The sequence below is a fragment of the Callithrix jacchus genome, chromosome 5, assembly GCF_049354715.1.
Source record: "Callithrix jacchus isolate 240 chromosome 5, calJac240_pri, whole genome shotgun sequence".
In the NCBI taxonomy this organism is placed as follows: domain Eukaryota; kingdom Metazoa; phylum Chordata; class Mammalia; order Primates; family Cebidae; genus Callithrix; species Callithrix jacchus.
In genome coordinates, this window is record NC_133506.1 from 25,567,776 (window position 1) to 26,144,491 (window position 576,716).

At 42.4% G+C, this 576,716-nt stretch overlaps 2 protein-coding genes, 1 non-coding gene and 2 pseudogenes across 17 annotated transcripts; 2 read left to right on the top strand and 3 right to left on the bottom strand.

Moving 5' to 3' along the window:
* The first annotated feature begins 2,285 nt into the window (after positions 1 to 2,285).
* On the top strand, positions 2,286 to 168,037 carry DTD1 (D-aminoacyl-tRNA deacylase 1). Of its 2 annotated transcripts, XM_078371465.1 has the most exons (6): positions 2,286 to 2,479; positions 8,205 to 8,295; positions 10,481 to 10,716; positions 35,090 to 35,196; positions 154,306 to 154,477; positions 167,494 to 168,037. In XM_078371465.1, exons 1-5 carry the CDS (start codon positions 2,437 to 2,439, stop codon positions 154,456 to 154,458), a joined length of 630 nt encoding a protein of 209 aa, XP_078227591.1. In that variant the 5' UTR covers positions 2,286 to 2,436; the 3' UTR covers positions 154,459 to 154,477; positions 167,494 to 168,037. The 2 variants fall into 2 exon arrangements, with proteins under 2 accessions (XP_078227591.1, XP_054111231.1); XM_054255256.2 differs by lacking the exon at positions 154,306 to 154,477.
* Positions 16,786 to 16,906, bottom strand: LOC118154391 (U6atac minor spliceosomal RNA). The gene has a single exon (XR_004744256.1). It is a non-coding gene; the product is annotated as a U6atac minor spliceosomal RNA (small nuclear RNA).
* On the bottom strand, positions 56,080 to 56,649 carry LOC118153582 (double homeobox protein A-like; annotated as a pseudogene).
* On the bottom strand, positions 134,858 to 135,387 carry LOC103792853 (dynein light chain 1, cytoplasmic pseudogene; annotated as a pseudogene).
* A 38,457-nt stretch (positions 168,038 to 206,494) lies between the features above and the next one.
* Positions 206,495 to 448,131, top strand: SCP2D1 (SCP2 sterol binding domain containing 1). Of its 14 annotated transcripts, XM_078371471.1 has the most exons (9): positions 206,495 to 210,291; positions 213,718 to 213,817; positions 216,353 to 216,394; positions 216,908 to 216,972; positions 227,208 to 227,634; positions 241,444 to 241,587; positions 253,045 to 253,151; positions 355,867 to 356,015; positions 437,802 to 448,131. In XM_078371471.1, exons 5-7 carry the CDS (start codon positions 227,254 to 227,256, stop codon positions 253,093 to 253,095), a joined length of 576 nt encoding a protein of 191 aa, XP_078227597.1. In that variant the 5' UTR covers positions 206,495 to 210,291; positions 213,718 to 213,817; positions 216,353 to 216,394; positions 216,908 to 216,972; positions 227,208 to 227,253; the 3' UTR covers positions 253,096 to 253,151; positions 355,867 to 356,015; positions 437,802 to 448,131. The 14 variants fall into 14 exon arrangements, with proteins under 14 accessions (XP_078227597.1, XP_078227598.1, XP_078227592.1 ...); XM_078371472.1 differs by lacking the exon at positions 355,867 to 356,015; XM_078371466.1 differs by having other exon boundaries at positions 206,495 to 207,010; positions 241,444 to 253,151.
* Positions 448,132 to 576,716: the final 128,585 nt, after the last annotated feature.

Genomic DNA, 576,716 nt, shown 5'->3' on the forward strand with positions numbered 1-576,716 from the left:
AAGAATGTTAACTTTGGTTTTCTTTTTTGAGAAACAGTTTCACTCTGTCACCTAGGCTGGAGTGCAGTGGGAGAGATCTTGACTCACAGCAATCTCCGCCTCTGGGGTTCAGGCAATAGCGTCCAGATAGCTGGGATTATGGATGCCCACCACTACACCCGGCAAATTTTTGTATTTTTAGTAGAGATGGATTTTGCCATGTTGGCCAGGCTGGTGTCGAACTCCTGACCTCAAGTGATCCACCTGCCTTGGTCTCCCAAAGTGCTGGAATTACAGGCATGAACCACCACCACTGGCCCAAGTTTGCCTTTTTTTATTCCTGTTCCTTCAGGAGTGCACAGTGGAGTTTTCCTGGGGATCCATGGCATATAATGACTCCATTGCTTTGATGTTAATATGCAGGGGATTTATTATTGCTATTTTTAAATGCACTAATAAATCCATGTTAATTATTTCTCTTAGTAAAAAACAGTAAACATTCTTAGATATAATCCACCTAAACAAAAGCTATTTGTTGTGCTCAATAATTTTTAAGAATGTAAAGGGATTCTGTGATCAAAATATTGAGACCTGCTGATTTAATTTTTTAAAAACTCAAATTTTACCAATTGTTCCAATAACAAACTTTTCCTTTTCCTCATTTATTTATTTTTGAGATGGAGTTTCTTTCCTGTTGCCCAGGCTGGAGTGCAATGGCACGATCTTGGCTCACTGCAACCTCCGCCTCCTCGGTTCAAGCCATTCTGCTGCCTCAACCTCCTAAGTAGCTGGGATTACAGCCATGCACCATCATGCCTGGCTAAGTTTGTATTTTTAGCAGAGACAGGTTTTCTCCATGTTGGTAAGGCTGATCTCTAACTTCTGACCTCGGGTGATCCACCCGCCTCGACTTGATTACAGGTGTAAACCACCCTGCCCGGCCTCCTTTTCCTTATTTTTCTGGCCAGGATACCACCCAGGTTAAGTTAGTTTTCCTGCCCCCTCCACCTTTTTTTTTTTTGACAGAGTCTTGCTCTGTCACGCAGGCTGGAGTGCAGTAGTACAATATCTGCTTACTGCAAGCTTCACCTCCAGGGTTCAAGCGATACTCCTGCTTCAGCTTCCTGAGTAGTCCTGAGACATGAGCCACCACACCCAGCTAATTTTTGTATTCTTAGTAGAGATGGGTTTCACCATGTTGGCCAGGCTGGTCTCGAACTCCTGACTTCAAGTGATCTGCCCACCTTGGCCTCCCAAAGTGCTGGGATTGCAGATAGTTTTCCTGTCATTTAAGTCCTCATTAATTCTCAGAATCCTACCTAGTTATTTTGTAGAATGTTCCTCAATTTATATTTGTCTTATGTTTCATCGTGACTGGATTCAGCTTATACATTATTTGGCAGAAATACCACACGATTGATACTGTGTCTTTCCCAGTGCAATATCAGGAGGCACATGATGTCGCGTTACTGGTTATGTTAACTTTGACAACTTTATTAAGGCAATTTATTATTCAGTATATGACAAGCAAGCATACTAGTTTGTAGCCTTTTCTGGACAAGTAAGGGTTCCTTCTCCATTTCAATGCCCTTTCTACACCCACCAATGCTATTAGTCACCTTCAAGGGGAAGACTGAGGAGATGGAATTATTTTTAGGAATGATAATAATTTGTTGGGGAAATAGTTGTGCAGCCTTTGCCTCCATCTAAGCATTTTTACATGGTTTGGTTCATTTAAATCTAACAAACCAGTGAGGGGGCCAATTATTAGTATTTGTATTAAATGAGAAATTAGAATTCTAGAATCACATACCTATTTATTATCATGACACGGCTAAGTCGAATTCATAGATAGTTAAATGGTTATTTTAGGCAGCAGATCCTTTTGTATGTGGTATCTGAGAAGCCACTGAGGCAGGAAAACAAGGGAAGAATTTGGGAGGATCTACGTGCAGAGGAGTGGGAAAGAGGAAAGAGGAATACAATTGGAAATAGGATTCAGGCTGAATTCAAAGCCTTAGTGATGACGGGTTCTTAGGTTCGGGTATGTGGGAGAAAAAAACCAACTCGGAGACTACCCTCAGGGCAGAGCGGATTCTTTGCAGTGGGTAGGGGCTGGGCCCGGGATGGAGGGATCGAAGGGCTCTGGCGGGACCCAGATGTGGGTGGGGCAGGGCAGAGTATGGGGCCGGGGATTTTCAATGACCGGCGGGGTTACGGTTGGGCAGCAGGTGGGCGTGGCAGGCATGGGCGGAGCCAATCTGTGAGTGGGTGGGCTTATCGCCGGGCCGAGGGTGGGCGTGGCCGACGTGGGGTGGGCCGCAGCCGACCGAGTCGGACCCGGCCGTCGGGGGCGCTTCCGGGTGTCACCTCCAGAGGGCGCCGGCCGCGGAGCCGCCCTCAGAGTCGTGAGGCCGGACGCAGCGCTGCGCCGACCCACTCGCCCCAGCCGCCGCCATGAAGGCCGTGGTGCAGCGCGTCACCCGGGCCAGCGTCACAGGTCAGTCGGGCGGGGCCGGGCCCGGGAGGAGCCGCCCCTGACCCTCGCGACCGGCAGTCCTGCGTGGGGGTCCCCCTGCGCCACCCTCGGGGCCGCTGCCGCCCCTCCGCGAGCATGGTTCCCGTCGCGAGCTCGGTTCCCGCAGCCAAGAGTCCCACGGGCCGGCTCCTGGGCAGCGCGGCGGCCGGAGAGCTCCTTGCACGTGCCCGGCCTGCCCCGGCGCGCCCCTGGCTTAGGGCTCTCGGCAGCGGATGCAGGACCAGCGCGCCTCATTCTCAGCACCTTTGTCCTGCGTGCCGGGTGGCGGAGACAGGAACATCCCCGTAGCCAGCTCTTCAGGGAGTCTTGATGAAACACGCGTAGAGCATTTCCGGAGCAGGCACTCTTCCCTTTCCACTGCTGTATTTTAAATGTTCCATTTTTGCGTATTCCAATTTTTATGGGGCTTGACTTGGATGAAATGCACAGATACGAAGAGTTGCTCCTTGGGCTGAGCTCTGACAGTTGCGTGCACGCACGTGACTGCAGCCCAGGCTGGATGGGGGGTGCCGCCGCCAGGACACCCCTCGCCCTAGCTCGCTGAACCCTGTGCCAAGGGATCGGGATCTAAAGAACTGAGGATTAAACATTTGTCTTTTTCACTCATTTCTTGTGGACCAACCCACCCGACCACTAGTCATCACTTGAGAACTGTAGTCTCGGTTGAGCATCAGGGTCCAGATGATTAGTGTAGATAATGTCGTTTTAAGAAAACCATGGTACAAAAGATATCTTTTAAAAAACATGGAAATGACAAGCTTTATATTGTCGTTAGTCTTTTCTGTCTTTATTGGCAGAATATATTGTTTCAGTTCAAATAATTTCAGATATCCTGTCCTTGGAGCCAGTCTGCACCAAATATGTGTTCTTATGTCCACAAAAGTATGAATCTTAAAAACAAAACAGGCCGGGGGCGGTGGCTCACGCCTGTAATCCCAGCATTTTGGGAGGCCGCGGTGGGCAGATCACTTGAGGCCAGGAGTTTGAGACCTGCCTGGTCAACAGGGTGAAACCCCATCTCTACTACAAATACAAAAATTAGCCGGGATTGGGTGGTGGGTGTCTGTAATCTCAGCTACTCGAGAGGCTGAGGTGGGAGAATCGTTTGAACCCGGGAGGTGGAGGTTGCAGTGAGCCGAGATTGTGCCACTAACCTCCAGCCTAGGCCAAAGGGTGAGACAGAAACAAAACAAACAAAACCCCCCGAAACAAAAAAACAAAACAACAAACCCCCCTACAGAAATAACCAAACCCGCCAAAACTATGTATTTAAATCTGAGAATCTGCTTTTCACCCTGCCTAATGATTTCTAAGCTGTTCTGGTAACTTCGGTTTTGGCAATGGTCCTGGCATAACAGGGGAATAGAGTAGCACTGGGATTTCGGAATTTTAACGTTTTTTAAAAAAATTTCGGTAAATGTTTAAATTCATGAAAACTGGGAAGATTAATAGATGAAAGATGTTTTGCTTTATTGAGAAGAATCTTACAGTCTCCTGTACTTTTGGGAGGCCGAGGCCTGTGATCATCACTGACAGATTTAAATTTTGATATTCTCTCTGCCGAACTCTCTATCCTTCTAATCTGGAATATTGAAAATATGTATTCTGTGAGATGTGCTGAATAGAGTTTGGGTTATTTTGGTTCATTATTTGAATTATATGCTTTTAGTTAGAACAGCCAAACTTGCATATTTTACCTTATCTTTTTTAGATAAGGATGTTAATTATAGGAAAGTAAAGAATTTGGGAATTCTGGGTTGGGGAACCGTGGAATTCTGTGTTAGAGGGCCCCTCTACTTATGCAGGGCTTCTAGTTGCGTTGTAATGAAAAGGGATTTTTCTCATTCCTTTAAAATGTGGCTGTGTTTGAATGGCATTTTATTTTAGGGGTTCTAAAAGGTTAACTTCTTGTTTTATGGTCAGGACAGCATAGAATATCAGGAGTCACACATTTTATTTTATTTTAAAGTAGTTGGCTGACTTAACCTTTATTTTTAAATTTATGTATTTATGGTTTATTGGTTTTAGAGATGGGGTCTCGCTCTGTCACCCAGGCTGAAGTGCAGTGGCACTATTATAGCTTACTACAATGTCAGACTCTTGGGCTTAAATGATCCTTTTTCCTCAGCCTCCTGAATTGCTAGACTATAGGCATGTGCCACCATTATGTTCAGCTTAGGAGTCATACATTTTACTTTGTGGTAGATTCAATTTATGTAATTGGTCAAATACCTTTTTTTTTTTTTTTTAAAGATGGGGCTTCACCATAATGGCCAGGCTGGTCTTGAACTCCTGACCTCAGGTGATCCACCCATCTACCACTTTGGCCTCCCAAAGTGCTAGGATTACAGGCGTGAGCCACCACGCCCAGCAAACACATTTTTTTTTTTGGTAGTAACCCTTTAATATTATTTGATGCCTAGTCCATCAGATTTCTCCAGTTGGCTAATTGGTTTTGTTTTGGTTTTGAGACAGAGTCTCGCTCTGTTGCCCAGGCCAGAGTGCAGTGGCACTCTCTTGGCTCACTGCAGCCTCCACCTCCTGGGTTCAAGTGATTCTCATGCCTTAGCGTCCTGAGTAGCTGGGCTTACAGGCTCAAGCCACTGTGCCTGGCTATTTTTTTTTTGAAACAGGGTTTTGCCATGTTGACTGGGCTGGTCTCAAACTCCTGGCCTCAAGTGATTGATCTGCCTGCCTCAGCTTCCCAAAGTGCTGGGATTATAGGTGTGAGCCACTGCACCCAGCTTGATCAAACACATTTTGATGCCTTAGGTTGAGTATTGTGATAATCTAATTTTTAAGTTTATTATGGCACATTTCAAACATATTAACAGATGGAATAGTGCGGTAACCCCCATGTCCCATCACTCAGTGGCAGCAGCTAAAATCTGATGTCTGTAAACACAGTGTTGGAAGAGGATTTAAAATGTTTGGGTTTAAATAAGTTAACTTAAGAGGTTGTGAATTCTTGAAGAAATCTCAGGGCTGATGCCACTAGTAGGTGGAGAAATTGACCAAACATCTCAGATCTTTTCCAGCCCTGTGATCTTTTGTTTAAAACGGTGAGTCTCAGATTTTTTTCCCTTGGTGATCCATTTGTTTATAGTAAAAGATCCCTTTGAACCTCCTTGTCCTTCCATTTTTCCCTGGAGGAGGAACAAAACTGCTCCAAAATAAGACACCAGTCTCTGTGTCATATATGGACTTTGGGCCATAATTTGTTTCATGTTATGATAATTATAAAACTATCAAAATTCTTTGATAATGATTCTACTTTTGAGAATCTACTCTAAGCAGATAATCCTAATTGTAGAAAAGGCCTTAGGGTACAAAGAGTTTTACTACATTACTTATTGAAGTGAAAATTTTGAAACAAGCCATATATTCAGCAAAATGGGATGGTTAATTTGTCTGCTAGATGAGATGAATCTATTCAGAGGTGTTTAGGAAAAGGTTATAACATGAAAAAATTCTAATGCAATATTATTACAGAAATGTATAGGCAACATTATTATAATAGTTGAAAACAAATAGGAATTAAAATATATGGAGAAAATATTCAAAGGAAATCATTAAAATATGAAAGTGCTTACCTTTGAGTGTTCTTTTTTCTTGTTTCTCATATTTTCTAAAATGTGTAATCCTTATTTTAATGATAGATATGACTTTGTGACCTTTATTTTTTAGAACATTCTTTGGGAAAAATTTAGAAAGTATATCAGCATTGTAAAAAGTAATGTTGATATATTCAAAGAACAAATAAAGCCAAAGGCTTTTTCTAAAGCAATGCAAATGAGCAGACCAAGCCCAGTTGTTTACTGCTTGTGTCAGGATAGATTATTTCTGTTTCAGCCTTTGAGGCAGTAGCTCAAAGGACAGTAAGTCACACACAGATGGTTATTATAAGAAAAGCAGTGCAGAAGAAAATATTAAAAATTTTTTAGCATAAAAGTAAGAGAAATTAAGCATTACTGATATTTCAGGAATGGATTGATGTGCTCCCCTGGGGTCTGAATGCCAGGTGGTCCCTTGTCATTATAACTGAAGAAAGAGGGAAGTTACTCACCACTTCTTTAACTAGCAGTATATTGCAACGTGGCATAGTCTACGTTATGGTGTTATATTTATAGCTATTATCCAGAAGAAGCAAGCAAACACCAAGAAAATGGGTGAGTTGACCCTTCTATTCCTGATTAGAACATTGGGTCAGTACAAGATGAAGTAGTAAAACAATGTAGTCCAATAAGATTGGCAAATGATTGGCCAAAAAAAAAAAAAGCAGAAAGTTATCAGGAGCACCACTTGAAATGCAATTTAGTTGGGTATGATGGTGTGCATCCGTAGTCCCAGCAACTCTGGAAGCAAAGGCCAGGAGGATTTCTTGAGCCCAGGGGTTCTGGGCTGTAGTGCACTGTGCTGACCTGCTGCCATACCAAGGTTCTGCATCAGGAGAGTGAGCTCCCAGGACCAGAGGACCACCAGGAGGCATGGGCCAGCCTAGGCTGGACATAGAGCAGGTCAGAACTCCTATGCTGATTAGTAGTGGGATTGCCCCTGTGAATAGCCACTGCACTCCAGCTTGGACAACATAGAGAGGTCCTGCCTCTTAAAAGAAAAACAAGTAAGAAAATATAGGGATTCTCTATCATAATGATGGATCTTTTTTTTTTTTTTTGAGACGGAGATTCACTGTTGTCACTGAGGCTGGATACAGTGGTGCGATCTTGGCTTACTACAACCTCCACCTCCTGGGTTCAAGCAATTCTCCTGCCTCAGCCTCCTGGGTAGCTGGGATTACAGGCGCCCACCACCATGCCTGGCTAATTTTTATATTTTTAGTAGAGATGGGATTTTGCCATGTTGGCCAGGCTGGTCTCAAACTCCTGACTACATGTGATTGCCTGCCTTAGCCTCCCAAAGTGCTGGGATTACAGGCATAAGCCATCATGCCTGGCCCATAATGATGCTTCTTGCTACCATTTGAGATACTGTCTAATGGTAGTAGGGCATACACTTGGTTATAAATATATACGCAAACATTAGGAGTGTGTGCTTAGAGACTTTTTTTTTTTTATGGACAAGGTGCATGATTGAAAAAGATTTGGAGATCATTGGGTTAGAATGTAACCACAGAACTAAAGTGGGAAATAATAGCAGTTTGATGAGTTGAAGCTTAACACATAAATTGTGATTTTTATGTATTATGTATTTGTCTTCATAGTAGGTAGGAAAATCATTTGTTTTTATGACATGAACATTTTCCACTTTGTGCTTCCTGTATACTGTGTTACCATATTCACTGATTTTCCACAAAAAGCAGGAATCTCCTTTCTAATATAGCTGAGCTGGCTTCTTTTGGGGAGGAAAACACAGTTCTGTTTTTACAGATGGGCAAACTTGACCATAGAAAGTTTTGGGTGTCTTTCTCAAGGTAACACAGATGAAATAAGGCCCTAAGACCCTGCTGAATGGTTGCTCACTTTATAGCTCCCATTCATTCCAGAGATAAAATCAGAATGGATGGGAATTATTATCATCTCACCGCATTTATGTAACTCTTTTCATTTTTGACTATATACTGACTATATAGAATGTATGATGTTTGAAACACTCCTTCGGTGACTTAAAAGTGCTTCATGCCCTTGTTTGATTCTGAGTTCTTCTCTCCCTTTTCATTCCTTTCTAGTTGGAGGAGAGCAGATTAGTGCCATTGGAAGGGGCATATGTGTATTGCTGGGTATTTCCCTGGAGGATACACAGAAGGAACTGGAGCACATGTAAGATGCATTTCTGTCATTGCTATTTGAGTGGGCTATGTGGTGGTGGTTATGCTGGGAACTTCCACAGTATTTTGTACCTGTGAAGTGAGCCCCTGTCACTTTTAACCGTTGTTCCACTGGATGTAGTATGGTTATCTCTGTGTTCCAGAGGAGGAGACTGAGGAAGAGTGATCTGGGAGACCTCACCGTTAAGTCAGCCGTGGAGCAGGAGCACCGCCTGTCCTCTGTCCATTTGCTGCTATGGCCTCAGATCATGCCTCTTGTTCTTTTAATGCAAAAACCAAGCCTCTTTTCTTATGTTCGGTTTCTCTTTTTTCAATTGGGCAGTGTTATCTGGGCACTATGCATTTTTAGAATACCTACTCGCTCACTGTGCACATAAGGATCTAGGACTCAGAGAGGTTAAATTCCTTGCCCCAGATCGTGCACACACACTTAGCAAAAAGCCTGAACCCCAATTAGAGTCTGGGCTCCCAGACTTTGAAACCAATGATCTTTTTACTAAGGTGGTGGCAGCAGTTGAGGAGCAGGGGTTGCCATTGCTGCTGTCTGCCTGGCTCTCTGAGTTTACAAATGGGCAGACTCCACCGTAGAAAGTTTTAGGTGTCTTAGCCAAGGCAACACAGATGAAATGTGGCCCTAAAATCCTGCTTAATGATTGTTACACTTTACAGCTCCCATTCATTCCAGAGATAAAATCAGAATGCGCCCTTTGTGAACCCCCTCCCCTCCAGCACCATGGAGCACATTTACTATAGTTGCTGGATCCATTTATTCCATCCCTCGGTGCTCAGAGCCTGGGTATAACCCTGCCCAACCGTCTCCTTTGTATTAGATTGAAAATCAGACTTGAAACTGAATTCCTGCTAAGGTGTTGATGACGAGTAACTATCATTCAATACTATTTCAGTGATGGTGATATTTTAGTAGCTGTTCCCTGGATACTCAGAGAAGCAGTAGAATAGAGTAATGGCTAAAAACAGGCTATGAGTTTCAATGTCTTTATGGCTCTGACATACTACAGAGCTAGCACTTAGCCTGGTGCTTAAGAGACGTGACTCAAAATAAGACAAATCGTGGCTGTGGAGAGGGGGTCATGAGTAGCACCTGCTCCTGAGGGAGGGTGCTCGTATTAAGAGTCAGTGAATTAGTAGTATTTGCAGTCTTTGAAACTGTCATTGACTTCAACATCATCCAGAAGGTTGACTCTCCACTGGTGGGATTTCAGCTTTCATGCTGGTGGTTCTCTGCTGTGCTTGTCAAATCTAACCCTATAGATGTCACCTGGTCTACTTTCTTGCCATGGCGACTATCCTTCATCCACATGTATAGGGAAAGCCCCTTTGGGGCTTAAGGGGCATGTGACATAGTTGTCAAGGTGTCTTTCTCCAGACTTTTTGCATATTTGCAATAACCATGATTTTTCTCTCAGTGTATTTGCTGAATTGTTTTTTTTTTTCTTTTGAGACAGAGTCTCACTCTGTCACCCAGGCTGGAGTCCAGTGGCATGATCTCAGCTTACTGCATACTCCGCCTCTCTGGTTTGAGTGATTCTTGTGGCTAAGCTTCCTGAGTAGCTAGGATTACTAGCTAGGCACCTGCCACCACACCTGGCTAACTTTTGTATTTTTAGAAGAGATGCGGTTTCTCTATGTTGGCCAGGCTGGTCTCAAACTCCTGACCTCAGGTGATCCACCTGGCTCGGCCTCTGAAAGTGTTGGGATTATAGGCATGAGCCACCTCGCTCAGCCAAATTGTTTATTTTGAGTAGCTCCAAGAAGGAGTGTAAAAATAGATGTCATTTATCCTAATGTGATGAATTAGTCCATGAACAATTAGAATTGGACCCATGTTTTGACATATCCCTGACCTAAAGGAGCAGAGAATAGGTGGTTGTCGCCTTTGCCCTAGCTCCCACCAGTAGCTGCTGTGAACTGGAGAGACTGGCAAAAAAGAAGGCAATCTCAAAACAACCCTGTGAGGTAGGACTGTTTTATTCCATATTGCAGCCGAGGACATGAAGCACAGGGTGGATAAGTGACTTGGCTGAGGTCATGCCTGTCAGGTTAGAGTCATTGTTATGTCCTTATTTGGCTGGAAGCTGGTGACATTTTGGGGGTATGGAGTGTGTCAGGGGGCTTGTGATCTCTCAGGTAGCTCTCACCGCTCTTTTTCCCTTTAGGGTCCGAAAGATTTTAAACCTGCGTGTATTTGAGGATGAGAGCGGGAAGCATTGGTCGAAGAGTGTGATGGACAAACAGTACGAGGTTCTGTGTGTCAGCCAGTTTACACTGCAGTGTGTCCTGAAGGGGAACAAGCCCGACTTCCACCTGGCAATGCCCACGGAGCAGGCAGAGGGCTTCTACAACAGCTTCCTGGAGCAGCTGCGTAAGACATACAGGCCGGAACTTATCAAAGGTAAGCAGGAGAGCCACATCCAGGAAGGGGTCTCGGGGACACTCCTGGACAGATGGAAAAGAGAGCCTGCAATTGTAGCATCTCCTTTTCTGGAAAGTCATTGTTTGTGCTTATTACTTAGAACCACAAAATAGCTGCCACTATTGCTGGTGTTGTACTTAACACATGTCCTCAGAATGCTCCTGCTGGCATTTGCCCTCCTCCCTTCTGCTGTTCACATTTTGAAATTGTTTTGGAACCCAGAGGTTTGGCTAATACAGTGGTGTTTCTTTGATTCTTTAGCTTAGCTCTGTCCAATAGAGTATAGTGCAAGCCCCAAATGTGAACCAAATATGTCATTTTAAGTACTAGTAGCCATATTTTAAAAAGTAAAAAGAAATAGGGAAAATTAATTTTAAAAATATATTTTATTTAACTAAATATATTCAAAATATGATTTTACTATATAATTGATATAAACAATGATGAAATAGTTTACATTCTCTTTTTTTCTAAATAAAGGCTTTATTTGATTAAAACAGTTTTAAGTTTGCAGTAAAATTGAGAGGAAGGCACAGAGCTATTCCATATATCCCTGCCCCCACATGCATAGCCTTCCTCATTATCAACATCCCCCACCAGAGTGGTGCATTTGTTACAACTGATGAACCTAAGTTCATTGTTGGATTATAATAGCTGTTCATGGCACATCAATATCACCCACAGTCCACTGCTTATACTAGAAAATGGAGAGACATTCCATGTTCATAGACAAGGAGATTCAATGTAGTCAAGGTGTCAGTTCTTCCCAATTTGATCTATAGATTCAGTGCAATCCCAGTTGAAATCCAGCAAGTTATTTTGCAGATAACAACAAACTGATTCTAAAGTTTCTATGGGGAGGCAAAAGACCCAGAATGGTTAACAGAATATTAAGAGAACAAAGTTAGAGGGCTGACAGCATGTGACTTCAATACTTATAATAAAGCTACGGAAATTAAGAGTGTGGTATTGTTGAAAGAAGAGAGAAATAGACCAATGGAAAAGAACAGAGAGGCCAGAAGTTGACGCTGATAAATACAATGAATTGATCTTTGAGAAAGGAGCAAAGGCAATACAATGGAGCAAGGGGTCTTTTCAACAAATGATGCTGGAACAACTGGATATCCATGTATAAAAAAGTACATCTAGGCCGGGCGCGGTGGCTCATGCCTGTAATCTCAGCACTTTGGGAGGCCGAGGTGGGTGGATCACGAGGTCAAGAGATCAAGACCATCCTGGTCAACATGGTGAAACCCCGTCTCTACTAAAAATACAAAAAATTAGCTGGGCATGGTGGCGCATGCCTGTAATCCCAGCTATTCAGGAGGCTGAGGCAGGAGAATTGCCTGAAACCAGAAGGCGGAGGTTGCAGTGAGCCGAGATCGCACCATTGTACTACAGCCTGAGTAACAAGAACGAAACTCCGTCTAAAAAAAAAGTACATCTAGACACAGACCACAGACCCTTCACAAAAATTATCTGAAATGAATCATAGGCCTAAATGTAAAATGCAAACCTATAAAGCTCCTAGAAGATAAAAGGAAAAAAAAAATCTAGATTATGCTGGGTGGGATGATGACTTTTAGATACAATACGAAAGGGAAAATCTATGAAAGTAAGAATTGATAAGCTGAGCTTTGTTAAAATTAAAATTTTTTTCCTCTGTGAAAGACACTGTAAAGAGAATGAAAAGACAAGCCACAGATTGAGAAAACATATTTACCGAAGACATATCCCACAAAGGACAAATATTTGCAAATTGAATATTCACAGAAGACGTATTTCATAAAACATAAATATTTGCAAAAGACATATCTGATAAAGGACTAGTATCCAAAATGTAAAAAGAACTCTTGAAACACAGTAAGAAGGGATTGGGAGCGGCAGCTCACGTCTGTAATCCCAGCACTTTGGGAGGCTGAGGTTGGTGGACCATGGTTGAGACCATCATGGCGAACATGGTGAAACCCTGTTTCTACTAAAAACACAAAAAAACTAGGTGGGCGTGGTGGCACACGCCTGTAGTCCCAGCTACTCAGGAGGCTGAGGCAGGAGAATCGCTTTGAACCTGGGAGGTGAAGGTTGCAGTGAGCTGAGATTGTGCCACTGCACTCCAGCGTGGGCGACAGCAACACTCTGCCACAAACAAGCAAACAAATAAAAAAACACATAAGAAAACGATTCATTTTTAAAAATGGGCCAAAGACCTTAACAGATACCTCACCAGAGATGATCTACAGGTAGCATATAAGCACATGAGAAGATGTTCCATATCCTATGTCATCAGGGAAATGCAAATTAAAATGAGATACCACTACATACCTATTAGAATGGCCAACATCCAAAACAATGACAACACCAAATGTTAGTGAGAACAGGGAGCAACCGGAACTCTTATTCATTGCTGGTGGGAATGCAAAATAACGACCCAGCCACTTTGCAAGACAGTTTGGCAGCTTCGGTTTTTTTGTTTTTTTTTTTTTAATTTCCCACAATTACTTTTTTAGTTTCTTGCCAAACTAAACATACTCTTATTAAGTCTAGTAGTTACACTTCTTGGTATTTGCACAAAAGAGCTGAAAACTTATATACATACAAAACCTGCTATAAACACAGATGTTTGTCTGGGCGTGGTGGCTCACACCTGTAATCCTAGCACTTTGGGAGACTGAGGTGGGTGGATTACCTGAGGTCAGGAGTTTGAGACCAGCCTGGCCAACATGGCAAAATCCAATCTCTATTACAAATACAAAAACTAGCCGAGTGTGTTGGCACACACCTGTAAACCCAGCTACTCAGGAGGCTGAGGCAGGAGAATTGCTTAAACCCGGGAGGCAGGGGTTGCAGTGAGCCGGGATCGCGCCACTGTATTCCAGCCTGGGCAACAAAGTGAGACTCCATCTAAAAAAATTAAGTAAAATAAAAAAAATTAAAAGAACACAGATATTTATGGCAGCTTTATTCATAACTGTCTAAACTTGGAAGCAATCAGAATATCCTTAAGTGAATAAATAAACTGGGGGGGTGGGGTAGGGGGGGAAAAGAATTTTAAATAAAAAAGAAAAGGAAAAAAAGAAAAAAAATAAATTGTGATACCTCCAGACAATAGAACATTATTCAGTGCTAATACAAATGAGCCATTAAAAAGAGGAACTTTAAATGCATGCTACTAAGTCAAAGAAGCCAATCAGAGAAGGTTACATACTATATTATTCCAACTGCATGACATTCTGAAAAAGGCAAAACTATGGAGGCAGTAAAAAGATCAGGGGTTTCCAGGAGTTATGGAGGAGAGAGGGGTCAATAGCCAGAGCACAGAGGATTTTTAGGGCACTAAAAATACTCTGTATGATACTGTAATGGTAGACATATGTCATTATAAATTTGCCCAAACCCACAGAATATTGGAGTGAACCCTGGTATATTAGAGACTATACGGCGCCTCTGCACTCCACTCTGGGTGACAGAGCGAGACTCCATCTCAAAAAAAAAAAAAAGACAATCTGAATAAACTTATATCCATTGAGGAAATTGAATCAATATTTAATAGCCTTTCAAAAAGAAAGCACCAGGCCCAAATGGGTTCATGGGTTTATTGGTGAATTCTGTCAAGCATTTAAGGAATAAGTTATACCAATTCTCTACAATCTATCCCTTTCAGAAGATAGAAGCAGAGGAGGTACTTCCTAACTCATTCTATGAGGCCAGAATCTACCCTAATACCGAAACCAGATAAATAAATTACAAGAGCTGGACGCAGTAGCTCATGCCTGTAATCCCAGCACTTTGGAGCCAAGGCGGGTAGATTACTTGAAGTCAGGAATTCGAGACCAACCTGGCCAACATGGTGAAACCCTCTCTCTACTAAAAATATAAAAATTAGTCAGGTGTGGTAGCACACACCTGGATCTCAGCTACTCAGGAGGCTGAGGCGTGAGAGAACCTGGAAGGCGGAGGTTGCAGAGCTGAGATGCACCACTACACTCCAGCCTGGGCAACAGTTCAATACCTCTCATTAAGACAGATGCAAAATCCTCAACAAAATAGCAAATCGAATCCAACAATGTATAAAAAGAATTATCCACCATGATCAAGTGGGATTTATCCCAGGTATGCAAACCTGGTTCAACTTAAAAATCAATTGATAAATCAAGCTAAAGAAGAAAAATCATATCGTCACATCCATAAACACAGAAAAAGCATTTGATGACATATTAAAATGGGGTTTCACTATGTTGCCAAGTCTAGTCTTGAACTCCTGGGCTCAAGCAATCCACCTGACTTGGCCAACCAAAGTGCTGGGATTACAGGCGTGAGCCACCAAGGCCAGCCTAATTAACTCTGTAGTGTTTCCAATGCTTTAACTTTCTTTCTCTGGATTAAGGAAACCCAGATTTTTAAATTAGGCCTATTTGCAACCTTAATTAATAAAATTCATGAAACTTTTTTGAAGCTCTGTAGGAGAGCCCACATTGAGGATTGTCAGCTCATTCAATGTGCTCATGTTTAGATGGGTGAAATTCCTACTCCTCTTTGGCATTTGCCATTCTCTTCCTACTTGTGAAAAATGTCCATTTGCTATAAGAATACATGGATTCTAGATGAACAGGACATTCCCACCTTAATTCAAATCCCACTCTTACTTAGGTTCTGATAGAGCAGAGTAGATTTGCCTCTCCAGGAAATAACCAAATTTAGAACTCCATTTATAAGTCTGGTCATGGATATCTCCGGTGGTTTTTCCTGCCCTGTGTCACTGGGATTCTCCAAAGTGGCTTTGCTGCAAACATGTTTCTTCACAGAATGAGTAATTAAGTCAAGTCCTCTGAGTAATTATTTTTCTTGGCTGAGACAAGGATTAGATGCTGCCAGTATTGTTCTTCTCTGCTTGCAGGTGATTGTGCAATCATTCCTTTTCTGAGTAATCTCAGATGCATTTTAGAACACTGTAAAGTCCCTAGAAACATTGATGAAAGCAAGGAATATCAGAAAAGCATAAGTGAAGGCATTTTAAATGGGTGAACATTTATGGTTGTTAAGGAATGGTTGAATGAAGGTGAAACTGCTTTTATCTACATTTTTGAAGAGGAGTGTTTATTATTATTGGGTGTTTGTATTCCTAAAAACACCTTTTATTTATTTATTTCTTTTTGAGAGAGAAAGTCTTGCTATGTTGCCTAGGCTAGGCTTGAACTTCTGGACTCAAGGGATCCTCTCTCCTTAGCCTCCCACACCTGGCATACTCTTTGAAATAATGTACATTTTATCCAGGTAATTATTGCCTGAGACAATGTATCATAAACAATATAATTTTATAATGAATCAGAATTTAAGCTCATGGTATATAATACATCTGATCATTTTGATGAAAAATTGACATAAATTATACACAGAGCTTTTTTTTTAAAGGATTTTAAAATTACAATTTAATGCATTTTGGAAAAGCAAATGTAAAATGACTTGGGTTTATAAAATCAGAATTTATAGCTGCGCATGGTGGCTCATGCCTGTAATCCCAGCACTTGGGGAGGTTAAGACAGGTTCATTGCTTGAGCCCAGGAGTTGAAGACCAGCCTGGGCAACATGACAAATCCCCATCTCTATTAGAAAATGCAAAACAACATAGCAACACATGCAGGTTGTGTGCCTCTAGTCCCAGCTATTCAGAAGGCTGAGGTGGGAGGATTGCTTGAGCCCAGGAGATTGAAGCTACAGTGAACTGAGATGGTGCTGTTGCACTCCAGCCTGGGCAACAAGAATGACACCGTGTCTCAAAGCAAAACAAAAAACACTAAAACTTACAATTCTGTGAATAGTCAAAGACAAATCATAGAATTATTTTGATAAATGCAAAGTAATTTTTTTTTTTTTTTTTTAAGACAGAGTTTCACTGTGTTGGCCAGGCTGGTCTTGAATTCCTGATCTCAGGTGATCCTTCTGTCTCGGCCTCCCAAAGTGCTGAGATTACAGGCGCGAGCCACCACACCCAGCCTGCAAAGTAATTTTAATGCTGGTTATAGATTCACTTTCTTATTCCCCAATAAGACTCAAAAATCATGGTTAGATGCCACAAAGTAGGTGGCAATGCCCTAACCTTATGTGTGTTGTCAGGCCCAAGGGCTCCTTCCATCCTTGTTAAGGGCTAACCTTGTCTCCTTTCATACAGCATATGCAGACGGTTTTAATCAAAATTTATTTCCAAATGCTCTGGACTTTCACAAGTCCTACAATTATATCAAAAGTGTGTCACTTTTTTTTTGGCCTTATCTCTTTTACAGCCTCCAGTGAAACAAAATTCATAGAACATGTATTATATATTTGCTATCTTTTGGCTAATTTTGAGAATTTGGCTTCCAGCTCCAATATGAAAAGCCTCTGTGAGCCTAAGGGATGTAGGAATTTGATTGCAATGATGAATACATTTTCTTTATTTTAGGATTTTTAAGACCACTTCAGCAACTTTAAAACGTAAAGTTTAGATTTAACATTTTTTCATTCCCTTCTCCTTTCCTAAGTGAAAATTTATTGTACATTTATATTCGATTTGTTTCTTTTATTTGTTGTTAGTGACAGAGAGAAGATTGTTGTCCCCTTTGTTCCTTCTCTGTGTGCCTCACATCCCTGCCAGCACCCATGTGGTTAGGGACATTTCCTTACCTGCCGCAGCCCTTCCCGAATGGTCCCTGCTGTGGGGCATGTGCCAACAGCAGGCCTGACTCTCTTCACTTGGTGATCTAACCCCAAGCTCTTCCACTTGTTCTGTATTCAGTGGAACCCTGGAGGGGATGCTAGATATGGTTGGGTCTTCACACGTTTATTATTATTCTTAGTTAATAATATGCCAAAATACTTCTGTTGAAGGCTTGTTATATTCCAGGCCCTGTGCAAAACAAATACTCTTTCATTCTTTATCTCGATGAATCCTCACAACAGTCCTAAGAGGTAGGTGTGAGTATTACCACCATTCTGTAGGTAAGGTGCAGCAGGGTAACCTATGGAAGGTGACTTAGCACGTAAGTGGCAGAGCCTGGAATGAACCAGCAGCTTTCTCTAGAACCTGAGCTTCACTGATATCATCGCTTAACTGTAAAAGTCACATCTTCTGTGCTTATTGGGCTTTTCTGTTGTCTTTCTTTCTTTTTCTGAGGCAGAGTCTTGCTCTGTCACCCAAAATGGAGTACAGTGGCGCAATCTAGGCTCATTGCAACCTCCCCCTCCTGGGTTCAAACGATTCTCCTGCTTCAGCCCCCTGAGTAGCTGGGAGTACAGGTGCGCTGCCACCACACCCAGCCAATTTTTCTATTTTTAGTAGAGACAGGGGTTTCACCAAGTTGGCCAGGCTGGTCTGGAACTCCTGACCTCAAGTGATCTGCCCGTCTTTGCCTCCCAAAGTGCTGGGATTACAGGTGTGAGCCACCGTGCCTTGCCCTTTTCTGCTATTTTTCCGTATTCATTGAATCTACTGGGACTTCCCTGCCTTCTCTGTCATGATCAAGGAAATCAACAGTGGGGTTTTTGGGCCGCATTTGGGCCCCGGAGGGGAGCAGTGTGCCCTGAGACCAGGGTGTCCTTCCTCTCTGAGCAGTGATGTTCATCCAGGATTTTAATCCTGTTTCTGCTGGGGGAGATGTTATTGGTTCCATTCAAGTCAGTTTGGTGACTTATCCATCAGTAAGACTTAATCTGCCAGGCCTTGTGCTAGGCTCTCAGTGTACAGTGCCAAGTAAGAGCGGCGCAGTTCCTGCCCTAAAGGAGCTCACGGTCTAGAGAAGAGAGATTCTGAACTGCTGTGGCTGTTCTGCAGCAGCGTGGTAACCGTTCCTCAGAAACCTCCTGTTCTGCAAAACTGCCGCTGAAACTCCCTGGGCTTATGGGAAAAATGGAGTTAATAGCAGAACAGCAAAATCCCATGGCTGGGTTGGAAGGCAGTAGGCGCTTGTTTTTATTTTCATAAGATACAGTCAAGGGCTTCTGCTGCCAGTGCTGAGGGCTTTTCTGCTGAAGGCTGTCATTTTATTCCCACTGTTCTGGCTCTCCCTGCCAAAGAAAACCCGCCTCTGCCCAGATACAGCCTCTGCGGTATATGCACTTTCATTTACCACTTGTATATGAGCGATTCTCCTTTCAGAAACGAGTGTTAGACCCTTCTGAGGGGACTGGTGTGATTCATGCTTTGCAGGAGAGTTAGGGATGAATAATGGGGTCAGGCATTAACGTGGTGGCCGCACATGTGCTTGGGCTTGATTCCATCTGATCTGTGTTTAGGTCATTTGTTGAATCTTCATGACTCATCAAACCAATACCCATGCAGAATGTTGTTGATTTTTATGCTTCTATGTGGATATGTACTGTCGCCCCTTGTTAAATATTGACTGGCTGCTAGAGAGCATGTTACTTAGATTCGAATCACCTCTACTGTTTTCCTTTTATATTTTACATGAAATGTGAAAGAATAGAGATGGTTTTGCCATGTTGCCCAGGCTGGTCTCAAACTCCTGGGCTCAAGTGATCCACTCATCTTGGTCTCCCAAAGTGTTGGAATTACAGGAGTGAGCCACTGCACCCAGCCTATTTTTCTTTAAAAATTCTCTGAGCCTCTTCTCTTGGTGTAATGACCCGGAGAACTGCACAGGCCAGCCTCAGAGCACAGATCAGGTTTTCCCAGCGTACTCCTGCTCAAGCACTGAGCATCCCACATCCCTAGAAACCCCTAAGTCCTTGGCAAACTAGGATGGCTGGAAACCCTAAGAAGCAGCCCTGTGGCAGTGCAGTTCTCAGGACAACCTGGGCCACGTGATTTCCTGAATGCATTGTGTAAAAATGTACTCCTCTTTGCATAGGAGACAAGGGCAGGAGGATTGGCTGTCTGCTTCAGCTAGAGAAATGACAGAGTTCATTGCCAGGTCCCCAGTAAAGCTGCTGGAGGGCCCAGCTCTAGGCAGGTATGTGACTGGCCTGAGCAGGTTCAAGAGGTTCAGGGACAGACTGGGATGAAGGAGTAGAAGAGAGATCACACTGCTGAAAAACAACTGTTGGCAATCCGGCAACTTGGTCATCTGGTGCACTGGCTGACTTCTATGTTTGTTAGCAGCAAAGACAGCTGGAGAGCTATTTAAGCTGAGATGAGAAGGATGAGAGAAGCTGCAGGCTGTAGTATCAGAAGGTGTTTTTTTGTGGGCCCATTTAGAGGCTCTTCCTGGGTCCCAGCAAGCTCCCTTCCTTGCTCCCTCCCTCCCTCCCTCCTTCCTTCTTTCCACTCACTCTTTCTTTCACTTTGTCAATCCCTTTCTTCCTTCTAAAATGGCTGCAGTGTACCCTCTTCCCCTTTCTGCTCTCCTCCCTGCACTCCTCCCTGCTCTCCTCCCTGCACTCCTCTCTGCACTCCTCCCTGCTCTCCTCCCTGCTCTCCTCCCTGCACTCCTCCCTGCTCTCCTCCCTGCACTCCTCCCTGCACTCCTCCCTGCTCTCCTCCCTGCTCTCCTCCCTGCACTCCTCCCCACTTCTTTTCATCCTTGGCCTCCTCACATTGCTGGGCTCCTCCCAACCTGGTGGCGTCAGGTCAGCTGGCTTCATAACGTGGTGTTTCCTTCCTCCACAGTGAGCACTGCAAGAGCAGACAGAGGTTCCAAGACAGGAGTAGATGTGCGGTCCCTTCAGACCAGGCCTGGAGAGTGGCGCAGCCTCACTTCTGTTGCATAATGTTGGTCAAAGCCGTCTCACAGCCTACCCGGATTCAAGGGGAGGGGATGCGGTCCTGCCCTGCAGTGGCAGGAACGTTAAGGGGTTTGCAGCCATCTCTAGTCTTCCGCAGCTCATAACCCTGATGCTCTCAAAGGGTGGAATTTTCCTCTTTTCATGACTGTTTCTCAAATTGCTTTAGGGGAAAAACTAGTGCGTAGTCATGTTATATCTTCCCCTCTACTGAGAATGAGCTAAAGCTTGAGGATACATTATTGAGTTTCTACACTGACTGAGTAGGCACAGGAAACTGGGTCACTTGTGTCCTCTACAGCACCCCAGGGATCTCTAGCCTTCAAATGAATGCTGAAGGCCTCGTTTGGCAAGAGGCATTGAATGCTCTCCAAGTTGAGTGCTAAACATGCATTTATAATTAGAAAAAAAAAGCTATACCAAAATGGAATAGTGGAGAAGAGCGACCTCTGCTCTCAAGCTTCTAGTTCCAGCTCTGAGGGGTTTTTAATGGGCTCAGAAAAACATTCACCTGTCAGCTTTGTTCAGCAAATCAGAAGCTGCCACAGTATGCAAAAGGATTACCTATATATTTTCTGCTGGGTTTGATTTGTTGTGGGCATCCAAGAGCTAGAGAAATGCGACCAGACATGTCAGAGGGCAGCAGTTTATGATGGCTTTTGCTCCATGTGCTCTGTGGGGTGTCCATGATGCCCGTACCTCTCCTGCTTCATAATGCAAAGAAAAGGTGCCAGGAGCTGGAAGACCACAACTAGTTTTTGCTTTGGGCTTAGTACTTGATTTATATGGATTCGTTTAATTTTCTTCTCTTTTTACTATTTAAAGCATTTTAACAGCATGAGTGAACTTTCAGTGGAAGCCTGCTTTATATACTTTGGCAAAGACTGTGATGCCAAAGGCATTATTTTTCTTGTGAATTTAGGAAATTGCAACGTGGGATCGTGTCATCATTGTTAATGAATAGTAGGGTTGGCAAACTGTGGTACAGGCTGATGCTCTTGTGTAAAAGTTTGACACAAATGTCAAATGTTTGGCCAAATAGGTTTATATTTTCTATCATTCTTTCCTTTTCTTTCATTCTTTTCACAATTTGCTTACTGACTTCCTTATTTATTCCTGCATGTCTCCTTTTTGGTCTTACACTTACATCGTCTCCATAGCTACAATTTAGATCCCTCTTCCCAAATGGCAAACTATATTCACTTTCATTTTAAAACCCTATCTTTTCATGATTTCTGTGATATGCTTAGTTGATAATTGTGAACAGCAACCTGACCTTGCCAGTTCTCCCTTCCCCTACCTAAAATAACTGTGGCCACCTTAAAAGCAATGTCAGCCACCACAGTGGCTCACACCTATAATCCCAGCATTTTGGGAGGTCGAAGCAGGAGAATCATTTCAGCCCAGGAGTTCTAGATCAGCCTGGGCAACATAGCAAGACCCCAACTCTACAAAAAAAAAAAAATAAAGAAAAAATTAGATGAGCGTAGTGGTGCACACCTGTAGTCTCAGCTACCTGAGAGGCTGAGGCAGGAGGATCGCTTGAGCCCAGGAGTGCAAGGCAGTAGCAAGCTATGATCATGCCACTGCACTCTAGCCTGGGTGATAGAGTGAGACTCTGTCTCTAAAAAAACATATTTTTAAAAAAGCAGTGTCAGTGGTATGGTGGGGTTTTGGACTCCTGCAATAATGGCAGCGTGCCGATGCACAGTGGGTGCTTTGTTATTTTGTGTGATGAATGCCTCTGAGTCTCAGGAGATGAGGACTGGTCCATTTTGGTGACTTTGCCATCCTCTCTATTCTTTCCATTGCCTCTGGGCTCTTCCCCCTCCTGACCTTATTCTCCTTCCTCACTTTTATTTAATTTTTCTGAATTTTCTCCACACGTCTGGTCATGAATTGCAGGGTCAGCTCTTTTTCCTTGCCCAAGAGTCTATAACAGCAATTTAATTTCAAGAAATAAAGGCAGTTTTTAACATAAGATACAGGCATAAGTAGAAAGGAACTTCTGTTCACTGCTGTTGGAATCCAAGTAAGTGAGGTGACTTGGGATGAAAGCAAAAGTCTGAACCATTTAGCAGGAGGAATGGAAAGAGCTCAAAACCTTGTTGATTCAGGGATTACGAATTCAGAAAGTATATATATATATTCCAAATTAATTAATTAATTAAGTAATTAATTTTAGAGTTGGGGGCCTTGCTCTGTTGCCCACTGGGGTGCAGTGGCGTGATCATGGCTCACTGCCACCTTGAACTGGGCTCAAGTCATCCTCCCACCTCAGCGTTCCTGAGTAGCTGGACTATTGGCACGTGCCACTACACCAGACTCAAATTCAGCAATATTGATTAATTAGTTGGCTGTCTCTTTATAGTCTTCAACAAAGGGTTTATTGTGCAAATGAATACCATTAAGTGGTATAGCCTCATAGTCATTCTTTCTCTTTTTGGTGTCCTGAGTGAATCCTTTCAGTTTGCTAATTCTTTCTTTATGTTTAGTCTAGAGTTTAGCCTTTCATTTGCGTTCCATCATTTCTAGTATTTATTCTTCTTCCTTAATTTGTTAATATTATTTTTTATTGTGGTAAAATATACATAATATAATTTTTTTTTGAGATGGGTTCTTGCTCTGTCACCAAGCTGGAGTGCAGTGGAGCGATCTCAGCTCACTGCAGCCTCAGCCTCCTGAGTTTAAAGGATTCTCATGCCTCAGTCTCCCAAGTAGCTGGGACTACAAGTGCCCTCCACCATGCCTGGCTAATTGTGGTCTTTTTTAGTAGAGACAGAGTTTCACCATGTTGGCCAAGCTGATCTTGAGCTCCTGACCTCAGGGTATCTGCTCTCCTTGGCCTCCCAAAGTGCTGGGATTACAGGGGTGAGCCACTGCATCTGGCCTTTATTTTAATTTTATTTTTTTATGAGACAGGGTCTCCCTCTGTCACCCATGGTGGAGTGGAATGGTGCCATCTCAGCTCACTGCAACCTCTGCCTCCCAGGTTCAAGTGATTCACTTGCTTCAGCCTCTCAAGTAGCTGGGATTACAGGCATGCACCACATACCCAGCTAATTTTTGCATTTTTAGTAGAGATGGGGTTTCTCCATGTTGCCAAGGCTGGTCTTGAACTCTGACCTCAAGTGATTTTCCTGTTTCAGCCTCCCAAAGTGCTGGGATTACAGGGGTAAACTACTGTGTCAGGCCCCATTTAACCATTTTACAGTGTAAAAACCATTTTAAAGTGTACATTTACAACATTGTACAATCATCGGCACAATCTAGTTCCAAACATTTTCATTACCCCAAAAGGAAACACCATACCCATTAAGCAGTCACTCCTCATTCTCTCCTGCCCTTGCCCCTGGCAACCACCAATCTGCTTTCAGTCTCTATGGATTTGCCTATTCTGGATATTTCATATAAATGGAATTATACTGTGTGGCCTTCTGTGTCTAGCTTCTTTCACTTACATAATGTGTTCAAGGTTCATTCATGTACCGCACGTATCAGTACCTCATTCCTTTTTATAAGTAATTTCCATTAGATGAATACACCACATGTTGCTGTTGATGTACAGTTGGGTTGTTTTCACCCTTGGCCTATTGTTAGTCGTGCTCCTGTGAACATTTGTGTAAAAGTTTTTGTTTAAACACCTGTTTCCAATTCTTTTGGGTATCTATTCAGAAGTGAAGTTGCTGGATCATATGGCATAACCTAGGGAGGAGGTTCCACAGTAGCTGAACATTTTACATGCCTGCCAGCAATGTATGAGGGTTCCAATTGTCTGCATCCTTGTCAACACGTGTTATTTTCTGCTTTTAAAAAATTTAATTAATTAATTATTTATTTATGATAGCCCTCTTTAGTGGGTTTGAAGTGGTACATCATTGTGGTTTTAGCTTATGTTTTCCTAATGACTAATGATACTGAGCATTTTTTATTGTGGTTGTTGGCCATTTGTATATCTCCTTTGGAGAAATGTCTACTCAAGCCCTTATTTTAAAATTGACTTGTTTGTCTTTTTGTTGTTGAGTTATATTGTCCTAAAATGAAGAAGCTGAAGCAAAATTAATAGAAGTAGAGAGATTATCTGGGTCAACCTTGAGGATTGCAACCCAGGAACATAGATTCAAATTGCTATGAATATACACTCTGATTAGCAGCAGTTACAAGTAGATTTTCTTTCTTTCTTTCTTTTTTTTGAGATAGAGTTTCACTCCTGTTGCCCAGGCTGGAGTGCAATGGTGCCATCTCGGCTCACCGCAACCTCCACCTCCTGGGTTCAAACGATTCTCCTGCCTCAGCCTCCAGAGTAGCTGGGATTACAGGCTTGTGCCACCACACCTGGCTAATTTTGCATTTCTAGTAGAGACGGGGTTTCTTTATGTTGATCAGGCTGGTCTCGAACTCCCGACCTCAGGTGACCCACTCTCCTCGGCCTCCCAAAATGCTGGGATTACAGGCGTGAGCCACTGCTCCTGGCCACAAGTGAATTGTCAAAAAGAAACTAAGAGGCAGTTTCTAAATTGTTTACCAAGAAATTACATTAAAACAACCTGAGCTATTGATTGACTATACATTGTTTTTTGTATCACAGATTCTAGGAACTAAAGATAATGGTGAGGTAGCTATCTGCAACAAAATGCCCTCACACAATTGACCTGGATATGGGGAAGAGGTGGTGGGGTTACGGGGTGAGGCTAAAGTGGTGTGACTGAAGGTTTCTCTGGGCTTGATAAACTTTGCACACTTCACAGAATTCAGACTGCTCTGAGCCATTTTTCTTTTACCAGTTGTAGGAGTAATGTATATATTCTGGATAATAGACCTTTATCAGATTTGTGATTTGTGGACTTTTTCCTCTTACTCTATGGGTTGTCTTTCCACTTTCTTGATAGTGTTCTTCAATGCTTGAAATTTCCTAATTTTAATGAAATTCAGTTTATCTCTTTTTTATTCATTTTATGATTATGTTTTTGGTGTTATGTCTAAGCAACCCTTGACAAATGTGAATGTCTTGAAAATTAACTCTATGTTTTCTTCTCAATGTTTAATAGTGTTGACTCTTACATTAAGGTCTCTGATCTATTTTGAGTTAATTTTCTTATATGATGTGAGATAAGGGTCTAGCTTCATTCTTTTACAAGTTGATATCTGGTTGTCCCATTACCATTTGTTGCAAAGACTGTTCTTTCACCCATTGAGTGATCTTTGCACCTTTGTTGAAAATCAAGTGACCATATATGTGAGGGTTTACTTCTGGGCTCTCAATTCTATTTCATTGTTCTATGTTTCTGTCCTTACATAGTACCATACTGTTTTGATTACTGTAACTTTGTAGTAAGTTTTGAAATTGGGAGATGTGAGTCTTCTAACTTTATTTTTCTAATTAATGTTTGACTAGGTAGTATGATCAGGTAGTTCAAATATTAAAATGATATGAAAAGGTCTAAACTGGAAAGGTTTGCTCTCATTCTTATTTCTGTCCAGACTGTTTCTCTTGCTCTATAGACGTAATCACTTTTATTAATTTTTTCTATCCATCTATCCATTTGCAAATGTGAGCAAATATGAATTTTTAAAAATATTTCCCTTCTATTCAAAAGGTAGGATGTGATATACTGTTTTATATCTTGGCTTTAAAAAAAATTCACAGTGTTTCCTAGAGATTCTTTTCATAGCAGTTCAGAGACTTCTTTCTTTCTTTTTTCTTTTATTCTGAACGAATTAAATCTCTTTTTTAAACTGCTATGTACTGTTCTATGGCAGGACCATAGCCTGGCTTATTTAACAGACCTTGTATTGTTGGACTCCTGGGTTATTTCTAATTTTTGTCTCTTAAAAACAACAGTGACATGATGGATGCATTTGTACATATGCTGCTTCATATGCAGTCGGGAGAACCTGTTGGATAAAGTCTCAGAAATGGCATAGATGGTGCCAGTTGGCCTTTTGTAGGCACTGCACTTTTCTGCAGTGTGAGACTGCCATATTTCTCCTAGCTCTGTTGGCAGAGTGTATTTTGAACTTCTAGAATTTCACCCATCTGTTAGATAGCCCATTATAGTTTTAATATATAGAGTGTGGTTGGACATTTTTTCAGATGTTTGAATGACTTGTGTTTCCTTTTCTCTTAACTGTTTATGTGTTTTGTCCTTTTTTTTTTTTTTTTTTTTTTCTTTTTGAGACAGGGTCTGGCTCTCTCACCCAGGCTGGAGTATAGTGGCATCATGATCATGGCTCACTGCAGCCTAGACCTCTCAGACTGAAGCAATGTTCCCACCTCAGCCTCCTGAGCAGCTAGAAACACAGGCATGCACTATCAGGTCCAGCTAATTCTGAGTAGCTGGGATTACAGGCACCCACCACCATGCCCAGCTAATTTTTGTATTTTTAGTAGAGATTGGATTTTACCATGTTGGCCAGGCTGGTCTGAAACTCTTGACCTCAGGTATTCTGCCTGCCTCAGCCTCTCAAAGTGCTGGGATCAGAGGCGTGAGCCACTGTGCCTGGCTATTTTTATATTTTGTAGAGATAGGGTCTCACTACATTGGCCAGGCTGGTCTCAAGTTTCCTGGTTTAAGCCATCTTTCTACCTTAGCATCCTGAAGTGCTGGGATTACAGGCATGAGCCACCTCCTCTGGACTGTTCATTTGTCAGGTTCTTTATTTCTGTGAGTGTTTTATACATGCTGTGAGTTGCAGATATCTTTCTCTGTTTTGTCATTTGCCCTTTGACCTTGCTTAAGGAACTGTTTGCTGGGTACATAATTTTGATTCTTAAGCAGTAGATTGTCAGTTTTTTGTAATGTCTGCTAGCTTTTGAATCAAGTTTCATGTGATTCATGTGACATTTTCTACTCCAAAGTTACAAAGAAGTTTGGCTGTTTTTCCCTCTCCTGTTTTTATGCTTTCATTTTTTACTTTGAAATCTTTTATCTATTTGTAGTTTTTCCCATGTACATATAAAGCATGGATTGCACTTTATCTTCAGGTGTTTACTAAATGGCTTCCCAAAACCATTATTTAAAAAACCACCTTTAGCTTTATTAATTTGAGTTTCTGGCTTTATCTTCTATTAAATTCCTATATGTATTTATGAACTTTTAAATTTTATTTCTTGTTATTTTTAATTTTTAAGTTTTAAAAACTTCCATTCACTGAAAAAATTTTGTTTCCATCCTTTTTATCTGTCTGTCTTGTCTGTTTATATGCTGAAGACACAGTGTTTTAGCTATTGAGGATTTTTACTGTGCTTTCCTACTAGGTAAGGTCAGTTTCTCCCACGTTGTTCTTTAGAGTTTTTCCTAGCTCTTCTTAAATGTTTATTTTTTTCATATTAATTTTTAAATCAGCTTATGTACTTTGAGAAAGTAATCATGTTATTTTTACCTGGAGTGTGTTAAATTCATGAATTCATCAATCCTCTGGGTCTCTGTGTTAGACACATTAAGTTTGGCTGCCTGTTTACATATCCCCACTTGGGTATCTAAGAGACCCTCAAACTCAATGTGTCTAGCTCTGGCCTCTTAATTTCACTTCCTGATCCCAAACCATGCCACTGTGGGCTTACCCATATCAGTTGGTGGCAATGCCAGCCTTCTAGTGGCTTAGGCAAAAAAACCTCTCAATGAACCAACTAAGATGCTAGATGGAATATATTTCTTTTATTCTTATATATTTTATTCATTTGACTTTTATTTCTAAAAATTTTCCTACAACTTTCTTAGGCTGACTTTTTTTTTTGAGATAGGGTCTCATTCTGTCACCAGTGCTGGAGTACAGTGGCATGATTATAGCTCACTGCAACCTTGAGCTCTTGAGCTCAAGCAGTCCTCCTGCCTTAGCCTCCAAGTACCTGGGACTATGGGCGTGTACCACCACACTTAATTAAAAACAAATTTTTTTTTTAGAGGTGGGGTGTTGGCATGTGACCCAGGCTGGTCTTGAACTCCTGGGGCTCAAGTAATCCTCCTGCCTCTCAGCTTCCCAAATACCTGGGACTATAGGTATATCCCACCCTGCCTGGCTGTTAACTTTTTCTTTGAAATAATTCAGGCTTACAGAAAAGTTAGATAAATAGTAAACTTCATCCAACTTCTATTGAGAGCATCTTACACAGTAAGTTCTCAAAGTACAGTCATCAAAATGAGGAAATTAACACTGATAACATATTATGGACTGCACTACAGACTCACTTGAGTTTTGCTAGTTGTCCCACCAATGTCCTTTTTTCCGGTCGGGATCCAGTCCAAAGTTCCACACCACATTTAGTTGCTGCTTCTTAGTCTCTCTCAATATGTGGTTATTCCCTTGTCTTTCCTTGTTTTTCTTGACCTTGCCACTTTTGAAGAGTCACTTATTTTGTCAGATTGTAGAATGTCCCTCACTGTGTGTCTACCTGATGTCTTCTTGTTATTAGATCGAAGTTAGGCATTTTTGGCTAGAATACTACAAAAGTGATCTTGTATCCTTCTCAGTGCATCACGTTGAGGCACGTGATGTCGACATGTCTCATTATTTGCCAGATTTTTTCTCTGTCACGTTACAGTTTTCCACTTTGTAACTGGTGAATGTTTTGTGTGGAGATAATCTGAGACTATGTGAATATCCTGTTATTCAACCTACTCCCACTCACTAATTTTAGCCTCCATCCATGGTCTTTGCCTGTGACAGTTATTACTGAAGTACTTGCTTACTCAGTCCATCTTTTTTTGAAATAAGTTTATTCCATGTATATTTTGCATTAGAAATGTAAAAGTAAATTAGGACTTTAACAAAAATCTTCTGTATTTTTAATAATGGTTATATTCTTAAATGATCTGTGTAGGCTAAAATGGCTGGGTGAATCTCATTATCTTGGTTAGCATTCAATTACCAGATCCAGGGCATCTTGGCTAATATTTTCCTTTTTAAAAAAAATTGTTTATTTTACTTTAAGTTCTGGGATCCATGTGCAGAACATGCAGATTTGTTACATAGGTATACATGTGTTATGGTGGTTTGCTGCACCTATCAACCTGTCACTTAGGTTTTAAGTCCTGCATGCATTAGGTTTGTCCTAATGCTCTCCCTCCCCTTGCCCTCCACCCCCGAAAGGCCCCCGTGTGTGCTGTTTCCCTCCCTGTGTCCATGTATTCCCATTGTTCAACTCTCACTTATGACATCTTTTTAAATATATCGATTTACTGCTTAGGAGGTGAGGAAGACTGTCAGGGTACCTCCGTTACCGGACTGCAGGAGAAAGAGGCCCCTCCGCAGTCTTCTTAAACAAGCAGTTTTCTCTTGCTTGCCAAATAAGAGTTTCATTTTTAAACAGGAGGGGAATTTGCTTTGTTCCGGTTTTTTTTTTTGCTAAGTATTAACCTGGTAAACACATTTCCTAATCATGAGCCATGCTGAGTAAACCTTCCCTGGCCTCTGCATAGTGCTCTTCTAATATAGGCCTGCAAGCAACTTCCCAAGTGTTAGTGTAGAACTTTTGCGTCTGTATTCAAAGGAGAAGTTTGTCTATGCTTTTAAAAATATTCTTCTCTACTTTGAAATTTTAGGGTAAGGGTGATACTGGCCTTGCAGAACAGACTAGAAAACTTAAAATCTTTTCCCATGGTCTGGACCGATTTAAATCACACAGGTGTTACTGTTTAATAGAACTTGCTAGTGATCTCTTTGGGCCAGCTTCCTTGGCTGTTGCTCTGGTCAGTTTCCCAACAGCCCTCAAGTTCCTCTGGGCAGCGAATTTTACCTGTCAGCTCCTTCATAGCTGGATTTTCTGGTCTATTGGAAGACAATTTTATCTGATGTTTAAAATGATTCTGAAAGGTCTCTATATCTAGAGTCACATTCACTTTCTCATGTGGTTTGGTTGTATTTCCCCCCTTTTCTCAATCAACGTTTTTAGTTTTTTTTGTCATTTCATCGTTTTGCTTTAATGTTCACTCTCTTCACTTTAATGAGTGTGTGATTTATTTGGTTTATTTTCCTGGTTCCTTATTTCATTCCATTTTAGTCTTATTTTTTAATAAATGCACTTACGGGCTGAAACTTCGCAGTCTGGGATGGCTCCTCCTCCTCACATCTGGTCCATCAGCAAATCCTGTTAGCCTCACCTGGGACATGCACACGGATGCTGAGAACAGAACGCACTTCTGCACCCACCCTGGCCCAGGCTGTCTGCATCTCTCATCTAAATCATTGTGACAGCCTCTTAATGGGCCTCCTGCCTCCAGCTGGGTCTCCTTTCAGGCTACATCCAACACAGCAGCCTGAATGAGCCACTTCCCCCATAGACATTTATCCTATGTAGTACTATATCCTATGTTTATCCTATGGTACTGTAATAACATACTTTTAAGTTAGGAAAACTTACAGGGATCACTTTGCCTCACTTCTCAACAATTACAAGAAGAACTATGCGTGTGTGTGTGTGTGTGTGTGTGTGTATGTGTGTGTGTAGAGACAGAAAAAGAGCATGCACAATAGAGAGAGGGCATGCCACTCCGGGGACTGTGGCTCTATGGCTCTTGTCATGAGGGTGACAGGAGCTGATGGAGGTTGGTTCTGAGCAGATGCTCACTCTGGCCATGGGGTTGCCCTGTCAGGGACGGAAGCCTCATCAACTCAGATCAGTCTACCTTGGAGCCTCTGTTAGGCTGCTCCTGCTGGGTCTTTTGTCCTTGGAGGCTCTGACCTGGGTCAGAACCCTGCTGTGAAGCCCTTCAAAGGCCACTCTGCTCCTAAGGTGAAGACATATTCCCTAGGCTGTTTCCCAAGCCATGTCCAGCCACAATGCCCAGCCCAGCACATCAGAGCTCCTGCCGTGAGGTTGGGTGACAATATACTGCAAATGCATAAGAAACTCATAATAAAATGCCAGCAACATGGAAATGTACTGGATTTGAATGCAGACAGACCCTCTCCCATTATCACAGTCCCAGGGAGAAATTACAGGCCAAGATTAATTTTGTAATCAAATCCAAAGCTTTGAAGACCAAAGGAAGACATGAAATCACGTCCCATGACCTCATGAGCTCAGAAGCCACCTCCCCTGCTGTTTTTTGTGGATGGGTGTCCATGCATGATTGAGTCTGGGTTCATGCAGCAGCCTTGTCCAAGCTGTGTCTGAGATGTGTCATATAGACGTCCTTGTAAGTCCTTTGGGGGCCTCAACACTGCATCATCCCCACACAGGCTTCCTTGAGCCTCAGTTAGGCAAACAGACAGCCTTCAATCCTGCAGAGTTATCCCAGGTAGAGTAATATCAAGGACCACAGCAGAGCCCAGAAATGTCAGAGCAAAGTTTGATAATCAGGGAATTCCTTGCTTTGGATCTCCTATTATGCAAGAAGGCTCCTTAATTGTCTTGAATTTGTGACCTCGGGATGTAGGCATGGTTGGGAATTTAACTTCCTAGCTAAAGGTTAATTTTGGTCCTAGGCATTTACCATTTTAATGTTTGTTTCTTCTCCTGGTTTTGACACTCTTTAGTTTGGAACTGATGATAGCCCTATTAGTGAAAGGTGCGCTCATTTTCCATAATTAGGTATTGGGTCCCTCAGTACTTCTGCTACAAAGTTCCAGGCTTGAGACAGTTGCTTCCAATAAATGAATGGCCCCCTCAGATGTAGACACTACCTCTGGGCAGTTGCAGAGCCAAGCAGAGAATGCTGATAAGGGGAGCCCAGAGCTTGAGAAGAAGCCACAATAGCCCAGGTCTGCCTTTCCATTTCCCTCCATGGCCTTGAGTGTGGCCTGGAGTCAGACCTAGGCCTAGCCCTCAAACTGTGAGAAAATCAACTGCCAGGGCCCAAAGGGCCTGTAATGTGCCCGTTTGCTGACAAAACAGATCTTTTAATCACCAAGTCACTTAGGACATATCATTCCCAGAGCTACTGGTCTCTGTCAACACCCCCAGAGCCCTTGACTCAGCTTTCCAGGCACCCTTGAGCCAGGCGTCTGCTGTTGTGTTGTCCCAGTGGTGGTTCACTGGCACTGGCCCAGCCTCTGGGGCACTGAGGATGCCAAAGAACACTCCTGTCTCTGTAGAAGCAGCTCTGTACTGCAGGACATAGCCACCATGGATGCTAGTGGCTTCCAGAGTCACACTCCCAAAGTCTGTAGGCACAATCCTGCACATCCAGATCAAACTCCTCTAGCAGGTGGTGGCTCCAGCCTGGCCCCAGGCTTATTTTGAACCCCTCAATGCCACTCATATGCTTTATTTCTTGGTGTCCCAGCCTGTAACACACTGTTGGGGTTTCTATCAGTAACAGCCTCCTGCCTGCTCATGTGCTGAACAGATTGAAAGTAGAATGAAGAGGAAGCCTGGGGTGAGAATGCCTCCTTGGTGGCAGATAACTGCCTTTAGGGGATGTGCTTAGATGGCCTGGCCTGATGGTCAGTGTCTAGTGCCATGTCCCATACTGGTCCCCAGAGGTCGGCTGAGCTCCAATCCAGTCATGGCCACACAGGGCAAGCTCTGGAGAGCAGAGAATATGGACTTGCTCCCAGCCAGGCCAAGAAGCAATGGCGCATGCCTTTTGTTCTCCCCATTTTTCTTTCATAGCATACTTTTTTGGCATAATATTTTTCTGTCCCATCCCTGCAATTTGCTCATATACTAGCATGGTCAGTGGTAGGCATGACAATAATAATAATAATAATAATAATAATAATGACTATGATTTCCTGTACACTCACTGTGCTGAGCTGTACACTAACCTATGTGCACCCTTGTAACCACCCCAGGACAACTGTCCTGTGCCAGAACAAACTGGGGCACAGAGAGGTGGTGCGAGCCTTCTTGGCCAGTGGCGAAAGTCAGTGAAACATTGTCCAAAGGGGCATGGACACCAGTTTTTGCAGCTACACAGGGAATCTGCAGTGAGGCACTCTGGTTTGTGGCTGTCAGGGCCTTAGAAAGTTCTGCTGGAGTTGAGTTCATGGGTGGTTAGGCTGTAGCTGAGAGTTTGCCTGCTTTAAACATACAGCACAAGCATGTTTAACATGTGCTTAACCTGCAGCTCTGGGTAGAAAGAATGCTGGGACTTAATATTTAAGAACAACTTGATCATATCACCATAGGAGCCCAGATGTCATTTTATAGATATGCTTGTGTGTGTGTATGTGTGTTTAATGTGTTTATTTTCCCTGGCTAGCATAATTCTTCCTGGGACCTTTACCCTTTAATCTGAACTGGAAAAAATGTTACCATTTTAAGATCTCTTAAAACATGTCTTTGGATTTATCATCTGTACAGATGGAAATTCACATAATTGTTCTATTCTTAACTGAAGAAAAACAGGAAAAGAAAATAAATGTCTTGCTACTTGGAATGATAAACAAGGTGAAACATATGCTGTATATCCTGGCAATAGAAATTCAAGGTTGGAAATAATTCCTGTCCTCCTGAGCCTGCCTTCAGCCTCCCTGAGGAGTGCAGTGCCTGAAATTTTCTACTAATTGTAGCCGTAATTTTAGCATGCAATTAAACACATGATTTCCTTCCCAGCTGATGTTTTTTGGTTAGTCTGACATGAATGAGACAAAAGCTCTATTGATTTGAACGCCACTGTAAGCTGGTAGGAGGTCACAGAAAGTCATCATTATTTGAGCACCCCTCCCAGTAGGATCTAGATTAATCTTGCTAATAAACATGGCCTATGGCTTGGGTGCTTCTAATACAATTTCCAGTGTTACTATCTGTAGGCCAAAGAAAGCTATCTGTTGGCATGCTCATTTTGCTGAGTCCTTCCAAAGGACCACTGGTAGGAAAGACTCAGAGGTGGAATTTGTGAGGTAATGGTGGCAGGAACAGAGACTTATGGTGGTCACCCACGTTGCAGAAGAAGCTCAGGGTGTGAGGCCTGCCTGTGTCCCAGCAGGCCCAAGAGCAGCACCTTCCATGGAGGGAGATGGAGGGTTTTATTGCATAAAATGCAAACATGACATGGCCTTCCAGAATGCTCTGTGTTTGCCTTCCCAAAACATACAGTTCCGGTAACCCACATTCTTTCCCACCCTTGGTGTTACCAGACTTTTTATTTCTAGCCAATTCTGTTGGGCATGCAGCAGCATCTGTGCTGTTTAATCCTGCATTTCCATCCCTCCTTACAGGGCTGGCCAGCTTTTCCTGTATTGACTGGCCGATCCTCCTCCCAGTCAACCTCCTTCTCCAGTGTGACCCAGGTTTTGTATCATGCTGATCTAGGTGTGTGATATGGTTTGGCTGTGCCCCCACCCAATCTCACCTTGAATTGTAACTCTCACGATTCCCACGTTTTGTGGGAGGAACCTGGTGGGAGGTAATTGAATCATGAGGGTGGGTCTTTCCTGTGCTGTTGTCATGATAGTGAATAAGTCTCACAAGATCTGATGGTTTTGAAAACAGGAGTTTCCCTGCACAAGCTCGCTCTTTTTGCCTGTTGCCATCCATGTAAGATCTGACTTGCTTCTCTTTGCTTTCTGCTGTGATTGTGAAGCCTTCTCAGCCATGAGGAAATGTAAGTCCATTAAACCTCTTTCTTTTGTTAAGTTGCCCAGTCTTGGGTATGTCTTTATTAGCAGCGTGAAAATGAACTAATACAGTGTGTTTTTGGATAGAGTAATCTGGGGTCTCCATCTTTGATAACTGTTTGGATTGCTTTTTCAGATGGCAAGTTTGGGGCCTACATGCAGGTGCACATTCAGAACGATGGGCCTGTGACCATAGAGCTAGAATCGCCGGCTCCCGGTACTGCCACCTCTGACCCAAAGCAGGTAAGCCTAGAATCTGGTGCCTGGCTCTGTCCGTTGGGTGCCTATAACATCTCTTTAGTACCTGGAAGAGTCCTCGGTCTGAGGAAATACATTATACATGTAACCTATTTATTTTAATACCTGCCTTCCCAAGAATCGTGTTTACAATGTACTCCTGCATACTGTGGTGAGTGGGTACAGTACTTCTCCCTTGCCTTCTCCTGCCTTTGAATTCCAGAGGACATGTCCTATGCAGAGCCAGGTTCTTCCTCTGGGCTTTTCTTTCCCTATCCAGGTACCATGGCGCCCACCTGCCCCTGGGTGGCAACAGAGCAATGGCCCTAGATTGGCTTGATAACCCATTCCAAAAGGTTACCTGAAGTGAGTTTGGTCCCAGGTGTGGGTAGATGTAAATCCTGATTTTTCTAGAACAATGTCTGACCTGGATTTGCTGCCAATTTGTAAGCTTTCATAAGAAAAGTAATTAAAATAGAGAAAGGAAATGCGTAATAGTCCTTGGAACCCGTGTAGTCTCACAGATGCTTAGCACACTTGTAAAGGCTTAATTAATGCACTCACTGGATAGAGACATGTGGGGCCTGGCAGGCTGTGACAGGCAATGATGCAGTGGTAAGGGGGCAGCACGATAGAAACTTGAAGCTGGGCACCTGTTCAAAGCCAAGTTCGTTCAAAACCAACCTATTTAGATAGGGTCTTGCTCTGTCACTCAGGCTTGAGTGCAGTGGGGTGATCATGGCTCACTGGAGCCTGGACCTCCCAGGCTCAAGTGATCCTCCTACTTCAGCCTCCTGAGTAGGTGGGACTATAGGGATCTGCCACCATGCTGGGCTCAAATTTGAATTTTTGTAGAGGGGAGGTTTCACTGTGTTGCCTAGGCTGGTCTTGAACTCCTTAAGTGATCCACTAGAGGGCCTTGGCCTCCCAAAGTGCTGAGATCACAGGCAAGAGTCACCATGCCTGGCCAAAGCCAGATATTTTAAGTGGAATGTAATCTTTCCATTTTATTTCTGTATTATTTCCTTCTTGTACTGCTATAAAGAAATATCTGAGTCTGCGTGATTTATAAAGAAAAGAGGTTCAATTGGCTCATCATTCTGCAGGCTGTATAGGAAGGATGGCTGCAGAGGCCTCAGGAAACGTACAATCATGGTGGAAGGTGAAGGGGAAGCAGGCACATCTTCACATGGCCAGAGCTGAAGAAAGAGAGAGCAGAGGGAGTTACTACACACTTTTGCACAACCAGATCTCGTGAGAACTCACTGTCACATGAACAGCAAGGGGGAAGTCTACCCTCATGATCTAATCACCTCCCACCAGGCCCCTCCTCCAACGCTGGGGATTCCAATTCGACATTAGATTTGGGTGGAGACACAAATCCAAACCATAGCAGTTTCTGACTCTATGTATTGAGGAACATGTCTGATTCAGTAGGCTAGACTTCAGGGGTAGTAACTGAGGGTCCCGGAATTACTAATGAAAAGTCCACATGAAATGTAAGCGTTTTATTTTGAAATGATTTGAGACTTACAGGAAAGTTGAATAAAAGAGTTTCCATATACTTTTTTATCCAGCTGCCTCTAATTTCAATATCTTACATGACCATAACACGATGACCAAGACTTTGAAATTAGTGTTAATGCAGTACTATTACATTAACCTCATTACACACCTTATTTGAAGTTCACTAGGTTTCTTAAATGTCGTTTTTCTGCTCCAGGATAATGCAGGATTCCACACTGCATTTAATTGTCACTTCTGCTTAGTCTTCTCCAATCTGACTGTTCCTCAGCCTTATCTTTTGTGACATTGACACTTTTCAAGAGTACTAGTCTACTATTTTTAGAATTTTCTCACATTGGGTTTTCTGTGATTATATTGAGGTGTAGTGTGTGTTGATAGAATAGGAACTAGCACAAAAGTGATCTGTGCCCTTCATAGTGCATCCTACCAGGAGGTATGTGGTATTGATTTGACTTGTTACCAGTGATACCAGCCTTATCACTTGGTTAAGGTGAAGTCTACCAGAAATCTCCATGTTAGATGAAGTTCTAATCTCTCTCCCCTTGTCTGTCCCTGGCTCATTCACAGCAGACAGCTTTCTTCCGGTTTTGCAGGAAAATAAGCTAGCAGATGGCATTGACCCTACTTCTCTATCCCCCTCCTACCACTGTGGTAGCAGAGCTGCCCTTTCCTGGGTTCAGGCCAGCCTCTCCCCGGCCAAGACCACCTACATAATTTGAGAGGCCCAGTGTAAAATGAAAATGTGGGACCCCTTGTTCAAAAATTATTAAGAATTTCAAGATGGTGACAACAGGGCATAAAACCAAAGGTGGGGCCCCTCTGAAGATGGGGCCCTGTGTGACTGATGGGTTGCTTGGCTGTGGGGCTAGACCAACCTGGGCTTTGGAGCTCTCCCCTCCTACCTCCTCAGCAGCTTCACAGAAGCCCTCTGTCTTCTTGTTGGGTCAGTCTGCCTCTCACAGTCATCCATCTTATCCCATTGGCTTTTAAATATGCCCAAATGTCTTCAATTGAGAAATGCCTCCATTTCCTCCCTTCTGCTCTGCCTCAGTGTCCTCGGGTCTGTAAAGGCTCTTGCTGAGGGTACCAGTGACCTCACATTGCTTTGTTTCATGTCCATTCTTCAGAACCCCTTTCTTGCCACTGCTGCGCACTTGCCCCTGAAAATGGCTGGAGTCTTGTTTTCCAGAATGCCATTCTCTCTGGGTATTCTTCTTGCCTCTGGTTTTGTTTGATCTTTATTCCATAGTTTTGATTTATTATTCTGCTTTAACTCTATTTGGAGAAAAAGTTTAGTCTTTTTTTCATTCTAAATATTTTTCTTGAAATGGTAGAATAATACATTTTGCCTTTAGAATCTTCAGTTTTCTTTCAACCAGTACCTCTTCTTTTTTAGGTCAAAGGGTATAAAGATGCAGTTATTTCAGATGAGTAAGTCTCGAGATCTAATGTATACCACGAGGACTGCAGTCGGTAGTATATTGTGCACTGGGAATGTGCTAAGGGAGTAAATTCAGGAATTCTCAGCACGTGCAGAATGAAGGACGGTGACTGTGTGAGATGCCAGACTGTAATTCACTTGACTGTAGTAATCACTTCGCTGTGTGTGTACATCAAAGCATCATGTTGCACATCTTATTCCATAAACTCCCCTCCCCAAATCAAAAAATCCTCAAGTAGGCATTTTTTTAAACTTCTAACGAGTCTGAAAAAAGACTTTTATTTCTGAATCCTTTATGAGTTTTCTCTTCATATACACGAATTGTCTTGCGTCAATTTCATTTACATGGACCAGTTTCCTGACCCCCAGAAGCCTCAGACCCTGCACGTTGCATTGCGCTCTGCCCTCAGCTGTCCAGTAGGTGGCGGCGGATAGGCGCAGAAGGGGCCCGTCTTAGGTTGGTGCTGGCCGGTGCCTGGGGCCTCTCTCTGCCTTTTCTTAATTAGAAGGAGCTTCCTTCCTCTTGGATCAAATAGCTAATTTGCTTGCTTTTGTGTTGATAGGAAGAGCACAGCCAAATTCTTTTTACTGATAGATAAACATGTGTTTCTATCAATTAAGCTTTTAATTCTCAGTGTTGTATTTTTCCATTATATTCCAATCAGTGATGAAAACTGCTACAATTACATTACGGAGAAATGGTTCTTTTGGCAAATTTCAACATTATAGAAAAATGATTGTTGTAGCAGATTCTTAAAATATAAATAAGTTCTTTGAGCAAATAAACAATGTATGTATGTGTGTATATGGATGTATGTGTGTGTGTGTGTGCATATGTGCGTGTGTGTATACATGTGGGTATATGTATGTGTGTGCCCATGTGTATGTGCATGTGGGTGTGTCTGTGTGTGCATTTGTGTGTTAGATAAGCATCAAGTGTCATTTTGGTATATGATGGTATGCTAGGCACTGTGAGGAAGAGAAGGAAGTGCTGCTGCCCCACCTGTGCAGCTGGGGGTCGATTTGGGGCAACATAAACCTGAAAGGTTAATGACAGCGAAAGGAGTGGACAGCATAATACAACTTAGGAAAGGTCACAAGACCATGCAGTTCATGCTTCTTAGAACTCTTCGGTGCCTTCCAAGTGCATTCTGCTGAAGCCTTGCACTCCTTGCTGTCATTTCCCAGGGCCTGAGTGACCAGGTGTCTGTGGCCCCCTCTTGCTTGCTCTGTGGCTGTCTTTCCCTCTATCCCTGTGCTTCACCTACTGCATCTGCTGCCGCCTCTCCCTTGCTGAGAATAAAGTCAAGCTCTTTCCTACCTCGGAGCTCTTGTGTCAATTCCAGGGTCTCCTCCTTCCCTAAGGTTCTCTGACCCCTGCAGTTCCCAGGAAGCCCCATCAGCTGCGCTGCCCTGTTGGTGTGATAGTTTATTCTACAGACTTCACACCGTCTGCCATCATGGTCCACACCACTCGTAAAACCCAAGCTCCCTGAGTGTCACTCACTGCCCTGTCCCAGTAGGTGTGTGTGGATGGGAGGGGTGGTGTTTGTCTAGCAGTGGTGCTCACAGCTGGCGGGCTGTGGTGTCTGTGAATGTCCCGAGTTCAGAAAATGCCATTGCCACTGCTGTTGCTGCTCAGTCGGGTGGGCCTCCTGGGGACTGGAGGTTTTAGCTGACCTTTAAGGATTTGGAAAACAGAAGGGATTCCTAATTGTTTTCAAATTTCTACTTCAAATAGGGCTAGATTCTTACTTTCAAGAATCTCAGAGCTCTACCTATGTGATGCAGCTACTCCTGGTGAAGACTGGGCTGTAAAGGTGACGAGCGGTTAGCCTTTCTTCACTGGACTGCTGCTGTCTGCAGAACCCGCTGCCGCAGCGCCTGCTTGCTTTCCGTGCTGCATGCCCACCACATTAGAGGCTGGTGTGTGGGTTTCGTGCTCTGTCCTGGCAGTGAGAAGTTGGAAGGACAGCATCACGTTCTTGCTCCAAAGGACATATTTCCAAAGGGAACAGGACATGTGAGCAGCAGCAGAACCAACTGACAGCTGTTTTTCCTGTTGTACTTTTTCACAGGAGAACACGATTCTGGTAGGCACATCCTGATTATTGTTGCCTAGTGCACAGTTGCTGGTGCATGAGCTCTTCTGTTCGTGGCTAGATATGAGAGATTTTAATACCCTGGCCTGACACTCCTATGGCTGGAGTTCATTTTTTCTTGTTTTTTTCTTTTTCTTTTTTTATTTTAATTTTTTATTGCATTTTAGGTTTTGGGGTACATGTGCAGAGCATGCAATACAGTTCCATAGGTACACACATGGCAGTGTGTTTTGTTTGCTTTCTCCCCTTCACCCACATTTGGCATTTCCCCCCAGGCTATCCCTCCCCACCTCCCCCTCCCACTGGCCCTCCCCTTTTCCCCCCAATAGACCCCAGTGTTTAGTACTCCCCTCTCTGTGTCCATGTGTTCGCATTTTTCATCACCCGCCTATGAGTGAGAATATGCGGTGTTTCATTTTCTGTTCTTGTGTCAGTTTGCTGAGAATGATGTTCTCCAGATTCATCCATGTCCCTACAAACGACACAAACTCATCATTTCTGATTGCTGCATAATATTCCATGGTGTATATGTGCCACATTTTCCCAATCCAGTCTATCATCAATGGGCTTTTGGGTTGATTCCAGGTCTCTGCTATTGTAAACAGTGCTGCAATAAACATTCGTGTGCCTGTGTCCTTATAGTAGAACGATTTATAGTCCTTTGGATATATACCCAGTAATGGGATTGCTGGGTCAAATGGAATTTCTATTTCTAAGGCCTTGAGGAATCGCCACACTGTCTTCCACAATGGTTGAACTAATTTACACTCCCACCAACAGTGTAAAAGTGTTCCTTTTTCTCCACATCCTCTCCAGCATCTGTTGTCTCCAGATTTTTTAATGATCGCCATTCTAACTGGCGTGAGATGGTATCTCAATGTGGTTTTGATTTGCATCTCTCTGATGACCAGTGACGATGAGCAGTTTTTCATATGATTGTTGGCCTCATATATGTCTTCTTTTGTAAAGTGTCTGTTCATATCCTTTGCCCACTTTTGAATGGGCTTGTTTGTTTTTTTCCTGTAAATCTGTTTGAGTTCTTTGTAAATTCTGGATAGCAGCCCTTTGTCAGATGGGTAAACTGCAAAAATTTTTTCCCATTCTGTTGGTTGCCGATTCACTCTAGAGACTGTTTCTTTTGCTGTGCAGAAGCTGTGGAGTTTCATTAGGTCCCATTTGTCTATTTTGGCTTTTGTTGCCAATGCTTTTGATGTTTTGTTCATGAAGTCCTTGCCTACTCCTATGTCCTGGATGGTTTTGCCTAGATTTCCTTCTAGGGTTTTTATGGTGCTAGGTCTTATGTTTAAGTCTTTAATCCATCTGGAGTTAATTTTGGTGTAATGTGTCAGGAAGGGGTTCAGTTTCTGCTTTCTGCACATGGCTAGCCAGTTTTCCCAGCACCATTTGTTGAACAGGGAATCCTTTCCCCATTGCTTGTTTTTGTCGGGTTTATCAAAGATTGTATGGTTGTAGATATGTTGTGTTGCCTCTGATGCCTCTGTTCTGTTCCATTGGTCTATATCTCTGTCTTGGCACCAGTACCATGCTGTTTTGATTACTGTAGGCTTGTAGTATAGTTTGAAATCTGGTAGTGTGATGCCCCCCGCTGTGTTCTTTTTGCTTAGAATTGACTTGGCTATGCGGGCTCTCTTTTGGTTCCATATGAAGTTCATGGTGGTTTTTTCCAGTTCTGTGAAGAAAGTCAATGGTAGCTTGATGGGTATAGCATTGATTCTGTAAATTACTTTGGGCAGTATAGCCATTTTTACGATATTAATTCTTCCTAACCATGAACATGGAATGTTTCTCCATCTGTTTGTGTCCTCTCTGATTTCGTTGAGCAGTGGTTTGTAGTTCTCCTTGAAGAGGTCCCTTACGTTCCTTGTGAGTTGTATTCCAAGGTATTTTATTCTTTTTGTAGCAATTGTGAATGGCAGTTCGTTCTTGATTTGGCTCTCTTTAAGTCTGTTATTGGTGTAGAGGAAGGCTTGTCATTTTTGCACATTGATTTTATATCCTGAGACTTTGCTGAAGTTGCTTATCAGTTTCAGGAGTTTTTGGGCTGAGGCGATGGGGTCTTCTAAGTATACTATCATGTCGTCTGCAAATAGAGACAATTTGGCTTCCACCTTTCCTATTTGAATACCCTTTATTTCTTTTTCTTGCCTGATTGCTGTGGCTAGAACTTCCAGTACTATATTGAATAGGAGTGGTGAAAGAGGGCATCCTTGTCTAGTGCCAGATTTCAAAGGGAATGCTTCCAGTTTTTGCCCATTAAGTATGATATTGGCTGTTGGCTTGTCATAAATAGCTTTTATTACTTTGAGATACGTTCCATCGATACCGAGTTTATTGAGGGTTTTTAGCATAAAGGGCTGTTGAATTTTGTCAAATGCCTTCTCTGCATCAATTGAGATAATCATGTGGTTTTTGTTTTGGCTCTGTTTATGTGGTGAATTACGTTGATAGACTTGCGTATGTTGAACCAGCCTTGCATCCCCGGGATGAATCCTACTTGATCATGATGAATAAGTTTTTTGATTTGCTGTTGCAATCCGCTTGCCAATATTTTATTGAAGATTTTTGCATCTATGTTCACCATGGATATTGGCCTGAAGTTTTCTTTTCTTGTTGGGTCTCTACCGGGTTTTGGTATCAGGATGATATTGGTCTCATAGAATGATTTGGGAAGGATTCCTTCTTTTTGTATTATTTGGAATAGTTTCAGAAGAAATGGTACCAGCTCCTCTTTGTGTATCTGGTAGAATTCGGCTGTGAACCCGTCTGGACCTGGGCTTTTTTTGTGTGGTAGGCTCTTAATTGCTGCCTCGACTTCAGCCCTTGTTATTGGTCTATTCATAGTTTCAGCTTCCTCCTGGTTTAGGCTTGGGAGGACACAGGAGTCCAGGAATTTATCCATTTCTTCCAGGTTTACTAGTTTATGTGCATAGAGTTGTTTGTAATATTCTCTGATGATGGTTTGAATTTCTGTGGAATCTGTGGTGATTTCCCCTTTATCGTTTTTTATTGCATCTATTTGGTTGTTCTCTCTTTTCTTTTTAATCAATCTGGCTAGTGGTCTGTCTATTTTGTTGATCTTTTCAAAAACCAGCTCTGGATTTATTGATTTTTTGGAGGGTTTTTCGTGTCTCAATCTCCTTCAGTTCTGCTCTGATCTTAGTTATTTCTTGTCTTCTGCTGGGTTTTGAGATTTTTTGATCTTGCTCCTCTAGCTCTTCCAATTTTGACGGTAGGGTGTCAATTTTGGATCTCTCCATTCTTCTCATATGGGCACTTATTGCTATATACTTTCCTCTAGAGACTGCTTTAAATGTGTCCCAGAGATTCTGGCATGTTGTTTCTTCGTTCTCATTGGTTTCGAAGAACTTCTTTATTTCTGCCTTCATTTCGTTGTTTATCCAGTCAACATTCAAGAGCCAGTTGTTCAGTTTCTATGAAGCTGTGCAGTTCTGGGTCGGTTTCTGAATTCTGAGTTCTAACTTGATTGCACTATGGTCTGAGAGGCTGTTTGTTATGATTTCAGTTGTTTTGCATTTGCTGAGCAGTGCTTTACTTCCAATTATGTGGTCAATTTTAGAATAGGTGTGATGTGGTGCTGAGAAGAATGTATATTCTGTGAATTTGGGGTAGAGAGTTCTGTAAATGTCTATCAGGTTTGCTTGCTCCAGGTCTGAGTTCAAGCCCTGGATGTCCTTGTTGATTTTCTGTCTGGTTGATCTGTCTAATATTGCCAGTGGAGTGTTAAAGTCTCCCACTATTATTGTGTGGGAGTCTAAGTCTCTTTGTAAGTCGTTAAGAACTTGCCTTATGTATCTGGGTGCTCCTGTATTGGGTCCATATATGTTTAGGATCGTTAGCTTTTCTTGTTGTATTGATCCTTTTACCGTTATGTAATAGCCTTCTTTGTCTCTTTTGATCTTTGTTGCTTTAAGGTCTATTTTATCAGAGATGAGAATTGCAACTCCTGCTTTTTTTTGCTCTCCATTTGCTTGGTAAATCTTCCTCCATCCCTTTATTTTGAGCCTTTGTGTATCCTTGCATGTGAGATGGGTTTCCTGGATACAGCACACTGATGGGTTTTGGCTTTTTATCCAATTTGCCAGTCTGTGTCTTTTGATTGGTGCATTTAGTCCATTTACATTTAGGGTTAATATTGTTATGTGTGAATTTGATACTGCCATTTTGATGCTAGCTGGCTGTTTTGCCCGTTAGTTGTTGTAGATTCTTCATTATGTTGATGCTCTTTAGCGTTTAGTGTGATTTTAGAATGGCTGGTACTGGTTATTCCTTTCTACGTGTAGTACCTCTTTCAGGAGCGCTTGTAAAGCAGGCCTGGTGGTAACAAAATCTCTGAGTACTTGCTTGTTGGCAAAGGATTTTATTTTTCCTTCACTTATGAAGCTCAGTTTGGCTGGATATGAAATTCTGGTTTGAAAATTCTTTTCTTTAAGGATGTTGAATATTGGCCCCCACTCTCTTCTGGCTTGTAGAGTTTCTGCCGATAGATCTGCTGTGAGTCTGATGGGCTTCCCTTTGTGGGTGACCCGACCTTTCTCTCTGGCTGCCCTTAGTATTTTCTCCTTCATTTCAACCTTGTTGAATCTGATGATTATGTGCCTTGGGGTTGCTCTTCTTGCGGAATATCTTTGTGGTGTTCTCTGTATTTCCTGTAATTGAGTGTTGGCCTGTCTTGCTAGGTGGGGGAAATTTTCCTGGATGATGTCCTGAAGAGTATTTTCCAGCTTGGATTCATTCTCTTCATCACATTCTGGTACACCTATCAAACGTAGGTTAGGTCTCTTCACATAGTCCCACATTTCTTGGAGACTTTGTTCATTCCTTTTTGCGCTTTTTTCTCTGATCTTGGTTTCTCGTTTTATTTCATTGAGTTGATCTTCGACTTCTGAAATTCTTTCTTCTGCTTGGTCAATTCGGCTATTGAAACTTGTGCATGCTTCGCGAAGTTCTCGTATTGTGTTTTTCAGCTCCTTTAATTCATTCATATTCCTCTCTAAGTTATCCATTCTTGTTATCATTTTCTCGAATCTTTTTTCATATCTGTTTTCAAGGTTCTTATTTTCCTTGCATTGATTTAAAACATGTTCTTTTAGCTCACAAAAGTTTCTCATTATCCACCTTCTGAAGTCTAATTCCGTCATTTCGTCACAGTCATTCTCCGTCCAGCTTTGTTCCCTTGCTGGTGAGGAGTTTTGGTCCTTTCTAGGAGGTGAGGTATTCTGGTTTCGGGTGTTTTCCTCCTTTTTGCACTGGTTTCTTTCCATCTTTGTGGATTTATCCACCTGTCGTCTGTGTAGTTGCTGACTTTTCGATTGGGTCTCTGAATGGACACCCAGATTGTTGATGATAAAGTATTTCTGTTACTTGGTTTTCCTTCTACCAGTCTAGCCCCTTCACTGTACAACTGCTGAGGTCCACTCCAGGCCCTGCTTGTCTGGGGTGCACCTATAGCAGCTGTGGAACAGTGAGGGGTGCTACCAGTTTCTTTTTCTGCTATCTTTGTCCCAGGATGATGCCTGCCTATTGTCAGTCTTTTGGATATAGAGGGGTCAGGGAGCTGCTTGAGGAGATAGTCTGTACTTTATAGGAGCTCAATTGCTGAGCTGTGATCTCTGTTGTTCATTCAGGGCTGTTAGGCTGCTATGTTTAATTCTGCTGCAACAGAACTCATAAACCCTTTTTTTCCCAGCTGCTCTTTCTGAAGGGGTTGGGGCTTTATTTTTGAGTGTCCGCTGTGCTGTCCTGCCCAGCTAGGAGGCAGTCTAGTCACTATTTGCCTGCCGAGGCTCCGCCCTGCTGGTGTGAGGTTCGCCCTGTTGCTGCAGGCTCTGCCCTTCTGCTGCGGTCTCCGCCCTGCTGCCACGGGCTACGCCCTGCGGCGGAGTCTCTCTGTTGTGCCGGGTTGCCTCAGCAACGGCAGGCTGCGTCAGCAATGGGCGTGTACCTCAGTAGGGGCTGATTGCCTCGGTAATGGTGGACGCTTCTCCCCCACAGAGCTGCGCTTTAAGGGAACCTCCTCACCGGGAGCGTTTGGAATCGCCGTTTTGTTTTTCGCACTGCGCTACTCCAAACGCTGTGTCCCTGGGATTTCCTGGGCTGGCTCACTGTCCAAGTCCTGTTCAGTCTCAAGTTCAGCCCTCTCAGGTCTCAGTTTGCCGGTTCAACAGGGCACCCATAACAGTGTGCTTTTGTATGGAGTGCTGTGGAGCGCCTCTGCACTCCGGCGCGGGCCGCAGCCGCACCGGCTGCCGGCTACACCAGCCAAAACCTCTGCCTGGCATCCCGTGTCTCTTTTATACCTGGGAATTTCCCCATTCTGTGGGCAACTAAGATCTGTCTGGAAATGCGTCCCTGACTCACCCTCTCCGCGCATCCAGCGAGAGCTTCAATCCTGGGTTGTTCTCACAGCGCCATCTTGAGTCCTCTCCTTTTTTCTTGTTTTAATCTTAAGTGCCCTTCCCCTGAGTAGGGCTTGTTTTTCTGAGCCTCACATGGATAGGGGAGCAGAAGGAGTTTTTCCTGGTGAGGGGAAACATTTAGTAATTGAAGCACTCTTCCCTGGGGACTAGGGCCCATCTAGGTCATAGCATTGCCATTAATTATTTACATTCTCATTTATTTAGTGCCACTGAAGATATCAATAAATGGAAATGCTGAAAGGAGCTAAAGAAATGAATTTTCAAATATACGTATTTGAGTTAATTGACGTGTTTAATGACAAATCACTGGGATAAGTTGGCTAGCGAAACATGGTGCCTTTAATTTTACAGAACTATTAATTTCATGCTCCTCTGAGTATCACCATTGCTTATCCATAATTTTCTCTGTATAATTGTGTTATCAGTAAGCATTCATCCCTGTGCCTAGACCTCGTAATGTGAAGATTGAGACATTCATGGCTTCTGTAGGATCTGAAAGAAATATGTAGGGTAAGAGGGTGTGGGGGGAAATAATTCCACTAAGTTTCATGTATTCATACTTCCAGTGACAGGGGCAGCCTTTTCATTGCCTGCTGTGGAATCCAGAGGTGAAATGAAGGACACAGGAGCACACAGGTGGCTTGCTTCTACCAGGCAGCCCCATCATAGGTGGACAGAGCGGGGCTCTCATATGCTAAATATTTCAGTTTGGGGACAAATCACATGAGAAGTATTCTGAATATAAGGAAGAATTATGTTGTTGCTAGTAACTTTGCCTCTCTTCGTGGAAGAACAGTGATTTAAATGTACTCCATTTCACTCTGTTTTTAGGCTTGAATTCTAGATTCTACCTCTAATTGTGGTTGGTTTCAGCTTCAGTGTTCACATGGCCTGAACCAAGCTCGAGTTGTTGACTTGCTGCAGGAGTATGTTTTAAAGTTGGGCTGCCAAGATGGTAGCCAGATCCTGTCAATTACTCCGGTCATATTAGTTAATTTTGTCATATTAATTTATTGAGCAAATGTTGACTGAGAGTCCAGCTTTGTTTACGCTGAAGTATCACCAAAACAGAAGTGGCAACTCAGCAAAGCTTCCTCATTATGGAGTTGTTGTTGCTGTTGTGCAGTCTTTGTCAGTGACACTGACTTCTGGGACCTAACCACTGCATGGAAGGCCTCTTACCAGGGCTAGGCTGCCATCTGGCCAGACTTCTCACCACACATGGAATCACACCTGGTTTTTTGATTCTTTCTGTCTGAACACCTGCTTTCTATGAATTATCAGATCAGCTCAACCATCTGGGGAGTGAGTTGGGTGTAGAGGTGGGTGGGCTCCTGGCCTCACTGCTCTGCCTGGTCAGAATTTATCCTGAGTCCTTGTCAGTGCCTGTGGGAATGCCTGCCTATGACATGAATATTTGGTACGGAAGGGTGGGAGCTTAGTAGATGTTTTTCTTCCTAGTGCAGAGCTGCAAGGGATCACTTTTCTCATTTTAATTTGTTTCCAAATGGATGATTGTCCTAAGTCAGCTCATGTGGGCTTAAAAAGAAGACTTTATAAGGCTGGCATGACTGTCTCTCTGTTGGGGACTCACTGATGAATTGATTAATCAATTGACTTTCACCTTACCCTCTTAAATCCATAGCACAGGTTTAGGAAATTGCAAAAATTGGAAAGAGTTTTTTCTCTGCTGTTGGATTATGGCTGGTAAATTAAAAACGAGATCTGTTTCTCTTCTGCCATTGACACGTAAGACATTTCTAATCTCCAGCCAAAACAAAACATCTGTTCTGCTTTAAAGCCATCCCTCAGGACACTAATGGGGCAGTGCCTTTAAGGTTTAAGGGCTTTATTTGTTTGTTCCTGTATATGTGTTTTGGGCAGATTCCTAGTTGTTTTAATCTTATAATCTCATTTGTGTGTGTGTTAAAAAAACAAATTCTTTACCTTACTGACTTGACCTACCAAAGATTAAGAGCATCCTTTTTATTCTCAAGGGAGAGAGGTAGAGTTTTTCCTTTCATGGATTTATACATTGTATATAGTAAATAATTTAGTTATACAGACTCAATATTTTAATTGGGAATCCAATATAGAAAAATATTCTTCTAATCAGTGGTGTTTTGTAGAAAACCTTGCCCAAACATTTGCATTAGTAATGTAGAGAGAAGAATGATCTGGAAGTGATAGGAATCTAAAAAAATGCAGCTCTTGCTATAATTTTTTAAAAGGTAGATAAAACGTTCATCTACACAGAGATATTTGCCAACATGCTACAGTATAGGTATAGCCTGTAATGACTGATGAGGTAGTTACCTTTTTAAGTCTTAGTCTCTAAGAGAAGGTTAGGATGGGCCAGTGAGGTGTGAACTGGATCAAGTAGACCCTTAGGGGTTCACAGACTGGTCTGAGCTTATCCTACAAGTTGTGTGTGTGTGTATGTATGCAAGTGCCTTTTTCTGGGAGAAAAGGGCCCAGGGCTTTTGTTACATTCTCCGGAGGTCCCAAGAAGTGAAAATGCTGGTGAACCTGGGGGCTGTTGTGTGCAGAGATTATATATTCTTTCTCTGCCAAAGTAGCCCAGGGCCTTGTGGTATACAAATGGCAGAATGAGGACCACTGGCATCAAGCCACCCAGGGTGCTTACTAAAATTCAGAGTCCTGGGCCCACCCAGGGTTTTTGAACCAGAGTTCCTGGTGTGTTTGGATGTGGAGGGCAGAAGAGTAGCCCTTTTATGTTTCTAACCAGGTCTTTGTGTGCTCCGAAGCACACTGACATTTGAGAACTACTGGAACAGAGAGAATCAGGCCTGGCCATGATCATCTGCACCAGGCATTGGTTTCTTCTGGACCACCCTGCCCTCCCTTCCCTACTCCCAAATGTCTAAAAATACTTTACAACCTATGCTACTGCAGCTGCCAGGAAGCAAGATGGCTAGGCTTGATTACTGAGGTCACATGTGAGACTGTTCTTACTCATCAACGAGCCCTCAGTCACCCAACACCCCCTTCCCCCGCCACACAGGCAGTGATGAAAATGTTCCCAGAGCGTGGTGCCTTCTCAACACAATTACAGATGTGTGAAGGGAAAGCCGATGCAGCAACAACAGCTCAATACATTAGTGATTGATGATTGGCCACTCTATTGGGTGACATTGAGGCATGTGGCGGGGGAATAATTTTTTTCCTAAGAGAGAGGAGCCCAACATGTGGATTGCTCAGTGGCTGGGCAAGATTGTAGCGGTGTAGCCTCTTTAAGACTTGCAGTTCAAAAGTAATTTATAGTTTTCTTGGCTTTCTGAGTGCCAGACATGGAATGCCTTACTCATCTGTCGAAGTGTTAATGGAACTAGAATAAAAACCCAGGATGATTGACATTTTAGCCTCTGCATGGAAATTATAATTTAATGAAATGCATGAATGTGGAAGCTTCGATGGGCAGTTGGCTGATTATTTACATTTAAACACACATGGGAAATTGTTAAGGGCTCATATTTTATGGTGTATTATTACCTATTGAGTTCATGGTAAAAGCTTTTCACAGTGAATTGTAGACTAGTTTCCTGGAGATTATTTACTGTTTCATGAAGAAGAATCACAATTTTTTGTGTGTTTCTGCTTATCCACCTGAAACGAACTGCTTCCCTGTCTCTGCCTTCTGACATCATCCCATCTTTTAAGATCCATTTCAGATAGGTAACTCTTCACTCATGGGGCTTACCTCAGTGCCCATCCAGGTGAGGTTTTCCTTCTGCCTTTGACTCCCCACCACATGGTGTGACAAGGATTTCATAGTGGTAATGCCCTTGAATAAAAGCTCATGCTCATTTGTTTGTTAGTTTGTTTGCTTGTTCATTTATCTACTTGTCCATCCACCCATCTATCCATCCACCCATCTATCCATCCATCTATCCATCCATCTATCCATCCATCTATCCATCCATCCATCCATCCATCCATCCATCCATCCACCCATCCACCCATCCACCCATCCATCCATCCATCCACCCATCCACTCATCCATCCATCCATCCATCCATCCATCCATCCATCCATCCATGCATCCATCTATTCATTCACCTGTCCACTACTGACTCATCTTATACATTCATCCAGCAAATTGTTATTGGGTGCTTGCTCTGTGCTGACCCTGCATGTAGGTCCAGCACTGAACCAACATTGTACCCTCATGAAGCTTCCATTCTAGTAGGGAAACAAACAAAAAAAAGTATAGTTTAAAATTCTGATGATATAAAGAAATCAAACAGGGTTAGGTGTAGAGAATGCTGTTGGGTAGAGGTCCCCTTAGGCACAAGCACTAGGGAAGGATGCTGAGATAAGAGGGAGCCAGTGAAGACTGAAGGACACATGTGCCAGACAGACGGGTCAGCGGATGCAGAGCTCTAGGGTGACTGGTGGAAGAAAAGCCAGTGTGGCTGGAGCTTGGAGGGTGACAGGGAGAGGGGAAAGACCTGAGGCCAGAGCTTGGACCTGGGCTTGATGGAACAAGGCCTCATGGGCCAAGGTAAGGAATTTGGCTTTTATTGTTAGTAAGCCAAAGACTTATTAGAATGTTGAGAGTGCTGACGTGTGTTTGCAGAGATAGATGAGACTGGGTTTAGTGTAGGCTCAGGACAGGGGGATGTGTGACCTGCGACAGGGTGGCAGAGAGGACATTTAGGAGCTGGGGAAAGATTCTGGATGCACTTTGGAGGCCCTCAACCACTCTCGTGTTCTGCCTTCCACAGTAGAGTGTTTCTGTAAGTGACTCATCTGTGGTTCTTTCATACTGTGGCTTGAGCATTAGGGGGTAATACTGTAAAGTCCAGCCTCCCATGGTTCACTGCAAGAATGACCCCATTCTTGCCTCCAGGGCCAGCATGAAGGAGGGATTCCGTGGCACGAGTTTCTATGATGACATCAGACATTGGACATCAAGGAGTGGGATGCTCACCCCTGGTTCCTAGGGATCCTTGGGCACAGTCTGCACACAAAAGCCAGAACTTGTTTGATGGTTTCTTTTTTTAAAAAAAAAAAAACAAGCAAGTTCAGGGAAGCAGGCTCCTTTTTCCAGGTCAACATCAAGCCAGATGTTTCACTGTTGCCCAGTTTTTTACCCAAATACAAAAACATTAATTATAAAAAGACACTGTAAAAAGCCTAAGAAACATGTATATTCAATTTGATTTATGTATACTATTGTAGCTAATATTTTCAGGGAAATTTCCAAATGTCAGTCATAGGAGCTTGTCAGAAAAAGAAAGATTTATTTTTGGAAAAATATATTTCCTGGTATTCATTGATCTTGGAAATTATGGAAAGTCGTTGTCAGAAGGGAGGCAGCTGCTCCAGAGGCGGAGCAGAAGTCAGGACTGGAGGAGGCTGTCCTGCTGTGGGCTCCAGCGTGCCTCTTGTTGCTGGCTGGTCAAGAGTCTGGCAGCAGCCGCTTTGTACCTCACTAGCTCCACCACTGCAGTTATTTTTGTCAATATGAAACACAAAAGAATAGCATGTCTATGAATATTTTTCACATAAAATATATTCCTTTGACTATTTTCCATAAAATGTGAAGTCAATTTCTTTTTCTATTTTTAATGATGAAAGTGAAGCCCGGAAGCCTCAATTTCTGTGTAATGGAAAGATCTAAGTTTGTGGCCTTGTTTCCATTTTCCATTTCTCCTGCTAAGTCAGGAACACGATACTCACATAATATCCCCCAGGCAGTGGCTCTGTTCAGGAATTGCATTGCTGTTTGACTGCAGAGGGAGGGCAGAGGCTATTATTAACCATCCGTGTCATTGGTGGGTCATGAAACCTTTAGGGGATAAGTACAAGTTCTATAAAATTTCATTTTTAAATCCAGACCAGATCTAGCCTTATGTTCTGAGGATTTTTTTTTTTTTAAGTTTCATGTTGTCCCTTTGTCCCCTTCATTTTTTTTTGGGAAGAGTCTCTTATTATTTTAATTACTACTTAAAAAAAATTCCAAGCAAGCAAGCAGTGTATTAACTGGAAAGTAACAATTTAGAAATGTTTTTTTTTAAGTTAAACATGATTTACTTACTTAGTAAGTGTGTAATTTTATTCTTTATATGTATATTTATTGCATTATAGGTTCTGGGGCACATGTAAAGAACATGCAAGATTGTTGCATAGGTACATACCTGGCAATGTGGTTTGCTGCCTCTATCCACATCACCTATATCTGGCATTTCTCCCAGAAATGTTATTTTTTAATAGTAAGCTTTTATAGTATTCCTAGTAGAAAGGTATTTTTATAGAAAGAGTTATTTTCTTATCTTTTTTCTCATGAGTTCATAAAATAGCATTTTATGTCAATTTTTATTATACCTAATACATAAAATCAGTATTCTTTTAAGAATTTAGAAGTTTAAGATATACTAAAAATATTTTCAACAATAATGCTCATTCTCAGAGGTAGCACTGTTGATAGTTCTATGTATTTACTTCCAGACTTAATAAAAATATGTTTACCTACATTTACACATGGTGTCTCTGGGTGCATGTATATCAGAAGAGTTTTTAAAATTGTGTTAAATTATACATAACCTAAAATTTTTAGGCATACAGTTTCGTGGCATTAGTATATTTGTGTTCTTGTGCAGCCATTATTATCACCATCTATCCACAGAATTGTTTTTTTTTTGAGATGGGAGTCTTGCTCTGTTGCCCAGGCTGGAGTACAGTGGTATGATCAGCTCTCTGCAACCTCCACCTCCCGGGTTTAAACAATTCTCCTGCCTCAGTCTCCTGAGTAGCTAGGACTAAAGGAGCACGCCACCATGCCTGGCTAATTTTTGTATTTTTAGTAGAGATGAGGTTTCACCATGTTGGCCAGGCTGGTCTCGAACTCCTGACCTCAAGTGATCTGCCTGCCTCGTCCTCCCAAAGTGCTGGGATTACAGGTGTGAGCCCTGCCTATCTACAGAATTCTTTTCATCTTACAAAACCGAAACTTTACCCTTAAATATTAATTCCTGAGTCTCTTCTTCCTTCTGCTGCTGGCAATAACCATTTTATAGTACTTTCTGCCTTTTGAATTTGATCACTCTGAGTATCATATGAATGGAATTACATGGTATTTGTCCTTTTGTGACTGGCTTAGATCACTTAGCATAATTTCTTCAAGGTTCATCCATGGTGAGCCTTATGTTCACAGCATGTGTCAGAGTTTTGTTTTTATGGCCACAGAAGATTCTCTCTCTCTTTTTTTTTTTTTGAGACGGATTCTCACTTTGTTGCCCAGGCTGGAGTGCAATGGTGTGGTGTTGGGTCACTGCAACCTCCACTTCCCGGGTTCAAGCGATTCTTGTGCCTCAGCCTCCCAAGTAGATGGGATTACAGGCACCTGCCACCATGCCCAGCTAATTTTTGTATTTTTAGTAGAGGCAGGGTTTCACCATGTTGGTCAGGCTGGTCTTGAACTCCTGACCTTGTGACCCATCTGCATCGGCCTCCCAAAGTGCTGGGATTACAGGCATGAGCCACTGCTCCCAGCCTAATTCTTTTGTGTGTGTATATCACATTTTGTCTATCCATTCATCCATGCATGCACACTTAGGTTGCTTCCACTTTTTAGTTATTGTGAATAGTGCTGCTGTTAACATTGGTGTATAAATATCTCTTCAAGACCCTGCTTTTAATTCTTTTGGGTAAATACCTAGGAACATATTGTGGATCATATGGTAGTTCTTTGTTTAAGTTTTTGAGGAATCACACTATATGTTTTCCATAGTGTCTGTACCATTTTACATTCCCACCAGCAATGCACAAGGGTTCTATTTCCCCATATCCTCACCAATGTTTGCTATCATGTGTGTGTGTTTTCTGATACTGGTCATCCTAATAAGTGTGAACTGTATCTCATTGTGGTTTTGAGTTACATTTCTCTAATGATTAGTGATGTTGAGCATCTTTTCATGTGCTTATTGGTCATTGGTATATCTTCTTTTTTTTTTTTTTTTTTTGAGACAGAGTTTCACTCTTGTTGCCCAGGCTGGAGTGCAATGGCATGATCTTGGTTCACTGCAACCTCTGCCTCCTGGGTTCAAGTGATTCTCCTGCCTCAGCTTCCTGAATAGCTGGGATTACAGGCAAGCGGCCATTTGTGTATGTTCTTTGGAGATCTGTCTGTTTCAGTTCTTTGCCCAGTTTTTTTTTAATTGTTGAATTGCAGGAGTTCTTTATGTATTCTGTATATTAATTTCTTATCAGACAAATTTCTTATTCATTTCTCTGAAGATGAAATCTGCAATTTTTTTTCTCATTCTGTGGATTGCCTTTGCACTTTGTTGGTGGTGTGTTTTGTTTGCTTGTTTGTTTGAGATGGAGTTTTGCTTTTGTTGCCCAGGCTGGAGTGCAATGGTGTGATTTCAGCTCACCACAACCTCTGCTTCCTGGATTCAAGCCATTCTCCTGCCTCAACCTCCCATGTAGCTGGGATTACAGACATGCACCACCATGCCTGGCTAGGTGGTATTTTTTGAAGTACAAAAGTTTTTAATTCTGATGAAATCCAGTTTGTCTATTTTTTCTTTTGTTGCCTGTGCTTTTGATATTATATTCAAGAAATCATTGCCAAATCTAAATCATGAAGCTTTTTCTTTGTGTTTTCTTCTAAGAGTTTTATAGTTTTAGTTTTTACATTTAGATATTTGATCCATTTTGAGTTAGTTTTAGTATGTAGTATAAAGTATGTGATATTTGTACTTGCAGACTGGTTGGGAGAACAGTATTAGGGACTTTATTTTCTGAAATCACTTGAACGTAACTTGTTGACCTGATGCCTTCTCAACCCTGAACTCATTCGTATATCTCCTGCAAACAGAGACATTCTCTTGTAGAAGCCCCAAAACAGCCATCAAAATCAGAAAATTAGCATTGACATTTTACTAGCTCCATCTTCAGACTCCATTCATAATTTACCAGTTATCTCAAGAAAGTTTTTTTTTTTTTTTTTTTTATTATCATTAAGTTTATTTTCATTGTCTCAAGGTCTGCTGAACTCTGCATCCAGGCTGGGTCGATAGGGTAATGTGATGCCTCCTGTACCTATCTCTGCCTCCTACAGTCCTTTTTATTTATTTTATTTTATTTTTATAATAGACAGGCTCTTGCTATGTTGCATAGGCTGGTTTCAATCTCCTGGGCTCAAGCAATCTTTCTACCTCAGCCTCCTGAAGTCCTATTACAAGTGTGAGCTACCACATTTGGCCAAGTCCTTTACCCTCTTCAGAAGGCTTAGCTTGCAGTTTCAGCAGACGGATAGATTCCCAGGAAGACTGTGAGAGAGATTTGGAACCCAAATTGATAATATCAAATACACGGAACTTGACTGTATTCACCATGTTCTGGCTCTAGAGAAATGAGAGTTGCTAGTAAGGTTGGTGCCATTTTTTGTATCTTCTGTACTATGAAGTCCTTCAGAGATCCTGCCCCTGGTCTTCTTGTTCTAAGGCTGCAACAGGTTCCCTTTTTCTCTGAAGATGAAATCTAGATCTTCAATTTTTGGAACAACATTTGGTCTCTTGACTCTGGAGCACCAATTTCTTTAGCAGGTTGTTCTCTGGAATCAATCACAGGGTATGAGTTTTTCATAAATGCCTTGTTGAGAGTACGTAATTGAGAGGTGCTGTAGGTAGTACAACACTGTCTGGCTTCTCTACCAGGTTGATCATGTTTATGGTTCTGGCTTGATTCTAAAGTCTCGGGTCTGGTCTTTTCTGGAATCTGTGCCTAGTTCTTTGGTTCTGAAACCAAATCTGGATTCTTGACTCTTCTGTATTAATTTTTAAGCAAGTTTTTGATTGAAGGTATTGATGAGAATTTTCAGTTGATCTTTTGTGAATTTGGTGTGAATGTACCTATGATTTGTTGTTTCCATCTTGTGTGAAGAGCTGTCTTCAGCCATGCTGGAAGCGAGTCCCAAGAAGGGCTTCATACTGAAAGAAGGGCTTCATTCTGTCCAGAATCTGCCTTGTATTTGGTTGTCATTGTCTTTAGCGTCTTTCATTCTAGATCAGTTCCTCAGTCTTTTCTTGACTTACATGACTTTGACTCTTTGGAAGAATACAGGCCTATTGTTTTGAAGCATGTCCTTTAATTTGGGTTTGATGTTTCCTTAGGGTTAGATTCAGGATGCGTGTGTGTGTGTGTGCGCGCGCGCACGCGTGTGTGCGTGTGTGTGTTTACATGCACTTGTATGTGCATAGGTGTTTGACCTAAATGGTCCTGTACTGCCTGTTTTTTTCTGAAACTTGCTTTCTTTCCCACCCTGCAAGGGCTTTGCGTGGTTACATATATGCAGCTAGATCATTCATTTTAACTGCAAGGTGGGATTCTGTACTATGAATATACTGCATTTTGGGTAGCTCTTTTCCTTTTGATGAGTTTAGGGAGTTGTTCACAATTTTTTGCTATTACTAATGATGATGCAAAAATCCTTTTTTTGCATTTCCTTTTGTAGATCTAGATTTTCTAGGCAATAGAAATTGCTCCGTTGTAATGTTTGTTATTGTTTTTAAAACTTGAAGTATTTCCAACATACTAGAAGTACAGAGAATGGTATAACAACATGTCACTTTAGCACATGTTAATATGGGCTCTAGAATCTTTAAGTTGATAAAATCACCATCCCATTCGATAAATGGCTAAACTGGGACTTGTTCTAAGTTGGTATCTCACTGGGTGAAAATGATTGTTAACCATAAAATTGTCTTAAAACTATGTAGCTTTTTTCAAGGAGTTATTTTGGGAAAACCAGTCAGGTTTAAAAAACAGAACACGTACACCTCTCAGATGTGGCCTGGGAATAAAATACCAGGTAGGCTCGGCCAACTTTTCTTTTATGCTTCTTTCATGTCTTTCTTAATAGAATTTAATAAAATGAAACAGGAGGAGGAATCATCAAAGGTTAAGAATAATAGACCTGAAAGAATTGCTTGGAACCTGTGTAGATTCGTTTCTCATCTTGGATCCTTTACTTGGCATCAGGTGAGATGAGACATCCATTCAGGAATTCATTCCAAGTCTATTTTGGTACCCAGGATAGATTTGAGATAAATCAGTTCTATACTGAGGTGTGACATTAGGCAAATCAAGGGAAGGAGGAGGAAAGGAATCAGGTCAGAGCTCAGCTTATTTCACCCAACCATGGGACATGGGGCCTGGCGCAATGGCACAAGTCTATAATCCCAACACTTTGGGAGCTCAAGGCAGGAGTACTGCATGAGCCCAGGAGTTCAAGACCTGCCTGTGCACCATAGTGAGACCACATCTCTATAAGTAATAATAAAAAAAAACATTAGCCAGATGTGGTGATACATGCATGTAGTCCAGCCAGTCAAGGCTGAGGTGAAGAATTGCTTGAACCCAGGATGTTGAGGTCACAGTGAGCCATGCTCATGTGTCTGCACTCCAGCTTGGGCAATATAGTGAGAACTTATCTCTTAAGTCAATCAGTCAGTCAATTAATCAGTCAATCAACTGTGGGACATGGAATTCTACAAAGATAGGTAGATGAGAGATACAGATAGAGATAAATTCAGGACTTTGAGAGGAGTGCAGTGTCGGGAGTTTTATCGAAACATCTCATTTTTCACCTGCAGAAATGGAAACAGGAGGTACTGGTCTCCTGATTTATATACCTGCAGGAGAGATCTGTGTGTAACTCTAGAATGCAGTTCCCAGACCAGAAGCAGAGGCTTGTGCCCAGTTGTGTCATCCCACCAGTTCTGGAAAAATGAGATACACTTAGATGCCAGCTCCTGCAAGCTTTGGAGATGTGGCCTCAATAACTAAAATGAAGGCTCTATGTGCCTGTTGGTGGGTGTTTTCGTTTTTAACGTTTAATCACATCCCTAGGAGAATTCCCAGGTTTGCCTGTTAATAGTGGAATACTATACAAAGGAACCAAAGAGGTTTCTTAACATTTACACTACATTGGAATCCTATTCCTGGTTGAAATAGTGTTTCACAAGACTGTGGCATTCGTTTTAATGTTCTGGTACCTGGGTTATGGGTAAGGATAAAAAGCCCGTCGCCTCCAGCCTGAAAAACAACAGCAACAACAGGAATCACAACTGGGAGTTAGTTTGGGGCTTTGGCAGGTTCATTTTTTATAGTGTTTGAAGCACTATATATTTAAATCCAATAAAAATGAAATGTCAGCATTTTAGCATATGGCAGAGTGGACGTGTTTCAGTCATCAGTTTAAGATTCTGAGCATAGTATATAAATAGTCATTCTAAGAGTATTTTTCCTTCATCCTTCCTGGAGATGCAGAATGCTTGGCATTCGAAATGAGGCCATCCAGGGCCTCAGACTGCTGCTGCAGATAGTGGAGGCCTGTTGGTAGGTGTCTACTCACATTTATGCCCAAGGCCCTGGGAGAGACCAAAGCAGAAGCAAGGCCTCACTGAACAGGTACAAGGCACTGGCAGGCATGGCACACATTCACTATGTCCTCTCTCTTCATGGCTGTCAAGGCCCCTGATGGGTTAGCAGCTGGCTTAGGTCTGGCATTTGTTCTGTAGATGGCTGAAATGCCCATCATGGAAGAAGAATGTCATCATGAGTTTGCAAGGAAAGTGGCTCTCCGTGTGCAGACAGATGCCTGCTGCTGTGCACACACCTTCCCGTGGAGCTTGTGGGCTGCATCTCAGTGTGGAAGATGTGGTGTCCCTGGGCTTCCTGTAGTCCTGAATCTACCATTCACCCCATTTGTCTCTCTATTAAAGGCTGGGGCAATACAAATGATACTGAGTGTAGCTTTGTCCTTTATTTTTCTTCATGAAAACCCCTGAGGAATTTAAAGGAAGGAAAAGAAGAGTAGCCTAAAGCAGGTCTGGGAGTCAGGTGCCTGGGAATTCTGGCAGGACTCCTACTAAGTGACCATGGTCACATCACAGAACCTCTCGGATTTGGTATCTTCACGTGTCAGGTTAGACGGTTGGGCCAGATGATCCTATGGGGCCTTTCTGGTGCTACAAACCTGTGACTGTGGTGTTGACAGTTGGCCATTCATAGGTCTGCCTTCCTCATGTGCCCTCATTGGCTGTCTCTGTTGACAGTGTTTTCCTTAGGCCTTATTCTCCAGAAGAAACCCACAACCCAACGTAGTTTTGAAAGCTCCACTGGGGACCTTTAGGAACTTTGCAGGCATCAGTCTCTGTATGTTGATGGAAATCAGATGTCAAGAGAGGAGGGCATGCATGTTAATGAGCCATATGGACCTGATTGCATTTCAGGCTCATCAGACCTGACCTTCTGAGATGAACCACTTACATTTGGCTTTAACTTGAGCTCAGCAGAACGAAGTAAAGCTCTGACAATGGGGGAAAGGAATTCCAACTTTCTCTGGTCTTCTAATCAATCAAGCTGAAAGTCTCAAAGGCCAAGTATTTCAGAAATAACAAATGCAAATAACTTAATTTGCATCACGAATATATATTTTCCAAAATGTATTGGTGTTTTCATTGGCTTTGAGTGAGAGGCTTATTTCTATACTTGGCCCTTAACTTTACATGTAGAAATTGGGGCGGCTGCCTCCATTTGGTTTCTTTTTATAAGTATTTATTAACTACTTTTCATGTGCCAGATTGTGTGTGGTAGGTGCTAGAAAGGGCAATAAGTTAGTTTAGAAAAGAAAGCATAGTTTCTTTCTTCAACAGCTTGTCCCATAGTGAGATGGAAGTCACGTCGGGGCAGTTCTGAGAGGATGTTATTTGCCCGGTGCTGAAGGAGTGAGTGGAATACATGGAAACTTGGTGGGGGCTTGGTCATCAGAACAGGTGTCCCTGAGTACAGAACAGAGGTATCTCAAAGGGTGAGGAAGAGGCAGCTGGGTCTGAAAGCTTGGGGCAAGGGTGGTTCCTGCCCAGATCAGGACATGGGCATGGAGCCTTGAGCCTCCTGGAGAATGAAGGCAGGTGAGTCTGATGGGGTGAGAAGGAAGAGGGTGGGGAGGATGATGAGGCTAGAGAGGCAGCCACATGGTAGTGGTGCTGTATCCTGGGAAGGAACTTTACCTTGGTCCTTTGGCGGTGTGCAGGGCAGCCACTGAGGAGGGTCTGGCAGTGAGGGAAAGGTCAGAAGTACTCTTCAGGTGTGACCCTTTTGTAGCAGATAGATGGCAGATAGATTGAACTGGGTGAGGCAAAGGAGGCAGAAGACCCAGAAGGTGAGCACTGCTGTACTGTGCCAGGGTAGAGAGGAACAGAGCAGGGACAGATAGGCAGGGGCTGGGGAGAGTGGTGTCATCAACCTAGATGGAGCACACATCAGGAGCGGGGCTTTGAAAAGATCTCCTCTGTTCCCTGAATCACTGTTGGGCCTTGCAGTACCAGTTGTTCTCTTTGTTCACCTGATCCCTTCTCTTTGGTGCTGACAATCTCCCTCGAATATCCAGTGGCCCTTGGTTATTGGGTCATATTTACAGATAAAGGACCAGGTCACTGGTGTAGGAAGCTGGTACAGTCTTCTCTGATACTATGGCAGGCCTTGCTGGGAGGCCAGCTGCAGGATCTGTGGCTGTTGGTGGACAGGTGTACTTAGTACTTGGTAGCTTTGACCTAAGCCACTGGTTCTCAGCCTTGAATATACAATAGAATCATCTGAGTTGCTGTGAAAATTCCCAGTGCATAGGCTGTAGCCCAAGCCAATGACACCAGATTCTCTGAGGGTGGGACCAGAGATGGTTGCATCTGCAGCTGAGTTGGGGAGCAGTGAGCTGGGATGTACAGTGAGGGCGCAGGAGGACAAGAGAGTGCCCAGCACCTTGGTGGGGACCTTTTTCCTTGGCCACCCACGGGCTGAATTAGAGCATTTTCAGGGCTTGGTGCAAGATGAAAAATGCCAGACTCCTTGTTCAAAAAGCAGTAGAAAAGTACTTTTAAAGGCGCTAAAAGGCAAAGGATTTTCCTTTCTTTCATCTCTACACTTGTCATGTTGTTTTTTATTTTCTATTTTAAGTCATTATAACCAAGTACAAATAAAAAATTTAAATTATTAGCATGAATTTTACCATTTATATTGTGCAATGCTAGTTTTAAATGCACATTTAACTTGTATGTGGAATGACCAGAGTTACACAATTTGTATTATATAGCTCTACATCATATGAATTTCATTCTTACCAGAACAGAGGGAACTAACTTACTCCCTCGTTTTGTCTCACACATGTCCTGCCACCACTGTCTTGTTCGGTTCACTGATGAGTCCGCAGGGACTGTCAGGACAGGGAGCTGTGGGTCACCTTGTTTGCTTTCTGAGTCAGCATGTTCAGGGGAAGGGGTGGCTGACACGGGACAAGACTGAGTAAGAAAGATTCTGGTGGACTTTCTCAGCCATTCGTCTTTCTTAGAACACCATCATACTTTCTGTGTTCAAGGCAAGTTCTGGTTCAGATGGAAATGGTGAGCTCTTGGGGTGTCAACACCTTGTTACGCAGTCGCAGAAGTAACATGCTTACTGTACACGAGTTGAGTGTTGCTGAACCCCCATGCATTGTGGGCCCACCCAGTGCTGTGCTCAGGGCATCCCAGTGCTGTGCTCAGTTGACAGCAGGGAAAGGCATCAGACCCCCGTATTGTATGTATCACTTCTGCTCATGCCCACATGCTGCAGAAGTCCTGTTGGACTAAAATTGGGCTGGGTGCAGTGGCTCATGCCCATAATTCCTGCACTTTGGGAGGTGGAGGCAGGTAGACTGCTTGAGCCCAGAAGTTTGAGACTAGACTGGGCAACATAGGGAGAGATTATCTTACAACATTTAAACAGAGCAATGTAAAAGAACTTAGCCCGCTGTGGTGGTGCATGCCTGTAGTCCCTGCTACTCAGGAGGCTGAGGTGGGAGGATTGCTTGGGCCTGGGAGGTCAAGGCTGCTGTGAGCCAAGATTGCACCACTGAACTCCAGACTGGGTGACAAAGCAAGACCCTGTCTCAAAACGAAAACAAAAACAGAAACACAGAGATAAAGTTGTTAACAGTTTCCACATGGCTATAACAGAGCATTAAACTAAATGCAGAACCGTTTGAGTGTGGGGCCTTGTGTGCCTGCTCAGGTCACATGCCTGTGAAATCAGCCCTGTCACCCTGTCATGTTGCAGCCTATCACGGCCCTGTCCTCCCTGCCCCCATCCTGGCCATTTTTCTCCATGACGAAGTCTGCCCCCTCACTCTGGACTCCTGGCCTGCACGCTGATCACCCTACTTCATGCTGCAGCTGCCCTGCACTGAGCACCCAGTGCCCCACGCTGCTCCACTTCTGACTTCCTTTGTCAGACTTATGTTTTAAAATATTGTCACTGTGTCTATTGGTTGTTTACTTTTTACATTTATTGTCTCCTCTGCCAAAATATAAGTTCCCCAAGGGCAGGGATCTTAGACCAATTATGGGAAAGCAAGAGGCAGCTCAGAATTGACTATGTGCTATTTGCTGTGTATGGTTGCAACGTGATAAAGCAGGCATTACAAGCTAAAGGCAGATGGAGGATTTCTCAGTAGGTAGTAATTGGGCAACTGGTTGCAATTACGGAAAACTAATCATTTTAGATCCTTACTTTATACCATACCTTAGAATAAATTCGAGTGGAATTAAAGAGATAAATGTAATTTTAAAAAATCTCACAGAGGGTACTGGCCTTCCTAAATATAAAAATGTATTCCACCACTCTGGTAATGCAACAGATGGTGCTAGGAGAGCGAGAAAGAAACCTATTAGCAGACTAGATGAAAGACCTGAAAGAGAACCTGATTATTTATGGGAAGTTGAGACGATAATAAAGGATGCCATTTCAGAGCAGTGACAAGTGGTGGATTTTCAAAAAAGCTGTTACAACAGCTAGCTAGTTGTATTTTTTTTTTTTTTTTTTTTTTTGAGATGGAGTCTTTCTGTGTCACGCGGGCTGGAGTAAAGTGATGTGATCTGGGCTCACTTCAACCTCCACCTCTGGGGTTCAAGTGATTCTCCTGCCTCTACCTCCGCAGTAGCTGCGATTGCAGGCATGCACCACCACATCCAGCTAATTTTTGTATTTTTAGTAGAGACAGGGTTTTACTATGTTGGCCAGGCTGGTCTCAAAATCCCGACCTCAGGTGATCCACCTGCCTCCACCTCGCAAAGTGCTGGGATTATAGGTGTGAGCCACTGCTCCCAGCCAACAGCTGGCTAGTTTTAAAAATTGTTGGTACGTAATCTGCCTAGCTGACTTTCTGTGGCTCCTTTGCCTCCAGTATACTCTGATAAAGAGAGGGTTTGTCTTAACCCTCTCATGACTGCCTCCATGAGAGTTGTCTCATGGCATTTTGCTCCTGGCCAGCGTTAGAACTTTCAGGTCCCTGCATAGGCTGAGCCCTGTGCAGCCTGGTCCCCTCCCCAAAACAGCTCAGTGAAATTTTCAAGACTTTTCAAAGCTCCCCAGGTGATTACTGGGGAGCTTCCAAGCTTCCAAGCTGTAGCTAAGGTTGAGAACCGTGGTTTTAGTAGGTTCTGGCATCCTTTTGGGGCATAAGAACACTGCCCCAAAGGATTAGGGCATAAGACTTGCCAGATTCTTGTAGTTGGGCAGGGATGGAGGTACCTCTGCGGTCTTTCAAATCAGCCCACCTATTTAAGGAGGACAGAATGCCTTCCCAGAGGATCAGAGATAGGGCCTGTAGCCACTCGTTCCTGCCCCCATTGGCAGTTCAAGCAGGCCAGCAGGCTTCCGTGGCTTTTGAGAAAGCCTCATGGCAAAAAGACCTGCAGTGCATGATGAGGAGTACTGACTATCAGCTGAGCTGGAGCTGATGTGGAACTGTCTGCAGTGGCTGGGGCTGACATCAAGGGCCGGCCCAGGGGAGAGTATGCAGGCACTGAAAAATGTCTGCATTTAGGTCTTTGCATATACTTATTATCCCATCCTTGAAATTAAGTGCACTTCTAGGCATTTGGGGGATTTCCAGTAAATATTAGCTGGAAAATAATAGCTATAAAGAATATTCTCTAAAGCAATAAAAGAAAAATGCCATTTTGGTTTTCTTAAGTTTATAATCTATAGTCAGGTAGATTAGCTCCTAGGATTAAAAATCAGTCACAATCTCGGATAACATTTTTACTTTCTGGTGCCTACTTGCCCAACTCTCATCTTGAATTTTGGGAACTGGCAGGCTGAGTCTGCAGGGGCCCATTCAGCTTTTTGACCAAGACAAATGCAGCCTGGAGGGCCTCAGGGGACCAAAGGACCCTACCAGGGACACACAGGAAACACTCCTAGCTCTACTTTTGAGCCGTGTGTGTCTTCCTGGGCTACCTCATCCTGGGTAGTCTTAGGGGGCTGGCACATATAAATGGGCTCTACTAGCTTTGACATTTCCAACCCGCTGGAGCATTTGGGGCTCATTTCTGATGAAGCACTCTCAATTCCAGTTTGTAGACCTGCTTTGGATATCAGGAGTAGCACCCGAATTTCCATCAGTATGAAGCAGTAGAAAGAGAGACACAATAGGAAAAATGTGTGCAGACTGCAGAACTCTATGCAGATATGGGGTGGGATTAAAAATAGTATGATAAATTGTCAATTTTTGCTGAATTTAGAATGGAATGATGGATGCTGTCATATCTGTTTAGGGACTAAATGGCACTGGGGAATAGAGGAGAGAAGTGTTCAGGAGGAGGTGTTGGCTGACTTCCTTAAGAGGTAGAAGTTTTGCCAGTGTGTCCCCATCTTTACAAAAAATTAGCTTGGCATTGTGGCATGTGCCTGCAATCTGAGCTGCGTGGGGGGCTGAAGTAGGAGGATTACCTGAGCCTGGAAGTTCGAGGCTGCAGTGAGCCAAGACCGCACCACCAAACTCCAGCCTGGGTGACAGAGCGAGACCCTGTCTCAAAGGAAAAAAACCAAACAGATTCATAAATTAGCTATCTTTGAACTTAAATATTAATCTAAAGTATGCTAATATACGAAAGTAGTAGTTATGTTTGATTTTTGAGCGTGAAATAAGAATACTCTAAAAAAGTAGCTTATGAAATTAAAATAATTTTATTTATTAATGGCTTATAATTACTGTAAGAGATATATGAGCTAAACATAAAAATAGCATACTTGTTTAACACTTAGACAGTGGTTAATTCATAAGCTTCTTAGCAGACTTCCCTCTTTGCTTAGTAGCTCTGGCATTCTTTCCAAAAGTTTATTTACTTTTTAAAAATGAAATGTTAGAAAACTGTTGTTTTGGAAGTATGTAACTCCAAAAGTAAACCTTGCTTTTGAAAAATGAAATTGTTATATGTGAAGGAGGATTATAATAACAGAGCATCATTGTTAATAAAAACACATTTGAGAACAAACAGTTTTGAAATTTCAGATCCATGCACATGACCCTCACAGCCATCATGAGAGGGGAAGGGCGTGGTGATGGCCTCAAATGACTTGTTCAAGGTCATGTGACATGGCTAAGTGAGAGAGCAGGGCCCCAATAGAAGACAGTCTTTCAGGTTGCAGTGCTTCAGATTTTTTCTGACTGAATTTCCTTAAGTGTGATTTCTTTCCAATTTATAATGTGGTCGGTTTAAACAAAGCTCCAGAATTTCTCAGACCAATGGGTGGCTGATATGGTTTGGCTGTGTCTTCACCCAACTCTTATCTTAAATTTTATAATAACTCTCATAATCTCCCCATGTTGTGGGAGAGAACCAGTGGGAGGTAATTGAATCGTGGGGGAGGGTTTTCCCGTGCCATTCTCATGATAGTGAGTGTCATGAGATCTGTTGGTTTTATAAAGGGGAGTTCCCCTGCACACGCTGTCTTGCCTGCCACCATCTAAGACGTGCCTTTGCTCCTCCTTCAACTTCCGCCATGATTATGAGGCCTCCCCAGCCATGTGGAACTGTGAGTCCATTAAACCTCTTTTTTAAAAATAAATTACCTGGTCTTGAATATTTCTTAATAGCAGTATGAAAATGGACTAATGCAGTGGCACTGGGTCCTTTGAGCTGCTCTGGAAAGTATTCAAGTCCTCGCCACTTGGTCTTTGAAGGCTAGCTCAGTTCAGTGTAGTTGAAGGCATTTACAGGTCTGTCTGTGGGCTCTCTCCCCAAAGGTGTGATGGAGTTAAGGAGAATCTCTTAGCACCTGCATGCAAAGCCATGGTTCAGTGCTTCCCCACTTACCCGTTCTGTTGTGTTTCTCCAGGCCAGAGCTCTGGGAGTCGCACTGGCTCTCCAGAACTGGTATTTTTCACTGTCAGAAATATTCTCTGTATTTGATGGGCTGGGGAAAATAATCTATTCAACCTGAGAAATCTCATTAAAAAAAATCTGTTGAGTAAAAGGGTAAGTTGGTAAGGGAGGCTTTGGTTTTATACATATGCAAATAAGTCTCTCACATTGTTAAAAGAACCTTCTTTTTTTTAAAATCATTAATCAATATTAATAGTGCTTTTCTTTAAAGTGAGATTACATTATTATTTTAGAAAGTATTCATGATTCAGAAAATTAACAAATGCTTATGGATCATGCTTTGTATTTTATTTTAACCTGTAGTTTGGAATAAAGTTATTTCAAAGTGTTTTTGGTTATTAGAATGTTTAGCTATGTTATGATATAACATTTAAATTTAATTTCAGTAACAACAAAACAAGAACTCAGAATTTTAGGATCTGTAATACAGCCTAGGAAATGAGGTTTGGTGTAAATGCTTTCAATTTAGTGTCTTTGTTTTTCAAACAAGGTTGTGAACTCTCTTCAATTAATCTAGATACAGATACCTTCGATTACTACTGAATTTATCTGGATGATTAGAGTGGACCAGTGAGTTTATCTGTTAGCAACCCATTCTGAGCGGTGACCTACTAGGCGATTGCTTTATCAGTGTGAGTTTGTTTTCTTGCTTCTTTTAGTGAGAGTGATAATTTTGTTTATTGCAAGCATAAGTCTGTTTTAATTATGGCACTTTTTTCTGAAATACTTATTTTTAAAACTTTTTATTATAGGAAACTCCAAACTCACATAAATAGAGGGGATAGTATAATGGGCCACCATGTACCTATCATCCTGTATCAGCAATTATCAGCCATCACAGAAAGCGCATGGGCCTTCCTGCAGTTTGTCAGGGCTGTAAGCTGGACAATGGAGAGCCTTGCTGGAGGGGAGCATTATAGCTGCAGCACACATCACATCAGGGGGAACACCTGGGAGTCCCCAGAGGGTAGTATTTCATTGAATGGCCATATTCTTTTCCTAATTGATGAGCATTTCATTTCTTTTCTTTTCTTTTTTTTTGAGACAGAGTTTCACTCTTGTTACCCAGGCTGGAGTGCAATGGCACGATCTTGGCTGACTGCGATCTCCGCCTCCCAGGTTCAAGTGATTCTTCTGCGTCAGCCTCCTGAGTAGTTGGGATTACAGGCACGTGCCACCACCATGCCCAGCTAATTTTTTGCATTTTTAGTAGAGACAGGTTTCACCATGTTGGCCAGGTTGGTCTCGAACTCTCGACCTCAGATAATCCACCCATCTAAGCCTCCAAGAGTGCCGGGATTATAGGTGTGAGCCACTGCACCCAGCGTCATTTCTTTTCTTTTCTTTTTCCTAACACAGGCAGTGTGGCAGTATTTTTCTATGTAAGTATTTGCTTACTTCTGTTTTCTTTGTAGGAAAATGTAGGAAACATCTAGAGATAAAGGAGGTTGGATATTTTCTTTGTTCTCTACAAAGATTTTATTGTGACTTGATAATTTTTAGCACTTTGGTTTTTTTCTTGGAAGTTCTAGGTTAATTATTCTCTAAATGTAACTATTTCTATAGGGATTATCTTAAGAAATGCTAGCTGTCAACAGCAGACAGACTCAGAAATCTCTATGGCTTAACACAATAAAAGTTAATCTCGCTAAAGTACCACATGGTTTGGCAGGAGTCTACTCCATCTGTTGACTCAGGAATCTAGGCTTTGTCCGGCTTGTGTCACCAGACTCCTGGTCAGGGGAAAAGGGGTCTGGTGGCACCTCACTGCCTCTTAGACATCATCTCTACTCACTTCCTGGGAGGCTGACTGGGAACGTGCAGGACCGCTTGGATGCTGGGGGAACACTGTCTACCTCCCTCCTTCAGTCGTCAGAGAAAGTGCCATTGTATATTTGATAGCTCTTGGCCCTGCAGCCCCCGTATAGCTAACACCACACACCCACACACTTGAAGTCTTTCGTTCATCAGAGAGTAGGAGGTTTGAAATCAAGCTCAGACTCCACGTTTCTCAGTACCTTTCTTAGTCATGACCGTGGCAGAATAGCCTCTCCAAGTGCGTCCTGGGAAACTGGCATCAGAGCCTTTCAGTAAAGGGGCTTAGTGTCATTTAAATTTTAATGGCAATATTCTTTTTTATTGATACTTTAAATGAATTCCATTTTTTAAACTTTGAAATAATTTGTTATACAAAAAAGTTGCAAAAATAGGATGCAGATCACCTTTATACCTTTATTAACTTTCCTCAATGGTTGTTTTTTTTCATAACTATAATATAATGGTGTAAACCAGGAAATTAACATTGATACAACACTAATCCACAGATGTTTGAATTCTGTCAAAGGCAATACTCTAATAACTAAAGCAAAAGTCGTTCTCAGGTTCCAGTTTGTACATCCCATCACCTATGGGTGGTCTTTCTTTGGTCACAGGGACCCCTTACTCCACAAATGAGCAGGATGCATTGAGAATGCCCACTTTGCCCTAACGTAGCACTGCACCTTTTGTAGTTTGTGCGTTACTATTTATGCATTACTACTCTGTTGGCAACATGCTGAAAAAAAAAGCAAGGGGGAAGGATGATAGCCCTTCTTATTTATTAGAAAGTAGACAGAGAACCTCTAGCAGTCTTAGAGACTTTGGAGATAAAAATGGCCTAGAACTCAGACCATCACTTTTTCACAATCTTTCCATTTCTCTTGGCCAGAGATAGCACCACTAACCTTAGCTAACTGGGTTGCCCAGATGTGGGCTTGGCCAACAAAAGGAGCAGAATGAGGGAGTCCAGATTACCTAGCAGAAAATCATTCTCACCACTGCCTTAATTCAAGTCAGCAAGCACTTTTGATTGTCTACTGAGTGCTTGGAATCTTAGAAAGAAATACACATATATCTATTAGTTATCTATCACTGTGTAACAAATTACCTCAAACTTAGTGGCTTAAAACAATAAACATATAGTATCTCATGCAGATTCTGTGAGTCAAGAATTCAGGAGAGGTTTTGCTGGGCAGTTGGCAGGGGGCTCAGTTCTTTTCCCCATATATGCCTCCCATAGGCCTGCTTGATGTAGCTTACGACATGGTGCTGGCTTCCCCCAGAGTGAGCAGTTCAAGGTGGAGTCTACAACGTCCTTCAGGGCCTCACCTTGCAAATCACACACACATTTCCACAATATTCTTTTGGTTACACAGTTCAGCCTTATTCAGTATTAGAGGAAAGTACACAGGCCTGAATACCAGGAGGCGAGGTATGTGGGGCATGTCTTGGAGCTGGCTACCACAGTGGCAGAAAGAGAGCTGACACGGCTCTGTGACACTAAATAGGTTTGCTTGTTAAACATTATTTCTGTCTATAGAAAGTATTTATTAAGTCCCCTTTCCACGTAGATATCAGGGGGAAGAACATTCTAGGCAGAGAGCATAACAGTCTTTGATGTGTGTGGTGTTTTCCCCCCACCCCTGTGTGTTGTTGTTTTTTTAAAGATTTAACTACAGATCTAAATACCAAGCTATAGTCAGTCTCTCTTCTATTTATACTTAACTCCTAGTAGTTAAAAGTTTGTCATGCTTTATGTCTTTGCCAGAGATATTAATAGATGAAAATGTAGATGAACTTTGACGTTCTTTACTGAGATGAAGTCATGTTGCTAGCCAGTTTCACTTCTCAATATCCGTTAATGGTTTGTAATTCAAGCGCAACCCCACGTAAACACGTAGGTCACTTGGTTAGTAAGATGAGGAAGAGGAAGGTCTCTGACATTACTTTTTCCGATTCTGCTGGTTAAACATGACCGACATACTAATGTTTATCCGTTTCACACAACCAGTATTTATTTACACTTCCTATGTTAGCATCAACCAGTATTCATTAACACTCCCTATGTTAGCATCAAACGAGAAAGTTTTGGTATAAGAGCCTTACCCACTTATGTGGGGGTGGGACTCTGATTAGCAGTTGATGTGACTGTGTGGTCCAGATCGAGCCCTGCACTTAGAGAAGCAGCCCCCAGATGCCCCAGGCTTGGGTATGGCATCTGACAGCTTTGGATAGGTCACTTACCTCTCTGTAGAAAGGTGGGCACATGTGTGCACTCTATAGAAAGAGTGGCATCTGGCACATTTTAGGAAATGAAAATGAACTTTATTATTTGTAGTGATAAGTTGGCTAAATTCATTCTTAGAAAAAAGAAAAAGAAAAAACAACCAGGTGCGGTGGCTTACGCCTGTAATCTCAGTACTTTGTGAGACTGAGGTGAGCGGATCATGAGGTAAAGAGATGGAGACCATCTTAGCCTACATGGTGAAACTCCATCTCTACTACAAATACAAAAATTAGCTGGGTGTGGTGGCACATACCTATAGTCCCAACTACTAGGGAGGCTGAGGCAGGAGACTCGCTTGAACCGGGGAGGCAGAGGTTGCAGTGAGCTGAAATCACACCACTGTACTCCAGCCTGGCAACAGAGTGAGACTCTATCTCAAAAACAAAACAAACAAACAAAAAATGGCATAAGCACAGAGAGCTCAAATGTGCATGGCTGCTTTCTTTTTTTACTGTTTGCCAGATGCTGTTTTTTTTTTTTTAATTTTTTTCTCTCTCTGTATTTATTTTACTATACTTTAAGTTCTGGGATACATGTGCAGAACGTGCAGGTTTGTTGCATAGGTATACACGTGCCATGGTGGTTTGCTACACCCATCAACCCATCATCTATATTACGTGGTATTTCTCCTAATGCTATCCCTCCCTTATCCCCCCTGACTTCCCAACAGGCCCCAGTGTGTGAGGTTCCCCTCCCTGTGTCCATGTGTTCTCATTGTTCAACTCCCACTTATGATTGAGAACATGTGGTGCTTAGCTTTCTGTTTCTGTGTTAGTTTGCTGAGAATGTTGGTTTCCAGCTTCATCCATGTCCTTGCAAAGGACATGAACTCATCCTTTTTTATGGCTGCATAATATATGGTGTATATGTGCCACATTTTCTTTATCCCGTCTATCATTGATGGGCATGGGCATTTGGGTTGGTTCCAAGTCTTTGCTATTGTGAACAGTGCCGCAATAACCATTCATGTGCATGTGTCTTTATAACAGAATGAGTTATAATCCTTTGGGTATATATCCAGTAATGGGATTGCTGGATCGAATGGTATTTCTGGTTCTAAATCCTTGAGTAATTGCCATACTTCTTTCACGATGGTTGAACTAATTTACACTCCCACCAACAGTGTAAAAGTGTTCCTATTTCTCCACATCCTCTCCGGCATCTGTTGTTTCCTGTCTTTTTAATGATCAACATTCTAACTGGTGTGAGATGGTATTTCATTGTGGTTTTGATTTGCATTTCTCTGATGACCAGTGATGATGAGCTTTTTTTCATGTTTGTTGGCCACATAAATGTCTTCTTTTAAGAATTATCTTTTCATATCCTTTGCCCAGTTTTTGTTGGGGTTGTTTGTTTTCTTCTTGTACATTTGTTTAAGTTCCTTGTAGATTCTGGATATTAGCCCTTTGTCAGATGGATAGATTGCAAAAATTTTCTCCCATTCTGTAGGTTGTCTGTTCACTCTTATGATAGTTTGCTTTGCTGTGCAGAAGCTCTTTAGTTTAATTAGATCCCATTTGTCAATTTTGGCTTTTGTTGCCATTGCTTTTGGTGTTTTAGCCATGAAGTCTTTGCCTATACCTATTCCTGAATGGTATTGCCTGGGTTTTCTTCTAAGGTTTTTATGGTTTTAGGTCTTATGTTTAAGTCTTTAATCCATCTTGAGTTAGTTTTTGTATTAGATGTAAGAAGCAGTCCAGTTTCAGTTTTCTGCATATGGCTAGCCAGTTTTCCCAAAACCATTTATTAAATAGGGAATCCTTTCCCCATTGCTTGTTTTTGTCAGGTTTGTCAAAGATCAAATGGTTGTAGATGTGTGGCATTATTTCTTAGGCCTCTGTTCTGTTCCATTAGTTTATATCTCTGTTTTGGTACCAGTACCATGCTGTTTTGGTTACTGTAGCCTTGTAGTATCGTTGGAAGTCAGGTAGCATGATACCTCCAGCTTTGTTCTTTTTGCTTAGGATTTTCTTGGCTATGCAGGCTCTTTTTTGGTTCCCTATAAAATGTAAGTAGTTTTTTCTAATTCTATGGAGAAAATCAATGGTAGCTTGATGGGGATAGCATTGAATCTATAAATTACTTTGGGTAGTATGGCAATTTTCATGATATTGATTCTTCCTATCCATGAACATAGAATGTTTTTATGTTTGTGTCTTTTCTTATTTCCTTGAACAGTGTTTTGTAGTTCTTGAAGAGGTCCTTCATGTCCCTTGAAATTTGTATTCCTAGGTATTTTATTCTCTTTGTACCAATGTGATTGGGAGTTCACTCATGATCTGAATCTCTATTATTGGTGTATAGGAATGCTTGTGTTTTTTGCACATTGATTTTGTATCCTGAGACTTTTGCTGAAGTTGTTTATCAGCTTAAGGAGATTTTGGGCTGAGAAATTAGGGTTTTCTAAATATGCAGTCATGTCATCTGCAAAGAGAGACAATTTGACTTCCTCTTTTCCTAATTGAATACCCTTTATTTCTTTCTCTTGACTGATTGTCCTGGCCAGAACTTCCAACACAATGTTGAATAGGAGTGGTGAGAGAGGGCATCTTTGTCTTGTGCTGGTTTCAAAGGGATTGCTTCCAGCTTTGGCCCATCCAGTATGATATTGGCTGTGGGTTTGTCATAAATAGTTCTTATTATTTTGAGATATGTTCCATCAATACCTAATTTATTGAGAGTTTTTCACATGAAGCAGTGTTGAATTTTATTGAGGCCCTTTTCTGCATCTGTTGAGATAATCATGTGATTTTTGTCATTGTTTCTTTTTATGTGATGAATTACGTTTATTGATTTGTGTATGTTGACCCAGCCTTGCATCCCAGGGATGAAGCCGACTTGATTGTGGTGGATAAGATTTTTGATGTGCTGCTGGATTTGGTTTACCTGTATTTTATTGAGGATTTTCACATAGATGTTTGTCAGGGATATTGGCCTAAAATTTTCTTTTTTAGTTGTGTCTCTGCCAGGTTTTGGTATCAGGATGATGCTGGCCTCATAAAAATATGAATGAGGGAGGAGTCCTTCTTTTTCTTCTGTTTGGAATAGTATCAGGAGGAATGATACCAGCTCCTCTTTGTACCTCTGGTAGAATTCAGCTGTGAATTTGTCTGATCCTGGATTTTTTTTGGTTGGTAGGCTATTAATTATTACTTCAATTTCAGTACTTGTTATTGGTCTATTCAGGGATTTGACTTCTTCCTCTTTTAGTCTTGGGAGGGTGTTATGTGTCCAGGAATTTATCATTTTCTTCTAGATTTTCTTGTTTATTTGTGTAGAGGTGTTTATAGTATTCTCTGATGGTAGTTTGTATTTCTGTGGGCTCAGTAGTGATATCCCCTTTATCATTTTTATTGTGTCTATTTGGTTCTTCTCTGTTTTCTTATCAGTCTGGCTCGTGGTCTATTTTATTAATCTTCAAAAAACCAGCTCCTGGATTCACTGATTTTTTTGAAGGGTTTTTTTATGTCTCTGTCTCCTTCAGTTCTGCTCTGATCTTAGGTATTTCTTGTCTTCTGCTAGCTTTGAATTTGTTGGCTCTTGCTTCTCTAGTTGTTTTAATTGCGATGTTGATTTTAGATCTTTCCTGTTTTCTCCTATGGGCATTTAGTGCTATAAATTTCCCTCTAAACACTGATTTGGCTGTGCCCCAGAGATTATGGTACATTGTGTCTTTGTTCTCATTGATTTCAAAGAACTTGTTTATTTTTGCCTTAATTTTGTTATTTACCCAGTAGTCACTCAGGAGCAAGTTGTTCAGTTTCCATGTAGCTGTGCAGTTTTTGAGTGAGTTTCTTAATCCTGAGTTCTAATTTGATTGCCCTGTGGTCTGAGAGACTGTTTGTTATGATTTCTGTCCTTTTGCATTTGCTGAGGAGTGTTTTACTTCCAATTATGTGGTTGAACTTAGAATAAGTATGATGTGGTGCTGAGAAGAATGTATATTCTGTTGTTCTGGGGCGGAGAGTTGTGTAGATGTCTATTAGGTCTGCTTGGTCCAGAGCTGAGTTCAAGTCCTGAATATCCTTGTTAATAGTGGGAGACTTTAACACCCCATTGTCAATATTAGACAGATAAATGAGACAGAAAATTAGCATAGCTGCTTTCTTAAGAAGGATTTATCATTTCAAAACTAATACTTTTTGTATATTACTTTAAAAAGTTTTTGAAAAGTGAAACAAACATCTTTTCTTTCTGGGATGTAGTCTGATGAACCCAAGCCCGAGTCAGGTGCTAATGAACTTGGTCCACAGCAGCGCCCGGCGCCAGTTTGCATCTTTGGCTCTGTTGCTTCCACCGTGAGTTCCCACGCTAACCTCGGGAGGGGAAGATGAGAGCTCTCCCATATTCCTGGCTTTGCAGACTCTTTCCTCCTTCCCTTCATGAACCCCAAGTACACGTGCCCTTTCCATTATCTTCATGATGTTTAATTGCTCTTTTGTCATATCAACTTAAGCTTGAAATTGAGATTACTTGGCCATATCTTTTAATGTCATGCTCAGGTTTAATTTTTTAAATGTTATCTTTTATAGAGTTTTCTATGGTTAATCAAAAAATATATTTTTAAAGAATCAGTTTATGTTTTTTGCAGGGACATGGATGAAGTTGAAAACCATCACCCTCAGCAAACTAACACAGGAACAGAAAACCAAACACTGCATGTTCTCACTCAAAAGTGGGAGTGAACAGTGAACACACTTGGACACAGGGAAGAGAACATCACACATCGGGGCCTGTTGGGGGTTGTGGGGAGAGCTTTAGGACAAATACCTAATGCATATGGGGCTTAAAACCTAGATGACAGGTTGATAGGTGCAGCAAATCACCATGCCACATGTATACCTATGTAACAAACCTTCATGTTCAGCACATGTATCCAGAACTTTAAAAAAGAAAGAAAGAAAAAATATATATTTTACTGCTTGTAATCCCAGAACTTTGGGAGGCCAAAGAGGGCAGATCACTTGAGGTCAGGAGAGGAGTTTGAGACCAGCCTGGCCAACATGGTGAAACTTTATCTCTGCTAAAAATATAAAAATTGGCCAGGTATGATGGTAGGTGCCTGTAATCACAGCTACTCAGGAGGCTGAGGTGGGAGAATCACTTGAACCTGGGAGGTGGAGGTTGCAGTGAGCTGGGATTGAGCCACTGCACTCTAGCCTGGGCGCCAGAGCGAGACTCCTTCTCAAAAAAAATATATATTTTTTTTATTTTTATTTTTTGAGATAGGGTCTAGCTCTGTTGCCAGGCAGGAGTGTAGTGGTGTGATTATGGCTCACTGCAGCTTCAACCTCCCAGACTCATGCTGTCCCCCCATTCTAGCCTCCTGAGTAGCTGGAACTACAAGTTTTCACAACCATACTTGGCTAATTTTTGTGTCTTTTCTGTAGAGATAGGATTTCATCATGTTGCCCAGGCTGGTCTCAAACTCCCGAGCTCAAGTGATCTGCCTGTGTTGGACTCCCAAAGTGCTGGGATTACAAGCATGAGCCATTGTGGCTGCCCCCCCCCCCAAAAATTTTTATTTAGCAAAGCAGAAACTCAAAGAAAAAGAAAGGAAGAAAAAAGAAGGCTCTTTATTACAAAAAGATGTATTTAGTATAGAGACTTTAAAATATACATCCTATCTGCTCATTTTAACAACTTTGAGAAAATTGTGAAGTACAAAATATTAAACAAATTCAGAGGATATATTTTGACTAAATAAAAATTAACCCCACATACGATAAACAAATTCAGAAGAAAAAAGTTAGGCTAGGAGAAAGTATTTGTAATATTTTAAATTGAATTTTGTATTGAGGTTACTGTAGGGTCACATGCAATTGTAGGAAATAATACAGTGAGATGCTGTGTACCCCTCACTCAGTTTCTCCTAACGTTGAAGCATCTTGCAGAACTACAGATAATATCCTAACCAGGATGTTGATGGTGATTCAGTCCACCCACCTTTAGATTGAGGTTCATTTTCTTTGCTTCTATGGATGTCTTGTTGATCCAGCACTGTCTTGCCTCCATTTTTATACCTTTGTCAAAAACTAGTTAGACTTACTTGTATGATCTGTTTCTGGGCTGTTTGGTTCCATTCATCTTCGTGCCTATGCCTTAGCCCTTACCACTCTAACCTGATCACTGTAGCTGTTTGGTAAGCCTTACCATTGGGAACAGTGCTTCCTCCCACTTTATTCTCCTTTGTTAGACATGCTTTTAGCAATGCTAGGACCTGTGTCTACAAAAAATGATGCTGGGAATTGCATTAAACCTGTACTCCATTTGCAGAGATTTAACTTTGATACTGTGTTGAGTCTTCTGGTTTTTAAACATGGTATATCTCTCCCATTTATTAAACTTTTTTCAAACAAAGGACTAATATTTGGAATTTACAAAAAATTTTAAAATTACCTAGGCATGGTGGTATATGTTTGTAGTCCTAGCTATTTAGAAGGCTGAGGTGGGAGGATCACTTGAGTCCGGGAGTTTAAATCTGCAATGAGCTATGATTGCACCGCTGCACTCCAGCCTGGATGACAAAGCAACACCCTGTTTCTTAAAAAAAAAAAGTTGTGGAAAGATGTTCAATCTTCCTGATGATCCAGGAAATGTAAATGTTTTACATTGTTAGTTTGGTAAAAATAAAAAATTGATAATACTAGCAATTGATAAGAATGCAGGAACTGGGCACTTCAATACACTGCTGGTGGGAGCAGACTGGGGAAGTCCTTTTCTTGTTGTTTTTGAAACAGAGTCTCTCTCTGTTGCTCAGGCTGGAGTGCAGTGGCGTGATCTCCATCTTGTCTCACTGCAACCTCCACCTCCCAGGTTCAAGCGATTCTTGTGACTCAGCCTCCCACGTAGCTGGGATTACGGGTACATGCCACCACACCTGGCTAGTTTTGTATTTTTAGTAGAGATGGGGTTTCACCATGTTGGCCAGTCTGGTCTTGAACTTCTGACATCAAGCGATCTGCCTGCCACAGCTTCCCAAAAGTGCTGGGATTACAGGCATGAGCCATCATGCCCAGCTGGGGGGTGGAGGGGAGTGTTTTTGGAAAGCAGTCAGCAAATGTTAACAAAATCAGAACTAGACCTAACCTGACTGAGCAATTCCACTTCTGCAAGCTGCTCCAGAAGCACATGCACATGTGCACAAGGATATTGGTAAAGGATGCTCAATACAGCATTCCAAACAACCAAAGTGCTAATCAATAGAGGAAAGTTTACACAAGGATGTCTTGTCCATAGTGTAGAATACTATGCACCAGCTAAAAAGAATGCAGTTGACCTATATTCTATATGTACTGACATTTCCAAATAGATAATAGGAGAGAAGTCAAATATTTCCCCCTCGCTTTTTTTTTTTTTTCCCACTTTCCTTTTAAATAGATATAAAACAGCCATCTGGTCAGTTCTGGCCTTCTTGTCACATTATTGAACTGACACAGCTGCTTCAGATAATTCATTGTGGCTTGGGAGGTGAAATTACTGATAAATTAACTTTCTTTTTATGGCTCTTCTGTCGAAGTCATTTTCATTGCTTTTGTTGTGTGGTGGGAATGGGGAATGAAGATCCAGGGCCGGGCCGGGCGCGGTGGCTCAAGCCTATCCCAGCACTTTGGGAGGCCGAGGCGGGTGAATCACGAGGTCAACAGATCGAGACCATCTTGGTCAACATGGTGAAACCCCGTCTCTACTAAAATTACAAAAAATTAGCTGGGCACGGTGGTGCGTGCCTGTAATCCCAGCTGCTCGGGAGGCTGAGGCAGGAGAATTGCCTGAACCCAGGAGGCGGAGATTGCGGTGAGCCGAGATCGCGCCATTGCACTCCAGCCTGGATAGCAAAAGTGAAACTCCGTCTAAAAAAAAAAAAAATCCAGGGCCTGGGGAGGCTGGGGTCATGACTTGGGTGGGAACCATGTGTCTCTGGTTATGCCCAGTGGTCTTGTCCTCTCAGTTCCCTGCCTCTTTGGTATCCTACTCAGCTCAGAAGGATGGTGTTAACCTCTCTGTTAACAATGACTTTTCCTTTGAAAGGGCTTAATCGATTTGTCTCTTTCCCTTGCCGTTTGATTTGGAGTTTGATTTCACCATCTTCTTGGTATAGTTTTCTTCCTACTTTCTGTCATCCTTTAGCAGCAGATTTGGATATACTTTAGTGATTGCACTTTGTCTACTTAATTTTCTTTTAAAGCAACAAGGAAAATAGTTTTGTTTGCTTCAAAAAAGGAATCGGTTTATGTGTGTGTTTTAATCAAAAGATTTTTCTCATTATTTGACCCAAAAAGCACATTAGTTTCCAACCCCTATAAATGAAACCCAGAGTTGAAGAAAACAAGGGATTTGTGCCGAATTTCTAAGTGCAGATTGTGGGAGGGGCAGGAAAGAAGGCGCTGCTCCTGGAAGCAGTCCTAGGCGGTACGAGGCACTTGCGACTTGCTTAGACCCCTGACTTCCAGCAGGTGTGAGAGAATTCTAAGTGGTTGTGGAAACCAAGGAGGGAGGACTGGGTGGTAGGGATGCCAAAGTGATCCATGTAGTTTGATTTTGAAAGGAAACCCGACCTCTTCTTTCGTGAAATGCACCTAGCCCATCAGATGGCATTACTTTTCATTAAAGCAGCCATTCTGCACCTCAGTTACCTTGGGTGTTTTGTTCTCAGCAGCTGGTACTCATCAGATCAGGGCCTGCTTTTCATCAGCAGCAGGTGTTCCACGAAGCAGCCGGGGACTGCAGAGTTCAAAGATAGCTCAGCTCCTCCTGGAGAGACCACTGCTGTCTCAGCGGCCCTGAGGAGTCTTTCCAGAGCTGAAAATCGCTGATGGGCGTGGCAGAGAGGAGGTTATGGGGCCCGGGAACCAAATGACGCTGCTCTGCTGACAGTTCCCCTCTTATCAGTTCACCTGAAAGAAGGATGGCACGTGAGAGGGTGTATGTTGCTTGAAGGCAAGAGCCTCCCTGGCATATAGCAGGTGCTTCTTTTTTTGGAACATTTGTTGATCCAATGAAGGCATTTTTTTTTTGCCCTGCCACATGTTCAGGGGACCCCCAGTGACTGTGACATGGATTTGTCTACCTTATGAACTGACCGCCAGCATCTGTGACTTGCTGTTTTTTACCTAAATCTATTTCTCAGGTTTCCACAGAAAGCCCTCAACCTGAGCGCCCTCTCCCTTTTCCACACGCCTCTGCCTCTGGGGCCGGGTCCCTTTTTCTTCTCTCTCTGGCACCTAGCACACTACTTGGCCTGCAAAAGGCCCTCGTCAGATGCATAGAGAGTAAGTACCTACCTACCTCAGCTGGGAATGATTTGTGCATCCCAAATGAGACGTGCTTACAGATGCAAAGGTGCCCAGGGCAGTCGTTAAACTATCTGCGCATGTGTGTGGCTGATACATTTAGACAGAGGCCGCCAATTCATTTTCCATAAGAAAACAAGATGCACTGCTTTTAACATCACTTCCTGAAGGTTTACAAGTGTCTGTATTTGGTTCTCATAATACTGTTGAACAGAACAACATATGTTTGTCCGTATTTATGTATTTTTAAGATCCCAGATGTCTGTAGTACCAGTTTTTATTACCTATTTTTGATTTATGTTTTGAAACTTAAAAACACATTTTGGGCTGGTACTATAGTATGAGTGCTGAGTGCTACCTGATTGATTGTAGGATATGGTTGGACAAGCTGTTTTGAATTTTCTTGAGTTTCTGTTTATGGGATGTCAGTGTGTTACACACACACGATAAACAGTGAGGTCAGCTCCTAACAGCTCTAAAAAGGAGCAGGCAGTTACATTTCTGTGAGGACTTTGGCATGCAAGTGTAGCAGCTAAAGAATGGCAGCTGAATCCTGCTGTTGTTTAGGGCTGAGGGAGCTGGGAGCCGAACAGTGGGACGGTGGCACCATTTGAAGACCTCTGTTGTCAGTGAAGTTAGCTCGACCCACACCTGTGGCAAGGTCTCATCCTGTGAGAGCTCCTGGGGCCACCACCGCCAGTTGTCAGGGATAGAGGCTGAGCCCCCCAGTCATTACTGTGAGGTGTTTTCTTCTGCGTCCGGAGCCACAGTGGCATTGCTGAGTGAATAAGGTACCAGGTTCTCATTTTTACGCAGCTCATACTCCCCTCTGAACTGCTCACTGTTCTTTCTTGAGGAAACTAAACAGCTTTACTTGCCCTTTTCCAGATTTTTCTGGCTCTCAACTTTTTGGAGCTGAATATGAGGTCATTCAAAGGTTTTCTTTTCAGCTTTAATGCTATAGAATTGGACAGTTTTGCAGCTGTGGCTGCCTCGCTTTCAGAAATTTGTTTCTTCTCATTCTGGCTAATGAGCATCTTTGAGGTGCAAGTCTCACCCGGAAGAGGCATGTCTGAGAGGCACAGCTCATCTTGGTGGCTTGGCTCCATCCTCAAAAGGCAGGGAGGGCACTTTATAGAGCATTTGTGTTCAAGCCTCCTTAGCAGGGACCCCTTTGGGGACTTGTAATTATATCTGGACTGTGTTAGGAAACATCACGAGCTGCTGTTTGGCATGGGGACCAGGAGGTAGAGGTAGTGAGGTCAGTGGGAGTGTGTGGGAAGGGGCATCTCTGAGGTCACTCTTGAGGGGCCTTTGGCCACACGGTGTGGAAGCCACAGCTCTGGAGTCAGGGTTTGCCAGCAGGGTCCCCTCCTGCTGGTCAAGGGTTGGCCCTTAGTGCTGCCTGACACTCTCTCCTTGAGTGTTCCACCCCTTCCCTCAGGCCAGTGACTCCCTCCAGGCTATTGACCTGCATGAAACCAGAGGCCAGGTATTTCTGCCCAAAAGTCGGTCAATCTTTGCATTCCTCAGCTGAGCTCCTCTTTCTCCTGTAATGTGCAGGATTCTGTCATCAGATCAGGCTCCTGGGACCTACCCCCTCTTCCTTGGCTTTTGATTCCTTATCTGTAACCAGGGCTTGCTCATTCACATCTTGGTGATAATGAAAACAACATGAGTGACCACCATGGACTGAGCCGACTGAGCGCTTGTTCTGCTGGGCCTGCCGTTAGTGCCTCACTCACCCATCGCTCCTGCCTCTAAATATTAAGTGCACATGACCCAGATTTTCCATTTTGTGTGTGTGTCACCACTGAGCTTGAGGCCTTATCACTTCAAACTGGAGTTATTCTAATCTCTCCCGGTGGGTCTGCATGCCAAGGGTTTCTGTACTGTGTCTTGCATACCATGGGCTGCTGAACATTTCCTGCACACTTTGATCACAGCAGTTCCTTCCACAAGTCTTTGCTGGCTCCACTTCCTTTGGGGCTAAAGATCAAACTTTAGGCTGAGCCGAGTCTATGTCTCCATTCCTGTCTCCCACTGCTTCCCTGTAGGGATCGTCTAGAATGGCACACCTGTATTTTCTTGTCCCCAAGTCTGTGTTCTAACTGTCACCTACATGGCTGCAGAGTAGTTTCCTTCTTCCTGTCCTCTTCTCTCTAGCATGGATTTTGACCTTGAATGGCAGGCCTGGCATGTCTTTGTGTGTGTATTGCTATGTGTACAGCTGTTTGGTAGCACTCTCATTGTCTTCAGATGTAAGTCATTTTGGCCAGATGCGGTGCCTCATCCGTATAATCCCACACTTTGGGAGGCCGCGGTGGGCTGATCACTTAAGGTCAGGAGTTTGAGGTCAGCCTGGCCAACATGGTGGAACCTCATCTCTATTAAAAATATCAAAATTAGCTGGGTATGGTGGCACATGCCTGTAATCCCAGCTATTTGGGAGGCTGAGGCAGGAGAATTGCCTGAACCCAGGAGGCAGAGGTTACAGTGAGCTGAGATCATGCCACTGTACTCCAGCCTGGGTGACAGAGCAAGACTCTGTCTCAAAAACAGACAAAAAAACAAATGTAAGTCATTTCCATTTGACTTCTCAAGAGCTCATCTCTTGTTCTGCAATTAAATTATGAACTCCTTAAGGCAAGAACCAGAACTTAGAAGTCTCTCACAGCTCCCAGTGCAGTGCACAGAGTAGGCAGTCAACAAATAAATGCTTTCGATTAGAGTTCTCAAGAAAGTCGTTTTCTCAGAATAAAGAAGCTTTGTGTCACCAGAATGGGAACATGGGGTTGCTGTTAATCCTGCTTGCATCCAATCTTGTTCTTCATTGGTTCATGAGAGGCTAAGAGCAAATCAAGCCACTTCACAAAGAAGCCGTGGAGTGCAACCTTCGGAGGTTTCTGTACATCCAGACAGTGAAAGCGTCATCATCGTCGGTATCATCTAAAAACGGAAAAACGTGAGTCTCGAGTGCTGGTGGCATTCATAGTGAGTTATTTTGTGTAATTTCTTTTAGTGTTTGTCCCATGGACCCACTCGGCAGATTCTTGGGTGTGCTAGCCATGTGGCCATGGATGACAACCTCATGGAAATGAAACTGAGCGATGCGTTGTCACTCCTTAGTCAGTGCTATTCCGAACAGTCCCCACTGTGCACATGCCCTGGAATTGTGGTCAGTGGCTCTGTTGCTTAGTAGAATAAAGGCAGGCGGATGGGGAGAGGCCGCCACTTCACATGACATTCTCATCTAAGGGGCCCCTTTCTCATTCTCTAGTATTTATTTTTTCTTGAGGCCTTGGTCTCATTACAGTTTAAATTTTGTTCTCTTACTTTAATGGCTTATTTGAGAACATTTCAATGAAAAAATGTTTAAAACGTTGTAGTTGTAAAGAGTCTGGGGTCATGCGGAGGTTTTAATTGATCCCTATGATGAATGAATATAACTCCCCAGTGCAGGGCCTCCTTTTCACTGTTTTTCAAGGCCTTTATCCCATCTCCATCAGTGCAGAACAGCTTAATGTTTTTGGCCAATTGCACTCTGAGTTACTCCACTTTTAAAGCATTGACTTCATAACCAAGAGGCTGAAGCCAGAGTAAGCTGGATAAGTTACTCCTGTGCTATTTATTGCAGAGAGCATTAAAGACAGAGCTGGCGTGGTCATCTGTTTTACTTTTCGGAGGCTCTGTCATCACTTTAATTGGTTGTTGTTAGAGCAGATGTTTTAAAAGGACTATTTTGGCATGACTATATTTGCTTAATTTCTGATGACTTGCAGGACATGTATATCTACATTTACAAAAACAAAACTGTGGGGCTGTGGGAGCAGAGCATCCCCCTTGGCCCTCACCAGACCTGGGCCTGGAGAGAAAAGTAAGGTTGCTGAGGCAAGAGGTTTGAGGGCAGGAAACATAAACTGGAAAGCTGGGGCCAGCATGCAGAAACCTCTCCATTTACAGTCACCAGAACATTCAAGAGCAACCCAGATGTCAAACCATCTCGAAATACAGCTTTTTTTTTTTGAGAGAGTTTCGCTCTTTGTTACCTAGGCTGGAGTGCAATGGCGCGATCTCGGCTTACTGCAACCTCCGCCTCCTGGGTTCAGGCAATTCTTCTGCCTCAGCCTCCTGAGTAGCTGGGATTACAGGCCCGTGCCACCATGCCCAGCTAATTTTTTGTATTTTTAGTAGAGACGGGGTTTCACCATGTTGACCAGGATGCTTTTTAAAAATATATATATATTTGTACCACAAACTTTATTCCACAAAGAAAAAAGAAAGGTTTTGAAAACTAGATCTTGTCATCAGTTTTTAAAATTATTTTATAATGGATACATACAAAAGAATATGTAGAATGCATATGTTAATATTCAGATTAGATAAAAATCCATCATTACTGCAAATGTGTCCTTCCTACCCTGTTGAGGCTAACACATGTGGGGATGTTATTCCCCTTGTACATATCAGGAGATATGAATCAGGAGAGGGGATTCAGAGAGGTTAAGACACATGCAGGAGGCAGAGCTAGGATTTGAACCCAAGTCTGTTTGCCTCTAAAATCTGGAAATACAGCTTTTAAGAATGCAAAAGCTGGCTGGGTACAATGGCTCATACCTTTAATCTCAGAACTTTGGGAGGCCGAGGCGGGAGGATCACTTGAACTCAGGAGTTCAAGACCAGCCTGGGCAACATAGTGAGACCTTGTCTGTACAAAAAGTTGAAAGATTAGCCAGGTGTGCTAATCTCCTGTGGTGCACACCTGTGGTCTCAGCTACTCAGGAGGCTGAGGTGGGTGGATCACTTGAGCCTGGGAGGTCAAGGCTGCAGTGAGCAGTGACTGCACTACTGCACTCCAGCCCAAGTAACAGAGTGAGACCCTGTCACAAAAAAAAAAAAAGAATGTAAAAGCTAAGTTATCATTGTTACAAGGTAAAGAAAATTAGAAAATAGCCTGTTTAGAGAGAGCTCATGGACCAGTTAAGTCCTTTGCAACTTTAGTACCTTCGTAAAGGAGTTAGCTGACTGATTCAGACTTGGATGTGATGCTTGTTTCACACGCCATAGCCAAATAAATATAGTGAGCTTGAATAGTTGTTTTTAGCTTTTTGAACTTGGGTATTCACTAAAAAGCTTATCAATACTAATTTTCAAGAAAAAAAGATTTATTTCCATGTTTGGGTCAAAATATATTTCCCAAATTGGTACTTTACAGCAGTTTGCAAAATGATATCCTAACTCAGCATTTTGAAGAAGTTTCGCTTCAGAAAAAGTCTCTAAGAGTGAAAGGATTATTTTATACGTTCTTTTACACTATTCGAGTTATCTTCTCTCCCCTTTTCAGAGTTTGGATAGACAGGGGAACTTCATTGGTTAAACCTAAAGCAGATCCCTAACAAGTCGACATCCTCATTCTAAGTGATCCTGCTGAATTCAGTAGAGTCTTGCAAACTTCCTTTTGTTCATTAATACATTAGCTGATTTGGGGCTGTACCATTATGGTTGTACAGAAAATATTTGTTATGATAAGCCAGACAGGTGTTATTCAGTTCATAATTAGTCTTCCTAGATATAGAAGTCTCTGACTTCTGAGCCAAAAAGTGAGCGAGCCTTGTCATCCAGCTGGGTTCTGCTTCATTCTATGCATGGCGGTACTGTGCACGGTGGTGGCTGGGTGCGTTACAAGTGCTCGGTAACTGTTTATTGAATTAATGAATTGCAGAGTTAAGTGACCAGATGTCATTTATACATAGGGAGTGGCTTATTGATGGAGTGCCATCTGGTTTCCACAGTCGTCTTATTATTTGTGGCTGTTAATCGATAGCCTAGCTGTTTAATCTGTCCAGTATGTTCAGGTCCCAAGTTGAAATTTTGAGCTTTTCTTGGACGTCAGTGTAACTTTTTGTTTTCATTTGATGTCTTAAACCATTTGAGATTAATTAATGTTTTTTCCTCCTATTTTGTACCCACCTAAACACCTTATAGTTAATAAAATGTTTAACCTTTTCTGGTATGAAAATTTCTACAAGTTGAAACACATAGTAGAATGTATCTATGAATCATATTTTCTTTTGTGACTGTTATTCATTTTTACATGGTATTGGGAGAGAGAATGAGAGGGACTTAATTCTTCCCAGATTCCTACACTTATATAATGTAAAGGGAATGGTCTAGAGTGACGAAAATTTATCTTGTCAAGTTTATGTTTCTTGGCCTTTTTAGAATGGTGTCTGTCCCAGTTGATTAGAAAAATAAAAGTACAGTTTCTTTGAAATACTGTAACTCATTATCTTCAAAAGCACTTAGACTCTTTAAAGCCTGTTTATGTCTAAAATGACACTGAAAACTACTTAGAGGAGAGGGAAAATGGTATTTCTAGTTTGGGCTCAGGGGAATAAGCACAAAGGTCTTTTTGCCAGTCCTCAGGGGTAGTTGTGCGGCTGAACATCCCATGAAAACATCCTGGCAACATTGATCTGATTAGTTTTCTCTATAAAAATGATTGTACTCATTTTAGAGAAAAATGTTTCTCTAAAAACTGAAATAAAACCCCATGTTAAGATTTTTTTTTATTTAGAACTAACAATTTTAAATCTTTATTGTATTTTTCTATTTTGTTACAAACCATTTTAGAATTGCCTTTTCTTAAATATTCAAACCAAATTTCTCAGGATTACCCTTTTTTTCCTGTATCTACTTGCTAAATTTCTGTATTTCCATGTGGATTTATATGTCCTACTTTGGTGATTTTTTTTTTCCAATTTACTGGCTTGATTTGATATTAATATACACAGAAACTGTTGCAAATGAAACATTCTGAGCAATAATAATTTTATTGACTTGGAAGCCTGGCTGTCTTGATTTCCAGTGTTTGCCTGCAGTGTTTAAAGTAACTGACAACTCTGAGATTATTACCAAACGTTTATGATTTTTTAAAAAAGGAGGGGGTGGAGAGGGGAATGGAAAAAATGCTGTTTAAATTACAGACCACTTGTAGCAATTCCATAGGGAGGTAGTTAACCCAAGTCACTTAAAATATGTTCATAATATTGAGAGTTAAATAATTTTACTTGGAGACGAATGACTTCAAGAACAAATATCAAAAGGTCCAAATGAACGTAAAGGTACATCAAAGGGATTATGGCAGCATGCACATTTTCAAGACTTACTTTGTGGAGGGTCATTTGTTCCGTGGGTTTACTTCCAATTTGGGGCCATGCACATGTGACCTCATGACTCCAGATTGATTCCTAGAGCTGTCTCCTGTGAGGGAGCTAATGCCTCTCCTCTGCTGCCCCAGTTAGTTCTCACCAAGCAGTTTTGGGAGTCAGCTGGCCTCCTGTGTTTCAGGAGTGATGAAAGTGATGGAAATCTGCCCCTGCCTCTGCCCCTGGCACACCCTGGGCAGAGTAGTATGGGTGCCTGTGCAGATACCTCTTAGCCTTTGCCTGCAGTTGCGCCAGTGGAGACCCCAGTCCACTTCTGGGAAGAGAATTCTGTGTGTGTCACATTGGTCTTTAAGTGAGGCCATCTCTGTTAGTTATCTAGTATTGCATAGTGGGTTACTCCAAACTTAGCAATATACATTTTTAAGCAATATACAACAATAAACATTTTTTAGTTTCTTGGGTCAGAAATTTGGACCATTGAGCCTGGGTGTTTCCAGCCAGGGGTGTCTCATGAGATTCAGTCAAGCTGTCAGCTGGGGCTGCAGTCTACTGTAATTTGGACAGGCAGGAGCACCTGCTTCCAAGCTGGCCCACTGCAGAGGCGGGCAAGCTAGTGCTGGCTGTTGGCAGGAGGCCTCAGTGTTTTGCCACATGGGCTTTTCTGCAGGGCTGCTCGAATAGTCTCACAACATGGTGACTGGTTTCCCCCAGAGCCCTAGCCTTGGAAGTCCCATACTGTCATTTTGCAGCATCCTGTTGTTTCTATAGGTCAGCTCTATCTGACTACACAGGGTCATGAATGCCAGGAGGCAAGAATCACTGGGGACCATCTTGAAGTCTGGCTGACACACAGTGGCAAACATACCTTCCACTTGCTGAATCCATGTTGTTGTCATCCCTTCATATGGTTCGAGAGGAACAAGGTGTTCAGGGAGTGTGGGTGCTGCATCGTGGGGAGCTTGCAGAGGTGGCTGCCCGGGCTTAATAGAGGAAATCCTATCCTTGCTGAATGCCTGGGGGAAGCATTTTCTTGAAACTTTGTGCTCTTTAAATCAATGATGATACTTAATCTTGTTTTTACAAAGAAGAAAATAAGATCACCTTTAATTCTACCCTTCACAGTACCAGAGGGCTTTTAGTCTTTTTTCTACGTAGTCCTTTTTTTCCAATGGCTACATGGAGGATATCTGCCCTTCTATACCTATGTGTGTATTTACAAAATGGGATCACAATGCACTGATCTATAACCTGTTTTTCACTCCTAATATTGTGAATACTGGTATGTTTTTGCATATCTTGAAATAATCTTTTCTGACCTCAATTTTGATGGCAGCCTACTATTCTGCCATAAGATATATCATAGTTTATTTAGCGAAATCACTGTTTTTGGATTTCGGAGTTAGGCCCTAGCTTTTCCTCATAGGAGCGGTGATTTGGTGAACTGTACTGTGTACAGAATCTTGCTGTGTAGCCCAGGTTGATTCTTGGTGTAAGTTTCCAAACCTGTAATGCTGGGGCAGAGAATGCAGACACGTCTAAGGTTTCGAAACTGTTCATCAAGAGTCCCTCTGTGATGTTTGTATGTTGTACCTTTAAGTTTGCAGGTGCCCCTTCCCCGTCTTGGAGTCAGCACACCATTGTGAATTCTTGCCAATTTGGTAGAATAAAAAAATGATGTGATAGAGCAACTTTATCTGGAGTATGACTTGTTTTTTTTTAACAGTCAGCCATTCCTAATTGTCTAAAGAAATTGGGTCGGGGGTAAGTAGGGAGTAGCACGTGCAGATTGAATTGCAACTGCAGGCAGCTCAGGCAGAAACCCAAGCAGCCTCCCCTGTGAGAAGCTGTTTTCTCCACCCTGTGGGGTAGCCAATCAATTGGAAAATTGACTGTTGTGTGTTTGAAGCTTCATTTCTCTCTACCTACCTGAAATCTCAAGGTTCTGCTGAGCAGCAAAACAGACCAGAGCAGAAAGCAAAGGCCCAGGGGTTGCTTTCGCCCACACAACTGATTTATCTTGAAAGCCTTGGAGACCAGAGATGTCCTGCCTGTCTTCACCAGTTGCTGCTGCTTGTAGGGTCACATTTGGTCCTCTCTGGTTAACTTACAGCTCAGTGACAGGCAGACCTTTGGATCCCAGTCTAGTGTCTCATACTTAGGTGTGCATTGGATGAATTCTCGTTGGCCCATTGAGTAATGCCACATCAAGCCCCACAGTGGGCAGGAAAGGGAAGGAGAAAGGAACTCACATTTACCCAGCCCCTAGCTCCTACTTTCCAAGTAGTTCTCTTGTTTTTATTCTTACTGTGTCCCACCCCAAAAAAGAAAATAAACAGGTATTTCCTATACATTATTTTATTCAGGTGACAAAGTAATTAATCATTTATAAATAACATACAGCTGAAAACCTTCTCTTACATGTGAACTTTATGAGCAAGTAAATATTTTCTTATTTGAGGCTTTTGTTTTCTCTGCCTGAATTCAAGAGCTTTACAACCCTTAACAGCCCAAGTGTGTTTGAAATGGTTTGAGTTTTTACTGTCGTTTCTACAGACCTAAAGAAAACACACACAAGTTTTTCCACTGAGTAGATAATAACATGTCACATTTTTTTTTTATGGACTGGCGCTATGTCTGTTGAACTTGTTACTGAAGAATCTGTTCTCTTGTGTAGCTCTGAGTTATGTAGGAACATTTTATTGATGAGATGCTTGTAGTTTATATTGCTGAATTTTTTTCCTTCTCCCAGAGTTGTTTTATTTAAGAATACCGGACACAGAGAATTGGGGAGGGGGGATCGAAACTGGCTAACATGCCTCTAATGTCCGCCCTGTGCTGGGCAGAATGCTTCGCTCTGATGTTGGACATGGTGGAAATCTGCTACATGGAATGCTTTCCATAAGGCTTGGGTGTTCAGCAAACACTGATTAATGAAGATGTTTACTTTCCAGAGTGTTTAGAACCTTCCACTGATACAGTTTTATTAAATTCCCCTCACATCTCAAAGGAGAACTGCTTCGGTTTATTGCTGGGGAGGACACAGGACAGAGTGGCCAGGTCAGATGAGAACTAGGTCCTGAATTCCCTCTAATTTTTCTCTCTTTCCTGGGACTTTACCAACTTTTATCCAAATACATCTGCAAAGACAAAGTTCAGGACCATCTACATAATCTTAAGCAGTAATTTGAGAAATGGAGTTGCTTCTTTTTAAAAATTAAACTGGGCCAGGTGCGGTGGCTCAAGTCTGTAATCCCAGCACTTTGGGAGGCCGAGGCGGGATCATGAGGTCAAGAGATCGAGACCATCCTGGTCAACATGGTGAAACCCCATCTCTACTAAAAATACAAAAAATTAGCTGGGCATGGTGGCACATGCCTGTAATCCCAGCTACAGGCTGGGGCAGGAGAATTGCCTGAACCCAGGAGGTGGAGGTTGTGGTGAGCCGAGATCACGCCATTGCACTCCAGCCTGGGTAACAAGAGCAAAACTCTGTCTCAAAAAAAAAAAAAAATTAAACCTCAAATCTCCTTAGTGGATACACAAGTGTGATCTTCTTAAATGTGCTTGGTGAGAGGGAAGAGGAGCGCTCACTTCTACAACACTGAACACCTTGATTCTTTGGTCTCTTATGGGTTAAATTAGAAATGCAGGTTTCCCTGAGATTTTTGAGACCATAGGAGAGCCCAATTTAGTTGGAACATTAAAAAAAAGGCTTAGAAGAGAATTTGAAACGTAGAGGTTCACTAAATGCCAGCAGAGTCAGGTAGGTCAACAAATAAGAGAAATTTGTGAAACTACTTGTGTACTGGAGTGCCCTGAATGTGGCTAGCTTCAGATTGATCAGCACCTTGAGAGCACCTGGGGCCATGGGGCCAGCTCCCAGCCCTCTGTCTGCAGGTGCACCAGCTCAGTCCCCCAGGTGGGAGGAAATAGAGCTGATTTTACGAGGCTTCTGGGTGAGGGGTGGACTGTTAACACCTCCACTGGAAATTCAACTTTACTGTCCAGAAATTGTTCTTTACCTGAGCTTGCATCTTTCTAGGTTAACCCACTGCCTACTTTAACCTCACATCTCACTGGACATGTAGTATATCTCTTGAGTTTGGACACCTGTCATTTTCTGGAAACTCATAATATTTTGAAACTTGATTGCGGTGAGACCATATTGTAACTGTGATCTATTCTAAAATAAAAAGATTTGAAAAGTATATCAGAAATACACTTTTAGGATATAAAATGAACATTAGCTAAATGTTTGATGTTGAGATGAAGTTTACCCTCTGGGAAGGTAACTTTTTACCTTTTGGGTCCCGAATTCATTTTCTCTACCTCCCCATTTCTCTTCTGCCCCTTGTCACCACCCCTTCCCCTTCCCTGTCTCTTCCTCCTGCATTGCCAGCACTACTTTCTTTTTGTGCCTCCCATGCTCACTCCACATTCCTTGATAGTTGATTTTCTCCTCAGTATGTCTTAGGCTTGGAATCAGTATACCCTTCCAGAGATAGGCCTTCTCCTCACTCTTCTGGGTCTTGGCTTTCCAGGAGAGCTCTTCTCCATGTTGTCTGGTTATCCGTGAGATGGCTTATGGGAGTGGCTGCTCTGACATTTCTATAGTATTCAGAGTTAAACCCAGAGTGAGCCACATCCTTAACCAGGTCCGTGAGTGAGCCAGCGACATATTTCTGGTTTTCCCAAGACCATACTTTTGACTTCTGAAAGCGTTTCTTGATTTACATTTTCTTCGATTGCATCTGAAAAGGCCCGTTGGCCTGACAACCGTTGCTATGGGAATGATACTGGTGGTTAGTGCTGCTGGGCAGTCACCATTACCAAAAGGATCAGGTGCCTATTTATTCACGGTGGGGAACGAGGTTCCCTCATAAAGCATATGAGCTTTGTTGTCTTCCCACTTTATTGTGGTCTGAGGTCTACTGACATGCATCCAAACTGTGGTAGTGATTTTAATTTGCCTCTAGTGTCTTTAATTTTCTAAAGAGTCTGGGAACTTGAGATACTTTTTTTGGAGACAGATGTTAAAAGTGAGATTTCAAATAATTACCCTTTCTGGTATGATTTATATGTAACACTGATTTGCCTGATTATCAGGAGGAAGAATAAACTGTTGTTGAGAACTGACCTAATCAAACTGGCAATGTTCAACTCCTAGGTTCTTTTTGGTAGGTAATTATCACTGCTGTATGTTTGAGATGGGTGAGGGCTGGTTATTTCCCTGACTTCCAGATGTGATGGAGGTAAGTAACCAAATTCTGCTCTACAAGATTTATTAAAGAGACATGCGTTAATAAGTAAGCTCCAAATAGTTCCACCTGTTTAGCTTGCTGAAGCCTCTGTGCTCACGGCATATGCCACATCTTCTAGACAGTAGGAACAGGAGCGGGTCTGTTATGTGTAGGGTCTCCATTAGACCCTCAGAAGTCTTTTATCCAGGATCAGTATATGTAACATTGCTCAGGAATATAACTTTAGAGGCGACACCTTCCCTAAGTGTTGTAGAGGTTATAGACCTAGGTAGATTTATATACCTTGTTTATGGGAGGGGAGTGTGCTTCAAATATCGTAGCCAATCTATATTTCACATAGACCATTAATTTCACTGGTGAGAACTCATTTCTAACACCCATTATGCAGATTAACAAATCACTAATTTTATTCAAGGTCCCAGGCTGTAGTGCAGTGGCACAGTCATGACTCATGCATCCTCGACCTCTCAGGCTCAAGCAATCCTCCCTCCTGAATCTGCTGAGTAGCTGGGACTATAGGTGTGCGCCACCATGCCTGGCTAATGTTTATTTTTTATTTAGTAGAGGTATTCTTTATCACAGTGATTTTTTTTGTTATTGTTTTCTATGTTTTTTGTTTCACTATGTTGCCTGGACTGGTCTTGAACTCCTGGGATCAAGTGATCCTGGACCGAACACCCATTCTGACCTTCATTTTGTCATAGCACAGCTCCATGCCATGGTCTCAGTAACTGAAGCCTCTGGTATTGCTGCCTCTGGAGTGTGGCTCCTGATTCCATTGTGGGCACTCACAACACTCCTGTGGTGTGCAGGCCAAGACCATTGTGTCTCTGCTGAAGGCGACAGCAAAACAACCACACAGCTGCTTTCTTACTGTGGTCTGAGACAAGGTGACCTTGAATAGGCCTCACTTCAGGAGGTTAAAAGTACAAAGTAAAGCCAGTTCAGAATGGATGATGGGTTAAACTTTGGTGGTGGCATCTTAAAATGGTTCTCTGAATGAGTGTTTATGTGTATCACAAGGACAGTTTTGTGAACCATAAAAATCTTCCAGCTGTTATTGTATCCCCAGGAACCACCATAGAGGGATTTCTGTTTTGATTGTGTATCAACCGGTAATTTGGTTCAGAATAGTTTTTAGCCAGTCCTTTTCTGTAAGTCAACAAATAACCACTTGCAAAAAATAAGTGTCCTCTGCTCTTTGTCCCAGTGACTTGTTGTTGTTGTTTATTTCTAGGCCAGGTGAGTGGTTCGGAGTTATTTACCTGTTAGCCAGGGGTTAAGTGGTCCTGAGTACTGAGCCACACACCCTCATGCAGGAGACTCCTGACTGGGGATGGGAAGCTGTCATCTCTAGGATCAGATGCCAGCTGGGCACGCTGAGCTGTCTATCCATTTGGGACACTTTATAAGCAATTGGCTTTATTTACAATCTGGTTTGCAGACAAGGTGTACTGTTATTTTAAGCATTATAATGTGAAAATCAGATGAGGCCTCACAGACACTTTTTATTACAAGAACCATCTACTTGAACCGTCATTGATTTGTCTGGATTGCACATATCGGTCAGGTTTATCTCATGGGAAATTCCATGGGATCCACCAAGTGTTTTTTGGAGGAAGGTGTTTTACTGGAAAGTTCTTCAATGTGAAAATGAAATATCATTATCTAGAGAAGAACAAGGATAGGAATTAGAATGGGCTTTTTTGTCAGAAAGTGTATAAGCAAGAAGAGAGAAGAAGAAACTGTTTCCAGTGTTGAGAGAAAGAGCCTGCCAGTTTAGAACTCTAAATCGAGGGAAGTTCTCCTTTAAAAGTGAAGCAGAAACAGAATTTCCTCAGATAAACCAAAACTGAGGGGATTCATAGCTGGTAGACTGTCCTGCAGGAAATGTTAAAAGAAGTTCTTCTGGTAGAAGGAAAATAATATATTAATAGGTTAGAAATTTGGATCTACATAAAGAGCAGAAGAGCATCAGGGAAAGATAAATGAAAGTAAAATAAAGTCTTTATTTTTCTTATTCTTACTTGACCCAAAAGTTAACTGTTTAAACGAGTCATAGCGATGTTGCCCTGGTGATGGCAGCATAAGGATGAGGGAGATGAGTGGCAGCAATGCCACCAGCCGTGGGAGGGAGGGAGGAACTGGGAGTGCTGTTCTGTGGTGCCTGCCCACAGGTATTTACAGTATAGTGTTATTTGAAGGTGGGCTGAGATGAGTTACAAATGTGTATTGTAAGCTCTGGGCAATCACTGTGGATTTTAAAAAGAAGTATAACTGATCCACTGAGAGAGGGAACCCAAACTTGAGAAGGTATGTAGCCGGCCCCTCATGTGCTCATCTCCTCCCATTTTAGGCAACAGACATTTCAATTGCCTCTTCCAATTCTTCATCAGGCCACTACTCTGAGGGTGACATACATGTGATGTGTGACCACGTGATGAGAGATTTCTTTGCCCATTGTTGGACATTGTGCTGTAAAGTGTGTTTCTTGCCTTGAAGAAATGTAACATGCTGTCCCAGATGGGCACAGTATCTATTGTTTTAGTCCACTAATAGTGTTTTGAGCATATCCCACCCAGTATGAAAAACCCAGTCCAGAGTAAATATATGTTCCTGTTAGGACCCATGTATAGCCTCCTGAGCATACAAGCAGTGGTCTCATGTTGTCTGTCATCCATTGGCAGCTGTCTGTGGTCTTGACAATAATCCTTGACATTTTGTGCCTTCGAGCATGCAAGAGGAAAATGTTGACAGTCAACTAATCCCTACCTTGCTATAGCTCCCCTGTCTATTCATTTTTTGGACACAGATGGCTGACCTAAGTGAGCATACCCAGTGTCCACTTGTGGTTTTAGTTACCTTCTGTCCTGGAAGAGGGTTCTTATGGGCATCAACATGTTTGTTAAGCCCCTTAAGTTACCATAGTGGTTCTCACAGGTTCATACCCCATGTGGGCATACCTTCAATGACCCCGTGTTCTGTCTGACCACGTGGCAAGCAATGGCTCCTGTCCATGAGTCTGTGTATGCTCAAACTTCAGAACTCATATTGTTGCCTATTTTTTTTCCATTATGAGGAAAACAGTTTACAGGTTAGGACCCTGAGCTGATCTGCTCTTAACCTTCTTTAAGTAGAGTGTTCCCATCAGTACCCTGTTGTGGTGTAATGGACTGCTGAACAGAGTGCTGCTCATCTACCTTGGAGTGCTATTTGTAAACCAGGAAGCTTTTTGTTGGTCAGTTGTGAGTCATTCATAGGGCACTACCCATGTGACAGTAGGGTCTGGCAGCTTTTCAGGTGGTTCCAAAGTTGGCCCTAGGTGAAAAGAGACTACTGTTCATGGAGACAGTGAGTAATTCCTTGAGTTCTTCTGTTAGCATATTTCTGTGTAACCATTTCCATTTTGTTATGTCACTCTTCTGGGAACTGCCTTTCTTACTAGACCGTTTCTCTGACAATATTATCTAAGACAATTATGGGCATTTCAGATTTCAAGATTATTTTATGTCTTTCAGTCATTGGGGCAATTTTCATTAGTATTCAATAGCAAGTCAATAATCATCTCTCAAGTGGCATATACCATACCACTATGTCTAGAAGTGTTGAGGTCTAAGATTCTGGTGCTTGCTGCTGGGTGCTGTAAGTGTCAGTCTGTGTAAGTGCAGGTTGAAGACACTTCCAAAGTCGTATCTGACTGTGGATCATGAGGCCCAACAGGCTTTGACTGAGCCACTGCTTTTTGCAATTCAAAGATAGCCTGATGCTGTTTATGCTCCCATTCAACTGTGACCTTCTTTGGGGTAGTTTTATGATTAGGAACTAGCAGTATTCCCAGAGCTGCGATATGCATGCTCCAGAATTCAGGCAAGCTGACTGGGCACCATGCTTCTTGCTTGGTTCCAAGGACAGGCGACAGCAGCAGGTTCCCGCTCCCTTTCTGCCTGCAGCCCTCCTAGCCTATTTCCTTGAAGCCCAAATCTCTTGTAACTGTTTTTTTCCCCCTCTACTTAGTTAGGTAGCCTGGAGGGGACAAGAGTAGGAGGAATTCCCTTTTCAAAGCTCAGATGAGGCTCTGCAAAGCCTGGAGGGTAGGCCTTTCCCTGGACAGTGGACCTTTGTTACGGAGAAGTGGCTGTGTGTATTTCTCAAGGGTTGCTCTTCCCTCCTACTGGAGCCACACGAGGGTCTTCTCAGCCTTTCACTGTGAGAACCTAGTCCAGTTCCTGTTTGGAAAGGTCCACCAAAGTATATGGATCTCCCCGCTCTTGCCTCCCCACCCCACCCATGCATGACAGGCTCCCAGGAGTTTCTCACTCTCACCTCTAGCACTTGACCAAATGACATTTTTTTTTCTTCGAGATGGAGTGTTGCTCTGTCACCCACACTGGAGTGCAGGGGCGTGATCTCAGCTCACTGCAACCTCCACCTCCTGGGTTCAAGTGATTCTTGTGCCTCAGCCTCTCGAGGCACAGGATTATATATTGAGTAGCTGGGATTATAGGCATATGCCATATGACCAGCTAATTTTTATATTTTCAGTGGAGACGGGGTTTCATTGTGTTGGCCAGGCTGATCTCGAACTCCTGCACTCAAGTTATCCACCTGCCTCAGCCTCCCAATGTGCTAGGGTTACAGGTGTGAGCCATCATGCCCAGCCTCAAATTACCATTTAAATGTTCCTCTTAATTTATGGCTCCAGAAACTTCTGCCACAGCTAAGCAGATCTCAACTGTCACTCTGGATTTGCTCATCTCTCCAGATTTCAAGGTGGTGATTGGCCCTATGGTCTTAGTTTATTGATGGGTTCAAGAAAAGTATTTTTTTCATCCCTAGTCATTTCCCAAAGAAAAGTCTTTGATTTTCAGTTTGTCCAGCCTTTTCTTGTTACAAGAATGACAGTGACAACTCCCCAAATCTCCACATGTTGCAGTTAAAGTCAGAAGTTTCTCAAATCTTGTTTTAAGTGACTATGCCTGAGAGCTCAGCCCCACAGAGGGACAGATAGTTTTCTTTTCTTTTTTTTTTTTTTTTAAATTAGAGATAAGGTTTCACTGTTACCCAAGCTGGAGTGCAATGGGACGATCATAGCTCGCTGTAAACTCACTGGGCTGAAGCAGTCCTCCCACCTCAGCCTCCTGAGTAGCTGAGCCTATAGGTGTGTGCCACTACTCTCTGGCTAAATTAAAAAAACTTCTTTGGAAGAAATGGAGTCTCACTACATTGTCCAAGCCAGTCCCAAACTGCTGCCTCAAGCCATCCTCCCAATTATTGGGATTACAGATGTGAGCCATTGTACCCAGCCACAAACAATTTTGATAGGAGGCTTCTGGAAGGAAAGAGGAAGACTAGAAGGCCCCAGAGATCAGCTCATAAGACTCAGCCAGCCATTTAGGGTATGCTGAAGGAAACATGGAGCAAGGGATAAAGGTGCTGGAAAGAGAGAATCTGCCCCAGGCATGTATAAAGCCAGACCTGTTTTCCTTCTTACAAATAGCTGCCAGTTGGGTGCATGTGAGGGGTGTATGTGAGAGTGCTTTCTGCCGTGGATCTGTGGCCATGGGTAGCTGTGTGAATATGCAGGGGCAGACGCGCTGGGGAAGGAGAAGGCGTGGCAGACATCCTGGCGGAGGCAGAAATGACAGCCCTGCGACTTGCTCCAGCTTCGGTGGCTCCGTGGCAGATACTTGGGTGACAGTGTCTCTGTTTCTCATATGTGCATTCAGGTTCTGTGGTTGCTGCATACACAACTCTGGCTTAGTTACAAATTCATAGGGCTAAAAACTAAATCAGCACCTTACATACTCTGTGGTTTGTTTGGGCTCTCTTTTCTCAAAACTAAATATCTGAGCAGGAACTTACGCTTTGATCTTGTGATTCGACATCCCAAATGTGCCTTCTCTGATGCAGCCCCGAGTGTGTTGTAGTAACACTGACCAGTGGGAACAGGAGAAGGGAGGAAGCCAGGCAGATAAGTTCTCCTCTTCTTTTTCTCCTTCAGTGTACACTGAGTCATGGTTTTTCTTTTTGCTTGCCCAGAGAAAATTCTGTGTGCTGCACCAACTTCAGTGTCATTTGCGGGCTCATTGTAAAATAGGAGCCTGTAGGGCCTTCATATCTTGTCCTAGTCTTTCTTACCTCCCTTTCTAGTGGCCTCACTTTTGTTGTCCTGAGTCTGCACCTGTTAAGTGTCAGCCTCAGGTTCTGTTTCCTGGAGGATCCAGGCTGAGACACACATTATAGAAACCAGTAACATATGTATTTCTCCTACATTGAGATGTAGAATATCTACCATAGTTTATGTCCTGTTTTGATTTCAAGAGACTTTATAAACATTTTCCCATTTGAAATATTCTTCTGTAGCATGATTATAAATGGCTGCAGAGTATTCCATAATGTGAATGTACCAGCTTTTAAAAATCAATCTGTTGTTGGGCATTTAGGCAGTGTGTGCCCCTGCACATCTGTTTTTGTGTATGTACCACTGGTAATTTCTGCAGGATAAATTCCTAGAAGTGGAATTCCAGTTGCATTCTGTGTTTTATATAGAGTTATATATGGCCAGTTAGCCTTCCAAAAAGCTTATGTTACCTTCCCAGCAGCAATGTATAAAAGTACTTGTTTTTCTGGATTCTTGCAATATGCTTTAAAAATCCATGTCAACTTAGTAGGTGACAGGTGATCCAGCAGTAATTTATATGTCCTTTCTTATATGTGAGGTTGAACCTTTTAAAAATACATTTATTAGCTATACGATGTGTGTGTGTGTGTGTGTGTGTGTGTGTGTGTGTGTGCGTGCGCGCGCATGCATGTGAATTGCCTGTCCCTGTCCTTTGCTGGCTTTTATATTCTTTATGGAGGTGTTCTTTTTCTTATTGATGTGTGTGCCCTCTGTTGTTTGCCAGGTTCTTCCTTATAGCAGACCATGGCTGTGGCCCTACTCAAAGACCACAGTAGAACCGAAAGTCTTGGGGGAGAGACTTTATGAGAAGTCGCGCCACCACGATGCAGACTCGCTCAGGCCTTCTACAAATATTTATTTAGCACCTACTTTGTGCTAGGCACTGTGTAGACACTTGGGACATAGCAGGGAACAAAAAGATACATACAGAGCTGAGATTCTGGTCTGTTGGGGATTGCGCAGAGCTATGGGAAACAGTGCAAAAGCAGACAGGTGTATCAGGTGGTGATGGAAGTGATGGAGAGAAGCCAGGCAGAGAAGGACAGGGCTTCCAGTGGGCTGCATTATTTATTTATTTATTTATTTTTGAGACGGAGTCTCACTCTGTCGTCACCCAGGCTGGAATGCAGTGGCACAATCTCGGCTCACTGTAACCTCCATCTCCTGGGTTCAAGGGATTCTCCAGCCTCAGCCTCCTGAGTAGCTAGAATTACAGGTGCACGCCACCACACACAGCTAATTTTTGTATTTTTTTTTAGTAGAGATGGGATTTTACCATGTTGGTCAGGTTGGTCTTGAACTCCTGACCTCAGGTGATCTGCCTGCCTCAGCTTCCCAAAGTGCTGGGATTACAGGTGTGAGCTGCTGCACCCGGCTGGGCTGCATTTTTAAGGAACCATTTGAACCAACACCTGTGGGAAGGAGGAATCACGTGAAGGTCTAAGGAAAGGCATTCTAGGTGGAGGTAATATCCAGGTTGGGTCCCAGAGAGGGCCAGTGCTGGGTGAGTTTGAGGAACTGTGATGGCACACAGGGCGTGAGGGTGGCATTGTTGCTAGAGGGAGGTGAGGGGGTGTCAGAGACAGGGAGCCAGGGCCTCAAATCTGAGCGGCTTTACAAATAGCAAGTTAAGAGGGATTAGAACTTTACAGGAGTGTGATTTGCTGAAGTACCTTCTCATAAAGGAGCAATCTCTTTTATACTGATAGCCCAAGTCAGATTTAGTGAACTATGGGAAGAAAAAGTGTATTATGTTTGTAAAACATAAATATAGGGAAGAAAAAGGAGTTATAGTGTATTATGTTTGTAAAACATAAATATAGAGTTTTCTTTTTTTATTGAGATAAGGTCTTATGCTGCCACCCAGGCTCGAGTGCAGTGGCATAAGCACAGCTCACTGCAGCCTTAATCTCCCAGGCTCAAGTAATCCTCCCACCTCAGCCTCTGGAGGAGCTGGGACTGTAGGCATGCCCAACTTTTATTTTTTGGAGAGATGGGGGGTCTCACTATGTTGCCCAGGCTGGTTTTGAACTCCTGGGCTCAAGTGATCCTCCCACCTTAGCCTCCCAAAGGTGTTGGGATTACAGGCCCGAGCCACTGTGCCTGGCTAATACAGGATGTTGAATGATGAGGTGCACAGTCTTTGGACAGTAACAGTAACAAAGAAGACAGCTTCGTAGAATTGGAGAAAATGTGTTTGCACTTGGACTGTTTGGACTTGTGCCTTCTTAATCTTTAAGCAAAGTATCATCACATCCCGCTTTGGAGGCGGTTCAGTTAGTTGATTCTCCCTTCACCATTCACCAAGAACAGTGTGATGCCAGGGGCTAGCTTCAAAGAGCAAAATGGAATATCTCTTTATCTCTTTTCGTTAGTAAAACCCAGGCATGGGTCATTTATATTTGAAGCTAAAGTTATGTCAGTATAAAACATAGTTCCTTGGTTCTCAAAAGATGTTTATTTATTCAGGAATCAATTTCTTCACCTATCAAATATTATCAGTTACCTACTTTGCCATGCACTAGGCATTTGGGATACCATGATGAACGAAACTGACACAGACCCTCTCCTCCCTGAGTGTTTGGACTTGTGGGGATCAGGCAGACATTTTTGAAATAACTCTACAAATAAGTATGTAATTATAACCTATGATAAGTGCTATGACATGTAAGTACAAGGTGTCATAGGAATGTGAACCTAGACTCATCTAGTGTACAGAAGTCTTCCCTGAGGAATTGAAAGAGCTAAAGAAAAGGGCATAATGAGGCAAAGTTGGGTGGGAAGAGCACTCCAGGGAGAAGCAGCAGCACATGCAATGGTCCTGAGACAGGGTGACTCTGGGGAATTCCTACATAGTGTCAGGGGACTACAGTGTTAACACTCTTACTATTTGGGCATAAACTATTACTTTTTGGGTATCTGGAAGGTCCCTTACCGGAAACAACCTATCTTGCTATACTAGATGGCCAAATGTTATTTTTGTTATCTGCTCTCATTTTATCTTCTGGTGTTTGGTTTTTAGCTATGAAGCATTCACAGAAATGATCTGAGCCAAGATTTTGGGTAACCCGTGTACCCAGGAGAAAATGCCTGAAGAGCACTGAGTAGGAAGCAGGAAGTCCTTGCCCTGATCCTCATTCCCTGGGATGGGCAGCAGGAGGTGGGAAGTATGTATTAGCAGGTGGAGCTAGCAGCAGCCAGGAAGGCATGACCCAATGAGAAATGAAAAATTCAGAACCCTCTGAAAGCATTGCAGACTATGATGGGAATTGAAATTAGAAACATTGTGTGCGTTTCTGATACTTGTGCTAGGAAAAAGACTGTAGCTGTGTTCATGTTTAATGCATGGCCCATAATAGAGAGCTGAACAGCTCTCCTGGCCCTGTTTTTCTATTTGTTTCCAGAAGAAAAAAAGCTGGTTCTATTTTAGGCTTGTATTTGGGAAGTGGACTTTACCAGAATGGGATCCCATCTGAGGCCAGAGGTGCCTTTTCTCCTCCCATGTGAACAGGTACAGTTGAGAGGTCAAGAATGGTGTGCTCTGCCCTCCACTGCCCACCCCCTTTGTACGTGTGTTATGCGACACTTTAAGGAGGTGTATGGAGTTTGGTGATTTACAGTTCTTTACCAGTTTACTCTCTAGATTTTCATAGAATCACCTGTAGACTTTCTTTAGGTTACCTCTGTTAGGGTACCCTAACAGAGGGAATGAAATACACACCAGTTTCCTTGCTGTTTTCATTTTTAGCATTCATTTGAGCAGGGATGCAACTGTGGCTTTAGTTTGCCCCTGGATTAAAGTTGTCCTCTCTCTCACTAGGCAAGTTTGTTTGGACAGTGGCATATGGAGAGGGTCAACGGGGGCAGGAAGGATGTTGGTATTTTATTACTAACATTGTTTAAAATTACAGGGCATGTGGACAATAAAACCCATAATGATATCTAGACCAGCATTGTCCAATAGAATTTTTTTCAGTGTTGCAAATATTTTGCATCTCACTGTCCAGTACATTAGACACTAGCCACTTGTGACTAATGAGCTCTCTAAATGCAGTTAGTGAGACTGTGGAACTGAAAATTTAATTAAAATACTTTTTTGTAAGTTGAAATTTAAGCCAGGTATGGTGGCCTATGCCTGCAGTCAGTCCTAGCTACTTGGGAGGCTGGGGCAGGAGGATCACTTGAATCTGGGAGCTCAAGGCTATAGTGAGCTCAGATTGTGCCGCTGTACTCCAGCCTGGCTGACAGAGCAAGACACTGTCTTGGAAAAAAACAAACAAACAAAAATAGCTGGGTATGGTGGCTCACACCTTAATCCCAGCACACTTTGAGAGGCTGAGGCAGGAGGATTACTTGAGGTCAAGAGTTCAAGACCAGCCTGGGCAACATAGTGAGACCTTATCGCTATGAAAAATAAAAACTAGCCAGGCGTGTTGGTGTGTCTCTGTACTCCCAGCTACTCAGGAAGCTGAGGTGGGAGGATCACTTGAGGCCCAAGAGTTCAAGACTGTAATGAGCTATGATCACACCACTGTACTCCAGCGGGTGACAGAACAAGATGCTGTCTCTCTCTCTTAATTCAGTGTTTCAAATGGGTAATTTTTTTTTTATTTACTTTTTCTTCTTTTGTTGATTTGTTTAAATTCCTTGTAGATTTTGGATTTTAGGCATTTGTCAGATGCATAGTTTGCAAATGTTTTCTCCCATCCTGTAGGTTGTCTGTTTACTCTGTGGATAATTTCTTTCACTGTGCAGAAGCTCTTTAGTTTAATTAGGTTTCACTTGTTAATTTTTGTTTTCCTGCAATTGTTTTTGGGGACCTAGCCAAAATCTCTGCCAAAGCTTATCTAGAGAGGGTACTTTCTAGGTTTTCTTTCAGAATTTTTATACTTTGAGGTCTTACATTTAAATCTTAGTCCATCTTGAGTTAATTTTTGCATGTGGTAAAAGGTAGGAGTCCAGTTTCATTCTTCTACATATAGAGAGTCAGTTATCCCAGCATCATTTATTGAATAGGGAGTCCTTTCTCCATTGCTTATTTTTGTCACCTTTGTAGAAGATCAGATGGTTGTAGGTATGTATCCTTATTTGTGGGTATTCTATATTCTGTTACATTAGTCTGTTTGTCTGCTTTTGTATCAATATCATGCTGTTTTGGTTACTGTAGCCTTATAGTATAGTTTAATGTCAGGTAACGTGATGCCTCTGGCTTTGTTGTTTTTGCTTAGGATTGCTTTTGCTACTTGGGCTCTTTTTTGGTTTCCTATGAATTTTAGGATTGTTTTTTCTATTTCTGTAAAAAATGACATTGGTATTTTGATAGAAATGGCACTGAATCTATAAATTGCTTTGGGCAGAATTTTTAAATGGGCAAAGGACATAAACAGGCACTGCTCAAAATAAGTCATATACATGGCCGACAAACATGGGAAAATACTTGTCATCACAAATCATCAGAGATATGCAAATCAAAACCACAGATACCATCTCACACCAGTCAGAATGGCAATTTTTAAAAAGTTAAAAATTAATAGATGCTGGCAAAGCTGTAGAGAAAAGGAAATGCTTATACCTTGTTTGTGGGAATGTAAATTAGTACAGCCACTGTGGAAAGCAGTTTGGAGATTTCTCAAATAACTTAGAACTATTAATATCATTCAACCCAGCAATCCCATTACTGAGCATATACCCAAGTGAAAATAGATTGTTCTGCTAAAAAGACACATGCACTTAGATGTTTATCACAGCACTATTCACTGGCAGAGACATGAAATCAACCTAGGTGCCCATCAACAGTGGAGCAGATTCAGAAAATATAGTACATATACCCCATGGAATACTCTGCAGCCATAAAAAGAACAAAATCAGCCTGGCACAGTGGCTAACACCTGTAATCCCAGCACTTTGGGAGGCGGAGGCAGGTGGATCACGAGGTCAAGAGATTGAGATCATCCTGGCCAACATGGTGAAACACCATCTCTACTAAAAATACAAAAATTAGCCAGCTGTGGTGGTGGGCGCCTGTAATCCCAGCATCTTCGGAGGCTAAGGCAGGAGAATCACTTGAACCTTGGGAGGTGGAGGTTGCAGTGGATTGCACCACCGCACTCCAGCCTGGTGACAGAGTGAGTCTGTCTCAAAAAAAAAAAAAATTCATGTCCTTTGCAGCAACATGGATGCAGCTATAGGCCATTATCCTAAGTGATTTAATGCAAGAACAGAAAACCAAAGACTGCTTCTCACTTATAAATGGGAGCTAAACACTGAGCAAGTCAAGCTGGGAAGAGCAGACACTGGAGACTGCTAGAGCCGGAAAGGAGGGAAGGGGACACGGCCTGAAAAACTACCTATTGGGTACTGTGCTCATGACCTGGGTGATGAGACATCTGTACTGAAATCTCAGCATCACACAGTATACCCAGGTGACAAACCTACACATGTACTCTCTGAATCCAAAATAAAAGTAAAAAAAGAAAAATTTAAATAGCCACATGTGGCTAGTGGCTACCATATTGGACAGTGCAGGGCTAGACAATGTCCCACCTTGTTGCCTGTGTCTGGGGTGCATGCATTACTCCCGCTCCCCAGCCTGGCCCTTACTACCTGGAGAGTCTCACACCTGGTCAACATAAAAGCCAGTTTTCAGGCTGCCGCTTAGCTTTTGGTGTCTGTGCCATGAAAAGAGGCAAGAGAACAAAGAGGTTGTGCCTATGTAAAAAGAAAAAAAAAATTAGCACCTTACTTACAGCTTAGGGCATAGTAAAGCATGTATCAAAGAATATACTTCTATTGTCTACTGATTACCAATGGTGTGAGAGCCATACCCCAGACTGTTCTTCTCCATAGTTTATTCTTCAGTGTAGTGTATACACTGGCCATTGCAAGGACTGAATGGGGATTTCCTTCTTTCATGTGTAGTTAAATATTAACATGATACATAAGAAGGAATTTGATGTTTGCTGATTTGATGCCTTGTTTGTAAGTGAAGGAGGTAATCAAATGGTTTCTAACTTCTTGGAGAAAAGTCTCTGGCATGCAGCATCCCCATTTATATTTGCCACAAGTTCTCTGTATCTCTGCTTCCCTTGGCTATTTGCCTGGGGAAATGCCATTTATCTGAAGGTTTGGGGCAGGCTAGCGGGAGAAGAGGTCATTTTACTCTGCCTTTATGACAAGGTTAACTGCTTTCACCAGGGCTAGAACAAGCCGCCATGAATGGACCCGCTCACTGAGGGAAGAAGACAAATGCCTGCTAGCCATGGCACTGATTCAGTTGTTGCTGAGGTCAGTAGCTGAAAGGGACGTACTGAAGGCAGAGTCAGCTGGGCTGGAGTCAGGAGGAGCCCCACTGACTGCCTGGAAGGAGGGTTGAGGCTCTGAACCTTGGCTCCTAGCACTTGGCACCATAGGCCTATAAGTTACATTTACTTTTTATGAAATCACCCCTGACAAATCTTTTTGCCAAACAGGATAGAGCTGCATGTGAATTAATCAACACTCTTACAAAATTCATCAATTATCTTTTATTTTGCTATCTGCTACTTGTATATCTGGGCGTTTTCTAGAAATAGGACGTGGACATCAACTCATCTTTTCTGCTTTTAATTGGCACCAGAATAACCATGACTCACCTTTTTTGATAACCAGTGAATTTGGTAACAAAATTCTTCTTTTATTTTTTGAGACGGAGTCTTGCTCTGTTTCTCAGGCTGGAGTGCAGTGGCATGATCTCACCTCACTGCAACCTCCACCTCCTGGGTTCATGTGATTCTCCTGCCTCAGCCTCCTGGGTAGCTGGAATTACAGGCATGTGTCACCACGCCTGGCTAATTTTTTTGTATTTTTAGTAGAGATGGGATTTCCCCATCGCCATGTTGTCCCCAGGCTGGTCTTGAACTCCTGACCTCCATGCCTGATCCACCTGCCTTGGCTTCCCAAAGTGCTGAGATTACAGACATGAGCCACTGTGCTGACCAACAAAATTATTCATTGCTTTTCTTTTTGACCTCGTATTATTCTTTGTTGTGGTGGTTGGTGGTTGGCGGTGGATGGGAAAGAAGGAGCATTTGTCTATATGACTCATTTATGTAAATGAAGAGAAGTTAGTCAGTGAATAACATTGTTGTTTTCTACTAGTTTTGGTTGTAATACAAAAATTGTGGGCTGGACGTAGTGGCTCACACCTGTAATCCCAGCACTTTAGGAGGCTGAGGCTGGTGGATCACCTGAGGTCAGGATTTCAAGGCCAACCTGACCAACATGGCGGAAACCCTGTCTTTACTGAAAATACAAAAATTAGCTGGGCATGGTGGCACGTGCCTGTAATCCCAGCTGCTCAAGAAGCTGAGAAATGAGAATAGCTTGAACCTGGGAGCCAGAGGTTGCAGTAAGCTGAGATCACGCCACTGCACTCCAGCCTGGGTGACAAGAGCGAGACTTGGTCTCAAAAAAAAAAAAATGTATCTTCAGTATCGATCACATTTATTAGACAGTTATTTGGTTTCTCCCTTTGCTTCTTAACCAAAACACCTTGAAAGCAGCAACCAGCAACCTTATCCCCGTTGTGTATCTGGTGTCAGTGAGGTGTTCTCAGAGTGGGCACATGCAGGGACAAAAAACCCATCAGTGAACGAGGAGCATGTTAGAAATTAGGGGTTAAATCTGTGCTGAACAACATGCTAGTCACCAACCACGTGTAGCCATGAAAATTAAATTCAATAAAAAAGTTTTCTAGCTGTACTAGCCACATGTCAAGTGCTCAGTAGCCTCGTGTGTCTAGTGGCTACTATACTGTGCAGCCCGGATGCAGGAAGTCTCCATCGCATTGAAGATTCTACCTGACAGCATTGTGGTCGAACTTTCTGGAATGAGCTTGTTTAGTCTGCAGATATTGCTGAGTATCTTCTCAGACCCTGTTCTGACCACGGGGATGCTGTGAGGAGCAAGGCCAGGCCTGGCACTCACAGAAACACCGTCTGGGTGAGGAACAAGGTGCGAGAAGCAAACCCAGAAATGCTTACATCATAAATGTCAGTGCTGCAGTGCTCACGGCTCCCTGGGGATACAGGAGTAACATCCTATTTCCTGTCCTCAGCAGGGAAGACAGATAATTAAGTACCATATTTTACAAAAGGGGAGACTGAGGAGTGCAGATAAATTGAGCCCACCCGTGCCTTGCAGTTGGTCCGTTTGCCTGTCTGAGCCGCATCTTCTTATACTGGATAGTGGGGTGTTTAGAACCTGCTCTTCAGAGCGTTGGCAAGGGCTCTAGGGAAAATGTGTGAAACCTTCTCCTTAGCACTCAGCATTAAATGCATTGAGGCCATTATGACAGTAACCTTTCATACCATAAAACTGGTTTAGAAGCTAACAAGCAACCTCAGCTGGAGACCGGGAAGGGGAGGCCTTTGCGGGAAAGGGAGCAGCTGGGTTAGGGAGCAGCCGGCCTCCAGAGTGTGTGAGAAATGGTTGGATTTTCCTGAGAGGGACACGCCTCAGAGAGATTTTTGTAAATGGAACACTTTGCAGACTCCTACTTTTAAAATTTACAGGTCACAAATTTGCATTTATTTGTAGACATCTAGAAAAAAATCACAAGTGTATATATCACTTTATATAGATCTTATTAATAATTTTATTTGGACAAAATAACTTATGCCACAGCAATCTTACACAGCATGATTAAAGACTGCAGCACCTCCAAGAGTGGCCTCAGGTACGTATGGTATGTGAAGAAAAGGTCGCAACTCAGAGCCACCATGATTAAGTTAAAGACCCCTGCCTGACACATAGTGTATGTGCCAGTAGATTTCCTTCAGGTCATGACCAGCATGAAAAATATCAGGGCACAGATACCCAGCATAGGTTCTGCAAAGTGTCCTGCAATATGGGTGACAGAGCAAGACACACACACACAAAATCAGATCCTGCTTCAGCGTTAGCATCAAGCCTTTAGAAGAAATTTAAAAAGTCACTTTTCCCATATAGAAACATCAGCAATGATTCACACATAGAGCTGGTGGGCTGGGTAGCTGGCCACAGACCCCAGCCAGTCGTTGCCTGGGAGAAAGCAAGACGGATACTGAAGTTCTCTCTCACATTCAGGCACACATCTGCTTCTGGTTGTAAGAATTTTGTTTACTGGTCGGCAAATAAAATCAGGAGAAAGTAATGCAGGGAATCTCATACCTTCCATAAGGAAAATGCTCTGCCTATGCCAGTTCATTCCCTCCCTCCCTCCCTCCCTCCCGCCCTCTTCTTCCTTCTTTCCCTCCTCTTCCCTCCCTCCCTCCTCTTCCTCTTCCTCCTTCTTCTTCCTCCTTCTCCTTTTCTTTTCCTTCTTTCTTACCTTTCCTTTCTTTCCTCTTCCTCCCTCCTTTCCTTCCTCCTTCCTTCCTTCCCACCTTCCTGCCCTCCTTCCTTTTGTTACTTTCTCGTCCCTCCTTCCCTCCCTCCTTCCCTCCCTCCTTCCTTTCATCCCTACCTCCTTCCCTCATTCTCTTTCTTCCTCCCTTTCCCTCTCCTCTGACAGGGTCTCGTTCTGTTGCCCAGGCTGGAGTGCAGTAGTACAGTCATAGCTCACTTCAGCCTCAACCACTAAGGATCAAGTGATCTTCCTGCCTCAGCCTCCCAAGTGGCTGGGACTACAGGTGCCTACCACTACACCTGGCTAATTTATTTTTAATTTTGTTTTGGTAGAGATGGGGGTGTCACTATGTTGCCCAAGCTGGCCACAGATTCCTGGGCTCAAGAAATTCATTTGCCTCGGACTCTCAAAGATCTGGTGTTATAGGCGTTAGCCACTGTGCTTGGTGCAAGTTTTAGTCAGTGAGGAAGATGGGAGGTTTTAAGGCTTTGGTGACAATTATAATAGTCTTGAGAAATTATTTTCCCTTCAAGTCAAGATGTTTTGCAGGCTCCTGTTTGACCATATTTTAATGGATGATGTTGTCATATCTGCACCCAAGCTCCACTGTCTTCTGTAAAGAGCACAGCTCTCCTCCAGAATCTTCCCTAGAATTTTCCAGGAGTGAGGCGAGTGTGGGCTCCTGTGTCCCTTCCTGCCTGTTTGCATTTCCCCACCTCTCAGGCACTTGTGTCTTTGAGCAAGTCAGGGTGCCTATCTCGGAGTCTTGTTGTAGGTGAAAATGGGAACAAGCAGGACCTTGCCAAGACCAGGAAAGATCCCATCTGTGGGTTCCATGCCTTTCTCCATCTCAGGTGGTTTTGTCTCCCCAAGCCCTTCAGGTCAGGTACCCTCCTAGACTGTAGGTCCTGCTGTCATGATGGACGCACAGGTTAGGGAAGAAATTCATGGGCGTGACTGACACACCACAGCAGAGTCTAGAAAAGGTCACTGTGCTCACAGGCAAACTAGTTTTTACTGCTTCCACTTAAAAGAAAATCTGAGAAACTGGGGGAAAATCTTATACTCAAGATTGGGCAAATCTCTTAAAAATTATTTAAAGCAACATTACAAAAACATTGAGTACAATTTAAAAAGAAAACCAATGTGCTTAATATGACTATTTTAAATTCTTTTTTTCTTCATAGTGTTTTGCAAATATTCACATATCCTTCTTATTGGTGTAACCGTCATGAACTTTTTCACTTAAAGCTTTACCATTTTCAGTGAGGGTGACTAAATTTTATAGAGCAGTAGAGTATCCCTTATCCAAAATGCTTGGGGTCAGAGTGTTTTGGATTTTTTCAGATTTTGGAATATTTGCATTATACTTATTGGTTGAGCATCCCTAACAAAAATATTCAAAATCCAGAATTCTCTAGTGAAATTCCCTTTGAGTACAACCTTTCAAGATCATGTCTATTCTGAAAAAGTTTTGGATTTTGGAACATTTTGGATTTCAGATTTTTGGAGTGTGGATACTCAACTCTTACATGATTTTTATGTTTGCATGCTATTTATTAAATCAGTCTACCATAACTTGGTATCTCTTGGACAGCTAGATTAATTTTTTACAATTATAAGTAGTATGCAAGTAATCATCTTTATTCTGATAATATTTTTCTTTGAGTAAAGCTAAATTCCAGGAAATGGGTATGAGCAAATCGGCGAAACTTTAGCCAATTGCACGTTTTTACTGTTCTGATAAGCTTTCCTATGCTGATAGATATGTTTTTAAAAACAATTACATAATTCAGTTCTGTATTATTAATTTGAAATGATCTCAAATTTTTATCACAGGAAATACTAAACACAGGCACAGTGAGGTAAAGAGTCTGCCCAACACCCATGTGTCCAGCATCAGTGGTTACTCAGGATGGCATTTTTGATTCTGTCAACCCTTTAACATCCTCTGTTACTTTGAAGCAAATCTCAGTGTTATCATTTAGTGTATACATATTCAGTGATTTATTCTTTCAACCTCTACATTTACATCCAAAGTTCTCACCTTGCCTTTCTAGCTGCATAACTCACGTGCGTTAAGCATCCCCTGTGGACAGTGGGGAACCATTGACTGTTTCCGACTAGAGGAAGGATAAAGTGGTGAGAACTGTACTTTGTAGAATGAACTTGTTAGCTCTCTGCAGGATGCTTGATGTGGAAACACCTGGAAGTGAGGAGCTGGCCATCCATGTCAGCCCTCCAGCTGTGACGCTGCTGCTCAGCTCATTCCCATTCTCTCCTCCCACTTCCTGCCCAAGTGTGTCTCCTTACCCTCTTATGAATAGTTGGTGACTGAGCCCTGCCGTGGCTAAAAGTCACAGTCAAATAGAATTCTCAGTTAAAAGTTCCTTAAACAATAAGAATATTTGATTTTCTTTCATAAGCTCTGAGGCCCAGGGCCAGTGACTCTAGGACTGGTACTTTGGTAGCTCCGAACTGCTGGGATTCTGTTGTCCTCTCTGTCCTTTTCCTCGCCTGCTCTTGGTTACAGAACGGCTGCCACAGCAGTGCCCTTCATCTTTCCATGTCTGTGTCCGAGGCAGGTTGGAGGGTTGGTGTTTCCTTTCCTTTGCCGGGTAGAGGGGTCTTTCCCAACAGCGTCTAGCATACTCTCTCACATCCTCTGGGCAGAGCTGGGTTACTGTCTAGCAGGTCAGCAGGGAGTTTGGGAAAGTGGATTTGTGGCATTTTCACCCTCTGGAGTGGAGTTGCAGTAGGAGAGGAAGGCTATTAGGTCAAGAGAGCCTGCCATAGGGTTTTACATGTGGGAAAAAGACTGAGTCTCAAAAAGTTTCTCCAACATCACAGGTAGGGCATGCAGAGTGAGGCCTCAAACCCAGGTCTTCTGACCTGAGGCAGTGTTGTTTTCCCATCTGTCCCCTTGAATATCTGTGTGGGAGGCTTTGGTGGAGCGAATAGAGGCCTGGAAATGGGTCGACAGTGGGAACTGAGAAGGCCAGCGAAGTGGGAGATGTGGAGAAGGAGCCCGAGGTGACAGCAAGCCTCGAGCAGGCTAACGGGGATGTGGGGAGGGGCAGCTTCAGCGTTTTCACATGATGCCAGCAGGACAGTTATGGGGACCTGCCTGGCAGGACACGGAGGTCTGGCCTTCAAGTTTGTGTCACATCTCCCGTGTTGAGGCAAGTCATTTGTTAGAGGTGGTCCTCAAGGGGAATGGAGCCCAGCTTGTGTGGGGATGCTGTAGAGGTGGAAGACAAGCCAGGGAAGTGCCTCAGTGTGGAAGCCTGGTGGGAGAAGTCTCGCTGTAAGAGGCTGAGGAGGCGAGCATTTGGAAAGTGCCATTGGGCTTGCTGGCCACGCAGTCAAGAGTGATCCTGTGTGTGGTACACATATGTATCTTAAACTTACTTCGAAATAATTCCAGACTTAATAAAGTTGCAAAAATAGACCAGAAAAGTTCTCATATTCTTTTACCCAGCTTCCCCACATGTTAATGTTAATGATCTCACATATCTGTAGTAGTGATCAAAACCAGCACAGTACCATTGGTAACATAGTATTAACTAGTAACAAATCTGCAGGCCTCATTCCAATATTGCCATTGTCCCACTGGGTCCAGATCCGATCTAGAATCCCCTGTTCATTTAGGTGTGTTTCAGCCTCTTCCAATCTTTTCTGAAGACACAGGCCAGTTATTTTGTAGAATGCCCCTCAGTTTGGGAGTTTGATGTCCTCGGTGCGCCATGTCAGGGCACATGGTATTGATGTGTCTCATGACTACTGATGCTGACCTTGATCACTCATTTTGTCAAGATGGTGTCAGTCAGGTTTCTCTGCTGCAAAGTTACTATTTGTTTATTTCTAAAGAGAACATTTCTTAAATTGACTTCTTAAAACACAGGTTCTTTTTAGTGGCTCATGATTTGACCATCTTCAGTAGCCTCTGTTGATGTTTTTAAAAATCAAAGGGACGTGCATTTGGTTAGAAAATTCAAACATGGCAGAATTACTAAAAAATAAAATTATCCTCCCGGTATATCCTCCAGAAAATGTTCCTGTACAAATAATGGTGACCTTTTTAAAATAATTTTTAAAATTTCAATAGTTTTTGGGATAGGAGTGTTTTTTTCTTGTTATGTGGATGAATTACATAGCGGTGAATTCTGAGATTTTAGTGCACCCATCATTGAGTAGTGTACAGTGTACACAATATGTACTCATATATTTCACACCTTCCATACCCACAGTGACTTTTTTGACATGGTGTCGGTGGCATGATGGAGGTGGCAGTCGGGCTCAGTGGACTGAAATTTGAATGGAGGGTGACTGGGGAAGTGAAGACTTGGACTAAGGTCCTGGGAGCTTGAGGGTAAAGGCTCAGAGGAAGGGGGACCCCGGCAAGAGGGAAGGCTTTTCACATGATAGGGTTGTGTGGAGACTGTCTGTAAAATTACTTTATGTACAAAGGACTACAGATGAAAGGTGGCATCAAAGTTGTGCCTGACTCTATGACGTGAAAAAGCGACTGCTGTTTTCCATAGTGTTTCTGGAATATTTTTTACAATGGTCAGCACATGCTGATTTTTCATTTATTACAAAATGACAGGGTGCCGCTGATCTCATTAGAGATAGTGAACCCCAGAGACTCATTGTTTATGGGGGCATTGGTAGGGTTCTGTTCCCATATATTCAGGCCAGAGATTCGGTACTTCTGCCTGGTGCTTTGCACAAGAACACAGCATTGTCTGTGGGTGGGCATTCTGGGCCAGAGAGACACAGGTAGCTGGAGGACAGTTAGAGAGAAAACATGTTACCCAACAGACTTGGTTTAATGAACTCCTGATGAAAGAGCTGTACTAATGAGCACCCTGATAAGGAGGGCATATAGCAAATGCCTTTTAAAAAGTATACAAATGGTCTTCTCTAAGTAGGTTAGTTCCTAATAATTCATTACATCCTTTGCTAGACCCTGGCCATATTTTTTGAACTTGTTAGGTCTTTTCAACAAAGAATTTTTGCATTATGCCTTTCCTTCCTCATGTACAATCTTGTAGGCAGGTAGGAACAACAGAATGGGGGTGGCGTGGAGGGTGGGGACATCCCAGAGCCCTTGGTTCTGTTGCACTAAGTGAGCTCAATACACCTACAGAGTCTATCTGGCCTTTCAGTGTCCAGGAGAGAAGTAGGATGGGACCACATGGGATACAGGCCTGGCACACAGGTCATCACTTAGGAATGAGCACTGGACTTGCCCCAGTGCCTGGGATGCACTGGATAAGTGCTACCTGACACAGGAATGTTCTGTGTGTTTTCTTTGGCTTCTCCTCTTAAAGAATCACCTAATAATGCTTTAAGTCTTTCAGATTGTCGACTTGTCCTTCTGTCAGATAAAATGTATGAAGTAAGTTATGATTCTGAATAGGAACAGAACTCATTCCTGGTTGATTTAAAGTCTCATTTAGAGATTTTCATTTTGCTTAAAGCTAATAAACAGTGTGATGCCCGAGGTCTGTTTTAAAATCTTGCTATGTAACCTTATCATTGTTGGCAGGAAAAATTTGTCTACAGTCATTTTAATCTGTTGCATAGTAAATATTTAGAGAGTCTGTTATTCACTTCCATTTTAGACTAAGTGTCTATTTGTACATCCTTCAAAATGGACCAAAGATGAGAGGCAGAGACAGTGAAAGGGAAGATCCATTTATTGGCCCCATGGGCCAAGATAGAGGAAAGGATTGATAATCTTTTCAAAGCAAGATTTTGGTTTTCATTCTAATGTTCCTGAGTAATCCACAACTGTGTATGGTACTCCTGCTCCTTTCCTTCCATCCCTGTAATGAACTCTTTCTTAATTTTAAGTTTCCTGACAATTGAACCCTTCCATTGGGTGCTATTAGCTACATCCTTGTTTTAAATTTCCCTTTCTCTCACTTTCCAGATGGGCATTGTTGAGTCCAGAATGAATTGGGGAAGTTGACTGATTGAGCAAGGGCTGTAGAATAAAGATCTAGGCTAGAGGCAGGCTAGAAAAGCCAGGCTGGAGTACATACTGGAGACCACAGAGACACTGATCTACTGTGGGTCACGTTTACCTCCTCAGTAATCTCAGGTGTTGTGGCCGCCAGCACTGGAGACCAGGAGCAGGTTGGTCTTCAATGTCTCTGTGTCAGTGCCTGAGGCAGGGATACTGAAGAGAACATGCCTGCCACATAGGATGGGAATCTGGTCACAAAGATATCACTAGTTCTGTTGGAGTAGAAATCACATCTGGAATAAGGCAAAAAAGGGGAACTGTCTACAAAAATTTTTAAAGAATTGGCAAACTAATGTTTTTCTTTCTTTCTTTCTCTTTCTCTCTCTCTTTCTCTCTCTCTTTCCCTCCCTCCCTCCCTCCCTCCCTCTTTCGACGAAGTTTCGCTCTTGTGACCCAGGCTGGAGTGCAATGGCGCAATCTCGGCTCACTGCAACCTCCGCCTCCTGGGTTCAGACAATTCTCCTGCCTCCGCCTCCCGAGTAGCTGGGATTACAGGCACGCGCCACCATGCCCAGCTAATTTTTTGTATTTTTTTAGTAGAGACGGGGTTTCACCATGTTGACGAAGATGGTCTCGAGCTCTTGACCTCATGATCCACCCACCTCGGCCTCCCAAAGTGCTGGGATTACAGGCTTGAGCCACCGCGCCCGGCCAACTAATGTTTTTCTTAGCAGATGTGCCTTTGTCATATTCCTAAGGTTTTCCTCCCTCTCAGTTTTTCTTCTCCTTCCTTGAGACCAGTCTCCTTCTCCCCCAGGGCCTCTGACTGGGCTGCTGCCAGGGCCTGCCCTCTGGGCTGCTGCTGCCTAGCAGGAATCCGTAGCTTCGTTTCACTATCCTGCTGGGTGGGTCAGCTTTCTGGATCCTTACCCGCTTCATCTTTCTTGGGTTTGTTTTTTATTTGTGCCAAAGTCTATTTTCAGTCATTTTTTCCCTAGAAGAATGTTCTGAATGTAAATTTTCTGCCTTTTAAAAAATAACTCTAAGGCCAGGTGTGGTTGCTCACATCTGTAATCCCAGTGCTTTGGGAGGCTGAGGCGGGTGGATCATGAGGTCAAGAGATTGAGATCATCCTGGCCAACTAGTGAAACCCCGTCTCTACTAAAATACAAAAATAAGCTGGGCATGGTGGTGTGCATTTGTAGTCCCAGCTACTCGGAAAGCTGAGGCAGGAGAACTGCTTGAACCTGGGAGGTGGAGGTTGCAGTGAGCCGAGATCGATCCACTGCATTCCAGCCTGGCACCTGGAAACAGAGCAAGACTCTGTCTCAAAAAAAAAAAAAAAAAAAAAATCTAAAAATGTCTCTATGGTCCTTACACTTAACTGTTAGTTTGTATGGTTGTAGAATTAGGTTCAAAATTCTTTTCTTCAGAATTCCGAAGGCCATGGTTTTGCTTCTGGTGTTTCTATGAGGACCATTTACTGACTGTATTCTCACCCTTGGATGGGAGCTTTTCTTTTTTCTTTCTGGGCCTGTAGAGACCGGTCTTGGTCTTGGTGTCCTCAAATTTCATGAAGATGTATCCCATTTTCATCCTTTCTGGCAATCTAGATTTCTCAAATCTAAATTCTCTTGCCTTACCTTTAGCTTGAGGAAGCTCTCTTCTATTATTACCATTTTCAATATTTTCTCACCGTTTATTTTTCTCCTCCCTCTTTCTGGAAAGCCTGGAGACCAGTTGATAATCTTCCCAGGTTGTCATTTCTCTTAAATTTTCTCAATATTTTCCATTTGTGGGCTGGGTGCGGTGGCTCATGCCTATAATCCCAGCACTTTGGGAGGCTGAGACGGGTGGATCACAAGGTCAAGAGATCGAGACCATCCCGGTCAACATGGTGAAACCCCATCTCTACTAAAAATACAAAAATTAGCTGGGCATGGTGGCACGTGCCTGTAATCCCAGCTACTTGGGAGGCTGAGGCAGGAGAATTGCTTGAACCCAGAAGACGGAGGTTGCGGTGAGCCAAGATCGCACCATTACACTCCAGTCTGGGTAACAAGAGCGAAACTCTGTCTCAAAAAAAAAAAATATTTTCCATTTTTTTAACCCCATGGGACAGTTATTAAATTTGAAATTATTAATCTCCCAACCTTTCTACCAGATTTTTTTATTTTGGTAATCATACTTTTAATATCCATGAACTCATTTTTGATCCTGATTTCTGTCTTTTCATAGCAGCCAGGTTTTTTTTGTTTGTTTCTGTTTTCTTATTTTGTCTTTAGGGGTATTATGTTTTCTTGATGCTCTCTGAAGATACATACTAACTGGACTTTTAAAATACTCATTTCTGTTTGCTGAAGTAGCTTTTTTGCTCAGAGTCGGCTGTTTACTCAGTTTTCTTTTTTTGAGCTATAGATGTGCCCGAAAGTATCTGGATGTCTTTGGCTGTCTGTTCACATTTAGAGCATTGGCCAGGGTAGATTGATGCAAGTAGTGGGTAGCTTTACAGGTGGGTCATTTGGTCTCTAATGAGCCTCTCTCCTGAGCAGGAGGGCAGCTGGGCACTCAGTGTATGTGCTTACATGGGCAGAAACCTTAGACAAATGGCACAGGAACTCCAGTGGACTCAGGTGCAAAAGGGTGTGTGCAAGAGTTGAAGAGAAGATGCCTGAGCAAGGGCAGACGTGAGAGGGTAACCTAATCCTGTAAAATAAGCAGAGATGGAAATTCTAAGAACAGAATTTTTGTTGTTGTCACTGTTGATTTTAAAAGTTATCTCTAGAGCAGTGGTTCTCTCAAATTTAATTGATTTTTACTAGCCATGTTTCTCATGCTTCATAGCCATTTGTGACTTCTGTATTGGACAGTGCAAAGATAGGATATTTCCATCACAGATAATTCGATTGGACAGAGCTGATCTAGACAGTATTGGTGCTGTCTTAAGGAACTTGAAGATTAGGAGTGCTGTTATGTTTATAAACATAAAGTTTTGTATTTCAGGATATCAGGGATAAGGAGAGTTTGAGAGAAATTAACAATTGGTAATTTTGAAATGTAACAGATTAATCTGAGTACAGTTCCTAATGTGCCCTCTGACACAGAAACCACTTGCGCCCCCACAACTCCCACCCCTGCCTGTACCCTTTCTCACAGTTGATTCATAATTAATGTGAGAAGAGGGTTGAAACTCAAGCCGGCAGACAGTGAGAGCAGCTTTAGGTGTTGTTCAAAAAGGTCCCCAGGAAGCTATCCCCGGGTCCAGCTACTGTGGTAACTGGTAGTAGTGGGCGAGTGCCTTCACTCCGGTGCCTTCCCCCAAAAGGATGGTGAAGAATCTGAGCCCTTTCTTACATGATGGTGAGCTCAGATGCTGAGGCCTCCATGGGAAGGAAGAGCTGGACAGAAGGGATTCCCCTGTCTTGGTGGTTAGCCTGCGTTAGGAGATCTGCTTTGTGTGAGAATGACAGAATGGAATGTGGAGATTGGACAGGGAAAATGCCAAAGGTCAGAAACATTGCTGAAATCTTGAATATGAAATCTTTGCTCTTGTAGCCCAATGTGTTCTAAGCTCATTTGCTGTTTTTTAAGCCTGTGTCCTGCTAATGCAAAGCTATTTGAACCCTTCTTCTTCGGTCCATTTTCTCTTTGGCTGTCTGTGTTATTGGAGCATGACTGATCAAGCCTTTAGCTAGAACTCCACTGGGAAAGGCTATTGGTTTAGTGCATGTGGCTTTCCTTAGTTCTGTTTTCCCTCAGATTTGGATAAACAGGATAAGTGATAAGTAAACGGCTCTCAGCACTTGTGGGGTTTGTTGTTAAAGATTCAGCAGTTGCTGGTTCAGAGTGCGGAATTGTGGAGTCATTACTGACCAGTGAGTTTGGAACGCTTTCTGTACTTCAGGGGCTACACCAATGCAGTTATGTTTGTAGAGTTAGGAATTGAAGGCCACACCCTGTGTTCATGGTACCAGATTTGCCTCCCTTCACTGAGGTTTGTTTGGGGGCATTGCTCTTCATTGGCACTTGGAAAGACCTTTTTATGAAGAGCGTCATTAAAATTAGAAGGCATAAATAAATAAAATATCATCTCTTTGCTGTTGCTTTAGATTTTCTTCTTGTGGTAATGTCTTTCAGAATAGAATCATCTTTTGATCTCTAGTAAACAGGTAACCTGTCAGGTGGGTAGGGTTGCTCCTTAGTGTGGGCAGGGTTTCAAGTTGAATTTGAAAGAGAAAAAGGTATACTGGGCCTTCTTTATGGGTGGAAAACCCACTGCCTCTAAAAAACAAGAGGTGTTGCTTGGTCAGTGATGTAGAAAGTTGCCTCTGAGGAGCTGGATTAATAGTGAATCTCTTGAAAAAATAGCACAGAAAATGACCTTTTACTTGTGTTCTCTGAGGCAACTCAAGTGGAGTTTATTTCTTGGCAGAAAAACATTTTGTGTGAATTATATTCAAGGAAGCAGTGTAACTCGGTGTTCAGTAATTAGCCCTGTCCCAGTATTTAAGCTTCTGAAAGAAAGTGCTGCTGTTGTAATTGAGTTCTTTTTAATCCTGTTAGCAGTGCATTTACATATTTTAATTGAATGTTTCGGAATTCAGCAGGTGAAGCCTTTCTGAGTGTTGGCATTATCCATCAGGTGTGCCCCAGGAGACCCCATGTACTGAGGGGGCTGAATAGCAGTGAGAGCCTCAGCTTCAGCAGTAGTGTGGCCGCTGCTTTTGGGTGGCCCAAATGTCTCTCGCTGTTCCCCTGTAACGTGCCACTTTTCACCTGGGTGTTCATTGCCTGTAAGCAGTTAACATCTTTGTGAGCAAGATGCAGAGTTCAGATGACTCCCATTTCCTTAGCTGCCTTGGACATTATCAGGATTTCAGTTATATTCGGAAAGAGAGTTTCCAAGGATGAATAAAGCACTTGATCATTAATTCGGGGAAAAGCAGAGACGTTTGGTCTCACTTAAAGGTTTTTTTCATTTAAACAACCTCCTTAGCTGGTTAAAGCCACACACAGTTGTTGTTTAAGGAAAACAAACCCTGGACGAGCTGCAGTTGACAAGATTGTACCTTAAGTGCTCTGTGTCTGAGACACCCTGCGTGCTCACTCATATATGCACCTGATCTTACCAAACATACCAAACTGTGTGTGTGTCTCGGAAACGTGCCCGCTTCTCTGGCCATAAGGTGCTGTGCAGTACAGCAGGACCAGGACTCTAAAGGGAGCAAGCGCTGATCACTTGGAAAGGTGAATAGCTCTTTTCAAGGTGAACTGATTGCAGTCTCCTCAGGCATAATGTGTTACAGGCTTATTGTCTCCTATTGAGGGTGGGTCTTAGGGCTGGGTTCTTTTCTCTCTGGACAAGTGAGCTTTACTACAGAAACTATTACACACACAGGCACACATGTCCTTATGCTGCCTCCTTTCCTCCTCAGGTCAGCTGAAGAGAAGAGGGGACCTGTCCCCTGGTGTCTCTCTTACAGGCCTACAGGCTTCCCAGGACCAAGGTCTCCTTGTGAGTGTATCTGGTGAGAGTGCAGTGTGAGGGGCACCTTTCCAGAACCAGTCAGTGTGACTGACTCTTCATGAGTGGGTGGGGCTTTGGGCCCATGCAGTAGGGGGTGATCAGGAGCTTGGGGAGACAGGGTAATTTCCCTGCCTCTTAAAATGTGCCTGGTCCCAACTGAGATGTTCTGTGGGTATACAGTACACACTGGATCGAAGATGTAGTATATAAAGAAGGTAAATAGCTAATTATTAACGTGTGTGTGTGTGTGTGTGTGTGTGTGTGTGTATATACACATTTTACATATATATTTATAATATATATTAAATATAAAAATATATTTATATATATAAATATTATATATAATATAAATATGTGTGTGTGTATATATATATATATATATATATATATACAATTTTTTTTTTGGACAAAGTCTCACTCTGTCACCAGGCTGGAGTGCAGTGGTGTGGTCTCAGCTCACTGCAACCTCCACCTCCTCAGTTCAAGTGATTCTCGTGCCTCAGCCTGCCAAGTAGCTGGGATTACAGGCATGCACCACCATACCTGACTAATTTTTGTATTTTTAGTAGAAGCGAGGTTTCACCATGTTAGCCAGGCTGGTCTCAAATTCTTGATCTCAAGTGATCCACCTGTCTTGGCCTCCCAAAGTGCTGGAATTACAGGCATGAGCCACCATATCTGGCCATCTTTTTGCTTTCTTGATATATCTAACAGAAAATTTAAAATTCCCTAAGGGGCTCTTATTTGTGGCTTGTGTTGTATTTCTATTGGATCGTGTTGGTCTAAGGCATTTGGGCTTTAAAAACTTATCAAGGGCAGTAAAGAAAGTATTTCTTGACACAAAGCCCTATTTGCTGGCCTCTAGGCTTCAATAAAAGGTTATTTTCTCTAGGGAGTCTTGACAAGAAAATTATAATAAAAGTAAGTAAGTGCTGAGAGTGTGTATGTTTGTTTGCGTATAGATTATACAGATATAGATAGTGAGTTGCCCAGGACCTCAAGAGGAAAGTGACTCAAATCTTACTTGTAAACTGTGAACTTTTCTTCTCTACCTTTCTTTCTTCATATATTAGAATGTATTATTGGAAAACCATATGAGAATTAATTGATGTAGTAAAGTGTTTTCATCTCAAGAGAGCAAGAAAATGCATTTACTGTTGAAACAAACACTTTGTTTAAACAAAAATGGTTTTTCTAGATAGGAAGGAGATTTTACTGATGACTGGCTTATCGATTACTCATTTAAAGCAAAGTGGAATGTGCTTCAGGATTTTTCCTCAAGTGATATTATTTGTTCATTTAAAAATTGATTCTTAAAAGCTGTCTATGACAAACCCACAGCCAGCATAATACTGAATGGGGAAAGTTGAAAGCGTTCCTTCTGAGAACTGGAACAAGTCAAGGATGCCCACTCTCACTGGTCCTCTTCAACATAGTACTAGAAGTCCTAGCCAGAGCAATCAGACAAGAGAAATAAAGGGCATCCACATCAGTAAAGAGGAAGTTAAACCATGGCTGTTTGCTGATGATGTGATTGTTTACCTGGAAAATTCTAAAGATTCCTCCAGAGAGATCCTAGAACTGATCAAAGAATTCAGCAAAGTTTCCAGATACAAAATTAATGTATGCAAATCAGTAGCTCTTCTATACACCAACAGTGACCAAGCAGAGAATTAAATGAAGAACTCAGGCTCTTTTACAATAGCTGCAAACAACAAAACAAACACACAAAAAACCCTCAGGACTATGCCTAACCAAGGAGATGGAAGACCTCTGCAAGGAAACTGCAAAACAGTGCTGAAGGAAATCAGACAACACAAACAAATGGGAACACATCTCATGCTCATGGAGGGGTAGAATCAATATTGTGAAAACTACAATACTGTCAAACGCCAACCGCAAATTAAGTGCAATTCCCACCAAAATACCACAATACCACCGTCATTCTTCACAGAGATAGAAAAAATGTCTAAAATGGAACCAAAAGAGAGCCTGCATACCCAAGGCAAGACTAAGCAAAAAGAACAAATCTGGAGGTATCACAGTACCTGATTTCAAACTATACTGTAAGGCCATAGTCACCAAAACAGCATGACACTTGTATAATAATAGGCACATAGACCAATGGAACAGAATAGAGAATCCAGAAATAAACCCAAATACTTATAGCCACTGATCTTCGACAAAACAAACAAAAACATAAAGAGGGGAAATTACACCTTTTTCAACAAATGGTTCTGGGATAATTGGCAAGCCACATGTAGGAGAATGAAACTGGATCCTCATCTCTCACCTTATACAAAAATCAACTCAAGATGGATAAAGGACTTAAATCTAAGACTGAAACTATAAAAATTCTAGAAGATAACATTGGAAAAACTCCTCTAAATCTTGGCTTGGGCAAGGATTTCATGAACAAGAACCCAAAAGCAAATGCAATAAAAACAAAGGTAAGTAGCTGGGACTTAATTGAACTAAAGAGCTTTTACATGGCAAAAGGAACAGGCAGCAAGAGTAAACAGACAACCCACAGAGTGGGAGAAAGTCTTCACAATGTGTACATCTAACAAAGGACTAATATCCAGAATATACCATGAACTCAAATCAGCAAGAAAAAAAACAATCCCATCAAAAAGTGGGCTAAGTACATGAATAGATACTTCTCAAAATAAGATACACAAATGGCCAACAAATATATGAAAAAATGCTCAACATCACTAATGATCAGGGAAATGCAAATCAAAACCGCAGTGGGATGCCACCTCACTCCTGCAAGAATGGCCATAATCAAAAAATGAAAAAACAGTAGATGTTGGCATGGATGTGGTGAAAAGGGAGCATTTCTATACCGCTGGTGGGAAGGTAAAGTAGTACAACCACGATGGAAAACAGTGTGGAAATTTCTTAAAGAACTAAAAGTAGAACTGCCATTTGATTCAGCAATCCTACTACTAGGTATCTACCCTGAGGAAAAGAAGTCATTATATGAAAAAGATACTTGCACACACGTTTATAGCAGCACAATTCACAACTGCAAAAACATGGAACCAGCCCAAATGCCCATTAATCAAGTGGATAAAGAAACGGTGAGAGAGATATATATATGTGTATATATATGTATATATATACAAATAATCTCCACCATATATGTATATATATGATAGAATACTACTCAATCATAAAAAGCAGTGAATTAATGGCATTTGCAATGACTTGGATGAGATCGAGGACTATTATTCTAAGTGGAGTAACTCAGGAATGGAACGTCAAACGTCGTATGTTCTGCTTCATTATTGGGAGCTAAGCTATGAGGATGCAGAGGCCTAAGAATGACACAATGGACTTGGGGGACTCGGGGAAAGGGTGGGAAGGGGATAAGGGATAAAAGACTACAAATTGGGTGATGGGTGCACCAAAATCTCACAAATCGCTGGAGACCTGACTCATGTAACCAAACACTATCTGTTCCCCAGCAACCTATGAAAATGTTTAAAAAGTGATTTTTAATGGCTTTGCTTTGTTTTAATGGGTGATCTTATGCTATCATTAGGGTAAATTGAATGCATCTTTTCCTACCCAGAGGGAGAGAGGTCAGGAAGGAAAAACTATTTTTCTATCAATGGCCAAATTGTAATTTTTAAAAAGTTAAACTCAGTTCTCATGCAGCTATATAGTGAGCAGATACCAGAGACTAATTTAACTTGCTAATGGAACCAGCAGATGGCAGTGGGTTCAGAGGAGGCCTAAACATGAGTGAAGGGGACAATAGGTATAAACTTTGATTGTCCTGGGCAAACCAGAGCATGTGGTCCCCCTAGTTATGAAGATCAATTTAGGTTATTCATCCTGAAACCAAAAATTTTGATAGAACTGAGAGCTTGGGTATCATGTCTTATCCTGATAAAACATTCTATTAAAACTATGTAAATTCAGTTTTATGAAATAAATCTATATGAAGATAATTTCATTAAAAATGGGGTTTTTGAGAAAATAAAAAATGACATATTTTCAGAATCTTTCAAGCATATTCTGATAATTTTTTTATGGGCAGTGCTTGAAGGTGTGACTCTGTTTTTGTTAATTCACATGTGAAATATGCCACTTGTTTAAAATTATCTCAGAGATTAATCTCATTCAAATCTTTAATCAGTCAGTTTATTATTCATGTCTGGTGTTTCTAATAAAATTCTATCACATGAAACAGGATTGTGTTTAATAAGATAATAAGCTTTACAAAATGTAAACGTCAACACCTTAATTATTTTAAATTATATCAGCTTTAGAAATAACTATATAATTAAGACTTGCTGTAGCTTAGAATACTCTTAGGAAAGATTCACTGTACTGCTTGTCAGTCAACAGCCCTTACATGCAGGTGACTGACAGTGGCCAGTGTAACCAATGTGACTGGACAATGACATGCCTTTGAGCCTGGACGATAGTGCCACCAGAGCCACATGCCTCCTGTGTAGAGCCAGGAAGGGGCTCTGTGTGTTGAGTCATGGGCCCATTTACTCTGTGTTCTCTTTTTTGATCATTTGAAGGTTAAGAAGTTTGGACAGACAATTTTGCCTTGATGAATATGCTTGCATTCCTATAATGATTCTTCAGTTTTTAGTTAAGTTACTTGAAATCACTTTGGTTACTTTGGGTCAGGAGCTTGTGATTTATTAGGTGAGTCCGGAGCAGTGCTCAGTAGGACTAACGCTTCCCGCTGCTACGGCGAGTCCTTCCTGAGCTCACTGGAGTGGTGGGAGCAGGTGCTATTCTCAGCCCTGTGTGAGCTTAGGTCTTGTAAGCACTTACCTTTTCCTGGTCTTGTGTAGTTTCTTTACCTGCCCAGTACTCAGCTGGATGCTGCAGGGGCCTTCTGTACAGCTCCACGGTTCTCCCTCTGTGCAGCTCTCTCTCTTCAGTACGATGTTCTGAGTGCTTTAGCTAAATGGTCTCTGGAATTCTCAACTCCATCTCCATCTCAGGAAGTCCTCCAGCCTCTGCCTTGGTTTCCCTCTCATGCTGTGACCGGTGAACTCTCCCTAGGCTGTCAGATGGGGAGCTACTATGGGGCTTACCTGGCTTGTTTCCTGGCCTTTGTCACCTGAGGTCCTGTGTCTTAACAACTGTTGTTTCTTAGGCTTGTCTTTTTTATAAAACTTCAGTGTGACGGTGCGAGGATAACTTTGGTTCCGTTGATCCATCTTGGACAGAAGCAGAAGTGTCAGGACAGTGTTTTTAAAATGTGATCTGGTGCAACTTTTTTTTCTTGTGAACTTTTCTTGCTCATAGTCCTCTTTCTAGGTCAAGGGCAGTATCTGGATTGCCTCGAAGTCCTTCCTTCTTCATTATGCTTGTTGAGGTAGAAACCTTCTTTAAGAAATAGCCAGACCGGGCGTGGTAGCTCACGCCTGTAATCCCAGCACTTTGGGAGGCCGGAGAGGGCAGATCACTTGAGGTCAGGAGTTTGAGACCAGCCTGGCCAACATGGCAAAACCTCATCTCTACTAAATATATAAATACTAGCTGGGAGATGGGGGCGGGGAGCATGTGCACCTGTAATCCCAGCAATTTGGAAGGCTGAGGCAGGAGAATTGCTTGAACCTGGGAGGCGGAAGTGATTACAATGAGCCAAGATGGCACCACTGCACTCCAGCCTGAGTGACAGAGTGGGACTCCATCTCAAAAAAAAAAAAAAAAAATCAAACTTCTTCCACAAATCTTTCTTCATCAACTCCACTCTAGATGGGTTTTTCTTTAGAGTACTTAGAGATGCTAGGGTTCAGTGGCATCCTGTTACCAGTGTCGCATTTTTGTTTTACGGTGATTAAGTCTTGGCTTTCCAAACTCCTTGAGCCAGCGGTTCTTGTTTGTATTTTTTTGTGCTCTCCACAGGCATATGCACAGGAATAAGCTCATAAATATTAGCAATTGTGTTTTGAAATTCTTGCCTTTTTGACCAGAGGACACGTAGGATGTCATTTTCATAAGTACTTTGTCTGTGTGTTGTGGGGGGCTGAGGGGGAAGCAAGGATGAAGTAGTGACTGATCCCGTGATCAGATGTCAGCAAGACTGCCCTTGCCCTCTCAGTGGTCTCTCTTTCCTTGTGTTTTAGCTGATCATTCATTTACCTTAAGATTGGTTCATCAGTCAGCAAGGAGCTTGACCTGAGATCCCATGTGAAAATGAAACCTTCACAATGGAAACATGTACCATAAATTAAGGTCATCCCCTCCCACAGGCTTTTTAATAAAGTAGCAGTGGGCCCACTGTGTCTGCAAAGGTCCCCATTGGAAATAAAACCCCCAATGCACACATTTGAGATCTACAAACTTACCAGATACTTCTCTACTGTGGTTTGCTCTAAGCATAAAACAGTCATGACCTTAACATGGTTCACACGGAACACGTTTTACCAGTAGCTGTGTGGACACTGGAATCTTTTCCTCCTTCAGCCCACTAAATCCTTGTGTGTACAGACTCCCCTCCTCACCGTGCCAAATAAGGTACCAGTTTCGGCAGAGGCCTCTGGCAAGGCTCCTGTGGTTTGACTGTCACCAGGTCTCTCTGTGATGGGATTGCCATTTATTTTAACCTGTTCTCTTTCCCTGCCTTGCCCTGGGCTTCCACTTCCCCAGCCTTCCTTTTGTTCTTCGGCCTTGGCCAGAAGGGGCTGCTAGAGAGCTGTTCCCAGGGCTCCCCACACCTCTGCCGCCCCTCCCATGGCCTCCTGCCGAGGCTGGCCCTCCGGGCATCTTTTGCAGAGGTCACTCTTTGAAAGATGCCTTTTTTGTGCTCCTTTGCCAACTGTTCTTTCTTTCTAGTGCGTGTCCTCTTGGCATTTCAGGAGCTGTTTCATGTAGTGTCTGACTTTATAGGTGTGCACCTAATGACTTTAAAAGGCTTTATTTTTAGATTGCTGTTTTCTTCCCCAAACCTTTTTACTCCTTCAGAAATGTCCTTTTGTTAAAAATCTTCCCAGGGTTTCTATGCATGCTTGAGCACTTGACTCTCCAGCTTGATTGGATGAGCTGGCCCAGCAGTGTATCCTGCTTCCTTTAGAAATATTCCCCCCTGGAAGGGACCTGACAGGATGGTAGTGGCTGTGGGTGTCTATGTGGGTTGAACTGCTCAGTGTTTCTGGTCCAGAGACTGGAGCAGGTCCCTCGTGCAGAGAAAAGGATTTGGAGATTCTCAGCCTGGGTTCACATTCCCATCTTCATCTTCTGACCATACCCTCTGTTCCTCCTTCACCAACCCTTAGGCTGTATTTTTCTGCATTGGTTCTCCCTGGACATTCTTCAACTTACCTTGGCTCTTCATTTTGTGTACTTTCTCTAGACGAAGGTTTCTCTCTGCTCATATAGTTATCCCCATTCTTGAAGGCTGCACTGAACACCATTCTGTGTCTTTGGTAGCACATGATATTCTCTCCTCAAGGGCAGGTTATCCCCTTGCTTTGCTCTCTGTTGTGACATGACATGGTTGTGGATAGAGCAGGTCCTTCTTAGATGTTCCATTGCCTTAATGCAGGTGAGCTGCCCAGAGCCCAGCATGGCCTGGGTTCTCAACCAGAGCCTGGTCTAACCTGAGGAGCCCTGACCTCCACTGTCCCCTGGAGACGTGACCTGGAAGACCCGGAGCTCTGCAAGCTTTAGCTCACCATCTGGCAGATGGGGGTGACTGTGAGGCCTGCCCACCCTCCCCCGTCATTGTTAGGGTCAAAGGAAAGGCAGTATGAGAAATGGGGGGTCTATTAGGTAAAAACAGATTAAATTATTTTGCCCAGTTATTTAACCTCTTAGGACCTGGTTTTCTAACCTGTGAAACAAGAAGGCTGTACTAGGTATATATTTTTGGACCAAATAACCTTTTTGGTTTTTCCGTTTCCAGCCACTTGTGTGTTTGTTTATTTCCTCTGATCTGGAGTACTGTTTCATCAGGCTTCATGTTCTCATGCATGGCCGTGAGAGTTGTATTCAAGCTGTTTTTATTAACATAAATCCCCACATTCTGTGCTGATGATTTCTTGTTATGGGGATAATTCTCTTTTACCTCAAGTTCCTTTCTCCTTGGAGCTAGTTTTAGAACTTTTCATTGGCTCTACTCTTCACAGGTAGAGGAGACTAGTTAGGATAAGTGGTTTTTCCCTTTGTTCATTTCCGCGGCCCCCGTGCAGGTAGGCTTTCGATGACGCACAGATCCGGGGTGGTGGAATTGATGGACGCTGCCTCCTTCAGTGCTGCTCGGAACTAGGGTCAAGGCCAGCAGCTCATTGGTGGAACACAATGAGGCTGTCCTTTAGGAGTACTCAGCCCCCTTCTCTTGATGTGTTTCTTAGACGAGGACCAGGTAGGAAGATTAGTTTTGATGAATCATTCAAGTCCTGGAGAAGCTTTCCTGTTTCAACTAGAAGATTTCTTTCAATAGGTGATACCTTTAGTACCCCAAGGAGAGACTGGGTGCAAATGCTCCTACCCCTCCGCCAAACCCCTGTGTTGGTGACATGACATTGGTGATATGAACGAATGTCTATTGTCCAGGGCTTTTAAGAAGTCTCTTGTTCCAGTGCCCAGGCCTTTCTTAGATCCCAGGCTGCTCAGGCCTTCTTGTCCCTACTTGCATCTCGTGACAGCCCTGACTTTGGACACCAGGCTAGACCAGCTGGAACTCTGCCTTTGCTGCATCTGCCATTGGTCCACCCCTGAGTGGTGTCATCCCTCAGTCCTGAGTAGTGATCTAACTCCTGTCATACACTCTCCCCCACCCCATTCCCCCAGGGTCAGAACACTGCAAGCCCTGTCCTTGAACTTGTACTCCAGGGACCTTGTGGAAGGGTGCCTGCTCCCCCAGATCACTTCCTTGACTGGGACCCCTGTTGTTGATGTTCCGCTGCAGGCTGAGTCAGCCTCCCCACTCACCCTAGCAGCTGGGGAGCATTTCTGCATATGTGCTTCATCTTCAGATGTGGCCCTTCAAAGTTTCCCTGTGTAGGCTCCCTGTCCTGCTGTGGTTGCTAAGCCGTGTCTGGCTGCGTATAGGCCTATAGCATTCACAGTCAGAGAAGCATCAGATGAGATTGGGTGCATTCAGGTGGAATGGCCATTGACTGAGAAACATCAGAGGAGGAGGCTAAATTAAATCAAGTCACAAAGTAAAGCAGACAAGCAATATTTCTATTTTGGTGGGGTAAAAGATGGAAAGCATTGTTTAAAATGAAACCCTGGGATTTTCTGTGGGTGTAATCTATAAAATGATGACTTACCAGAAGTTGGCAATGCTGGTTTTACTTGCGCCACTAGCGACAAATTCTTTGGACTCAAATGGAAATATTTCCCATAAGCTCTAAAGGCTCATGTATCAGGTCATCATTCATTGGCTTCATGTTCTGGGTAAACAAGAGGTTCATGTCCCACACTGCTTTATCTCGGGAGGATTCTGGTGCTGAGTCTGCAGCATGCAGATATTCTGGGTGTATCTTGAGTCTGCTGTTGGCACTGACTCTTGTTTGGGCTTAGTTTATGTCATGTTCGAAACACAAATTGAGTGATTTGAAGTTGGACGCACTTACTGTACTGTTAAGAGTTTGTGCTAAGGAAAGGCCAATCCTGCTGTGCTCTTGGTTTGCTAGATGTTTCAAACTACTTTTCAGGCATTTGGATTCATCAGCAGCCAGCATGTTTCAGTGGTACCTTCTTCCTCTATTTTAGAACCACGTGTGTTTTCCAGCAAATGTAACCCATGTGGTTCGTTTCACTCACTTCCTCCAAATATTGGTTCAGAATCTGAACCCTTTGATATCCCAGAAGCATTTGGATTCTCTCCTTAAAAAGAAAAGGCTTAACATTTCCCTGCTTCAGAAAAGGGAAATAATGTTTTAAGACTGAGGAAGGGACTCAAGCTCCACAGTGTGTCTGGATTCAGGTTTGTGGCATGTCGGGTCTGACTGATAGGGGCAGCAGCATTGTATCACACCGGCCCCTCCTCACTGGTGTCTGACTCTCACCAGGAGGCACAACCACCATGCAGGTAGCTGCTGGGTCTCACGGGAGGCCCACGGACTTATCCAGGATTTGCTTTCTAACTCCTAGAAGGAGTAAGTCTAAACTGATTGAGGCATTCAGGGCTTTCTTTTTTCTTTATTGTTTATTCTGAAAGGTTTTTAGAAGGGAGATGTCACAGTCTTTTAAAAATACTAAGACAGGCCAACCTATGGTGTTGTAAATTTCAATTTAGGTAAAAGACTACACTTCACTCGAACAGCGTGGGGGTCAGGTGTGCCAACTCCCCACAAAGTGGAAAATCCAAGTAAAACTCTTGACTTCCCAAAAACTTACCTACTGCTAGTCTGTTGATCAGAGAAACCTTACTGGTAACATAAATAGCTGATTGACGCGTATTTTGTATTTTGCAGAAAGGGCAGGGTTTTTGTGTTTTCTTGCATACATAGCTGCAGCAATGGCTTCATACATTTTCCTTTCTTTTTTTCACAATGGTTCTTATGTTGGATTCATTTATCTGGAAATGGTGGGGACCACAGCTGCAGACCTCAATCTGAGGTACTTGATCAAGCAATCAAGCAATTCAGCATTTCCTTGGAATGTCATGACTTTTCTCTGCTTCTTGGGAACACCTCCCGTGTCACTAGTGGATGGTATGGGTCTCATGGTATTATTCAGGGTTCAAGGTATTGCGTTAAACATGGTGAAAAATACACAAGAACCAAGAGAGAAAATTTTTTTACTGCAATCTGTAATTTATACTGGAGAGACGACTGCTCACAGGAGATGATTAATGTCACATGATGTTTCAAGTGGACACTTGCAACAGTTGAATTTACCACAGCAGTAACAGGAAGTGGCTACGAAATGATTACAGTGGCACCATATGTGCCACAGTCACTTTGATGCAGCTGCTATGATTTAATACTGCATCTTTACGTGTGTTTACATTTTTCTTGACTGCGAATGGTGCCATGTACCGTCTGTGTATAAATTTTTAGTAAATTCTAACTTTTTATAATAGATTTATGTATATGCTATGGCAGTAAGTGACAAACAGACTAGTATCTATGTATAGTTTATACATAGTAAATTCATGACATGCCTAACTTTTTCTCAATTTTTCCACGTTTCTAGGCTACACAGTTTGTAAATTTTCAAATTGTCTCATATCTCCAAAACATTTTCCAGCATATTTATTGAAAAAATTATACGTAGTAGACTCTCACAGTTCAAAGCTGTGTTACTCAAGGGTCAACCGTGGTTCATCTTCTGTAATGGAACCAGTTTACTTTCTTTTGGGTTTTTGATTGCAAGAGTTCTTGTTACTTTAATCTGTTGGGCTATCCCCTCAGCAAACTTAGAGCTTAAGCTAAATGTAACCAGCTAGAACTTTTAATTAACCAGCCACTGCATGTTGATTAAAATCTCAGTCTACAGAGGGTGCTAGTGGACATGGAGAAATTAGCTGGCATTTTCCTTTGAACTGGAAAAAAATAGGATATTTGACAGCCCTGGATTAAAGATTTAGAAGGTAAAAAGACTTAAGAAAGTGTATCCAAATGATGGGCTCTGTCTGGGATCAAAAGGAAACAGGTTTGGGAGCCTCTTGGGAAACAGCCAAAGAAAACCAAATGTTTTTAGGTTCAGTTTAAGATTAGAGTTAGGTTGTTCTTAACCAGTCTTTACCAGTTCATTCTGTCAATCTCGGGTTTATTTCTTTAAAAATATTCAGGAAGAACAATGAGCTCTGCCAAGGTTCCGTTAATATTACTTTATTAAAGATATTTATTTTAGATAAAAAGTTAGAGATCCATGTTTATTAATTGGTAAAGTAAAGTTAATTGGAGAATTCTTTCATATTTCTGAAAAAAAGCTCTAGGACTGTGTGACCATAGGGTGGTGTTACCTCCAGATGGCAGCGACCCTCAAGGGTCAGTGTGGCAACCAGAAGCAGCCATCCCAGCAAGAGCTGGCAGTTGGTGGGGCCGTGTAGGATGGTAGAGCCTGGGATTTCAGAGGGAGGGCATACAGGATAATAAGGGGGAGACATATTTATATTTTTAAAAATTAGAACTATGGAGCAAAGAGCTGCCTTTAGGGCAGCAGTCATCTGTGTAATACATTTATATTACTGCCAATATATAATATTGATAATGTGTGCTATGCAATGCTATGTATATTTTATTAGGTTGAACTATATGAATTTGCTGCTTTTTGACCATTTTTATTACAAATACTTCAGTTTTGTATGGTTCTATTTATTATGATGTTATACATATACATCCACACACACACACCCCTCTAGGTTCATAACATTCTCAAAAAGAGATTGGCTTGTAGTTCAAGATAAAGATACCAGCTCATAATTAGGTCTCTCTAAGTTAAGGAAAACTTATTTTATATCCTCTTTGGCCCACATAAGCATCCAGAGTTAGGCAGGATGGGAGAGTTGTAGCTCTGTTCTCTGCCTGGGCTGGAGGCTGGACCAAAAGCCTAACTTGCCACACAACGCCTGCCCTGAGTAGATTGCTGCAAGCCTTTGTCCTTCCTTGGGGAGCGCGGTCTCCCTGTTTTGTATAGATGCTCCTAGACTTAGGATGAGGTTTTGTTTCGATAAAGCCATCATTAATTTAAATATCAGAAGTGGAAACTGTTATTTTTGACTTAGTATGTTTTCAACTTGCAATGGGTTTATCAGGATATAACATCATCCTAAGTGTAGGAGTGCACTGAATGCTTATCACTCTCACACTATCTCAAAGTTGAAAAAAATCTCATAAGTTTGGGGTTGTCTATGTTTTGTGTGTATTTCTATATATATGTATGTTTATGTATGTGTGTATATATATATCTAGATATATAGATTATTCATGTATTTCTCTGCATTTTCCCCTACCTAACCTATTTTCTAAAAGCATATGAGGCATAGTTCCTCTTAGTAGTGCAGATTAAAAGGCCTGACCTAGGCCAGCTTTTGTCAGTGATTCCTTAAAATACGGCATCTGGGGAATTAGCCACATCTCTCATCAGGTGGACTGGCTGGAATGGCTGGAACCTTTACATGAAATGGGAATAGTAGAATACCACATTGTGACCAACTCAGTAATTTTGAGTACTGAAGTTGTGGAAACAGGCGTTGTTTGTGGTTATCAGAGTGTAGTCTGTGGATTCAGCTCTTTCCCCAGATTAAGAGTTCCTGGAGACTGCAAGGGGTGAGTCAAGCCTCTGAGTGGCACTGCTGCCACACATGGTGCAACAGGGACAGCTGCCACTTCCCCACTAAGTGTTCCCCTCCCACCTCCCTGGTGACAGCAGTCCAGTCTCTGGTGGTTGCTATGACTTAAGACACTTACTTTTATGTAATTCTGTGGCAAGGCATTTTTATTCATTTTGTCATAATAATTTATTTTGTCAGAGTGGGAGCATTTTATGCAATTGAAATCTGCTGACATTCTAGAAATCTGGTTCTTGAATCTGATATAGTTATCAACATTTATCAAAATAGAGCCACATTTATTCAGTTAAAAGCCTGAGGCAGTAAGGGGTGCAGTTTTTAAGACTCCTTACAGAACAACAGATGATTTTCTTCAGAGTTTGGATATGAGCCTCACTGATATGAAAGGAGTGTTTGGATGTGTTTCTTTTTATTTATTTATTTATTTTTATTTTTTTATTTTGCTAATTGTTTTATAACCACAACAAACTAGTACAGAGAATGCCCTGTACAAAACACAAAGTTTCAAACATCAAGGTGTTCCCTTAGCAAGGCTGAAAATTTCAGTCTCTGGTATTTGGAATTTAGGCTGCAGTCCTTGTTTTTGGATGGATCACTGGGTGTGTGGCACAACAGTCCATGCTTTCTTTTTTTTTTTTAATGAGATGGAGTCTCACTCTGTTGCCCAGGTTGGAGTACAATGGCCTGATCTCAGCTCAATGCAACCTCCACCTCCCAGGTTCAAGTGATTCTCCTGCCTCAGCCTCCCGAGTAGCTGGGATTACAGGTGTGCACCACCACACCCGGCTAATTTTTGTATTTTTAGTAGAGATGGGGTTTCACCATGTTGGCCAGGCTGGTCTTGAACTCCTGACCTCAGGTGATCCACCCGCCTTGGCCTCCCAAAGTTCTGGGATTACAGGCATGAGCCACCACGCCCGGCCTTTTCAGTCCATGCCTTTAACCAGATTTGAACAGAAGAATGGCCACTGGCCCAGGTAGAAGTAGATGAAGTGTTTGGCTTCATGTGTCAGGTAACTACTGAAGTTCCTCCCCACGATGCAATGCTAGGTAGGATTGTACTTCTTATCAAATTCCTTCTTGATATGAGCCGCAGTGTCCTTCTCTATGTTGTATTTCTCCAGCGCCTGAGTAGCGCACTCCACCGAGTCCTGTTGCATCTCTTCCGACATGTCCGCATTTTTGATCACGGCCTTTCGGTCGCACATGGTTACCGTGGAGAAGGGGGCTGGCTGACAGCAACAGTCTCCTGGAGGAGGTGCTAGCACTGCTCAGTCAAAGCTTGAGCTGCTGTCGCTACCGAAGCCGTGGCACATCTCGTATGTGTTTCTTATGTGTAAGTAACGTCAGAGTTTCTTCTGGGACTTACATGAAGACCATGACTGGCTTGTAAAGTGCTAGGGCTAGTGGAGTGTATGCTACACTCAGGCTGTACCTGTAATCATTTTCATTTTCAAGACTCCACTGTGACTTTGAAAAAGTGTATCGCTTAGTTGGGAGGAAAATGACTGATTGGTTTTCTACTATTGACTGTTAAGAACATTTCATAACAACATAAATGCAGATCAGGCATTATTAGTATACTTAATACTAACTAGGTAACCTCATTTGCATCTACCTGCAGAAAATCTTTTCGAAAGTAGGCCTCCTTCCTTAGAGAAGATAAACTTAGCCTTTGCCCCCTGAATTACTTTTGTAAGATTTTCAGGAAATATTTGTCTAACTTATTCTGCTTTAATCTTTTTTCTTCAAATGCACCTCTGTTGCATTTGTCATATTTTAATCAGCAGATTCTTATTTCTACTCCTAGTAGGTAGGTTACTTTAAAAGTTTTTTGGCCAAGCATCTTGGTTCACACCTGTAATCCTAGCACTATGGGAGGCTGAAGCATGTGGATTGCTTGAGCCCAGGAGTATTTGAGACCGGCCTGGGCCACATGGCAAAATCCCTCTACAGAAAAATACAAGTATGATTCAATTATGATTTTCTGGGCCAGACTTTGTTTCTAAAGACACATTAATTTAGATATTATATCCAGCAACCTTGTTAAACGCACTAATATTTTATAATCTGTGACCTGCAGATTCCTTTGGACTTTCCATGTAGATAGTCATGCCATCTGAGAATAATGACAGCTTTGCCTCTGGCATGACAACCCCTATGCCTTTTACTTCCTTTTCTTATCTTACTGCACTGTCAAGTACTTTAGTATAAAGCTAACAGAAGTGGCATGAGCAGACTGTCCTAATTTTAGAGACAACGCTTCTATTGCTTCACCATCCACGTGGTGACTGCTGTAAGTTTATTTTGTTTCAATAAATCCTTTTTTACCAGGTTTGGTAAGGTTTTTTTCTGTTTCTGGTTTCTTGAGGGCATTTAGCATGTACGGATATTGAGTGATGCTCATTTGTTCAGGCAGCCACATGGTCCTCCTCACTCTTCACCTGTTAATGTAGTGAAATAGATTAATTTTCTAATGCTGAACTATCTTTGCATTTCTTGGCAAAATCGGATTTGGTCATAGTATATCACCATTTTGCCAGATTTTCGTTTGCTAATTGTTTAGGAGTTTTGTATCTATGTAGAAGTGCGCTTAGTTTATCCCTTTCATTTTTTGTTCTATTACTATCCAGTTTTGTAATTGAATTAATATTATCCTCATAAAATTAATGAGTTGGGAGGAACTCTTTTTTCTTTTGCTTTGGAAGAACATATCTGATTAGAACTCTCTGTTCTTTCAATGTTGGTAGACTGTGTCCATAAAACCGTCTGGGGCTGGTCATTTTCTTGTGGGAAGTTTTTTGCCCTCCCACTTTCAAAGCCAGACTTGTTTCCTAATTTAAGTTTTACTTTTGGAAATGTTTACAGACTGTGAAGGTGTTTTGAAGTGGTTGTGGAGACACAGAGAGGAAGCTGTGTGGGCTGGGTAGTCAGTGGCATTCCTCCTTCAGCCTCAGCCCTGGGCTCTGTCCTGGAAGAGAACAGGTGGCCAGGTCACACCTGGGTCTGTGCAGTGTGGGAGATAAGGGGCACCAGTCTCTTCAGGCCACTCCCTAGAATTAAGTCAGAGCAACCCTGGGGCTCCTTGAGGACCTTGGCAGTGTTTTCCTCTGACCCACATGGGTTAGCCAGGCTCTGGATGCTAATCAGCCTGTGCTAGCCCCCATGGAGGGTGGGCCAGACTCCTCAGACCCATTGGATTTCCTGGCCCTTTGAGTGCACTTGCTGTCTAAATTCAGACCTCATCCCCTGCTGTCCTGTCCCTATGCTCTTTCCTTTGGCATGGCTGTGTGTTCTCACAGCTCCAATAGATATAATTGGCACCACAGTTTGTGGGCATGGGGTTCCTGGAAGTTGGGCCCTGCCATCTGGTGGTACCTGGCACTCTGCATTGTGCAGAATCCTAACATGCCCAGAGCACTTGGCTAGAAGCCAGTGTTGAAAAGGCAGAGATGGCACAGCAAGGGCCACGTAGAGCGTGACATATGGAATTGGACATCTGCACTTTAAGTAAAGGAGACTAAGATGATTGTGGAAGCAGGAGGGGAATGATTTTATGTTCACATTTATTAAGTTACTGCATCACGTTTGATAGCTTTTCTTGAGTTGATGCCTGGTTGATGGAGATTAACAGTCTTATGTTGGGTTCGTTTGGTTTAGATGGAATGTATTTTTTATTGACTCATTCACCATTTGCATCAATTTTATGACTAGAGTGTGAACTATCCAGCTGTATTATTGGGGACTGTGCTTGTTCATCATGGGCACACTCAGTTTCTCTGATGAGTGAAGTAAGAGTCATCATAGCAGGTAGGTGGACTTGCTGGGGCTGCAAAACATGGTTTTAAGGAACGGACTGTCTTCAGTGTAGAAGTTTCAGGTAAATGGCAAGCTGCTGATTTGGAGCATGCTGTCTTATTTTTCTGGACCTAAAACACATAGAAAGTCAGTACCATAAGAGAGGGAAAAAAGACAAAAAAAAAAGTCAAAACATATCGAAACAACATCTAAATAAATAGAGAAGATTTCATTATTCAGTTAATGAAATGAAGTTTTGTGTGTGTCTGGCTGGTGGAAAAAGTCACATCACTTTAGAATGGAGTTTGTCAGCCTCACCACTCTTGCCATTCTGGGGCAGATTATTCTTTATTGTAAGGGGCTCTCCCGTGGGTTGCTGGATGTTCAGCAGTGTCCCTGGCCTCTGCCCACTCCCAATACCTCTTCCTCCCCGTGCTCCCTTTCTTGGGGGACAGGCATCTACCATACTGCTCTTCCCTGTTACAGTAATGAATACCATGCACTGTACTTGTGCTCACAGTTCAGCCACAGGAGATGGGGACGCAGTGTCTTTCTAAGGTGCTGACTACTTGTAGGGCCCAGAAGGGACTCTCCTTGAAGCTGACTTTATCTTTCCCAGAGAAGGGAAGTAGAATGCTGGAGACATTTGAAGAGTATCATCTTTGCGTTCCAGGCACCTGTTGGCCTTGGCTGGCTGAGAGCCTGTGAGGATGGGTGGACTTCTGGGTGCTGGGACCTGTGGCCAGAGGGAACAAGCAGAGTGACAGTGCAGCCCTTGGCAGGTGCTGTGGTGAGGTAGTGGCTATAAGACTTGGGACTTGGCAGGTGCTGTGGTGAGTAGTGGCTTTAAGACCTGGGACTTGGTGGCATGCCAAGAGGCCTGGGTAGGGCCCATGGTGGAGCTACATGACAGACTGTGGATTCCCCCATGGCTCCCGGGGGTAAGGTGTAGTGGTAATGTGGAGGGCGGCCTCAGCCCAGCCCCGAGAGAAGACCAGTGTGAGGTAGCCCAGAAGCCCCAGGCATGAACATAGGCCTGGACAGGAAACAAGATGACGTGGTGGGGCTGGGGAGGTTTTGGAATTCCTGGAGGGTAAAATGCAAGGTGAGGGAAAGTGGGCGATGAGACTGGCAAGGCCATTTGAGGTTGGATCTTGGAGGACTTCCTGTAACATGCTGCGGATGCTCCTCAGCCCTGAAGGGGAGGGTGGCCCTAGAAGAGATCTGGGTAGGGAGAGACATTATTCTGTAATGAGTGTTAGTGAAATATTTCACATGCCACACAGTCCACACATGTGGAGTGCACAGTTCGTGATCTGTGGTTCATTCACAGAGTTGAGCAGCCATCACCACAAAAAGACCTGCTGTCACCCTCCCATTCCCCCAATCCTCCCCAGCCCTGAGCTGTAGATTTCCCAATTTGGGGCATGCCGTGTAAAGGAGGGCACATGTGACCTTTGCACGTGGCTTCTTTCACGGAGCGGAGCGTCTTCGGTGTTTGTCCATGCCGTGGCATGTGTCATCTTCCAACATGTGGATATAGCACACTTCATTCATCCACCCATCTGTGGATGGGTATTTGTGTGTTTTTCACCTGTTGATTCCTACGTGTAATGCTGCTGGGGAGTGATGTTTCTAGGCCCTGAAGTGGGTGCTGATGATCTCACCCTGGGGCTGAGGGCAGGACAGATCTGAAGGGGATGAGATGGGGGAAGGAGCATGAGAAAGTAGCTCAGTAGCCTCTGAGAATGTTTTTCAGACTTCTTAGGTGTGGAAACTTTTTTCCCAAAATCTCATGCAGAACCCAAGTGTGTAAAGCAGATGAAAATACCTGCCCCTGACACTGGTGTGGAGGGCCTGGAGTCCCACCCCATTGCCTGCCTTTCCTGGGGCTGGCAGACGGCTTTGTATTTGAAAATGGCCAGCAGTTGGCTGTATTGGTCAAAAAGGGTTTCCCTTGGGCAGTGTGGCTGGCCAGAGGAGGCCAGGAGCAGATGAGGATGAAATGGAGAGTTTCAGAGAACCAAAAGCATAAGAGCTGATGGCTAAGGGAGTGGAATATCGGTTTTGAACTTTCTGGAGGAGAGCAGTTCTGGGTGACGAGGAGTGGGACTGGAGTGAGCAGGCCTGAGAACTGAAGGAGCTGACAGGGCCTTGGTTAGAAATAGTGTCACCTGGGGTGACAGCGAAGGCTGGGCCAGAGACTTAGTGACAAGGGGATCTGTGGAGGTCAGCGAACGGGGCCGAAGGGGATGTGGCCCCAGCTGATGAACTCCAAAAGGAGCTTCCTGGGAGTGGGGAGGGATATGATCTAGACCGCAGGGAAGGAGGGAAGCAGGAGGAGGAGGCCTTGTTGTGGGTGGAAGGCATGGGGTAGTGGAAGCTCCTCACTGGGCACTTTGGGGAAGCAGTGTCCCTGTGGGAGAGGTGGCCTAGGGTGAAGCACAGGGGAGGCTGATGGAGAAGATGCTTTGTTCACTGTGGAAAGCGGGTTCCAGGGAGCTTAGGTGAGAAAGGGCCATAGGAAAGGCAGCCGTGACAGGAACTTGTGAGTGTTGGGGAGAGGGAAAGGGAGGGGTTTGTATTTGGCCCCTTCACGGACTTGGAGCCCATCAGCCTCTCCTGGCCTTCCTGCCACCTTGGCTGGCCTCGTCTACCTGCTAGATACTGGGGTCCCCTCAGCTGGCAGGAGGGCCCTGCCTGGGGAATGGGCTAGCTAAAAGCTCCTCTGGAGTGTGGAGAAGAGGGTGGGGCCATCACTCTGAATTTGGCTTCTGGTCAGTGGAGCAGCACGGTCTGGCTGGGGGATGGGAGTCGGTCCATCTTGCCACTCGAAGAATTCTGATTGAAAACCACGCTACCTATGAAACATCTGTTTAAGATAAGCCCTCTAGCCCAGCACTTCCTGAAGTTCAAAGAGCACAGGAGTCCCATGGGGATCTGTCAGAATGCAGATTGTGGTTCTGCAAGTCTGAGTGGGGTCTGGGAGTTTGCATTCTGACAGCTCCCTGGAGATCTGCCATTGCTGCTCCCGGGACCAGCCTCACTTCCAAACAGGTCTCTGCTCCTCAGTCTTATTTTGGTGCCTGGATGTGGGAATCTCTAAGTAGGAAAAGCGGAATAACCAAAGGGATCTGACCCTAAGGTTGTCAGATCTTTCTGAGGCCTGATTTGCGTAGGAAACTCCCAACAGCACCTGTTGAGATTGGTGGCAGGGCTTTCTCAGAGCACAGAGCAGTGCTCATGTGGCAGGCAAAGCCCCTGCCCAGGTCCCCTGGGTCTATCTGGTGACACGTGTATTTTGGAGGCAGGAGAATCAAAATAGTAAGATGGCTGTAAGCATTGCATCCATCCTCCAATTTCATTGTTAGCAAACATCCTCCCAGGAGTGGCAATTCCTGACAGCATCCTGAAACTGAATTGAGGCTAATGACAAAGGTACCTGGGAGCTGGGTACAGCAGCTTTTCTTTGTACCAAAACTGTGACTGATGCTTACTTGCTTGCTCGATTGATTAAGACAGGGTCTCGCTCTGTTGCCCAGGCTAGAGTGCAGTGATGCAGGCACAGCTTACTGCAGCCTTGACCCCCTGGACTCAAACCATCCTCTTGGCTCAGCCCCCCAAGTGGCTGGGACTACAGGCATATGCCACCATGTCTGGTGAATTTTTGTATTTTTTGTAGAGATTTTGTAGAGGTTTTGCAATGCTAACCAGGATTTTTGAACTCCTGGGCTCAAGTGATCCTTCTGCCTCATGACCAAGGCTTTTATAGACATTTTCTTCTACAGAAAGAGAGTTCACGAGAGTTTTGTCATGGTTTGCTAACATTTCTTGTTAGAAGTAAGTGGCAATGATAATACATGTTTGATTTCTTTTCTTTGTAGGCTAGTGGTAGATCTGAAACTGAACAGGCTCAGCCATGGCCCTGGGATATTTAGAGCTGAGGTTTCAGTTAAATTTGAAGAAGTGTCATAATCATACTTTTGAAGAGCACTTCATTTTCTCTGACAGGCTGCATGCTGGAGAATTGTACGTTTGTGATCAATAATTTTTTTTTCTCTTCAGATATTCTTTGGGGAGGCAAGTCAAATATTGGAGCCCTTTGGGCAAAGCCATGACTAAAAATGAAGTGTTACCACTTCTGTGCTTTAAAAAGTTTAATATGTAATATTTGATAGCTGAAAAAGAGTATCTGTAATAGACATGTGTCAAAAGCAAAACTGCAGCGTGAACAACCTAGGTGCTGCCTCTCACCGTAAGAAGCAGCGTGACTTCCACACCCAGGGCCTTCCTGCCTCCTCCCTGAATAGCCCGCCCCTGCCTGGGGATGATCGCTGCCCTGCTTCTTATGCTCATCAGCCCCCTTTTTCCTTCTCTTTCTGAGTAGCTTCTAGTGCACATGTGTGTTCCTAGGCAGGTGGCCTGGTCTTCGTGCTCGAGCCCCTCCTCCAGTCTGTCCTTTGGGCCGTGTCTTTTTTTCCAGGCATGGCCTGTGTGTGCTCTCCCATTTCTACCCGCTCCACCACCAAACAGTCCCTCAGAGCTGACTGTTGTACTTTTCCCCAAAATATATGGTTTTTAATGCTGAAGAAATGGGAATTGTGGTTTTTGATTACTGCAGCCGTTTATTTTCCATATCAACACGTCAAATGGTAAATCAATCTGTATAGAATATGTCATACTTTAAAGAACTCTCCTTTTATGGGCATTTAAGTTGTTCCACAGTTTTCTTATTGTAAAAACCAATGCAGTGAACATCCTTTTGCATGTATCTTTGCACTTAATGGCCAGTTATTTTCCACAAGAAAAGTCCCAAGGGGTGTGAGGGCTGGGTCATAATAAGCATATACTTAGTGCTTTAAAATATGCATTGCCAAATTGCGTTCCCAAGGTCCAAATTTATACTCCTTATTACCAGCATAAAAGGTTACTTCCTTCAAACACTTGCAAAGGCTGAGTACTGTAATTGTTTAATCCTTATCAATTTCATGAATCATAAATTATATCTTATTGTTTGTATTTGTATCAACTTAATTGCTAATGAAGTTGGGCTCTTCTTTTCCATAAGCTCATTAGGTATTTGCCTTTATTCACAATTTTAAAATTGATTGTGAATTGGGGTTTAGATCCAGATAAGCTTGATTACCTTCTTGTTTGCATTTTATATTTTCTCATTCAAGAATTAGTTTTGGCAATTGTTTAACTCATTTTACTGGTTACATTATTTAGCATAATTTTCTTTATTATTCTCAAGAGGCTGGAGTTCTAAGGCATTTATTCATTTATTTTTTAAGGATGGGAATGATGTTATATTTTCTGAATATTTTCATGTTTTGGAATGTCTTGGTTGACATGGAATATTTGGGTCACCATCTTTTACTCTCAGACTCTGTGGACATTGCCCTGTCTTGGTGTTTGGTTGACTGAGTTCCTTCCTTCTATGTCCACTCCTCTCCCTGTCACGCAGTCTTTTATTTGCCCAATATATAGTTCGTCAGTGTCTTACCATCCTGACTGTCCACTGGCGTTTAGTGGTGTGGAAGAGAAGGGGAACGCCCTTGGTGTGGATCTCCTTTCTTAAATTTCCCTGAGGGTCAATTCCTCCCTTACGTACTGAGCCTTTGGTTAGTCCATGGGATGAAGGATTGTAGCCCTTATGTAATATCTTTGCTGATTGTCTTTTCTGCATCTGCGCCGCTCAGTCCTTTTACAGGTCCTGCCCTACAGATAACTGGATTTCCTCTGTTGAATTTCCAAGTTTTTGCTTTCTGCTCTTCATCTTTTCCTCTGGGTATCAGAAAAATGACATGAACTGATTTTTCTGAAACATTAGTTTTGTTTTCTGCAGTACTGGATATGTTGTTAACTACATCCGCTGTGTGTGCTTTTTTTCTCAAATCAATTTTAAGTTGTTTATTAAAGTATTATGAACATAATTCAATATCACATAATACCTGAAGGCATACAATGAAAAATAACACTCTCTGCCTGTTCTCCACCCTCAATCCTTGTCCTCTTATCCATAAGCAACCACCATGAACATATTTTAAGCAATTTATGTATTTTTTCTCTATCCTTAAATAACAAACCTTTGCTATTTCTTGATTTATTAAAATTTGACATTATTTTTTTCATGGTTCTATATAGATGAGGCTTCAGCACTCTTTACTCCCTACTACATTCCCTCTCTGCGTCATTGTTATGTCGTTATCTTTAATTGATTCAATAAGCATTATTTATTGTCTGGACTCTGTAACTGTTAGGCACCACAAAGCCGCCTTGTATCCTATAATCTTTGTTGCTGTTGTTCAACCTTTTGCTTTTCTGGGAGTGTGTTCTTCTCTTTATTTTCTCCCTGAAGCCTGGTGGAAAGTACTTTATTTACTCCTTCTACTCCCAGGCCTTCACTCCAGTGCCCGTCTGTGTTGCCCAGTCTCTGGAAGCCTCACTAGCTCCCATGTGGGTCACTTGCTCTTCGGGCTGCTGAGCGCACGTCTCGCCCGAACTTGGCCTCTGCCTCTCCCCTAGGTCATGTCTGCTGCTCTTCTGGGTTCCATGTCTTCCTCTCTTGTTTTATTATTATTTTGTACATAATTCTTCACTGTTCCAAATCTGCTTGCTTGGCATTTATACAAGTTATAGACCAAGTGGGAGAGGAAAAAAGTCTTTTTCTTAAGACTCTAATAAACTGAAGAAACATTTTGAATCATTTAAAGAACACTGTTAGTTTAAAATGTTCATGAACAGTTTTCTGTTACCAATTATGCATTGGAATACCAGCACTAAAACTGCTTAAGTGCCTCCTTAAATCTGTTACAGTTCATGATTATTAACCAGACATGTGCCGACAGGATAAGAGATGTTGACTCAAGTCTAAAGTGGATGTAAAATGAATTGGTGCTGGCTACTTTTGCCTTCTGATAGCTTACAGCCTACAAAATGGTAAAGGTACACAGGCCAGGAGTATGTGGGGGGCATGGCTGGTGCATCTCCTTCAGTGGAAAGGGAGATGGTTACTTCTGTCCTCTCTTTGACATTTTATCATTAGCCCCATTGAAGGAAAATCCCTGCACACAGGTGTGGTGAAGCAAAGGCGACTTCAGCACGGGGAGTGTTGGAAGTGTAGTAGACACCTTGTTTCCCAGTGGGTTAGGGAATGGACAGCAACAGAATACAAAATCCTGGCCACTAGAATATATCATTTGTCATATCATATATGGAGTACTGGTTTTCAAAGAATTAGCATATATAATAAAATGTGACAAGATTATACTGAAACTTGCTTGATCATTCCTTCCCATTGCAGCCTCTTTTAGTGCCCAGCAAGGTGGGGAGTAACCCTGAACATCCGCCATGGCCTTCCAGTGTGCAGACACATAAAGCAACCATGCAGGCATCTGGTCAAGAGCGGGCCAGATAACAAGTTACACATAACCCTGAACATCCGCCATGGCCTTCCAGTGTGCAGACACATAAAGCAACCATGCAGGCATCTGGTCAAGAGCGGGCCAGATAACAAGTTACACATAACGAATTCTCATGTTAAGATTTGATTCATTTCAAAGCATTTAAAATGCTTGTGGTTTAGGTCCCCAAGTGAAAGGATTTAGGTGTGCAGGTGGTTTGTTTAGGAGGCCCTCCCATGAGGGAAGTGAGAACTAGGAAGGGAGCCAGGGGAGGAAAGCCAAAAAGGGCACATTAACCATCCCCAGGTGTCCTTGGGGGGACTGTGTAGGACATATCTCAGTTGGCTTAGTGGGTTGGAGGAGGGTGGGGTTCTTAGCACCCTATGTCTCGTTTCTTAGGGACTGAGGATCACTTCGAGAGTCGTTAACTTCTGGACACTTCTGGCCTGCCCTATACTCCCGCCGTGTGCCTGCATGTCGCCAGATGGTGTCCTGAAGCAGAAAGGGGCAGGTGCTCAAGACAGGAAGTGGTGGGCTTGCAGGCCAGCTGTCCATGGAGGCTGCAGGTGACCTCTGGACTGGGGGACACAGTGGGCTCTGGCAGTGTCTGCTGTGGGGAGCTAACAAACAGGATTTGAGGGCAGCTACACTGATAGGGAAACAATCTTAGGCTGACCTCTAACTCTCCCATCCTTCTAAGACCTGAAACAAGCAACCACTAGGGTCTGAAGGCTGGAGCTGTTCCACCATGTCCCCTTGCAGGGAAGGAGTAAACCAAAGAGACAGAGTAATAAGAATAATTGAAAAGCAACTGAACTGTCCTTCTTCTTATTTTTGCATACTTAAGAGGGTTCTTATAAACAATGGGGAATTAGAAAATAAAATTAGCTTGCACGATTTCAGATGGGACAGATGCCTGCTTGCTTGATTTAAAAGAAATTTTTTTCACAAGAACCTCAAGCAGAGTTAATAATGTATGAAAATCAGGTACCATGTGTGCACTTTGCTTCATAATGTTTTTATTAAGCAGCCAGTTGATTTAAAATTAACACAGTGCAACCACTGACATAATGGCACTTTACACAGTGTGTTATGGAAACATCGTCTCTTAATGTTCTGTTGGGTTTTCCATTACACAAGGACATTTTTTAAAAAAAGCTTTCAGAATTATCACATAATATGAAATTATATCAAGCTGCAGTTTGAGAAAACAAATTATTCACATATAAATTCCAGTTGCATTTTAAACATGTCTTCATCAGCTAGAAATAATCTATGGATGTAGGTCTCTACAGATCTTTTAAAATGCCACAGTAGATTCACACTCCTATCCTGAGATTTTCATTAATAAACATCATTTGCTGACTGGAGGTTGCCTCCTCCTCCTTTATCCGTCCCACCCTCTGCCACCAGGCCTGTAAGTAGCAGGAAGAAACAGTGAGAAGCCAAAGGTCACAGACTTGTGGGATTTTAGTTTAAGAGATATCCCAATTCTGAAGGTAAAAATGAGTCTATACGAAGTTGACACATGGTCATTGGACTGGCTAGTGGAGGTGTCCTCTTCCAGAGCTTGAGTGCAAGTCTCGATCATTCTCATGATAATCCATAATAGTTCCTGAAGGTGTCTCATCTCATTACAAAGGGTGGTGGGCTTCTCAGCCTGCTGTGTCCCTTTTTGGGCTTTATTGCATCTGGACAGTAGTGGCGGAAAGTTGCCTTCCCAAAGTTTCTGTGGCCTAGCAGAGCATACTGAGGCATGGTGAAATTCAGAGAAACAGCCTAAACCTAAGGAGGTACCTTGTTGATTTGATTTTTCTGTGTTCTACAGCATGCTTTGCTCTTACATTGTGTTGAAATTCTTCGTTATTCAACTAGGCAAATACCAAATGACAGCTGGTTGTGTTTATCTCCAGGGTGACAGAATGATCACACAGCATGGTTTAAGTGACTTGACAAAAACCAGAACGTTACTGGTAGTAGTTGATGGACACTTAGAAGGCTGTCCATATATGGACACTCCCAGCACAGTTTCATTGGCCCTCCCCAAACTTGGGGGTTTGCCTTCTTGGGAGACTCCCCATATTTTGGCCACCCTGTGGCCCTACTAGGATGCGTGGATACTGACTGCATTCTTAGGCCATCACCTGAGGGCTTGGTCCTGAGTGTCTGTGTCCCATTTGCAGGGCTTTCCCTGCCCTGGGCTGCCTTGCTTCAGCAGGTGGGGCTGGGTCAGACTCCACTACCCTGCCCTCATCTGCCTTTCCCACTGCCACTGACAAGCACACAGGGCCCTTTCCTGAGGCCGAGTGCCAGGGACATCGGAGAGCTAACACTAGGCTTGTGTCACTTCTGAGGCTTCCCCACTCTGCTCTTGGCCAGCCTTGTTGCCAATTAGGTTAAACTGTTGCTGGTAATTGTATTTGATCCTCTGACTTCCTCAGCCGTCAGGGCAGAAAAGGATGGACGAACTCGGTCCTTCAGCAGCTTGTTGCTAAACCACCAAGGAGCCAGATGAAGGCTAGGCCAAGTTTCTCTTTAATTTGGCAAATGGAGATGGCCCTGAGGTCCCTGTGTGCTTTCTACCCATGAAGACAAGTACACGGCTACAGAGGGCAACAGCTTGGCCTGCTGTATGCCCTGGGCAGAATGGTGGGGGCTTGAAGCAATCCACCCTAATTATACATCAAGTGCTTAGAGCAGGCCTGGCTCTTTGTGAGTGGGGATTGCCAGTGGACAGTCAGCCTCAGGAAGGCAGGGCTCTGCTTGGTTTTCTGCTGTGTCCTTGGCACCTAGAATAGGTGTAGTCAGTGCCCAACCGTTACCTGCTAAGTGAAGTTAATAGATTAAGCAAGAGAGGCCGTGGGGCTCCCTGAGGAGAATGTGTGGTTTGCTGTCTAGAGGCCTGGGTATGGTACTCCTCAGCCACTAGCAGGCTGCAAAACCTTAAGTCACACAACTTTGCTGGGTGTTGCTGATTTGTTTATGTCCCTGGGCATGTGATGAAAGATTTTGCTTTCAACTTCACGTGCCACAAACCTACACGAGGGTGGCTTATAACCTGAGGGTGGCTTAATCAATAAGGAGCTCGGTTGTCTTCCGTAACAGGAAAGCTGGTTCATCCAGCTCAACCCTACCAGTGCTCTCCAGGGACTTTTGTGCACCTCTGGATGTCCCCGCCTTGTTTTGAGAGCTGCACCATTGCAAAGCTCCTTTTCTTTCCCTGTCTGTGGCCAAGGATAGGAAAGAAGGCAGTGTCTCCTTGAACCTGTGCTTATTAGGGAGGGAAGCCTTTTTCTGAAGACTCCCTGCAGTCCCCTCAGGTCCTATTGGCTATGGTTTGTGTCACATGGCATGTGACAGGAGGCCCAGACATTGCCACCTCTGAAGTAGGAGGCTCTGGCTAGCAGGGAGGGAGGAAGGGGCTGGGAAGATGAGTAGCTGCGGTGTTGGCTGCTGGCAGTGGGACACTGATGATCATTCACCTGCTATCATGTTGTTAAGAGTAAACAAGATCACATAGGTGGAAATGCTAAGTGGGGATCCATGATAGGTGACACATAAGCACCCTGTCAACACTGTGGTCCAGATACATGTTTAAAAAGAAAGTGGGAATGTCCTTAGGTGGAGCTTGTCCTCTGCAGTGTGGCCTCAGGCTCCACTGTGCACTATTGTCTTATTCTCGGCCATTTCACTCATTTTGCTTCCTGGCTGGTCTCTCAAGGCATTTAAGTTTGCAGGCCCTGAAATGTGGCATCTTAAGATTAGTGTTCAACTAGTTCATTCTTATGTCATGCAATTAGAGCTTGAGCATCTTAATTAAAGAGAAAATCCCTTATGTTTTCAGTGAATTTAATCATGAGTTTGGGGAGTCTGGATCTGCACATTCCTTTCCCCCCTCTTTTGGTGCCCGAGTTCCCAAGCTTCACTGTGAAAGGTGCAGGACAACCACAGGACCTTCACCTGGCTCCTGGTGGTGTCTGTGTGTCCAGGGCTGCTTTCAGAGGTTGGGTTTCTCTCAGCACTAAAGCCAGCATGATTTGGACAATCTCTCCCTTACAATGTGGGCTGTCTCACCAGTTGATTAACAACAAGCAGACAAACAAAAAACCAGAAGTACTCTACTTCAGTGTTTGTAGATCGTATGTTCACAGACCTGGAGTGGTTTATATTCTCCTTGACATGCATCTCCTCTTAATTTGAAAGCTGTTGACATTCTGCTTGAGCCCATATGCAGTACCAATTTCTTTTCTTCTTTTTTTCTCATTTGTTTCCTTAAAAAAAAAATCCAGCTGCTTTCTTGCCTTGAGATGTAAATTCCACATTTCGGCTGCATTGGATTCCAAGTTTTCTGAGAAAAGGCTTAAGTTTATTAGGTTAGTTCACAATGTTCTCACAGAGAACTTGAGTTTAAGGCGTGGAGCCATATGTGGTTGGATTGTTTTAAGATAAATACTGTAAGAGAGTCAGCGTTACATGGCTGGCAGAAATGTAGGCTGTGCCTGTCGCTTAAATAGTTATCACATGTGATTTAAAAGCTGGCTTTAAAAGCTGGCTGTCGGTGGGAGGGGACGGGGTTGAAGGGGAAGGTCACATGGACGTTTCTGCATCTGTGGTATCTGTGCTTCTGCCTCAGCAGAGTCTAACCACACTAGGAGGAGCTGAGAAACCTCCAGAAGCCTGTGCCTTATTGGGGTTAGTCCTCACTATCTTCTCCGGATCTGGTTCTTAATTGCATAAAAGAGTACAAAGTGAAGAACAGGCTGGGTCACAAAGAGGCCTTGGCATGACATTACATCTTTGTTTAGTTTTGTGATTGTTGATATTCACATTTTATTTTATTTTATTTTTTTATCTCTGAAGATGAGAAAACTGAGAGGGCGTCTTCCTTTTTTTTTTTTTTTTTTTTGAGATGGAGTCTTGCTCTGTCACCTAGGCTGGAGTGTGCAGTGGCACGATCTCGGCTCACTGCAACTTATGCTGCCCACCGGGTTCAAGCGATTCTCCTGCCTCAGCCTCCTGAGTAGCTGGGACTACAGACATGCACCACAATGCTCAGCTAATTTTTGTGTTTTTTAGTAGAGACAGGGTTTCACCATGCTGGCAGGATGATCTCGATGTCCTGACTTCGTGATCTACCCACCTTGACCTCCCAAAGTGCTGGGATTACAGGTGTGAGCAACTGTACCCAGCTTGCTTTTTAAAAGTTGTACTTTCTCAGCATCTAACTTAGACCTGTTCATGAGTATTTATACATGTGTGTATATGTGTATGCATCTACACATACGTGAGACACACTAGCATGAACACGTGGATGCAAATATAAAATGTAAATTTGTGGCAGCAGAAGGCAGCTTGTCCTGGTTTACTGCAGGACACCAATTCCCAGATATTCGGATTTTATGAATCAGGAATATAGAAAACAAAAAGAAGTTGGGGAGTCTAGCATGGATTGCTAACTTAATGATTTCCAGAATGGCTTAATTTCTAAAATTATAGCAAAATGCACATAAAACTTACCATCGTAACCACTTTAAGCATACGGCTTAGTAGTAATAGGTATATCCATGCTGAAAAAATCCAAAACCAGTTTGCAAGAAAGGGGATGAGGCAGAAGGAGTCCTGTACACTGCCCTTATCACTTCATCAAAGAAAGAGCCTTTTAACACTAGAAGAGAGACAAAAGGAAAGAAGTCTGTCATTTTAGATGTGGGAAATTCCTCCTAACCTGTGGCAGAATAGCAAAGAGAAAAATATTTGTCCATGGAAAAATAATACTACAGAGAACTCTATAGCAGGTAGCTCTGTGTGGCCATTTCCCAGATTTAAAAAATGCTGGCTTTTTATCATCTTTGCTCCAGATCATTCATTCCTGCTTAAAGTGCTGCCACATGAACTGTCACCAGGCCATGGCAAGACAAAGAACAAAACTAAGAAAGCATCTTACTTTTTAAAACTAAAATTGTAACTTCAGCATCTGACTTAATTATTTATATGTGTGTGCATATGTGTGTGTACACTCACTGTCACACAGGCTGGAATGCAGGGGTGTGATCTCCACTCAGTGAAACGTTCATTTCATGCCAGAATGAAGTCGGCTCTACCACTGAGCTCACAGTTGAGAAGAAATCTCTAAGACTTTGCTGATGAAGGAAGCTGTGTGTTGATCACATTCCGACACGAGGATCTTACTGTCACTGGTCCAGGTGTCATGTGCAGTTTCTGGACTGCACTGATCAGTAACTCTGCTCTGTATCTAGTTTTGTTCTTACAAAGTTGACAATTATAGTTGAAGCCTATATATATTCATTTCATTAAGATCCCATTCTCCTCTTTCCCCTCTAAGTTAACTAGTGTATTGAGGTTGGTGTGTATTCTTTTAGGATATACTGTATTTGCATGAGCTTACTAGCAATATAGAGTATTATTTTGTGTCAGTAGAATCCTACTCTATATAGCCTTCTGAAGCTAAATTTGCTTTGCAAACATGATTTTCAAGATTTTCCTATTTTTTTTAATTAAAAGAAAATTTTTTTTGAGACAGAGTCTTCCTCTGTCATCCAGGCTGGAGTACAGTGCCATGATCTGGGCTCACTGTAACCCCTGCTTTCTGGGCTCCAGCGATCCTCCTGCCTCAGCCTCCTGAGTAGCTGGGACTACAAGCATGTGCCACCACACCTGGCTAACTTCTGTATTATTATTTGTAGAGACAAGCAGTTGCTCACCTTGACCTCCCTAAGTGCCACTATTACAGGCATGAGCCACTGCCCCCTGGCCAAGACTTACCTATTTTGATATATGTAGATCTTCTGTGTAGTATTGCTTTAGGAACCAGACCACATTACATGTATCTGTTCTTGTAATGATGATGGACATTTGGGTTGTTTCTGGGTTTTTGCAAATAGAAATGATACTGTAGTGCATGTTCTTCGAAGCCTCCGCTGTGCACAAGTGGAAATGTATCCAGGGGAGTTTTCTAGGAGAGTTGCTAATCAAAAGTGAAATGGTATCTTTAGTAACACTCAGCAGCCCGGCCACTCCATGGAGGCCTGCTCAGAAACCCAGCAGAGAAGACTGGCCAAGTTTTGGACCATGGGATTTTCTTAGGCCAAAAAACACAAAAGAGAGCAACACCCAGTTTTCTGGGAGGAGAGTTGCTGAGTCAAAAGCAAAGTGATGTCTTCATTCACAAAATCTAATTAGCGTATAAACCAAACCTAGCTGTATTCTACAGTTTTTCAGGTAAATGAGGAGAGGGAAAGAATACTGTAAGTCAGGTGTCCCAGACCCCCAGGCCACAGACCATTACTAATCCGTGGCGGCACAGCAGGAGGTGAGTAGCCTGTGAGTGAGCACTACTGCCTGAGCTCCACCTCCTGTTACATCGGCGTGGCATTGGATTCTCACAGGAGCAGGAACCCCATTGTGAACTGTGCATGCGAGGGATCTAGGTTGCACGTTCCTTATGAGAATCTAATGCCTGATGCTTTGAGGTGGAACAGTTTCATCCTGAAACCATCCCCTCTTCCTGTCCTCCCATCTCATGGAAAAATTGTCTTCCATGAAACCGTCCCTGGTGCCAAAAAGGTTGGGGACCACTGCTGTAAGTCAACTATTAATAAATTTGATTTTCTGGACCAAACTGAGAGCTACTGGTTGGTTGGTCATCTCTCGAAGGGTTAGCTCAAAGTCTGCCCATAGTGAAAGAAATGATCTGGCAGATTGGGGGAAGTGACTCTTCTTTGGATGTGGGGCAGGGACCAGCAGGGAGAAGCCAGCTCTTCAATAAGTTTCCTTCTTTTTATGTAAACTAGAAAAAGTTCACAGACTTGATCTGAGGGGAGATGAAACTGGGTGTTGCTGTCTCTTGTGTTTTTTGGCCTAAGGAAATCCTGTGGGCCAAAACATGGCCAGTCTTCTCTGCTGGGTTTTTCAGCAGGCCTCCCTGGAGTGGTCGGGTTGCTGCTGAGTGTTAGATGATGGAAGCTTCTTTCAGCCATCTAGCTGATGGTTTCTTTGAAGAGCTATTTAGGGAAGAAGTGGGCCCAGGTTTTATTCAAGTGAGACATCAGGGGCGTGTCCCCTGCTGGCTTGTTGAGGAGACTGAGAAGGCTCTGGTGGCCAGAGTCCTGAGTGTCACCACCATGCAGCCTGCTGGGAGCACTCAGGGCCTCGGCTGCAGGTGAGTCAGGCTTCAGTCTCAAACCAACTGATAACTGAGACAGTGTTCAGTGTGCTTAATGCACCTTGTTTCACAGCCTTTTCTGCAATCTTCAGCAAAGAGTGAAGTGTTTTGAATATTCTTGAGAAAACAAGTGACGTGATGTGGTGGCTCACACCTATAATCACAACACTTTGGGAGGCCGAGGTGGGTGGATCAATTGAAACCAGGTGTTCAAGAACAGTTGGGAAATATGGTGAAACTCTGTCTCTACAGAAAAATTGGTATGTATCTGTAGTCCTAGCTACTTGGGAAGCTGAGGTGGGAGGATCACTTGAACCCAGGAGGTTGGAGGATCACTTGAACCCAGGAGGTTGACACTTCAGTGAACCATCATTGTACTGCTGTACTTCAGCCTGGGCAGCAGAGTGAGTGAGACCCTATCTCAAAAAAAAAAAAAAAAAAAAAGAAAAGAAAAAAAGAAAAAAGAAAACAAGAAGTAGAAGACAACCTAATGAGAAAAAACCTGTCAAAGAAAAAAGTAAGAGATGAAAAACCTTCATGTATGGAGCTCTTCTAAGGCTGTTGAAGAAGGCTGTGGTCTGACCATTCCCTCATACTGTGTGCCAAGTTGAATTATGGTTGGGGAATAGTCTGAGAGTGATTATTCCTATGACTAATGATCTAGCTCAGTGATTTAGGTGCTTGTTGGAGAAACATTGTGTGTATAATTTGGTATATCTGAACCACTGTGTTATGCCACGTTATCAGAAAAAACCTTTTCAATGGTTCCCACCTGGGAAGTCACCGGTATGTGGGATATGCAGGCATGTGTTTGTGTTTGTAAAATATTATTTTTATTTTTAATTAATCAGCTGTCAAAGCTTGAAAAACAGCAGCAGAGAAAAGAAAAGACCAGAGCTAAGGGGCCTTCTGAATCAAGCAAGGAAAGAAACACTCCCCGAAAAGAAGACCGCAGTGCCAGCAGCGGGGCTGAGGGTGATGTGTCCTCTGAACGGGAGCCATAGCTCAGGAGGCAGAATTCAGGTAGGAGTTTCCCTGCATGGCTTCATCTTCCCACATTTTGGGGAAGCAGCAATGAATAGGAGGAAATAGCTGCTGAGGCGGAATTCATTCATTTCACAGACGTTCATCCATAGCTTCCTTAAAGCCACTACCTTCCAAAAGTTAGTGTGTTTGTCCTTTTCATGCTGCTGATAAAGACATATCTGAGACTGGGTAATTTATAAAGATAAAGAGGTTTAATGGACTCACAGTTCCACATGGCTGGGGAGGCCTCACAATCATGGTTGAAGGTGAAAGGCACATCTTACATGGTGGCAGGCAAGAGAATATGAGTCAAGTGAAAGAGGTTTCCCCTTATAAAGCCAGCAGATCTGGACCCTCATCTTGAATTGTAGCTCCCATAATTCCCATGTATGTGTTCCCATGTGGGAATGATAGGAGCTACAATTCAAGGTGAGATTTGCGTGGGGACACAGCCAAATCATATCAGTTTGCAAATAAGATTGTAGTTTATTCATTGAGATGCAGGAGGATGGTGTATCCACAGGCCTGGGGTGCTCACCTAGGGGCACCTGTGTGTGCCACCTTCCCTAGGTGCCTGTGCTAGTCCGCAGCTGCTGCTGTGATTGCCTGTGCAGAGCACTTATGGATGCGGAATCCTGACACAGATGCACGGAGTCTGCCCATGCTCCCACATCTCCCTTCCTGCTCTCAGCCACTCCAGCGAAGGGCACTGCCATCTCAGTGGCCTCCTCTCATTGCCACCTGCCTCCTATTCCACCATCCTTCACAATGCCCTGTGTGGCTCTGCCAGTTTACTTTTTCTAAAATGACATTTTATTCTTATCATTGTGGCTCACTGTAGCACAGAGTCCACCTCCATGCCTGAACATCAGAGGCCTTGAAAATGTGATGCCACCATCTGATGGCACTAGTTCCTTCCCTCAGGGAATATGTTTATTTTTCCAGGCACTGGACCAAATACTGGGTGCAGATTTGAGGTCCTGTGACCCAGGACCTGTCATAGGGAGGTCACAGGCTCAGGGAGAAGCATAGGAACAGTTATGCTGCTTCTCCCTGTGCATGCGGCAGGAGTGTGAACAGGTGTGGGGTAGAGACTGGAGGTCAAGGGAGGCCCCTCAGAGGCTTGGAACGAGACCTGGAAGGACAGGTGGCAGTGGGGAGGATATTGAGGGGCAGGGGCAGGGGAGGGCTACCTAAGCCGAGAGAAGAGCAGTGCAAATGCTGTCTGGGGGCTGGGGTACAAGGGCAGGAGACTTTGGGAATGGAGGAATTGCAGAATGGCAGGAACGTTGAGTGCCAAGTGGCATGGGAGGGCAGGGGACATCTCTGAAATTAGAGAAATAGGAGGTCTGGATTGTATAGGGTCTGGTATGCAACTCTGAGGAACTTGGATTTTAAAGGCTTTAAGTGTACAAGTGACATCATCAGATACAAAGTTTAAAAAGAGCACTCTGGCAGCCTTGAGGAGTGAGACGGGAAGCAGATAGGCACCATTGGGAGGTGACTGCAGAAGTCTAGAGAAGAAATTATAGTGGGCACAGAGGGGAACGAGTGGGATTGAAAGATGTAAAGGAAATAGAATCATTTCAACTTGGTGATGGGTTAGATCGGAAGAGGAGACATCCAGAATGATGAGGGAGGAAGATGGTGGTTGCTGGCAGTACCTATTTGGGGCATGTTATGTTTAAGGTGCTCGTTGGCAGCCAGAGGTGATGCCAGTGGCCTGCCAAGTCTGTGGCTTTTAGAGCTGGAGATCCAGGTCTTGGACATACAGTATGGAGCCTTCAGCTCACGCACAGTGATTAAAACCAAGTTATCAGACAGGATTTATCCAGGAGACACCACATTGTGATAGAAGAACATCCAGAAGGTGGTTTTCAGCCTTCTCTCTCAGTTCTGAAAGAGAGTGAGGGTTGGAAGTATACTTGTGAAATGCTTTTAGGATCCACAATACCAGGAACTGAGATATATTAGGCCAGGTGTGGTGGTTCACACCTGTAATCCTAGCACTTTGGGAGGCTGACAGAGGAGGATCACTTGAGACCAAGAGTTTGAAACCAGCCTAGGCAGCATGGTGAGGCCCCCATCTCTACAAAAGAAAAACCTAAAACAAATTAGCTGAGTGTGGTGGCATATGCCTATCATCCTAGCTACTTAGAAGGCTGAATTGGGAGAATCACTTGAGTCCATGAGTTGGAGGAGGCTACAGTGAGCCATGATTGCAGCACTGCACTCCAGCCTGAGTGATAGAATGAGACCCTGTCTCTTTTTTTTTTGAGATGGAGTTTCGCTCTTGTTACCGAGGCTGGAGTGCAATGGCGCGATCTCGGCTCACCGCAACCTCCGCCTCCTGGGTTCAGGCAATTCTCCTGCCTCAGCCTCCTGAGTAGCTGGGATTACAGGCACGCGCCACCATACCCAGCTAATTTTTTGTATTTTTAGTAGAGACGGGGTTTCACCACGTTGACCAGGATGGTCTCGATCTGTTGACCTCGTGATCCACCTGCCTCGGCCTCCCAAAGTGCTGGGATTACAGGCTTGAGCCACCACGCCCGGCCGACCCTGTCTCTTAAAAATAAAAATTTTAAAAAAGATATATTAGTAATACTTGAGCACAGTGGCACCAGCTCCCAAATGGATACACAGATGAGAGGAACAGAATGGAGTGCTCAGGAAGGGTGGATTGTTGGTTCATAGGTGGTTTTACCGGAGGGGGCTGGACAGTGAGTTCTGTTGTCCTCTTGACTCTTCCCTCATCACTGTGTTTTCTTCCCAGTGTTGTGCAGGGAGAAAACAGCACTGTGGTAACCAGCCTTGGCTTACGTTATCCCATGTATGCACGGGACACTGGAGCATGCCTTGGAGGGAAGGGATGTCACATAAAACTTCCACTCCCATCCCTCCAAAACTTCATGATGATTTGCCTCTGTGAGTGGTCAGTTTTGGCATCACAGATGTTGATGGTGCTTCTGATTTATAATCAGAAGTAATTCAGAAACTTACTTCCATCCTTCTGATTTCTTGGTGGCAGTGAATAAGTTCTATGGTTTTTCTTCTATTGGAAGAAAACTCATCTCTCTCAGCAGTGCTCTGTGGAAGGCAGGCAGGTAGAAGTCATGGTGCCTGGAACTGGCCCCAGCAGCCTGGGCTGGGCGGAGCAGGTGTGTTCCCTCCCCACCATGTTTCTGTGTTTTCTCAGGCTACCCTAGCTCACAGGACAGCATGATGGAGAGAGTATCCCAGCACTGCTCCTGTCCCTTGAATGAGGTTCAGGGACTGACATTGGTTAGGCCATGTTTTAATAGTTACTTGGTCCAAAAGCAAAACTCAGATTGGACACTCCTGGGGCCCAGGGCAGCTTCCCAGCTTTAATGTGAAGGCGTGGCCCCATGTCTCTCCTTCCAGTTCTGTTGAAGACTGTACTTCATAGCCTTTGCTGCAGTGAACGAGGATCTTAACAACAGGTTCAAAACAACTTGAGTGTTCAGACTCCCGTCATGAGCTTAATGAATGAGAGCGGGAGAAACACATAAGCCCCTGTGTCCTAGCACCCAGACCCAGATTATCTAGCTCAACACACTGGCATGTACACGCACACGCACACACTCACACAAGTGCAAATTCACATGTGCCTTGGAGGTTTGTATTTTCAAAACAGCTTTAAAAATTCTAATACCACCTAGCTGATTCCTTCCTGGGTTATATTATTACCTAATACATTTTATCAATTAAATGTCTTGATTTTTGCTTTATATCTGATCAGTGCTTTGAAAATCCTTGGTTTAATCTATTAAGGTTATTGGATTTTGTTACTTTTAAAATCTGTGCAAAACGTAACAATTTAAAGACTTCCGTTTGCTTTAGATTTGGCCTCAGAGTAATTCCTGTAGAAAATATGCTGTGGACGTTGGTGTTCTGTGGCCCCTGGGTAGCCTGGGAGTAATTTTGCTAATTCCGTGGGCAAGAAAAACACCCGAGGGTCCCACAGGCAGAGGAGGGGACAGTAACTGTGTGTGTCACAGAATGAACAGGAGAACATGCTCATAGAAGGAAAACTGAGCACATAAACAGAAGGGCAGGAGGTGGGCGTGAATTTCACATTTTTTCCCAACATCTAAGTTTACAAGGGGAATTCTCATGGACTCTTAGGTATGAGTCTTGCTTCTCTCGTGTTAAGGACATTTTAAAAACTCATCATTTATTTCCTTCTCAGGTTAGTGCAGATTGGGTAGTGTAGAACTTGGGGTCAGTGGTGCTACTGTCAATCACCCAGAGCCAGGCGCAGAGGGGAGGCAGCAGGGAGAGCAGATCCCACGGGCAGTGTTTGGAAAGGAGGAGGCAGCTGTGTTTTTCCTTCCTCTTCCCTGTAAGTCAAGTTCACTGCAGCCTTGCCATCATAGGGCCCTCTGGAAGAGGCAGGCGGAAGGGGAAGAAGAGGGTGATGGAGGGAAGTTTCTGGCTGGCCTCAGCCCTCAGGTTAAGAGACTCAATGGGAAGGAGCAGAGGGACAGACGAGGGGAAGCTGGAGGCTCTCCCGATCCCCGCACCGTGTGTTCCGGCTCTGTGCTCTAGGCTGGGATCCTTGGGGTAGGGGAATGGGGGTTGGGTTGCAGGAAATCTGGAAGCCGTGGCAGGGATTCTGGAGGGAGAGCAGTGTACGTGGCTCCAGGGCTCCAGGAGGCAGCTGCAGCCCAGTGAGGTGGCAAAGCATGGTCAGGCCTTGGGGCCAGTGAGAGTGCTGCCCAGCATTGCTGTGGGGTGGGGAAGACTCCAGAGGGTGTTCTCTGCCCAGTGGAGAATGTGGAGGAAAGCTGTGTTGGGACTGCTGGGTTGACTATAGGTCCTGGACAGAAGTGGTGAGGTGAGCCTGCTGCAGAGGCTATGAGGGGCAGCTTCATCAGGAGGTCGGGGGTTGTGGCCTCAGCTCTTCATGGCACTGACGGTCCTTCCAGGTCTCAGCTGTGACCACCATCTGGCCTCCTGGATGACACTTGCAGGGGTCTATCATTAATAAGACCTGAGACTGAGTGAGACATGCTGGTGAGCACTGAGATGAGGCCAGGTCAGCCAGAGAGGGCCCTGGATCCCTGAACAAGAGACACCAAGTAGCCTACTGTACCTCAGTGGTGCAGTGCCAGGGCCCAGGTGCCGAGCCACACAGGCCACCCTGCCACAGAGGACTCTGACGACCCAGAGTGCTGTTGACAGCAAAGTGAGATGGAGCCTCTGTATGCTCAGGAACCCCCCTGCTGCTACTCAGCGCATGGAGGCTCATGAACAAGTTTAGATTCGCCCATGAAAAGACAGAGGCCGCGTTTTGTTTATACCAACGTATCCGGTACTGTCTGGGTTCTGGAAAAAACGCACAAGAAAAACCATTTACTGATGGTTTACCATAGGCTTCCAGTTGCACTTCTTTATATCAGAGTCAGCAGTGACAGTATGAGGCATGGACAGATGTCCAGGCAGGGAGGAGTCCTTCAGAGCCACCCACAACTAGCTGAGGACCAGAGTGGGGCTGGGTGCTCCTGCTTCCAAGAATTCAGCCATGTTTCTGGATTTGAGGACCCTAAACTGGACCAGAACCCAGTGACAACTGGTATTCCAATGATATATTTGGTTTTTTTGTTGTTGCTGCTGATGAAATTTGTCATTCCAGTAGGCCACAAAATCAGCACCAAATATTCAGATATCTATGAGAGGTGACTTAAATAGTGACAGACAGAAGGTGACCCTGGCATTTGTTTTGTTCCCCAGAACAACAGTAGCCTCCTCACTATGAAGGGAGGAGCACTTTTCATTTGCTTTTTTTTAAAAACAGAAAGAGCCCTAGGGAATCTGGCAGGCCCTAAGGGGAGCAACTTTGAGTTTCCAAGGCATGAGAGAGAAAGAAAAGGCAAAAGAAAATGGAAAGAGAAGCTGCATGATCTTGGGCATATTTTTCTTTGAAAATGATTCAAAACCCTTCGTGGTTCAGAGGACATTCCCAGGGCGTCGACGTTTCTCCATCGCATTGTAAACGTTGCTTCTTATTTTACCAAGAGGACATTAAACTACTAAAATTAACTGTGTTTTTGTCCTCTGTCTCAATCCTTCAGGCTCTCTCACCTTGCTGGGAGGATTTGAGATTTTCTATGAGGATGCAGCTCTATTATTTCTCCCTTTCTGGCCACCACTAAAGGCACTAGGGCCACCTCTCACTAAAGGAATGTGGTTTCTGATTTGATTGCAGGGTCAAGTGTCGCCTCATTTGTATATTGACATAGCTGCTGCAATTAGGGTGTGAGAGGAGCATGCTCCTGACCAGCACCCCACATTTCTGTCCTCAAATGGCAACACACTTGAAACCAAACAAGGGAAGTGTTTTGGAAGCTGCCATCTGTTGGCTTTTTCAATGTGACCTTTGTCTGAATAGCAAGATATGTCCCAGCTGAGCACACTTCTTCCTAATGAGCTAGAGAGTAGCTGAGTGTGTGTGTGTGTGTGTGTGTGTGTGTGTGTGTGTGTGTTTTCTGCTGAAAGGGTATTCAGTCCCTTTTCGCCATATAAGGTAGAACTCTTCTCATTCTCAGAGTTTCACTTTGCTTCTCTGTATTAACTTTTGTGCCACATTCTCAAGTCCATGTGCTGATATTTCATTGTATAAAATTGGCTGTGTCTTGGGGGTAGTGTTTTTATCTTTTTTTTTTTTAACTTAAAACAATTTTTTTTTAGTGGTTGCTCTGGAGTTTACAATATACATTTTTTTTTGCCAATCAGTGTGAGCTTGTAAGGTTGCTCAGGTTAGCCTTGAACTCATGACCTCGCCTTCGCAAGCGCCACGACATCCGGCGGGAGCCACTTTGGACCCCTACAATATACATTTTTACCTAGTCTAAGTCTACCTTCAAATGACACTCTACTACTTCACCTGTATCAGGTACCTTATAACAACAGCACATTCCCAGCGACATTGCTGTCATTCATTTGACTTTACATATGTGATTATCACCCAATACATTGTCACTGTCATTACGTTAAATAGTCTGTTTTTTTTTTTGAGATGGAGTCTCACTCTGTCACCCAGGCTGGAGTGCAGTATGCAATCTCCACTCACTGCAACCTCTGCTTCCTGGGTTCAAGCAATTCTCATGCCTCAGCCTCCTGAGTAGCTGAGATTAAAGGCATGGATCACCATGCCTGGCTAAGTTTTGTATTTTTTGTAGAGATGGGGTTTCACCATGTTGGTGAGGCTGCTTTTAAACAACTGACCTCAAGTGATCCACACACCTCAGCCTCCCACAGTGCTGGGATTACAGGAGTGAGCCACCATGCCCTGCCTTTCCTTTGTTTTTGAAGGATAATTTTGCTGATATAGACTTCTAGACTGGTAGTTTTTTGTTTGTTTTTTTAATTTGCCTTTTTTAAAAAACAGAAAGAGCCCTAGGAACCTCACAGCCCTAGAGGAGCAGCTTTGAGTTTCCAAGGCATGAGAAAGAGGAAGGAAATATTTAAATATTCCTTCCTCTCTCTCCTTGTTTGCAGTTTCTTATGAAAAGTCCCCTGTAATTCTCATTCTTATTGCTCTGTAATAAGAATGGGTTTTCTTCATCTTGCCCCCGGCCCCCAGCTTCTTCAAAAATTTTTTTTTGTTTTTTTGCAGTTTGGATATGACATACCTTGGTGTGGTTCTTGCTTGGTGTTTTCTGAACTTCTTGGATCTGTGATTTGATGTCTGTTATTGTTTGGAAAGTTCTTGGCCATTGATAATACCTCTAACTTCTTTCATAATTTCCTCTCTTCTCTCTTCTCCTTTTGGCATTCCAAATCTATACATGTATATATGTTTTATTTATATATAAATATTTATTTATATAAATATGTTTTATTTTTTGAGACGGAGTTTCACTCTTGTTACCCAGGCTGGAGTGCAATGGCGCGATCTCGGCTCACTGCAACCTCCGCCTCCTGGGTTCAGGCAATTCTCCTGCCTCAGCCTCCCGAGTAGCTGGGACTACAGGCATGCGCCACCATGCCCAGCTAATTTTTTGTATGTTTAGTAGAGACGGGGTTTCACCATGCTGACCAGGATGGTCTTGATCTCTTGACCTCGTGATCCACCCGCCTCGGTATTTATATAAATATATATGTAACGTGTGTGTGTGTGTGTGTGTGTGTGTGTGTGTGTGTGTGTTACCTCTTTTGTAATAGCTCTACAGTCTTGGATAGTCTGTTCTTTTTTTCCCATTCTTTTTCTCTTTGTTTTTTGGTTGGGAAAGTTTGTAATGACCTATCTTCAAGTTCACTGATTCTTCCTTGCCTGTGTCCAGTTTATTCACTAGCCAATCAGAGGCATTCTTCATTTCTGTTACAGTGTTTCTGATTTCTGTTATTTCCTTTTGTTTCTTTCTTGGAGTTTCTGTCTCTCTGCTTACATCACCTATCTGTCCTTGCATATTGTTTACTTTTTTCATTAGAGCTCTTAACATATTTATCATAGTTTTAAAAAGTTGCCTGTCTGGTAATTCCAACATCTGTGTCATAGCTGAATCTCATTCTGAGGATCTTTTTGGGTCTTCTGACTTTGAATCTGTAAATGTATGCCTTTCAATACATTTTGGAAATTTTAAGTAATATCTCTTAAAATATTTTTGTCTGCCCCATTCTTCCTCTTCTTACCTGAAGGTTATTTTTCCCAAACCTGAAGTGCCATTCTGTTTTTTTGTTATTCTTGAGGTTGGTTTCCTTCCTCACTGATGCAGAGTAGGCATACTATGTTACTTTACCAGTAGTGGAGCTGGATTTTCGCTTCCACATCCATTACCTTATTTATTAGAAAATAAATTGGCAAGAAACTGGCCATGATTAGTGAGTCTGTCTGTTGCTAAGGTGCAGAGCTAGGCTCACAAATAGAGTGTGCCATCTAATACAGTAGGTACTAGCTGCATGTGGATATTTAATAAATTAAAATTAAATAAAATTTAAAATTCACTTTCTCAGTCACAGTAGCCATGTTTCAAGTGCTCACTAGCTACATACAGCTAGTGGCTGTTATTCTATCATTGCAGGAAAGTCAACTAAACAGCACCCACTTACAGGGATCAAGTTATGATTTTGATACTATCATCTGAACCACTTTAAGTTCTATAAGACTGACACTGGCTGGGTGCAGTGGTTCATGCCTGTAATCCCAGCACTTTGGGAGGCCAAGGTGGGTGGATCGCCTGAGGTCAAGAGTTCAAGACCAGCCATGGCCAACATAGCAAAACCCCATCTCTACTAAAAATACAAAAATTAGCTGGATGTGGTCATGGGCGCCTGTAATCCCAGCTAGTCAAGAGGCTGAGACAGGAGAATCACTTGAGCCTGGGAGGTGGAGGTTGTGGTGAACTGAGATGGGCACCACTGCACCCCAGCCTGGAAAACAGAAAGACTCTGTCTCAACAACAACAACAACAACAAAAAGACTGACTTTTATATATAAATATGAACAATATACATGAGAAATTATAGATTGGAGAATAAGTTAAAGCCAAAAAATAAAACAAATTGCTGTCAGAGTTCGTTCCTACTGCTTTCAGGTAACAGTTTTTTTTCCATGCTTGTTTTATTGCATTGCACTGAGCTTTCCATTCATAATTAGAAAATAATTCTTTTCATCTTCTCATCTGTGAAGTCAGGACCATCAGCTCTCAGGCAAAGGAAGAGATTCTCTGCTTTGACAGTTCAGTGGTGGGAGCTCGCTGGAGTCTAACAGTGCTAGAAGGGCAGAGTGAAGCCTGCATTGAGAACTTCCCAGCAGCTCTCATGTTTTTCCGTAGAACAGCCTTCCTTTTCTAGGTAAATGAATTCCAATGTGATTACCAGCTAAGACCTGAAATAAATAGGTAAAAAAAAAAAATTGTTTTGGTTGTTTTAGCAGTGATTTGGAGAACAGTTCTGTGGCATGTGTGTGTTCTAAGTCTAGAACTTGCATCCTGTAGTTGCTTAAATGGCCTGAAGCCAGAAGCAGGGCAGCTGGAAGTCAGCATCTTTGAGGGATTCAGTGTTTACATGGGCTTTGAAGGGACTCCTTTCTTCTGGTCCCGGCCTGGCTTCACTGGAGCTGTTCCTCACTGTCCCTCGTGGTTGATGGCAGTAAAAGGGAACTATTTCAACAGGTGGAGGAAACTGGTGGTTCCCCTAGCTTCTTTCATAAGACTATGAAATTGTGGTGCTAAGTTACCAGGCACCTCTTACTACTGCCTGTCAGGTGTCCCGAGCCCCTGGGTCATGTCTGTCTTCAGTAGCTCACGTGACACACATGCATTTGGAAATAGACATCATCCCTTAAGTAGCTCTTAGAGGGAGGCATATTACCCCTTATCCATGGTTTCTGAATTTCAAACCTCAATGGACCACCCTTTTCTGGAGAATGACATGTTCAGCTTGGACAGGACTTCTGCTCAGAGCTTCTAATTTGACAGATGGACCTCACAGATAGGTCACTCCCACCTTCCTCATTCAGGCTTCCAGCCGTGTGGGCTGCATGGTCTCCAGCTACTCTTGGTTAGTGGCCAGCAACCTGGCTCCTGGGTTATTCTATAGTTCAAGGAAATAGGAAGAGACATTTTTAGGAAGCGAGACTGGAAATAGAGAGCAACGTCTATTGGCCAATCCATGTACTGTGGTGGGCAGTGGCTTTCAGCTGGAACAGTGTCCAGTGCTGGCTAAAAATCTCTTGCATGCAGTTTGCAAATCGCTGATGATACTAACATTGATCTTGTGATTAGGCCTGCCCATTAGTGTTCCTGGTAGTCGTACAGTTAGTTCTAAAGGCATACCTGATGGTTAGTCCTTCAGGTTAGATGATTTATGAACTTCCTTTGCCTAGGAAGTTTACCTAAAAACTTTGAGAGCTCATTGGCCAAAACCTCACAGGACCCCTTCCAGTTCTGTTTCTCTAGTTGGGAATAGAAATTCCTAAACCATCTTCCTCATATAAAATTTCTTTTGAAAGCAATTTTTATTATAAAGTTAATGCTCATTCATAGAAAATATAAAAAACTCCAAACTATCCGAAGAAGAAAATAAAAATCACCTGCCATTTTATCATTCTATGATAATTATTATTAACATAGTGCTTTGGAATAGTTTTTCTAAACAGATAATTCTACATCTATTTCTCTAATTTTACAAAGTTGGAGATGTACTGTATATATACAGTGTCACCTGCTTTTTATCATTTAACAGAATATCTTGAACATTTTTCTAGGTCATTCTTTTACTGTAAGCTTTATAATTTTCATCTGCACATCAAACGTTTGAAGGCTAAATTTATTATTTCGGTGCATTAAAAATGTAGTATATTATAAAATATTTAATTGAAGTAAATATAAAAGAAAAATACATTCAACCAGGATCCCAAAGCTCATCTTAAGTTCAAAAACAAAGATTTTAATCTGTGCTAAGAAGATAGTTTCTCAAAGATCAATGTGGGGAGCAATTCCAGAATTTCAGTTATTGGTATTGAAGGTAGAGAAAGAAGTATGAATAGTCTCCAGGTCCTTAATTTGGGTTAACATCATCAGTACAGTATGAGAACAAATGGGTTTTTTCTATTAACTGAAAACTGAAAGTAATATGGTCCTCAGAATGATGTCTGCTCTCCACCTGCTGGTGGTCTTTTAGAAAGCTCTTAGGAAGGTGTGCAGGACTCTTACAGGTGGGTTTGGGAGTAGGAGGGTAGACTTGGAGATAATTTCAGTCCTTTATATGGCAGCAGACAGAGCCGCAGAGCATGGGCTAGCTGTCAGCTTGTCTTTCTCATGTGTGCACAGGGACTTCACTATCCAGCTGGGCAGAGCAGTGAGGGCTGTTAGTGTATGGAAGCATCTGCTTTTGATACGACCCTTTCTTAGGAAGGTGGCCTGCACTGAGCATATCAGGAAGCACAGCCATGGAGGTGGCACTGCCATGGCATACCAACTCTTTTGCTTTTACTGAGGTCCATCCAATTAGAATCCAGATCTGAGGGAATAGAAACTGACCTTTTAGGCTTTAGATTTAACATTTCGATGACAAATGGCGTGTCACAGATCTTGGCAATATTAGCTGGTTTTTGTTAAAGCTTCAGAATTACAAAAGGAAACCTGAGACATGGACGTTTGTATCAAAGAGCCAAGCATCCTTTGAGTAGTATTTAAAATATCCCAAGACTAGCATTTAGTTTATTCCCTGTCCCTGCCCTTCCTTAAGCTCCCCATCCCTCTACCTCCCTCATTGTTAATTTGGAAAGGAAGCGTTTATATCTGTTTTCAAGGAATGTGTCCATTTCATCTATGTTGTCTAATTTGTGAGCATGAAGTTGCTCACGATATATTCTTTTTATCTTTTTAATGTCTGTAATGTCTGTACTGACGTTGCCTGTTTGATTCCTGATATTGATAATTTGTGTTTTCTCTATTTTCTGAGTAAGTCTGGCCAGAGACTTACCTATTTTATTGATCTTTTTATTTTTTTTTTCTCTCTTGCCTTTTTCTGTTTGAAATTTCATCAGTTTCTGCTCCCTATTATTCTCTTCTTCTGCTTGTTTGGGGTTACTTTGCTTTTATTCTTTAATTTCTTAAGGTAGAAACCCAGATTATTGATTCGATAACATTTTTCTTTTCTAATATAAGCATTCAATGCTGTGAATTTTCCTCTAAGCCCTGCCTTAGGTGAATATCACAAAATATGATATGTTGTGTTTTCAGGTGATTTCTCTTTGATGCAAAAGCCATTTGGAAATGTGTTCAGATATTTGGCTTGGTGTGTTTTGCTGTAAGAATGGAGCTGTAATGAACTGGAGGCTCTTTGGGGAGAAGGTATTTGCGTTTATACATGGCCGTATGGCATGTTTTTCAGTGAAGTGATACACTGATGCTGGCGTCACTGTGTGAGCTTGAAAGCATATCTTTAGCTGTTTTGTTACTCTTATTTGCTTATGCTAAAAGAATCTGAAGGCAAATATTGGAATCCTTTTTATTAAAATTTCTTCTCTTTGGCCTTTTTAGTGTGTTATCATTGGGCAGAACTGGATCCTGAAAAATTCAAGATGCTAAGCACCTACACTACTTTAAGAATTGGGAACTGAAACATGAAGAGGAAGGCAGAAATAAGAAGCTGGTAACCTGAATAGCTCTGGAAAAAAACACCAAAGGACCGTTTTACCATTTTCTGTTGTTGCTGTGATGAAATGAGGCAGAGGGCACTGCTGGTGGATTGGGGGATGGGGGCACACGTGGCAGAAGGCGTGCACTCGTGCCTCCCCCACAAAAAGGCTTTGTTGGCTTCTGCCACATCTTGGCTTGCTTTTGGAACAGGCTGGCCCAGCATCATTTGTCATCAAGTCCACCGTGGTGTATTCTGTGTGTCCATGGCGGGGGGTTGTCCGACATGCTCACTCTGTCCATGTTCTTTCTACTGCTGATTCATAAGCCTGGGTCCGTGTTGAGATGTCAAGAGAGCAATCATCCATGCTGATGTATTGTGTGAGACCTTCGCATCTTGTACATTTTCTCTTTTTCTAAAAATAATAAAATCCTAAATCTCAACAAACCACTATTTATTATCAAATTCTGCTGTGTTTCTGCCTAACGATGATGTCCACAGAAATGCAATGCATCTGGCCTCTCTCTGTGTATAGCTACACTTCTTTTCAAAGAACCCTCTTGCAGGAGGCCTTCTCTGAGTGGCCCACACAGGCTCCTGAGTCCAGGTGGGAACCTGTCTATCCAGTTTACAGTTGATGACTTTGTACTTGGAAATGAGATGTCAGGAAAGGGAGTATGGGTTGGAAGGGAGTCCAGTTTCACAGTGGCCACACTGTTCTGACTGAGACCAAGTGTGGAGCCACATCTGGTGTATCCATCTTTAGGAGGTGGAGAGAGACTTCAGCATGGCAGGCGGTGCAGATACCCTTTATCCAGTAGTTACATCGTTGTCCACGTATTCAAGTCACCACACCCAGCACTCTGGGAGCAAGAGTGCTGGGAGCAAAGAAAGAACGACTTTCTGCCAAAGTACTTTCTCAGTTAAATTTCAGTCTATTGGTGGCATACTCAGAGTAGTCATTTTTGACATTATATGATTTAATAGCTTTATATATGTAATAATGCTCATATACAATTATCTTTTCTGGAAAATATTTTTGTATGTAGAAGAGACATCCTTATTTGTGATTTTTGTAATGCTGAAACTCTGTCTTCTGTGACCTTTATAATAGCTTCTGAATCCATCTAGTCTGACCCAGTCATCTACTTCAAATGATAACATATTAGAAAATGTGAAAAACAAAAAAACTCAATACACATCTCTTGGAAGATAGAATTAGAAAAGGCTCTGCCAGATTGCTTTGTTCTGAACCAATTCAGATGGCCCCGTATAATTCATAACGGTTTAAACCTCTAGATTTGAAGTCATTACATCCCACATGCAGACCCTGGCCAGCTCCCTAAATTGTATGGGCAGTGAGGTCCCAGAAGCCCTGCTGTTCGAATTATCTAAGCAGGGTTTAGAGTGAATTCAAATTCACGTTAAAGCTACTTGAACCTACACGTTGATAAACTCAGTTGTAGAGTTTGGCTTGCTGGACAGCTGTCATGTTTCCCCACCACAGCATTGTATTGCCACCAATGAATGCTTACTAACAGTTGCAGCCTGTCCTTGTAGAAAGGGGTAACGAGGATTGCATAGAGATAAGAGCTAAGGATCGTGACATTCGGACAGTGGTAAAATTCTAAAGGCCTTCATTGGTCAGAGCCCAGTTCCTGGCTCTCATTCTAAAGGGACAGAGACGAACCAGAGAGTGAGCATCATGTGGTCAAGTTGCTGAAGGATCTGAAGCCGTAAAGGAAGCACTGAAGGGGCTGGGCTGTTTCATCTGGGAGGAGAACTCTAAATGTTTGAAAGATATGGAAGAGAAGTTGGATCAGGAACAAAAGTAGGAGCAACAGGTGTAAGCTGAATTAACGTAGATGCTGGCATTCTAACAACGTGATTCAAAAGTGGAAGGTGATGTTGGGAGCTTTTGGTGTTTGAGCAGAAGTTCTGAGCCTATGTGTGTAAGGGGGATCTTTGATTAATGAAAAAGTCTTCCTCACAGTATGTAGGAACACGGTAAAAGTCAGAAAACGTTTACTACTTTTGTAAACATTTTGGATTGAAGGAAGCGTTTCATCATCCTGAAAATCACTTTCAACTCCTGGGATCAGAGAAATAGCAGTGAATGCACCAGAGTCTGTCCTAAGAGGGTCACATCTCACCACAGGGCCAGGTTATAGAGAGAAAAATGAAAACCCAAGAAGAAACCCCTTAATATCCGCAGCTACCTCAAAAAAGTGGTTAATTTCCAGCGTCACCTACTCTCTTGGAGGTCCTTTCCCAGTCACTGTGGAGAACTAATGGCTAAAATTAGATTTTCGGTGGACTTCTTGCAGAGTATAAAACTCTCAGTCTTTACATCCCTCCCAACATCTCTGCCTCCTGCTTTCGGCTTATTTAGAAAGCATACTGTTTATTGTCCATTAAAACATCATTTGAATGAGGACGGGAGAGGAGAATCGTACCATGTATGGCTTTTCTGAGAAGCCTTGGCAGATCACAGGCCCAGGACTTTAAACACAGCACCGTGCCGATAACACTGTGTAGCAGGACTCATTTCATCTTGCCTTTCGTGGTTTACTTTATAGGAGACCAAGCTCTTGTGGCTACACAAAACATAGACCAAATAAAGGCATCTTTGGGGGCTGGACATCCATAGCAGCACCTCGTGGTTGGTGGCCCCAGGGAGGGCATTTTCTCTATCAAGCAGTGTCCTGGCTCAAATGGGTGCCAGCTGGCACATATATGGACAATTTGGCATTTCACTGATTTGATCGTAAGGAACAAATAGTTCCGCAAACACCCTATTTCCTTTGATACGGTATCATGTGAGTCCAAAGCTAGAGAGGCAATCTTTTCGGTCTCTGGTTTGTCAGATTTTCTGCTGTTTTTCTGCCAGGCACTTTAAGAATTCTTAATTTGTGATTCACTGTTGATTCAGGTTTTTAAAAAATAGAGTTAAAGAACCTCATCTAAGAAAACATGGAGTAATATCAAAAGTAGAGCCACCCACTGGCTGCATCAGAAAAGAAGAGGGAAAGCCCTGTTTTGAGAGGAGTCTCTTCTGCAGACGGTGTCTTCATTCTCTGCTAGGGTACAGACACCAACGTATAACATTTTGGAGGTCCTGGGAAACAAAACCTTAAATTCCCATTAGGAAACTATCTATTGATGGTGTTTTAGGTTTGTTAAATCTAAATTACTATGTTAGTTTTGATAATGTGCTTAATATTTGCAGGGGCCTTAAGGATAACTTGTTTTTGAATGTTCCCTGAGGGTGGATCAGTTAAAGACTTCATCACTGAGCAGGAAACACATTAGGGGTGGTCTGTGGAAGACGCTGCCGCTGACAGCCCCCCGCGGCAGAGAGACGGGCTTGGACCCAGGCCGGGTCTAAAAAGATGGCCTCCCAAGGAAGCAGAGTTCGGTAGGAAGAGTTGGCCAGACGACAGACAGTAGGGGCATAGAGGAGGGTGAAACAACAGGTGGAGCTGCCACAAGGTGTTGTGGGGGGAGGGGCGTGTTTTGACATTGCTCTCAGGTTGGCAGGATAGGACTTGTTCCATGGAGGAACAAGGACAGAAACTAGACCTCATAGGTGAGCAGGGTCTGGACCACAGAGGTCTCGTAAGTCGTGATAATCCATTTAGGCTCCATCATGCCCCGCTTGTCATCTCCAGGCTGATTTGATTCAGTTCTTCAGCAGTTTCTTATGTGATGTGACTGTAGAGCGACCTGGAGAACGGGACGCAGCTCTGCCAGTGTGGTGTGATCTAGGGCCACGACGTGGGCAGTGGTGTCGTGGTCTCGACAGGCCATGGGGTTGCACAGACTTGGGATCAAATCCTGGCCTTGCTGTTGACCTGCTGCACGGCCTCAGGACAGTTTATTCAATTATTCAGCCTTCTATGCTTCTGTTCCCTCATCTGTCAGAAGGGGGCAGCGCTTGCCACTTGGAACATGGTCGTAAGGGTTAAATGAGAAGGAGGCTCAAACTCAGCACAGTGTGAACAGTCCCCCTGCTCCCCGTGCCTGTGGCTGCGTTACATCTTTGGCTCCCCCCGAGCCTGCGTCTGAGGTCACAGAACCCCCAGGTTTATTCCATGTAACCGCTGTCCTCCACCAGTGAAGAACCAAAAGAAGAACTTGATCGTATGCCTGTTGGGCTTGCCCTGCGGTCTGGTCTATTGAAATATTTCCAGTGTCACGTTTGTGACTCTTCTCAGCTTTGAGTCAACCTTGGACACATTTCCTCTGTCTTTAAGTCTTGGCTAAACACAGTTCACAGGATAGAGCTGGCGCTCCATTTGGAATCCTCTTTCAGATCAACAGGTACACTTAAATTCCCATGCAGCCCGCATTCTTTCTTCCCACATTGCCCATTCTTGCTGAAATCAAGCCATATTATTTTCACAGTATTTTAATGATTAATCCAATGATCCTGTCAAAAAATATTAGTACAGCACAATGCGTTATTTGTGAATTCATTCTGGCTTCCAATGAACACTGTGTTCTTTTCCACAGGCTCATGAGCCATCTGTTTAATCATCTATTCTAGAGTGATTTTAAGAAACCACATTTAACTGGGCTGTCTGCAGTGTCTGGGATCCATCTTGTTGCAACTGGGATTTTTTTACGTGTTCAGTTTTCTGTCCCTCTCTTCAGAATATTTTAAAATGTTGTCAATGGCAACTATCCTATGTGCACATCTTCAAGTTCTCTCAGAGCTTCAGAATCCTTGGTTCACTCAGAGCCCCTCATGAGGCTGTTTCCTCACCGACTTGGATTTCAAGTCCCCTTTTATGATGTTTATTTTGCCTTTTTTGAGTTTGAAACGTTTGCTTCAAACTCAAAAGCAAGTGGCTGTGCTTTGATTGAAGAGCAAAGACCTTGCGCATAATCACGATTCCCCCAACTCTGGCAACTAGTTGGCTCCAGAGTGGTGTCGATTTCCTTACACAGGCCAGGCTGCTTCAGATGCCCCTCTCTCCCCAAGATGATGATCACCCATTTTAGCAAACTCAACACTCTGAAAATCACTCTATATTAACAAGAATAATAAACTGTATTTTGGCATTTTGGGGTCAATAATATGGAAGAGAGTAAAACTACGGAGAAACATCTCTGGATATCCAGGATTGTAGGATTACAAACTACTATGACAAATGACTTAGAAGATTACTTTAAAGCTTTTTATTTGAAAACAATTTTAAACTTGCATAGAAGTGTCAAGAGTTCTACAAAATATATCCTATGTGCTTTATTCAGATTTGCCTGTTGCTAACATTTTCCTCCATTTATTATTTCTTCCCACCCCCTTTGCATATATACATTTTTTCCTGAATCCATTCAAAGATAAATTACATTCATAGTTGAGAGTAATTTACATGTCACGTGGTTCCTCCCTCCTAATACCTCAATATGTATTTCCTAAGATTAGGAACCTCCTTTTACATAACCATTACATGGTCATCAACTTCAGGAAGTTTTATGTTCTTTAATTTATTGTCTGTCTTTCAATTTTGTTGTTTGACCTAATAATGTCATCTGTAGCATTTTTATCTTTTAGTACAGGATCTAAGGCGGAATCAGGCTGCCCTTTTGTAGCTTTCTTTTCCTTCAGCTTAGCCCATAAGCATACCAGTTCCCCACCCTGGGCGATAGTTTCATCTGTTAGATGCAGAAGTCAGAGTAGCTGGCACCTGAGTTCTGTATTGCTGAGCATCGTTCTTCATATGACAGAGGCTCTTCGGCTGTTTAACTGAACTCCTTTTCTTCAGAGGAACTAGGAGGAGCTTTCTTTTTGGGAGAACTTAAGTCTCACCTCCCTCTCAAACAACAGTTGGCTTCGGAAACAAATATAAAGCTCTGTCCTGGTCACTAAAAGATCTCAAAGCTAGACATTTAAAATAACAATAGTGACAATGTGTTTGGTGATGTTAGCACATGGATAAGTGAAATGAATGACAGCAATGTCACAAGGCACGGGAGGGAGGAATTGAGGATACTCTGATATAAAGTATCTGCATTACATGTGAAGTAATGTAGTGTTATTTTAAGGTAATCTTAGATTAGTTTAAAATGTATATTCTAAACTCAATGGTGACAACTATATGTTTCCTAAAAAAATCCCCACTTTAAATGTAAAGATTCTGATAGATTGAAAGTAAAGGAATGGAGAGAGATATACCATGCTAACACTAATAAAAAAATTGGAGTACCTATATGAATAGCAGACATCAGAACAAAAAAGTTATCATGAGTAAAGAGAAACACTACATAATGATAAATGAGTCAGTTCTCCAAGAAGATACAGCAACGTATGCGCCTAAAAAAAGAGTGTCAAAACATGTGAGGCAAAACCTGATAGAACTAAAAAAAGAAAAAAATGGACAAATCCACTATTTTGGTTAAAGACTTCAACATCTTTTTGGTATTAATTGATAGATCAAAGAGACTCTATCAATAAAGATAGAGTTGACCTAAATGACACTACAAATAAACTTGATCTAATTAAAATTTACAGAATACTCCATCTACCAACAGAAGAATACACATTTTTCTCAAGATTGCTTGGAACATTCACCAAGATAGACCACATTCTGGGTCATGAAACTCACCTTAACAAATTAAAAAAATATAGCAATCACAAAAAAAATCAGTTCTCACACCACAATGGAATCAAGCTAAAAATGATAATAGAAAAATGTTTGGAAAATCATCAAACATTTGAGATTTCACAACATGTTTCTAAATAATCCGCAGATCCAAAAACTCTTGATGAAAGTTTTACAGTAGGCTGGATGTGGTGGCTCACACCTGTAAATCCCAGCACTTTGGGAGACCAAAGTGGGTCAAGTTGATCACGAGGTCAAGAGATTGAGACCATCTTGGCCAACATGGTGAAACTCCATCTCTACTAAAAATACAAAAATTAGCTGGGTGTGGTGCTGGATGCCTATAGTCCCAGCTACTCAGGAGGCTGAGGCAGAATCGCTTGAACCCACAATGTGGAGGTTGCAGGGAGCTGAGATTGTGCCACTGCATTCCAGCCTGGTGTAGAGCAAGACTTCATCTCAAAAAAAAAAAATTTTTTTTTTTTTACAATATTTGGTACTAAATGAAAATAAAAACAGAACTTATCACAATTTGTGAAATGAAAATAGTGCTTAGGGAGGAATTTATAGCATTAAATACATGTATTAGAAAATAAGAAAGAGGTGGGTGGATCACAAGGTCAAGAGATCGAGACCATCCTCGTCAACATGGTGAAACCCCGTCTCTACTAAAAATACAAAAAATTAGCTGGGCATGGTGGCGCGTGCCTGTAATCCCAGCTACTCGAGAGGCTGAGGCAGGAAAATTGCCTGAACCCAGGAGGCGGAGGTTGCAGTGAGCCAAGATCACGCCATTGCACTCCAGCCTGGGTAACAAGAGCGAAACTCCGTCTCAAAAAAAAAAAAAAAAAAAAAAAAGAAAATAAGAAAGAGCTAAAATTGACAACCTAAGCTTCCATCTTAGGAAACTAAGCAAGGAAGGACAACTTAAACCCAAAGCAAGTAGAGGAAAAGATATTTAAAGTATATTCAGTTCTTTCCAAAATACATGCAAGAAAGAGGTAGCTTCACTGGTTGGAGGAAATACCTGTGATAGTAATAATAATAACAGTACTGATAGCAGTGACTGAAGTAATGATGTTTATGATGATAATGGGTAGTATTTCCGTAGTGACTCTTTTTTTTAACTCTTTTAAATTGTACTTTAGGTTCTGGGGCACGTGTGCAGATCATGAAAGACTGTTGCATAGGTACATTCATGGCAAGATGGTTTGCTGCCTCCATCCCCTGATCACCTATACCTGGCATTTCTCCCCATGTTGTCCCTCCCCACCTCCCTGCAACTGTCCCTCCCCTAGCCCCCCACAATGGACCCCAGTGTGTAATGCTCCCATCTGTGATGACATGTTCTAATTGTTCATCACACACCTATGTGGCATTTGATTTTCTGTTCTTGTGTCAGTTTGCTGAGAATGATGGTTTCCAGGTTCATCCATATCCCTGCAAAGGACATGAACTCATCATTTTTATGGCTTCATAGTATTTCATGGTATATATGTGCCATATTTTCTTTGTCCAGTCTATTATCAATGGGCATTTGGGTTAGTTCCAGGTCTTTACTATTGTAAACAGTGCTGTGATGAACATACGTTTGCATGCGTCTTTGTAACAGAACAATTTATAATCCTTTGGGTATATACCCAGTAATGGGATTGCTGAGTCAAATGGAATTTATTTCTAAGTCCTTGAGGAATTGCCACACTATCTTCCACAATGGTTGAACTAATTTATACTCCCACCAACAGTGTAAAAGTGTTCCTTTTTCTCCACATCCTCTCCAGCATCTGTTGTCTCCGGATTTTTTAATGATCGCCATTCTACCTGGCATGCAATGGTATCTCAATGTGGTTTGTTTTGCATTTCTCTAATGACCAGTGATGATGAGCATTTTTTCCTATGTTTGTTGGCTTCATATAGGTCTTCTTTTGAAAAGTGTCTGTTCATATCCTTCACCCACTTTTTAATGGGCTTGTTTGTTTTTGTCTTGTAAATCTGTTTTAGTTCTTTGTAGATTCTGGATATTAGCCCTTTGTCAGATGGGCAGATTGCAAAAATTTTTTCCCATTCTGTTCATTTCTGGTTCACTCTAATGATTGTTCCTTTTGCTGTACAGAAGCTCTAGAGTCTAATTAGATCCCATTAGTCTATTTTGGCTTTTGTTGCCATTGCTTTTGGTGTTTTAGTCATGAAGTCCTTGCCTATGCCAATGTCCTGAATGGTTTTGCATAGATTTTCTTCTAGGCTTTTTATAGTACTAGGTCTTATGTTTAAGTCCTTAATCCATCTGGAGTTAATTTTAGTGTAAGGTGTCAGGAAGGGGTCCAGTTTCTGCTTTCTGCACATGCCTAGCCAACTTTCCCAACACCATTTATTAAACAGGGGATCCTTTCCCCATTGCTTGTTTTTGTCAGGTTTGTCAAATATCAAATGGTTGTGGATGTGTGTCATTGCCTCCAAGGCCTCTGTTCTGTTCCATTGGTCTATGTCTCTGTTTTGGTACCAGTACCATGCTGTTTTGATTGCTGTTACCTTGTAGTATAGTTAGAAGTCAGGTAGCGTGATGCCTCCAAGCTTTGTTCTTTTTTTTATTGCATTTTGGGTTTTGGGGTACATGTGAAGAACATGCAAGATAGTTGCATAGGTACACACGTGGCAGTGTGATTTGCTGCCTTCCTCCCCTTCACCTATATCTGGCATTTCTCCCCATGCTATCTCTCCCCAACTCCCCTGCTCCCGCTGGCCCTCCCCTATTCCCCCCAATAGACCCCAGTGTATAGTGCTTCCCTCCCTGTGTCCATGTGTTCTCATTGTTCCTCACCCACCTATGAGTGAGAACATGCGGTATTTGATTTTCTGTTCTTGTGTCAGTTTGCTGAGAATGATGTTCTTCAGGTTCATCCATGTCCCTACAAAGGACACGAACTTATCATTTTTGATGGCTGCATAATATTCCATGGTGTATATGTGCCACATTTTCCCAGTCCATTCTATCATCGATGGGCATCTGGGTTGGATCCAGGTCTTTGCTATTGTAAACAGTGCTGCAATGAACATTCGTGTGCATGTGTCCTTAGAGTAGAATGATTTATAGTCCTTTGGATATATACCCAGTAATAAGATTGCTGGGTCAAATGGAATTTCTATTTCTAGGTCCTTGAGGAATCGCCACACTGTCTTCCACAATGGTTGAACTAATTTACACTCCCACCAGCAGTGTAAAAGTGTTCCTATTTCTCCACATTTTCTCCAGCATCTGTTGTCTCCAGATTTTTTAATGATCGCCATTCTAACTGGCATGAGATGGTATCTCAATGTAGTTTTGATTTGCATCTCTCTGATGACCAGTGATCATGAGCATTTTTTCATATGTTTGTTGGCCTCACGTATGTCTTCTTTTGTAAAGTGTCTGTTCATATCTTTTGCCCATTTTTGAATGGGCTTGTTTGTTTTTTTCATGTAAATCTGTTTGAGGTTTTTGTAAATTCTGGATATCAGCCCTTTGTCAGATGGGTAAACTGCAAAAATTTTTTCCCATTCTGTTGGTTGCTGATTCACTCTAGTGACTGTTTCTTTTGCAGTGCATAAGCTGTGGAGTTTGATTAGGTCCCATTTGTCTATTTTGGCTTTTGTTGCCAATGCTTTTGGTGTTTTGGTCATGAAGTCCTTGCCTACTCCTATGTCCTGGATGGTTTTGCCTAGATTTTCTTCTAGGATTTTCATGGTGTTAGGTCTTATGTTTAAGTCTTTAATCCATCTGGAGTTAATTTTAGTGTAAGGTGTCAGGAAGGGGTCCAGTTTCTGCTTTCTGCATATGGCTAACCAGTTTTCCCAACACCATTTATTAAACAGGGAATCCTTTCCCCATTGCTTGTTTTTGTCAGGTTTATCCAAGACTGTATGGTTGCAGATATGTTGTGTTGCCTCCGATGCTTCTTTTTTGTTCCATTGGTCTATATCTCTGTTTTGTTACCAGTACCATGCTGTTTTGATTACTGCAGCCTTGTAGCATAGTTTGAAGTCTGGTAGTGTGATGCCTCCTGCTGTGTTCTTTTTACTTAGAATTGACTTGGCTATGTGGGCTCTCTTTTGGTTCCATATGAAGTTTAAGGTGGTTTTTTCCAGTTCCATGAAGAAGGTCATTGGTAGCTTGATGGGGATAGCGCTGAATCTGTAAATTACTTTGGGCAGTATGGCCATTTTCATGATATTGATTCTTCCTGACCATGAACATGGAATGTTTCTCCATCTGTTTGTGTCCTCTCTTATTTCCTTGAGCAGTGGTTTGTAGTTTTCCTTGAAGAGGTCCTTTACGTTCCTTGTTAGTTGTATTTCTAGGTATTTTATTCTCTTTGTAGCAATTGTGAATGGCAGTTCGTTCTTGATTTGGCTCTCTTTAAGTCTATTATTGGTGTATAGGAATGCTTGTGATTTTTGTACATTGGTTTTGTATCCTGAGACTTTGCTGAAGTTGCTTATCAGCTTCAGGAGTTTTTGGGCTGAGACGATGGGGTCTTCTAGATATACTATCATGTCGTCTGCAAATAGAGACAATTTGACTTTCTTCTTTCCTATTTGAATACCCTTTATTTCTTTTTCTTGCCTGATTACTCTGGCTAGAACTTGTAGTACTATATTGAATAGGAGTGGTAAAAGAGGGCATCCTTGTCTAGTGCCAGATTTCAAAGGGAATGCTTCCAGTTTTTGCCCAGTCAGTATGATATTGGCTGTTGGTTTGTCATAAATAGCTTTTATTATTTTGAGATACGTTCCATCAATACCGAGTTTATTGAAGATTTTTAGCATAAAGGGCTGTTGAATTTTGTCAAAGGCCTTCTCTGCATCAGTTGAGATAATCATGTGGTTTTTGTTTTTGGTTCTGTTTATGTGGTGAATTACGTTTATAGACTTGTGTATGTTGAACCAGCTTTGCATCCCCGGGATGAATCCTACTTGATCATGGTGGATAAGCTTTTTGATGTGCTGTTGCAATCATCTTGCCAGTATTTTATTGAAGATTTTTGCGTCTATGTTCATCATGGATATTGGCCTGAAGTTTTCTTTTCTTGTTGAGTCTCTGCTGCGTTTTAGTATCAGGATGATGTTGGTCTCATAAAATGATATGGGAAAGATTTCCTCTTTTTGGATCATTTGGAATAGTTTCAAAAGGAATGGTAACAGTTCCTCTTTGTGTGTCTGGTAGAATTCGGCTGTGAACCTAACTGGACCTGGGCTTTTTCTGTGTGGTAGGCTCTTAATTGCTGTCTCAACTTCAAACCTTGTTATTGGTCTATTCATAGTTTTGACATCTTTCTGGTTTAGACTTGGGAGGACACAAGTATCCAGGAATTTATCCATTTCTTCCAGATTTACTAGTTTATGTGCATAGAGTTGTTTGTAATATTCTCTGATGGTGGTTTGAGTTTCTGTGGAATCTGTGGTGATTTCCCCTTTATCGTTTTTTATTGCATCTATCTGGTTATCCTCTCTTTTCTTTTTTATTAATCTGGCTAGTGGTCTGTCTATTTTGTTGATCTTTTCAGCAAACCAGCTCTTGGATTTATGGATTTTTTGAAGGGTTTTTGTGTCTCTATCTCCTTCAGTTCTGCTCTGATCTTAGTTATTTCTTGTCTTCTGCTAGGTTTTGAGTTTTTTTGATCTTGCTCCTCTAGCTCTTTGAATTTTGATGATAGGGTGCCAATTTTGGATCCCTCCACTCTTCTCATGTGGGCACTTATTGCTATATATTTTCCTCTAGACACTGCTTTGAATGTGTCCCAGAGATTCTGGTATGTTGTGTCCTCATTTTCTTTGGTTTCAAAGAACATCTTCATTTCTGCCTTCATTTCATTGTTTATCCAGTTGACATTCAGGAGCCAGTTGTTCGGTTTGCATGAAGTTGTGTGGTTCTGAGTTAGTTTCTTAATCCTGAGATCTAATTTGATTGTACTGTGGTCTGAGAGACTGTTTGTTTTGATTGCTGTTATTTTGCATTTGCTGAGGAGTGATTTACTTCCAATTATGTGACCAATTTTAGCGTTAAGTACAATGTGGTGCTGAGGAGAATGTATATTCTGTGGATTTGGGGTGGAGAGCTCTGTACATGTCTATTAGGTCCGCTTGTTCCAATTCTGCATTCAAGTTTTGTATATTTTTGTTGATTTTCTGTCTGGTTGATCCATCTAATATTGACAGTGTAGTGTTAGAGTCTTCCACTATTATTGTGCCGGAGTCTAAGTGTCTTTATAGGTTACTAAGAACTTGCTTTATATATCTGTGTGCTCCTATATTGGGTGCGTATATATTTAGGATAGTTAGCTCTTTTTGTTTTATTGATCCTTCTACCATAATGTAATGCCCTTCTTTATCTCTTTTGATCTTTGTTGGTTTAAAGTCCATTTTATCAGAGACTAGGATTGCAACCCCTGCTTCTTTTTTTTTCTTTTTCTTTCTTTTTTTTTTTGCTCTCCATTTGCTTGGTAGATCTTCTTTCATCCCTTTAGTTTGAGTCTATGTGTGTCTTTGCATGTGAGATCAGTCTGCTGAATACAGCACACCAATGGGTCTTTACTTTTTACCCAGTTTGCCAATCTGCGTCTTTTGATTGGGGCATGTTTTACATTTACATTTACATTAACATTAATATTGTTATGTGTGAATTTGATCCTGCCATTTTGTTACTGGTTGTTTGTTTTGCCCATTGGTTGACAGTTTCCTCATTGTGTCGTTGGTCTTTACCATTTGGTTCGTTTTTGCAGTGGCTGGTACTGGATGTTCCTTTCCGTATTTAGTGCATCCTTCAGGAGTTCTTGTAAGGCAGGTCTGGTGTCGATGAAATCTCTCAGTAATTGCTTGTTTGTAAAGGTTTTTATTTCTCCTTCACTTATGAAACTTAGTTTGGCTAGATATGAAATTCTGGGTTGCAAGTTCTTTTCTTTAAGGATGTTAAATATTGGTCCCTACTCTTTTCTGGCTTGTAGGGTTTCTGTTGAGAGATCTGCTGTGAGTCTGATGGGTTTCCCTTTGTGGGTGACCCACCTTTTTCTCTGGCTGCCCTCAGCATTTTTTCCTTCATTTCAACCCTGGTGAATCTGATGATTATGTGCCTTGGGGTTGCTCTTCTTGAGGAGTATCATTGTGGTGTTCTCTGTATTTCCTGCATTTGAATGTTGGCCTGCCTTGCTAGGTTGGGGAAGTTCTCCTGGATAATATCCTGAAGAGTGTTTTCCAGCTTGGATTCATTTTTCCCTGTCCTCTTCAGGTACACCGATCAAGCATAGATTCAGTCTTTTCACATGATCCCATATTTCTTGGAGGCTTTGTTCATTTCTTTTCACTGTTTTTTCTCTTTTCTTGCCTTTTCTTTTTATTTCATTGAGTTGATCTTCAATCTCTATTATCCTTTCTTCTGCTTGATCGGTTTGGCTATTGAAACTTGTGTATGCTTCATGAAGTTCTCGGGCTGTGTTTTTTAGCTACAACAAGTTGTTTATATTCTTCTATAGGCTGGTTATTCTAGTTAGCATTTTATTTAATCTTTTTTCAAGGTTCTTGGTTTCTTTGCATCTGTTAGAACATGTTCTTTTAGTTCAGAGAAGTTTGATATTACCTGTCTTCTGAAGCCTGCTTCCGTCAGTTCATCAAAATCATTTTCTGACCTGTTTTGTTCCCTTGCTGGTGAGGCGTTATGATCTCTCTGGGGAGGAGAGGCTTTCTGGACTTTGATGTTTTCATCCTTTTTGCACTGGTTTCTTCCTGTCTTTGTGGATTTATCTATCTTTGATCTTTGAAGTTGGTGATTTCAGGTGGGATCTCTGAGTGGACGTCCTTTCTGTTAAAGTTGGGGTTATTCCTCTTGTATGAGGCCTGTTTTTTTTTTAACACAGGTGCCAGTGTGCCGCTTGAGACAGTCTGTCCATTGTCTCCCAGTGGAGGTGCTGCTGGGCTGCCTTGTTTATTCTTCACCTGGTTTTGTTTATGCCAATGGGATTAGCCCTGCCTACCCAATGGTGAGCTTCTTTCCCTCTGCCAAGCCCGCTGCTCCCAGATGGAGCTCTGTCTGATGTGTTAACTGCAAAACTCTCCCAGGAAAGGGCTTCCACTTGTTGGATCTTGTGGGAGTGGTACCTGTCTGGCTGTATCCCCTCCCCACTCCATTTTACAGATATGACACTGAGGCACAAAGCTGTTTAGTAACTTGCCCAAAGGCACACAACTAAGGGAGGAGCCAGTATTTGAATGGGGCACTCTGGCTCCAGAAGAGGCAGAACCACTGAATTCCTATTCTGTTTCTGTCTTTTCCAGAACACTGATTGATCTTTTAGAACCATTTATGTAAACTAGGAACATGTAAAGGAAAGAAGGGGATCTGAGATGCCATTATAGGGTGTGCAAGAAATACAGATGCTCTTATGACCCTTGGGAAACTGTTAGTAATGATTGAGAAATTATAGAAGATAGGGATGCCGTCAGGAAGTTTTTTGGCAGATAAATCCTCTGCAGGAATCCACTGAGAATGCTACAGGGCTCTTCTGCTCCAGACAGCACACTTACCAAGAGCTTGGAAGAAGTCAAGCTCTTTGAGTGGGCTGATGCTGTAGAATTGAAAGGAGAGCCCCCAGTGATGGCACAATCCAGAACACACTTGAAATACAGTGCACTGAAACAAGGTGAGCCAGATTAAACAAAAGTTATAAAATGCAGGGTCAGCTTGGTTTGCAGACTCGAGACCAAGTGAGTGTTAGCAGTCTCTATTCAGTGATGCCTCCCAAAGCCGTTACTCTACTTCCTAAGTGGAAGATTTCTCCAACTATCATTAGATAACTCAAGAGACTGCAGGCTTTGGGAATAATAGTGTGGTTAGAAAAATGTCCTGAGGCCAGTGTGGTATAATCTTGGCATTTTGAGAGCCTGAGGTGGGAAGACTGCTTAAGCTCAGGAGTTTGAGAGCAGCCTAGGCAATGTAGTGATATCCCGTCACACACACACACACAAAAGAACAAAGAAAGAGAGAGAAAGAAAAATGTCCCATAGCAGGTCTTCCCCTCCAGAGATGTTGGAGAAGGTGTTTCCTGCCTCTCCCCTTTCTTGCTATCCAGCAGTAAATGAGTCATGTACCATAGCCATGCAGGCTCTTCAGATGGCCTCTAACAATCATCACCCCCTGGTATTCAGGCTCTTGTATACTCTCCTCTTTCATTGAATAAGAGTTGACCTGTGTGATCAAAGGAACATAAAAAAATTAATGTTGTATGACCTTAAGAGTAGATCAGAAAAGGCATTGCAGCTTCAACCTTGTTTTCTTGGATTTCTTGCTCAGGAGAAGCCAGACACCATGCTGTGAGGACACTCAAGCAGCCCTACAAGGGAAGGAATTAGTTCTAGCACCAACTTGCCAGTCATGTGAATGAGTTGGCTTAGAATGGATCCTCCAGCCCCAGTCGAGGCTTCAGATGACTGTCAATGCAGCACCAGCCAGTAACTTGCTGACCTATCACCACAACCATACACCTCAGGCTTTCTTATTATATGAAGAAAAGTAAGCCACTGATTTGTCTAAGCTATAGGCTGGTAAACTATAACCCATAGACTGGCCACCTGATTTTGTAAAAAAAAGATTTATCAGAACATAGCCACATTACTTTGTTTATATATTGTCTGTGGCTGCTTTTCCACTACGGTGGCAAAGCTGAGTAGTTGTAACATAGACAATGTGGCCCATGAGCCTAAAATATTTACTGCCTCATCCAGCCCCTTGAGAAAAAGTTTGCAGTCCTTTATCTAAGCAACTGTGTGTTTTTTAATTTTGTTTTTTCCTATTTGCAGATAAATGTAACACCTAAGTGATAAATGTTCAAATCCACAGGACATTTGTTCTTGAAAAACCAGGTGACTCAATAATGTGGACATTCACAGAAAATATTGTCAGAAATGCCATCTGGCTTTCCTGATTCTGCACTGATCTAAGGTTTGGTTCATCAACAGCAACAGCCAGAAAACAGAATCTACTTTAGCCATTTCAAGAGACTTTAATGAAAGAACTTCTTACAAAGGTGACAGAGGGTCAAGAGAACAAACACAGGATATTGAGGCATCCAGAGATCTGAAATAATGGGAAACCATTTCTCCCACAGGGGAGGGAAAGGAGAGGGAAAGTGGTGTCACCAGAGTCCACTGGGTACCCCTGATCTAAACCAGCCTTGATCCCCACTTATAGACCTGGATCAATTAATAATTATGGCTCAAACTACTCTAAACTACTCTTTAAACTCCAAGTAATTTTTTGGAGTGATGGTAATGGTGTGATTGAGAGCCATTAAGGAACTATGGGCTGGCCATTTATATCATCTTTTTCTCCTGCCCAACATTTGAGATCCATTGCAAGTCTGAGAGGAGAAACTTTGAAAACCATGTAACTTCATCCTGTTGGGATAGGGCAGAAAGAAGAGCCAAGGACTGGGTTTGCCCCACATTGTGAATAAGGTGTGGTAATTTTCCATTTCCTAAAGGAGACGGGCTGCTTTCAGGCTGTATAAACTGTGAGGCCAGGAACAAGAAAACACAACATTCAGTGGAGGATGAAAGGAGCTGGGAATGGATTTGAGGAGAAAATAAGATCTGTCACTAGTTCACAAGAAATCTTAGAGGTTCTTGGGAAATTACATTGCAGGGGCAAAGGGATGGGAGGGTAGAAAGAGAATGAATGAATATAACACAGGCCATGACTAGCAAGTAAGTGAGGAAGAAATATAGAGACCCTCAGTAAGGTCTCATGGGTTATGGGACTGGGGCATTGCTGCTGCTTTTGGGGAAGCAAAATAGAAGTTTCAAGGCTGTGAGACCAACATGGACATTTGACATATGCTAGGTGCTGCAAGACAGGAGTCTGGTTATAAATCGATGTCAACAAGATCATGTTTTGCCACGGAGCATCCCCAAGAGATAGACTTGACCTCCCTCATGTTGACATAAGCCCTTGCAATGGGGTGGTCAGCTCTTGTTTCCCATGTCTGATAACATTCTGAGAGTAAATTCGGACCCGGTTGTTTCTGGGGGTTGGCTGCCTAACTGGCTATTGCAACCTGGCACTTACGTTGATCTTGGGCTTTTACGTCTTTTATTTCATCCACTCTTACAGCCCTGTGGAGTGGTCAGGGAAGGTATTATCATGCCCATCTTTTGGATGAGGGAACTGGAATTGGGGAAATCAAGTGGCTTCCTCAAGCCAGGCAGCATTGGGCCAGGGTTGGAATCCAAACCTTATGCCTCCTGGTACTGCCAGGGCTTCCGGCCTCTGCCCTACTGTTTCCCACACTGGCCAGGAGCTCCAGTGTGCTGTGAGCTGGCTGGCCTCCTCTCCCAGTGGCAGATGTGAGAGGAAATGTTTTGAGGCAAGAAAATAGGGTCTGGATGCAGGGAACATAAGGCCAATTCACACTTCATCTGTAACAGGAAATATCCTCTCCACAGGGCATATGCTGTAAATGATTTTATAATTTTACTTCATCCTCTTCATTTACATAGGGTGTACCCCAAGTAGAGGGTATTTAAACTCACAAAACTCAGTAACAGGACTTTTGAGCCCCTGTCCTCCGTCCGCTCCCACATGGTGGAGGGTACTTTCATTTTCAGTAAAACCCTTCATTTCTTCCTTGTTTTGTGTTTTGTTTAATGCTTTGTCCAAGAAGCCAAGAACCTGTACACCCTCTACTGTTAGCATATTTTTGCAAGCAGGCCTGGAGAAAGAGGTAAGCCCAAAGTTTTTCTTCTTTTTCTTTCTGCTCCATACAGGGACTTTCTCTCTCTCTCTCTCTCTCTCTCTCTCTCTCTCTCTCTCTCTCTCTCTCTCTCTCTCTCTCTCTCTCTCCCCCTCCCTCCCTCCCTCCCTCCCTCCCTCTCTCTCTCTCTCTCTCTCTCTTCTTTTCCAACTTGGGACCCTTGGTGGGCAGCGCCTAAACATGGAAGTAACTGCAGGTTTCTGGCTATAGCCAGTGAAACTAAGGAGTTTCCATCTGGAGAAGCCTAATTGCCACCCTCTGGTTCACTTCAGGAATCTGGGTCTTGTTGTTACTTTTTTTCCTTCTGTTTCTTTTTCAGCCTTACAGTGGCTGTTTCCTAGTATAGCCTTGGAAATTGAGGGCAATTGGCTGGGGTTACTCCTTGATATTTACTGAAGGCCTAGGAACAAATGGGAAGAATCTCCCTGCCCTGAAGAGGGAAGGACTTTTGAAAAATATCTTGGGTGGGGCTGGCAACATGGCCAGATAGGAACAGCCCCAATCTGCAATTCCCAGTGAGATCAACAGAGAAAGTGAGTGATTTCTGCATTTCTAATGAGGTACCTGGCTCATCTCATTGAGACTGGTTAGACAGTGAGTGCAGCCCACTGTACACCTGTATGCAAATAAACTAGAAAACCTAGAAGAAATGGATAAATTCCTGGACACATACACCCTCCCAAGACTAAACCAGGAAGAAGTCAAATCCATGAATAGACCAATAACAAGCTCTGAAATTAAGGTGATAATTAATAGCCTATCAACCACAAAAAGCTCAGGATCAGACAGAGTAATAGCTGAATTCTACCAGAGGTACAAAGAGGAGCTGATACCATTCCTTCTGATACTATTCCAAACAACAGAAAAAGAGGGACCCCTGTCTAACTAATTTTATGAGGTCACCATCATCCTGATACCAAAACCTGTCAGAGACACAACAAAAAAAAATTTCAGGCCAATATCCCTGATGAACATTGATGCAAAAATCCTGGCAAACTGAATACAGCAGCACATCAAAAATCTTGTTCACCCCGATCAAGTTGGCTTCATCCTTGGGATGAAGGCTGATTTAACATATGCAAATCAATAAATGTAATTTATCACATAAACAGACCAATGACAAAAATCACATGATTATCTCAATAGATGTAGAAAAGACCTTTGATAAAATTCAACAGTCTTCATGCTAAAAACTCTCAATAAATTAGATATTGATAGAATGTATCTCAAAATAATAAGAGCTATTTATGACAAACTCACAGCCAAAGTCATAATGAATGGGCAAAAGCTGGAAGCATTCCCTTTGAAAACCAGCACAAGACAAGGATGTCCTCTCTCACCACTCCTATTCAAGATAGTATTGAAAATTCTGACAGGGGCAATCAGGCAAGAGAAAGAAATAAAGGTATTCAAATAGGAAAACAGGAAATGAAATTGTCTCTCTTTGTAGATGACATGATTGTATATTTAGAAAACTCCATTGTCACAGCCCAAAATCTCCTTAAGCTGATAAACAACTTTAGCAAAGTCTCAGGATACAAAATCAAAGTGTAAATATCACAAGCATTCCTGTATACCAATAATAGACAAACAGAGCCAAATCACGAGTGAACTCCCATTCACAATTGCTACAAAGAAAATAAAACACGTAGGAATACAACTTACGAGGGATGTAAAGGACCTCTTCAAGGAGAACTACAAACCACTGCTCAAGGAAATAAGAGAAGACACAAACAAATGGAAAAACATTCCATGGTCATGGATAGGAAGAATCAACATTGTGAAAATGGCCATAGTGCCCAAAGCAATTTATAGATTCAACACTATCCCCATCAAGCTACCGTTGACTTTCTTCACAGAATTAGAAAAAACTACTTTAAGTTTTATATGAAACCCAAAAAGAACCCATATAGCCAAGAAAATTCTAAGCAAAAAGAACAAAACTGGAGGCATCATGCTACCTGACTTCAAACTATATTACAAGGCTACAGTAACCAAATCAGCAAGGTACTGGTAGTAAAACAGATAAATAGACCAATGGAACAGAACAGAGGCCTTAGAAATAACACCGTAACACCACACATCTACAACCATCTGATCTTTACAAACCTGACAAAAACAAGCAATGGGGAAAGGATTCCCTATTTTATAAATGGTGTTGGCAAAACTGGCTGTCATTATGACAGAAAACTGAAACTGGATTCCTTTCTTACACCTTATACAAAAATTAAATCAAGATGGATTGAAGACTTAAACCTAAGACCAAAAACCGTAAAAACCTTGAAGAAAACCTAGGCAATACCATTCAGGACACAGGCATGGGCAAAGATTTCATGACTAAAACACCAAAAGCAATGGCAACAAAAGCCAAAATAGACAAATGGGATCTAATTAAACTAAAGAGCTTCTGCACAGCAAAAGAAACAATCATCAGAGTGAACAGGCAACCTACAGAATGGGAGAAAATTTTTGCAATCTATCCATCTGACAAAGGGCTAATATCCAGAATCTACAAAGAACTTAAAGAAATTTACAAGAAAATAAAAACAACCCCATCAAATAGTGGACAAAGGATATGAACAGACACTTCTCAACAGAAGATATTATGCAGCCAACAACATATGAAAAAAAGCTCATCATCACTGGTCATTAGATAAATGCAAATTGAAACCACAATAAGATGCCATCTCACGCCAGGTGGAATGTTGATCATTAAAAAGTCAAGAAACAACAGATGCTGGAGAGGATGTGGAGAAATTGGAACACTTTTATACTTTTGGTGGGAGTGTAAATTAGTTAAACAGTTGTAGAAGACAGTGTGGCAATTCCTCAAGGATCTAGAACCTGGAATAACATTTGACTCAGCAATCCCATTACTGGATATATACCCAAAGGATTATAAATTATTCTACTGAAAGACACATGCACTCAAAAGTTTATTACAGCTCTATTCACAATAGCAAAGACTTGAAACCAACCCAAATGCCCATCGATGATAGACTGGATAAAGAAAACATGGCACATATACACCACAGAATAGTATGCAATCATATAAAAGAAATGACTTTATGTTTGTTGCAGGGACAAGGATGAAGCTGGAAACCATCATTCTCAGCAAACTAACACAGGAACAGAAAATCAAACACCGCATGTTCTCACTCATAAGTGGGAGTTGAACAATGAGAACACATGGGCACAGGGAGGGGAACATTATACACTGAGGTCTTTCAGGAGTGGGGGCAAGAGGAGGGAATGCATTAGGAGAAATACCTAATGTAGATGATGGGTTGGTGGGTGCAGGCAAACCACCATGGCACGTGTATACCTATGTAACAAATCTGCATATTCTACACATGTATCCCAGATCTTAAGGTATAATAAAAATAAACAAATAAATAAAACCAAAAAATCTTTTCCTCCCATAGTCCCTGATCCCTATGTTTGGTGCAGCTGGGGTAAGCTTGCACGTTTCAGACAACTTAAACCTTCTTTTCATATGCTAAATTTTTCCCTTATTGTACTCAACTGGCTAAATAACAAAAGGCTCACTGGCATCCAGTTCTCGTTATAGTTCATGGCTATTCTTATAGACCTCATAGTATGCTTTGGAGGGGAAACCTGCATGTGGCGTGCCCACCTAAAGCCAGACAGGTCTTTAAGATTGGACCCAAGAGGAGGACGTTTCGTGGGTTCTGTGGACCTCAAACTCTCAAAAGAAGATGCTCTTGGCTGAGATTCTGAGGTCTAGTATTAAATCCTCCTTAGAATTTTCTCTTGCAGTTGCAATGCTGCTTTGCCCCAAATTTGTTTAAAATTTGGTTTATTGTCTAATGGGAAGGTGGGATGGCATTGCATGTATCCAGGCTTTTGTGCTGCTCTTTTAAGCAGGGGGACCGGTTAACCGTGACGCCATCCTTTCGTACTGTTTTGTCCCAGTGCTTTTTGGAATCTGGGGAGGTTAAGCCTTTAAAAATTAAACTGTCATGGAAACTGCTTTACCCAAAATTTTGGTTCACAGCCTAACTTGGATTGTCTACTGGAGCAAAGTAAAACTGGCAAGCTTGTACTGCTATCTCCTAACTAAGGTTCCAAGCTATCGGATCTTCGTTTATGTGTGTGTATACATGTCTGGGTGTGTTTATTTGTATGTGCACTTATTGTTATATATGTGTCTACCAAATTGAATTATAAGTAAAAGAGCACTTATAAATGAAGTAAATAAGTCTAAGCAATTTTCAGGTTCATGTGACTTAACGTATAAATTTACTAAACAAGTTAGCTTTAAAATTATTGGTGGAATAAAAACAGAAATGCCTTCAGAATTGTCAGCACACATTTTGTCTGAATTTCTTGTCTTTGCTAGGTATTTTAAAATGTCAGTGTTAATTCAAGCTGAGAGCTGCTTAGGGCCAGTCTGCTTCCCATTCTATTCCAAATCTAACTGAGATAAATGCATATCTGATTGCTTCCTTTGCAAAGGCTAATCAGAAACTCAAAAGAATGCAACCTTTTGTCTCCCAGCTGTGATCTGATAGCTCCCAAGCCTCCTCACTTGGAGTTGTCATGCCTTTCAGGACCAAACCCATGTTTATTTTACATATGTTAATTGATGTCACATGTCTTCTTCGTTAAAAGTAACATTAAGTACAGTGAATGGAATGGATGTTTTAGGTGACCTTTTGGTGAAAATTTAAATCTTAAAGTTATTTTTAACTCTCATTTAATATCTGGGTCATTTCCAATTAAGAAAGGTTGTAATATGGGGAAATATGTTTCTCAAATTGTGGAATTATTCTCATCTATAAGTGCCCATATCTAATAATTCAGGATTTCTTGCTTTTTAGGATTTCACTAAAGCTTTAGATTACTAAGGATAAAAATTTTAGTTAACATGTAATTCTGTATACATAATGTGTCAGAAAGGGTTATTAGTGAAAAAAAAAAGAATAATTTTGTCTAATTCAGAAGTTATCTAAGAATTAGTTCAAATTACAGATTTGAAAAGGTTATTTATGAAACAATGTAGTAAGGAATCATTAAGTAGGGGAGAAAGCGTACTTTTACTACTTTTAATTTACTATTTTAGTTTAAATACTAAAATATTCATTAAAACCTGATAGAGAATTGGAGACATTTGGCTAATTAACATTTTCATAGTGAAAGATCTTAGTCTTGATTAAGTAGAATGAGCAGTATTGTAAAAAATGCTGTGGCAGTTTGGCAATTCTTTTTTAATATAGTTAAGCTTGAAGCTGAACTTATCATAAAACCAAATCTCACATACATGCTTGCATTGCTTCACTGTTTACACTTTTGTGTGGATAGTGCTAGAGTCCTTATTGGTCATGTGCCTAAAGTGAGATTTTTTTTTTAATTGCACAGAATGTATCATAATATTAGTGAACTTAAGGATATTGAATTTTGTATCAGGAATAAAATATTCATTATGTGGTTTTTTTGGGGCCCAAGAAACACTGCAGCTTCCAGGGTAAATTGAAAATTTCCCTGGAAAACTTCAGGTGAGTTTTTTGTTTATTTGTTTTTGCTTCTAGTTTTCCTTTGTTTGCTGTTTATTCTCTGGCTTTGCTTGTGTATCCATATACATAAAACCATGATTTCTTTTTTAGTTCCTAGTGAAAGGCTTTTTTTTTTTTTTGAGACAGAGTTTCGCTCTTGTTACCCAGGCTGGAGTGCAATGGTGCGATCTCGGCTCACCACAACCTCTGCCTCCTGGGATCAGGCAATTCTCCTGCCTCAGCCTCCTGAGTAGCTGGGATTACAGGCACACACTACCATGACCAGCTAATTTTTTGTATTTTTAGTAGAGATGGGGTTTCACCATGTTGACCAGGATGGTCTCGATCTCTTCACCTCGTGATCCACCTGCCTCAGCCTCCCAAAGTGCTGGGATTACAGGCGTGAGCCACCACGCCCGGTCTGTGGAAGGCTTTTATTTAGTTCTGTGCTCCTATGCATTTCCAGCAAGTCATCATCTGTTCAATCTATCTGGAATTCCTAAGCTACCTTTGTTGGGCCTGCAGGAACTAATGGAGCACACCAGCTTTTTATTCTTAAACTAACTTTTTGGATTTTAGGCTTCCTGATACTTTAAGTGTGTTGAGTATACCCTTATATATAGAATTTGAGTCATAGTTCTTTCTCTGCCTAGTTGCTCCAAAATTTGTAAACTATCTATAAATATTCTTAATTTATGGCAATGTGTTTGTTTGCACACAGTCAAGCAGTCACCAACGCAACTCAGGCAGAGAGAACCCAGAAAGCTGATATGCCTGCAAAAGAGTAAGAGTTTCCTACCAGTCAGTCTCTGGCCTCTTTCTCGCTGTGCAAACTGGTTAAATATAAAGTAAAAGTCACTGTATATCTCCTTTGTAAAGTTTTAAATTAATTAGTTTAATAATAAGAGCTTAAATCAAATATTTTGTCAGAAAAGTGAAAAATGTAAGGCTTTTTAGTTCACGCAACTTCAGAAATCTTTGGGAAATAAAAATGGGTTTCAAGTTTATTGTAAAATGCAATTGTGTTCAAAATGTAAACATGTGGTCTCAATTATGTTCCAGTTTTAGGTTTGCTAAATGCTTTAAGGTCATAAGCTGCTCCTTTGACTTTTAAAAATTGTTTAACTTGCCTGCTTTCCAGCTAGGTAAGGTCTGTGACCTGTGGAGTTGGCCATGACCTACCTAAATGCTGGAAACAGTCAAACCTTATCAGAACATAACTAACCAGGTTTTACATTAAAGTTAAAGTTGTTAAGAGTCTCCATTTTAACATGCAATTAAGACTACTGGAATATATTTACATGCACGGTGTATAAAAACAGTAAAATTTTTTTTTTTTTAAGTAAAAGGTTATATGAAATCATGGAAATGTAAACTTTTGCTGAGGGTTAAAGGATTGTTTTACGTTAGATAAGGAAAGCTGAAGGTTCAAAAAAGCAGTGGAAAAATTGTGGAAATTAATCTTGCAGAAGAGGTTCTCTGTGTGAACATGTTGACTAAGTTCAAAAGGGTTATAAGGTTTTTGCTTCTTTAAAGTTTCTGAGTCATCATTTTGGCAAAGTAAATAACTTGTGGTAATCCGCAATTCCCAAAATCAAACTTCAGTTTCAAAATCGTCTTCCTGGCACCTGACTTTTCAAATACTTCAGAGGGCCTCTGAAGTATCCAGAAAAGAGAGGTAAACAGAATTATTTGACATGTTTAGGCACATGAGATTGCCAAATGATGCTCAATCTTTTTTAGGTTATACTTTTGTGAATAATACTAATATATATATCTGAAATTTTACCGGATTTCTAAATTTCTAATGTCTAAGTATATGTTACCAATCACAATTATAGTTAGTATGTTAAGTTATTATAAACCACAGAAATAACCAAAGGGCATATGCTGTTTATGACTTTGTAACATTACTTCATCCTCTTCATTTACGTAGGGCGTACCCCAAGTAGAGGGTGTTTAAACTCACAAAACCTCTATAACAAGGCCTTTGAGCCCTTATGCTCAGGCATGCTCCCACACGTGGAGGATATTTTCATTTTCATTAAAACCTTTCCTTCCTTCCTTGCTTTGTTTGTGCGTTGTGTCCAATTCTTTGTCCAAGATGCCAAGAACTTGGACACCATCCACCATTACCATATTGACTGCTTCTTGCAGCTGGAGTTCATTTCCACTCCAGTCCTGCATTCTGCACGTGCATATACACACCCCAGCCCTGCACATGATGCTGCTGTCACTGCTGCCAGTGTATCGTAACTGCTGTGTCCTGTGCTCCATTTCTTTCCTCATTAAATGATTGTCTAACTTAGTGGCTTAAAATACAACTGTTAATTATTTCTCACATTTCTGTGAGTTTGCCAATCTTGGTAGTTTTTCTGCTGGTCCCATCTGGGTACACACACATGATTATGGTAATCTTATGATTAGGTTGGGCTGAAGAGTCCAAGATGCCTTCACTCACACATCTGGCTGTTGGCAGAACATCTCAGTTCTTTTCTAAATGGCCGCTAATCCTCCAGGAGACCACCATGGGCTTCCTCACAGCATGGTGGTCTCACGGTTCCAAGGAGTTGAAGATGAAAGCTTTAAGGACTCATGAAACCACATACGTGACTTTCACAATATTTTATTCATTGAAATAATTCATGAAGCCAGCCCATATACAAAGAGGTATAGAAGTAGACTTCAAGGTTAAAACCTTGATGGGAGGGAGAGCAATGCTACCTTGTAAAGGGGCATGGACTCATTGGGGCCATTATTATAATGATCCACTATTCCGCATGATCTGGTGAACAAGCATTAACCAAAACGTGCCCTAATAGGAAAAAAGCAAGCCTCTCTTAGCCGTAACCCTGGCATGTCAGCTAGTGTTCTTTGGTGGCAAACAACAGAAGCAGACTATAGCTAACTTAAACAGACCAGCTATTCATGAGAAGGACGTCAGAAAGCTCACAGGCTTGGTGGAGGAGTATTGCAATGAGACCTCAAAAGCATCAGGAACAGGGCAGCTCTGGGGGTGGGAGGCAGTCTCTGAAGCAGGGATTGATGGACAGCCATTTGAGGGGAATACCACGGGAACCACTTTATTTTGGCTTTTTTTTTGGTCTTTGTGCCATTTGGCTCAAGATTCAGATTTCTTGGGGAGCACTGGTCTGACCTGAGACATGATCCCAGGGTTTGGGTGGGTGAGTGGGCAGGAAGCTTGATTGATAGGACCATGTGGGGTGGGGAGAAGGGAGTACCCCAAAGAAGAAGAGAGGCACTGTGGCAAAAAGTGGAGGAGGTGCCAGGCAGGCAACAATGCTCACTGTCCCCTGATGTCTAACCAGTTCCAGTGGGAGCTCACTTGGCCATCTGGGGCCTGATAGTGATTTGGGAGGAATCACCTAAATCCACGTCAGTGCCTCTGCTTTCACCGAGTGAATGAAAATGATCATTAAAAAACTTTTTTTTCCTCCTACATGCAAAATGTAAATTTAGGTTAATTTTGTCACACTGGACCTTTTTTTTTTTTTTCTCATTAAACATTGTTTTCATGGGTCCTAAATCTGGTGACAGATTTTTGGTCAAGTTGATTCTGATTAGTAAGTACTGATTTTAATAACTAGTAACTTCAGAAAACTGTCACACATACAAAAACAAATGGTCCACAAAACGTTCTCCTTCCTTTTGGAGGTTTTACGATGCATTTATTGTTAACCAGTCTTTTACTATTAACCGTAAATGTTCAGTTGAAAGAAACAGTTCTGAGACTGTTTTTCCACCCCCCACTGATTAAGACTGGGGTGGCAGGTATTAGGGGTAATATTCATTTGGACTTCTGAGCTTTCTGGGCAGACTTTGGTGGCCTCGCAGGCTCCTGCAGCCCTTTTGTCCACTGCTTTAATGACGTCCACAGCAACTATCTGTCTCACATCATCAACAACAAAGGGACGCAGAGGAGGATGGTTAGAGAAACTCTCTGCACACAGAACCATATCAACAATGGCAGCATCACCCAATTTGAAGAATTTGAGTTTGTCTTCCACCTTCTTACCAGAATGGTGATCAGTCTTCTCTATAAGCTCAGCAAACTTGCAAGCAATGTGAGGCATGTGACAGTTCAGCATAGGGGCATAGCCAGTACTGATTTGGCCTTGATGGTTCAGCCCCAAATACTCCTGTGATCACCTGCTTCCATTGATAGGTCATTTTTGCTGTCGCCAACCAGGTTGCCACAATATGTATCTTTGACAGACATATTCTTGACATTGAAGCCCACAATGTCCCCAGGAAGGACTTCACGCAAAGCTTCATGGTATATTTCAACAGACTTCAGTTGTGATGTTGACTTGAGCAAAGGTGCGGTGACCATGCTAGGCTTAAGAGCGCCAGTCTCCATTTGGCCCACAGGGGCAGTATCAATACCACCAATATTGTGGACATCCCTGAGGGGCAGACTCAAGGGCTTATAGCTGGACAAGTTGGTGGTAGAATGCAATCCAAAGCTTTCAGCAGTATGGTTCCACAGGCATGACTGTCGTTATGGGTGACTTTTCATCCCTTGAGCCAAGGAATGTGAGCACCTGGGTGCAGCCTTCTGTCAAGATTCCAACTAAGAATTGGCACAGATGCTTCTGTGTCTGGGCTGTAGCCAATTTCTTAATGTAGGTGCTGACTTCCTTAATAAATTCCTCATATCTCTTCTGGCTTTAAGGTAGCTCAGTGGAGTCAATTTTCTTAACACCAACAATTAATTGTTTCACACCCAGTGTGAGCCAGAACACTCGTGGGTCTGCCCATTCTTGGAGACACCAGGTTCAGACTCATCAATGGAAGCAACAGTCAGGACAGGGTAGACAGCCCAAATGTTCCTGTGATCATGTTTTTGGTAAAAACTCCACGACATGGGGCATCAGTGATGATCACACAATGCTTGCAAGTCTCCAGTTCCCACAGGGAGAGGTAAGTAGTGATACAACACTCACTTTCAGCACTCAGTTTATCCAAGACCCAGGCTTACTTGAAGGAACCCTTTCCCATCTCAGCAGCCACCTTCTCGAATTCTCTAAATACCTCTTTTGTCTATCTGCTTGAACTAGAGTCTGTTGTCTGCAACTTACAACCCTGTCTGATATCCATATTCACACATGCCCCTGCTGCTGAGCTGTAAATGTTGAACGATGAGCTTTCTGGGGAAGAAATGCCCTGTGCCACTTTACACTCCCACCAGCAGTGTAGCAGAGTTCAGGCTGCTTTGTGTTCTTGCCAGCATGTGGTTTGTCAGCATGTTATTGATGTTGGCAAAAGAATCAATGTAATAAAAAAAAATGTTCCAATGTCATAGTGTGACTTTGGGTGTGGGGCAAAATATTAACACATCTTTCTATTTCTCTATCACTATTTTTACTATTAAAAAAACAAACTTGCACTGGAGTAAAGCACACTTATTTCAGCCTAACTCCTCCCATTTGTTGACCCATATAGTCACACATGGAGAATTTGGGTAAGTCTACTCCTTGAAATATTGTTTCATTGAAACCAGAGAAATAGCTCCAAATGTATAGAAACGACCTCTCTAATTGTTCCTGTCCTCTCTGCAAGGGTGTGTGTGCATGGTGGGCAAAGCTGCCCTGCCATTGGCCCAGGGTAAATTGCTTCATCTCCCTGGGTTGTCCTATGAATGCGAAGGAGACTACAAATAAAGTGAATCAGGTATAGAAATTCAACGTCAGGACCAGTCTGTAATTTAGTTGTTATTTTCATGTTAGATTAGGAAGCACAAAGACAAGAGGCATATAGTTAGCAGCTAATTAACGGTCTTGATGGAATTCTTAACAATTCAGGATATTGCGCTGATTTGAAGCCATTGCCGACTCCCTCTGTTAATAAACTGATTTCCCCCATCTCTGACTCCCAGAGTCTGCTGCAGAGCTAGATATGGATTTCAACCTGTATGCCCACCAAGACCCAAACCTTGCTGGGGCTGGGATCTGACCTCAGGACCTCCACCTTCAGTTTTTCATCTACAGGGAATTTTTCTTATCTTACCTTCCAAGGCAGTGTTCTCAGTACATGATCCCTGACATCCAGAGAAATCCTTGTTATCAGTTTCAGGGTCTTTTAGTAAGGGACTGGGCCCAATTTGTGCTCACTGGTATGTGAGAAGAAGGCAGAGAGCCAGGTGGGTAGAGGGGCGGCAGCAGAGCAGTGGTGAGCTCACTCATTCCAAAGAACTAAATAAATGATTCTGGATAATCCACTGTTTCAGTATTGCCTTTTCTCCCCTCCTTCTGCAGGTGGCTTGGGACGGTACTAGACCCGGTGGTGGGAGCAGGACAGACACCTGCTGAACTGCTCAGGTCGAAATGTCTCATTTTCTCTGCCTCTTTAAAAGTAGACCTAGGAATTGCATTCACTCTATTGTGGTGCATTTTTGAGGCTTCTAGAAATAGGAATTTCATTGCCAGGCTTCAGTGGAGGTAATTCTTTTCCCTAACAATAAGGAAGAAATTAAAACAGCATGCAATGGGGCTGATGAAGTATGTCCTTGTAAAATATTAGACTTGGCTTATTGTTTGGTTTTAACTAAATGCCAAACTATAGGTGTGGATATAACTTACTCCTGAATTCCATCATGGCTATTTTATTGGATGTTTACTGTTTGTGTATCTGAATTCTGAAGTGACAGAGACTCGACTTTCCTTTGATTCTCCTCCCCACCAAAGGTTTGACCGAGTGTTATCAGTTAGCTTCTGCTATGTAACAAGCCACTCCAAAAGTCAGTCACTTAGAATGATACGCATTTTTAAAAATGGACTTGATTTTTTAGAGAAGTTTTAAGTTCATGGAAAAATAGTGCAGGAAGTAAAAAGAGCTCGTATACACCCTCTACTCCCACACATATGCAGCCTCCCTGACTAACAACATCCAAAACCAAAGTGATACATTTGTTATGATTGATAAAGCTACACTGATACACCAAGATCAATCAAAATCTACAGTTTACCAAAAGGTTCATTCTTGGTGTCCTATATTCTATATGGTTGGGGCAAATGTACAATGACTTGTATTCACCATCACAGTATCATGTAGACTGGTTCACTGCCCTAAAATCCTCTGCTCTGCCCATTCATCCTTCCCTCCTCCTAACCCCTGATAACCACTGATTATTTTACTGTCCCCCAATTTTTGCCTTTTCCAGAATATCATATATTTTGAATCCTACAGCATGTAGCCTTTTCAGACTGGCTTCTTTCACTTAGTAATATGCAGTTAAAGTTCTTCCATGGCTTGATAGGTCATTTTTTTAAAGCATTGAATATTCCATTATCTGGATGTACCATGATTTATTCACCTACTGAAGGATATCTTGGTTGCTTCCAGTTTTGGCAATTATGCATAAAGCTGTATTAGTCCATTTTCATGCTGCTGATAAAGACATACTCAAGACTGGGCAATTTACAAAAGAAAGGTTTAATTGGACTTACAGTTCCACTTGGATGGGGAGACCTCATGATCACGGCAGAAAGCAGGAGGAGCAAGTCACATCTTACATAAATGGTGGCAGGCAAAATAAAAGAGCTTGTGCAGAGAAACTCCCAGTTTTTAAAACCATCAAATCTCATGAAACCCATTCACTATCACAAGAAAGGAGGGGAAAAGACCCACCCCATGATTCAATCACCTACCACTGGGTCCCTCCCACATATGAGAATTATGGGTGTGACAAGATGAGATTTGGGTGGGGACACAGAGCCAAACCATATCATTTCTCCTCTTGCCCCTTCCAAATCTCTTCACATTTCAAAACCAATCATGCCTTCCCAACAGTCCCCCAAAGTTTCAACTCATTTCATCATTAACTCAAAAGTCCACAGTCCAATGTCTCATCTGAGACAAGGCAAGTCCCTTCCATCTATGAGCCTGTAAAATCAAAAGCAGATTAGTAACTTCCTAGATTCTGTGGGGGTACAGGCATTGGGTAAATACAGCTATTCCAAATGGGAGAAATTGGCCAAAACCAAGAGGCTACAGGACCCACACAAGTCCAAAATCCAGCAGGGCAGTCAAATCTTAAAGTTCCAAAATGATCTCCTTTTACTCCATGTCTCAAATCCAGGTCACACTGATTTATGAGATGGGTTCCCATGGTCTTGGGCCACTTTGTCCCTGTGGCTTTGCAGGCTATAGCCTCCCTTCTGGTGGTATTGAGTGTCTGCAGTTTTTCCAAGTGCATGGTGCAAACTGTTGGTGGATCTGCCATTCTGGAATCTGGGGGACGGTGGCTCTCTTCCCACAGTTCCACTAGGCAGTGCCCCAGTGAGGACTCTGTGTGGGGACTCCCACCCCACGTTTCCCTTCTGCACTGCCTTAGCATTGGTTTTGCATAAGTGGCCCACCCTGTAGCAGACTTTCTGAGTGGACATTCAGGCATTTTCATACATCCTCTAAAACATAGGTGGAGGTTCCCAGTCCTCAATTCTTGACTTCTGTGCACTCACAGGCTCAATATCATGTGGAAGCTGCCAAGGTTTGTAGCTTGCACCCTCTGAAGCCATGGCTGGAGTGGGCTGAGAGGTAGGGCACCAAGTCCCTAGACTGCACACAGAAAGGGGACCCTGGGCCCAGCCCAGGAAACCATTTTTCCCTCCTAGGCTTCTGGGGCCTTGATAGGAGTGGCTGCTGTGGAGACCTCTGACATACCCTGGAGACATTTTCCTCATTGTTTTGGGGATTAACATTTGGCTCCTCGTTATTAGGCAAATTTCTGAAGCCAACTTGAATTTCTCCTCAGAAAATGGAATTTTCTTTTCTATTGCATTGCCAGACTACTAATTTCCCAAACTCTGATGCTCTGTTTCCCTTTTGAAATGGAATGCCTTTAACAGCACCCAAGCCACCTCTTGAATGCTTTGCTGCTTAGAAATTTCTTCTGCCAGATACCCTAAATCATCTCTGTCAAGTTCAAAGTTCCACAAATCTCTAGGGCAGGGGCAAAATGCTGCCAGTCTCTTTGTGAAAACATAACAAGAATCACCTTTACTCCAGTTCCCAAGAAGTTCCTCATCTCCACCTGAGACCCCCTCAGCCTGGTCTGTTCATATCACTGTCAGCATTTTTGTCAAAGCCATTCAACAAGTCTCCAGGGAGTTCCAAACTTTCCCACATTTTCATGTCTTCTTCTGAGCTCTCCAAACTGTTCCAACCTCTGCCTGTTACCCAGCTCCAAAACGGCTTCCACATTTTTGGGTATATTTTCAGCAATGCCCCACTCTACTGGTACCAATTTACTGTATTAATCCATATTTATGCTGCTGATAAAGGCATACCCAAGATTGGGCAATTTATAAAAGAGGTTTGATTGGACTTACAGTTCCACATGGCTGAGGAGGCCTCACAATCATGGTGGAAGGCAAAGAGGAGCAAATCACATCTTGTGTGGATGGCAGCAGGCAAAATAAACGAGCTTGTGCAGAGAAACTCCTGTTTTTTAAAACTATCAGATCTCATGAGACCCACTGACTCTCATAAGAACAGCATGGAGAAGACCCATCCCTATGAGTCAATAATCTTCCACTGGGTTCCTCCCAGAGCATGTGGGAATTATGGGAGCTACAAGGTGAGATTTGGGTGGGGACACAGAGCCAAACCATATCAAAAGCTGCTGTAAATTACCATATGCAGGGTTTTGTGGGTAAGTGCTAAGGAGCAAAATTTCTGGATCATATAATAATAGTATATTTAGTGTTGTCAGAAATAGCCAAACTATTTTCCAAAGTAGCTGCGCTATTTTGCATTTCCATCTTCAGTGAACGAGAGTTCCTGTTGCTCCACATCCTCACAAGCATTCGTTGTTGTCAGGGTCTTAGATTTCTGCCATTCTAATAGATGTGTAGTGGTAACACTCATTTTTTACTTTTTAAGATTCTGTGGGTTGTTCAGGTGACCCTTCTCATCTGAACTTCTTAGATGGGATGCCATGGTCTTGGATGATCTTACTTCTATTACTCAGGCTTTGGCTGGAATGGTTGGGGCCTCACTCCATGTGATTTCTCATCCTCCAGCAGGCTAACCAGGTTTCTTCATATGATGGTGGAAGGGCTCCCTATAGCAAGAGGGTATGTCCAAGTAGAAAGCATTTTTCAAGCAGCTGTCTGGATTGTTTGCTACATGAAGAAAAAGAAAAAGAAAGTCACATGTCTAAACTCAGATTGAAGAGATGGAGAACTGAATTCTATTTCTTCATGGAAGGATTTGCTCTGTTTTCCTCTTCTATAGCAATTGGTGACTGCAATGTCTAACTCAGCACAGAGATAACCTCTGACATTACATCAAATCACTCTAAATCCCCATCCAAGGGGGGACCCCTAACATTAGAGATTACTTAATGGGTACAATGTATGTTATTTGTGTAATGGGTACACTGACAACGGTGACTTCACCACTATGCAGTCTATGCAGTAACAAAATTACACTTGTACCCCTTTACTGTATACAAATACAAATTAAAATAGATGAATAAAAACAGCTTCTTTAGTTACATGGGGAAATATTATGGCAAGGAGATTAATTAATCTTATTCTGCTTTTCTGATTATTCAGTTGGTCTTGTTCCAAGGGGGCAGTCATCATCCCCTCAAATCCTAGCTGTAGGAGCTCATGACCTTTGGTCTTAATGTTCTATAAAATAAAAGCAATACATTTATTCTTGCCTGCATTTCTTAATGTTAAAAAGAAGTTTTTGAGGTTTAAGGGGTGATAATTACTTGTACCTCTTTGTTTTCCATCTTTATAATCAGTTGAGAAACAGATAAAGCAATGGGAATTAAAGATCAAAATGATACCTCTGTTGCTGACAGCAGTGGGTCAGAGAATGTGGCTTGGGGTACAGCCACACAGGGCTCCTGCTTCTTCCCATAAAGACAGACTTGGGATGCCCCATGAGAGAGGAGCCTGGGTCTACAGAGCAGGTCCACTGGCCTGGCCAGACAAAAGGAAAATTGTTGCTTCTCAACTTCCATATCATGACAGTCAAGACAGAGGGATCGGGGAAGGGCTCAGGAACGGAGAAAGGCGGCCACCCAGCTGTGTGTAAGTATGTCTCCTTATCCCTCCTCACCAGTCAGCTACAGCCCTGCCCTTTCCAGGGGCTGAGTAAGAAGTGAGAGGATGAAAAGTTAGGTGGAAGCTTTTCCCCAATACTTTCTATTTTGACTTTTGGGGCAATTTTTCTATAGGCATATTGTGTTAACTTCCTGTTGAAGCAAAATTTGTACATAGAGGAGAGCACTCAACATGAGCAGACAACTCAATGCATCTTTGCAAATGAAAGACACTTGTGTAACCAGCACCCAAATCAAGAATTGGGGCATTACCAGGCCCTTAGAAGCAGCTGTATGGGTTCTTTTTGTGTCTGACTTCTTTTGCTCAAAATGATGATTGTGAGGTTCACTCATGTTGTGTGTAGGTGCGAACTGTTAATTCTCGTTGCTATATAGGATTCCACTCTGTGAATACATTGCAATACCTATTTTACTGTTGATGGGTAAACTGCATCAACAGTAGAGTGGAATACTCTGTGAATACATCTAGAAACCGTGTCTAGTTTCTAGATTAAAACATTCTAATATGTGTCTTTTGTGAAACTGTACAGATATTTCTGTTAGGCATATCCCTAAAAATATCCTTTAAAACACAGAGATTCCACTATGGAGACATATCCACCAAACATGCTTAGCAATTTTAGATACTAAAAACTGTTTTCCAAAGTGGATCCATGTGGCACTCCCACTGGCAGCATTATGGGAATTCCAGATGCCCACCTCTGTGCCTCTCAATATTTTGAAAAGGGCAGAAGTTCTTGTTCTATAGATAAAGTAAAATACCAAGAGAGAGAAAATAACTTTCCCTGTAATTGAAAAGGGAAGAATTTTCTGAAGAATTAAAAAAAATAATTTTAAAAATGTATCAATCCATCTTATTTTTTGATACTGTTCAAAAATAAGTTGCAGACAATTATTAATAACAGACAGGCTCTTTTTAGGTGCAATACCTCCTTAAAAGCAGAAGAGTGATTTATGATCTAACTTTAGAAACTTGAGATGCTCTCAAAATCTCCTCCAGCTCTGTGGAGGAAGGATTCTGCAGACAAGACGTTCCCTCTGCAGAAATTGTGAGAAAGCACCAATTCGTGACTACAGCAAAGTAGTGGGAGTGTCTAACCTTTCAGGGGCACCAACATGTGCTCCTTAATTTGAAAATAAGGTACAAAGTGTTGGCAAGTGAAGAAGAGTAATCGTTCATCACTCAATTTGACATGTCTCCTTTGCAGCAGAGACAGGAGAAGGGATCCTCTCTGCTCCACTTATTCTGGCTTTTGTCTAACTTCTCTGAGAAAGGACCAGCTCCTGTAATGCGGGATAGCAGACACTGAAAATATCTGGAGATCAGGAGAAAACACGCTGACAGCTTTCCCCTTGAGAAGCCTACCTTCCTTCCGAGCTCCTTAGAGCATTTTATATGCATTACCCAGCAGCAAGTCTTATTATTCTTTTTTTGAAAATGGTAGAAAAGTGATGCAGGGAGGCTGAGCTGAAAAAGCTCACTAGAGGATACCAGGGAAGCCAAATCAGCTCAAAATAGAAACTGAGAGTTCTGGGAAACTCAGCCTGAGAGGGTCCTTTCATCTCTGGACCCTTCTGTATCTTTTTATACAATAAGCCTTTCCCTGAAAGAGTTTTTCCCCTTATGACAGGCCTGCCAACTCTCCCTCCAGGATGTTGTAAAAAGGTGACATTTAACTGAGGAAATTGAAACCCGAATTGACTTATCCTAAAGCAGAAAAATAAGTGATCTGTATTCCTTCTCTTGACCAGATGTTTGTAATTGTCCCCTTGGGATTCTACCTTGGGGGATGCTGACAGAGGCAAAATAAAACAGTCCATTTGAATTGGTTTGCTTACACATACAAGAATTGTTTTCACTTCATGGTGGAAGATGTGGAGAGCCCATCCAAGAAGACAGTAGTTTCAGGAAGAGGATTCTAGCTCATGTGCTAGCTGCTGGCCCCCAGAATCTCTTGGAGTGATAAAAAAGGAGCTTGGGGTGAACCCTCCATTCTTAGAGGCCTCTGCTTATTTGGATCAGTTGTGTTTCTTGCTTTGGATAATGGAATTGTAGCAGAGATGATGTGAGCAAAGTTGAAATGTGCTTGTGTAGGATGTCTCGCCCTCTTGTGTTGCAGTCATCATTATGAGAAGAACATGCCCCAGGGAGCGTGTGGGTCCAAGAAGGATGGACCAGCTGAGCCCAGCCTGCATCGGCCAATCCCTAGCCACTCAGAAAACATGTAAGCAAGAAATTGTTTACTGTTGTGAGCCACTGAGTGTTATGGTGTTCTGTAGTGGACAGATACAGGGCTATTAAGAGTAGAATAGGCAGAGGAAGATTCTTAGTGCACTGGGGACAATGCTTGCAAAAGTGCTTGGCTTAGTGTAATCACATAGCAAGCACCTAGTAACTATGAGAGAAATGGAGCTCAACAGCTTGATCGTATATCCTATAATTTAAAGAGTAGAGTGAATTACATTAAATGTTCTGGATGTCTGGACTGCCTGTTGACATCTTCCTATTAGTTGACAGTAACTTTTCTCTCTTTTTTGTATCCTTTTGCCATGACTTCCTTACTGTCTCTTCCCCAATCAGTGTTTTGGTATCTATCTATGACTATCTACTATGACATCCATCTATCTATGACTCAGTCCTGGGCTCAACTATATACTCACCGCACAGATTCTACAATTGACATTTTACTGTATTTGTACATGTCTATCTTTGTATACATCCATTGATCCATCTTATTTTTTTATGCTTTTCAAATAAGTGGCAGACATCAGTACTCTTCACCCCTGTGGTGAATTTTGGCAGGTGCATACACTCATTATCCCTGAAAATGTCCTCAGGCCCCTTCCCAGACAAGTCTACCCCCGAACCCCAAGGTGACCACTATTCTGATTTTTTTCCTACCATAGATTAGTTTTGCCTGTTTTAGAACTTCGTATAAATGAAATTGTACACAGTGTAATCTTTGTGTCCAGCTTTTTTCCATTAGCAAGTATTTTTTTAAGCATCTATGTTGTTATAAGGGTCTTTTTTTTTTGAGATGGAATCTTGTTCTGTTGCCAGGCTGGACTGCAGTGGCACAATCTCAGCTCACTGTAACCTCCGCCTCTAGGGTTCAAGCAATTCTCCTGCCTCAGCCTCCTGAGTAGCTGAGATTACAAGGGGTCCTCATTTTAAAACAAATAATTTGACAAGATCTTTGCAAACTGATCTTTACCTTAAAAATCTGGACTTCTATGTTGCGTATATATGGTAACCACCTTTAAATAGCGTAAATACAGTAACCACCTGGACTAAGCTTCTGAAACAGGCATCTCTCTCACTTGTCTGTCAGACCTTGTCTTTTTGTTTTCATGCTCTTCACATCCCCCTACCTTGTTTATCATTGATAAACATTTCAGAACTGCAGAGGGAATTTATCATATTTGTCTCATGGGCACAGCACTTTTGATTTCCTGTGTTCAGTAGGATGTAGAGGCTGACTAAGCTCTTGGGATTAACTGCATCTGACTTTCCCTCAAAAGGTCATCAGCAGTATATCCTTCGTAGGCCTCACAATAGTGTGTCCACACTTCGGGTTAGTGGGAGTGATTGAAAGGCTGGGCGAGTTGTCCTCTGTTAGCTCTGGTTGGGCGATCAGAGTCCGTAGCACTGTGTGGGAAAACATGAAAGAAAATAAGTGAAAGTGACATATTCCTCCAGAATAGCTAAAGGTCAGTGCTCGCCCCATTCAACCACTGTATTCCCTAGACTTAGCATGAGGCGGTTGTTTCTAAAAACCAAAGCCACACTTAGCGTGGTAATGTGGCTGTGTACCATGGCAACCTAGCTAAGCTGGAACTACGTTTCCCAGAATTCCCTTGCCTGTAGGTTTCCAGGATTAGCACCGGCCTCGTGACCTGATGAGTGTTGCGGGGGGCGGAAGTGACGCACGTTGTCGTTTTGTAGGCTTGAAAGGTAGGTGTGCGACGCTAGGGACTATCGCAGCTCAGGGAATTGTTCCCATCTGCTGGCTCACCTTGTGGGCGTGGAGCCCCTCTAACTTTCCTAACTCCCGGGCGGCCCGCGGGCATGCGGCAGATTCAGCTCTCAGGACTTCACCTTCGGCTTCTTCCATTCTGGGCCAGGCTGCTTATCCTACCAAGCTTAGGCCCCGCATGAGACACAGAAGCAACTGCTGTCCCCAAGTGTTCAGTTCGCTCCGTCCCGCAAATGCAGAAGCTCAGATTCCTATAGCAAATCCCATATTCTATGTCATTCTTTTTTTTTTTGAGACAGAGTTTCGCTCTTGTTAACCAGGCTGGAATGCAATGATGCGATCTCGGCTCACCGCAACCTCCGCCTCCTGGGTTCAGACAATTCTCCTGCCTCAGCCTCCTGAGTAGCTGGGATTACAGGCATGACCCACCGCGCCCGGCCTGTATGTCATTCTTAATGCGTCCGCCTGTCTGGTTGAATCTAGAGTGGATACAATCAGTGATGCACATTTACCAGAGAGAGGATGCGCAGCGTTTACTGTTGATGTCTCTCTTTTCTTCCCTACCACCTCAGTTTGGTTCCAGGATCCACACTCTTCCACCATAGTCAGGAGATTCAGGGAAAGCTGGCAGGGTTCAGCTTTCAAGCTGACCCTTGGTGAACCGTGGCCAATCCTGCTGAGAGGCATGAAAGCCAATCCTAGATAATGAGATAGGGATCAGTGAACAACTTGTGGAAAACGGGCCCTCTAGATAAAGAGACATGTGTGAGGAAAAGGTGGCTTTTTTATGTTGTTCTGGATGCTTCCCAAAAATACTGCTGCCACCTTGCCACCCTGACAGACACTGACCTTAGGATGACATGAAGCAGGAAGGAAGGACAGATCTGGGGTCTTTGAAGACTCATTGAGCTGCTCAAGGAACCAACCCTGAAGTAGCCAGCTCATTCCTGTTTGCCTGTATGGACTGAAAAGAATCAGAATTAACAAAAGATAACTTTATTTCTAAGAGGTTACAATTTGCAGTCAGGAAGCAGTCCTCTGCCTGAGGCCATAAAGCAGACTTTGAAGGGGAAAAGGTGAGGTGGGTATTTACACTGGGTGGGGAGGTGGATATACATATTCTATAGGATGCAGGAAAAGCCTATGAAAATTTGTGGAGGAAACTCATTAGACACATGCACTGGGCTTACATGTGAAGAATGTCAGAGACGACCTATGTTCACTTTGGGGTGAAGATTTAACATTTAAATGTATTATAATTAGGCTATGAATGCAAAAAGGCGAAACACTGGGCACAAGTTCATGATCTGTGCAATCTCAGGAGACCAGTCTGATCCAGCTTGTAGCCGGCAGTCATCCATCAAGAAGGGGCTCTTTGTAGCCCAGAGTAGCTGTCAGATGGGAACCATAAAACCAAGAGGAGGGCATCAGCGGTCAGATAAAGAGAAGTTGGTCAGATAAAGAGAAGTCATCTTTTGACCTTTTGTTCTCTTCAAGTCAGCTTTTGATAAGATCTAGTAATAATTAGTAAGAGGATGGGGGTGGCAGCAAGTGGGACATGTCTGTTCTCTGTCCTGCCACAGCTTGGAGGTAAGAACTTTAGAGTCAGCCATTGAGGATCCTGTCAGTCCATTGAAGGAGTCAGTCCATTTAAGTCCTCCCCTGGGATTTTGCTAGTTTTAGCATTGATCCTGTGTCCTGGGAAACCCCTCAATAATGATCATACCAGAACCTCTTTTATGGGAAATAATAATTCACTTAACTGCTTGAGCCATTTGAGTTGTGGCTGCTTTTGGTACTTGTAATTGAAAGCATCCTGAATGTTCTGGGACAGTAAAAGAATGTGCCTTTGTTTCTGACAGCAATTATAAAAGCAATGAGTTGTTTATATTCTAAAAAATGTTTTGAGTAATGCCGACATCATTGGAAAAGTGCATCACTTAGAAAATGTATCTGTGTGTCAATTTTGTTTGTTCAAAGTCAGTGTGATTAATTTATGGGAAGACAAACCTTTTACATTTTACCTAATTTAAAAACATGTTGCCAATTGAGCATACCTATGATATATTAAAAGAAAAATGTACTTTTTCAATTTTAGATATTCCTATGTCTTTGGGCCTTTGTTTGCTTTTGTCCTAAAATAGGAGTGCTTTTATATGGTCCAGATGCCTGCAGTGATGCCATCTGGGAAGGAAGGAAGGGCATGATCTTTGTTCTACATGTTTAAAAGTCTCAAATGAGTTACTGGAATTTAAAAAATATATTCACACATGAGTTTGGTACAGTCCAGTGAATTTTGTTTTGAAAGAAAGAAAGGTTTCCAGGGCTTGACACTGTCCTGTGGGTCTGGTTGATTAATTGTATTATTGGTCCCAACTCTTTGAGCCTACCCTTTGCCATGTAGCCTGGTAGTGGCCTCTCACTATGACACTAGGATTTCCCATGTGAGGTTCTTTGGCCAATGGATGCAAGCAAAGGCTTGAAGAGGATTGTGTAGTTGGAATTGGTGGCTCATATCTCTGCTTTCATGGTGAGAGTGTGCCTCTGCTAGCCTGTGGGAGAATGAGTGTCACATGGCCCAGGCACCACTATTGCCACAGCTGATGATAAGTCAGACAACTGCCAGATATAAGTGAGCCCAGAGAAGAACAGAAGATTCACCCAGCTGAACCCAGCCTAGATTGTTGATACGTTAACTCATGAGCCAAGTAAATGTTTACTGTTTTAAGCCACTAAGTTCTGGGGAGGTTTGTGTAGCATTATTCTGGTAAGTCATAACTTACCTTGTATTGTGGTGTTTAGTTACAGGCCCACTGGGCCCTTATGTTGAGTCTTTTCTGTCAACAATGCTTCTGTCAGGGATCAAGGCAAAATTTTGGTTTCGATCTGCTATTTTTGGGGGTCTTTTTTCTTGATTATTTGGAATTCAAGTGGGGAGGAAAGTTACTGTTTGTTGCATGTTCCCGCAGAACTCAATGTGTTGGTTAAATGTTTTCTGAGGCTGCTGCATGCTTGACTTGGGCTGCGTTTGTCCCCAGGTTAGCTTTTGCCTGACCTTCATAGTCTGAAGTGTATCCAGTTCTGTGTTGCTTGTGGATTCTGCTGCATGGCTGTGGAAGGACTTGATAAAGGCTGATGGAGTTTAACTGAGGTTTGAAGGAAGGACACAGTTTGGGTAAAGTTAGAGGGCAGGATGCAAAAAACCTAGATGCAGGAAGCTCAAGGAGTGTTCAAGAGGGGAGTGTGGAACCACCTGGGCTGAACTGAAAGGCTCCTGCAGGCACATGATAAAAGAAAGATCTGGAGAGATCAGGATCATCAACTGGTGATATTTCTCTTCACCTGAAAATCATTCAGCATCTTTGTTCATTGCCCTTTCTAGGCATTTTTAGCTCGCAATGTGAACAGGAGTCCTCCACACTTTTTTGGGGTCTGCCATCCTATCCCCTGCCAACTCCTCTAGCATCTTGTTCCCCTTCGTGTCCCATTTTATGAGAAGGGATAACCTTACTGAGCATTTATCTGTGTTGGACAGTTTTTCTGTGGATGATTTTATCTTTAGAGCAGCAACCTGTGACACAGGTAATATGATCCTCTCTTTGTAGATGGAGCATCAGAGGCACCAAGTGGATAGGCAGCATGTCCAAAGTCACCCTGCTGGGGTTTAAACCAAGGCCAGAACGAAGCCCTTAACTGCCCTACAGCTTCTTCCTATTTCTCTGGTAATTTCTTTCCTGTTTTACCCTCCCCTTCTGCATATAAACACGTTCACATGTCCCCTCTCCTAAGAAACGGCAACTTCTTTTACCTGTCCCATCTCCTCAAGCTTTCCTCTGCCTCTCTCCTTCCTGTTCCTGCCAAACCCCTTGAGGGATCTGCTTAGGGACACTTCTTCCCCACCATCACTTCTGCATTGCTTCTGGAAGGTGTGGCATTCAGTGATGGCTCTCTTTTTATTCCCACTTTTGCAGTTGTCCTGTAGAGTTGACTGTTTTGACCATTTGTCTTCCTTCTATCCTTCTTTCCTCTTGACTTTCTTTAAACTCAGACTTTCAGGTCCTTCTCTCTGTCTGATCATTCTACCTGTTCCAAAAGCCTCCCTTGCTCCTCCTACTTCCCTATCAATGTCTCACCCAGGGCTTTTAATGCATCGGGAAGCGAAGTCCTGATGGCACTTTGCCCTTCCTCCCAGTTAGTCCTGATTCATATTAGTTTCCACACTGAGGGACCAGCTTCCCAGGACTCACCTCAGATGGCCTTCAGTGGTTCCCAACTGTTCGGAGAATTAATCTGAATTTTTTAGATTGTTCTTCATGGTCCTGGTGCTCAATAAAAATGAATCAATGAATGTGATCCAAACTTACCTGTCTAATTCAGTTTCCAGCTATCTCTCTTTATGCACCTCTATGCTTCAGCCTAACATAACTATTGCTGTTCTCTGTGGACATCCCAAGGCTTTGTTTTCTTAGTGACTGCTCTCATTTGGGCCCCTACATCTGGCATATCATGGTCTATAGATCCTTAAAGGCTGAGCACAAATGTCCTCCAGGTAACATCCTTTGGTTCACCTCTCTCTTCCTGAACTCTCTTGCAATGCGTGTATTTTGTATCTGTTACCTATTGCTGCTAACAAATTACCCCGATACTCATCAGCTTAAATGTCAAATGTTTATTATCTCAGAGTTTCCATGAGTCATACGTTTTGGAGAGGCTTAGCTTGGTGACTCTGTATTAGGGTTTTGATTTAGGTTGCACTTGAGAGGTTGGCCTCAGTCATCTGAAGGTTTGACTGGGGCTGGAGGATTGTCTTCCAAGATGGCTCCGTCCATGACCGTTGGCAGGAGGCCTCAGCTCCTCACTGCATGGAAGTCTCCAAGGAGGTTCTGCTTGGGAGTCCTTAAATACGGCTTTTGGTTTCACCTAGAGTGAGCGATTCAAGAAGAAGCAAACAGGAAGCCACAGTGCTTTTTATGTCCTAATCTTGGGTGTTATATACCCTCACTTCTGCCATACTCTATTTGTTAGAAATAAAACACTAAGTACAGCCGACCCTTAAGGAAGAGGAATTAGGCTCTACCTTTTGAAGGTAGAAGTATGGAAGAATTTGTGAACATATTTGAAAGACATCATATGTATTCCTCTCATGGCACTTAACAATAACTTGCCTTCTATCTTAAATATTTATGTATGTGTTTTTTTCAAGTCTGCTAGCTATAAGCTGCTTCTTAGACATACTTACTTTTCTTTGTATATTCTTTTTTATTGTGATGAAATATATGTAAGATAAAATATGCCAGTTAAGTCACTTTTAAGTGTACAATTCATTGGCATGCTTCTTAGACATATTTACTTTGTATATTCTTTTTTATTGTGATAAAATACGTAAGATAAAATAAGCCATTTAAACCATTTTAAGTGTACAGTTCATTGGCATGCTTCTTAGACATATTTACTTTTCTTTCTATATTCTTTTTTATTGTGATGAAATATATATAAGATAAAATACACCATTTAAGCCATCTTTAAGGGTACAGTTCATTGGCGTCAAGTACATCCACATTGTTCTGCAGCCGTCACCACAGTCCATCTCCAGAATGTTTTCACCTACCCAGACTAAAATTCTCTACCTATCAAACAACAACTCCATATTCTCTACTCCCTGAACCCCTCACTTTCTATGAATTTATTTTCTCCAGATACCTCACATAAGTAGAGTCATACAGGATATGCCCTTTGTGAATAGCTTATTTCACATAGTGTAATGTCTTCTGGGTTCATCCATGTTATAGTATGTATCAAAATTACATTCTGTTTTAAGGCTGAAAAATTCTATTGTACCTAATGTAGATGACAGGTTGATGTGTGCAGCAAACCACCATGGCATGTGTATACCTATGTAACAAACCTGTGTTCTGCACATGTATCCCAGAACTTAAAAGATTCCATTGTATGTATAGACCACATTTGGTTTATCAGGTCTTATGTTGATAAACTCTTGGGTTGTTTCCACCTTTTGGCCATTGCGAGAAATGCTGCTATGAACATGGGTGTACAAGTATTGGCGTCTGCTAACAGTTTTTTTGCGTTTATGCCTAGGAGTAGAATTGCTGAATCATGTAGAAATTCTATGTTTAATTTTTAAAGAAGCTATTACACTGTTTCCCATAACAGCTGCACCATTTTACATTCCCACCAATAGTGCAATTTCTCTGCATCTTTGCCAATACTTGTTGCCTTTTTTCTTTTTTTTTTTGACAGTCTTGGTCTGTTGCCCAGGCTTGAGTGCAGTGTTGCCATCATAGCTCATTGTAGCCTTGACCTCCCAGGCTCAAGCAATCCTCCCACCTCAGCATCCCCAGTAGTGGGGACTACAGGAGTCAGCCACCATGTCCAACTAATTAAAAAAAAAATTTTTTTTTTTTATAGACAGGGTCTCATTGTGTTGCCCAAGTTGGTCTCAAACTCCTGGGTTCAAGTGGTCTTTCCACCTCAGCCTCCCAAAGCGTTGGGATTATAGGCATGAGCCACAGTGCCCGGCGCCTTCTGTCTTTGTGTGCATTCCCAGCCCAGTGGTTTCCACACAGTAGGTGCTTAGTAAATATTTGTTGGATGAATGTATATGAAGGCAAACTTTATATTGTTCAAATTATTATGGGATTTCTGGTGAAATGTAGTGAAGAAAAGATCTCGGGGATTCTGGAACATTTCCTCTGTACACCTGACTTTTGGAAAGGGGTCACCAGTGATCAGGCAGGTTATGACTAGGAGCTGTTGGAGGGGGAACCCCTGCCTGCCTGAAGCAAGCAGCATCTTTGTTTTCAAAGCTGTCTAATTGTTACCAGGTGGAGGTGCAGATTCTTCCAGTGTAAGAGAAGCCAGAAATCTGGATCTTAAAATGTGACATCTCTCCCTTTTTATATGTCAGTAGCTAGGGAAGATTGCATTTTCAGTCCCAGTTTTGTTCCCTTCGTCCCTTTGTCCCCGCCTCTCACCCTGTTGTGGCTTCATCATGGACAGAGAGTGTGTCCCAAATCTTTGACTTTGGGCCTGGGTCTGAGCTTTGCTTTTGCCACTGGTGCATGGGCAGAATGGCTGTGAGCCAGTGCTGGGCCTTAAGAGGTCACATGTGTTTCCGTTGCTGCTCTTAGGCTGCTGTCATCATCATGGGAAGAACATACCTGGCTGGCCCAGAGAACAGACGAGCGAGATATGTGTCCCAGAAGAGCTGCCTAGCCAGTCTCAGCCCAGGTCTGTATTTCTGACAGACATGTGAGAAATAAACAATGAATGTTACATGCTGCCGAAATTTTGTGGTGGATTGTTTTGCCTCATAATGTAGCAAGAGTTAACTGATATAAGAAGTAACTTAAAAGCTAAAATGTATGCATCATAATGCAATAATAGCAATTGGTACTGATATGGAAACTAATTAAAAAAAATAAAAATCCAGTATTCTAGATTTGGCTATGACCACTGCTTTAGAAAGAGCTCAGACCAGTAGCAATGCAAATCTGCCCACACATCTTTTTGTTTTTCAAGTTGGGTTTATTGAGGTATACTTTACAAATTTAACTAAATCTTTCCTAGTGAGTTTTGATAAATGTAAAACAGTTGTCTAACCACTGCCACAATCAGGACAGAGTAAAGTCCTGTCACCACCCTCCCTTTAAGGAACCCCAACAAAACTCTGTGCCCCACTCTCTACCTCCAATCCCTACAAACCACTGGTCACTTATTTTTGTTTCTGTAATTTGCCACTTTTAGACTGTCATAAAATGGAATCATATAGTGTGTTGGAGAATCTGGCTTCTCTCACTCAGCGTAATATATCTTAGATTCATCCATGTCGTTGAGTGAATCAGCTGCTCATTCCTGTTTATTGCCATGTAGTATTCCATTTCGTGATTATACCACACTTTGTTGATACAATTTCCTGTTGAAGAACAGAAGAGTGAGACCATAAGATTTGGGGCCAGGCATGGTGGCTCATGCCTGTAATCCCAACAGTGTGGGAGGCCAAGGCAGGTGGATCACCTGAGGTCAGGAGTTCGAGATCAGCCTGTCCAACATGGTGAAACCCTCTCTACTAAAAATACAAAAAATTAGCCAGGAGTGGTGGCACAAACCTGTCAGCCCAGATACTGGGGTGGCTGAGGCAGGAGAATCACCCAGGAGTGGAAGTTGCAGTGAGTCCAGATTGTGCCACTGCACTCCAGCCTTGGTGACAGAGTGAGACCCTGTCTCAAAAAAAAAAAAAAAAAAAAGATTTGGATTATCTCCAGTGTTTTGCTTTAATGAGTAACGCTGAGAACACTCATTACATGTCTTTCTGTAGACATATATTTCTCTTGCATAAATAGCTGGGAGTGGAAATAAGAGGTTGTATGGTAAATCCATATTTAATTATGTAATAATTCCAAGAAGCTGGCTTCAGAAGCAGCATCATTTTGTACTCTTGTTAAAAGAGCACAAGGGTTCCAGTTGCTCCATCTCGTCACCAATACCTGCCATTGCCTGTCTTTCAAATTTTAGCCATTTTAGTGTGAAGAGGAGGCTTATCATAGTTTTAATTCGGATTTCCCTAATAACTAATGATGTTGAGTACCTTTCTATGTGCCTCTTGGCCAGTTATATTGGGATTTCTCTAATGATAGAAATACTCACCTGTAAGAGAGAAATTCATGAAGGGGGTGGAAATCTCTTTGTTTAAAGATACATTTTATATCTTAATATATAATAACAGTTCAACAACAAATATTATTCCAGAAGGAGCAAGCAAAACAAAAATTATGGTTTTAAAATGTCCAAACCCGTAAACTCTTGGGTTCAAGGTTGTTAGCTATTTGTCTTTGGACAAGCTACCCAGCCTCTCAATTTCCTCATTCCTAAAGTGAGAACAATGTTAGTAACTGCCCCAGAATATTATGAAGTTTAAAGGGCTTTACTACAGTGCTTGGAGAATTGTTATTGCTCAGCAAATGTTAACAACAACAATAATAATAACATCAATAATTGGCTCAGTGGTTACATACTTCAATATTTTTAAAAACCAATAAAACAGCATAAGCTTATGTCCACACAGAATTTTGCACACTAGTGCTTATAGCAGCTTTTAAAATAACTAACAAAAGCTAGAAGTTACCAAGATGTTCTTCAGTAGGTGAATAAATTGTATTATATCCATATATTATTTAGTGATGAAAAGAAATGAGCTATCAAGTTACGAAAAGACAAGAGAAACCTTAAATGCATAATGCTAAGTGAAAGAAGCCAATCTGAAAAGGCTACATTCTGTCTGATTCTGCTATGTGACATTCTGGAAAGGGCAAAACTTTAGACAGTGAAAAGATGAGTGATTGCCAGAGGTTAGGGAGGAAGGAAGGATGAATAGACAGAGCTCAGAGGATTTTTTAGGGCAATGAAGTGATCCTATATGATACCATAGTGGTGGATACATGACATTATGCATTCGGCAAAGCTCATGTAATGTACTTAACTAAGTGTGAATCTTAATGTGAACTGTGCACCTTAATTAAAAATAATGTATCAATATGGGCTGATCAGTTGTAACAAATGTACCACACTGATACAAGATATTAAAAATAGGGGAAACTAAGTAGGGGAGCAGAGAGATGAATTCTTTCAGAACTTTCTGAACTTCTCAATTTTTTTGTAAACACAAAACTGCTCTAAAGAATAAAGTCTATTAATAAAAAAGCAAATGAAGAAAGAAAAAATTTTACTTGGAAATAATTATTATATATATATTTTATTACACTTTAGGTTCTGGAGTACATGTGCAGAACATGCAGCATTGTTGCATAGGTACATACATGGCAATGTGGTTTGCTGCCTCCATCCCCCCATCACCTATATCTGGCAATTCTCCCCATGTTATCCCTCCCCAACCTCCCTACCCTCCGCTGTCCCTCCCCTAGTCCCCACCAACAGACCCCAGTGTGTGATGCTCCCCTCCCTGTGTCCATGTGTTCTCATTGTTCAATAGATGCCTATGAGTGAGAACATGCAGTGTTTGATTTTCTGTTCTTATGTCAGTTTGTTGAGAATGATGGTTTCCAGATGCATCCATGTCCCTACAAAGGACATGAACTCAGTGTTTTTTAATGCTGCATAGTATTCCATGGTATATATATGCCACATTTTCCTTGTCCAGTCTGTCATTGATGGGCATTTGGGTTGGTTCCAGGTCTTTGCTATTGTAAACAGTGCTGCAATGAACATTCGTGTGCATGTGTCTTTATAATAGAATGATTTATAATCCTTTGGATATATACCCAGTAATGGGATTGCTGGGTCAAATGGAATTTCTGTTTCTAGGTCCTTGAGGAATTGCCACACTGTCTTCCACAATGGTTGAACTAATTTACACTGCTACCAACAGTGTAAGTATTCCTATTTCTCCACATCCTCTCCAGCATCTGTTGTCTCCAGATTTTTTAATGATTGCCATTCTGCCTGGCATGAGGTGGTATCTCAATATGGTTTTGATTTTCATTTCTCTAATGACCAGTGATGATGAGTATTTTTTCATATGTTTGTTGGCATCAAATATGTCTTCTTTTGAAAAGTGTCTGTTCATGTCCTTTGCCCACTTTTGAATGGATTTGTTTGTTTTTTTCTTGTAAATCTGTTTTAGGTCTTTGTAGATTCTGAATATCAGCCCTTTGTCAGATTTGTAGATTGCAAAAACTTTTCCCCATTCTGTTGGTTGCTGGTTCGCTCTAATGATTGTTTCTTTTGCTGTACAGAAGCTCTGGAGTTTAATTAAATCCCATTTGTCTATTTTGGCTTTTGTTGCCAACGCTTGGTGTTTTAGTCATGAAGTCCTTGCCTATGCCTATGTCCTGAATGATTTTGCCTAGGTTTTCTTATAAGGTTTTTATAGTGTTAGGTCTTATGTTTAAGTCTTTAATCCATCTGGAGTTAATTTTAGTGTAAGGTGTCAGGAAGGGGTCCAGTTTCTGCTTTCTGCACATGGCTAGCCAGTTTTCCAAACACCACTTATTAAACAGGGAATTCTTTCCCCATTGCTTGTTTTTGTCAGGTTTGTCAAAGATAAGATGGTTGTAGATGTGTGTCGTTGCCTCTGAGGCTTCTGATCTGTTCCATTGGTCTATATGTTTTGATACCAGTAGCGTGCTGTTTTGATTAATGTAGCCTTGTAGTATAGTTAGAATTCAGGCAGCATGATGCCTCCAGCTTTGTTCTTTTTGCTTAGGATTGTCTTGGCTATATGGTTTCTCTTTTGGTTCCATATGAAGTTTAAGGTGTTTTTTTTCCAGTTCTGTGAAGAGGATCATAGGTAGCTTGATGGGGATAGCATTGAATCTATAAATTACTTTGGGCAGTATGGCCATTTTCACGATAATGATTTTTCCTAACCATGAGCATGGAATGTTTTTCTATCTGTTTGTGTCCTCTCTTATTTCCTTGAGCAGTGGTTTGTAGTTGTCCTTGAAGAGGTCCTTTACATCCTTTGTTAGTTGTATTCCTAGGTATTTTATTCTCTTTGTAGCAATTGTGAATGGCAGTTTGTTCTTCCTTTGGTTCTCTGTTTGTCTGTTATTGGTGTATAGTAATGCTTGTGATTTCTGCACATTGATTTTGTATCGTGAGACTTAGCTGAAGTTGTATATCATCTTAAGGAGATTTTGGGCTGAGACGACGGGGTCTTCTAAATATACAATCATGTCATCTGCAAATAGAGACAATTTGACTTCCTCCTTTCCTTTTATTTTTTTTCTTGCCTGATTGCTCTGGCTAGAACATCCAATACTATATTGACTAGGAGTGGTGAGAGAGGGCATCCTTGTCTAGTGCCAGATTTCAAAGGGAATGCTTCCAGTTTTTGCCCATTCAGTATGATATTGGCTGTGGGTTTGTCATAAATAGCTTTTATTATTTTGAGATACGTTCCATCAATACCTAGTTTATTGAGAGTTTTTATCATAGGGTGCTGTTGAATTTTGTTGAAGGCCTTCTCTGCATCTATTGAGATAATCATGTGGTTTCTGTCTTTGGTTCTGTTTATGTGGTGGGTTACATTTATAGACTTGCCTACATTGAACCAGCCTTGCATCCCTGGGATGAAGCCTACTTGTTCATGATGGATAAGCTTGTTGATGTGCTGTTGCAATTGGTTTGCCAGTATTTTATTGAAGATTTTTGCATCTATGTTCATTGTGGATATTGGCCTGAAGTTTTCTTATTTTGTTGAGTCTCTGCCGGGTTTTGGTATCAGGATGATGTTGGTCTCATAAAATGATTTGGGAAGGATTTCCTCTTTTTGTATTGTTTGGAATAGTTTCAGAAGGAGTGGTACAACTCCTCTTTGTATGTCTGGTAGAATTCGGCTGTGAACCCATCTGGACCTGGGCTTTTTTGGTTGCTAGGCTATTAATTGCTGCATCAACTTCAGACCTTGTTTTTGGTCTATTTAGGGTTTCAACTTCTTCCTAGGAAGGCTTGGGAGGGTGCAAGTATCCAGGAATTTATCCATTTCTTCCAAGTTTACTGGTTTATGTGCATAAAGTTGTTTGTAGTAATCTCTGATGATAGTTACTATTTCTGTGGAATCCGTGGTGATATCCCCTTTATCATTTTTTATTGCATCTATTTGATTATTCTATCTTTTCTTTTTTATTAATTTGGCTAGCGTTCTGTTTTGTTGATCTTTCCAAAAAACCAGGTCCTGGACTTATTGATTTTTTGAAGCATTTTTCTGTGTCTCTGTCTCCTTCAGTTCTGCTCTGATCTTAGTTATTTCTTGTCTTCTGCTAGCTTTTGAATTTTTTTGCTCTTGCTCCTCTAGCTCTTTCAATTTTGATGATAGGGTGTCAATTTTAGATCTTTCCTTGCTTCTCATATGGGCATTTATTGCTATAAATTTCCTTCTAGACACTGCTTTCAATGTTTTCCAGAAATTCTAGTATATTGTGTATTCGTTCTCATTGGTTTCAAAGAACATCTTTATTTCTACCTTCATTTCATTGTTTACCCAGTCAACATTAAAGATCCAGTTGTTCAGTTTTCATGACGTTGTGCGGTTCTGAGTTAGCTTCTTAATTGTGAGTTCTAATTTGATTGCACTGTGATCTAAGAGACTGTTTGTTATGATTTCGGTTCTTTTGCATTTGCTGAGGAGTGGTTTACTTTCAATTATGTTGTCAGTTTAGAGTAGGTGTGATGTGGTGCTGAGAAGAATGTATATTCTGTGAATTTGGGGTGGAGAGTTCTGTACATGTCTATTAGGTCCGCTTGTTCCAATTCTGCATCCAAGTTTTGTATATCCTTGTTGATTTTCTGTCTGGTTGATCTGTCTAATATCGACAGTGGAGTGTTAAAGTCTCCCACTATTATTGCATGGGAGTCTAAGTCTCTTTGTGGGTCATTAAGAACTTGCTTTATGTATCTGGGTGCTCCTGTATTGAGTGGGTTTATATTTAGGATCATTAGCTCTTCTTGGTGCATTGACCCTTTTGCCATTATGTAATGCCCTTTTTTGTCTCTTTTGATCTTTGTTGGTTTAAAGTCTATTTTATCAGAGACTAGGATTGCAACTCCTGCTTTTTCTTTTTGCTCTCCATTTGCTTGGTAAGTCTTCCTCCATCCCTTTATTTTGAGCCTATGTGTGTTCTTGCTTGTGAGATGAGTTTCCTGGATACAGCACACTGATGGGTTTTGACTTTTTATCCAATTTGCCAGTCTATGTCTTTTGATTGGATCATTTAGCCCATTTGCATTTTAGGTTAATATTGTTACGTGTGAATAATTTGATCCTGCCATTTTTATGCTAGCTGGTTGTTTTGCCCATTAGTTGATGCATTTTCTTCATTGCGTTGATGCTCTTCACCATTTGGTACATTTTTGGAGTGGCTGGTACGGTTGTTCCTTTCTATGGTTAGTGCTTCTTTCAGGAGCTCTTGTAAGGCAGGCCTGGTGGTGACGAAATCTCTCAGCAATTGTTTGTTCATAAAGGATTTTATTTCTCCTTCACTTATAAAGCTTGGTTTGGCTGGATATGAAATTCTAGGTTGAAAGTTCTTTTCCTTAAGGATGTTGGATACTGGTCCCCACTCTCTTCTGGCTTGGAGGGTTTCTGCTGAGAGATCCACTGTGAGTCTGATGGACTTCCCTTTGTGGGTAACCCAATCTTTCTCTCTGGCTGCCCTTAGCATTTTTTCCTTTATTTCAACCCTGGTGAATCTGATGATTATGTGCCTTGGGGTTGTTCTTCTTGAGGAATATCTTTGTGGTGTTCTCTGTATTACCTGGTGTTGAATATTGGCCTGCCTTGCTAGGTTGGGGAAGTTTTCCTGGATAATATCCTGAAGAGTGTTTTCCATCTTGGATTCATTCTCTCCATCATATTCAGGTATACCTGTCAAACATAGGTTAGGTGTTTTCACATAATCCCATATTTCTTGGAGGCTTTGTTCATTTCTTTTTGCTCTTTTTTCTCTAATCTTGCCTTCTCGTTTTATTTCATTGAGTTGACCTTCAATCACTGATATCTGTTCTTCTGCTTGGCAGATTCGGCTATTGAAACTTATGTATGCTTCATGAAGTTCTTGTGTTGTGTTTTTCAGCTCCATTAAGTAATTTATATTATTCTTTAAGCTGTTTATTCTCGTTAGGATTTCATCAAACTTTTTTTCAAGGTTCTTAGTTTCTTTGCATTGGGTTAGAACATATTGTTTTTAACTCAGAGAAGTTTGTTATTACCCACCTTCTGAAGACTGTTTCTGTCAATTCATCAGTTTCATTCTCCATCCATCTTTGATCCCTAGCTGGTGAGGAGTTGTGATCCCTTGGAGGAGGGGAGGCATTCTGGTTTTGGGTGTTTTTATCCTTTTTGCACTGGTTTCTTCCCATCTTTGTGGATTTATCTACCTGTGGTCTTTGTAGTTGGTGACTTTCAGATGGGGTCTCTGAGTGGACATCCTTGTTGTTGATGTTGAAGTTATTTCTTTCTGTTTCTTAGTTTTCCTTCTAACAGGCCCCTCTGCTGTAGGACTGCTGGAGGTCTGCTCCAGACTCTGCTTGTCTGGGGATGACCTGCGGCAGCTGCAGAACAGCAAGGGTTGCTGCCAGTTTCTTTTTTTGTTATCTTTGTCCCAAAAGGATACTCACCAGATGTCAGCCTGAGCTCTCCTTTATGAGGTGTTTCTTTGGATATATGGGAGTCGGGGAGCTGCTTGAGGAGACATTCTGTCACTTATAGGAGCTCAAGTGCCAAGATGTGAGCTCTGTTTTTCCATTCAGAGCTGCTGGGCAGGTATGTTTAGGTCTGCTGCAGCGGAACTCATAACTGCCTTTTTTCCCAGGTGCCCTGTCCTGGGAAGGTGGGGCTTTATTTATAAGTTTCTAACATGCTGCTGCCTTGTTTTGGAGATGCTCTGCTCAGCAAGGAGGTAGCCTAGTCACAGTCTGCCAGCAGAGGCATTGCTGAGCTTCTGCAGGCTCTGCCCAGCTGCTATGTGAACTTCCTTGTGGTTTTGTTTACAGAGGTACAGTTAGAACTGCCTCGGTAATGGTGGACCGTCTCTATAATGGCAGACTGCCTTGGTAGTGGTGGACTGCCTCGGTAATGGCAGACTGCCTTGGTTAATGGTGGACTGCCTTGGTAGTGGTGTACTGCCTCAGTAATGGTGGATGCCCTTCCCCTGACAGAGCTAGACCATCCCGAGTCCAGCTGTGCTTGCTGCAAAACTCTCAATCCAGAGCATTTCAGATTGCTGGTCTTTGTGGGGGTGGCACCTGTCAAGCCAGATCACCTGGCTCCCTGTTTCAGCTCTCTTTTTTTCAGTTGAATGGGTAGCTATGCCTCCCAGGTATTCCAGACATCAGTTGAAATGGCCACACAGATTTCTGTAAGTTTTTGTGCGGAGACCTGCTGTGCTGGCTGGAACAGCTGGTCTGGAAACTCATGACACTTTTCAGCCTGGGAATCTCCTGGTCTGTGGGCAGTAATAACTCATTTGGAAATGCAGTGATCACTCACCCTCTGCGTTGTTCTCGCTGGGAACTGCACTCCAGAGCTGATCCTGTTCAGCTATCTGGGATCTTCTTCTACTTGGAAATATTTAAATTAAATGTTTATTCTTAGTTTGTATCACATTATTCCCAAAGTGTTTGTGTGTGTTGTAAAGACAAATTATGAGATAGTTTTTATTTTCAAGCCAGCGAGATTGCAGCAGGTATGTGGATAATCATATTTATCTATATCTATATCATCTATAACTGTATCTATATCTAATCTCTCTATCTTCATGTTGTAGTTCAGCGTGTCCCACATTTTAATGAGCAGAAGAATCACTGGACATCTTGTTAAAATGTGGACACAAATTAAGCAGGTCTAGGTGGGGTCTGAGATTCTGTATTTCTAATGAGCTCCCAGGGATGCCAGGGTTGTTGGTCCACAAACATTGTAAGTAGCAAGTGTGTAGACAAAAGCAACTGAGTGTGTGGAGGAGCCTGACTCAGGGAGGGAACGTTGTGTCAGCATCTCACCAATGCCCTGGCACTGAATGTGTAGAAAGATTGCAGGCTGTAATTTCGGGAAGAATTGTCTGCTTATTACTGAAGACTTTGCCCATAAGGACTGATTTGCAAGCCTAGCTATTACTTTTTTTGTACTTTACATCAGTCAGTCAGTGTCACAGTAAAGCTCAGTAACAAACCACTCCAAAGCTCAGAGGATTAAAATAAGCAGAATTTATTCTCATGGGTCTACATGGTAATTTCCTGCTTGGCTGATCTAGGTCAGCTCCGCACGTGTCTCATCTTCCCTGAACCAGTAGCTCCCCAGGGCATGACCTTGTCATGGCCAAGGCAGAAGCAGAAGCATGAAAGCCCAAATGTGCAAGCACATTTCAAGCCTCTGCTCATGTCATGTCTGATAACATCCCACTGGCCAAAGCAAACCCCATGGATATAGCTACCTTCACAGGGGTGGGGAAGTTTGTTCTACTTACAGTGAAGCCGTGGAAAACTTACAGATGAATATCCTTTTACAAGTGTGATGGATTCAGACCCATAGTTTGATCTATTCACAGTCTTTGTATCAACAGAGTAAGACATGAAACTCTACTTAGATAAGAGCCTCACCCACAGTAATACATGTTATTCCCTGGAGCCACATCAAATATAAAAAAAATTGTTCACCACTGCCTTTGAACGGGTGTCCTGTTGCTGCTGTTTCTGTCTTAGAACTTAAAGGTATGTGGGCTGCATACATAATGCCTACATATAGAATGATCCTGTAGTTGGGATGTGTGTTTCCTCCACATCTCGTGTTGAAATCTGATACCCATTGTTGGAGGTGGGGCCCAATGAGAGGCGGTTGAGTCATGGAGATGGATTTTCATGAAGAGAGAATAACCTTATAAAGAGATTAATGCCTTCCCTTTTGGGGGTTGAGGTGAGTAAGTTATTGCTCTGTTAATTCTCGAGAAAGCTAGTAGTTACAAACACCCTGGCACCTCCCCCGACCTTGCTTCACCATGTGATCTCTGCATACACTGGTCCCCTTTGCCTTCTGCCATGAATGGAAGGGGCCAGAGGCCCTCACCAGAAGCAGATGCTTCTTGTACAGCCTGCAGAATCATAAGCCAAATAAACCTCTTTTCTTCATAAATTACCCAGCCTCAGATGTTCCTTTATAGCAACACAGACAGACTAAGCCAAATGGTGGAACAACCAGCCAACCACCAACCCAGTGCTGCAAATCTGCCATGACCAGATTCTTGGGTCTGAACGGCAGCCAAAGGGATCTCCCTCAACAGGGCTGAGGAAGATCGTGTCCACTTGGAGGGTGCATGTTTTCGAGATGCCAGTGCCAACGCTGTGGCAGTCAAGATAGGAGAAGCAGGCTGCCACGGTGCAGATGAGAAGCCAGCAGTATCTGTTGAGAATTAAATGATGAAACTGACTAGACGTGGTCTCTACTTTTATTATTTCTATTGGATGACAGTTCTAAACAATGTTGTTGGGAAGTACTCCCTCGAGTCCTGGCATGCTTTGGATGCATTCCCCTCTGACACACTGAGGCAGGAGAATGACAGCCTTGTTGGGGACCTGCCTGAATAATTTAGATGGGACAATGCTGCCCTGAGGAAAAAGAGATGGGGGTGGTGGGACACATTTCTCTGTTGGTTACTTTTAGTGAACTTGCTGGGAATTCCTGCCCTCCTCATTTTAAAAATCTCTGTGCTGATATCCGTACCTGGTGACCTCATGGCAGGAACTTGGTTTTGGAAGACACTGGGCTTTGTTTAACTGCTCGATGTTGCCAACACCAGCTCATCTATCATTGCAAATGTACTTCAAAGCCTTTTTCATTCTTCTGCATTATTCCCAGAAAGAACAAAGTTTCCAGCAACTCTATATAATGGATCTTCACTTACATAAAAGATCAGTTTGGTGTAGAAAAGGATACAGGCCCCAACTTGATGAAGCTCCCTATGGCCAAATCTGGGAAAATTTAGCAAGAAAATAAACAATAATAATAATAGATTATGACCCACAGAATAAACACATACCTACAAGTCCATGCTGAGATAAATAAATAAATGAACAAGTAAAGAAATGGGAGAGAAGAAGTCACTTTTCCTTAGAGCAGAACTTTATTAAATCTCAGGGGAGTAAGGAGCATGGAAAACCACTGCTGGGCCTACGTCACACTGATTGCTGCAGGGATGGGCCATGGATGGATGCAACAGCAGTGGGCCCAAGGATGATGCACACACAACAGGGCATTTGTAACGTCTCAAGTCACCTCCCTCAAGAGATACTAATTACAGAGGGGGAAACAGCAACTCTGCAGTGCAGAACCCTGGGGAACCACTTTAACCAAGTGATCAAGGACAGAAATGGGATCTAGCATCATGGACCCCTGCTATGCTGCAGTGGGAAAAGCACAAGGTCCCCCAAATGCATAATCTCCACCTAACTATGAGAAAGCATCAGGCAGTCCCCAGATGAGGGATATTTTCAGGAATAACTGACCAGTATTCAACTGTCAAGGTAATGATAGGCAAAGACCAAAGAGCTGTCCCAGACTGCAAGGCACATATGGTCTGCAGATTAGTTAGTAATCATGAACCAATGTGAATTTCTCAGATTAGATCATTGTCCTGTGGTCATATAAGATGTTAGTATTTGGGAAAGCTGGGAGCAGGTTAAACAGGTGCTGTTTTTGCAAACTTTTTATAAGGCTAAAATTATTTCAAAATAAAAGATAAGGAAGTAAACAGATGGACTTTGGAGTCATTCTGCCTCTTTTTAAATCTGGTTAGACTACTTACTAACTGTGACACCAAGCAAGTCACTTCATTTCTCCCCTCAATTTCTTCATCTGTAAAATGGGGATAAGTAGAGTACCTATCTGGGAGGCTGAGGCAGGTGGATCCCTTTAGCCCAGGAATTTGAGACCAGCCTGGGCAGCACAGTAAAACCCTGTCTCTACAAAAAAATACAAAAATTAGCCAGGTGTGATGCAAGTCTGTAGTTCCAGCTACTTGGTAGGCTGAAGTGGGAGGATCAAATGAGCCCAGGAGGCAGAGGCTGCAGTGAGCAGAGATCATGCCACTGTACTCCAGCCTGGGTGACCGAGTGAGACCTATTCTCAGAAAACTGACACAAGAACAGAAAACCGAACACCACATGTTCTCACTCATAAGTGGGTGTTGAACAATGAGAACTCATGGCCACAGGGAGGGGAACATCGAACACCAGGGCCTGTTTGGGGGAGGGGGAGCTAGGGGAGGGACAGTAGGGGGTGGGGGGATTGTGGAGGGATAACATTAGGAGAAATATCTAATGTATACGATGGGGGGATGGATGCAGCAGACCACCACGGCATGTGTATATGTATGTAACAATCCTGCATGACCTGCACATGTACCCTGGAACTTAAAGTATAATAATAATAATAAAAAAAAGCATAGCAGAAAAAAGTACCTATCATAGAGGGTTGTAATGAGGGTGAAATGTGTTAATACATGTGTAGTACTTAGAACTCTGTGCCTTGACCCAGAGTAAGGGCTGTACCACTATGTGCAATTATCAGATGAGACCGGCAGCATCTTCTGATCTTAGGGACATTTACTCTCTGTCTCTCTCTGTGTCTCACTATGGTCTGGAAAATTTCTGATGCAGGTCCTGTAGCTGATTCCTTCTCCAATCAGTTACTCTGGCCTAAAAGCATATCTCTTTCTACCAGCAGCCAGATAAAGCCAAATTCAGGCCAGGATTTGTGATTTACATGTTAGTCACTTTTAGCAGAACAAGAATAACTGCTCTCTCATTTAGGGTTGCCACCGAGGAGATGCCTGCATTGGAAAGACAGAGCTCTTGTCACTAAAGAAGCTTCTGGGCCAGTTTCCCTTATCCCCATGGCAGGGTGCAGACTTTTGGGCTTGCAGGACCCAAAAGTTTGGGGGAGGTGTGTGTGTGTGTGTATCTGCCTCACAATGGCCTGTCTGGGCCCTTACCTCATGTCACACGCTGGCATTTGTTTGGCCAATAAGACTGTAGCACACACACCAGCTTCAGTCCTCACTTGGACTCACCTTTGATGTCACAATCTGAACTGTGGGTACTAATCTGGTTACAGCTGCTCACAGACCAGACGGCAAGGTCCAGGGGACTAGCACAGGGAGATGTGGAAGAGAAGTAACCATCAACCCAAGATCAAAGCAGAGGATGGACCTCCGGCGGGCCAGGTCAAGGTCCTGGGTTCAGTTCTAGAGCTGTCAGAACTCCAGAGCTTCCAGGTATGTGAGGACATCAGGCTTCACATCAAGGAAGTGGGTGCTCCCTTGGTCAAGAAAGTCAATGCCATCTTTCAGCTGGACATCACCAAAGGTGGGAAGACAGTTCTGCAGTGGACCATCGATCTGAAGAATGGTTCTGGGGACATGTATCCGGGACCTGCCAGGCTCCCAGCAGACACTGTCTTCACAATCCCGGAGCCTGTCTTTATGGAGATGGTCTTGGGCAAACTGAACCCGCAGAAGGCTTTCCTTGCTGGCAAGTTCAAAGTGAGTGGCAAGGTTCTGCGTAGTCAGAAGCTGGACAGGGTTTTCAAAGACTGGGCTAAATTTTAAGCATGCAAAAATACCAAAGAAGAACTTCTCTTCAATGATAATGTCCAGTGGAAATCATGCTTAATCAGAAGATTAAAGTAAAAAGTATCCAATATTTTTACTCAAATTCTTCTAATTCGAGTTTAGTTGATTTTTCTGCTGATGGCTAAATTTGCAGGGAGGGTTCTGAAGCAGTAAAAAGTGTTGTAGTACATCAATTAAAGTATTTTTCTTTTTCTTTTTTTTTTAAGCTCCGTTTATGCCCTAATATGCCAGGGTGAGCCACATGTAGAGAAGTTCATTGTGATCATTGGAATTAAATACTCCAATGAATGTGTTCTTGAGACATTTTTCCTTTTTAAAAAAAGTTTGATGTTTTGGGGAGAGAAGTGGTAACCCTCATTGTGCAGGCATGCATTCCACATGGTAGCTTTGTTCCATGAGGAAACTTTACTGTGAGATTGCGGGGCACTGAGGGAATGGGGCACCACAGGTCTGTGGGCAGAACCCAGGCAATAGAAGGGATGGTGCTCTTGGTATATTATAATTTCTGATGGTTTCAATGCCAGGAAACTTGAAGGGCTTGGGAGGTGTACTGGACCAGTGGTTTTTAACTGGAGCATGCATCAGAATCACCTGGAAGGTTGGTTAAAGTCTGGATTACTGGGCTCCATCTCAGAGCTTCTACTTAGGAGATCTGGGCTGGGGAGAATGCACGTTTCTAACAAGTTCCCAGGTGATGCTGATAGCACCACCATTAGAGGAATCCTGCTCTGCTTCACCTCATGCCAAAGCTTTCAGTACTGACTATGACTGTTCTATTCTAGACCAATGAGATGCTGCCATTAGTTAAAGGATCTTCCAGAGACAGTTTCCACAGCCCTCTGTGAGCCGTTTATAAAGTATCCATGCTGTCAGAGCTTGTGCATTAAACATTTTACAAAATCAGAGGACAGCCTGGGAGATTTCCCTCCCAGAAGCTCTCTTCAAGTGTTGTCTGGGAGGATAGGATAAAGTCAGATGCAGCTGATGCAACCTCCTTGTGGGTGAGTGTGTGTGTGTTCTTGGTTCACATGTGGTTTCTGTGCACCTTTAACTTGTGGGCTAAATATATACAGTGTGAACACTCTGAAACCTAGAGGAAAGTTTATCACAACTGCCATGCTCAAACACATGCCTACCAAATGATCCCACCATTCTGTTCTTGGGTATTTTGTCAAGAGAAAAGAAAGCATATGTACAGGCATAAAATACGCACTCACATGCATGTGAATGTTCATGGCAGCTGTGTTGAGAATAGTCCTAAAGCGGAAATAAGCCACATGTTCATCAACAGGTGAATGGGTGAACAACTTGTGCTGTGTCATACCATGGAATATTACTCAGCCATAAAAAGGAGGAAATTATTGGCATACCCACAAACAACGATGTGGATAAATGGAGAAATAATCATGCTGAGTGAAAGAAGCCAGAGAAGACTGACCACATACCATTCAGTTATGTTGTATTAAATACTAGAAAATATAAACTGTAGTGACAGGAAAGAAAATCAGTGGTTGCTAAGAGATAGGAGCATGGGGAATGGGGAAGGATGGGGGGATTATGACAGATGTCATGAGGAAACTTGGGGATGATGGGTATATTCATTACCTTAATTGTGGTGATGTTTTCCCAGGTCAAAGCATCACCTTGTGCACTGTGTTTACTATGTGTGATACAAGCTAGTTAGGTTGTTTTTAAGAACATGCCACCCTCCCTTCAAAATAAGCTTTTGTGTAGCTGTGTTCACCTCATCTAGGTCTAGAGTTCCAGCTCCTGACTGATTTGGATGGCTGTTCAGAGACCTTCCTTCATTTCATATTAGAAAAAGTGAGAACTTGTTGCTTACAAAATATCATCCTCTCTGTGGGAAAGGAAGAGACCATTTGTTCTGAGAGTGCTCTACTCCACGGTTAGACATTGCTAATGGGCTGGGCATGGACTTAGTGCACATCCTGGCTTCTTATCTCCCCTGCATCATTAAAGGGGTGATCTACATCTTGTTCCTGCCATGCCCCTTGCCCAAGGCAGCTGTGAATGTCTCAGCTTGGCTTCTGAGGAGGTCCTCAGGAAACTTACAATCATGGCAGAGTGTAAAGGGGGAGTAGCACTTCATATGGCCAGAGAAGGAGCGAGGGTTGAGCTGGGGAGGTTCTACACACTTTAAAACAGCCAGATCTTGTGAGCACTCCCTCACAAGAACAGCACCAAGGGGATGGTGCTAAGCCATTCATGAAGGAGCCACTCCCATGATTCAGTTGCCCCCCACCAAGGCCCCACCTCCAACACTGGGGATTCCAATTTGACATGAGATTTGGTGAGAACACAGAACCAAACTGTATCAGTGTCTTTATGAGAGGAAGAGATCAGAACGCTTGTTCTCTCTCTCTCTCTCTCTCTCATCCTGCCCCCCCTACTTTCTTACTCTCTCTGCCATATGATGATGTAGCAAGTAGGTGGCCATCTGACTAATACAGGACTAAGACTTATATATACACTAATACAGGTGTATAAGTAAATATATATCTCCTATTAGTTCTGTCCCTCTAAGAGAACCCTAATACAGGGCTGCTCCTGGGACAGGAGTTTTTGATTGACTGGTTTCTTTGGTCTGCCTCTCATGCAAGCAGAGTGGGCTCCAGGCGTTTGAGAAAAAGCCCTCTGGCAGTTGGAAGTCAGGTGCAGTAGATGCTGATGATGAGGTGCAGAGAAGGATCAGAGCAAGTGCTGAGTTCTGGCTACCTCCAGCAGCACTTGCATTTGAAGGGGCCCCAGGACATGGCAGGTAGAACCCGAACTGTGGAGGCAGACTGCCTGGGGCTGCATCTTGCCCCATTGAGCAAGTTGCTTTTATTTACTTTGTTAAATTATTTTATTTTGAGATGGAGTCTTGCTCTGTCACCCAGACTGGAGTGCAGTGGCAATCTCGACTCACTGCCACCTCCTCCTGCCTCAGCCTCCTAAAGGACTGCAGGTGTGCATCACCATGCCAGGCTAATTTTTGTACTTTTAGTAGAGATGAGGTTTTGCTATGTTGACAAGGCTGGGCTTGAACTCCTGACCTCAGGTGATCCATCTGCGTTGGTCTCCCAAAGTGCTGGTGTGAGCCACCACACCTGGCTTTTTACTTCTATTTTTAAATGCATTTTTAAAATTGAAGAATACCATACATAGGAAGAAGTCTACACATTCTAAGTGTGCAGCTCAACAAACCTTCCCAAATGAAACACACCCATGTAACCAACACATCATCTGGCTCCAGAAATAGGGCATGACTGGCAACTCAGGAGTCCTCACTCACATGCCATTCTAGTTGCTGTTGCCTCCAGGATAACCACTATTTTGACTCTAACACCATCGACTTTAGTTTTGCCTATTTTTGTGCTTTATATAAATGGGACCATGCAGTGCACACGCTGCTGTGTCTGGCGCCTTCCACTCAGAATTCTGTGTCTGAGATTCATCCCCACTGTTGTGCACAGTTACTGTTCGTTTGTTTTAGTGCTGAGTGGTGTTCCATTGTATTTGATTGTTTCCAGTTAGGGGTGATTTTACATAGCGTTGCTGTGAGCCCTCTTGTATACCTATGGGAGCAGAAGTCTCATTTTGTCACTTAATACTAGTTAGTGTCTTATCAGAATTTGCAGTGACAGCTACAGTGTGCTGTCTTGCACACAGTTGGTGCTTTATAAATGTCTGTGGCATAAATCAAAAGGTAGGGCAAGTCCAGAGGTAGAGAAACTGGTGTCTTTGGTCTGCCTGTCTCCCTGCTGGGATTTGGCATCTGGTTCACTGGGCCTCTGACCCGCTCCATGATCCTGAACTTTGGGCCCCACTTGCTAGGTTTCAGAGAGAAACCCACTGCCAGACACAGGGCAGAGGAGACTGGAAGTCTCACAGGTATGCCATGAACATGCACAGCCCAGTGCCAGTGCTTAGCCATGTCGGGAACCACCTCTAAATGACAGCTGGGAATCCTCACTGACTTTTCTTTGAAGGAAAAAAAAAATTCTTCTGGACCTGTAACTAGGCTAATCACAAGAAACATCTGTGACCTTCTAAAAATATCTGCTTGGTGCCATTTTGTGGAACAGAATATTTATATAGCCCAGAAGTGTAATTAAATTGATGTTTAGCTAACTCTTGGAAACAGCTGGAGGCTCCCAGGGTGAGATCTGCAGGCAGCCCTGCAGTGGGCTGGAAAGGGCCCTGGGAGCTGTTCCTGCAGGCTCTTGGTGGGGGGTCCTGGAGTGGCCACAGAGACGGGGTGGGGTGGGGGGCGTGAGGAACCGAGGAACGTGCTGTGTTGAGGGACCGCCTGGCTCACTCAGGGGCAGCTGGATTATAGTTGTTTCTATGTTTTTGTCCAGCAGCCTCTGGAACATCATTTCCTGCTGAGGAACGTTTTTTTCTTAAATAACTAATCAGAAAGTGCCTCGTTTCAAAAGTGCCTTTGCTTTTGTTTTGTAGCCTGAGGAGGTGAAGTGGGGTAAAGGTGTGCTTTTCTGGAGGTTTCTGTGCTTGTTCCTGGAGAACTGCTCATATTGCTGGGGATCTCAGCCGGCAGGGAGCAGAGCCCATACTTTCTCTTACTCCTCATCAATAAAGAAAACAACAAAGCTGAAGCGAGATTTTTCTTTTTTATAAAAAAATAAAAAACTTTTATTTTAGATTCAGATGTGCAGTTTGTTACCTGGGCATTTTGCATGATGCTGAGGCTTGGGGGCGACTGATCCCATCCCCAGGTCCTAAGCACAGTGTTTAGGCGAAGGGGTTCCATAGATTTTTAGCTGGGCCAGTTTCTCCCTGGAGCCCTTTGAGGTCTGCAAAGTGGGACTGGAGCCTACTGTGGGCAGGGCCTGATGTGGGGTCCCTGTGAAGCCTTATGATGCCACCATCATTCTCTGCAAACTGACACAAGAACAGAAAACCAAACACCGCATGTTCTCACTCATAAGTGGGTGTTGAACAATGAGAACACTTGGACATAGGGAGAGGAACATCACATACTGGGGCCTGTCGGGAAGTGTGGGGGCTAGGGTAGGGATAGCAGGAGAAATACCTAATGTAGATGATGCAGTGATGGATATAGCAAACCACCATGGCACGTGTATACCTATTTTTTTTATTACACTTTAAATTCTGGGGTACATGTGCAGAAAAAAAAAATCAGGCCTTTACAGGGATACCTCCAAAGCATGGTTAGGGGTGGGATTCAGAAGGGCCTCCTGGGAGCTTGAGAAGTCTGGAGTCGGAAGGGAAGTCCAGGGACAGTACCTCCCCTTTAACCATCCCCTACTTTTGGAATTCTGCTCTTTGCATAAGGAAAAGGGAAAACCCACTGTTTTGAGTCCATAAGCATTCATTTATTTATTAAAGCAACTGTTACCTAATCTACCTTCCTGGCCCTGTGTTGAGAGTGAGGGATGAGCAAAATGGACACCTCCTGATATGGTCTGGCTGTTTTCCCCCAAATCTCATCTTGAGTTGTAATTCCCATAATCCCCACATGTGGTGGGAGGGACCTCGTGGGAGGTAACTGAATCATGGGGGTGGGCTCCCCAATGCTCTTCTCATGATAGTAAGTTCTCATGAGACCTGATGGTTTTATAAGGGGTTTCTCCCTTCACTCAGCTCTCATTCTTCTCCTTCCTGCTCCAATGTGAAGAAGAACGTGTTTGCTATCCCTTCTGCCATGATTTTGTTTCCTAAGGCTTGCCAGCCTACACTGCTGTGAGTCAATTAAACCTCTTTCCTTTTTAAATTACCCAGAATGGACTAATACACCTCTCATCCTCAGGGAACTCCCAGTGTGGTGCCTGGCTACACACACAGTGAAGGCTCAAGAGGGAAAGCTGAGGGGCTCTTCATAGACTTGGTAGGAGCTTAGGAGAGACTTCCTGAGGAACAAGGTCAGAGGAATGAGTGGGAGGCCCCTGAGACAGAGCAGAGATGAGACCATTCCAGGTAGAGGAAATACTGTGTGCAAATGCCCTGTGGCTCACAGAGGACCATGAGTTCCAGGAACAGAGAAGACCAGTGAAGATGGAGAAAGTGGGTCAGTGGCAGAAGGCTGGAGACTCAGGCCAGGCTTTGTAGACTGAAGCCAGAACTCTGGTGGTCATCCTTACATAATCTGAGACCTGCTATGGTGTGGACCCCATGCCACCTCTATTTTATTCTGGAAAAGAAGGTTGGGGTGGGCCATGGCACCCTTAAGGCTGGAGTTGCCAGAAAGATTTAGGTTTTCCCCTCATCTTGAAATGTGTAACCCCTAACTCCTCTAAGCCCTGATGGTGACCATCAAGATGGAGGTGGCTCTGTGACATCAATGAAGGGACAGTGAACAAAGACCCCCAGTGTGTGATATTCCCCTCCCTATGTCTGTGTGTTCTCATTGTTCAACACCCACTTATGTGTATTTTGAGACATGATTATACATAATTGTGGTTATTTTAATGTACATTTGATTATGTGATTCTGAAATAGTATAATATAAAATAAAAATAAAGTCTCACTTTACAATCAAAATATGAAATAGAATATCAAGAGATTAAAGAGACTTGGGAATCTCATAATTTCAAAGGTGTTAAGATAGACTGGTTTGTGAGCTTTGTTGACACTTATCCAAGATGGGGCTGCTCTCAGCTGGTAAGAGGGAAACCCACCATGCTTTGTGTTATTACTATGGAAAGGTTGGTCTTGATTTAAGCGAGCTGGGATTTATATTCTGTCTTTAGGAAAGTATCTCTCTAACAAATGCAACTGCCATATAGCAAATTATGCCGGAAAAAAAAAATCCCTCAGTGCCTTTGAATTGTGTGTGGCCACAGTAGGTACTTTCTCTGCCTATTGGGTCACTTAGGGGAAGAGAAGTTAAGTGACTTGCATAAGAGCACAAGGTCACAGTGGAGCTGAGATTTGGAAATGGGTCTGCTTGGTTCCAGATGTCTTGCTGAGAGAGATTTAGTGTTCCTGACCTCCCTTTAAATTGTTAAAAAAAAAAATCAAAGAATTAGACCGGGCTTTGAAACTCATTTAATCCAGGGCATGTGTTTTAGAGATGAATGAACTGACATCCAGAGAAGAAAAACTGAATGACGCAAGGCCATGGTTGCTATGCCCTGCTTGGTTGGCTTCACCAGTTTTCCAGGGAAGCTCTTGAAAGAGGCCTGAGGTCTATTCCAAACTGGCCTATTCCAAGCCCGCTGTGTGGTCACCAGGAGACTACTTGCCCTCTCTTGGTTCAAGCCTCGCCTCTGAGGGAATCCGCTGAGTTGGACTAGGTGTCCTCTCACATTCCTTCGAGCTGGAAAGCTCTCTACCTCTGATTCCAGCCTCTTCTCACTGATTGAGTTACTTCTCATTGTCTCTTAGGGGGAAAATTGGGGTGATGGTCGGGGAGGCCCCATAAGAAATGGGGTGGTATAAGTGAACCAACAATATAGAGGCAATAATTTTTCCAAGGGAAGTTTATTTAATGAAGAGAAAATAAAATTTCTTTCCTTTTTTATTTTAAAGAAATAGCCAGTATCAGAGCTCAAGACAACTGCCCAGTGTATGATGAATTTCCATTTTTCTGTATCCCAGAGTTCTGAGATGCTCTCCCATTTTCATGCCCACATAACACATAAAGCTCAACACACACGCACACCCATGTACATCAAACACTCGCTGGGGATTAAGCATCACAATGAGCTGAATTAATGAATTGTTCAAGGCAGACAGCCCTGGGCAGTACTTGGTGAAGGTTTTGGTGGGAGTCCCTTTGGAGAAGTCCATTTTTGGAGTACACAGGCACAGAACCTTGGAAAACTTTCTGAGATGTCAGTGACCAGCTTAGTCAGTATCTAAAATTGTCTCCTGTTTACATTTTCTTCGTCTTGAACAGGTCTGGGCCTTTCTGGACCAGTGGCATGGTCCGGGCAGTGGCGTGGTATGGGCATGTTTTCCCCATGGTGATGGCAGAGGGGACACACGTAATTGAGCTGACATCCCTCAGGGCCAGAGCAAGTGACATGGCCAAACTCAGAAGTAGGAAGTAGGGCAGTGAAGTGCACATCAGAAGTGGGGAAGAGAGTGGAAATGTTAAGACAGTCGTCATGGTCAGCAGCCACTGTAACACACTTACCAGCTGTGGTGGTTTTAAACATTTGCGAATTCTTTGTTACTCCTGCCTTCAAGAGGTGGGATCCAGGTCCCCTCCCTCTGAGCTGGGGTGGGCCCTCGTGGCTGCCTCGATGAACACAAGGTGGCAGAAGTAATGCTGCATGACTTTCTAGGCTTATGCTGGTTTCTTGTAGACTTCTTCCTGTCGTGAGAAGTTCTGAGACCCCAAGATCCCCATGTGGGGAGACCAGACAGAGGTGCTTGGGGATACCTGGATTCCCAGTGAGGAATCTTTGGAGAGGGCCGCAGACACTGCATGTCTCCACAAACACATGGGAGCCCCAGAGCAAGAACTACCCAGTGGAACCCAGCTAACCCCCAGATCCATGAACAAATCATTGTTCTGGTTTTAAGACACTGTTTTGGGGTGGCTAATTATGCAGTATTAGATAACTGGAAAATCAAGGCTACAATTTGTAGCAAGGAATGGTGCATAGGGGTGAACTGCAGCTCCAGACGGTTGTGCACTCCACCTGGTTGTGACCTTGGATAAGTGCTCTGATGCCCCTAGATGTCAGCTTTCTCATCTATAAAAATGGGGGTTGTGTTCCCTGCCTCCTATGATTGCTGCCAAATTACACATCTAGCACAGGGCCTGGATGGTGATAGGCGCTCAGTCAATATTGATGGAATAAGTAACTGCTTACACTCACTGGGGCTCAGGGCGTGAATTCTGGCTGGGTAGGGTTTGGAGGCCAAAAAAATGGGCAGATGGGATGACTGAAACAGTGCTGTAGTCCAGCCTGGGCCACAAATCATGGCTATTAGAGGTCACTGAGTGTGTGCATGGGTACGTGTTTTCAAATCTTCTTTTAATAAGGAAGTGGAGACCATTTGCAATCTTTTTGTTTGTTTGTTTGCTTGAGATGGAATCTTGCTCTGTTGCCCAGGCTGGAGTGCAGTGGCGTGATCTTGGTTCACTGCAACCTCTGCCTCCCAGGTTCAAGCAATTCTCTTACCTCAGCCACCCAAGCAGCTGGGATTACAAGCACCGACCACCATGCTAATTTTTGTAGTTTTAGAGACAGGGTTTTACCATGTTGGCCAGGCTGGTCTTGAACTCCTGGCCTCAGGTGATCCACCCTCCTCAGCCTCCCAAAGTGCTGGGATTACAGGCATGAGCCACCCTGCCTGGCCTCTTTTGCAGTCTTGATTGATGTGTGTGAAATCCATCTCCTGGAGCTCTCAGGGGAAACACTTCCTGTGTGCAGATCCCTATTTCATGAAGTTGCAGGGACATAGAATATGTAATTTGTTTGGGGCATTGCTATTAGCAGAGTGGGAAAAGTGTAAGCTAATAAATTAATATAGTCTCCTTCCTCAGACCCTGGAGCCAGCTCTCCTTCCTCAGACCCTGGAGCCAGCTCTCCTTCCTCAGACCCTGGAGCCAGCCTGTTTGGGTTTCTTCCCAATCTCTGCAACCCAAAGGGAAGGATCTTCCTCTTTTGTTTTGCCCCATATGATCCACAGGAAGAATCTTCCTTTTTAACAAACCTTTTCTTGACAAATACCACCCATAATGCAGAAGGTGCATGCATCCTGTGTTCAACTTGATGAAGTTTAATAGAGTACAGGTACCTGTATTTTCATAAACCAACTTCCAGATCCAGAAACAGAATCCCTTCCAGCACCCCAGTGCCCCTTCTCCCCTTTCTAGTCCCTACTTAGTCTCCCCACCCAGGGAAACCACAATCCCAACTTAAAAATAACATCATTTAGTTTCCCCAGTTTTTGCTCTTCCTATAAACAAAATCATGCACTCTGATTTTGTGTCTGGAATCCTTGGCTCCACGCTGTCTCTGTAACCCAAAGGGAAGGATATTTCCCAAAGGAAAGATCTTTCCCAAAGGAAGGATGCATTTCTTGCACATATTTTGGCTTATTCATAGTCTTAGTCATATCATATTTTATTTTCTGAATATATCACAATTTACTTATCTGTTCCACTGTTGATGGTAGTTTCCAGATTTGCGTCCCATCCACCTATCTCCCCAGCATGAGGCTTATCTAACTTACCTCCCCAGTATGTGGCTTAAACACCTGGAACATTTGCTTGGAACATGAAGGAAGGAAGGCAGGTTCTTTATAAATTCAAATCCAGCCCGTCCGGTTGCCCACACTGTGCTGAGTGTCCTCACTGGCTGCTCTAGTCTCCCGCCCAATGGCCAGACTTCAAGGAGTGCAGGGTGAGAGAACCCTTTCCCTTGTCCGCTCCAATAGCCAATGCGTGAAATCCCACCCTGGGAGGGCCCTTCTTTTCCCATTGTTAAAATATAACCCTCCCTCCACCTGCAAGGTATGTTCTCCAAAGCTAGCCTTCTGTGTCACTTGTCCCCCAAAGAGAAGAAAAGAACAAGACTTCCTGACAACCGTTCTGGGCCAGGAATGCAGCAGCACTTGATGTTTGGGGGAAGCGGTTTTTCATTCAAGAGGGGAGGAAGAGGAATGTGCCCCAAAGCAAGGTGGGGACTTTGACTACAAACTCTGGGGCTCAGCATTCTGCCTGTCTCTGGCTCACTTTTTCAGGCACTGTGATTGACCCAGGAGATTAGGTTTGAGACCTTTAACTCAACCTGCTCCCAAATGCCTCTTTATTTTCTGTCTCACTAAGGAAGAACTAAGATTGCAATGGAAAACTATGGCATGCTGCTTTCTTAAGAGTTTTATTTTTAACTTATTTGAAAGGGCTTTTCACATTTAATTAGATAAGGATTTTTATAATATAGTACCCTTGGATGAACATAAAAAGAAAAATATAAGCAAAATAAAATTAGTTAATACATTCTGAGTTTCTTAACATTGACCTGATTTTTCTGATTGACTTTTGACTTACAAATTGTAATTGCCTGTGGTCTCTCCACTCCTCTGGAAATGTCATCCTGAGTGCCATGAAGAGCCTTTGTAATATGGTAATTCTGTTCTTTAATTTTATCTTTAACCGACAAATAATGACTGCATCTATTTATGGGGTATAATGTGACGTTTTGATATGTGTTTACATTGTAGAATGATAATCAACATATCTGTCACCTCACATACTTATCAATTTTTGTGATAAGGATATTTAAAACCCAATCTTTAAGCACTTTTGAAATACACAGTGCTATGATTAATTATAGTCATCATGCTGTGCAATAGATCACTAAAGCTTTGACCCTCTGTCTGGTTGAACATTGAACATTTGGTCAACATCTCTCCTTTCTTCATCTACCCCCATTCCTGAACCTCTGATAACCACCATCCTACTCACTCCTTCTATGAGTTTGCCTTTTATCATCCATGCATGAACTAAAGCATTGGCCCTGGGTTCTGAAGCTGGTTTTGCCGCCTGCTTCTGATTCCTGCTTTGGGGAGGGCTCTTGAAGGCATGTTTTCCCTTCTCACCCCACCCGGACCAATTAAGAGATGCTTCAGGATTTCCATGCATATGGTGCATACCACTCTGCAAGGTTTGATGCTGGTGCTTTTGATATTCACACATGTAACAGGCAAGGGCAACTGTATAACATGACTGCTTTCTAGAGGAAGTGGTTGTAAGGAAGCTTCGATACTAAGATGCATCCCAACTTCAGAACTGCTAAGATACAGAAAAAAGTCTAAGTTAGAATCGATGCAAAATCACAGCCCCATTCCTGCCTGCTGGTCAGCTTCACCATCCCCCAGAATCATGGCCTCCCAGCAGGCTGCAGCCTTGTCATGACTTGTAACCTGTGTCTGAAAACTCGATTTATCTTCATCTTTCTGGAAAGACTGTATGTAAACTGATTACATTGCTCTACTCCCCACTTCGTTCCAAACTAAACCAAGTAACACAACTCAGTGGCTTTTCTGGAGCAAAAACAGAGAGAGTGATATTAGTGTTCAGACCCAGGAGTGCTGTGGGTATGTTCATTATCTAGGCATGAAATGGCTCAGCATCAAAGCAGCCCTGGAGAGCGTCAATGTCCAGGCTCTCTTCTGCTTCCACTCCTGATCTCCGTCACACTTACCTCTTTGCAGGGTGTGCTGTCGGTCTGGACTGGCAAGAACTGAGCCTGGGAGAGGAGACAAAGCAAAGGCTTAATTTTCTGCTCTGTTTTCCCCAGTTTGCCCGAGGATCATCTTTAGCGCTGGCAGATGGGAGGCTTTGTTCTCATTGCTCCTCCATTAAAGTGCTGCCCCTGAGATCCCTAGAAAGAGTTTGTTTTATTTGTTTTTTGGCCAGAGGTGCATTCAGAAAAAGGCCCAAGCAACTCTGCAGAGGAACTTTATTCTTTATTTTTAGTGGCTCAGGAGCCTGGAGATGCAATATTAATCTTTTTTCCACTTCAGAGCTTGCTGAGGAAGGGTTTGGGGGCTTGAAAGGGGATGCGTTACTTTTCTTTTGGTTCATCCCGATCACAGCCACACACTCTGTGAGGGGACTCTGTCTGTTCTATATGAGGTTTTGAATAGATTACTTTTCTCAGCCAGCTTCCTGAGGAGAGACTCACTTTCACTGAGAAGATGCCCTGAGCTTTGTAGAACAAAACAATGCTCCAGGCCCAGTGGAAGAGATGCTGTTCTGCAGAGGCCAGGGAAAGCTTTTCTCGATGTTCTTTCTGGAGAGAGGCAAAGTGGAAGAAAGAAAGGAGAGGGAGGCTGGGGACTGGCAGGAGGCCCCATGTGGGAGCTCAGATCATTAATCTTCGTTCTCCCACACCCCTGCCATGGTCCCAAACATGGGGGCAGGGGGTGAGGTGTTTTACTCTGCCTTTTGACTTTAGCTTTGGCTGTGTGACTTGTTTTGGTCAGTGGGATGTTAGCAGATATCACAGGTAGCGGCTTGAAAGGCTCTTGGGTGGGATTTTGTTCTGTTGCACTCCTGACTTTTACCATAGCAAGAACATGCCGTGGGTATTTGCAGGACTAAGGGTAAGAAGAAACACATGGCAGAACAGATGTAGACCCAACATACAGGTTGTGCCAAGTCCATCCAAGTCCGGACTATTAGCCAAACCCAGCCAACGCACAGATGTGTGATCGGAGAATATTCTTATTGTTGTGTAACACTGTGCTTTGAGATGATTTGTTATGCAGCACATTGTGGCAATGCCTGACCAATACAGAGCTCTTTCTTTACCCTCTCAAATCATTAATAAAGTCAATAAATTCACGAAATGCTTGTGATAAATCATGTTTTAAAAATGGGAACCAGAGAGGGATTATGTGTGAATTGTAAGGTCGTATTGAAGGAGAGGGAAGTGTTTGGAAGAGAGTTCCAGATGGAGAGAGGCTGTAGAGACAGCTTCGGAGCCTCATAAGGCCATGGAAATTGGCACTGGGTCAAGTTTTACTGGCTCTCTGAGAGACATAGACCATCCAGCAGATAGCCAGCTTAAATAAGAGAGGATACAAGACAGACACCAAGAATACAGGTCCATTAGTCAAAGTTTCCCAGAGAAACAAAACCAATAGGATTTGTGTGTGTGTGTGTGTGTGTGTGTGTGTGTGTATATTTTACATATATATTTTTATTTATGTTTTAAAAGAATTAGCTCACGTGATTATGGAGGTTGACAAGTCCAAATTCTGCAGGGTGGACTGGCAAACTGGAGACCCAGGGAAGAGTCATTGCTGCAGTTTGAGCCTGAAGGTGGTCTGCCATGGAGCCAGAAGAGCCAATGCTGTAGAACAGATCGGAAGGTCTTCTCATGGCTGATTCCTTCTTGCTCAAAAGAGGTCAGTATTTTGTTCTATTCAAGCCTTCAACTGATTGGACAAGGCTCACATTATGCAGGATGATGCTTTAGTTAAAGTTCACAATTTAAATGCTCATCTCATTCAAAACTACCCTCACAGAAACATCAAAATAATGTGTGAGCACGTGTCTAGGCACTGTGACTCAGCCAATTTGACACATGAAATTAACCATCATGGTTGGCTTTAATCTTTCTCTACCTCTACAAAAAGAAACCCATTTGTTCTATATTAGCAAGTGATGAGTTACCAAGGAGAGAGCCAGCATCCAACTCAAATCATATCCCAGAGGAAATGACTCGTGGCTATTGCTGAGAAAATTTTCTGTTGGGCCTGCTGAATTGTCAAAGCATCGCTGCTGCCATTCTTTAAAAAATCTTTTATTGGGTTATAGCATACACAAGCAGAGTGCCACAAGTCCTAATGTGCAGCCTGATGAATTTTCACAAAGTGAACTAGCACTGGGTCAAAAACAGAACATTATGAATACCCCCAAACCCCTCTCATGCTCTCTTCTAGTCTCTACCCTCTTCCTAAGGGCAACCATTACCTGGCCTTCTAAAACCACTGATTAGTTTTGCCTGCTGTGTCCATTATGGCAGGTGTATTTTCCAAAGACAGCTGCACTAGTATATACCATCCTTCCTTTCTTGAGAATGTGCTGCTGACATTCTTCCAACTCTGCTTCCTTCCTTCAAGTATGGGTGGACCTGGGACTATGGCAGAAGTAACAGCATGTGACTTCTGGGCCTTAGTTATAAAAGGAACGACTCCCTGATCCTTTTGGGATGATCACCCTTGGAATCCAGCCATATGCGAGGCCAAGTTGATGTGTTCCAACCACAGATCCAGTTGAGGTTTCAGCTGATAGCCAGCATTGGCTCCTCCTTGGGAGGAGAAGCTTTCAGATGATTCCATCCCCCTGAATTCCCATCTTCCCACATACCTCAGAATGCAGCAGAGATGAGCTGTCCTCTACCAAGCCTTGCCCAGCTGCAGACTTATAAAAAATGTTGCTGTTGTTTAAAGTCACCAATTGTTCAGCTCATTTGTTGCACAGCAAGAGATAACTAGAATATACTTTATACAAATGGTGTCATGTAGTAGGTATACTGTATTTACAGTCCACGTTATGTCTGTGGGAGTCTCCATGTTGTGGCATGTAGTCATAGACCGTTTATTCTTATTGCTTTATAGTATGTGAATAAAATAGGAATAAAATACAATTTATATATTAACGGTGCTACTGACAGACATCATTTATTTCTATTAATAAAAGTCAAACATTCTAGTACATGTCTTCTGGTAAATGTCAGTACATGTTTCTGTTGGGCATGTACCTAGAATTGAAATTGCTCTGCCTTAGAATCTGTCTGTGGTCCACTTGAGTAGTTGTTGCCAAAGTGTTTGCCAATATTCTTTTTGAGCAAAATGTCGAAAGCCATGTCATAGGCCTGCTTGTGGAATGATGCTCTGAAGTTTGATCCTGTGAGGGAGGAAGGTCAGATCAGAGGTGCTCTAGTCATCTCTAGAAAAGACGCTAGGTCAGCACTTGGTTTTATTCACTCTGTAACCCCAGAGCCAAGTAGACTTGCAAAGAATACGAACTTTAACAGCAATGCGTAGACTGGGAGCCTCCTGGTGTTACACGACTGTAGAGTAGCCTTTCTTAGATTCCTCTCTCTGACTTCCCTTTAACAAATTTGTGAAAACATACAAAGTCAAATTTTGGCCTTGTCTTTGGAAACAATCGTTGCCACAGTCCAGGGAAGTTTCCAGTATATGCCCCATGATTAAGAACATTCATGAACCACACACCACACACCACAGGCCTTACCGTCTAAATCAGATTAGTCTGGAAAGACCCTGATGAAGTCAAAGGACAAGCCTAAATGGCCCTTTTATATGCCTCGGTTTGTATTTTAAATGGAAATTAAACCCAATGGCCATAGAACCTGCCATGCAGCACTGAAGAGATGACGTGACGAACCATGACTGGAATCATGGCAAAGACAGCTGTAGCTCTGTTGCTGCCCATCCAACAGCAATTACGAAGAAGCCATTGATAATGGCCTTGATTTCAGACTGATGAAACTGAAAAAAATGTGCTTGTCAGAATGGCTGCAACACAGCATTTGAATATCACGCCCAGCACAGTCTCTCTCCTTTTGCCTATGTATTTGGATTGTACATGCCGAACTGTACATCTATCAGCTCAGATAATTAAAGATAACTTAAATGTGATTCCTGATTCTGTTAATGGTTTGAAATAAGTATTATAGCTTCTCCGTGGCCCTATGTCTGAATTGGTCAAATGTTCAGGGCGGACACATCCCGAAAGGAAACTTTTCTTGTACCTGTGACTGTGGTGTTGAGGAACATTTGGAGTGCTCCTGGTAGGAACTGTTCCCTTGGAAATGAGACCTTAGATCTCATCCTTAGGATGAACACTGTCTGGGAAGCTACTGAGTGGTCCACGATGTGGACAAAGGAGAGAGTGGGACAGGGAAGTGAGAGGCAGAAAGGCTGAGAAGAGAGAAGTGATGAGACAGCAGCAGCCTGGAGGGCAGGAAGACCTGGAAGCGGGGAAAAGCTACAGCTGAGAGAGATTGATCAAGTTCTCAGTGGGCCTCTGTGGGATGCTCCCATGTACTATGGCTATAGAGCACAAAATAATGCACTTGAAGGGTTCTTGTGAGCTTCTTCTATAAAACGGGATGATGTTGATGATGGTGATGGTGGTGATCTACATCTACCTCCTTGTGTTACTATGGAGATTTATGGAGATGATACATATGAGTCTTTACCTCAGCACCCAGACGGTAAGTGCTTAAGAAATGGAGTGAATGTTAAAATTCTACACAGGTGGTAATCTAGATTGTGACTTCTGGGAAGGGTGGTGGCAGCAGTGATGGGGATGGTCCTGTTTCATGATGGTCCCAATAGCAGTGTCCACCATGACTGCTACCACTGTCCAGTGCTGGTCAGCAGCTGCGGCACTGTGCTGTCTACTACTTGCTCTCTCCCTATCCATTCCTCACCCTCCCTTGTTCTGATTGGTGTCCTGAGAGTCTGAGCTTTATAGAACATGTCACAGGGCTTCTTAGCTTCAGGTTTCCTTTGGGGTTTGGCCATTGGGTAGCATCAGAGGACAGGAGAAAAAAGGTTTTCACTCCTTTCTGTTAGCCTGGGGCCAAGTTTATGGAATTGGCTGTGTTTTTCCATGACTGTAGCTCCTGTCTGGTCCCTGTCCACCACCCCCAGTTGACCCCTCAAGGCTCTTGCACTCACAGGGTTCCAGCTCAGACCTAGGTATGTTAATGATTTCTGAGAATTAAAATAAAATCCTAATCCCTGCAACTGACTGAATGGACTCCCTCTTGGCAAAGGGGACCCCAGAGACACTTAAAAACTGAGTTCCTGGCCATGACAGAATGGGGTCATACACGTCTTATTACCCCCTTCCTTTTGCAGTTTAGACCGAACAACTACCAGCATTAATGTTAAAATGGAGATCCTACCACTGACAGTACAGGCTCTCTGTGGCAATAAGATACCAAAAGACGACCTAAGGCTGTGCCAGGCAAAGGTTAAGTCATCCAAGTAAAGAACTACACTAAAAGAGTCAACTGTGTTCTAACTGCCGCAAGGGTTTTCTTTCTCTCTATCAGCTAAACAAGTACTGGTCTTGAGATAAGCAATATGGAAACAGTTACAGCTCACCCACCACCAGATGCTGTTCCACAACTGTTCCACAAGTCATAACTATAGCTTTGATTGGACAAGAGGCTGACTTCTGTAACTTTCTCCTGATTAAAGACCATTGACCGTGGACTGGCCCTGGCTGGTTTTACGGAAGCTGCACATTCAATTGCCTTGCTATCCCTGCTTCACCTTTTGACCTATATAGGGCCTAATTGTAGTACATTTAATGTTAAGTCTCCACCTCAAGGTGAACACGGGTCATATGTAACATACGTGTTTATTCAGTATGCATGTGTTAAGATTCCCCCCTCATGAATACTCATGATCATCCTATAACCTGTTGAATATTTATACTTGGCCAACCCATTCAGTAGAAATTCCAGTCTTACCCTTCCTCCTTCAAACTGCCTGCTAAATATCTTTGTGGGAGGCTTCCCAGCCTGTCAGGATGGCCACCTCCTAGGCTGTAACCCTTTATAAGGCAGGAGAATCACTTGAACCCAGGAGTTCAAGGCTCCAGTGATCTATGATCATACTGCTGCACTCCAGCTTGGGCGACAGAGCAGAATCTCATCTCAAAAGAAGAAGAAAAGAAAGAGACAGAAAGAGAGAAAGAAAGAGAAAAAAGGAAAGAAGGAAAGAAGGAGGGAAGGAAATAAAGAAGGAAAGAAAGAATGGAAGGAAGGAAGGATCTTTTCCAAATTTTGAGGTCTTGTGATTAACCATTCCTAGTGTTTGGGTGCATCCACATCCCCTCTTTTTGATTTTTTGATCCTTTCCATTTTATTATTATTATTATTATTATTATTGAGACAGGGTCTCACCTTGTTGCCCAGGCCAGAGTGCAGAGGTGTGATCTCTGCTTAATGCAGCTTTGATCTCCTAGACCCAAGTGATCCTCCCACCTAGGCCTCCCAAGTAGCTGGGACTTCAGGTGCCTGCCACCAGACCTGGCTAATTTTGTTTATTTTTGTAGCGATGAGGTCTCACTATGCTGCCCAGGCTAGTTTGAACACCTAGGTTCAAGTGATCCTCCTACTTCAGCCTCCCAAAGTTCTGAGACTTACAGGTGTGAGCCACTGTGCTTGACAATCCTGTCCATTTTAATACATTTCTTTCTAAAACTACCCAAGGTCAGTTTCTGTTTTTGCTGAGCCCCTAGAACCCACCTCTGCCAAGACTTGGGTTTTGCGATGTTGCTGCTTGTTAAGTTGTTGGTGTAGAGAGTGACGTGTCATGATGAAGGAATTTCTTGAATTTTGGAGGGGATAGACCTTGGGTATTCTTTGACCAAAACTGCTTTATAAAAGATCTCTTGAATCTATCTTCATAGCTGTGGGACAGTAGATGACTGGGCAAAGAATCTTTGTGGCTGGTCGCAGGAGGTTGCAAAAATGGCCACACTTGTTCATTCCTTGCTGTATGCATCTCTTTTGCAATGTGACTTTGCAGCTCCTGCCATCCAGAAGGGAGTCTGTTTGTATGCCCCCTTGAATCTGGCTTTTTCACTTGCTTTACCAGTAGAATGTAGTAGAAGAGAAGGTAGGCCAGTTCTGGGACTGTGCCTCAAGAGGGTTTGCATGTTTCTGCTTCTTTTTTTTTTTTTTTTTTGAACCCCTGCCTCTACTATGAAAAATCCAGGGTAACCTGCTGGGGGACCAGGAATCTAATGCTCCAGAGCCAACTCGTCCCAGTTGAGGCCCATACATGTGAGAAAGCCCAGACAAGACCAGCAAAGCCAATTTGCAGCTGCAGACATATGGGGGCAGCCAGCTGAGACAAGTAGAATCGCCAGCTGAGCCCAGCCTAAAGTTCTGACTCTTAGAATTGCGAGCTAAAGAAATTGTTTTAAATAAATTTGTTACAGAGCTGTACACAACTGTTATTCTGTCTGTTGGGTGGCCCAGGTTATAACCTCTGTTTCCTGGCAACTCAGAGATATCTTCCAAGGGCATTGGGTGGGTGGGCATTTTGGTCATGCTAAGCTGTTCACGCTTCGCTATTGCTAACCTCATTTCTCAAGGGAAGGAACAAAGAAAAACTCCTTTGTTATTGAGCCTGATAAGGGAAGGAGGAAAGAAGCAAGCAGTTACTTCTGCCTTTGGTGCCAATCTCTAGCTGAGAGCTGGAATTTGTGGTTTGCCACGTACCACTCCACTTAGCACCGCTTCCTCTGTCCCGACTCCCGTTTTTCTATGGAAGCAGCTGCTCCCCTGCTTCTGGTATGTCTGTGTTTCAAAGCCAATCCTGTTTCACAACGGCAGACTCCATAAGTAAAGAATTCCCGTGTCTTGACTGTTCAGCTGGCTTCTGAGCCATCCAGGAAGCAGCGGGAACCTGCCTGAATGCTGCTCTAAATGGGAAATTAGCAAACACAATATGATAAAATTGCCCCGAATTGTAAGGATTAATGTAAGGATGTGAGATGGACGGGAGCAAAAACTGTAATCAGGAACAATGGTGGGCGATGAATGGAGGGAAATGAGAACTCCCCAGCGGCACCCAGAGCCCCGTCTCACGTACCCTCCCACTCCATTCCTCTCCTCCAGCCTGGAAGCTGATTTTGTTTGCCAACCCTTGCCACTGGCTTCCTTACACCATGTCCCGCCACAGGGTGGGGTGAGCATATCTGTGTCCTGCACACTGGGCTGCCCAGACTCATGTGTTTCTCAATAAAAAGACAGTGCAAATGCAAGCTGACCCCTTCACTGGCCTCACCTCCTTTCCTGTGGACTTGACTGCGCTTGGATTCTGTGTCCTGGATCTATGGTGCATGCTTAGTGTGAATTAAAGGGCAGGGGAATAACGTAGGTTAGTGTTTCTCAGCCCTTATCATCTATTAAACTGGTGACCTGCAAACTTGTTTTTAACCTTAACCCCAAGAGAGGGAGCGGGGAGTCTACAACAAGAAAGCTGTGGAATTGGAGGCCAGGCTGAGAGGGGTTATCTTTTCAGTGAGTTTCTGTATTTGGGGAACTGAATGACTGAATGACTTTTCAAAGATAGAATTAGATTCCCAAGAGGCAATTACTGATAGTAATTTTGAGGGGAGGCCTGGAAACCTGGAGATTTGTCTAACTGACTTTGGGATGACTGGTTATGCTCATGTGACTCAAATGAGCAATCAAGGGGTTCCTAAACATGTAAGGCTTTTGACATATACTCAAAGTGTTCTCCAGAAAGGTTGACTTGACATCTAGGCGTGTGTGAGAGTGCTTATTGGCCCATCTCTTCATCAGCACCAGGAGCTGTCACGGAAACGGTAGGTGAAAATATGCCATATTGATTTGTGTTGCTACATTACCAGAGATTAGAGGGCATAAATATGCTTAATTTTATATTTTTATTTTTTCTTTTGTAAATTGCCAAAATTGTCTTTTTTTCTTTTGAAGCTTTAAAAATTGATTTTTGAAAGTTCAATATGTATACACTATTATTTTTATACTTCAGGCTGCACCTAATTGGCATTGCCACATTTCCTGGTCCAATATCATAGGAAACTCTGGTTAGTTGAATTACATGTAATTATTAAGTTTATCAAGCAGTTGTCTGTCCTATGTGGTACACTTTTTTTTTTCTAGATTGAATTGTACTTTTAGGTTTGAATGGATAGGTGTGTTTTTGCCCTTCAGAAAACTTAAATTTACTCTAATGACATTGGTCTTTTCTTTTTTCTTCAAATTTTCCTCCTTTTAGTGCATAGAGAAAGCATCTCCACCCCAGATTATATGGATCTCTATTAATTTTATTGTCATTTTAGCTCTTATATTTAACTCATTCAGACATCCGAAATTTATTTTGGGGTTCACTCTAGGGTAGAGACCTAACTTATTTTTAGAAATGGTATTTAGATGCTTTGATGCAGCCACAGTTCCAAACTTCCTGAGTAGACATCAGAAAAAGGTTGCCCCATGCACCACTGGCATCTTGAATCAAATTAAACTCTGTGAGGCACAGAGGCAGAGCATCCCCTGGACTGGGGGGCCGGGTGGATATCCAGATATTAAGTGATAACATTTTGCCTTTTTAGACCATTACCCCGGACCAAGACCTGGGGAAAAGCTCCAGGAAGGATGATCATACATTTATCATCCATCCAGGACACTTTTGAGAGTGAAAAGGACATCATTCATAATTACACATGGACTACAGGCATATATTGGGGTGTTCCCCAGGCCAACTGGAATATTTTGTTTTTCCACCCTGCAGAAGACTGACTCTCCCATCTCTAAGGACTGAGGAGTGACATCTCTCTGTACGGTGAAGGCTGCTTCTAGGCAGCTCATATTACTAGACACCAGCTCTGGGCGAGCAAAAGTTGACTAACCAGATCCTTGGACAAATAGTATGTCTCTTTCCAGAGAGGAAACAGTAATAGGAGAGAAATGAAGAGAAATAAACATATTTCCATTAGGATGTGCATTATTCCTGAGAGAAAAGGGGGATGAAAACATGTTGCCTTTGGAAGGGATGCCGGTTGGGCATCAGTTACATAGGAGATTGATGGAAGTTTTGATGAACAATTTGTGTATCCATGGATCTCTGCTAGTTCTGAGGACAGTAATTAATTTCCTGGGACAAGAATAACTTCATTTTCTAGGAAAAGGATGGTCTGAATGGTTTTCTAAGAGATGTGATAGTCACAAAGATCTTCCTGCCTCTCATCTCTCCCCTTTTCAGTGTCAGAGCATGGCAGCCACAAGTGCAGATATTGGATTGGCTATTCCAGGAAATTCAAACAATATCATAGTCTGTTGCTGGCCTGCAGGATTGGGGAGCAACATGCCTATTTGACTTGTTGTGCAGAAAGTTTGCTATCAATTGCATGGATGTGTCACTGTGTCCCCAATACTTTATGAGGGGAAGAAGGGGTGGCAATGACTTATTACCATGATTGGGGTATAGATAAAAACAGAATCATGCCCTAGGAATAGGTTCCTGCTTTGAAAGCAAAACACTTCATCAGGAGATCATTGAAGACACCTTTCTGTGCCAAATCATCACAGCCTTAGTGACTAAAAGGAACACCTTGTAGACCTCCTTTATAGGCCCTATGATTACATCTGAATCCACCCAGATAATCCAAGATAACCTTCCCATCTGTGTTAAGTCATTCTTGCATTGTTATAAAGAAGTACCTAAGATTGGGTAATTTATAAAGAAAAGTGGTTTAATTGGCTCATAGTTCTGCAGGCTGTACAGGAAGGATGGTGCTGGCATCTGCTCAGCTGCTAGGGAGGCCTCAGGGAGCTTTCAATCATGGTAGAAGGCAGAGTGGGGCAGGCACATCACATAGGGAGAGTGAGAGCAAGAGAGAGTGGTGGAGGTGCTGCACTCTTTTAAACAACCAGATCTCATGAGAACTCATTATCATGAAAACAGCACTGAACCATGAGGGATCCACCCCCATGACCCAAACACCTCCTACCAAGCCCCACTTCCAACACTGGGGATTCTAATTCAACAGGAGATTTAGAGGGGACAGCATCCAAACCATATCACCATCTCACGGCCCTTAATTTAATCACATCTGCAAATCCTTTTGCCATGGAAGGTAACATTCACAGGTTCCAGAGATTAAAACATAGACATATTAGGAGTTCATTATTCCACCTACCACAGGGTCACCTGATCAGCCTTTTGGAAAATGAATTCTGCATTTCACCAAGGCCAATGGCTCCACAGAGAACACCTCTGTCAGGACAGTGGTGATATCTTTGATTTTGACAGCAAATCCCCCAAGCAGTGCTCCTCACCAGCTTCTAAAATGCCAAGCACTTTCAAATGCCAGAAGACATATTGATGGAGGTGGAGGCCATGGTACACGGCAGATGGCATCATGTGGTGACATGCTTGAAAGAATGTTTCCAAAAGCAAACTCCAAAATATCACACCAGCTACAGATCATGGGGAGGCAGTGGAAAAATGGAACATAGTGTCACAGAAGGGAACCAGATGGAGGCCCACAGAGCTAAGGAGGACAAGGGCTGAGGGAGACTTGCTGCTTCTTGCAGGACACAAACAGTGGGGTTTTCAGAGGTCCTGACTGTTTGTTTTTTCCCCCTAGCTTTAGAGCACTACAGTGTCTTCTTGCATTTCACCGCTTGCTCCACTGTCTGTAAATATGTAGGAGGTTTTGTATAAGCTATATTGGAGAGAATTTCACAGTGGCCTCTGTTTAGTCTACAGTTAGCAGAATGGTGGAAGACAGCAAGCTGACTCATTCTATACCACCAATACTAGCAGGCTCAGGGGATGGCCAGGGAGGAGGGACAGGGCAGATGCCTTCCTTAGTGGAGAAAACCTGGAAGGCCTGATATTTCAGAATGGAACACAGAAATTCCAAACCCCACCTGGACAGAAAAAAATAAGAAATGTGGTTTCGATAAGAAGTAAGTTTCCAAGATTTAAACATTAAGGCTCAATTTGATGCACAAATGAATGAAATACCAGAAAAAGTGGCCCCCAACCCCATACATGGGTCCTTTTGATCATGCAGGTTGATCCAAAGTTATTATTCAATATATGACATGAGGAAGAGATTTAAATGCCCCGAACATTTGTAGACCCATTTGTAAAATGAGGGCTTTACCTAAATCAATCGTCTTCAGATATTTTGGGTGTGAGGATCTCCTCGAAGACATCCACACTAGTAGTTGTATTTTTTTAATTGAAGGAATATATACATGTAATGTAACTAAGAGATCCTATTAAAAAAAAAAACAAACCATGGCCTCCTACTTGTATTCCACCAAAAGCGGTCTCTAAGACAAATATTTGAGTGGTGGGAGTTTATTTGGGAGGTGATTCCAAGGCAGTCTAAATGAAGGAGTGGAAAAGTGAGATTGGAAAGAGAAGAAGCCGGGGAAGTGTGCACTAATGATCAGGGTGGCTGATCACTAGAATTGCTTCTCAAAGGGTGATTCGAAGATCAGCAACATGGGCATCATCTGGGAGCTTGTTAGAAATGCAGAATCTTGAGTCTCCACTCCAGGAGCTCTGCAATGAGCTTCAGCAGTCAATATCATGCAAGCCTTCTGGGTGATTCTGATACACACTAAAGTTTGAGAACTGCTGGTATAGAACATGCCACAGAATTGTCCCAGTGAGCTGTTGAGGAATGAGGAAGTTAGAGTAATAATCTGCCAACTCTCCTCCCTCGTGGGTCGAGGTTGCTTGGGAACATGGATTCCTCAGCGCACTGGGCTGCCATATGCAAGGTCCCCTGGTGTTAGCATAAGCTCTCAGGCAGAGAAGCTGAAAGGAGCAGGTGCTTTAGTGGGGATACCACTGGGGTACACAGGAATTCTCTATCACAGCGGCAGCTGAATCCAAGATGTTAGCTGAGGTGCTCCAGTGGGAAAACAACAGAATCTGCTACATGTGCTAAGAATTTGGAGGCATTGATACATATTTGCAAGTAGAGATGCATATAGCATGTGCCTACATACACTCAATAAACATATGGTTAGGGCTAAGGTAGTTGTGGAGGGGATACGTAGGACCTTTGCATATTTAAATCAGTATGGAGTTGATATAGTTTGGGTATTTTCCTCTCCAATGTTGGAGGAGGGGTCAGATGGGATATGACTGGATCATGGCACGAGATACGTCATGAATGGCTTAGCATCATCCCCTTGTTGAGAAGTGAGTTCTTGGTCAGTTAGTTCACACAAGATCTGTTTGTTAAAAGTCTAAGACCTTCCCCCTAACTCTTGCTCCCATTCTCACCAGGTGAAATGCCTGCTCCTGCTTCACCTTCTGCCATGCTTAAAGGCTCCCTGAGGCCTCACCAGCAGCTGAGCATCTGCCAGTGCCATCCTTGTACAGCCTGCAGAACTGTGAGCCAATTAAACCTCTTTTCTTTATAAATTACCCAGCCTTAGATATTTCTTCATAGTGATGAAAAAATGATCTAAAACTAGGGTAGTGTTTTTACATCCATGGATTTACCAGTCATGTGATGTAATAACATAATTTTGCCTTGTCACGCATACTGTAACTTATGTGGAGAGAGAGAAAATTGATTTTTTCTGTGAAAAGTGATTCAAGAAAGAAAGTCATCAGTTTAGGTAAGTCATGTAGGTGGACAGAAAGCAAAAATTCTTACCTAAAATAAAAAGGTTATCAGGGAAACAATAGATAATGGACCCCATTATGAGGAATATGGGGTGCTGTGTGGCATGGAGTTGTTGGATCGTGACTTTTCCAAATGTCAAGGTCTGCTGGCCTGTGTCCTTAATTGTTTTTATTGATCCGCCCACTGTAGCTCAGGAAAGGGGTTGGCAAGAACTAGGTGAGGTCCCAGCTCAGAGAGCTAGGGTAAGATGCACACACATCTCTTGCTGGAATAGAACTGAAGTGCTGTCTTAGTCCATTTGTGTTGCTGCAGAGAGGCAACACAAAGAGAAGAGGTTTATTTGGCTCACAGTTCTGCAGGCTGTACCAGAAGTATGGTGCCAGCATCTGCTTCTGGTGAGGACCTCAGGCTGCTTCCACTCATAAGAAGGCAAAAGGGAGCCAACTTATGCAGAGATTATCTGGTAAGAGGAGCCAAGAGAGCAGGGAGGTGTCAAGCTCTTTTCAACAACCAGCTCTCTTGGGAACTAACAGAGTGAGACTTCATTTATTACCCCAACGAGGGCAACAAGCCATTCATAACGAATTCATCCCCATGACCCAAACACCTCTCATTAGGCCCTCACCTCTGGCACTGGGCATCAAGTTTCAACATGACGTTTAGAGGGTCAAATCCCACATGATAGCAAGTGTCATGTGAAAAACTGAGGGAAAAGCGCAGTTGTCTTTTCTGAGCTTGTGGCAAAAATTAGGTGAAGGTTGGTGAACATTAAGATGAAGGGTTGCTCCTGGTTGGACACATTCCAGGCCTGTAATACCATGACAAATTGCCGCTTTCACCTGCTGGGTGGTAGGAATGGGAGTTTTCCAAGGCTGGGCGGCAGTGGAGGTGACCTATGCAGTGTTCTTGTTGGCTCCCATCATATTCTCTTGCTCTGCCTCTCACTTCTGCTGCAGTAGCAGGTTGTGTTTTATCAGAAGCAAATGTAGGGTAAGAATTAGAAGTGCAAAAGGTTTACTGAGAAAGGAAAAGGAGGAATTGGGATTGGGCAGGGGGAGCTGTCAGTCCCTGATACAGACCTCACAAAATCTGTACCCATGGAGACTGTGCAAGAGAGGAGTCCTGTGTTGGATGGAGAGGTAGCCCTTCTTTATATTGCTGCTTTGCTCAGTCATTGGTGGGGCACTCTCCTGAAAAGAACTTGAACTTGGCTGGATGATCAAGGTGGATCCTGAGGAGTTAACAGCTGGAGGATGTCAGCAGGAACAGCAACATAATTTGCAGGGCCCAGGGAAAAATGAAAATGGGGGTATCTGGTTAAAAAATATTAAGGATGTCAATCAAGATGATGCCAGACCATTGGGTCAAGTGGGGGGCCTTTCTAACTATGGGACCCAATGAGACTGCATGAGTCTCACCTATGGCCAAGCCCTGGCTGCCAGCTGACCATGGTTTGCACCTCACAGCATGTCCTGTTTTGAAGGGGATCTTAGCACGGCCCTCCCACATCTTGTGCAGGTCAGGATGACCTTCTCTGAAGTTGCGGGAAGTAGCTCAACCCTGGGTGCCACTTATAGTTGTAGGGCTGTGATACTACCTGGTGAGCCTGCAACCGGTGGAGGGACAGTGCTGAGGTGTGTTCTACAGAGTTCTCAGAGGGTTCCCGCAAGAATGAGCTGCAGTTGTGCACAACGATGATCAACTCAGCAAAATGCAGTTTTTTGGCTTGTCCTTCTTCCCTGTCCTGCCCTCTCCAGTCCTTCACCCTGGCTTTTCAGAACCACCTCCGAGATAAGCCACCTGTGCTTATGTCCTTATCTCTAGCTCTTCTTTCAGGAAAACTCACACAAAACACATGCTCTTGTTCAGGACTAACTCAGGAATTGGTGTCTCTGGCAGAACGTGGCTAAAGAAGGAAGAAGCAGATGTGCATAAAATAAGTGATGTGTTCTCAAATTCCTAAAGGGAGAGACTCACAGAAGTAACTTACTAACAGCCAGCCAACACTCCTTGCCAGGAGAAATGGGGTTATTACTTGTTTTGGCCACAGTAGGGATCCCATCCACTTTTTCAGTTAGAGACCCACGTTGTCATGGCCAGTCATCCTTCAGACCAGGGGGAATCCTGGGACTGGGGATTTATTGCAAGTGTATTGACTGTCCATTCCATGTAATGGGAGAGTAATATTCTCTTCAGAGAATGGCTCTTGGCATGAATTCTTTCCAGTAAAGACCTGAGCTGATGTGACTTCTGCATCTAACTTGGGGAATGAAGGAGGGAACTTTCCACAGGTCTGTAAAAGTTAGGGCTGCCCTGGTTAACTTTTGTCTTCAACTGTGTGTAAATGTTGATCATTCAAGCAGGGTGAGTGCCAACTCTTCATAAGAATGTAGGTCAGGGAGAGTGGGGTTTGCACTAAAAGAAATGAGAAAGTTATTGTTATAAGTTAATTTTGGAAACCGTAGTGGACTTTGTGATGATGAGATGTATAGATCTACCTTATGAAAATCGAACCCTCCCAGTTTCTGAGACTGGTGCTGGTAGACATCTGTCAGCTGTTACATCCCATTTAGGGACTGGCTGGCTCAGGGTTATTCCTCTTTCCAGGGGACAGCCTGCATCCAATGACCAGTTGATGTGCAGTAAGAAGGCATAATCCCTGCATGCTCAGGAGTCAGCTCTGAAGAGCCGCTTGAGCACCAGAGTTCACAGGGGGTTTGCTGAGGCCTTTATTGAGACTACATTGCAGCTGAGCTTTTTTTTTCTCTGCCCAATCCTGCTTCCTTCTCTTCCCTTCCACAAGCATTGATCCCAATAACCTCCCAAAGAAGCCTCTTGCAAGCTAATCTTCATTGCAGAGACTGATTTTTCAGAAAGCCCAACCGGAAACGGTGACATCATCTATGACACTGTGTGTTAATAGTAACATTCAGCTGGGTAGGCTCTTTGCTGCGTCTTGACAAATTCGGTTTGTGCCAGGCTCAGTTTTCTGTTCAACAGTCCTTCTTTAGTGACAGTTTCAGGAGAATCTGATGTTTAGAGTGCTGCTATTCTTAAGTTTTCAGGGAAAGAACCAACTCAGCTTCCCAGTGACATCTCTGTTCAGCAGGCGAGAGTTTTGTTTTCTTTTAAGTCGAGATGTAATTCATGAACAGTTCAATGAGCTTTGGCAAGTTTGTATGCCTGTATAACCAACACCCTCGTTATGATAGAAAACCTCTCTATCACCCCAGAAAGTTTGTTGGTGCCCCTTTTCCAGTCAACACCTTCATCCCAGCCCCTTTCCGGGGGCAGAACTTATGCTGATTTCTATCATCATGGCTTTGTATGGCCTCTTCTAGAATTTCATATGATGAAATCACATGGTATTGTACTCTTTTGTTTCTAGTTTCTTTCACTTGGCATGGTGATTTTGAGATTCATCCTAGTTTTTGCACATTATTTGTTCTGTCTTCTCATTGCTGAGGAGTATTCCATCATTGGAATGTAGCAAAGTTTATCCATTTTCCTATTGATGGACATTTGGGGTGTTTCTAGCTTTTGCTAGAACATGTGTGTGTAGACTTAGGAAGAAATATTTTTTGTGGTCATTAAGAAATGTTTTTATTTCTTTTAGGTAACAAGGAGTGGAATTGGTGGGTCATCAGTAAATGCATTTTTAACTTGATAGGAAACTGCTGAACAATTTTCCAAAGTGGCTGTATTTATTCACCTTTCCCAGGGTGAGAGACTGGCTATTTAATTGTCTCTTGATTCATAGACTCAGCAAACATTAGAACAAGTGGTGATCCTGGAGCCTCTCACGGTTTTCTACCAAGCGCCCCTGATGTCAGAAGAGGAGATATGCATAGCTTGGGAACGGAGGTGTAACCTGATGCAGGCAGCCGAGCCTCAGTGTCTCATGGCTCATACTAAAGGTTTATGGAAACTTGCGTTCTACTCCATGGTGTAGATACACTATGTATTTAAAAGTATTAACTATGGAGTTGGAGCTCCCATAAAGATTCTACAACTTCATCCCATGGCTTTGAGCCCTGCTATCCACCCTCCACCAACTGCCCCCACAGCCCTTCTGCTCTGAGGTGTACCTTTGATTCACAGATGTAGTAACCCGCTTTGTTTTACTGATTGACACTCAGATGCAGAGAAGTGAAGTAGCTTTTCTAAGGTCACAAGCTATCTCATGAGAAAACCAATTACTAGAACCTAATTTTCTTTCTTTCTTTCTTTCTTTCTTTCTTTCTTTCTTTCTTTCTTTCTTTCTTTTTCTTTCTTTCCTTTCTTTCTTCCTTTCTTCTTCCTTTCTTCCTTCCTTTCTTTCTTTCTTTCCTTCTTTCTTTCTTCCTTTCTTTCTTCCTTTCTTCTTCCTTTCTTCCTTTCTTTCTTTCTTTCTTTCCTTCTTTCTTTCTTTCTTTTTTCTTTTCTTTCTTTCTTTCCCTATTTTAGAGACAAGGTCTTGCTCTGTCACTGAGACTGGAGTGCAGTGGTGCAATCATAGCTCACTGCAGCCTCAAACTCCTTGGTTCAAGTGATTCTTCCACTTCAGCCTTGTAAGTAGCTGGGACTACAGGTGTGCACCACCATGCCCAGCCAATTTTTACATTTTCTGTAGAGATGGGGTCTTACTGTGCTGCCCAGGCTGGCCTCAAACTCTTGGCCTCAAGCAATCTCCCTCCTCAGCTCCCTGAAATCTGGGATTACAAGTGTGAGCCACCACAGCCAGCTGAGAAGCTGATTTTCTTAAACAGTAGCTAAGAAAAAGGAAAAAGGAAATTATACAGAGCGGCATCCCCAGCTTCTCCTTGATTCTCAGGTGGGGACAGTGAAAGATTTGGCCCAATGCCCTTTCCTTTGCCAAGGGGAGTTTTGTATTGTTTTAGACCTCAACCTTGCCCCTTGCTGAAGAAGCAATTACCACTAGTTTCCTCAGAAGAAAGAGGGAGTCTTTAGTTTTCCAGGCAAATAAAATTCCACCTTTCACTTTAAGCAGCCTTGGGATGCAATTTAACACAAAATTCACATGGATTAAACTGTTAATATACTAAAGGGGATGCCAGCAAGTGGCAATAGCGATTAGAAACACAAGCATCAGACTGCAGGAAACTGCCCAGAAATAGCAGCCTCCTCCAACCCCCTGATGGGGATATTAGCATGTAAGGGGGAAAGATGACAGTGATGCAGGGAGGCATTTGGCTCTGTGTTCTGTCTATTGGCAGAGAAAGCATCTCTTCTCATGTTATGCAAGAAGTTAGCAAAGGGCTAGCCACACCCCAGCTTAGATGGATTCACAGCACGGCAGCTGCAACCCACAGGGCCCTGTTATGAACGGCTGTGAGCTGGCCTGCAGGTGTTCACCCCAGACAGCAACCCTTGGCTGACAGAGTGTGAATAGGGGTGGTGCCATGTCATGACTGCTTCATCACCAAGCCGTGGTGGAAAGAAACAGAGATCCGAATTCTGTTTATTAATCCACTATGAACTAGCTATGCGACTTTGGGCAAGTTATTGCATCTCATGGAACTGTTTCTTCATCTGTAAAAGAAAGAGTTGATTGTTAATTCATTCATTCATTCATTCATTCTCTTCTGAGCTCTGTTAATAACCATTAAGCACTTAATGGCTGGCACAATGATGAACTCCTGGGATACAAATGAGTCAGATAGGACTCCTACCACAGGAGCTTGGGGAAGATGGCATCAATGCCCTAGTTCTCTATCCCACCCTGTATCTGATCTACCCTCTTTGGATTTGATTTTTCCGCATCTCCTACTAAAGAGGTGGAGTCTATTTCCCCAATCCTTGACTTGGGGTTAGACTATGTGACTTGCTTGAGGTCATAAAATGAGGTGGAAGTAACTGTGCCAATTCTGATCCTATGTCTTACGAGACCTTGGCATATTTTCTGCTTGTGTCTCTGCTACTGTCATGAAAAGTGCATGCCCAGGCTAGCCCACTGGTTCCAGGAGGAGGATGAGAGACACATGGTGCAGAGACATGCCAGTTGAGGCTAACCTATGTCAACTGACCCCACTAAACTCACAGATACTTAAGCAAGTTAAGTCCAGATTAGCAGAGCCACTCAGCCCTGATTAGCCAATTCTTGGCTCACCTGTTTGTTATGTGCCATTACTGTAGTCATAGTTAGCTGTAGAGAGTGCCCAGTCAATCAGACATTTCCACACTGGGAGACGAATACTCTGATAGAGGTAAGCAACGGGTGGTGGGGAGGTGGAAGTGAGCAATTTTAGTACAGAGAAAGTCACTTAGCCCAATCTGGGGGTTGGGGAAGGGTCAAGAAAAAGACAAAGCTGTCACTTAGTCTCGATGAGTAGAAGTTAGTCAGATGAGGTGGAGGAAAGGGGTGTTGGGCTAGATTAAATAGCAAGAACTAGTGACTTTTTTAAAAACGTAATTCACCATTGTGTTTTGTTTGAGCTTCACGGTGTTTTAGAATTGTTAAATTAGTTGCCAACATTTAAAAATGGGAAGATTTCTTATGAAAATCAATATTTTTCTAGAAAAACTGAAAAATTAGTGACACTGGGACTGCTTCATTGGAGGCGAGTAGTAGATTCCTCTTTAGATGGGATGCTCTTTAGATGGGACTCTCTGGTCCCCTGGTCATCCCACTTTGTTCATTTATGAGACTTCCTATCCTGAAGACATCTGAGCCTTCAGATCCTGGTCTGGATCATCTTCTTTTTCCCTGCTGCTTCCATTCTGAGCATTCTCTTGACTCTGTCCAGCCAAAGTTACCCCATCTATTGTGCTGCTTCCCATGGCTGTATGTTTTAATTTCCAAGATTTTGGATCAGTCTTTTCATATGCATCTCTTCTCTTCTTGTATCATTTTAAATTAAAATTTTAATTTTCAGGTAACTGTAGATTCACATGCAGTTATAAGAAATAATAGAGAGATCCCATGTAACCTTTATCTTAGTTCTTCTTAATGATAACATTTTGTAAAGTTATAGTACAATATTACAACCAGGATATGTACATTGATATAACCCTCCTTCTTTAGATTCCCTTAGTTTTACCTGTGTTCATTTGTGTGTGTGTGTACACGGGTCTGTGTGTTTAGTTGTATACCTTCTTGTTACATGCCTAGGTTTGTGTATTCACCACCACAGATACAATACAGAACATTTCCATTACCACGAAGATCCTTTGTGTTGCCCTTTTCTAGTTACACCCATTTTCCTTATGCTCTGCCTCTCCACTCCATCGGGACAATGGCAGCCACTGTTTTCCATTTCTATAATAGAATTATGTAATATGTAACCTTGGGATTGACTTTTTTCAATCAGCATAATTCCCCAGAGATTCATCCGAGTTGATGTGTGTATCAATAACATGGAGTAGTATGTCATAGTATGAATGGACCACAGTTTATTTAACCATTTACCTGTTGAAAGACATCTGGGCTGTTTCCAGTTTTTGGCTATTATGAATAAGGCTGCTATAAACATTTCTGTGCAGATTTTTATATAAAGAAGAATTTTTTATTTCTTTGGGATAAGTGCCTGAGAGTGCACTTCTTAGGTCATGTGGTAATTATATATTTAGTTTATTTTATATGTTTTTAATTGTAGTAAGATATACCACATAAATTTGCCATTACCATTTTGATTATTTAAATATGCATTTCAATTGCATTAAGTATATACACACTGTTGTGCAACCAATGCCAACATCTATTAATATCTCCAGAGCATTTTTCATCTTGCAAAACTGAAACTCTACCCATTAAACAGTGACTCCCTATTTCTTCCGACCCCAGCCTCTAGCAACCACCATTTTTACTTTCTGTCTCTACAAATTTGACTTCTCTAAGTACCTAAAAGAAATGCAACCATACAGCATTTGTCCCTTTGTGATTGGCTTATTTCAGTTAACACAATGTCTTCGAGCTTCATCCATGTTGTAGCATATATTAGAATTTCCTTCCTTTTTTACAACTTATTACCTATTCATGTATTGATGGACATTTGGGTTGTTTCCACCTTTTGGCTATTGTGAATAATGCTGCTTTGCATATGGGTGTACAAATACCTGTTTGAGTTTCTGCTTTCAATTCTTTGGAGGGATATATCCAGAAGTAGAATGCTGGATCATATGGTGATTCTATTTTAAAATTTTTGGCAAATTCTATTTTTTAAAACTTTTTGTTTTTGTTGCACTGTTTTACATTTCTATTGGCACTGTTCAATTTCTCTACATCCTCACCGACACATGCTATTTTTGTTTTGTTTCTCAATAATGGCCATTCTAATCCATGTAAAGTGGTATCTTATTGTGGTTTCGATTTGCACTTTCCTACTGATTCATGATGCTGAGCGCCATGAATACTGTACTTAACCGTTAGTACAGTGTATCTTCTTTGGAGAAATGTCTATTCAAATCCATTCTCATTTTGTAATTGGGTTTTGTTGTTGAGTTTTAGGAGTTCTCTGTATGTTTTGGACATTGATCTTTTATTAGGTAAGTAACTTGCAAAAATTTCTTCTATTCTCTTGGATGACTTTTTATCCTATCGGTTGTGTCCTTTGGTTTAGAAACATTTCACATTCTGTTAAAGTTCAGTATGTCGATTTTTTTCTTTGGTTGCCTGTGCCTGCAGTTTCACATCCAGGAAATCATTGTCAAATCCAGTGTCATGAAGCTTTTCCTTATGTGTACTTCAATGAGTTGCATAGTTTTAGGTCTAAGTCTTTGATCCATTTTGAGTTAATTTTTTTTATGGCCTAAGGTAAGTGTTCAATTTTGGTCTTTTGCATGTGGATATCCAGCTTTCCCAACACCATTTGTTAAAAAGATTCATTTCCAGGCCGGGCGCGGTCGCTCAAGCCTGTAATCCCAGCACTTTGGGAGGCCGAGGCAGGTGGATCACGAGGTCATGAGATCGAGACCATCCTGGTCAAAATGGTGAAACCCCGTCTCTACTAAAGATACAAAAAATTAGCTGGGCATGGTGGCGCGTGCCTATAATCTCAGCTACTCGGGAGGCTGAGGCAGGAGAATTGCCTGAACCCAGGAGGCGGAGGCTGCAGTGGGCTGAGATCGCGCCATTGCACTCCAGCCAGGGTAACAAGAGCGATACTCCGTCTCTTAAAAAAAAAAAAAAAAAAAGATTCATTTCCTCACAGGTGGACTTGTAACTTTTGTTGAAAATTATTTGTCCATATATATGATAGTTTATTTCTGAATCATCTGTACGATTTCACTGCTCTTTATGTTTGTTTTTATGCCGGGAACACAGTTTTGATTATTGTAGCTTTGAAGTAAATTTTTACACCAAGAATTGTGTGTCTTTCAATCTTTCCTTTCCTTCTTTTTCAATAGCATTTTGGCTAGTCATATGGTCTCCTGCAATTCTATATGAATTTTAAGGTTTATTTATTTTTACATAAAAACACTATTGACATTGACAGGATTGCATTGAATATGTAGATCATGTTGGGTAGTATTAACACCTTAGCAATGTTAAGTCATCCAGTACAAGAACATAGATTGTTTTTCCATTTATTTGTGTCTCTTCTATGAACCATAGAATAAATTATCCATGAGCTCATTTATGTCTTTTCTATGAGACATAGAATTAAAGTTACCTATGAGACAATTTTAGTTCTTTCTTTCTAATTTGGTTGCCTTTTCTTTTTCTTTCTTTTTTTCTTAATTGATCTGGCTAGGGCTTTAAGTATTATGTTGAATAGAAATAGCATAGGTGGACATCCTTCTCTTGTTCCTGATCTAAGAGGAATAGCTTTTAGTCTTTTACCATTAAATATAATAGCTATGGATTTTTTATATATGACTTTTATCATGTTGAGGTAGTTTTCTTCTATTTCTAGTTTTTTGAGTGTGTTTGAATTGTTAAAGGGTATTACATTTTATTAAAAGCTTTTTCTGCATTAATTGAAATGATCATATGTTTTTCCCTTCATTTTGTTGATGTTGTGTTGTATTAGTTGGGATTCTTCAGAAAAACAGAATTGATAAGATATCTCTAAATATAGAAGAAGGTTTATTTTAAGAAACTGGCTCATATGATTATGAAGGCAGATAAATCCAAAATCTACAGGGTGGACTTGGAAGTTAGAGATCCAGAGAAGAAAGAGTACTACAGTTTAAGTCTGCAGGCTGTCAGGCTCAGGACTCAGGAAATAACAAACATTGTACTTCAAGTCTGAAGGCTGTCTGCTACAGAATTTCCGCTTGCTTGGGGGAGGTTTATTTTTTATTCTATTCAGGGCTTCAATTAGTTGGGTAAAACTCATCCACATTATGAAGGACAATCTGCTTCATTAAAAAACCATCAATTTAAATGTTAATCTCATCTAAAAACACCCTCACAGAAATATTCAGAATAATGCTTGCCCACATACCTGGGCAGCATGATTCAGACAAGTAGACACATAACATTAACCATTACAAGTGTATTAATTACACTGATAGATTTTCATATGTTGAACCATCCTTGCATTCCAAGACTACATCTCATGTTGTCATAGTGTATTATCCTTTTAATATGCTGCTGAGTTTGGTTTGCTAGTATTTTGTTGAGGATTTTTGTATTAATGTTCACAAGGGATAATAGCCTATAGTTTTCTTATGGTATCTTTGTTTAGTTTTGGTATCAAGACAATGCTGGCCTCATAGAATGTGTTAGGATGGTTTCTCTTCTTCAGTTGTTTGGAAGAGCTTGAGAAGGATTAATGTTAATTCTTTTTAAATGGTAAAATTCACCAGTAAAGCCATCTGGTACATCTGTTTTCTTTGTTGATTACTTATTCAATCACGTTACTAGTTATGAGTCTATTCAAATTTTCTATTTCTTAATGATTAAGTTTTGGTGGATTTTGCATTTCTATATATTTGTCTATTTTATTTAAATTATTCATTTTTCAAATAATTGTTCATTGTATTCTCCTATAATCCTGTAGAATTGGTAGTAATATCTTCAGTTTCATTCCTCATTTTAGCTATTTGAATCTTCTTTCTTTTCTTGTGGTCAGTCTAGCTAGTGGTTTGTCAATTTCATTAGTGTTTTTTTTTTTTAGAAGAATCAACTTTTGATTTTGTTAATTTTCTCTGTTTTCTATTATTTATTTTAGTTATCTGTGCTCTTATTTTTATCACTTCATCCCATCTACTAGCTTTGGGTTTAGTTTGTTCTTTTTTGCTACTTAATTTGTAAGGTTAAGTTGTTTATTTGAGATCTTTTTATTTCTTATTTCTTTTGCTTAAAGCTGTTACAACTTTTATTAATTCTGTTTGAATGTGTTTGTAGCTATAAATTTCCCCTTTGGCACAGCTTTTGTGGTATCTTATAAGTTTTTGTTTTCATTTATCTCTACATATTTTATAATTACCCTTGTGATTTCTTCTTTGATCACTGGGTTGCTTAAGTATATTGTTTAATTTTCACCCATTTGTGATTCTTTTTGATTTCTAACTTCATTCATTTTATTGATTTTTAACTTCTGTTATTGATTTCTAACTTCATTCTACAGTGGTTGGAAAAGATAGGTTGCATAATATCTAAGTCATGTAAGATTGATTGAGGCTTAATTTATGGTCTAACATATCCTGGAGAATGCCCCATGTGCTCTTGAGAACAATGTGTAGTCTCACTGGGGTATTTTGGGGATGAGGAGCTAAGGAAGGGACAGCAGAGGACAGGGAGGTTCGGGAGGGATAACACTGGGAGAAATGCCTGATGTAGGTGATAGGGGGATGGAGACAGCAAACCACTGTGGCATGTGTGTACCTATGCAACAATCCTGCAAGATCTGCACATGTAACCCAGAACTTAAAGTACAATAAAAAAAAAGAAAAGAAAAGAGAACAATGTGTATTCTATTCTTGTTGGAGAGAGTGTTCTGTATATGAATGTCTGTTAGATTTAGCTAATTTATTGTCCTGTTCAAGACCCCTATTTCCTTATTTATCTTTTGTCTGATTGTTCCATCCATATTGAGAATGGGATATTGAAATCTCCCACTATTATTGTAGAATTATGTATTTCTCCCTTTAATTCTTCAGTTTTTGCTTCAGAAATTTTGATAGTCTGTTAGATGCATAAATGTTTGTAGTTGTTGTATCTTCTTGCTATATTGAACATTTTATTAAGATATAATGTCCTTTTTTGTGCATTATAAACTTTCTACTTAAAGTTTATTTTGTTGGATATTCATATAGCTGGCCTTCCTCTCTTACGCTTATTATTTGTATGGAATTTCTTTTCTCATTCTTTTACTTTTACTTTCAGATTTTGGTGATAAAGGAGTCTCTTGAAGGCAGCATATAGTTGGATGTTGTTGTTTTAAAATCTATTCTGCCAAATCAGAATTTGTAGGCTTTAATCTATTTAAATTTAAATTACTCATAAGGAGAAACTTACTTCTGTTATTTTGTTATTTGTTTTGTATATGACTTATAACTTTTTCCCCCTCATTTCCAGAATTTGTCTTTTCTGCATTTAGTTGATTTTTTATGGTGACATTTTTGGTTTCGTTCTCATTTTCTTTTGTATATTCTACAGCTACTTTCTCTGTGGCTACCGTGGAGATTACCTTTAACATCCTAAAGTTATAACACTCTAATTTTAACTTACAGAAGCTTCAAAAGCCTACTAGTGCTATTTCTTTACAGCTCTATTCATACCTCCTTTCAGTTATTGATGTCACAAAGTTAAATCTTTATGTATTGTGTCTCCAAACATAAACTAATTATTTTTTAATGCATTGCTCTTAAATCACACAGAAAACAACAAGTAGAGTTGCTAGCTAAAATTATAATTTAGAGTTGCTTTTATAATTGTTCATACATTTACCTTTAGTGATATTTATTTCTTTGAACAGCTATGAGTTACTTTCCAGTGGTTTTGTTTCAATCTGAAGGTTTCCCTTCAGCATTTCTTACGTGGTAGGTCTAGTGGTGAAGAAGCATTTCAGCTTTTGCTTATCTGTCAATGTCTTAATTTTTCCATCATTTTTGAAGGACAATCTTGCCAGATATAAAATTCTTGATTGATGGCTTTTTTTTTCCTTCAACATTTTGAATTTATCAATCCACTGTCTTCTGTCCTCCAAAGTTTCTGTAGGAAATCTGTTACTAATCTTATTGGGACCTCTTGCAGATATGAATTATTTCTCTCTTGCAGCTTTCAAGATATTATTTTTGCCTCTGGCTTTTGAAAAGTTTATTGTAGTATCTTGGTGTGTGTTGTTTTGAGTTTATCCTGCTTGGAATTTGTTGAGCTTCTTGGATGTCTTTATTCATGCCTTTCACAAAATTTGGGAGACTTTTAGCCAATGTTTCCTTACATAATCTTTCTTCTCCTTCCTGTCTCTGTTTTCCTTTTGCTACTCTCACAGCATATCTGTTGATCAGCTAGATGGTGCTCTACAGGTCCCTTAGAGTCTGTTCACTTTTTTTCAGTTTTTCATTTCTATTCCTCAGACTCAATAATTTTAATCATTCTATCCTGAAGTTTGCTGATTTCTTTTTATGCCTGCCAAATATGCTTTGAATAATTGTAGTAAAATTTTCATTTTAGTTATTGTACCTTTCAGCTCCAGAATTTATTTTTGGTTCCTCTTTGTTTTTATCCTAATGTTTTATGTTTTCTATTCATAATATGCTTATCATACTGTCTTTATATTTCTGTTTGTTCATACATCATTTCTTCATGTAATAATTTGTCTATGTCTTCTTTTATGTCTTTGAGAATCTTTAAAACAGTTATTCTAAAGTTTTTGTTTAATAAATTTGCCAGCTGTTCTTTCTTAGACAGTTTCTATCAATTTTTTTTTTCACTTGAATGGGCCATACTTTCCTGTTTCTTTGTATGCTTTTTGATTTTTGGCATTTGAATCTTATAATGTGGTAACTCTGAAAATCAGATTCTTCCCTTTCCACATGGTTTTCTTTTTTCTTTCTTTCTTTTTTTTTTTTAAATTGTTGTACTGCAGTAAGAGTTTAAATGGACTGAAATTAATTGCAACTTTCCATTCAAGCTTTATCCTGGAAGTTGCAAGCCTTCAAATTGACTCCAAAATTTCAAAATAGTTACATTAGACAGATCTTGCCAGTATAATTTTTGTCTTGGTGGGGAGATAGATTCCTGTGCTTTCTACGTTCTCAATCTTCCTGTTGTCATTCTGCATATTTAGTTTTATAAGAAACTTTCAACTGGATTTCCAGCATGGATATGTCATTTCCTGTGAATTCCTGTGAGCAATGAATGAACAATCCCATTTCTCCCCATTATTACCAGCATTTGATTTTGTCACTATTTTTTATTTTAGACATTCTGATAGGTATGTAGTGATGTATCTCTGTAGTTTCCATTAGCATTTCCCGATGGCTAATGATGTTGAAAATCTTTTCATGTTTTTTTTTTTTTTTTCTTTTTACCATTTGTATTTCCTCTTTGGCAAATTCTGTTCTTAAGGCAGCAGATGTCTTGATTAAGCTCCTGGAATCAAGCTTCATTAAAGTCCCTCTACATTTCTTGGCCCTAAATGCCATAATCTCAGCAGCAGTCTACTTATTTTTTTTTAATTTTAATTTTTGCCAGTCTTCATGGAAGCCTCATCCTAGCTCTTGGCTGCAAGTGGTAGCTCTGGCTTGCCCTCTTGTCTCAAAATAGAACACCTTTGTTCCAGTTACTCTAGCTGAAAAGAACCAAACTGGCCTGTTCCTGGGAAAATCCACAGAGAAAATATATACTTCCTTTGTGTTCACTCAGGGCTTTCTGATTGTTCATTCCACAGCACCTGTTTCTTGGTTTTCTAGAACATGAATATCAACTCAACTTCATGCATATGTGTTTTCTGAAGTTTCTCTGCCTAAAAGCCCTTTGGGTGACAGATGACTGGATGGAGGATGCTAGGCTAGTGGGTGGGAGTTAGGTTGGTCCATGCTGGTGGACACTGTAGCTACCCTGTTCATATCCTCTAAGCCCATACCAGAGGTCATCTGCAGGCCATTCTTGTACACATCATGGCTTCTTGCATCTCTTTGCCTTGCGGGTTCTGGTGGTAGGCATGTGCTCTGTCCATGAACAGGGCAGCATGAAAGTGTTGCAGAGTTAATGCCTCAGAGACAGCTCTCAGCCAAAGAGGAGCAAGAGTTGGTGGATGAATGCCCCTGCTTCCTCCCACCTCAATGGTACAATACTAAGACTTGTTTTGTACAGACTTTCATCACAGCTTTCCAACAAGATTGAGGATTCTGTCATGTTTACTTATAAAGGCTCAATGTCTCTAAATAATAATGGATTTTATTTTGAAATAATTCTAGCCTTACAGAAAACTTAAAAAAAATTATACTTTAATTTCTGAGGGACAGGTGCAGATCTTGCAGAATTGTTACACAGGTATACACATGCCATGGTGGTTTGCTGCCTCCATCTCCCTGTCAGCTACATTAGGTATTTCTCCTAAGATTATCCCTTCTCAACCTCCCCACCCCCTGCTATCGCTCCCCTAGCTCCCCACACCCCTACAGACCCCAGTGTGTGATGTTCCCTTCCCTGTGTGCATGTGTTCTCATCATTCAATACCCACTTATGAGTGAGAACATGTGGTCTTTGGTTTCCTGTTCTTGTGTCAGTTTACTGACAATGATGGTTTCCAGATTCATCCATGTCCCTGCAAAGGACATGAACTCATCCTTTTTTATGACTTCATAGTGTTCCATGGTATATATGTGCCATATTTTCTCTATCCAGTCTATCCTTGATGGGCATTTGGGTTGGTTTCAAATCTTTGCTATTGTAAACAGTGCCACATTGAACATATGGGTGCATGTGTCTTTATAATAGAACGATTTATAATCCTTCAGATATATACCCAGTAATGGGATTTCTGGGTCAAATGGAATTTCTATTTCTAGATCCTTGAGGAATCGCCACACTGTCTTCCACAATGGTTGAACTAATTTACACTCCCACCAACAGTGTAAAAGTGTTCCTATTTCTCCACATCCTCTCCAGCATCTGTTGTCTCTAGATTTTTTAGTGATTGCCATTGTAACTGGCGTGAGATGGTATCTCAATAAGGTTATGATTTGCATTTCTCTAATGAACAGTGATGATGAATATTTTTTCATATGTTTGTTGGCTGCATAAATGTCTTCTTTTGAGAAGTGCCTGTTCGTATCCTTCACCCACTTTTTGATGGGGTTGTTCTTTTCTTGTAAATTTGTTTTAGTTATTTGTAGATTCTGGATATTAGCACTTTGTCACTTGCAGAATTTTTTTCTCATTCTGTTGGTTGCCAGTTCACTCTAATGATTATTTTTCTTGCTGTGGAGAAGCTGTTTAGTTTAACTAGATCCTATTTGTCTATTTTAACTTTTGTTGCCATTGCTTTTGGTGTTTTAGCATGAAGTCCTTGCCTCTGCCTATGTCCTTGATGGTATTGCCTAAGTTTTCTGCTAGGGTTTTTATGGTGTTAGGACTTATGTTTAAATCTTTAACTGATCTGGAGTTAATTTTTGTGTAAGGTGTAAGGAATGGGTCCAGATTCAGCTTTGTGCACATGGTTAGCCTGTTTTCCCAACACCATTGATTAAATAGGGAATCCTTTCCCCATTGCTTGTTTTTGTCAGGTTTGTGAAAGATCAGATGGTTGTAGGTGAGTGGCATTACTTCTGAGGCCTCTTTTCTTTTCCCTTGGTCTATATCGATGTTTTAGTATCAATACCAGGATGCTTTGATTACTGTAGCTTTATAGTATAGTTTGAAGTCAGGTAGCCTGATACCTCCAGCTTTGTTCTTTTGCCTAGGATTGTCTTGTCTATGTAGGCTCTTTTTCGGTTCCATATGATGTTTAAGGTGGTTTTTCTCCAGTTCTGTGAAGTAGGTCAATGATAGCTTGAAATGGGGATAATTTTGAATCTATAAATTACCTTGGACAGTATGGCCATTTTCACGATATTGATTCTTCCTAACCATGAGCGTGGGATGTTTTTCCATCTGTTTGTTTCCTCTCTTATTTCCTTGAGAGTGGTTTGTAGTTCTCCTTAAAGAGGTCCTTCACATGTTTTGTTAGGTGTATTCCTAAGTATTTTATTATCTTTGTAGCAATTGTGAATGGGAGTTCACTCATGGTTTGGCTCTCTGTTTGTCTGTTATTGGTGTTTAGGAATGCTTATGATTTTTGCACACTAATTTTGTATTCTGAGACTGCTGAAGTTGCTTATCAGTTTCAGGAGCTTTTGGGCTGAGACAGTGGAGTCTTCTAAATATACAATCATGTTGTCCACAAATAGAGACAATTTGACTTCCTCTTTTTCTAATTAAATATTCTTTATTTCTTTTTCTTGCCTGATTGCTCTGGCTAGAACTTCCAATACTATGTTGAATAGCAATGGTGAGAGAGGGCACCCTTTTCTAATTGCCAGTTTTCAAAGGGAATGCTTCCAGTTTTTGCCCATTGAGTATGATATTGGTGATGGGTTTATCATAGATAGCTTTTATCATTTTGAGAAATGTTTCACTGATACCTAGTTTATCGAGAGTTTTTAGAATAAAGGCCTGTTGAATTTTGTTGAAGGCCTTCTCTGCATCTATTGAGATAATCATGTGGTTTTTGTCTTTGGTTCTGTTTATGTGATGGATTACATTTATAGATTTGCATATGTTGAACCAGCCTTGCATCCCCAGGATGAAGCCTACTTGACCATGATGGATCAGCTTTTTGATGTGCTGTTGCATTTGGTTTGCCAGTATTTTATTGAAGATTTTTGCATCAATGTTTATCATGGATATTAGCCAGAAATTTTCTTTTTTTGTTGTGTCTCTGACAGGTTTTGGTATCAGGATGATGTTGGTCTCATAAAATGAGTTAGGGAGGATTCCCTCTCTTTGTATTGTTTGGAATATTTCAGAAGGAATGGTACTAGCTCCTCTTTTTCCATCTGGTAGAATTCGGCTGTGAACCCATCTGGACCTGGACTTTTTTTGGTTGGTATGCTATTGATTGCTGCCTCAACTTCAGACCTTGTGATTAGTCTATTCAATCACAGACCTTGTGATTAGTCTATTCAAGGATTCAGCTTTTCCTGGTTTAGTCTTGGGAGGGTGTAAGTTTCCAGGAACTTATCCATTTTTTCTAGATTTACTGGTTTATGTGCATAGAGTTGTTTGGAGTAATCTCTGATGGTAATTTGCATTTCCATGCAATTGGTGGTGATATCCCCTTTATCATTTTTTATTGCATCTATTCAATTGTACTCTCTTTTCTTTTTTATTTGCCTGGCTAGTGGTCTAATCTATTTTGTTGATCTTTTAAAAAATTCAGCTCCTGGATTTATTACTTTTTTTGAAGGGTTTTTTTTTGTGTCTCTGTCTCCTTCAGTTATGCTCTGACCCCAGGAATTGTATAAGATGAGGATTCTGCTCTTCTGCCCAGCTCCTTGGAGTCAGAGGAAGTTGGGAAATGGGGAGATGGCATAAGGACAATAATGGCCCTCCAGCATAGTCTATTTTATACAGTTCTGGTTGAGACATAGGTTAACAAACCCAGTGGGATCTATGCCTGTCTATGCAGGTGTTACCTTCTTTGGCTATAGACTAGGCATTCCAGCTTCCATGTTGTGTGTTTGTAGTTTACAAATGCAGTGCTGCCCAAAACCACTCTTAGAAGAATATCATATGAAGTTGTAAAAATCACTTAAACCCTTAAATCCTAGTTTCTTCATCTGTAAAATGGTGGTCCTAATACTTTCTAGTGTAATTACAATAATGAAATGATGTAATTGGTATAGAATACAGCAAACACCTAGAATACATAAATGTTCAATAAATATTATCTATTAATGTTAGTGGTAGTAGCTTAAGAGAAGTCTGTACTGTAAGTTAAGGAATCTAAGTTTGAATTTCAACTTAACTTCTCCCTGGCTTAGTGAATTTAGCCAATCATCTGATCTCTGAGCCTTGGTTTTCTTGTCTGTAAATTGAGGGTAATAATATTGTTCATAGCTACCCCCCCCAAATTGTTGGAAGGAAGGAGTGATCTAACATGTGTGAAAACCATTTGCACAGTGGAAGAATTTTGTAAATACGAGTGGATGCTTACATTCCATCTCTATACCTTGCTGGGCTACACATCCGTGAAAACTGTCTGGGTTTAGCTAGTAGTAATGGGGCTGGAAATGACCATTGGTTCTAAGAACCACCAGGGATACCACTACATTTTGTCCTTTGTCCCTCCCATAGATCATGACTGTCTTTTAAGTTTGTCGCCAGAAATTCCAGGGAATGCCTTTGGTGGTCCCTCTCCAGTTGGTGGCTGGATAGCCTGCTTGCTGTGGTGTTGTGCCTCTATAGTCTCATTGCCCATGTGGGAGGCTGCTAGGCCATGTGGGTCCCCTAGGCCCTGCAGAGCTCCACCACTGTAGGTCATTCCACTGACCATGAGGTAGGGAAAGGTCCTCTCATCTGTGTAGTTGATATAATTAGGCTTCATCACAATTTCTTACAGATCCATTGTACCAGTTGTTCTCAACCTTGGCTGCACTTTGGCTATCACCTGGTGTGTTAGAGTTCATATATAAATTTATAATTGTTTTTCTGTGGAATTACACACACACACACACACACACACACACACACAAATATGTGAGAGACAGAGGTTAATTTATTTAAATAATTGGTTCATGTGACTGTGGGGGCTAACAAGTCCAAACTCATAAAACATGCCAATAGACTAGATGTTCCCATGAGTTGATGTAGTCTTGGGTCCCAAATTTACAGAGCAGGCTACCACGCTGAAAACTCAGGGAGAATTTCCATGTTGCAATCTTGAGACAAAATTCTTTCTTTCTTTGGAAACCTCAGTCTTCCTCTGTAAGGCCTTTAACTCGGATGAAACTCACATTGTGGAGGGTACTTGCCTTATTCCTTTTTTACTGGTTCAAAGGTTAATTACATCTAAAAAATATGTTCACAGCAAGCAACATTTAAATTGGTATCTGACCAAACAACTGGGCAACATAGTGTAGCCAAGTTGGCCACATAAAATTGGCCATTACATCTGATTCTTTAAAAAATACCAGACTGGAACCCAGATGAGTCATTTTGGGATTTTCCAGCTTTCTGTTACTGATTTCTAGTTTAATTCCATTTTGGTCTGAGAGCAGACATGTATAATTTATATCCTTTTAAATTTGTTATGGTGTATTCTATGACTCAGAATGTTGTCTATGTTTAATTTTCTATGTGAGTGTGAGAAGAATGTATATTTTGCCTTTTTTTTGGATGAAATAGTCTGTAAATGTCCATTATATCCAGTTGATTGATGGTGTTCTTAAGATCGATTATGTTCTTATGATTTTCTGCCTGCCAAATCTATTCATTTTTCATAGAGGGATGATATGGTTTGGATGTTTTGTCCCCACTAAATCTCATATTGAAATGTGACCTCCAGTGTTAGAGGTGGACATGGTAGGAGGTGTTAGAATCATGGGGGTGGATCCTTCATGAACAGCTTGATGCCATCCCGTGGTAATTAGTGAGTTTTTGCTCTGGTATTTCATGTGAGAGCTAGTAGTTTAAACAAGTCTGGCACTTTTTCTTTGCACAGTTGTTTCCTTGTTGCTTCCTCTTGTCTGCTCCCCCTTAACCTTCTAAACCATAATGGTAAGTTTCCTGAGACCCTTATCAGAATGAGATGCTGGCACCATGCTTCCTGTACATCCTGCAGAACACTGAGCCAATTAAACCTCTTTTCTTTATAAATTATCCAGTCTTAAGTATTTACTTATGGCAATGCAAGGAGACTAACACAGAAAATTGGTGCCAAAGAATGGAGCATTGCTAGAGATACTTAGAACTGTGGATTGGCTTTGGGACTGGGTAATGGGCAAAGGGTGGAGGAGTTTAGATGGCTCAGTCACAGGGGTGGAGGGTTGGAAGAGCTTATAAGTTGGAAGAGTTTAGAGGGCTCAGAAGAAGACAGGAAGATGAGGGAAAGTTTATAACTTCTTAGAGATTTGTTAATTGGTTGTGACCAAAATACTGATAGTGATATAGACAGTAAAGGCCAGGCTGATGAAGTCTCAAATGGAAATGAGGTAGTTATTGAGAATTAAAGTCAAGGTCACCTATGTTGCACCCTCTCAAAGAACTTGGCTGTATTATATCCATGTCCTGGGGGTCAGTGGAAGTTTGAACTTAATAGTGGTGATCTAGGGTCTCTGGCAGAAGAAGTTTTTAAGCAGCAATGCATTTCAGAAGTGGTCTGATTGCAGTGAGTCATGGTAGCACCATTTCAATCCAACATGGGTGACAGAATGAGACCTTGTTTCAAAAAAAAAAAAGAAAAGAAGTTGCCTGGTTGTACCTAACAACCTATGATCAGACATGGGAGGAAATGAATGACATTGAAACTTAATAACTAAAAGGAAAGCATAGTGTATTCATTTGGAAAATTCACAACCTGGCCACATGGTAGAGAAGGAAAGAGCATTTTCAAGAGAGGAATACAAGCAGGCTGTGGCTGCAAAACAACCACTTGCTAGAGCGATTTACACGACTAAAAGGGAGTCAGGTGCTAATATCCAAGACAATGGAAAAAAGATCTTAAAGTCGAAGATGGCGCTGTGAGAACAACCCAGGATTGGAGCTCTCGTTGAATCCGCAAAGAGGTGAGTTGGAGCGGCATTTCCAGACTGATCTTTGTTGCCCACAGAACGGGGAAACTCCCAAGTATAAAAAAGACACAGGACGCCAGGCAGTAAGTCTGCCTGGTGAAGCCGGCAGCCGGGGTGGCGGCGGCCGGCCCTACCCAGCAATCCCCACAGGGCACACTTGTCCGGGTGCCCTGTTGAACTGGCAACCTGAGACTTGAGAGGGCTGGACTTGAGACTGAACGAGACTTGGACAGTAGGCCAGCCCAGGGGATTGCAGGGACAGAGCGTTCGGGGTACCCAGTGGGACAAAAAAAACCGCGATTTCAAACTATCCCGAGCAGACGGTCCGAGACGCTCTGTGGGGGAGGGGCGTCCACCACTACCAAGGAAACCTGCCCCAACTGAGATACACGCCCACTGCTGACACAGCCAGCCGTTGCCGAGGTAACCCATCCCTACTGAGATACACGCCCACTGCTGACGCAGCCAGCCATTGCCGAGGCAACCCGTCCCTACTGAGATACATGCCCACTGCTGACGCAGCCTGCCGTTGCCGAGGCAACACGCTACAACGAAGAGACTCCGCCACAGGGCGTGGCGGAGACCACAGCAGAGCCTGCAGGAACAGGGCGAATCACACAACAGCAGGGCGGAGACTCGGCAGGCAAACAGTGGCTAGTCTGCCTCCTAGCTGGGCAGGACACCTCAACGGACATCGAAAAATAAAGCCCGAACCCCCCAACACAGAGCATTTGAGAAAAAAAGGGTTTTTTTAATGAGCTCTGTTGCAGCAGAATCAAACATAGCAGCCTAACAGCCCTGAATGAACAACAGAGCTCACAGCTCAGAAATTGAGCTCCTAAAAAGAACAGACTGTCTCCTCAAGCAGCTCCCTGACCCCTCTATATCCAAAAGACTGACATTTGGCAGGCATCATCCTGGGACAAAGATAGCAGAAAAAGAAATGGGTAGCATCCCTCACTGTGCCACAGCTGCTAGAGGTGCACCCCAGACAAGCAGGGCCTGGAGTGGACCTCAGCAGTCGTACAGCGAAGGGGCTAGGCTGGTAGAAGGAAAACCAAGTAACAGAAATACTTCATCATCAACAATCTGGGTGTCCACTCAGAGACCCAATTGAAAAGTCAGCAACTACGCAGACGACAAGCGGATAAACCCACAAAGATGGGAAGAAACCAGCGAAAAAAGGAGGAAAACACCCGAAACCAGAACACCTCACCTCCTAGAAAGGACCAAAACTCTTCACCAGCAAGGGAACAAAGCTGGACGGAGAATGACTGTGACGAAATGACGGAATTAGACTTCAGAAGGTGGATAATGAGAAACTTTTGTGAGCTAAAAGAACATGTATTAAATCAATGCAAAGAAACTAAGGAACTTAAAAAAAGATATGAGGAAATGATAACAAGAATGGATACCTTAGAGAGGAATATGAATGAATTAAAGGAGCTGAAAAACACAATATGAGAACTTCGCGAAGCATGCACAAGTTTCAATAGCCGAATTGACCAGAAGAAAGAATATCTGAAGTTGAACACCAACTGAATGAAATAAAACAAGAAACCAAGATTAGAGAAAAAAGTGCAAAAAGGAATGAACAAAGTCTCCAAGAAATGTGGGACTATGTGAAAAGACCTAACCTACGTTTGATAGGTGTACCAGAAGGGGACGAAGAGAATGAATCCAAGCTGGAAAATACTCTTCAGGACATCATCCAGGAAAACTTCCCCCACCTAGCAAGACAGGCCAACACTCAAATGCAGGAAATACAGAGAACACCACAAAGATATTCCGCAAGAAGAGCAACCCCAAGGCACATAATCGTCAGATTCAACAAGGTTGAAAGAAAGGAGAAAATACTAAGGGCAGCCAGAGAGAAAGGTCGAGTTACCCACAAAGGGAAGCCCATCAGACTCACAGCAGATCTCTCGGCAGAAACACTACAAGCCAGAAGAGAGTGGGGGCCAATATTCAACATTCTTAAAGAAAAGAACTTTCAACCCAGAATTTCATATCCAGCCAAACTGAGCTTCAGAAGTGAAGGAAAAATAAAATCCTTTGCGAAGAAGCAAGTACTCAGAGATTTTGTCACCACCAGGCCTGCTTTACAAGAGCTGCTAAAAGAGGCACTACGCATAGAAAGGAACAACCAGTACCAGCCATTCCAAAATCACACTAAATGCTAAAGAGCATCAACATAATGAAGAATCTACAACAACTAACAGGCAAAACAGCCACTTAGCATCAAAATGGCAGCATCAAATTCACACATAACAATATTAACCTTAAATGTAAATGGACTAAATGCACCAATCAAAAGACACAGACTGGCAAATTGGATAAAAATCCAAAACCCATCAGTGTGCTGTATCCAGGAAACCCATCTCACATGCAAGGATACACAAAGGCTCAAAATAAAGGGATGGAGGAAGATTTACCAAGCAAATGGAGAGCAAAAAAAAGCAGGAGTTGCAATTCTCATCTCTGATAAAATAGACTTTAAAGCAACAAAGATCAAAAGAGACAAAGAAGGCCATTACATAATGGTAAAAGGATCGATAAAACAAGAGCTAATGATCCTAAACATATATGGACCCAATGCAGGAGCACCCAGATACATAAGGCAAGTTCTGAATGACTTACAAAGAGACTTAGACTCCCACACAATAATAGTGGGAGACTTTAACACTCCACTGTCAATATTAGACAGATCAACCAGACAGAAAATCAACAAGGATATCCAGGGCTTGAACTCAGACCTGGAACAAGCAAACCTGATAGACATTTACAGAACTCTCCACCCCAAATCCACAGAATATACATTCTTCTCAGCACCACATCACACCTACTCAAAAATTGACCACATAATTGGAAGTAAAGCACTGCTCAACAAATGCAAAACAACTGAAATCATAACAAACAGCCTCTCAGACCATAGTGCAATCAAGTTAGAACTCAGAATACAGAAACCGACCCAGAACGGCACAGCTTCATGGACACTGAACAATTGGCTCTTGAATGTTGACTGGGTAAACAATGAAATGAAGTCAGAAATAAAGAAGTTCTTCGAAACCAATGAGAACAAAGACACAACATGCCAGAATCTCTGGGACACATTTAAAGCAGTCTCTAGAGGAAAGTATATAGCAATAAGTGCCCATATGAGGAGAATGGAGAGATCCAAAATTGACACCCTATCGTCAAAATTGAAAGAGCTAGAGGAGCAAGATCAAAAAAACTCAAAACCCAGCAGAAGACAAGAAATAACTAAGATCAGAGCTGAACTGAAGGAGATTGAGACACGAAAAACCCTTCAAAAAATCAACAAATCCAGAGCTGGTTTTTTGAAAAGATCAACAAAATAGACAGACCACTAGCCAGATTGATTAAAAATAAAAGAGAGAACAACCAAATAGATGCAATAAAAAATGATAAAGGGGAAATCACCCCAGATTCCACAGAAATTCAAACCATCATCAGAGAATATTACAAACAACTCTATGCACATAGACTAGTAAACCTGGAAGAAATGGATAAATTCCTGGACTCCTGCATCCTCCCAAGCCTAAACCAGGAGGAAGCTGAAACTATGAATAGACCAATAACAAGGTCAGAAGTCGAGGCAGCAACTAAGAGCCTACCACACAAAAAAAGCCCAGGTCCAGACGGGTTCACAGCCGAATTCTACCAGACACACAAAGAGGAGCTAGTACCATTCCTTCTAAAACTATTTGAAACAATCCAAAAAGAGGGAATACTTCCCAAATCATTTTATGAGACCAACATCATCCTGATACCAAAACCCGGCAGAGACCCAACAAGAAAAGAAAACTTCAGGCCAATATCCATGATGAACATAGATGCAAAAATCTTCAATAAAATATTGGCAAGCCGAATGCAACAGCAAATCAAAAAACTTATTCACCATGATCAAGTAGGATTCATCCCGGGGATGCAAGGCTGGTTCAACATACGCAAGTCTATCAACGTAATTCACCACATAAACAGAACCAAAAACAAAAACCACATGATTATCTCAATTGACGCAGAGAAGGCATTTGACAAAATTCAACAGCCCTTTATGCTAAAAACCCTTAATAAACTCGGTATCGATGGAACGTATCTCAAAGTAATAAAAGCTATTTATGACAAACCAACAGCCAATATCATACTGAATGGGCAAAAACTGGAAGCATTCCCTTTGAAATCTGGCACTAGACAAGGATGTCCTCTTTCACCACTCCTATTCAATATAGTTCTGGAAGTTCTAGCCAGAGCAATCAGGCAAGAAAAAGAAATAAAGGGTATTCAAATAGGAAAGGTGGAAGCCAAATTGTCTCTATTTGCAGACGACATGATAGTATACCTAGAAGACCCCATCGCCTTAGCCCAAAAACTCCTGAAACTGATAAGCAACGTCAGCAAAGTCTCAGGATATAAAATCAATGTGCAAAAATCACAAGCATTCGTCTACACCAATAACAGACTTAAAGAAAGCCAAATCAAGAACGAACTGCCATTCACAATTGCTACAAAAAGAATAAAATACCTTGGAATACAACTCACAAGGAACGTAAGGGACCTCTTCAAGGAGAACTACAAACCACTGCTCAACGAAATCAGAGAGGACACAAACAGATGGAGAAATATTCCATGTTCATGGTTAGGAAGAATTAATATCGTGAAAATGGCTATACTGCCCAAAGTAATTTACAGAATCAACGCTATCCCCATCAAGCTACCATTGCCTTTCTTCACAGAACTGGAAAAAACCACCATGAACTTCATATGGAACCAAAAGAGAGCCCGCATAGCCAAGTCAATTCTAAGCAAAAAGAACACAGCGGGGGGCATCACACTACTGGATTTCAAACTATACTACAAGGCTACAGTAATCAAAACAGCGGTACTGGTACCAAAACAGAGATATAGACCAATGGAACAAAACAGAGGCACCGGAGGCAACACAACATATCTACAACTATACAATCTTTGATAAACCTGACAAAAACAAGCAATGGGGAAAGGATTCCCTGTTTAACAAATGGTGTTGGGAAAACTAGCTAGCCATGTGCAGAAAGCAGAAACTGGACCCCTTCCTGACACCTTACACTAAAATTAACTCCAGATGGATTAAAGACTTAAACATAAGACCTGGCATGATAAAAACCCTAGAAGGAAATCTAGGCAAAACTATCCAGGACATAGGAGTATGCAAGGACTTCATGAACAAAACACCAAAAGCATTGGCAACAAAAGCCAAAATAGACAAATGGGACCTAATGAAACTCCACAGCTTCTGCACGGCAAAAGAAACAGTTACTAGAGTGGATCGGCAACCAACAGAATGTGAAAACATTTTTGCAGTTTACCCATCTGACAAAGGGCTGATATCCAGAATTTACAAAGAACTCAAACGGATTTATAGGAAAAAAACAAACAAGCCCATTCAAAAGTGGGCAAAGGATATGAACAGACACTTTACGAAAGAAGACATATATGAGGCCAACAATCATATGAAAAAATGCTCATCGTCACCGGTCATCAGAGAGATGCAAATCAAAACCACATTGAGATACCATCTCACGTCAGTTAGAGTGGCGATCATTAAAAAATCTGGAGACAACAGATGCTGGAGAGGATGTGGAGAAAAAGGAACACTTTTACACTGTTGGTGGGAGTGTAAATTAGTTCAACCATTGTGGAAGACAGTGTGGCGATTCCTCAAGGCCTTAGAAATAGAAATTCCATTTGACCCAGCAATCCCATTACTGGGTATATATCCAAAAGACTATAAATTGTTCTACTATAAGGACACATGTACACGAATGTTCATTGCAGCACTGTTTACAATAGCAAAGACCTGGAATCAACCAGAATGCCCATTGATAATAGACTGGATTGGAATAATGTGGCACATATACACCATGGAATATTATGCAGCAATCAGAAATGATGAGTTCGTGTCGTTTGTAGGGACATGGATGAATCTGGAGAACGTCATCCTCAGCAATCTGACACAAGAACAGAAAATGAAACACCGCATATTTTCACTCATAGGCGAGTGATGAAAAATGAGAACACATCACACAGAAAGGGGAGTACTAAACACTGGGGTCTATTGGGGGGAAAAGGGGAGGGCCAGTGGGAGGGGGAGTTGGGGAGGGATAGCCTGGGGAGAAATGCCAAATGTGGGTGAAGGGGAGAAGGAAAGAAAAGCACACTGCCATGTGTGTTCCTACGCAACTGTCTTGCATGCTCTGCTCATGTACCCCAAAACCTAAAATCCAATAAAAAATTAAAAAAAAAAAAAAAAAAGATCTCAAAGTCATTTCAGAAATCTGCCATCACAGAACCTGAGGTCTAGGAGGAAAGAATGGTTTTGAGACCAGGCCCAGGTGCCACTGTCCTGTGCTACCAGTCACAGTAGAAGACTACTGTCCTGATGCCTGCTGCTTCAGCTCCAGTTGCAGCTCAAAGGGCCCCAGGTTTACCTGGGGCTGCTGCTTTGGAGAGTGCGAACCATAAGCCATGGTGTCTTCCATGTGGTGTTACGCCTGCAGGTGCACAGAATGCTACCAAGCCTCCTTCACTTTTGCTTCACTGCCAAGCAAAAGGAGGCTTGGTAGCATTTACTTAGATTTCAGAGGATGGATGGAAAAGCCTGCATACCCAGGCAGAAGCCTGATGCTGGGGCGGAGCCCTTGCAGAGAACCTCTACTAGGTCAGGGCTGAGGGCAAATGTAGGGTTGGAGCTTCCACACAGAGTCCCCACCAGGGAATTGAATACTGGAGCTATGGGAAGGGGGCCACCATCCTCTAGGCTTAAGGATGGCGTTGCCCCCTGTGCCTGGAAAAGACACAGGAGCTCAACTCCAATCCATGAGAGCAGTCATGGAGGCTGCACCCTCTAAAACCACAGGCGCGAAGCTGCCTTGGGAGCATACTACTTGCACAGTGTGCCCTGGATGTGAAACATGGAGTCAAAGATTATGCTGGAGCTTTACAATTTAATGTCTGTCTTGCTGGGTTTTGAATTTGTGTGGGGCCTATTGCTCCTTGCTTTTGCTTGATTTCTCCCTTTTGAAATTGGAACATTCACTCAATCCCTGTACAACCATTGTATCTTCGAAGTAAATAGTTTGTTTATTTTAAAGGCCTATAGGTGGAAAGAGCTTTATTTGAGTCTCAGATGAGACTTTGGACCTTGGGACTCTTGAGTTGATGCTGGAATGAATTAAGACTTTTGGGGACTACTTGAAGGGGATGACTGTATTCTGCAATGAAAGAAGGACATGAGATTTGGTGGGGTTGGGGGAAGTCGCTGAATCATACACTTTGGATGTTTTTCCCTCCAAATCTCATGTAGAGATGTAATCTCCAATGCTGAAGGTGGGGCCGGGTGGGTGGGAGGTGTTTAAGTCATGGGGGTGGATTTCTTATGAATGACTTGGTGCCCTCCTTGAGGTAATAAGTGAGTTATCATTGAGTTCACATGAGATCTGGTTGTTTAAAAGAGAGTGACACTTCCCTCAATATTTCTTCCTCTCTTTCCATGTGGTATTCCAGCTCCTTCATCTTCTGCCATGATGTGCTATCTGAGGCTATCACCAGAAACAGATGCCAGCACAATGCTTCCTGTATAGCCTGCAGAAACATACATCAAAATAAATCTATTTTCTTTATAAATTACCCACTCTCACATATTTCTTTACAGCAGTGCAAATAGATTAACACAAAGGGTGTTTAATTTCCAATTATAATAGCGAATGCATCTATTTCTGTTTACAGTTCTGTCCAGTTTTGCCTCATGTACTTTGATGCTCTGTTGTTAGGTGAATATGTGTTAAACAATGTTATATCCTCTTGGAGGATTGGCTGCTTTATCATTACAAAATGCTGCTCTTTATCTCTGATAACTCTTCCTGGTCTAAGGTTTACTTTGTCTGAAATTAATATATCCACTCTAGCTATCTTTTGATTAGGGTTATCATAATATTTCTTTCTCTATTGTTTTAACTTAAATTAATGTTTAAAAATATATATATATTTAATTTTTCCACAAGTTATTAGGGTACAGGTGGTATTTGGTTACATAAGTTCTTTAGTGGTGATTTGTGCAATTTTGGTGTGCCATCACCAGAGCAGTATACACTGCACCATATTGGTAGTCTTATCCTTTTCCACCCTCCCCCCACCCTTACCCCCAAGTCCCCCAAGTCCATTGTGTCATTCTTTTTTTTTTTTTAATTATGCTTTAAGTTCTGGGATACCTGTGCAGAATGTGCAGGTTTGTTACATAGATATACATGTGCCATGCTGGTTTGCTGCACCCATCAACTCATCATCTACATTAGACATTTCTTCTAATGCTATTCTTCCCTTAGCCCTCTGCCCCCTACTAGGCCCTGGCGTGTGATGTTCCCCTCCCTGTATCCATGTGTTCTCATTGTTTAATTCCCATTTATGAGCAAGAAAATACATTGTTTGGTTTTCTGTTTCTGTATTAGTTTGCTGAAAAGGATGGTTTCCAGCTTCATCCATGTCCCTACAAAGGACATGAACTCATCCTTTTTTATGGCTGCAGAGTATTCCATTATGTATATGTGCCACATTTTCTTTATCCAGTCTATCATTGATGAACATTTGGGTTGGTTCCAAGTCTTTGCTATTGTGAATAGCACTGCAGTATACATATGTGTGCATGTGTCTTTATAGCAGAATGATTGATAATCCTTTGGGTATATACCCAGTAATGGGATTGCTGGGTCAAATGGTATTTCTGGTTCTAGATCCTTGAGGAATCACCACACTGTCTTCCACAATGGTTGAATTAATTAATACTCCTACCAACAGTGTAAAAGCATTCCTCTTTCTCCACATCCTCTCCAGCATCTGTTGTTTCCTGACTTTTAATGATCACCATTCTAACTGGCATGAGATGGTCTCTCATTGTGGTTTTGATTTGCATTTCTCTAATGATCAATGATGAGGAGCTTATTTTCATATGTTTGTTGGCTGAATAAATGTCTTCTTTTGAGAAGTGTCTGTTCATATCCTTTGCCCACTTTTGGATGGGATTATTTGTTTTTTTCTTGTAAATTTGTTTAAGTTCTTTGTAGATTCTGGATATTAGCCCTTTGTCAGATGGATAGACTGCAAAAATTTTCTCCCGTTCTGTAGGTTGTCTGTTCACTCTGATGATTGTTTTGCTGTGCAGAAGCTCTTTAGTTTAATGAGATCCCATTTGTCTATTTTGGCTTTTGTTGCCATTGCTTTTGGTGTTTTAGTCATGAAGTCTTTGCCTATGCCTATGTCCTGAATGGTATTGCCTAGGTTTTCTTCTAGGGTTTTTATGGTTTTAGGTCTTACATTTAAGTATTTAATCCATCTTGAGTTAATTTTTGTATAAGGTGTAAGAAAGGGTCCAGTTTCAGTTTTCTGCATATAGCTAGCTAGTTTTCCCAACACTATTAGTTAAATAGAGAATCCTTTCCCCATTGCTTGTTTTAATCAGTTTTGTCAAAGATCAGATGGCTGTAGTTGTGTGGCATTATTTCTGAGGCCTGTGTTCTGTTCCATTTATCTATATATTTGTTTTGGTACCACTACCATGCTGTTTTGGTTACTGTAGCCTTGTAGTATAGTTTAAAGTCAGGTAATGTGATGACTCCAGCTTTGTTCTTTTTGCTTAAGAATGTCTTCGGTATATGAACTCTTTTTTGATTCCCTGTGAAATTTAAAGTAGTTTTTTCTAATTTCTTGAAGAAAGTCAATTAGGTAGCTTGATGGGGATAGCACTGAATCTATAAATTACTTTGGAGAATAAGGCCATTTTCACAATGTTGATTCTTCCTAAGCATAAGCATAGAATATTTTTCCATTTGTTTATGTCTTCTCTTATTTCCTGGAGCAGCGATTTTTAGTTCTCCTTGAAGAGGTCCTTCACATCCCTTGTAGGTTGTATTCCTAGGTGTTTTATTCTCTTTGTAGCAATTGTGAATGGGACTTCACTTATGATTTGGCTCTCTGTTTGTCTATTATTGGTGTATAGGAATGCTTGTGATTTTTGCACATTGATTTTGCATCCTGAGACTTTGCTGAAGTTGTTTATCAGCTTAAGGAGATTTTGGGCTGAGGCAATCATGTCATCTGCAAACAGAGATAATTTGACTTCCTCTCTTCATGTTTGAATACCCTTTATTTATTTCTTTTGCCTGATTGCCCTGGCCAGAATTTCCAATATAATGTTGAATAGGAGTGATGAGTGAGGGCATTCTTGTCCTGTGCTGGTTTTCAAAGGGAATGCTTCCAGCTTTGGCCCATTCAGTATGATATTGGCTGTAAGTCTGTCATAAATAGCTCTTATTATTTTGAGATACATTCCACCAATACCTAGTTTATTGAGAGTTTTTAGCATGAAGGGGTGTTGAATTTTATCAAAGGCCTTTTCTGCATCTATTGAGATAATCATGTGGTTTTTGTCATTGGTTCTGTTTACATGATGGATTACTTTTATTGATTTGCATATGTTGAACCATCCTTGCATCCCAGGGATGAAGCCGACTTGATCATGGTGGATAAGTGCTTTGATGTGCTGGTGAATTCTGTTTGCCAGTATTTTAGTTAGGATTTTCACCTTGAAGCTTATCAGGAATATTGGCCTGAAATTTTCTTTTTTGTTGTGTCTCTGCCAGGTTTTGGTGTCAGGACGATGCTGGCCTCATAAAGTAAGTTAGGGAGGAGTCCCTCTTTTTCCATTGTTTGGAATAGTTTCAGAAGGAATGGTACCAACCCCTCTTTGTACTTCTGGTAGAATTTGGCTGTGACTCTGGTCCTTTTTTTAGTTCATAGGCTATTAATTACTGTCTCAATTTTAGAACTGGTTATTGGTCTATTCAGGAATTCGATGTTTTTCTGATTTAGTGAGGGAGGATGGGAGGATGTATGTGTTCAGAAATTTATTCACTCTTCCAGATTTTCTAGTTTATTTGTTTAGAGGTATTTGTAGTATTCTCTGATGGTTGTTTGTATTTCTGTGGGATAAGTGGTGATATCCCCTTTATCATCTTTTATGGTGCCTATTTGATTCCTCTCTCTCTTTTCTTCTTTATTAGTCTGGCTAGTGATCTTTCTGTTTTGTTCATCTGTTCAAAAAGCTCCTGGATTCACTGATTTTTTTTTGAAGGGTTTTTCATGTCTCTATCTTCTTCAGTTCTGACCTGATTTTGGTTATTTCTTGTATTCTGCTAGCTTTTGGATTTGTTTGCTCTTGCTTCTCTAGTTTTTTTAATTGTGATGTTAGGGTACTGATTTGAGGTCTTTCTAGCTTTCTGATGGGGGCATTTAGTGCTATAAATTTCTCTCTTAACACTGCTTTAGTTGTGTCTCAGAGATTCTGGTACGTTGTGTCTTTGTTCTTATTGGTTTCACAGAACTTCTTTATTTCTGCCTTAATTTTGTTATATCCCCAGTAGTCATTTCAGAAGCAGGTTCTTCATTTTCCATGTAGTTGTGTGGTTTTGAGTGAGTTTCTTAATCCTGAGTTCTAATTTTATTGCCCTGTGGTCTGAGAGACTGATACGATTTCTGTTCTTTTGCATTTACTAAGGAGTGTTTTACTTCCAAGTATGTGGTCAGTTTAGGAATAGGTGCCATGTGGTGCTGAGAAGAAAGTATATTTTATTGATTTGAGACAAAGAGTTCTGTAGATGTCTACTATGTCTGCTTGGTTTAGAGCTGAGTTCAAATCCTGAGCATTCTTATTAATTTTCTGTATCATTGATCTTTCTAATCTTGACAGTGAGATGTTAAAATCTCCCATTATTATTGTTTGGGAGTCTAAGTCTTTTTGCAGTTTTCTAAAAACTTGCTTTATGAATCTGGGTGCTCTTGTATTGGGTGCATATATATTTAGGATAGTTAGTTCTTCTTGTTGCATTGATCTCTTTATGATTAGGTAATGGCCTTCTTTGTCTTTTTTGATCTTTGTTGATTTAATGTTGTTTTTGTCAGAGACTAGGATTGCAACCTCTGCTTCCCCCCACCCCATTTATTTGGTAAATATTTCTCAATTTCTTTATTTTGTTCTTATGCATGTCTGCATGCATAAGAGATGGGCCTCCTGAATACAGCACACTGATAGATCTTGACTCTATCCATTTGCCAGTTTGTGTCTTTTAATTAGGGTATTTAGCCTGATTACATTTAAGGTTAATATTGTCATGTGTGAAGTTAATTCTGTCCATATGATGCTAGCTTGTTATTTTGCTTGTTAATTGATGCAGTTTCTTCATAGTGTCAATGGTCTTTACAATTTGGTATGTTTTTGCAGTGGCTGGTACCAGTTTTTCCTTTTCATATTTATGGCTTCCTTGAGGGGCTCTTGTAAGGCAGGCCTGGTGGTTACAAAATCTCTCAACATTTGCTTGTTCATAAAGAATTTTATTTCTCCTTCATTGATGAAACTTAGTTTGGCTGGATATGAAATTCTGGGTTCAAAATTCTTTTCTTTAAGAAGGTTGAATATTGGCCCCCAGTCTCTTCTGGCTTGTAGGGTTTCTGCAGAAATATCTGCTGTTAGTCTAACGGGCTTCCCTTTGTGTATAATTTGATTTTTCTCTCTGGCTGCCCTTAACATTTTTTTTCTTCATTTCAACCTTGGTGAATCTGATGATTGTGTGTCTTGGGGTTGCTCTTCTCAAGGAGTATCTTTGTGGTGTTCTCTGTATTTTCTGAATTTGAATGTTGGCCTGTCTTGCTAGGTTGGGGAAGATCTCCTGTATAATATCCTGAAGAATGTTTTCCAACTTGGTTCTGTTCTCCCAATCACTTTTAGATGCACCAATCAAACATAGGTTTCACATAGTCACATATTTCTTGCAGACTTTGTTTATTATTTTTCATTCTTTTCTCTCTAGTCTTGTCTTCATGCTTTATTTCATGAAGTTGATCTTCAATCTCTGATATCCTTTCTTTTGCTTGATGGATTCGGCTAGTGATATTTGTGTATGCTTCACGAAGTTCTCATGCTGTGTTTTCAGCTTCATCAGCTCGTTTATGTTCTCTGAACTGGTTATTCTAGTTAGCAATTCTTCTAATATTTTTTCAAGGTTCATAGCTTCCTTACATTGGATTAGAACATGCTGCTTTAGCTCAGAGGAATTTGTTATTACTCACCTTCTGAAGACTACTTCTGTCAGTTTGTCAAACTCATTCTTTGTCCAGTTTTGTTTCCTTGCTGGAGGGGAGCTGTGATCCTTGGAGGAGAAGAGGTATTCTGGTTTTTGGAATTTTCAACATTTTTTCACTATTTTTTCCTCATCTTCATGGATTTATCTACCTTTGATCTTTGATGTTGGTGACCTTTGGATGGGGTTTTTGTGTGATGTCCTTTTTGTTGATGCTGTTTCTTTTTGTTTGCTAGTTTTCCTTCTAACAGTCAGACCCCTCTTCTGCAGGTCTGCTGGGGTTTTCTGGAGGTTCACTCCAGATCCTGTTTGCCTAGGTTTTACCAGAAGAGGCTGCAGAACAGTAAAGATTGCTGCCTGTTTCTTACTCTGGAAGCTTAGTCCCAGAGGGACAGCCACCAGATGCCAGTTGGAACTCTCCTGTATGAGGTGTCTGTTGACCCCTGCTGGGAGGTGTCTCCCAGTCAGGAGGCCTTGGGGTCAGGGACCCACTTTAGGAAGCAGTCTGTTCCTTAGCAGAGCTTGAGCACTGTGCTGGGGATCCACTGCTCTCTTGTGAGCTGGCAAACAGGAACGTTTAATTCTACTGAGGCTGCACCTGCAGCAGCCCTTTCCCCCAGGTGCTCTGTCAAGGGAGATGGGAGTTTTATCTATAAGCCCCTGACTGAGACTGCTGCCTTTCTTTCAGAAATGCCCTGCCCAGAGAGGAGGAATCTAGAGAGGCAGTCTGGCTACAGTGGCTTTGCTAACCTGCAGTGGTCTCCACTCAGTTCAAACTCCTGGGACTCTGTTTACACTGTGAGGGGAAAACCACCTACTTAAGCCTCAATAATGGTGGATGCTTCTCCCTCCACCAAGCTCCAGTGTTGCAGGTTGACTTCAGACTGCTATGCTGGCAGAGAGAATTTCAAGCCAGTGGATCTTAGGTTACTGTACTCCATGGGGGTGGGATCCACTGAGCTAGTCCACTTGGCTACCTCGCTTCAGCCCCCTTCCTTGAGAATGAATGGTTCTGTCTTGCTGGCTTTCCAGGCACAACTTGGGGTATGAAAAAAACTCCTTCAGCTAGCTTGGTGTCTGCCCCAACAACCACCCAGTTTTGTGCTTGAAACCCAGGGCCCTGGTGGTGTAGGCACCTGAGGGAATCTTCTGGTCTGCAGGTTGCTAAGACCATGGGAAAAGCATAGTAATGGGGTCAGAATGCACTGTTCCTCATGGCACAGTCCCTCATGTCTTTCCTTGGCTAGGGGAGGGAGTTCCCCAATCCCTTGTACTTCCTGGGTGAGATGATGCCCCATCCTGCTTCAGCTCACCCTCTATGGGCTCTGTCTACTGTCTAACCAGTCTTAATGAGATAAGCAGGGTACCTCGGTTGGAAATGCAGAAGTCACCCACCTTCTGTGTTGATCTCACTAGGATCTGCAGACTGGAGCTGTTCCTATATGCAGCCATCTTGTTTCAAATTCCTATTGTGTCATTCTTATGCCTTTGCATCCTGATAGCTTAGCTTTCACATATAAGTGATAACATAAATGTTTGGTTTTCCATTCCAGAATTACTTCACTTAGAATAATAGTCTCCAGTCTCACCCAGGTTGCTGCAAATGCCATTAACTCATTTTTCTTTACAGCTGAGTAGTATTCCATTATATAAATATACCAGGTTGTTTATTCACTCGTTGATTGATGGGCATTTGGGTTGGTGCTATGATTTGCAGTTGCAAATTGTGTGCTGTGAACGTGCATGTGCAAGTATCTTTTTCATATAATGACTTCTTTTTCTCTGGGTATATATGCAGTAGTGAGATTGCTGGATCAAATGGTAGTTCTACTTTTAGTTCTTTAAGAAACCTCCGCACTGTTTTCCACAGTGGTTGTACTAGTTTACATTCCCACCAGCAGTGTATAAGTGTAACCTGTACGCTGCATCCACACTGACATCTACTGTTTTCTGATTATGGCCATTCTTGCAGGAGTAAGGCGATATCACATTGTGGTTTTCATTTTCATTTCCCTGATCATCAGTGATGTTGAACATATTTTCATATGTTTGTTGGCCATTTGTATATCTTCTTTCAAGCATTGTCTATTTATGTCCTCAGCCCATTTTTGATGGAATTGTTTTTCTTTTTTATTACTGATTTGTTTGCGTTTACTGTAGATTCTGGATATGAGTTACTTGTCAGATGTGTAGATGGTGAAGACTTTCTCCCACTCTGTGGCCCTGCCTTTCTCATGGATCCAAGGAGAGTTGTTAATTTTTCAGTTTGTTCATCTTTTCTCCCTCAGCTTTACTGAATCACACTTGACAAATAAAAATGGTGTCTATTTAAGGAATACAAGGTGATGTAAAATAATTAGATAATCAAGTTAATTAGTATATTCATTACCTAGTACTGATTTATTTTTGTGGTGAGAACACTTAAGATCTACTCTCTGAGAAAATTTCAAGGATAGAATATAGTAATATTAACTATAGATACCATACTATACATCAGATATGCAACCCAGTGCACAAGCCAGATATTCCAGAGCTCATTCATCTTGTCTATCTGTACCTTTGTAAACTTTGATCAGCATCTCCCCACTCTCCCCACCCTCAAACCCCCTCAACCATCCTTCTCCTCCTGCTTTTACATTAAACTTTTGTAGATACCTCATTAGTGAGATCATGTGGTATTTGTCTTTCTGTGCCTGGCTTATTTCACTTAGCATAATGGCTTCCAGGTTCATCCATGTTGTAATAAATGACAGTATTTTCTTTGTATAAAAGGCTGAATAATGTTCCATTGTTTATGTATGTGTTTGTGTGTGTGTGTAGCTCATACTTTATCCATTTATCCACCAATGGACACTAAGTTGTTTCCATGTCTTGGCTACTGTGAATGCTGCTGCAAAAACATGGTTTGCAGATATGTGGTCCTGACTTTATTTCCTTTGGATACATGCTGAGAAGTGAGATTAACTAGATCATATGGTAATTTTATTTTTGATTTTTTGAGGAATCATCATATTATTTTCCATAGCAGTTGTATGAATTTACATTCCCACCAACAATGTACAAGGGTTTCTTTTTCTCCATATCTTCACCAACACTTATCATTTGTCCTTTTGATAAAAGACATTCTAACAGGTGTGACATGATATATTTCACTGTGGCTTTGTTTTGCATTTTCCTGATAATCAGTGATGTTGACCAGCTTCTCATACATCTGTTGGGTATTTGTATGTCTTTTTTTGAGAAATGTCTACTCAGGTCTTTAGCTCATTTTAAAATCAGGTTATTTGTTTTTTTCAATTGAGTTTTTTGAGTTCTTTATATATTTTGAATATTAGGCCCTTATCCTATATGTGATTTGCAAATATTTCCTCCCATCCTGTAGATTGCCTTTTACGTTGCTATTAATTCCTTTGTAGTGCAGAAGCTTTTAAGTTTGATGCACTCTTACTTGTCTATTTGTGATTTTGTTGCCTCTGCTTTTGTTGTCATATCAAAAAAATTATTACCCAGAACAGTGTAAGGAAGATTTTCCCTCATGTTTTTTTCCAGTAGTTTTAGGCTTCAGGTTTTACAGTTAAGTCTTTATTAATTTTGAGTTGAGTTTTATATATGGTGTGAGAGAAGGGTCTAATTTCATTCTTCTGCATATGGATATATAGTTTTCCCAACACTGTTTATTGAAGAGACCATACTATCCCCATAGTTATTGGCATTCTTGTCAAAGATCATTTGACCATAGATGCATGAATTTATTTCTAGTCTCTCTATTCTCTTCCATTGGTCTATATGTCTGAGTTTATGCCAGTTCATGCTGTTTTGATTACTTTAGCTTTGTTATATATTTTGAAATCAGTAAGTGAAGTGTCTATGGCTTTGTTTTTGCTCATGATTGTTTTGGCTATCCCAGACAGAAAAATCAATGAGAAAACAGAAGAACTAAACAACATTTTAGACTACATGAACCTAACAGACACATACAGACCTTTCTACCCAGCAGAAGATGCACATTCTTCTTAAGCACATATGGAACATTCTTTAGAATAGGTCATATGTTGGGTTACAAAACAAGTCTTAACTAATTTAAAAAGATTAAAATTATTCCAACTGTCTTTTCTAATCACAGTGGAATGAAACTAGAAATCAATGACAGTAAAGAAATAGAAGACTTCACAAATGCACAAAACTAAGCAGCACATTCTTGAACAAACATTGGGTCAAAGAGGAAATCAAAGGGGAATTTTAAAAGTATCTTGAGAGAAACAAAAATGAAAACACAACATGCCAAAGCTTATGAGAGGAAGCAAAAACAGTTCTAAAGCAATACATGCCTACGTTAAACAGGAAGAAGGATTTCAAACAACCTAACTGTACACTGCGGGGACCTGGAAAACGGGCAGACTAAGCCCAAAGTTACAAAAACAAAGGACATCATAAAGGACATCACTTGTTGTTAGATTGGAGTGTTGACTTCCAGCTTCTTACATGCTGAACTGGAAACCAGAAGTCTGATATGGGTCATATTTAGTTGTATTTATTTATTTATTTATTTTTGAGACAGGGTCTTGCTCTGTTGCCCAGGTTGGAGTGCAGTGGCACTATCATAGCTCACTGCAGCTTTGACCTCCCAGGCTCAAGTGATCCTTTCACCTCAGCCTCCAGAGTAGCTGGGACTACAGGTGTACACCACCACACCAGGCTAATTTTTAAAATTTTTCATGGGGGTCTCACTATGCTGTCTAGGGTGGTCTCGAATTCTTAGGTTCAAGCAATCCTCCTTCCTTTTCCTTCTGAGGTTCAAGCAATCCTCCTTCCTTTTTCTTCTGAAGTGTTGGGATTACATGCTTGGCCTTACTTATTTTTAAAGCTGCCTCAGTCTTTAAAGATTGAGAACCACCAGTGTACCTGAGCCAGAATTTTAATGCTGTGGGAACTCAGAGGTAATCTTTCTCATGTGGAATTGGGGTCTTCCTGCAGGTCAAGAGGTGGCTGCAGTTTAACTGACTGGCTAGCCAGGGGACTAGTGTGATAGAAAAATGAAACAACCCCTTTAGGAGCATTGCAAAATAGTAACTAACTGTTATCAGCCTTTAGCCAACTCTGACCCTACACAATTTACCCTTTTGACTTAACTTTGAAATATTCTGTCTATATAAGCATGGCTCTGGCACACAAAGTTATTTCACATTTCATTTGGTCCCAAACATGATTCTACAAGGTGAAGACTCATGTAAAACTCACTTTGCAACTGGAAAAACTGAGACTCAGGTGAGTGAATAAACTTCACTAATTACTGAGTGGCATCATGCACAAATCAAGGTCCTCCTACTACAGTTCACGAAAGTACTTTCATCCCCAACTTTTGTGGTATTTTCCACAACTCCTAGTCCAGAACTGGGCATGCAGTGGATATTTATTATAACTTCTAAAAAGCATTTTATAAAACATGGCAAGTATTTATAAAATATCTTATGGTTTACAAAGAACATTCAGGTCCACTCTTTTTCTATTAAAATGCTTGCTAAGGTTATGGATAAATGAATGGACATATATAGTTTTAAAATAGAATTTGGGTGTTTGCACCGGTGTCTTTTCAAACTCCCTAAATATTCAGGGGACCAATTTTTTGGTCTTTGCTCATGAATGGCCTGCATCTCCAGTCCATATAAAAATCATACCTTAGTTCTTCACTCCCACATGCATCCTAGTTTCTAGCATCCAACCTCATCTCATGGAGTGAGAAGGCCCCTCAGAAAACACTTGGTTTTAATATTGCTTCTGCCACTGACTACCAAGGGGAACTTTGGTAAGTCATTTCTCTGGGTTTCAATATCTGTGCATGAAAAAGGAGAAAGCTGGACTAGACTGGTGGGCAAATACAAGGCAAACGCATACATCTCTCCTCATTGTACACAAGCCAGACATTGCTAATTGGTCATGCAATGTCCTTCCCACCGTATTTGGATACAGTCTTAGACTCTATCTGAATCCAGGATTCCTGGCAGCCATTACAAATTAGCCGGGATTAGCACTCAAGATGAAACTGATTAGACATCTTGGCACTAGATGACATTCAAGTTTCCTTCCAGCTCTGCTATTCTATGGTTTTCTGGTTTTAAAAGCTGGGTTGTGTGGATCTCATCCTTCAGCCGTTACATGAGGCCGATCCCAAAGTTGGAACTGGCAGCATAAATTGGAATGCCCACAGCATCAATGGGGCTCAGAAATTTCTCTAAAAATGTCTTAGTTGTTCTTAATTTTGTCTGTACATTAGAGTTACACTGGCAGTCTTTTTTCAAAAGCTGAGGTAAACCTATTTCATACATACAATAAAGTGGAACATTTTAATCTCCGGTGTACAGTTTGATGGATTTTTACATATATAACATCTGCATAACCACTACCTTAATCAAGATATAGAATATTTCCAGCACTCAAGGAAGAAACCTTATGTCCCTTCCTTTTGACATTTAGAGGTAACCGTTGTTCTGTTTTCTGTCACCACAGATGAATTTCAACTGATCTTCAATTGGGTATAACATGTGTGGTCTTTGGTGTCTGGCATCTTTTGCTCACTAATGTTTTTGAGATTCATGTGGGTTGTCCAGCACATTGATAGTTCTTTTATCTTGCTGCTTAGTATTTCATTGTTTGAATATGTTACAATTTATCTGTTCTCCTGTTGATGGATGACTGAGTTACTTCCAGGTTTGGACTATTAACAGTAAAGCTTCACTGAACATTCTTACACTTACGTTTTGTGGATGGATGTACTCACTTCTCTAAGAGTGAAATTGCTGGGTCTGAGGGTGTATGTATAGTCAATCCTCATTATTCATGAATACTGTATTTGTGAATTTGCCTATCTGCTAAAATATATTTGTAGCCTCAATAATCAATACTCATGGCACTTTCACAGCCATTGACGGATATGTGCAGAGAGGTGATAAATTCGAGTCAGATGATACGCACATTCCCAGTAAGCCTGAACATGGCAAGGCCCTGCCTTCTTGTTTCAGTCCTCATACTGTAAACTGCTGTATTTACAGTGCTAGTGTCCTGTATTTTACATTTTTGTGTGTTTTCAAAGGATGATTTCACTGTTTTAAATGCTGGCACTAAGTGCATTGTTGAAGTGCTGTGTAGTGTTCCTGAACACAAGAAGGCTGGGATTGTGCCTTCCGGAGAAAACACATGGGTTAGATAAACTTTGTTCCAGGCGTGAGATCAATATTAATGTATCAACAATATATATCAAGTAAGGTGTCTTTAAATAGAAACACACATAAAACAAGGTTAAGTATTGATTGGCTGAGCAAAGTTTTTTTTTTTTTTGAGACAGTGTCTCATTCTGTTGCTGCTGGAGTGCAGTGCCCAAATCACTACTCACTGTAGCCTCAGCCTACCGCAGGTTCAAGCGCTCCTTCCATCTCAGCCTCCCAAGTAGCTGGGACTACAGGCATACATCGCTGCATTTAACTAATCTAAAAGAATTATGGCAGAGATGGGGGTCTCTGTGTTTCCCAGGCTGGTCTCAAACTCCTGGACTCAAGCAATTCTCCTACCTCTGCCTTCCAAAATACTGGGATTACAGCCATGAGCCACCGCGCCTGGCTAGCTGACCAATATCTTGTGATTAAGGGCTGGCAGGCATCTAATCCTGCAGTTCCACTAGGAGCAATGGTTAGGTATTCACTAATTCAGTGTTCACTGTGATTTTATAGAACAAATAGCACTGCAAATAATAATTGACTGTATGTTCAATTTTAATGCTGTACAGTTCACTAACATGATTGTATAATCTGGGGAGCTTTAAAAGCTGCCTTTGGTCAGGGTACGCCTAGACCAATTAAATTAGCATTTCTGGTAGGGGACCCCAGGGTAGGAGTCTTCAAGCTGCTCAAGTGGACCCACTCTATAGCCGATGCTGACCATCACAGATGGAAATATGGGGAGAGAAGACAGGGCAATCACAACAGAGTGCAGCCTGTCCATAAAGCTGTCACTCAGTAAATAATGGTCAGTTTTACTTAAGTATGTTCTCTTTGGTGTATTTTTATTCATTCAGTATTTTACTGTCTTCTCTTTATGGATGGTTCATGCACATAAAAACATACAATGGAAAAAGCAATCTCTTGCCTGGAAAGTAAATGACAAGAACTACCCTCGTACCAAGGTGGAACTCTTACTCACAGACCTGGTCTTGATTATAAAGAGCAAACGATGGCTTGGCAAACAGAAAGAATCACCTACCAGGCATATGAGCATTTATCATCACCTATGATTCTGAGCAAAGGGAGGGAGGAAAAGTCTGTGTAGTAATAAAAAAGACACTGCAATGGAAACCAAAGGTGACGATTGATTGTTAGATGCAAAGGAACAGCCCGTTGTCTTCAGGAAATCAGTATCTTTTACTCGCAAACCTAGCAGGGCCAATTTCTATGGTAGTCAGCATAAATCTAGCCAAGACAATAAAATTTTCACTGTCCCAAGATGGTTGGCTCTGTTGTTGAAATTATTGCAGTCACTCAGTTTAAGGGGTGAAGTTTTAAGACCCACTTCTTTACCAAGACAGACAGAGCTGTCAAAGCCACCCAGCTTACCTGGTTCGCAGGCACCATATGAAGGTACTTAGGTATTTGCCTTCAGGATGGAAAACTCTAAACTTTAGTACTCAGAATTTTGAATTGAAAATTGCTGAAGGGGTGTCTGAGTTCGCCAATGGTTCGTGAAGTGTGGTCTCTGGACAAGCAGCATCAGTATTAAGTGGGAACCTGTTAGAAATGGAAATGTTTTTCAGTAAGGTTGTCAGATAAAATACAGGATGCTCAGTGAAACTTGAGCTTCAGATAAGCAATAATGACTTTTTTTATATATGTAAGTATGTCCTATGCAATATTTGGGACTAAGTACTAAAAATAATGTTGTTCAACTGAAATTCAAACTTAACTGGGAATCCTGTATTTTTGTTTGTAAATCTGGTAACCCTACAGCCTACACCCCAGACCTACAGAATCAGAAACTCTTAGGGGTGCGGCTCAGTAAGACATGGTTCAATGAGCCTTCCAGGTGATTCTGATGCCAGCTGAAGCTCGAGAACCAGTGCGCTTGTTTTAGTTCCCATCTTGTTATTGATTATAACTCATCATCTTCTTCCCATTGTAATTCACATTGGTCGGAGTCCCAATTTTAAAGTGTCACAAATTGACCTCCCCAGATACAGGTGCGTGCTTCAGGGCTCACATCCCCTGGTTTCTGGTGAACGTGCCCTTTGCAGTTCACTGCCACTGTATGGGACCTCTCACCAGACAGACAGTGAGGCTGTCCGTCTATGACCCATGGCAGCCATGGGTATCATCTCCTTTGCCTCCATTATGGCCACACCATGGTAGCTGTTTAGTTTTCTTACCTCTAAAAGTCCACCAAAGACTTGTGCCACCTGGACAAAGCGATGGTGAATTAAACAATGCGATCCCAGGCCTCTTTCCACAGCAGGAAATGCCACTTGACTGTAGGAACCCGGTAATGCAGAGCATCTGAGTAGGCCATGTCCTAGCAAAATAGTTAGGGTCTGCATAGTGCTGGTCACAGTAACAATAGTCATTCGTGGCGCATTTGCTATATACAAAGCATTGTATAAATATGTCCTATGCAGTATTTGTAACTAACATTTAATCTTCATGATAACTTTGTGAATCCAGAACTGTTTTCATCCTTTTAAGGCAAGGAAGTTAAGACTTGGCATGTAAGTTGTTCATAATCTCACAACTATTTAGGAGGAAACAGAAGAGCTAAGACATGAACTCCTGTTTGTCCAAGCCCACAGCTGATGCTCTAAAACATAATGCTTATTTATTTGTTTTGGGAAGAGAGTTTTGTGAGGACCAGTGCCAGGGCAGGAAAGCTGAACTGTAACTGATGAACTGATGGGAGCTCAGTGTGGACAAGTCTGAGAACTAAAAACTCCAGGGTGATCTAGACATGGGAGGCCTTCTTACTTTTGTAAATTTTACTTCCTGGAACTGTAAAGTCCTGGAACAGATTCTTACAGTGAAGAGTAGAGAAAAAAAAAAATCTTTTGAGTTCTGGCAGGGGGAGTCATTTTGAAGTATGCCAGAGTATTCACTTCTTCCCAACAAGACCTGCCCTCAAGAGGAACTATTTCAACGGAGCCTAACCTATGGGGGTTTCATGAGAGGTGAATTGACCTAGGGGAAGAGAAATGCCCCACCCCAGCTTTCTTTTCCTGTACCACCTTGGGAGTGGGAAAAAAGCTGAGAAGCCTTTGTAAAATTTATAGTCAATGATTATAGTTTATATATAAGTGAAATAAATGACAGCAATGATATAAAGGACTGGAGGGAGGGATTAGGGATGTTTTATTATTATAAGGTACTCACACACTACTTGTGAAGCAGCATAGTGTTATTTGAAAATGGACTTGGATTAGCTGTAAATGTATATCGCAAACTCGAGCAACCACTAAAACAGGTTTAAAAAGTTTAATTGTTGTGCTAATAAAAAGGAAAACGAAATAAAATGCTTAACTGATGCCACAAAAGGCAGAAAATGTGTAGAAAACAAAATGTGTAGAAACCAAGAAAAAGGCAATGAATAGAAAATAACAAATAGGACAGATGTTAATCCAACTATTTCAATAATAATTTAAAATGTTAATGGTCTAAATATACCAATTAAAAGACAGATTACCAGAGTGGATCAAAAAACAAAAGTCAACTTATGTCATATATAAGAAACACACTTTAAAGATGCACATAGGTAAAAAGTAAAGTAATGGGGAAAGAAATATGAAACACCAATCAAAAGAAAGATGGAGTAGATATATTAACTTCAGAGAAAGTAGACTATAGATCAAGAAAAGTTATCAGGATAAAGAGGAGCATTACATAATGATACAGAGGTCAGTTTTCCAAAATGTCATAGCAATCCTTAATCTGCCTGCTCCTAACAACAGAGCATCAAAATATGTGAGGCTAAAACTGATTGAACTGTAAAGAAGAATAGATTAATCCACTGTTATAATGAGTGACTTTAATATTTCTCTATCAGAAATGGACAGACACAGGCAGAAAATCAGTAAGGACAACGTTGAACTCAACAGTACTATCAATCAACTGGATATAATTGACATCTATGGACTACTTCATCTGACAACAGCAGAACACACATTCTTCTCAAGCTCACATAAAATATTCAGCAAGATAGGCCACATTCTGACCCTAAAACACACATCGACAAATTTAAAATAATAGAAATAATACAATTTAAGCTCTCAGACAACAATGTAATTAAGTTGGAAAGCAATAACAGAAAGAATAGCTAGAAAATCCCCAAATAGTTGGAGATTAAATATCATGCATTTAAGTAACTTATTAGTCAAAAAGAAATCTCAAGAGAAATTTAAAAATTCTTTGAACTGAAAAAAATGAAAGCACAACTTGTCAAGATCTGTGGGATATAGTGAAAGCAATACTCACAAAAATTCATAGCATTGCATGACTGTATTAGAATAGAAAAAAGATCTAAAATCAACAATCTAAGCTTCCTCATCAGGAAACTAAAAAAGGAGAGCAAATTAAGTGCAAATGGTCTTATAAAAATAATAAAAATTAAAGTGGAAATCAATGAAATTGAAAAGAAAATCAATAGAGAAAATCACTGAAAACAAAAGGTAGTTCTTGGAAAAGATGAAAATTGATCAGCCTCTAGTTAGGCTAAGGAAAAAGGAGAGAACAAATTATTAATATCAGAAATAAAAGCAAGACATCTCTACAGAACCCATGGACATTGAAAAAGTAATACAAATTACTGTGAACAATTTTTATATTTACAAATTCAACAACCTGGATAAAATGAACCAATTCCTTGAGAGATATAGTCTGCTAAGAGTCACATAAAAATAGACAATCAGAATAAGCCTTTGTCTATTAAAGACATTGTATCAATAATTAATAACCTCTCCAAAGAGAAAGTACCAGGTCCAGATGGATTCATCAGCAAATTCTACCAAACCTTTAAGGAAGAAATTGTACCAGTTTTACCCTCTCTTCCAGAAGATAATAGGAAAGGGAATACTTCCTAATTCTATGATTCCAGTATTACCTAATAACTAAACAAAATAAAGATATTACCAGAAAACTAAAGACCAATATTGCTCATAAATATATAATAGAAGCAGAAATCCTTGAAAAATATTAGTAAATTAAATCCAACAATGTATAAAAAGACTTATACACCATGACCAAGTGGGATTTATTCTAGGTATGCAAGGCTGGTTCAACAGTTGAAAATTAATTAATGTAGGCCGGGCGCGGTGGCTCAAGCCTGTAATCCCAGCACTTTGGGAGGCCGAGGCAGGTGGATCACTAGGTCAAGAGATCGAGACCATCCTGGTCAAAATGGTGAAACCCTGTCTCTACTAAAGAAACAAAAAATTAACTGGGCGTGGTGGCGCGTGCATGTAATCCCAGCTACTCAGGAGGCTGAGGCAGGAGAATTGCCGGAACCCAGGAGGCGGAGGTTGTGGTGAGCCGAGATTGCGCCATTGCACTCCAGCCTGGGTAACAGAACTGAAACTCCATCTGAAAAAAAAAAGAAAAGAAAAGAAAAGAAAATTAATTAATGTAAAGCATCACATCAATAGAAGAAGAAAATCACATGATCATATCAATAGATATAGAAAAACATTTGACAAACTCTAACACCCATTTATGATTAAATAAAACCTCTCAGCAAACTAGGAATAAAGAAGAATTTCCTTAACTTGAAAAATAATATCTACAAAACCCTACAGCTAACATCATATTTGATGTGAGGAAGCGAAAAGCTTTCCTGTTAAGATTAGGAACACGGCAAGGATGCTTTCTCTTACTACTCCTTTTCAACATCAAACTGCAAGTCCCAGGTAACGCCATAAGGCAAGAAACGGAGAAAGAAAAGGTATATATTGGGAAGGAATCAAAAAAAGGTCTTTGCTAACTGATGAATGGTTATCTGGAATCTATGAAAAATCCTCCTGGAACTACTGTCATAGCAAGATGGCAAGATACAAAGTTTATATATAGTCAGTCACTTTCCTATGTAACATCAATAAACAAGTGACATTTGAAATAAAAAATACTTTACTATTTACATTAGCATACCCCAAAACAAAGTACTTAGCTATAAATCTAGCAAAATATGTATGAGACGTAAATGAGGAAGACTACAAAACAGATGAAACAATCAAAGAATGAAAGAAATGCAGAGAAATGCCATGTTGATATGGGAAGACTCAATATGTCAGTTCCTTCCAGTTGGATCTGTAGAGTCTATGTAATCCCAATAAAAATCCTAGCAAGTTACCTTGTGGATATCAACAAACTCATTCTTAAGTTTACGTGGAGAGATAAAAGACTCAGAATAGCCAACACAATAGTGAAGGAGAAAAAGCAAGTGAGGAAACTGATACTACCCACCTTTAAGACTTACTATAAAGCTATAGTAACAAAGACAGTGAGGCATTGGTGAAAGAATAGACAAATACGCTAATGGAATGGAATAGAGAGACGAGAAATAGACCCACATACATATAGTCAGTTACTGTTTGACCAAAAAGTAATGATAGTCTTTACAGCGAATGATGCTGGAATAACTGGACATCCACATGTGCCTTCCCCTGCCCTGCCCCCACCAATAAAGATAATCTAGACACAGACCTTACAACCTCAACAACAACTAAGTCAAATGGGATCACTGTACTAAATATAAAATGCAAAACTTTAAAAGTACTAGAATACAACATAGGAGGAAACCTAGATGGCCTTGGGGTGTGGTCATGACTTTCTGTATACAACACCAAAAGCATAATTCATGAAAAAAAAACTAATATGCTGGATTTCATTAACATCAAAATTTCTGCTCTGTGAGAGACATTGCTAAGAGAATGAGAAACAAGCCACAAACTAGGAGAAAATATTTGCAAAAGATATATCTGACAAAGGATTGTTATTCAAAACCTACAAAAATCTTTCAAAACTCAACAAGAAAATGAATAACCTGATGGAAAAACAGGCAAAAGACCTGAACAGACAGCTCACCCAAAATATATATACATATAACACATAAACATCTGAAAAGGTGCTGGATATTGTAAGTTAGTAGGGAATTGCCAATTAAAACAATGACTTACCCCTAAACGTCTGTTAGAATGGCGAAGAAACGAAATACTGGCAAGACCAAATGCTGGCTGGAATGTGGATCGATAGGAGCACTCATTTATTACTGATGGAAATGCAAAATGGTACAGCCACTTTGGAAGACAATTTGTCAGTTTCTTACAAATAATCTTACCATACAATCTAGCAATTTTGTCTTGGTATTTACCCAAATGAGCTGAAAACTTATGTTCACACAACAACCTGCATATGAAGGTTTATAACAGCCTTATTTTTAATTGCAAAACCTTGGAAGCAACCAAGATGTCTTTCAGCAGGTGAATGAATAAATAAGCTATGGTAATCCAGATAGTGGGTTATTATTCAGTGCCAAGAAGCTATCAAGCCATGAAAAGACATGGAGGAAGTTTTAGTGCATGTTACTATGTGAAATAAACCCTAAAAGCCACATACTATATTGACTTTTCAACTATATGACTGATATAGTTTGGCTGTGTCCCCACCCAAATTTCATCTTGCCTTGTAGCTTCTGTAATCCCCATGTGTTGTGGGAGGGACCTGGTGGGAGGTAATTTAACCATGGGGGCAGATTTTCCTGTGCTGTTCTTGCGATAGCGAATAAGTCTCATGAGATCTGATGGTTTTATAAAGGGGAGTTCTCCTGCACCTGATCTCTTGCCTGCCACCATGTAAGACATACCCTTGCTCCTTCTTCACCTTCCACCATGATTGTGAGGCCTCCCCAGCCATGTGGAACTGTGAGTCAATTAAACTTCTTTCTTTTGTAAATTACCCAGTGTTGGGTATGTCTTTATTAACAGCATGAGAATGGACTAATACAATAACACTTTGGGAAAAGCAAATCTATCCATGATTTCCTAGAGTTAGGGGGTGAGAAGGATGGGTAGACAGAGCACAGAGGAATTTTAGGGCAGTGAAATTGTTCTGCATGATACTGTAGTGGTGGATACATGCCATTATACATTTGTCCAGACACAAAGAATGTACAACATTGAGAGTGAGCCCTGATGTAAACTTTGGATTTTGGGTAATTATGATGTGTCAACATGGGTTGGTTCATGGACTGTAACACATATACCAACTTGAAGAATTCAGGGAGGCTGTGCATGTGTAGGAGCAGTAGATACATGGGAACTCTGTACTTCCTACTCACTCTTGCTGTGAATCTAAAGCTGCTCTAAAAAAGTCTATTAAACACACACACACACACACACACATGCAAAATTAGCCAAGATGAACTTGAACACTGCAGTAACAGTGTTTTACCCAGCCCTTCGAGTGTTGAAGGATGCTTTCTGTGCTTGATACTTTCAACATTGAAATACAAAATCTGAAAAATGTTTATACCCCAAAATATGAGGACAATGGCATGTATTTTTCTTTAGGCCTTATTCTTTCCAAAGAAAGGTAGGATAGAAAAATGAAATGAGGAATCACCTGGTATTAATGATATTAGATTAGGATATTAGAAGGGGAGTTATCAGATTGTATGGTTTATCAATTTTTGTGGACAGGTGAGACTAGGGTCAGAACTAATATATCTGAGCCGTGTCATTTATCTTAGTTTTGTTTCTCCCAGAAGCTGAGCCTGAGACAAGGATTCAATTTCAAGGACTTTATTTGGGAAATGAAAGGAATTCCAGTAGGGGAGTCAGGAAGTACTGCAGAAAAGGGAAGTGTGTTCTCAACTCAGCCACTGCTGTGGGCAATTGGAACTTGAGTTTGCTGGGGAAACTGTAAGCCAGTCTGCAAAAGGCTGGAAGAGTGAGTTATTGTATAATATTTTGAAGGATCTCAAAGTCAAATAAAATATAGGAATCAAACTCTAAAATTAAAATGTTTTATTTTGGAGGAAAGAATTGCAATTTGGGACACACATGCAGACCAATTGGTCTTTGGTATGTCCAAAGGACAAAGAGAAGATTAGAGGTTTTGTAAAAAGAGAAATGTTATGTATTTCTCTTTGAGAAATTTCATTGGCACTAGTAAGGTTTTGAGGCGCTGGCAAGTTCTGATAGGTAAGTGACTGTGGTGGGCAAATTAGTCTTAGTTGCAGTAGGTCATTTCAGCAGCCATTAGATAAAATCGGTTTCAGGTTACAGCATGCAATTCAGCTGCCAGGCTTGCAGAGAATTACATTTTCAGAGTCATGTTTTACACCCTGAGTACCCTTTCCCCTGGCCTCTAGATTCTGTTTTAGTTGGGTATGACAAGAACGACCCAATCTGTATGATCAGCTTTCACAAGGACAAGAGAGCTGGGGAATAAAAGGAAAAGTTACCCTTTAACACTTGTCTGAGTTGGGGGTTGAGATTCCTACCTGGTTCAGGTGTGTTTGTGGAGATAGAAATGGCATAATGATTGTATGGAAGAAGGAATGATTAATTAGCTTTGTCTGGTGTGTGGCAGGGTAGGTCATAGAAAGCTTCACAAAGCAGATGATACTGAAGAGGGGTCATGGTGAAAGTTTTAGGGTCAAGAGATGAAGGGTTTTCCAAACAGAGTAAGTAGCATGTAGAAAGGAAAGGATGCGGGAAACAGCATAGCGAGTCTAGGGGACAGCACCCCATCTGGTCCTCTGCTCACCTGGTCTTCTAGTGCTATGGAAGCCTTGGGCTTGAGAGGGGGCAGGGAGTCTGGGGGAGGGAGGGATGGAGGGTTGGACCACAGCCAGTCGCAGAGTGTCTTCTTTGTCTGGATTTTGTTTTATAAGTAAGGGGGTGGCATGAAAGTGTTTTAAATAAGGTCAGATCTGCATTTTAAGAAGACCATTTTGGCCAGTGTGGAGGGGGACTTGGAAGGGCCAAGGTGGGGTGGTGGTTGGGGTAGAGCATGCAGGAGGGACATGGAGGCAGAGAGGCTGGCAGAAGACTCTGGGTAGAGCTGAGGGTGATAGGGGAACGCTGGGAGGAAAGAATGCAGGATTCATAGGATAAAGGAGCTCCAGAGAGGGAGGAGTTGAGATGGTGTTAATTCCTGTTTCAACAACAGTAGCAATGCTGTGAGGTGGTTATTAACTTTTCTTTTAACTTTTGACATGGTTTTAAATTTTCAGAAAAGGTGTGAGATTTTCTTTTTCTGTTTGAAAATAAGTTGCAGATGTGATATCTACTGTAGACTGAATGTGTCCCCAAATCCATGTGTTTAAATGCTAACCCCCACTGCGATGATATTAGGAAGTGGGGCCATTGGTTAAATGATTAGGTCGGAGAGTGGAACCCTTATTAATGAGATTAGTGGCCTTATAAAATAGGCCTAAGAGAGTGCCCCTGCCCCTTCCACCATTCAAAGACACAGCCAGCAAGAAGGCACTATCTATAAACCAGCAAAGAGCCTTCACCTGTCATCAACTCTACTGGTGCCTTTATCTTGACTCTCAGCCTCATGCACTGTAAAAAACAAACTTCTGTTTTTCATAGGCCACCCAGTCCATAATACTTTGTTATGGAAGCCTAAATAGACTGAAACAGTACCCCTGTGCATTTTTACTTACTGTTTTTCCCTAAAACAAAAATTATATAACACTTGCACAATTATGAAAATCAGAAAATTACATATTTATAAAATACTATTATGTAAACTATAGACATGATTTGGATGTTGGTCCCTCACAGCAAGAATAAATAAACAAATAAATAAACCAAGAAATGAAACAAAAAACTCCTGGCTGCCGCATTGACTTCCATTGTCATGTTTCTTTGGCTTCCTGTAGTCAGGAACAGAACCTAGACTTCCCTCGTCTTTCATCTCATGTGCATGCACATATGTACTTTTTCATATGTTTGTTGTATGTATATATACTTTTTTCGTATGTATACTTTTTGATAGATTTGGTGTGCACAGGCCCATTATGTTGCAGAATGTCTGTCCACTTGAGTTTGTGTCATGCCTCCCATGACTAGATTCAGGTGATGATTTTTGATTATTTTTGGCAGAAACACACAGAGGTGTTTTGTGGTCTTCTCAGGGCATGTGAGGAACTATGTGATGCTGGTGTGCCCGTCATGAGGGAGATAGCTTTGATCACATGGTTAAGGTGATATCTGCCAGTTTCTTTTGGTTTAAAGTCGCTATTTTTCCCTTTGTCATTTGTAAGGGCCTTGTTGGGAGATACTTTGAGATGAGGCAAATAACCCATTATTTCTCAAACTTCCACCTTGAAGTGCTTACTCTTAACCCACACTTCACAGAAGAGGAAATTGATGCTCAGAGAGGTGGAGCAACTTGCTGGGCTCATGAGGTCAGCCAGCAAAACTCAAGTTAAAATTTTCTGACTCTAGGTCATGCCTCTTCACCTCTTGATCTCTCTTCCTGGGTTAATACTGTCAGTTTCTAAGCCATCCTTTCTGTGGCAGACCTACCATGCCTCACCCACATTCCCTCAGCCCTTACATTTGAACCTTGCTTCTAATTGCAGCATCCAAGGGCTCAGCACAGTCACAGTACCAGCTCTGCCACCCTGCACCCATCAGAGGTGGCACCCCCTGGGAGTGGCTCTGGACCAGTCAGTGATCTTCCTGTACCATTCAGGAGTTCCTTACGCATTCCTTGCCAACCTTGCTCATTGGGTGGGAAGCTCTGAGGTGTGTGCCCTACATTGTTTCCCAGAGGATCCCAGCAGGAGGAAGCTGCAGTGCCCACCGCAGGGTCCTGCCTGAGTGATGTACTCTCATCGGCTTCCTTCACATCCTCATATCACCTGGGATCACCTCCTAACTAAAGAACATGAATCCTTTTCTTGGATTTGCCTCTAGGAAAATATAAACTAAGGCTCTTTGTGAAGTTTTGTGTTTCCTCTCCATTCTGGTCCCTCCCCTGTTGTGTCTCTCAGAAATCATAGACCCCAAAATGGGCACAGCCCAGAGGTGGAGTTTGAGCAGGCTAGGATGGAGCCTACTAAGTTTTCAGGAGGGCACTTGAAGGGTAACCAGAGGAATGTATACCCTTACTCAGCTCCAGTGAGCTGGTCTGAGGCTGGATCTGATTATATAGTCAGAGACATGGTTGAGAACATGCATGTGCCAGAACTGGGGGCCTGAGCTCACTGCAGCCAGCAGTGGCCCTTCCCTCTCTCTTTAGGAATAAGTAATAAGAGAAGTGTGAAATATCAATTTGGCTTGAAGCTACAGTGTTGGGGTGCACACATCCTTTGAGCTAGCGTCTTAAGAGGGGCTTCCTTGAGGCAGGCCTTATGATGACAATCTGTGTTCATGTGTTTTACTAAAGCAGGACTCTGGAAAAAAATTGTAAAGGCAGTAGAGCAGGCAGGGGACCGCAGCAGCAAGCAAAGGAGTAATTTCAGGTGATACTGTGCGCAGTTCTGGAGTGTGAATTGCATGAAGAGTTTGCTCCACCTCAAGCTGAAAAGGTCTCTGAAAGCTGAATCCATGGCTTCATTTTGCATATGGAAGAAAATAAGCCTGGGGCAGACCAAATGCCTCCCATTTGGACACCATGAGGAAGTTGGTGTCCTCATGGTAGAGTTGGGCTCACCGTCAGGACTTCCAGACTGAGCAGGGGAGAAAGACCTAACTTTCATTGGATGCTGCTTCTTTTAATGTGCAAAGGAATGTGTAGCTGTTTTCCCCCATCAGATTTGCATATTCTCTTCTGGCTGCCAGGAGTGCAACCTTTTTCTCAGGGTTAATGGTATTTACATCAGTCTGAGACACCAACTGGCGCTCAAGACCCAGACTTTGCAATTAAGCCATTCCATAAGCAAAGAGGAGCTTATGAAGCTTTGTGACAGGTTGAATATTTATAAGCAGGCTTATCTTAATTAAGATTGCTGAGTGGCCAAGCTGGAATGTGTTTTCCTCTTCCACACAATGTCTTTCAGCTGGGAGGTCACTGGCGGTCAGGTTTTTGGGGTGGTGGGTGGGAGAAGATTTGGTGATTGGATGTGTCACCTGCAGAAGATGGGAGAGGGCCAGCAGCTCAGTCACAGGCCATCCTGAAGAACTTCTCTTGAGCAATCTGTTTACTTACCCAGCCAGCTCACGCTCAATCTGGGGTTCGGCACTAGCTATCCCCCTGAAAGAAGCAATGTGTGTGATAAGCAATATAAGGATCTAGCTATGGTTTATGGTAGACTCTGTCTGATGGGGATGGAGTTATGTCATCTCAGCAGAGTGATCTTTTCTCCCTTGATCCACGTGGCCAAAGCAAATGGCCTGTGCGAATTCCTTAGGCAGGGAGACCAACTGGTCCTTGTTTGCCTGGGATGATTCTGGTTTTAAAACTCAAAATTCCATATCCTAGAAGTTCCCTCAGTCTGGTAGGTCACTCTGTATTTAGGCCAAGAAGAGAAGTCTCATTGGAATGAAGGCCCATTACACCTTGGCAGACTCTTTTTTAAAAAATTTAACTGACAAATAATAATTGTATGTATATATGAGGTACAATGTGGTGTTTTGATATGTGTATACTTATGAAATGATTTAATCAAGCTAATTAATCTATCAATCACCTCATCTACTTATTTTTCGTAAGAATATTTAAAATTTACCATTTTAGTAATTTTGAAATATACAGTACTGTATTTGTCCATTTTCACAGTGCTGTAAAGATACTATCTGAGCCTGGGTAGTTTATAAAGGAAAAAGGTTTGATTGACTCACAGTTCCACATGGCTGGGGATGCCTCAGGAAACTTATGATTATGGTGGAAGGAAAAAAGGAAACAAACTTGAACCTTTTTACATGGCGGCAGGAGAGAGAGTGCTAGCAAGATCGGGGAAAACTACCTTATGAAACGATCAAATCTTTTGATATCTCACTCACTATTGAGAGAATAGCATGGGGAAACCGCCCCCTGAGTCCAATCACTTCCTACCAGGTCTCTCCCTAAATACCTGGGGATTACAAGTCAAGGTAGATTTGGGTGGAGACACAAAGCCTAATTATATCAAGTACATCATTATTAATTGTGCTCACTGTGATGCCTCTTATTTACAGCTCAGTGGGAAGCCTAGGTGTTTGGTTTCCAGGGTGAGACCACCTCTACCTCTCCACAGCCATTTTCTCAGTAGACTCACCTGCAGCCCAAGGGATATTCCATTCCGTCTTTCCTTTCATAATAGTTCTGTGGATGGCTGAGGTGATGGCAGAAGGCTAAGGGGAAAGTAAAGGTGTCGGCGACCCAGTCCTTCCTGTCTTAGGGGCTAGGTCGGCTAGATCCCTAGACTGAGAAGCCAGGCTGAGTGTGACCTGTGGAGACCCAGAAGGTTAAGAGGACTGGATATTGCCTTGCAGGAAATGGCAAGCCATGAAATGTTTTGGAATGAGTCGTGCATACAAAACATTGCCCCAGAAAGCATGTTCCTTCGGGAGTTGATAAGAGTGTGCAGAACCCTGCAGACTGGAGTTTATGGACATCCCAGTGACAAAGGGCGTGACTCAGGTGGCTGTGGAACAGCGAGTGGCCCTAACCTGATTGAGTCCCTGCAGTGTCCAAGAAATTATGTTGAGCTATAACCACCCAAGAGAAATGACAAGGGTAGATATGTCACCAGGAGGACTCAGAAAACCCAACTGTCCAAGCTCACCAGGGGGAAAGAGCCGTGTTGCAGATGTGGCTGATGCCTTGTCCATGCACACCCAGCGCTTGCCCTCCAGAGTAGTGCACGTACCTCCATCTCTCCATCCAAGGCATGCTTGGTCAAAGCTGGGCAGGCTGGAAGCTAGGGCCCCAGTGATCGTGTCGTTTGATGGATAAATATCCCCACTTCCTCATCACTGTCCCAAGGAGGGGACAGCTCTGAGCTGTGTTATACGCTGTATCCCACAGTGCCCAGCATGATTTATCTCAGTGGCCCACAGTGGTAACCCAATCAATCCCAGGCTTTAGCTGCCCTCCCTTCCTGGCCTCACATCCGCCTCCTCTAGTGGTGTTTTCTGGGATCACCTCCCAAATAAGCTACTTATATTCAAATTCTTATTTCAGGGTCTATTTCTGGAGGATCCCAATCTAAGACAGATTAAACCAGATGCTCTGCTACTCTGCATTTTCTTTAACTTTAGACAAATCAGAATCACTGCTGTTCGAACTATGAGCTTCAGTTCTTTGCCATTTTGGGGGAGGAGCTCTCTGGGTCTGCTTGTCCAGATGTATACGGGTCTGATGACTTGCTGTATGATGTCTCACAAGTCCTCTGCCCGTTCTGGGCACTGTCTTAGGGGCTAGGTTGGCTACTGCTTTCCTTTGAGTGTTATGGTGTCTTCAGGTTTCTATAAATCAGGACATTCAGGGACATGCTGTGAGAATCAGCTTTGCACTGTTTGGTAGCTTCATTGATGGAAGATTGCTGTGTGGCAATTGGAGGCAAGGCCAGATTTAGGGATGGAGGGTAGGTGGCAGCAAAGTCTTGGTCATCTCAGCTGGAACTCATTCTTTCCTCAAAGTGTTGGAGATGAATTTCAGTCTCTCCACTCCAGAGTTTGAAAGTCTTTTTCTAGTCCTGACTTGCTTTTCCAACAAACTGACATCCCTGCCCTTGGACCCATAATCATTGTTTTTGTAACTGTTCACAAATCTAAGTTTGAAAATGTAAAGCCAGCAAAGGGGTGATTCCAATAAAAGCAAATTGAAGACGACTTTTATATCTTAGAAATTCACTCATCTGCACATCTGAGACTAATAATTGTTAGTGCACGTGCATGAAAGTAATTTGTTACTTCTCTTTGTGTCTTTTTCTGAGCCTGACTCAACTATGGCTCTTCAGAGATTCAATGTGACTGAAATGGTTTCTAATAACTGGTCCCAAAGTAGGCAATGAAGCCCAGGCCAAACACTAAATGGACATCAGAGAAGTCAGGCAAGATGGAAATATGGATTTTCAAGATCAAAAAGTAATTCTAAGTAACCAGAAGTATTAGTTTTGTCACCATTCAGATAACATAGTCGAAGGCTGAAAGACCCATAGGGGGCACTTTTCTTAGGCAAATTTAGTGCCCCTAATGCTTTGAAGCCTCTTTGTAAGGTCATGGTCAAGCTCGAAGTTCATCTTGAGTGCTCAGAATGGACCTTTGTGACTACAGACATCATGAAATAGTCTCTGTTTCTTTATCTGTTCCCTTTGGAACAATGCCTATTAAAAGGTGATTTTGAGGACAAATTTCCAGCAACAACATAAATAACATTCCATCTGTAATTAGCTTTCACGATGGGTCCAGGGAGTCCTGACAGCCTTTTGCATCCTGGAGATCCCAGAGGAATCAGAGAAGGTGTTCGTCACCAACTGTTCTTGGTAACATGCAGAGGGGATGAAGGTACTTTCCTTAGGGCGTGGGAACCTTTGACGAAGGTGTGAAAAGACTGATCTGGAAGAGGAAGGGAGTTGGATAAAGGTACTGGAATGAGCATACTTGCGAATCATACTCCCTTCTGCATTAGGTCTCTAGAAGCTACAAAAAAGACATAAAACATATCCATTACAGCTGTAGAAAATTGGATCTTACTTTTCTTGGATGTGAAATTATGCAAGCTAGAAGCGAGAGGACATGAGGTTGAAAGTGGAGTTAACTAATCGAAACACATGCAGTTGAGTTTTTTTTTTTTTAAGGCAGAGGTAGTCCAGGGGTGCTGCACAAGAGCCCCAGGACAGCTCCCAGCGTGAGGCTGTGGATGCAGAGGGTGAGGAGGCTGCCTGAGGTCATCTGCCCTGGGGATTGATGATGTGCCTCTGTAGCAGCCTGGTGGGTTGCCACCTATTTGTGTTAAGCAGCAGCAGACAGAGGCATTTTTCTGCCAGGTGTGAGCAGAAACCATGAGTACTTAGGAAAGAGATGCAGGTACCAGCTAGCTGCTGATATTAGGGGTTGACAAACTACTGACATCTAAGATAACATACTGACACAAAGTGTCTACCAAACACTGTAGCTTCTCCCAAAACTAGGGAAAAGATAGCACAATCATCACTACCATTCAACATTACACTAAAGGCGGTAAAAATAGATATTCAATGGTGATATAATAATTCAGAAAATCAAGTGACAAGTTATTAGAATTTAGATTTCTACAAAGGAGTCTAATATAAAACCAACATTAAAAAGTCAAAAGACTTAAACATCAGCAATAATAAATTAGACAATGTAATACAAAGTAGAATTTCAGGACCACAAAACCGTAAAATACTTAACAAATGTAATGACAAATGTGAAAGATCTACATAAAAAATTATGAAACCTTATTAAATGTCACCAATAGAAATCTGAGTAAATAAAAACCTATGCTATGTTTCTATATTGTATATTTCTCAATTCTCACTAAATTAATCCATAAAATACCAGTGGAATTTTAAGAAAGCATATAATAAGCAGAGTAAGTCAGCGAATTTCTTTTTAAGAACAGCATGACAGGGCTTGTGCCTTATAAGATATAAAGTATATCATGAAGCTACATACAACAAATTAACAGCCATATGCATAAGTTGTAACTAAAAAGTATCAGAAGAAAATATAGGAATTAGTAATCTTGGGATAGGGAAGTTTTCTTAAGCAAGGCACAAAATACAGAAGGCACAATTGATAGATTTTGATAGATTACATCAAAATGAAAACTTCTTTAGGTGGTATAAAACCACAAATTAAGACAACTGAAATAACCAGAAAATATTTGCAACATACGGGAGTTAAAGGATTATAAAAATGAGTGTGACTGGATCACAAGATTATCATACTCAAAAGCACAGACAAAGCATCTTCTACTTCATTTATCTATATTTGATTTAATCTCCTCTATCAGGCCTCCATAATTTTGTCCACTCTAATAAATGTATTATGAACCAATGTATCCAAAAGTTTGTTTAGGCGATACTGTTTTGGATGAAATGTGCAGACTTCCTCCCTAAGAGGCAGGGGCGTGGGAATGAGGCTGTGGTTTGTGCGGCCTTGAAATGGTCAGGACAGTGGAGGACTCGTTTCTTGTCTTCCGGATTTCCCCTCATGTCCACTTCATTTCATGGATTAGTGACTGCCCAGGTGCAGCTGGTCTCATGACTGGCTGCTTCGTTTCTGAAGGCACTTGGGCTGAGGCTCACCTTGATGTTCTGGTTCTGGTTCCTTTCCTAGCTTGGCCAATGCCTATGGCCCTTTTGTCAGAAGCATTCAAACCAGAGCGACTCCATCTTGAGTGAGGGCTAGGAAAACGAGGCTGGGCTGCATTCTCAAAAGTTAGGTATTCCTAGTCTCTAGATGTTTATGGTTAAGGGAACAGATTGATAACATTTACTAAACAGACCCAGACTTGGGAGTGCCTAATATCCCAGTAACTCGAGAACAGAAGTAGTCTTAATTTACTTTAAAGGTAATAACATTGATTCTTGCAAAATATAGTAATTAAGAAAATTGATCCTTTATCACTCACCCTTGTAGTAGAGCACATCTCCCCGTGATCTTTTTTTATCCTTCATAAATGAGTATTGTACCTAGGGTGGATGCATTTCTCCTCTTACTTTCAGAAACACCCTGCTCTGTCTGTGGAGCAGCCATGCTTTGTTCCTGTACTTTCTAAATAAACTTGCTTTCGCTTTACTCTACAGACTCGCCCTGAATTTTGTCTTGTGTGAGATCCAAGAATCCCCTCTTTGGGTCTGGATGAAGACCCCTTTCCGGTAACACTTTCTGGCTGACCCAGCTCCACTACGGCCCTCACTATAACCTTGCCTGAGGTCTACGTGTGTCTCCCAGGCCCTGTGGCCTCTCCTGCAGCCTTCACTTGGGAGCTGCTTTCCTTCATCTCATGGGCTCTTTGGTGTGCTCTTGTCTAGCCATCTGAGTACCTCTGTACCTGCTCAGGGCTGCAGGGAACTCTGAGTTCCCTTAGAGCCTCATGTAGGGAGTGCCAGATAAATTACAGGATGCCCAATTAAATTAGAATTTCAGATAAATAGCAAATAATATTTTAGTATAAGTGTGTTCCAAATATTACAGGTCTCAAATATTATCTTAGTATATTAGTTATACTAAAAGAAACATGAATTGTTTTTCTAAAGCTCTCATCTAACTGGGCATCCTATATTTTTATTTGTGAAATCTGTCAACATTAGCCACATGGGAGCCAGCGGCGGCTTCCTTCTGTTGCCTGGCCACCTGGCACACTGGGTTGACATGGTTGTGCCCATTTCATTTAGGCTTGGGCTGAGCATGAGGCTGCCTCCTTCCTCTGTCTGGATAGAAAGTGAGGTTGACGTTCTGCTGCCTTTTGCTTTTTCCTCAATTTATCTCCTCTATGCCTTCAATCCAGAGCCATTAAACTAACACATTGTCTTTACACAGGCTCCTGGGGCTTCCCCGTTTTCCTCTCTGCACGGACTTTTCTTAGGTCCTTTAGGCTCTTGCTATGTTCAAGGAGGGAGACAAAGGAATTTAGAAAATCCCTTCTCTGTCCACAAAGCCTGGATTTAGAGCCCATTATCTTGCTGTGAATTCAAACCCTATTTGAATGTCAGTAGCTGAAGATTAATTCTAGGTATCACTGCTGTAGATAATTCTAAAATCCCTCCTTGGTCCTCAGTGGCAAGGGTAGTCAAATTCCTTGGGCTGATTAGGGGAAAGCCTGCTAGGGTATAATTTCCTAGAAGCTGGAAAGATGACTTTTATACAAATATAAAGTGAACAGGTGTCAAAGATTTTATTTTGCTCATTAATTATTGAAGGAGTGAGTCAGTTGTTAGAAGAGATTCAAATCAGAAATTGAGTTACAAAGAATTATATTCTCTTTGGGACAAAATACACTTGCATTGTTAAGGACAGGAACCATTTGCACTGCTACCAGTTGTCTTCACTTTAACTCCTGCCTGCACAGGCATGTAAAATAGGCTAATAATGGAAAGTCAATCAAATGGCACAGGCCTCTCAAGAATCAGATCATCCCAGAAGGTCCCCTAGGCGATGCCCAATACTACTGAAAGAAAACTCAGGGATCTCTCTTGCCCATTTCCACATCTTGAACAATTTTTTCCTGAAAAAGTATAATCTCAAAAATAATTTTTTTAACCTGTTCCAATACTAAAAGATAATAAATTCAAAGAAAAAGAAGTATAAATGGCTGAAAAATATAAGATTAAATGCTCAACCTCACCAGCCTATTCATGGGAAACATATTAAAACAGCATAAGAGTTCTTAATCAGTTAATATCCAGGGTAGAAAGAAAAAGATGTCAGGCATTGCTGTTTGAAGTATAAATTGGTTACGTGTTTTTGGAGTATGATTTGGAAGTGTCTGTTGAAATTTTAAATGTGGACACTTATATGCAATTTCACTTATAGATATATCTTCTAGAGAAATAGTAACAAACGAGCAAGTGCACAATGGTGAAAGCATCGCTAATTCATTTACCAAATATTTATTAATCACCTACTCTGTGTCAAGCTCAGAGATGTTTGGGACACATGAGTGAATAATCCAGCCAAAGCCCCTGCTTTGCTGGAATGTGTATTCTGATGGGTGCAGATAGCCAAAAATACATAATGAATATGTAAATTCCCCAGGTTTTTGGAAGATAATAAATGTGGAAAAAAAGAGTAAGTAGATTAGGTAAGGAAGAATTTGGAGTGCTGAGAGTTGGGGTGGGAGTGGGGGATGGGTTTGGGTATTAAATATGGTGGTCAGGGTAGACCTCATTGAGTAGGTGAAATTTGAATCAAGACTTGAAAGGGGTGTGGGAGTGAGTCATGCAGGTGCTTGAAGGAGGAGCAAAGGCAAGAACCCTGCGGTGGGAGCATGCTTGGCATGTTGGAGAAAAATCAAGGAAGCCAGTGTATGTGGAACCAGGGGAGGGTAGCAGGAAATGAAGTTGGTGTGTGTAACAGGACACCTAAATTGAGGGGCCTCCCTGGACTTTTAAGGACTTCAGAAGTCACTGTTAATGAAATGGGGGAGTTTGTAAGGCTTTGAGCAGGGAAGTTACACCATCTTGAGGAAAGAGACCCAAGCATCTAGGATCACCTCCCCACTTGACTTCTACACTGCATTTTAATAGAAGAAAAGGCTGGCTGACTGGCACCTCCTTAATCACCTTTCTATAGATGGCAGGCATACTATGGGGGAATCTTTCCAGAAGGCATTGTTTTTACTTAAACAAGATCAAACCCCCACCCCACTCCTACTCCATCGACCAAGACCCTTTCACATGCAATTTCTAAAACTGTAAATCCAAGACCCTTTCAAATGTAATTACTAAAACTGTAAACCCAAGACCCTTTCACATGTAATTTCTAAGGCTGTAAACCCAAGACATTTTCACGTGTAATATCTAGAGTTGTAAGCCTATATAAATGCAGAGCTTCGCTTTGTTAGGTGAGCTTGGCTGTTAGACAACTATGTTGCCTTGCTCCCGGCAGAAATAACTCACCTCTTCCTTCCTTGTTTGGTATCCAAGAGGTCTGTTTTTTGCAGCCGCTCCTACTTCAGTCTGAATGTCATGTTCCCTGAGTCCCCCAAGGCTGAGGCTTAGATAATACATATATGGTAGGAGCAGGAGGGTAGACATGGGACCAGTCTTTGGGTGTTGCTCCTGGCCTGGACTAGCCTAGTCTGGCAGCAGTCGAGGAGTTAAAGGTGGTCAGCTTTTGCAAGTATCTGTGTGTGTTTTAAATAAATTTTATTGTGTATATACAACATGATGTTATGGGCTACATATACGTAGTAGAATAATTACTATAGTAAAGCAAGTTAACGTAGTCACTGTTAACGTATCACATAGTTACCCATACTTTTTTTTTCCGAGACAAGGAGAGCTTAAATCTACTCATTTAGCAGGAATCTCAAATTCAGTAAAGTTTTATTACCTTGTAAACCAAAAATAAAATTTAACTCCCCCAATCAACTGAATGGACCTTCCTCTCAGCCAAGGGTTTCCTAAAATAAACCTGAAACACTAGTTCACGCAATGATGGGAATGGTTGGTCATACATACCTCATTGTAACTTCCTTCCTTTGGAATTCAGGCAGAGCTGACCAGAACTAACATTAAAACAGAGACCTTAAGACTCACAAAACAGACTCTTTGTAGCAAAAAGATAGCAACATGAGATAGCATGCTCTGAAAAAAATCCAATTATTTATCCCAAAATATATTTCTTTGGGATTAGGCTTTTATAACCTACTTTAAATAAAAGTTGGAGAATTTTTTTATGGCCTGCTTTAGGGGAGAACAATGAGAGAAGGCTAGAGAACCTTCCTGTTTCTGTTCTTCCAAATGCCAAGGAACTATATTTTGGGGTGTGTGTCCTATTCCATGTCAGGGTATAGGACAAAAGTATATGTATCCTATTCTATGTCATTAGATAGTGGAATTAGTGTTTGGGCTTCCCCAGGGAAGCACCAATTTTGACTCATGATAGAATGGAGAGCTCATAAATAATTCCCAAAGAAGCTAGCCTTGAACTATTAAGACACAAAAGATGAACTCAGTGTTGTGAGACAAGGGCCTCTGCAGTGAATTTATTGGTCTGGTTCTGATTAGTAGTGTGGCCTTGAGAAAATCACCTGCATTTCTGGGCTTCACTTTCCTTATCAGTGGGTAAATGAATGAATGGAATTGGTCCATTTGTAAGCCTCCATGAGTTTATAAAATAGGAGCTGTTGAGAAGGGAGATCTGTGCCCTACCCTCATCTGAGGCAGCCTCACCCCTTTTCACCTGGGCAACTGTATGTGCCTTTGCAGTTCTTCAAGATGGGGACCGGCCCTTGCCATCTCTCTGCTGCTCTGAACTTTCTGGCAGAGTTCCTCCTGTTAACTCATCTTCCAACCTCAGGCTCCTACGAAAGTGGAAACTAGCAATGACCAGGATGGCCCATGGTAGTTGAAGATTTAGAGCTTGGGGTAGGGTGAACCTGAGGGAAAAGCATTGTAATGAGTTTGTGTGGGCAGCGAGATGATCCATGTGATGACACGTAGAACTTAATGGAAATGCTTCCTCCTCCCTCCCCTTCCTTCCCCTTCCCCTCAAGGCTGGCTCCCCACCAGAATTGTGCTATTTAATTATCTTTGCTGATAAAGATAAATGGCAATCATTTAACTTCTGAATGAGTGCAAAGAGAAATTTCGTGTGAGTCATCCAGGGTCGTCTTCCAAACCTCACTAGAAACTAAGCTGTGTTTTTTATGACTTCTGTGCTTTGCAGGGACTCTAATTTCCCTCATTGGTGACTATTACAGGGCTTTATATAGAACAGCAAAACAACGTGGCAGATTAACCTTTGTGAATGACAGTCCGAAGGTGCCTTCGTCAGCAATGGGCTCTGATGTCAACATGGGGAAGTGAGACGCGGCTTTGGTACAGATTGCTCTGTATAATTTACCCCCTGCGGCCTGGGTGACACTTCTAAGAATCATAGACAATGCCAGCTTTGTCCCTCCCTGTTGGAGGTGGGAAAGCCGCAGTCACGGGTGGCCGGTTTACAGCCGGATGTGGACATCTCACCAGTTCTTACGGCCTCCTCTGCTGCCACCCTGCTCTGAGTCACCACTGTCTCTCCCCTGGACAATTGCAATGGCTGTGTGACTGGTTCTCCCTGTTTCTGCCCCTATGGTGTATTATCAAATCAGTAACCAGAGGAATCTTTTATTTAAAAACGTTATTGTTATTTACCGCTTATCTCTCCCAAGTGAAAACATACTTCGTGATGATGGAAATTTTTGTCTTTGTTCCCTACTTTTGGGACTGTGTCCTTTAGGTCAGGGCTTCTCCAACCTTACCATGCCCAAGAATCACCTGGGGGTCCTTTTAAAATGTAGATTCTAATTGGTAGCTTTGGGATGAGAACTAAGAATTCGTATCTCTGACAAGCTCTCAGGTGATGCTTGTTATTAAACCAAACTGGGGTCTGCCTGCCCGGTGCAGCAAAATCAAACACTGACATCGGGATTGCAGTGAGGGAAAATGAGGCATTTACGGCAGGGCACTAAGCAAGGAGAATGGGGCTGCTTAAGACCCACCTCCCTGATGGCTTACAGAAAAGGGTTTCTAAAGGTAGGAAGGCGGAAGTCACAGGCAAAGTCATGACTCAACACATGGAGGCTACACATTGGTTTGACCTAAAAAGCCAGGACATCTTGAAGCAGGGGCCCAAAGGTCATAAGTGGATTCAAAGATTTTCTGATTTGCAATTGGTTAAGGAGGAAAAACTTTGTCAAAAAAGTTGAGGATCAGCGAAAAGAATCTTAGCTCTGGCTCATGGTTGTGACCTCCTCCAGGCTTCTCAGAAAGAAATTTAAAACAAAGGACAGCAGTGAGAGTTTCCAGACCTCAGTTTCTCCTTAGCTGAGGTCTGCATGCCAGTGGATCTGTTTGGTGTATGTCCAGGTTTCTGAAAAACAACTCAGGGACATACTGATATGGTTTGGATCTGTGTCCCCACCCAAATCTTATATTGAAATATAATCCTCAGTGCTGGAGGTGAAGCCTGGTGGCCGGTGACTGGATGATGGGAGTGGTCTCTCATGGTTTAAACCATCCGCACTTGGTGCTATCATAATGATGGTGAGTTCTCCTGAGGTGTGGTTGTTTAAAAGTGTGTGGCACCTCCCCTCCTCTCTCTCTTCCTCCTGCTCTGTCAATGTGAAGAGCCAGCGCCCACTTTGCCTTCTGCCATGATTTTCTGAGGCCTTGCCAGAAGCTGAGCAGATGCCGGCATCATCCTTCCTATACAGTCTGCAGAACCATGAACCAATTAAACATCTTTTCTTTATAAAGTACTCAGTCTCAGATATTTTCTTATAGCAATGTAAGAATGGACTAATACAGAAATTGGTAATGAGAAGTGAGGACATTGTTATAAAGATGCCTGAAAATGTGGAAGCAGCTTTGAAACTGGGTAAGCAGCAGAGGTTGGAACAGTTTGGAGGGCTCAGAAGAAGACAGGAAGGTGAGAGAAGGTTTGGAACTTGCTAGTCACTTGTTCAATAGTTGCGACCACAACACGGACAGTGATACGGACAGTGAAGTCTAGGATGAGGAGGACTCAGGTAAAAATGAGAAACTCATGATTGAAGCAACCCTTGCAAAATTATAACTGAGAAAATTATCATGGTAAAATAGATCTGATCTAACCAACTCCATCTTGCTTCTAACCCCTAAACTGTCCTTGTTTACTCCTGGTCATAGGCCAAACTAACTATGGGAGGAATTTATCGTTTACCTTTGAAGCAAAGATAATAACAGCCCTTTCCCAAAACAAATCCCCTTCCTTCCTGGGGACTAGACTGTCTTTGTAGGACTAACAAATTAGCTACAAGATTAGAAATTGTGGTTTAAGAGTCATCCAGCTGGAGGCTACAAGATTCTGACCTTCACAAAATTGATGCTGGGGATAACATCACTATTGTAAAACCTATGATAAGTGCTTTAGATATTGATAGATCAGCTGACACCACCCAGATCGATAAACTGGCTCATCTGATCTTGTATCCCCCACTCAGGAACTGACTCAGCACAAAAGGACAGCTTTGATTTCCTATGATTCATCTCCAGCCCAGCCAATGAGCACTCCCAACTCACTGACCCCTATGTACCAAATTATCCTTAAAAACTTTGATCCCCAAATTCTCAGGGATACTGATTTGAGGAATCATAAAACTCTGTTCTTGCACAGAGCTGGTTCTTCATGAATAACTCTTTCTACATTGCAATTCCCTGTCTAGGTAAATCAGCTCTGTCTAGGAAGTGGGCAAGACATCCACCGGACAGTTACATTGGAAACTAGATAAAAGTCACTTTTGCTATGTGTTAGCAAAGAGCCTGGCTATATTGTGCCCCTGCTTTAGGGATCTGTGGGACTTGAACTTGAGAGTGATGATTTAAGGTATCTGGTGGAAGAAATTTCTAAGCTGCAAAGCATTCAAGATGTGGCCTGGCTGCTTTTAACAACCTATGCTTACATGTCTGAACAAAGGAATAACCTGAAACTGGAGCTAATATTTTAAAGAGAGACAGTATAAAAGTATGGAAAATTTGCAGCCTGACTGTGTGGTAGAAAAGAAAAGCTCATTTTTAGGGGAAAACTTCAAGCAGGTTGCAGAAATTTGCATGAGTAAAGAGGAGCCAACTGCTGATATCTAAGGCAACGGGGAAAAGGCCATGAAAGCATTTCAGAGATCTCCATGGCAGCCCCTCCTATCACAGGCCTAGAGGTCTAAGAAAGAAGAATGGTTTTCTGGGCCAGGTCCAGGGTCCTGATATCCCTATGTAGCCTTGGGACACTGTTTCCTGAGCCCTAGCTGCACCATCTCTGTCCGTGGCTAAAAAGGACCCAGGTACAGCATGGGTCACTGCTTCAGAGGGTGCAAACCATAAGCCTTGGTGGCTTCCATGTGGTGTTAGGCCTGTGAGTGCACAGAATGCAAGAGTTGAGGCTTGAGAGTCTCCACCTAGATTTAAGAGGATGTATGGAAAAGCCTGGATGTCCAGGCAGAAGCCTGCTGCAGGGGCAGAGCCCTCACAGAGATCTTGTACAAGGGAAATGTGGAAAGGAAATGTGGGATTGGTGCCCCCTCACATAATCTCCACTGGGGCACTGCCTAGTGGAGCTGTGAGGTGACAGCCACCATCCTCCAGACTTTGAAATGGTAGATCCACCAGCAGCTTGCATTGTGCACCTGTAAAGGCTGCATTATCCTTCCTGTACAGCCTATGGAACCATGAGGCAATTAAACTTCTTTTCTTTATAAATTACCCTTTCTTAGATATTTCTTTATAGCAGTATGAGTACAGAATAATACACACATGTTAGAATGTTATCTTTAGTTTCTATAGGGAACCAAAACATCTAGTGACTCTAACTTCCTTGGCTATTGTTTCAAGCTATTAATACCTTCTTGCATATCAAGTTGCTCTCAGGGCTAGCAGGTGCCTGGAATTTCCCTTGAAGGAACTCACAATTTTCTTTTATTTCCATGCTTGGATGGCCCTTAGGCCTTTAAGAGGAGTCTGTGCTGTGTCTCACACTGATGTGGGACAGCAAGGCTGAAGACCATGTCTGGAGGCAGGACCATTGGTTGTTTTCTTTTTTCTTTTTTTCTTTTGAGATGGAGACTTGCTCTGTCACTCGGGCTGGAGTGTGGTGTGGCATGACCTTGGCTCACTGTAACCTCCACTTCCCAGGTTCAAGCAATTCTCCTGCCTCAGCTTCCCAAGTAGCTGGGATTACAGGCATGAGCCAACATACTTGCTAATTTTTGTATTTTTAATAGAGATGATGTTTCACCATGTTGGCCAGGCTGGGCTTGAACTCCTGACATCAATTCATCTGCTGACCTCAGCTTCCTGAAGTGCCGGGATTACAGGTATGAGACACCGTGCCTGGCCCCACCAGCTGTTTTCTTTCCAAAGTCAAGTTCAAAAACACAGGGCTAAGTTGATGGTATCTGTCACATGAGAGAGCTTTAAATTGTAGATTCCTGGGTGTCTAACTCAGAGTTTGTGATTTAGTAGGGCAGAAGGGGGCCATGGAAATCTTTTTTTTTTTAAATTTACCAGGTGATTTGGATGTGCAGCTGGGATGGGTAACCAACGATACAGAAAAATAAAAAATTTCTTACACATGCAAATCTGATTCTAGTTGTTGCCAAATTGTCATCTAGTGAATACAGAATGAAAATTGGCATCTCAAATGAAAATAAAAAAATTCTCCTTTTTCTTGTTGGCACCATTTTGTTGGCCTCCAAAAATTTAATGATTTCAACAGAGAAAAGGGGAAATGTGTGTAATCATTTCAGAATATCCCTATTCATCACTTTAAAATTCTATTTAGTATTATGAAAATAGCAGAAGCATGTAGAAAACAATTCAAACAGTAAAGAAGTATGCAATGAAAAGTGAGCTTTTCTTCCATCTTGGACTTCCAGTCTCATTCTTTGGAGGAAATTTTTCTTAACAGTGTCTTATCAATACTTCACCCCCCCCAAACCCCTGCACCACACCCCATTTTTTTTTTTTTTTTTTTTTGCAAAAGCAAGGGAAATGTGACCAAACTGTTTGTACCAGGCTTTTTCTTATTACTGCCTGTCTTGGTTAGCCATGTATGGAAGGGTGTATTTTTACCCTGAGAGCTACCATTTCCCAAGCACCTGCCATTCCTCCCATTGAGAGACGATATTTATGGCTATTTTCTTTGAATCTGAGTGGGCTTTGGATTATGTTGAAGTGATGCTATGTGACTATTGAGGCTAAATCATGAAAAGTAATACAACTACCACCTGGTCCTCTTGGCATTCTTGCTCAAGAACTCAGCTGCCATGCTGTGAGGATGTAGAGAGACCAAATGGAGAAGCCATGTTTAGATTTTCTAGCCAACAGACCTAGCTGAAGTCCCAGTCAACAGTCAGCATCAACCTTGGGAAATGTGAGAGACAAGCCTGAGATGATTCTAGCCTCCAGCCTTCAGGCCACTCCACCATGGAGCACAGATGAGCTGCAAAGGAATTGGAGACAGAAAGTCCTGACCTCACTTAAGGGCTCACAGCAGGAGTTACAGGAGGATGGTATAACCTATGTGTCATTCATGGGTGATCCTGATCACTATGTGTTAGTTTAGCTAGCCTCGGCAACACTGTAAGAGCAAACAAATCTACATCTTCCAGCTTCACAACATACGTGTTTATTTCTCACTCTCCTTGTAGTCCAGTGAGAGTCAGGTGGCTCTCTTTCCTATCATAACTTAGAGATTCAGTTTCCTTCTATGTGGTGGCTCTTTTATCTTTAAGAGCTTCCTTGGAATCCTTTATTTTATTCTCTTCACTTGTCTGGCCCAAAGAGGGCATGGAAAACCACATGGGAAATTGTATGGCTTGGCCTTATACGAGCTACATCACTTCTGCCCACAATCCAGTGTGGCAGACACAAACATATGGCCCCCTCCTGGCTGCAAGGGATTCTGGAAAATGTAGTCTTTTTGAGCACCCAGGTAGAGGATACAAGAATGGTGGGTGTCTGGCCAGTTTCTGCCACATTGTGCCTCAATTATCTCTCTTTAGATGAGAATAATAGTGATGTCAACCTCTCCAGGTTGCTGTGAAGATCAAACTATAAGAAGTTGTCTTAACTCTGATGAAGTTGAAGGAACAATACACATTTTAGGTATTAGGGTGTTTCCCATCAGAGAAAGATACCTGAGACACTTTTCCTCAACAGTCCAGGGCCCCATAAATGATGGACAATGATAAGCCACTTCTCCTTCCCTGGGCTATCCTAAATGTAACCACTGGCAACCAGTGCCCTAATGCCAATGCCAACAATGCTTCTTTCCCCACTGGTGAGAGAGTAATATGTTACAAAAGCAGCCCACCCACATGCTATTCAGGCTCAGAGAAAAGACTCTTAGGAACACAGCTGGCCCCTCACCAGGCAACATTCAAGTGGGACGTTAAGCAGAGACACACTTGTTCTTTTTCTCTCCAGCTTTGTACCACACCAGTGGCTACCTAGGCTCTCTTTCCACAGCAGCACATACATTTCAGATGAGCGAGAGAGCAAGAGAAAAGATTACCTTAAGGGACCTGGAAGCAAACAATGGCAACTCTCTTAGAACCTGGTGGTTCACAGCCTTTCTTATCCATTTCCTCAGTAAAATGCTTACATTCTGGGAGATCTCAGTCTTCTCACTGGTGAAATGGGTGTGATAATTATGTCTGAGCTGCTGAGCGTACACAGTGATGGAAAGAATCGGGTAAGGAAATGCTTACAAAGGGCTTTGTAGAGTTTATAACCTGCCCTAAACAGGTGAGCAGTGCTGTTTCTCTCAGTAAAGGCTGAGGAGCAGCAGAGTGTGACCTTGTTGTGCAACTCTAAAAACTCAGTCATTTTTCTAACTATTTTTTTTTACAAATTTTAATTCTTTTGGCTAACATAAGAGTTGTGTGTATTTATGGGATACATGCGATTTTTTGGTATAAGCATATGATGTGTAATGACCAAATCAGGGCAATTGGAATAGCCATCACCCCAAACATCTATCAGTTCTTCATTTTAAGAATATTCTGATTCCACTCTTTCAAGTATTTTGAAATATGCAATAAATTACTCTTAACTATAGTTTCCCTATTGTACTGCTGAACACTAGATCTCATTCATTCTAACTGTATTTGTTTGTTTGTTTGTAGACCAGGGTCTCAGTCTGTTGCCCAGGCTGGAGCATAACGGCTCAATCATGATTCACTGCAGTCTCAAACTCTTGTGTGCAAGGGATCCTCCCACCTTAGCTTTTCCAAGTCGCTGGAACTATAGACATGCCCCACCACTCCTGGCTACTTTTTCTTTCTTTTTACTTTCTGAGCCTAATCCATTTCTTTTTGGAGTCTTGCTCTGTCACCCAGTCTGGAATGCAGTGGCACAATCTTGGCTCACTGCAACCCCCACTTTCAGAGTTCAAGTCACTCTCCTGCCTTAGCCGCCCAAGTAGCTGGGACTACAGGTGCATGTCACCATGCTTGGGTCATTTTTGTATTTTTGGTAGAGACCACGTTTCACCATATTGTCCAGGCTGGTCTCCAACTCTTGGCCTCAAGTAATCTGCCTGCCTCGGCGTCCCAAAGTGCTGGGGGGATTACAGGTGTGAGCCACTACGGCTGGATAGCTGAACCCACTTCTAAATCTAACCCACCTCCTTATTCCTTATTGTTGGTGGGGGGGTGGTATCCACAGCATGGTCACCATACCTTTTATTTCATTCTGGGTTCCAAGCTTTCAGCTGCATTTTTTTTTTTTCCAGAGAGGAGTCTCTCTCTATTGCCCAAGTTGCTCTTGAACCCCTGGGGGTCAAACAGTCCTCCTGCCTCCACCTCCCAAAATGCCAGAATTACAGGCATGAGACACCAAACCTGGCCATAACCATCCCTCCTATCCCTCTTCCCACCACTCTTCTTTGATTATAAAATTTCTGTATAAATCTCAGAAAATATGAGAAACAATAATTATAACTTCTGCTTACTGAATAATGTCCATGTAAAACTGATTCGCTCTCATGGACTGGTGGTATGGTTCTGCCCTCCTACTTGGGTAGCAGACAGCTGAGCAGACCTGTGCGATTCCAGGTTGTGAAGCTGCTTGCTTTATCTGCCTATTTCCAGAGAAAGTAGCTCATCAGTTTCACAACACATGTCAAGAAGGGCCTTAAAAGCATCCTTTTCTTTTGATCCTGTACATTTCCTCTAAGCAACTTCCCTAAACACACAATCCTTAGCACAGCACAGATTTATGGCCAGATATTCAAAGATGGCTGCTTCAGAGGTATTTATAAAAGTGGGAAATTAAAAATGTAAATCCCTGTCATTAAAGTAATTGGTAAGTAAATCGTGGAACATTCATCCAGGTGCGTGTTATATGACCTCTAAGGATCATAGAGGCTTATGTTATACTTGTAATGACATAGAAAATTGTTTGTTACATAAAGGTTCATAGGATAGGAAATGCTACTTACAGTTTTATATCAACTGTGCTCAAAATGTATAGAATGATGGCAGGAAAGAAATAGGCCAAAATGAACTGTATTGGTTTTGGGTGGTAGAATTATCAGAGACTTATTTTTCTGTGCGTTTCTCCCCCTGCTTTTCCATACTTTAAAATGTGTCTACATGGAGCGAGATTAAAGCAAAAATTGTTAATATAAAGTTAAAAAACCGCAAATCCCACTCTCAAACTGACATTCCCTATCTTAACTCCCTTTGCCTCACTTGTTTAATTTCATTTGCTTTTCCTTACAAATGCATAGGTTGCCACTGATGCTCTCAGAACTAGGTGAAATTCAATTCAAATACATAAAAACTGCAGCTGCCCGCTCACTAAGCCTTCATATGCGAAAGAATTTTCAAAGGAGCTGAGACGTAAGTGGTTCTCATATTAAATTCCCACCTTCAGTCACAGTTTAGAGAGCCCGGGTGAATGTTTTCTGTAATACTAATCATTTCTTTTGCAAACAAGTGTAAGAGAAAAAGAACATTTATTATGGATCCAGTTATAACTGAAGTCTGTTAGAAATGAACTGCTGCAAAGAATCAGATCAATGTAGAGAGGACAAGTTTCCTGAAGATGCAAATGGCTTAGGTTTCATTTAGAACTTGACAATTGCTGTTAAGGCTCAGAGGAGTCTTGTGTGAGTGCAGACTGAATATTCCTTCAAGGAGCTTGCTTGGAGGATAGTCAATGAAAACAACCTATAGCCAGGATTTCTAAAGCTCATCGGAAGAGGAATGCCCATAGGGGGACGTGTTTTCAGGATCATCTTGTCTGTTTGTGCTGGCTACCCCAAAAGCCATCTTGAAGTTAAATAACATGTGAAGTGACTGCTGAGCAAAAGCCAGTGAAGTGTGATACGTGTTAAATATCATTCAATGTATCCATTTGCACCAGAAACCAAGGCAAGGGTAGTATTTTTTCTAAGTGTCAGCATTTTATGAGGTCTTGCAGAACGCTTGACAACTGGGACCCTACAAATATTTACTCTACATCAGGAGATGAGTCAAGTGTAGACTTCGTTTATTAGAAATTGTCTAAGACTCAAAATAAAATGTTGGTTTTGCTTGGGGTGTGGACTCAGTGAATGCTCTTGGTGTTTGCTGACCCTAAGAATCTCAGAGACATCCACATTCAAAATAAATCTCCAGACTGAGCACTTCATTGCTTTCTGATCTTTTCTGATTAATAGGCGATGTCAATCCATATACCAAGTGGGACTGGTGTTTATCATGTGGCCTTGAACTGTTCTGGGAACAGAAGTGTTTTCTAAGTAGGATGTTACATATGAAATAGCCTAGCTTTGAGACTCAACCACTTTTTACTTGGTTTGGTAAGACGACGATTTTCTTGCCTCTCTCCTCCGCCGTACTCACAAGAGGTGTACCAGCTCCTCTTACCTTCCTGGGCTCATTCTCAAATTCCCCTTCCTGCCTATCTAACTAGTTCTGGTTAAGGTACTTTCTTGTTCCAAGCCCAGAACCTGTGTATATAAGTTATGATGGCAGGTTCTGCCAATGTCTCCGATCATGAATTTCCTGCTGTGGTGACCTGATGTATACCCTGAATACTCTGAAACCTGGAAACCCACTCTACTCCTTCAGGGTACCTGCCAGATATTTAAGCCTGGCCCTGAAACCTGAGGGTAGGCATTTCAGGTGCCAACCACTTCTAAGTCTAACCCACCTCCTATTCCCTTCTGGTGGGAAGCGGCACAGAATGATCACCACATCTGTTCTTTCATTCTGGGTCCCCAGAGTGAAATGGCTGCATTTATGAAATTCAGCATATTATTGACCTACCCTGAGGACAGCTGCAGGGAGATACTCCTCCTTAAGAAGCCTTTTAGCTGATTCAGCTCCACTCCTCAGCTCCAAGAGATGACCTTGACTAACTCAAGTGGCTGCTACCCAGAAGCTGGTACAAGTCGAAAAGTGGACCTTCTGGGGAAGCTTCCAATGACACCAGCTTGTGTTCACTCTGTTTGAGTGAGACTGAAACAAGAAGGGATAGATCTCCTTGCATGAAAGGAAGGTCATTCAGGAAAGTAAACAAAATTACAAGGGTCGTCTTACAGCCTCTGATGATGGGGATGGTACTGCCGGATATCCTCACCAGTCTCATGAGATTGTATAGTGAACTGGGAAACTGTCCACCTTCCTAAACTGTAAAGCAAAATACAGGTTATCTAAGGTGACTCCTTCCTGTGTAGGGTAGCTGGATGATAAGGCCCAGATCACGTTCTCCCAAAACTAACCTTTCTGGAGCTTTCTCACCTACCTTCTGGCCCAAATGGGTATACAGCCCTTCCTCTTAATGGTGTACTTGAGAAAAGACTGATTTTCCTCAAGGCTTCTGGATTACAAAATGGAAATACACACCAAAGGGAACCATACATTAGAAAATCTGACTAAGGTACAGTCGTTTTTAAATTTTTTTTTACATTTTTAATTCTTGGCTTGGGATGTTTGACAGAGGGTGATGCACTCTACCCAGGCCCTGACCTCCTGCTACACTGGACCCTGGATAGAGGTTGGGAAATCCGTGGATGAATTTTACCAAGGTCCCTAGATCCCCTGAGGTTATAATTGAATGCCTGTGTGCTTGTTTATTTTTTGGGAATGGAGTTCATAGCTTTCATGAGATTCTCAAAAATGCTTTTGTATTCCCCAAATACAAAGATATTATAGGCAATTAGTTATACGTATTTAGTTATATGCATCTCAGTCCCTATAACTGAATCCCATGTACCTGGTCATCTCAATTTATTCAAAGACAAGAAAGTGAAAGCAAGAAAGTAAGAGTCAGTGGAGGGAAACTCTCTCCAGCTTCCTTCCCTGGGTGATTTACTCCAAGAATAATTATTTCTTTCAAGGTGGGCCAACCTGCACTGATAATCAACTCAAAACACAACTCCAGTAGGAATAGCATCTCAACACTTAGGCTCATGTTTTATTATAGGGCCAACCTTTACCCCCTCTGGAAAATATTCCACATAAATCAGAGTTCTTCATTTTATTCTCTAAAACAGGGAACAATTTTCTCTAAAGCCTGTGCATATTTTCTTCCCAGACAGCAAATGAATTCAGTTTTTAGAATGTTAAGAAAATTTTGTCTTGGTAGATACTCAGTAGGGAGAACTTTAATCTGTTTATGTTCTCAGAAGGTTAGATCAATTAATATTGTAGAAACAACACCACATGTAGTCTCAGGGATAGCTGTGAATATAAAATGAGACATTACCTTAATTTCCCCCAATGGATGACTTATTTCCTTTGCCAGCAAATATGGCTCATGGGTAATTGGTGAAATCACACAGATGAATCTCGAAAGAATCCATGTTGGGTTATTAGGGGATCAGTGGCAACAACCAACTTGACTGTTCCAGCATGATTGATCAGATGTTGATATTAACTCATGGGATCATTGCAAGCTAAAATGACAGTTTTGGTGTCATTCCAAGAATGCTACCCTTGGAATGGAGGAGTCAGAGTTCTGGTGCTGCACTGGGCACCAACCAGGTGTGTAAACATAGATGAGCCACCTGGTCTGGTTCGACTCCTGTCTGGGTTCTCATCTGTACAAAGAGTCTCCCTAAAAGCAGTGTTAACTTCCATGAATCCATTGGCTGTGCAAATTTGAGTGACTCTGAAAAAGCCCTGGAGAAAACAAATGGCCTTAAATGTTGGCAAAAAAAGTCAGGGACAGACCAATTGTGCTATGAGTTGGGGGTGTACTAATATAGGTCTCAAACAATGGTTGATTAAAAAAAAGGTTGGAATTCCTGGGCAAGATGGCCCAATAGGAACAGCTCCGGTCTGCAGCTCCCAGCGAGATCAATACAGAAAATGGGTGATTTCTGCATTTCCAACTGAGGTTGGAAATTGCAACACTATTCACAATAGCAAAGACTTGGAACCAACACAAATGACCATCAATGATAAACTTGTGGCACATATACACAATGAATACTGTGCAGCTATAAAAAAGGGTGAATTTATGTCCATTGCAGGGACATCGATGAAGCTGGAACCCATTATTCTCAGGAAACTAACACAGGAACAGAAAACCAGACACCACATATTGTCACTCATAAGTGAGAGTTCAACAATGAGAACACATGGACACAGGGAGGGGGACATCACACACTGAGGCTTGTTGGGGGATGGGGGGCTGGGGAGGGATAGCATTAAGAGAAATGCCTAATGTAGATGACGGGTTGATGGGTGGAGCAAACCACCATGGCACGAGTATACCTATGTAACAAACCTGCACATTCTGCACATGTATCCCAGAACTTAAAGTATAATAAAAAAATTGGGACAATTATGATCTTAATTAACTATCTGAGATGTTCAAATGGGCATATTTGAATATATACAATGATTATATAATTTCCCACATATCTTTGTCTCTATCAGGCAAGCAACTTGAGTTGATCCCCAGAACAAGAAAGAAGCATAACCACATTTATTAATTAGCATCACATTTTTATTTCCACCCTCATCTCTTTGCCCCAGGGCATTCTCTTCTTCACTAGTGGCAATGATCTGAAGTAACAGGTGTACATTGGACAACTATGAAGTAAGTTTTGGGCTTATATTTCCTGGGAGGATTCGGAGTCACTCAACTCCTGCCCTCAGAGACAAGGCACAAGGTCCTAAGTTAGGGAAATACCATTTTCTAAATAGCTGTAGATTGGAGCCCACGTGGTAGACATGTGGAGTGATCTTCATTTGCAGATGCTGGTCAGCAGTTTAAGCAACCGCCACCAAGTCTTGCCAATTATATTCACGTTCCTCCAAGCTCTAACTGGATAATTTGTTGTTTGCAAAACCTGAAGCAACCCTGCCCCAGTGGTGATTCAGCAAAAGCTGAGTGTCTTCACTTGAAATATCTACCAGCAAACTCATTTTTGAGCTCCAGAAATATTTTTGATGAATAAAATTTACAGTGATCCCATTCAAACTGTGAGCCAACAGAAGGCGCCATTTATAAATATTTCCCAATGGGACGAAGGAGAGCAGAGTACAGGCCAATAAGAAGACATCCAACTGAAAATCAATGCAGCCATCTCATCCCTCATGTATTGAAAGTTTTGCTTAGAGCCAACCAGTGACCTGAGAAATTCTTGGCTAGAAAGGTGATACATCAAATGTTTCTGAGTAAAATAATTTTCAGCAAATATTATTGCCAAGCGTAAGCACTATACTAAGCAGGACACAACTGCAAACCAGATACAGATATTCTGTCACAAACGAGCTTAAGGGGGAGATGAGTTCATGAGTAACCAAAACGTGTAGTGCTATGGGAAGGAATATTTGAGCACGAGGAAAGAGCCAGAGCCATGGAACCATGGTGGGGAATGCCAGATGTGCACAGGAAACTGTAAGGTTAGCTTGGTTGGAAACTGGGTTGAAAGTATAGACTGGAGTCAGAAGCGGTTCATGATGCTTTTGTTACCACAGGCTGGAATGACATTAACCTTTTAAAAGCTAACATGTTGGCCTATCATATAGAGTTTTTGGGCTGTTGGAGGCCTCTGGTAGTCTGAAGGTCCCCAGGAGGCCATATCCTAGCTGGATTGTCTTTCAATAGTTTTGAGATACTTATTGAACACCTGTGCAAAAGTATTCTACAAGGCCTTACAAGAGACGGTAAAAAGAATCACTTTTGAGGATCTTGAAGTGTGGAAACAATGATAAGTATCTTAACAGAGGTCCAAGAGGCATTTGGTAAATGTCAATGTCTGTTTCTTTTATAATAAAACTCTTTGAACTAGAAAGAGAAGGATGGGTTTTTAATTTGATAAAGGATAATTATGGGGGGCATTCACTGTTTTGGATCATTCTATACATTTTTAAACTGTTTTATATCTTTTTATTTCATAGGTTTTTGGGGAACAGGTGGTGTTTGATTGCATGAATACGTTCTTTAGTGGTGAGAAAAAGTTCTAAGACTTTGGTACACCCATCACCCAAGCAGTGCACACTGTATATAATGTGCAGTCTTTTTTTTTTTTTTTTTTTTTGAGACAGAGTCTCAGTCTGTCGCCAGGCGCCAGGCTGGAGTGCAGTGGCGTGATCTCGGCTCACTGCAACCACTGCCTCCCGGGTTCAAGCACTTCTCCTGCCTCAGACTCCTGAGTAGTTGGGACTACAGGTGTGCATCCCCATGCCCAGCTAATTTTTTTTTTTTTTTTTTTTAGTAGAGATGGTGTTTCACCATGTTGGCCAGGATGGTCTCGATCTCTTTTTTTTTTTTTTTCTTATTTTTTTATTGCATTTTAGGTTTTGGGGTACATGTGCAGACCATGCAATACAGTTGCATAGGTACACACATGGCAGTGTGTTCTGTTTGCTTTCACCCCTTCACCCACATTTGGCGTTTCTCCCCAGGCTATCCCTCCCCACCTCCCCCTCCCACTGGTCCTCCCCTTTTCCCCCCAATAGACCCCAGTGTTTACTCCCCTCTCTGTGTCCATGTGTTCTCATTTTTCATCACCCGCCTATGAGTGAGAATATGCGGTGTTTCATTTTCTGTTCTTGTGTCAGTTTGCTGAGAATGACGTTCTCCAGATTCATCCATGTCCCTACAAACGACACGAACTCATCATTTCTGATTGCTGCATAATATTCCATGGTGTATATGTGCCACATTTTTCCAATCCAGTCTATCATCAATGGGCATTTGGGTTGATTCCAGGTCCTTGCTATTGTAAACAGTGCTGCAATAAACATTCGTGTGCATGTGTCCTTATAGTAGAATGATTGATAGTCCTTTGTGTATATACCCAGTAATGGGATTGCTGGGTCAAATGGCATTTCTATTTCTAAGGCCTTGAGGAATCGCCACACTGTCTTCCACAATGGTTGAACTAATTTACACTCCCACCAACAGTGTAAAAGTGTTCCTTTTTCTCCACATCCTCTCCAGCATCTGTTGTCTCCAGATTTTTTAATGATCGCCATTCTAACTGGCGTGAGATGGTATCTCAATGTGGTTTTGATTTGCATCTCTCTGATGACCAGTGACGATGAGCAGTTTTTCATATGATTGTTGGCTTCATATATGTCTTCTTTTGTTAAGTGTCGGTTCATATCCTTTGCCCACTTTTGAATGGGCTTGTTTGTTTTTTTCTTGTAAATCTGTTTGAGTTCTTTGTAAATTCTGGATATCAGACCTTTGTCAGATGGGTAAACTGCAAAAATTTTTTCCCATTCTGTTGGTTGCCGATTCACTCTAGTGACTGTTTCTTTTGCCGTGCAGAAGCTGTGGAGTTTAATTAGGTTCCATTTGACTATTTTAGCTTTTGTTGCCAATGCTTTTGGTGTTTTGTTCATGAAGTCCTTGCCTACTCCTATGTCCTGGATAGTTTTGCCTAGATTTCCTTCTAGGGTTTTTATGGTGCCAGGTCTTATGTTTAAGTCTTTAATCCATCTGGAGTTAATTTTAGTGTAAGGTGTCAGGAAGGGGTCCAGTTTCTGCTTTCTGCACATGGCTAGCCAGTTTTCCCAACACCATTTGTTAAACAGGGAATCCTTTCCCCATTGCTTGTTTTTGTCAGGTTTATCAAAGATTGTATAGTTGTAGATATGTTGTGTTGCCTCCGGCGCCTCTGTTCTGTTCCATTGGTCTATATCTCTGTTTTGGTACCAGTACCATGCTGTTTTGATTACTGTAGCCTTGTAGTATAGTTTGAAATCCGGTAGTGTGATGCCCCCCGCTGTGTTCTTTTTGCTTAGAATTGATTTGGCTATGCGGGCTCTCTTTTGGTTCCATATGAAGTTCATGGTGGTTTTTTCCAGTTCTGTGAAGAAAGTCAATGGTAGCTTGATGGGGATAGCATTGATTCTGTAAATTACTTTGGGCAGTATAGCCATTTTCACGATATTAATTCTTCCTAACCATGAACATGGAATGTTTCTCCATCTGTTTGTGTCCTCTCTGTTTTCGTTGAACAGTGGCTTGTAGTTCTCCTTGAAGAGGTCTCTTACGTTCCTTGTGAGTTGTATTCCACGGTATTTTATTCTTTTTGTAGCAATTGTGAATGGCAGTTCGTTCTTGATTTGGCTTTCTTTAAGTCTGTTATTGGTGTAGACGAATGCTTGTGATTTTTGCGCATTGATTTTATATCCTGAGACTTTGCTGAAGTTGCTTATCAGTTTCAGGAGTTTTTGGGCTGAGGTGATGGGGTCTTCTAGGTATACTATCATGTCGACTGCAAATAGAGACAATTTGGCTTCCACCTTTCCTATTTGAATACCCTTTATTTCTTTTTCATGCCTGATTGCTCTGGCTAGAACTTCCAGTACTATATTGAATAAGAGTGGTGAAAGAGGGCATCCTTGTCTAGTGCCAGATTTCAAAGGGAATGCTTCCAGTTTTTGCCCATTCAGTATGATATTGGCTGTTGGTTTGTCATAAATAGCTTTTATTACTTTGAGATACGTTCCATCGATACCGAGTTTATTGAGGGTTTTTAGCATAAAGGGCTGTTGAATTTTGTCAAATGCCTTCTCTGTGTCAATTCAGATAATCATGTGGTTTTTGTCCTTGTTTCTGTTTATGTGGTGAATTACGTTGATAGACTTGCGTATGTTGAACCAGCCTTGCATCCCCGGGATGAATCCTACTTGATCATGGTGAATAAGTTTTTTGATTTGCTGTTGCAATCGGCTTGCCAATATTTTATTGAAGATTTTTGCATCTATGTTCATCGTGGATATTGGCCTGAAGTTTTCTTTTCTTGTTGGGTCTCTGCCGGGTTTTGATATCAGGATGATGTTGGTCTCATAAAATGATTTGGGAAGGATTCCCTCTTTTTGGATTATTTGGAATAGTTTTAGAAGGAATGGCACCAGCTCCTCTTTGTGTGTCTGGTAGAATTCGGCTGTGAACCCATCTGGACCTGGGCTTTTTTTGTGTGGTAGGCTCTTAATTGCTGCCTCGACTTCAGACCTTGTTATTGGTCTATTCATAGTTTCAGCTTCCTCCTGCTTTAGGCATGGGAGGACACAGGAGTCCAGGAATTTATCCATTTCTTCCAGGTTTACTAATTTATGTGCATAGAGTTGTTTGTAATATTCTCTGATGATGGTTTGAATTTCTGTGGAGTCTGTGGTGATTTCCCCTTTATCATTTTTTATTGCATCTATTTGGTTGTTCTCTATTTTATTTTTAAATAATCTGGCTAGTGGTCTGTCTATTCTGTTGATCTTTTCAAAAAACCAGCTCTTGGATTTATTGATTTTTTGAAGGGTTTTTTTTGTGTCTCAATCTCCTTCAGTTCAGCTCTGATCTTAGTTATTTCTTGTCTTCTGCTGGGTTTTGAGTTTTTTTTGATCTTGCTCCTCTAGCTCTTTCAATTTTGACGATAGGGTGTCAATTTTGGATCTCTCCATTCTCCTCATATGGGCACTTATTGCTATATACTTTCCTCTAGAGACTGCTTTAAATGTGTCCCAGAGATTCTGGCATGTTGTGTTTTTGTTCTCATTGGTTTCGAAGAACTTTATTTCTGCCTTCATTTCATTGTTTACTCAGTCAACATTCAAGAGCCAGTTGTTCAATTTCCATGAAGCTGTGCAGTTCTGGGCTGGTTTCTGAATTCTGAGTTCTAACTTGATTGCACTATGGTCTGAGAGACTGTTATGATTTCAGTTGTTTTGCATTTGCTGAGCAGTGCTTTACTTCCAGTAATGTGGTCAATTTTAGAGTAGATGTGATGTGGTGCTGAGAAGAATGTATATTCTGTGGATTTGGGGTGGAGAGTTCTGTAAATGTCTATCAGGTTTGCTTGCTCCAGGTCTGAGTTCAAGCCCTGGATATCCTTGTTGATTTTCTGTCTGGTTGATCTGTCTAATATTGACAGTGGAGTGTTAAAGTCTCCCACTATTATTGTGTGGGAGTCTAAGTCTCTTTGTAAGTCGATAAGAACTTGCCTTATGTATCTGGGTGCTCCTGTATTGGGTCCATATATGTTTAGGATTGTTAGCTCTTCTTGTTGTATTGATCATTTTACCATTATGTAATGGCCTTCTTTGTCTCTTTTGATCTTTGTTGCTTTAAAGTCTATTTTATCAGAGATGAGAATTGCAACTCCTGCTTTTTTTGCTCTCCATTTGCTTGGTAAATCTTCCTCTATCCCTTTATTTTGAGTCTTTGTGTATCCTTGCATGTGAGATGGGTTTCCTGAATACAGCACACTGATGGGTTTTGGCTTTTTATCCAATTTGCCAGTCTGTGTTATTTGATTGGTGCATTTAGTCCATTTACATTTAGGGTTAATATTGTTATCTGTGAATTTGATACTGCCATTTTGATGCTAAGTGGCTGTTTTGCCCATTAGTTGATGTAGATTCTTCATTATGTTGATGCTCTTTAGCATTTAGTGTGATTTTGAAATGGCTGGTACTGGTTGTTCCTTTCTATGTGTAGTGCCTCTTTCAGGAGCTCTTGTAAAGCAGGCCTGGTGGTGACAAAATCTCTGAGTACTTGCTTGTTCGCAAAGGATTTTATTTTTCCTTCACTTATGAAGCTTAGTTTGGCTGGATATGAAATTCTGGGTTGAAAGTTCTTTTCTTTAAGAATGTTGAATATTGGCCCCCATTCTCTTCTGGCTTGTAGTGTTTCTGCCGAGAGATCTGCTGTGAGTCTGATGGGCTTCCCTTTGTGTGTAACTTGACCTTTCTCTCTGGCTGCCCTTAGTATTTTCTCCTTTATTTCAACCTTGTTGAATCTGACGATTATGTGCCTTGGGTTGCTCTTCTTGCAGAATATCTTTGTGGTGTTCTCTGTATTTCCTGCATTTGAGTGTTGGTCTGTCTTGCTAGGTGGGGGAAATTTTCCTGGATGATGTCCTGAAGAGTATTTCCAGCTTGGATTCATTCTCTTCGTCCCCTTCTGGTACACCTATCAAACGTAGGTTAGGTCTTTTCACATAGTCCCACATTTCTTGGAGACTTTGTTCATTCCTTTTTGCGCTTTTTTCTCTGATCTTGGTTTCTCGTTTTATTTCATTGAGTTGATCTTCGACTTCAGATATTCTTTCTTCTGCTTGGTCAATTCGGCTATTGAAACTTGTGCATGCTTCGCAAAGTTCTCGTATTGTGTTTTTCAGCTCTTTTAGTTCATTCATATTCCTCTCTAAGTTATCCATTCTTGTCATCATTTCCTCAAATCTTTTTTCAAGGTTCTTAGTTTCTTTGCATTGATTTAGAACATGTTCTTTTAGCTCATGGAAGTTTCTCATTATCCATCTTCTGAAGTCTAATTCCGTCATTTCATCACAGTCATTCTCCGTCCAGCTTTGTTCCCTTGCTGGTGAGTCCTTTCTAGGAGGCGAGGTGTTCTAGATTCGGGTGTTTTTCTATTTTTTGCGCTGGTTTCTTTTCATCTTTGTGGATTTATCCACTTGTCGTCTGCGTAGTTGCTGACTTTTCGATTGGGTCTCTTAGTGGACACCCAGATTGTTGGTGATGAAGTATTTCTGTTACTTGGTTTTCCTTATACCAGTCTAGCCCCTTCGCTGTACGACTGCTGAGGTCCACTCCAGGCCCTTCTTGTCTGGGGTACACCTATAGCAGCTGCGGAACAGTGAGGGATGCTACCAGTTTCTTTTTCTGCTATCTTTTTCACAGGATGATGCCTGCCAAATGTCAGTCTTTTGGATATAGAGGGGTCAGGGAGCTGCTTGAGGAGACAGTCTGTAGTTTATAGGAGCTCAATTGCTGAGCTGTGAGCTGTGTTGTTCATTCAGGGCTGTTAGGCTGCTATGTTTGATTCTGCTGCAACAGAGCTCATTAAAAACCCCCTTTTTTCTCAAATGCTCTGTCTTGGAGGGTTGGGGCTTTGTTTTTGGATGTCTGTTGAGGTGTCCTGCCCAGCTAGGAGGCAGTCTAATTACTATTTGACTGCCGAGGCTCCGCCCTGCTGTTGTGAGGCTCGCCCTGTTGCTGCAGGCTCTTGCTGTTCTGCTGCGTTCTCCACCATGGGCTGCGTTCTCCATCCCTGCAGTGGAGTCTCTTCGTTGTAGCGGGTTGCCTTGGCAACGGCAGGCTGCGTCAGCAGTGGGCGTGTATCTCAGTAGGGGCGGGTTGCCTTGGCAACTGCAGGCTGCCTCAGCAGTGGGCATGTGTCTCAGTTGGGGCGGGTCACCTCGTAATGGTGGATGCCCCTCCCCCACGGAGCACCTCAGGGATGGTCTCCACGGCGAGTGTTTGGAATCGCCGTTTTGTCTGTCCCACTGCGCTATCCCACACCCTGTGTCCCTGCAATCCCCTGGGCTGGCCCACTGCCCAAGTCCCTTTCAGTCTCGAGTTCAGCCCTCTCAAGTCTCAGGTTGCCGTTTCAACAGGGCACCTGGACAAGCACGCCCTGTGGGGATCGCTGGGTAGGGCTGGCCGCCGCCACCCCGGCTGCCGGCTTCTCCGGGCAGAGCCTCTGCCTGGTGTCCCGCATCTCCTTTATACTTGGGAATTTCCCGTTCTGTGGGCAACAAAGATCAGTCTGAAAATGCAGCTTTGACTCACCTCTCCGCGGATTAACCGAGAGCTTAAATCCTGGGTTGTTGTCACAGCGCCATCTTGAGTTCCTCTCCCGGTCTCGATCTCTTGACCTTGTGATCCGCCCACCTCGGCCTCCCAAAGTGCTGGGATTACAAGCGTGAGCCACAATATGCAGTCTTTTATCCCTTGCCATCCCTCTTTCCCTGAGTCCCCGAAGTCCAATGTTCCTTTGCCTTTGTGTCCTCATAGTTTAACTCCCACACGTGAGTGAGAACGTGCAATGTTTGGTTTTCCATTCCTGAGTTACTTCACTTAGCATAATAGTCTCCAATCCATCCAAGTTGTTGTGAATGCCATTATTTCATTTTTTTTTTATGGCGGAGTAGTATTCCATGGTATATATACACATCACATTTTTCTTATCCACTTGATTGATGGGCTTTTGGGCTGGTTACATATTTTTTGCAATTGGAAACTCTGCTGCTATAAACATGTGTATGCAGGTTTTTGTTTGTTTGTTTAATGACTTCTTTTCACTGGGTAGATACCTGTAGTGGGATTGCTGGATCAAATGGTATATCTACTTTTAGTTCTTTAAAGAAAATTCACAGTGCTTTCTGTAATGGTTGTACTAGTTTACATTCCCACCAACAGTTTAAAAGTGTTCCTTTTCACTGCATCCACATCCACATCTATCATTTTTTGATTTTTTAAATTATTTTTTATTCTTGCAGGCGTGAGTGGGATTGCATTGTGTTTGATTTGTATTTCCCTAATAATAAGTGATATTGAACAGTTTTGCATATGCATTTGTGTATCTTCTTTTGAGAATTGTTTGTTCATGTCCTTAGCCCACTTTGGATGGGGTTGTTTGGTTTGTACTTGCAGATTTGTTTGAGTTTTTTGTAGATTCTGGATATTAGTCCTTTGTCAGACGTATAGATTATAAAGATTTTCTCCTACTCAGTGGGTTGTCTGTTAACTTTGCAGATTATTTCTTTTGCTGTGCAGAAGGTTTTTAGTTTAATTATGTCCCATCTACTTATTTTTGTTTTTGTTGCATTTGCTTTTGGGTTCTTGTTTATGAAGTCTTTGCCTAGGCCAATGTCTAAAATGGTTTTTCAGATGTTATCTTCTAGAACATTTATGGTTTCAGATCTTGGATGTAACTCTTTGATTCATCTTGAGCTGATTTTTGTATGAGGTGAGAGATGAGGATATGGTTTCATTCTTCTACATGTGGCTAGCCAATTATCCCAGCACCATTTGTTGAATAGGGTGTCCTTTCCCAACTTTATGTTTTTGTTTGCGTTGTCAAATACCAGTTGGCTGTAAGTATTTGATTTTTAAGTATTTGACTTTATTTCTCTATTCTGTTCCATTGGTCTATTTTTACACCAATACCATGCTGTTTTGGTGACTGTGGCCTTATGGTATAGTTTGAAGTCAGATAATGTGATGCCTCCAGATTTGTTCTTTTTGCTTAGTCTTGCTTTGGCTATGTGGGCTCTTTGTGGTTCCATAATAATTTTAAGATTTCTTTTTTAGTTCTGTGAAGAATGATGGTGATATTTTGATGATGATTTTTTTTTCAGCAGTGTTTTGTAATTTTCCTTGTAGAGGTCCTTCATGGCATTAGTGAAGTATATTCCTAAGTATTTCATTTTTTTTTAATGTAGCTATTGTGAAAAGGGTTAAGTTCTTGATTCGATTTTCAGTTTGGTCACTGTTGGTGTATAGCAGAGCTACTGATTTGTGTGCATTAATTTTGTATCCTGAAACTTTGCTGAATTCATTTGCAGTTCTAGAAGCTTTTTGGGTGAGTCTTAAGGGTTTTCTACATATATGATTATATCAGCTGCAAATAGTGACAGTTGGGCTTCCTCTTTACTGATTTCTTTCTCTTGTCTGATTGTTCTGGCTATGACTTCCAGTGTTATGTTGAGTACAAGTGGTGAAAGTGGGCATCCATGTCTTGTTCCACTTCTTGGGAGAAATGCTTTTAACTTTTCCCCATTTAGGATAATGCTGGCTGTGGGTTTGTCATAGATGGCTTTTATTACCTTAAGGTGTGTCCTTTCTATGCCAGTTTTGCTGGGGGTTTTAATCATAAAGCGATGCTGAATTTTGTCAAATGATTCCTCTGTGTCTATTGAGATGATTATGTGATTTCTGTTTTTAATTCTGTTAATGTGGTGCATCACATTTATTGACTTATGTATGTTAAACCATCCCTGCATCCCTGGTATGAAGCCCACTTGATAATGGCAGATTATCTTTTTTTATATGCTGTTGGACTCAGTTCACTAGCATTTTGTTGAGGATTTTTACATCTACGTTTACCAGTGATATTGGTCTGCAGGTATCTTTCTTTTAATTGTGTCCTTCCCTGGTTTTGGTATTAGGGTGATGCGGGCTTCATAGAATAATTTAGGAAGGATTCCTTTTCTCTCTATCTTTTGGAATAATGCCAACAGGATTGATGTAAATTCTTTGAATGCCTGGTAGAATTCAGCTGTGAATATATCTGGTCCTGGACTATTTTTTCTTGGCAATTTTAAAAACTGCTGTTTCAGTCTTGCTGCTTGTTATTGGTCTGTTCGGAGATTCCATATCTTCCTGGTTTAATCTAGGATGGTTGCCTATTTCCGGGAAATTCCCCATCTCCTCTAGGTTTTCTAGTTTACGTGCATAAAGGTGTTCATAGTAGCCTTGAATAATCTTGTGTATTTCGGTGGTATCAGTTATAACGTCTCTTGTTTCACTTCTGATTGAGCTTATTTGGATCTTCTCTCTTCTTTTTTTGGTTAACCTCGCTAATGGTCTATCAATTTTTTGAAGTATTTTCAGAGAACCAGCTTCTTGTTTTATTTATCTTTTGTATTTTTTTGGTCTTAATTTCATTTAGGTCTGCTCTGATCTTTGTTATTTCTTTTCTTCTTTTGGGTTTGGGTTGTTCTTGTTTCTCCGGTTCTGTGAGGTGTGACCTTAGGTCGCCTATTTGTGCTCTTCCAGACTGTTTGATGAAGGCATTTAAAGCTATGAACTTTCCTCTTAGCACTGCTTTTGCCATACCCCAGAGGTTTTCATAGGTTGTGTCACTATTATCATTCAGTTCAAATAATTTTTAAATTTCCATTTTGATTTCATTGTTGACCCAAAAGTCATTCAGGAACAGGTTAATTTCCATGTATTTGCATTGTTTTGAGGGCTGTTTTTGGAGTTGACTTTCAGTTTATTCCACTGTGGTCTGAGAAAGTACTTGATGTAATTTCGATTTTCTTAAATTTACTGAGACTTGTTTGGTGGCCTGCCAAATGGTCTACCTTGGAGAATGTTCCGTATGCTGGTAAATAAAATGTATATTCTGCAGTTTTTGGGTAGAATGTTCTGTACAAATATCTGTTGTGTCCATTTGTTGTAGGGTATCGTTTAAGCTCATTGTTTCTTTTTTGACTTTCTGTCTTGACGACCTGTCTAGTGCTGTCAGGAGAGTTTTAAAGTGCCCCACTATTACCGTGTTGCTGTCTATCTTATTTCCTAAGTCTATTAGAAATTGTTTTATAAATTTGGGAGCTCCAGTGTTAGGTGCAGATGTATTTAGAATTGTGATATTTTCCTGTTGGACTCGTCTTTTTTTTATTATTATATAATGTTCCTCTTTGTCCTTTTAAACTGCTGTTGCTTTAACACGTTTTGTCTGATACAAGAATAGCTACTCCTGCTCCCTTTTGGTGTCCATGTGCATAGAATATCGTTTTCCACCCCTTTACCTTAAGTTTATGTGAGTTGTTGTGTGTTAGGAGAGTCTCCTGAAGACAACAAGAACTTGGTTGGTGAATTCTTATTCATTCTGCATCTTTTAAGGGGAGGATTTAGGCCATGTACATTCAGTGCTGGAAGTGAGATGTGCAGGACCATTCTATTCACTGTGCTATTTGTTGCCTGAATATCTTTTTTTATTTTTATTGCGTTATTGTTATATAGGTGAGATTTATGCTTTAAGGAGATGCTGTTTTGGTGTATTTTGAGGATTTTCTTCAAGATTTAGAGGTCCATTTAGAAGTTCTTGTAGTGCTGGCTTAGTAGTGGGAAATTCTCTCAGCATTTGTTCATCTGGTAAGACTGTATCTTTCTTTCATTTATGAAGCTTAGTTTCACAGGATACAGAATTCTTGGCTGATAATAGTTTTCTTTAAGGAGACTAAAAATAGGACACCAGTCCCTTCTAGCTTATAGGATTTCTGCTGAGAAATATGCTGTAAATCTGATAGAATTCTCCCTTTTTTTTTTTTAAAAAAAATTATACTTTAAGTTCTGAGTCATATGTGCAGAAGGTGCAGGTTTGTTAAATAGGTATACATGTGCCATGGTGGTTTTCTGCACCCATCAACCCACCATCTACGTTAGGTATTTCTCCTAATGCTATCCCTCCCCTTGCCCCCCACCCCTCTACAGGCCCTGCTGTGTGACATTTCCTTCCCTGTGCCCATATGCTCTCATTGTTCAACTCCCACTTATGAGTGAGAACATGTAGTGTTTGTTTTTCTGTTCTTGTGTTAGTTTGTTGAGAATGATGGTTTCCAGCTTCATTCGTGTCCCTGCAAAGGACATGAACTCACTTTTTTACGGCTGCGTAGTATTCCATGGTGTATATGTGCCACGTATTCTTTAGCCAGTCTATCATTGATGGGCATTTGGGTTGGTTCTATACCTTTGCTATTGTTGAATAGTGCTGCAATAAACATATGTATGCGTGTGTCTTTAGAGTAGAATGATTTATAATCCTTTAGGTGTATACACAGTAATGAGATTGCTGGGTCAGATATTTCTGGTTCTAGATCCTTGAGGAATCCTCGCACTGTCTTCCACAATGGTTGAACTAATTTACACTCCCAACAGTGTAGAAGTGTTCCTATTTCTCCACATCCTCTCTATCATCTGGTGTTTTCTGACTTTTTTTTTTTTTGAGATGGAGTCTCACTCTGTTGCCCAGGCTGGAGTGTAATGGCATGATCTCGGCTCACTGCAACCTCTGCCTCCCAGATTCAGCAATTCTCCTGCCTCAGCCTCCTGAGTAGCTGGAACTACAGGCCCCCACCACCATGCCTGGCTAATTTTTGTATTTTTAGTAGAAGTGGGGTTTACCATGTTGGCCATGATTGTCTCAGTCTCTTGACCTTGTGATCCACCTGCCTCGGCCTCCCAAAGTGCTGGGATTATAGGCGTGAGCCACCACGCCCGGCCATTTCCTGACTTTTTAATGACTACCATTCTAACTGGCATGAGATGGTATCTCATTGTGGTTTTGATTTGCATTTCTCTAATGACCAGTGATGATGAGTTTTTCTTCATATGTTTGTGGGCTGCATAAATGTCTACTTTTGAGAAGTATCTGTTCATATCCTTCTCCCAGTTTTTGATGAGGTTGTTTGTTTTTTTTTTCTTGTAAATTAGTTTAAGATCTTTTTAGATTCTGGATATTAGCCCTTTGTCAGATGAATAGATTGAAAAAATTTTCGCCCATTTTGTAGGTTGCCTGTTCACTCTGATGATAGTTTCTTTTGCTGTGCAGAAACCCTTTAGTTTAATTAGATTCTATTTGTAAATTTTGACTTTTGTTGCAATTGCTTTTGGTGTTTTAGTCATGAAGGCTTTGCCCAAGCCTATGTCTTGAATGGTATTTCCTAGGTTTTCTTTTAGGGTTTTTATGGTCTTAGGTCTTACATTTAAGTCTTTAATTCATGTTGAGTTAATTTTTGTATAATGTGTAAAAAAGGGGTCCAGTTTCAGTTTTCTGCATAGGCTAGCCAGTTTTCCCAACACCATTTATTAAAAAGGGAATTCTTTCCACATTGCATTTTATTCATGTTTGTCAAAGATCCAATGAGTGTAGGTGTGTGGTGTTATTTATGAGGCCTCTGTTCTGATCCATTGGTCTATATGTCTGTTTTGGTACGAGTACCATGATGTTTTGATTACTGTAGCCTTGTACTATAGTTTGAAGTCAGGTGGCATGATGCCTTCAGCTTTGTTCTTTTTGCTTAGGATTGTCTTGGCTATATGGGCTATTTTTTAGTTCCATATGAAATTTAAAGTAGTTTTTTTCTAATTCTGTGAAGAAAGTCAATGGTAGCTTGATGGGAATAGCATTGAATCTATCAGTTACTTTGAGCAGTATGGTCATTTTCACAATATTGATTCTTCCTATCCATAAACATGGAATGTTTCTCCATCTGTTTGTGTCCTCTCTTATTTCCTTGAGCAGTGGTGTGTAGTTCTCCTTGAAGAGGTCTTTCACATCCTTTGTTAGCTGTATTCCTAGGTATTTTATTCTCTTTGTAGCAATTGTGAATGGGAGTTCACTCATGATTTGGCTCTCTTTTTGTCTGTTATTGGTGTATAGAAATGCTTGTGATTTTTACACATTGATTTTGTATCCTGAGACTTTGTTGAAGTTGCTCATCAGTTTAAAAAGTTTTTGGGCTGAAATGATGGGGTTTTCTAAATATACAATCATGTCATCTGCAAACAGAGACAATTTGACTTCCTCTCTTCTGTTTGAATACCCTTTATTTCTTTCTCTTGCTTGATTGCCCTGGCCAGAACTTGTAATACTATGTTGAATAGGAGTGGTGAGAGAGGGCATCCTTGTCTTGTGCTGGTTTTCAAAGGGAATGCTCCCAGTTTTCGCCCATTCAGTATGTATTCAGTATTGTCTGTGGGTTTGTTATAAATAGCTCTTATTATTCCATCAATACCTAGTTTATTGAGAGTTCCACCAATACCTAGTTTATTGAGAGTTTTTAGCATGAAGGATGTTGAATTTTATCAAAGGCCTTTTCTGCATCTATTGAGATAATTGTGTGGTTTGTGCCATTGGTTCTGTTTATGTGATGGTTTACATTTATTGATTTGCATGTATTGAACCAGCCTTGCATCCCAGGGATGAAGCCAACTTGATCATGGTGGATAAGCTTTTTGATGTGCTGCTGGATTCAGTTTGCCAGTATTTTATTGAGCATTTTCACATTGATATTCATCAGGGATATTGGCCTGAAATTCTTCTTTTTTGTTGTGTTTCTGCCAGGTTTTGGTATCAGAATAATGCTGGCCTCACTAAATGAGTTAGGGAGGTGTCCCTCTTTTTCTATTACTTGGATAGCTTTAGAAGGAATGGTACCAGCTCCTCTTTGTACATCTGGTAGAATTCAGCTGTGAATCTGGTCCTGGACTTTTTTTTTTTTTTTTTTTTGGTCAGTAGGCTATTAATTGCTGTCTCAACTTTGGAACTTGGTGTTAGCCTATTCAGGGGTTCTACTTCTTCCTGGTTTAGACTTGGGAGGGTGTGTGTGTCCAGGAATTTATCCATTTCTTCTAGATTTTCTAGTTTATTTGCATAGAGGTGTTTATAGAATTCTCTGATGGTAGTCTGTATTTCTGTGGGATCAGTGGTGATATTTTCTTTATCATTTTTTATTGCATCTATTTGATTCGTCTCTGTTTTCTTTTTTATTAGTCTGGCTAGTGGTCTATCTTGTTGTTCTTTTCAAAATATCAGCTCCTGGATTAATTGTTTATTTTGAAGGGTTTTTCGTGTCTCTGTCTCTTTCAGTCCTGCTCTGATCTTAGTTATTTCTTGTCTTCTACTGGCTTTTGAGTTTGTTTGCTCTTGCTTCTCTAGTTCTTTTAATTGTGATGTTAGGGTGTCAATTTTAGATATTTTCTGCTTTATCCTGTGAGCATTTATTGCTATAAATTTCCCTCTAAACACTGCCTTAGCTGTGTCCCAAAGATTATGGTATGTCGTGTCTTTGTTCTCATTTGTTTCAAAGAACTTATGTATTTTTCCCTTCATTTCATTATTTAACCAGTACTCATTCAGGAGCAGATTGTTCAGTTTCCATGCAGCTATGTGGTTCTGAGTGAGTTTCTTAATCCTGAGTTCAAATTTGATTTCACTGTGGTTGGAGAGACTGTTATCTTTTCCATTCTTCTGCATTTGCTGAGGAGTGTTTTACTTTCAATTACATGGTTAATTTTAGAAAAAGTGCGATGTGATGCTCAGAAGAATGTATATTCTGCTGATTTGGGGTGGAGAGTTCTGTAGGTGTCTATTAGGTCTGCTTGGTCCAGAGCTGAGTTCAAGTCCTAAATATCCTTGCTAATTTTCTGTCTCATTGATTTGTCTAATATTGACAGTGGGGTGTCAAAATCCCCACTAGCATTGTGTGGGAGTCTACGTCTTTTTATAGGTCTCTAAGAACTTGCTTTATGAATCTGGGTGCTCCTGTATTGGGTACATACATATTTAGGATAGTTAGCTCTTCTTGTTGCTTTGATCCCTTTATGATTATATAATGGCCCTCTTTGTCTTTTTTGATCTCTGTTGGTTTAAAGTCTGTTTTATCAGAGACAAAAATTACAACTCCAGCTTTTTTTTTTTGCTTTCCATTTGCTTGGTAAGTATCCCTCCATCCCTTAATTTTGAGCCTATATTTGTCTTTTCATGTGAGATGGATCTCCATAACATGGTACACCAATGGATCTTGACTCTTTATTCAATTTGTCAGTCTGTGTCTTTTAATTGGGACATTTTGCCCATTTACATTTAAGGTTAATATTGTTATGTGTAAATTTCATCCTGTATTTATTATGATGCTAGCTGGTTATTTTGCCCATTAGTTGATGCAGTTTTTTAATAATGTTGATGGTCTTTACATTTTAGCATGCTTTTGCAGTGGCTGGTACCAGTTGTTCCTTTCCATATTTAGTGCTTCCTTCAGTAGCTCTTGTGAGGCAGGCTTGGTTGTGATGAAATCTCTCAGCATTTGCTTGTCTGTGAAGGATTTTATTTCTCTTTTGCTTATGAAGCTTAGTTTGGCTAGATATGAAATTCTGGGTTGAAATTTTTTTTCTTTGAGAATGTTGAATTATAGACCCAACTATCTTCTGGTTTGTAGGGTTTTTGCAGAGAGATTTGCTGTTAGTCTGATGGGCTTCTCTCTGTGGGTAACCCAGCCTTTCTCTCTGGGAGCCCCTAACATATTTTCCTTCATTTCAACCTTGGGGAATCTGACAATTATGTGTCTTGGGTTGCCCTTCTTGAGGAGTATCTTTGTGGTGTTCTCTCTATTTCCTCAATTTGAATGTTGGCCTGTCTTGCTAGGTTGGGGAAGTTCTTCTGGATAATATCTTGAAGTCTGTTTTCCAACTTGGTTTTATTCTCCCCATCACTTTAGGTACACCAATTAAATGTAGGTTTAGTCTTTTCATATAGTCCCATGTTTCTTGGAGGCTTTGTTCATTCCTTTTCATTCTTTTTTCTCTAACCTTATCTTTAAGCTTTATTTGATCTTCAGTCTCCAATATCCTTTCTTCCACTTGATTGATTTGGCTAATGATACTTGTGTATGCTTCACAAAGTTCTGGTGCTGTGTTTTTCAGCTCCGTCAGGTCACTTACTTTCTTCTCTAAACTGGTTATTCTAATTAGCAGTTTCTGTAACTTTTTATTAAGGCTCTTAGCCTTTTTGCATTGGGTTAGAACATGCTCCTTTAGCTCCAGAGGAGTTTGTTATTACTCACCTTCTGAAGCCCACTTCTACTTCTGTCAATTTGTCAAACGTATTCTCCATCCAGTTTTATTTCCTTGCTGGCAAGGAGTTGCAATTTTTTTGAGGAAAAGAGACATTCTGGTTTTTGAAAATTTCAGCCTTTTTGTGCTGGTTTTTCCTCATCTTCATGGGTTTATCTACCTTTGGTCTTTGACATTGGTAACCTTCAGATGCGGTTTTTGCACAGGAGTCTTTTTTATTGATGTTGATTCTGTTGCTTTCTGTTGGTTAGTTTTTCTTCTAATAGGCTTCTCTTCTGCAGTTCTGCTGGAGTTTGCTGGAGGTCCACTCCAGACCCTGTTTGCCTGGGTGTCACCAGTGGAGGCTGCTGATCAGCAAACATTACTGCCTGTTCCTTCCTCTGGAAACTTCATCTCAGAGGGCTCTCACCAGATGCCAGCTGGAGCTCTCCTGTATGAGGTGTCTGTCAACCCCTGCTGGGAGTTGTCTCCCGGTCAGGAGGCAGGGGGGTCAGGGATCCACTTGAGGTGGCAGTCTCTCCCGTAGCAGAGCTTGAGCACTGTGCTGGGAGATTAGTTGCTCTGTTCATAGCTGGCAGGCAGGAATATGTAAGTCTGCTGAAGCTGCACCCACAGCCATTCCTTCCCTCATGTTTTCTGTCCCAGGGAGATGGATGTTTTATCTATAAGCCCTTGACTGGGGATTCTGCCTTTCTTTTGGAGATGGCCTGCCCAGAGAGGAAGAATCTGGAGAGGCAGTCTAGCTACAGCATCTTTGCCACACTGTGATGGGTTCTGCACCCAGTTTGAACTTCCCACAGCTTTGTTTACACTGTGAGGAACAAACCTCCCACTCAAGCCTCAGTAATGGTGGATGCCCCTCACCCCACCAAGTTCAAGTGTCCCAGGTTGACCTCAGACTGCTGTACTGGCAGCAAGAATTTCAAATCAGTGGATATTAGCTTGTTGGGCTTTGTGAAGGTGGTATCTACTGAACAAGACCACTCAGCTCCCTGGCTTCAGTCACCTTTCCATGGGAGTGAATGGTTCTGTCTCTCTGGTGTTCCAGGTGCCACTGGGGTATGAAAAAACTCCTGCAACTAGCTTGGTGTCTGCCCAAACAGCCATCCAGTTTTGTGCTCTAGACCCAGGACCTTGGTTGTGTAAGCACCCAAGGGAATCTCCTGGTCTGTGCGTTGTGAAGTGTAGTATTGGGCAGGATAGCACCATCCTTCACAGCACAGTCCCTTACGGCTTCTTCTGGGTAGGCGAGGGAGTTTCCCCAAACCATTGCACTTCCGGGTGAGGTGATGCCCCACTCTGCTTCTGCTTGCCCTCCGTGGGCTGCATCCACAGGCTAATCAGTCTCAACAAGATGAACCAGGTACCTCCATTGGAAGTGGAAAAATCACCTGCCTTCTGCCTTGGTCTTGCTGGAAGCTGCAGACTGGGGCTGTTTCTATTTGGCCATCTTGCCCCCTTCCTGATAGGTTTCTTTTATGGGTTACCTGATGCTTTCATCTCACAGCTTTAATGTTCTTTCCTTCATCTTGACTTTAGCTATCCTGATAATTGTGTTTAGATGATGATTTTTTTGTGATGAATTTCCCAGTATTCTTTGAGTTTCTTGTATTTGTCTATTTAGATCTTTAGCAAGGTCAGGGAAGTTTTCCTTGATTATTCCCTCAAATATATTTTCCAGAGTTTTAGGTTTCTCTTTTTCCCTGGGAACACCAATTATTCTTAGGTTTTGACATTGAGTCCAAACTTCTTGCAGGCTTCATTTATTTTTTAAAATTATTTTTTGTTTTTGATGGATTGAGTTAATTTAAAAGCCTTTGTCTTTGAGCTCTAAAGTTTTTTCTTCCGCTTTTTCAATTCTATTGCTGAGACTTTCTGGTGAATTTTGCATTTATCTAAGTGTGTCCTTGATTTCCAGAAGCTATGAATTTGTTTGTTTATGCTCTCTGTTTCACTGAAGAGTTTTCCTTTCGAGTCCTGTGTCATGTTTCTGATTTCTTTAAGTTGGACTTCACCTTTCTCTGGTGATTCCTAGATTAGCTTAAAATTGACCTTCTGAATTCTTCTTCTGTCAATTCAGAAATTTGGTCTTGGTTTGAATCCATTGCTGGTGAGCTCATATGATCTTTTGGAGGTGTTAAAGAACCTTGTTTTGTCATATTACTGGAATTGTTTTTCTGGTCCCTGCTCATTTGGGTAGACTATGTCAGAGAGAAGACTTGGAACTCAAGAGCTGCTGTTCAGATATTTTATCTCATGGGTTTCTCCCTTGATGTGATGTTCTCCCCCATCCAGGAATGGGGCTTCCTGAGAGCCAAACTGTAGTGATTAGTTTTGCTCTTCTGGATCACGCCACCCAGTGGAGCTACCAGGCACCAGGCTGGTACTACAGCGTATCTGTAGAGTCCTGTGATGTGATCCGTCTTCAGATCTTGTGACCATGGATACCAGCACCTGCTACAGTGGAGGCAGCAGGGGAGTGATGCAGACTCTGTGAGGCTCCTTGGTTGTATTTTTTTTATGGTGCTGGTTTCATGTTGGCCGTCCTCCAGCCAGAAGGTGGCACTTTCAAGAGCACATCGGCTGCAGGGACTTGCCCTAGGGACACCTGATTAAGTATTCAGGATTCTCATGTGGTGGGCAGGGCGGAGCCATAGAGTTTACAAGAGATTATGACCTTTTTCTTCAGCTACCAGGGTGGGTAGAGAAAGACCACCAGGTGGAAGGAGGGATAGGCATGTCTGAGCTCAGCCTCTCCTTGGGCTTGACTTGCCGTGGCTGCTGTGGGGAATGGGGGTGTGGTTCCTAGTCCAGTGTAGTCATATTCCCAGGGGGATTATGGTTGCCTCTGCCGAGTCTTACAGGTTGCTGGAGAAGTAGGGGAAAGCTGGCAGTCACTAGCTTTACCTCACTCTTATGCAGCTGGCAGTCCTAAAGGCCAGTCTCACTCCCACTGTTCCCTGCCAACAGCACCGAATCTATTTCCAGGCAGCCAGTGGCCAGGGCTGAGAACTTGTCCCTGACTACCAGCCTCTCTCTTGAGAAAGCAAGCAGACTCACAGGTTTTTGGCATCTCAGGGAGCCTGCAGCTGTGATCCAGTTTCTTCAAAACGTCTGTGGATTCTCTTGGCTTTCTTAGTATGTTGCTTTGGTGGTTCTTAGGAGCAAAAGTTCACAATGTGAGTCTCCACATTCTGCTCTGTTTGTCTTATTGGGAGCTGCAAGCTAGTCTTGCCTCCAATCCACCAACTTCCCAGGGTAGCCTCTCTACCTATTTTTAAATTGACTGAAGGTGAGCAGCATGACATATGCAACTTGGCTATCATGATTTGTTCAGGAATGGGCAAGTGACTGTGTGTTGGGCCAGTGTGGCACAAGGATATTTCTTCTGGCTCCTGGGAAAACAGTTCCTGGAGGGATGTTCTCCTTCTGTCGTATGTGAACTAGAAAACACACAGCATTGAGAGGCCTCTGGCAGCCCCACGGGACCAGGAGGAAAAGTGGTCTTAGACACAGGCTGAGGAGAGAGCTGGTTGGCTGCATCAGGCTTTGCTTGGACTTGCTGTGGGACTTAAATTTCACGTTACAAGCCAGTTTGCATTTAGTTTTCTGTTACTGAAAACAGCTGAAAGACTGCTAACTGATTACAACCTTGACCTTTAACTAACTCCACCACATTTAATGGAGAAACAGAGACATTTTCATTAAGGTCAGAAATAAGAAAAAGTTGCTGTGGTTCTTTCTATAACTGAATATTGTTCTATATGGTCTAGCCTTAGCTAGAACTCACATCGTGAACTTAGCCTTAGCTAGAACATATAAAAGCATTTTTGGACTTACAGATGATATTATCATTATTTACAAATCATGCAATTTTCTGTTTGACAAATAATCTGCTGAAAACTACATGAGAGTTCAAGAATGTGGCTAAAAATAAAACATAGGAAAAAAAAATCTATAATTTTTCTGAAAACCAGCAATAATCGGTTTAAAAATATGATGAAGAATGAGGTCATTTATAATTAAAATAAATAATACATAGGATCCATGTTTTGAAATAACAGCATTTGACGAAGGATAAACATTTCAGAAACACATTTAAATAATCCACAATGTAAGGGGGAGTGCTGGCCCCCTCAGAACACTAATATCAATAGTAACAAAAATGGTGTAATCATTTTTGGAACTCTGTAAGGAAATGAATACTAAATGCTATAACAGCCTACAATCTAGTTCTTTCCTTGCCTTTATTTGTCAAGAAATTTATCCCATGGAAATTAGTAAAGATCTCTTCAAAGACTTATTTCCAAGGATATACACTGGAGTATTTTTTATAAATCCAGGAAATAATGGAAATGTAGCACAAAATGGATTAGAGAAATAAATTTAGTTCTATTCATACACAATGGAATTGTTTGCAGTTATTGAAAAGATGCTTGTTACAAGGATATTTGTTGGTTTGGAAGGACTTATATAATATGATACATGAAAAAGCAGTTTTCTCAGTGGTAGGTACAGAGTGACCTTGTTTTAAAGCAGATGTGATGTGACAGTGGGCAGGTTTGGGAGAAAGACCAGACTAGGTGTCCCAGGGGTTGTCACCTGGCATCAAGGCCATGTGTCTGCAATGTGAGTCTTTGGAAGGTGGCAGTCCTGAGAGGAAGTACATAGAGAAAGAACCAGGAAAAAGGAAAGCTACATGTATATGCATAATTCTCCCCTATGGCTCCACATGTCTGTAGTGAAACACACTTCCCATGGTTGGATTTCTTGTGGAAGGTGCACGGGACCCAGTTTTGCACTATCACTATGGACAGAGGAGCTTTTTAGTTATTTATAACTGTGTAAAAAATTATCCCCAAAGTTAGTAGATATTATCTCACATTATTTATGATCTCACACAGTTTCTGAGGGTTAGGAGTCTGGGATTGACTTAGCTGGATGGTGTTGGTTCAGGTCTCACATGTCAAGCTTGACTGGGGTGGGAGGGTCTGCTTCCAAGTGACTTTCATTCCTCACCAGGTGGGTCTCTCCATTGGGCTGCTCACAGCATGATGCCCACCACAGCAAGGAATCAGAGAGAGAGGGAGAGGGATTGAGGACCGAGGACAAAAGTCACAGTCTTCACAAGCTACTTTCAGAAGTGACATACCTTTCCTCTGCCATACACTATTAGACACATAGATTAACCCTAACACAATGTGGGTGGGCACTGTACAAGGCTGTGAATGCTGGGACACCATTAGGGGACATCTTGGAGACTGTGGGAGGATAAGAGAGAGTGGAATTAGGGTGGAGGATGAGCCCCAATGACACAGGGGCAGATGGTGGGGCAATCACAGGTAATATGTTGGATTCATCAAGTGGTAAAATAAGAGTTTGGAGCTAAGTTTATCTACATCTCCAAGGGTTTTATGGGCTTAAATTGCCATATGGAGTGTGCACAGGATTGGACTGAAACCTTTTGCTATTAGGGAAGAATTGGGGGATCAAAAAGAACCTGCTTAAGAATGGTGGCATTCAACACAAGTAGCCTAAGCAGAGGGACTTGCCGTTAACATGAAGGGTCTTCACAGTGAAACGTAGGCCTGGAAGAAAGACAACTGCAGATTTTGTATAAAAAAGTCCATAGATATTATTAATTTACAAGTGGAAGTTGCCAAGTTATGCTATAGGAGGAATGTGTGTAAATGTAGCTGTCAGTACCCAAGCCCTGCTAGCAAGTTCTCAAACCAGCAAATAATTCTGCTTTTGGCAGTTGAGATGCCCTCATTTCAGGTAGAGAAACACTGAATCAAATTCAGGGACAGTGGTTTCCTCCCACCTTTTCATCCCACCCCGGTGAACTCACCCACAGAATCAGAGCTACCCTGCCTTCCTATGAAAGAAGCAGAAGATTCCTTTGATGTCCAGCTGAAGCTCGAAGCAGCTAAGTCGGTAGGCACAAGAGAGGAATGGGACTTTACTGCCCTCTGGAGAGGGGTGCTAGGTAAAAGGGACCCAGCGGCAGATGGAGGAGGTCTTGAGGGAGGTCTGTGAGAAAAGCACAAGGAAAGTTGGAGGATAGAGAGTTGGGAAGTCAGGGTGTGCCCGCATGGGACTTTTTCCAGAGGCCTTTTTGTGACACAGGAGTCTAGGTAGCCAGGTCGCTAAGTAGAGGTGTGTCTCTTCATTTGCCTACCTGCAAAAAGGAAACAGATTTCTATCAAAATTCTGTGCTGGGTTTGTGGCAGACAGAAGAGGTTGTGCTAGGGAGAAGACAGCCTGAATGCTGATAACCTGATACGCAGTAACCTCCTCTGTGAGTGCCTGGGAGAAGGGACCACCAACCGTGGACAACTCACAGTCCAAGCTGCACAGAGCTGCTTCCTCTGATCTGTACTTGAGCCCTCCACCTTGAGCGCAAAGGGATAGTAAAGAATCCGAAGGCTCTGCTCCTATACACACACATACATGAGGTGCACACACATACACACTCATGTGCACACGTATATGCAGAGATATGGTATACATGACAACATAGGATTCGTTTAATTTTATATGACTCACATAAAATTCAGCCCCTTTAATGGCTCAGTCTCAGTGCTGTGTCACATTCAGAGAAACACAGTCCAGTAAGCAAAGGTGATTAAATAGCACATGCTGTTATAATCGTTGCAAATATCTTCCAAAGAACATTAAAGGGGACATAATTCTTAGCTCAGAGGAATTTAAAAAAAAATCTCCTCTGCTCCCCTTTTGCTGTTTCATGTCCTGCAATTGCTTTTCGACCTCCTGATTCTCTGTCATGCCCGTCCTCTGCTCTTATCTTTTCCTTCTCTTTCTTTCCTCCCAATCCTCCAGGACTGTTTCTCTATAATTCTTCTTCCAGATCTCCAGGGATCAAGGAAGGGAGAGGTTACATCTGCTTGTGGACACTGAGGAAATTGCCCCTGGAAAGGCTGGCATTGGAGATGCCCTTTGACTAATCAGCGATAGAGAAAAGAGGGAGGACATAAGGGAGAGAAGAGATGGAGAGCTGTAAGTTACCACAGAATCCCAGCCTCACGAGCTCCTGGGCTAGAAGGGCCATTAGGGCCGGGCATGGCCATGGTGCACTTTAACAAAGCTGCACAGATGCATGATGTAGTTGGTCCATACCCTCTAGTAGCTCATGCAATGCGACATTGACCGCAGTGGAGTGAGGGCGGTCATGGTTTGCACTGGGAGATTTCAGGAGACAGAAAAAGGGCCGGTGGGAGTTAAAGAAGGCTGCCTGGGAGAGGGTGAGGCCGCAGGTAAGCTGGATGTATGACATTACTGAGGGAACCCAGGGCTAACAGGCTCTTCTGGGCAGAGGGAATGATCTGAGGAAAGGTAGGAAAAAGGAGGTGGTTAAGGAATGTATTATTTGAGCATAAAATATGAAGAAAGAAGTGATGGAAGATAGGCCTAGAGAAACAAGCTTATGTGGAAATTCTTGCTGGTCATGCGAGGGAGTTCAGAATGTGCCCTGTAGGGAATCTCCGGGGTCCAGCAGAGAAAGACCCAGGTAGACTTGCCCTGTCCACACAGTTACCCAGAGAGGCGTGGGAGTGCACTGAGCAAGGGGAGAGGAGGAGAGAAATGTAGGACAAAAACAAGAGGAAATTTGGGAGGCAGAGAGTTAGTTAGGGCTTGGCCATAGCAGGTGAGAAGGCAGGAAAAGCCAAGGGTGATTCTCAGGTTTGGAGTCAGGAGACAAGCAGATGGTGGGGTCTGCAATGCAGGCAGGAAAATAGGATTAGGCTGAGGTTTTTGGGAACATGGGTTTGGCATTGGGCAGATTGACCAAGGGTCTGGGCAGCATCCACGTGCAGGTCCACAGGGCAGGAGTGTATAGAATGGGGAGGGGGTGTAGAATGGGGACAGGACCCTGGGACACCCAGAGCCTTGGGGTGAGTGGTGGGAGAGACACCCGCTGTGGGGCCTAGGCGAGGGGCAGCGAGTGGAGCCCTGGGCCAGGGAAGGACAGCAAACAAGGGGCTGGAGAAGTGTGTGGAGGAACCTCAGTGCCAAACCAGAGGGGTCAGAGCCTGGACTGTCGGTCTGGCCATGGTGGCAGGATGGCTGGAGGGATGTGATGTGGGGGTGGCTGTTGTGGTCTGAACACAGGGACTAGAGAAGGGCCCCAGGTGGACACCATTTGAGATAGGGGCCCACAATTCTAGAACCACAGTGTCTGGGTTCAGTTCCTAGCTCTGCCACTTGATGGCTGTGTGGCCTTGGGCAAATCTTAACTTTTCTGTGCCTCAGTTGCCTCATCTGCAAAAGGAGTACGTACCTCAAGGGCTGTAATGAGGAAACAATGAATTGACAAATGTCAGTTATGACTTGATACATGGTAAGTATTCTGTCAAAAGTGCTATTATTATGTTACACATGGTATTTTGTTGCAGAGTATATGTGTAGTATCAAAATACATGTTACATACATATGGCACATATACTATAGTGTGTATGTATATTAGTCAGTTTGGGCTGCTGTAACGAAACATGATAGACTGGTAGGCTTAAACAACAGACATTTATCTCTCACAGAACAGGGCAGTCCAAGATCAAGGTATGGACGATCGAGGGTCTGGTGGGGGCTTGATGCCTAGTGTGCACACAGCTACCTTCTTCTTGTATCTTACTTGGCAGAGAGAGTGAGAGAGAGAGAGACAGAGACAGAGAGAGACGCTTTTGTCTCTTCTCTTAGCCCACCACAAGGGCTCTACCCTCGTGATATAATTGTCTCCAAAGTCTCGCCTTCTAATACCATCACATTGGAGGTTAGGATCCCAACCTTATGAATTTTGGTGGAGACATAAACATTCAGCCTAAAACAACATCTAATACGTGCTGTCTACTTCTATTATATATGTTCCATATGCTATTATTATAGTAAATACTACAAACATATGTTAGTATATTAACAGATATTTGTAATCTTTGTATTTAAATATGTGATCTATAATATAGTAAATAATATCTATAATGTAGTAGTAATATGTATTATTGTATATAAAACACTATCTGATTGCCTGTACTGCTAGTGTAGATTCTGTATATATGATTACTGTAAAAGCAATTACTATCATGATCTTTATTATTAGAATCCATTCTATGCCACTGATGCTGAGGTTCATGGAAAGGTAGTGAGAATAACATAGAACTTCTGAGTCTTGTTGATACGAGGACTAGAAATAGATCCGATTGTGTGTGTGTTTGTGTGTCTGCATGCTCACACACATGTGCACATCGGTAGGTAATGAATCTGGCTTTGAGCACAAAATCACAGAAAGAACTGATAGGAACACTGCAGGCTCTCTGATCCAATTGCTCATTTTGTTGATGAGGAAAGTGATGTCAGTGCTTCATCGAGCCACCTAAGGTCCCACTATTGCTGGCAGTTCTCCTGTCTCCTCCATTCTTGAATTTGGGCATAATCCAGTGATGATGGTTAAAGAGATGAGGGAGTGGTCCTCGGGGAGGATCCTCCATTGGAAGATTCGGCTATTCTTCCTTTGGCTGGGCTCACACCTGTAATGCTGGCACTTTGGGAAGCCAAGGTGAGTGGATCACCTGAGGTCAGGAGTTCAAGACCAGCCTGGCCATCATGGTGAAACCTCATCTTTAAAAAAAAAAGTCTAGTGCCGTGCTTCTCTCCTGCCCTTCCCTGCTTCTCTCTGCTTTCCTTTCACTTCCCACCTTGACATTTAAAGCCTCTGTTCTCTGAGCGACAGTGATGCTAATATTTGTCTTTTGTGGGGCTCCTTTTGATGTAGGCTCAGAGAACATCCAAGATAGTAACAGATTAATGCTTCTGAACCCCAATTTAAAGCAAGAAAGAGTGGGTGCCTGTTTTTGTCCTGAAGCTGGAACCAGGTGAGTCACTGTGCTCCCTGTGGTCAACTTCCTGAGAGAGGATCATCTTGAGGAGGACAGATCAATTACCTTCCAAAGAGGCATCCAAGATTCAGGGCTGTTTTTCCAGCCTCACGGAGTCCCTGGGATTGTTTGAGTTCTCTATTGAAAACCCTTATTGAAGAGCAAAACTTTTTCTCTGTAGATTTCCCACATCATCTTGGCTTGAGAGAAAATATAGTAATTTTAGGCAGTCTGTGATTCTAGAGGTGTCATGAAAGACATTTCCAAATACATTGTGGGATGTTGCTGGATAAATCTAAACCCTGCCTTCCCTGTGACCCCACCCCAGGATTACTGGGAGGCAAGGCTGTATTGCAGCTGGGTGTCATCCCAGCAGCTCAACCTTCTCTCCCACATCCAGTTCTTCTCCAGTATCCAAGGCTTTCATGCTGTCTGGTGTAACCTGAGGACCAGTGTGGCCACTCCCCCTGTCCTCCCTGAGCATGCCCCTGCTGTGTCCTGTCCATCCTCTGCCCCTGATTGGTATTGACCCCTTGTACCTCAGCCTTAGTGCAAGGACATTGAGCCAGGAGCAGCAGATGGGGGAGCCAATGTGAGGATGGGGAGAATGAGGCCTGGCATGGTCTTTTGTCCAGTGACTCTCCCCTGGGTGACCACCCCTTAAGTGGACGTCATTTCTGATCTAAGTGGAAGAGTAAGACATAAAGGACAACTGGAGTGAGGGTGCAGGAGGCTGTCCCCCTCAGACAGTAGTATTTTTAGCAGAAGCTCTTCTCTGTAAGGGGAAGGTGGACACACCAGGATCTTGACTGTATTTTCCAGCTGAGTCTTCCTGATTCGGGCATGTTTTAAAACTTTAGACTTTTTAGAGCATTGGTTTGGTGTGATGGAGCCCACATGTAATTTACATAAAAGTAATAAATGGTTCATTTAAACTACAGTTACACACAATTCAATGTAACACTGAGTTTTACAAAGTCCCAGAAAATGATATACCCTATGAAATACTTTTAGTAAAAGCCACTAAAGTGAAACAACTTAAAAAAAAATGTTTTAAGACTATATGCAAAATAAAAAAGAAAATGTTAACCCAGGTGTGGTGGCATGACCTGTAGTCCCAGCTACTTGGGAGGCCGAGGCAGGAGGATGACTTGAGTCCAGGAGTTTGAGGCTAGCCTGGGCAACACAGCAACAGCTTGTCTTTAAAAAAAAAAAAGGAAGAAAGAAAAAAGAGGAAAGAAAAGAGAGGAAAAAAAGGAAATGTGAAACCTTTGGTTAAGTCAGTTTTGGAGAGGTGGGGAGAATGTGGAAGAGAAGTATATGTGTAGATATAAATTATTCCCAGATTTAGGGTTTTGTGCTCATAATATATTCACAGATGTTTATTATATTAGATTATTAAAATAATAAAAATTATTGTAATATAAATGAAATTGTATGGACCAATTACAAAAATGAGTTATTGATCTAGTTAGCATTTATTCATATGCCCAGTAGTGTTCTAAGCACTTTATATATACCATTGACTCACTGAATCCTCAAAACAGTCCTATAAGGTGGGATGATTATTTCTATTTTTGTAAGGAAACGGAGGCAAAGAGAGGTCAAGTAACTAGCACAATACCACTCAGCTGAGTGGGAATTCTAACCTAGGCTGCACATCTCCAGAGTTCTGCCTGCTTAACCACAAATGCTGTGAATGATGTACTTCTGTGAACCCAAGTTTCATAAAGAAACAGGAACAAGTTACCTGAAGAAACTAGTTGCCTGAAGAAACAAGAAGCAGGTGGAGTGTGCAGTAAGGAGGAATGTGTGGCTTTAGTCTGGGAGAAAAGCAGGTGGTTTTGTCTAGGCTGTGTCAGTTGGTTCCCCTCTTCCCTCCCAGGCAAAATACTTGCACCTTAGCAAGACCTTACTGTGTTGATTCTAATAGTGGGGATTTTGCGGGACATGGCAGACTGATGGGAGACCATCTATTGACTGTGTGAGTCGTCGAGCTGTCTTCTTATCATATTGGTGATCTGGCTGCTGGCTACATGGAGTTAGTGCCCCTTTTTGTTTTGCCTCAAGATTTATCATCTATTAAGCAAATATTGACTTCTTAAATTAAATTGTAATGTCTCTTGCAACAGGAGTCAATATTTGTTTGATAGCATATCTGGTGACTAAGTGCAGTGAGGTGGCTAGTCTGTCCATCAACAAGACCTAGCACGGAATTCTCCTTTTCCTTTAAGAAAGAGATTCTCAGAGAGTAATTTCCAGAACAGTAGGACTAACATCCTTTGGGAAATATTTAGAAATGCAAATTCCTGGGTCTTGCCTCAGTCCTACTGAATCTGAAGATATAGGGGTGAGAGCCAATCCCACCGGTGGTAGGCTGGCAAATGTTTAACAAGTGGCTCTTTCTAAGGCCTTGAGGAATCACCACACTGTCTTCCACAATGGTTGAACTAATTTACACTCCCACCAACAGTGTAACAGTGTTCCTTTTTCTCCACATCCTCTCCAGCATCTGTTGTCTCCAGATTTTTTAATGATCGCCATTCTAACTGGTGTGAGATGGTATCTCAATGTGGTTTTGATTTGCATCTCTCTGATGACCAGTGACAATGAGCATTTTTTCATATGATTGTTGGCCTCATATATGTCTTCTTTCGTAAAGTGTCTGTTCATATCCTTTGCCCACTTTTGAATGGGCTTGTTTGTTTTTTTCCTGTAGATCTGTTTGAGTTCTTTGTAAATTCTGGATATCAGCCCTTTGTCAGATGGCTAAACTGCAAAAATTTTTTCCCATTCTGTTGGTTGCCGATCCACTCTAGTGACTGTTTCTTTTGCCGTGCAGAAGCTGTGGAGTTTAATTAGGTCCCATTTGTCTATTTTGGCTTTTGTTGCCAATGCTTTTGGTGTTTTGTTCATGAAGTCCTTGCCTACTCCTATGTCCTGGATAGTTTTGCCTAGATTTCCTTCTAAGGTTTTTATCGTGCCAGGTCTTATGTTTAAGTCTTTAATCCATCTGGAGTTAATTTTAGTGTAAGGTGTCAGGAAGGGGTCCAGTTTCTGCTTTCTGCACATGGCTAGCCAGTTTTCCCAACACCATTTGTTAAACAGGGAATCCTTTCCCCCTTGCTTGTTTTTGTCAAGTTTATCAAAGATTGTATAGTTGTAGATATGTTGTGTTGCCTCCGGTGTCTCTGTTTTGTTCCATTGGTCTATATCTCTGTTTTGGTACCAGTACCATGCTGTTTTGATTACTGTAGCCTTGTAGTATAGTTTTAAATCCGGTAGTGTGATGTCCCCCGCTGTGTTCTTTTTGCTTAGAATTGACTTGGCTATGCGGACTCTCTTTTGGTTCCATATGAAGTTCATGGTGGTTTTTTCCAGTTCTGTGAAGAAAGTCAATGGTAGCTTGATGGGGATAGCATTGATTCTGTAAATTACTTTGGGCAGTATAGCCATTTTCACGATATTAATTCTTCCTAACCATGAACATGGAATGTTTCTCCATCTGTTTGTGTCCTCTCTGATTTCGTTGAGCAGTGGTTTGTAGTTCTCCTTGAAGAGGTCCCTTACGTTCCTTGTGAGTTGTATTCCAAGGTATTTTATTCTTTTTGTAGCAATTGTGAATGGCAGTTCGTTCTTGATTTGGCTTTCTTTAAGTCTGTTATTGGTGTAGACGAATGCTTGTGATTTTTTGCGCATTGATTTTATATCCTGAGACTTTGCTGAAGTTGCTTATCAGTTTCAGGAGTTTTTGGGCTGAGGTGATGGGGTCCTCTAGGTATACTATCATGTCATTTGCAAATAGAGACAATTTGGCTTCCACCTTTCCTATTTGAATACCCTTTATTTCTTTTTCTTGCCAGACTATATTGAATAGGAGTGGTGAAAGAGGGCATCCTTGTCTAGTGCCAGATTTCAAAGGGAATGCTTCCAGTTTTTGCCCATTCAGTATGATATTGGCTGTTGGTTTGTCATAAATAGCTTTTATTACTTTGAGATACGTTCCATCGATACCGAGTTTATTGAGGGTTTTTAGCATAAAGGGCTGTTGAATTTTGTCAAATGCCTTCTCTGCGTCAATTGAGATAATCATGTGGTTTTTGTTTTTGGTTCTGTTTATGTGGTGAATTACGTTGATAGACTTGCGTATGTTGAACCAGCCTTGCATCCCCGGGATGAATCCTACTTAATCATGATGAATAAGTTTTTTGATTTGCTGTTACAATCGGCTTGCCAATATTTTATTGAAGATTTTTGCATCTATGTTTATCATGGATATTGGCCTGAAGTTTTCTTTTCTTGTTGGGTCTCTGCTGGGTTTTCACTGCAGCACTGTTTACAATAGCAAAGACCTGGAATCAACCCAAATGCCCATTGATAATAGACTGGACTGGAAAAATGTGGCACATATACACCATGGAATATTATGCAACAATCAGAAATGATGAGTTTGTGTCGTTTGTAGGGACATGGATGAATCTGGAGAACGTCATCCTCAGCAAACTGACACAAGAACAGAAAATGAAACACCGCATATTCTCACTCATAGGCGGGTGATGAAAAATGAGAACACATGGACACAGAGAGGGGAGTACTAAACACTGGGGTCTATTGGGGGGAAAAGGGGAGGGCCAATGGGAGGGGGAGGGGGGGAGGGATAGCCTGGGGAGAAATGCCAAATGTGGGTGAAGGGGAGAAGCAAAGCAAAGCACACTGCCATGTGCGTACCTACGCAACTGTCTTGCATGCTCTGCTCATGTACCCCAAAACCCAAAATGCAATAAAAAAATTTAAAAAACAAACAAACAAAAAAAAACAAGTGGCTCTTTGAAAAAAATGCACGTAAAACTTATGTATGTAAATTTTGCTGATACGTTGAATGTGTAGCACATAGTTTACAAATAATAAAATATTCTGTATCCTTCACTATGAATGTTATGCAGCCAGTTGGCTTTCACAGAATGCTTTCATTGCTTTTTGTCAAACTCTTGTATCAGAGACAACCTATGGTTGCAGTTGATGAATGAGTGTAGTTCCAACATGAATGTTGATATTTTTGTTTATATTAAGAAGTAGGATGAAAGTGAAACAAAATGAAGACATATGTCACAATGTCACTTGTTTTATCAGTGACATAAGCAATTTCTTTGCTGAATCAGATAATAGTTTTCAAATGTTGGATGACTGTTTTCTCAACTTGTTTTTTCTATTCACAGTATAATAGCTACAGCCTAATATTTTGTAAGTTAACCTGTATTTTTACAATTTTTCAATACTTTCTTAAGTCTAGACTTTCAACAAAATAATAGATCAAGCCCATTTGCTCATTTCTGTGGTGTCAATATTTCTATCATGGCCAGTTTTAAGCCACAGCATGACACCACTGAACAAGGAGTTAGAAAGAGACGTGTGGCCCCACGTCATTAGGCACTATGTCCATCGTACAGATGGGGTAAATGTAAATATCCTCCACAGACAATAGACATACATAGTATAATAATTAGGAAGTTGCTTCTAATGCAATTTGGTTTTCACATAATTTCTTAATCTACACATTTTTATAATTTACTTTTTAATGATAGCTTGTGTTTCACAACTGGCTTGCAGAGTTCCTGGAAATGTAACAATGGCTCGCATGAGCTGGTATGAATTGCTCTAGGACAACACCGGGCCTACCGATCTGTGTTTTAACAAGCCTTCCACATGATTCTGATGATGCTAAATTTTGCGAACCACTGCTTAAGCAGATTTTGAAGACTAGAAATGCATGTAGCTATTCTTTTTTTTTTTTGAGACAGAGTCTCACTCTGTTGCCAGGCTGGAGTGCAGTGGTGCTATCTTGGCTCACTGCAACATCTGTTTTCTGATTTCAAGCAATTCTCCTGCCTCAACCTCCTGAGTAGTTGGGACCACAGGCACACACCACCATGCCCGGCTAATTTTTTGTACTTTAGTAGAGACGGGGTTTCACCATGTTGGCCAGGGTGGTCTCGATCTCTTGATTTCGTGATCTGCCTGCCTCAGCCTCCCAAAGTGCTGGGATTATGGGCGTGAGCCACTGCGCCGGGCCGCATGTAGCTATTCTTAACCTAGAACTACATGCTCTCTGTCTGGCCAACCAAATGCTATACTCAAATGTTTAAGCACGTTCAGATTGGGGACAGTGGGGAAAGAAGGAAGTACATCTAAAGGAGAACAGAGGAATGAGAAAAGGTTTTAATTTTAGATCTTTGATTTTTTTCTTTTGTATTTGGTCTGCTTTGGTAAACCGTTCATAGATATTCAAATAAACCTTAGACTAAATTACAGCTCAGTTTATTCTCTTTAAACAAAATGGCAGCCAATGCAACTGCTCAAATGGCATATCTCCTGAAGTCTAAAGAAAACTAGTGAATTCATCTAATAAACACTTACTTAGTACCTATCATGTGCCAAGCACCATGCAGGGTGTTAGTCATGCAGCATCGAACAAGGTAGGTAAAGATTCTGATCTCGGCTGGGCGTGGTGTTTCAAGCCTGTAATCCCGGCACTTTGGGAGGCCGAGGCGGGTTGATCACGAGGTCAAGAGAACGAGACCATCCTGGTCAACATGGTGAAACCCCGTCTCTACTAAAAATACAAAAAAATAGATGGGCATGGTGGCGCGTGCCTGTAATCCCAGCTACTCAGGAAGCTGAGGCAGGAGAATTGCCTGAAACCCAGGAGGCGGAGGTTGCAGTGAGCCGAGATCGTGCCATTGCACTCCAGCCTGGGTAACAAGAGTGAAACTCCATCTCAAAAAAAAAAAAAAAAGATTCTGATCTCAAGATTTTAGGAGGAAGAAATAGAAAAACCCAAGTAAGTGCCTTAGGTAAGCAAGATAATTCCTTGAGAAGGAAGTTATATGGTGGAGGGTATTGGGTGGGAAGGGACTGCCTTCTGGCTGGGGCATTAAAAAGGGCCTTGTTGAGGAGGTGTCAGTTAGGTGGATGGTGAATCCAGCCATGTAACTACCTGGGCAAAGAGCATCCAGGCAGACAAGACACCAATTGCAAAGATACTGAGTTTGGGAACAGATTCGATGTGTTGAAGGCCTGCTGGTAAGAGGGCTGATGTGGCTGGAACAATGTGAATAAGGCAAGAATGACAGAAGATGTGTTGAAAGGCAGGTAAGCAGGGGACAGGTCAAGTTTTGGGCCATGTACACGTTTTGGATTTCATTCTGAGTGATGGGAATCCTTTGGAGGCTCACAGCAGGGAGTGACTGGTCTAATTGCTGCTTTAAAAAGATCACTCACTCACTGCTGTCTAGAGAATGGGCTTTAACAAGCAAGACTGGAAGCAGAAAAGTGCTTTGGGAAAATGTTCAAAGTGTTCCAGGGAGCAGATAACATGGCTTGGAATGGAAGTGACCAGACTTGGGAGGTGCTGTGGAGGAACAGCAGATTGTCTTGCTGAGGGAGTGTGGCAAGATGGAGCATGATCCTCTGACTGCAGCCACATGAGCTTAGGTAGATAAGGGCCAAGCATGGGTAAGAATGGAGATCACCCCATGACCTCCTCATCTCTGTGTGTAGATGTGAGCAGCAATTACTGGTGTGTGTTTGTGGCATCCTCACTCTCTTGAATTGGGTGATGAAACCGGTGGCCTGGGTCAGGGAACATTCACCTTTCCCATGCCATCTCCCCACGCTTGGTGAGTGCATTTCCAAGGAGTGGACTTGGAAAATAACCTCCCAAGGACTCCGGCCTGCAGGTGGCTTAGCCTGTGGATAACTGATACTGTCTTCTGATGCATACAGAATAGGAGCCTTCACAGGAGACTCACAGGGATTTCCAGTCCGATGCTGAGGTTGTTACTGTGGTCTATATTTTGTGAATTATTCAACGTATGATTTTTAGTCAGTGATTTAAGAGAAAGCATGAACACACTTACATCTCATTTATCCAATATTCTTTGAGAATACAACATTCCATGTAAATGCATTTATCACGTATGCCTTTAAATGTCAAGGCATGAAACATTTTGAGCACTTGGGAGAGAATGCTTTCTATAGCAGATCCTCTGAAGCAGAGGATCTGTATGGTTTAAACCTTCCTTGAAGCCTCCTGTTCATCACTGTGACTGTCATTTACTACTTTACACTATAATGCAATGACACAAGGACTTTAAGTGCCATGAATCAGACTATTGTGCAAATTCCTCATTCCCTCTTTCTGTCTTTGGAGAACTAGGCCCCCCTTAGAGTGTTTTACATCTAAGTTATGACATCTAGTTATGACACCCAGGGGCAGAGTGCAAGCAAGCCAGAGCCGCCTTCCACAGCACTGTTTCTTGTTTAAAAAATTGGTGCTTTTAACAAGATGGTTCTTCTATGAGAAAGGCTTTGGCTAGTTGTCGTCCAGTTAGTTATCCGGCCTCAGAGTTCCCAGAAGCTGTATCTCTGTTTTTCTGCTCATCCGAGTCATGTGCACTGAATGTGACTCTCCCACACATGTGTATTACTTATCAATACAAAAACTTACTATTGCTCCTCGCTCATAAAAAGCATCCTTGCCATCTAGGAGGCCAAAAGAATGAAGAGGAGTCAGAATGAGAAGGACAAGAGGCCTCCTGGGTCATCCAAGCAGAAGCCAAAGGAAGAAATTTGACTGTAGCAGACCAGGGTCTCCCCAGTATGCAAAATATCATCAATGAGACCTGGGTCACCTGTCCCCACCATGGGGGCCATGCTGTGAGTGATTGTGAATAGGTGGATGCCAATGGGGAGCTCTGGGGCAAACAGGCACAGCTGTACTGTGTTGAATGTTCTCTTAGAACCCGTTTGTGTGTTAAGATGGACCTGGCTCTTGGGAAGGTTACATCATAGAATCTTCTAGAGGTCTTGCTACCTCACTGTGATGTGTAGTGGCTCCCTTGCTACAGAATTTGTGACAAGCATTTGATGCAGTCATTTGCATTAAAAAAATAAATGGTGTCTTTCTTCCAGTCTCTGGATCCTGGCAATCAGAGGGCTGTTTCTAGCGTGCTGTGATGGACACACATCTTCCACAGCAGTTCAGCTTCAACGGTAAAATTGCAGCCAGCACAGACAGGTTTCTGCTGACAGGAAAGACCCCAGAAGCGCAGGTGGGAAGGTTCAGGGCTGCCTTTTAAACCAAAACAGAAGAGAGATGAACCAAGAAAGTGTCTGCGTTTTGCCTGCTGTGTTTTTCCTTCCTTTGGGGAAATATCTAATTATTTTGTATCTACTTAGACACATATGCAGGTAATCTTTCTTTTTTTAAGAGAAAGGTCAAAGATGGTCTGTGTCACATCAAACTGAAACAGCTTTGGCCCCTTCCTCTGTGTTTCTGTGGTAATTGGCTCCATGAGCTGCAGATACAGCAGACGTGGACTGAATAGGATGAGACCATCTGTGCCACGTCTGGGCATGCTTTTCCCAAATGCGGGAAGGAGCAGGGCTGTCTTGGGCTAGTGGCTTTGATTTGAAGAGAAATCCATGGTCTCAAGACTGTCTTTTGTTCCTCATTTTTCACTTAGACCCAAGGGACAGGCACTCCACCTGAACTGCAGCGGAGCCTCTTAGCTAGGCCTGTGTTGTGTAAATGGTCCATGAACCTTTACTACCATTACTGACATAGTTTATGGTACACCTCATTGTAAGTAAGACCCTGTTCTTAGGCTGGGCTTGAGATGTGTAACATCCATGGCACCATCCTTCAAGGGGCTTACAGCTTGTTTAGACAAACAAGAGTGATGCCTGAAAAAAAAAAGACAAAATTAAAACCAGACAACATAACCACCCACCACCCAAAATAAAAACCAAGAAAGCAGGGGAAAAAAAACACCAAACCCAAACCAGCCACCATTCCTTCCCGTCTCCCTCCTACAATGTAAGCAGCTAATTTTGTTAGATGGAAGCCTTCTTGGGGAGGAGGGGTGAAGACGTGTGGATTTCTTGAGCTGGAGATTATTAGAGCTTCATGCCCTATTAACATGTCCAGAAGAGCTCTCTGTTTTCTAGGTGCAGGGACACAGTCTACACATCATAGCCATCCAGAAAGTGCTTTACACAGAGCTTTCTGAACACTGTGTTACATTTGTGGTAAGGAAAAATGCCTGCATTTAACTTCTGCCTCCCCATCTTCAGCTGACAGAAACCAGGAAACTGCTCGATTTCAGGTGTTTACTTCACAATACCCCATCTTGGCCAAGCGTCTGTGAATGCAAGGCTCTGCCATGATGCCTCATTAAGATAGAGTTTTGCTCTGTCTTTCCGTCTGGAGTGCAGTGGTGTGATCTCGGCTCACTGCACCCTCTGCCTTCCGGGTTCAAGCAATTCTCCTACCTCAGCCTCCCAAATAGCTAGGCTTATAGGTGTGTGCCACCATACCTGGCCGAGACCAAGTTTCTAAATTTGTAAAATGATATACCTTTGGGCAATTAAATCTTCTCTTTTGACTTTCTGTTTACCTTGCCATTTGTTTTTAGCTTGAATCTCATACACATTTAATCAAACTTAGGACGCTGGTATCCAAAGTGAGGCCTGGCCCCAGGGACTTCATAATGGCACTTGGTGGTGCTGGGGTAATGTGTTTTTTACAGGGGTAAGTTGGTAAAACCCAGGATTCAGAATCTCCTGATTGTTCTCATGGACCCTTGTCTAAGCCATCCCCATCTTGGACTCCAGCCATTTCCTCTTTCAACCCAGCAGCACTGCCCCCCCCAAACCCTAGGACTGTCACAGTCTTCCCCAAGTTAAACACTTTAATATCTCCCTATTACTATTTTTTGAAAGAAACTTTTTATTTTATAATGGTTTTAAATTTACAGGGAAAATGCAAAGATCGAACGGGGTTTCCATATCCTACAAACTCAGTTTTCCCTTTAGTAATATTTAATATAGTGTGAGGCATTTGTTATAATAATGGACCAATACTCATACATTTCTATTATTTGAAGTCTATGCTTCATTCAGATTTTCTTAGTTTTAACCTGAAGTCCCTGTTCTGTTCCAGGACCCCACCAGGAGACTGACTGCTAATACATTAAATTTAGCAGTCACGTCAGCTTGTCTCAGCTGAGACAGTTTCTCAGACTTTTCTTGTTTTTGACAACCTTAGCAGTATTTTGTAGGAGGCCCCTCTAATGAGGTTTGTCCAATTTTTACCCCTCATGATTAGACTGGAGTGATGTGTTTTTGGGAGGAAGACCACGAAGGTCAAGTGACATTTTCCTCACCCTCAGAGCAAGGGTCCCCACCATCAAAGTTACCTACCACTCTGACATCAACCTTCCTCACCCGGCCAGAGTAGTCTTTGTCAGCTGTCTCCACTGTGAAGTTACTCCTTTTTCTCCTTTATCCTCTTTGGAAGGAATTTATCATCTGCAGCACTCACGAAAGGAGTGGCAAATTTTGCTTCATCTCCTTGAGTCTGGAGTATATACACAAATTATTAGGAATTCTTCTGCACAGAGGTTTGTCTCTTCTCTCCTTATTTTGAGTTGTTCAAACATTTATTTGTGTTACTAAGGACTCATAGATATTTATTTAATACTTCATATTTCTTTTTGAGACAGAGTTTTGACCTGTTTCCAGGCTGGGGTGAAGTGGGGTGATCATGGCTCACTGCAGGCTTGACCCCCTGGGCTGAGGCAGTTCTCCCACCTTAGCCTCCCACGTAACTGGAACTACAGGGACATACTGCCACACCCAGCTAATTTTTCATTATTTTTTAAAATAAAGACAGGGTCTCTCTATGTTGCTCAGGCTGGTCTTGAATTCCTGGACTCAAGTGATCTTCCCAACTTGGCATCCCAAAGTCCTGGGATTACAGGCATGAGCCACTGGCAGCACCTGGCCTATTTTAAACTTTTAGTTATAATTCAATACCAGTTTACTTTGCTGTTTAAATTGTTCCAGCTTTGGCCAGCTTTGGAGCTCTTTCAATTGGCTCTTGTGTCTCTTTGATATAAGCCTACCATTGTGAAGGTTTTCTGAACACCACTTCTTTCTGGTGGTACAAGGTATTCCAGGCTAGGTTCCTCTTGTATCTTTCTTGCCTCAGTCTCTTTTTTTCCCCAAGGTTCCTTGGTTTCCTCTTTGTTTCTAAAGCTACTTAGGTAAACACCTATTTTTTCCAACTTCTTCATTGAGGTTATTGCATACATTTTTAATACAGTTAGATTGTTTTATCACATTTTGCATTCCATCCTGGGATCTCCTGACATCCTAAATGATTTTTTTTTACATTGCATACATTAAAGTTCATTCATTGTGCTGTAAAGTTCTATGGGTTTTGGCAAATGCACTGTGTCATGTATTCACCATTACAATATTTTAGTTGGCTGAATGACCCCTCCAAAAATGTACACATCCTAATCTCTGTTACCTATGAATATATTACTTTACATGGGAAAAGAAAATTTTATGATGTGATGGATTTCACTTTTCAGATACATGAAGGATTTTGAGATGGAGAAATTATCCTTGATTATCTGAGTGAACCCAATGTAATTACAAGAAAGAGACAGAGTTAGTAGTTAGAGACGTAATGGAAGCAAGAGGTTGGAGTGCTGTGAGGAAAGGGCTGTCATCCAAGGAATGAGGACAGCCTTTCAAAGCTAAAAGGCAAGGAAATGGATTCTCTCTGAAGCCTCTGGAAGGACTGCAGCTCTGCTGACATATTGATTTTAGACTTCTATGTACAAGAAATACAAGAGAGCAAATGTATGTTGTTTCAAGCCACTAACTTTGTGGCAATTTATTGCAGATTTTGGTACCTGAAAATGGAGTGCTACTGTTTAAGTATCTAACAAATACTTAAAAACATGGAAGTGGCTTTGGAGTTGGCTAATGGGTAAAGGCTGGAAGAATTTTGAGGGCCAGGATAGAAAAAGCCTAGATTTCTTAGACAGACTGGTAGAAATGTGCATGTTAAAGTTTCACCGTGTGGGGGTTTTCAGACACCCTATACAGCAGTGTTCTTCTGGCATCAGGTTGGTGTCCCTCAAGGTCAGAGATCCCAGAGGAAGGAGCAGGTACCCATCTTTGCTATTCTCTAGCCTCCCTGGGTGACATCTCTAGGCGCGGAGTGAACCAGATGAATAGGGCCTGAAGCAAACCCTAGCAAACTGCAGCAGCCCTACAGAAGAGGAACCTGATCACTGAAAGAAAAACAAACAGAAAGCAACAGCAGAATCAGCAAAAATGTTGCCACAAAAACCTCATCCAAGGGTCAATAGCCTTGAAGATCAAAACTCAATAAACTCGTGAAGATGAGAAAGAAGCAATGAAAAAACACTGAAAGCCCAAAGGCTAGAGTGCCTCTTCTCCAAATGATTGCAACACCTTTCTCGCAAGGGCACAGAACAAAACAGAGGATGAGATGAATGAATTGACAGAAGGTGGATAATCACAAACTCTGCTGAGCTAAAGGATCATGTTCTAACCCAATGCAAAGAAGCTAAGAGCCTTAATAAAAGTTACGGGAGCTGCTAACTAGAATAATCAGTTTAGAGAGGAACACAAAAAACCTGGTGGAGCTGAAAAACACAACATGAGAACTTTGTGAAGCATACACAAGTATCAATAGCCAAATCAATCAAGTGAAAGAAAGAATATCAGGGTTTGAATACCGTCTTGCTGAAATAAGGCAGGCAGACAATATTAGAGAAAAAGAATGAAAAGGAACAAACAAAGCCTCCGAGAAATATGGGACTATGTAAAAGGACCAAACCTATGATTGATTGGGGAACCTGAAAGAGACAGAGAGACTAGAACTAAGTTGGAAAACACACTTCAGGATATTATCCAGGAGAACTTCCCCAACCTAGCAAGACAAGCCAACAGTTAAATTTAGGAAATACAGAGAATACCACTAAGATACTCCACAGGAAGATGAACCCCCCAAGACATAATCAGCAGATTCTCCAAGGTTAAAATGAAAAAAAAAAGTTAAAGGCAGCCAGAGAGAAAGACAAGGTCATCTGCAAAGGAAAGCCCATCAGACTAACAATGGATTTCTCATCAGAAACCCTACTAGCCAGAATACAGTGGGGGCCAATATTCAACATTCTTAGAAAAGAATTTTCAATACAGAATTTCATATACAAGCTAAGGAGAAACTAAATGCTTCTCAGACAAGTGAATCCTGAGAAATTTCATCACCACCAGGCCTGACTTGCAAGAGCTCCTGAAGGAAGCACTAAATATGGAAAGGATAAACCAGTACCAGCCACTGCAAAAACACACCAAATTATAAAAGCCAATGACTCTATGAAGAAACTGCATAAACTATTGTGCAAAATAGCCAGCTAGAATCATGATGACAGGATCAGATTCACATATAAGAATATTAGCCTTAAATGTAAATGGGCTAAATGCCCCAATTAAAAGACACAGACTGGTAAATTGGATGAAGAGTCAAGACCCATCAGTGTGCTGTGTTCAGGAGACCCATTTTACATGCAAAGCACACACAGTTTCAAAATAAAGCGATGGGGGAAATTTTACCAAAAAAATGAAAAGCAAGAAACAGGGGTTGCAATCCTAGTCTCAGACAAAAGAGACTTTAAACCAAAAAAGATCAAAATAGACAAAGAAGGGCATTACATAATGGTAAAGGGAGCAATGCAATAAGAAGAGATAACTATTCTAAATATATATGCACCCAATACAGGAGTACCCAGATACATAAAATAAGTTCTTAGAGACCTACTAAGAGACTTATACACAAACACAATAATAGTGGGAAGCTTTAATGCCCCACTGTCAATATTCAATCAATGAGACAGAAAATACAAAGATATTCAGGACTAGAACTCAGCTCTGGATCAAGTGGACTCAATAGACATCCACAGAACTCTCCACCCCAAATCAACAGAATATACGTTCTTCTAAATGCCACATTGCATTTATTCTAAAATCAACCACATAATTGGAAGTGAAACATTTCTTAGCAAATGCAAAATAACTAATATCATAACAAACAGTCTCTTAGGCCACAGTGCAATCAAGTTAGAACTGAAGATTAAGAAACTCACTCAAGGCTGGGTGGGGTGGCTCATGCCAGTAATTTCAGCATATTGAGAGGCTGAGGCAGGTGGATCACCTGAGGTCAGGAGTTCAAGACCAGCCTGGGCAACCTGGTGAAACCCCATTTTTACTAAAAATACAAAAATTAGCTAGGTGTGGTAGTGGCCACCTGTAATCCCAGCTTCTCAGGAGGCTGAGGCAGGAGAATTGCTTGAACCTGGGAGGTAGAGGTTACAGTGAGCTGAGATTGCACTCTTGCACTCCAGCCTGGGTGACAAGAGTGAAACTCCATCTCAAAAAAGAAAAAAAAGAAAAAAGAAATGCACTTAAAACCACACAACTACATGGAAATTGAACAACCTGCTCCTGAATGACTTCTAGGCAAATAATGAAATTAAGGTAGAAATCAAGAAAATCAAGAAGTTCTTTGAAACCAATGAAAAAAAAGAGATAGTGTACCAGAATCTCTGGGACACAACTAAAACAGTGTGAAATTTATAGCACTAAGGCCCACATCAGAAAACTAGAAAGATCTCAAATTGACACCCAAACATCACAATTTAAAAAACTAGAGAAGCAAGAGCAAACAAATCCAAAAGCTAGCAGAAGACAAGAAATAGCTAAGATTAGAGTAGAGCTGAAGGAGATAGCGACATGAAAAACCCTCCAAAAAATCAGTGAATCTAGGATCTGTTTTTTTTAAAAAATTAATAAAATAGATAGACTGCTAGCTAGACTAATAAAGAGGAAAAGAGAGAAGAATCAAATAGATATCATAGAAAATGATAAAGGGGATATCACCATTGATTCCACAGAAATATAAACTACTATCAGTGAATACTATAAACACTGCTATGAAAATAAACTAGAAAATCTAGAAGAAATGGATAAGGAAGCATATACCCTCCTAAGACTAAATGACGCAGAATTAGAATCCTGGAATAGGATAACATCAAATTCTGAAATTGAGGCAGTAGTTAATAGCCTGTCAACCAAAAAAAGCCCAGGACCAGACAAATTCACAGCTGAATTCTACTAGAAGGAACTTTGGAATAGTTCCCTTTATAAACATTCCAAACCATTGAAAAAGAGGGACTCCTCTCTAACTCATTTTATGAGGCCAGCATCATCCTGATAACACACCTGGCAGAGACAAAACAGAAAAAGAAAACTTCAGGCCAGTATCTCTGATGAACATCAATGTGAAAATCCTCAATCAAATACCGGCAAACCGAATCCAGCAGCACATCAAAAAGCTTCTCCACTAGATCCAGTCTGCTTCATCCCTGGGATGCAAAGCTAGTTCAACATATGCAAAGTAATAAACGTAATCCATCACATAAACAAAATCAATGACAAAAGCCACATGATTATCTCAATAGATGAAGAGAGGGCCTTTGATAAAATTCAACAATCCTTCCTGCTAAAAACTCTCAATAAACTAGGTATTGATGGAACGTATCTCAAAATAATGAAACTGAGTCTTGCTCTGTCATCCAGACTAGAGTGCTGTGGTCTAATTATAGCTCACTGCAGCCTCGACCTCCTGGGCTCCAGTGATCCTTCTGCCTCAGTCCAGGTATGTTGTTTCTTTTTAAGAGCAGCAATCATACCCAGCTATTTTTTCTGGTCCCCTTTCAGCTAAGTATGACCATGTGAATAAGTTTTGACTAATAAGAAATAAGCAGTAACTGTGAAATAGGACTTCTAGAATATTTCCTTGAAGTGAGAGAAAGACTGACTGTGCCTCTCTGGCATTTCATTTCTTCATTTTTCCTGTGCCTGGAATGTAGCTAGAATGGCTGGAGATTCTACAGCCATCTTGGCCCATTTGGATAAGCTGTATGAAGAGGGAAGTCATATGATAAGAAAGGAGGAACAGAGAGAGCTAAGGAAGCTAGGTTCGCAGTGGCTTTATACCACAACTTCATACCTGCTGTAGACTGCCAACCTCTGGGATCAGGACCTGTAATAGTTCTCTATTGCTGTGTGACAAATCATTACACATCTAGCAGTTTAGGAAAACACGCATTTATTGTGTCACAATCTCTGTGGGTCAGGAGTCTGGGTATAGGTAATCTGGGTCTTTTGCTCTGGGTCTTTCAGCCTGAAATCAAGGTGGCTGGGATTGCCTTCTCGCCTAAGGTTTGGAAGCCTCTTCCAAGCTCACTGATTCTTGGCATAACTTATTTCCTTGTGGTTGAAACTAGCAAGCTGCAGAGTCAGGCTTTGAACCCTGCAGTCTGGAGTCAATGCCTATTCTAAAATCAACTTTATTGTGCACACGAATCACCTAAGAAACTTTTAAAAATACAGATTCAAATTACCGTATTTTACAGGGCAGGTCTAGCTGCCTTGTAAGATTTGCCTTAAGCCCAGTTAAGCCCCAAATGAATTTTCAGCTAATTCTTGAACTTACTTGCGTGTCTCCAATGACCAGATAGGTTCCCTCTAGAACTCCTTATTAACCTCATTCAAAGCTGAGCTTTGCTTGACTTCCTAACCTCACCCACCTGATTACCATACTGCATGGTTGCTGAGCTGGAAGCCACAGGGATGTTCCTGCCTGTTTTCTCTCCTACTTCTATAGATTCTCATTCCTGTTATCTTTCCTCCTGCCACTGCTCTGTTCTGATATTCATCACCTCCTGTCTGGACCCGTGTGATGATCTTCCTCATTAATCTTTCTTTTTGTGTTTCCTGGTTTGTAGTTTGGATTATTGGTCCCAATTATTCACGCCTCTTTAAGAGAATTATTCATCCATCCTCTTGCCGTGACCGTATGATGAATGGCCCCTTGGCCTGGGGCTTGGTAATGTGACTTGCTTTGTCAGATTGGAATGTTCACAAGTGTGATTCGAGCAGGGCCTTGAAGTGTGCTTGCACAGTTGGGCTTGCCCTGTTGCACTGCTGCAAGCAGGAAAATGCCATGGACAGCTTTTGGTGCAAGAAGCATGAGAGATGGGTGAAGCAGCCCTGCACCCCACCTGTGTGGAGCCAAGCCTACCCAGTATCAGCCCAGGTTAGCCATACTTAGCCCAATGCCAGTGCAAGAATGAAAAATAAATGCTTATCATTTTATGCCACTGGGATTTTGACGTGTTTGTTACTCAGCAAGAGCTGACTAATATACAGCCCTTATTTATCTTTCACTGCCAAAGTCACCAATGTGAAACAGATCTATCCTGTTACTGGTATACAATGTCTGATTTATTCCACAGGATACACTCCCAAATGTTTACCCTGCCATGTAAGCCCACCTTACTCGACCTCAGTCTTTCGTTCCTGTCCCATTCCGTCATGACTCCAACTCATTTGACATTCAGAATAGTTGAAGGGCTGAAGCAGGCTTTGGTGTTTGACCACTCTAAACCTTTGGCTTCTCTTTCTCTCGGACTGGACTCTCATCTCATATCTGCTTCCTGCCTTGTCAATTCCTGTTCGTTCTTCAAAGCCTGCTCAAATGCCACCACTCTGTGAAGCCTTGCTTTGGTCTCCCAGAAGCGGCCCCTTGATGTCCCCATGATAATGCTGTTAGAATACTCATTTGGTGGTACTGTAGCAGATTGTGTCTATGACCTGGCCTAGCCCCCAGCTTCAGGGAAGTGATTCTGCTTAATTCATGCGTATGTTCCTTACATCTGTGGCCAGCTCATGTCCTGGCACACAACAGATGCTCAAAACAGGTGAAATGAGTAATGTGAAGGGGTGTCATTTGGCAGCCTGCCCTTCTAGGCAATGCAGTGAGCTTGTGGAGAGCAGATTAATTCAGAAGTCACACTGCAAGCAGTGTTGCTGTGGCTCTCAGAGTAACTTTGCCAGGAGAGGAGAAAGGTGTGTCAAAGACTTACCTGCTCTGCTCCAGGGCAGGTGGTGAGTGGCACAGTGGCATAGTGGGAGCATGGGACTGAAAGTCAAGATCCAGCCTGCAGCCCTGGCACTGTCCCCAACTTACCCTTATCTCTTTGAGCTTCACATTCTTTGGACAATGAAGCACATGGATTTGAGTCGGTCCAGCTCCTGTTGACTCCGATGTCCTCTGTTGACTCTGTAGAAGTTTGGAAGTGAGAGAGGTCTCGCCAGAATTCCCCAGGTCCACAGGAGAAGTGAAGAACCGCAAGAAAGGGGTGTCTCTCAATGCGATTAGGGGAACCCTTACTGTGGATGAGGGACTTGACTTTCACCAACTTCTCCCATACAATTGCTCTTATCGTCTATTTGCTGGGCAAAAATGACACACAAATTTAATGGCTTAGGACGGTAATTTGTTTTATTAGTTCTCATGCTTTTGTAGATTGGATGGGCTTATCTGGGTAGGTTTCACTCAGGGTCTCCTATGTGGCTGTGGGGTTGGAGTTATTGGGGCACCTGACTGGGCTGGGTCCCTGGTGCCTCATCTACACAGCTGGCAGTAATAAGGGCTGTTGGCTGGTGCTGTCACCAGAGCATGGTTGTGTGGCCTCTGTGTGTGGCTTGGGCTGCTCACCATGCAGTGGCTGTATTCTGAGTGGGAATGTCCTAAGAGTAAGTTCCAGTGACCCAGGCAGAAGCTGGGTCTGCACTTCTTGCAAGACTTCTGATGACCTGGCCTCAGAATTCTCAGAACAATTTTGCCACATTGTTTTGGACAAGCAAGTCACTAAGCCCAGCCCAGATTTAAGGGTGGGGACCCAGACTTGCCCTCCTGATGGGAGAATGTTGAAGAGTTTGCAGCCATATTTCCTTGCCTTAGCATGGAAGTGTGCTCAGAATCATGGAATTTGGAAATCAATTAAGACTAAAAAAGGCCAGATGAATAGATCTAAATATTTTGGGGTGCTTTGAGGTCTATCTTCAAAGATAGACCTTCACCTTTGAGACTAGTGCAGAGGCTCTCTTATCCCATCTTGAATCGAAGCATCTCTTTGAGGTTCAGCGTCAGATGCTATTAAAAGAATTCCATGGCTTCTAAGGGTGATGTCATGACTAGGGTTAGAAGTGTGTCCCGCAGCCTTAACAAACTAATGTGTGCTGAGTGAGTTGCTCCGAGTGCCTGAAGACCAGCCTAAGTGCCTACAGCAGAAGACACAGATGCAGGGCTGGCCTTAGAGGAACTACTTCCTTAGCAGGCAGAGTTCCCTCTCCCTGTTGGGAACTTGGTGAAATTTCTCACTGGACTATACATCCCTCAGCATTTTGTTAACTCAGTTTTCTACTTGGAAATTGTGTGTACAGACACAAGCTCTTGCACTTGTCACATTTCTATCCTCTGCTCTATCATGAACTGTAAAAGGAGTTGCTAACAGGAAGCACTTTTTGCAAAAGCCCAAGTCTCATCCTCCTGTGCCGTTTGTTGTCATTCTACCTGGAATCTGTCTTAATTTGTGTTGCCCTCCAAAATCTTATTGCCAGTGGGCCTGGGGTTTTCCTCATTTCTGTGTCCTGCTTGGTGCCTTATTTGCACACAAGATGCTCTCCATAAAGTTTTGACCTGAGTCGAAGGAGTTAAAGAGCACCACACGTTCCCACTGACGGTTTCCTTGGGAATCCCTCCAGGAGCCTCTGAATGGGTCTGACCTCACTGCTTTGAGGATGTTTTGCTCCAAAAATGGAGACGGACGTCTTTTCTCTTTTGATGGATTGGTGGCCGAGTTGGAGGGTAGAGAGGTGACTCACTGCAGAGGTCAGGGTGGACATGGGGGCGAGGAGGCCTTGGCTGGCCCTGTTGCTTGGAGAACTGCTCCAAGGCTGGGCTTGTCACACTCCTTGCCTGCTTTTAGTCATCGGGGTCATTAGGCTCTGTGGCACATGGCCCCAATTCTCTCCTCATAGAAGCGTAGAAAGATTGGCTGAGGACAGTCCAGGTCCAAAATGTCATAAATTTGTCATGATTTTCTTTCCCTTTTTAGGCCCTACACTGTGTATGTATATTTATAGGTGCTTGATGAAGGCCTGGGAATTAGATAACTCAGGGACAGTTGGCTGCCCAGCCACATGTTCTTGGCTTCTCTAGAGTTAGTGGAAAAAATGAAGACCAATAACTGGTCCCTGTGAAGACAGTCTTCACTTTGCCTCTTCCCTCTCCCTGGGGTGAGTCGTTGGTTCATCTCTCTCTCTCTCTCTCTCTCTCTCTCTCTCTCTCTCTCTCTCTCTCTCTCTCTCTCTCTTTTGAGACAGAGTTTCACTCTATCACCCAGGCTGGAGTGCAGTGGTGCTATCACAGCTCACTGCAACCTCCACCTCCTGGGTTCAAAGGATTCTCCCACCTCAACCTCCTGAGTAGCTGGAACTTTAGGCATGCACCATCGTGCCCGGCTAATTTTTGTACTTTTAGTAGAGATGGGGTTTTGTTATGTTGGCCAAGCTAGTCTTGAACTCCTGGTCTCAGGTGATCTGTCCACCTTGGCCTCACAAAGTGTTGGGATTACAGGTGTGGACCACCATGCCCAGCTGGTTGGTTCATCTCTTAAGGATGACCAAGTTGAATGATTCTTCCTAGTGTGTGTAGCTGTTCCATGATGGGGGCTCAGTAGCAACAGGAATGACTCTGGATTGACAAAGCCAGACAGTTCTGAGATCCTGAGCCTTCAGTAATGGAATCTGTCTTAGTTCGAGTTTCCTTCCAAAAGTAGAACCTGAGAATAGAGAGTTGGGTACAAGAAGTTTTCCGGGAGGTGAACCCAGGGGTCAGGTGGGAAGAACAGGCATGAAATAGAGAAGAAAAAGGATCAAGTTGAGAATGTGTTGCTTTGAGCAGCAGGACTTAATTTTGCTCAGACCTCTGAGAAGCAGGATGAGAGGCTGGGACACTTATCCATGGGTCTGGCTCCTTCACTGGTTGTGGTAGCCCCTGGGATGTTGGCCTCCCTCCCATGTGACTGCTCTGCTGCTGGACCTGAAAGGGTCTGCTGCACTGTAGAGGCAGACCCCTGGGGAGCTAGAGCAGAAGAACAAGGGGCATGTGCATGTGCTTGAGGTGAAAGGCTACAAGTCCGGAGTGAGTCTGAGCTCCTAAGGAAATGTCCACCACTGTGGCTGGAATCAGAGGTGGGCTGATCAGACAGGATGTAGGGCATCTTTTACTTTCAAGTGGTGACAACCTCTGATGATGTCTTCAACCACAAGGAGGCACGGGTCCTTAGGACTTACTGTATGAAAGGGAACAGTATCAATGGGTTAGGCGCTGGACTTGACTAGTTCTGCAATGTTTAGGACAGAATTGTTACCACACAGAAGACCCATCACTATTGTTTCCTGCTGGCTCTTCTTTGACCAACTGAAGGTAGTTTCTCATCTAACAACAAAATGTCACCCATGGTCCCATCTTTGGGTTAAGAAATATTCCAGGTCATGCCTACTCCTTTTTCCCTCCCTCTCTACTTCCTTTCATCATACACACACTCATTTTCTCTCTCTTGTCTTTCTCTTTCTCTTTCATTTGTCCTCCCTCTGTCCTTCCGTTTCTTCAATTTCTCTCTCCTTCCTTTCTCCCTCTTTCTTTTCCTCCCTTTATTTCAACAAAATACGTTATTATTTAATTTCCAAATACTTCCAAGATTTTCGAGCTTTCTTTGTTATAAATTTCTAGTTTAATTCCATTGGATAGAGGATATATTTTGTATGTAGAATACATTTTTTTAAATTGCATTTTAGGTTTTGGGGTACATGTGCAGAACATGCAGATAGTTGCATAGATACACATGTGGCAGTGTGATTTGCTGCCTTCCTCCCCTTCACCCACATCTGGCATTTCTCCCCAGGCTATCCCTCCTCAACTCCCCACTGCCACTGTCCCTCCCCTATTCTCCCCAATAGACCCCAGTGTGTAGTGCTCCCCTCCTCGTGTCCATGTGTTCTCATTGTTCCTCACCCGCCTATGAGTGAGAACATGCGGTATTTCATTTTCTGTTCTTGTGTCAGTTTGCTGAGAATGATGTTCTCCAGATTCATCCATGTCCCTACTAAGGAAACGAACTCATCATTTTTGATGGCTGCATAATATTCCATGGTGTATATGTGCCGCATTTTCCCAGTCCAGTCTATCATCAATGGGCATTTGGGTTGGTTCCAGGTCTTTGCTACTGTAAACAGTGCTGCAGTGAACATTCGTGTGCATGTGTCCTTCTAGTAGAACAATTTATAGTCCTTTGGATATATACCCAGTAATGGGATTGCTGGGTTAAATGGAATTTCTATTTTTAGGTCCTTGAGGAATTGCCACACTGTCTTCCACAATGGTTGAACTAATTTACACTCCCACCAACAGTGTAAAAGTGTTCCTATTTCTCCACATCCTCTCCAGAATCTGCTGTCTCCAGATTTTTTAATGATCGCCCTTCTAATTGACATGAGATGGTATCTCAATATAGTTTTGATTTGCATCTCTCTAATGACCAGTGATGATGAGCATTTTTTCATATGTTTGTTGGCCTTATGTATGTCTTCTTTCGTAAAGTGTCTGTTCATATCCTTTGCCCATATTTGAATGGGCTTGTTTGTTTTTTTCTTGTAAATCTGTTTGAGTTCTTTGTAAATTCTGGATATCAGCCCTTTGTCAGATGGGTAAACTGCAAAAATTTTTCCCATTCTGTTGGTTGCCGATTCACTCTAATGACTGTTTCTTTTGCCGTGCAGAAGCTGTGGAGTTTGATTAGGTCCCATTGTCTATTTTGGCTTTTGTTGCCAAAGCTTTTAGTGTTTTGTTCATGAAGTCCTTGCCTACTCCTATGTCCTGGATGGTTTTGCCTAGATTTCCTTCTAGGGTTTTTATGGTGCCAGGTCTTATGTTTAAGTCTTTAATCCATCTGGAGTTAATTTTAGTGTAAGGTGTCTGGAAGGGGTCCAGGTTCTGCTTTCTGCACATGGCTAGCCAGTTTTCCCAACACCATTTATTAAACAGGGAGTCCTTTCCCCGTTGTTTGTTTTTTTCAGGTTTATCCAAGTTGTATGTTTGTAGATATGCTGTGTTGCCTCTGATGCCTCTGTTCTGTTTTATTGGTCTATATCTCTGTTTTGGAACCAGTACCATGCTGTTTTGATTACTGTAGCCTTGTAGTATAGTTTGAAGTCCGGTAGTGTGGTGCCTCCTGCTGTGTTCTTATTGCTTAGAATTGACTTGGCTATGCGGGCTCTCTTTTGGTTCCATATGAAGTTTAAGTTGGTTTTTCCCAGTTCTGTGAAGAAGGTCATTGGTAGCTTGATGGGGATAGCATTGAATCTGTATATTACTTTGAGCAGTATGGCCATTTTCACGATATTGATTCTTCCTAACCATAAACATGGAATGTTTCTCCATCTGTTTGTGTCCTCTCTTATTTCGTTGAGCAGTGGTTTGTAGTTCTCCGTGAAGAGGTCCTTTACGTTCCTTGTTAGTTGTATTCCTAGGTATTTTATTCTCTTTGTAGCAATTGTGAATGGCAGTTTGCTCTTGATTTGGCTCTCTTTAAGTCTGTTGTTGGTGTAGACGAATGCTTGTGATTTTTGCACATTGATTTTGTATCCTGAGACTTTGCTGAAGTTGCTTATCAGTTTCAGGAGATTTTGGGCTGAGGCGATGGGGTCTTCTAGATATACTGTCATGTCGTCTGCAAATAGAGACAATTTGGCTTCCTCCTTTCCTATTTGAATACCCTTGATTTCGTTTTCTTGCCTGATTGCTCTGGCTAGAACTTCCAGTACTATATTGAATAGGAGTGGTGAGAGACGGCATCCTTGTCTAGTGCCAGATTTCAAAGGGAATGCTTCCAGTTTTTGCCCATTCAGTATGATATTGGCTGTTGGTTTGTCATAAATAGCTTTTATGATTTTGTGATAGATTCCATCAATACCGAGTTTATTGAGGATTTTTAGCATAAAGGGCTATTGAATTTTGTCAAAGGCCCTCTCTGGGTCAATTGAGATAATCATGTGGTTTTTGTTTTTGGTTCTGTTTATGTGGTGAATTATGTTTATAGACTTGCATATGTTGAACCAGTCTTGCATCCCTGGGATGAATCCTACTTGTTCATGGTGGATAAGCTTTTTCATGGGCTGTTGCAATAGGCTTGCCAGTAGTTTATTGAAGATTTTTGCGTCTATGTTCATCATGGATATTGGCCTTAAGTTTTCTTTTCTTGTTGAGTCTCTGGGTTTTGGTATCAGGATGATGTTGGTCTCAAAAAATGATATGGGAAGGATTCCCTCTTTTTGAATTATTTGGAATAGTTTCAGAAGGAATGATAACAGTTCCTCTTTGTGTTTCTGGTAGAATTCGGCTATGAACCCATCTGAACCTGGGATTTTTTTGTGTGGTAGGCTCTTAATTGCTGCCTCAACTTCAGATCTTGTTATTGGTCTATTCATAGTTTCGGCTTCTTCCTGGTTTAGGCTTGGGAGGACACAGGTGTCCAGGAATTTATCCATTTCTTCCAGGTTTACTAGTTTATGTGCATAGAGTTGTGTAATATTCTCTGATGATGATTTGAATTTCTGTGGAATCTGTGGTGATTTCCCCTTTATCATTTTTTATTGCATCTATTTGGTTATTATCTCTTTTTTTTATTAATCAGGCTAGTGGTCTATTTTGTTGATCTTTTCAAAAAACCAGATCTTGGATTTATTGATTTTTTGAAGGGTTTTTCGTGTCTCTATCTCCTTCAGTTCAGCTCTGATCTTAGTTATTTCTTGTCTTCTGCTAGGTTTTGAGTTTTTTTGATCTTGCTCCTTTAGCTCTTTCAATTTTGTTGATAGGGTATCAATTTTGGATCTCTCCACTCTTCTCATATGGGCACTTATTGCTATATATTTTCCTCTAGAGACTGCTTTAAATGTGTCCCAGAGATTCTGGTATGTTGTGTCTTCATTCTCGCTGGTTTCGAAGAACTTCTTTATTTCTGCCTTCATTTCATTGTTTATCCAGTCAACATTCAAGAGCCAGTTGTTCAGTTTCCATGAAGCTGTGCAGTTCTGTGATAGTTTTTGAATTCTGAGTTCTAACTTGATTGCACTGTGGTCTGAGAGACTGTTTGTTATGATTTCAGTTCTTTTGCATTTGCTGAGGAGTGATTTACTTCCAATTATGTGGTCAGTTTTAGAGTAGGTGTGATGTGGTGCTGAGAAGAATGTATATTCTGTGGATTTGGGGTGGAGAGTTCTGTAAATGTCGATCAGGTTTACTTGTTCCAGGTCTGAGTTCAAGTTCTCGATATCCTTGTTAATTTTCTGTCTGGTTGATCTAATATTGACAGTGGAGTGTTAAAGTCTCCCACTATTATTGTGTGGGAGCCTAAGTCTCTTTGTAAGTCATTAAGAACTTGCCTTATATATCTGGGTGCTCCTGTATTGGGTCCATATATATTTAGGATCGTTAGCTCTTCTTGTTATATCGATCCTTTTACCATTATGTAATATCCTTCTTTGTCTCTTTTGATTTTTGTGGCTTTAAAGTCTATTTTATCAGAGACAAGAATTGCAAATCCTGCTTTTTTTGCTCTCCATTTGCTTGGTAAATCTTCCTCCATCCCTTTATTTTGAGCCTTTATGTATCCTTGCATGTGAGATGGGTTTCCTGGATACAGCACACCGATGAGTTTTGGCTTTTTATCCAATTTGCCAGTCTGTGTCTTTTGATTGGTGCATTTAGCCCATTTACATTTAGGGTTAATATTGTTATGTGTGAATTTGATACTACCTTTTTGATTCTAGCTGGCTGTTTTGCCCATTAGTTGATGCAGATTCTTCATTTTGTTGATGCTCTTTAGCATTTGGTATGTTTTTGTAGTGGCTGGTGCTGGTTGTTCCTTTCTATGTGTAGTGCCTCTTTCAGGAGCTCTTGTAAAACAGGCCTGTTGGTGACAAAATCTCTGAATATTTGCTTGTTTGCAAAGGATTTTATTTTTCCTTCACTTATGAAGCTTAGTTTGGCTGGATATGAAATTCTGGGTTGAAAGTTCTTTTCTTTAAGGATGTTGAATATTGGCCCCCACTCTCTTGTAGAGTTTCTGCTGAGATATCTGCTGTGAGTCTGATGGGCTTCCCTTTGTGGGTGACCCGACCTTTCTCTCTGGCTGCTCATAGCATTTTCTCCTTCATCTGATGATTATGTGCCTTGGGTTTGCTCTTCTTGAGGAATATCTTTGTGGTTTTCTCTGTATTTCCTGGACTTGAATATTGGCTTACCTTGCTAAGTTGGGGAAGTTTTCCTGGATAATATCCTGAAGAGTATTTTCCAGCTTGGATTCATTCTCCTTGTCACATTCAGGTACACCTATGAAACATAGGTTAGGTCTCTTCACATAGTCCCACATTTCTTGGAGACTTTGTTCATTCCTTTTTGCACTTTTTTCTCTAATCTTGCCTTCTTGTTATATTTCATTGAGTTGATCTTCGACTTCTGATATGCTTTCTTCTGCTTGGTCAATTTGGCTGTTGAAACTTGTGCATGCTTCGCGAAGTTCTTATGTTATGTTTTTCAGCTCCATCAATTTACTCATATTCCTCTGTAAGTTGTCCATTCTTGTTATCATTTCATCAATTCTTTTTTCAAGGTTCTCAGTTTCTTTGCATTGAGCTAGAACACGTTCTTTTAGCTCATGGAAGTTTCTCATTACCCACCTTCTAAAGTCTGATTCTGTCATTTCATCACACTCATTCTCCATCCAGCTTTATTCCCTTGCTGGTGAGGAGTTGTGATCCCTTGTAGGAGGTGAGGTGTTCTGGTGTTGGGTATTTTCCTCCTTTTTGTGCTGGTTTCTTCCCATCTTTGTGGATTTATCCACCTGTCGTCTGTGTAGTTGCTGATTTTCAGATTGGGTCTCTGAGTGGACGTCCAGATTGTTGATGATGAAATTATTTCTGTTTCTTAGTTTTCCTTCTAATAGTCCGGCCCCTCTGCTTTAGGAGTGCTGAGATCCATTCCAGGCCCTGCTTGCCTGGGGGTCAGCTGCAGCATCTGCAGAACAGTAAGTGTTGCTACCAGTTTCTTCTTCTGCTATTTTTGTCCCAGAATGATGCCCGCCAAATGTCAGTCTGATCAGTCCTTTGTGAGGTGACTCTTTGGATATATAGGGGTCAGGGAGCTGCTTGAGGAGACAGTCTGTTTTGTATAGGAGGTCAAGTGCTGAGCTGTGAGCTCCGTTGTTCATTCAGAGCTTCTAGGCAGGTATGTTTATGTCTGTTGCAGCAGAACTCATAACCCACCCCCCCTTTTTTTTCCAGGTGCTCTGTCCTGGGGAGTTAGGGCTTTATTTATGAGTTACTCCCTTTTTTTTTTTTCAGGGTTGTCCTGCCCAGCAATGAGGCAGCTTAGTCACTGCCTGCAGAGGCTTTGCTGAGCTGCTGTGGGTTCCGCCCTACTGCTGACTCCGCCCTGCTGCCATGTGTATTTCCCTGCAGTCCTGTTCATATGGGTGTGGTTAGAACTGCCTTGGCAATGTTGGCCCACCTCTGTAACGGCGGACTCTCTTTGTTATGGTGGGTTGCCTCGGCAATGGCAGGCTGCATCAGCAATGGCAGACTACCTCTGTAGGGGTGGAGTGCCTTGGTAATCCTTCACAGAGATGGGCCATCCCGGTTTTAGTTGTGCTTGCCATGAAACTCTTAACCCCGAGCATTTCCAATTGCTGTTTTTTGTTTTTTTGTTTGTTTTTGTGGGCATGGGACCCGCCAAGCCTGATCACCTGGCTCCCTGCCTCAGAGCCCTTTTTTTTTTAAGTTGAACAGTTGACTCTCTCCCAGTCAGGGGTTCCAGTCGCCTGCTGAAAGGGCGGCGGGATCTGTGTGATTTCCCGTGCGGCAATCCACTGTGCCAGTTGAAACAACATGGCTGCCTGGGAATCTCCTGGCCTGGCTTTATGTTTCAGTCCCGTTTAGTCAGATGAATGGGCTAATCTGCCTTCTCGGATCTCCAATTGCCAGTTTATCAGGGCAACCAGACTAGTGTATTTTGTACAGAGAGCCGCTGCACTGTGGCGCTGGCCAAAACAGCTGTGCCAGCCAAAAGAGCCGCGCTGGTGGAAACAGCTGTGCTGGCAACCTGTGGGGCTCCTCCACCTGGGAATCTCCTGGTCTGTGGGCAATAAAGATTTGTCTGGAAATGCGGCATCCACTCACCCTCTGTCCTTTCACTGGTAGCTACAATCCTGAGCTGCTCCTACAGCGCCATCTTGAATCACCCTCAGAGTACATATTTTATATGAATTGAATGATTTTAAATTTGCCGTGATTTGTTTATGGCCCAGAATATGGCCATTTTTGGTGCATGTTTCATTTGTTCTTGAAAATAATGTGTATTCTTTTTTTGTTGGATAGTGGAGGTTCTATGAAGTTAGGTTAATTTGGCTCAAAGTGTTGTACAACTCTCCCATATCCCTAACTGCTTTTCTGTTTACTTGTTCTAGTGATTACTGAGAGGGGAGTGATAGTTTCTCCAACTATGATTGTGGATTTTTCTATTCTCCACTCTCTTTTACAAGCTTTTGTTTGATATATTTTGAAGTTATGCTGTTAGGCACCTACACACTTAGTATGGTTAAATCTTCTTGGTGAATTGTTCTCTGTATCATTATGTAGTGATACTCTTTATCCCTGGTAATTGTTCTTGTTCTGAAGTCCACGAGATCTTACTCCTTGTCTGATACTGATACAGCCTTCTAGCTTTGTTTTTTTAGTGTTTGTGTGGTGTATCTTTCCCCCTGCTTTTATTGGTGATCTATCTTGTCTTTATATTAATGTGGACTTCCTGTTGCAAGCATGTCAGTTTGACAATCTCTATATTTTACTTGGGATGTTTTAGACAATTAAATTTAATATAATTACTGGTATAGTTGATTTAAATGTATCATCTTTCTAATCATTGTCTATCTGTCCCATTTGTTCTTTGCTTTGTTTTGACTTTCTCCTTTTCTTGCCTTCTTTTGGATGTATTGGGTATTTTTTATGATGCTAGTGTATTTCCACTATTGGCTTATTTTGCATATCTATTTTCATACAGTGGTTGCTCTAGTTTTTACAGTGTACATCTTTATTTTATCACAGTCTACCTTCAAACATATTACAGCACTAAAAATATAGTATAAGAATGTTAAAAACAATGTATTTTCGTGTTCTTTCTCATCCTCTGTGTTATGTCACCATATATTTTACCAATACGTATTTTATAAATCTCAAAATATATTATTACTATTTTCTATTTACATAGCCAATGATCTTTAACATTACTGAAAATAACAATGTGCTTTATATTTACCCTCATTTTTGCCATTATTTACTCTTCATTTTTAAAAGTAGATTCAAATTTCTACCTGGTAACATATTTCCTCTGCCCGAGGAACTTTCTTTAACATTTCCACTAGTGAAGATCTAATTATAGTAAATTATTTCAAATTTCTTGTATCTGAAAGTCTTCATTTTGCCTTCAATCTGATTTGACAGTCATTTTCTTTTAGTATTTTAAAGACATCACTCCACTGTCTTTCTGCTCACCTGGCTTTTGATGAATACTCTGCCACAATTATTCTCTTTATTCCTCTTTATGTAATGTTCGTTTTTTATCTAACTGCCTTCAAAGTTTTATTTTTGTTTTTGACTATACTGTGCTTGTGTGTGTGTGTGTGTGTGTGTGTGTGTGTATGTGTGTGTGTGTATGTATGTTTAACTTCATCCTGGTTGGGGCACACAGAGCCTCTTGCATCCGTAGTTTATAGTCTTTCATTAATTTCAGAACATTCTTGGCTATTATCTTTTCAATGTATTTCTTCTGCCTCTTTCTCTTTTTTTGTCTTAAGACGTAAATTGTATTTATGTAAGACTGCTTGATATTGTCCCACAGATTTTGTATACTTTGGTTTATTTTTTTCTTTTGTGTTTCAGTATGTATAGTTTTTATTGACCTGTCTTCAAATTCACTGGATCCTTGCTTAGTTGGGTCTAGTCTGCTAATAAGACCATACAGGGAATTTATCTCTGAAATTGTGTCTAGCATTTACATCTAACTCTTGTTTCTGACTCTGCTGAAATTCTTTATATATCTGCTCATGCATGTTGTTAACTTTTTCCATTAGATTTTTAACCTCTCAATCATAGTTACTTTAAGTCCATGTCTGTTAGTTCTAACATGTAAGCTATCTCTAAGTCTAGTTCTGTTGACTCTCTATAATGTGTTATTCTTTTTTGTTTTTTTGTGTCTCAAAATTTTTGATTGCATGCTGGACATTGATTAGAGACTGAGGTAAGAGGTAAATAGTATTTACCCATGAAATGAGCATGCCTCTTCTGTCAGGCTGTCAGCATGGATGGTTGAATCAATCTAGTCAGCAATTAAGCTGCGTTTTGATTTTGCTGTTGCTACCACTTCCTTCAGTACATCACAGGCTTCATATACCTCTCTCAGTGGACTTTTGTTAGTGTGGAGATTGAGGGGTTGGAGGGGTTGTTTCAGTGTTCCTATTTTACACACAGCTCTTAACAGCAGTACTTGTTGTTAACAGCCAATTTCTCCAAGGTTTTGATTTTCCCCAGTAATAGTCTATGTTGCTTTTTACTTGGTATTCATGATGGGTACTGGGGGTAGAAAGCACCTCACTTTTCCTTGTCTTGCCTCATATTGAGGCAGGGATTCTCTACCTGAGTCTTGAGGATAGAATTTTATCAGCAGATCCTGTCCCTGGCATGGAAACCAAACTTTGTTTTGTCTCTGTGTTGTGTCTTGGTTGGGAAAGAGTTTCTTGTCCCTCATCCAGCAGTAGCAAACCTCTGCTTTGTCTTGGTGCAGGATTCTGAGCTCAAGAACATTTCCTTCCCCTAGTCTAGCAGCTTAAAGCTGTTGCTTCATCTGAAGGTAGGGTCTGGGAAGAGGGCAGGATGTGTACTTGTGTTTCAGTGGCACCGCCTGCACACCTACACCACTCTGGGGATGTTATTCCAGGCTCTTTTCTCATGAGCTCCTGGTGAGGGCCCATGGAAAAGAATGTGTGCGTGACTGTGAACCCTCCTGGTGTCTGGGGATCCCAGTAATTGCAAACTGATATGCTGGCCCAGACTTGACCTTTCAAATTCGTTAATATTTTAGCTGATATCTTCTTGTCTACTTTTGTGGTGGCTGCTTCTTCTTCCTGTGCTCTGACAAAGGTGAAACACTCTATGTGTCCCATCTCTCCTTGGAAGGGCTTTTCACCCTTTAGAATTTAGTTCATTTGGTTGCCTTGTGACCTCAACACTAATGGGCTTAAAAAAGTTTGGTTTTGTAGATTTCCTGGCTTTCTCTCATTGGTGTTATAGGGAAAAGTATTCTCTATGGCTTCCCACATCCTAAGTGGGGCCATGCTTATCTGAATGTCTATGATATGCGGGAAACTGGTACAGGCCCTGGTGGTTGAGTTTGCACCGTGACTTGTCCCTTTCGACTAATCCCCATCAGTTGGACAACTCTTGGCCACCTTTTTCATTTGTGGAGAAGCCACCACCTAGATTTATCCTTCAACTGTAAGCACCACAGTCTTGGGGAAAACAAGGTACCACTCCACTTCTGGGCCTGACATTCGGGGATGCTGCCACCCCTGGACCTTAAAGCAGCAGTACTTGCTTGGGAGAGACACTGGACACATCTTCTTGCCATCTAAGGGCAGTGTGGCAGAAGGGGAGAAGATCAGTTTTGTTGTCAGAACAACCAACTCCATGAGGTCACGAGCAGGTCAGATGTACCTGTTAGCTTTTGGCTGATTCCACTTCTCCAGTTGAAGCAAGTCTCCTGAACCCTGGGTCACAGTTTTCTTGTCTGTAACGTTAGTGGTTGGACTAAATTCTCTTGGAATGGATGGCCCTCAGGCCATGGTGTGCCAGTTGTTCCTGTGTTGTGGCTTCTATCTGTACATATGCATTTTCTCACTCAGGAAGCAATGAAAGGGAAACTGCTGTTATGTGGAGTTAGGAGAAATGTGTTATGCTCAGGCTTGGGAAGAAGGAAAGGCCTGCTGAGCTTCTGTGGTTTTCAAATGGGTTTCTAGCCCTGGCACCATTTAATTCAGGGACAAGCCCAGACTTCACATAGCTTATTTCTTGGGCTTCCCCTCAAATGTCTGTTGGACCAAAAGGTTTTGTGAAACAAAAAATCCACTCAGAAATCAGGTCAGTGGTTGCCTGGGGGCAGGGAATAGGAGTGTGGCCTTTAAGGAAGTATTTGGGGTCGTGGATGTTCTGCCTCTCGAATACAGTGGTTGTTACAGGATTACGTGTCTTTGTCAAACTCATTGAACTACATATGATAATGAGTTAAGTGTGTTTTATGTAAATCATCCTTAAATTAATTTGAGAATTGAAAGCTACTGTTTTGGACCAGTGTTTCTCAAACTTTTAAATATCCCTGCTCCTTTAGATTTGACTAAAAACCTCACACTGCTCTTTAGTTAATTAGAATTTTGAAATGAATTAATTGCAGTGGGAAAGATTAAATCAAAACGCTGGGAATGTTAGAGTATGCTTTGTTGATTCAGATATAAGAATAATAAAGCAGGTACCCAGTTCCAAATTTTTCAGAATTTTTATTTGCACTTTTTAATTTTTTGTGTGAAGGAATGTTTTCAAGTCTCTGGGAAGTTTCAGATAACTTCGATAACTAAAGTATCATTTTTGACAACTACACAATGATATTAATCATAAACGCTTATTGAGGCAGGCACAGTTTTAAACAGTTTATAGAAATCAATTCAGTTGAGGAGGACTCAAGATGGTGCTGTGAGAACAACCCAGGATTGGAGCTCTCGTTGAATCCGCAAAGAGGTGAGTTGGGGCTGGATTTCCAGACTGATCTTTGTTGCCCACAGAACAGGGAAACTCCCAAGTATAAAAAAGACACGGGACGCCAGGCAGTATGTCTGCCTGGCGAAGCCGGCAGCCGGGGCGGCGACGGCCGGCCCTACCCAGCAATCCCCACAGGGCGCGCTTGTCTGGGTGCCCTGTTGAACTGGCAACCTGAGACTTGAGAGGGCTGGACTTGAGACTGAATGAGACTTGGACAGTAGGCCAGCCCAGGGGATTGCAGGACAGAGCGTTTGGGGTTCCCAATGGGACGAACAAAACCGTGATTTCAAACTATCCCGAGCAGACGGTCCAAGATGCTCTGTGGGGGAGGGGCATCCACCACTACCGAGGCAACCTGCCCCAACTGAGATACATGCCCACTGCTGACGCAGCCAGCCATTGCCGAGGCAACCCGTCCCTACTGAGATACACGCCCACTGCTGACGCAGCCTCCCGTTGCTGAGGCAACCCGTCCCTACTGAGATACACGCCCACTGCTGACGCACCCTGCCGTTGCCGAGGCAACACGCTACAACCAAGAGACTCTGCCGCAGGGCGTGGCGGAGACCACAGCAGAGCCTGCAGGAACAGGGCGAATCACACAACAGCAGGGCGGAGCCTCGGCAGGCAAACAGTGGCTAGTCTGCCTTCTAGCTGGGCAGGACACCTCAATGGACATCGAAAAATAAAGCCCAAACCCCCCAACACAGTGCATTTGAGAAAAAAAGGGTTTTTTTAATGAGCTCTGTTGCAGCAGAATCAAACATAGCAGCCTAACAGCCCTGAATGAACAACAGAGCTCACAGCTCAGCAATTGAGCTCCTAAAAAGTACAGACTGTCTCCTCAAGCAGCTCCTTGACCCCTCTATATCCATAAGACTGACATCTGGCCGACATCATTCTGGGACAAAGAGAGCAGAAAAAGAAACTGGTAGCATCCCTCACTGTGCCACAGCTGCTAGAGGTGCACCCCAGACAAGCAGGGCCTGGAGTGGACCTCAGCAGTCGTACAGCGAAGGGGCTAGACTGGTAGAAGGAAAGCCAAGTAACAGAAATACTTCATCATCAACAATCTGGGTGTCCACTCAGAGACCCAATTGAAAAGTCAGAAACTATGCAGAAGACAAGCAGTTAAACCCACAAAGATGGGTAGAAACCAACGAAAAAAGGAGGAAAACACCCGAAACCAGAACACCTCGCCTCCTAGAAAGGACCAAAACTCCTCACCAGCAAGGGAACAAAGCTGGACGGAGAATGACTGTGACGAAATGATGGAATTAGACTTCAGAAGGTGGATAATGAGAAACTTTTGTGAGCTAAAAGAACATGTATTAAATCAATGCAAGAAACTAAGGAACTTAAAAAAAGATATGAGGAAATGATAACAAGAATGAATAACTTAGAGAGGAATATGAATGAATTAAAGGAGCTGAAAAACACAATACGTGAACTTCGCGAAGCATGCACAAGTTTCAATAGCCGAATTGACTAAGCCGAAGAAAGAATATCAGAAGTCGAAGACCAACTCAATGAAATTAAACGAGAAACCAAGATCAGAGAAAAAAGCGCAAAAAGGAATGAACAAAGTCTCCAAGAAATGTGGGACTATGTGAAAAGACCTAACCTACGTTTGATAGGTGTACCAGAAGGGGAAGAAGAGAATGAATCCAAGCTGGAAAATACTCTTCAGAACATCATCCAGGAAAACTTCCCCCACCTAGCAAGACAGGCCAACACTCAAATGCAGGAAATACAGAGAACACCACAAAGATATTCTGCAAGAAGAGCAACCCCAAGGCACATAATCGTCAGATTCAACAAGGTTGAAATAAAGGAGAAAATACTAAGGGCATCCAGAGAGAAAGGTCGAGTTACCCACAAAGGGAAGCCTATCAGACTCACAGCAGATCTCTCGGCAGAAACACTACAAGCCAGAAGAGAGTGGGGGCCAATATTCAACATCCTTAAAGAAAAGAACTTTCAACCCGGAATTTCATATCCAGCCAAACTGAGCTTCAGAAGTGAAGGAAAAATAAAATCCTTTGCGAATAAGCAAGTACTCAGAGATTTTGTCACCACCAGGCCTGCTTTACAAGAGCTCCTAAAAGAGGCACTACACATAGAAAGGATCAACCAGTACCAGCCATTTCAAAATCACACTAAAAGATAAAGAGCATCAACATAATGAAGAATCTACAACAACTAACAGGCAAAACAGCCAGCTAGCATCAAAATGGCAGCATCAAATTCACACATAACAATATTAACCCTAAATGTAAATGGACTAAATGCACCAATCAAATAACACAGACTGGCAAATTGGATAAAAATCCAAAACCCATCAGTGTGCTGTATCCAGGAAACCCATCTCACATGCAAGGATACACAAAGGCTCAAAATAAAGGGATGGAGGAAGATTTACCAAGCAAATGGAGAGCAAAAAAAAGCAGGAGTTGCAATTCTCATCTCTGATAAAATAGACTTTAAAGCAACAAAGATCAAAAGAGACAAAGAAGGCCATTACATAATGGTAAAAGGATCGATACAACAAGAAGAGCTAACGATCCTAAACATATATGGACCCAATAGCGGAGCACCCAGATACATAAGGCAAGTTCTGAATGACTTACAAAGAGACTTAGACTCCCACACAATAATAGTGGGAGACTTTAACACTCCACTGTCAATATTAGACAGATCAACCAGACATAAAATCAACAAGGATATCCAGGGCTTGAACTCAGACCTGGGGCAAGCAAACCTGATAGACATTTACAGAACTCTCCACCCCAAATCCACAGAATATACATTCTTCTCAGCGCCACATCACACCTACTCAAAAATTGACCACATAATTGGAAGTAAAGCACTGCTCAGCAAATGCAAAACAACTGAAATCATAACAAACAGCCTCTCAGACCATAGTGCAATCAAGTTAGAACTCAGAATACAGAAACCAACCCAGAACCGCACAGCTTCATGGAAACTGAACAACTGGCTCTTGAATGTTGACTGGGTAAACAATGAAATGAAGTCAGAAATAAAGAAGTTCTTCGAAACCAATGAGAAGGAAAACACAACATGCCAGAACCTCTGGGACACATTTAAAGCAGTCTCTAGAGGAAAGTATATAGCAATAAGTGCCCATATGAGGAGAATGGAGAGATCCAAAATGGACACCCTATCATCAAAATTGAAAGAGCTAGAGGAGCAAGATCAAAAAGACTCAAAACCCAGCAGAAGACAAGAAATAACTAAGATCAGAGCTGAACTGAAGGAGATTGAGACACGAAAAACCCTTCAAAAAATCAATAAATCCAAGAGCTGGTTTTTTGAAAAGATCAACAAAATAGACAGACCACTAGCCAGATTGATTAAAAAGAAAAGAGAGAACAACCAAATAGATGCAATAAAAAATGATAAAGGGGAAATCACCACAGATTCCACAGAAATTCAAACCATCATCAGAGAATATTACAAACAACTCTATGCACATAAACTAGTAAACCTGGAAGAAATGGATAAATTCCTGGACTCCTGTGTCCTCCCAAGCCTAAACCAGGAGGAAGCTGAAACTATGAATAGACCAATAACAAGGTCAGAAGTCGAGGCAGCAATTAAGAGCCTACCACACAAAAAAAGCCCAGGTCCAGACGGGTTCACAGCCAAATTCTACCAGACACACAAAGAGGAGCTGGTACCATTCCTTCTAAAACTATTTCAAACAATCCAAAAAGAGGGAATCCTTCCCAAATCATTTTATGAGACCAACATCATTCTGATACCAAAACCCGGCAGAGACCCAACAAGAAAAGAAAACTTCAGGCCAATATCCATGATGAACATAGATGCAAAAATCTTCAATAAAATATTGGCAAGCCGAATGCAACAGCAAATCAAAAAACTTATTCACCATGATCAAGTAGGATTCATCCCAGGGATGCAAGGCTGGTTCAACATACGCAAGTCTATCAACGTAATTCATCACATAAACAGAACCAAAAACAAAAACCACATGATTATCTCAATTGACGCAGAGAAGGCACTTGACAAAATTCAACAGCCCTTTATGCTAAAACCCCTCAATAAACTCGGTATCGATGGAACGTATCTCAAAGTAATAAAAGCTATTTATGACAAACCAACAGCCAATATCATACTGAATGGGCAAAAACTGGAAGCATTCCCTTTGAAATCTGGCACTAGACAAGGATGCCCTCTTTCACCACTCCTATTCAATATAGTTCTGGAAGTTCTAGCCAGAGCAATCAGGCAAGAAAAAGAAATAAAGGGTATTCAAATAGGAAAGGTGGAAGCCAAATTGTCTCTATTTGCAGACGACATGATAGTATACCTAGAAGACCCCATCGCCTCAGCCCAAAAACTCCTGAAACTGATAAGCAACTTCAGCAAAGTCTCAGGATATAAAATCAAGGCGCAAAAATCACAAGCATTCGTCTACACCAATAACAGACTTAAAGAAAGCCAAATCAAGAACGAACTGCCATTCACAATTGCTACAAAAAGAATAAAATACCTTGGAATACAACTCACAAGGAACGTAAGGGACCTCTTCAAGGAGAACTACAAACCACTGCTCAACAAAATCAGAGAGAACACAAACAGATGGAGAAACATTCCATGTTCATGGTTAGGAAGAATTAATATCGTGAAAATGACTATACTGCCCAAAGTAATTTACAGAATCAACGCTATCCCTATCAAGCTACCATTGACTTTCTTCACAGAACTGGAAAAAACCACCATGAACTTCATATGGAACCAAAAGAGAGCCCGCATAGCCAAGTCAATTCTAAGCAAAAAGAACATAGCGGGGGGCATCACACTACCGGATTTCAAACTATACTACAAGGCTACAGTAATCAAAACAGCATGGTACTGGTACCAAAACAGAGATATAGACCAATGGAACAGAACAGAGGCACCGGAGGCAACACAACATATCTACAACTATACAATCTTTGATAAACCTGACAAAAACAAGCAAGGGGGAAAGGATTCCCTGTTCAACAAATGGTGTTGGGAAAACTGGCTAGCCATGTGCAGAAAGCAGAAACTGGACCCCTTCCTGACACCTTACACTAAAATTAACTCCAGATGGATCAAAGACTTAAACATAAGACCTGGCACGATAAAAACCCTAGAAGGAAATCTAGGCAAAACTATCCAGGACATAGGAGTAGGCAAGGACTTCATGAACAAAACACCAAAAGCATTGGCAACAAAAGCCAAAATAGACAAATGGGACCTAATTAAACTCCACAGCTTCTGCACGGCAAAAGAAACAGTCACTAGAGTGGATCGGCAACCAATAGAATGGGAAAAAATTTTTGCAGTTTACCTATCTGACAAAGGGCTGATATCCAGAATTTACAAAGAACTCAAACGGATTTACTGGAAAAAAAACAAACAAGCCCATTCAAAAGTGGGCAAAGGACATGAACAGGCACTTTACGAAAGAAGACATATATGAGGCCAACAATCATATGAAAAAATGCTCATCGTCACTGGTCATCAGAGAGATGCAAATCAAAACCACACTGAGATACCATCTCACGCCAGTTAGAATGGCGATCATTAAAAAATCTGGAGACAACAGATGCTGGAGAGGATGTGGAGAAAAAGGAACACTTTTACACTGTTGGTGGGAGTGTAAATTAGTTTAACCATTGTGGAAGACAGTGTGGCGATTCCTCGAGGCCTTAGCAATAGAAATTCCATTTGACCCAGCAATCCCACTACTGGGTATATATCCAAAAGACTATAAATCGTTCTACCATAAGGACACATGTACACGAATGTTCATTGCAGCACAGTTTACAATAGCAAAGACCTGGAATCAACCAAAATGCCCATTGATAATAGACTGGATTGGAAAAATGTGGCACATATACACCATGGAATATTATGCAGCAATCAGAAATGATGAGTTTGTGTCGTTTGTAGGGACATGGATGAATCTGGAGAACATCATCCTCAGCAAACTGACACATGAACAGAAAATGAAACACCGCATATTCTCACTCATAGGCGGGTGATGAAAAATGAGAACACATGGACACAGAAAGGGGAGTACTAAACACTGGGGTCTATTAGGGGGAAAAGGGGAGGGCCAGTGGGAGGGGGAGGTGGGGAGGGATAGCCTGGGGAGAAATGCCAAATGTGGGTGAAGGGGAGAAGGAAAGAAAAGCACACTGCCATGTGTGTTCCTACGCAACTGTCTTGCATGCTCTGCTCATGTACCCCAAAACCTAAAATCCAATAAAAAATTAAAAAAAAAAAAGAAATCAATTCAGTTGATCTTATACTAGTAACAGATAGGCTATTATTATAATCTCCACTTGGCAGATAAGAAACGGAGTCCCAGGGTGGTCATACAGTTTGCCTAGGGTCACTCAGTTGGTGAGTAGTGGCACTGGGGTTTGAACTCGGATAGTATGGATGTAGTATCTTTACTTTTAACTTCTACTGTACTACTCCACACTTAAAATAACACAGGGGACCTGTTTGTCTGAACTTTCAGGAGTTCCTCTGTAGAGTCTTTGTGCAACTTTTATTTATTTCTTTAAATTTTACTTTAAGTTCTGGGATAGACGTGTGACACGTGCAGGTTTGTTACATAGGTATACACATGCCATGGCGGTTTGCTGCACCTGTCAACCTGTCATCTAGGTTTTAAGCCCTGCATGCATTAAGCATTTGTCCTAATGCTGTCCCTGTCCTTGCCCCCCAACCCTGCAACAGGCCCCAGTGTGTGATGTTCCCCGTCCCGTGTTTGCACCTTTTAAACTTTCATTTTGTTTCTTATTTTGAATTTTTCCCTTTAAGTTTATGTAATCTGTTTCAGAGTATACAGCTCATCTGCAATTTCCTTTTTCCTAATCAACATTTTTGAGATCTACTTATCATGACATGTGCCTGGGTCTCGGTAAGTTTTAAACCTTTTGCTGTTGTGTATATTTCCGTCTGACTAATGTATCACAACTTGGTTTCCACTTCCCGTTTGTGTTACTGTTGTTAGGTACCGCGTGGCTATGGCCTTCCTTGCACATGCTGCGTGGTTTCTCCAGGTTAAAACTACAACTGAAATTCCTGTTTTATGGAGCTAGAATATGCTTTTCCAACTACACAGATACATCCCAATTCTCAGCTGAAGATTCTGATATTCAGATCTTCTCCTTCTGTTACTTTGACTCCACTGAGAGTCACAGATGTGGACTGTGAATGTGGACTGTGAATGTGGACTGTGGACTGTGAATGTGGACTGTGACTGTGGGTTGGTCAAGTCTTTAAGAAAACATTAAGAATGTTAAACATTAAGAGCCAAAAAGTAAAAATCCCAGGCCTTGCTGGACAAGAGTTAACATAGAGGAAATTATGAATGGAGAATATTTAAAATGTGAAAATAGGCTGGGTTTGGGGGCTCATGCCTATAATCCCAACGATTTAGGAGGCTGAGGTGGGAGGATTGCTTGAGCCCAGGAGTACAAGACCCTCATCTCATTAAATTAAAAAAAAAAGTTTTAAACTAAACTAAACTAAAATAAAAAATGTGAAAATCCTTAGCTTGCTGGCCGTGAAAAAGCAGCAACTGGGTGCATTTGGCTAATGCACTGTAGTTTACTGACCCCTGTCCTCCATGGTCTTCTGGTTCTAATATGAACTGATTAAGAGATAAATTAGTGCATGTGTTGATACATACACAGGGTTTTTGAGCAGGGTGAGAACTTAGGTTATTGGCGTACATACTTCTGGCTGTGGCCAGCCCAAGGGAAATGGTGTCCTCTTTCCGAGAAGGCTGCTGTTGCCCTCCGTTCTCAGAGGCAGCAAGGCCTGAGGACGGGTCTCATTTCTTACCCCAAGGTGTCCCCTGCTTCTCTGCCCCCTCCACAGGTGCAGTGCCCCTTCCTTGCTGAGTGGACACACAGCACTGATGCTCTGTCTCCAGTGGGCGTCTGCAGGTGCTGAACCCAAAGGCCCGTCTTCCTCAGCACCCTATGACACTCTCTCACAAGGACTGTGAAGTCTGTGTTGGACACGGTCTCTCCAGTGGGCTCAAGGACAGAACGCTGTGAGATGTTTGGAGGTACAGTGGAAGGGAGAGCCACAGAAATGGGCCATTTTGAAAATATGAAATCAGAGAGTGTCAAAGTGTTCCGCCTCTTTCCAAAGATGGGGTCAGAATGGGATATAGACAAGGCTGATAGGGTGGAAATACCCACCTGACTTGTTCCCTGATATAACTAGAGGAAGTAGGATTAATGGAATAAGTGACCATTTTAAAGAGGCTCAGATAGAAGCAGTTGTTTGTAAAACCCTTGTCCTAGGCAGAATTGGGCATGGCCATTTCCTGTCCTGTCAATAGCATTGCGTTCAGATTCGCTGTGACCATTGACGTCCAGTCTACTTTTTACCGTTTCTGTGTAAGTCATCTCTATAATTTCTTTCTCCAGTGACTTTGAAGGTACCCTCTAGGAGGTGCCTGCCCTGGGGACTCTGTAAGTTCCTGTAATATAAGGCCCATCATCTGCAGGGAGTGGGAGGGATTACAAGAAGAGGCAAAGAGTGGCCCCTCCACGTGTGTGTGTGTGTGTGTGTGTGTGCGCGCGCGCGCACGTGCACGCATGTGTTGGAGGGAATAGAGAAACTTTCCCTTTTCACAAATATCAAACTTGCATAGAAAATACTCTTGCAAATCTCAGTGCCCACTTAAATTCTGTCAATTCCACCCAATGTGGATGAGTCCAGTGCTACCACTGTCCTCTCCCACCACCCTGCCTGCTTCTTGCTGCCCGTCTCTCCAGATGAGGTCAACCTTCTGTATTTCCCTCCGACAAACACAATCCCTACTCCTATCCGAGCCCCATTCATTCGACAGAGATCAGAGAAAACATGACAACGACGAAGAGACACAATTGACTGAAATTCTTCAAGACCCAGGACCCACCTGAGTCCCTTCCAGGTCCCACACCTGCGGAATGGGGCTTGTGCCATGGCTCTGTGAGGCAGTCCCGTGAAAAGATGAGCTGGAACTGTCAGAGATGGTGGACGAGGGGAGGCCCCGGCCTTCTTTTTCGAATCTCTCTCTACATGCCATCCGTTTTTGCAGCGATGGCTGCGTAGGGCCGGAGGTGGTCAGCTGGCAGAGCTGGCAATGAGCCGGAGGTGGTCAGCTGGCAGAGCTGGCAATGAGCTGCAGGTTTCCCACTGCTGGTTTTGTGATCTATTGACTCAAGCATTCTGCCTTTTACCTAGAGCAAACAACTTGGCGATGAAATTCCACGATCCCCTGGAACATGGGTTTGCTGAGCCCACACAGGGAGGGCTAAATTAAGCTGTTTGCACCTTGACTGACGTCTTCTAAATGGTTCTGTGGATAATGGTGTTTATCCCCTGCAAAGATGGGGCGACACAGAGGGAAGAACTCAGAGGCAGGATTCTGTGAGTCAACAAAGCTCCCCAAGTTTAAGTATTTAAATTCTAGCTTCAGTGGAGAGGAGATGGAGTCATTAAATACTGTCAGGCTCCTGTGTTTATTCCCATCTCGGTAACACAGGGTTCACTGGACAGTGTTTTACCCCCCTCTGGCCTTTGTGAATACTGCTCCCTGAGCCAGGAGCCTGCTTCTCTCTCCCACTCTTCCTGGCTGACCTTAGTCACGGGTTCGGTGTCATCTCTAGTTGCCCCTCCCATGCTTCTGCAGCACCGTGTACTCTTCTCATCATAGAACTAACCAGAGTGGGTTGTAATTGCCTATGAACTTATCTAAGTCCTTCATGAGATCACAAATAGCTGCTGCACTGCTGTCCTCACAACCTGGACCAGGCTGAATGGAGCTGAGCTGGCTCTGAAATGACCAAAGGCATAAGACTCAAAGAGCAGATCCCCAGAGCTCAAGAGTCAGAAAAGCAAGAGTCCTCTTCAAGCCAGTGGTGCAGTGAAGGTGCAGTGAGGAGAGGCAGTCAGGCAGGAGCTGTGGGCGTGGGGACCAGGCCTTGGAGTAACATTCCTGGTGGCTGGAGCTCTAGATGACAGCTGTGAACTGTGCCGGGGTGCCCAGGACTCACTCCTGGGCTGCTGCCTAAGGATCAGGAGGGGCAGACAGGGGATTCATGGTGCTGGGATGGGCCGGCATGAAGAGTCCTAAATTGGGTTTAGAAGCCCACCCTGAGGGGTTCCTGGCCTCCACAGCACTGGTTCAGAGAGTGTGGCAAGCTCAGGAGTGGCTCCGACATGGAAGCCCCAACAGTCAGGCAAATGAGGTGCTGCAAGCCAGGCGAGTTCAGGAGCCAGGCCCTGGACGTGGGAGATGATATCAGTAGAAGGGTTTCAGGTTCCAAGTGGAGCCAGAGAGGAAAAAAGCAAAAGCTTTTATTAGGCTGGGTTTCCCAGAAGCAGACCCTGTTGCAAGGACTCCAGGGCAAGTCCACTGGGAGGTGAAGGAAATGGTGGAGAGTGAGGCGGTGACACAGGAAGGGAAGGCCATTGAGGTGTGCTATGGAATGAGTGACGACTGCGGGGAGCTGGGGCGCTGTCCTGCCGAGAGCTCAGGAAGTCAGGGTGGAACACGTGTCAGGATTGTCCCACCTGAGGAGTGAGGGATCTGGGGCATTTATTTACCCACCACTTCCCATCAACCACCGGTTGAGAGCTGGTCTCCAAGGACATTGATTTCTTGTCCCTTTAAAGTGACTTTAGCACCAGAGGAAACCCTCAGACAGAGATGGGGTGCTGGCAGTGGGAGGGTGGGCTGGTGTGCACCGGATTCATCAGGCCTGAGGGCTAAGCTGCTACAAGCGTCAATGTCAACACGTCCCTGGAGTATCAGATCTGAGGGCCGGTTTTGAGCATCCACACGTCCTTGTGTGGCTATGAGCTACCTTGAGTAGGCTGCTGACACCCCTCCACCCCCTGGCTCTGCATGTGGCTGCTTCTGCAGGCAGCGGCTTCTGGGACTCCCCGTGGACTGAGTTGCTTGTGCAAGGAGACCCTATCTGGCTCCTCTGTGTACCCCTGTCCTCTGGACCTGCTGTGTAGAAAACCCTTTGGAACTACTGATTGAGCAGAACTAAAATCCAGTTTGGGAGGATCAGAGGAGAGGGAACCAACTTCTCATGGGAAGGCCCTGAGGCCGCATCAGTGACCTGTATCCCAGGCGGGAATGCCCACCGCACCTGAGCCTGGGTGAAGAGCTGCCGCAGCCACAACATTAACATCAGCTGATGTCCACAGAGGGCTTTCTGCCTGCCAGGCATGAAGCTCTAATGTTCACATGCATTCTCATTCTGTCTCCATTACCATCCGAGCTAGGTCCTAGAAGCACCCCCACTGTACAGATGAGGACAACTTTCACCCAAGGGCTCAGTTTCTCTTGAGCCTCTTCTTTGAAACCAGCTGCACGTAGGACACTTACCTCTTCCTTGCCTGGTACCGTGAACGCACAGCCTTTCCCAAACCCAGGTCGGTCATGCTGGGGAGAACTCTGAGCAGGATCCTCGCACTATGTGAGGGCAGAAGTGGACGGGACTCCAGCTCTCACCGAGCTCAGGCCTCATTTCACAGCCAGAAGATACCTTCTGCAAGGTCACAGAGCTTGGCCTAGCAGCCCCCGCTATGGACTCCAAGGGAGAGCTGCAGTTATTCCTCCACACTCCCTCTCCTGTGGATCAAAGGCAGTTTCTTAAATAATTGGGCTTATGTAGTCCATTTTCTGGGCTGTATTTTCTCAGATGAATAATTTTTTTTTTTTTGGTGGGTAAGTGGATGACTTATGGGATTGTCATGCAACCGTTAGTCTAGGAGAAAAGGCCAGTTTTTGGCTAGAGTCTTGTGGCTATTAAGAAGAGCTTTGTGATTAGAGCAAGGGCTGAACCTTGGGAACAAACACTGAAGGAAACTGAGGCAGCCCTGCCCTCAAGTGTCCTCAGCTGCCCAGTGCTGAGGTGGGGCTGGTCTAAGGACAGGGCTGACAGATGCCCTTAGGAGGCCTGCTCTGCCTCTTTCCCTGGGTTCAAAAACCCCACGTCCTTATTCCAGCACCAGGGCATTGTCCAAGTGAATGATTTTAACTGCTGCTGAAAAGGCATCTTTATTCCTGGGAGTTTTGGATGAGCTTCATTTCCAGTTGTGAAAAGTGAGAACAGTGTTTTTCCCACGGGTCACCATCACTCTTCTGCCAGGCCTCCCTTTCCCTCCCACGTGCTCTTCTCTGCTATTGGCCTCGGAGGGCCCGTGGTCAACTTTCTCCTTCAAGACTCTGGAATGTTGTATCTCTCTCCTGACCAACTCATCCACCCTCAGGCCCAGGTTCCCAAGAAACAGAAAACCCGAATGTCCCATTTCTATATCTTCTATTTGTCTACATCTGATGTGGAACTAGGCTGTGGTTATTTATTATGACTGTTCCCCAGTATCACCTGTCTCTAGAAAATGCCATACTTTTCCATCAGATCCAGGGTGGGCTCCAACATTGCCAGAAAGACTCCATTCTCTGTGGGAACTGAGTGAGTGGGTCTCTGGCAGAAGGCCCCCTTAGAGGCCTCCTTCTCTGCACCCCACTCCCTCATCATGTTCACATAGTGACACTACAGGAAAGGTAGTAGGAGGTGGTGATGATGGAGGTAAACCCAACATGGGCTCTCAGACCAGACTGCACCATCGCCTGTGCATGGAGTGCTTAGAGAAATGATCAAACCTTGGGTCTGACATCAGTCAGCTTTTCCTACATAACAAACTGTTCCAAAACTTGATGGCTTACTTTGCCAAGAAAGTAGATATTAGCTGCTCTTACCACCCACCTCCTCCACCAAAGAAAAGGATGTGAGAAGATGGATCTGTTAATTTGCTTGACTGTGGGAATCATGCCACTATGTGGGTACGTGTCAAAACATCATGTTGTACACCTTAGATATATAAAACTAGAAGAAAACACTTAATAGCTGAAAACACAAGCCATTTATTTAGCTCACAATTCTGTGGGTTGATTGCAGGAGTTCAAAGCCTGTCATCTGAACAAGCCCAGAGTCACGTGGGGTGGGACCACCCAGGGCCATGAATGTGGAGTGGTGTGGACACATTGGAGCATGGCTGCCGTCGTTCACTGGATCTCTACTCCAGACTAACTGACCAGACTCTGGGGACGCTGTGACTCTAGCTTTAGCCCATTTCCTGGGTGATTCTCACACAGTTGCACCACAGAAAGTCGACTGGGGATCACCGCAAACAGTGACTGGTCAGGATTTCCACTTATTATAACAGCACCACGAGTTAGAACTCAAAAAATCACAAGTAATATAGGTGCCTGAAGTGTCTGGTGTGGGGCGACCTGGAATGCTTGGCCCAGGAAAACCAGGCAGTGCACAGTGGCAGGAACTCAAATTCAGTTTCGTCACATGCTGACCAGGCCCAGTCTTGTGTTTGAAGGGCATGCGGCTATGAGCTGGCGTCCATGGTGGGCTCAGCTCAATGGTGACTCCTTCACAGACTGTAAGAAAGGCCAGTGGTCCCAGAATGAGGGTCCACATCTCTCCATGTAGACCCCAGTTTTCATCCCAGCTGCCCCAACTGTCTGGTCAATGCAGGGAGAGGCGCTCAGCGGTCCCCCTTCCTTTTATCTTTGACTTCAGTTCAGCCTCCTGTGAAATCTTCCCTGACATCCCCTGCACTTGCCTGCTTTATCTTCCTCCTGACCACGGTCTGACGGAGGGTTTCTCTGTGTATTTGTTCACTGCTCCACTCCCTCCCACAAGAACATAAGCTCCGTGGATGGACTCCTATCTGTTCTGTCCACCTTGGGATCCTCAAAGCCTAATGCACAGTGGGCCCTTAAAAATATTTCTTCCATGAATGGACCTCTCTCACTGGCATATTTCTTTTTCTTTTCTTTCTTTTTTTTTTTTTTTTTTGTGCGATGGAGTCTTGTTCTGTTGCCTGGGCTGGAGTGCAATGGCACGATCTTGGCTCACTGCAACCTCTGCTTCCCAGGTTCAACTGATTCTCCTGCTTCAGCCTCCTGAGTGGCTGGGATTACAGGCAGTGCTACCATGCCTGGCTAATTTTTTGTATTTTTAGTAGAGATGGAATTTCACTATGTTGGCCAGGCTGGTCTCGAACTTGTAATCTGCCTGCCTCGGCCTCCCAAAGTGCTTGGATTACAGGCATGTAATCCACTGTGCCTGGCCACACTGGCATTTTTTATTGTGGTTGTTTCTTTTTACTGGCCAGCCTGGCTTGCACCCTGCTCTCAGCCCCCTGTGCATGCTTTGTGGATGGAAGCTGTGTTGATGGACTGGAACTTCCTCCCATGAAGGCACATCTTCCCCAAGTCCATTTGCATTGCAAGAATTTTCTTTTGAGGCGTCTCAGAGAGATAAAATCTCCCAGCTCCCTCAGAGCCAGGCCTCACCTGGAGGCAGGAGGGAGGGGTGTGGGGCCTGAGTGTCGGAAGGCATTTGGAGGCCTTGGCTTCCGGTGTTCCTCCCATCCCAGGTCTAGACCATAGACTGCTTAGGACTAGAAGGTCCGTAGCTGTAATCTGTGCCAGAGGACCAGAGATGGGGAGGCTGTGTGAGTGTCCGGTATGGGACTTGCAGCTCAGGGAATCACAGGACCCCTCACCTGGGGCATTTGAATTTGCACTCCCAGGTCCTACAGGTGAGCAAATAGAGCCGCAGAGCCAGTGTGAGAGCCCACTTTGTACCTCCCACCTCCCACCCTGTCCCATCACACCATTCTGTAAGACAGAGTTTCTTTACCAAACCCAATTTTATTTATATTTTATTTTGAAATTAAAATTTTAACTTTAAAGTTTATTATTATTCTTTTAAAATAGGGACCAAGTCTCACTGTGTTGCCCAGGCTGGTCTTGAACTCCTGGGCTCAAGCGATCCTTCTGTCTTGGCCTCCCAAAGTGCTGCGATTAACTTGAGGACTCCGGAAGCAAAGAACGTATGTGGATCCTAAAACACTTTTAGCAAAAGAAGAAAGGATTTTACAGTTTTATAAAGACAGGAGGCCTGGGGTTAAATGGTTCAATGGTTCAAGAGAGAACCAAAGCCCTCCAGGTAGACTTTTGATAAGTCAGTTTAAAATACACAGGACCAGGACAGCAACATGGCAGGGACTTGGTCTCCCCAGGCAGAGAGGAAATGAAACCCCATGAGCCATCTGAGCCCACGGGTGGCATTTGGGGGCGAAGTTTCTGCAGCACATGTTTGGTACTGTCATTTCTCAGACACCATCATCTAACTGCTTGTTTTCCATCTTGCTGGAAGCAGCCGTGAGCAGCCCAGGCTGTTTTCGATCACGGTTTATAGGCTGGAGATATGGAGCATTTCCAAGGGCCAAATGTTTCACGCAGACACACCATGTTCCTCTTCAGAAACTCGCGACTTCTTGGATGAGAACATCTCACATAAAACATGAAAATTCAGCAGTTCCAAGTATCAGAGAAATTGCAGATCTGGGTCCTTTTCCAATATGCCTCAGAGCATGTCCAGACGGCTTGCTGGAAAAGGCATGTTGCTTTTGGATGCCAGGAGGGTGGTCTGCAGAGGTATCCCCTAGTCCAGTCCAGGCAGGGCTGCTGGTGTCACCCCACTGCCCTGGGGCTGCTCCTCCGAAAGGGCTCAGCTCCACACAACCCTTCTTCAGAAGAGAATCTCTGGGCTTCATTTGTGGGGCAGTGGGTTTCCCCTGAACCTCCCTCCCAGGAGCCTAGCAGAGGGGAGGCCAGAGCATCCCACATTGTAACTGAATCTGTGCATTGGGGCCCATATTGCACAAGGACAGTATCTGCTCAACTTGCCTTCCCCTGCATCCTTGGCTTTAATGTCCACAACCAGTGCCTGAAGCCAAAGGCTACTGATTCTCCAGCAGGATCAGTGAAGGACATAAAGGGGCCATTCAAAGGCACCTCTCAGAGCTGTCAACCATCCCGGAGACAGCTACCAAGAGGCAAGCCTGGGGATAAGAGGCCTATGGGAATGAGCAAAGGAGAGACCTGGGCATGAGTGAAAGCCCAGCCCTATGCCTGAGAATTTGGGAGCCACACAAATGTTGGAAATGTTTCCCTACTAAGGGAAGTCTACGGGGTTGTCTGAAGATCAAGAAGGGAATCCTACAGGGCTGCCAGAAGGATTCATTGTTAACTTCCAAAACAACTGACTGAGCCCCGCAATAATTAGTAGGGAATTACAGGCACCCTCCAGTTTAATGGGATCATTATTCATTTTTGCCCTCAAAAGTATATGTCCATGTGGAGACCAAAGCAACTTCATCTTGAATGCTAACTGCATGTTGACTTCTTTTTTTTCTTTTTTTGGAGACGGAGTTTCGCTCTTGTTACCCAGGCTGGAGTGCAATGGCACGATCTCGGCTCACCTCAACCTCCACCTCCTGGGTTCAGGCAATTCTCCTGCCTCAGCCTCCCGAGTAGCTGGGACTACAGGCACGCACCACCATGCCCAGCTAATTTTTTGTATTTTTAGTAGAGACAGGGTTTCACCATGTTGACCAGGATGGTCTCGATCTCTTGACCTTGTGATCCACCCTCCTCAGTCTCCCAAAGTGCTGGGATTACAGGCATGAACCACTGCGCCTGGCCTGCATGTTGACTTCTAATGAACCTCTGTTCTGGGAACACCTCTAAGATTTCTACTTTATCTACTAACACTAGAAATCCTACCTTTAGGTCAAGTCAAGCTTGACCATAAGCAGGTTCACGTAGCATTCCTTAGGCAGGTTCACATAGCGTTCTTGCCTTTCCCTGGTGAGGAAGGTAGGGCGTGGCTTCAATTGTCCTACACATTTCTTCCCTATAGCATACAAGCTCTGGATCTGGTGGTGATGGCACAGGGATCCACCATCTTATCTTGCTGTCCCCTGAGACACAGACTTGGCTTCTATTTATAAATCCCTGTTAAATATTTCTTTTGGAGAAACTGCTTATGTCAGCCTCTTTCTTCAGCCTCTCAGCTTCCTTGAACTTTTGGGGTGAAGGTCTGCATAGAATAGTCCAGCCCAGAGCTCAGTCCTGAAATTCACGTCTGTCTATCCAACTGCCTATTTGGCATCCCCACTCAGATGCCCAGCAGGCATCTCCTATTTCACATGTCCAAAGCAAACTCCTGACCCTTCCCCGTCCACACCTCCTCTTCCTGCTCTTTCTCATCTCAGTTAATAGCAAGTCTACCCTTCTGGGAGTGCAGGCAAAACATTTTCCAGGCACCCTTGATGCTTCCCTTTGTTCACACTGTACATGCTCCTGGTGGCCTGACCTTCAAAATATGCTGGAACTGCCCATTTCTTACAGCCTCCACAGTCCCCATCCTGGCCCGGAACATTGTTACTTGGTGTCTGCAGTATTGTGGCAGTCTCCCGTCTGGTCACCCCTTACCATCCTTCCTCCACACAATAGTTGGAGGAATTTTCTTAAAAACAGTTTGGATTGTGCTGCTCTGCTGCACACCATGCAATGGCTTCACGTTGTACTCAGAGTAAAATCCAAAGTTCTGACTGGCCTAGAAGGCCCTGCAAACTCTGGGCTGCCACCTTCTCTCTGACCTCATTTCCCAACCTGCTTCCCACCTTCCTTCCTCAGGACCTTTGTGCTTACTGCATACCTCTCGTTGAGCTAGCCATCATTGGAAGCATCTTTGCAAAATTATAATAGTAAGAGAAATCTGACAGAGTTGACTCCCTCTTGCTTCTAACCTCCAAGCTGTCCTTGATCACTCCTGGGCATAGGCCAAGCTAACTTTGGGAGAAATTTAATTTATAGTTTAATTTTAAAACAAGGATGCTTGCGAAGGCATGGTGGCTCATGCCTCTAGTCCCAGCACTTTGGGAAACTGAGATGTGAGGATCACTTGAGCCCAGGAGTTGAGACCAGGCTGAGAAACATAGGGGAATCCTGTCTCTACATAAAAAAGAAAAGAAAAAGGAAAAAAAAATTAGCTGGAAGTGGTGGCATGCTGCTGTAGTTCCAGCTTTTCAGGAGACTGAGGTGGGGGGGTTGCCTGAGCCTGGCAGGTTGAAACTGAGGTTGAGGTGAGCAGTGATTATGCCACTGCACTTCAACCTGGGTGACAAAGCTAGACCCTGTCTCAAAACAAAAAAAGAGGATGTTAATGGCTCTTCCCAAAGCTAAACTCCCTTTGTAAAACTAATGAAAGGCCACAAGGTTAGTGTTTTGAGAGGAGTGCCTGAAGTCTGTAAGATGTAGGCGTAGTTAACTGATAACCAGCCATTGTTCCGGAGGTCAGAAGTCTTGCAACTTCACAGATGGCTCCTGAAGATAACATCACTACTACAGAACATAAGATTGGTCTCTTTTTTTTTTTTTTTTTTGAGACCGAGTTTCGCTCTTGTTACCCAGGCTGGAGTGCAATGGCACGATCTCTGCTCACCGCAACCTCCGCCCCCTGGGTTCAGGCAATTCTCCTGCCTCAGCCTCCTAAGATTGGTCTCTTGAGATGTTTTTCAGACTTTTGCATTCCTGATGACTGGCTGGCTCCACCCAGGCCAATGACTTATGATTCAATGAGTCCTGTGGCCTCCTACCTGGGACGGTGGTTGGGGGGGTGGGGGGTGGGGGGTCGGGGGGAGGTGAATCGGCACACAAGGAACAATTCCCACACTCCTATGATTTCATCCCCAACCAATCAACATTCCCCATTCCCTAGCCCCCTCCCCACCAACGTATCCTTGAAAACCCCCAACTTCCAAGCCTTCCAGACTAATGTCATTGATAACTTCTTCTGCTCACCAATTCAACTTTTTTTTTTTTTTTTTTTTTTTGAGAAAGGGTCTCGCTTTCTCATCCATGTTGGAGTGCAGTGCTGTGATCATGCTGATGCTGGGAAGATGTGAGCAGCCAGAGCTGGGACAGCAGGGCTCTACAGGAATTCCTCTCTGCTCTTGGTAGTCTCTCCATGGGGTTTCTTTGGTATGGTGACTTTAGGGCTGCCAGACTTCTTACACAGTAGCTCAGAGCTCCAAAGTTACGTGTCCTGAGTGGGAGAGAGCCCCGTGGAAGCTGTGTGATTATTTATGATTTAGCCTAGGAAATTATACATTACCACTTCTGGCACATTCTGTTGGAAGGAGTTATAAAGCTTCACCCATATTTGGCCATGTTTGGTAAATATAATCTGCCACATGGATCTTTGCTTTGGAGCCTGGTGTTGTGATGTTCTTCACAACCCAAAGCATCGAGTCTACAGTGAAAATACCCATGTAGACCCAAAGAGGCGTTGGCTGAAGCTGACGTAGGAGGGGATTGTGGCTGGGCTTGAGCTGGGACCCACTCTCTTCTGCCAGGAGGTTGGGCAGTTTTCCAGGCCAAGTGTCTGCATGAGTGATGCACATGCCTTGTTGATGCTGTTGTTGAAGAGAGAGGAAGATTTTTGGTAGTAAAAGAGGGGAGATGAAATGGAGGGAGGGATGGCAAGGGGTGGTTCCCTGTTCAGCCTCTGGGACTGCTTGGAATTTCCAGTGAGAGACAAAAGGCAACAGAGCTTGTTTTCACAAGATGCTTTTGAGATGCTGAGCACTGGTAGCCATGCTTCAGGGTCCAGGCAACGAAGTGCAGCACATAATGGAGAGCAAGGAATCCTGTTCTGTTCTAGCACCTTGGGAACTAGGGTTTGGGCAACTCTGGGCGGAGGGATTTACAAGGGTGTGATTATGGAGGGCACTGACACTTATGTCTAAGGACCATGACAAGGGCCTACAGCACAACATGGGAGGATTTGTGCCTCTGCATCTGTAAAACACCACCTGGGAACATTCCAAATAGTGGGAGGAGATGAGGGAGGACCTGTGTCCCTGCATTTCCAGGTGCAGACTTGGAGCTGGGACAGGTATATGATGTGAATATGTCCTCATTGTGCTCATAGTCGGAGGTGGTTGGGGAGGGTAATAGAAGATTAAAGATACAGTCATAATTATGGCCATTTTTGGTAAATTGCAGTGGCAGTCATGTCTGTGTGTGTGTGGCTAAAAAGTGAAAGACAAAAGTTGAGTGGGTGAGTGTGTGAGACTGACATTTGTTCCAAGTACCTGAGTCATTCTGAAGCAGGTGGCCCACCACACGGCCTTGCTGATAAAAAAAAGACCACTCTTCCATGGCATGTCTGCTGCACTGAGAACCCTGTCATTTCTGTGGCTGGGATTTCAATCTCAGTCGGAGAAGAGGAGTTGGGAGTTTTTAGCTGAAAAGAGGCCATATGGCTTCAGTGTTTCAATAAGGAAGATGTCTCCTGGAGATGTCCTGGGGACATTGTACAGTCCTGGATCTTTCCAGAAGGTGCTCACCATTTCATGGCACAAATTTTTAACAACAGTCACAGGAAATGTGTAATTCCTTCAGGGAAAATTATGAGACTTCTAAATGTTACTGTGTCCAATATATTTTTAATCATTCAAAAACATTTTTTTCTCATTTAGCAAAGTGCATGTTTACTTTTGAAAAATCAAGAAAAATTTGAATAAGCAGATAAGATAAAATCCTTTACATCTTAACACTCAGATATATCCAATATTAAGAGTATATATAGGACATAAAATAATGAATCATAAGTGCTTGTATTTCTCCCCTCCTTTTCTTAGAAGGGATGTCTTTATTATTCTGGGTAGGGAGATCGGTAGAAAATAAATCTGGACAAGCTGAGAGACACAAAGTTGATGTGTATAGCATGGGGCATGAAGGTACCAGAAGGAGGAAGAATAGGGAAGGAGAGGAATTTGGAAGAGAAGAGGGGAGGGACTGCAGGGAGAGAGAAGAGGAGGAGGAAGAGGAGAGACTATTGAGGAAGAAAGGCAGAAAATCTGGGAGTTTGGGGGGTGGGAGAGATCAAAAAGAGAATAAGAAGATATCCAAATAGCTGTAGTATTGAGTAGAATTGTAAGGAAAGTATGGCAAAATATAATTATTAAAGAAATATTTGTTATCATACACCATCAGTAAACTTATACATTACTCTTCAGTCTGGCTTGATGATTGGAGTTGTATTAAAGCCTGAAGATGACCCTGTTTTATTTGGGGTATTTATACCCATCTATATGATGTAATATTATTAAAAAATCAAAGTAAGATCTTATTCTGTGTATTATGACCTGCCATTTTCACTTCACAACATGCATAGAACATAACCTTTAATGACCACATAACATTCCAGTGGATGAAAGAATGTACTGTAACTTATTTAATTCATTCCTCATTGGTGATTAAGATTGTTCTTTTTTTCTTCTTTCCTTTTTTGGTATGATTCTAGGGAATATACCAATGAGGAATAACCTTATAAAAACTCTTCATGCACATGTATGATGATTTATGTATAGAGTGACTTCCTTTGAATACATTTCTTAAAGTGGATCTACTGAGCCAAAGAGATTATAAAATATTATAGCTTTTAATACTCATTGCTGACTGTCTTACAGAAAACTTAACTATTCTGTCATTGTGAATACAGTTCCTCACCTATTGATTCTAAACCATGTTCCTTTGTTTTATAACAATATCATGAGAGTAAGTCAGCAGTTCTCTCTGACTTTATATAACATGAACGGGAGCTCAATAAATACCTTGGAATGTATGAATGACTGACATGCTGGGTGGCTGGCTGGCTGGAATGGGAGTACTTAAGGGCAGGGTTTCTTTTATTTGAAGCCCTCTAACGTCTGGTACACTCTCAAGCACATAGTAGGTATCTAATGCTAGTGCTCTTAGGAAGTTGGTTTTGCTTCAGCTATATTGCCATCTGGAAGTCAGTAATACTTTTTAATCTAAGAATATGGACAGTTGACTTAAAAATATCTGAACCCAGAAGAAGTCTATTACCCCAAGGATGGGTTGTATTTCCTAGAGGATTGGATACCAATATTTACTATAGCATCCATGCTAATGACCTCTGCTGACAAGTTTCTCTTGAAGTGGGCCCAACCTGAGTAAATCTTTGCTGTCTTCAGATAACCGACCAAGCAACCCTTTGCATATTGCTTTACAATTCTGTGTTGTGGAGACTGAAGGAGAGAATGGATGGGAGGCACCCAGCACAGACCTAGCACAGAGTTGCCCCTCAAAAATCGTGCCTGTTACTGTGAGTAAGTCCATCACTTGTCAGTGTTGCCTGGCCTCATCCATTCAAGAAAAAAGTGAGGCTTCGTGTGGCGGCTTATGCCTATAATCCCAAGATTTGGGAGGCCAAGACCAGAGGATTGCTTAAGGCCAAATGTTTGAGACCAATCTGGGCGACAGAGGGAGACCCTGTCCCTATAAAAAATAGAAAACTTGGCTGGATGTGGTGGTGATGCACGCTTGTAGTCCTAGCTGCTTGGGAAGCTGAGGTTGGAGGATCTCTTGAGCCCAGGAATTCAAGGCTGCTGTGAGCATGACTGTGTTACAGTAGGTAGCTAGTCAGGCATGAGCAGGACAGGAGAGGGCTTCCCCAACACCAGGAATGTCAGGTGACCATCAGGTGATGGTCAGGTGGTTGTTACATTGTCTCTCTAAAATAATAATTGGTCTCAGCCAGCACCAGGGAAAGGCAGTCTCCCAATAGAGAGAAGAACCTAAAACTGGTAATCAGCAGCTTCTGGATAAGCTCTCAGGAGCTAGGCAAGTGGGCTTATGCACACACACTAACAGGCAAAATGGCGGAGTTTAACCAGCAGATGACCTTTCTCTAGACACACTCGGCTGTTAAGGGAACACCTCAAGTGAGCGCACAGATAACTTCAGTAACCGCACTGCACATGAGCCCCCTCCCAAGTGCTGGAAGGCTGCTGCGCATGCTGATAGCTCACCCCAAGGGAAGAATCGGGGAGAAGCAAGGCAAGACCCGGAAGCATGCCGACATATGAAACCCCAAGTCAAAAGGTCAAACCGTGCACTTGACCTCTCATGTCACCCACTTGGCCCTCTTCCAAGTGTACTTTACTTTTTTTCATTCCTTCCCTAAAACTTTCTAATAAACTTTCACTCCTGCTCTAAAACTTGCCTTGGACTTATGCCCCTCAGTCGAATTCTTTCTTCTCAGGAGGCAAGAATTGAGGTGGCTGCAGACCTGTAGGGATTCACCACCAGTGACAACTGCACCACTGCACTCCGGCCTGGGTGACCGAGCAAGGCCATTCCTGTCTCCAAATGAAGTAAATGAAACAAAAATAATGAAATGGCAAATAAGTCATATTTTGTTAGTTTTTGAGTTTATTCCTCCCTACGCTGCTGTAAGTTGGGTGTGTCTTTTCCATTTTGTGATTCAGGAAACGGGTTTGGAGAGGAAGGGCGACATTTCTGCCATCTCACAATGGTTAGCGGTCCGTTTGACTCAAGGAATGTGTGCAGCATCAGTCTAGTCACTGTGCAAATTCCACCTTGAGCACAGCTGCCCTTTCGACCAGTCAGTGGAGATGAAGTGCAGAGCTGCCTCTGCCTCTTCGGCACTGCCGGTTGCCTGGTGCTTGTTGTGTCCTTGATGAAGGTGAAAGCCACTTTCATCACAGCCGCCTTTCTGACATCTGGGCAGGCAGAGCCAACTGTGTTTAAGAGGCTCCACTGAGGTCAGACAGGCTGTGATGGCTCAGGTCAGACACTGTCTGTGAAAAAGAAGCCGACTCCTAAGAATTTCTCTCGCCAACATGAGGGGAAAATCCTACATAGCACAGTAGTCAAGGTTCGGTGCCTCAGGTTGAAAGTGAAATGCTTGTGTTGAAAATGAAACCGACTGGGAAAGACCAAGTTGTTTTTACTTTGGTTGATTCAAGGCGTGGACATGGCGCTTTATTTGGCCTGGGTTTATGCAATTTTTAGTAAACTCCTGAGCTCAAGGAATACAGTGAGTTCCTCTGGCTGGGCACAAGCACTTGTTCTTCCCTTTCAAGCCCCTTCGCTTGATCCTCTTTCTGCGTTTTCCCAGCTTTGCCAGCAGCAATGGAAAAGTGAATTTGCTCAAGTTGATTGCTTTTCCTTTCGGATGGGGAGTTTTTGTTCTTGGGATCTTCATTGTGAACCAGACCTTGAAGTCTAAATAGCAGCTGTCTATACCCTGGTGTGAGGGATAAAAGCTGGTGTTTGGGGAAAAGGCTTTTCTTTTTATTTTCTCAACACTTGACTCTCCATTACTCTGGATGGGAATTGTGTCTGGTGTCACCAAGTTACCTAGAGGAAGGTTAGGTGGACAGGACAGAGCAGGCTAGGGGGAGAGGCGGACGTGTACGTGTGTGGGCACACACATCACAGACACGGCAGAGAGCGGTTTCCTTTTTATAACTCTTCAAACTTGATCTGTGTGTGCGTCTAAACAGATGCCTGAAAGACAGCATCTGTGTGGCAGTGTGCTTGCAGCCTTCTCAAGGGCATCACAGGGTGCCTGATTCTTGACCCGCCATGTGACTTCAAGTGAATCATTTAAGCACATGGGGCTTCATTTCTTAAGTTCAAAGTGAAGGCCAATGGTATCCTAGGTAATGCTAATGTAAATAAAAGGGCCCAGCACGTAGTGACACATAATAAACTCCCAATTTCATCTTAATTCTTTCAACATTAATTTTCATTCAGATGCTCTGGATTACTTAACGCAGGTGCCCTTTAGGCAGCGGAATGTAAGGACAGGCGCTGCAGTTCGTGCTGGGTTGAATTGATGCCTTCCAAGGCATTCAAGGTCATCTTCTTAGGAAGTCTAAGAGACAAATCTCAGACAGTGTTCATTCTTTTCCAGATGGAAAATGGAAAAATGTGGTCAAGCATCCAAATGTTTGGTCTATAAAACACTCAAAACATTCAGACATTTGGTGTTGGGAGAGTAAGGTGCCATCTGAGTGTGAGTGTCCTAAAGTCAATGGGTCCTGCCATTGGGATCTTTGGTTTTACTCCAGTAACCCAGGAGAAATAACCCTGGCTTTGTGGTTTAACTCATTTTTTCCCCTCTTCTTTAGGAAAATTTGAATTTTTATACTCACTCCAGGAGGTTAAAAAGAAGATTGCTTTGAAATTAAGATTGATTTGCAGGGGCCGGATAAGATTCTTAGAAATTATATATATATAAAAAAGATGATTTTATAAGGATTCAGATTTGGATGTTGGCTCCTTATTTCAACCAAACTTGTTCCAAAGGAAATTCTGGATTTACCTTAAAGAAAAATGAAAATAAATTACTTGTTTTCAAGATTAGTTGTTTTTTTTTTTTAAGCTGGATCCTGGTTAGTTCTTTCATCTACATGTTAACCCAAAAAATGTTTTTCATCTTCCTTAGAATATGGGCTTATTTTTAATGCTGTTTGCAAATGGATGCCATAATGTTAAATATTTTCCTTAAAAAATGAAAGTCTTGCCACCGATGCTTCCTGCACCCTTGGGGGAAGAAAGGGCATTGGGCATATGAGATCCACATGTCTAGGGTAGGTTGAGGCCATCAATGGCCTCATTTGACTCCTGGCTCAGCCATGTGGCTCGATTTGGCCAGAGGGATGTTAGCACATGTGATGTGTGACACATAAGCTTGAACAATGCTTCTGTGTTGGGGCTTGCTCTCCTGCTGCTCTTGTAATAACCAGGAGGGGATGACTGACCAAGACCAGCAGAAGGTCCAGTGACCCACAAACTCAGGAGCAATGAAGAATAGCTATTGTTGTCAGCTCCTGGATTTTAGGTTGTTTCATTGCAGAACATGACTGTGGCCATTGACCACTGATACATTGCTGTATACACTGCCCTGTGCTCTAAAACTAAGTGGACCTGCTTCACTCTGGCTCCATAACATACTACAGGAGCGTGCTGCCTAATCTCTTCACTTTCCTTACCTGAAATATGAAGAAAACAATTCCTATCAGGCAGGATGGTTGAGCAAGTGAATATTAATTATCACTGGATGATTAATAAATAGCCTCCTTAATAGGGAGGCTACTATTGCCCTGCCTTCACCTTTATGGGTAGCAAATGGAGAGAGTGAGGCAGCTGAGGTCTTCTTGTACCACTGTGGATTTTACAGAACCTTTTGTTCAAAGTCCTTGGGGTTCAGAGACTCAGTTATAACCCACTCTGAGGGAAAGTCCTGACATGTCCTGCTTGGAAAACATTACAAATTTTACTGCCAGGAAATAACCTTTGAATTTGAATTTTGGCCTCAGTTTTCATTTTTGATATTGAAGTGAGGATAAAGTAGAGAGCAAAGAAATGTAGAGACATTTCCAGACTGAGTCAGTCTCTTCAGCCCTGAACTGTTGGGTACCCAGGCGGGACCAGCGGATTGCCTCTTAAGCAAAGACATGTGAGTCAGGAATGCAGAAAAGATGAATTCCACTATTAAAGCCGAAATAGGGGTTTTTAAATACATACGAGGAATTGATCATCTGGGGCCCAAAGCTAGGTTGATGGAATTGTGGAACTGTCCGTTTGAGTTGGGTCTGTGTTTGCATTCCAGACTAAGCGATAAGAGAACTGACCATGAGAAACAGTTATGTTTCTACTACATTCCACTATGTTTCCATGCTATGAGGCCTCTTCATTCCAAAAATCTTGTTCAACAGAAGTCTCAACTCTTCAGCTTCCTACAGCATTCAACCAGCGTCAGAGCATGGCTGAACACAGACACTTATTAAAAGGCTGTTGGATGAATAAATGAGTGTATGAATGAATGAATTCATCCTTGCCATGTGATAGGAATCTTCATAAACAGAGGAGACCGTTGATTAAGCACGGTAAGACTCAGGATGGGCACACAGAAAGGCCCTTTAGGAAGCACTTTGTTTAATTCTCTCATTGAGGAGGAAATAGTCTTGAACAGATGAAAGAGCTTGTCCTGGGTCACCCAGATGATAATGGGCAGACTTAGAGAGGGGCCCAGGGCAGGAATCCAGCTCTCCCATCTACTGTGCCAGGATTTCTCCTGTTCTGGCCTGCTGGTTCCTCACCCAAGATTCCCTTCTTATATGCCAGGTTACAATGTGTAGCCAGAAGGTGTGCAGGGCTGGTTTCACACGCCTAGCATTTTAACTTGAATGTGTGTACTCTTTCCTTTGGGAAGTTCTTTATCAGAATTTTCCTAAAGTATATTTCATGTATATACATAGACACACACACGTGTGTGTATAGTGTATACATATATAATATGGATTTCATGTGTATACATACACACATGCACACCCACACGTGTGTGTATCATATATACATATATAATATGGATTTCATGTGTATACATACACACATGCACACCCACACGTGTGTGTATAGTATATACATGTATAATATGGATTTCATGTGTATACATACACGCATGTGCACCCACACATGTGTGTATCGTATATACATATATAAGATGGATTTCATGTGTATACATACATACATGCACACACATGTGTGTATAGTATTTACAAATATATTTGTGTTGTATATTATATGTGTATATGTATATAATATATATTAGATATACACATACATGCGTATATTATACATAGTATATGTAACATATATATAAATATATTGCATATGTACATACTAGACACATATATATAATATATAATTAAGGTATGTATATATTTATATAATATGCAATCATTGTACAAGATAACTTTTTGCAGTCCTCGAGCTATACCCATTACACTGTGGCTCCATTGTTTCCGTAGCAACTAAGGTACTGCAAAGTGAGAAGCCGAGAGGAACTTGGTAGAGGATTAAAAAGCTATACCAAATGGGGGTGGTTAATGGCTACAGAAAAATAGAAAGAATAAATAATACCTAGTATTTGCTAGCACAACAAGGTGGCTATAGGCAAAAATAATTTAATTGTACATTTAAAAATAACTAAAAGAATATAATTGGATTGTTTGTAATACAAAGGATAAATGCTTCAGTTGATAGATAAAAACAAAAAAAATGACCTGTCCTGCAAAAACGACACCATCTATGAGCATTAGTAAAATGTGCCATTGGATGGGGTGAAGGAATGGTTCATAATCTTTATTTATTTATTTTTTTTTGAGACGGAGTTTCGCTCTTGTTAACCAGGCTGGAGTGCGATGGCGCAATCTCGGCTCACCGCAACCTCTGCCTCCTGGGTTCAGGCAATTCTCCTGCCTCAGCCTCCTGAGTAGCTGGGATTACAGGCACGCGCCACTGTGCCCAGCTAATTTTTTGTATTTTAGTAGAGACGGGGTTTCACCATGTTGACCAGGATGGTCTCGATCTCTTGACCTCGTGATCCACCTGCCTCGGCCTCCCAAAGTGCTGGGATTACAGGATTGAGCCACCACGCCCGACCGGTTCATAATCTTTTAAACCGATGCCTGCTTAGGAAACCTCTGCCTATCTGACTCAAGCCTTTGCTGTTTACAGCAGTCAAAACCGGCATTCCTAGGCATTGCATCCTGTCTACTGATGGTGCAGAGGTGTTGAGAAGCTGTTTGCTACCTGTTCCTGACAGAGGCATTGAACTGAAATATTGAGGTTTCCACTTTTTTATTTGTGGAGGCTTCAGGGACTGTAGGAGGTTCCAGCTTTCCACAACTGGTGCTTTCTTGCTAAATCAGCCTTGCAAATTGGCACCCGCTCACAAGCCTGTTGCTTGTTAGAGAGCCGGCCAGGCTAGCAGATAAATGAGATAGTTTAATGGCTTTAAGGAGCTGGGCCTCTGGCCCAACCACAACTTCTTTCTTCCTTTTCCCGCTTTGTTTTGATTATTCTATTCTTTGATCTCCTTTCTTTTTCCCTTTTGTTTCCCCCTTCCCTTGTATTTTCTTTGCTGTGCATGCTTCTAGCACTCACGTTCCTACAACCCCTTGCTTTTGTCTGGGTTGCCCACAGGGTTATTCTCCCTGGTATTTTATTGTTGCAAGCTCTGCTTTCTCCTCCCTCCCACATTACCGACTCCTGAAGGACAGCACCTCCGCTTCCTCCAAACTCCTAGCACTGGGAGTAAGGTGTGCCTAATTAATGAGCCTAGGTCAGTGGTCTTCCTGTTGTAACATGCACTGGAATCTCCTGGGCTGCTGGGCTCCACCACCAAGAAGTTCTGATTTGGTGAGTCTAGGTAGAGAGGAAGACTGAGAATTTGAATTTCTAATAGGTTTCCAGGTGATGCTGATGCTACTGGCCACGGGTCACACTCTGAGAACCAGCATGAACCCTTGATCAAATGACATCTTGGTTTATTTTTCTAGCGTTTCTCGCTCTCTTTCCTTTTTTTTTTCTTTAGTGGAATTGGCATCCTGCTGCACACAGTTTTGCATTCTGTTGATTTAACCTCTCATACCCATGGGAACATTTCCCTGTGGTGAATATTCTCTAAGTCCAGGTACAGACCAGCTCTGAAAAGCTCAATCTCACTTGAGGGCAGTGTTAATGGAAAAAAAGGTTTTGCTTTCTCTCAAAAGAAAAGTGGAAGAATTTATGGTAAGTGGGTCCAAGAGTTGTAGCTGAAAAAGCCACACTTGCCTTATCCTGGTGACACTCAGCTGAGCTCAGGACAAGGCACAGCCCCGCCTGATTGCTGGAATATGCTCCAGCTGAATGCCTTGCTGTGGATGAGCTTAGCTACCCATGAGGGCAGCCAGGGCCCCAGATGCAGCCGGCAGACACCCATCAAGGGAGCGCTTTCTGCAGTCCTGGTAGGCAGGGTCAGCTTGGATGCTTCAGCCCCTGTTCTTGGAGCCTGGAGGAGCAGGAGGGCAGCCTCCATGCCGAAGTTTAGGCAGAAGCACAGAGACGTGGGTGTGAATATGAGGAACTTCTCCTTGGATTTCAAAGTACATCCACAGGGATGGCTGTTCCTGCATGAAGAAAGTCCCGGAAGAGCTTCACTCCATTTTCTGTGTGGTTTTTGATAATAAGTGTATGATTTTTAAGGAGATGTCCTGCCTTTGAAAGAGAGTCTCAGGTGTCGCATCCCCAAGGACACTGGTGGGTCCATATTGCTCATTTCTGATTTCAGCCATTCTGAGGGGGGCAGTCCCTCCAGGCAGCAAGAGTGTAAGTGCAACCCAGATGTCTGTGCGTGCATGTCGGCACATATGTGTGGGGTGTTAATATTAGCGTGGCAACTCTTTTTTGAGGCGGTCCAGAGCTAGTGATAAATGCCCAGCTGCCTTTCCTTCATGCAGACACTTTGGGGGCACTGTGTACACTTCCCAGTGGAGTTGAACCCCTGTTGCCCAGCAGAGATCTCAGTAATGCACCCCTTCAGGGGAGTGCCTCTTCTCTGACCTGTACCCAAATCCTTATCTCAAAAGTCCTTACTTCTGGGAGAGCCGAATCTGAGAGAGGTGACATGATTTGTTTGGTCTTTTCTGGGTGACCACAGGATGGGAAACCGCCAAGACCCTCCACGGTTTGGGGTCATTATCATGTCTGCAGATATATCCCTGAACCACACAAAAAGCACTGATTGGGAGAAGAGGGCACCAAACATTAGGACAATGGTTTGAGCTGGGTTCTGTGGGAGCCTAGAGGTCTATGCTGGGGTTGAAGAGCTGCCGGTGGCACTGGGGAGGAGAATGGACAAGGAAGGTCCCTGGCATCAACCACAGCAGCTCTTTATTATCTATTTGTGGTGTTGGATTCCTAAGAAATAAGCTTAAAAATACACAATTTTGCTGCTAAGAAATGTCCCAGAGCCGCTGGGTTTGGGCTTAATGCATGTCTTAACAGGAATGAACACTTTTAAATGAAGGGATGTAAGCAGCACCCTGTTCCTCCACTATCTGTTCTGTGTTTGTGCCTTTCTTGGCAGGGGGAGGTGGGCTGTGCCATCCTGGAGGCACAGATGGGAAGTTGAGGGCCTTAGCTTCAGGGTGTTCTCCTATTTCCTCTGATGGAGCTGGAGAGAAGGCTCTGCCCCCCACAATGGTCATGCTCCATGCCCATCGTCCCTGTTGGGTGAGGCCAAGAGGGAATTACATGATGCTCTCTGTAGCATTTCTGTTCATCTGAAACCGGGTGAGAACTCCCATCAGGGGCAATAAAGAAGGGGGATAGAAGTCGCAAAAATGCACCATGCTGTCTCAGTTAGGATTTAGGAAAAGTCTAAATCCATAAGGAAGAAAGGGTTGATACTTTGCCATGGTGGATTGTTATTGCTGTTGTTTTTGCTTATTTTGAAATGCCCATAGTGTGTCTAAAAATATACACATGGACTGTTACATGAACAGTATGAATGAATTTAAAAATCACTGGCCAGTGACCTCTTTGTGAGTTACGTTCAAAAGCACAACCTTTCTAGGTGCAAAGTTCCTTCAGGGTGATGGTTCTCACAGGTGAGTGGGGAGGTATTGAGCTGGCTGCCTGGACTTTGTCTCTGTGGAGTCTAATTCAGTGTGTCTGGGGTGGGTCTTGGGATCTGGATATCTTTTCATGACCCTTAGGTTATTCTGACATGCAGCCAGGTTCGGGAATCATCACTGTGTTAGGGTGTGTGGGTCTTGTTTGCAGGTCATTCATACCAAAAGCCCCTGTGGCCAATTCTGACATCTTGAAAGCTGTGGGACAACCAGCTGTGGTGCCCCTGCAGCGCCCGGGGCTTGGAGACACAGCAGCCCTTGTACTAGCGATGTAGAGAAAAAGCCAGTGTTCTCTGATAGGAACTTTTGGAGATGGGGACAGAAGAGCTGGTTAAAGTGCAGATTGGATTAAATAGCTGCCAGGGACTTGCCTACAGTTCTTTCATACAAACCTGATGTACCAAGTTTTCTCAGGGGATCAATCAAGGCCACCCACCTTTCTTCTAGAAAGCCATGCATCATGGACATGTGTACATGTACACTAGTTCTATTTTATTCTGAAGAAAGTAGAAATGTAGACTGAGGAAGGCTTTGCTCCCAGGGTTTTGGGAATTGGGAAGGGAGAATTGGGAATGGGGAGTGAAAGGAAGGAGAAATCTGTGACAAGAGGAAAGAGGGATGTGGAAGAATGAAAGGGAGAGAGAAATGGAAAAAGACAGAAAGGGAAGTGGCATAGGACTGGAAAAGTGAGAGGCAGAGGACACCTGTGGCTTGCTTAAGATTCTGTATCTGGATGGGATAGTTTCCTTCAACTTGTGGGGTAGATGCAGCTCCAAAGATGCCACTGATGAGCTGGACTGCTGTGGAAACTGCTTTGAACCTTGTTGCCACATACGATACCTAGATGTCGAAATGGGAGCAGAGGTGTGGGGCACCTGCGTGTCAGGGAAAAGGGATGAAGTCAAGCCATGGTAAAGCCAGAGTCGGACTCACTGATGGTGCCTCGATGAATGCAGGGGATGGCAACTCTCTGCAGACAAAATGGATCCACAGCTAACCTCTCATTTTCTGGATTCAGCGGTTTGCATGAATCTGCCTTTTGGGAATCTGCCTGTCTCTCGACATTTGGTTCATTTCAGGTTAAAATATGTGTTGCTTGGGATTAGCCATAGTGCCCAGATTCATCTTTTTAGCACTCCCTTGCTTCTGACCTTGACCCTCTTCATGGTCCCCCTGCCCAGCTGTGGCATACCTCTGGTCTACCTGGATCACCAAAGGCTCTGGGGCATCACTGTTCTGCATTGTTCTTTTATTCAGTCATTCACTGAATACCTGTGTATTAAGTATCTACATAGCCCTGTTGAGCCAGACACTGTGGTACTACCGAGGATGCACTGCTGCTCTTTTTGGGGCTTATGTTCTGATATATCAATCAGTGCTTAACCCAGTCTTCACATTACAGTCTCTTCAGAGTACCCCTGCCCAGGTCTTGTCTCTAACTTGTTGCATTAGGATCCCTGAGCTGGAGATCCAGCTGATGCTGAGGCTCCTCCAGCCTTAACTTTTTCTTTATTTTAAAATTTTTTAAAAATTAGCTTTCTCAGGTTAAATCCTCCAGGCTCTAGAACCACTGAGAAAGGATACTCTCTAAGCATTGGTATTATTTGGATCTTCAGAACTGCACCCTAGCCCCTCGATGGGGGGCATGAAAAGCATCTGACTTTCTGTCTTTGCTCTGGGTAGCATTTCCTCCCTGGCACTCTTGCTGCTGGACAGCTCCTCCCTCCATAGCCCCAGACCCACTGCTCATGCCAGCCCCAGCTTTAACTTCTTAACCCAGTAACACCATTTTCTCTCTTTGTCCTCCCAGCCCTGCATGTGCAGTGGCCTCCAGCTGTCACTAATCTTTATGTGACTTCTCAGCTGTTCCAGCACCTGTGTAACCAATCTTCTTTCATGAATTCTCTGTTTGAAATGTCTGAGGTGACTTGTTTTCCTGACGCGATCCTGACTGACATAAATGTGAAACATAATGAAAGGCCTCTGGAAAGTGACACTTCCCCTCCTCTTGTGAGATGGTGCCTATGGGGTACAGGGAGGCAGAGACCAGGCTTGCTGGGAAAAGAATGTTCACATCCTGAACCTGAAGCATCCAGAACAGAACTTCTAATAGGTGGGCCATGGCCTGCCTGCATCCAACTCACCTGGGAAGCAATTCCTGGCTGTCACTGCAAAGTGGCTGAATCAGATTCTCTGGCTGGGGTCAGAAACTGTCAATTTAAAGGAGTTCCTCCAGAGGTTGATATGCCTCTTGATGCATGCAGCCAGGCTTCTATAGAAAGCTGCTGCTGACAGGACACACAGGTTTTTGCCAGGCACACTTCTTACAGGTTCAATTTCAGTTCCACCCCTAACCTGTGGAAAAGGGGAGTGTCCTTTCACTATACAGGGCAGTTATTTGAGGGATAACTGATCTATGGTTGGCAAAACACAGACTTACATGCGACTCTCTCAAAAATCACAGTGTTTTTGGAATCAGGGAAGTGGTTTGGTGTATAAAGCAGTGTGACCTGCCAGATGGCAAAAGGCGTGAGTCTTTAACTCTTTCAGGCTGCATTCAGATCTAAGCTCAGGAAACTCTGACTGGATCCTCAGTTCTTTGACAGTAGGACCTCCTTGTATGGTGGGGGTGAAGCACAAATGAAATAACAGCTCTCACACCCCCAGAACCTCTTAGGCACTCCTTAGGCAGTGATTGGTACCTGTCCTCTGTTTATCCCTTCCTCCCCCAAGTTGAAAGGTGAGTCCAGCAGAGGAGACTGAAGGTCAAGAACTGTTTGGGTTTCCACTCGGCTTGGTCATCTCTCTTTCCTATCATGGTAAACCATGGATCCTGTTGCTTGCTCCGGATATTTCCTTTCTGTAAGCTCCAGTAACACATAATAGTCATCATCATTTTTCTCCTTATGTATTGACTGCTTTTTTAGCTAGGCTCTTTTGAGGATGGGAACTGCGTTACCTCATAGTTTGTAAGGATCTTTCTGGGCACATTGTAGGTGTTCGATACATATAATTTATTTCAATTATTCTTCTAGTGATAACTACAACCTCTCAAACAGGATTGAATATGAAAGGTATATGCCCCTAGAAATGGAGTAAGTTCTGTCAGGTCCTGTGCCTGCAATTGGAGTAGCTGTCGCTGGATGATGGTGTGGTACTGCGGAATGCCACTGAACTTGTCTGGCTTCTCATCAGGCACAGGGACTGATACAATACTATCCACTTGACCTTCTACAGAGAAAAAAGACCCTTTACCAAAACTACCTTGTAAAACATTTAGCTAATCATCAAATAACTGCATATCCTGTGATTTCTCTTCCCGGTTTTTTTCTATCCAGTGCTTGTTATTTTAAATGACATCATTGCACCCCTTTCTTCATTTACATTCTACTCCATATCCAAATAGTTCTTCCTATTCCATGACTTAATTTCTTATTAGAATCCTCACCTGAGCTCACTTATATTTCAGGGTGGGAGGCTTACCTCTCTCCTTTTAGCTTCATGAATCATTTACTAAGATTCTGCTTGCTGTGGAATAAATGCTTAATTAATCAAGACAGTAGCAGTCTTTCATATTCTTCCAAGAGAACTGCTGAATTTGCAGGTCTGAAAGCTACAGCTATTCTCCACTGGGAGGTCGTTTACCTTTCTTAACGTTGAGAAAATGGAGCAGGAGAGAGAACTTTAAAATGAGTGTGACAATAGTTTGCTCACAGTGCTCTCGGGACAGCTTTGTGTGGGTTCATGAGCGTGATGTAAGATTATGATTACCAGGAAAAACTCTCAGACCTTCAAAGTACAGCCTTCCAAGTTCTGGGGCATGAGAAGGTGTGTGTGTATTATATGTGTGTGTGAGGGGAGGGTAAAGTGTGAGGGCAGAAGCCTATGTTTGCCCACAGGGGCATCTGGGGTCCTTTTCTCATCCAGCCATCCTAAGAGTTATGAAGTCTGAGCCTCCCTAAACTTGCTTCTTCCTTGGGACATTATTTCCAAGCAGAGATACAGAATCTGCTCCCCATGCATAAAAGCGCAAACATCATTTGAGTGCTGCCAAGCAGACAGCCTTGGCTTCAAAATCCTTCCTGCTGAAAGGAGGGAAGGTCAGTGAAAACTGCTAATGGGGTTAACAATATCTGATGCCATTTGGTGGCTGGCCTAGGGGTTTTATATGCATTATACCCAAGCCTCCCTTACCATCCTATCCTGGTTACCTATTGCTGTGTAACAAACCATTCTAGGACTTAGTGGCTAAAACGATTATTGTCTTATAATCTCACAATTTGTGGGTCAGAAATTCAGACCAGGCTCAGCTTGTGCTTCTTCTGCGTCATACCCATCACCCCAGGTCATCTGGTCCCACTCAGCTGGTGGGATGGTCTTCTGTGGAGGACCCATGTGGCTTTGCCACACACTTGGTTCCTTGGCAGGAATGGCTGGAAGGCTGGGGTCAGCTGGACAGTCACCCAGAGAACCTACACGTGGCCTCTCCAACATGTGGCCTGGGGGAAGTCAGACTTCTTCCCCAGGGGCTCTGGACTCCCAGAAAGATTGTTCCAAGAGTTGCAGAAGAAAACTGCGAGTCCTCTGACATTGTTCTGAAATTCCCAGAATATGTCTCCGGCACATTCTTTTGGTCAAGCAAGTCACTGAGAGAAGTCTTGATACCAGGAGATGGGAATTAGGTCCCACCTCCCAACAGAAGGAATAAAATGGGAAGGAAAGAATATGTGGCCACCATCCTCTACCTCAATCTGCTTTACATTCTCATTCCTGAATCATGTATCACTCAACTTACTGTAAATTTACTTATTTATTCGGGTTACTGCTTATCGTTAATCTGTTCATACTTGAATATAAGCTCCATGTGGGCAGGGATCAATGTCTGTAATTTTCACTAATGTATCTTAAACACCTAGAAATAGCGTCTGGCAGTGTGACGATTCCTCAGAGATCTAGAAGCAGAAATACCATTTGATCCAGCAATCCCATTACCCAGAGAAATAGAAATCATTCTGTTATAAAGATACATGCATGTGTATGTTCATTGCAGCATATTCACAATAGCAAGACATGGAATCAACTCAAATGCCCATCAGTGACAGACTGGATAAAGAAAATGTGGTACACATACACCATGGAACACTATGCAGCCATAAAAAGGAATGAGATTATGTCCTTTGCAGGAATGTGAGTGGAGCTGGAAGCCATTATCCTCAGCAAACTAATGCAGGAACAGAAAACCAAACACCGCATGTTCTCGCTTATAAGTGAGAGCTGAATGATGAGAACACATGCACATATGGGGAAACGGCACACACTGAGACTTGTCATGGGGGGTGGTGGGGGAGCACATCAGGAAGAATAGCTAATGCAGGCTGGGCTTAATGTCTAGGTGATGGGATGGTCTGTGCAGCAGACCACCATGGCACACATTCACCTGTGTCACAAACCTGCACATCCTGCACGTGTGCTATACCCCAGAATTTAAAATAAAAGTTAAAGAAGAAAAAAGAACATGGTAGGTGATCAACAAATAAATCAACGTTGAATGGATTTTATTAAGCCTCTCACTACCCTTTGAGAAAGCTTGTTATCTCCATTTTGCAGATAAGAACATAAGGCACAGAGAGGTTGAATCATGTGTTCAGAGTCACATAGCTGGTGAGTGGCAGAGCCAGAATTTGAGCTCAGGTCTCTCTGATGCACTTTTATAGATTGGAAACTAATAATAAATTCAGCACAGGAGAGAAGAGCAAAAAGCTGTAATTGTGGCCTCCTGTTGGCCCAGGGTTCCTGTTTCTCCCTGGACACAACTTAGGACTTCTCACACACTGGCTTTGCCTTTGTTTTTTTTCCCCCCCGCCCCGCCGGGAAGAGACTGGGAGAAAGCAAATGTGGGACTGCTGGATTGCTGTGGAAAACTGAGTGGGGGTGAGCTTGTTGCTTCTCTCACAGTGCTACTGGCACCAATAGTCAATATAGGACTCTTGGAAGTGAAAAAGGTTGTTCGTTTGATTGTGAAATCAAGCTAGGCCACATGGAGAACAGCAGCAAAGCAGCTTTCTGCATTCCTGTTGAATAATTTTATGTGCTTTCCTCCTGGCTATATTTAGAAGCAATTCATGGTCTCTGTGTTTGCTAAGGAGATGACACAGTCCAAGGGACGATGTCTCTGAAGCCACCCCATGCAGGCAGAGCCTGACGTCTGCAGTCACACCTTTCCTGCACCTCTGCCCCCTCTTCCCCCATTGCAAATGTCAAGCTTCCCAGCATGTCCAAGGAGAAACTAACCTCCCTGGACACTTATTTTGTTGCCTCTGGAGTCACTTTAGTGAAATGACTTTGTATCACCTTGAGATCTTTTTCCTTTAAATGTGAGTATTTGGGTGCATGTGACTTCCTTCAGGAGGGAGGGTCAGCATCCAGGCAGCTGGAGAAGTTCTCTGCAGTTTGTTGTCTGTTTCTCCTCCTGTCTAGCTCTGGGAGACCCCTCCCTCACTGGATTCCTTACTCCAGTTCGGCAGCCCTCTGGAGGTCTGGCCTGGAAGTGATGTTGCCAGTTGGTGATGCTGGAACCTTGGGAGAACAGGCTTGGCAGAGCAGAGCTGGGTGATTCCAGGTGGATGATGGAAACCATGGTCCAGTGGGGTTGTGCCGTAGCTGGGCTAGCAAAAACAGCTCATGGAAGGTAGCAGAAAGATATTTTAAGCTGGAGGATGGGCTCCAGAAAACCAATGATTGGAGGCACAGTTAGGTTAGGAACTAGAAGAAGCTGACCACAGGGTCAGGGACTAGAATAGATCTCAGGTCCCAGGACCAGGCTGCTTCGTTCATGGACTCATTCCCCCCCGGCAATATTTACTGAAGGTGTAAAGTGTGCCCACACTGTGCTAACTCTGAGAATATAGGGAAGAGCCAAACAGTCATGCTCTTGCCTTCATGGTGGTAAAATCTAGCAGCAGAGGCCACTGGGAAACAGGCTGACAGATATCTGTACAATTGCATGTGTGATGTGCATGAGAGAGAGATGGAGGGGCATCTCAGGGGAGGCTTTCTGTCCTGGGGAGAACTAAGAGGGGTGGAGGAACAGTGTTCTTGCAGAGGAAAAGGCACGGGAGATAGCTGTGTTGGTGATAAGAGTTTGGCATATTTGAGAAACTGAGCCAAGGCTTCGGGGAGAGACAGATATTGTAGGTAAGAATGGGGCTCCTAGCAGAGTGGCACCTTAGGTTTTAAGGGTCCAGTAGTTCATAACCCAATAACAATTTAAATATGTTGTGCAATTTCTGACTATCTATGGAGAAAACACTTCTGTGCCCACGATTCCATGCTTCTGGAAGCCTCTTCCAGGAAGTCCCTCTAGATTTCCCTGCTAAAATGAGCCATTCCAGAATTTCACACTGAATGCTGCACAAGCATAGCATCACTAATCTGTTCTACCCTTAAAGAAAGGGCTGGATGTTTCTTCATCTTTGCATTCTCAATGCCTAGGATAGGGCCAGGCACATCATATGTGTGCAGTAAATAAGTCTGAATGAAGGCTGTTTTGGAGATTGTGGCCACATTATGAAATTTAGCAGCCTGAGACAACCGTTTTATCATGCTGGCAGACCTGGAACTCAGGGGTTCAGACAGTGCCTAGCCAGAGGGGCATGTGTCTGCTTCGTGATAGCTGGGAGCTTTGCTGAAAGGAAGAATCCATGTCTAGGCGAGACTCAGTGGGCGGGACCTGGAATTATCTGGAGAGTCTTCCCTCACCCATGTGGCTATTGATGTTGGCTGTTGACTGGGACCTTGGCTAGGGCTGTGTTATTCTGTTTCCATGCTGCTGATAAAGACGTCACCAAGACTGGGTAATTTATACAGAAAAAAGGGTTTAATGGAGTCATGGTTCCACATGGCTGGGGAGGCCTCATAATCATGGTGGAAAGTCAAAGTCACATCTTGCATGGTGGCAGATGAGAGAGAATGAGAGCCAAGTGAAAGGGGAAACCCCTTACAAAATCATCAGATCTCGTGAGACTTACTATCACAAGAACAATATGGGGGAAACCTCCCACACGATTCAATTATCTCCCAGCAGGTCCCTCCCACAACACTTGGGAGTTATGGGAGCTACAATTCAAGGTGAGATTTGGGTGGGGACACAGCCAAACCATATCAGGCTGTCAACATCTACACATAGCCTCCCCATGAGGTCTGAGCTTTCTCACAATATGAAGGTCTTGGGGTAGTGGGAACAGCTCAGGGGGCCTTTGCAGCACTTGATAATGGAAGCTGCATGGGCCTTTTGGACCCTACCTTAGAGGTCACCTGATCTCACGAGCCCATGTTCTCCTGGCTATGAGAGGGTCACAAGCCCACACAGATGTAGACTCCACCTCTCTATGAAGGAGTGGGGTTTCCACTCTGCTAGCATCCCTGGCAGGTGAATTGAAGTAGATTAATTCAGCTGTATCTAAACTGTGTTCTGTGGAGTGCCATTAGGACCCTTCCTGGAGGAGCATGCAAGGCTCATCAGGCCAGCAGGAGGAAAGGAGGCCCAGGTGTCCCCACAGGGACTTGTTAGCACTAGAGGACAGGGTGCCCTTCAGGCTCTGTCTGCCTTCAAGCAAGGGAAGAAGCCCGTTGTGGGGTGCAGTGGAGGAACAGAAAGCCTCTCAGAGTGACAAGCTTGCACGATGGGGACAGAGAAGGACAGTGCTGAGACATCAGCTGGGTATCCTGCTTCGACCTCAGGGGTGGGGGCTGGAGGCAGATGCCTGTGTGCCTCCTACATTGCTTCCCTGGGGAGGGACAGGTGAGGGCTCTGCACTCAGTCCTGGAAGCTGCTCAGTTCGTAGCCTTGGACAAATGCAGTGACCTCGTTGTGTCCGAGTCCATCAGAGAGAGGCGGCATTGAGAAGAGGAGCTGGGAAGGCTGGGGCTGCTAAGCCTGGCTTCCCGGGCTCTGTACTGGCCCCAACTCCCAGTCAGAGTTCTAGGGGGTGGAGGTTGGTCTGACTGCAGGGACAGACCTTTCCTGCGATGAACCTGTATTTATGGACTTATGGGCTGGGTCTGCAGTTGAGCTCAGAGCCTGAAACCTGGCTGCATTTTTCTGTCATCATGATTCCTGCCAGCCCACTTTAAAAAAATTAGAACAAAATTCACCATGAACCATCATGGTCATCAAATCCTAGAACATTTTCCTCACTCCATAAAGAAACACTGCACCGATGAACACTCCCCACACCTGGTTTTCAGCCCTGGCCACCTGCTGGCTCTTTGGGCCTGCCTATTCTCAGCATTTCCTGTAGGTGGAATCCTACAATATGTGTCAGCCAATTTTTTTGCTCCTGATGTGGGTGTGACAGCCCTCTCCGGGCAGGGGTGGTCTGGCTGCAGGTCCCCTTGCTGTGTCCATGTCCCTCTGAGAGATGGGACAGCCCTTGACTAATGCGGGGGGTGGCAGAGCTGGGGAGGATGGCACTCCCCTCCTCTCCATCTCAGGTGGCCGATTCTCAGGGGCAATGCACACAGGTCCTCCGAAGAGCCCACCAGGAAGGAGCTCGCTGGCTTGCGGCATGACCAGCTCAGCAAAGCCTCTGTGGGTTGACCTCTCATCCCTGCCAATCCTGTTCCATGAGATCACCACCAGCCTTGCCTCCCCAAACCACAGCACGAAAATTAGCAAAAACTACTGCTTGGGTGCAAGTACTATTTCAGATTCTGCTTTTTACTGGGGATAGGGCAAATCAAGCCAGTGCCCAAGAGAGAAAAACACCCAGAAAAGGACTTTGCAGCCTTTGTAAGTGGCTGTTCAGGCCTCCATGGATGTGGAATGGGCAGTCAGAGTCTGGTTTACACCCAACTCCGCCTCTCAAGTGATTTCCCCCGGAACTTAGCTCCTCTGTGCCTCAGTCCGCCTTCTGTAAAATGGGGATAATGACCCGCTCTACCCTGCAAGGATGCTGGGAAGAGGAAATCGTTCATGTATGACAAGGGCTGTGCACAGGTCCTGGGAAGCAGCAGATGCTGTTGTAATTACTGGGGGCCTTTAGCTCAAAAATTCTACTGACTGCAGGGGACCCCCAGCCCAGCCTTACTTCAACACCCCCAGAACCCAGCGCTCCAGACCTGTACTGTCCAGTCAGGAGCTACTGGCCACGTGCGGCCCTTTAAATGTTGATTGCTTAATTTAAACAAAATAATGAATTCAGTTCCTGGGTAGCAGTGGCACATTCCAAGTGCTCAATGGCCCTGCAAGGCTGGCGGCTCCCTCACTGCACAACACAGGTGTCGGGTATTTATTTCCATCATCGAAGCAAGTTCTTTTGGACGATGCTGCTCCCACTGCTTGGAGCTGTTCATTCTTCTAGAAATATTTCTTTTCTTTTCCTTCCTCCATGCCTTTGTTCATGGTCTTCCTTTCACCCAAGTTGCCCATCCACTCCTGAAATCTCACCAGTCCTCCAGAAGGGGGCGCCCCCGGGGCCCTGACCAGCATGGGCCCTGCACCTCCTGTCTGACAGCCCTACCCCGACCGGTGGCTGGCTGCAGCCTCTGTTCCACACCCTGTGACTAGGAGCAGGCACACGACACATCTTCCCCCATCATGTTGGCCAAAGCAAATCATGGTGGTGGAGGAGGCGGAGTTCATTCTGTCCTTAGTGGGAGGAACTGCAAAGTTACAAGACTAAGGGCTTGGGTTCAGGGAGGGTGAATCTTTGGAGCCCATAATGGCATCCACTGCTGATGAGGAAGTTTAGGATTCTGCTCTCAGCCCCTTTCCCCCTTCTCAGCTAGAGGCTCAACTGCTGGTCCTCTGGCGTCCAGAGGCCCCCCATCTGCACCTGAAGCTTCTCTCGCTCGGACAGCATCCTATGCTTGTAATGGGCTCTTCCTCCCTTCCCCCGACACCATGCTGCCTGAGAATATCGCCACCCAGTCTCAGCTTCAAGGAAGTGGCTGCCTGAAGTACAAATCCCTGAGAAAACTCTGTGAATCCATCGGAGATATTAGATGGCAGGCTAAATCAGGACCCTGTTTACTCAGATCAGAGTCTTGAATGACGGTATTTTAGGCAGCATGACAGCTCTTTTGGGGCTCTGTCTATCCTATCTGTGTATTGATAAACAAGAGCTGGGGCTAAGAATGATTCCTACATGAATTCTGTGCATGACGTGTGCTGTCTGGAAGAAGTCCTATTAAGGGTGTGGTGTAGGAGCCAGGAGACTGGGGGTGGGGCCTGCTCCTCCTGGGTCACCTTTACACAAGTCTCTTCCCATCTCTGGGCCTGTTTTCTCATGTGCTTAACGGGTGCAGAGTAGGTGGTTAGATTGATGGCTCCCATGCCTCCGATGGCTTTGAGATGCTGTGGTCCCGGGTCCTTGCTCTGCCCCTGAATGAGGCCAGCAGTTGATCTTGCTGGGATGTGTCCTGTTTTCTGGTCCCTGTCTCTTCAAACCTTTTTAACCTCTGACCCTTGTTCTCTGCCAAAAAAAAAAAAAAAAAAACCAAAAAACAAAAAACCTGACTCCCAGCTTCCCACAAAGGGGGAGTCTAGTTTTTAGTGTATGCTTTTTCCAGAGGGTCTATTCATAGAGACCTCAATGTGGATCGGGCCGTGCCTGGACATTATAGCCCCACCTGGCATCCTGCTGATTTTTGCTGGGGTGGGAGAAGGTCTTTCTAGAACATCAATGCCATGTTGCAAACTCAGGTCAAACTAAATCAAATTCTACCGATGTCCCCAGGGCAATTCAGGGTAACCCCAAAGATACGGGGCTTTGATAATGAAGCAGGCCCCGGTACTGGCTCCCAGGCTACACCCACGTGAATATCAGAACAGTGTGCCCTTTAATTTTGTACAGACAAACCCTAGGATTTTCGTTCCCAGGAATCACATTAACTAGCATTTATCCAGAATAATTTGCTGTTGGTTTGAAGTTCATGTTTGGAGACAAGAATATTTCTGAAAAAGGCCCAGAAATAGCTGGAGAAAATAATCTGTTTGCTCTCCTGCAATGATAGAAGCAGGTGGAATGATTCGTGGCTCCTGAGGGGAGACTGCTTCGCTCCCTGTGGGATTCTGCCTGGGCAGCACCTCTCCAAAAGCACTTGCCAGGGTCAGGGTGTCTATGAAAGGTTGGAAACTAGATAGAAGAAGAGTTGCAGAGGGAATTTGGGATAAAAGACCTTGGAGGTGCTGAGGGCTGCAGGTTTACTGGCCAGGCAGGTAGACACCGTGGTGAGGGGGCGGTTGATGGATTTCAGACACAGGCTGCTGCCTGGGAGGTGGGGAGGGTGGGAGGGAAGGAGGGAGGGAGGAATGCCTGCCCTAATGGACCTGCTGGAGCTAGGGGTCTCGAAAATACGCCAGCCTCTCATCTGCTACTCACACCCCCCACTTGCATTTTATAGCCTGTGCCTAAAACATTTGCTCTGTGTCAGGTAGTGTGTGAGAATCTAAGTATCTTACGTGAATACGACCCTTGAGGCCACTAAGGTCAATGTGACAGTTAATTCTACATGATACAATGAATGTAATGGTTATACTAACAGAGATTTTCCAACATGCTGATGCATGTTCTTTTCTCCTCCCTGTTACCTTAAAAGATAAGAACTTTTCTCATTTTATAGAGAAGGAAACAGTTTTGGAGAAATTAAATAATTTGCTTTAGGTTATGGCTAAGTCAAGAGGGGTCCTGCCAGAATAATCTATGAGACCAGCACAGTCCAACAGAAGTAAATTGAACCCATGAGAAATCATAGATTTTGTATTAACTACATTAAAAACAGTGAAAAACAAGTGAAGTTAATTTCAATAAAGTATTCTACTTAACCCCTTATATCCCAAATATTATCATTGAAACATGTAAATCAATATCAATATCAATATCATCGGTGAGTTCTTTTTTATGTAATGTTGAAATTTGGTGCATCTACATTCAGCACATCTCAGCTGGGACTAGTCCATTTCAAGCGTGCAGCTGCCCCACGCCCAAAGTGTGGCATCCATACTGGACAGTACAGTTGTAGAGGCAAGCACTGGGAATTTATGGAAGCCAGATGGGGGCATGCAGCCAAGTCCCTGTGTCAGGGGACGTCAAGGGCAAGGTGCCACCTGAGCTGGACCTAGGAACACAAATGCCACACCACTAGGTGCAAACACCACGGGGCGCCCATCTCTACCCAGTAGTGCCAGGGGTGGCCCTAGGGGTTAGCCAGGCAGAGGAGGGAGGTGAGCCGGTGCAGCAAGACAGACTCCTTCAGCACGGTCACCTGTTGTGAGAACTGCAAACATTTACCATGAGGATGAGGTGGTGGGTTGGACAGGGAGGAGGGGAGAGCAAGGTTATGGCAGGTCTCCCGAGCGCCTAAGGGGCTGTGTTTCATTCTGCTGCTGATGCTGCCTGGTGACATCATCACAGGGGTGCTCTTCAGCAGAGGACTTAGAGCAAGAAGACAGGAAGGAAACTGGCAGAGCTGTGGAGAAACGTTTAGGGGCTGGCCTGGGGCAGGGGATGGAAGTGGAGAGAGAGAGAGTCAGTCTACCAGCTCCCCACTTTCAAGCTTTGTGATTTTTCTGCAGAAATCCCCAGCTGCTCTAGGTCAGAAGTAGATGGTCGGGGATTTCAAGCACCCCAACCTCAATTTCACAAACAGAGAGACATTGATTTAAGACCGAGAGGCAGCTAGAATCACCTTCACTCTCCCTATGGCCTCTGCAGTCTCCAAACCACCCGATCGTTAACCTCCCCAGGCAGGCCCAGCACAAACCACCTGCCTCCTTCTGTCCCCTGATCTCTTCATCGTTCTCATAGTTCTAAGCAGTGTGTGTATTTCTTTCCATTTTTATTTCTCCTGATAGCTCTCTGTTGTACTGGAAACACCTGTCTGCGGGATCAACCCAGCTGAGAGATCACCCGGAGGCCTCTTCTCCAGAACCGCTGTGGTGAGAGAGAAGGCAATTCACCGAGCACAGGCTACAGCTCCGACACTGGCGGGAACCACTGAAATCGCCATCATTTAGTGACAGTTGTGGCACTCCCCTGGCTTTGCACGGCCTGGACATCTGCAAGTCTCGCCAACTTCCCAGAGGTGCCTTTGCTTCCAGTCTCTGAGCCACACTTTAAGTAGTGATTGGCCTGAGTGGGGCTGAGGTGGGGGTGTTTCAGTCTTAGCTGCTCACTAGAGAAGCTCTTGGAGAGACTGTAATTTCTGATGCCTGGGCTGCATTCCAGACCTGTGAAAGTACAACCTCTGGGTGTTGGAGCTGGGGGCCAGTCCAACCATCACGGGGAGAAAGGCCCTGGAAGAGCAGATGCTGTGTCAAAAGAGGCCACAGGGGGGAGACCTGAGGCTCACATGAGCCACCCCAGCTGGGGGCTTAAACATGTGAGTGAGACCATCTTGGTCCTCTAGCCTCTGGCCAGCTGCCCCAGCCAACACTCTGTGGAGCAGAGGTGAGCTGTCCCCGCCCAGCCCTGCCTGAATCCCTGACTCACAGCAGCACCAGTTGTAATGTTTAGGCCGAATGGTTGCTGTTCATAAGCCAGGAGGCTTGGGGAGATTCCTTATGCAGCAATAGCTAGCGGAAACAACCCACAGGACATTAACTGCCTCGACAGTAGGACCTGTGTTGGTGCCCCTTTGCAGCCCCTACACTTCAGTAGAAATTTGGAGAAGGCTGGAGAAATGCTAAATGCCAGGGATAGTCCAAAGTGAAAAGCGCAGTGCTGTCCAGGCCAATGGAAGGCAGGAAGTGGAGGGCCATTGTTTGGGAATATGTTCAGTAAAGACCAAAGCAAAGTGGACAGGGCTCCTCTCCTTACCCAGATGAGCATCTGGCTTTGTGTTGGCCACGCTGGCCCTGCCTGCCGTCTCTCCCTTCCATGTCCTGCCCTCCCCACAGCTCCTGCTTCCAGGCACAGCCCAAGTACTCGGAGCAGTGGTCAGTGAGTGGCAAATGGCTTCAGGGCACTCCCAGCAAGGTGCTGGGGACACAGCCCGACTTCCCATGGATGTCTCTATGGTCATTCGGGTTTCTGTAATTCTGTGACTCACCTGTCATTGCCAAAGATGCCAGGATGGAGCTTGGAACTTCGAGGCAGCCTGGGAAGGGAGCTGGTCAGGGAGAGGAGTGTCCTGGGATCCCCAGCCAGATTTTTCAGTCACAGGAGCCTTTAGGGGCAGCAGCTCCTGGTCAGTCAGGCCTGACCCCTTTCTGGGACATGGGTAAAGTTTGGGGATGCAGGGCTTGGAGCTGGGGAGAGGTGTGGCTGTGGCTGCTTTTGTTCCTCTCAGGGGATTCTGTCATAGCTCCTCTCTCAAGCCCCAGCACCTGCTGTGGCCTCCAGAACCATCTCTCCTTAGCTACAGAGGAACAGTGCCCTGGGGCTGGACTTCGGGTAGGGAGGGGTGAGCCTGCCTTTGCCCGAGTGGTCACTGTTCATGCTTTTCTAGTGGACTCATAACCCATTTCAGGGCACAGATCCAGAGAGAATGGCAGCCACTCCCCATGCTTGGCTCATGCTGGGTCCTGAGCTGCTTTCCGGTTGCATGTATGAAGTTGTCTTGGGGACACGGAGGCTCCATGGTGGGACCCCTCAATGTGGCCCATGGCCTGGTTCATGAGCTCCTTGTTACCAGTTGGTGACAGGATGAGCATTTAGAAACATTCGTGAAGCTTCAACAGAGCTGCAACATCCACACCTATGATCCTGTATTTTTTTTTTTTTTTTTGAGACAGTTTCACTGTTATTACCTAGGCTGGAGTGCAATGGCGTGATCTTGGCTCATTGCAACCTCTGCCTCCCAGGGTCAAACAATTCTCTTGCCTCAGCCTCCCAAGTAGCTGGGATTACAAGCACCTGCCACCATGCCTGGCTAATTTTTAGGTTTTTTTTTTTTTTTTTTTAAGTAGAAATGGGGTTTTACTATATTGGCTAGGCTGGTCTCGAACTCCTGACCACAGGTGATTCACCTGCCTCAGCCTCCCAAAGTGCTGGGATTACAGTTGTGAGCCACCACGCCTAGATGATCCTGTATTTTACAGAAGAATTAGTTCACAATGGATTGGAAAAAAAATACAATGGGTCCATCACTACAGAGAAGGAATATCGAGCTAGAAATCACATACTTTGCTGGACACAGCAAGAGAACCACTCCCAGGAAGCCCCCACCAGCTGCGTGCCCTGATTTTATACTTAACAGAACAGCAAGGAAGGAATTAAAGGTCCTAATATCCCAGCCAGGTCCAGTACACAGCCAGCTCATCCTTCTCTGTGCTTCTTCTATTCCAGTGACTTTCACCCTGTGATCCTTGGACCAGCAGGATCAGCCAGATGTGGGGATGGATTAGAAATGCACAATCTCAGGTCCCTCCCAGACCCATGGATGCAGGTACTCTGGGGATGGCACCAGCCACCTGTGACTTAACAAGTCCCCAGAGAATTTTGATGCTCACTTACGCTTGAGAACTCGGTGCTCTTGTTTCTAAAATGTCGTTGCAGGTGCTTTTATTCTTCACTTCTTTTAAACTGGTCACTCTTTGCTCTACAACTACTTTCTGAGCTCCTTGAATAAAGGGACCCAGAATTCTACATCTGTATCTTCTGCAAATCCTAGCCCAGGCTGAGATAGGGGCTGAATAAACTTACTACTGATATATCCCACCTCTTAAAGTTTCATCACAATTACTGCACCCATTATACAGCTGGGAAAACCAACGAGCAGAAGGAACAGCGTAAAGCTGATTTTACGGCCAGACAATGGAGAATCGGGATGAACATTTTCTTCCCATTCTTTTCTCATTGTCATCAGGTAGAGAATTCATTCTCTCCCGTTTCCTTTTCAGTAATCCCACTCCCCCCGCATCCCTTCCCAAACTCAGAGCTTGCTGCTCTTGACCTTTTGTAGGGCCTGCCAGGTCTTTTGAGTTTAAAAATAAAATTTTAGAGTTTCAAAAGGAATTTGTGAGCTCTGTCTGGCAATTTGGGCAGAGAAACCTGATATCTGTGACCATCACTGCCCACTGCAGACAAAACACAGTCAGCTCTGGGGCACTCCTCACATGACAAGACACTCCAGGCATCTGCTCCAAAAAGACCCACTCAAGGTCACTGAGTGATATTGGGCACAGTTCCCCTCCTAGGGCTTCAGGAGTGGGACCCCCCCCTTCCCTATATGCCCAGGATTCTGATGGAGGAACTGGGAGGCGGCCTGCGGTGCCCCTTTGCCTCTCTTTCTACTTTGGGTCTTGGAGCTCTGTCCTGCTGCTGGCCTGCTGAAGTGAGGGTGGAAGGCAGCAGAATTCCTGCTCTTACCAAAGACAGGTTGCAATAACTTGTTACATTAGGAGATGCACGGAACAGACTCGTGGAAACAGTGGGTTTCTGCAGTGAGTGCGCTGAGGAGCCCATCACCACACTGGGCTTGACCCCACATTCTTGCCTCTCCTTCTCTGTGGCTTTGGGCCTGGGCACACCACTGCTGCTCCGAAAGCCAGGCCACCCCTCCTGCCCGAACCCTGTGTAGTGCTCCGAGAGAGCTGGCCACCTCCTGAGCTGCAGGACTAAGGAGTCCTGTTGCAAACTCAGGCCTTAGGCAGGGCAGCCTTCATTTCCTCCAACCCTCCACTTTGCTATTAAAACAGGGTGTCCTGTGGCTCCAGCAAGTTCTGTTGAGGATGCGGCACCTGAAAGCAAGCATCTCACACACTCCCTACTTTCCCCTTGCTCTGTGTATTGTGAGGAATGAATGAGGGGAGGTTAAACAGGTCATGGCCCTCCTGATTTGGAAGAGCAAATCAGCCCCTTCCTTGACACCTACTCCTAGGAGAAAAGGTGACTCCTAAATCGGTCCCCGGCTCCCTCACTCCCCACCATGCCTCTGCTCAGGTGCTCAGTTCCCTGCTGGCCTCAGGTCCCCAGCATGCCAGCCCCTTGCACTCGGGGCTCTGGTCACCATCCCGTTCCCTCACCCTCTGTAGTTCTCGTGCTCATCTTTCCATGCCTGGATTCTTTGTCTCATACGGGTCTGAGTTCAAATGTCATCTCCCTAGGGAGGGTCCTTGTGACTACATACAATGTCACCTGACTGAGTCTGGCTGATTCCTTCCTGGGTCCCAGCAACCTCACCTGTGGCTGGCACCCTGTGACCGTGGGTAGAACAAATGTTGAGTTTGGAGACAAAAGGCTTGGGAGACCCAGCCGTGACTGGTGCAGATACAATGCCCTGTGCTAGCTACCATTCTTTGTGCCCCATGGTATGGGTGCTCTTTGGGTAGGTGAGCTTTAGCTTCCAGAGGCCCCTCCAGGCCCCAGTAGACTTTTTCCTGCCACCAGCCTCAGACTGCTTCGACTCAATCAACACATCCTGCTGCCTGTTGAATTCCTTAGAAATTCCTTAGAAACTCCAAATCAGGGAAGGGATGATAAACCCAGTTTGCCATGAGCTACGCCATCTTGGAAGGGGCATTCGATGTCTGTCCTTCATTTTTCACATCTGTAATCTGGTGTACTCGTTTCCTGGGGCTGCTGCAATAAATGAGCACAAACTTGGTGGCCATAAACAAACCTTTTTTTCTCAGTTCTGGGGTTCAGAAGCCCAAAATTCACTTCACAGAGCCAAGGGGCTCAGTGTGAGGAACCACACTCCCTGCAAGGGCTCTGGAGGAGAGTCTGTTCTTTGCATCTTCCGGCTCTTAATGGCTGCTAGTGTTCCCTGACTTTGACCTGTGCCGTTCCAATCTCTGTCTCCATCTACACGTCACCTTCTCGGTGTGTGTCTGTTTCAAAATTCCTCTGTCTCTTCATATGAAGATTACATTTAGGACCCACCAGGATAAGCCAGAATAAGTAGCTCCTCTCAATATCCTTCACTTAATCACAGTTTTCTATATAATATCCACATACTACAAGGATCGAGAATGGGACATATCTTTGGGGCTACCATTCCCACTATTTAGCTCACTCCAGTAGGGAAGCATAAAATCTGCCTGGTATTTTATGTGTGCCACCACTGAAATACAAATGTCACAAGGGAAATTGTGACAATTGTTGACAAGATCCAAGGAGGTTTGCAATAGGATGCTGAGTGGAAATAGAACAATTTTCTTTCAATCTTTGTTCTTAGTGACTTCTAGAAGAATGCAAAAGGCAACATAAAAGTGAGTTCTGGCTGGGTGCAATAGCCCACACCTGTAATCCCAGTGCTCAGGGTGGCCATGAGAGGAGGATTGCTTGAGGTCAGGAGTTCAAAACCAGCCTGGTCAACATAGCAAGACCACATCTCTACAAAATTAAAAACAAAATAAAAATTGATGGAGTGTGGTGGCACACGCTGTAGTCCCAGCTACTTGGGAGGCTGAGGTGGAGAGTTGCTTGAGCCCAGAAGTTTGACATTGCAGTGAGCTATGATATCCCCACTGCACTCCAGCCTGGGTGACAGAGACCCTGTTTCAAAAACAAAAACAAAAAGTGACTGACTGGACTGCCAACTAGGCATGCATGTGTGCCACCACTGAAATATGGATGGCACAACCCAAATTTGTCCTGGCCTTGGTCCCCTGGATGTTGCTGGTCCGGCAGCCTCTGTTGGGCCACAGGCACACTTTGATGGCAGCTGCTTGAACTGATGAATGTTTTGCTGAGAAATCAGGTAGACATAAGTAAACCAATCCAAGGACTGTAGCTCTCTCGCAGTTTTGCAAGCTCAGCAAAGATAAGCAAAATTGCTTTGTGTGCAGGATGCCATTCCTCTCTGGAAGGAAGATCACAGTATCTTTACATCAGGAGAATCTGGTGTCCAAGTTAACAGCATACGATATGCAGAGGCGAAGGCTGTGGGAGGGAGGTCAGTGGAGAGAATATTGAAGATGATTGTGGGGCACTTCCTGGTTCTAACTGGAGTCACCTGGGGAGCTTCAAAGCCCTCCCACTTGGGCCCCAACCCCACAGCTTCTGATATAGTCAGATGCAGAAGTGATTTTAAAGCAACCTGGGTAATTCTAATGTGTCAGCCATGTTCAGGATCGCTGGGCTAGGTTCTGGTTAGGACCGGTTATAACTCCATCCAGGTTTGATGGTCTTAGGTTTGAGGGTTTCCCCAATGGAGGGGAAGAGGACCTCTTGGAATCTTAGTCTTGGCCAATTGGGAGTTTCCTTGGGAACGCTGAAGATACAGATGTAAATACACCCAGCTCTCCAGGCAATTTGCATATGAACAGCTTTCCAGCGTGATCTGGATTTGGAAGGCTGACTTGATAATCTTGAGGACACCCTTGGGCTTTGCCAGCAACCGCCTACTCAGGTGCTGGCAGATCTCACCTACCTCACCCATCAGTGCTGCTCAGACTTCAAAGTGCACAATAATTGCCCAGGGTTGTGGTCAAGTGCAGATTCGGACTTGCCGGCTCTGGAGCGGAGCCTGAGATTCTGCACTGCTCATAAGCTCCTAGTGATCTGTTGATCCCCAAACCCATTTTAAGGAGTGAGGATCCCAAATGTGGTCCATGTGGGCAGCCCAGCAGCATCAGGCTCTGCTCAGAAGCCTCGTGCTGCTCAATGGGCCCCTTCTAGCTGGGATTCCAGTGGCTGCTTGAGGCATCAGAGGCACCTGTTATCCCACTTCCTGATTAGTCCCTGATGGTACGCTGCTTGGTGCTGTTCCTGGTTTTCTCCCTGTGGTATATTGACTCTCTGGAGCAATGGCTTTCAAACTTGGGTTCAAATTAGAATCACCTGAGGAGCTTTAAAAAATGCTGATGCCTGGACTTCAACCCCGTAGAGTAGGATGTAATTATCTGTGGTGTCATCTGGGTATTGGGACTGTTAGAGATCCCCAGGCAATTCTAGTTCAGCTGGCCTCAAGCCAGAAGTCTCAAAGTGTGCCTCAGACCACCAGCAGCATGGCATCTGGGAATTTTTTAGAAATGCAGCTTCTCAGGCCCCCAGGCTTCCTAAATCAGGATCTTGGAGCTGGAGCCCACAAGCCTGTGAGCCCGCAAGTGCTCTATATGATTCTGACCCTCCTTGAGTTTGAGAACTGCTTTCCTAGGGCATTGATGCAGTATAATGCTTGTCTGTAACCTCCTGACCACCACTGAGCTGTGTGGGCGGTGGGGAACAGCTGTGATTTCCTGGGACCCCTGAGTAAAAGCAGGTGCTCCTGGGGAGGCCCCTGGGACCCTGAAAAGCTCTGAACTTCGCAGTGACTCAGGTCCTTCTCAAGCCCCACATGTGGGGACCGGCTGCTCTGGCAGCTTCCATGGGCCACCTTCCAGCCCCAGACACATCACATCAGCTATTTAAAGCTCAACTGAATAATATTTTCCATCATGTGGCACAGACTTTACTTCGGAGTGCTTCGGGGCTGCCAAGGGTCATGTTTCTCAGCTTATCTAGGACTGTCTGGGACCCGAGTCCATGGGAGAGATCTCTTGTCTGTTTCTTCCCCTCCTAGTTGAGGCCTGATGGGGTGCAGGGGTGGGGGAAGAGAGAGGGGAAATGGCCTTGAGTGTCCCCTGCCCTGACAGCAAAGTCTCCCTGGGAACATGTAACCTCCATCATCCCTTATTCCATGTGACAAGGTAACTTCCAAAGAGGGCAAACCAGTGGCCCAAGCTCGCATAGCTCACGTGGGAGAGCTCCACGTCTCAACTAAAAATCTCTGGGTGTATTGAGCTCATTGTCCCCCACACTGTGTTTGAGGGGAGGCCTCTTGACAGTCCTCCCTTCCAGGCTACCAGTCTGCCACCTGCAGGGATTTTTTTTCCAGATTCAAGGTGAAGAGACATAACTTGCCAGGCGACAGGAGGCCCCCTGCTGCTCCCTAAGATGCCAGGAGCTGTGTTTGCAAAATGCATTTTGAGATGTGGGGATATGACACCCAGCAGCACCACCTGGGCTGCCCAGACTCCTGGCGGTGGGTGGCAGACAGGTCCTTTCCCCAGGTCCAGGTCTCTGCCATGGGATTCCCCAGGCCCAGTCTGTTCAGACACATGGGTAGATGGCTTTCCAGCCACCCCCACAGAGGGGCCATCTGGTCACATGCTCACTGCCTCCGAGTTATACTTAGGACACTGGCTCTGAGGTGTGCTCATAGTTACAGCACCTGTGGGGTGTGGAGTTGGTCAGAGGGGAGTTGAGCTTCCACGTAGTCAGTAGTCAACAGAGGCCTTGGCCAGTGACCCTGGGGCCCTGGGCTACCCTGGATGGAAGCAGGGCAGCTGGGCTTTCACACTCCTATGTCCAATAGGTGGAGGCTTTTCCTGCTGAGGGTGAAGACAGGGTTGGGGAGTGGCACGTATGGAAATGCATGTCCTGGCCTGATGGGTGTCTGGAAGGGCATCTGGCACCTATCACGGTCACATGCCAACTAGCCAAGGCTAGTCCAGGCCAGCTGAGAGTGTTGTTTGGCTGATTGGCTGTGTCACAGTGAAGCAGCAGAGCCAGCATGGCCCATAAGATCAAGGCAGAAAGTACCTGGGTTTGAATCACCCTCAGAGCTTACTAGCTGTGGGAGCTTGGGAAGCTACATGATCACTCTGTGACTCAGTTTCCTCAACTGTAAAATGGAAATACAACTAGCAGGTATTTTGTTGTGAGAGCTAAGTGAATCATCACATACAAAGAATTTAACTCAGCAGTTGGCAAAGTGCTTAATAAGCAGCGTTTTGTTCCTGGACAAGGGCTTGGTGCACTGAGCAATTATAAACTTATAATGTAAATTTATAATTATTGTTTTCCAAAAGTATTTTGGAAAATATAGAAGGGATTGAATCTGCGTTACTGGACCATGGGGTGGCTGCTTGCATTGAAAGATCAACAGGGTATGCCCCTTCCTGGCACATATTCACCCAGAAATGCAGAAAGAATAAGCCAGTCAACACTCAGGTTTTGAGTTTCTAAATAAACTTTGAAACCCAGGAAGAGTTCGGGAATCCTAGGGCAAGAGAGCCTCAACAGGCAGCCTGGGTGGGGGCTCCTCCACTGTACCTGCAAGACCCTGCAGCAGGCAAGGAAGCTCTGGGAAAGTTTTGATGTGACCCTCTCAGTCTCCCAGAGCTTTCCTGGGCCCTGAGATGCATGCATATTTCATGATGTCTGTAAGAGGGAGGACACAGAAAATGTGGGTCATCAACTCAAGCCTGATGGGAGTGTGGCAATGCTGAGAACCAGGCAGGGGGCACACAGCTCAGCAGACACCTATGTGGACAGGTGCCAAGCACGGTCTGGAGATCTCCTGCAGATGCCTGCATCCCGTGTGTGCCCACCTCCCCACTCCCCCAGCCACTGATTTTAACAGCTCCCCAGGGAAAAGGAAGGCAAAAGGAAAATCCAGATTAAATCCGAGATGACTCAGGTTATCCTGTCATTGAAATAGGTTAAGCCACCTTGTCCCCATCAGGAGGAATGGGAGGTACAAAATAGTGATTAAGTTGTGTTGTTGAAGAACGCAAATTACATTGGTGCCTCCTGCACTTTGGACCTGAATGTGTCATTAGAGAAATGCAAATCAAAACAGCAATGAGATACCATCTCATGCCAGTTAGAATGGTAATCATTAAAAAGTCTGGAAACAACAGATACTGGTGAAGATACGGAGAAAGAGGAACACTTTTACACTGTTGGTGGGAGTGCGAACCAGAAATACCATTTGACCCAGCAGTCCCATTACTGGGTATATACCCAAAGAATTATAAATCATTCTACTCTAAAGACATGCACAGGTATGTTTATTATAGCACTATTTACAATAGCAAAAACTTGGAGCCAACCCAAATGACTATTAATAACAGACTGGATAAAGAAAATGTGGCACATATACGCCATGGAATACCATGCAGCAATAAAAAAGAATGAGTTTATGTCCTTTGCATGGCCATGGATAAAGCTGGAAACTGTCACATGGATAAAGCTGGAAACTAACACAAGAACAAAAAACCAAACACTGCATGTTCTCACTCATAAGTGGGAGTTGAACAATGAGAACACATGGACACTGGGAGGGGAACATCACACACTGGGGCCTGTCAGAGAGTGGGAGCAAAGTGGAGGGAGAGCATTAGGCAAATACTTAATGCATACGGGGCTTAAAACCTAGATGAAGGGTTGATAGGTGCAGCAAAACACCATGGCACATGTATACCTATGTAACAAACCTGCATGTTCAGCACATGTATAGCAGAACTTAAAGTGAAATAAAAAAAAAAAAGAAAAAATATATTCTTCCAATCTCTGCCTTTTAATTGGAGAGTTTAATCCATTTACATTTAAAGTAATTAATAAGGAAGGACTTATGCCATTATGCTATTTTGTTTCTCCATATATTATTTTTTGTTTGTTCCTCTATTCCTCCATTATTGCCTTCTTTCGGTTTAATTGAGTTTTTGTAGTATACCAATTTTGATTTACCTCTCACTTATTTTTCTGTATATTTTAAAAGAGACCTTCTTATTGATTACTGTGGGGATGAAAACTGATACCTAAATTTATAAGAAGCTAATTTGAATCAATACCAATTTAGCGTCAATAATATACAAATCTTCTGCTCATACAGAGTTTTTCTTTTTTATGTTGTTATTGTCACAATTACATATTTATACATTGCCCATTAATGTAAATTTATAATTATTGTTTTCCAAAACTATTGAATACAACAGTGCACCCCAAAACAGTAGAAAACTTATATTTACCTACGTGGTTAAGTTTACCAGTGCTCTTTATTTCTTTGTATAGCTTTAATTCACCATCTAGTGTCTTTTTTTTTTTTAAAGATGGGGTTTCTCCATGATGGCCAGGCTGGTTTTGAACTCCTGACCTCAGGTGATCCACCCACCTCAGCCTCCCAAAGTGCTAGGATTACAGGCATGAGCCACCGCGCCTGGCCACCATCTAGTGTCTTTTAATTTCAACCTGAAGAACTGCCTTTAGCATTTCTTGTTAGACAGGTCTTCTAGAGATAAACTCTTTCAGATTTTGCTTTTCTGGGAATGTTTTAATTTCTCCTTCAGCTTTGAAAGATATGGAATATTTTGTTGACAGTAGTCTTCTTTCATCACTTTGAATATGTCGTTTCGCTGTCTTATGGTGCCCATGGTTTTTGATAAGAAATTTGCAGCTAATCTTATTGAGAATTTTTTCGTATGTGATGCGTTGCTTCTCTCTCAGTGCTTTCAAGGCACTGTCTTTGTCTCTGGTTGTTGACTGTTTGGTTTTATTGTGTCTTAGTGTGGATCTGTTCATATTTAACTTATCTGGAGCTTGTTGAATTTTTCTTATTGTGTAGATTCTTGTCTTCCATCGAATTTGACAATGTTTTCAGCCATTATCTCTAAAAATACTCTTTCTGCACTGCCCTCTTTCTGCTTTCTTCTGGGAGCTTTGTTGGGGGTATTGCCCCATAGGTCCCTGAAGCGTTCTCCATTTTCTGCCCATATTTTTGTAGTTTCCTAGAAATTATGAAAATTAATTTCTATTGCTCTATCTTCAAGGTTATTGATTCTTTCTTGTGTCATCTCCATTTTTCTATGTAGCCTATCCTTTAAAAAAATTTCATTTATTGTATTTTTTAGTTATAAAATTTACATTTTATTCTCCTTTCTAGCTTTCACTTCTTTGCTGATATTTTCTGTTTTTCCATTGATTTCAAGGATGTTCAAACTTATTGGAGCATTTTGTAATAGCTGTTAAAAGTCTTTGTCAGAGAATTCTAACTTCCATGTCATCTTGGTGTTGATATGCTGATTGTCTCTTCCACTAAGAAATGTGATTTTCTTGGTTCTTCACAGGAAGAGTAATTTGGGATTGTATACTGGACATTGTGAATATTTTCATTGTAAAACTCTGGATTTTGTTTTCATCATCTGTAGGATGTTGATATATATATATATACTTTTTTCTTTTTTTTACCAGGCAGTCAACCTTTTGAAGCCACAAATTCCAACCAGTCTTTTTAGGTTGTGGTTTCAATGTTAGTTACATTTTCAAATCCTTGTGGTGCTATTAGTATCTGTCGCATGTATCTCACCCAGTTCCATCTTGTGCCTGGACAACGATCTTTCCCATAGTTCAGTTCTTGAAGTGTATGGCGTGCTGCTCATAGGAAGATCCATGCATGCACAGCTTGCTACTGAGCTCCAGATTCATAATCAACTTATGTCGTTGCTTTCCTGAGCCCCATTTTGTCGGTGACTTCCTTAGAACGTTCTGATTCCCTTAGTGGCTCCCCTTTACGGTCCTCCAGGCAGAAATATGGCAGTATATTTATTCTGATCTGCCACACACCTTCCCAAGTGTACCAGTGTCTAGGGTCAAGCAGCAGGAGGAAAGATAAAAAGAACAAGATTTTATCCTTCCCAGGGGAATCACAACTTCTCCAACTGGTGAGGGAAGTTTTCTTCATCAGAGTTTTAGGCTCCTGTGGGTTCTCGTTGTTTTTGCTGGTGCCACCATTGGCACTAGATTGTTTGGAAGCTAGAGTATGAGAGAATAGGAAAACAAAAATAAGGGGGTGAAGATTTCTACATCTTGCTCTCTATGAGTGTTAGAAGACCCCTTCCCCACTCTACAAGTCAGACTCGAGGGCTGCGGCTGGAACTCTCTCTATCCATGCCAATGTGCACATTCAAGTTTTGGGCTGTACTGAGTTCAGGCCAGGGAGTAGAGTAAGTCCTCACCTAATATTGTCAATAGGTTCTTGGAAACTGTGACTTTAAGCAAAACAACATGTGATGAAACCAATTTTACTATAGGCTACCTGATATCAATAAGAGTGAAGTTCTTGAGGAATATTTCTGGTCACAGAAGCATCACTAAACTTATAAAGACCCAAAAACACTTCTAATATTAAACACGGAAATAAATGTGACCTATACGTATACTCAAGAAAGATTAATAAAAACAAGTAAGATCATCATTTACCCAATTTTTTGTGAAACAATGAGTGATGGCAGTCATAGAGGTGGTGTGTTAAATCAAGGAATAAATGTTTGCAAAATGAAAGTATAAGAAGCCCCTCTTACCATCACAGAGTTCAAAAACAAATAGCAACAAAGGTGGCGGCTCTCTGAGCACTTTCATGCTGGATTTATTGTCCTGCATTTGTATGATAATTATAGAGTTTATGAATTTTTTATTTTATAATAATTTGTATTCATTCATTCATTCATTCACTCATTCATTCATTCATTTCTTTTCCTACCCACTTATTCCATTGCAGGGTCACAGGTGATCAGGGCCTATCCAGGAGCTCAGGACACAAGACAGACATCAACCATGGACAGGACACCCTCTCATCCCAGGCATGGTCATACCATGCTAACTAATATTGGGACAATTTAGACATGAAATTAACTGAGTGTGGACAGCTTTGGGAAGCCAGAGAACCCAAGAAAACCCAAAACTCATGCAGACAACGTGCAAACTCCACACAGACAGTTGCAGCTGGGAATTGGTGTTTTTTTTCACTGAGGTTATATGAAATGACTTTGAACAAAGCAAGGTAGTTAAGGACCTGTTGTATTGGAAGGAAATAAAATGGCACCACTGTGAGTTCAATGGCACTTGAATTCTAGTCCCCTTGCTCCAGCTGCCGGTCACTCCTTGGTCTTCAGGTCCTCACATGGCTGTTGAGTATATCCTTTACAGAGTTTGGAAGCACAGGCTGGAATGTATCTACTTCATCTTACCGCAATCTGGAACCTCTCCTGGATCCATCTTAGGCCTTTCAGGGGTCACTCTCATACCTCTCGAATCACTGAAAAGTACACTCGACCCCTTCCCTCTCTACTGCTCTTTTGTCTAATCCTAAAGCATCCTCCAACAACTGTTAAATTTCACTATGAAATCTGTTGTTAAGTTCAACTGAAAGAGTGGTCAGCCATAGAAACCCCTCTGCCAGGATGGAACGGAAGATCCAGGCCCCTTTCCTCTGTGACCACTTGTCAGGCAAGATCCTAAGGCTAACATGTACTGAAAAAGAATTATACAATTGGTGTGATACTAAAGTTGGAGCCCTTGTTGATCACTGGTTGTTTTTTTTTTTTTTTTTTAAGATTTATCTATATAAACATTAGTAATAGGAACAGGATACAGATGATGAAAAAATACAATTAAATATTCTCCTCAATCACAATGGTAAGAGAGAAAGAGTCAACCAATATTTGCTAAATTAATAACAGTGCCCATTGGCCTTTTTCCAGCCTTCTTGGAAAAGAATTTGGAAAATGAAAACCAAAGAAATATTAAAGCGTTTATATATACTTGGGAGTTTATGCTAAGGAAATAATTCTACGAAGATAGTCAGATAATTAAAAGGTCGTTATGGCTGGGTGCTATGGCTCACACCTGTAATCCTAGCACTTTGGGAAGCCACAGTGGGCAGATTGCTTGAGCTTAGGAGTTCCAGACCAGTCTGGACAACCTGGTGAAACCCTATCCCTACAAAAACTATAAAAATTAGCAAGGCATGGTGGTGTGCAGCTGTAGTCCCAGCTACCTGTGGGGACTGAGGCAGGAGGATCACTTCACCCTGGGAGGCCAAAGCTTTAGTGAGCCAAGATCACGCCACTGCACTCCAGCCTGGGTGACAAACTGACACCCTGTCTCATTTAAATAAGAAAGGGTTGTTATTAAAGGATTATCTCTAATAAAACTAGAGAACATTTAATTAAATATGATACATAAATACTATGTTATGCAATATGGTACTTTAAAATAAATATTTTACATACATAGGGGGCATACAAAAATGTTATAGAATAATGATGAATCAATTGTCTTGCTGTGTAATTTTGACACTTAAATAGACCAAAAACAATGCTTTTTGTTCCTGCAACAAAAAGGATGCAACCCAAATGAAAGGGACAGGAAAGGAAGCTTTAACAGACTATTTATTAAAGCCCATCATGATATAAAAATGAAAACACCATATTTGTACTCCACCTAGTGTGTTAAAAAACCCAACTCTACCAGTAACATATATTTATCTTTTATATTACCACACTGTTCCATCCTCGTTCATTTTAGTAGATTGTTTTTAGCAGTATTTTGAATTTTCTAAGTATGCAAGTACACAATCTTCAAATGAAGTTACTTTTGCCCTTTCATATTTAATGTTAGTCTTTTTTCTTTTTAATCTCTTTCTTTGAGTTCTATAATATTAATCTTGAGTGATTTCGCTTATGGCAGAAAATGCTTCCCAAACAACGTTGTGATAGCAATAGTGATATAATACAACCCTTTTCTGTTACAGAATCTTTGGCATAATTCATGGTGTGAACAATGTAAAGAAGGAAAAAATACTATTATAGCAAATAACATTAGAAAATGCTAAAAAAGGCATTTCATAAAATTTCAGATTCAATTTTTATGAAAGTTCTAATCATAATTGAAATAGGGAGGTACAAAAAATGAAAGAAAATATTTTCTCCAAAACTACCAACAAATACCATTTTGTATATCACTACAAAATATATAGTCCCTTAAAAATAACTGTGTTTGGTGACATAGTATCTAGGTACCATAATTTAATAAATTTAATTCATGAGTCATTGTGTTGAATTGCATGTCCTTGTTAATTCTCATTACGTTTTTTAAGCTCATTTTTTTATCACCGTGTCTATGAACTCTTTGCTTAACTCTAAGCCATAAATATTTTCTTCTAACATTTCATGTTTTTACATGTGCATTTGTAATTCGGATCCATTTTGAGGTATTTTTTTAATAAAGTGTGTGCTTAGGTAGGTTAATTGTTTTGCAAATGGATGCCAAATTGTCATTTTTTGAAAAGACTACTCTTCATCCAATACATTTATTTTATGCCTTTCTTAAAAGTCAATTGGTCTTGGGAGGCCGAGGCGGGCAGATAAGGAAGTCAGGAGATCAAGACAATCCTGACTAACATGGTGAAACCCCATCTCTACTAAAAATACAAAAAAATTAGCCAGGTGTTGTGGCATGCACCTGTAGTCTCAGCTACTTGGGACACTGAGGCAGGAGAATCACTTGAACGGGGAGGCAGAGATTGCAGTGAGCTGAGATTGCAACGCTGCACTCCAGCCTGGGCGACAGAGCGAGACTCCATCTCAAAAAGAAAAGAAAAGAAAAGGAAAAAAATCAGTTGGTTATATTTGTGTGGATCTATTTTTGGACTCTCATTCTGATCCACTGTCTTAATTACTATAGCTTTATTAAGCGCGTCTTAAAATCAAGTAGTGTGATCGCTCTAACTTTACATTTAAAAAGTCATCTTGGCTATTCTAATTCCTTTGCCATTCTATGTATATATATTTTGGAATCGGCTTGACTGTATCTATGAAAAATTCTGTTGGAATTATGATTTATATTTTCTTAATTCTGTAAGACATCAACTTATCAAAAAAATGTATTCATCTGGGAATTGAGCTATTTACATTTGTGGAATAAACTCTCCCTAGTCATAGTATATTATCCTTTTAATATAGTGATGGATTCACTTTGCCAGTGCTTCATTTGTATTTTGCATCTATAGTCATACATAAAGTTGACCTAGAGTAGTGGGTTTTATTTCATTTGTTTGTTCTATCATTTTTTAAAAAATAAATCCTATATAGAGTTTTTCTAATATAGTTACATAGCCTTCATTGAACATATTTGAAAAGTTTTTCATCTTTTTCTATGCTCTGAAATAGTTTTTAATATAGGAATTATCTATGTTTTTCTATAGACTTTCTGAGTCTCTGCATGTCTAAAAATATCTTTTGCTATGACAGATGATTAATATTGTGGCTGGGTATATAGGATTCTTAGAATACTGTCCCCATTCAATCATTTTTAAATGTTTTTCCAATCTTAGCTCTAGTATTGCACACAAGCTGTCTGATGGTAGCCCACTCTTTTTCCGTTGTAAGTAATCTATCGTTTCTTTCTATAAGCATGTAATATATTCTTTCCATAATTGGAATTCAAAAATTTTATCAGGACATGTTACTGGACATCTAGATTTTTATAATTAATTTTACTCGGGACTCAATTGCTTTTTGTAACCTGAAAACTCAAACCTTTTTTTTCTAAGACAAGTTTTCTCTTATAATTTCCTGATTTATTACTTCTCCATCTGTTCTCTTTTCCCTTTCTAGTGAACTTTTATTAGTCACATTCAGATATCCTGGATTTGTTCTCCAAGTTTCTTTTCTTCATTCCTCACGAATTCTACATCATTTATAAAATCCTTCTTCCAGTTGAGCTTCCAAAACAGTCATTTGGCCCTCAGCAAAGAATAGTCTCTTCTCAGTCTATCAAACTTAATTTTAATTTAACTTTAATTTTAATTTCAAAAATAAGTATTCCAGTTCTAGAAAATCTTTTGTTCTGTGCTAAACTGAGTGCGCATTGGGAATTCTCATTTTTTTGTTTGTTTAAGTTCATCTATGTCTTTCACTAGCTTTATTTAAATAATTGTCATTTGCTCTCCTTTTAAATGTAGTGTTCTCCCTTGGGTTGCTGAAGTTCCTTAATCTGGCAGTCTTCAACACTGGCCACACGTGAGAGTCCCTCTAGGGAGGTTTTAAAAGCCCCAGTACTCAGAACACAGTGAAGTCAATTAATAAAGAATTTCTGATGGTGGAACAAAGGCATCCGTAGCTTTTAAAGCTCCCCAGGTGATTCCAATGAATCAGCCAAGAATAAGCATGACTTTCCTAAATGAGCCACATTTTATTTATCTTCTCAGGGGTGCATATTCCCTTAGAATTTTTACAGGTTATTGATTTGGTATCAACTGGCAGATGGTGTAAGGGACCAGCATTTTAGTTCTCATTAGGTGGTGGGGTAAAACCTGGAAAACTGAGTTGACTTTGCTGAAGTGTAGGAGAAGCCTCTCTGTTATTAGGTTTGGAAAACTGAGTTGACTTTGCTGAAGTGTAGGAGAAGCCTCTCTGTTATTAGGTTTGGAAAACTGAGTTCACTTTGCTGAAGTGTAGGAGAAGCCTCTCTGTTATTAGGTCTGGAAAACTGAGTTGACTTTGCTGAAGTGTAGGAGAAGCCTCTCTGTTATTAGGTCTTTTGGGGGCAAGTGACAGCACTCCCTCATCCACAGAAACTGGTGTCAATGCACGTCAGTATTCAGCAGCTTTCCAGGTTCACGAAAGTCTGTGGACTAGGCAGGACTTCTAAGGACCACATGCCAAACAGGGAGCAGGGGCAGGCAAGGGCTTTCTCTTCAAAGGTGATTGTCGGTTGTGCCTTGCTAGTTCCAGATGGAGATAAAGAGCCATGCATGTAAACACCTGTATTTCCAGAATCTCCTCTAACGTTCCCCTGATAATTAAAACTTTATTACCATTTAGATTTTTATGATCAGATGATCAGCGTGAATGTAAAATGCCCACAGCCTGCAATTGGGTGCATCAAGAATCTCATGTATATCCATGCAACAACATGGTTGAATCTCAAATGCATCATGATGAGTGAAAGAAACCAGATGCATGAGGCTGTACACCCTATGATTCCATGTATATGCTGTTCTGTAAAAGACAAAGCAGAGGGACAGAACACAGATCAGTGGTGACCAGGGACAAATAGTCAGGGGAGGGTGTTGGCTACAGAGGAGCACTGGAGGTAATTGGGTGTGATAGAATTCTCTATCTTGATTGTGGTGTGGTGGTTACATCATTATATGCATCTGCCAAAACTCATAGAACTGAGCATTAAAAATGGTGTGCTGTTGGCAAAGGAAACTATTTTCAGAGAGAACAGACAACTTACAGAATGGGAGAACGTTTTTGCAATCTATCCATCTGACGAAGGGCTAATATCCAGAATCTACAAAGAACTTAAACAAATTTACAAGAAAAAAACAACCCCATCAAAAAGTGGGCAAAGGATATGAACAGACAATTCTCATTTGGCTGTAGAGCCACTGAGTTTACAAACCTGAGAGGTGGGTACTTAGAAGAAGATATTTTGAGAAGACGGAAGTGAGTTTCCTGAAAATCCGTGGTCCATAACACCTCATCCATGTTTATAGCTGCAATCGACAAGAATGCTTGTCCTATTTGCTTTCCTTGCTTGACAATATAATTTCAGAGACTGGTGAAAGATGTTTTCAGCACTAGAATCAATACTTCTGAATACAGCTGCTTTTGTGCTCATCACTCCCCAGTGGAAACACTGCTGGGGAAGATGGGAAGATATATGGAAGCTCCATATCTCCTGATACTTTCGCTCTCAAGAATCTGTCTGTTCTAATCAATTGCTGCATTTATTTTGAAGAACTTTTAAGGCAGGGTTATGGAGTAAGAGGAGAGAGGTGATAACTTTGAGGCACTTGCTCTAAAGCTGCTATACCTGAACAAATAAGGAGCCATCCACCCACCTCTGATTCAGAATTGCATTTCTTTTCCTACAGATCCCAAGCCAAGGGTCTCTTGTAAAAGCTCTTAGTGTAGCTGGGAAATGATCCCGTATTTTTCTTAATCTCTCTCAGCAAACTGACACAAGAACAGAAAACCAAACACCGTATGTTCTCACTCAGGTGAGTGTTGACCAATGAGAACACATGGACCCAGGGAGGGGAGCATCACAAGCTGGGGTCTGTCAGGGGGAAATAGGGGAGGGATGAGGGGGTGGGGAGTTGGGGGCATGGGGAGAAATGCAAGATATAGGTGATGGGGAGGAATCAGCAAATCACACTGCCACGTGTGTACCTATGCAACAATCCTGCATGTTCTTCACATGTACCCCCAAACCTAAAATGCAATAAAAAAAATTCAGCAGTGGAAAAAAAAAAGATGGAAGATAGACCACCTGCATTGGTAGAAGGGGCCTTTACCTCCCATGATGGCCAAACCCCACTGAAACATCCATTTCAGGCCACACCCTCAGGTGAGCAAGAAATGCCACTTCTCTGCTTGACTTTAACAGAATTGATTTCTCTTTGCATTTGTCTGAGTGGTGGAGACTTTCTTTCATTTCAGGGTTTCTCCTCCTATAACGTCACAGATGCATTAAGTTCTGGCAAACTTCAGGGAGCCAAAGTGTTCAGGGATTGGGGGGTGAGGGATGCCCAGCTTTTACTCAGTCTCATTTTTCTGCCATAGACCTCATTTCATCTGACCCTCAGTCGTTCATGCTAGCAGTTTCCTCCCAGATGTCCAGTTCCATTATTTGTTTATTTATTTTTGAGACAGGGTCTTGCTCTGACACTCAGGCTTCAGTGCAGTGGTATCACCATAACTCACTGCAGGCTTGAACTTTTGGGCTCGATCAGTCCTTCCACCTCAGCCTCCCAAGTAGGTGAGACCACAGGTGGGCACCAACCATCCTGGCTAATTTTTAAAATTCATTTGTAGAGACGAGGTCTCACTATGTTGCCTAGGACTCCTGGGCTCAAGCCTTGGCCTTCCAAAGTCCTGGGATTATAGGCATGAGCCACCACTCCCAGCCTAATTACATTATTATATCCTTCTTCAACCAAACTGCTGGGTCTCTCTCTCAGTCACACAGAACATTTTTGTTCTTTCCATCATTGTGCAAAAGATCTCTTAGCTTGTCTTGGCCCATCTGCTTAGAGATCACTCATGGCATTCCTTCTGCCTTAGGCCCTAGAGGCATGGAACCAGTCTGTTTGGTTTCCGGGGCAATCAGAAAGTGAGGTGTGAGGTTCTTAGTTTCCTGGAGCTCCAGTCACTACCCTGAGTTTCTATTTCATTGGAGTTGGAGATGGGTGGGATCGGGGAACAAGACCCTTTCTCACGGCAGCCGCGACAGTCTAGGTTACCAGATACCACACAAACATATAGTTAGGTTGAACCATATGAAATTGCCGATTCTGCTGGTTAAGGCTGTTTCAATCGCAGGAATTTTATACATGGTGAGCTCTACATACCAAATTATGATATTCATTCCTCAATCTGTTCCTCAGCTTGTAAAGGGCTTTTGTTGTTGTTGTTTTGAGATAGGATCTTGCTCTGTCACCCAGGCTAGAGTAATGCAGTGGCTCAATCACAGCTCACTGCAGCCTCGTCCTCCCAGGCTCAAGTGGTCCTTTCACCTCTTCGCTTCCTGAGTAGCTGAGACCACAGACCTGTGCTACCACTCCTGCCTAATTTTTTTTTTTTTTTTTTTTTGCTGTGATGGAGTTTTGCCATGTTGCCCAGCCTGCTCTTGAACTCCTGAGCTCAAGCGATATACCAGCCTCAGCCTCCCAAAGTGCTGGGATCATAGGTATGAGCAACCGTGCCCAGCTGCAAAGGTTTTCGTTAGAATTTTTCCAGCAGACTTTATTCTTCCTCAGTAACCTTTAGTTGTTTTTGCAAACTAATCAGAAGGTTTTGTGCTTGCATATCTTGAACAAAATAAACCCCTGACACTCTTCATTTGAAAGATTGTCTAACAGGCTAGAAAAGGTCCCACATTTTTAAAGTGTGAACATAGCAGAATTTTTATAGGTAACACACATGATTTTTGGGGAAAAAAATCCATGTCACATATCTAAACATCTTTTCCAAAAATGTTCTCTTTATAATACACATTTCTTTGAAAAACAGCTTCTTTTTACTCTTTGTTTAAATGTCATACTTACCTTGAGTGGACAGTGAGGCACTTCCTTTAAAAAGAAAATATTTGTTAGATAGCGAAGCAGTGACAGCCACTTGTCATCCCAGAAAAGGTCAGCAAATCTGAAACACTTGTCTTTTTGTGAAAGAAAACACATCTTTAAGTCTGACAAATCTTTTAAGTACTTTGCTGTGAGATAACATGCAAATCTTCATATCCCAAAAAGTTTTAAGTCCTCTTCTATTATGAAGTGTTATAAAAATTCTACTTGATCTTAAAGGTCCTAATTTTAGAAATTTTCCAACATCATGGACACCCTATAGTCTTCGGCATACTTATGACTGCAAGGTACTTGCCGCAGAGTTTGCCTGTGCATGAGGCAGTGTGATATGTGGCATGTGTCACACCATCCTAGCAGCCTTACTACCAAATTCCTTTTTAATCTTTTAAGAATTTGCATTTATTACGGAAATCAGTTGTTAAGATTGTGTCTTTCTTTGCACATTTTCACAATAGTGATCTCCTAAAATACTTCTTTGTGGATTATTGAAACTAATCTGGCAAATCCCATAAACTAAAACTTGTTAGAAACATCTGTACTTGATCTGTTTACAGTCTCCTACACTGAATGCTTGCTTGAGTGCTGATTTCCTCTGGCATTTTCTGTGAGTATTCCAATGGCGTTTGCTGCTGAAGAGATGTGTTTTCATTTGTTACCATATTATTTTCTGCGGATTCTTTTAGTCATCCTTTATTGTTGAGGAAAGACAAGTGTTTTTTTCCAAAGGTAAAGTGACTTTTTGTCCACCAATAAATCATTTTTTTTGAAATTTTGTAAAGTAGTGGATAGAGACATTAAACGTCACTGAAAAAAAATCAATGTTTATTTGCCTTTTTGTTTTTGATGCTTTTAAAAAAATTGTCTTGCTGAACATGAAGGTTTTATCTAGCCATTTGCAACTGAATTATGACCCACAGAAAGTGATTTGAATATTTTTTCTGGATTTCTCTGAGGAAGATGTATGGCTAGCTAGAACCATTCTAGATGCACAGGGAGAAGCTAATTTCTTACAGTGGATGGTTAGGTCCTCAGGACTTAACTTCCTGGGATTTCAGTTGAGAAAATTACTGTTATTAGTCTATTTTCATATTGCTATAAAGAACTGCCTGAACCTGGGTAATTTATAAAGGAAAGAGAGGTTTGATGGACTCACAGTTCAATATGGCTGGGGAGGCCTCAGGAAACTTAAATCATGGCGAAGGCAAAGGGGTAGCAGGCACCTTCTTCACCAGGCGGCAGGGCAGGGCGGAGTGGTGAAAGTAGGGGAAATACCAGACACTTATAAAACCATCAGATCTCCGGAGACTCACTCATTTTGGTAAGAACAGCATGGGGGAAACCACTCCCTTGATCCAGTTACCTCCACCTGGTCCCATCCTTGACATGGTGATTATGGGGATTACAATTCAAGGTGAGATTTGGGTGGGGACACAGAGTCAAAGCATATGAAGAAATATTTAAGATTTAAAAAAAAATCACTAGCAATTTCTTTGCATCATAGAACTCTCTTCCTGCCTTCAGGATCCTGGGGGACATGACTAGTATACGGATCCTTTGGCGAAGCCATGTCATTCCATAGATTAACTCTCCGAAGGCTAAGGTTGTTTTGATTTAAAATATAAATATGCGTTTAAGTATTTGTTAAACATTTTCTTCCTGCACCCCAGAGAAGTGGGGGTACCAGCCCTATCCCCTGGAGTGTGGACCGCTCATTCCAGAGATCATGAGTTTAGGGGCACAAAGTGTCACTGTTCTTTATATTTACTTATTATGTATTTGCTTATTTGTTTATTGAGTAATCATGCCAGTAAAACTTCTGCATTGAGAACTGAAAAATGTGAAAGGGGGATGAAAATAAAGTCCAGTTTCTATAATAGCAAAGGGCTGGATGCACATGGGATCCTGGGAGTCTGGGGAAGATTGTTCTCTTTGTTATGCAGCAGTGCCCTACTTATCCTGCAGAGAATGACCTGGAACGTTGTAGCTTCTTCACCTTGGGTTGTAGAATGTAAGTTACACAGAGTAGACCCAAACTTGCCCTGTAGCATGAAGCTAAGCTCTGCTGAATCCAGCAGAGCTACAGCTCACCTGCAGATCCATGAGTAGTATTGCAGCAAAATAATGGTACATGACAAACTTTTGCACATAAACCTATGAGTGTGCTCAGCATTGAGTCCAGCATCAACGACCTTTGCACTCTCCAGTCCTAAGTTCTATGAAGAGTTCTTCACACAGAGACACTCACACACACGCATTCTCTGAGCAGGTCTGCTCAGAATTACTTGGCTATGACTTTTTCTCCAAATATGTTGGTATTTAGCAGCTATGTCAACCATCAGCCAGTCCCTAAATACATCTTATTATTTCTCATCATTTATGTCTTTGGAATGAAAAAGACATCAGCCTACTTGGTAAGAACAGAGTCACTAAATGCATTAAAGGAATAAAGGGTTTTATACAGGATTGCTTGGGTAAGCCCCAATCCTATATGGCTGGGAGAGCTGTGATCTGGAGGCTGCAGTTAAAGGTTGGGAGAAATAGTCACCTCCAACTCACGAGCTGGAAAGACGAACTCATGGGAGTGTCTGAGAAGCTGCTGTGCCTGGCTGCCAGAGTGGGAGTGTCCAGTGAGGTTTGCTAAACCACATGCTCCACAAAACTGCTGTGTGAGGCAACATGACCTCCCATGAGCTTTCCCACACCACAGGCTTCTCATTGGTAATAAGATTCATTTCAAACCTGGAGACTCTCAGGGAAGGGAGTGCTAGGAAGTAGCTCCAAGTCTCAGGTGGGACTCCTGGAGATGCCATGCTGACAATGATTCAGCGGAAGGACAGACATTTCTGTGTGTTTACCAATCTAAGAGCTTTTCCAGGTACACAGCTGCTAAGTGGACAAGACAGGGCTGGAGTTCTAAAGCCCATGGCCTTGTCATGACATCTTACAGCTGCCTGCTTATTCCTTCCTGACCACGTGGTATTGTTGGGGGTCATCCATCCATTTCCTTCTCTAGACTTCAGGTTCCTTGGAGATGAGATCTCTCTTATCCATCTTTGTTTCTTCAATTAAGTAGAAGTTTTTTACTCCTTAGTATAGCATCTGCATATGGAAAAAATTCAATACTGCTTCTTTTTTTTTTAAATTTAAAAGATATTTTTAAAATTTTTTCCTTATTGTACTTTAGATTCTGGGGTACATGTTCAGATCATGCAGGATTGTTGCATAGGTACATTCATGGCATGGTGGTTTGTTGCCACTATTCCCCCATCATCTATACCTGACATTTTCCCCCATGTTAACCCTCCCCCACCCTCCCTCCCACTATCCCTCCTGTAGCCCCCCACAACGGACCCCAGTGTGTGATGCTCCCCTCTTTGTGTCCAAGTGTTCTTACTGTTCAACACCGGCCTATGAGTGAGAACATGCAGTGTTCGATTTTCTGTTCTTGTATCAGTTTGCTGAGAATGACGGTTTCCAGGTTCATCCATGTCCCTACAAAGGACACAAACTTATCATTTTTTATGGCTGCATAGTACTCCATGGTGTATATGTGCCACATTTTCTTTGTCCAGCCTATCATCAATGGGCATTTGGGTTGGTTCCAGGTCTTTGCTATTGTAAACAGTGCCACAATGAACATGCGTGAGCATGTGTCTATAAAAGAATGATTTATAGTCCTTTGGTTATATACCAAGTAATGGGATTGTTGGGTCAAATGGAGTTTCTACTTCTAGATCCTTGACGAATTGCCATACTGTGTTCCGCAATGGTTGAACTAATTTACACTCCCACCAGCAGTGTAAAAGTGTTCCTATTTCTCCACATCCTCTCCAGCATTTGTTGTCTCCAGATTTTTTAATGGTCACCATTCTAACTGGCATGAGAAATCAATGTGTTTTTGATTTTCATTTCTCTAATGACCAGTGATGATAATGATTTTTTTTTTTGAGATGGAGTTTCGCTCTTGCTACCCAGGGCGGAGTGCAATGACGCGATCTTGGCTCACCGCAACCTCCGCCTCCTGGGTTCAGGCAATTCTCCTGCCTCAGACTCCTGAGTAGCTGGGATTACAGGCATGCACCACCATGCCCAGCTAATTTTTTGTATTTTTAGTAGAGACGGGATTTCACCATGTTGACTGGGATGGTCTCAATCTCTTGACCTCGTGATCCACCCACCTCGGCCTCCCAAAGTGCTGGGATTATAGGCTTGAGCCACCGTGCCCAGCCCGATGATGATTTTTTCAAATGTTTGTTGGCCTCATATATGTTGTCTGTTGAAAAGTATCTGTTCATATCCTTCACCCACTTTTGGGGGGTTGTTTGTTTGTTTCTCGTAAATCTGTTTCAGTTCTTTGTAGATTCTGGATATTAGCCTTTTGTCAGATGGGTAGATTGCAAAAATTTTTTTCCATTCTGTTGGCTGCTGGTTTACTCTAATGATTGTTTCTTTTGCTGTACAAAAGCTCTGAAGTTTAATTAGATCCCATTAGTCTATTTTGGCTTTTGTTGACATTGCTTTTGGTGTGTTAGTCATGAAGTCCTTGCCTATGCCTATGTTCTGAATGGTTTTGCTTAGGTTTTCTTCTAGGGTTTTTATGGTGTTAGGTCTTATGTTTAAGTCCCTAATCCATCTGGAGTTAATTTCAGTGTAAGGTTTCAGGAAGGGGTCCAGTTTCTGCTTTCTGCACGTTGCTAGCCAATTTTCCCAACACCATTTATTAAACAGAGGATCCCTTCCCCATTGCTTGTCTTTGCCAGGTTTGTCAAAGATCAGATGGTTGTAGATGTGTGATATTGCTCCAGAGGCCTCTGTTCTGTTCCATTGGTCTATGTCTCTGTTTTGATAGCAGTACCATGCTGTTTTGATTACTGTTGCCTTGTAGTATAGCTTGAAGTCTGGCAGCGTGATGCTGCCAGCTTTGTTCTTTTTGCTTAGGATTGTCTTGGCTATGTGGGCTCGTTTTTGGTTCAATATGAAGTTTAAGGTGGTTTTTTCCAGTTTTGTGAAGAAGGTCATTGGTTCTGTCTCAGTTGGTGGTAGCTGCACTCTGGAGAAGCTTCCTTTTGGCCATCTTCCCCTGAATCCTCCCCCACCATTTTTTTTAGACAAGGTCTCACTCTGTCACCTAGGCTGGATAGAGTACAGTGGTGCAATCATAGTTCACTGCCACCTCAAACTCCTGGGCTCAAGGGATCCTCCCACTTCAGCATCCTGAGTAGCTGAGCCTATAGATGTGTGCCACCCTGCCCAGCTAAATTAATTTTTTTTTAGAGGTGAGGTCTCACTGTGTTGCCCAGGCTGGTTTTGAACTCCTGACTCAAGCGATCTTCCCTCTTCAGCCTCCCAAAGTGCTGGAATTATGGGTGTGAGCCACTGCACCCAGCCAGAATTCAATAATTGTTTTTTAAATTAAATGTTTAGATCTAGAAACAAAGAGCCAAGAAGATGCTCACCAAATGGTACTCACCAATAAGTAAGTGTCTTTCTCCTTGTTATTTAGGTTATGTGTATTTTCAAACAGGAAATCTCACCATCCTTCTCAAAGCCTTTTCCTTGAGCAGATGTTATCTGCTTTGTCTCCTTGACTCCAGGCAGGGCTCCATTCCAACCAGATGGAAGACAATCTTTTATTTAATTTATCTTCTAATTATTTCGTTAATTTAAAGATTTTTTGCTCTGTCTCTTGAAATTGCTCAGGAATATGAAGAAAAGGGAGGGAGGCCAGACCTTGTTGTGGCAGTTCATTCTTATACAGCATAGACCTTCCCAGTGACTGGATGAAATGTGTGCATTTCAGAACAGCATCTGCTAGCTTGGTTGCTGGAATTTGCTTTCCCTCTCAACCCCAGCCAGTCTGTGTCTCTCAGCTTCTAAAAATATTATCGTATTTTTGCTCTCTTTTCAACTTGAAATGGACATAGAATGCAGACATCTCATACCATTTACACCCAGAAGGCTGTCAGCAGCGGCGCTCAAGGAGTGAGCGTGTTTAATCATGTGGAGGAAATAGAATGTATATGCACCCGGCAAACTGAGATGTTTTACGTTTGCTCTGGCTCCTACTGCCCCCACGTGTGGCAGCAGTTACTGAGACTCCACTGTGAATCCCCATGACTGTTAATTCCTGTTGATCAGAATGATCGCTAATGTTTTCCTGCTCTGTAGACACTGGGCTGAGCCAGGCCACCTGGTCATCATTAGCTGGGCTTCTGGTCCAGCCCTGTTTGCTGACTCTATCAGGGGTAACTATTCCATGACAAGTTTACAGGAGGGAGAAATCAAAAGTACAATCTTACTCTTCACTGCTCTCTTCCATTCTCTGCTGGCCTCATGTGACCTTCCAAACATGGCACAGTCATCACCAGCTCCCATTGGTCCCTGGGGTGATTTGGGTGGTTACATTGGCACAGTCATTGGAACAATCATTTCTGTAAATCGTATCACTGGTACATCTGGGCTTCTTCCTGAAGCACATGTCAGGAGGAATTGTTGGCAACTCTGAGGGCAGGGGTGCATCTGCCTTGGGCTCCAGGGCTGGTGTGGCTTGCTGGAGCAGGAGGTGCCCAGCCCAGCAGGGTCAGACATTTCAGTATTCCACCCCACGCACCACACCCTGCTCAGAATGCAGGCCCAGGCAGCAAAAGACTGTGCACATGCTTTTGTCTCATGGCCCTCTAGAGAGGCCAAAGCTTGTGTTACTCTCACTCACATCCTCTGATGACCTAAAAGAGGGAGAGGGATCATTTTCACAGGGCCACTTCTATTAGTTCTCTTTTTCTCTTCTCCCTTCTCCTTTCCCGCTTCCTCTTTATTCCCCATGACATATGTACTCAAAACTAAAAAGTCCGTGGACTCTGGTGTACTTCTGGTGGGAATATGATTAGTAAGACCACTTTGATACCCAGTTACACCTGATAAAGCCGAATATATGTATACAGTATGACCCAGCAGTCTCACTCCTATAAATAAACCCGTTAGAAATGCATGTAATTGTGCATCAAAAGGCGTGCACTAGAATGGTCTTAGCAGCATTATTCATAGTAACCCCAAACTGGAAATCATACAAATGTTTATCAACAGCAGAACTGCTGAACAATTTGTGCAGACTTTACTACACAGTGAGAATGCACACAATGCAACTACTTGCAGCAACATGAATGAACCTCACAAGTATAATGTTGAATATAAGAATCCAGGCACAAAAGAGTGCATATTTTTGTACCTGACTCCGTTACATGAAGTTCAAGACTAAGAAACATTAATGGATGGTGTTGGAAGGCAGGCTGAGGGGAGACAGTTAGGGCATGAGGACGTTTTTGGGGTACAGGGTGGTGGCAGTGTCTTACTTCTGGTTTCGGGGGGTTGGTTATGTGTGTGTTCATTTCATGTAAATTCATATGCATTTGTGCAACTGCCTGTAAATATGTCATACTTCAATAATATTAAAAATATGAAAAATAGAAACTTAAAGCCCATATGGCAGAGCATACTCCTCTGCATTTTTTTGCACTTCAGCAGTGAGCTGACAGAGGGGTTGTTCAAAAGCACCTACTTGCTCACTGCACTTGACAGGATCCTCTACCTAGCGAGTCCCACCCCATTCCCCAGACCCCAATCTCAAAGCAAAATCCTACACTTCCCCGTTCTTGCTGATCCCACCACCAGCCCCTTCTCCCACTTTCCCTGCCTCCCAGCATCCCCAGGGCTCTATCCATGGCTCTAACTGCTGTGTCCTGTAGTGCGGGGCCTCCACAGGGCTAGCCTTATGTTCCAGCAGCCCGTGGTGCATACCGAGGGACTCAAAGCAAGACCGCCTTCTTTCCGTTTCTCTGCGGTATCTGCAACCTCCATATTGCTTAGTTCTCTCAGATGATGACATTAAATATTTCTACTTAAATGTTAAAATGGAAGTAGCATGCTAATACTATCTTCAAATCTGCCCATCAGTCCAAATCCGAATTTGGGTTCCCTGTGAGCGAGAGAACCTTCCACCAATATCTGCTTGAAAGTGGCCATTGGACTTTTGACCTTCAAAGTTTGAAGAATGGTCTGAACATTTTGTTTTCCTCTGTGTTTAATAATTGCATGTTGTCCCTTCTTGACATAAAGTTGTGACTATCAGAGATAGTTTTAATTCAGTGGTTTTTTCAAACTGCTGTTGTTGTCTGCAAAAGTCCTTCTTTTAACACTGTCTAAATGAGAATAAACGCTTATGAGAGATTAGAGCGAAGTTGTTGGGCAGTGTGGGAGGGGACTTCTAGGGTTCTCTCAGCTTCCCCCCAGTGTCCCCACACAGGTCACTATGGGCACTCACGGGGCCTCAGGTTGGAGCATGAGGTAACCTGTCCAATCTCTTTATTTTACAGTCTCCACTCCAGGTCACCCTGGCCAAACTCCAGAGCCAGGCAGATACTCTCCCTCAAAAACCAGGGCTCTTTTCTCTCTGTCGCAGAAGGAATTCTGGCTTTCCATCTCACCTCAAGATTTGCAATTAGCATCCCCTTCTCCACTTCCTCATGAGATTTCCCACTCACATTGTGCACGTTTTGATTCGGGAGTGTGTCTGCATTTGGAGGATTCAAAGTCCCACTTCTTAGACATTCGCGATCCCTGATTTAGGTTTGCAGGTTTGTGCTAGTGGAAGTTGCTGGAAAATGAGTCTGGGTCCTGGGCTTTCCCCACGGAATCTGAGGCTTGACTTCCAGGGTAAGAGAGCATGGAGTGGGTTCTGCACAGAGAGACGAGCAAAGGGCCAACTGAGCTTGGAATCTGGGAGAGTCCTTTGCTGAGTTAGGTGCATAGGAGGTTGGCGAATTTGGTGGACACAGTCAGTCACTGAACACACTATCTAACGCTTTAGAGTGATGTGTATATGTGTATGTGGCATTCAAATTGCCAAAGCCCCACCAGTCAGGACTCTAGAAACACAGTTGTCAAGCAAGGTTAGGTTTGTTTAACTTTCTGCCGAAGAGGAAAGCACACACCAGGGGAATCGGGTGTCTCAGAAACAGGACGCTGAGACGGGGCTTCTGATAGGGTGTGGTCTTGTTGAGTGATGAGGGTTTGGGGAAGTGGAGGCTAATTCTGGGTTGGGTCTTACTAGAAAGTAGAAACAATTATGTTGTTGAGTATCTTCCTTACTGTTATCTAGGAAGCTGGAGGATTAAAACGGGGCTAAAAGTTATCACTTGGTAAAGAAACAGAAGCTAATTATTAGTTAATTTTGTGGTTGTAGTGTGCCCTTGTCTCTAATTAGGTTTAGACGTAATTATAGAGGGGTCTTGTTTCATTCTGGTCAATGAACATCCTTGTCTGAATATTTGTTTTCTGGGAAGTTGTTTAAACTCAGTGGGCAGCACTGCAGGCTGCTTGCTGTTTGAGGTCAGCTGGCATGGACATTTGTTAACCACACACACTCACATTTACATTACATTCATACCCATATTCATATTTGTGCAATGTGGACATAGTACTAAATGATATAGTATATTTGTAAGTACGCAGCATGTGTGTCTGGCATATACAATCTGGGGAGACAATCTCACATCGAGTTTACTAGCATGAGCTTTGGAATCGGACAGATGAGGTTTCTAATCCTTTAAGCAGATTTCTTCATCTAAGTTTCAAGTTTCTCATCCATAAAATGAGGATGGTAATACTGATGATGTAGGTCGACCATGAGAAGTGCATAGATGTGTGCATGCAAAATGATAAGCACAATGAGTACGCATGTGGGCTGATCCCTCGGGTCCCCATAGCCATCCTGAGGTAGGGACTAGGATGACACGGCTGGGATGTGTGGTAAAGTGCTCTGATGCCTGAGCCTGGCTCTGACAGTTGTACTTTGCTTTCTGGTACTTGGCAGATACTCCAGAGATGCTCACTGAATGTCAGTGCATGTGGGGAGACTGCATATATGAGTACTTCATCAAAGCCAATTGCAACTTATCAGCAGGAAGAAATCAGCCCTTCCACTGTTGGTGTCAGTGAGATGTGCAGAACAAGCAAGTCTGACTTATTGACAGACAGTGGAGAACACTGAGGCCTATAACTGAGGCAGGAATGCTGCTTATCCACCTGCCCTGACTCTGTCTCTCCTCAGAGAGACTGCTCCTGAGGAGATGGAGTCACATGACCCAAACTGGCCAATCAGAGTCCCTTTCCAGGGAACTTGGCTTTGGTTGGTCTCTGTTGGGTGTTAATTGGAGCTGCCCTGAGGGATGAGGCTGCACTCTTCCCACCATGGGCTGAGAAGAGAGGACACTTGTACTCAGTGACAGGGGATGCAGACAAGCAGAGACAGGGAGAGATGTGAAGCTACTAGCTTCTGGAAGAGTTTTGGCCAAAGAGTTAGGGAGAAATTTGTCTCTTTCATTCTCAAATGAGGTGAAAGAAGGTGGTGATTGACTGTCACTTGGAACCCATGAGCAAACAAGGATGATTTCCAGAGTAGAAAGGACAATTCAAGAGACCTATTGACCAGCGTTCTCAAAGTATGGTCTTCAGACCAGCTGCTAGAGCATCAGCTGGGAGCTTCTTAGACATGCAGACTACGGCTTTGTTGGCTTTGGGTCTCACTGGAGACCTGAAGAATCAGAAACTCTGGGAGCATAGCCCAGGAATCTGAGTTATAACAAGCACTGGGTGGGTTCTGATGCCGCTCAAGGTTGAGAACCACTGCTGTGAGATGACAGGGTCTCCCTTAACACACGTGTGGAGGTGGTACTCCATGTATGTGCCTCGCTTTGGAGCATAGTTCACAGTTAAATCTTGTTAGTCCGTCGTCTTGCTCTGAGGATGAAAAGCCGTGACAAGTGGCTATGAGAAGCTTCAGGCCTTAACAGGGCACTACCCTGTGGGTTCTCAACCACACCTGGGTTCTTTGGGGGGTTTTCCAATCCAATCCCAGATTCTAAGAGACCTGAAAATATCATATGTCTCCAGGCTTATGACAGAACCTGGGAGCTGCCCTTTTTGTTTAAGTCGACTGGTGGGGGCGGGGGGGGTTTATGTCTTCCCAGCCAACCATGCCTAACAAAGGTAGTGGGCAAAGCTGAAGATGCCTGTGGAAAATGGTCTTAGCTTTGAATTGATGCAATAAATTTTACAAAGTACTTCTGTGTCAGCCCTGGGGTTTCTGGAATTAGAAAGCAGGCTTTTTCTAGAAACAGAAAGAAATGGAGTTGACTGGCTAGCTGGGAAACCAAAGTGGCTTTCGTGTTGGCTTTGGGAAGTTCTGGATTACCGGTAGAAATAACCCTGTTTTCACTTTTCTCTGCCAAGTTTCCTAGTGTCTTGGGCTTATTTAGGTTCCTTATGGGATTTTCAAGGCCACCTCAGACTTGCCACCGTGTGGGAAGGTTGCAGGACCTTTCCAACCCACTGGTCATCTTCCCTCCTCTAGAAGCTTCAGGCTGAGCAGCCACACACCCAGCATCACTGTTTTCCTGCCTAAAGCTCCTTTTTTTTGGTTAACTGAGCACAATGCACCAAACAGCCTTATTTTGCAGCAAAACACATTAGTAATATTTTAGCTAATTTAAGTTTTAAAAAGGCATTTGTTTAATCCTTTTTATGAAAACAAAAGTGTCACAATTTATATTAACACCAAGAAAAGTTCTTAGGTAAGGTGTAAAGCGAATAAAATGTACACAAGATCTATAAACATCTATACAGAAAACTAAAACACTGTTCAAAGAAATCAAAGAAGATCTAATATTGATAATGGGAGGATGTTCTATGTTCATGTATTATGAGATTCAATATTGTTAAAAGATGTGTGCTTTCTCAACCTAATCTACAGATTTAATGCAATTCCAGTGAAAATCCCAACAATGTATTTTGTGGGTGTTGACAAATCGATTCTAAAGTTTCCATGGAAAAGCAAAAGAATCAGTGTAGCCAACACAATAATAAACAAGAACAAAGCTGGAGGACTGACATTACCCAACTTCAAGGCTTACTATAGTAATCAAGACAGAAATTAAATAATCAAGACAGTGTGGTATTGGTGAAGGAATGGATATATAAATCAATGGAACAGAATAGAAATCCCAGAAATAGACCCACACAAATATACTCAACTAATATTTGGCAATGGAGCAGGAGCAATTCGGTGGAGCAAAGATAGTGATTTTCACAAATGATGCTGGAACAATTACATTTCCAGAAGAAAAAAAAAAAAGTTGGACACAGACCCTAAAGCTTTCATAAAAATTAACTCAAAATGGATCATAGACCTCTCAATGTAAAGCACAAACATACAGACATGTAGAACAAAACATAGGAGAAATCAAAGTGACTTTGGATGGGGTGATGAGTTTTTTTTTTTTTTTTTTTTGAGATGGAGTTTCGCTCTTATTACCCAGACTGGAGTGCAATGGCACAATCTCGGCTCACCGCAACCTCCACCTTCTGGGTTCAAGAAATTCTCCTGTCTCAGCCTCCCGAGTAGCTGGGACTACAGGCGTGCACCACCATGCCCAGCTAATTTTTGTATTTTTAGTAGAGATGGGGTTTCACCTTGTTGACCAGGATGGTCTTGATCTCTTGACCTTGTGATCCACCCGCCTCGGCCTCCCAAAGTGCTGGGATTATAGGCGTGAACCACCACGCCCCAAGGGGTGATGAGTTTTTAGACAAAGCACTAAAAGCATGAATCCATGAAAGAAAACACTTATAAGTTTGACTTTATTAAAATCCAAAACTTTTGCACTGCAGAAGACATTGCTAAGAGAATGAAAAGGCAAGTCACAGACTGGGAGAAACTATTTGCCAGACAAATATCTGATAAAGGACTTATATCCAAACATAAAAAGAACTCTTAAAACTCAACAACGACAACAAAAACTCATGTGGGCCCATCTGGAAAATGGGATTTTTGCCCAATTTAAATGAGCAAAAGGTCTGAATAGATCCCTCACCAAAGAAGAGGTACAGATGGCAAATAAGCATATGAAAAAATGTTCAACATCATATGCCATTAGGGAATTGCAAATTAAAACAATAATGAAATACCACGATAGACATATTAGAATAACCAACGTTTAGAGATCTGACAATACGAAATGTGAGTGACGATGTGCAGCAGAGACTCTGAGGGGATCAGGGTGCGAAGGTAGGTAGGAGGCAGGACTAGCTTGCAGCTGCTGCTGGATAAACAGAGCTGCACATGGAGACTCAGACCATGAACTTTTGCTCTAAGAACTGCCACAGGAACATACCAGGAAAGCCAAGAGAATCCACAGTTCCTTTGAAGGCACTGGATCATTGCTGCAGGCTCCTTGAGATGTTAAAAAACTGCTGAGTCTGCTTGCTTTCTCAACAGGAAGACTCATGGTCTGAGACAAGTTCTCAGCCCCTGTCACCGGCTGCTTGGAAATAGACTCCGTGCTGTTGCAAGGGGCACAGCGGGAGTGAGACCAGCCTTTAGGACCGCTGACTGCTGGGTGAGGCCAGTGACTGCTGGCTTTCCCCTACTTCCCTGGTGACCTGTATGCCTCAGCAGAGGCGGCCATAATCACCATGGGAATATAACTCTATTGAACTGAGAACCCGCCCCCATCCCCCACAGCAAGACACACCCAAGGAGAGGCTGAACTCAGATACACCGAATCCTACCCCCATGTGGTGGTCTTTTTTTTTTACCTGCCCTGGTAGCCAAAGACAAAGGTTAGAATCTCTTAGGAGCTCTATGGCCCTGCTCACTGCCTGAGAATCCTGAATGCTTAACCAGGTGTCCCTAGGGTAAGTTTGCATCCTTCTTATAGGACCAAAGCTGCTGTGCACTTTAAAGCACCACCTCCTGTCCGGAGGCTAATCAACACAAAACCAACACACTAAAAAACACAACCAAGGACCATCACAGAGTCCACTACACTCCCCTGCTACCGCCACCGGAGCAGGTGCTGGTATCCATGGCTGAAAGACCTGAAAATGGATTACACCACAAGAGTCTTTACAGATACTCTGCAGTACCAGCCCAGAGCCTGGTAGCTCCAGTGGGTGGCTAGACCCAGAAGAGCAAAAACAATCACTACAGTTCAGCTCCCAGGAAGCCCCACTCCTAGGGAAAGGAGAAGATGCCACATCAAGGGAACACCCCATGGCACAAAATAATCTGAATAGCAGCCCTTGAATCCCAGATCCTCCCTGTGCCAAAGTCTACCCAAATGAGAGAGAACCAGAAAAACAATTCTGGTAATATGACAAAGCAAATTTCTTTAACAATCCAAAAGATCACACCAGCTCACCAGCAATGGATTCAAACCAAGACAAAAATCTCTGAATTGCTGGAAAAATACTTCAGAATATCAATTATTAAGCTAATCCAGGAGTCACCAGAGAAAGGTGAAAGTCCAACTTAAGGAAATCAAAAACATGATACAGGATATTTAAAAACCTCTTTACTGAAATAGAGAGCAACAATAAAAAGCAATCACAACTTTTGGAACTCAAGGACACACTTAGAGAAATGCAAAATGCACTGGAAAGTCTCAGCAAAAAGGACCAAACAAGCAGAAGAAAGAACTTTAGAGCTCAAAGACAAGGCTTTTGAATTAACCCAATTCAGCAAAGACAAAGAAAAAAGCATTAAAAAAATGAACAAAGCCTCCAAGAAGTTTGGGACTATGGTAAATGTCCAAACCTAAGAATAATTGTTGTTCCTGAGAAATAAGAGAAATCTAAAAGTTTGGAAAACATATTTGGGGAATAATCAAGGAAACCTTTTCCACCCTTGATAGAGAGCTAGACATCCAAATACAAGAAGCTCAAAGGACGCCTGAGAAATTCATCACAAAGCTATAATCACCTAGGCACATAGTATTCAGGTTACCTAAAGTCAAGATGAAGAAAAGAACTTTAAGAGATGTGAAGCAAAAGCATCAGGTATCCTGTAAAGGAAAACCTATCAGATTAACAGCAGATTTCTCAGCAGAACCCTACAAGCTAGAAGGGATTGGGGTTCTATTTTTAGCCTCCTCAAACAAAACAATTAGCCAAGAATTTTGTATCCAGCAAAAATAAGCTTCATAAATGAAGAAAAGGTACAGTCTTCTCCAGACAAACAAACACTGAGAGAACTCACCACTACCAAGCCAGCACTACAAGAATTGTTAAATGGAACTCTAAGTCTTGAAACAAAGCCTTCAAATACACTAAAATAGAAATTCCTTAAAGCATAAATCCCAAGGACCTATATAACAATAACACAATGAAAAAAACACAAGATATTCAGGCAACAAATAACACAATGAATAGAATGATACCTCACATCTCAATACTCATGTTGAATATAAGTGGCCTAAATGCTCCATGTAAAAGATACAGAATGGCAGAGTGGATAAGAATTTACTAATCAAGTATCTTCTATCTTCAGGAGACTCACCTAACACATAAGGAGTCATGTAAACTTAAGGTAAAAGGGTAGAAAAAGATTTTCAATGCAAATGGACACCAAAACTGAGCAAGAATAGCTATTCTTACATCAGACAAAACAAACTTTAAAGCAACAACAGTAAAAAAGACAAAGAGGGACGTTATTTAAGGATAAAAGTACTACTCCAACAGGAAAATATCACAATTCCAAATACATATGCACCTAACACTGGAGCTCCCAAATTTATAAAACAATTACTGCTAGACCTAAGAAATGAGATCAATGGAAACATAATCTCATTAAAGTAGTGGGGGACTTTAATACTCCACTGACAGCACTAGACAGGTCATCAAGACAGAAAGTCAAAAAGAAATGATAAACTTAAAGTATACCCTACAACAAACGGACTTACATATTTACAGAACATTCTACTCAACAACTGCCGAATATACATTATATTAATCAGCATATGGAACATTCTCCAAGGTAGACCATATGATAGGCCACAAAACAAGTCTCAGCAAATTTAAGAAAACGGAAATTACATTAAGTACTGTCTCAGACCTCAGTGGAATAAATTTGGAAATCGACTCCAAAAGTAGCCCTCAAAACAATGCAAATACATGGAAATTAAATAACCTGCTCCTGAATGATTGTTGGGTCAAAATGAAATCCAGATGAAAATTTAAAAATTCTTTGAATGGAATGATAATAATAACACAACCTATCAAAACCTCTGGGATACAGCAAAAGCAGTGCTAAGAGGAAAATTCATAGCATTAAGTGCCTACATCAAAAAGTTGAGAAAAGCACAAATATTAGGTGTGACAATCTAATGTCACACCTCATGAAACTGGAGAAACAAGAACAACCCAAGCCCAAACCCAAAAGAAGAAAAGAAATAACAAAGATCAGTGCAGAACTAAATGAAATTGAAGAAAAAAAAAATACAAAAGATAAATGAGACAAAAAGCTGGTTCTTTGAAAAGATAAAAAGAACTGATAGACCAAAATTGAGATTAACTAAGAAAAGAAGAGAGAACATCCAAATAAATTCAATTAGAAATGAAACAAGATATATTACAACTGATACCACAGAAATATAAAAGATTATTTGAGGCTATTATGAGCAACTTTATACACATAAACTAGAAAACCTAGAGGAGATAGATAAATTCCTGGAAATATGCACATAGATCAATGGAGTAGAAAAGAAAACCAGCAATAAAGCCAAATACTTATAGCCAACTAATATTTGACAAAGCAAACAAAAACATAAAGTGAGGAAAAGACACCCTATTCAACAAGTGGTGCTGGGATAATAATTGGCAAGCCAAATGCAGAAGATAAAACTGGATCCTCACCTCTCACCTTTAAATGTAAGCCCTGAAACCATAAAGATTCCAGAAGATAACATATGAAAACCCTTCTAGTCATTGACTTATGCAAAGACTTCATGAGCAAAAACCCAAAAGCAAATGCAATAAAAAACAAAAATAAATAGATGGGACTTAAACTAAAAAGCTTCTGCACAGCAAAAGAAATAATCAGCAGAGTTAACAGAAAACCCACAGAATGGAAAAAAATCTTCACAATCTATACAGCTGACAGAGTACTAATATCCAGAATCTACAAATAACTCAAACAAATGAGCAAGGAAAAAACAAACAATCCCATCAAAAAGTGGTCTAAGGACATGAATAGAATATTTTTCAAAGAAGATATCAACAATCATATGGAAGAATGCTCAACATCACTAATTATCAGGGAAATACAAATTAAAACACCTTACTCCTACAAGGCTAGCCATAGTAAAAAATCAAAATATAGTAGATACTGATGTTGATGCTATAAAAAGAGAACAGTGTTACACTGTTGGTGGGAATGTAAACCAGTACAACCACTATGGAAAACAGTGTGGAGATTCCTTAAAGAACTAAAAATAGATCTACTCTTTGATCCCGCAATCCCACTACTGGGTATCTACCCAGAGGAAAAAAAGTCATTATACAAAAAAAGATGCATGCATGTTTATAGCAGCACCATTTGCAATTGCAAAAACATGGAACCAGCCCAAATGCCTGTCAATCAATGAGTGGATAAAGAAAATGTGGTATATGTATACCATGGGATAATACTGAGCCATATAAAGGAACAAAATAATGGCATTTGCAGAAACCTGGATATAATTAGATTCTAAGGGAAGTAACTCAGGAATGGAAAACCAAATATCATAGGTTCTCCCTCATATATTGGAGCTAAGACATGAGGACACAAAGGCATAAGAATAACACATTGGACTTTGGGGATTTGGGAGAAAGGATGGGGGATGGTGAGAGATAAAAAGATTACACATTGGGTATAGTGTACACAGCTTGGGTGATGGGTAAACGAAAATCTTAAAAATCACTACCAAATAACTTATTTTCATAGCCAAACACCACCTGTTCCCCCAAAACCTATTGAAATTAAAAAATAAAAAATCTTCTCATTCATTGCTGGAGGATATGCAAACGTTACAGCTACTTTAAAGACAGTTTGTCAGTTTTTTACGAAGCTAAACAGTCTTACCATATAATTTTGAAACTATGCTGTTTAGTATTTACCAAAATGAGCTGAAAACTTGTGTCCACACAAAAACCTGCATATGAATGATGACAGCAACTTTAAACATAATTTCCCTAAATTGGAAGCAACACATGTCCTTCAATAGGTGTGTGGATAAACAAACTAGTACACCCATACAATGGATTGTTATTCAAGCTGTGAAAAAATGATGGAGAAACTTTTAATGTGTAGCACTAAGTGAAAGAATCCAGTCTGAAAGACTATACACTCTCTGATTCCAACTATACGATTGTGACGATTTGGAAAAGACAAAACTGTGGAAACAGAGTGATTTTCAGGATTTCAGGGAGAGAGAAAAGGGATAAATATGTAAAGCACAGGGAATTTTTAGGGCAGAGAAACTATTTTGTATGATAATGTAATGACAGATACATTACACTGACATTCTCCATTTGTTCAAACCCATAAAACATTACAGCACAGAGTGAACCTTAATGTACATAGATTTTTTAAAAAAATGTGGGTATCAAGTCTCTCTGGATTCCCTTGGTGGAGTGTTCAGCCTGCTCAGGACATTCACTAGATGGTTCTTAGGGCAGCTGCCTCTACTGTGACCCACCCTTCTGGGAGCAGTAAGTCTATCTCAGACTTACTAAGCCTGTCACTGAGCAGCACCTTGATGCCTGAGGTTATTAACAGTTTAGTTTTAGCTATTTTCTAGTCCAGTTATCCATTCTGGGGTAGCTGGGCCATTTCTGGATCCTAACACGTAAGGCTTCTCATATTGAGTAGGATGGAAAAGATGTAGAGAAGTATCACTGGATTGTGTAAAGGTAGGAACTGGAGCTTGGAGGCCACTGGGATTGTGACTTTTATTACACCAATAGCCCAGTGAGATGACCTATAGTTGTATCAATGCTGGGAGCACTGGTCAGTGAACCCTTGCCTATTGTATTGTACATATGAAGTGTGATGGAAACCTGGTACTGTGCCATCAATCATTCAGCTGCTAGTACCCAAAAGTGGAAGGCCTTAACACATGTGTTGCCTGCAACAAATGTCTTCAGCACAAACTTAATCTCCCCTGCAGTTCTGGCATATGTGTGGAAAAAACATTTGGTGGTTGTCGGGGGACAAACCACCAAACTTTTTTTGTCTCCACAGGACAAAAGAGAAGGAGGGCAGAGGTTCATCAGACAGAAATGGAACACTGCTTTTTTAATCAAGGCAAGACTCAAGAAGAGAATAGGAAAAAAGTACTTGAGGAGGTTTTACAACCTGTGTTTGTTAAATATTTGTAAATCAGGGTCTTTTGAGAATTAGGAAGGAGCCAATCAAGATGATAAAGTTTAGCTGTGTCCCTACACAAATCTAACCTTACATTGTAGCTCCCATAATTCCCACACGTTGTGGGAGGGACCACAGGGAGAATTGAATCACAGGAGTAGTTTCCCCATAATGCCCATACTGTTCTCATGGTAGTAAGTAAGTCTCAGGAGATCTGATGGTTTGATAAGGGGAAACCCCTTTTGCTTGGCTCAGATTCTCTCTCTTGCCTGCCATCATGTAAGAACTCTGAGTCCATTAAGCCACATGGAACAATGAGTCCATTAAATCTCTTTTTCTTTATAAATTACCCAGTCTTGGGTATGTCTTTATCAGCCATGTGAAAATAGACTAATACAATAAATTGGTGTCAGATAGTGGTACATGCTTTAAAGATACCAAAAAATGTGGAAATGACTTTGGAACTGGGTAACAGGCAGAGGTTGGAACAATTTGGAGGACTCAGAAGAAGTCAGGAAAATGAGGGAATGTTTGGAACTTCCTAGAGACTTGTTGAGTGGCTTTGACCAAAATGCTGATAGTGATATGGACAATAAAATCCAGGTTGAGGTGGTCTCGGATGGAGATGAGGAACTTGTTGGGAGCAAAGGAGAATCTTGCTATGTTTTAGCAAAGAGACTAGTGGCATTTTGCCTCTGCCCTAAATATTTGTGGAACTGTGAACTCGAGGGAGATGATTTAGGGTGTCTGGTGGAAGAAATTTCTAAAAAGCAAAGCATTCAAGAGGTGATTTGGGTACAGTTAAGAGCATTCAGTTTTAAAAGGGAAACAGAGCATTCAGTTTTAAAAGGAAAACAGAGCATAAAAGTTTGGAAAATTTGCAGTCTAATGATATGGTAGAAAAGAAAAACCCATTTTCTGAGGAAAAATTCAAGCCTGCTGCAGAAATTTGCATAAGCAATGGGGAGCCAAATGTTAATTCTGAGGACAATGGGTAAAATGTCTCCAGGGCATGTCAGAGACCTTCAAAGGGCCTCTCCCATCACAGGCCCTGAGGCCTAGGAGAAAAAAATGGTTTTATGAGCCTGGCCCACCAGGGCCCCATGCTGTATGCAGCCTAGGGATTTGGTGCCCTGCATCCCACCCACTCCAGCTGTGGCTAAAAGGGGCCAAGGTATAGCTTAGGCCATGGCTTCAGAGGGTGCAAGCCCCAAGCTTTGGCAGCTTCCACATGGTGTTGAAACTGTGGGTGCACAGAAGTCAAGAATCGAGGTTTGGGAACCATTGCCTAGATTTCAGAAAATGTATGGAAATTACTGGATGCCCAAACAGAATTTTGCTGCAGAGGCAGAGCCCTCATGAGGAAACTCTGCTAGAGCAGGGTGGAAGGAAAATGTGAGGTCAAAGCCCCCATACTGATGCCTCACTGGGGCACTGCCCAGTGGAGTTGGGAGAAGAGGGTCTCCAGACCCAAAAATGGTAGATTGACCAACAGCTTGCACCGTGTGCCTGGAAAAGCCACAGACACTTGACACCAGCCCATGACAGCAGCCAGGAGGGAGGCTGTACCCTGCAAAACCACAGGGGCAGAGCTACACAAGGCCATGGGAGCCCGCCTCTTGCATCAGCATGACCTGTATGTGATACCTGGAGTCAAAGAAGATCATTTTGGCACTTGAAGATTTGATTACCCTGTTGAATTTTGGACTTGCATGGGGCCTATAACCCCTTTGTTTTGACCAATTTCTCCCATTTGGAATAAGTGCATTTATCCAATGCCTGTACCCCCATTATATCTAGGAAGTAACTAACATATGTTTGATTTTATAAGCTGATAGGCAGAAGACACTTGCCTTTTCTCAGATGAGACTTTGGACTGTGAACTTTTGAGTTAGTGCTGAAATGAGTTAAGACTTTGGGGGGCTATTGGGAAGGAATGATTGGTTTTGAAATGTGAAGACATGAGAGTTGGGAGGGGCCCTGGGTAGAATAATATGGTTTGGCTGTGTCCCCACCCAAATCTCATCTTGAATTATAGTTCCCATAACTCCCACATGTTTTAGGAGGACCCTAGTGGGAGATAATTGAGTCATGGGGGCGGTTTTCTCCATACTGTTCTCACGGTAGTGAATAAGTCTCAGGAAATCTGATGTTTTACAAGGGGAAACCTCTTTTGCTTGGTTGTGATTCTCTCTGTTGCCTGCCGCCATGTAAGACATGCCTTTTGCCTTCTGCCAGGATGTGAGGCATCCCCAGCCATGTGTAACTGTGAATCCATTAAACCACTTTTTCTTTATAAATTACCCAGTCTCAGGTAGGTCTTTATCAGCAATGTGAAAATGGACTAATACACAAGCTATCTTAAGAACTAGAGAGCATGCCTCTCATAGTTGCTGGGTGTTCATCCAACTAACTCATGGATTAGCTCAGGGACTTGGTATTAATCCACTAACTCAGGGGTCCCCAAACAGCCGGGCATAGACCAGTATCAGTTTGTGGCCTGTTAGGAACTGGGACACAGAGCGAGAGGCGAGCAGCAGGTGAATGAGCATTACTGCCTGAACTCCGTCTCCTGTCAGATCAGCAGTAACATTAGATTCTCATAGGATTTCAAATCCTGTTGTGAACTGTACATGCAAAGGATTTAGGTTGTGCACTCCTTAGGAGAATCTAACTAAAGCCTGACCATCCCCCTTCCCTCACTCCTGGTCTATATTCTATGAAACTGGTCTCTGGTGTAAAAAAGGTTGGGGATGGCTGCACTAACTCATTTCCCTCACTGAATAATGGTCTCAGCTGGGGTATCAGCTCCAACACTTCCTGCTTGCTTGCTATGGTCTGAATTCATGTTTTCCCCCCAAATTCATGTGTTGGAATTTTTTTTCCTCAGTGCAACAGTGTTGGAAGATGGGGCTAAGTGTGAGGTGTTTAGGTGATGAGGGTTCTTCCCTCATGAATAGGTTAATGCCTCTACATAAAGGGCTTGCTGGAGTGGATTTTCTCTCTTATGCTCTTCTGCCATGTGAAGATGTAGCAAGAAGGCCCTCACCAGATGCCAGCACCTTAATCTTGGAAACTTTCTAGCCTCTGGAGCTGTGAGGAAACAAATTCCCGTTCTTTATAAATTACCCAGTCTGTGGTATTTTGTTATAGCAGCACAAAATAGACTAAGACACTGCTCAAGCCCAGTCTGTTCCTGTGACTAGACAGAGCTCTCAGGCTGGTAACCCTGAGGCCTTCCCTGAGTGCAGGTTACCTGCAGGTAGGCTGAGGGACATGGGTGGCAGCAACAGTGGCCACTGCTTTAGAATTTTTGTCTTGAGCAGAGTGAGAAGTGCCGGGAACACGAGTTGAGCTGAATCATACCTGTGGCAGGTCTTCAGACAGATTGTCCAAGGATCCTTATTGAGGCCTTTGTTGTTTAGCCATTCCTTCAGGTTAGTGAGGTCTCCATGCCTCTGAAAAACATACTTTTTTTCCTAAAACACTTAAAATCAGTTGGTTTCTTTACACTTTCAGAGTGAACTGACACACTAGTCTAGCCAACCCTAGCTCAGGAGGGATGAGACAGAAGAGTTGGGAAGAGCTTTTCCTCTTCCACCTGTTTCTGTGCTTTTTTACCTCACTGATTCTGCAGCCCCTAGAACCTTGCATGGCTGGCACTTAGCTGAAGGACATCACATCCTGGTGTAAGGAAGGAGGTCCTCTAAGGGGATGTGCCATTGGCACCATGTTGCTGGTTCCCATGCACTGGATGGGCTTGTTCACTCTCTTGGATGTTCTGCCACAGAGCTTCAGACATGGCAGGGTCAGGATTCTTGGGATTTTCCAAAAGGACTTTAGAATTCATAAAACATTTCTTTTAAAGTTGTTTTTAATGGAGTTCTCATGATGGATTTTGTGCAGAACTGGAAAAGCAGGAGTTGGTCAGTCTCACAGAGTTGAATTACAAAGTTCCTGAGATACAGATGTGAAGGGGAGAGATTTTGTCCATATTTGTCCATAGCATCCTTTTTTCTCTTTTCATGTGAGCAGTTGCACCAGGTGACATCTAAAGTGTTGATTCTCAAAGGCTGGTTCAAAGAGGGGCATCTGTCCATGATGACATTATCATTCGTTATCTTAGTTTGGGCTGCTGTAACAAAAATACCATAGACTGGGTGGCTTCAACAAAAGAAATTTGTTTCTCATACTTCTGGAGACTAGAAGCCGGAGCTCAGGGTACCAGCACGGTGGGATTCTGGACAGTGCTTTCTTCCTGGTTTGCAGGTGGCTGTGTTTTCATGAGAGAGAGAGAGAGGAAGCAAGCTCTTTCCCGTCTGTTCTCACAAGGGCACTAATCTCATCACACAGCTCGACCCTCATGACCTAGCTACCTCTCGAAGGTCCCATCTCCAAATACCAACACATTGGGCATTAGGGTTTCCAACATATGAATTTGAAGAGGGAAACAAACATTCAATTCATGGTACTGGTACTTAGTAATGAGAATAAAAAGGAGGATGCAGTGGGTCTTACATACAAGAAAATATATTTAATTATTTCAATGAAATACTTACCTTAATAAGTATTTTGTAAAAAATTAGTTTGCAACTCTATTTTCACAATTTATTTTAATTTACTGATAACATCAATTACTCAAATTAGGATGACTTAAGGACAGTTTAATAAAGAGACTCTTTACAAAGACATGCCAGGTGTGAGAAAAGCCACAAGAGATAGCACAGTACCTTGGGATTAGAAAGCAGATCACTGTTATCAACACTTGGCCTGAGTGGTAAAGGGAAGGGGAGTTTCTAGAGATTGAAAGGAGAGAGTCTTGTGGAGAGAGCCACCCTAAGAGAAGCCCTTGATTATCCATAGAAAAACATCACCAGCCTGCCGAGACCTTGCAGGGAGGGAGCCTAGGAGTAATGACTCCAACTCCTGCCTCTCATCCCTCTAAGCTATTGCTGAGTAGCCCTGCTGGCCAAATGCAGCAAGAAGTCAGAGAGCAAGGGAGCTGCTGATGTGGTCCACATAGGTTGACACAGGGGAGAGGTCATGGAGGAGAAGCCGTATGGACTGAGTGTGTCACCACAAAATTTGTATGTTGAGATTCTCACCTCCGATGTGATGGCATTAGAAGATTGGGCCTTTGGGCAGTAATTAGGTCATAAGGGTCAAGCTGTTAGGAATGGGATTAGAGCCCTTATTAGAGGGACCCCAGAGGCCAGGCATGGTGACTCACTCCTACAATCCTAGCACAGGATTACAGGCAGGCCGCCTGGGAGGCTGAGGCAGACAGATCACGAGGTCAAGAGACTGAGACCATCCTGGCCAATGTGGTGAAACCCTGTCTTTACTAAAAATACAAAAATTAACTGGGTGTGGTGACACATGCCTGTAGTCCCAGCTACTCGGGAGGCTGAGGCAGGAGAATCACTTGAACCCGGGAGGCAGAGGTTGCAGTGAGCTGAGATTGCGCCACTGCACTCCAGCCAGGGAACAGAGCAAGACTCCATCTAAAAAGAAAAATAAAAGGACCCCAGAGAGCTATCTTACCTTCTTTCTGCCACGTGCAAACAATGAGAAGTTGCCATCTGTGAACCAGGAAAAGGGCCCTTGCCAGACACCAAAGATGCCAGTGCCTTGATCTTGGGCCTCTTAGCCTCCAAAAGTGAGAAATGAATGTTTGTTGTTTAAGCCACTCCCTCTACGGCATTTTTGTTGTTGCTGCCGCAACGAAGACAAGAAAAGTCTAGAAGGCATCAAAGAGGCGGCATCTGTAGAGTCATTTCTTTTGCCTTCTCAACATCCCTTCTCCTTACCTGGGAAAAAAACTTAAAGAACATACAAAGCCTCCTCAGCAACTACATCATGAGGTTACATTCCCAGGAAAAATCTGAAATGTTAGCCACTCCCGGTGTCTCCATACTGCATTTCTGGAGTAATCATTCATCCTTTGAGTGTTTCTAAATGAGCCCAAGAACATGGTAACAGGAAGCAAAAGTTCTTCAAGTGGGATCTGAGAAGTAACAGTAAGAGGGACCATTCTTGGACTTTGCTTACTGGCTGTGGTAGAGAGAGCACTACACTGGGATGCTGGCTGAAAGCATGTTGTTTAGGCAACATTCCAGTCATGTGAAGTGTTGGCTCCCAGCTGGTGCCATTCCTGAGCCTTCAGCAGGTCACTCCCGCACACATCAAGCCAGCCTCCAGGTGACGGAGCATGTGGAAAGTCTAGTGAATTCTACGTGTGTGGGCCCGTTGCCGCAGCCCCTTTGCAGTAAAATGTTTTCTGAGCAGAAGCAACATTGTGTGGGAAACCATGGCAGTGGATTGTGCATTTTCTAAGTTCAAGAACCGTGGCTCTGGCAGACATGCTGCTGGCGGGGAAGGCACGTCCCTAACTGCAATATGTGTGGGTCGCTGTGAGGACAAAGCGCTGTTCCTGGTATGATGGAAGGGGCCAGTGTATTCAATTTGTCACCAGATAGCCAGCTGCTGCCATATTTATTATAGCACTGGCAGAAACCAAGCAGAAGCCAGAGGGCAAAGAAGCTGGTAGATGCCACCCACACATGCCAACCTTCTGGTGGGGGCCGAATGAAGAGAGGTGGAGAAGTGCACACTGCTTCAGGAATCCCCACATTTAGGGCTACTGCTCTGACACCTCCACACGTTTATGATGTTTTTGAATTTTCAGGCCCTTGTGACAAGGGCCTTCTTCTCTGCCTGGCAAAACGGAGCCCTCTTGAGGATCTCTTCCACCTTGGCTGGGATGTAGGGAGCCCCTTGCTCTTTCTGGAAGAGCCTTTTAACTTTACCACTTAAAATGTGACTGCCTGAAGTCTGGCTCATTCCTCTGTGGCCACAAAGTTGAATCCCTGAGAGCAGGGAGTGTTATTTGATTTGACATTTTGACTCTTGAAAACCACGCACACTTGGGGTTACGGGTCACAGAGACATTTGGGGGAAGCCTGACTTGCAGCGATTCTCAGCTGAGTTTCATAAAATGAACAAAGGAGAAAGAGCATGACTGTAGGGTCAGAAAATACTGCGGTTAAGTCAAGGCTTTGCTTCGAGAGGTTCTAAAAGGCATAATTTTGGGAAAGTTGCAAACGCTTGGGGAGATTCAGCTTCCTCTTCTGTAAGCTAGGAACCGGACTGACTATCCCCCAGGGGGTTAAGGCAGTTAGGTATGTTTGTGCAGGAACAATGAGGTTTCAGGGAGTGGTAAAAATGTTTCAAGAGGATTTGGTCCCACACGCTGCCGGGGATCCACCAGGCTTCTAGTGATCTCTGCATCCCCCCCGCCCCCCCGGCTCCTTCACCAATCCACGGAGTCAGTAGTCTTGTATTTTGCTAGGTGGGTCTCAAGTTCTGAGCCTCGAAGAGGAAGTTGAGCATTACAAAAATCGAGGTGTTATATAGGTAAAGCTGTAGCTTTTTACCGGCAGAACCTACCACACTAATCTGTGAAGACGTGGTTCATTATTCTCAGGATGTAATCAGTCTTAACGGCCTGGCAAGCACTTGTGAGCAATGATTCTTAATAAAGCTTTCAGGGCTAGGGTGAAAACCACCCACTGCTTGTGTCTGTTTATCTCACTCCCAAGCTCAGCCATGCATATTCAGTCTGTACAGGCGCTTCCTAAATCCATTTGAAGGGGAATTGTTTAGTGACTTACTATCATAGGCATCCTGGCTTATAGCTAAGAGATGGGCTTGTCCCTTTCAGCAAGAAAAATAGGCCAAGGTGAAGGTCAAAGGCAAAGAACCGGTGTTCCTCAGGGATAAAGACTGGTGGCTTGAACTGAGCCGTCTTTATGCATCACCCACAGAGTTTAATAATGTACCAGAAGGAATGGTTTTGTGTCCCATTCAAGGGGTACATGACTGCAAAGTGGCCATTTCATGAACTTCTTTCCAACTGGCACAGCCTCGTGGAGAGCCATTTATTCTGAATATTTATAATACTTATAGTGGATTAATAATTGCTATATTCCTGTTCAACAGCCATCCTTGACTTCCTTCCTTGCTGGCCGAAGGATACTTCCTACTCTGAAATGGACTGGATTCTAGCTTTTCCAGACACTCTTTCAGCTAAGACATGAGCATGTGACCAATCGTGACCAAAAGAACCAGAGGGGAAGTCAGCTGAGGGCTCATGGAAAGGGTTTCTTCTATATTAAAAGAGTAACACAGAGGAGCGACATCCTGTGCCTGTGTTTGGACAGTATAGCTGAGAATGCAATGTCAGCAGTCTAGTGAGCACGAGAGCAAAGCTGAGAGAATCACAGAGAAACCACATCAGGTTAGTCAGTGAACTATGGGCCCTGACGCTGCCCACGTCTGAACTTCCTGTTTTATGAGCTAATCAGTGCCCTTTGTTGCAGTACTTTCAGGTGATGGTTGCAGACACCGTTGCTTACCTATGCAAACATAGTCCTCCATATTCCTTGCTAAAGCAATCCCAAGTCAATTAATCTGGGAGGAGATCCTCTACCCTTGAGGGAGATGGGCTCAGTCTTTATGCTACTGGTGGGGACAGGGGGCTGAATAGAAACCATCCTGGACACAGGGGGATATAAAGGGAAGTCTTTGGAGGACCCTGGGAAAGACTCTTCTGCCTTAATAAGAGAGAATTTTGTGAACGTACAGGTTCTGCCCCACTCTTCTCCTTTGAAAACAGGGTATGAGGACAAGTTGCTGAGGACATGGCAGCTTTCTTAGGATCAGAAGAAGATGAAAAGACAACTGTAGAGGGGGCATCTTTCTTTGAGCTGATCCCTGAAACACTTGCCTGCAGGGTTTTCAATAAAAGCCAAGTAGTAGTGTTTAATTTCTAGCCATGGGTGGGTGTTTTCCTGCTAAAGGGATTTTGAAGTGTTCAAGCTTAGACCCAGGGCCTTGGCAGGGGTTGACAGAGGTAGATTTTAAGAGTGATGCTGATTTGTTTTCCAGTCTTAAAAAAAGGGGGCTGAGTATCATGTCTTTAGAGAGCAAAGGGGAATTGGACTGGACCAAAATATCCAGTTAAGTGAGGAACTGGTCCTTTGATTAAAGGCTTTGTAAGGCTCTGAATCCCCAGGCAGCCTGGGACTGTGATCTGGCCATGAGATGTGGCAAAGGGGAGGGAAGATGTCCCAGATGGGAAAATCTAGGGCTGTGGACCTTCCCTCCTGGAGTGGCCAGGCCAGGAATACAGGGGCTTCAGCACAGACGGGGCTGGGACCTGGACTCCTAGTGACCTGGCACTGCGGCACCAGTGGTGGGAGAGGGGAGGCAGCTGTTATTCCTCCAAAAGGCTGGATACAGCTACTTTTGGAAAGTAGAAGCGGGAAACATAGGGGTTAATTTCGGTAACTTGCTGGTGAGGGGAGTCAGCAACTGTTTTATCACCCAGGTCCACAGCCCTGGCTTGTACCACCGGACTGACGTGACGTGGGAAAATAATAGATGCTCCTGTTTACCCCCCCCATCTCATCAGCTATTAGGTTGGTGCAAAATTAACTGTGGTTTTTGTAAGTTTTTAAGCACCTTGAAAGAACCAATGGTTGGTTACATTTCTCTGATGTCCCTATGTGCAAGCATCAAATAGTTGATTTTTAAATTTAATTCAATTAATATACGTTGAGGCCACACTGTGCCCCAGGCACCATGCCAGACACTGGGATACAGCAATGAGCCTTTGCCTAGAGGAGGCTTGTGTGAGTTAATGTAAGCTACCCCATAACTCCTGGGGCTGTACCCAATGGGGGCTTCGACGCTGATCTGTGTCAACCACTAGAGGGCAGAAGAAGAGGCCCTTTTCCTGAGCCTGTACCATCTGCAGAGGGATGGATGGAAGTGTGAGACCTGAGACCTGAGAGGGAGGCAGGGATGGGAAGAGTGCTCCTTGTGATTATTTCTGAGTGGTGTGTTCTTGGGGTGGGTTTTTTTTTCTTCCCAAGACATTCTGCAAATTGGAAAATCACTCAGTCTTGCTAATTGTGACAGCGTGAGACCTCTGTCAAATTACTGCAGTGCCTGTGCTCTGGGGAACATTGCCTTTTGAGCTGTAAAATGTCTTCTTTTACACTAATGAACATCTTTTAGCAGCATAAGAACGCACCAGGGGGTTCCCAAGAATATGGAATAGGCGGTTTCTCATGGGTCGGCTGCCCTACCCTCAACTTGATCTAATTATAAAATGACTGTATTTTCCTTAGGTGATGGAGATGATGAGGAAAATCTACTTCCTATATAAGCCAGATCTCCAGACTGTGATGATTTGTTTGTCCTTGGGCAACTGCGGTTGAGTAACTAATTGAACAGCTTTGGGTGTTGAGAAATAGCCATAAGCCTTTATCTCCTGAATTTTCTCATTCTTTTACATTTATTAACTTCTAAGCGTAGTAATGAATAAATATTCATTATTCTATAATGAATAAGAAAATTTTGAGTCTTTGTTTTCGTGTTGAGAAGGGATTTCTCTCTGCAGTGGCGTGAGCCCAAGTTTACCACCAGGGACTGACTGGCAGACATTCCTGGAGCACCTGCATGATGTGGGGGACTTACAGGCATTTGAGTCAGCAGGAAGTGGAGACCTGAGGCTTCTCAGCATGAGCTTCAAAGAATCAGAGAAAATGTTAAATGTCTTGTGGTCTTATTTTTGTGAGACCTCACAACTAAGGTGACTCTTTAGACTTCCCATGGGATTACTGGCATGAATGACTTGTTACATTATTTTGGAATTATATCCTAGGTATTTTAGAAAAAAAGGCCAAGCAATATACTTAATTGAAAGCTGCTTATTTCCAAGCATTCGTTGTTCAGTCACCAAGTGCTGGCCTTTATTTAGATCCTGGGATAAGTGGAATGTTTGTTGCTTAAGAATGCGGAGTTAGACTACTTGATCATGGTCTGTGTAGGGTGCAGGGCAATGGGAATATTTGAGTAAAACTTTAAGTTTATTTCTGCAGTCAGAAGTGTGTTCCTCCATTGGAAATCATTTCATATTTTTAGAGGAAGTGAGAGAAATGTGGAAAATGTAGATAGAAAATTATAGTATGATTGCTAAAAAAATTCTCCTGGAAGACCGCACCACTGCACTCCAGCCTGGCACCTGGCGACAAAGCGAGACTCTGTCTCAAAAATAAAAATAAAAATTCTCGCAGAAAGCCATTTCAAGTAGAAAATGATGTTATATGGTCAGGTTGGGGCAGGAAAAATGAAATACACCAAGATTCTGAAGAGAGCAGAACAAGAAAGATGAGCCACAATTCTTTGCAGCAATAGGAGGTGCTGGAAGTGTCCTGCTGCGGTCACTTGGTCCTTCGTGTTAACTCCACATCGCCCCACACCTCCTGTCCCCACCAACAGTTGCTCAACTCAGAAGCCCTCAGACAGGACTCAGTGTCCGCCAGCAGCTCTACCCTCACTGCTGAGTGGCACCTTGCAGCACTGGCTGGCTCCTGAGCAGCTTCCTCCTGTCAGCTGTTGGCAAATGCTGCCCTTTGAGCAGGACTCACCTTCCTGCAGTGTGGAAACCGGGAGTGATGTCACCAACTGCTGGACTGTGACAACTGGCATGCAACTGGCATGCAACTGGCATGACCAGGAATATAGACAGTATCTCCTGCCCTGTCCTGCTCTGCCCTTCAAGCCTGAGCATTTCCTCCGTTCTCCATTGTCCAAGGTCAAAGGAAGGGCTAGTTGACTCTCGGCAGTGGGATTCCTTGCCTGCCTGGGTACCATCTCAGCCCAGCATCCTTCTAGGAGGTTGGAAACAGGCCCCAGTGAGCCAGGTGCCATGTCTTCATGGGAGTTGCTTATGTGGTACACCAAGCCCAGGTATAAGAGAGGGACCAGAAATGTCAACTATTTTCTCAGTCCAGGATTTCTCCTTTGCAATATCTGAAGGATTCTTTTATTTTATTCTTTACTTTTTCTATTGAGATGTAACATGAATAAAATGCCTAAAATGTAATTAGGAGTGCACAGTCCTTCTATGCCTGTACAACTAGCACCCAGATCAAGATTTGGAACCCTGCTAGTATTCCAGAAGGTTCCCTAGTTTCTTCTCTCAGTCAATAATTCCACAGGCAACTACCATTCTGACCTCTATATTCATAGTTTTTCCTGTTTTTGTCATCATATGAATGGAGTCATGATATACTCTTTTGTGTCTGGCTTCTGTGCTACTGTGAAAACTCTTGTATATCCTTTTCTATGGTGTGAACTCTCTTGGGTGCATACTAAGAGTAGAATCACGGGGCTGCAGGTTCAAAGAATTTATTTTGATTATGTTAACTTAAGCATGTTTGAGCTGGCACAACCAATGACACAGCTATAAATAAAATATAAGTGAGTGTCCCAGGTTTCAACCGGCTGCACATCCAAATGGAAGCGAATTCACCTCAAGGAAAGGTGACCGCTACAGGAAAGGTGACCGCTACTGATTGCCTGGCTTTGACTTTTTGCTCTGCCACTTCCCTGCTCTGCCACTGGGGAAGGCCACATCAGCCCACTATGCCTCAGTTTCCTCATCTGTAAAATGCTGATACTATGGTAGTACCCATTTCCTAGCAACAGAGGTGCCCAGCCATTATTTCAACACATCCTTCTCTGTAGGACAAAAAGATTCAATATTAACTGTGTAGTAATAAAAAATAATAACAAATTATTTGTTCAATAGTTTTAAAGCGATTAATTTAAAAAGAAGAATTAAAATGCAATTTTAAAGACGTCATTCAAGTTTGGTGAAACACTTTATGTATGAATTAAAATTTTCACTTATTAAGCAAAATAAGTATGCCTTGCCCTTTGCATTTGGTTTTGCTATTTTAAATCTTAAACATAAAATCTCCAAGTGGTCACATGGGATGGAAGTGACTCAAATTCTGTCTTGGTCTTCACAATCAACGTGCTGTCCATATTAAAATCTTCTGCTTATGTGCAGGCATTGGAGACACACACTGAGCTTCAAGGCCCAAGCATGATGGGTTCTGAATAATTATGAACTTACTCCTGGAGTGAACCTGTCTCACTAATTCTGCATGTATCTGAGGCCAACTCTGTTATCGGGAATTCTCTAAATTAACTTCCATGTAGAATATAATGTTTGTGAATGGGAAAGTAATGAGAATGTACCAATTTAAAGCTTATTCGTGTATTGCCAAAATGATATAGCAACTACCGCAATTATTTTTAACATAGTCCAGCGTTTGAGTATTTTATCACTCATGTTTAAAATCTCTGGTCCCTGGTAATAATTTGAGAAGAAGATGAGCTCTTGTTACCCAGGCTGGAGTGCAATGGCGTGATCTCGGCTCACTGCAACCTCCACTTCCTGGGTTCAGGCAATTCTCCTGCCTCAGCCTCCCAAGTAGCTGGGATTACAGGCACGCGCCACCATGCCCAGCTAATTTTTTGTATTTTTAGTAGAGACGGGGTTTCACCATGTTGACCAGGATGGTCTCCATCTCCTGACCTCGTGATCCACCCGCCTCGGCCTCCCAAAGTGCTGGGATTACAGGCGTGAGCCACCGCGCCCGGCCTGGTTTTCTTACTGACAATGCATCTGCTGACTTTCTGCACTCAAGGTGGCGTGCTCCACTTCTCTCTTCCTGCCACTCTCCTGCTCCTTTGGGTTGCTCTGGAGTCATTCGCAAACCTTTGCTGAGTGCAACCATGTATAGGGCGGCACTCCCAACAATGAGGCTGCGGAAGTGGACAAAGCAGACTCCTTGTCCTCATGGAGCTTATGTTCTAGGGAGAGGAGCAGAGAAAATAACAAATAATTGTGTCCTATGTCAGGGAGCAACAGGTGCTCTGGAGAATAGTCATACAGGTTAGGGAGGACAGGGAGGCAGAGGCGACAATGCCATATGGATGGTCAGGAAAGGCCTACCCGAAAAAACGACCTGGCAGCAGAGACCTGGAGGAGGTGGAGGAGTGAGCCATGCAGACCTCCAGGTAAACAGAGGCCCGGGCTGAGGGTGCAGGGAGGGCCGATGCCCCGAGGAGAGGCTGGTGTGAATGGACCAAGGTGAGAGCAGAGAGGAGGAGGAGAGGACCTCAGGGACGGGGGTGTGCCAGGAGGGCTAGGCCTTGCTCGGACAGTGGGGATGCTGAATGCTACCCTAAGGATGATGTGGACTCACTGGGGGCTCCATTTTGAGCAGAGGAAGGACAAGCTCTGAAATGTCTTAGTGGAAACACTCTGGCTGCTGAGTCAAAGATAGGTTTATGGTAGGATGGAGAGCAGGAAGGGTAGCTCCGGGAGAGGGCAACATGTCAGCAACCCAAGTGAGAGATGAAGGTGGCTTGGACCAGGCACTAATCAGGGAGGTGGGAGAAGTGGTAAGATTCGGGGAGAGTCAACTGAGCTGCTGGAGTGTGTGGAGTGTGTGTGTGTGTGTGTGTGTGTGTGTGTGAGAGAGAGAGAGAGAGAGAGACAGAGAGAGAGACAGAGAGAGAGAGACAGAGACAGAGTGACACACAGAGAGAGAGAGACAGAGTGACAGAGACAGACAGAATGAATAGTTAAGGATGACCACCTGGGGCCAGGCGTGGTGGCTCACGCCTGTAATCCCAGCACTTTGGGAGGCCGAGGTGGGTGGATCATGAGGTCAAGAGATCGAGACCATCCTGGTTAACATGGTGAAACCCCGTCTCTATTAAAAATACAAAAAATTAGCTGGGCATGGTGGCACATGCCTGTAATCCCAGCTACTCAGGAGGCTGAGGCAGGAGAATTGCCTGAACCCAGGAGGCGGAGGTTGCGGTGAGCCGAGATCGCGCCATTGCACTCCAGCCAGGGTAACAAGAGCGAAACTCCGTCTCAAAAAAAAAAAAAAAAAAAAAAAAAAGGATGACCACCTATAAGAGCTTTGGCCTGGCATCTGGGGAGTACTGGAGGGGAGCAGGTTTAGAAAGAAATCACAAGCTCAGTTTGCTGCACCTGGTTTGAAGAGCCTATTCGCATCCCAGCAGGGAAAGATCTGGGTTGGAGGTAAGAATTCAGCAGTTGTCACTGTGTACATTGTATTCAAAGCCCTCAGCTCAGCTGAGGTCATCTTGGAAGTGACGAGAAGAATGAGCAGCCTGGGGTCTGATGGAATGTGTAACGGACTGAGTGTTTGTATACAGCAAAATTCCTGTAGTGAAATCCTAACCCCTGATGGGATGGCATTAGGAGAGAAGTCTCTTTGGAGGTGATTAGGTCACAAGAGTGGGGCCCTCATGAATGGGGTGAGTACCCTTAGGAAAGAGACCCAAGTGAGCTCTCTAGCTCTTTCTGCCATGTGAGGATACACAAAGTTAGGAGGCTCAGCCTGCAAGAGGACCTGCACCAGAGCCCAGCCAACCTGGCACCTGGGCCTCAGACCGCCAGCCTCCAGAAACGAGAAATAAATTTCTGTTGTTTAAGTCCCCACTATATGGCACTTTGTTAAAGCAGCCTAAGCTGACTAAGACAAGGAGACTACTCATTAGAGAATTAGGAAGGTGGGGAGAAACCCATCAATGCAGGCAACTTAGAAGGAGCAGCCAGGAGATCATGCTGTCCTGGAAGCCAGGGAAGGAAGGTTCCTCAGGGGAGGAAGGTGCAATCTCTGTGCTGTATGCACTGATGGCCTGGGAAGGATAGACTGGGGAACTGGCCAAGGGACTCCTGAAGATGAAAGGTGTTCATGTACCTAGAGCAGGACCTGGGCCCAGGAGCACTCAATGCAATAATCACCACCATCACCAGTATTGGTTGATCTATTTCATTGTTCTTAATATTAACTTCATAACTATTAATACGAAAATATTACTTCTTATTTACCAGCCTTGGGATATCAGAAGGCTGCTGGCTCTCAGGCAGCTGATTAAAAATCTTTCTAGATTTTAAGCGGGAGAGAATAATTTTGATTTTTTTCTTTGTGGTGATTTTTTCCAGTTTCATGTTGCACCCTCTCACTACCCCACTCCACTCCAAGTGCAGCTGCTGGTGTTGAAAGAACTTGTTTTCTGCCTTTCTGGGATGTTGGTGTTTAACTCTTTTATGTCCTGTTATGTAAAGGCATCGTGTGAGCACATTCTCGCGCTCTTTTAGTTTTGTAACGAATGCAGTGATGACGCACTCACCTTGGGAAACTGCCAAGTGCTCTTGTCTTTTTGCATTTTTTCTCAGCCACATCCTCTCAGCTCTGATTTTTCCTTCTAGATGAATAAGTTCATTTATTTGAGGATATTGACTAAGCCGGAGAAAAATAGGGAGGAGAAAGTTTAGCCCTGTATGTAACCCTGACAAAAAATACCCAGGTGTAAATGACATGCATCACGAAAATACTCCAGGGGCAATGCCCCTCTGAGGGTCTAAGTCCCTTGCTCCTGATGCCTCACACCTTCAGGGCCAGAGAATGGACAGCCACTGGCCACTTATTTCTACCTGTCTGGAGCACGAGTGGCCACTTATTTCTACCTGTCTGGAGCAGTAGGCAGAAGCATGGCATGAAAGTGTGATCTGACATTGCTGCTGTTTTCTTTTGAATGCTACACACTTCCCTGCTTGGCCCTGCCTGTTCTTCTCCAGCCGTGTTCTAGCCACCACCTGTGCTTCTCCATTAGTGCAGCATCTCCATTAGTGCACTCTGAGGACAAAGAAGACAGATAAAGCTCATATTCACCTGGAGTCCTGGGACAGCCTAGAGGAAGGTGTGACACCTGGACTTTTGATTACAATCCTCGGAGATGAACCATAGGCTTCGTGGCTAATTAAAATTTGGCTGTGTAGAACTTAGTTATTTGAGACAGAGGGACAGAAACATTGACTCATTTGAACCCAGTGTTGCAACAAAGAGAAGCTTTATGTTGTTTATCTGCTCACGTGTGCCTCCTGCACATAAAATGAACCTTCGAAATGCCTGGACCTCTCACTAAATGTGACTTAATATTCAAATACCTGCTAGACCTCCCGACTTGGATGTTAAATAATCGTCTCAAAGCAGACATGTTTGTCTCATTATGTTCAGGCTTCTACAACAAAATACCATAGACTGGGTGGCTTATAAGCAACAGAAATTTATTTCTCATAGTTCTGGAGGCTGGGAAGTCCAAGATCAAGGCGCCAGCAAATCTGGTGTCTGGTGAGGGGCCCCTTCCTGCTTTGCAGCTGGTGCCTCATTGCTTTGTCTTCAGATGGCTGAGAGAGCTCTCCAGGGCCTCTTTTATGCGGGCACTGACCTCATTCGTGACAGCGCCAACCTCATAACCTAACCACATCTGAAAGACCTCACCTCCAAATACTATCACATGGGGGATTATATGTCAACAGATGAATTTTGAAGGGGATGTAAACATTTAGTCAATAACAACATCTGAAACCAAACTTGTGATCTCCTCTACCCCCAAAATTCTCTTTTTGTAGCAACCCCTGGCTCAGTAAACGGCAGTGTCATCTCTTCATTGGCTTATACGCCAAAACTTGGAGTCAAATTTTGGCTCCTTTCTCATTTTTATGTTCCACAAAATAAATCCATAATCGAATAATTTCTCAAGACCTCCACTTGCTGCCGGGTCTGGGCTGCCTTTCTCTCTCATCTGGAACTTCTGGTGGAATGATGACTGCTCTCCTGACTTCCACCCTTGTGCCTGCCCCTCACCGCACACCATAGTCTAGTCTCAGAAGCAGGAGTGACTCCTCCCAATATAACAGGTCATATCCATTCCCTGCTCAAAACTCTCTGGTAACTCCCATCTCACTTAGACAGCATCCAAAGTCCTCAGCCTGGCCTCAAGGCCCTGCACCATCTGACCCTCTTGCTCCCCACCTCTCTTTCTTCCCCTTTCCCTTCATCAACCCTGCTCTGGCCACCCCGGCCTCTTCAGTATTCCTGGAGAATGTCAAGCATAGCTGGCCTTGGGTCCTCTGCTCCTGCCACTCCTTCCCGGAGGAACTCCTCCCCACTACTCATGCGGCTCACTCCCTCTCTTCCAGTGCCATCTTCTCAGTAAGGACTTCACTTACTACCTAGTGCGAAATCCAGCCTCTCAGCCTCCTTCTCCTCATCACCTGCACTCCTTTCATCTCCCTGCTTTGCTTTCCTCTATCGGACTTACACTCACTCATCTGACATTCTGTAGCATAGAACAAAATAATTAACAGCAGGGGCCCCCAACCACTGGGCCACGGACCAGTACCAGTCATGGCCTGTTAGGAAACAAGGCACACAGCGGGAGGTGAGAGGTGGGCAAGCAAGCAAACCTTCATCTGTATTTGCACCACTCGCCATTGCTTGCATTACCACCTGAGCTCCACCTCCTGACAGATCGGTAGCAGCATTAGATTATCAAGGAACACAACCCTATTGTGAACCGTATGTGTGAGGAATCTAGGTTGTGTTCTCCTTATGAGAATCTAATGCCTGATCTGAGATGGAGCTGAGGCAGTGATGCTACAGCCGTGGAGTGGCTGCAAATGCAGATTCACCTTAGCAGAGGGGTTTGACATCACAGAGCTCATAACAAATCAATTGCTTGCAGATTCATATCAAAACCCTATCAGTGAATGGCAAGTGACAATGAAGCTGCACCTGGTGGCAGGCTTTATAATGGCAGGTGAGTTGACACACTTCAGTTGTACAGTTGTGGCAGGATTTATAATGGCAGGTGAGTTGACACACTTCAGTTGTACAGTTGTGGCAGGATTTATAATGGCAGGTGAGTTGACACACTTCAGTTGTACAGTTGCATCTGGTGGCAGGCTTTAAGTCAGAATTCAGTGTTTATTGTAGTCTGCATGCGGCCTGCCCATTACTTTACTTACCACTTCCATCTGCACCTCTTTCCTGCACCGGGCACTTGTCTCAGTGATGATTTTGGTAAGCCCAAAGCTAACCCTAGCCAAAGTGAGTAAAAAATGAACATCTTTAGAGAGCTTCTTTGTGAAGGGGGAAAGACCCAATGATGAGACAGCAGAAGACTCTTAGACTGCCAACAAAAAGAAAGCTGCATTTGAAAGAAAATATTGAGACCTACTTGAATTACAGGCTCAAAGCAACAGGTGATTGACATTCTCCATGCTCACTTTGTATAATATGTGGCAACCAGCTGTCCAACAAAGCCATGAGACCTTCAAAACTGCTTCACCACATAGAGACCAAGCACCCTGCATTAAAATACAAGTCTTTGGAGTAAAAAAAAAAAACAAAACGAAATTCAGACTTGAAGAAGAGAAGCAATTGAAGGCTGCTACTTCATCCACTGCATCTGCACTGAGAACACCATTCTCAGTGGCCAACCACATTGCTAAAGCTAAGAAGCCCTTTCCTGTTGGTGAAGAGTTGAGCCTGCCTGCTGCTAAGAACATGTGTCGTGAACTTTTAGGAGATGCTGCAGTTCAAAAAGTGGCATGTGTCCCTCTTTCAGCTAGCACCATAACTAGAAGAATTGATGAAGATATTGAGGCACAATTGTTAGAGAGAATTAAGGAATCACCATGGTATGCGATCCAGGTTGATGAGTCTACCAGTGTTCACCACAAGGCAACCACGCTTGCTTTTATGCAATAGATTTTTCAGGAGGTTGTGCATGAGGATATGCTATGTGCACTTTTGTTGCCAAAGAACACCACAGCTTCAGAACTATCCAAGTCTTTAAATTATTACATATGAGGAAAACTGAACTGGTCATTTTGTGTTGATATGTGCACAAACAAAGCAGCTGCCATGACTGGATGGCTTTCTGGTTTTACTACTAGAGTCAAAGAGGTTGCTTCCAAAAGTGAGTCTATGTACCATATCATCCATAGAGAAATGCTCACTAACCAAAAAATATCCCCTGAACTTAATAACATTTGCAGGAGGTGATTAAAATTATCAACCACGTTAAAATACACACCTTTAACTCACATGTGCTCACAGAGTTCTGTGAGGAGCTGGACACAGAGCACATACATATTCTTTCGTACCTAGAAGTGAGATGGGTTTTTAAAGGTAGATCACTGGCCAGAGTTTTTGAGTTACAGGAGCTGCTCCAGAGATTCCTTGTACAAAAACGGCCACCACTGGCAGCACATTTCACTGACACCGAGTGGGTCACAAAACTTAATGGAATGATGTATTCAGCCTGCCAAAAGAAGTCAATCTGTCACTTCAGGGGAGAATGAGAATGGCAGGTATGTTCCAGTCAGCAGACAAAGTGGCTGCCTTCAAAGCCAAACTGGGATGATGGGGGTGACAAATGAACATTGGGATTTCTGATGTGTTTCAAACATTAGCAGAGATTTTGAAACAGAGTGAACCAGGACTTCTTTCTCCCACCTGGTGCATGATCACCTATCTCAGCTTCCAAAAGAGCTTGAGCATTTCTTTCCAACAACAAAGGACCCCCAAACTGGGAAGGAATGGATCCATGACCCATTTGTGAATAAGCCAGGGGAATCGATTTTGTCCATACTGGAAGATCAACTGCTTATGATCGCAAATGATGGTGACCTTAAAAGTATGTTTGAGAAAACTTCAAATCTCCTTACGTTCTTGATGAAAGTCAAGGCAGAATATCCTGAGATGGCCACAAAAGCACTGAAAAGCCTGCTTCCATTTCCAACATCCTATCTTTGTGAAGCAGGATTTCCTGCAGTGACTGCAACCGAAATGGATGACGGAGTAGACTGGACATAAGCAACACACTTCGGGTGTCACGTCTCCATAACCCCCCAGATGAGACTGTCTAGGTGCAGGAAACAAGCTCAGGAATTCCACTGATTTTACATTATGTTGAGTTGTATAATGACTTCATTATATATTACAGTGTAACAATAGCAGAAATAAAGTACACAATAAATGTAATGTACTCGAATCACCCTGAAACCTGAAATCATACCCCACCCCCAGTCCATGGAAAGATTGTCTTCCTCAAAACTGGTCCCAGGACCACTGATTAACAGCATGGACCCTGGAGGCGAACCAGTGCAGTGGTTGAGTGACCTTGGGAAAGTTGCTTAATGTTCTGTGCCTCAATTTCCTCATCTGTAAGATGGAGATCCTCACAGTGCCTGCCTCATAGTGAATTAATAGATACAGTGTTATGTCCATACTGAGTAATATTTTTATTATCTGCATGGCCGATTTCTACTCATTACAGTGTAAAATCCCATGAAGGCAGATAATTTTGTCTGTTTTGTTCATGACTGAATTCTTAACGCCTAAAATAATACCTGTTACTTAGTAGGTGTTCAATGAATACGTGAGGAATAAATGAATGGTGAAAAATAAGAAGTAGGCAGCGCTCCTCTGTTACTTTGAAAATAAAAGTCTACTTTAAGGATGTGTTTTTCATGCTTTTACAAACTCCAAGTAATAGAGTAGAGCATTCTAGTTGAAACTCAATTCAGAAAAATGAACAATATATGCATGTTTATTACAGCACTAGTCACAATAGCAAAGACTTGGAACCAACCCAAATGTCTGTCAATGATAGACTGGATAAAGAAAACGTGGCACATATACACCATGGAATACTATGCAGCCATAAAAAAAAGGGTAAGTTCATGTTCTTTGCAGGGACTTGGATGAAACTGGAAACCATCATTCTCAGCAAACTAACACAGGAACAGAAAACCAAACACAGTATGTTCTCACTCATCAGTGGGAGTTGGGCAATGAGAACACGTGGACACAGGGAGGGAAACATCACACATGGGGCCTGTTGGGGTGGGGGATAGGGGAGAGATAGCATTAGGAGAAATACCTAATATAGATGGCAGGTTGATGGGTGCGGCAAACCACCATGGCACGTGTATATCTCTGTAACAAACCTGCACGTTCTGCACATGTACCCCAGAACTTAAAGTTTAATTTTAAAAATTATAGCTGGGCATGGTAATGTACAGCTGTGGTCGAGCTACTTGGGAGGCTGAGGTGAGAGGATCCTTTGAGCCCAGGAGGTCGAGGCTGCAGTGAACTCTGATTGCACTGCTGCACTCCAACCTTGGCAACAGATAAAAATTATTTTTATGCTCTCCCCATGCTTTTTCTAGAGGTACGTTTTGTTAAGTTTGCTATCAGTTTGGAGGCTTTTTAATTACTTATGTCGCAAATGAATTTTGTTCCATTTTAGATTTAATGGTACACTATAAGACTTTAAGTCTTTATGTAAAATATTTCAATTATTTCCTTCACAGCACTGGAGACTTGTGTCTTGCATAAGAAGATCCTTACAGCCTTTATATTCTCATTGTTAATATGTTTTTGAAATTGAGAGCTTTTGGAATTTTTCTCTTTATCTTAAAGAGAAAGTTTAGAAATTTATCAACAATAAAGTTTCGAAATTTACCAACATAGGCCTTTGTGTGATTTTACAGTTATCTTTACTAGTTTTTTTTAAATCTCAAGATGCATGCATTTCTTCAGTACAGATAAATTCACATATCTTTGATTGTCTCTGCCTTTCCCTTTTTCCTGATCCTTCCTTTTGGATAGCCTATCAGAGCAATGTTATTCCTCCTCCATGTGTCTACAGGTTCCTGAATGCTTCTTTTGTATCTTCCGTCTCGCCTGTCATTTCTTTATTTTGGTTGGAGAGCATCTGATAAAGAGAGTCAGTCAGGAAATAGAAACATTGGTTTTCAACATGGGCTATCTGCTCACATGCAATGTCTTTTGCGGGATGAGTATGCATTTATTAAAGCAGATGGTCATCTCTTCATTACACATAAGCCTTCTATCAGCTGGGGCCTCCTGACCCTTCAAACATATACAAAATTGCCTTGAATCTCAAATCCAAGTTTGTGACTTGCTGAAGTCACAAACCTACCCTGAGATGTCTGTGAGTTCCAGACCTGCTCAGTGCTGATGGCTTCCCCGGGCTGGGGTCAATTGCTTTGTTGCATAAAGTATTTTTCCTCTATGTGTTTTTTCAGATGAGGAAATCTCTAGTTCAGTTTAAAAGTTATCTTCAAGCAAAATACTGTGAGGTGTCACTAAAGATCTGGAAAGAGATTGTCTAATGGATCACATAAGAATCAACTTGATCCTTCATATATTAATCCCTTTGCTTCTAAGTCTTTTTTAATTTTTTTTTTTTTTTTTTTGAGATGGAGTCCCGCTCTTGTTGCTGGCTCTAGTGCAATGGTGCAATCTCAGCTAACTGCAACCTCCGTCTCCTGGGTTCAAGCAATTCTGCTACCTCAGCCTCCCAGGTAGCTGTGATCACAGGTACCTGCCACCATGCCCGGCTAATTTTTTGTATTTTTAGTAGCGATGGGATTTCACCATGTTGGCCAGGCTCCAGGCTGGTCTTGAACTCCTGATCTCGGGTGATCCACCCAACTCTACCTCCCAAAGTGCTGGGATTACAGGCATGAGCCACCTCATCCAGTCTGTTTTTTATCCTTACTGTATTTTCCAGTGAATTTTTACTTTCGTGATCAGAAAAAAAAAAAGACATTTAAAAAACAGGAAAAAAGCAGCAAAATCCCTGATCATCATTTTGAACCTATCCTCTCTTCTTACGGCATGCAGAGCATTCCACTGTGAATTAGCATTGAGCCTCAGTCTGGATTCCTCTTCAGTGCTGGGTTTGGGCTCCTTAATGGTGGAGCCCACATCTTGGTTGTTTCTGACCCCTGCCTTGTGCATACTTGGAATCCGATGCACACTTGTTGAGTTGAGCTGCAGTGCGCCGCCCAGGTCTGACATGAAGGGCCACAGCAGGAGTAGAAAGGGAGAACAAAAAAGAGCTGAGAAGTCGCTCTAAAGAAGAAGATGTGCAGGCAGGACGTGGAGTGTTCTGCTTGACCTCTTTGTCCTCCCTTTATTCATTCGTGACATGGAAACAATAATGGCACCTTTTTATGGCACCGAAGAGAAGATTACTTGAGTTAACTGTAAGTGAGCTGTAACTGTAATTTGTTCTGAGTATTCGACGATCTCTGTCAAATGCTGCTTCCCCCTGTCGGTCCCACTGTGGGGGGACTATGCTCTGTAACTGTGTAACTGAGGCTGTGTTTGGCCTCTCAGTTCTCTCCACATTCTATCTTTTATCTGCTTCCTTGCAAACTTCTTTACCATCTGGGATCACAAATCTTCTGAAGTTAAGCATTTATTCAACTTTATATTTCTGGCTGGGCATGGTGGCACATGCCTGTAATTCCAGGACTTTGAGAGTCTGAGGCAGGTGGCTCACGAGGTCAGGAGATCGAGACCAGCCTGGTCAACATGGTGAAACCGCATCTCTATTAAAGATACAAAAAATTAGCCGGGCATGGTGACATGTACCTGTGATCCCAGCTACTCGGGAGGCTTAGGCAGGAAAATCGCTTGAACCTGGGAGGCTGAGGTTTGCAGTGAGCCAAGATCACACCATTGCACTCCATCCAGCCTGGGAGACAGGGCAAGGCTCTCTCTCTCAAAAAAAAAAAAAAAAAAAAAGGCTTTATATTTCCTTCAATACATTTCACCTGGCAGGTACTAAAGAAAACATTTTAAAATTAACTTTAAAATAATGTTTTTATTTCTCTTTTCAGGTGCCCTGATTCATTTTTCTTCTGAAATCATAGTGTTTACTCCAATTTAAATGTCCTCCGCTCTTTTTGGAGCCAGTTCCTAGAGAAAGACATCCTTGGCTTTATCCCAACTTTGGGAATGAAGCCGAGGATGCTTTTCTCTAGGAACTGGAAAGACAGGGCTTTGGGAATGGAAGGAGATACCATGGGTCCCAGCACATGGCAGTGCAGTAGTAAAGACATACTCCAACTCACATCCCCTGTCAGGGTCTCCTCACTGCTGTGCCCCAGAAACTAATCTTCAAGGTTGACAGGAAGAGGCGCACTTTGCATTTTCCATTTCCAGTGGTGTGTGGGTGGATAACCCTTGTGTGTGCTCAGCTCCTGGGCACCCTGCAATGTTCCCGTGGATGATTATTTATTTATCATTACATTCACCCTCAGTTTCAGGTGGCTCAAGCACTCCTGCCCCAGTTCCTTGGCAGGTAGGGGACTGAAGCCAGTTTTTGAATTATTCATAGTTCCAGAGTGCTATTCGTGTTACTCTCAGAGTAAGAGTGAGGAAGACGCCCACACTTCATCTCAGAGCCAGAGAGAATCAGCAGCCATCCCTTAGGGACCAGTGCTCAACCCTGGTGAACATAAATCACCATTTGGGAGGTGTTCTGAAGCACAGGGCTAGACCCAAATTTGAATTCTGTCTATGGAAGCCACTTGCTGGGTTACCTTAGTTAACGAGTTAACTCCATTAACTCTCTTGGTCTGAAGGGTGTCCGATGGCAAAGGGAGAAGCATGCGTGCTGCCACCTGGGTCTGGGTTCTTCCCAGGGGGCCAGGTGACAATTCATGTGGAAATGACTGCTGGCATTTTTCAGGTGTAAATGCTAATTGGCAGTAAGCAGTTGCAGCCCTGAGGTAGGAGCCTCAGGAGAAAGCTTCCTGCAAGTAAGGCTTTTGGTGTTTCATGGGGGCTGGCCCTTGGTAATGGTACTGGAGCTGGCGTCTTCTGGCTTAGGGCTCACAGGCTGCCTTTGCCTGCCCCTCTTCAAAAGAGGGGGGTGCTAGCGGCAGGGCTCAGAAGTGATTTTTTAAATTAAAAACATTATTTATATGTCCTCCAGAATAATCCATTCCCTTCAGGAGGAGAAGCAATGCTCTGTTTTGCTGGTGAGGCAGAGAAAACAAAAACCACATTACGGGTAATATCCCTGCAGCCAGATTACATTATTTACCTCTGCATGTTAACTTGACGTGCGTAATTATCTGTGCTTGGAACAGAAAATGGAAGAGAGGATTCAATGAACAGCCACCCGTGCATTGTGAGTAATGTTCTAACAGAAACAAAAGTTGAGGGGGAGGATTTAGGGAGGAGGGAAAAGAAGGTGGTACTGGAACTGCCTTAGGAGAGGAAGGAGAGGGGGGAGTTGCTATTGTGTGGGCGAGACTTCAAAGGCGTGGCCTGGCGCAGGGGTCTCCCTTATCCAACCCATTGGTGATGGGACACGTTGAACAACTGCATCATCATTTCCCCCTCCAAACTAGCACTGGTTTTCCGAGTGATCTATCAAGGATAAGGATAGAACAGCTTCAACACAGTGAGACAAGGTCAGTGAGCATCTGGCATCCTATGGCAAAGAATTAAGGTGAACTCTGTGGAAGGCACCACCATGGCCTTGATGACTGGCTCAAGTTCAGCTGGGCTGGGCTGTGCTCATTGCAGCACTTTACCCGCACATCCTCCGTCCTGATGGGCATTCGTTCCCAGCGGCCAGCACCTGTGCCTCTCTTGTGGTAGGGTACTCTCAGTGGTTAAAGGCACAAAGAGATTCAGTTCAATCCCCAGGCCCCAGGGATTTAACGCCTCCAGGGGCTTTCTTGACCGACAACTGATGGGTGTAGAGGTGTAGACAGTCCAGCTCTGTTACCTTGCTGTACCCCTGCCCTAAAATACTCTTCAAGTGCATAACTGATCATGCTTTCTTTTTTTTTTTGAGTTGGAGTTTCACTCTTGATGCCCAGGCTGGAGTGCAAGGTTGAGATCTCAGCTCACTGCAACCTCCACCTCCCAGGTTCAAGTGATTCTCCTGCCTCGGCCTCCCGAGTAGTTGGGATTACAGGCACCCGCCACCACGCCCAGCTAATTTTTTTGTATTTTTTTTTAGTAGAGACAAGGTTTCACTATGTTAGTCAGACAGGTCTCGAACTCCTGACCTCAGGAGATCTACCTGCCTTGGCCTCCCAAAGTGCTGGGATTATAGGCATGAGCCACCCAGCCGTAACTGACCGTACTTTTATATAATCCTGATGTCTGTCTCTGCATGGTAGAATTGCTGGCTGTGGGGGATCATGGATTTCTCACAATCCTTAATATGGCTGAGTTTGCGATTCCACTTTCGGCTGCACACTGGCCTCCCTGGGGGTCTTCAGAGAATACTACTGTGGAGCCCCACCTCCAGAGACTGTGCTTTGAATGGTCTAGGGGTTGGCCAGGGGCTTGGAATTTTCAGATTTTAAAGGGAACTCATGGCCTACTATTAAGAAGTGGGACTTGGCCAGGTGCAATGGCTCATGCCTGTAATTCCAGCACTTTGGGAGGCTGAGGTGTGCAGATCACTTGAGGTCAGGAGTTCGAGACCAGCCTGACCAACATGGTGAAACCCTTTCTCTACTGGAAATACAAAAATTAGCTGGGGATGGTGGCACATGCCTGTAATCCCGGCTGCTCGGGAGGCTGAAGAGGGAGAATCGCTTGAACTGGGAGACAGAAGTTGCGGTGAGCCAAGATCATGCCGTTGAGACAGTGAGTCTGAGTCTCCGTCTCAGAAGAAAGAAGTGGAACCTGCTATGCTGACTGGTTTTGAGGGCAGCTTTTAATTTTAGGTGGGGAGAGACTTTAGGCAGCTTGGGGTCCCATTGCCACTTTGTTAATGGCTTTCAAGTCCCTCTTGACCCTTGTAGTCAAAGTTGTCCTGGAAGAAATGACTCAGGCCTGAGTTTCTAGGAGCACCAACCACGTCCCCCCAACCCTTCTCCCACCAGATCAACTTCTGGAATCTTGAGAGTATCCATTCTCTTCTGGCTGGCCACGCAGAGGACAGGACTTATAGAAAAGAAGCTCCCAATGACCCAGTTTTCAGAAGAGACTGCCCTAGCTCCAAGCAGTTAACAAAAGAGTGATGGTGACTCAGAGTATTAGCAACCAGGGGACCTATTAAACCAAGGCAAGGGTCGGTGTGTATATCCCCAGAAGAAGAAACCTAGTTGCTGTAAGTTTGGACAGTGTATAAATGACTGATCTTTAACTTTGGTTTGAGTTTGGATTTTAAAAATAATATTGACTTAAGGCATGGATACCAGGACAGTGCCGTCTACCCTCGTTTCATACTTCATCCCGTTTCTTGAAAGCAGGCGCTGAGAACAGAAGGTCTAAAATCCTAACAAAGCCTAGAGATTCGGCTCGTTTCTCTCTGATTGGAAGCTGTTAATGCTGCCTGCTTCAAGTAAGACAGACAGAGAGAGAGAGCTGGGGATATGGTCTCTTAAAGGCAAACCCAGCGAATGCTTGATGAAGCTCGGTCCCTGATCATCTTAGGATGCTGCCCTGGGTTGCAGACTGTAGTTTTCACACTTGTCTTGCTTCTCAGCTTTGCAGTTACCAGCTGGTTGGCATAGCCCACTTGGGACTTACCCACAATGCCCAGCCTCTGAAGACCCAGCTGCTGGGCATGATTCTAACTGCTGAAGTGGGCATGTAACAGCTCATGAGAAGTAACTGTTAAATATTCGGGAAATATTCATTAAATATCAGTTACATATTCGTGAGCTGGTTGTTAAACACAGCCATTATTATTCATTAAATTATATAAAGTTAGTTATAATTAAATGCACTGTATTATAAATAAATACATAAATAGAATGATTCATCACTTCCTTATTATTTTACTACATTTTCCTGTTTTCTATGATTTTTTATTGTCCTTTGCCTCTATAGAGTGGAAATACTACACAGTACACAGTATGCTACTACACACCCCCTCCCAACTGTGACATCACTTTTGCATCTTGAAATTCACCATGGTGGGAGTATTTATACATGAATATAGGAAGTGCTACAAATCAAGGTATTTTTGTCCTCTCAGGGTGCTGGTTGTTAAACTCTTGAGTTGGGATGATTAATTGCTCCAAGTGGACACTTGGGAAATGCCCATGACCGGGGTCAGTACGACACAGTGGCCTGGACTTATGGGCAGTCAGAGGCTACAGAAGTGTGTAGAGGTATGTCTAAGCCTGGCATCAGATCAGAAACCAGGCAGTCAGAAAGTGCACCGAGGATTGAGGTCAAAGCAAAACAAAAGATGAAAAACCAGTCAGGAGGACAGCCAATCAAAAGTGCTCACTCCGGGGAGACATCTAGCCAAGACAACCGTGGTGAATGCGATGCTGCGGGCACCCCTCCCATGTCTGCCCCGTACCCACTGTCCCACAGGTGCTGACCCATCCCATGATGAGTACCTGCAGCCCTCACCCAGAAGTGCCAGGAGGTTAGTGTCCCTAGTATCAGCTGCTGATGGACAGGAGTTGGAGGATAAACACCCTCGCTTTGGTGCTGCATCTGAGATAAATTCCACCATCTTCCAGGGGTTCCCTGGCTATATATTTAGAGAAACAGCACTTCAAAAATAGCTGATATATCCAGCAAGAGAGAGACCCGTTGTGCACTCCTGTAATCTGTTCTCTAGCACACCTTCCACTGGTTTTCTTCTTCTTGTACTTCCCTACTGACCCATTGGTGTTTCCTGGGTTTACACCTCAAATAAAGCGTTTGCACTCAATCCTTGTCTTAATAAGACCAGGAAAAGTCTTACCTGCTCCTGCTGAGGCCAGGGTCCCTCCTGGCATGGCTGGCTAGGAGGCGCAGGGCAGATCTGCTGATGTGCCTGGGACAATGGTTGGGAGAGGAAGGTGAGCAGATCCAGCCACGGAGCCACCCCAAGGCAAAGCTCCTTGTCCTTGTCATGTGCTCTGGGAAAAACCTCGCTCACATGCCCTGCAGGTGACATTTCACGTGGTAATTGGGGGAGGCCCCCATCCTGAGATCCTGGCCCATTGCAAGCTTGCAGTTCACCGGGAGGTAAACGCACCACTCCACTCCCTTGTTGGCTCAATCTGGAATCACTCCCCCACTTGAGAGCCCTGCACAGTTACTTGATTCTTTTTGGCTGTTTCAGCAGTTCACGGTGCTGCTCGTACTGGCTGTATATTTAGAGAAACAGCACTTCCAAAATATCTGATCGTTCTTTTTATCTCCTGCAGAGGCATCAGGTTTTCATAAATTAAGGATCTACTAATTGCCATAAGAATTCAACTGTTAAGCATAGAAAATGGATAAATGCAGGTCCAGAGATGCTATGCTTTCGTATTCTCCTTATACACACACGCGTGTATGTATATATGTAATATGTGTGTGTACACAATACACACATATATGTATTTTGTATATATATACATAAGCATGTAATATTTATGTGTAAATATATAAATGTGTATATACATGTGTATGTACATATATAAATATTGTGTACTATATAATATATGCTATGTATTATATGTATAGTATATAATATACAGTATAATGTAGTTTAGTATAATATGTAGTGTAGTATATTATTATTTAGTGTAGTATAGTACAGTATATAATATATACTATGCCATATATACATTATATATACTATTATAGTATATTATATATACACTTGTGTGTGTTTATGTGTGTATATATTTTTAAAGTTTGATTGAAAGGACAAGTGATAAATAGTGTGTCTCAGAGGACTGTTGCCTTTGCCATAAGCAGATGTCTGCTTCTCCCACGGAGTTGTGCTGAGCTCAGTTCCACATCTGCAGAATCCAAGCTCACTTGCTGAGCAATGGCCTGGTGGGAATGTGCATAGTGACTCAGCAAAATGTCCCAGTGCATGATTATTTTGATTCTTCTTTTCATGGTCTGCAGAGATTTTGTGCGGTGTTCTTGCACACATTGTTTTTGGCTATATTGGGATATACATAAATTTAGCATCATTACCATTGATAGTAGGAACAATAATGGTGTTTAGGTGACCAGAGCCAGGCTGAAGCAAAAGTGTTGTTGGCAAATTGTCCAAACTCATATAAGTCAGGGGTCAGTCCTCAAATCAGAAATTATTCCAAGTCTTTCAGTGAAAGAATATTTAGTACAGGGAATTAGTGGCACATGTGATAGAGGCCAAGAGACCACACAGCCTGTGAGGCAGCCTGGAGGAAAGTGAGACCTCCATCCTTGGGCTATAGGACAGAGGAGGAGAAGGTCAGTACCCAGAAGCTAGGACTGCCCATGGGTGGTGGGACCATGAAGAAGACACAGGGAGGGCAGGAGGGAGAGAGACAGAGAGAGAGAGAGAGAGAGAGAGAGAGAGAGAGAGAGAGAGAGAGAGAGAGAGAGAGAGAGAGAGAGACAGAGAGAGAGAGACAGAGAGAGACAGAGGGAGAAGAGGGAGGGAGGGAGGAGAAAAGGAGTGGAGAGACGGCACGTTGCCTTGTCTTCATTCTCTATTCTGACCTTCCACCAGGCTATCACTGGCAAAATCTATCTGAGAAACCATTCCCAGCAATACAGGGTGGGTCAGGGCAAGGGCAGAAGATGGGTACAGCAGAAATTTGGCAGTTAATCAGCATGAGCTGCTTTCTTTACACATGGACACAATCACAAATACCTGTCTTTCTTTGCTCTCCACCGACTTTCAGTCTTTCTGCTTCTGCAATTTTCTCTTTTATTTCAGTGTGCTTTGCCCTGTGAAGGCTTGTAGTCTTTTCCACTTCTCTTGTCAGTCAGGAACGTTACTCTGATAATCCTCACACACCAAGGTGGTAGATGCATCTCATGCTTGATTTTCGGGGTGGTGGTCTTGGGCCGCAAATAAATCAGAAACCCACAGAAAAAGAATTTATTAGAGGAAGTGGATGTTCCCATAAGCTACACACAGACAAGAGAGCAAGGCTTGGGGCACCTCCCCAAGGAGGACACCCAAGTGGCACCACAGCCCCACTGCCATGCAGACATGCTTCTGCAGGGTGGGCTCCACCCCTAGATGTCCGCTGCTGACTCTCCTGGAAATGGACGTATTTGCCTTTGCTCTTGCAAGCTTGAGTTCCAAGCACAGCCTGACTCTCTCTGTGGCTGTCATTCAACCCATAGTCCCAGGAGGGCGAGTCTGCTCTGTGGAGCCCAATCACATGATGTACCTTAGCATAAAGGAAGCTGGAATGTGGGATTCAGAACTTATCCTGGGGAGGCAGGAACTCTTAACAAATTCCCCTAGTGCAGTGACAATTGATTAACTGCGTTAAACATTGGCAAATTCTCCACATATACCATATCGCCTATTGAGTTTAAAAATATAGATAAACTGCATTTTAGGTTTTGGGGTACATGTGAAGGACATGCAAGATAGTTGCATAGGTACACACGTGGCAGTGTGATTTGTTGCCTTTCTCCTCTTATGAATATAAAAAAATATATATACATAAACTGCTATTTAATATGGAATTTGAGGCTTGAAGGCAGTGAGTGAGGGAGGTGAGAAGAGATAGTTTGGGTTACAAAGGGAGCTTCTGAGGGTTCCTCAATGTCCATGCATGGAAGACATCCTTTTTCAGCAGCCCTGGACGCTGCCCCTGTGAAATATCATGGATTTCAACAAACCTCAAGGTCTGGTCTGCGAAACTTCCATCTGTGCTAATTTGCAAGTAGGCAGGAAGGAAGCACCTTGGCACTTTCTATAATAGGCTTTGGGCAATTATTTGTTTGCTTGTTTCTTTTTTTCTTTTTAGTTTTAATTTATTTGCATTAAAAAAAAATACTCTTTAATGTTTCTACATTGGCCTAGATCACCACAATTTGCAAGGCCACTGCTCTTCTACCGTCTCCTTTCACCCTGACAACAGCCTGAAACCCACAGAAACAGCCTGGCCGTGAGCAGACCAGGTGTGGCCTCCACTTTGCAGAGGAGGAAACTGAAGCTCTTAGTGTTACACAGATGACCGTGGCCGAGACGAAACCCAAACCTGACCTTTGACTCCTTCCCAAGTGGCCTTTCCATACCCTTGGAGTTCTGAAAGGCAGGGAGTTCACAGAGGTGGCCCTGGTAGGTCTCTGACCAGCCAAAGCCTGCTGCCTTCGGGGCAGGTGGCTGTGTGTTCAGAGCACCTAAAGGCTGGGTGAAGCCAAGGTGGATGGAAGGCATTCTGCCTGCTGCTGGCTGGTCTCTGAGCTCACCGTGGGCAGGGCCACAGCCCACCTTCTGCCCTGCACTGGCCCTAGCTCAGGGTAAGTGTGCATTAGCTGCTGACTGAATGACCGATGAGCATGTGCTGACAGAATGTCAAAATTAGAAGCTTCCCTCAAGGCTGAGGTTCCAGAGACAGCATTTTTCTGGCTTTAGAGTGACTTACAATCAAATTAAGAGAAATTCTACATTGCCTGTGACTTCAGAACCCTCCGCTGTCTGCTGTGTCCTGAGACTTCAGAACCCTCTGTCACATGCTACCCAAGAACTTTTCTTAGTTCTCATCTCTCAAGAAGAATCAGGCACAGACAGCTTTCAGAAATGTGCAGACTGCCAGGGCTTGGTGAGCACAATCCTTCTGTGAGTTTGGCCTGAGCTCCTTTGCCCATTGTTGCTGATACCAGAGCAACTGCTAAGGGAGGCGCCAGGGGCCGAGGGAGGGCCTCCAGAAACGTGGGGCTTGGTAGGAGAGGAAGCACAGAGTCAGATTACAAGTCACTTCCCAAGAACGTTTCTACTTTCGAGTGGGGCGTGTGTCTTTACCATGAGCCAGGTGGGCTCCTGCAGGCTTTATTCGAGTCTTCTCATTTAAGGAGATAAGAAGGTAAGTAACATTTTAATCTCTATTTTATGGATGAGGAAGCTGAGGCTTTGAGGTTGAGGTCAGGCAGCTCAGAAATGGCGTAGTTTGTATTTTAACTTAGCTCTGTTCCTTCAGAGTCCTTGCTCCTGCAGCCCCCGGGGGTTTTTGGGGTTTTGCTTGCCCCTCTTTAGACATCATGTCACTGAGCCCTCACCTAAAACCACTGACAGTGGTTCTTATTTTGCTTACTGTACAAGAAAGGAACTCAGTTTCCATTCGGTTGGGTTTTCTGGATGACACTGGGTAATTTTCCATGACAATCACAAGGCAGTGGCACTCTAAGGATGGGGGACAGAGACACAGGGAGGAAGTGCCATTTGCTAAGGAAGAACTGAGGCTCCTGAATCACAAGCCAGGACTCCATGTCCAACACCCCAAAGGTTCCCTGGCTTGTGGGAAAGATGAAAATAGCCAGAAACCCTGCACAAGCAAATCCAGCAGGAAGGCAGTTACCTGAACAAGAGAGCAGGTTCACAAGAGTCAGGGGCCATGCCATGTGGCCAACCTCGGCAGCTGGGCCCTGTGTGCTCTGTGAATGCTTTAACTTGCCCTAACTTAGAAGGATCCAACACACTGCCCTGGCCTCTTTGTGTTGCCTTAAGCTAGTGCCTTTCAACTTGGGATGATTTAACACCCAAGAGGACATTTGAAAGTGTCTGGAGGCATTTTGGGGACACGCTGCTAGCATTTTGTGAGTAGACACTGACATGATGAAACAATGAAACATCCTACAATGTACATAGTAGCCCCACTACAAGGAATTAACCAGCTCCAAATGTCATTAGTGCCACTGCTCTAATTAGTGCCCTAGTGCCATTAGCTCAGTGTTAAGAAACACTGAGCTAAGCAAAGCAGATGACACAAGGTCAGCCCACTTATCCACAGACCGTGAGCAGGGAAAGAAGGTCCAGCCCAGAGCATAAAAGAAAGCAGCTTGAGGCAGAGCTACAATTTACTCCACTGGGCAGATCAGAGTTGTTTTCCTCACTAGGGGAGTATTTGCAGAAGCACAAAAGTCATTTATAGCCCAATCACCATGGCCCAATTCTTTATCCTTTCCCAACAAAAGGCACATAAGTTCTTAATGCCCAGTTTCTTTGACAAGGCCAGAAGCAAAATCTGGATATATTTCAAATTTCTCCAAGTAAAATCCCATTGAGTGTGGCGCTTACTGTTGGAGAAGTTATTACTGTTGGTCACTGTGGGGAGCTGGTCAGGGCCACCCCACTGGACAGCTCTACGGAGGTATCACCAGTATTGTGCTTTGGTGACACAGACGCTGTCACCTGGGTCTTAAACAGCTCAAACTTCAGGTTGCCATCTGCAGACTTGGCCCCTAAATCTCAGCCTTGGAGATCTTTTCATGAAACTCTAATTCAAATTTTAATAACACACCTAGATTTTTAAAAATCACAGTGCCAAGCACATGGCCTATCTGACACACAGCAGGTGCTCAGTACCTCCTTGAATGAATAAATGAATGAGTGACTGAGTGAGTGAATAAAGCCCAGAGATAAAAGGTGACTTTCCCAGCGTCACACGGTGAAATAGCAAAGTGGTCCTGCTCTCCCTCCTTCTGTTCTCTGGTGGTACTTAATTTGGGGTTGATTTTCTTTCAGCGCTGACCTCTCTTGTCAGCAGTAACTATCTGTAAGAGGTGATTTATCTTTCCTGTTAGATTATACACTCCTCAAGGACAGGCGTGTGCTGTAACACCACTTAGGGAACTTAGCCAAGAGACTTGCACATGGTAGGAAGTCAATAATGTGTGATAAACAGTGTGATCCCTCTAACGCTGCATGTTCTGGGTCTTTGAGTTGGTGTCTAGGGCTTTTTGCAGCTTCCTTCATTGTGCTGCTGTGAGTTGTCAAGTTTTGCTCTTATTGGTGCTTGCTTAATTTGTGGCTTTCTAATTTGTGTCTTCAAAGTTGGCATAGGCAAGGAATCAAAACCAAAATTGAGTATGTACACACAAACACCACACACACACACAGAGATGATGCTTATTATTCAAGGTACTTATGTACTATAAAGTCTTTGCAAACGCTGAATTAGTTAATGCTAGACCACTGTCCTGGAGGAAATACAGGGTTAAATACCTGCAGACTTCTGATTTCAACACAGAGCAATCCAGAGCCAGGGGCAAGGGGTGGGAGCAGGGTGCCAGGGTCTGAGTCCTGACCACTTGGTCTAACCCTGTTCTATCCTTAGACATTCTAAATTTGTAAGCCAGCAAACCAAACCAGTTGGAGTCACCTTTTTGCCATTTTCATGTGAATGAGTTCTAATTAACTTTTTTGTTCAATACAAAATATCCTTTATTATATTCTAGAAATGAAATACAACTGATGCCACCTTATTTCCAATGACATAAGGTGTATCATTGGAAAATTCTTTATTTAGTGAGGCACTTTACAGGATACAGCTTTTGTAAAAACACTTCCCTGATGCATAGACATACAGAAACATTTGTTAAACACCAATGCTGGCCCAGGCAATGAGTGGGCTTCAGAGATTACAAATGCATATCACAATCTAAACCTTCAGTGGCTCCATGGTTTAAAGTCTTCAACTTTAAAGAAAGTATTCCTTGTAACGGGGGAAAAATAACTTTCTTCTTAGCATTTTTTTTAACTTAGCTTTTGTTATAATAATACTGTGGAGGCCGGGCGCGGTGGCTCACGCCTGTAATCCCAGCACTTTGGGAGGCTGAGGCGGGTGGATCACGAGGTCGAGACCATCCTGGTCAACATGGTGAAACCCTGTCTCTACTAAAAATACAAAAAATTAGCTGGGCACGGTGGCGTGTGCCTGTAATCCCAGCTACTCAGGAGGCTGAGGCAGGAGAATTGCCTGAACCCAGGAGGCGGAGGTTGCGGTGAGCCGAGATCGCGCCATTGCACTCCAGCCTGGGTAACAAGAGCAGAACTCCGTCTTAAAAAAAAAAAAATAATAATACTGTAAAAAACAACTAAGAAGTCTCAGTGGCGTGCAAGAGCATTCACGTGGGCTGGGTGGCTCGGAGGGTCTCCGCTGGGCTTACTCTCTGGTCTGGGGTTGGCTGGAGTTTGGCTGATCTAGACTGTGTACAACTGGGTGGCTCAGCTTATTGCTCCACGTGTGCAGGTTGACCGAGATGGGGTGACATCAGGCTGTGATGCTGGAGTGTCTGTTCCCCGTCATTCTGATACTGCTTATACCAGTGGGCTAACCAGGCCTGCTCTTCTCACAGTCATAGTGGAGCTGTAGCAAGGCAAAAGGAAGTATGTGAGGTCTTCTGAGGCAAAGGCTAATTTCCACCTCATTCTGTTGGCTAAAGCAAGTCACATAAACCAGCCCAAAGTCAAAGGGCTAGGGAAACGATTGCCTCTTTCTGTGAGAGATTGCAAAGTCATGTAGTAAAGGACATGAATACAGAGAGGGATGAAAAATTGGGGTCAATAATCCAATCTTCTACATCATGCATTGGCCTTAGGTCCACCTTCTAGAAATCCACTCTAGCTAAACACGAGAAGCAATCACTATCTTAAAGATGACTTCTACTTCTGTTTTAGGTTGCTCAGCTGGACTTGGGGTTCTCACCATGGCTTTCTCCCCTCTGGATCTCACTTTCCTCAAATGGGGTGCATGGTAGGGGCCATCTATCTATGGAAGGGCACAGAAAGGTGGAGTTGGTACCTAAATGTTGTACTCTATTCATGAGCTCTCTGGAGGCAAGGCTCTGTATCATTCCAAATTGCACTCTATAAACTGCTAAGTTCCAGGGAAGCTGATATTAATGGCAATGCATTAGGAATGAGGTTATCTTGAATTTGTGTACCTGTTCCCAAAACCACCCTGAGAAACTGTTTGCATCAGGCTAATTTTGTTCATTCCTTTTGTAGAAACACGTTCTGGTAATAGAATTCAACAAGCTATGATATTTCCTTTAATGCCTTAATGCCTTGCTAGAGAAAGATTGATTTTCTCCATGCAAAGTACAATACATCCCTTCTATTAAACAAATTAAAGTGCTTAGGTCAAAAAGGCTACAAGAAGGAGCAGTGGCATGCTGATAAATGTTTAACAACCATCTCTCTGGAAGAAAATGTCTTGATTTGTAGTATTTCCATGGTATAAACATTGCCATCGTGGCAGACTTTAAGCTGCCAATGCGATGACGTCTCCAAATGAAGATTCAGAAGAAGTGCACCTGTATGAGCCTGCTTTACCACACTGTTGCCCATGCTGCTGTCCTGTGGAGTTGGACTCACTTGCTGGGTATTCCTAGGGGAGAGGACATGGCATTTACATGCTATGTAGAGTTTCTTAGAAGTTCAAGTCGCATTGGATCCATCAGGATGAATCCAAAGTGCTGATGGAAAGGACTTTCTCTGGGACGGCCCTGTTTAAAAGTAATGATAACACTAGCTACCTTTCCCTTCTATGGTTACTCCACACCAGGCCCTTTTTTCAGTGTTTAACATGCATTGACATAATTACATCTTACCAATACTCTGTGAGATTAGGTTTTATTGGCATGAATAGTTAAATAGCAAGCTTTGGGCTACTCTAGTTAAATAATGAGACTGAGATTTGAACCCAGATGTTTTGGCCCAAAGCCCATGACTTCAAAGTCATGAAGCTATCCTGATGCCCACCCAGAGCTGGGGGAGTTCCAAATTGGGATCAGTAACCCTACTCATTTCCATATGAACAGCTTCCCCGAACAGTTTGCTCTTATCCACATGCTCCATTTGGCAAATGAATCCTCTGCAAGATGCAGCAACAAGCATCGCCTTCCCCACAGCTGAGTGTGTCCCACCTACCTGTGTGATGATGCATACCTGAGGCCCCAGTCACAGACTCCATCCAGCGATGGGCATGCCCGGCTTTTGCTGGTTAAGAGCTGTTTTAAAAAATCTTCAGGAATTTCGCAAGCCATCATTAAAAATTAAATTGTTAGAACTTACAACTAAATCTGTCATATTAAAAATAAAGGACATAAATACTCATCACTCACTGCTTCCTAATTATTCTACTATAATCTGTGCTCTTGGGGTTATTTATGTCTATGGCACCTGTATGGTGGAAATTTCTATGTGATGGTGACCACTGAGCTTCTTTTCCCATCTCCATCACATCAGAAGTTTGAAATCATCCATTGTGGGACTATTTATACCATGAAAATCAGCAAATACTGCAAAACAGGTATTGATTTATTGTTTTGTTGATTAGCTAGACATAAGAATATGCCAATAAGGCATATTAAACTTAGAAGTCTAACATGTCTGTATTTGTTACATGGCAAATAGCACAAAACTTAAACAAACATATTCTCTATATTTTAAAACTATTATTCAAGTGAGCAAAGAAATCCTTCATTGATGAACACATGATATGCCAATATACAGCTTTGTGTCACTTTTGTCTCACTCCTTAATGTAAACAAAATTATCAATCAACATTCATAAGAGTGGTACACTCATTTGCCAATTACAATCACCAGTTGGCTACAACAGTCAGAGAAAAATCAATGAAAGCAACTTTCACTCTCAGCCAAGATGGACTAGATTTCCCCTGCCATCTGAAACAGCTACAAAAAATGGATAGAATATGAAAAATTCTTCTCAAGGCATTGGACGCCAGGACAGGCTGGAAATAGATAAAGCGAGATCAGTTCTTACCCCAGCTTACTGCCTGAAGAAAGTTTCAAGGCAGCAAAACAGAGGGAGTCACTCTGAAGGATGAGGGATGGCTGGAAAGCTGGGAGACAGAGAGTCTGGTAGACTCCCAGAGTTGAAGAGATGAGGCTGGAAGTCTACAGAGACCAAAGTGGTCATAGCATCACAGCAGAGTATCAGAGAAGAGACAGCTGCGCAGACAGAACACTTTAGAGCTCTTCAGAAGTCCCCCGTATTCAGCTGAGTAGTCATCAGCATGATAGCTGTGCGTTTCCTGCTCTTTACCCACCTCCATCAGGTTAAAGCCTGCAGGGTTATACCTAAATAACTGTTATAGGTCAGATTTATGCATCAGTAGGCACCCCTTTAAATTAATTCACCTGGACAATGAAAGAGCAAGACTTGATTTATTCACAGCACGTCTGGGGTGAAGCATTATTAAGGTGGGGAGATAGAATGGAATGCAATGCTTTGCAATGTACCAGCAGCTAATGGAACTCTGCAAGTGGCTATATACATACAGATGCGGATGTCAGCCTGGGTCAGGCAGCTGGAGCTCAAGTTGCTACGTCCTCAGGGTTCAGAGTTGTGGGCAAGCTGGAGGGAATTATTATTTCTTGATGATTTAATCTTTTAAAAGCATTTATTGAGATGTGTGATGATGAAGTTAGTGTGCTGTTACCAGGCTGGGTGGTGGGGTGGACAGGAATGGACACCACCACTTGGGCTAAAAACACAGAATCCCAGTGCGGCAGCATGAGCACGAGAGGGAGAAAGCCGACTTTTTTCAGTTAGCCAGAGTATCACTCTGGGTGCCTGGCTGCTAGAAATTGTACTAGCAGCCAGTACAATAATGCCTCTAAATGCCAGTCATCAAACTTGTGTATAGAGCCACAGAGGTACGCTGGGTGGGCCTGGGTGTTCCAATGCGGAGAAAATCCTCATCCTACTGGGACTGCTACTAAAACTATCTTTCACTTGGGACTAACTATGTGTCAACTGTGCTACACCCCTTTGCACACATCATCTCATATAACAGGGGCTGGGAGTTGCCTCGGATGAAAATGCGGGCTCAGAGATAAAGTTATTTCCCAAGGTCTCCCGAGACTTCCCAGAGACGTTTGGTTTTTCTCCAAAGTTTTCATATTACAAAATGGTTCTTAAGGAACTATACTATAAAACATTATTGTCCATAGAGTGCCCATGTCTTTCTTAATTTTTAAATTTTAAATGTAAATAAATGCAAAATAATTTTTACAATAAGAAGAATGACACACGCATGACATCCTATATGCACCACCCAGATTCAGAACTGGAATATTATCACTTCCTCTGCAGGCCCTGTGGGCCTCCACTCCCTGCTGTGATCCCCGGGATCTACTTCCGCCCAGAGTTAACCACTGTTTTGGACATTGTGTTTATTGTGATCTTGCTTTTATTTATAGGTTGTTTACATATGTATGTGTCCCTCATTAGCATGTTCAGTCCTGTTCAGTTCAGTACCAGTGCATCGTCCCCATACCCCTGGATGGCTGATTGCAATAGGCAGAATGTTGTGTATGCGGGTGTGCTGTGTGCAGAGGAGACACATGCTGACTTTAACATTTGATTCCTACTTGCCATACGCTTCAGGTCTTACTTTTCCCCTCAGCATTGTTTTTGAGAGTCTCCCATTTTGTTCGTGTGGCCGCAGTTCATTCATTTGTGTGGCTGTGTGGTTGTCTGCTGTTGGCGATGCCATCACAACCTAATGTTATGGATGCTGCTTGTCCCGTCTTTCTTTCCTGATCTTTTGTTGCATTTTTTCCTGTATTGCTTTTCTTCATCTTTTACAAAATTCCTTCAGTTGCTTTAGAAGTTTTGCACTCTGTTTCTTCTCATTTTAGTGTACATTATAGAAATGTTGATGAACACACTTAATGAACTTTAAAATGTCTGAAATTAATCAATATCTTCACTTCTTCTGGAGCAACACTAGACTTTAAACATGTTAACTCTGCTTATCCCATTCTCTTTTAGATGCACTTAATTTCTAGTATTTTAATTCAGTCTTGATTTTTAGTCCTCCAAAATTGGAGATTTGAAAAAAATCATTATTTCATGCAGTGTTTGATTTGATCTACCCACATTTTCATCACATTTGTCCAGTATTCCTTTGTATACTCCAGACCTTTGTTCTGGAATCTTCTGCCTAAAGCATACCTCAAGGGTTTCTTTTCATTTATTTATTTTTTATTGTACTTTAGGTTCTGGGGTACATGTGCTGATCATGCAGGATTGCCAGATAGGTACATACTTGGCCAGGTGGTTTGCTTCCTGCATCCCTCTGTCACCTGCAATTGGCATTTCTCCCCATGTTATCCCTCCCAGCCTCCCCTCCCCCCGCTGTCCCTCCCTCAGCGCCCCCAACAGACAGCAGTGTGTAATGCTCCTCTCCCTCTGCTCATGTGTTCTCATTGTTCAACACCCACCTATAAGTGAGAACATGTGGTGTTTGGTTTTCTGGTCTTGTGACAGTTTGCTGAGAATGATGGTTTCCAGATGAATCCATGTATCTACAAAGGACATGAACTTGTCGTTTTTTTTATGGCTGCATAGTATTCCATGGTGTAAAGGTGCCATATTTTCTTCATCTAGTCTATCATTGATGGGCATTTGGGTTGGTTCCAAGTTTTTGCTATGGTGAACACGGCCACAATGAACATACGTGTGCATATGTCTTTATCGTAGAACAATTTATAACCTTTGGGTATATACTCAGTTTAGTGAATGTTTACTAGTGTGTCTGTGGTCCTGAGAATGTCTTTATTTGGATCTTATTCTTGAACTATTGCTTCACTATACACACAATTTTAGGTAGACTTTTTTTTCTAGGCATATGGAAAAGTTTTTTTTAAATCATTCAGTTGATGATGTGGAGTTAAACTTCGGTTTACAGGTGATTTGTCTTTTCTTCCTGAATGATTCATTTCCTTCTCTATGTCTTGAATGGTTCTGCAACTTCACCATCATGAGTGATTTTCTTGTTATTAATTTCTGCTTGGAATTTATTCTCCCTTCTCGGTTTTCTTCGTGGATTCTGGAAATGTTCAGTTACATCTTATCTGTCCTCCTCCGGCGGGGCTGAGACAGCTCTTGTGGCTGAGACTAACCTCGAGCACTTGCTTTGGGCACAGAATTGAGAAGTAGCCAAAACAGTAATTAAGATAAATCGTATTTTAATACAGTATTTTAAATATTTTTTAAAACAAAAATCTAGCGCAAAGAAACTTGTGGCCAACAAAATAGCAAATTTTTCAACAAAGAGAGGATCTGGCAGTGCCATGTTGAGATATTTAGAGCCTGAGGCAAAAGGAAAATCTGCACTGCTATGATTTTTTCTAGAACATTAGTATTTTTCAAGAACATTAAAGTAGTTGAGAAATATAAAAAATTGAAAGTAGGTGTATTAAAACTTGACATTTTAAGTTTAAATGTTTCATTTATACCCAAATCAGAATTTATTATGAATTTACTTTTCTAGTTCTAACGGAAGCAAACACATCAAAAATATTTGTATTAAGACCACTAACCATTAAAAAATACATAAAAATCTGTGTATGGGTGCAGATTTTTCTTTTGTAAATTGTATTTTCTCTATGTGGTGTCATTTTCCACTGCAGAATATTATATTTTTAAATAGTAGTAATGATGATGAAACATAGTTACATTTGTCTAAAACTCTTCTGCTGGTTACAGGCAGAGTCAGGCCTAGAATTCTAATCTTTCCTTCTGAGCAGTGCTTTTTCCAATTATATCCCACTTACTGAAACCAATATTCTCATATTATGACCAAAATCTCTATAAGAGGTGAGGCCACATCAGGACCCTTAGGCCAGGCAAATGTTGGAAAAGTGACATGTCCACAGGAGTGAATGAGCTATTTCTGGGTGTTTAACTGCTGAATAGGGATATGACATGTGGGCACTGTGTTTATGTCAGGTCACTGGTTCTCAGACCTATCAAGGGGCATGGCACTAGGAAATTGTACCAGTCTTCGTGGTTCACTGTAACATGTTGAGATATTACTTTATCCTTTGGTGCTGAATCCAATGCCATCTTATATTAGATTCAAGTTTAAATAAACGTGACATATATCATACATTTAAGAAACATTTCTAAGAGAAAACCCTAAAATTGAGACAATCTTACTCATTAAGTTACCCTTTTTTCTATGAGTCCTATTATTTTGTTTTAGAAGCCGAATGCCTAGTCTAACTGGAGTTCCCTGGAGGCCTAGCTTAAAATGGACTGCCAGGTATCTCTCCTTCGGTGTAACTCTTTGATGAGAAGCAAAGCAGCTTTGCTGGCTGCTTGAGTGGAAATCTGATCCCCAAGGCTTACATTCCCATAAAAATCTTTTGTGTGGTCTCAGAATAACAACTCTCTATTATGTCTCAGCTGCCAAATGTATTGGTGTGCCTGTCGGGGGGTGACAGTCAACTTTGTACAGATTATCTTCAATACCCCCTGATTTAAAACTTTAAGGATGCTTGTACAAAATGGCCAACTATTAGCCTTCTTGGCAATTGGTTCTGTGGGAATATTCCTCCCATACTGGGAAGTCATGGGAACCGTGGCTTACACGAAATCCTCAGCTATAGCTTTTGTGGTTACTGATGTATGCACCACAGATGAGTAGAAAATGCCTGAGTTAGGAAGTGACCCACCATTTTACTACTGACTTGGAAAGAAAGCTCCACCAACCCCCAGACCAAGGATAATACTTTGTTTTCTTTTTTCTGTGAGATTAATGGTTTATGAGATACTTTGTATGCATTAGGAATTCAGAAGCCAGTTGGGATGGAGAGAGGACAGTGTTACTACACAGAAGGAAAATCAGACAGTGGTAAAACACCGTTTCTGGACACAGGGCCAAGTTTCAGAGAAACTATTGTGAGTCTTGGTCGAGTTCACCTCTCCTATTGCTTCTGGATCTTCCAAATAAGCTCCCACAGTCTAAGATTTTATATTGTTGGCTACAAATAAGCAAATGAACTTCCCTTCAACTTTGCTTTACTAAGAAAAGAAACACCAACTTTAGGTGGCAGTTGCTTTAGAGAATTTCTAGACTGCTGTCTCTTGAAAAGTTAACCTGTAGCTCCTAGTGGGAAGGAAGTTGGACAAATTTACTGGTGATCCGCGCTCTAAATGGTGATAATTCGTATCCAGGTCTCCTCAGTTAGTTCTTCAAGCAAGATGATAGGTCGTCAGGGATGTTGTTCACCCTGACGTTGAAAACAGGTCCACTTTGGATTTCTTAGTCTACCTTACCTAGTGCTTGCCAGATCTAGAGCCACACTGCCTAATAAAATATTACAGTGAAAAAAGTCTAGATATGTCTTTTCCGATACTGTGGTCACTAGCCACATATAGCTGTTTAAATTTAAGTATAATTCAACATTCAGTTCCTGAGTAGCACTAGCCACTTTTCAAGTCCTCAGCAGTCACCTGTGGCCAGTACCTGCCATACTGGACAGCGCAGATATGGAGCAGTCCATCATTACATAAAGTTCCATTGAGCAGTGCTTGTCTCTGGGGCACATAGTATTTCTACTGGTTTCACAGGCAGCGGAAACAATAATTTCTGAAGTTCTGACTTTCTGGCTTCGGGCTCTTACAAAGTTATTATTTATCCTCAGTTAATATAGTTATGATAATACCTTTATATGTTATATGTTCTTTTACTAAGGAATTATTATATCTTTTATTCCTTCTAGGTCTGACACCCAAAATTTTCTGAAGATCTGCTGTGACTTTGGCACTTTTACTTCTTTGGTGAAAATCATAACTTTAGCATCTCTGAGATTCTTTTTTAACGGAATGTATCCTGTAGCTAGTTTAGAAAATGTTGGGTGAATCTCCAAGTCCCTGTGTTTGGGTTTTATAAATAGCCACAGTAAGTGCTGCCAGTTGGCAGAGGAACATCCAGGGCTGGCACTAGGTGCCAAGCAGGTGCAGTGGTCCTCAGCTGTGTTGGTTGTGAGGTGACGGGGAAAGGAGCGCTGTTGCCTGGGTGCCCCTTTGGTGATACAGATAGCTGAGTTCATGCCTGGTTTCCTAGAGTCATTAGACTGCTGTTATTGTATAGATTAATTAATATAAGGGGCAGAGACTTCTGAAAATTATCTGGTGGTAGTTTTGAAAAAGGGCTACAGAATTAATTGGCACTCCTCCGATTGAGAGTTGGGGATCTATGTTTCCTGTCCTTGCATCTTGGTAGGCTCCTGTGTGAGTTTTCTTTCTATTGCTCTGAAACAAATTACCATCAACTCAACAGCTTAAAACAATACCCATTTGTTAGGTCTTAGGTCTGTAACTCTGAAGTCCAGCACTGCTTGGCTAGATTTTCTGCTCAGGGTATTACAAGGCTAAAATCAAGATGTTGGCCAGAATGAATTCTTGTCTGAAGGCTCTGGGGAGAAATCTGCTTCGAAGATCCTTCAGGCTTTCGTAGGATTCAGTTCCTTGTGGTTGCAGGACTAGGGTTTCTGTCTCCTTACTGACTGTGAGCTGGGGCCCTCTTTCAGTTACCAAAGACCACAGCATTCCTTTTTACATGTGGCTTCATCCATCTTCGAGCCAGCAGTTGTGTATTGAACTTCCCTTGTCTTCAAATTTCCATGACTACCTCTTCTTCCATTAGCCAGAGAAGGCACTCATATAATTAGATCATGCCCACCTGGACAATCTTCTGTTCTTAAGGTCGCTTGTGCTATAGAATGACACATTATCATGGATACTCACAGGTTCTATGGATTAGAGTGGAGAGCCTTGGGGTGGCACTTTAGAAACTATGCCCCGGCTCTTGACAGTTTAAGTGATAGAATATGGTAGGAATGACTCTGTAGACTCTGAGGCTGGGTCATAACAGGTGACACATCTTTGTGCACTGGAACACTACTGCTTGGAGCCGCGCCATGCCATAGAAGAAGTCAACTACTCTGAGGCCACCATGCTGTGAGGAAGCCCGGGTGCACATAGCAGCCAGGGACAGGCACTCTGGTTGTCAGTCCTACACTGAGTTAGCCTCGACCAGGCTTCAGACCTGAGAGTGAACTGGCCTTAGGTGATTCTAGCCCCAGCTGTGGGGTCACTCCCAGTCTGCAAGTCTTTCAGTTGAAGGCCCATTCACGGAAAGGGAAACAAGCCATTCCCACTGGGCCTTCCCTGTTCAAATTCCCAACCCATGAACTGGAGAATATAAGAATATGACTGTCTAGGCCTCTACATTTGGAGGTAACCTGTTATGCAGCAGTAGTAACTGGGACAAATCTGAGGGTAAAAAAGAGTGAACATTTCTTCACTGATATTTTTTGAAGGTCTCAGGTGGAGGTGGAATGGTGGGACCTGCTGACCACCCCTGCCCCTGAGGAGTTCTAATAGGTGATAAAAAAACATGAAGAATCAAATTAATTCTAAAAATATTTGTTGTTTATACTTATCCTTTGCAAAACACTAGGCTGAATGCTGGGGACATGGGTGCCGAATAAGGGGATAACATCCCTCCTTTCATGGAGCATAGAGGCTAAGGAGAGTGAATTCCAAACACGTACATATGCAAAATAATTTTAGATAAAGATAACTCTTACAGGGAAAATAAAGCAGGGTATTGAGTTGGAGCCTGGCAGTGGTGGAGGAGAGGGCACTCCTGACCAGTCCCAAGTGAGTCCTGTCTAAAGAGGTAGCAGCTGAAATCTGAATTGCAGTCAGTTCTGCTCTCATTCTTGTTTTGAAAATGTGAATTTGTTCCAAGGAGATTGCTATGTTAGGAAACAAGCTCTGCATTTGCTTGTGCATGATTTCATCTGTAAAAACACTAGGTAAACAGAAAACTGCACCCAGCTGAACTGCACAAAAGGCACACGCAGGGCCTCAAACATCTACCTGTGACCTCAGCTCACCGTGAGTGTTATGAGACACCCCTATGCCTCTAGGGACACAGCCTTCGCCTGACTTCAGATCACCTCCTCCTGTTGCATTCACAATATTTCACAAGCTGCAACCCCTTAGATGTCCACTTCCACAAGCAAGATTAAGACCTTTTTCAAGGCCAAGTGACACATTTATTGTCATATTTATTTCTTTTCCATTCACCTGGGTAAAATTCTGCTACCACTTTTATTAGGTTCCTGTCTTTTTTTTTAAATGTGTCACATATGTTTCTGAATGCTGGGCCCCTACCCTCAGTTTCCTTATGAGCCCTATCATTTTTATTGCATGATTCTGCATATCATGGTGATTTTTAGAAACACACAGCAATGGACTGTTCAAGATCTTGTGAACCATCCCAAGCAATCAATCAATCCTACATTAGACGTTGTTTCCAGTCCCAGCTTTGCCACTGTGAACATATTCTCATGCCATCCCAGAGGCAGAAATGGGCTTCCTGTGTGATATGGTTTGGTTCTAGGTCCCCACCCAAATTCACCCTGAATTGTAACAAGGTGAGATTATTGCCTTGAAATGATCACTACGTGTCAAGGGCCAGGTGTAGATAATTGAGTCACGGGGGCAGTTTCCCCCATACTGTTCTCATTATAGTGAATGAGTTTTTCAAGATAAGGTGGTTTTATAAGCATCTGGCATTTCCCCTGCTGGTACATTCTCTCTTGACTGCTGTGATATAAACATGCCTTCCTCTTTCCATTTTCCTTTTCCAACTTCTGCCTTTTACCTTCCATGATTGTGAGTCCTCGACAGTGTTGTGGAACTGTGAGTCTATTAAACCTCTTTTTTTTTTTTTTATTTTACTTTAGGTTCTGGGGTACATATGCAGGTCATGCAGGGTTGTTGCATAGGTACATACTATATCTGGCATTTCTCTCTATGTTATCCCTTCCCACCCTCCCCACCCCCTGCTGTCCCTACCCTTGCCCCCGCTTCAACTTCCCCTCTTCCTGAGTCCACGTGTTCTCATTGTTCAACACCCGCCTATGAGTGAGAACATGCGTAAACCTCTTTTTCTTTTCAATCTTGGGTATGTCTTTAGAAGCACTATGAAAACGGACTAAAACAATGTGTCTGAGGAACTGTGTGGCCACCTGAACATGGTAGAGGTCCCAGAAGGAGGGAGGAGAGAAAGCCATGAAAGCTAGGTCACGTGGGGCCTGATAGTAAGGAGTTTGAATGGACACAGTAGAGGGAGTAAAATATAGCATTGCCTCATTAACGACGGAGTTGGACTGCAAAGGAGCACAGATGGGAAGGAGAGGACGTGGTTCTCTCCTATGCTGCCTGCTATGGTTTGGTGAGCAGAAATGCCCATCGAAGCTTGAGGATGCAAAATGGGTTTCCTCCAACAACTTAACTCGTCTTCCTTCACCTTGCACCAGGGTCTAGCACAGCACTGAGGAAGGCTAGGAGAAACGTGAGGTTCGTCCTGGAAGGTACCTTCACCATTCCCTCATCTCCTCTCACCCTGGGGGGGAATGCTGTGTTGTGGAGTGTTATAGTGTTGTAGGAGAATATGTTCACAGTGGCAAAGCTGGGACTGGAAACAAAGTCTAATGTATGATTGATTGGCAGTAGATGAAAGCACATGTTTTCAATCTCTTGGGGAGCATATGCCTTTCATTCTTAGATACTTAACAATACTCACATGGAAGGGATTTAAAGAACTTGTCTTTTTTCCTACCAATTGTGTTCACAAGCATCATGAACTTTGCCTGCGCAATGGAAACTTTTTATTGTGACATTATTGCTACCCAGAAATTTTTGAGCCATTGACTTTTTAATGCTTCCAAGGACAAAGTGTTACTGCCCTCTCTGACCTCCCTTTGATTCCTCAGCAATTCTGGGAGGCTTTTTCTTGTGATCAGGATGAGGTTTTAACAGGACTGATGTGTAAGGAGTGAGGGAACTTCAGTTGACCTGCACATGATGTAAGAGAAACGACACTGGCTATATTCCACAGGGAAGGAAACTGAGGCAAGGGGGAGGGGTACACTGTAACACAACAGAGCTCCAGGTCTCCCTGTATGGCTCAGACTTAATGTATTATACCCCTATTCTCTTTTGTTAAGACAGAATCTCACTGTATCACCCAGGCTGGAGCTGGCACTGTCTCAGCTCACGGCAACCTCTGCCTCTGGGGTTCAAGCGATCCTCCTGCTTCAGCCTCCCGAGTAGCTGGGACTATAGGCCTGTGCCACCACACCCAGCTAATTTTTGTATTTTTAGTAGTGACAGGGTTTCACTATGTTGGCCAGGCTGGTCTCAAACTCCTGACGTCAAGTGATCCACCTACCTCGGCCTCCCAAAGTGCTGGGATTACAGGCGTGAGCGACCACGCCCCCCCCATTCCCTTATTCTTTTCTCCCACCACCTCACTTCTTCTGCTACTCCTTACCTAACTGCAAAGAGGCCAGTGCCCTCCAGGCCTTGGCTAGTGGTCCAGGAGAGCTGCTGGTGGTACTAGGGGTGCTCCCTTGGGCATTTCATTCCCCCATGTCCTGTGGCCACTCTTTAGGGATTATCTGATGACATGAAAGCTCTCTTGGTCTTTCTTAAGGCTTTCCTCCTTGAGTGTCAATTACCCTCCCTCTTCAGAAAGGGACTTGATGTGGGAATTCACCAGGATCTTCCCTCAGACTTGCCAAGCTTACTCCCCCATCTTCCATCATTTTCCTTCCACCACCGTCATCCAATATTCCTCTGATTATTCTGGCATACACCAAGCCCTCCCCTCTGATCTATATGTTTCTGTAGCTTTTACATGTCTATAGCTTGTACAGAATCTATACATTTCAGTAGCCTTTAATTGGACTGACCAAGTACTGTAGCCTTGGATTCCCAATCCAAGTCGGGAATCTTTTATTTGTAAAGTATATACTGACAGAGGAGTTCATGTTAGGAAAACCAGATGAAGGTGGTGTATGGAAAAATTTACTCAAGAATACAGAAAGGTCTAGAATGACTGAATAACTGGGCTTCTGGTTAGAACGGATTGGTCAGTTCCCAGAATGGAGCTGGCCTCTGCATCGTTCTTGTTGTCACTGTCTATCTCCTTCTTTGCTTCTCTCTGTTATTTTACTCCAGTCTTTCTTCCAAACCTGCATCCTCTGGGCTTTTTCCTCATTTAGTGTGCAAAATGGCCCCAAATGGCTCTCCTGTGCTCCACTTTCTCTGCTTCACTGGTACCCAGAGCTGACCCAAACCTTTTCTTTCTGCCTCTTGGTTCTAATTCCTGGGTTACGAAGACTTTGGTGGACCCATTCACCCTTTTGAACCATGGCACATGAACCATAGGTCTAGCCAACTAATGGGCGAACTCTCCTGGGCCTCCTGTCCACCATGGCCCAACCAAACAGTTGAGATAGGGTCGGACCCGGCATAGTGACTCATGCCTGTATTCTCAGCACTTTGAGAGACTGAGGTGGGCAGATCTCTTGAGCTCAGGACCAGCAACCAGCAAATAGAGAGAGAGACATACATAAATACATACATTATTAGATATACATACATACATACATATATATACACATTATTTTATATATTATATATCATTATATATATAATTTTCTATGTATATAACATTAAAAAATAGGTGGTATATTTATAGTTCAAAAATACAGAGTTCAAAAACCTCTTTCTAGAAGGAGAAGTATTTTTCCTGCTCTAAAGATCTATGAATTTATAAAAACAAGGCGGAATTACACCCATTTAATAGAGATATAAAAAGAGGTTCAGTTGATGATCTTATTGTAACAATAAAGGATTTATATTTTTAGAAACGAGGTAAGGTGACATCCTTTGATGCCTATTCATCTGGGGTGCATGAATGGAGGCCTCATTAAAGGCATGCTGGCAGGACAAATTAAAAATTGGCATCTTTAATGCAACTTATGTTCATTTCCAGAGTTTAATACTTAATCGTCCTTGTGGTGCTTCAGGTGTTTGAATCTTGTCTCCTTCATGAGATGGGCCTCTGTTGCCCCATCTGCCAAACAGTTTCTATTTGGCCACCTTCTCCAACAATTTCCTGTTGGGAAGATCAAAAGAACCAGTGTCTGTGATGGTACTTTAAAAATCAAATGTGGCCAGGCGCGGAGGCTCATGCCTGTAATCCCAGCACTTTGGGAGGCCGAGGTGGGTGGATCATGAGGTCAACAGATCGAGACCATCCTGGTCAACATGGTGAAACCCCGTCTCTACTAAAAATACAAAAAACTAGCTGGACACGGTGGCGCGTGCCTGTAATCCCAGCTACTCAGGAGGCTGAGGCAGGAGAATTGCCTGAACCCAGGAGGCGGAGGTTGCGGTGAGCCGAGATCGTGCCATTGCACTCCAGCCTGGGTAACAAGAGCGAAACTTCGTCTCAAAAAAAAAAAAAAAAAATCAAATGTTAGCTTGAGCGTCCAGCGATGTGCAATTGATTCAATAATGACGTAACTGTGCCAGGGAACGCTCTTTCACCATTAAAATGAAGTTGTCGCAGAATATTTATGTGGCGAGATGTTTAAGACATTGCTAAACGGAAAAAGTGAATTCCAAGCAGTATACACATTATGATTCTGTTCTTGAGCGCACAAACACATATTCCTTCTTGTATTTGGAAAGATGTTACCAAAATATCAGCAGCAATACAACCTGGGCCGCAAGGTTATTGATGATATACATGTTATCCTGTTTTATGAGCTGTAACTTCTACATTTTCTGCAATAAGCATTTATCACTTTTAAAACAAGAAAAAAAATAAATTTTACTGGGAAAAAACCCTCTAAAAATGTAATGCAAGGCTGTAATTTCCCTTTTTTTTAGATCCCACTGCACTAAGCATATATAAACGTTCAAGAAATAATTTTTGGCTCCCTTAAATCCTGTGTGAAAAGGATGTGTGTAAATGCACAAGTGTCCTTGCCTGCATATGTGATCATGGAAAGAGGTGATTACCTGTCTCATTACATTAAGTGGCTTTCTTAGGTTGAGCTCTCTTTATTTGAGAAATGATCCCAGGAAACACCAATCTGAGAGCAGGGAAATGAGACAGAGAGTGGAAGAAAGCCACTACTGGGTCACCAGGGCTACGTCCCACTGGGACATTTGAGAGAAAAAGAAGCACACTGCAGTTATTCTCCCTGAGGAGCAAGGGAGCTGGGGGTATTTCTCCACCACTCCCATCTGCCATTGGTTTAAGGATGATCCCAAAGGGTGTCAACTCTCTGACATTTCCAGCCTGCATGCCCAGGCCGAGCAGGCTCCAGGAACCTGAGAAGCTCTTTATCTTGGCAAAAACATACAGCACTTGCCATTGGAAGGCACCGAGTTGACACACACAAGTGTGATGAGTGTGGAGGGGATATGGGCCAGGTACCAACAACACCCACTGCCGTAGCATTCTGCTTTTCTTGTTAAGCAGCGCCAGCCAATCTTACCAGTGATTCTGTCCTGGTAGGGCTGGGACTGTGGCAGGAAGGCAGCAGGAATCATAGGGATGTAGTAGGCCCATAAGGGAAATCCTATGACTGGGCTTGGTGTCATCCTGTTTCTCATCAAATGCCCGAGTGTTCATTTAGAAGGCTGACCCTGGCTTGTTACTCTGGGAATATTTTTTTTAAAAAAAGTTGTGAAATCCAGGTTTCAACATTAACCCAGTATGGCCAGAGGAATTGAAGAATGTACCATGAACACATGATATCAGAACTCAGAGATGTTTATTTATGAGTTTGGCAAGGTTTTAATTTTTTTTTATGACGTGTTTGAGTTCTTCTGCATACAAGGCAAAATTCCATCAACCCGACAAGCCTATAAAATCCCTCACAAATAGTTTTATGATGTGTTTGAAATACCTCAGGCTGAGTTATTTGTTGACAATTTGTCCTTTATTTTTGACACCTCGGCTGGGGATTATCTTCCCCAAAATAGAATTACTGACTTCTTGGAGAACTGTGACCACTGTTTGCTAGAAACCTCTGTCTACCAGGTACATAAATATTCATTTATTGGTGTCAAGCAGGTAGCAACAGAGTTCTGGACCTTAGTTGCTGTAGAAGGAACAAAGACTTTAAGAACTAGAATCACAAACTGTTTATTTTAGAGTTGAAGAAATTGAGGCCCAAGGTCACCCAGTTAACTTGATGTGGAGCTGGAGCGAAACTCCACCACCTTGTCTCCTGAAGCAGCCTGTGCACAAGGTTGATTGGCGGCCCATTCTGGTTGGCTGATGAAGGACACTTGTTCTGTAATTCAGCAGTTCATTCTAAGTGCCAGATCAGGCTCCCCGTGGTGGGGTTTGATAGACTCTCCCTCTTATCGGCCACTGTGCTTGGCAGTAATTTCACCCTTTACGGCTTTCCTGAGCCTTTTTAGTTTCTCACACTTAAGTTCTCTGACCTGGTCCTCTTCCCATCCTGGTGGAGGCAATTCTGAGGATAAATTAAATAAAGTATGTGAGCAAACCACCCTATGGTGTGGTTAGGTCATTAGGGATTAAATGCTCAGAGGGAAAAAGGAGTTGGCCTCTTTGAGGATTCAGAAAGAACATCAGCTGAAGTCAGAGTACAATGCGCTAGGACTACCTGCTGGCTGGTGGAGGAAGGCATGGCTCTCCCATGGGGCAAGGGCGAGACAGGCAGACCATTACAGCATGTGCTTTGGTGGTGCATGTGCAAACAGGGCTGAGAACTTGTAGGTTATTAAGCCAAGGAATAACTTTTCTCTGCCTCCATGTGTTTATTAGCAAAATTGGAATAATTCTCATTTCCTTTTTATTTTTGGAAAGATTAATTAGCATAAAATAGAAAAAGCAGTAGATATTATCTATGTATCTGTCATCTATCTATCTTATCTACCTATCCATCCCATCTATCAACTATCCACCCTAAATCTATCTATCCATTTATCTACCCTTCCATCCCATTTATCATCTATTCATCCTATCTTATCATCTATGTAAGTCAGAGTGGAAGAAATTATCTATCTATCTTATTAATTATCTATCTATCTATCTATCTATCTATCTATCTATCTATCTATCATCTATCTCATCTGTCATCTATCCATCCTATCTGATCTATCTATCTATCTATCTATCTATCTATCTATCTATCTATCTATCACCATCAATGATAACAACAGATTCATGACCAATAAACATAGCTGCCTGTTCATCACCTTCCTGAAGCTTTGTGGTTTTATCTTCACATCTGCCTCTATGCTCTTGCTTTGGAAGAAATTTTAAGCCCAGTTACTGCTAGATCCTTCAATGACTCTACACCGATGTAAACACGGGGCTCAATCCTTTTACGTCAGTTTCCAACACTCATACAAGGTTTTTGGATGCAGACTTTACTGAAGGTTCTTAGAGGTTTCACAGGTGCATGCTACAGCAGCACTGTGGCAGATTCACTTGATTCCTATTCAACTGCCACTCCCCCTTTTCTGTTAGTTACAGAACCCTGCGGTGGCCACAGGCTTAGTTAAAAATAGTCACTCCTGCAGACTTTCTTGTAGCTGGGAGTGTGACATGATTTTTTTCTAACAGGGTAGCGTTTGCTTTCATCTCCCTTCTCCTTTGCTGTTTTGTCTTATTCCTCTCTGGAAGGTAAATGTGGTGCTTGGAGAAACAACAGCCACCTTGTGACCACTGTGAAGAAAGGCACATGCCGAGGAGGACAGACTCTTTGCTCTTGATGACGTTATAAAACAGCCAGATCATGCCTGAATTTCCAACTTCGGATTTACTGTCAGCTGAGAGAAAAAACAAAACAAAAAGCTCTATCTGTTTGGGCCTAAGTCAGATGTTGCCCCACCATGAAAACACACAAATGATAACAAACGCTGAAGACGCAGTTTCATGTTTTGTTACGTGAGTCCCTGGCTATTCCTCCTGCGGTGGGGTCCGGCTTCCCACTACTTCCCTCACCTCTGGGACCAGCCCTTCCCCACCAACGATCAAACATTTCCTCACTGTTTGTTATCCAGATACATTTGGCTTTTTTTTTTTTTTTTTGCATTTTATCTCTTTTTAAAAGTTTTTTATTTTTTAATACATGTGCAGGTTATAGATAAACACGAGTTGACCTATACAAGATAGAGCTCCATACAAGATAGAGCAGTAGGTTTTTGTTTTTCTCTCACCTGATGATAAATCCAAAGTCAGTAAACTTGTGCTTATCTATACAACCAACCTGCAGTATACAAAAAATAAAAATTGGAAGGTTTATTTTTCGGATTATTTCATCACTTACTTTTTACATCTTAATTCCCAGTTTTAAGGTCAAGGAGCCATCCTGTCATGAATTAGGGCACTTAATTTAGAAGAGATAATTGATTTCAATTCAGTATGATTTTACGTTATATAAATTATATTAATATAATAATATATAATATATAAATATAAACTAGTAAGATAATTTTTTGCACATATATTTTAAATGTTTAAATAAACTTAAATTTTAAATAAGCTTGCTCCCTGATTGGCTATTCAGTGTGTATGGAAGGAAAGGTAATTTGGATTCAAAGAAAGGAAGTAGGGAGATGTTCCAGTTCTTAGCTTTGATAAATTATAAAGTGAATCAAAAGAGTGTTCTTAAAAGAAAAGGAAAAACCAATATTTTCTTAAGCAGAGTTTGATAATTGTTGTGTTTTAAAACAGAAACACATTCAGGGGTCTATACAACTTTAGACATTACTTAACTCAGCCTTCACTTTGCATACAATAAATTATAGAGTTATCAATGCATAGGATTCTTTTAAAGTAAAGATTCGCAGTTCTATAAATTCTTTATGGAGTATATATCCACTTCTCCTAATCCTACATTTCAAAAAGTCTAGTCTAATTTCTGGACACAGGCATGGTAGGAGACACCTACAGTTTCATGATTAGAGGATTCCTGGGAGTATTGAGGAATGTGGGGTTGGGGGGCCCTGCTCCCCCCACAGGACCAGCTTTAGCTCCATTTGCTGATGGGTCCTCATCACAGGTGTGGTGATGTGGAAGGCAGGCTCTGTGTGACTCCTCAGGCTGGTGGCCTCACAGCCCTCACCTTTTAGTGTTAGTGACAATAGTTGACTTTTCCTGAGCACCTACTCTGTGCCAGGCACTGTGATCTCAGGGACTCTGCACGAGGCCTCCCTGCCTCCCCCCACCACACACACACACACAGAAAGCACCATCTGTGCTGAGGACTCGGATCCCAGAAAGGGTGAGTTCTCTCATCCAGGCCACAGAGCCAGTCATGGGCAGAGGGTCCCCAACCCAGTGCATCTGATTCCGAACCTCTTAATTGCCATGGTGTGGGATTTACCTGTTTCACTTTGTCTTGGTCAGCTGGGGCTGCTATAACAGAATGCCATGACTGGGTGGCTCGTAAACAACAGAAATTTCTTTCTCACAGTTCTGGAGGCTGAGAAGTCCAGGATCAAGGTGCTGACAGATTCAGTTCCTGGTGAGACTTATAGATAGCCTTCTTCTCACTGAGTCCCCACATGGGAGAGGCAGGGGAGCTCTCTTCTATCTCCGCTTATAAAGGCACTGATCCATTGTGAAGATGCCATCCTCTTAGCCTAATTACCTACCAAACACCCATCTCCCAGCACCATCACACTGGGGACTAGTGATTCAACTGTGACTTTGGGGAGGACACAAACATTCAGTCCATAGCAACTTTTATTTATTGATGATTATTTTATTTTGGAATACTGTATTTTCTCCAGCTCTATCAGGGCAAATAAAATTATATTTATTTAAGGTGTACAACATGATGTTTTAATATACATGTTAGTAATATAATTACCACATCAAGTTAGTTAACCTATCTATTGACTTACATAGTTACCATTTTGTTTTGTGTTAAGAACATTTAGAATCTACTCTCTTAGCAAATTTTTAGTGTACAGGTATCATTATCTGTAGTCCTCATGCTGTACATCAAAACTCCAGAACTTATTCATCCTGCATAACTGAAACTTTGTGCCCTTTGAACAACATCTCCTCATTTCCCTATTCCCCAGGCCATGGCAAACACCATTCTAGTCTGCTTCCAGGAGCTAGACTTTTTTTAGATTCCACATGAAGGGGGATCATGCAGTATTCGTCATGCAGTATTGGGCTTTCGGTGCCTGGCTTATTTCAGTTAAAATAATAGCCTCCAAGTTGATCCATGTTGTCACAAATGACAGGATTTCCTTCTTTTGAAAGCTGAATAATATTTCACTGTGCATATATATAGGCACCTATGTGTGTGTGTGTGTGTACATATATGATACATATAAATATATATGTGTGTGTATATATATATATATATAAAATGTGTGTGTATGTATATCTGTAAGGTATATTCACATATAAATATATGTATCATACATTATACATATAATGTGTGTGTATATAATGTGTGTGTATGTGAATATACCTTACAGATATATATACACATACATTTTATATATATATACACACACATATATTTATATGTATCATATATAGACACACACACATATATATTATATATAACATGTGTATATATAATACACATAATATATAATATATAGTATATATGTAATGTGTGTATATATATTATATATTATATGTGTGTATATATTATATATATAACGTGTGTGTAGATATACGTAAAGTATATTCACACACATTATATATATAGGCACAATGAAATATAAGGTAAAAGAAAATGTAAGGGATATTCACACATACACATTTTATATACATATGTAAAATCTATTTCACTGATTTCTGCTCTTACTTTCATTATTTGCTTCCTTCTCCTAACTTTGGGCTTAGTTTGTTCTGCTATTTCTAGTTTCTTGTGGTGTAAAATTTGGTTGTTTATTTGAGATCTTTTTTTCTTAATGTAGATGTTTATTGCCATAAAATTCCCTCTTAGAACTACTTTTGCTATATCCCATAAATTTTGGTAAGATGTATTTTTATTTTCATTTGTCTCAAGATATTTCTTTGTTTTCTTTTTGAATTCTTCTTTTGCTCATTGGCGGTTCAGGAGGGTTTTCAGGAGTGAAGTCGCAGGGTTCATAGAAGCTGGCCCAGTGCTGGGGTCCATGGAAACTGGGTCCTCAGGAGATGGCCTGGAGTCTGGGTCTGTCGGAACTGGATTCACTGGGGAAGGCCTAGTGCTGGGGTCCATGGTGAAGTTATGTGCTCACCACTTCACTGAGCTCAGTGAGGGTATCTCTCTCGCACGGGGCAGGCCTGGAGGAGGTGTTGCTTAGTTAATGTGAAATTGTCCTTCCTACCCTCTTCAATGTGTCTTTTCCTATTCCTGTGCACTAGCCAGGTGCTGTAAGCTTTTACTTGAATTTCTTTGCTCTAGTGAAGATTGTTTTGTGTGTGTGAGTAGTGTTTCAAATTGATTTTCTATGAAGGGATGAGCTTTGAAATCTCCCATTCTGCCATCTTGCTTTGAAACAATTTTAAATGTACAGAAATGCAATGGAGGTAAGTTCCCTTATGTCCCTCACTATCCAGCTTACGCCTTTTTTAGCATTTTACATTGCCATTGTTTCCCTTTTTAAAATTTATTTGGATTTTTAGATTTTGCATTTATGGGCTTTGAAAAAAAAAATCCCTGCTTCTCCTTTTTTCTTTAACTGTAACCTGCCTTACCCCCTTCCTTTGCAGATAATCAGAACTTGAACTAGGGAGAACTGATCTTTCAGAGAAGATGAATTCACTCTGGCCTAGGGACAGAGAAGGGAGTTGGGACACCCTGCTGAGCCAGCCAGCCAGCCTCCTGCTGGCGCTGCCAGTATCCTCACCAGCTGGGCACCGGCTGGCCTGGCACACAGACATCCCTGCCATCAGGAAGACCTGTGGGGAGTTTTCCACTGTGAATGCCAACGAGAGTCTGCCTTGCTTTAACAAGTCTGTTTGCTTTAGACTATTTGTACCAGCTTTTCAGTTGAAGACAAAGACGTGTGGTCATGAGCGCTAAAGTAAAACCACTTTGTTTCTGTGCTGTTTATTTAAGATGGCAAAGTATGTTAAGGGCATGGAGATGCTTGATCTTCTGCTGATGGAAACATTTATATGACCCTGAGTGGCGTACCCAACGCTTTGTTCAACAAACTCAGAGAGAAGGTAGAGAACTAGACCCGAGCACATCTTCCTGGCTGCAGATGCAGCTCACATGGTATAAGTGGAGAGAGGCCAGTGGTACTGTTTCACCAAAGTGTCTAATTCTCCTCCATCCCACTCCCTTGCCATATGTCAGTTACACCTCCCATGTGTCAGTTACCCTTCCCAGCTAGGGCTCTGCCTTTTCGCCAAGTTGAATTTCATACTTTCACACAAGAGTCTTGGGGTGGACCAGGATGGTGGTGAGCACTGGCAGAGCTGCTTTGTTTCAGGTGCAGACTGAATTCATCCTATAGCCAGAAAAGTAATTCACCTCCTTGTGCCTTGACCTGGCATCCAGTTTCCCCACTCCAGCGGATCACCCCCAAACCTTGTGTGTCCATGCTAATCCAAGTGTGGTGGAGGAAAGGAGAGTTATGAGGTCTACTGGCCCATGCAGGGCCTGGGAGTGGGAATCCTTACAGGAAGGGCTATGGAAAGGGCATATACAAGCTTGAGATTCTTAAAAATGTGTATGATTAAGAAACAAAAACACTTTCACAGAAAAAGCAAATCTTAGGCTTATCTGTAGGGCATTATAGGACTGTACATAGAGCAGTGAAGCTCAGAGGGCATTTATTTAGGAACAGTAAGACATTTGGGAGGTTATCCAATGTATTTTCCCTTTCCCAATCACACTGAAATGCTTCCGGAGAGATTTAAAAGTCTTATTGTTTTAAAATCCTGCCAATGAGTGGATCTCGCCCCCTCTCCCCAACCCACTTGTGGTATCTTGCAGTTCACCCAAGAGTGGCTCAAGCTTCCATTGAGCTAAAGAACAGAACTCACTCTCTATGGGGAATGTGGGCACTTCTCATGATTTGTAGTATATAGTAGACTTTAACCAGCGTCTTCCTCTTTCTTCTGAAAATAAAACTTGTCCATTGAACAAGCAGCATTAACAACCCCAGGGAATCCTCCTACCTCGGTTCCCACACTGTTGCTTGTGCTCTGAAGCAGGTGTAAGGTTTAACCTCGAGATGAGCTTCCAAGATGGTCACCAGGCTGCACTAGTTTTTAACTAGGCTACCAGATAATGAACATGTGTGTGAGGTGTGTGTGTGTGTGTGTGTGCGCGCAGGTGTGCACATATGGTGCCTGCCTTCAAATGATGTTTGTTTCAGTCAGGTCACATGCAGAGGCAGCAAGACTATTTCGTGCTTTGCAGGGACAGCCTGGCTTGGGATTCTATGTATCAATATCAGCAATCAGTTGTGATCGTTCAGTCTTTCAGGTTTGCGGGCTTCTTGTTTAGTTGATTTTCCTTTTCTCCTACTCTCCTTCTGTCTCCCTCTCCTTCTTGCTCTCTCTCCCTCCCTCCCTCTCTGTTGCTGCTTAAGGATTTCAGGTCAGCCTCTGAAAAACAGTTATGCTGACCATCACTTACAGAGACTCTGCTACATGCTAGGAGCTTTACATCCGTAGCTGGAATCTTCACAACAGACCAACGGAGTAGGCATTGTTGGCAGGGGATATTTGAGGAGACGCTGCTGTCAGCACTTCACCGTGGATTTTGTCACCATTTTTGTGCATACTCAGTGTGCATTTGCCTCTAACAGCCAGCCCCCTTGTCTCTGCTGGAGGATGGACTTCAGGCCTCTGGGGCACACTCTGCCTTGACTTGGAGACCTAGAAGTCCTTGGAGAATGTGTTTTATTTTGAAATCAAACTAACAAGAAATGGGTAGATTTGACAGGAAGGCAATTCAGGGAGAAACCATATATTATATATATTAATAATATATATATATATATATATATATATATAATCTCAAATTATATTATGTATATAATTTGTTGTTGCGATGAAGTCTCCCTCTGTTGCCCAGGCTGGCATGCAGTGGCACGATCTCGGCTCACTGCAAGCTCCGCCTCCAGGGTTCAAGTGATTCTCCTGCCTCAGCCTCCTGCGTAATTTACATTGAATGCAATCTGCAGGCCTTGAGCTTCGCCTAATGTATATACCTATGTAACTCCCACCCCTACCAAGATAATGAACATTTTCATCATTAGAAAACCTTTCTTTGGACCTCGTCCCAATTCATTCCGACCCCTCCAAGACCACAGTCAACCACTTTCTGATTTATATGAACATCACTGAATTTTCCCTGTTTTAGAACTTTATGTAACTAGAATCGTAATTTTGTACTCTTTTGTTTATACTTTTTCCTTCTACGTTATGCTGTATGGAGCAATAATTCCATCATTCTTGTTGTTGCATAATATTCCGTCCTGTGAATACAGTTTGTTTATCCATTCCTCTGTTAACGGACACTTCGGTTGCTTATAGTTTGGGGCTACTATGAATAAAACTGCTGTGAACATTTATGTACAAGTCTTCCTACAGAACAAATATCTTCTTCCAGATATTTTTTCCTCCTCTCTCATCCACCGCATTTAAGCATGCACTTTATTTTGTACTTGGGGCTATTTTTTGACAGGTTTAAAGCAGAGAAAGGGAGTTTTATGATTAATTTCAATAGTGCATGTTTTCACAAAGTAGCATACTGAAATGTTTTGAGTCTTAGAAGAGACAGGACTTCTGCCCTGACTACCAAAGACTCTCTTGGATAGAATCTGTGAGGAGAGATGGAGGGGGAGAGAGATAATCATGAGGTCCGAGGACCTCAGGGAAGACAGACAAGACTTCGGGTCCAGAAATGAGAGAAATGTGAGCAAAGGATCATGTAACTGGCTCAGAGTCCTGGTTACAGAAACTAAGTTCAGTTCAATTGAGCAGTGGAGAAATGTATGGACTGGGTAAATGGTAGCTGATACAGTCAAGAGAAAAGCTATGGAACCATGATCAAAAAAAATATGAAGAAGTTTAAGGAACTGAGCAGGTGGAAGAGTAAACAAGGTCATGGTGAAGGAGTAGCCAGATTAGGATGAGATGCAGGTCATGAATGCAGCAGAGGACACCACAGCAAGACCACCCTAGACCTTGATTGTGCACATGATACCACAGCCACAACCAGCATAGACCTTGAATACTATAGATGACACCGGAGCCATGGCCACCCGAGACCTTGAATGCTTCAGGAACCCTGCCACTGTTGCTTCTAGAGACTGGATGCAGAAGCTGACACTGTCACATTGTCATCTGTGTGGACCCTGGATGTAGGAGCTGATGTCAGGTCTACTGCCATCCCCAAACCCTGAACACCAAGGCTGGCACCACCCTGGCCAACCACCCTGAGGCTATGGATGCTGGAGCTCTCATCTGGAACTGCCACTAGCATTAGAATCATGTTGACAACTATTCCCTCCCCTGCTTCCAGAAGAGATTCTAAACAATCCCTGCCTCCTGATCCACTAGTTTCAGATTCTAGGACAGGCTTTTCTGAGGCCAAGTCCACATTCCACTCACTGGACAGAGTGGGCCTCTAGTCTTCTATAATTGATCTAGTGGAGACAAGCACTGTCTCCTTGCAAGGTTCACATTGTGCAGTTCCCAAGCAGAGTGAGGAGGGGCAGATACTGGTCAGAGCGAAGCACCCTGATGCCCAGCACAGTCATCCAACAGCGGGATTTGTTCAAGCACCAGGATTCATGTGCTGTCACCTTAGTATCACATAAGCCTGACTCTATTCAACAGGCACCATCCACCAGCTGCTATGTGGCTTTGTCATGTGTCCTTGGGTTTCCAGCAAGGGCTTGCTTTCAGCAACAGCTGGCCAAGCACTGTTGATAAGGACTGATGACTGCTATGCCTGAAGTTCTTCTCTGTGCCCACCTAACTTAGGCCATGTGGCCCTGTCTCCAAACTCAAGAGAAGGCAGTGGGGCCTAGGAGTCCTAATCAAGAAGTGGTAATGGGAAGGTGAATCTCTTTCATCTGAATCAGGGAGATTTGCCTGAGCAGACTAGCTAAAATGTTTTAACTTTTTATTATAGAGAATCTTGAAGATACAATGGCTTCCAATCCATGGATGATTCTGCTCTTTCCACAGCCCTTTCTATATACCCCAGGCAACCCGTCAGTTCATTTCACTTATAAATAGTTCAGTGTGTATCTGTGGTGTTTGAGGGTACACGATACACACAAGACCACTCTTACTTCTGACACCTACTGCAAAATTAGAAAGGGGGCTCCACAAAGAACTCACTGATAGCTATTATGCTAATGGTTATGGTTTATTACAGGCAAAGCATACAGATTAAATTCAACCAAGGGAAGGAGCACCTAGGGTGTGGCCTATAGTATTCCAACCACAGAGCTTCTGTTGTCTTCTCCCCGTGGAGTCAACACTACTTTTCTGCTATTGGTGTGTGTTATGGACTGAAAGTTTGTTCCCCTTGTCAATCCATATGGTGAAGCCCTAACCCTCAATAAGACGATATTAGGAGGTAAGGCCTTTGGGAAAAAATTAAGTTCGGTGAGGTCATGAGGGTGAAGCCTCAACAATATTAGTGTCTTCATAAGAAGAGGAAGAGACCAGAAACACTTTCTCTCAGCAATGTAAAACTCAGCAAGAAGGCAACTGTCTGCAATTCAGGAAGAGAGCCCTCCCAGAACCAGATGATGCGGGCACCCTGATATCAAACGTCCAGCCCCCGGAACCATGAGAAATAAATCTCTATTGTATAAGTGACTCAATCTGATATTTTATACGGAAGCCCAAGCACACTAATGCAATGTGTAACAATATGTTCCATATAAAATATCAGATTGAGTCACAGAGTATTGACAACCTAAGAAACTCACCTGAGCTTTGGTGTCCACCTTCTTTACTGGATACATGATCAACTGCCCATGTGGCTGACCTCAGACTCAGTCCCTCCAGAGATCAAACTGAGATTACAGAACTCAAGGTCATCACCATAAATCACAATTTTAGACTTTCTGGTGTGGCCAGCCCTAACCTTCAACTAAGACCATCCTATTAAGCATGACATTCCAAGGGTTTAGATGATCTCCCAGAAGTTTGGGGCCAAAGCCAGACCTTCTCTTAAGGCAAAGTTAGATTATTTACAATACAATATATCTGAATAAATAGAACTGTTTTAATAAGCATAACTACTATATAATTATCACAACTAGAATATTTACAATGATCTCTTAATGGTATCAAATATCTAGTCAGTGTTCAAATTTCCACTCACTTCCTAAGTGTCATAAGGTTCACCATTTCTCTGTGTGTGTGTTTGTTGTTTGAATTGGAATCCAAGTAAGCTCTGCATGTTAATTGATATAAATTTAGAGTATCTTATTTTATAAGATCCCTCTCATACTTTTTCCTTGCCATTTATGTTGTTAAATAAACTGGTTGTTTAATTTGTAGGATTTTCCACAATCTGGATTTTGCTGATTGCCTCCCCGACGTGTGTATTAACATGTTTCTCTGTTCCCTGTATTTCTTTGTAAATTGGCACCTGGTTCTGAAGACTCAGCCAGACTGAGGCCGAATTGGTTTAAGCAGTACTACTTCATCTGCGGTGGTATCCACTCTCTTGGGGAAGCCCCGTTACCCGGAATTTCTATTTATGTGATTTTGGGAGCCACTGATGGTCATTGCTTAGATATGTTAGTTCACTAGGGGTTGAGGAATGAACTGGATACGGTTAATCCTGAGCTGGGCGTGTGATCACACAGAGCTCTCCACTCCTTCCCATCTCCACGTTTTCCATCTTACAACTCAGGTGTAGGAGGAGCCTATGTTTCCATCTGTGAAAATGTTCCATTTCCAATTTGTCGGGGACAATGATGCTGAGTTTTATTTTCTCATGTCATGGGAGATGTTTTCTACCTCTGCAGGTCCACAGGTCTCTCCACTGCTGCTAAGATGGGACTCCGCTTCGTAGCTCTTAGTGTGGTGGGGCAGAGGATCACAGACTCCGGTCTTTGCTGGAGGCTCCAAGAGTTGAAATTTCCTTACCCACTACTTCTCCCTTTACATGATTTCCCTGAGAAACCCACAGTGGGTCACACTGCAGTTGTGTAACTTTGTGAACTGAAGGGTTGGAAAGAAGCTATAATAGGGCAGTTAGGGAGAACAGAGGGGGCTTCTCCCTCCCTCACCCTCTACTAGGGCCTTGCAGACCCAGTCTTTAGGCAAGGCTACACGTACGGCCGCTCCTCTCCCAACCTCCCTTCCACCTTGCAGTCCCACCAGTCAAACCACACAGTCCTAATGTCACATCTTCTTCTCTTGGGATATTTCAGCTCCTCTCTCCTTGCTAACGTCCCCAACGTTACTGGGATAGGGCTCATTTGGGCCACAGTGGCCTTCTCTTATTCCTGTGGGATCAGTACTCCCAGCCTCAGTGAGGTTTCAGCCCCACTACAGGAAGAGAAGAGTTCTATCTCCTCACACTGATGTTTATAGCTGAGAAACCTAAGAGGGAGAGAAGTTAAGTAACTTGCCCGAGGTTGCACAGCTGGAAAAAAGTGAAGTCAGAATTTAAACTCAGGTGCGCCTCATCCCAAAGTCCACACTTTTCCCATCCCATATCTTACGTTATAAGCTATTCATACCTGGAGTTAAGAAGAAGAAAATTTCAGGTCAAAAGTCTTTGAGAACAGGTGCGGTGGTTCATGCCTGTAATCCTAGTACTCTGGGAGGCCGAGGTGGGTAGAGCGCTTGAGGCCGGGAGTTTGAGATCAGCATGGCCAACATAGAAACACGCCATCGGCACTAAAAACATACAAAAATTAGCTGGGTGTAGTGGCACATGACTGTGGTCCCATCTACTCCAGGGCTGAGACACGAGAGTTGCTTGAACCTGGGAAGTGGAGGTTGCAGTAAGCTGAGATTGCACCACTACGCTTCAGCCTGGATGACAGAGTGAGACTCTGTCTCAAAAACAAACTCTTTGACTAGATGCTTTTAATGTATAATTACCATAAAAGGCAGGCAGGCTCAGGGCACAGGGGCCCATGTGGGAGAAAATATCAATGACTGAACTTGGTGCCACGGAGGGATGCTTCTCAGGGTGAATGATGGGAGAGGGCAGTGATGCCCAGCAGGGTAACCCTGGAAACATTCTACAGATGGCACACATGGCTAGAGAGAGAAAGGGAGGGTGACTGTTTTATTCAGTTTTGGTTTTGTGAAAAATACATTTTAAAAATTGTAGTCTAGGAGAATGAAACACAGATCAGCTGGAAATTCAGAATTGTTGCGGGGTGGTGGACCTTTCCTGTGCCACCTAGTGACAAAGCGAAAGAAGGCATAGTTGAACATTAGACTGATTTACTTGTATTCACAAAATGCTGACCTTTGGAACTATCAGACTCTCTGGGCTTTGTGAATACCTCAAAAATATCCTCAAACACTTCAGTGTACTCCTCTGCAGGCCCTCTTGTTTACTCTTTCCCCGACATCGAGATGAGCCATCATTCTGGGAACATGACTGGCCTGACTGCCATTGGGCTCTGTGCCTGCAACCCTGAGGGCAGCATGGCAGGGTCCTCTGAGGAGAGGGTGAGCAGGTGGAGACAGCCCAGCTGCTGGGGACTGTAGCACCACCTGAAGTGGATGCACAGGTGCAGCCCCTGTAGCGCTGCCTGGTCAAAGCCTACGGTGAATGTATTAGGGGTCAGTGTGTGTTTGTGGGGGAATGCTAAGAAATGTTATATTTATTACAGTAAAAGTATAGAGAGGAATCAATAACTCTTTCTATAGTAAAATAGGGTCTTCTGTTCAAGATTTATTGTCGTATTTATGGTTTTGGTAGAATAATAATTTAAAAGTATAAAATAAACCATGTTTTTTAAAGAATTTATATGTCTTGTACATTACACAGCAGCCATTTTGCAAAAATTATCAGGTAAGGGGGAGGTGGAGATGCTCTCTCAGGAAAGAGGCTTTGATGAAAAGAAAGTCCTGGATGACAGGAAGTAGAAATAAAAGTTCCAGGGAACTGTGGAGAGGAGGAGTGATAATGGGGAAGTTGGTGAGCTGATCCTCTCCAACCTGGGTCAGGGGAAACGTAGAGGCAGAGGGACACTGGCTGTATTAGTCTGTTCTTATGCTGCTATGAAGAAATAGCCAAGACTTGATAATTTATAAAGGAAAGAGGCTTAATTGACTCACAGTTCCACATTGCTGGGGACACCTCGGAAACTTACAATCATGGCAGAAGGCAAAAGAGGAATAGGCACCTCCTTTATAGTGGCAAGATGGAGTGAGTATAAGCAGGGGAAATGCCAGACACTTATAAAACCATCAGATCTCATGAGACTCACTCACTGTCATGAGAACAGCATGGGAGAAACCACCCCCATGATTCAATTATGTCCACCTGGTTTCACCCTTGACACATGGGTATAGGGATTACAATTCAAGGTGAGTTGCATGGGGACACAGAGCCAAACCATATCCTTCCACTCCTGGCCCCTCCCAAATCTTATGACCTCACATTTCAAAACACAATCAAGCCTATCCAACAGTCTCCCAAAGTCTTAACTACTTCCAGCATTAACCCAAAAGTCCAAGTCCAAAGTCTCATCTGAGACAAGGCAAGTCCTTTTCACCTATGAGCCTGTAAAATTGAAAGCAAGTTAGTTACTTCTTAGATACAATGGGGGTACAGGCATTGGGTAAGTACACTTATTCCAAATGGGAGATATTGACTGAAATAAAAGGGTTACAGGCCCCATGCAAGTCCAAAATGCAATAGGGCAGTCATTAAACCTTAAACTTCCAAAATGATCTCCTTTGACTTCGTGTCTCACATCCAAGAAGATTTCTGCATGACGGTGTTGGGATGGGAGGCCAAGTCAAAGGAGAGGATTCCAGGCTCTGATGGGGCCAAGAATCTGGAACACAAGTTTTCCAGGCACAATTGCATCTTCTGAGGAAACAGGCACCTTGAGAACAGACAGAAGAGGGCCTCTGCAAGGAGGCCGGAGGAGCCACAGCCGTGCAAGTCCTGCAGGCAGCCTGACTTTCACAGTTAATATTTTAGAATTTTTAAGGTATATAGTGTATAAATAATTTTTAAAACTATTTGCTGTTAGGCAATAACTTTTTTTTGTATTTGTTTTTTTATGAGTCATTTTGAAACCCCAAGAGGCTTGGGGGCCATGAGAACCTCAGATTACCTTAGGAAAGAATCAGTTAATATTAAAAGTCCCTCCAAAAGAGAAATGAGCTCACAGCCTGAAATTTTAGTCCAGCATTTTTATTTACCAGGAGACACGGGGCAGGATACTTTTTTACAGGTATTTAAATTACAGTGTTTCTCTGTTGATTCCTGAATGCAATAAAAGGCAGAAAGATAATCACCAAGAAAAACATTAGAATTGTGTATAAAAGGCTCCCAAGATCAGAGAGACCAACTGGCAAATACCAACCATGCTTTTTTCATGCACTGAGGTTGCCTTGAGTTCTGTGGGCTGTCAAGACCCAGGTTTCAAACTACTGAGAGAGGGACACAGTGACTCTTGAGACTTTGGGTCTCTTCCTCTTTGAAGAGAAGGCTAGACCATGTGGGTTACGTGAAAAGCAGTTGCATCTTCTCAGCTGGAGACATAGAGGTATTGAGTTGATTCAGGGAGTGTGTGCAGGAGATTATATGGGCGCTCAGTAGCTGGAGAGGTGAACGTGCCAGGAACATGTCTCTCCACCTCCCACTCATTCTTCTGTACTCTTCCTCATGGGCTGGGGCTGGGACTCACGTCTGCTCTGCCAGCTGTTCTGCAGGTCTCCATCAGTAGGGGCACAGAGGAAGACCACAGGGAGGGAAAAAGGGTCTGCTCTTTTTCATTTGCTTCTTGTTCCTGTCTGCAGTTTCCCTGCCTTGTTTCTCCACACCAGTGGTCACTGTCCCTACAGCAGCAGTTGAATCTAGATTGCCGTTTTCCCAACGGTAACGAAACCAGCTTTTCCATGCTCCCTTCCAGACACCAGCACCAGCTGGCCTGTGCAGCCTCCTCAGATGTCTTTATCCAGCCCCAGAGGGCCACACCTCTGAGCTCAGAGGCACCAACACAAGCTGCCTGATGTCTTCTCCTTAGTGGTGATACTGATAGTTTTGCCTCCATGGGACCCTTCCATGTAAGCATCTATGTTTTGATAATTCTACCTCTTCTCGGTGCTCCTCCAGTCTTAGCAGTGAGCATTGCTTCCTGCTGTTGCTGCGGCCATGATGACTTCACGTTCTATTTTTGCCTTTCCACAGCTCCAATCCCTAGGTAAGAATTCTTTATACTAAGTTCTCTTTGTGATGAGACTGTTCCCTGACTGATCAGGGTCATAACTGATAAGAAGAGCATCCAGAGGTAAAGGAGGATGGGCAATGTGGCATTGCTTGCACTTAACACTCCTCTGTGAGTCTACACCTAGTGACACCTGGCTCCAGTGTACGTCCATCGTTAGGGACTCTGACAGTGTTCCCTGCCTTGCTTCCCATCTGCTGCCAATGTTAAGGAGCCAGCTCATTTCTTCCTTTTGGGAATGCCCTCTAGCCTCTGCTCAGCATTCAGGCACAGCCGACCACATGGCCCCAGAAGGGGAAGACATTCTTCTGATGATCCCAGTGCAAGGCCTGTTTTCCCAGGCAATATACTGCATCCACTGTAGATATCTTCCCAGTGGCTTAGATAAAACACTCTCTCTACTTGGAGTGTGTTTGCTGTCTGCCTCTCACAGGTCAATTCTTCTAGAACAAAGGATACCAGAATCTGAACACATTGGGTTATCAAGGCTTTGAAATACCTAGAGATAGAAAGACTACCCAGAATGTGTTGGGATCCAGCTCAGTTAATTTTCAATATTGTCCTCAGCATGAGGCACAAACCAGCCTCCATCACCACATTCAACCTCTAGTCTGCTCACAGAATTTACACATAAGTCCTTAAGTACAGGCAATAACATGGGCAGTTTAAATCTGTAATAAGAATATACACATTTTTCCCAATTAAGCAACAAATCCTATAGGCATAACTGTGATAGAACACATGACTTTATGTTCCCCCAAAAATCCCAGTGTCTCAATCCCAACAACATGATTCCCCCAAAGAACACTGGGTGTGCCCTTGATTTATATGTGCCCAACTGCCCAACCTAAAGGGCTATTATGTTGATTTTCTCCTAAGAGCAAAATAGATACTACTTCTTTTGAGCTAGAGAATGACTGAGACCTTTAAGTCACTTTTTATGGTCATCAGAAGAAGAAAAGTGTTATTCTTACTTAGCTTGGGAAAAAGGCAGAATCCCTTTAGGGGAACAGGTATCTGCAATCTAGTTAAGTAATTGCAATGGGTGCTTATACTGGGTTGAATATTATCCCTCCCCAAATTCATGTCCATTCAGAACCTCAAAATGTGACTTTATTTGGAAACAGGGTCTTTGCAGATAAAATTTCTTACTACGAGGTCATTTTGGATTAGGGTGAGCCTTACTCCAACAACTGATGGCCTTATGAGAAGAGAAGGCAGAGACACACAGGAAGACACCATGTGATGACTGGAGTGACCTGTCTGCAGACCAAGGAATACCACGGATCACTGCGGCAACCCACAGAAGCTAGAAGAGGAAGGAAGAATCCTTCCCCCACAAGCCAGAGGGAGCGTGGCCTTGCCAATACCCTGATACTGGATTTCTAGCCTTCAGAGCTGTAAGAAAATAAATTTCTCTTGTTACATGCCACCAGTTTCTGATGATTTGTTGCAGCAGCCCTATGAAACTAACAAAGTGCATTTGATTTTGAAAGATGAGAAACCCTTGAGAATAGTCAAATGGGTAAAGTTTTTTTTTTTTTAAATTACAGCTATGGATAATAGTCTATGGTATAATAGAAATTTTTAAGATTTCTTTTGCAGCTGATTCAGTGAGGAAGGTGAGAGAGAATTCGGGCAGAGAATTTGCAGAAGCTAGTGACAATCCCAGGAAAATTCTTGGAATTCCCACTACACATGGTTTGTGATCTGGGCCATTTTATTGGGACACTAAAGGACAGTGTGACTCCAGAAAAATGCAGGGCTTGAGACCATCTCATTACATGTGTTTAGGAAATTTTACTTCCCCCTGGAGAACTCAAGGAAATTAAAACACCATTATAAAAGTAATGCTTTTTTGTTAATGAGGTAAAAGAGGGAGAAGACAAGTTGAGTTTTTTAAAAGTGTAGTACAGTCTTTTGCCAGTGAACAGAATCAAGTGTATACTATAGAAAGAAAACTGAAAAAATCAGAGTTACAAACTCAATGTATTTTGGGACCACGTACTACACAACCATGTCCAGAGGAGGAAATGTGTGGTCAAACCGCCTCCATTCCTTCTGTTTGGCTTAATGTGTTTTCTGTGGGACAGGAGAAGCTACTAGACAAGTGAACCAAAAATACAGGGCATGACTCACTCATTCTCCATCTCTTTTTCTGTGTGCTTCTCAGATATTCCACCAGAGAGCCTGTGCTCTACTCCAAACAGGTGGGATAACAATGCCCCCTTCCCTAAAGATGTCCACAACTAATCCCTAGAGACTGTGAATATCCCCTTACATGACAAAAGAGGCTGCGCTGTTGTGATTAAGGTTGATAACCTTGATGTGGGTAAACTATCTTCTATACCAGTGGGCCCAATCTAATCACACAAATTCTTGAAAGCAGGGGACCTTGTCTAATTGTGGTCAGAGAGACGCAGCGTTGCTGGCTTTTATGTTCCAGAGGAAGGGCCATGAGCTAACAAATGCAGGCAGCCTCTAGATGGTAGAAAAGGAAAGAAAATGAATTCTCCCAGAGTCTCCAGAAAGAAGTGTAGCCCTCCAACATCTTGATTTTAGCTCAGTGTCATGTCAAAATAATCACCTACAAAAATAATGACCCATGTCAATATAATGACCTACAAAACTGTAAGATAATAAGTTTGTGTTATTTAGCCACTAAGTTCATGGTCATTTGTGACAGCGGCAATAGGAAACTAGTAAAGACCTAGTAGCATCCCTGTATTTGGCACCCTTTCATCATTTCATGGACTGGGATAGTTATGCAAGTTGAACTACTATGTGCCAGACATTGTACTACATATGGTGTCTCATCCCTCAGCTCTCAGAAGGGGGCCATGATTATACCTCCCACTAACAAATACTGCAAACACTTGGAGGATGGGGACAGCGTTGGTCTTAACTCTGCTGGCCTCCATAGCCTAATCCAGTACCTAAATCGTGGTAGATTCTCAGTAAAGATTCATCAAATGAAAAAAAAAGATGTTTGAGGAGATTATACAATTTTCTCAGGATCAGGAGACAATATGGATCTAAATCAACACCTATCCATTTAAATGCAGGTCATATACTTTCCACTACAAGGTATAAGCCACTAAATTATAGTACATTCATATAAAAGCAAGAGTACATACATTTATTCGGTTTCCAGTGTCCCAGATTCTTTATATACATTGTCTCATTTGGGCCTAATAATGAAGACATTAATTATATGTGTTAGCTGGATTAGAAAACCAAAACTCAGAGAGGTTAAGAAATTCAAGTTTTATGAGTAGTTGTAGCAGAAATGAGTTCCAGTCCCAAGTCTGTAAATGTATTATTTAGTTTCATTTTCCTGGGTTTATGGGTTGTTCTATGGAAGCAGAATCTATTATTCTCTTTGAATATTCTAACTACTCATAATAATCATGATCTTTCTGAAGGCAAAAACCATATCTATTCATTTTCTTTTATTTTCAGAGACAGCTGATTTTATGTAGCATATCACGCACTCAGATTCGATTGACCTATGGCAGAGATTTACTCAGTTTAACACAGATGCCAGAGATCTTTTACTAAGTAGTGCTATTTAAAAGTTACAGAACAACTTGAGGTATTTTTTTCCAAAGAGTCACTCTCCCAAGACACATTTTGGTTGTTTGTCATACATAAGACACCATATTGAGCACAGAACAAAATCCACCCACCTGCAGTATTGTCTCGTGGTTAGATGCATGGGATTTAGTCAGACATGATTGGGTTGGGGTCCCTGGACCACCATTCACTAGCTGTGGGACTTTAGCAAATTATACCAGTTTCTTGAACCTCAGTTATTCATCGATAACAATAGTTCTTACCTAATAGGTTTTTTTATATATATTTATTTTTATTTGGTTTTGCGCTTTTTTAGTAAGGATTAAGTAGAATAAATTGGAGAAGTTTTTAGCATCGTGTCTAGCTACTGTAATTATTAGTTCAAAATGAATGTATATTTAATGTGCTTATTAGTGCAGTGTTTAGTATGTAATGAGCACCAAAAACTATTATATGATACTATTAATAAGATAGGGTCACTGTTATTATGGAGCTTTAATCCAGATAAAAGCGAAGATGGATTTGCAGATTTAAAAGCCTCAGAGTGAGACTTTTGGTTTCCAGTCCAGCATGTAAGGAGTTTGTAAGTCATCACTTCCGTCCTCACTCCATGGCAAAACCTGAACAGGCTGAACATAAACAACTCTTCTTAATTCCGTCAGAGATTTGAGACCTTAGAGCAAATCCTTGCCCCTCAAATTGGAGAGACAGATAGGCAGAAACAGAGAATCACAACTTACTGGACAAAAACTCAGGAATGGAAAACTCCACAGGAACCAGTACTAGAGTAGGAAAACCTGAATGTAATTGATGAATTGCTGGAAGCGCAGTATGGACAGGTACTAGAATTTAAAACTCCAGGTCTTAGGGAGGCCCCCAGGCTTCACTGAGTTTTATTTCTAGGAACCCTAGTTCCTCGCAGGGAAGACTGGAGAAAAATTTCCTGTGTTTCTACCAGAGCACTGTGGTCTTCTTAACAAGCACTGTTCTCAAGAGGAACTATTTTACCAGAGCTGAACTAACGGGTTTTACCAGAAACTAAGTAATCTTGCAGAAGGAGAAGACTCAGTTCTAGCCCCGTCTATTCTTCCTGTAACACGCAAAGTGGGGGAAAGCTGAGGAGCATTTGTGAAAATGCAGGTTCTTCCCAACTTTATCTATGGATTCAATGCAATTCCAATAAAACATCAGAAAATCATGTTGTGGGTATTGGAAAAACTGATTCTAAAGTTTGTATGAAAAGACAAAAGACCCACAATACTCAACACAGTATTAAAGGTGAAAAATCATGTTGAAAGACTGACACTACCAGACTTCAACACTAAATATAAAGCCACAGTAATGAAGACAGTTTGGTATTGAAAAAAGAATGGACAAATAGATCATTGGAACATACTAGAAAGCCCAGAGAAAGACCTACACAGAAATAGTCAATTGTTTTATGCAGGAGTAAAGGGAATTCATTGGAAAATAAATAGTCTTTTCAACAAATATTGCTGGAACAATTAGATGTTCACATCCAAATAAATAAAAATGGGCATTGACCTTCTACTTTTTACAAAACTTAACTCAAAATGGATCATTAATTTAAATGTAAAATATAAAACTACACACTCCCAGGTAATATATGAAAAAATTGAAGTGACTTTGGGTTTGGTGATGACTTTTTGGATACTACATCAGAAGAATAATCCATGAAAAGAAATTGATACGTTGGATTTCATTACAATTAAGAAAACCAACTGCTCTGTTAAGAGGCTGAGAGGACAAGTGAGACTGGGGAAAAATCTTTGTAAAACACGTGTCTGTTAAAGGACTAGTATTCAAAATATAGAAAAAACCTTTTAAACCCCACAAATATGAAAACGAATAAGCCAACTAAGAAACTGGAAAAGGTCTGACTAGATATCTCACTCAGTAAGATATATTGGATGGCAAATATACATGAGAATATGCTTAACATCATATTTCAGTAAAGAATTGCAAATTAAAACAACGAGTTGTCACTACATATGTCTTAGAGTAGCTAACATTCAAAACATTGATAACACCAAGTGCTGGCAAGGATGTGGGGCAACAGAAATTCTTACTAGTTGCTGGTAGAAACAAAAAGTGGTACAGGCATTTTGGAAGATAGTTTTCAGTTTCGTACAAAATTAAACATAGTCTTATTATACAACCCAGCAGTTACACTCTTTCATATTTAACCAGGTTGTTGAAAACATATGTCCAGAAAAATTTGCACATGAATTTTATAGCTGCTTTAATCATAATTTCCAAAACTGGAGGCAACTGAAGTGCTCACTTCAATAGGCAAATGTTAAACAAACTGGGTTCCATCTAGACAATGGACTATTATTTAGTCCAACAAAAAGCCATGACAAGGCATGGAGAAAGCTTAAATGCATATTACAAAAGAAATCAATCCCAGAAAGCTACATACTCTATGATCCCTGAAGCAGTCCTGACCTGTGAGATTGGTATTAAGGTTATTATTGGCTCCATTTTATAGATGACTAAACTGAGCTCAGCATGGTTAAGCCCAGAAGTCACACATTAATGGCTGAGCTAGGGTTCAAACTTATGTCTGCTGATTCCAAGTCACAGTTTTTTTTTTAACTGGGCCAAATCTATATTCATTTCATTCTGTGACTCGGCCTTCACTACTGCCCAAACTTCCTGTATTTTCTCCTATTGACTCTCTATTTCTTGTTCATCAGGATTCTAAGGTTTCCATTTTCCTCAAATGCCACCTACATTATCAGATAAACTTATGATCCTTCTAGCCATCTGGAGGATGACAAAATCACAAGAGAGTTGTCCATACCTGTTGGGATCTGGGACCTTGGAGGAAACATTACTTTTGGAAAAAAATCCACCTGGGCAAATGACAGACCAGGAATGGGAGAAGTGGCCTGGCCTCTCCCCCTTCTGCCTGCCTTCTGCCAATGTCTCCTGCTGGCCATGCTGGCCTGGAATCCAGCTGGCAAGGAAGCTGAGACACATGGCTGGCCAGAGAACAATGGAGCTTCCCCTTTCCCTGTCCCAGCTCTAGCTCTCCATGAGAATTTGGATATACTTGTCTTACATTTTCTAGTTTAAAAATTCAAAAAAGTTACCTGAAGTTTATTCCAAAAAATTATATAAAGAAAACCTAGCCCAAACTGTAGGCAAATTTTGGGTTATCTGCCACGGTAGCCCTTACATCATATTCTGGAAACTTCCCTCTTCTGTTTCTCCTCTCTCCATCCTGATCTGCACGTTTTATTATCCTGCTCTGGTCCTGTCTTCCAATACAGATGACTGCTTCAACACTGGACACGTGACCAAAAAGGTCAATTTTGGGCCAAGAGAACTTCAGTTTCTTTCCAGGTCACTAGAGATATCACTCGCACACTCAGCATTCTGAGTAGAAGTGACCTTTGCAAAAACCATGAAATAAATAACACATACCAAAGGACATATATGATGAGTGTGTTCATTTTAAAGAACGATACTTACGTTATAAAAGCCAAATATCTGTGCTGGAATCTCTGGAATCTGTCATGTACCTCCCTCAGGTATACCTCCCCACCTCCTGCCCTAAGTGACAATCATTTCCTTGCTTTGCTTTTATAGTTTTGCCATATACATGTGCTTTTCTAAACAAGATATGAGTTGCTTTTGAAATTTATATACATAGAATCATGTTTCAGGCATTGTATTAGACCATTTTCATGCTGCTGTTAAAAACATACCTGAGACTGGATAATTTATAAAGACAAAGAGGTTTAATGAATTCACAGTTCCCTGTGGCTGGAGAGGCCTCAGAATCATGGCAAAAGGCAAAAGGCGTGTTTCACATGGTGGCAGAAAAGAGGGAATGAGAGCCAAGTGAAAGGGGAAACCCCTTGTAAGCAGCAGATTTCATGAGACTTATTCACTGCCATGAGAACAGTATGGGGGAAACTGCTCCCATGATTCAGTGATCTCCCACAAGTGTCTCCCACAACTCATGGGAATTATGGGAGCTACAATTCAAGATGAGGTTTGGGTAGGGACACTGCCAAAACACATCAGGTATATTTCTTTTTTTTTTTTCTTTTTGAGATGAAGTTTCACTCTTGTTGCCCAGGCTGGAGTGCGATGGCAGGATTTCAGCTCACTACAACCTATACTTCCTGGGTTCAAGTGATTCTCCCACCTCAGCCTACTGAGTAGCTGGGATTACAGGCATGCACCTCCATGCTGGGTTAATTTTGTATTTTTAGTAGAGATGGGGTTTCTCCATGTCGGTCAGGTTGATCTTGAACTCCTGACCTCAGATCATCCACCTGCCTCGGCCTCCCAAAATGCTGGGATTACAGGTGTGAGCCACTGTGCCCAGCCACGTATCAGGCATCTTTCTAAAAGTTATTTTCTTTTTCCATCCACCATTATCTTCTTGAAATTCAAAAATATTTATATTTTTAACTGTATTTTTTTTTGCTTCTTCCTGTTGCATTGTGGAATATACTGAATTTATTGATTCAGCCTACTTTCAGTAGACAACAAGGTTATTTCCAGATTTTTTTGATACCACAATGATGCTATGGAAACATTTTGTTTTCTAGGGCCAATACGCAAATATATTAGGGTAAAAATGCTGAATCATTTTGCGCGCGTGCACACACACACATACACACACACATACACACACACATACACACAGAGTCATGCATCATTTAATTCCAGGGATTAAAATTGGCACACGTGTGTAGGAAACTTACCATGAATGTAGCTTACAGGACTGAAAGTGGCTCTGGGTGAAAGTGACGAGTGGTGAGTGACCGTGGAGGCCTTGGACATTACTGTGCACTCTGGTAGACTTTATAAACACTGCATACTCAGTCTACAGTAAATTCTTTAAAAGTATTTTTCTGGACTGGGAAAATGTGGCACATATACACCATGGAATATTATGCAGCAATAAAAAATGATGAGTTCGTGTCCTTTGTAGGGACATGGATGAATCTGGAGAACATCATTCTCAGCAAACTGACACAAGAACAGAAAATGAAATACCACATATTCTCACTCATGGGCAGGTGATGAAAAATGAGAACACATGGACACAGGGAGGGGAGTACTAAACACTGGGGTCTATTGGGGGGAATAGGGGAGGGACAGCAGCGGGGGGGAGCTGGGGAGGTATAGCCTGGGGAGAAATGCCAAATGTGGGTGAAGAGGAGGAAGGCAGGAAAACACACTGCCATGTGTGTACCTATGCAACTATCTTGCATGTTCTGCACATGTACCCCAAAACCTAAAATGCAATAAAAAAAGATGAGTATTTGAAAAAAAATATTTTTCTTTATTCAATATTAAGTTAACCTTAGCTTATTATAACATCTTTACTTTATAAACTTTTACATTTTTGAAACTTTTTAACTCTTTTGCAATAACACTTAGCTTAAAACACCAACACACTGTACACCTATACAAAATATTTTACTTATATCCTTATTCTATAAACTCTTTCCTAATAAATTCTTTTTTAGACTTTTTAAACACTTTCTGTTAAAAATCAAGACACAAACACACACATTAGCCTAAGCCTACACAGGGTCAGAATCATCAATATCACTGTCTTCCACCTCCACATCTTGTCCCACTGAAAGGTCTTTCTGGGGCAATCACAGGCATGGAGTTGTCATCGCCTGTGAAAACAACGCCTTCGTTTATGATATACCTCCCAAAGAAGCCGTCTCAGACGGTTTTACAGATAACTTTTAAAAATAAGTAGAATTTTTTAAACTCTAAACAAATGATAGAAATTATAGTAGAGTAAATACATAAATTAGTAACAGTAATTTATTATCATCACCAAATGTGTACTGTACATACAATAATTGTATGTGCTAGGCTTTTATATGACTGGCAGCAAAGTGAGTCTGTATACACCAGCATCCTCACAAACACATGAATAATGCATTCCTCTATGACATTACGAAGGCTATAACATCACTAGGCAATAAGCATTTTTCAGCTTCAGTATAATTTTATGGGACCACCATTATGTATGTGGCCCATCACTAACTGAAATGTCATATGTACCATGTGACTGTAAGTGGGGAAAGGGAGACAGAGAGTCAGGTTTGCTGCTTAAAGGCAAATTATTTTCCAAAATAGTTTTAACCCAAGTATACACCATAATTAGGTACAGGCATTTCCATTTCTCTAAATCCTCACTGCCACCTGGTATCATCGGACCTTTTATGTTTTTCCTTTGCATTTCTCTGGTTACTAATGAACTTGAGGATGTTTGTGTGTGTGTATCGGTCATCTGCTTTTACTTCTTATCTTAGTCAGTTTGGGCTTTTATAACAATCTATCATAGATTGGATGCTTATACACAAAAGTAATTTATTTCTCAAAGTCTGAGATCAGGTGCCAATGTGGTTGGGTTCTCTTCCGAGGTGAGGGTCCTCTTCCACGATGCAGACTGCTGACTTCCGGTTGTACTCTCACATGGCAGAAGGCAGATGAGAGTGCTCTCTAGGGGCGCTTTTACAACAGCCATGGATGAAGGCTCCACCTTTGTGATCTAATCATCTCCCAAAGGCTTCACCTCCTAATACCATCCCCTTCGGGGTTAGGATTTCAATGCAGAAATTTTAGGGGAAGAGAAACATTCAGTCCATTGCACTCCTCTTTGAAGTATCTCTTCATGTTTATGAACTTTTCTATTAATGCTATTTGTTTGTTTTTTTTTCTTATGGATTTATAAAAAGTATTTATATACCTTTGATTCAAATTCTTTACATTGTACCTGTAAGGCAGATGTCTCTTAACTACTGGCCTACCTTTTTGTTCACTGAAATAGTTTATTGAACAGAAATTCTCAGTTTTCATATAACTGAATCAAGCTGTCTTTTTCCTGATTTTCCCTGTTTGTGTTTGTTGAAATCATTTTTGTTCCATAGAAGTTGCTTTTGGTGCCCCATATCACATTCCATCAGTGCAAGGTCTGATTCAGTATTATTTGTGTTGAAAAGTTCTGTATAAACATGGCTTCCCTTCAGTAATTTCATTAATAGAGTTTCTACTGTAGATTTAACCTTATGTTCCAGGAATAAATCCACCTTAGTGGTGTTGTATGTATTATTTTCATGCCTGGATTCAGTGTCTAATCTTCTGTTCAGCACTTTGTGCATTTCTGGTCATGTTGAGGTTATTTCTAATTTCCCCTTCCCTGTCCCTGTCTGGCTTTTCTATCACTTATGCTTCTTTGGGGCTCTGAAAGAGTTTGTACAGGAGTAGAATTGTCTATTCCTCGAATGCACAGATGAATCCAACTGTTAAACTGTCTGGGCCTGATATTTTCAGAACATTTTAAATTAATGATTAAATTTTATTAGTTTTTTTTAAACAGCATTCAGATGTTTCTATTTCTTTGTTGAGTCAGCTTCGGTAAATTATGTGTTATTAAGAATGTATCCATTTCATGGGTTATAATGTCCTCTACTTCCTCTTAATGTTTACAGCATTCCTAGTGAGGTGCCTGTTTTCTTTCCTGACATTAGAATTAGTCACAGGTGCCTTCCGCATTTCTCCCTCCCTCCTTCCCCATCTCTCTCTCTCTACTTCCCTCTCTTTCATTCTTATTTATCTAATTTTCTTTAGATCCACCAATATTAATCAGCATCTTTTTGCTCTTCTCAGAAAATACAATGATTCAAAATTTTTTAACCTCATTTTCTCCACCATGTGTATCTTCAAATTTCTATTTTCTTTCATTATGTGGTTTTTCGGTTTCTGGATACTTGCCTTTGATGCACAACAGTTTTTAATCTTGACAAAGTCCAATTTATCTATTTTTCTTTTGTTCCTATGCTTTTGATGACATGTATGAGAAACCATGACCAAATCGAGTGTCATGCATATTTGTCCCATGTTTTCTTGTAAGAGCTTTTATGGTTTTAGTTATTATATGTCTATTACTGATCTATTTTGAGTTATTTCCAGTATGTGCTATGAAGGATGGGTCCATCTTTATTCTTTGACATGTAGATATCCAATTTTCCCAGGACCATTTGTTGAAAAGACAATTCTTTATCCATTGAATAGACATGTCACTCTTGCCAAAAATCTATTGGCCATGCAAGTATGGATTTATTTCTGAACTCTCAATTTTATTCCATTGGCCTATATGTCTATCCTCATGCTAGGACCATATTGTTTTGATTACTATAAGTTTGTAGTAAGTTTGAAATCAAGAAGTATAAGTTCTCCTAATTTTAAAATTATTTTCTAAAGACTCTTTTACTATTTGGGGACTCTTGCAATTCTGTATGAATTTGAGAATTGGCTTTTTCATTTCTGAAAAAAGAGCTGTTGGAATTTTGACAGAATTTATGTTAAATTCTGTCCAAAGTAGGTAACTTTGAATACCATTGATATCTTAACAATATTAAGTTTTCTTATTCACAAATGCAGGATGTTGTTCCATTTATTTAGATCTTAATTTATTTCAATAATTTAAAAGTTTTCAATTATTTCACTTCCTTGGGTAAATTTATTCCTGGGATTTTCAATTTTTTTAGATGCTACTATAATTGGAATTCCTTTCTTAATTTTATTTTTGGATTGTTTATTACAGACATATATAAATGTAAGTTATTTTGTGTATTTATCTTGTATCATGCAATTTTGATGCATTTATTAGCTTAGCAACTTTTTTATTTTGCAGATTCTCTGGTATTTTCTCTATACAGGGTCATCTCATTTGCTAATAGATATAGCTTGACCTCTTCCTTTTTAATTTGGGTGACTTTTCTTTTTTTTTTTTTTTTAATTTATTTGGAAAAAAACTCCAAAACAATGTTGAAAAGAAGTAGTGATTCCTTCTTGGTACTAAGGATACCAGTAAGTTGGTATTTTTTGTTTTCTTCCTGATCTTAGAAAGAAATATTTCAGTCTTTCACCCTTGAGTGTGAAGCTGTAAGATTTTCATAAATCCTCTTCATCATGTTGATAAAGTTCCATTTTATGTTGAGGTTCTGAGTGTCTTTATCTTAGGTTGTTGGATTTGCATAAATGCCTCATCTGCATCAGTTGACATGATAACATCTTTTTTCTTCATTCTATGAATATAATATATTATATTGACTGATTTTTATAAATTGAACCACCTTTGAATTCCTTAGATAATCCCATTTGGTCATAGTGTGTTATCTTTTTGATATGCTGTTAGATTCAGTTTTCTAGTATTTTGCTGAGAATTTTTCTGCATCTATGTTCATAAGATATGTAGTGCCATATGTAATTTTTTATGATGTCCTTTCTTGGTTTTGTAATGTTACCTTTATAGAATGAAAGAGAATGAGAAAGAGTGGTGTTAATTCTTGTTTAAATATTTGATATAATTTACTAGTTGTGATGCTATCTGGTCCTAGACTTTTCTTTGTTGGGAAGTTTTATTATTATTATTATTACTATTATTAATGATTCAATCTCTTTGCTTGTTAGATTTTCTGTTTCTTCTTGAGTCACTTTAGGTGATTTGTATGATTCTAGGAATGTTCCATTTTAACTAGGTTATCTAGCTTGTTGGTGCACAATAGCTTGCAATATTCTTTTATGAGCCTTTGTATCTTGTAAGGTTGGTAGTAATAACCTCACCATAATCTCTCCTTTCAGTTATCTATCACTTCTCTCTTTTTATGTCTGTCAGCTCAGCCAGAAGTTTGTCAGCTCTTTTCATCCTTTCAAGAACCTACTTTTAGTTTTATTGATTCTATTACTTCTTATTCTTTATTTTATTTATCTTTAACCTTCATTATTTCTCCTAGCTTTGGGTTGAGTTTGTGTTTTTTTTATGTAATTCATCAAGGTGCAAAGTTAGCTTATTGATTTGAGATTTGTCTTCCTTTACAATGTATGCATTTACAGCTATAAATTTCCTATAAGCATTTTCTTCACTGCATTCCATAAGTTATAGCATGTTGTGCTTCCATTTCACTAATATCTAAATATGTTCTAGATTTCTTTGTGTATTATTTTTCTTTGTCTTAATGTTCATTTAAGAGTGCTGTTTAATTTTCACATATTTGTGAATTTTCTTGTTTTCAATTCATTATTTCTAACTCTAATTCATTGTGTTCATAGAAGATGCTTTGTATTATTTTAATCTTTTATATATATTTTTAGATTATTTTTTGAGGTCTTACGTTTTCTATCCTGGAGAATCCTCTATGTGCACTTGAAAAGGATATGTATTCTGCTATAGTTTGGTGGAGTGCTTTATGTATGTCTGTTGTGTCTAGTTGCTTTTTAGTGTTGTTCAAGTTCTCTATTTTTTTTTTCAGTAATCAGTCTAGATGTTCTATCTGGTATTAGAAATAATGTTTTGAAGTTTCTAATTTTCATGTGTGAGTGTTTCACATTTTTCATGTTTGGGTTATGCCATTCCCCTACTATGTGTCTAGGCTAAGTTTCTTTTTATTTATTATGTTTGGGATTTAATGGGCTAAACTTTCTTACTTTTTTTTTTCTCTTTGCTTCAGTCTGTGTAATTTCTGATGGATCTGAAAAACACAACAAGAGAACTTCACGAAGCGTACACAAGTTTCAATAGCCAAATCAACGAAGCAGAAGAAAGAATATCAGAGATTGAAGAACAACACAATGAAATAAAATGAAAAGGCAAGATTAGAGAAAAAAGAGTGAAAAGAAATGAACAAAGCCTACAAGAAATATAGGATTATGTGAAAAGACAGAATCTATGTTTGTTAGGTGTACCTGAATGTGACAGAGAGAATGAATCCAAGCTGGAAAACATTCTTCAGGATATTATCCAGGAAAACTTCCCCAATCTAGCAAGGCAGGCCAACATTCAAGTCCAGGAAATACAGAGAACACCGCAAAGATATCCCTCAAGAAGAGCAACCCCAAGGCACATAATTGTCAGATTCACCAGGGTTGAAATGAAGAAATAAATGCTCAGTGCAGCCAGAAAGAAAGGTCGGGTTACCCACAAAGGGAAGCCCATCAGACTCACAGCAGATCTCTTGGCAGAAACTCTACAAGCCAGAAGAGAGTGGGGGCCAATATTCAACATCCTTAAGGAAAAGAACTTTCAACCTAGAATTTCATATCCAACCAAACCAAGCTTCATAAGTGAAGGAGAAATAAAATCCTTTATGAACAAGCAATTGCTGAGAGATTTTGTTACACCAGCCTGCCTTACAAGAACTCCTGAAAGAAGCACTAACATAGAAAGAACAACTAGTACCAGCCACTCCAAAAACATACCAAATGATAAACAGCATTGACACAATGAAGAAACTGCATCAACTAACAGGCAAAACAACTAGCTAGCATCAAAATGTTAGAATCAAATTCATGAATAACAATATTAACCTTAAATGTAAATGGGGTAAATTCCCCAATCAAAAGGCACAGACTGGCAAATTGGATAAAATGCCAAAACCCATTGGTGTGCTGTATCAAGGAAACTCATCTCATGTGCAAGGACAGATATAGGCTCAAAATAAAAGGATGCAGGAAGACTTACCAAGCAAATGGAGAACAAAAAAAAGCAGAGTTGCAACCCTAGTCTCTGATAAAATAGATTTTAAACCAACAAAGATCAAAAGAGATGAAGAAGCACATTACAGAATGGTAAAAGGATCAATACAACAAGAAGAGCTAATGATTCTAAATATATATGCACCCAATACAGGAGCACCTAGATATATAATGCAAGTCCTTAATGACCTGCAAAGAGACTTAGACTCCCACACAATAATAGTGGGAGACTTTAACACTCCACTGTCAATATTAGACAGATCAATGAGACAGAAAATTAACAAGGATATCTAAGACTTGAACTCAGATATGGACCAAGAAAACCTAATAGACATCTACAGAACTCTTCACCCCAAATCCATAGAATATACATTTTTCTCTGCACCACATTGCACCTACTTTAAAACTGACCACATAATTGGAAGTAAATCACTCTTCAGCAAATGCAAAACAGTCTCTCAGACCACAGTGCAATCAAATTAGAACTCAGGATTAAGAAACTAATTCAGAAATGCACAACCTCATGGAAACTGAACTGGCTCTTGAATGTTGACTGGATAAACAATGAAATGAAGGCAGAAATAAAGATGCTGTTAAAACCGAGAACAAAGACACAACATACCAGAATCTCTGGAAGACATTTAAAGCAGTGTCTAGAGGAAAATTTATAGCAATAAATGCCCATATGAGAAGCAAGGAAAGATCTAAAATTAACCCTTTGTCATCAAAATTGAAAGAGCTAGAGGATCAAGATTAAAAAAACTCAAAAGCTAGCAGAAGACAAGAAATAACTAAGATTAGAGCAGAACTGAAGGAGATAGCACAAAAAAAAAAACTTCAAAAAATCAATAAATCCAGGAGCTAGTTTTTTGAAAAGATCAACAAAATAGTCAGGCTACTAGCCACATTAATAAAAAAGAAAAAAGAGAATAATCAAATAGATGCAATAATAAACAATAAAGAGGATATCACCACCAATTCCACAAATATACAAACTACCATCAGAGATTACTACAAACAACTCTATGCACATAATCCAGTAAACCTGGAAGAAATGGGTAAATTCCTGGACACTTGCACCCTCCCAAGTCTAAATCAGGAAGTTGAATCCCTGAATAGACCAATAACAAGGGCTGAAGTTGAGGCAGCAATTAATAGCCTACCTACCAAAAAAAGCCCAGGTCCAGATGGGTCCACAGTCAAATTCTACCAGAAATACAAAGAGGAGCTGGTACCACTCCTTCTGAAACTATTCCAAACAATCCAAAAGGACGGAATCCTTCCCAAATCATCCTGATGAGCTACAATACAAAAGGAGGAATCCTTCCTAAATCATCCTTATGAGACCAACATCATCCTGATACCAAAACCCAGCAGAGACTCAACAAAAAAAGAAAACTTCAGGCTAATATCCATGATGAACATAGATGCAAAAATCTTCAAGAAAAAACTGGCAAACCGATCGCAACAGCACATCAAAATGTTTATCCATCACAATCAAGTAGGCTTCATCTGGTTATTGCAAGGCTGGTTCAACATTCACAAGTCTATAAAAGTAATCCACCACACAAACAGAACCAAAGACAAAAACCACATGATTATCTCAATAGATGCAGAGAAGACCTTCGACAAAATTCAACAGCATTTTATGCTAAAAACTCTCAATAAACTAGGTATAGATGAAACGTATCTCAAAATAATAAATGCTATTTATGACAAACCCATAGCTAATATCATACCGAATGGGCAAAAACTGGAAGCATTCCCCTTGAAATATGGCACTAGACAAGGATGCCCTCTCTCACCACTCCTATTCAATATAGTATTGGATGTCCTAGCCAGAACAATCAGGCAAGAAAGAAGGGTATTCAATTAGGAAAGGAGGAAGTCAAATTGTCTCTATTTGCAGACAACATGACTGTATATTTAGAAGACCCCATCATCTCAGCCCAAAATCTCCTGAAACTGATAAGCAACTTCAGCAAAGTCTCAGGATACAAAACCAATGTGCAGAAATTGCAAGCATTCCTATACAGCAATAACAGACTAAAAGAGAGCCAAATGAAGAGTGATCTCCTATTCACAATTGCTACAAGGAGAACAAAATACCTAGGAATACAAATGACAAAGGATGTAAGGACTTCTTCAAGGATAATATGAACCACTGTTGAAGGAAATAAGAGAGGATACAAACAGATGGAAAAACATTCCATGCTCATGGTTAGGAAGAGTCAATATTGTGAAAATGGCCATACTGCCCAAAGTAATTTACAGATTCAACACTATCCTCATCAAGCTACCTATGACCATCTTCACAGAATTGGAAAAAACCACCTTAAACGTCATATGGAAGCAAAAGAGAGCCTGCATAGCCAAGACAATCCTAAGCAAAAAGAACAAACCTGGAAGGATCGCACTACCTGACTTCAAACTATACTACAAGGCTTCAGTAATCAAAACAGCTTGGTAGTGGTACCAAAACAGAGATATACACGAATGGAACAGAACAGAGACCTTGGAGGCAATGCCACACATCTACAACCATCTGATCTTTGACAAACCTGTCAAAAACAAGCAATGGGGAAAGGATTCCCTATTTAATAAATGGTGTTGGGAAAACTGGCTAGCCATGTGCAGAAAGCTGAAACTGGACCCTTCCTGACACCTTACACTAAAATTAACTCCAGATGCATTAAAGACTTAAACATAAGACCTAACACTATAAAAACCCTAGGAGAAAACCTAGGCAAAACCATTCAGGACATAGGCATACTGCCCAAAGTAATTTACAGATTCAATGCTATCCCCATCAAGCTACCTATGACCCTCTTCACAAAACTGGAAAAAAACACCTTAAACTTCATATGGAACCAAAAGAGAGCCTGCATAGCCAAGACAATCCTAAGCAAAAAGAACAAAGCTGGAGGCATCATACTACCTGACTTCAAACTATACTACAAGGCTACAGTAATCAAAACAGCTTGGTACTGGTACTAAAACAGAGTCATGGGATCAAACAAACATTAAGGCTGGTATTACCTCTAAAATGCCCAGCTATATCAGAAAAGAAATGCCTTATCATTAAGCCCATGGGATTTAGATTTTCTATTAATTCAAAAATGCAGACAGAAGACTTTTGGTTTTAGTTCCAACATATGAAGGGTCTTTAAAAGGTAATTCAGTTAAAATGAGTCAGTAGGGTGAATTCTTATCCAATTGGACTGGAACCCTTACAAGAAGAGGAAATTAGGACATAGATATTGACTTCGAGAAGACTGGGTGAAGACACAGGGAGATGATTTCCATCCACAAGCCAAGGAGAGGGACTTAAGAAGAAATCAGCCCTGTTCACATACTGATTTCAGACTTACAGCCTCCAGAATTGTGGAAAAATTAATGTCTGTTGTTTAAGCCACTTGGTGTTTTGTTGTGGCAGCCCTGGCAAACTAGAACAGCACAAATCAGTCCACAGTTTCAGGGTCTGAGTTTTTACTGGTTCTTGTCAAATACGGTATGCACATTCATCTGAAAGCAGTAGCCAGTTTATTTGTGAGTGCTGTAGATTGTTTGGTCTCAATCTCTATCTGTACTTAAATCCTTGTCATGGCTTCATCATGGGCAGAGTGTCCTTTCCTGCCTCTTGATTTTGGCTACGGCCATGCAACTTGCTTTCACCAGTGGCCTGTGGGCGTGATTAACATGGAACCAATTTCAAACATAAACCTTAAGAGGCTTTCTGTGTTTCCATGTTTCCTCTTGCACCCCTTTCATTTCTATGAGAAGAACACGACCCACATAGCTTCAGATCCAAGGAGAATGAGAAACATGTGAGCAGAGGGTCCCTAGCTTAAAGTAGAGCCACCTAGTTCACCCCAGCCCAAATCAGCCACCCCCACCTAACCTGCAGACCTGTGTGTGAGCCCAGATAACATCAGGAGAGCTGCCTCTAGACAATCTATGGATACATGAGGAATACATATGGTTAAATGGCACCAGGATTCTGTAATTATCACCCAAAATTATGTGGCAATAGTTAACTAGTACAATGAAAATATGGCCTTAGATTGTTTAATCAAGATGGAAGCCATTTTTTTTTTCAGTATTGTAAAAGAATTGTTCTTTCCCCCTGAAGGAGCAATTACCCTGGAAGTTTTGGGCAGCTGTCTTGTACCTGTGTTGTAGATACAGAGAAATGAGAGCAATCTGTGTTCCTACTAACGTGGAGTCATGGGATCAAACAAACATTAAGGCTGGAATTACCTCTAAAATGCCCAGTTATATCAGAAAAGAAATGCCTTATCATTAAGCCCATGGGATTTAGATTTTTTATTAATTCAAAAATACAGACAGAAGACTTCTGGTTTTAGTTCCAACATATGAAGAGTTTAGATATGATCACTCTTGTCCTTACAATAAGAAAAATGTTGAACAAACTTCAAACAAACTCATTTTCTTGGATCAATAATTCAAGATCAGAGGCAAACTGCCACTCCAAACTCTGGAGAGATGGGTAAGTACACAGAATCTGCTCACCTGGGGCAGAAGTTGCTGGAGCCACAAATGGGTAGGAACCCTTTCTTGTGATGAACATCTGGAGGCTGAGTATAGACTAGTTCGAGAGTGAGAGACTCTTGTGGTCTGCAGCCTTAGGGAGACCCCCACACTTTCATGGATTTGCATCTGAGATCCCAAACAGGTTCTACATAGAAGAATGGAGAAATATCTCCTTATGGCTTTAGCAGGAGGAGAGGAAGAGTAACCATTGTGAACTCAGGGAGTTGTCCATAGCAAATGCTTATGTTCCAAAAAGGATTTTATCAGAACCTAATGGGAGGGGGACAGCTAAGAAGCACTGGCGAAGCTTGTCGTCCAAGGACACAGACCTGTTAAAAGATAATTATACAGTTATGGAATACTTTCTTTCCCTCTTACCTTACCACTGCAGCAATACTGTTTTAGTATGATAACACTGGATTACTGCTGAAAGAGCTGCAAGGCACAGACTTTATTTAAGAAGCCCAAAGGCAATGGGGAAAACTAAAACTAAAACAGACAAATTTCAAGCTTCTGACACCTGCAGGTATGGCAAACATTAGACACAACCCAACTCCGGGACAGATTAATATAAGACTTCACACTAAGGCTTTTACCTCCATCCTTATTACTCAATACATCATGTCTGGCTTTCAATAAAAAATTACAAGCCATGCTGTAAAGGAAGAAAAAACACAGTCTGAAGAGAAAAACGAAGTATTGCAATCAAGCCCAGATATGACACAGATTTTGAAATGATTAAACGAGGAAATTAGAATACAGGGATACATCAGAGATGTTATGGGTTTAGTTCTAGACCCCTGAAACAAAGCGAATATTGCAGTAAAGATCATCAAAAACGTTTTTGCTTCCCAGTGCATATAAAAGTGATGTTTACACTATACTATAACAAGTGTGGAATGGCACTATTTCTAAAAACATGTACATAGATTAATTTTAAAATACTTTATTGTTAAAATATGCTAACAATAATCTGAGCCTTCAGTGAGGCAGAATCTTCCTTCTGGTGGAGGACTTTGCATCAGTGTTGATTATTGTTGACTGATAAAGATGGTGTTTGCTGAAGGTTGGAGTGGTTATGGCAATTTCTCAAAATAAGACAACAATGACGTTTGTTACATCAAGTGGCTCCTTTTTTTAATGAAAGATTTCTCTGTAGCATGCAATGTGGTTTGATAGCATTTTGAAAGAATAATACTTCTTTCAAAATTGGTGTCAACTCTCTCAAACCCTGCTACTTCTTTATCAACTAAGTTCATGTAATAGCTGAAATCCTTTGTTATCATTTCAAAAATATTCATGTCATCTTCACCAGAAGTGGATTCTATCTTAAGAAACCACTTTCTTTGCTCATCCTTAACAAGCAACTCCTCATCCGTTAAAGTTTTATCATGAGATTAGAGCAATTCAGCCACATCAGGCTCCACTTCTAATTCTATTTTTTCTTGCTATTTCTACCACATCTGCAGTTCCTTCATCAAAATCTTGAACCTCTCAAAGTCATCTGTGTGGGTTGTAATCAACTTCTTTCAGACTTGTGTTAATGTTGATATTTGAACCTCCTCCCATGAATTACGAATATTCCTAATGGTATCTATACTGTTGACTTATTTGCAGAAGATTTCCAGTTTGCTTTGCCCAGATTTATCAGAGGATGGCAGCTACACCTGTATAAAATGTAGTTCTTAAATAACACTTAAAATTTGAAATTACTTCTTGGTCCATGGGCTGCAGATTAGATGCTGTTTAACAGTCATGAATACAGCATTAATCTCCTTGCACATCTCCATCAGAGTTCTTGGTGGCCAGGTGCATTGTCAATGAGCAGTAGTATTTAGAAAAGTGTTTTTTTCTAAGCAGTAGATCTCAACAGTGGGCTGAAAACTATGCTGTGAACAGATGTGCTGTCATCCAGTCTTTGTTGTTCCATTTGTAGAGCACAGGCAGAGTAGATTTAGCACAATTTTTAATGGCCTAGAATTTTTAGAATGATAAGTGAGAACTGGCTTCAAGTTAAAGTCAACACATGCATTATCCCCTAACAAGAGAGTCAGCCTGCGCTTTGAAGCTCTAAAGCCAGGAATTGACGTCTTTCTTTGAGAGTCCTAGATGGTATCTTCTAATAGAAGACTGTTTCATCTGCATTAACTATCTGTTGTTTAGTGTAGCCACCTCCACCAGTAATCTTAGCTAGATGTTCTGGATAACTTGCTGCAGCTTCCACATTGGCACGTGCTGCTTCACCATGCACTTCTATGTTATAGAGATGGCTCCCTTCTTTAAACCTCAGGAACCAATCCCTACTAGCTTGCAAGTTTTCTTCTGCAGCTTACTCACCTCTCTTAGCCTTCATAAAATTTTAGAGCATTAGGGCCTTGCTCTGCATTATGCTTTGCATTATGCTTTGGCTTATGCTTTGCATAAGCTTTGCTCTGCAAAATGCTTTGCTCTGCATTATGCTTTGGCTTAAGGGAATGTTGTGGCTGGTTAGATCTTCTATGCAGACCACTAAAACTTTCCCCATATCAGCAATAAGGCCGTTTTTCTTTCTTTTTATTTGTGTGTTCACTGGAGTAGTACTTTCAATTTTCTTCAAGAATTTTTCTTTGCATTCACAACTTTGTTCAGTGTTTGGTGCAAGAGGTCTAGCTTTCAGCCTGTCTTGGCCTTAGCAGGCCTTCTTCACCAAGCTTCATCTTTCTTAGCTATGGATTGAAACTGAGAGATGGGTGCCTCACTCTTTTACCTGAACACTTATCATCATAGAGTTATTAATTGGCCCATTTCAATATCGTTCTGTCTCAGGGAATAGGGAGGCCCGAGGAGAGGGAGAGAGACAAGAGAACTACAGGTCAGTGCAGCAGTCAGAATACAGCATTTATAGATTAAATTTGTCATCTTGTATGTGCACAGTTTGTGGTGCCCCAACACAATTACAATAGTACCATCAAAGATGACTTGTCACAGATCATCATAACATATAATAATAATAATGAAAAAGTTTGAAATACTGCAAGAGTTGTCAAAATGTGAATACAGAGGCACAAAGTGAGAATATGCTGTTGGAAATATGGCACCAACAGTCTTGCCTGATGCAGGGTTGCTACAAACCTTCAACTTGTAAAAAGAAAATACAGTATCTTCAAAGCATAATAAATTGAAGCACATAAAATGAGGTTTGCCTGTAAACATGATTAGCTAGATTCAGCCATTCCACAGTGTCTACGTATTTTGCAACAACATATTGTACGTGATAAATATGCACAATGTTTATTTATCAACAAAAAAATCACATTGTATGCCATAAATACATATGGTTTTTTTGGGTCAATTATACCTAAATAAAGCTAGGCAAAAAGAAAAAAAATAGCCATGATTAATAGGCTAAAGGCTGTAATGGAAAAGGTAAACATTCAAGAATACATAGGTGGCCGGGTGCTGTGGCTCAAGCATGTAATCCCAGCACTTTGGGAGGCCGAGGCGGGTGGATCACGAGGTCAAGAGATCGAGACCATCCTGGTCAACATGGTGAAACCCCGTCTCTACTAAAAATACAAAAAATTAGCTGGGCATGGTGGCGCATGCCTGTAATCTCAGCTACTCAGGAGGCTGAGGCAGGAGAATTGCCTGAACCCAGGAGGCGGAGGTTGCGGTGAGCTCAGATTGCACCATTGCACTCCAGCCTGGGTAACAAGAGCAAATCACCATCTCAAAAAACAAACAAACAAAAAAAACCACACACACATAGGTAATGTCAGCAGAGAGAAGAAAATTCTAAGAAATAAACAAAAAGAAATTTTACTAATCAAAAGCATTGTAACAGAAATGAAGTTTACAATGAAGCCTTAGATAGGCTCATCAGTTGAGCAAAGAGAGATTGAGGCTATGCCAATAGAAAGTTCCCAAACCGGGCTGGGAGCAGTGGCTCATGCCTGTAATCCTAGTTTTTGGGAGGCTGATGTGGGTGGATTAGGAGGTCAGAAGATCGAGACCATCCTGGCCAGCATGGCGAAACCACGTCTTTACTAAAGCACATAAAATTAGTTGGGCATGATGGTGTACAGCTGTAGTCCTAGCTACTCGGGGGGTTGAGGCAGGAGAATTGCTTGAACCCAGGAGGCAGAGGTTGCAGTGAGTTGAGATTGCACCACTGCACTCCAGCCTGGTGATAGACCGAGACACCATCTAAAAAAAAGAGTTTACAAACAGAAGAAGTACAAACACATACACACAAAACAAGAATTAAAAAGGAGAACAGAATATTCAAAAACTGTGGGGAAATTTCAAAAGGTATAACATACACATAATTGGAATATCAGAAGCAGAAAAAAATGGAGGAGAAAAAATATTTGAAGTAACAATGTCAGATAATTTTCCCAAATTAATGACAGACACAAAACCACAGATCCAGGAAACTTAAAAAACATCAAGATACATACAATAAATAGATAAACACCTAGGCACATTATATTCAAACTAAAGAAAACCAATAAAAAAAAATTTTTTTGAGACAGAGTCTTGCTCTTTTGCCCAGGCTGAAGTGAAGTGGCATGATCTCAGCTAACTGCAACCTCTGCCTCCCAAGTTCAAGCAATACTCCTGTCTCAGCCTCCTGAGTAGCTGGGATTACAGGCTTGCGCCACAATACCTGGCTGATTTTTGTATTTTTAGTAGAGACGGCATTTCACCATGTTGGCCAGGTTGGTCTCGAACTCCTGACCTCAGCTGATCTGTGCACTCAGCCTCCCAAAGTGCTCAGATTGTAATCTCAGCCCAATGACAAACTCTTAAAAGACAGAGAAGGAAAAAAAAGTATCTATAGAGGAACAAGGATAAGAATTTCAGAGGTCTTCTCATCAGAATCCATGCAAGCAAGCCCAGAGTGAACTGAAATATGCAAACACTGAAAAAGAAAAATGTGGAATTTTATATTTAGTGAAATTATCCTAACAAAAGGAGAAATGAAGAATTTTCTCAGTAAAATAGAAACTGAGGAAATTCATTGCTAGCACATCTGCCCAGCAAGAAATGCTAAATACGTCCTTCATGGAGAAAAACAATTATATGGGTCAGAAGCTTGGATCTACATAAAGAAAGGAAGAACATTTGAAAAGAAAGAAATGGAGGTAAAATAAAAATTGTTATTTTTATTCTTTTAATCAAAACGATAACTTTGTTTAAAATCACAGTAGTATTTTATGAGGTATAACAATGTACTCATTGTCATTATAGCATATCAATAAATGCAGTGAATGACAACAATGTCATAAGGGATGGGAGGGAAGAATTGAGAATTCTCTGTTGTTATAAGGTAGCTACGTTACATGTGATGTGGTATCATGTTATTTGAAAGTAGATAAGTTGTAAATGTATATTAGAATTCTAGGCCAATCACTAAGAAATTTTTTTTTTTGAGATGGAGTTTCGCTCTTGTTACCCAGGCTGGAGTGCAATGGCGCGATCTCAGCTCACCGCAACCTCCACTTCCCAGGTTCAGGCAATTCTCCTGCCTCAGCCTCCTGAGTAGCTGGGATTACAGGCACGTGCCACCATGCCCAGCTAATTTTTGTTTTGCATTTTTAGTAGAGACAGGGTTTCACCATGTTGACCAGGATGGTCTCAATCTCTTGACTTCGTGATCCACCCACCTCGGCCTCCCAAAGTGCTGGGATTACAGGCTTGAGAGAAAGGATAGGTTGTATGCTAAGAGAGGAGAAAAAATGAAATTATACAAAATGCTCAATTAAAACTAGAAAAGGCAGAAAAAGAGAAAAGGAAAAAAGAGGAAATGCAATTAATAGAAAACAGTTAGAAATACGATAGTGAAGTAGGAGGTGGGACTCAACCCAGCAGGTGGGGCTTGGACACTGGGCCAAACTGAGGACTGAAACAGGGATGTGGGAGAAGCAGCTTTCCATAAGACACACTCACCATGTGCTATGTCAGCTTACCACTACCATAGCAACACCCAGAAGTGACCACCCTTTTCCATAGCAACAACCTGGCAACTCAGAAGTTACCACTGTTTTTCTAGAAATGTCTGCATAATCAACCTTTTAATTTGCATATAATTATGAGTGGGTACAACTATGACTACAGAACTGCTTCTGGGTGACTTCTCTGGGTACGCTGCCTGGGGGTAGTCCTGCTCTGTAAAGAGCAGCCCCTCTGATGCTGCTGTACATGGCCATTTCAATAAAAGTTGCTATCTAACACCACTGTCTCACCCTTGAATTCTTTCTGGTGGTAAGCCAAGAACGCTCCTGGGCCGAACCCCAACTTTGGGGCTTGCTTGCCCCACATCAGTAGACATTAGTCTAATTATCTCAATAACTAACACATGCAAATTGTCTAAATCCACCAATTAAAAGACAAGAATTGTCAGAGTGGATTAAAAAAACAAGACCCAAATTACAATGTCTATCAGAAACCATCTTTAAATATAAAGATCCAGGTAGGTTAAAAGTAAAGAGATAGAAAAGGTATACCATGCTAACACTAATCAAGAAAACTGAAGTGACTAAATTAATTTCAGATAAAGCTGACTTCAGAATTAAAGTCAGCTTTAATCAGAGACCAAAAGGGTGTTACAAAATGATTAAGGAGTGAATGAATTCTCTAAGAAGGCATAACAATCCTAACTGCATATGCAACTAATAACAGAGCATCCAAATATATGAAGCAAAAACTAATAAAACCACAAGTAGAAACAGTAAAAAATCACATTATTATTGGTGAATTCGACACCTGCTTTCAGTTTATGACTGATGAAACAGGCAGAAAATCCGTAAGGATATAGTTGATTTGAGCAGCACTATCTGTCAACTTGACATTTATAGACTACTCCATCCAACAACAGCAGAATACACATTCTTCTCAAGTTCACATGATACTTTCACTAAGATTGACCACATTCTGGATTATAACATACACCTTAATGAATTTAAAAAAATATAACTTATGTAAAGCATGTTCTCAAACCACAATGGAATTAAACTAGAAATCAATAACAGAAAGAGAGAAAATTCTGAAATATTTGGGTATTAAAAATACACTTTAAAATAAACATGGGTCAAAGAAGTCTCAAGAGAAATGTACAAATATTTTGAACTAAATGAAAAAGAAAACACAACTTATTAAATACATACTCCTCACCAACACACCCATCAAGTCACACTGCCAGAGAATTGCTTGTGCTATTCTAGGAATAAGGGCACTTCCTCAGCGAAGCTATTACCTAAGGATCTGCTTCAGTTGCTAAAATGACTAGCTCCACTCCGAGGCATCTGGGGCATTCAGATGGACTTCATTAGGTCTAGGGGCAGGCACACTGTGATTGAAAGCTTCAGAGAATAAGCTTTTGGAGAGTGAAAGAACTCATCCATTTAGCTCATCGTGTACAGAATGTTCAAATGCTGTCTGGTTTTGATTATAGACACCTCAACAAAGCTGCAAAAGTTTTCATATCATAAATTAAAGTTATTCAAAAAATAACATTTGCATTTCCAAACAAGATCCGAGTCTCTGGTCTGTTAGTGATCACTTAGGCATTTTGAGTTTAATTGAGTTTAACAGGAAGTGCCAGCACCAAATTTAGGGATGCAACAAAGTTTAGCTTTGGCCTCAATATTGTACTCTGATCCGTTATTTGGCTTTGCCTGACCTCAGTCTTTAGAAGTCCAAATAACCTAATTTGCCTATTTCACCACTCTATTTTGCAACAGCCCTATATTGTATTTCATGAGTAATCAAGTGATTGCATAGGTAACATATCCAATCAGAAAGAATGCCAATAACAAGAATAAAACATGACCTTGATATTTCAATATCTGAAAATGTATCTCCAAATATAATCATCCCTCCTTGTCCATGGGGGATTGGTTCCAGGCCACCTCCCTATCCCCATGGAGAACACCTCCCTATCCCCATGGAGTCCTTCATATAAAATAGCATAGTGCTTGCATGTAACTCATACACATCCCTTGTAAATTTTAAATTATCTCTATTACTTATAATACCTAATACAATGCCCACACATCACTTCATTAGCATGGATTCAATGTAGTGCTCAGTGCACAGCAAGTTGAAGTTTTGCTTTATGAAATTTTTCTTCTGAATATTTTTGATCCACAGTTGGGTGAACCCATGAATGCAGAACCAGTGGATATAAAAGGCCAACTGAAGAGGCAAGCATTCTAGAGATAACATGGAGTAACAAGTCTACAAAATGTTGGAAGTATATTAAGGCATAGATATAAAATTATTGTGAGAGTAAAGTGTTGTGCTAATTAATAATGATTGTGAGTCATTAAATTTATGTATAAAAGTAAATAGTATTTTCAAACATTTTAACAGGAAAAAGAGATAGATAATTTTTATAATATAAATTTTAAAACTGAGAGCATTACCTAAATAACTTTAATAAGACCAACTATTTCATCCTTTCTGAACAAACAAGTATTTATCCAAATTTGAATGATAATAGTACTAGACTGCCTAAGCTATGTAACAGAATACCACTGACCGGATGGCTTAAACAATGGAAATTTATTTTCTCACAGTTCTGGAGGCCGGAAGTCCAAGATCAAGGATCCAGCATGGTTGGTTTCTGGTGAAGCCTCTTACTGACTTGCAGGCAGCCTATTAGATTAGGGTCCTACCTCAGGACCACATTAAACCCCAATTACCTTCTGTCTCCAAATACAGTCATATTGGGAGTTTGGACTTCAACATATGAATTTTGGGGGAGGGATACAATTCAATCCATAACAGTAACTTAAGGTAAAACAGTAACAACAGTACCATTATTTGGTATACCAGCTTCTATAGCATTAAATAAAATAACATTTAAGAACTGTGTTAATTTTAATTTTTTAATGCCATTTACCA

Coding starts and splice junctions, on each gene's coding strand:
- SCP2D1 (XM_078371469.1), top strand. CDS start 227,254: ATGTGGAAGAGAAGTAACCATCAACCCAAGATCAAAGCAGAGGATGGA. Junction 227,635..241,443: donor TCCTTGCTGGCAAGTTCAAA/GTGAGTGGCAAG, acceptor CAAATTCTGCAG/GGTGGACTGGCAAACTGGAG.
- DTD1 (XM_078371465.1), top strand. CDS start 2,437: ATGAAGGCCGTGGTGCAGCGCGTCACCCGGGCCAGCGTCACAG. Junction 2,480..8,204: donor CACCCGGGCCAGCGTCACAG/GTCAGTCGGGCG, acceptor ATTCCTTTCTAG/TTGGAGGAGAGCAGATTAGT. Junction 10,717..35,089: donor CAGGCCGGAACTTATCAAAG/GTAAGCAGGAGA, acceptor TTGCTTTTTCAG/ATGGCAAGTTTGGGGCCTAC.